The 576,716-nt window shown below is 40.1% G+C and overlaps 1 protein-coding gene across 2 annotated transcripts; it reads left to right on the top strand.

Annotated features, from left to right (window-relative positions):
- Positions 1 to 41,303: 41,303 nt before the first annotated feature.
- On the top strand, positions 41,304 to 480,138 carry LOC134344277 (thrombospondin type-1 domain-containing protein 7A-like). 2 transcript variants are annotated; one of them, XM_063043785.1, is made up of 27 exons: positions 41,304 to 41,936; positions 223,675 to 224,473; positions 256,546 to 256,794; positions 270,764 to 270,945; positions 293,816 to 293,971; positions 295,198 to 295,401; positions 342,651 to 342,842; positions 343,838 to 344,072; positions 364,127 to 364,242; positions 380,755 to 380,887; positions 394,059 to 394,162; positions 407,371 to 407,565; positions 410,063 to 410,326; positions 413,213 to 413,391; positions 422,833 to 422,966; positions 425,036 to 425,189; positions 425,583 to 425,724; positions 427,806 to 427,921; positions 436,787 to 436,904; positions 439,905 to 440,050; positions 442,145 to 442,319; positions 450,067 to 450,240; positions 458,651 to 458,746; positions 462,941 to 463,023; positions 463,206 to 463,419; positions 474,672 to 474,759; positions 476,555 to 480,138. In XM_063043785.1, the coding sequence occupies exons 1-27, from the start codon at positions 41,777 to 41,779 to the stop codon at positions 476,637 to 476,639; spliced, it is 4,893 nt and encodes a 1,630-aa protein (XP_062899855.1). In that variant the 5' UTR covers positions 41,304 to 41,776; the 3' UTR covers positions 476,640 to 480,138. The 2 variants fall into 2 exon arrangements, with proteins under 2 accessions (XP_062899855.1, XP_062899856.1); XM_063043786.1 differs by having other exon boundaries at positions 270,818 to 270,945.
- The last annotated feature ends 96,578 nt before the right edge of the window (positions 480,139 to 576,716 follow it).

Genomic DNA, 576,716 nt, shown 5'->3' on the forward strand with positions numbered 1-576,716 from the left:
AGAATATGCTTTGGATTATGACAGCTGTGTCTATGAACTAAAGAAAGCAGTGGCCTGATTTGCAGCTGGCAGTCTACAGAAGGATTTGCAATCAGCTAAGTTTGTCTTAGGAGCAGCCATAGAGGGCCATCTCTGGGAATATCAGTGCCGAGCTTTATTGATTAAAATTAAAGCCAATAATCTTGCCTAATCCCTGTGTTGCACCCTTAAAGAGGATACCTTATATGAAGGGCAGCTTTAGGTTTTATCTAATCTTACAGATAAATTTCACTTTAAGCACTGAGAGGATGGGTTGGGTTTTCAGTTGAGTTCTCTAGAGACAATATATGTGCTAGATTACAAAAAAAAATTGGCAGCTTCACATTCCCATTCCCTCACTGTCCTGAATTTCACTTACAAACCCAAACCTTTATGGATTATCAATAACTCTGAAACTAAGCAACTTAGAATTTGTAAATCTCCCCATGGGTTACTGAAATGAGCATATGCATATTGTTCTGTGAAAGCTACTTGTTCTATCATCAAAGATGATAAATAAATTTGCAGCCAAAGTATCACTCTTGACTGTCTGAAATTCATATTTACAGAGAGGATAATCTAGCCCATCTGTCAAAGACCTTAATGAAGACAGGAGAAGTAGTACTTTGATGCATTATCAGGCAGCACACAAACAGGAGGAAGAGTACTATTAAACTCCTTGGGACAGCATATTTGTTCAACAGCAAACCTTTGAACTTGAATATGGCACAGGTTTAAGTAAAATATTTTCCACAGTTTATGGTCGGATGATAACAAATACAAATTTTATGAGGAAATTATTTGTTTTTGAAGATTCTATTGAAATAAAGTAACATCATGAGGAAGGACTGTATAAATATTTTTCAAATAAGTTCTTTCAAAGTGACAAATGATCTACAAGTATTTGTGTATGTTCTTAAATGATAGACAATCAAAGATAAAGTGAAATATTACTTTTAGGTTTAGGGGGCAAATTTATTTTTTGAAGATATATATTACCACTCATGTGCTCTGTTTGCTATAACCACTCATTAGAGCAATGATATTCCTCACTAAAGTTTGGACTGACTTATAAAATGCTGTTTATCATTTTGATAGAGCATCATGAACAACTGCAAATATATTTATGTTATACTTCAAGATTTTGCACAACATTCATTTATAGGATCAGATTGTTAATGTACAGAAAGGGGCTATTTGTTCTCATTTGTTCTTGTCTGTTTTTTTCTTAACCTTAAAATATCTAATCTAATTCTTTAATTCAATCTTTTCCTCCTTCAAAATTACTTATATTCACCAAGTCATATAATTCCATTCTGAATTACTAATTGACTGTATATCAGCAAAACATATTTCAGATGATGTAAAACTAGCTCTTAATAACAAATAATAGACAAAAAGCAAAATAGAAGTTAGCTTGCACCAACACATTAGAACTTTTTAAAAAAAGTTCATTTTTCAGACCAGATGCATTTCAACTTCGAACGTCCTCTGGTCCCTAAATGAACCCAGTATGCAATTGCCGTAGCCTTCAAGATAAACTTAGTTTTCTTTGGAGGAGGGCAACTGGTCCTCGGTTCAACCCAATCTAATGATCAGGCCTACCTTTTTGCTTGCCTCCTGTGTTGATTCCCCCAGCACTCTATTTAACTTCCTCCTCTACCTTAAGGTAATTGGATATCAAAGGAATCTCCGATAGCAAGAAAGAATGCGACATACTGAGGTATGAATCTAGCATTGGCAGTCACGTCTTTTCCAGCATCACCTCAAGTAACAAGGCCGTTTATTCCCAGGATGTTCAAAGACTTCTGATCACTGGAGTCTGTGGTCTCCAGGGAGAAAATGTCTGCTGCTACTGAATCATCTCTGATCATTTTATAACCTTCTTTAGCAAGACCATGTGGGGCAGGTGAGTAGACAGTTGGTTCAAACATGATTGAGCAGAGGAGGTGTGTAAAGCTGTCTATCAGCAGTAATGAGGTTTCACTGCATTGTAGAATCTAACTCATACACTTCAGCTTTTTTAAGCATATTGTGGTAGAAGCATATCAAATTATTACACTTGTCATTATTCCAAAGGTCCTGAGATTATTATGTATTTGCATTATATAATGTTGCTATCATCCCTTCACTCTCTAATTTCATATCAGATTTTTAATTCTATGACTTTCTGTGTCTCTCTATACATCAGTTCCTGTAAATCTTTTGTATGGGTGGCTCTAAGCTGCATAACTGGAGAGAAAGAATTAATTAGATGTTGTGTAAATGGTCATCAGTATTACTAGAGGTAGGTGGATCTATGGCCTATGTGTCATAACCTGGAATGCAATCTTTTGAGTAAATAAGTCAGAGAGATGAAAGGATCAAAATCATAAAAGAAAGATATGTATATATTATTTGAATGAGAACTTGGAATCTTCTGTATTTCTGTATTCCTATCATGAGTTGAGAAACTACATATCAAGTCAGTCAAGGAGAATTGAACAGAGCTCAACATGTGGTGTATTTTCAGGAATTCATCAGTCAGATATTAGTAGTTCAGGGAAGTTCATAGCAGGTCTAGGAAGTCTAGGATCAGGACCACCATTGGGAGAAGTCGAAACTATGAAGTGTGACTGTCTTAAATCAATGAAGTGGAAAACAGTTCATGTTATTTTTAAATTGCACTATGACAATATCTGCAGAATAATTTAGTCCAATTTCCCTGGAAGGTTCCAAAAGGAGGATCTGTAGGGTATGTGACCTTGAATGCAGAAATACTAGATTGGTGGTTAGATGTGCTGGGGTGGATTTCCCAGTTACTGCAAATTGACCTGGAAATAATCACTGAAAGTACCAGTCCCATGTGAAGACATAGATGATTAAGTCAGCTACTCTCTTATTCACAAAGAACACAGCTTAAACATTGATACATCACAAAGTCCAAGAAGTTATTTGGATAGTTCAAGTGTTGTGAGACTTTCATCACCTCTTTCCACAAAACCCAGGTGGCTGCTGTGTAATATCCTTTTCCCCACTATTTCTGATTTCCTTCCAGTGTCATACTTAACTCACTCTGCTACAGCTACAGAGGTTTCCAGGCCTCTTTTAGGCCTTTTCATTCTGACAATCTCCTTACTCAAAATCCCTATATTATAACTTTGGGTTCACACAGATAGACAAAAGTTTTGGAACTAACTGTCCTGTATTTAAAAGCAATCATTTTACTTTTTCAGCTTATCAGTGGAATAAATCTTTGCAAAAAATAAGTACTCAGGCTGTCATTAAGCATGATCAGAAATAACAATGGAATATGTTGGGTTATAAATTTATTCCAAGATGCTAGTATTGAACAAGTCATATCTGTACAATCTCAGGTGTTCATTTCAGGGACATTACTGCCTCACAGGTCTGAACATATCAATAGGCAGGGAAATAAGGGCAATATCTTAAAAAAACAGACTAAGGAAACTAACATTTTTACCAAGTTCACAACTTCAAAATAGATCATCCAAAGTCTGCCAAAAATGGTCGGATGATCTGAATGAAGCTGTTGCAAATTTGTTGCATGATTGACTATTTGTTGCTTAAAAAAAGAGATAAAAGATCATTTATAAAGAATTATTCCAGTGTCAAAATAAAATTGATTCAGAAGTCAATAACAATGTCAAGGACAAGTTGATTATTTGAAGAACATCTTTAAATGAACTGATGAGTATTTGTGAATCGGACAACATTTTTAAAATTTAGTTAGTAGGCATTCTTGGCAAGACCAGCATTCGATACTACCCCTAACTATCCAACAACGGTTAAGCTTTTTGCTGAAGGCATTGTCAGAATACAGTTGGGTGGGAAGTTCCAGGATTCAAATCCAGTGTTGATGAAGGAAATATAGTTCCAAGTCAGGATGACGTGGGTGGTGACATTCTTGTGAACCTGCTGCTTTTCCCCTTCCTGATGGTGCATATTGTGAACTTTGGCAATTGTTGTTAGAGCAGCCATGGAGAATAAATGTACTGTATTCTGTACATGCTACACACTGCAGCCACAGTGGAAGAAAAGAGTTTTTGTGGGGTGGAAGGGATGTAAGTTAAGACTGAAAGGTACCAAGGTCTTGCTGCATTCTGCTGAGATCACTTCATTTGCAAATGTTCACTGCAATCATCAGTGAACGTTCCCATTTCTGACTTTATATTGGAAATGATTGTACCTGGAACCCCTCACTGAAAAGCTGCTGCTACTTGGATGATTGTCTTCAAATAGTCGCAACAATCTTCCTTTGTTTGAAATAAAACTTCATACCAGTAGAGTGTTTACTCCTTAATAGACTCTGACTTCATTTTTATCAGGGTCCCTTGATGCCATAATCAGTCAATTATTACCTTAATGTTAAGGATAATGAACTCAACCATCAACTATGCTCCATCCGACAGAAAGGAATGGGATCTCCCAGTGGCCACCCATTGTAATTCCATTTCCCACTCTGACACATCAATCCATGGTCTCCTCTACTGTCGTGATGAGGCTACACTTAGGTTGGTGAAGCAACACCTTATATTCCATCTGAGTAGCCTCCAAACTGATGGCATGAACATCGATTTCTCAATCTTCTGGTAATGCCCCCCTTCACCAATCCCCCTCCTCTTTTCCCTCTCTCACCTCATCTCCCTGCCTGCCCGTCACCTCCCCTCTGGTGCTCCTCCCACTTTTCATTCTTCTACGGCCTTCTGTCCTCTCCTGTTAGATTCCCCTTCTCCAGCCCTGTAGCTCATTCACCAATCAATTTCTCAACTCTTTACTTCACCCCTCCCTCCCCTCCCAGTTTCCCCTATCACCTTGTGTTTCTCCCTTCTCTCCCCTCACCTTCTAACTTCTGCTCCTCAATCTTTTTTCTCCAGTCCTGCTGAAGGGTCTCAGTCTGAAACGTCAACTGCACTCTTTTCCATAGATGCTGCCTGGCCTGCTGAGTTCCTCCAGCATTTTGTGTGTGTTGTATATTTTTTCCCTCAATATAATGAGAAGAACTAAATACCTTGCGCTGGAATTGTGTAAATAAAATGAAGTCTACACTTAATTTGGAATATTTTGGATAAGTACTTGGATGGGAGGGGAATGGAAGGATATGGTCCAGGTGCAGGTTGATGGGATTAGGCAGAATAATTGTTTGGCACAGAATAGATGGGCCAAAGGGCCTGTTTCTGTGTTGTAATGCTCTATAACTCTAAATCAGAGAGCAAACATGAAAAATGGTCAATGGTTAAGCACAAAAAATCAGAAGTTGTGGTGGGAGTTTTCTTGACGTGCCATAATTTTGCCTTGCCAATAATTGAAAGACTCCGATAATGACCCTTCATCATTTCCAGCACATGCAGTATTTTACTTCTGAAAATATTGATTTATTTATTGACAGATTCTTCTTCATTGCAACTGTACACATTCTATGCTTTCTCTGGTGGGTTCCAAGAACCTTGGAAAAACCTACCGACAGCCTTATTATTTCCATTCTAATTGAATACGTAGTATACTGAAATTGGCAAACTTCCTCTGCTGAGATATTTGTTTGCCTGTAGTCCGTCACACTCGGTTTAACTGCCAAACTTGACATGTTGGAGCTGGCTTTCTGATTCATTTCAATTAGGGGTGCTTTTCACCACATCCTTTCCAAACCATCCGCAGACACCTTGTGAATTCTGAGCTATTTATTAATGCCAGGGTTCCCTGGAGTGCATTTCATGCTGTATTAGAATTGTGCTATAATAATGTTAAAGATCACTATACTAGGGATACCACCTCTCTGGAAAAAGTATGTACCATTCACTCTGAAGACTGCTACAGAACTATGTTCAGCACCAGAAGCAGGATTTGAAACTTTGTTATAAAAGACACAAATAACTATGTTAAGTGGTTTATCTCTTTACAACTATTGATTAACCTGATGTATGTTTTTAACAACTGCAATATTTTCTCATATATATTTGACCTCAGAACAGTCTTACACGTGGCATTATTTATGTGCAGATGTACTGTAAGCTTCTCAGATACAAATAAGATACAGAAGTCTAAAATAATTGCTTCACATACCTTTTATAGTCAATCTTAATATTAACATCTTTAATTCATATACTTTCTTTAAGAAACCTACATTCAAATTGTATGCAGAATTGACAGATATTTAAATTCTTGAGCATAATAAAATTAGGCATTTTAAAGAATTGCTGAGACTTAGGTATTCATCCCTCAGACTAATTTAGATGCGTAGTTTTGCTTGGAAGCTACATAAACTAGCCAGCAGCATTCATTGCTGGTTAGCAATCGTCAATTCATTCTTGCAATTTAAAAAGGGCAACCATTGGCAGTTTCCATAAAAGTATATTAGGAACATACAAAACCAGCTGTGCAGTTAATGGGTTTCATCTCCGCAGAGAAACACTTATTCCCTGTATGCAACTCTATTTCAGAGTCACATTGTGCAATTGTTTCTTTGGCACCTTGAAGAGAATGAATGCCTGAAATATGAGATAACCTACATTTTCACTTCCTAGTGTTTTGGAACCTGATTTTATTTATTCTCTTTAAATGATGTAATTATTTTTCCTCTAAATTCTATCTAAATTAATGCTAATTGAACCGGAGAAAGGAAACTAACAATTAGAGCATGGTCTCTTCAGATTAAGTTTATTAGCTTCCAGAACCTCAATTGCAAATTACTCAACTCTAAAATACTCTTTTCAAGCATTCTGAATAATATTTGCATATCTTAATTGGATCAGCTTGAACAGGATTCCCCTATTGACCTGTTGACTAGAATGGACTGCAGGAAGATGAAATAAAAAAAATTTCCCGGATCACCAGGACTGTTTCAGATATGTCCGTTTTTAGTAATGCACTTGTGTCAGAGAATCTGTTGCAATTCTCGGTATCTTCATGTATTTAATTAAATAAAATGTGCAATCCATTAAAATAAACTGTGATGTTTTTTCTTTTGTTTCAGATGAAAATAATTGGGTGGATGGTTTGCAAAACAACACTTAGTTAACAGCCTGAAAAATAGTTCTCCAATTTTTGCTCCACATGACTTGTTTAAACATAAAAGAGGACCATTTTCAATTTAAAATAGTTATTTGCAGCACTTCCAACAAGCCTTGCTGATAGGGTCAAGTTTCACTGGTTGGTGCTCGAGGTTGTGAATGGAAATCTAGATTTTTTGTGAGCTTGCTGTCAAACACATAATGACAAATCCAACATGCTGTTTTATTGATAAGAAGTTCTGTTTTGCAAAGATTCTGCTGCATTTAGAATGGCAATAGTCTCTGATCCTGTGTTAGATCTGACAATCCCAATTTTCATTGAGCGTCTGTGGATTAAGAAGCAAAGTGGAACAATTAACTTACATTTTTTAATTAGTTTATACTAATATTTTAAATTGCTTTTAAGTGTTTTAGAAGTTTTAGATAACTTCATGTTTTGCTATTATGAAGTGTTTTAATTATTTATTTCTAATGTTAAAAGTTTCAGTTTTTTTCTGAATGTAAAAAAACTCTTTAAAACTGCTAACTATCTCATGCAGGTTTTATAAAGTAGCTGGCAAAGCGGGAGGGTATGGCTCCATTAGCTTTCAGAGCTTTCAGGGGTGTGTAGGGGACAAGACTTCCCTACTGCACATGAAAGGACCTGTGGCTATTTAGGCTGTCACTGAACTTTGAAATGCTTTGTGCCAGCAGATAGGTCCACAAGATCCAGTGGGGGCAGGTTGGGGAGACTGCAGACTCAAAGGATACAAGGTTAGAATTGAGTCAGTGATTTGAAACAAATGTCTTCAACAGGATCATGCCTTTAAGAAAGAGCCACAGGCCAAAATACAGACTGCTTGATAAAATGATGGGAATGAGATATTACTATACTCTCACAGACCTGGACAGTAATACAGTAACATTTACTTCAATGGGAGAGGGAGATAAATATGGCTGCCCACAATATGTTTCACAGAACAAGGAGGCATCATAAAAGACATACTTTGTGAGTGGTGGGTCAAATGTCTTCTATCCAGTTGTATTTCTGAGGATTTTTCTGCAATTTGCAGCAAAATCTGAGTCATTACTCTTCAGTAGAGAGTAATTATTGAGCTTGGACAGGAGTACATTACTGATATTTGCAGCAATGCCCAGGGGAGGCATTGAACTCTTCCAGTCATGAACTATATCAACTGGGACAAGAGCTGTATATTTTTGGGAGAGGGGGAATGAGGAATGATGAGAAGAATGTCTGTCAGAACCATTATGGGATACTGGAGGCATTGCAGAAAAAGTAGATTGGTCATTGCAGTTGTAGAGTAATGGAACTGGAGGAAACGTACATAATTCAAAACCACCGACAGTGAGTTGGGGTTCACTTTAAGAGGCTGGTCTGACGTGATGCCATAATTACAAATGAGCACTTTTACTGCACTTTGTGTTCAGTGTTTGGAGTACAATAAATGTGCTGTTACGGTTTTTTGTAAACATAAAACACCTTATTAGTGAAAACCTATATTGGTGACTGCGATGCTCTAGGACAATTCCAGAGATATTGAACATATTGGCCAACACAGTCGTTTTGAAACTGCCAAGCTTTTGGAAAAAAATAATGTTACTTGCTTTGTACAGGCTGAGGCCCAATTTATTTGTGGTGCAAGAAATCCCACTGATGATATTAAATTCTAATATGTGGTAGCATCGCTCAGCAGCTCCACGGCTGTGACAATGGTGAGTCTGCTTGAACAGCAGCCTGAACATGATAAATACTGATCACTGATTTCCAGATTTTTGGACTATCGGAGTCCAAGCACACCAAAAGGTTGCACTCTTTGCTCAGCCTTGGCGATGCTAAGCTGGCAGAGCTGATGGTCCACATACTGTCTCTGCTAGAAATCACCATCCTTGCTTCATTTTTAAAGAACACCATGCAGTAAATGCCTTATCAAGTTCGTATACCCCTGGCTAATGCACCCATGAAGGACGATAGGGAGCTTGCTAAAATGGCTGATAGTTTACAGTCAGGGCAACAATTTGTGTGTGGCACAGGTGCTCAAATGAGTTTGCTCCCAGCATCACCTATTCATCATCAGAAGGCAAAGAGCTACAAAACCTCGTTAAAGGCCGCCAATGGAAGCAGGATCCAGAATTACGGGACATGATAAGTCACACTCTGCTTCAGTGGGCGATGTCACACATGGGACCTTGTCTTGGCCAACGTGGCTAGACTTCTGCTTGGTGCAGACTTCCTGAGTGCCCAAGGATGATTAGTTGATCTTAAGAATTGCTGGCTTGTGGATGCCAAGGAGTTTGGGTCATTACCCTGCTCCTCCAGTAAGTTCCTCACGACGACTCTGTGAGTTTACTCGACTGCCTGGCGAATTCCCAAAAATCACCAAGTCCACATTCTCCACTGCAGTCACAAAACATGGGGTCGAGCACCACATTTCTACAACTGGCCTGCCAGTCCATGCCCGCACGCACTGGACCAAGAAAAGCTTGCAACTGTGAAGACTGAGTTTGCCAACATGGAAAGACTGACACTGTACGCCAGTTGAATCGCCACTAGGCTTCGCCCCGCTATATGGCCCCTATGTCCGATGGTGGTTGCCACGCATATGCTGATTACCGATGCCTTAACGAGGTCACCACCCCCTATCGTTACCTAGTCCCACACATCCAAGGGTTTTCAGCACATTTAGACAGAAAGTTAATTTTTTCGGAAGTTTACCATCATGTGCTTACATGCTCGGAGGACACTCTAAAACAGCTGTGATAATCTCCAATTGACCTCTATCTGCATGCTGTTTGGACTGAAAAATGCAGCACAGACTGTCCAATAACTGATGGATTCTGTACTAACAGACTTAGATTTTGTTTTTGCTTACCTGGATGACACACTTATTATCCGTGCATCCAAATCCGAACATATATCTCATCCCCGCACACTCTTCAAGTGCTTAGGCTAACACAGGTTGATTATTATCCCTGCTAAGTGCCAGTTTGGATTGTCAACCATTGACTTTCTTGGCCATTGCATCTCCACAGAAGGTGCAAAACCCCTCCCATTAAAAGTAGCTGCGATTATGGATTTCCCACTGCCTTGCATGACTAAAAATCTACAGGAGTTTTCAGGCATGGTGAATTTCTATCACTGCTTCATTCTGTGAACTGTTGAAATTATACTTCCTCTGTATAGTGCACTTGAAGGCAATACCCCAAACACGTGCTTGACTGGTCAGCGGACATGACCAGGGTATTTGATTATATCAAATAAGCTCTTTTCACATGACTCTATTAGCGCACCCACTCCCCAACGCACCCATAGCCATTACTACTGATGCTTCAGACTATGCTGTGAGTGCTGTGCACGAACAGTTGGTCGGAGGCATGTGGCAGCCACTAGCATTCTTTAGCCGGCAGCTCCATTCCCCCAAAAGGGAGTACAGTATGTTTGACCGTGAGCTTTTTGGTCTCTTTCTGTCTATCTGCCATTTTTGTCTTCTTCTTGAGGATCGCTATTTCACAGCGTTTTTTGACCACAAACTCCTTGTGCATGCAATGGCCAAAATATTGGACCCTTGGTCTGCATGGCAGCAACGCCAACTGGTTCACATATCAGAGTTCACAACAGATATACAACATATCAAGGGGAAAAATAATGCCTTGGCTGATTGCCAGTCACAGCCAGCTGCTGAGGCCACGCACATAGGGGCTGACTATGCTGGCATGGCAGCCGACCGAGCTACTGACCCAGAGGTCCATGCTTATGAACAACAGTCATGGGTCTGCTCCTCACATAGCTCCTTACCATGGTGGATCGTACCACCAGGTCACCAGATGTCATCACTCTAGCATCAACGATGGCCACAGACATGGTTCGAGCGTTCACCAGCACCTGGGTTGTTCGGTTTGGCACCCCAGCTGATATTTCCCCTGACTGCGGTCACCAATTCAAATCAGACCTCTGGGCTGCGATGCCCCAGAACCTAAGTGTTAGGCTACATCACACCACAGTGTATCACCCGCAGTCCAATGGCTTACGTGAGCTGTTTCACTGCTCCTTAAAGGCTACTGTGAGGGCTCCCCTGACTGATGAGTGTCGACAAGATCATCTCCCATGGGTTCTGCTACGGCTCGGAACAGCTCCAAAAGAGGACTTGCAGTCATCCATGGCTGAGTTGGTGTACAGTCAGCTGTTACGATTGCCAGGTGATTTTATGCCACGATCACCTGGTTGTCCTCTCAACAATGTTCCACCCTCCCCAGTAAGTTCAATTCCTTTGCACATATTCCTACCTCCCATAATGGCATACAGTACTCTTGGGTTCCTGTTGACCTGCGTTTTGCCTTGTTTAGTTTTGTCCGCCGTGATGCACACAACATCCCCTTAGGCCCCCTTACGATGGCCCGTTCTGTATTTTGGAATGGAGAGAAAAAACTCTTATCATCGATAAGTGGGGTAAACCTGAACGTATTTTGGTAGCTTGCCTTAAACAAGCCCACCAACATTTGGTGGATTCCGCTACTGACATGACATGACATGACATGACCATGAGTATGTCAACACACCTGCTGTTCCTCCACCCATGGAACACAGGACCTGAGCCGGGTGGCTCATCTGATCTCTGGACAGGCTCACAATGCCAGTTGTAGTGAATTATTGGACCGGGGGGGTGCTGTGTAGGGTAGTGTAGTTGGTGAAAATGTACATAATTCACAATTACTGACATTGAGTTGGAATTCACATTAAGAGGCTGGTCTGATAGGATGATGTTATTACATAAAGTACTTTTACCACACTTTGTGTTCAAAGTTTAGAATACAGCAAATAAGTTTTTGTTTTTTGTTATTGAGAAACAGCATGGAGTAGTCCTTTCTGGTTCTTGAGCCATGCCACCCACCCAACAATTTAATCCTAGCCAAATCATGGGACAATTCACAATGACCAATTAACCTACCAACCATTATGTCTTTGGAATGTGGGAGGAAACCAGAGTACCCGGAGGAAACCCACACAGTAATGGGGAGAACATACAAACTCCTTGCAGGCAGCAGCAGGAATTGAACCCAGGGCACCTGTACTGTAAAGCATTGTGCTAACCACTATGCTACAGTGTCACCCTGTTATGGTTTTTCTTAAACTTAAAATGCTCCATGTAATTTTATTTGCAAAACCTGCATAGTAAGGATAGAAATGAGGCTTTGAAGAAAGGGGGCTCCTGGGGTTAGGCCTGTATCAGTGACTCCAGCTAATTGCTCTACAGTGTAAACACATTTGTCCTGAGAGTATCCTGTGCTCCCAAGTCAAATTGGATTAATCTGCACATTAAGTTGTTTGGTGAAATGAGATCATTTGGTGCTGGAATTGAGCCAGAACTCTTGTTGGGAACTGCCCCATTGAATTTCCTGAGTGATATGAAACTACATAGATATTAACATAGTTTATTCAGAGTTATTTTCAATCACATAGAGATGGAAACTCTGCAATCTGATTCTTTGGCACAGAACTGTTTGGTAACAGTGTACTCTCTTCACCAAGGTGGCCTCTTAGGAGGCAGAAAGTACAGCTCATTCTAAAATCTCTTACATTGGTTAATGTCAGAAAATTCTTCCATTGAAAGGGAAAAATAGTTTTGGGAATTTTACAGTAACTTTAATCAAACTGACAATAATAAGAGATTATCAAAATTATTGACAAATAAAAATTATCTCTGCCATCATGAAATCATTATAAAATCTGTATGTGAAGAAGGAACTAAGCAAAAATCCAATGACTTACAGCAAGTTTGACTTAAAATGAATTCAATTTTAATGCACCTTTTTGGAGGAGAAGCTATGCAGACAGAAACTCTGAGTAGCAACAGAAAAACATCTGTGATCGGTGGAATTACAGATGATGATTTCAAATAAATTGTGATAGAAATGCATAAAAGACAAATTAGACAATGTCCAAGAATACAACTGCACAATAAAAATAGAGGGAAAGAAACTTCCAAGCAATTTATCATGCAACCTGTACTGGAATCTTTCTGGTTCCTATCAGCAATAACGTATCTCTGGCCTTGAAACCATCAACCATTTCTGCTCTGATAAAATGTCTCTGGCTATCCACTCTACATTTGCCTCTTATCATCTTGTACATCTCCTTCAAGTCAATTCTCATGCTCGTTTGGAATTCAAAGATATAAAACCCTGCTATGTTGAGGAGCACAAGCTCAAAATCAGATTTACACCCATCTTCCAGCACTGGGACCAGATTAAGTTATGCCTGAGCAAACACATGAGGATATAATCTTGAAGTTCTAATCTGTGTGTCCATCAACTCAACTTTGGTAAAGCTATTGGACCCAACCCATTACTTCAGACTTCACAACGTGCTCAAAATTCAGAATCAGAATCAGGTTTAATATCACTGGCATATGTCATGAAAATTGTTGATTTCCAGCAGCAGTACAATGTAAAACATGATAATATAAAAACAATAAATATATATATAATAAATTAAATAAGTTGTGCAAAGAGAGAGCAAAAAAGGTGAGGTAGTATTCATGTGTTCATGTGTTTATTATCCGTTCAGAAATCTGTTGGCAGAAAGAAAGAAGCTGTTCTTGAAATATTGTGCGTGTGCCTTCAGGCTCCTGTACCTCCTCCCTGATGGTAGCAATGAGAAGAAGGCATGTCCTGGGTGATGGATGCAGTCTTTATGAGGCATCTCCTTTTGAAGGTGTCCTGGATGCTTTGAAGATTAGTGCTCATGAAATAGCTGGTTGAGTTTGCAACTTTCTGCAGCTCTTTCTGATCCTGTGCAGTGGCCCCCTCCATACCAGATGGTGATGCAACCAGTCCAAATGTTCTCCATGGTACATCTGTAGAAATTTGCCAGTGTCTTTGGTGACACAACAAGTCATCTCAAGCTTCAAATGAAATATAGCCGCTGTCGTGCTATCTTTGTATTTGCACCAATATGTTGGGTGCAGGATAGATCTTCAGAGATGTGGACACCCAGGAATCTGAAACTACTCACCCTTTGCACTTGTGATTCATTGATGAGGACTGATGTGCATTCCCTTCACTTCTCTGTACTGAAGTCCACAATCAATTCCTTGGACTTACTAGCGATGAGTGAAAGGTTGTTGTTGGAACACCACTCAACTAGCTAATCGATCTTGCTGCTATACGCCTAATCCATCTGAAATTCTGCCAACAATAGTTTTATCATTGACTAATTTATAGATGGCATTTGAGCTGTACCTAGCTACACAGTCACGTGTGTCGAGGGAGTAGAACAGTGGGCTAAGCATGCATCCTTGAAGTGTACTGGTGTTGGTTGTCAGCAAGGACGAAATTTTTATTTCTGATTCACACAGACTATTGTCTCCTAATGAGGAAGTCAAGGATCCAGTTGCAGAGGAAGGCACAGAGGCCAAGGTTTTGGAGCTTGTTGATTAGAACTGAGGGTATGATTGCATTGAATGTTGAGCTATAGTCAATAAACAACAGCTTGATATAGGTATTACTATTGTCCAGATGATCGAAGACTGAATGGAGAGCCAGTAAGATAAGGCAAATTGCAGCAGATCCCCATCCTTGCTTAGGCAGGAGTTGATTCTGGCCATGCCCAGCCTTGCAAAGCACTTTATCACAGATGTGAGTATAACTGGGCAATAGTCTTTGAGGCAGTTCACCCTGCTCTTCTTTGGCACTGGTATGTATGTCACACTTTTGAAGCAGATAGGAAAATCTGACTGCAGCAGTGAGAGACTGAAGATATCTTTGAACACTCCCACCAGTTGTTTGTCACAGGTTTTCAGCGCCCTTCCAGATACATCATCAAGGCCTGATGACTTGTGTTGGTTCATCTTCTTGAAAAATGATCTGATGTCGACCTCTAAGATACGGATCACAAGATCACCAGATACTGTGGGGATATGCACACGAGTGGTTTTATTCTCCCTTTCAACGCATACGTAAAAGGTATTGAGCTTACCTGGGAGTAAAATATCCCAGCCAATGGTGATATTAGGCTTGGCCTTGTGGGAAGTAATGGTCTGGAAACCCTACCAGAGCTGATGTGAATCTGATTCTGTCTCCAAGTTCAATCGGAATTTTTTTTTTCTCCTAACATAGTGTAGCCACCCCCCCCCCCCCCCCGGCCACCCTCAGGGTTGCTCAGCTCGCTGTCGTCTAGGGAAACAGCCTCGGCCCCGCCAAACTGGATAATTCCTTTGTGTGGATGCTGTGTGATGTACCCCACCCCACCCAACTAACAGGCAATACACCAGATGCAATTAAATGATTTAAAGTTTATAGATATTACTGGAACTATATAATTAAGAGAGAATAAAGTATAAAAGGAAAATAAAAGGCGCCACACTCATCAAAGTTCAATCTCTTCGTGCACAAAACAGTTGGAGCTCAAGGACCTTCTTCTTCACCCTGCGACCCCTCAGACCACCTCGACCGGCCGCCTGGGACCAACAACGGTGGTCAACCAGACGCTCCACACGAGTCCGTCTCCGTCTCCTCGCCGAACGCCCTCCTTGGGGTCCGACCCCATTAGCAGACATCACAGCACCTCGTCCACCCTCTGTCTCGTTCTCCCGCCTCTGCCACAAAACCCCGCGCATACAGTATCTTCAAATAAACTAAAAACGTAACAACTATCCCAATTGGTTAATAACGTATTTCTTATCACACTCTAAACCAAAACAAGCTGCTAGCGCAAACTTTCTCAGCGTTCAACACAACAAAGCCGCATTCCCCAGATTAACATAACAAAGACGCCATTTTAATTAGCCTCCACAGTAACATAAAAGTCGAAACCCCCTTACATAGCCTTCAGGACTATAGACTTCAGGAGAGGGAAACCAGAGGTTCATGAGCCAAGTCTTCATTGGAGGATCAGAGGTAGAGAGTATATTATCTGGCTGCATCACCGCCTGGTATGGAAAGACCAATGCCCTTGAGCAGAAGATCCTGCAAGAAATAGTGGAGTTAGCCCAGTACATCACAGGTTAAGCCCTTTCAATCATTGAGCACATCTACATGAAAGGCTGGCATAGGATAGTGGTGTTCATCATTAGAGATCTCTACCACTCAGATCATGCTCTCTTCTCACTGCTGCCGTCAGGTAGAATGTACAACAGCCTCAGAACTTGCACCACTAAGTTCAGGAGCAATTACTACCCCCAACCATCAGGCTGTTGAATAACTTACCCCATCAGTGAGATGTTCTCACAACCAAAGATCTCAGATTAAAGAATTTTTATCTCAATAACTCATGTTCTCGTTATTTATTGCTATTTATTTATATTTGCATTTGCACAGTTTGTTATCTTCTGCACCCTGGTTGATCTTTTATTGATCTTGTTATAGTTACTATTCTATAGATTTGCTGAATATGCCCATGAGAAAATTGATCTTAAGGTTGTGTATGGTGATATATTTGTACTTTGATAATAAAATTTACTTTGAACTTCTGTAGGTTGTACATGGACTCACACTCATCCACACAGGTCTTAGTGAAGTTAGTGCCAACCGTGTCAAGTCAAGTCAAGTCACTTTTTATTGTCATTTCGACCATAACTGCTGGTACAGTACACAGTAAAAACGAGACAACGTTTTTCAGGACCATGGTGCTACATGAACAATACAAAAACTACACTGAACTACGGCCGGGGCAAGGTCGAAGGTGCTCGGCAGAGGATGGCGCTTGGGAGGCTGTATCGGAGGGCTGGTCGGAGGCTCGAAGTTTTCGGATGGATGGACTCGGTGTCGGCTGTGGTCGGCTGCTTCCAAGGCATCGGCAAGTTGACGATGCCTGGAGGTTTATGGCAGGGAGTTTCTCCCTTTTGCCGCCTGCTATCGGGGACTCGAGTCTCGATCGACTTGGGACCTTTTGAGACTTTTTTTACCGTGCCCATGGTTTGTTCTTCATCAAATTATGGTATTGCTTTGCACTGCTGTAACTATATGTTATAATTATGTGGTTCTGTCAGTGTTAGTCTTTGGTTTGTCCTGTTTTCTGTGATATCACTCCGGAGAAACATTGTATCATTTCTTAATGCATGTATGTATTTCTAAATAACAATAAAAGAGGACTGAGTGTTCTCATAATCTAAAAAAAAATCTAAAACAACACAAGACTAGACTACAGACCTACCCAGGACTGCATAATGTGCACAAAACAAGACAACATGCACAGTAGCGAGCAGTAGGTTGCTGTCAGTCCAGGCTCTGGGTATTGATGAGTCTGATGGCTTGGAGTAAGAAACTGTTACATAGTCTGGTCATGAGAGCCCGAATACTTCGGTGCCTTTTGCCAGATGGCAGGAGGGAGAAGAGTTTGTATGAGGGGTGCGTGGGGTCCTTCATAATGCTGTTTGCTATACGGATGCAGTGTGTGGTTTAAATGTCTGCAATGACGGGAAGTGAGACCCCGATGATCTTCTCAGCTGACCTCACTATCCACTGCAGGGTCTTGCGATCTGAGATGGTGCAATTCCCAAACCAGGCAGTGATGCAGCTGCTCAGGATGCTGTCAATACAACCTCTGTAGAATGTGGTGAGGATGGGGGGGTTGGAGATGGACTTTTCTCAGCCTTCGCAGGAAGTAGAGATGCTGCTGGGCTTTCTTTGCCAAGGAGCTGGTGTTGAGGGACCAGGTGAGATTCTCCGCCAGGTAAACACCAAGAAATTTGGTGCTCTTAGCGATCTCTATGGAGGAGTTGTCGATGTTCAGTGGAGAGCGGTCATTCCATGTCCTCCTGAAGTCAACAACCATCTCTTTTGTTTTGTTCATATTCAGAGACAGGTTGTTGGCTCTGCACCAGTCCGTTAGCCGCTGCACCTCCTCTCTGTATGCTGACTCATCATTCTTGCTGATGAGACCCACCACGGTCGTGTCATCGGTGAACTTGATGATGTGATTTGAGCTGTGTGTTGCAGCACAGTCGTGGGTCAGCAGAGTGAACAGCAGTGGACTGAGTACACAGCCCTGGGGGCACCCGTGCTCAGTGTGATGGTGTTGGAGATGCTGCTTCCGATCCGGACTGACTGAGGTCTCCCAGTCAGGAAGTCTAGGATCCAGTTGCAGAGGGAGGTGATCCGGTCCAGTAGGTTCAGCTTTCCAATCAGTTTCTGAGGAATGATTGTGTTGAATGCTGAACTGAAGTCTATGAACACCATTCGAACAAATGTGTCTTTTTTGTCCAGGTGGGTTAGGGCTAGGTGGAGTGTGATGGCAATGGCGTCGTCTGTTGAACGGTTGGGATGGTACGCGAACTGCAGGGGTCCAGTGAGGGGGACAGCAGGGTCTTGATGTGCCTCATGCCGAGCCTCTCGAAACACTTCATGATGATGGATGTGAGTGCAACGGGACGGTAGTTGTTGAGGCAGGACACTGAAGACTTCTTCGGCATGGGGACGATGGTGGCGGCCTTGAAGCATGTAGGAACGATGGCGCTACTCAGGGAGATGTTGAAGATGTCAGTGAGAATCTCTGCTAGCTGGTCTGCACATCCCCCAAGCACTCTGCCAGGAATGTTGTCTGGTCCAGCAGCCTTCCTGTGGCATACTCATTCAGATTTGGAGATGAACCTTTCAATATTTTCCAGTGCACTGATTCAAACCATTCCTGTAGGCAGTCCTCCATCTCCATTGATCATATCTTCCTGGCTCTCAGAACTGGTGTTGCAGTCTTTAGTCCCTGCCCATATGCCAGAAGTAGAAGTACAGCCTGGTGATTGAATGTTTGCAGGTGTGGGATGGCATGGTAATCATTCTTGATGGTGGTATAATAGTAGTCAAATGTGCTGGCTCCTCTGGTTCCACAAGTGATATGTTGGTGGTAGTTGTTCAGCGACTTCATGGAGCTGGCCTAGTTGAACTCATCCGCAATGATAGAGAAGGCATCAGAGTGTGCTCTTTTCTGACTGCTGATCACAGTGCTCAGCTCAGCCTGCCTGATATTGGCCCTCGGTGGAATATACACTGCTACCAGGATGATAGTGGAAAACTCCCTTGGCAGATAAAATGGACTGTTTGTTTACTAGATGTTCCAGATTGGGTGAGTAGGGTTTAAGACAGTACAGTACCATGACATCTGTGTATGATAATGAGTCAACCATAAAGAATACTCCACCTGCTCTACTTGTAAAAGACTCAGATGTCCTGTCTTTGAGGAGAATGCTGAAGTCTTTGGGCTGCAGTGCTGTGTCCATCATGGCAGAGGTGAGTCATGTTTCCATGATGCGAAGTACACAGCAGTCTCTGATGTCCCTCTGGTACTGCAATCTTGCTCTGATGCATTCAGTTTTATTTTCCAGTGACTCTAATTTCACCAGCATGATAGTCATGAGTGGGGGCCTAAAACCTCTGTGCTTCACTCATAGTTACAGACCAGTTCATCTTCTATGATATCCGTTTTCTTTTTTTCTGTAATTTATTTTTATTGAAGTTCATCATCAAACAAACATTTCCATAAGATGTATTTCAGATACTGTACATATATATCATATAGTCATTTTCTTAATGGAGAACTGCACTCACGATTGCAGTTTGGAATACACCACTTTTTCCAATTGTCTTAAGACAATGTTGCTTACTGAGGTACACATGGCTTTGACTGTGGATTTCAGCTGTAGTTGTCCTACTACATCATCATCAAATATTTGATGATCCCCATTAGAGCTGCACGAAGTCATGACTTATCAGCGCCATCATGTAGACATCATGTGGTGACACCTACACCATGTCACCTAGTCTCCCCAGTCTCTTCCTCTTCAGCATCTCTTCACTATGTAATCAGTGGAAGGTGGCTTTGGAATTTTCATCCTCACTTTTTGATCCCTCTCTTGCCAGAGCTTGCCAAATTAGCGATTTCATCCTTCTAGTTGCCTGAGCCTTTACTTTAACCTGATCTAGATTCTCTTTTCACTCTATGTTTTGATTTCTAAAACTTTAAGTTTCTGTTTTGTCTCTGCTCTCTGTCACACTTGAACTTCAGTCCTCCTGTTCCTATCTTGGAGAATGTGTTTCATGTTTAATTTCAATGCCACTAAATACAACTGTAACCTCTAAGGCCATATGACAGAGTTGGATCAAATATTTGAACATGCTCTTTATTTACTTATTGAGATACAGCACAGAATAGGTCCTTCTGACCCTTTAGGGCACATCACCCAGCAATTCCAATTTAATCCTTGCCAAGTCATTGGAACAATTTACAATGACCAATTAACCTACCAATCGGTACATCTTTGGACTGTGGGAGGAAACCAAAGTACCCTGAGGAAATCCACAAGGTCATGGGGAGAACATACAAATTCTTTACAGGAGGCAGTGAGACTGAACCTGGGTTGCAGGTAGTGTAAAGCATTGTGCTAGCCATTACGCTACGCTCCTACATGGAGACCATTTTCAGAGATGAGCTCCTGTTTTTCTGTGGTGATTGGCTTTTGGTTGTCTCTAATCAGAGACCCAACTACCGATTTTCAAATGTGTAATAGCAGTCTAGAAATTGGCTACAATGAATGGCAGCATACCATTATTCTGATTCGGAATGGATGAAGCTCTGAAGAAATGCATACAGTATATGTTGAATAGACCTTTTAATTTTGGAGTAGATGGATTCCTATTTAGTTTGCATTGTCCGCATTCAAGCTTGTAGATCCTCAGCTTATTGTGCCTGGATAACATACATATTCAGTGAAGCTGTAATTGCTGGCTCACTGAAAATTATATTGTAGAAAATGTCAAAAATTTATTGAGGCCTGAAACAAAAGACTTAAAATTTTTAAGACTTGTCTTCAGAGTAGCAGTTACAGATGGGTGTTCACGAATGTTTCCTAAATGTCCTCCAGTTATTAACCACGTAAGTTATCAACATTATTACCAGGTTTCCAGATCACTATCCATTCAAATGGTGAAGGTGTCAGATGGGAAAGCCTGTAGCAGAAGAGCAAAGCAGTGAAGCCATTAAGGAGGTAGAACGAAATTGCAGTTGAAGATGAGTTGGGGAAGAAGATTGTAGAAGGTGGTAGTTTAGGAGAACTAAAATGACTGCAGGAGGGGCACAGATTATATATTATTTACTGGTATACATGCAAGAAAACACCTCCACTCCTCTAAAAACATTATTTTGGCCTTTCTGACCTTTTTTGATCTATACTGTTAGGTAAGAATAAAATAAATGCTAATAGATGTGTGCCACATACTTACATCAGTTTCCTGCTAACATGTTTCTTGAAAATGAATTAGCTGATTACCTGTTCTTTGACAAGTTCAAGATGGATTTGTGAAGTGTTTGAAGTTTTTGTATTCTACCATCTCCAAAATTACCCATTTCTCAGAGTTAAATTTATCCCCAAGGTAATAAAATTGTTGTGACATTATTTGTTCATTTGATATCCCAGTTACTGCAAAATATAAATCAATATCCAAAAGCAATTAACTTGTATTTCACTGTACTGTTAATAAATGACAATAATCACTCATAATAATGAGGACAAAACAATCTAAATGTATGTTTCTTGCAAGTTGAAAAGATTAGAAGGGATTTCCAAATATACAGTAACATAGGAGACAGGATGTCTCTAATAAATATCTAGTATAATCGGTGTAGGTATTTATGAGTGTGACATACACTATGGATTAACAGCTTATAGATCTAATTGCTTTCATGGTAATATAAAATTAACACCTTAGTAAGGAATAAAATGCTCCTAACATTTTTCGAGATGAGGAAAACTACTAACATCACAGTAAGAGTGTATTCAATCAACTCTTTAACACTCTTCACAAGTGGTTCACAACCCTTAACTGATCTCTTCCAACCATGTGATCTGCTCATGTTTGTCCACGTCAAAACACTCATCCTTTGTCTTTACTACCTCCAAAGTGAAGTATTTCAAGATACTTCCATCTTCATCTGCCTTCATGGCGGTTAGAAAGCACCCACAACACAACTCAAAAGCAAGTGCACTGAAAAAGCCAATATTTATCTTTCAACCAACATATGATTTGGTCATTGTCATGTTAACTTTTTTTGTGGGAGCTTGTAGTACCCAAATTTCCTAAATTATCTATTTGCATTTCATATTTCATGTTATATTTCCATATGACAAAGAGCAACATTCTGTCTATCATCTATGCTGGTTGACTGGACAATCTATCAATCCCATTCCCCATTTATTTACCGCAGCCTCTTTTTCACACATATCCATTCATGCTTCACCGAGCCTCCTGTTCACTACCTGCACTAGGATTAAAATCTCATACTCAACTAACCTGAAAATCATCAGATATTTAAGATGTGAGAGTAAACCAGAGAGTAGGGGAAATTTACATAACACAGGTACACATTTGCCATTTTGACTTCCAATGGCGTTGGAAGTCAAAAATTGATTCTTGACCTATAAGACAGCTGTGCTGTAGCACCAAAGGAACTAAACCACAAAAGATTCCTAAGTGCTTATAGTAAACTTTACCAATAATGTGTAAAGAATAATGTCCATGTGAATCTTACTTGTTGCACTTTTCATTACTTGAGCTCATTCATCATACTGTGCTCATAGTCCAACAACTTTCATTCATCCAGACCTTCCTGCTCACCAATTAGCATTAGCTGCCAACCTGGCAATGCCATAGTTTTAAAATTTTTATTTGGTTTCAAACACCTCCATGATATTGTCCTTTTTCTATCTCTGTAATCCTTTCCAATATGATAAATCTCGAGATCGCTGTCTCCTCCAATTCTTGTCTTTATTTCAGACCTGCTTTTAAGTAGATTATCTATGGAAAATGCAATATGTCATTTATGTTAAGTTTATACATTTCTACTTTAAATATAGAATACATATTTCTTCTTCAAGACTGTGTATATTTTGGAGAATGCCTGTATCTTGAATATGATAATAAAATAAACAGCTACTGGTTTGTATCATGCTATCATGACATATCACAGGTTTTTTGGTTATAGTTTACAGCAGCTGAGCCTTTTATCTACCTAGACCTGATCTCTGGAATTTCCTAGCTGCCTACCTAACTCTCCATTCTTCTTTGCACCGCATTACCTACCTCACTGACTGACTTTTCATTTCCCAAAACCTCTTTGTGGCTGGGAGTCAGTTTAAGTTTCACAATGCTCCAGTAGAGTTCTTGGAAAGGTCTTTGCTAATAGACGTAATTTTTAGGTGTTGGAAATTACGGAGGATCATGCATTGAACGTGAAGGCTAATGGGATGAGTTACAGGGAAACTTACGATTGAGTTCTGGCTAGGAAATGAGAGGGTGAGAGCAAAAGTGCAGGAGATACAACAGATAGGCTTCTCAAGCATATCAATTATTTGCCGGAATAAAAACCATAGTTAAGGAAAAAGGGTGACATTTTGGAATCACAAATAGAGAGCTTGGATCATTAGAAAGAGAAAACCTGGGAGAATGGAGTGGAGTCCTTATGGGAAGCAGATGAGTAGTCAAACTATCTATGGGAGTCAACAGATATGCTGGTAGCCAGCACTGTTCACTAAAATTAAGTTGTCAAGAAAAGGAAGGGAAAAGTTGAAGATAAACCTTAACAGCAGAAGAAATTTAAAAAATTCAAGTTCTGTATGAGAGCAGGAACTATGGAGCCCTTGTAAGACTGAAACAAGGAGTCTTCCACATATCCTACAATGAGACAATGAAAATCTTGAACCCAAAGGCTTCCAATAGTCACACATTTATGTGGAAGAAATGAAGAGAGTTAAAGAAGAAAAGCATCTATCTGTACTTGTTGCTTGACCTACTGAGTATCTCCAGCATTTTCCACTTTAACTTTAGAGTTAAGCCAAGTTGTTCAATGTGGGAAGAAGATCAGCTTGGCAAAAGACAGGAGTTATGAAGTCTGGTAGGGTCTTTGTTGACAGAAGAAGGAAAGGGCCATCAGGATGTGCTGACATAAGATGAAAGTGTAGGGATATCAGATATAATGGTAAAAATGAAGTGGTTGGGGCAAGGCAATAGGAAACTGCTTAACTGGCAAGGTTATCTGAATTGAATTTGGAGGATTTGTCCAATTCAATGGTAAAAAAAATGCAGAGTTGCACTGTCCCCTGCTGGCAGGAGGAAGAAGACAACCAGTAAAGAAGGCAAGGCTAAAGGTTCCACTGAGATGAAGAGCAGGAAATTGCTGCCACAGTCCTGGATTTGGTGCAGTTAGTTGCCTAATGACCAAAGAAATGTTGGAATGGTGAAAAGAGTATCATGGCCTTCTGCAGTGCTGCTTCATCCCCATCCATCTGCTCTTAATCCCACTTCAGCCACACTTAATTCAACTATATTACTTTCTCCATGTCCTGTAACTAATGATACTCAAAGTAGTATCATATATGTGTCATAGTCACTCTCAAAGAAAATAATGTATCAGAACGACCAAAGGTAGAATGTTTTAAGTCATCATTATGCACATGATCACTTTCTCATTGTTGCTGGAGTGAGCAGTGTAAGCAATGTGGCTGGATGAAAAGGAATTACCTTGAGAACTCTGAGATTCCTGTCTTCTCAGCATGACCCGATTCACGAAGGCCAAGGTTACATTGAGTCTGCCTTTCAGAAGCACTTACTTTTCCACAGGTGTCAACTGGAGTATGTGTAGTGCCTCTCTAGTCTTGTTTCTCTCCCTCCAACCACTCAATGCTTGCAATTAATCACACACAAAAGTTTCTCTGTTCCCTTCTTGGAAAACTTAAAACACCAGGGAGCAGTCACGTAAGTTCACCCGCTTGATACTTAGTTGCCCAGTCTACCATCCTAATTTCATAGTCCGAAAATGCTCTGACAAACAACTGACCATTTTATCCATAAACGCTCAATAGTTTGCATTAATTCATGTGTGGACAGTACATTGTGATCACACAGGTAATCCCCTTCATGCAGCTAATTATCAGCAATAAACAAATAAAAAGGAAAGTATTTAGAATATGGAAAAAAAAAGCTATCTGTAATACTATTCTTAAATCACAAACAAGAATTATTTGAGAACTTGTTGAATTTCAGCAGTAGGACTCCACTCTCTCTCTGGGTCAGAAGGCTTTGGGTTCAGTTCCCTCAGAGATGAGCATGCAAATGATTTCACTGCAGAAAAGAGGGAGTTCTGCAGCTTTGCATTCTGTCTTCTGGACAAAAAAAAATTAAAGTTCAAGTGTATATAGAGATTCCATGCACAATGTTGAGAGATGAAGGAATGTATTAGAACCATCAAAGTTAAAATATTTTATATCATTTTTTTTGCATTTAATTACGTTCTCCTATTAATAACAGATTATTCGATACTATTGTAGTTTGTAGGAACTTTTATCTCAAAAGTACTTCCTTTGATATAAAATGTTTTGAACGCATGCCCACTTACACCACTGAAGCAGGAAGCTTCATGTTCAAGGGGCTTCAGCACATATAGACTTACACTTAGTCATTTAAATAAAGCCTTAAACTGAAGCCCTTTTGCTCACTCAGGTAGACATGAAAAATCTCATGGGCATTGTGAAGAGTAACAGAGTTATCCCCAAGATCTGGGCAAATGTTGATCTTTGAAATAAAGTAGATTACCATATTTCTATTTGTAGACACTTGGTATACACAATTTGCTTTTTCTTTTACAATGCAATGGTGACTGCAAAGAAGTATTTAATTGGCTGTGTAAGTGCCTGACAACATCCTGAAAGGGATGTGATAGACACTACAGTATATAATTACATTTCCTTCTTTCACTGATTGATTCTTGACTTCAATTTCCAGTGTAAGATGGTTTTGCAGAGAGAATGTTATCCTTATCCCATTATGAATGATGGAATCATCTCTTAAGAAGACTGTTGTCTGATGCTACAGCTAACTTTCTACAGCTTACAGGAAAGTTGTTTTAATTTTATTGACCTGGAAAACCAATAAGTATCTTATCAAGTTGCAGTAATTTGTCACTCTCTCCAACAAGACTATCAAGTATATACATTAGAGCCACATTACCATGTCTGTATTTTTCAGAATGAAACCTAGGGACTAAGCATAATATTGTCTGCTAAGTGAAGTTTTCCAATTTTGGGGGGATTTCATTCAAAATATTGATTGCAAGTGGGGAAATAACTTGTAGATTAATTCCCCTGGCTAAGATTTTGAACAGGAGTCAATTTTTCAGAACTCATGTATGAATAGGCTGAAAATAATTGTCATGTAAAAGGTTTAATTTGTAAATGTGATTGCAATACACACAAGAAGTTTCACTTGTAAGTTTACCTGCACAGAATAATGATAATGGTAACATTACAGAAATGACTTACACACTATATCGTTTTCTAATTCAATAGCTTCACTAGCAATAAATCAACTTAATTTTTTAACATAATGCTTCTGTTTTTGGTCTGCTTGGAACAGACTAATTTCCTTTTTTTTCTCTTCGGATGTTTTTCTCTGAATTTTTATGTGTCGCATGTTGAGTTAGATTATCACAAACAAAAGGAAATTCTTGTCACTGACACACGGAGTGGGGAAGCATTATTACAATGCTCATTAGAACCCTTTGGGACCATCACATAATCTGTCTTAGAATATAATAAGCATGCACTGAGAGTGACACATTTCTAGCTTCATGGTATATTGTCAATCAAGAGCCTTTTGTTTAGTGTCAATTACAAAGCTAAACAGAATATAATCGTATATGGCATATTGCAGTATGGTTTTGTATATCAGTTAAATTACCTTCATGATATCTTATTTACTTTAGAACACATCTTTTCATCAGGATACAAAGAAAAGGTACATTTGAAAGCCATGAGGTATAAGTTGCCAGTTTTATATATTAACTGCCATTTGTCTTTTTCCCTTTTTAAGTTAATTATTCTCAGCATGAAATACATTTGCCTAATTGCAAAAAACTCACCCAACCAGAGCTTTTAGAAATTAAAATCCAATAACCCGAGAGAATGAACCTGTTTAAAGGAGTGTTCAAATTCACAATTGTGTTCAAATATGTGAATACTGTATAATACAAGAAAAAAACACCATTATTATGATGTTTAATGGCCATAACAATAAGGTTTGCTTAGAAAATACATTTTGGAACTTGGCTGTTGTTCCCTTTAAATAATTAAATTAAATTTTAATGACTGATGGTATGTTATACAGTAATGAACAATAAAGATAATTTTTCCATGTTTTATCATGCAGCTTTCTTTTCATTAGCAATAAATAATATACCTTGCAGGCTCCGACTGGTGTTAATATGTGGTTTGAAGTTATTACAACAACACAGGAGATCATTAATACTAAGTCCCAAATAGAGCAGTCCAGTCAGTCCCATTAACTGCAAGTAATTGGAAAGGCAAATGGAATGTTGACTCCTATTGCGAGAAAATATTCCTGCAAAAACTGTACAGGATGTTGGGAGATCATACCTGAAATATTGCACACAGGTTTGCTCTACATATTTAAGGAGGTTATGCCTTGGAGGCTCTGCAGAAGAGATTCATTATGTTAATTCCTGGGCTGAATCTGATGTCTTATGAGAAACAATTGTGGAGACCATATCATCCAGAGTTGAGAAAAATGAGAGGTAACCTCACTGAAGCATGTAGTATACGGAGTAGGCTTGACAGTATAGATGCTGCTTGAATGTTTCTCCCAGTAGAGAATCTCGAATCAGTGTGCACAGGCACAGAAAAACGGGATACCCATTTAACAGAGACATGAGGATGATTTCCTTCTTTCAGGGGATTTAGTTTATGAGTCCTTAAAGTTCTTTACCCATTTCTTTTAAGAATTTTAAAGTGAATCTGCTATCAATGCAGAAGAACCTAAATAAACTGGAACAGGAATAGTCCATATTAAAGCCTTCTCTGCATTCACTAAAATCATGGTTGATTTAATTCTAAGCAACACACATAAAAGTTGCTGGTGAACGCAGCAGGCCAGGCAGCATCTCTAGGAAAAGGTACAGTCAACATTTCGGGCTGATACCCTTCGTCAGGACTAACTGAAAGATGCTGCCTGGCCTGCTGCGTTCACCAGCAACATTTATGTGTGTTGCTTGAAATTCCAGCATCTGCAGATTTCCTCGTGTTTGTGATTTAATTCTAATCCTGGTCTCAATTGTACAAACTCTTTATTTTCATAATATTAAAATATATTTTCATCTCAGCCTTGAACTTACTTATTGATTTAGCTCCACACATCTTTGGGATAGAGAATTCCAAAGATTTGCGTTATTCTTTGAATTTTATTAGTGCCCTTGTTGAAAGTAAATTTTATTATTAAAGTACATATATGTCACTATATACGTCATTATATACAACCCTGAGACTTATTTTCTTGTGGACATACTCAGCAAATCTATAGAATAGTAACTATAACAGGATCAATGAAAGATCAACCAGAGTGCAGAAGATAACAAACTGTACAAATGCAAATGTAAATAAATAGTAAAAAAAAATGAGAACATGAGATATTAAGGTAAAGACTCCTTTAAGTGAGATCATTGGTTGTGGAAATACTTTTTTGTGATTGCTGCTGTTTACATCACCCCCATCCCCAAAGCTGTGTGCTAGAGCTGGGGAAGTACTACAGGGACTCTATGACACCACCTGTGACCTCAGAACCACTCACTGATGGTTTCTTCATTGTTGCTGATGACTTTTATCATGCCAACTTAAAAACAGTGCTGCCAACGTTCTACAAGCATTTCAATTCACAACCAGAGGAGAGAATAAATTAGACCTGGTTTACACCAATATTTGTATAACCTAAAAGGCTGACCCCCACCCTCCCCTTGGATGCTCAGACCACATATCCATTTTGCTAATCCCTGCATACAGACCGCTGGTTAAATGAGTCGGGGAGTTTACAGGGAGATCAGGACCTGGCCAGAAGGTACCACCTCAGAGCTGCAGGACTGTTTAGAAAGCACGGACTGGAGCATGTTCAGGGAGGTGGATGCTTGTGATCATTATGTCAGCATTGATGAATATGTGGGATTGGTGACTGGCTACATAGGAAAATGCATTGAGATTAAACACTACATTGCCAGGGCAAATCACAAACCATGGTTGGTTGCAGAGGTTCATGCACTGATTAGGGATCAGGGTGCTGCCTTCAGATCCAGGCATAGGATGACTCTAAGGTCAGCAAGAGCTGTGATCTCAAGTGCCATCAGGAAGGCAAAGTGAGACTACTCACAAAAGATCTACAGACACCCTTTGTGACACCAGGGACATATGGTGCATGTAGCAAGGTATACAAACCATAATAGATGACAAGTCCACCCTGCCTGTCAACGACAGCAATGCCTCCCTTCCTCCTGATAGGCTGAAGGCCTTCTATGCATGATTTGGCATAATGACTGATGTGACTTTGAGGAAAAGCCCCTTTTCTCCTGAGAAACAGGCACCCCTATCCAACCACAGCTGAGCTGAGGATCCCAGCTAGGATAAACATACCCAAAGCTGCGGGGTTGGACACCATACCTGGAGCTAAGTGATTGTGCAGTCCAGAAAACAGAGATCTTAACAGACATCTTCAATATCTCTTTGCAACTGTCTACTGTCCCTGCAGGCTTCAAGGCAGCAACAATCATTCTGGCTCCCAAGAGAGCGATGGAAACTGGCCTAAATGATTAGCGCCCAGTGGCACTGACCTCAATAATCATGAAGTGCTTTGAGCAGCTGGTAATGGATCATATAAACTCCCACCTTCCAGTTCACCTACTGCTCAAACTGGTGCACTGATGCCATAGCCCTGGCCTTCCATTCCGTCCGTTCCCACTTAGAAAATGATGCCTCGTACACCAGGCTGTTGTTCATTGACTTCAGCTCAGTGTTTAATATAGTCATCCCTCAGAGGCTGGTGGGTAAGGTGTCCTTGTTGGGACTCCTCTCTGTGATTGGATTTAGGACATCTTGAGGGAAAAGAACCAGTCAGTCCCAGCTGGCAGCAACATCTCAATTTCCATCCCGCTCAGCACTGGTGCCCTCTAGGGCTTGCCCACTGCTGAGTCACAACTGCACTGCCAGATCATCAAGTTTGCTGCTTATCCCGCAGTGGTTAGCCTTGCCAGCAATAACGATGAGTTGGCATACAGAGAAGAGTTTGTGATGTTTTTTTCAAATGGTGTGAGAACAACAGCCTGAGTTTCAACGTTGGCAAGGCTGAAAGGAAGATCGACGACATCAGGAAGGCACAGTTCGCTCACTCTCCATTGTACATCAATGGTTCTGCCGTGGAGAGAGTGAAGAGCACAAAGCTCCTTGGTGTGCACATAACGGACAGTCTAACCAGGGCCCACATCACCTTCTCGTTACTCAAGTTGGCACAGCAGTGAGATTGAGGCATGAAAGGCTCTCCACTCCCGTTCGAACATCCGTCTACAGGAGCACCATTGAGAATGTCCTGTCAGGCTGCATCATTGTGTGGTACAGAAGCTGCAAAGCATCGGACTATGAGACTCTACACAGGATAGTATAGACTGCCAAGAGGGTCACTGGAGTCTCCCTCCCGCCTATTTGTGATATTTGCTGGGATTGTTGTAAACGAAAGGCCTGAAGCATTGCTGACGATCCCTACCACCCATCCCACAATCTCTTTGACCCTCTAGCATCAGGAAGGAGCTACAGGAGCATCAGGACTAGGACTATCAGACTGGGTAGCAGCTTCTTCCCTCAGGCTGTGACACTAATGAATACCCTGCCACCACTGAGATCTCTTCACTGGGACAGCGAGTTGTTTACTGTTTACCTGTGCTGCAATTTGCATGCACTTTGGATTATATTTTATTAACTTACTTGTGGTAATATTTTGTTATATGTGCTGTGTGTGCTATATGCTTTGTGGGTGCAGCATGATCTGGAGAAATGTTGTTTCTTTTGGTTGTATATAATGTACAGTCAGATGACAATAAACTTGAACTTGACTCTAAAGAAGACGTCTGTTATTTTGAAAGAGAACTTCAAGTAACTGTTTAAAGTATGGTGTCACAGCAATGTTTGACTGTCCATTTAGCTGTGATACCTTGGTGACTCTTGTCAATTTTGGGCAAAAGCAGTAAGATAGAACTCAATTAAGTTTCCAAAGCAAAAGTCTGCTGCTATAGAAGCTAACAGAGCTGTCACCATTGTTTCCGTTATTTTAGATGCCACCTGTACATTAACAGAGCTGAGCAAAAATCAATGGAAATGATGGCTATTTTTAAGTGCCACCTACTCCCACCATCAGTCCTCCTCTCCATTATCCTAGTACAGGGATCCAACCGATATATGACAATGGCTTGTGATCTGAGTGATCAGGTAGCACTCCCTGAGACAATACACACCATATCCTCTGCCTCTTCAACTCTGATACAACTGGACTTCCATTGCTGGTACAATTTGTATTTCTAATGGAAACACACCTGATTTTATCATTGCTGTTTCCATGAACAGACATTGTTTGTCATGATCCTAGACGCAAATTTTTCTATTATTTTACTCTTACCAGAGGTTCACAAAGCAAGGATTAATAAAACCCTGCTCACTGTAATCTACTTAAAGGATTAAACGTAGCTTCACATGCTCAAATGAACATTATTCAGATTGGTAGATATAAAAGCAGCACAGATTTTTCAAACTGAAATAATAATATATTTATTTATAGCTAAACAGGAACATGAAAGGGAAATTTGAGTTTCAGCCTTTTAAGTACAAGAACTGAACAAGTGTAAAGATATCTAAGAACTTAGGAAATAAGATCAGGAACGAATGTCATTCCATCTGGTGACTTCATGAATAGGGCTTTTGTTTCTAAGTCAGCAGATGAAAGTTCCTTTTTGGAGAAAGTGGCACAAAAATGTAGCCTGCTATTCTAGAGCATCTGTACTGGTAGAGGTACTGTCTAATGACTAAATCTGTAAATCATGCCACTATTTTGAAAAGAGCTCTCCCCATTAACTCGGTCAAATATCTCTACCTTCATAAACTTTACTGACAACAGATTATCCAGTCATTATCTTCTTGCAGTTAGCGGGAGTTTGTTGTGGATAAATCAGTTATTCTTCAAAAGTACTTCATTCCTGTAAAGTTCTTGTAAAGCAATTTGTGATATTATGAGGCTGTGAGAAATGTCATTTTCATTTTCCACACAAACTCCACATTCCTACCTTCTCCCCTTTATTCTCTTTTCCTTTTCCAAAATTCTAGTCTTCTTTCCTAAAGGTTTTCAGTCTTCTGAATAATAATAAAAAGCATGACTCTTCATTCCTAAGTGGATACTCTCATCTTTTGATTATACAAATTGTTTTTATATTCTACTGCAAGTGCCAGGCAACTCCAAAAGCAAAATACTGCAGATGTGGAAATCAGAAACAAAACAGAAAATTGTTGAAATATTCAATAGATTAGGCAGTACCTGTGAAGAAATAAAACAATCAACAGTTAAGTCCGGTGATCTTCCATCTGAACAATGTACAACAGCAGAACAGCTCCTCAAAATCCAATAGCAATGCCAAAGCCTCCAACATCAGCATCCCAGGGATCACTATTGACGCACTGTATGACGCACTTACTGACATTTGAAAACCTTTCCACTTTTCACAACATAGAAGTACTCTCCAATTGTCAGAGGGGTATAATGCAAGCAACACTCAACCCAAGATCACTTACTAAAATGGGTTATTTGTGAAACAAGGTTAGAGGCCACATTTTTATCATGAGTTATGGATTGGGGAAAGACAAATAAAAGGAAAACAAATTTAGTCTGAAACACAATTTAATCCTATTGATTTCTGTCATTTTGGAAAGATAATTTCATTTTATTTTAATTGAGTTTCTTTAAAGTTTAGCATTAGATCATAAAATGACAATATAATAAAATACGGCTAGCATCTTTCGAAGTCCATGCAATGCAAATTAGAATGCCAACATTAGGGGGAGCTAGTAAAACCCTTTAGAAATAAGCCACTTTATAATGAGTTTATAAATATTTAGGAACACATTTGGATCAGTTACTATTTTACTAGTAAATTGTGATATATTTGATCCTGAGTGAGGGCACTCTTGCTGATCTGCTAAAATGAATTTCAGACTCTTAAACTATATTTTAGCAAATGTTGCTTTTTATGTTATAATAAGAGTAAGTGGTTGAAATAGGTATATAGGCATCCGTTAGTGTCGTGAGGCAATTGCTTTAGGCCTGGGCAAGGTTGTATGGAAGACCGACAGTTACCCAAGCTGCAAGTCTCCCCTCTCCACTCCACTGATGTTGTCCAAGGGAAGAGCACTAGGGCCGATACAGCTTGGCACCAGTGTCCTTGCAGAGCAATGTGTGGTTAAGTGCCTTGCTCAACGACACAACACGTTGCTTCTGCTGAGACTCGAACTAGCGACCTTCAGATCACTAGACCGACGCCTTAACCACTTGGCCATGCGCCAACACGAATAGTTTGAAATAGGTAATCACATATATTATTAGTCATATTCTTTTTATAATTCTTATTTTATTATTTTTCTTCTTGTCATTTATATATATATATATATATTCCTATTGTAATTTATAGGTATTGTACTGTACAGCTGCTGCAAACAACACATTTCACAACGGACATCAGTGATAATATATCTGATTTGGATTCTTTGACTGTCTCTGAGTTTGATTAAATTGGCTGCAATTATATTACTGTTACAAACAACTGCCGTTGCAGCTATTAACATAAAATCATAGAGTCAATGAGAAACACAGCACAGAAACAGCCCCATCAGTCTACTGGGTCTGCATTGACCAACAACCACAAATGTACTCTAATTTACAGCACCAGATGGCACTGGTGGAGTTAAGAGACTACTTACTGGTGGCAAACAAACCAAAGAATACAATGAAATTCTTTATTAATTCCACCTTTCCTTGTAAAATTTATGGTAAACGATCACTGCAAACAATGGCGAGGCGAGCGAAGGTGAGACTGAGTCGAGGGTTGAAGCATGCGGTGCGAGGCAAAGCCAAGGTGAAGTCAAAGTTGAGGCATATTTGAGGCGAAGGTGGAGTGGAGGAAAGGCAGATTCAAGGCCCGCCCACCTAAACTGAGAGCAAGGTTTGATCGATCTACATGCCAGGCCGATTTGGAAAGGTTGGATATGGGCCAAAATGGTGGTGGCAGGTTCCAGGCAAAGAGCGTATCAATGCATCATAGCCTGGGTCTTATTGTGAGGAATGACTTGATTTTTGGACATTTTAAATATTCCGCACTGAACTGAGGCTGAGCCTGTGGCTTGCTCCAGGATCCATGTGTGAGAACTCCTCGACGTATACTCAGCTCTGTGTGGAACTGCGCTGAACCTGTGGTCTGTTCCAGATCCATGTGTGAGGACTCCTTGACGTTTACTCAGCTCTGTGCTGAACTGAGCTGAATCTGTGGTCTGTTCCGGATCCATGTGTGAGAACTCCACAACGCTTACTCAGCTCTGCGTTGAACTAAGGCTGAGGCTGTGGTCTGTTCCGGGATCCATGTGCGAGGACTCCCCGACGTTTACTCAGCTCTGCGCTAAACTGAGGCTGAGGCTGTGGTCTCTTCCGGCTGCTACGGGCTTTGCATCTATGAACTCACTTCTGTTCTGAATGCTACTTGCTTAATTTTGTTGTCTGCATGATTTGTTGTTTTTTCTCTCTGTACGATGGGTGTTTGACAGTCTCTTTTTTTTGAAGGGTTCTGTTGGGATTCTTTGTTTCGTGGCTGCCTGTAAGGAGATGAATCTCAAGGTTGTAAAATGTATACCTAGTTTGATAATAAATTTACTTTGAACTTTGAACCTACATTAATTCCATTTTCTTACTCTCCTCAACTACCTCCGGAAATGTTATTATCAACTCCTCCTGGATTCTACCTCTGACCTGCAACAATGGCCAATTATCGTATCAACATGCGTGTCCTTGTGATGTGGGAGCACCTGAAAGAAACTCATTGTCTTAGGAAGAATGTGCACTAGACAGAAAAACTAGAGGTCAGGATTGAACCCTGTTAATAATAATATAATCTCAGAATACAGACAGAGATCATGTTATATTTTACAACAGTTGAATACTAATCAAACTTATTTTTGTAACTTTAAGTATTGTTGAAATTATGAAATATTGCATGCATGGAGCAGCGATATATTCGCAAGTGTTGTATTTCACAAATAATGATCGATGGCTCCTTCTTTATTAGAATGTATAAATTCCATCACCTTCTTGGTAAATTGAATTGGATTATATATAGTTTCAAGAATTGCACTTGGTCAGAGATTCTGATATGACCGTCATCAATCATCTTCTTTAAATAATCTGATCTAATTGTGTTTTCATTGTAATGCACAAAAATAACCAAGTTGAATAGTGATTGAACTCAAAACCAAAGAGAGAAAATATGGCATTGTTTGTATAATACATTGTCACTGGACAACTTCCACTTTCAAAGAAAGTGATAAAATAAATAAGCATTCTTAAATATGTTTTACTCTATAATTTTTCTCTTCCATCCCGTGAAGAAGTGTTGTAGTTTATCATGTTTCAGAGTTATTAAGCAACCTCCTGCAACTTGGATAATCAATCATATGCAAATTAAGACAGTAAGGGAAAAATTGTTTACTTCTGCACTTGCAGTTTAACTAATTTCATGGATTTAGCTCATTAAGAGACATTGTTGGAGGACATATAACAGACTGTAATGCAGCCTGATATTCAAACCAATAATTTAAATGGATAGATAATCAGCATGGCTTCATTACTAGCTTGGGATTCTCTTTGCCTAATGTGCCTCTATGTCTTCCACTCCACTTGCTTTTTAATGACCAAATGCATCAGTTTCTGCATGATAGCAGTCAATACATCTATTCAGGCAAACAAGTGCAGTAAGTTCCTCATGATGGACATACATGCACACCTTTCCATGTCACTGATAACAATCAGAAGTGGGAACCCATGCTGATTTTTTGTTGGATATCTTGAACCAGGTGTGATAAGGTTAATTGTAGTATCACTTCTGTCATTCAAGCTTAAATCAACTGACACTGACAAGGAATTAAACATCCCCTTTCTCACCACCTCATTGAAATGCAGCTTTTATATAATGCCATGAGGCAACAATGCCACAATATTTTTCAAAAGTAGTAATAAGCTTTTGTATCTTATTAAACTTTGTAAACTTGAAATCTTTTTAAGCATTTATTCAGATCGGATATGCATTCTTAGTTGCAATCTCTCATCACTATGATTATTAAGGCTTGTATTGTAGTTACTATGTTATGCAGATAGGTTTAATTACATAAAGTATCTATTACACTCATCCATTTTTCCACCTCTTAAATAGCAACAGCCAAAGAAGAACCTGATGAAAAATAGTAATCAATTCTGTCTGAAATGAAAGATATGGATGCTAGATATGAACACATGATATCTAAACAGACCCCTGCAACATAATTACCAATGTTCAAATGAAGAAATGAAATGTTTATACAAAAGCAGCAAATACATTTCTATAAATGTATTTGGAAAAAATATATATACACCATAAACTGAAATAGAAATTTAAAAAAAACTAGTTATCGGAGCTTTTTTTATTGCAGTTCAGCATTTGAAGGTTTTATTTTGCTTTCTCATTATAAGCAATATGATAATGAGATAGTAATGTTTTGGTTCTTATATGCTAAATAATGGAACAAAAATCAAAAATAAATCAAAAACATGAGCGTCTCTCCACAGATGCTGTACAATCCATAGAGTAAACTCAGAATTTTCTGCTTTATTTCTAATTTCCAACACCTACAGTACTTCACTTTTCATCTACAATTAGCAACTTCACCAATTTGTACCCCAATTGGTAAAATATATCATCTGTTTAAGCCAAACAGTAATGGTCTAAGTGTACAGATAAAATGTGAAATCCTGCTGAAGGATTCATATAGAATTTTTTTTGATCTGCATATAATCCCTGTACATGTGGATTTCTGAAATATTTATTTGGAAAAGAAATTTTAGATTTTCAAAGTCATATGGCTTTCTGTCAGAAGGTAAACAGTCTGTAGACATTTGCAATGTATTAATGGAGCATAGCTCTGATTACATTATATGAGAATTAGCATGTTCTCATCCTGAATGCCAATTCGAAGACATTAATGGAATTAAAAAGCTCAGTGTCAGCCCCCAGTACTGAACAGAAAAATGTACTCACTCCTCATAGTGCTTAAACCATTCTTGAGATGGTAACCAGGCTCATGTGATTTTCTTTTTAAATTTGACAGAAAGCATCAGCAAGCTATTCAGTATTATGATGGTACTTTAAAAGTTATTACTTTATATTCTTACTCAATAACTTCAAAATGAATAGCAAACAGAAGAGGAAAACTTGTACAATTATTTGTTTTCTTAGTCAAGGTTATTTAACTCAATTGTCACACCATTCTTCATCCCAGTTGAGAACAACATTTGTGTTAAGTAGAATGAAAATCAAAAACAAATAATCTTTCTGATCAGAGCACCTCTGTGACTCTGAGTCTTCAAACATAAATTATGACCTTTACCACTGATATTCATTTTGATTCTATTACATTTTAAAAATGTACTGTCTCCATTATATTTCCCTAAAAGTAATAAAAGTAATTATCTGTGAAAAATTTAGACATACCGAACATTTAAGCACTAGATTAACAGCCTGATATCCACCTTTGCAAATACTGAGCTTTTAACTCTTCTTCTATAAGGTTGTATTAATACAACATTTTTCATATTAACTACTTGAAACTTGTCAGTAAAAATGTTATAAGTCAACCCTGTAAGGTATCATTGTCAAGTAAACAGAAGGTAACTTACCTCAGATTCCCTTGTGTGACAAGCTCATAATTCACAAGTGTTCCAGATGGTAGTGAAGGATGTCGATCCCTCATGCATGTGAAACAAGGACACTCAATGAATTTGACTGAGTTGTTCCATTTATTGAATAAAGCTTCATTTAGTTCCATTTAGTGGTGTTGGTTTGAACATATACACAAGTGAAAGTAATTTCATTCTTGTAATTTTCCACCCAGGTTGATCCTTGCAAAAGAATTCTAGATCACATAGTGATGCTGGAACTATAGAAATTATTATTTTAATACCATAAAAAATTAATATGATTTTTTAATTGTACCATGCATCACAATGTGACAGTTTGCACAAAGTGCAATTCATATGGTACGATTCAATTACTTTGTCTGTTGGTTGGGTCCAGGTTGATTGTATTCCCCTATGGGATTGTTATGAATTTCAAAGGATAACTAAATGTGTTTCTACAGAATTTTGGATAATATAAAATGCTATATGATCCACTTGTATTTCTTTAGCTGAATATTCTAAAGATCAATGCTATTACATGTGTTGCTGGTCACAAACGTATTGTCCTTCAAAGTGATTCACTTCAAGAGTCCACAAATTCATGCCTAACTTTTAGCTGAGCTTCAAGCATGACATACTTTTCATCACCAAGTTATTTATTTTTGCTTCCTTAATCTTGGTAACATTAGATATATTGTTTTTACTCTTATACTCATTTGCTCTACTCTAGACCACCTTGGTTGGTTAATATCTACCCGATATTCATTTGTCAATATATTAATTTTAAGCTCTCCACACCCATCTCCAAACCTGACCATGGTTATTATTGTATAAAGGAGTTATTTAAATTTAATTAGCATTTGATTGTTTCGATAAAATATATTTCATCTGAAATGTAAAGTGTGAAGATAACAGGAATATTAACATTTTCTCTCTTTTCTGATTTATTCCACTAAAGTTATCTACTCATGCTACACCGTTGTTTTACAGTTGTCAGCACCTCTGGATTAGTTATTCAAGCTGTCACTTTTTATGGGCCAACCAAAATTGTGTATCAAGAAAAATCAACAGATACTGGAAATCCAAAGCAACACCCAAAAAATGCTCGAAGAACTGATGAAGGGTTTCAGCCCAAAGCGTTGACTGTTTACTCTTTTCCATTGATGCTGTCTGGCCTGCTGAGTTCCTCCATCATTTTGTATAAATTGTGTATATCCACTTTTCCACATTCTATTCATTATGACTAAATTCAATCCACACTTCTCTAGCAATTGGTTATGGAGTGGATTTGTGATATATGTGCACTGTTCTAGCTAAGATCATCTATCTTGGAGTTAACTAGGGACTTCCTACATCCACGTGAGTTGTTTGAACACGTGGTGATGTGTTTATCCATTGGGTTATTGTTAGCAATGTAACAAGTATCTCCTTCTTCTTGGGCCCTTAGTTCCCAGTGGAGCATTGTCCATTGGTAACCTCCCGTCCCCAAAGTTGATGGTACTGTTGGAGTTCATCAATGTTTCTGTAATCCATAGTACAGTTTCACCAGAGCCCTATTGGCTGGCCTTACCCATTTCCACCCCCCATGATGGAGATGTAGGGTTGGACTTCGAGAGGCAGAGGTCCAGGGGCTCTTTAAATGTTGTTTTATTTCCTTCTATGTTAATTTTAAAAATCTGTTAATGTTCTGAATTTTTATTTATTGCTGGTTACTTATTTTCAGATCACTTTGTTATTTATTCCCAGATTTTTATAGAGCTCCACTTCGTGATCATTTATCATCTTCATTTCATTATTTAATTCAATTGTGTTGCAGATTCAGAAGGTGATTAAAACAGTAATCTCTTTCTGGTTTATTCAACCCCTCGACTAATATTTTCTAATCCCAGCGACCCTCTGCTGCTTGTAGTGTGGAAAGAGCATATGGCACCAAATTTCTATGTCACCAAATAATACCAATTATATAATCTTTGACTGCATCATTTAGCAAGATGGCAATAAAAGGAAACACCTAGACATTAAATATGTACTGTTTTAAGTGTATAATTACAGGAAACCTTTTAGAATCAGCTTGAATTATCAATAATGTATTTCATAATGATTTGAATTTGATGTAATTTTTCATTTCTATATGTGTTTTTAGGATTAAATTTCAGAATATTATTGAAAAAACTCTTAGAATTGAGCCAAATAATCTGCTTTAAACATTTCTTAATCAATCAAGGATTGATCTGCAGGATTAAACTACTACAAATTTAATTTTAAATCAAAAAGGAGTATTTGCTTACTACACAGAAAGTGTGAGTAATTGACAAATTGTCATCAGTGCGTTGCCCAACCTCTATTCCTGAGATACAACCTCCCCATATTGATGGTGGTCATCATGTATTTCTGAGTTACCATGAGCTGATTTCTCCACCCTCAGCTCGACCTCTGACCCTCCCCATTATTTACATGCATCACCTAGATATTGGACTGATATAAGGATTAACCGTCACGTTTGCCCGCAAGATTCTCAACAAATCAAGTTGAGTAGGTACACAAATTATGTTGTCATGCAGGATAATTATGAAACATTTTCAATAGTTACTGTGGAAAATGCTCTTCACAAGTTCTGGCTTGGTTAACACATCCTTGCCTATTTATAGTCCATTTACTTTTGTCACAAGTTCCTTTTCACAACTGTACAAGAACACACAGCCACTGTTGAAGGCATCTTAACCAGTCCAATATACCTTAAGTGATATCTTTACGGGCTAAAATATTTGTTTGGTCAATTATAGTCACACAATGAACTAAACACTGCTTGACGCATCTTGTAGTTTAAGTACTGACGTAATTATGAACGTAATTCACGTCATCCTAAAAATGGTTTTTTTGCAACCGATTTTGATGAAAATACACTGGAGTTCATACTCCAGCTCAGGTTCCGGCATTGAACAGCTGCCAAACTACTGGGAGTTTCGCTTTGTTATTATTTTCTACCCAGAGTCCATAAAATCAGCGACAATATAAATCCTTACTTAGCTGCTCTATCGGACGATAATCTTTTGATCGTTGCTTGCTTTCTGACAGTCGGGGAAAAGTAATCCACGCTCTCTGCTCAGGGGCAATCGTAGGAACACGCTGCCGAGTTTTTTAGACCTTAAATCTCTTTGAGGTAAAAAGTGGTGGATAAACAAAAGGGAATTTGTCGGTCTCTCGTTGCCAATTTCCACTGGTGTAGGAATATTTAAATCGGCGATGTGTGGGAATTACTTAATCGATGTTTTTTTTAAAATCTAATACATTTGCAACGGATGGGTGTGGAGAGCTTTAAAGAAAGAGACAAACTGACAGGCCTCCCAGGGGAGGGGTCAGAAATCTTCCCCACCCCCTCCCTCTCACAAGCGCTCAACTATCCACCTCCGTACATCTCATTGCTTTGACTTTCTTGTTGCTGTGAGATGCAGGTGCAGACACGCATATGCTCGTGTGCCTTTGCACATGGTTATATATGAGTGTAGACAGCAGTATTCTGCAGCAAAGCTAGGCAGTGACATTACTGCGTTTGTTTCTTTCTTTCCGTGCAGCTGGTGCGAATGACTTGCAGCCGTCTACAAGACCCGAGTGACCCGCTGTATCAGCCGAAGCCCCTCATGGACAGCTGCTTCCCTTAGCTGATTGAAACCTGCCGTTAGTCACTGACTTGGAAGGAAAGGAAACGGTGGCAGCTCAGGTTGTTATTGTTTTCTGACGAAAGCACCTTTTTGTTTTCCAAATTCGGGGAGCGAGCATTCTGGAGAAAGACTTTCTTTATCAACAGCTGCTGGTGAACACTCAGCGAGAGAATTAAGATAAGAGGGGGAAAGAGAGACATCAATAACGGGGCAAGTGTTATAGTATCCTTTGTCTCTCGAACTGGAGTCACACTGAAGCAGCCTGGTGATTCTGGAGCTATGGGACCGAGAAAGAAAAGCAGCCCTTCAATCAGATGTCTCAAGAACTGTGCTGCTTCAGCATGGGGTATTGGTGTGGCATTAACCCTGGTCTTTGGGATCTGGACTGTTACAGCAGAAGCAGAAGAGGAGTTTCAGTCTGTGTATGTTTGGAAACCAGGTAGGACAGACATAACAAAGGTTCTCAATGGTTTCTAAGCACATTGCATAGAACAAATACAACTATATTTCAAATGCTGGGTTTACAGCAAAGTTCTCCCTTTTGAATACTTTTCGGAGTAATTCAGAATTTTATCGTGGGACGAAATGAGTTTCATATGATTGTCGTCCGTTTTTCTACTAATTGAATGCTTTGCTTGACAATCCAATGGGGGGGGGGTGGAATGTTTTGGGACCCACCGATTTTCTCCGTGGGAAGTAGCAATTCCATTTTGTCATTACCCTGCAGGAAGTCTCTTTCTACAGCTGGGACGGAGCGTCCCACCTCGTTGCCTAACTAAGTACCAGCATACACATGCATCGAGCAGTTATGATGATTTGTTCTCTAGGCGTCAGTGATGGGAGTCCCCACTTGACCGCTGATGCCAGGCGTGCTTGTATTGTCAAATATTTAGAAAAATGTTTAAATCAGTATTTGCATAACTGGAGGTGTTAAGTATACGTTAGCAGCTAGTTACATTCGGGGCATAAAATAACTTAAAATCCACATTGTCATTAAACAACTTTCACCTTACCATTAAGTTGCGTATTTCTGCAATGGTGTTAGTATATGCGAGGTACTTGGTTCCCAATCTAATACTTGACGGTTTGAAGACAAAGAGATTTACAGGGATTCTCCTGATCTTCTGCTGAAACTTCGGCAGAAATACTCGCAAAATGCTGTAAATCGCGGGAGAATTCGCACGGAGATATTACCTCGTACGAACTAACTGGTACTGTACCCGATTTTACAGATCCAAAATATTTTGACGCCAGGAGACTTAATTCTCAATAACTAATACCCGAGGCAGACTTAATACTCGGGTATGCCAATGACACTTGCACCATAAAACACCAGTTTACGTCCAGTATTTGTTCGCCATTGGCGCCTTAAGGGTAAATCCATCAATCCCATACTGATGGTTGGTGGGGAGAGTAGTTTGAAAGTTGATTTCCATTTACAGTATTACCTCTGACCCAGGCTCCCTCTACAACCTTGCACTAGGGGAGAAAGATCCATTAATTCTGCTTTGTTAGTAACCTTAAGTGCTTTTTGCTTGCCACTTTGCAAATTCTTGCTTATTTGATACAAAATGATGTGCCTTAATCATTCAAATAAAAAGTATAAACCTGATATCAAAAAAAACCTGCTGTAACTAGCACCAAGTGCACACTGGTTAATTTACAACTATTCTGATAACTTGGATTTTCAAACAGATTGCATCTTACCAGGAGTTCAATTAGATTTTGATTCTATCTTTTATATGCTGCCATCGCCAGTCTAGAACAAAATTGCACACAGCATGTGCTAAAGAAAGACGTTCTCAAAAATGGCATAATTATTCACATTTGATCTAAATGATTGTGTTTCAACTAGGATGGTGGTCTCATCATTGCAATATAAGTGTGCAATAACTTTCAAAGTCATTGGAGAATAGTTTATACTATAAACAGGAATGAATACTGTCAACAAATGTGCAATATATTTGAATGCATGAAGTATATGAAACAAGGTAGATGAGCTTATAGTACAGACAGAAATCTGTAGACTTGATGTTTTGTGAACGGAGGTCCCAGCTGGGAGCTAACTATCTAAAGATGCACACTCTATTGAAAAGACAGGCAGGTGGGCCAAGGGGGTGGGGTGCCTCTGTTGTTAACAAATGTAATCAAATCTTTAGCAAGAAGTGACACAGGTTCAGATGATGTAGAATCCTTATAGGTAGAGTTAAGGATAAAAAGTGTAAGGATAGAAGGAGTAAGGGTAAAATGATTCTGATGGGGGTTATATATGGGCCTACTAATAGTAAACAGGATGTGGGGTACAAACTACATTTAGAGGTAAAGAAGGAAAAGTAATAAAGACAATGTTACTGTGATGATGGGGGATTTCAACATACAGGTACACTAGGAAACATCAGTTTGGTTTTGGATACCAAGAGAGCGAATCTGTAGAATACATACAATTTTTTTTAAGAACAGCTTTTTGTTGAGCTCATGAGTTAAAAGGTAACTGTAGCTTTGGTGTGCATGAACCAGGTTTGATCAGGGAGTTGAAGGCAAAGGAACACTTGGGGGATGGTGATCAAAATATGACAAAATTCACCCTGTAGTTTGAGAGGGAGAACCTATCATTGGATGTAATAGTATAACAATTGAGTAAAAATATCTGCAAAGTGTTACCCGAGCATGGCAGTGGACAAACCCAAGTGCAGTACACAAACACAGGGGCAGAGTCAGGAGGTGTTATTGCCATAGCAAGCGCAGAATCAGTTTCCAGGACAGTCCTTACCCAAAGTCCTGGGTTTGGAGAGAATCCAGGAGCAATGCTAGACTTAGAAATAACAGTCATAAGAACCATGAAACAAGGTTACTCACACTAGAGTCAACCAACAAACCAGCAGCTCCTTGTTGTGATCACAGGGTCTCTATCCTGCATTTTCTGACAGAAAGTAGGTGTGTGTAGTTAGTGGTACCTGGGAATGATTGGAAATTAAACAAGGGGATTGAGGCCCAATTCCTGAGGTAAATAGTAAGGTGGGAGATTGCCAGAAGGGACCATGACACAAAGGCATGGGAGATGAGCTGGCCAAAACTGATTGGAAGGGAACCCTAGTAAGGATGATGATAGAGCAGCAATGGAGGAAGTTTCTGTGAGTAATTTAGATGATGCAGGATAATTACTTCCCAAAAACAAGTAATCTAAAATGAGCACAAGGCAACTGCAGTTGACAAAGGAAGTCAAAGAGGGTATAAAAGCAAAAGAGAGCACCTACAATATTGTAAAAACAAGCAGCAAGTTCAAAGATTGGGAAACTTAAAAAAACAGAAGGCAACTAATAAAATCAATAAGGGGAGAAAAGATGAAATGTACCTAGCTAATAATATAGTACCTAGCATATAATAATATGTTTTAAAGATAAATAAAGAGCAAAAAAGAAGCAAAGAGTTGACATTTGACTACTGGAAAATTAGGCTGGAGAAGTAGTAATGAGGAAGAAATGGAAAAGTATTTCACATCATTCTTCATCATGGAAGACACTGGCGTCATGTCAGAAATTCAAGAATCAGGGGAAGAAGTGAGTGTAGTTGCTATGACTAAGGAGAAGATGCTTGGGAAGCTGAATGGTCTGAAGGTATATAAACCATGTGGATTGGATGGATTGCACCCCAGGATTCTGAAGCAGCTGAAGCGATTGTGGAGATATCAGTAGTGGTCTTTCAAGAATCAATAGAATTGGGATGGTTCCAGAGAATTGGAAAATGTTGCAAATGGCACTCCATTCTTTTAGACGTGAGGAAGGCAAAACACAAAAAGTTATAGGCTGGTTAGACTCACTTCAATGGTTATTAAATTTCAGTCAATTATTAAGGATGAGGATTTAGGGTACTTGGAAACACATGATAAAATAGGCCAAAGTCAGCATAGTTTACTAAATGAGAGATCTTGCCTAACAAATGTTAGAGTTCTTCGAGGAACTAACAGCATTGACAAAGGAGAGTAAATAAATATTGTGTAGTTGCATTTTCAGAGGGCCTTTGAGGTTCTGCACATGAGACTGCTAGTAAGATTAGAGTCCAGAGCATTTCAGGCATTGGTGACTGGCAGAAGGGTAACCGTGGGAATAAAGATTAGATTAGATGAGATTAGATTCAACTTTATTGTCATTGTGCCGAGTACAGATACAAAGCCAATGAAATGCATTTAGCACCTGACCAGATATGCAAAGAATAGTGTTATTTACAAAATAACTGTGAATAAAAAAAGTGCTACAGCACACAAATATAAAAGTACTGAGACAATACAATACGGATGCAATACTGCTTAGCGCTGTGATGAGAGGTTCAGCAGTGTCACAGCCTCAGGGAAGAAGCTCCTCCTCTGCTTGCTGGTGCTGGAGTGGAGGCTCCTGTATTGCCTACCAGATGGGAGGAGAGTAAAAAGTCAATGGTTAGGGCCAGATGCATCCCTGATAATGCTTTTCGCCCTGCCCAGGCAGCGTTTATGGTAGATGTTGGCAATAGTGGGCAATTGGGTGCCGATAATCCGCTGGGCAGTTTTCACCACACGCTGGAGTGCTTTGCAGTCCGATATGGGACAATTGCCATACCACACTGAAATGCAGTTGGTGAGTATGCTCTCAATGGTACAGCGGTAAAAGTCCGTCAGTATCCTGGGACAGAGGTGAGCTTTCTTCATGCTCCGCAGGAAATAAAGGCGCTATTGCACCTTTTTGATCAGGATGGAGGAGTTCAGGGACCAGGTGAGATCCTCGGAAGTGTGACACCAAGGAATTTGAAGCTTGATACACGCTCTACTACAGTTCCGTCAATGTAGGTGGGAATATGAGTGCGACTCCTGGCATGCCTGAAGTCCACAAGGATCTCCTTGGTCTTCTGGGTGTTAAGGGCCAGGTTGTTAAAGGGGGCCTTTTCTGACCGACTGCCAGTGACTAGTGGTGTTCCACAGGTTTTGGTCTTGGGTTAGCTACTTTTAACATTATGTATTTAAATTATCTGGATGGCAGACTTGACGGCTTTGTGGCTAAGTTTGCAGCTGGGTCAGGTGGAGTGGCAAGTACTATTGAGGAAGAACTTGGACAGGTTAGGAGAATAGACAAAGAAAGTGATAGATGGAATTCAACATGGGGAATTGTATAGTGAGTACTTTTCTAGAAGTAAATGCAAAAACAATTGTCTAAATGGGGAGAACATTCAAAAATCAGAGGTGCAACGGGACTTTGTAGTCCTAGCGCACAATCCTTAACCTGCAGGTTGAGTTAGTAGGAAAGCAAATGCAATGTTGGCGTTGATTTCTAGAGGACTGGAATATTAAAGTAATGATGTAATGCTGAGGCTTCATAAGGTGTTGTTTAGACCATAGTTGAGCAGTTGTGGGCCCCATATCTGAAGGAAGATTTTCTGGCATTGGATAGGGTCCAGAGGAGCTTTATAAGAATGAAAGGGTTAACAAAAGAGGAATGGTTGATGACTTTGTGTCTGTACTTGCTGGTGTTTAGGAGAATGAGAGGGGATCTCATTGAAACTTACTAAATATTGAAAAGCTTGTATAGAGAGGATGTTTCCTGTAGTGGGGTAGTCTGGGATCAGAGGGCACAGCCTCAGAATACAAGGATACCCCTTCAGGATAGAGTTGAGGATAGATTTCTTTAGCCGTAGGATGGTGAATCTGTGGAATTCTTTGCAACATACTGCTTTTGAGGACAAGTCAGTGGGTATGTTTAACACAGAAGTTGTTGATAGGTTCTTGATTAGTAAGGATGTCAAAGGCTATGGGGAGAAGGCAGGAAAATGGGGGTGAGAGAGATAATAAATCAGCATGCCGGACTGGTGGAACAGACTCGATGGACCAAATAACCTAATTGTACTCCTGTGTTTTATGGAAATGTTTTGTTATTTTATTATTATTATTATTATTAAGAGATACAGCACAGTATAACAGGCCCTTCTGACTCAATGTGCAGGCTGCCGAATTACACCAGTGTTACCAATTAATCTACTAAATAGTAGGTCTTTGGAATGTGTGACAGGAATATCTGGAGGAAATCCAGTGTTCAGGAGAAAACTGAGAAAATGTACAAACTCCTTACAGACAGCGACAGGAATTTCGCCCGTGTTTCTGGTGCCGTAAAATTTTATGCTAACTGCTTCACTACTCTTCTGTATAGCTAGAATATAAGAGCATGTCTTTAGAACACAGATGAGGAGGACTTTTTTTTTAGCTAGAGTTTGGTGAATTTGTGGATGGCTATGGTGTCCAGTCACTGGATAAGTTTAAAGCAGAGGTTGAAAGGTTTTGATCAGTTAGGGTGTCAAAAGTAATGCAGAGAGGGCAGTGGAATGGGTTTGATGGGAAATAATAAATCAGCAATGATTGAATGGTGGAGCAGACTCAATGGACTAAAAGGCCTAATTCTGCTCTTATGCCTTAAGGTCTATAAGGTTCAATTCATTGTGTTTTATCATAGATTAAAAATAAATTCAAAAATTACAAATTCCGAAAGGCCCAATCTGAACACATTTCTGTGTCGTAAGTGGATTCAAATTTCCTTATTCACAGAATTTGTGTGTGAATGCTTTGATGATACTTTGATAATAAATGAACCTTTGAATGCCTGTAAGTGAAAACTGGGGAAAGCAAAGATATGAAATTCTGTTAGACTGGTGCATTCGGGGTTTAGGTGGGCAGGACATTATTTAGTGTCACCAAATGCTGAACATTGTAAATTTTGGAATTGCAAGTGGGTATAAAACACACCAAACTCCCCACCCTACCTCTGAAAACTAACATCCCACTAAACAGAAGGAAAATGTGTATCAGTCATGCCAGGCTTTACATCAAACTTTGGGTGGTGTGGATAAGTTTTTTTAAAAAAAATGCAGTATCAAGTTTGAAACAATGTGTAGTGAACGATTAGAAAAACAATTCCATAAATCAGTTCTCTTAACGGAACAAACATCACACAGCAAAATTTTATAATTGAAAATTAAAACTCTGGAGAATAAAAATAAAAAAAAATCTGAAAATGCCAGCAGCTCTAAAAGCATTTAAAAACCCCCCACAAAGGTTGACTTCTGAGCATTAGAAGAAGTACCTAAACAAAGTCTGACTTTTTCTTTGAAAATGTATTGCCTGCACTCCCAAGTATGAAGATGGATTTGCTGCTTGACCTGTGTGTATTTTGGTATATTATTACCAAATATTGTAATTATTATCATTATAATGAATGTCTTTAATAAATAAACATCAATAGGAACCACATTAACATGGAGCCATGTTGTTTAATGTTATATCCGTAAATGAATAAGTCAACCCTGGAGTCTGATCCACCATTTCATAAATCCTAGACTGATACAATGTTCGAGTCAACACCATGTCCTTCTCTCCATATCCACAGACTACTTTGTACTTTAACTGTTTCAGTATCTGGCTTGAATGCATTCAATGATCCTGTCTTCGTGTCTTTTTGGGGAAAAGAATTCCAGGGATTCATTATTTTCTCCATTAAATAGATTGTCCTGTACAATGAAAATAAGTCCATTGGTTCTCAATGCCACCATCAGGGGAAAAGAAAATCATCTCAGTAACTTGGTCAATTTTTCTCAAGTTTGCATCTTTTTGTATGATCACCTAATATTCTTTATTCCTTGTATACAACCTGCTCAGCATTTCTTTCAAGGACATTAATTCTTTCATCACTAGAATCAATCCAATGAACCTTCTTTGCACTTCCACTAATGCAAGTATATATTTTTCTCTCAAATATAGAAACTAAAACAATTTGCATTATTTCACTTGTGGATTCATGAATACTCTGGTTTTCCATAATTTTATATTCCGTACTGTTTGCAATAAGGACCGACATTCCATTAGCCTTCCCAATTACTTGCTGTACCTACAAGCTCAGTATCTATATAATACTTTTGCTTTTCATTCTTCTTTCCAAAATGGATAAACTCCTATTTTCTTGTATTATACATCATCTGTTGGCTTCTTGCCCATTTACTTAAACTATCTATAGTCTTTTATAAGCTTTGTGTCCTTCATACAGCTTATTAATGTTCTAATCTTTGTAACTTCAGCAGATCTGACTCATTCTCTCCATCCAAGTATTAATCTTGATAGAAGTATTTGAAGCCGTATCGCTGATACAATGGACACCAATCGGAGATAACCTGAAAATATAAGTTTATCCTAACACCATCTTTTGATAGTTAACCAGTAACTTCTGCATAGTATTATAATACTCACAATTCTCTGCACTGTTATGTGGTACAGTGTCCTTTTATGAAACATTTTATTGAATGCATTCTGGAAATCCAAATATACTACATACACAGCTTCCCCTTTATTTGCTCTGGTGTTATGTGCCCCCAGAATTATGGTAACTTTGTCAAACACTATTTTACTCTCAAGAAACTATGTTGACTGTACTTGATAGTGTTGATTTTCTAAATATAGTAACATTACTTCCTTTATAACTGATCCTAACATTTTCCCAATGACAGAAATGTGGCCCATTGACCAATAATTTCCGTATCACTCCCTTGTTGACTTATATTTGTGGTATTCTAATCTTCTTAGACCTTCCCAGAATTCAGGGAACTTTGGGTTCCAACCAATTCCTTTAAGACTCTTAAAGATGCAGACTATTTGATCCTGGAGATTTGCCAGTTTTTAGCCTCAGTAATTAGCCTTGTCTTTTTTCCCTAGCAATAGGGATTTTTCAAGTACCCACACCTTCACTTTAGCCCCTTAGTTATCTATTATTATTCATATGTTTTTAGTTATTTCATCCATGAAGTCTGATCCAGATAATTATTTAGAATCTCTGCCACATCACTATTTCCAATTATCAATTCCCAAACGTTATCTTCCAAAAGAACAATAATTACTTATTCCTTTTTTGAGAAGGTAACTATGAAAGCTTTTTATATTACTTGCTAGTTTATTTCATATATTATCTTCACTTCTTTATTAAATTTTGGCATCCCATGCTGGTTTGCAACAGAAAAAAACAATTCTTAGGCCTATCACTATCTTCCAGACATTGCATGCTTTTTAATATAATCTGATACATCATTTACTATTTAGTTAGTCACAAATGGTCCTTTTTGCAGTCTTCCTTTCTCACCACGTTACCTCTAACTGAAATTTTATGGAATTACTTTTGTGGCTTATTTGCTAAGATGGCAATTTCTCAGTGTAAGTCAAGGGAATGGCTGGAAGATTCTTTCTCCTATTGGCCAGGGTTCAGTGTGAGTATCAGTTGTGCATTTGCATCTGTTCAGCTGTCTTTGATAATTTTGAACTGGGGACTTTTAATTTTATTCTTGGCTTTCTCTTATCTACATGGTATCTCCCAAAGATTAAATCTGGAGATACTCAGGCTCCAAAAGTGAGAGAGATTTAATTCCGGCAATTGCAATTAAGAAGTTCTCCATGATTTCTTTTATCCCATTGTCAGATTGCTTGCTTGACTTCCAGTTTTGATGTTCCACTGATTAAATACTGCCAAACAAAATTAACAGCCATTTCTTTTGCATCTCATTACAACCCCCACACCCATGCCATTGATTACATTAAATGGACATTTCTTCAACTGTTCTCTGCACTTTGGGTAACCTGTGTTCTAGTGTCTAAACCGTATACACTGGAAATATTGTTCTAAGCCCTTTCCTTTCCACAAATGTAACCAAGCTTGAAACCACCTCTAAGGTTTTGGTTATTTCTCTAAATATATTATTTAACTCTTTTTTGTTAATTATGTCTATTAACATGTTATTTTGGGATATTATTCTGCATAAACATCAATATTAAGAATATTTTATCATAGTGGAGAATACCCTGACTGGTTACACCATGGTCTGGTATGGAAAATCTGATACCCAAGAACAGAAAAGCCTACAAAAAGTAGTGGATACAACCGAGTCCATCACAGGTAAAGCCCAACCCACCATTGAGCACATCTAGAAGAACGGCTGCCACAAGAAAGCAACATCCATCATCAAGGACCCCCATTATCCAGGCTATGCTATCTACTCGTTAACACCACCAGGCAGGAGCTTCAGGAGCCTTAGATCCCACACTACTAGGTCCAGGAACTGTTAATACCCTTCAACCATCAGGTTGTATTTGCACAGATTGTCTTCTTTTGCAATTGGTTGTTTGACAGTCTTTGTGCGTAGTTTTATCATTGATTCCATTGTATTTCTTTGTTCTATTATGAAGATCTGCAAGAAAATTAATCTTGGGCTGATATATGGTGATGTATAAATATTTTGATAATAAATTTACTTTGAACTTTGATATGCTGTACATTAAATGTAGTGAAATATCTCAAGGCTTTCTGCAGGAGTTTCTCCAAGTTTAAAAAGAAATCTACACCAAGCCGTACAATATTAGGATGAGTAGCAAAAGAAATGGCTGTTAAGAAGCACCTTTAAAAAGTATAGTGGAATAGAGAAAAATAATTTTATGATGGGAATTCCAGAATTTAGTGTTCAATACCCTCCAGCAGTAGAGTATTTAAAAACGGGGATGCATATGAAACTGCAATTGTAATTGAGTAAAGATCCCAAGAGTATTGTTGAGCTAAGTTAGAGACAAGGCCAGGGAGGAATCTGTTTTAAACAAGAATAAGAATACTGATATTAAGATTTTACCAAATGGAAGTTGTACAGATAATACAGAGAAGTGATCTCCCCTCAACTAAAGATGGAAGCTGGAGATGAAGCTAATATCTTTTAGAAAATTAGCTCAAATTTTCACACAAAACATACACAAAATGGTGGAGGAACTCTGCAGGCCATGCAGCATCTACGGAAAAGAGTTTCAGAGACCGAGACCCTTCAGTAGGACTGGAGAAAAAAAGATGAAGAGTAGAGTTAAAAGGTGTGGGGGACATATTTTCAGCAATATTTCTTTGTACTCATTACCAAAAATAAAGGGGTAATAATTCAATTTGCAGTCACTTTATAATTGGTAAACATAGTCAGATCCTAGATATGAGTACTTGTCATGTGGCTTTTCAATTCTACTATAAATGCACCCAATTAGAATTTCAAATTCTATGTATTTTGATTTCCATGTAACATTTAAATTTGAGCAGCTTTGGTTCATTAGTTTTAGGTAAGCATTCATTTCAATTAAATTTGTAATTACATTTTAAGTAAAGCTCCATCACTTTGAACTATTAAATCATTACCGAAGGGGGGAAAAAACTCAGCCTATCAAGTCTATACTAGAAGTATCCATATCAACTTGAAATCCAAGACATGCACCATGGAGCTGAATTAATCCTAATTAAACAAACCTCAGCTTTTATTTCAGTTTAGTGAGACAAGTAGGGACAGGCCTGATGCTGCAAAGATTTCCTTTTGCTTTTGTTTGAAGAGGGAAATGGGCACACCTGAATTTCTAAAATGTACTTCCAGCAGGCAGGGCTTATTGCCAGAAATGTCTTTGTGTAAAATTATATTTCATAAGTGAGCTCTTTGACAAATGGGGTAACTGAACCCAAAGTTCAAAGTAATTTTATCATCAAAGTACATATATGTTACAAAACACAACCTTGACAGTTATTTTCTTGCAGGCATTTACAGGAAAAAATATAATAGAATTTTACAGGAAAAAACAACTAACATAAATTGACAAACACTAATGTGCAAAAGAAGACAAACTGTCCCCAAATAGATGTAGTACTGAGAACATGAGTTGTGGCAAATCCTTGAAAGTGAGTCTGCAGGTCATGGAATCAGTTCAGAATCATGGTGAATAAAGTTTTCCATCCCTGTTCAGTAGCCTGATTGTTGTAAGGTAATAGCTGTTCCTGAACCTGTTGGTGTGAGATCTAAAGCTTCTGTACCTCCTACATGATGGTAGTTGTTATTGTTGTTCGTCCATCGTTGTCGTTGATGAAGACCTCGACACCATTGATGGTGTCGAGACTAGCACTTGATTTGGATTTAAGTGAGGGGGAGTTGTGCAGCGTCAGCCTCACTCTCTCTTCCCAGTTCCCATCTGGATCCAGTGGCAAGACAAGAGTTGGGACAACTGGAGATGGGCCTAGGCGCAGTGGATGACTAGGATGTCTTCTGTATCTTGTCCTGCTCTACACATTCCACGACGCTTCCAGAGACTGCCTTCTTGACCATTAGACCTTCCATTGGTCTCGTCCGCTCAATCCGCCGAGTCTGTCTTCACGTGCTGGGATAGACATCTCCCTATCTCACCGAGGGTTTGAGACCCGTCGGCTACCGTTACCTGGTTTAGCCGGCTTGTCGAAGCCATTGACTGGGGTGTGGCCGCTGTCATATGCAAACAGTTACGAGGAGCCACAGGTGAGAGCTGAGTGCCAGGTGGGGACCAAAGGTGAACTAACAGCCTTGAAAATGATGCAATGTTCCCCCACCAGAGGTGCTACCCCTCCCTGACACCACATACACCCCATGATGGTAGTAGTGATAAACAAAGTGGCCTGAAATGGTGGGCTCTTTGATGATGGACGCTGCCTACTTCTGGGAGTGCTGTATGTAAAAGTATCAATGATGGGATGGGCTTTGTTTGCAATGGGCTGAACTGTATCCATTATGTTCTGTCGCCTTTTGTGTTCCTGGGCATTGAAGATTCCATATCAGGCCATAATACAACTAGTTAGGATACTGCATCATGCATGCATCAATGGAGGTTTTTGGTGACATGCTGATTCTATGCAAGCTTCTAAGAAGGTAGAGGTACTACTGTGCCTTCTTCGTGAAGACATTTATGTGCTGGTCCCAGGACAAGTGTTCTGATATGTTGACACCAAGGAATTTAAAGCTACTGACCCTTTCCACCTCCGATCCCCTATTAAGTATACATAACCTCTGTCTTAAGTGTACGTAAAGACTTGGCCTCTGCAGCTGCCTGTGGTAATAAATTCCGCAGATTCACTGCTCTCTGGCTAAACAAATTCTTCCTCATCTCTGTCCTGAAAGGATGCCTCTCTGTTCTGAGGCTGTGTCCTCTGGTCATAGACTCCCCCACCATAGGAAACATCCTGCCACATCCACACTATCAAGGCCTTTCACCATTCAGTAGGTTTCAATGAGGTCACCCCTCATTCTTCTGAATTATAGTGAATATAGGTGCAGAGCCATCAAACACTCTTCGTATAACTAGCTATTCAATCCTGGAATAATTTTTGTGAACCTCCTTTGAACCCTCTCCAGTTTCAGCAAATCCTTTCTAAGGGGCCCCAAACTGCTCAGTTCTCCAAGTGAGGCCTCACCAGTGCTTTATAAGGTCTCAACATTACATCCTTGCTTTTATATACTTGTCCTCTTGATATGAATGCTAACATCACACTTGCTTACCTCTCAATGGATTCAACCTGAAAATTAGCCCTTGGGGAATACTGCACAAGGACTCCCAAGTCCCCTTGCACCTCCATTTTTGAAATATTTTTCTCCATTTAGAAAATAGTCAACCCTTTCATTTCTTCTACTAAAGTAGATGACCATACACCTTCTGACACTATATTCCATCTGCCATCTCCTTGCCCATTCTCCTAATCTGTTTATGTCATTCTGTAGCCTCTCTACTTCCTCAGAATTATCAGCCCCTCCACCTATCTTCATATTGTCTGCAAACTTTGCAATAAAACCATAAATTCCATCATCCAAATCACTGACGTATAATGTAAAAAGAATTGGAACTCAACACAGACCCCTGTGGAACACCACTAGTCAACGACAGCTAACCAGAAAAGGCTCCGCTTATTCCCACTCTTTGCAATCAGCCACTGCCACTGCAGAATCTTTCCTGTAATACCATGGGCTTGTAGCTTGTTCAGCAGCCTTGTGGGTGGCACCTTATCAAAGGCCTTCTGAAAATCCAGTACACAACATCAACTGATTCTCTTTTGTCTATCCTGCTTGTTTTTTCTTCAAAGATTCAAACAGATTTGTTAGGCAAGATTATTTCTTTGAGGAAATCATGCTGATTTTGGCCTTTCTTATCATGTGCCTCCAAGTACACTGAGACCTCATCCTTAAAGATCAACTCTAACATCTTAATAACCTCTGAGGCTAGACTAACTGCCAATAGTTTCCTTTCTTCTGCCTCTCTCCCTTGTTGAAAAATGGAGCGACATTTGCAATTTTCCAGTCTTTAGGAACTATTCCAGAACCTAGTGATTCTTGAAAGATCATTATTGATGCCTCCACAATCTCTTCAGCCACCTCTTTCTGAACCCTTGTTGCATAGCAACTGGTCCAGGTGACTTGTCTACCTTCAGACCTTTCAGTTTCCAAAAAACCTTCTCTCTAGTAATGGTACCTTCATACACTTAATGACCCTTGACACATGGAAATTCTACCATACTGCTAGTGTATTCCACAGTGAAGACCGATACAAAATACTCATTCAGTTCATCTGCCATTTCCTTGCCCCCCCCCCCCCCATTACTACCTCTTCAGCATTGTTTTCCAGTGGTTCAAAAGCCTCTGTCGCCTCTCTTTTACATTTTACATATTGTATCTGGAGAAACTTTTGGTATTCTTTGGCTTCTTCCTGCAGCTGATAATCAGCTCCTTGGTTTTGGTTGAGTGAGAGGTTGTTGAGGCAACATTCAACCAGATTTTCAATCTCTCTCCTATATATCATTTCACCAGTTAAAGGTTCTTGTGTATGGGATACGCTGCCATATATTTGATGTTTCTCTCCAAAAATAAACAGATGTAAATGTCTCTACTTGTCCCTATTTAGATGTGCTATTTGAACTTCAGGACTGATGGTCTTGGATTGAAATGGTGACTGTTTATTCTTTGCTGCCTGATCTGTTGAGTTCCTCCGGCATTTTGTGTGTGTTACTCTACATTAAATATTTGGAGTTCTGAGTTTAAAAGCCAACAAGAGATGTGTTACATCTAATGAGTTTCTCCAATGTAATCAGACACAACCCAGTCTCTCTCCCAGTGACCACCTCCAACATTCCACCCAAAACTTCCAATGCATAGAATTACAGTGTGATGATCACTTGTGTCAGTAAACATAAACATTAAGGTTGTGTGATATTTACTTGATTGCTGCTATTTTCCGATTAATTAACCCCTTGTATATTAATCTATTTAGGTATGCTATCAGTAGATTCAGTGAAAATGCTATATGCCTATGGCTTAAATCAGCCTCAAGTGCTTTTTACATTGAAGTTTAAAACAGAACAAGACATTCCTGACATGGATGCGTCATGTTTCTATATGCAATGTCAGATATATTTAACAGCAACTAAAAGCATCTATGAAAATCCATATAAAAGAGGCCAGAAAGAGCAGTAAATGATTTTTAAGAAGTCATAAATTATGCATTTGCTTTCTAAATGGATTGTATTGCCCCAGCAGTTCTTATTCTTTTCTGCTCTGAACAGCTTGAAAAGTTAATTTCTTTTCATTCAGTCAGTTATTTAATCCTTTCCATCCACTGGTGAGTATTAACTTTAGGGATGGACACTGCCTTCTTTGTCCGATTCTTTGCTCCATCTTCCCAGTTGGTTAATTTATTCAATACCAATTGCAATGCCAAAAAAAATGAAGATTCTTTGCACACTGAAAATTTTCTACTACAAAATACCAAACTATAAAGTTCAGTGAAGTCATTTTGTTGGATTATATCAATAATGTAATGGCTTTGATAACAATTAGAAAAACTGCACAGATAGTGAAGTGAATTGTTTGGGCTGGAATATGTTTGTGTTAAAAGAAAAGCATTGACGAAGCTAAGAAGTTATATTATCAGTACTGAGAAATGAGACCAAATTGAATTAATAATTAATATTTTGTGTGGAAATTAATGTGGAATCAATGGATTTGCAGCTTATAGTTTACAAAAACAACCTTGTATTCCATTTGGGTGAAAGGTCAGCTGCACAATTGTACCATTATACTGATGGTCATATATGTGGCTGCTTTTCATTATGCATATAAAAATATTTTCAGTCTATTTTATTAATGATGAATGCATTTTTCAATACCAACAAAATGAATGTAATCTCATGTTGGTATCTAGACAATGAGCCTGTCAGATGAATACTAATCCATATTTGCATAGTGACTTGTGCCTTTAGATAAAACTTTCATTATTTTTAAAGAATTGTCAACATACAGTAGCTATTTTTGATAAACTGCCCCTTCTCAATCAGTTCATCATTGCTGTATGTCAGAGCCCATGTCAGAGGTATGTATTGAAGTAATAGAGTTCCCTATTAGAAGTCATTCTATAGTAAAGGCAGAAGGATGCAAAAAAATTGAATGTTTTGCAGAAAAAAAACATGGCTGCTTTCAATGTATTACAGTACATAATCTTAAGGAATTTAAAGGAAAAAGTCACTTAAAAATCATTAGAAACAGCTTAGCACAGTAATGTCTTAATTGCCCATGTCCCTGCAATGAAAAGGAAAATCTGCTTTTGCACAGTTTTTAAGTGCTTTTCAATACATGTCTAACCCTTTTATGGTCAATAAATTCTTCTGAAGCACTGTCACTGTTATAATGTTGAACACGTGGTTGCTAATTTCTGTACAGCGAGCTCCCACAGACAATAATATGATCATGAAATCGTAAAGAAGTATGGCATAGAAACAGGTCATTCAGCCAATCACACCTATGACAGCCCATCATGCCAATCCATGATAATCCCACTTGCCTGTATTAATTCTAAAACTTTTAATATCCTGCTCAGTCAAGTACTTGTCCAAATGCCTCATATTGCCTGCCAGAGGTGGTGAATATTTGTGCCTGCCTTGTTCACCATTTCTGACAGCTCATTCCAGGTACCAACTCCACTTCAGATGAATGAAAACTACCCCTCAGATCCCTTTTAAACCTCTTCCTTCTCACTTTAAATCTATGCCATTCGGTTTTAGCCATCACTATCATGGGAAATGAACTCTGGCTACCTGCTCTAATCTGTACCTCAAATAATTAATTATCTCACTTCTGTGCTTCCTTTGCTCTAGGGGAAGCAGTCCTAGCCTATCCAGTCTCACCATTAAAAAAACATAAGCCCTCCAAGCCAGGCAATAACCTCATGATTTTTTTATCTGCATCATTGTTGTTTAATCACATCTTTCCTGTAATACAGCAATCAGAATTGCAGACAATAATCCAAGTGTAGCCGAAGCATATATTTTGTACAAAACGATGGCATCCCAATTCTTGTACTCAGTGCCTTGGCCAATGTAGGCAAGTGTACCATAAGCATGCCTCACCACCATGTCTCTCTGTTGATTCACTCAGAGTACAATATACTTATACCTGCAGTTCTCAGTGTTTAACAAAACAGCCCAGGACCCTATCATTCACTGGCTTGCCTGACCTTGTTTAATTTTCCCAAAATGAATCACTTAACATTTGTTTGAGTTAAATTCCATGGAAACAGTAAATGTAACACTTGTGCACTATGTCTTCCATCACCTTCACCACTTTCCCATTCAATCTACACTCAGTGGCAGCTTTATTAGGGTCATTTCTTCAATGCAAATATCTAATCATGTGGCAGCAACTCAATACGTAAAAGCATGTAGATATGGTCCAGAAGTTCAGTTGTTGTTCAGACCAAACACCAGAATGGGGGAAGAAATGGAATGGTTGTTGGTCCCTGTCGGGTTAATACCTAACATATCTCATAAACTGCTGATCTCCAGGGATTTTTACACAACAGTCTCTAGAGTTTACAGAAAATGGTGTGAAAAACAGAAAAAAAAAACATTCAGTGAGTGACAATTCTGTGAGCCTTGTTAGTGATAGAGGTCTGAGGAGAATGCCCAGACTGGTTGAAGCTGTCTGGAAGGCAACAGAAACTCAAATAACCATGTGTTACAACAGGTGCTGTGCCCAAGAGCATCTCTGAAAACTCAACACGTTAAACCTTGAAGTGGACAGGCTCCATCAGCAGAAGACCAAGAACATGTACTCAGTGGCCACTTCATTAGGTACAGGAGCCACTGAGTGTATATTCTGTTGTAACCTTACTATATCATCAATTTTGATGCCATCTGCAAACTTACTAATTATGTCACTGATGTTTAATATAAAGAAAACAACTGGACTCAGCACCAATCCCTGCAGCACATCCTTGTTCATAAGCATGAGGTTTGAAAGCAAACCTCTACTGCCACTCTGCCTCCTGAACTTTATAAATAGATGTGTGGGCATAAGAGATTTATTAAATTGATTTCAGGGATGAGTGCTTTTGATATACAAATTGGAGATATTGAGGCTGTTTCCTTTAGAACAGAAAATGTCCAAAGGGAATTTGATTGAGGTTTTAACATTATGAAGATTATAGACAGAGTAGATCTCCTTGTTAACTATTGGTACCTAACATATGTCAACAAAAAGAATGGCATGGAGAAAGCTTTGGGGATAGAGAGGCAATCAATTGGGAAGAACTCTTCAAAGAAGTCCTCAATGGAGACTGTCTCACTGAGATGTCTGTGCTTGACTGTACCCTACAACAAACTGTAGACTGGCACAAGAGATTCTAATAATGCTGCAAATCTTGAGCAACACAGGCAAAGTGCTGGAGGAACTCAGCAAGTCAGGCACCATCTGTAGAAGCGAATAAACAGTTGATGTTTCGGGCTGAGACCCTTCAGCAGGATTGGAAAGGACTGGGCCAGAAGCCAGAATATGGTGTGGGGAGGGGAAGAAGTGCAAGCAGGTAATAGGCAAGACCAGGTGAGGAGGGGATGGTGAGTGGGTGGACGAAGGTGGATTTCAAAATCAAACTCTTATTATGATTCTACTTCTGCTATAGAATGATATGCCCACTGTGAACCTCAGCGGTAGATCCACTGCAAACCCAGTCCCAGTGTAAATAGGGCTATATGTCATTGAACCAGACTCCTCCATCTTCCTGCCTGCATTATTGCACCTTGACTCCAACAAGATCCATCCTGGAGTGAATTTAATCTGCAGGAATTTATTCTAGAACCAAGATCAACCTAACATCAATCCTGATGATTCTCGTATATACACTATTAACACAGAGATATGTCATTGTGCAATGATGGGCCTGATGCTAAACATCCAGAAGGTAAAGTTCCTCTACTGTCCTCTGTTTACTTCAGCGTCACCCTCTACTATCCCACCTCACCACTTCAAAAATCAAGATCTATGCCCAAGACCTTGAATGACACAATCAGTCTCCATATCTCAGGAGTCATATCTCAGCTTTGGCAAACATCAATGACAGAGTTTACAACTCTACCTGTAGTTGACTGAGGAAAAGGTCAACTTAAAATCCAAGATCTCAAAACTGTCTTTTTAGCTCATGGTCTCCTAAGCAGCAATAATCCTAGTCAACACTTCAAAATACTTGAAAAATGCCATGAATGCTGTATCTGGAAAATCATCCTAAGTGGTTTGCAGGATAATCAATCATTTCTGCCAGACCAGCCATCCTCACTTCAAGAGGCACATAGGTTTTTGAAATCCTGAAAGTTCTGAAACAAGTAGATAACTAGAAAACTAGATTAAAAAAAGAGATAACTAGAAAAAGGTGGAATGGGGGAGGGGGTGAATGTTTCAAGAGGGTTCTCAAAGTCTTCTTGAAAAGTTGAAAAATCCATTGACTCATTAATATCTTTGCCCTATACTGCTTAAAATGGAGAAGCAGCACCTGGGAAGGCATTAAGCCTTTATTAATAGAAGAGGTGCACATGGAAGTCACGCACAAGCAACAGAAGAAGTGTTAAACTGGTAAAGTCTGCAGATCTTATGTTGGCCTCATCAGGTACATTAGAACTGTGAAAACAAATTATCCTCAAATCCCATGACTGCCTCCCAATAGAATTGGAGGGAAAAAAAATCAAGAGGCATCACCCAAGGCTTTTCTAAAAGACCCCTTTGCAGACAGCTCAGACACAGTCAGCTTAGGTCTGCAAACAGATGGCTTGTTTGTCCTCTTTGCCAGGGACTGCTGCATGACATGTGGGAGCAAAAAAGGATGGAAGGAAAATGCATTTAGAAAGAGGTCAAACAAATCAATTCTTATGCTTTCTGCCACTTGACATTACTAGTTCACTTAGTAAAATTACGCAGCAGGGATTCCTAACATGTGCCAAGGACATCTTGAGGCACTCATAAGTTACAGTACTAATTTATTAACTTATTAAATAATGCAAAGAGTGTTGATAATTAGACATCAGTATTCTTCTGCTTCAAGAAGCATGTGCTCTTGTATAGGAAGCAGTTAATTAAACAACAGAACATAGACCTTTAATTTTGGTTTTTGTTTCATTACAATGTTGCAAAAATTGACTCCTGTTTCACTTTGGCTCTTCGTGGACAACAGCAGAGTAGTAAATTGTTTATAATCTGACAGCCATGGGTTCTGAACTAGTAGTTTTACACACAGAAGATAATAAAAGTAAAAGTTGTTCTGGGGCAAGCACAACATTATACTCAAAAATCGGGGCATTAAAGGAATTTGTCAGATAGAACTGCTGATGAATGCTTATAAAAGGTGAAACTTCACAATAGAATAGAATGAGGTGGAGGATAAATGTGTGGCTGAGGGATTGGGGCAGAGGGTAGGGATTCAGATTTCTGGATCATTGGGACCTCTTTTGGGGCAGGTGTGACCTGTATAAAAAGGACTGGTTGAACTTGAATCCCAAGGGGACCAGTATACTGGCGAGAAAGTTTGCAAAGGCAATTGGGGAGAGTTTAAACTAGAATTGCAGGGGGTGGGAACTGAATTGAAGTGATGGAAGAAGAGGTGGTTGGCTCACAAATAGAGAAAGCTTTTAGACAGTGCGAGAGGGAGGATAGGCAGGTGATAGAGAAGAGACACACTTAGACCAATGGTTTTGAGATGTGTCTATTTTAATTATGAACAGAGCGGATGAACTTAGAGCGTGGATCAGTACTTGGAGCTATGGTGTTGTGGCAATTACAGAGACTTGGATAGCTCAGGGTCAGGGATGGTTACTTCGTGTGCCAGGCTTCAAATGTTTCAGAAAGGACAGGGAGGGAGGCCAAAGAGGAGGGGACGTAGCACTGTTGATCAGAGATAGTGTTATGGCTGCAGAAAAGGAGGAAATTATGGAGGAATTGTGTACAGAGTCTGTGTGGGACGAAGTTAGGAACAGAAAGGCATCAATAACTTTACTGGGTGTTTTTTATAGACCACACAATAGTAACAGGGACATCGAGGAGCAGATAGGGAAACAGATTCTGGAAAGGCGTAATAATAACAGGGTTATTGTGGTGGGAGATTTTAAGCTCCCAAATATCGATTGGCATCTCCCAAGAGCAAGGGGTTTAGACGGGGTGGAGTTTAAGTGTGTTCAGGAAGGTTTCCTGACACAATATGTAGATAAGCCTACAAGAGGAGAGGCTGTACCTGATCTGGTATTGGGAAATGAACCTGGTTAGGTGTCAGATCTCTCAGTGGGAGAGCATTTTGGAGATAGTGATCACAATTCTATCTCCTTTACCATAGCATTGGAGAGGGATAAGAACAGACAAGTGCGGAAATTATGAAACAAGTTTGGGGAAATATGAAACTATCAGGCAGGAACTTGGAATTCAGAAGGATGAGGGAAGATCTAATTGAAACCTTTCGAATGTTGAAAGGTCTAGACAGAGTAGATGTGGAAAGGATGTTTCCCATGGTGGGGGAGTCTAGGACAAGAGGGCACAGCCTCAGGATAGAGGAGCATCCATTTAAAACAGAGCTGCGGAAAATGTCTTTAGCCAGAGGGTGATGAATTTGTAGAATTTGTTACCACAGGCAGCTGTGGAGGCCAGGTCGTTGGGTCTATTTAAGGCAGAGACTGAGGTTCTTAATTGGACACGGCATCAAAGGTTATGAGGAGAAGGCTGGGGAGAGGGGCTGAGGAAAGGAATAAAGGATTAGTCAGGATTGAATGGCAGAGCAGACTTGTTGGGCCAAATGGCCAATTCTACCCCTATGCTTTATGGAATATGGAATAAATTGGAAACAAATGTTCTCAGGGAAACGTATGGACGAAATGTAGCAAATGTTCAGGAGATATTTGCGTGGGGTTCTGAATAGGTACGTTCCAATGAAACAGGTAAGGTATGGTAGGGTACAGGAACTATGGTGTACAAAGGTTGTTGTAAATCTAGTCAAGAAGAAAAGAAGAGCTTATGAAAGGTTCAAAAAACTAAGTAATGATAGAGATCTTGAAGATTATAAGGCTAGCAGGAAGGAGCTTAAGAATGAAACTAGGAGAGCCAGAAGGGGCCATGAGAAGGCCTTGGTGGACAGGATTAAGGAAAACCCCAAGGCATTCTACAAGTATGTGAAGAGCAAGAGGATAAGACATGAGAGAGTAGGACAATGGAAATGTGTGTATGGAAGTGGAGGAGATGGCAGAGGTACTTAATGAATACTTTGCTTCAGTATTCACTATGGAAAAGGATCTTGGTGATGGTAGGGATGACTTACAGTGGACTGAAAAGCTTGAGCATGTAGATATTAAGGAAGAGGATGTGCTGGAGCTTTTTGGAAAGCATCAAGTTGGATAAGTCACCGGGACTGGACGAGATGTGCCCCAGGTTACTGGGGGAGGTGAGGGAAGAGATTGCTGAGCCTCTGGCAATAATCTTTGCATCTTCAATGGGGATGGGAGAGGTTTCAGAGGATTGGAGGGTTGCAGATGTTGTTCAAGAAAGCGTGTAAAGGTAGCCGAGGAAATTATAGACCAGTGAATCTTACTTCAGTGGTTGGTAAGTTGATGGAGAAGAACCTGAGAGGCAGGATTTATGAACATTTGGAGAGGCATAATATGATGAAGAATAGTCAACATGGCTTTGTCAAAGGCAGGTCGTGCCTTACGAGTCTGATTGAATTTTTTGAGGATGTGACTAAACACATTGATGAAGGTAGAGCAAGAAATATAGTGTATATGGATTTCAACAAGGCATTTGTGGTACCCCATGCAAGGCTTATTGAAAACGTAAGGAGGCATGGGATCCAAGGGGACGTTGCTTTGTGGATCCAGAACTGGCTTGCCCACAGAATGCAAAGTGTGGTTGTCGTCAGGACATATTCCGCATGGAGGTCGGTGACCAGTCATGTGCCTTAGGGATCTGTTCTGGGACCCCTACTCTTCCTGATTTTTATAAATGTCTTGTATGAGGAAGTAGAAGGATGGGTTAGTAAATTTGTTGATGACACAAAGGTTCGGGGTGTTGTGGATAGTGTGGAGAGCTGTCAGAGGTTACAGCGGGACATTGATAGGATGCAAAACTGGGCTGAAAAGTGGCAGATGGAGTTCCACCTGGATATGTGTGAATTGGTTAATTTTGGTAGGTCAAATATGATTGAGTTTAAGAGTCAAGAGGTAATATTGCAGCTATATAGGACCCTGGTCAGACCCCACTTGGAGTACTGTGCTCAGTTCTGGTCACCTCACTACAGGGAAGGATATGGAAACCATAGAAAAGGTTCAGACGAGATTTACAAGGATGTTGCCTGGTTTGGGAAGCATGCCTTACGAGAATAGGTTGAGTGAACTCGGCCTTCTCCCCTTAGAGCAACGGAGGATGAGAGATGACCTGATAGAGGTGTATAAGATGATGAAAGACATTGATTGTGTGGATAGTCAGAGGCTTTTTCCCAGGGCTTAAATAGCTAACATGAGAGGGCACAGTTTTAAGGTGCGTGTAAGTAGGTACAGAGGAGATGTCAGGAGTAAGTTTTTTTATGCAGAGAGTGGTGAGAACATGGAATGGTCTGTTGGCGACAGTGGTGGAAGCAGATACGATAAGGTTTTTTAAGAGACTCCTGGACAGGGTATTAGAAAAATAGAGGGCTATGGGTAACCCTAGGTAATCTCTAAGGTAAAGACATGTTCGGCACAGCTTTGTGGGCTGAAAGGCCTGTATTGTGCTGCAGGTTTTCTGTGTTTCTAGAATCATAAAAAGCCATGCATGGGACTAAGGAAGGTATTTGTGGTTTTGGAGAGCAACTGTTTCAACACGCCTTCTACCACTGTAAGCTCAGGAGGACTTGAATAAAAGAGCAGTGAATATAAGGCACCGGTGAGGCCTCTCCTTGAGTATTGTGAACAGTTTTGGGCTCCTCATCAAAGAAAAGATGTGCTGGCATTGGAGAAGGTACAGAGGAGGTTCACAAGGATAATTCTGGGAATGAAAGGGTTATTGTATGAGGATCGTTTGATAGCTCTGGGTCTGTATTTGCTGAAATTTAGAAGGATGGTGGGGGGGATCTCATTGAAACCTTTCAAATGTTGAAAGGCCCAGACAGAGTAGATGTGGAAAGGATGTTTCCCACGGTGGGGGAGTCTAGTACAAGAGGGACCAGCCTCAGGATAGAGGGGTATCCATTTAAAACAGATGTGAAGACATTTCTTTAGCCAAAGGGTGGTGAATTTGTTACCACCTGCAGCTGTGGAGGCCAGTTCATTGGGTGCATTTAAGGCAGAGTTTGATAGGTTCCTGTTTGGACATGGCATTAAAGGTTACAGGGAGAAGGCCAATAAATGGGGTTGAGGAGGGGAGAAAAGGATCAGCCATGATTGAATGGTGAAGCAGATTCGATGGGCCAAATGGCCTAATTCTGCTCCTGCATCTTATGGTCTTATGGTCTAAATACATAACAGTTATCTGGAAAGAGTGAGGAAAAAACATACTTTAAGGCAACTTGGTTAGGGAATCTGTTTTAGCATTTTATTTAAATCTATGTCAGCTTTATCTTTTTCGTTCCTGTTTCCTGCCTTCCTTCTCCATCCCTTAATCTCCTTAAGATGTCTAGCTTCCTATTAAGCAACTTAATTGAATCTGCTTTTGTAATCTTTCCCGGAGATGCTTTTAACAGGCCTGGTTTTAAATTGTAGATAGTTTCTAACGTATTTCACTTTCAGCTACGATTATAATCCAAAAGAAGGAGAACATAATGGAAATGCAAGTACTTCCTTTAGTGGAACTTTATAACTGGATCATAAAGTTTGAAATCTTTGTTAAATACAGCAGTATTTCCCAACCACCTTCAGCCCAATGCTCCCTTAAAGAATTTTTATACTTGCCAACGCCTCCCCAAAGCACCTTCAATCTTGCCAAAGTTGCTGTTAGGCACAATGTATTTTCCGGCACCCCCATAGTGTAAAAACATTATGACCATATGCTAACATGAGAAAAATTGATTCTGCTTTAAATTTTTATTTGTCTTTAAACCTACCTTGCACAGTACCTGTGTGCTGTAGAGCAGCTGCGAAATCAATGTGATCCTTGAGCTTGATAGTTTTTAGCAAGAGTTGAAATATCTGGTTCAAATTATGTTAGCAAAAGCCTCAAGTCCCTACAAGTAACAATGTCCAAGCGGTTTCTGTTTTTTGTGAGTATGTGGTTTAATGCACTGAAGCTTCTCTCGACAAGGTAGGAGGATGGAAATGCAATGAAGTGCATATTGGCTCTTCTCCAAAGACCAGGAAACTTCATATGACAGTGTAGCCACATACTGCAGAAGCTGACATTTTTGAAAAGCATTTTTGATTCTTTATCATTTGGAATTTCAATAATTTCTTCTTGCAAGCTCTCTTCCTGTTCTTCCACCTTACAAAGAAATGGATTAATTACCCAGTGCAGAATTTCCAGATCATTCAAGTCATTGAATCAATTCTGAAAATCCATCCTCAGTGACTGCAGGTGTAAACAGTACTTTTGCAAATCACTGTCTGTGAAAGAAAGTGCCATACTTTCCATGCAGGGAAACTGTGAGAACATTCTTCTCCCAATGCTTTGCTTATATATGTCCAATTTTCCAATTTTAAAAATAGACACTGCACTTTTTGCCTGGAGTAAATTGAAGTTCTCACCCTGTAGTTTCATATTTATAATGTCCATATTGTCATACATATCGGCTGGGTATGCCACATGGCTACATACAAGTTCAATCTTGATTCCCAAGCTCTTGTCAACTTTGAGCAAAAATTCAACCATAGTGTGAAAAAAAAACCTGAGAAACATTTTAAGCAGCAGCCTTTTGACAGCCAATGCACGAGTGTGAAGAAGCAAACGTTCAAACTCTTCATCATTATCTTGGCATAACTGGTGAAATATTCTACTATTTAATGGATGAGGTTTAATTTTGTTGATCGCAGATATTACAAGAGTCACTGTTGTAGCTCTCTGCATAGTTGATATTCAATGTCTTCACTCATTTCGTTAATATGACGAGTTATGGTGTTATTACTCAAAGGAATTGTTTTTACAATAATGATATCCATTTTGAGAACAGTGGTGAGCACTTCTGATGTAGCAGGCATTATTCACCAATGGTATGACATTTTCCACACTTTGCTATCATTTTGGTAATGCCATTGGAAGCAATGAGACCACTATCAACGTCATTTTTAGCTTTCTTGGCAAATGACTCGAGTGTGCAACACAATTCAAATGCTTTTTTACTTACAGTATAAAATTTTTTATTGCAGATCAGCTTGGTTTGGGGTTTATTATTATTGTTACATATACAGAGTTACAAGGAAAAGATCTGTCAGCTATCCAGTCAGATTGTGCCATGCATTATAGTAAAAAAAACATATTGCAGAACTTTGTTGCAGTTGCAGAGAAATACAGTGCAGGTACAGTGGATAAGTGCAAGAGCCATAATGAGATAGATGAAGAGATTGAGATAAATTAATCAATAAATGAATAAGAGGTAACTGCGCTGCATGTGACTGCAAGAAACTGCAGAGAGTTGTGGACACAGCTCAGCACATCACAGGATCCAGTCTCTCTGACTCTGTCCTTTGTTCTCCCTGCTTCAGTAAAGCAACTAGCATAATTAAAGTCCCTACTGACCTTGGCATTCTCACTTCTCCTCTCTTCTGTTGGGAAGAAGATAGTAAATCACATAACACCAGGCTTAAGGTCTGCTTCTACCTCACTATTACAATGGTTCCCTAGGACAACAAGTGGATTTTTGACCTCAAAACTACCTCATTATGATTTTGTACCTTATTGTTTACCTGCACTGGACTTTCTCTGTAGCTGTTACACTTAATTCTGCATCATTTTTTAATTTTGATTTACATTGTGCTATGTCAATGCACTGTGTAATAAGTAGATCTGTCTGAACAGCATGGAAGATAAGCTTTTCACCGTACCTTGATAACAATAATAAACCAATTCAATCCTCAGAAGGCAGAAATCATAATATGATAGAATTCACCTGGCAGCTTGACTGGGAGAAGCTTAAAAAAAAGATCTATCAGTATTGCAGTTGAGAAAGATCAAAGTTGATTGGAACAAGACCTTAACAGGACAGCAGTAGAGCAGCAATTGCACATGTTTCCAAGAATAACTTTGAAGATGCAGGATCATTTTATGCCAAACAAGCTGCATTTTAAGGGGAGCGTGAGGCAACCATGGCTGACAAAGGAAGACGAAGACAATATGAAAGCAAGAGAGAGGGCATACTATATTGCAAAAATTAGTGGAAAACTAAAGGATTGGGAAGCTTTTTAAAACAGAGGCAACCAGAATGCAAGAAGGAGAGAAAAGATGAAATATGAAGGTAAACTAACCAATAATATGAGTAAAAGAGAAGCGAGGGTGGATGTTAGGCCATTGGTAAATCATACTGGAGAAGAAGTAAGGGGAACAAAGAATCGGTGAACACAGACTGTGTAATGTATGAGCGGGGCAGCAACAATGAAGCACTATGATTAAAAGTTTTCATTGAGTTACATTAGTGACAGTACATGCTGTGGAGGAGCTAGAAAGCGAGCCCACCTAGAGAAGAACATGCACACCTGAAAGCCTGTGCCAAAAGAGGTGGCCTCCCTCCTGTAGGAGACTCTACCAATTCACTGTGTAATCAATCAACTGCACGTACACTTCCCACATTCTCACAATCAATCTCAAGGACAGGTTCTATCCCACTGTTATCAGACTCTCGAACAGACCACTATTATGATAAAGTATGCCCTTGGCCTCACAATCTTATTTTCTTTTTGATCTAGAATTTTGTCATTCACCTGCACTTCCTGTTTATGGTAGCTTTTACACTTTATTCTGCATTGTTATTGTTTCACCTTATTCTAGGTCAATGCATTGTGTATTGATTTGATCTGTATAAACAGTATGCAAGATAAGCTTTTGATTATATCTTGGTACATGTGACAATAACAAACCAATTATCAATTTGTACTGAAAAACATTCTTGATTATGAAAAGAATGGAAGCCATGAGATTGTAGTGAGGAGCTAATGGGATCCACTTCTATAAACTCTTGTGGTGATCGCTGATTTACATCAGCATGGAAAGAACAATTTGCTGTCAAGGACCAGGAATGTCAACTGAACCCTTGACCCCATTGTCAGCCCAGTACCCAATGCCCATTTGCCTGATCCTCTGGACTTCTGACCAATCCCCCATCCACTTGCCTTATCCTTTAATCAAAGCATAATCAAAGACCCCACCCACATGCATCTTACTCCTGTTCTTCTCATCACTAAACTGAACCTTAACTGTGATCTTCTCTCATATCTGTTGGTCACCATATTTTAGGAATGATGTGAAGGACTTAAGGAGGTTACAAAAAAAAACAATATAATTCTAAGGAAGAGATGTTGCAACTGCAAGATTAGATTAGGGCTGTTCTCATTAAAGCAAAAAGCTTTAGGAGATTTACAAAGGTCTAGAATATAACCTGAAAGCAAAACACTGCAGATGCGGGAAATAGGAAATAAAAGCATGACATCTGACAGAATCGGCAAATCAGACAGGACTTGTGGGGAGAGATGCAGGTATTAATGATTAAGTGAAGAACTTGGAATTAGGAGATGTTTGCAGCAAAATATACTTTGATATGCAGTGGAAAAGTTCAAGGAGGAGAAGTCTGTTAGAGGATAGAATACATGAGGGATTAAATGACGAAAGGGGAAATACTGCATCTCCAACAATCATTAGGTCATGAAATGAATACCACCCCAATAGCTTTGATTAAATGGAATATATTTAATAGCTATTTTGGTAGCTTAGCTAGTTTTTAAAATCTGCCAGGATCATGAGACTTGTATCTGTCTAATGATGAAGAGTGCTTCATTTGAGTTATTATTTGAGTCATTATTTTGATGTGTATGTTTTGGACCACGTTCCTCCATTTCTCCATCTCTGCCTATATTTCAGATAATCTTTATGTATGACCCATTTCATATTAATTCCCACAACAGACTGATCATGTTTAATTCTTTACCTCACCACATCATTTAAAGACTTTCATGCAATGAGTGTTGTGTTTTCCTGTTCTGAAATAAAACAGCAAGATGGGGGAATAAATCATGTTACTTTGATCATCTTTTAAAAGGAATATGTGGCTTCTCTGCCAAAGCTAAAGCAGATGGGCAAGAGACTAATCTGGAAATTCACCACATTGTTCCTTAAAACTGATTTAACTTTTAACACCCTTAAAAACAATGTTGAAAAATACCAGATTATAAACTGAACACATTCCTATTTCAAAACACTAATGTTTACTTGCCAGAAATCATAACACTTTGATCCCTTGTTGCTTCTTACAAAACATATGTTAAGATTCAGAGCTACAGGGTTCTAGCATCTTTGGCCTAAGCTCTCTTCAATCATTTTTCCCCTTGAGAGTGTTAGGTCAGGGTATCCATAGAAACCTGCCTTAATTGAAGATATAATATGCCTTTGTTGTTCCTGTATTGAGGAGATTTAATAGAGGCACTCAGGATCAAGGTTGGTTTAGACAAGATACTGGAGGTGGAAGGAAGCTATCCCTATTATGATATCATTCAAGGAACAAGGACACATAGTCGTTCAGTAATGCAAGGAGAATTCTTCCTTGCGCAGAATTTATTCTTGAATGCACTGCTTCTCAGGATGGTGAAAACAAAATGGCTATGGAGAAAGACCAGGAGAATGGGATTAACCCACTAGATGCCAGTACAGACTCAATGGACCAAATGGCCTCTTTAGTTGATCTGATCATGCTTTGACTCTGTGGTCACACATAAATTTCTTTGGTTAAGCAGCAGTACTTATTTTGTTCCTAAATATTATCAAAGTCAAAGGTCAAAGTTGAGTTTATTGTCATATGTACATGTATGCACATATGCAATAGAAAGTTACTTGCAGCATGTCCCAGGTACATTTCAGACATCCAAGTGTATTAAATGTTCATATGTTGGTAAAGAAAATAGCAACATGCTAAACTACCAAAATAGCTATTCATTATATTCCATTTGATCAAAGCTATTGGGATGGTATTCATTTCATGACCTAATGATTGTTGGGGATGCACCATTTCCTCTTTCGTCATTTAATCCCTCATGTGTTCTATCCTTTATCAGGCAGCATCTATGAAAAAGAATATAGTTAATGTTTCAGACTGAGAACCTTCATCAGGGAGCCCAAAACGTTGACTATACTTTTTTCCTTAGATGCTGCCTGGTCTGCTGAGTTCCTCCAGCATTTTGTATGTGTTGCTCAGATTGCCAGCATCTGCAGATTTTCTCTTGTCTGTACATGCTGTATATGCTGAGGTTTCCAGAATTAGCTCCCAGATTTAATTCTAGTCACAGTAACAGCAGTGCTCTTTAAATCCAGCTATTAGCATGCATGTTCATAGTTCACATTGCTAGCAAGAGTGGTGCTTCCAAGAACTTTTACAAGTGAAGCTAGATATGTTTTTCATTTTTTGTGCTGTTTAGTTCAAAGAATTTGGAGGCATCATATTTTTGTATTTCAATATTTCTCTTCACTTTAATTGTGATAATTAACAGTGGAATTTGGGACATGTATCTCATCCTTACCCTGAAGTCTTGGACCCATGAAGTAGGCTTTCAGAAAAAAATCTGTATCTTTTGCCGAGTGAAATGGCTGGCTCATTCCCCAGTCTTAATTTTATTCAATTTCAGACTTTTGTTCATTAATTCTGATGTTGCCTTTCAAGTTGAAATTTCTCTCTCAATAGCAGTTATCTGACAGGATAATTTTTATTTTAGTAGTAACTAACCAAGAATCATTCAGACAAAAGATGAGAATTAAAATCAATATTGATTGTAGCAGATAGTAAATTGAATGGGTAGTATATGGAGTTTTATGTTAAAGGATGATAACAACACCATAAGAATTAGGCCATTCAGACCATCAAGTCTGTTCCGTGATTACTTCATGGCTGATTTATTATTCCCTTTCAATCCCATTCTTGTCTTCTCCCCGTAGCAGCCTTACTAACCAAGAGCCTATCAAGCTCTGCTTTAAATATACCCAGTGACTTCACCTCCACAACTGTCTGTGGCAATGAATTCTACAGATTCACCACACACTGGCTAAAGAAATTCCTTTTTACCTCTGTTCGAAATGGACGTTTCTCTCTTCTGAGGCTCTTCCCTCTGGCCCTGGTCATACGCACTACTGGAAACATCCTCTCAGGTCCACTCTACCCAGGCCTTTCAATATTTCATCTCCTGGATCATTCTTCTAAATATCCTCTGGATGTTCTCCATTGCCAGCACACCCTTCGTCAGATCTGGGGCCCAGAACTACTCACAATATTATATGTGGTCTGACCAACAAGTGATAAAGCCTTGGCTTTATACATCCTTGCTTTTAGATTATAGTCCTCTAGAAATTAATGCCAACATTACTTTTGCATTCCTTATACTGATTCGACCTGCAAGTTAACCTTTAGCCGTACTGGATCAGGACTCCTAAATCCCTTTGCACCTCTGATTTTGAATTATTTCTCCACTTAGAAACTTTTTATCAATTTTACTAAATTGCATGATTATGAGCTTCCTTCTGCTGTATTCCATCCACAACTATGTCCATTTTCACAACCTGCCCAAGTTCTTCTGCAGACTCCCCCCTCCCTCAGCCTATCTTTGTATCATTTACAAGTTTGGCCACAAGCCATCAATTCTGACATCCAGATCACTAAAATATAATATGAAAAGTAGCAATGCTGACTGCTGCAGAACACTACTCGACCCTGGCAGCCAACTAGAGAAGGCCCCCTTTATTCCCACTCTGCCTCCTGCCAGTCAGCCAATCTTCTATCCTTTCTATCTTCTCTGTAATACCATAGGCTGTTATCTTGCTTAGCAGCATCATGTATGTCACCTCGTCAAAGGCTTTCTGAAAATCCAAGTGAACAATATCCACTGGCTCTTCTTTCTCTATCCTGTCTGTTACTTCCTTAAGGAATTCCAAAAGATTTGACAGGCAAGTTACAGAGAAGGTGCAGTGCAGGTAACCAATAAGATTTAAAATCATAATGAGATAGCTTGTGAGGTCAAGAAACCACTTACTGTCCTAAGGAACCTTTCAGTAGTTTTTTTAGCAGTGGGGTGGAAGCTGAGCCTACTGTGATGTGCTTTTAGGCTTCTGTATCTACGACCCAACAGAAGAGGAGCAAGAATTCTGAGGTGAATGGTACTTTTGCTGCACCAAGGCATAGATAGAGTTAATGAAAGGGAGTCTGATTTCCGTGATATGCTGAGCTGTCTAAAACTCAGTGCGGCTTTTTGCAGGCACGTGCAGAGCAGTTGCCATACCAAGCTGCTGAGAGTCCAGATAGGATGCTTTCTGTGGGGCATGGATAAAAATCTGTCAGGGTCAAGGGGATGCACCAAATTTCTTTAGCCTCATGAGGAGGTAGAGGCATTAGTGAGCTTTCTAGACCATGCCTCTACTTGTTTGGACAGGACAGCCTAGGACCAAACTTGAAGCTCACAATTCCATCAACTCCAGTACCATTGATGTAGACAGGACCATGTCCATTGTCCCTCTTCCTGAAGTTAGTAACCAGTTATCTTGTTTTGCTGATGTTGAGGGAAAGGTTGTTGTTATGGCACTATGTTACCAAGCTCCATTTCTTTCTTGCACTCTGATTCATCGTTATTTAAAACACAATCCACTATAGTGGTATTATCTGCAAACTTTCAGATGGACTTGGAGCTGAATCGGGCCATGTAGTGATAAGGGAGCAGAAAGCACAACCTTCTCAAGCACGGGTGTTAAGAATAACCATTCTGGAGGTGTTACTAACTATTCTTACTGTTTGTTGTCCATTAGTCAGAATGAAAGTCAAGGATGCAAATACAGAGAGAGATGCTGACTCTGTTCTCAGAGTTTGGAGAAGTTTGCTTGGAATTATAGAACTGAAGGTGGCTCCTTTAATACTAAAGCTTCCTAATCAAATCTCGTTAATTGCACAACACCAAATCCAGAATTGCCCTTAACCTGGTGAGCTCAAACAAGTTACTCTAAAAGGCCATCTAATAGCCATTTTGCAGATTCTTTGTCTTAGGACCTAGTGCCTAAATGATTTTAGCAGTCTAGCTGCATATTGGAGTTTCTGTGATCACCATAACATTGCCTTTCTTGCGTGCCTTTTCTATTTCTTGTTGTAATATGTACCTCACAATCTGACTGCTATTTGGAGGCTGTATACAAGTCTCAAAGAGGTCTTTTTACCCTTGCAGTTTCATAACTCAACACACTAAGATTCTACATCTTCTAATCTTCTGTCACTTCTTGTTAGGGATTTGATTTCTTTTTTTAAAATCAACAGACCTAACCCACCCCCTCTGCCCACTTGCCTGTCTTTTCAACGTGTATCCTTGATGTTTAGCTCCCAGCTGTGATCTTCTTTCAGCCATGACTCCGATGCCCACAATGTCGTACCTGCATATTTCTATCTGCATTATAAGCTCTTCTACCTGGTTTCAAATACAACACCTTCAGTCCTATATTCAACACTTCTCAAATTTGTCTCCGTATTGTCCAAGGTTAAACTCTATTTCCTTTCTGAACATTTTAAAGTTTAGAGACTTTATTAACCTCTCTGGAGGTACCCTTTCTTTTACTTTATCCATACTTTTCCAATCTTAGATCCCACCCCCTACTATTTAGTTTAAAGCCCTATCCACAGTCCTAGTTATTAGGATCCTATTCCCAGCATGGAACAGGTGGAGCTCATACCATCAGAACTATTCCCTCTTTCACCAGTACCAATGTCCCATAAGTTCAAATCCTCTTCTCCCATGCCAGTCTTTTGAGCCATGCATTTAATTCTCTGATATTATTGACTGTATGCCAATTTGCAAATGGCTCCATTATAGAGATTGTCTGTTTGGCTTTTTTTAAATTAATGTAGTCCTTAGCTGCTCAAATTCCCTCAGCAGAACTTCTTCCATTGCACTACCTACATATATCATTGCTACACACATAGATTACAACAAATGGATCTTTCCCCTCCCACATCAAATTCTTCTGCAGGTCAGATGAAAGGTCCTGAATTCAGGCACCAGGCAGGCAACCCAGCATTTGGGACTCTTTACCCTTGTGATAGAAAATAGTGTCCATTCCCCTGACAATATTATCTCCAATTTCAACTGCATTTGTCTCGTATTGCCCCCTCCCTCTTCAATCATTTTCTAAGCCACAGAGGCATGGTTCAGTTGCTCACCTGCCCGCCCCCCCCCCCCACTCTCATCCTCACAGGAAGCAATGATCTCAGATCTGTTGGGCAAGTTCAAGGTCTGAGCCTCCTCCGGCACCACCTCTTGGATACCCTTATTTGCCTCGTTCATAGACACACCATTTTCTCCCTGACTGCAGATCAACTCGAAGTAGTTAGTATTGTGGGGGTGACTACTTGCCAAAATATAGCACTTGGGTTCCTTTCCTCTGCTGGAGAGTGGTTGGTGCGTGGAATGCACTGCCTGAGTCAGTGGTGGAGGCAGATTCACTAGTGAAGTTTAAGAGAATACTAGGCAGGTATATGGAAGAATTTAAGGTGGGGGGTTATATGGGAGGCAGGGTTTGAGGGTTGGCTCAACGTTGTGGGCCGAAGGGCCTGTAATGTGCTGTATTGTTTTATGTTCTATGTTCCTCTTCACTGATGTGTTTAAAGCTCAGCTTCCAGATAATCAAATTTGTGCCCCTTCAAGCTGCCAACAAATGCTGCAGATGTGGTCACCAGGAACCACAATAGGGTCTACAAGCTCCCACACCGTGTAGCTACAACACATCTTGTGATTCCACATCCTTTCTCTATTTAATTAGCTGTAATTTGGTGTATTTTTATTTAATTACTACATTGACAGTAACCTCATTCAAGTTTCAACTACAAGCCTATTAAGCAATTAGTCCATCCACATAGTTTTAAAGATGAAAATTTAACAGTAAGACCTGGTGCTCTGCAAAGCCTCAGGCTCAGGGCCACTCCACTGTCATGTTATATTAACAGCTGCAATTCAATTAGCCAATAAGTCAATCAATGAAGCTTGTTGCTTTAATGACTATACCCCATGTAGCACCCACATCAACAGTGATGAAATGCTTTGAGAGGCTGGTCATGACTACAGCCTCAGCAAGGACCTGGACCCATGGAAGTTTGGCTATCACCACAATAGGTCAACGGCAGACGCAATCTCAATGGCTCTCCACACAGCTTTAGACCACTTGGACAACACAAACACCTATGTCGGAGTGCTGTTCATTGACTATAGCTCAGCATCATTCCGACCATCCTGACTGAGAAGTTGCAGAACCTGAGCCTCTGTACCGCCTTCTGCAATTGGATCCTCAACTTCCTAATTGGAAGACCACAGTCTGTGTGGTTTGGTGATGATGTATCCTCCTCACTGACGATCAACACTGGCACATCTCAGGGGTGTGTGCTTAGCCCCTTGCTCTACTGCTTCTATACCCATGACTCTGTGGCTAGGCATAGCTCAAATACCATCTATAAATTTGCTGATGATACAAGCATTGTTGGTAGAATCTCAGATGGTGATGAGAGGGCGTACAGGAGTGAGATAGGCCAACAGGTGGAGTGGTGTCGCAACAACAACCTGACACTCAATGTCAGTAAGACATAAGACCTTATTGTGGACTTCAGGAAGAGTAAGACTAAGGAACACATACCAATCCTCATAGAGGGATTAGAAGTGGAGAGAAGGTGAGCAGTTTCAAGTTCCTGGGTGTCAAGATCTCTGAGGATCTAACCTGGTCCCAACATATCGATGTAGTTGTAAAGAAGACAAGACAGTGGCTATACTTTATTAGGAGTTTGAAGAGATTTGGCATGTCAACAAATACACTCAAAAACTTCTATAGTTGTACCGTGGAGAGCGTTCTGACAAGCTGCATCACTGTCTGGTATGGAGGGGCTACTGCACAGGATCGAAATAAGCTGCAGAGGGTTGTAAATCTAGTCAGCTCCATCCTGGCCTACAAAGTACCCAGGACGTCTTCAGGGACCAGTGTCTCAGAAAAGCAGCGTCCATTATTAAGGACGTCCAGCACCCAGGGCATGCCCTTTTCTCACTGTTACCATCAGGTAGGACGTACAGAAGCCTGAAGGCACACACTCAGTGATTCAGGAACAGCTTCTTCCCCTCTGCCATCCGATCTTAAATGGACATTGAATCCTTGGACACTACCTCACTTTTTAAAATATACAGTATTTCTGTTTTTTTAAAAAAAATTCAATATACATATAATTGATTTACTTATTTTTATTATTTTTTTCTCTCTCGTGTATATGTATTACATTGAACTGCTGCTGCTAAGTTAACAAATTTCATGTCACGTGCCGGTGATGATAAACCTGATTCTGATTCTTTAACTGCTTTCCACTCTCACTCTCATAATGGAAATCCAAGGCCTCTAATATTCCTGGTCCTCAATGATATGTTTAGCTTTGAGAATTCATACATGTCTCAGATTTGGCTTTCATGTATATCAATTAATAACATGTGATGGTATTGTAAATCTTTGAGTACCATTGGAAATTGATAATAATTGATTTCTTCAAGTTATTGGAGTGTTTTTTCAAGAAAGGAAGCATAGGACAGTCTGCACACTGGGAACAACTGTTATAAGAGCCAGCCCAGAAAAGATACCCTGAGGCAGTATAGGATACAAAAATAAGGATGACAATCTTCGTGAAACTAAAGAGGAAACTAGTGGATGAGTCATTGTCCAATTTGCTTCCCAGTGTTGTAGAAACTGGCTTCCTTGATTGAAAGAGTACAAAATCAAGCTGCTCAGGCAGAGCTTACTGTAGACTTGGAATTTGTTTTCAGTAATTGAAATGAAAGTTATGATCTTCGGCTGAAGAAAAGGGAGTGTTTGCAATTCAAAAAGTGATTAGTTTTTGATGTGAATAATTGGATTGAATGAAAACAATGTTCTAAGACAGGGGTTCCCATCCTGGGGTCAGCAAACCCCTCGGTTGATGGTAAGGCTCCATGGTATAAACAAGGTTGGGAACCCCTGATCTAAGATTAAAACTTTTCTCTCAATTGAATTTTGTTGAACTTAAACATGTAAAAATGTTCAATTATTTCAATTCTCATTCGATTGGTACTGTTTAGTCTTATTGCATGAAGCATCTTGTTTGGTAAGTATTTAATTAATGTTACTGAATTGCATAGAATAACTTTTATACTGTAATGTTAAGTATAAATACAGGACTTGCACTTGCCTCACTAGCACCCATTCTATTGCATTACTGGTACTGTACACAGACTGAAATATTGACTGATGTGCAAAACATTGATGCTGCAGTAGGAAGACATTAACAAGCTTTCTAACATTAACTGAAAAAATCCGGACTGAGCAGATTATTATCTCAATCAATGAGCGTTGCTAAATAGGTTCCTGCTCTACACTATCAGAGCTCAGTACTCTAGCCTTTGCTGCCATAAACAGTTGAACAGACTTTAAGTGGAAGAAATGAATGTGTTTCAGTTTGAACCTAGGACATAGAACAGTATAGCTCAGGAATAGTCTCTTCGGTCCATCATGTCTGTGCTAGCCATGAACTAAGAAATCCCATCTGTCTGCACTTAGTCTGTATCCCTCAACTCCATGCTTGTTCATGTATCTGTTAAATGCTTCAAAGATGTGGCTATCTGCTTCTACCACCTCCCCTTGCAGTCCATTCTAGGTACTATCTCTCTGTGTAAAAGAAAAAAATTGCCATGCATATCTCCTTTAAACTGGCCCCCTCTCAGTTTAAACCTATGCACTCTAATATTTGACATATCTATCCTGGGAAAAAGATTCTGACCATCTCCCCTGTCGATGATCCTCATAAGTTTACGGACTTCTATGAGCTCACCTTTCAACCTTTGCACTAAATTCTATCACCTCTGTTACCGCAATTAGAACCTGAGAGCAGCACAAGGGCCGCATTATTGGCGCTGTCAATATTACCCTGGAAATGAACTTCTGTCCTTCTGACTCTTTTCACGCAAAAGTTGCAGATTTTTACTTCCTTTTCTCAGTCTTTCATTCACCATTGGAACTAATTACAGTACATTTCATTCCTCTGTTGCCAAAGACCAACAGGAGGAGAGAGCCCAGAGCTTTCTTAGGAAGGCAGCCTTCCCCATGGTACATTATACCATAGATAGTATGCAGATTGCATTGTAGGTGCCAAATGCCAACTCTCCTCTACACTGAAACAAAAAGGTATTCCACTCCTTCGGCATTCAGCTGTTGTAGGAACAAATCATGCAGATCGATGCCCAGTATCCTGGCAATGATGATGATGATGATGTCTTTATCCTACAACTGTCTGCTGTGCTAGCTGAATTTAAACAAGCAAGGCAAGCCAAAGGGCGATTTCTCTGTGATGTAGGATTTCTTCCATTGACAGGGCTAATTAAACTGTTATGCAGCCTGTGGACACATGAATGACTGAAAGATAATTAAAGCCATATTACCACATGAAATGTGGAAGAGCAGACCAACGTCTTACTGAAACAGTATTTCTGCTGCCTGGACAGCTCTTAGGGAGTCCAGTAGTGCTTGACACTAAATGGGTTATGAACCCTTCTTGCTTAATGCATGCTGCAGCCACCAGCTTAGCACAGATCCACCATGGTCATTTGTGGAGCAAGAGCATTAGAGGTAAGAGGAAAAGGACAAAAAAGGAAAGAGATGGTCTAGATAGCCTTTTTTTCCTGTTCATAATCACAATGAAGAACTGATTTGACTGGAAAAGTGTAATTCAAACTCAGTTCACCTTACATCAACATTCTGATGTCAATGGACTTGTTAGCCAACAATTAATAAAAACCAATACAAAATAAACACCTTTAAGTATTTATTAATTCAATGATACCAGTTACATTAAAATAAAAATTAATTCAGGATGGAAAGATTCAAGTTCAACAACCATTGGGATTCTTTTGGAGCAGGATTGACCTGTACAAAACAGACCGCTTGCATCTAACTTTGAGAAGGGTGAGGAGATTTGCTACAGCTACTCTAGAGGGTTTAAACTTATCTGGCAGAGGGATGGGATCCACAGTGTTTATTCAATGAGAAAAGTGAGGCAGATATAGAAGTTAAAGAATCATATACAAAATGCTGGAGGAACTCAGCAGGTCAGGCAGCACCTACGGAAAAAAAATAAGCAGTTGACATTTCGGGCTGAGACCCTTCTTCAGGGCTGTTTTTTTAAAAAAAACAATTTGTGTGGACAGGACATCAAGAAGGACAGAAAGAAGGAAGGTCTGATTTTAATGCAAGAAGCCTGACAAGGGAGGCAGACGAACTAAGGTAAATGGGACTGGGTGTAGATAATGCAGAAAAATAGTTGTGAGATGGGCTGGACTGGAAGCTCAGTATTCCATGGTTCAAGTGCTACAGGCTTGACAAAAGAGAAGAGGGAGGGCTGTATTTCTGATTGAGAGCATAATGGCAGTACCTAAAGAGGGTATTCCTGGGATTATCCAGTGAGGCTGTATGAATGGAACTCCAAAAGAAGAAGCAGGTGATCACATTGGTGGACTGGTTTCATAGGCACTCCCAGCAGTCAGTAGGAATTAGTGGAGCAAGTATATTTACGATAACTCTAAGAGTAATAGTGCTTTCATAGTAGGTGATATTACCTACCCCAATATTGATCGAGACTATTATGAGAGCTAAGGGGTGGGGTGAAATTTGAAAAGGTTTCAGATAGTGACCACCAGGAGAAGTAAGGAGAGTAAGCAGTTAGTACCGGGTACCTTGAGGGGACGTTTGCTACATGGGGGCAAAATCGAACAGGGTGACAAATACAGAACCGATATCCTTGAGGGGAGGTTTGCTAGAACTGTTGCAGAGGGTTTAATCTAATTTGGCAGGGGGATGGGAACCATGGTGATGGTCCTGAGAATGAGGCAGTGGGTATACAAGTCGATGCATTGTAGTGAGACTGTGAGGAAGGACAGGCAGATGAAAGGGCAAAATTGCAGTCAATGGGATGAGTTGAAGTGTAACTTGGGGGCAAAATTGAACAGGATGACAAACATAGGACTCAAGGTCAAAGGACTGTGAGCACGTCTGAGAGGCTCATAGGGGTCTCCCCACCGTCCATCGGGAACACTTACCAGGTGCGCTGCAAACCCAGGGCCCTTGGTATTATTAAGGTTCCCATCCATCAACCATCTTCTTTGACTTTCTACCATTAGATGGGAGACTCTGATATATAAAAAGTAGAACAGTCAGGATTGGAAACAATTTCTTCTCAGGCCATTAGCCTTCTGAGTTCCCCGCCACACTGCATTCAGAGTGTCTCTGGTTAGTCTGTTCTGTACCCTACAATATTTAATTTATGTGCATTAGTTTGTTAATCTGTAAATTTTATCCTTACTTTCATAAGTTATTGTGCGTTATGTGTATTATGCATACTACCGTGCTCTACACCCTGGTTCAGAGAAACATCTTGTTTGATGGTATACATGGATATAGTTAAATGACAGTAAACTTGACTATTTGAATACTGCAGTATACAAAATAAGGTAGGAGATCTTGTAGCACAGTTAGAGATTGACAGGCATGATGTTGTGGGCATCACTGAGTGATCATAGTTGGGAGCTTAACATCCAAGGATACCTATTGTATCAAAAGGACAGGCAGGTAGGCAATGGGCATGGGGTGGCTCTGTTAGTTTAAAAAAAAGAAATCAAATTCTTCAAAGGAGGTGACCAAAGGATTTGAAGTTATGGAATCCTTGTGGGTAGAATTAAGAAACTGCAAGGATAAAAAGACCCTGAAGGCAGGCCTCCGACAGTACACAGGATGTGGGATATAAAGTACAATGGGGTATAGTAAAAGCATGCAAAAAGGGCAATGTTATGATAGTCATGGGGGATTTCAAAATCTAAGTACATTGGGAAAATTAGGTTGGTGCTGGATCCCAAGAGAGGGAATTTGTAGAATGCCTATGAGATGGCTTTTTAGAGCAGCTTGTCTTTGAACCCTGTAGGAGAAAGGCAGTTCTGTATTGGGTGTTATGTAATGAACTAAATTTGAATGGGGAGTTTAAGGTAAAGGAACCCTTAGGAGCCAATGATTATAATATAGTAGAATTCACTCAGCAGATTGAGAGTGAGAAAATACAGTCAGAGGTATCAGTATTACCATGGAGTAAAGTGGAAGAAGTAAACGGGCAGACTATTATTCAGGTGGCGAAAGAATTCAAAATGCAGAGATGCAAAGGGACTTATGAGTCCTTGTGCAGGATACCCTAAAGGTTAATGGTGCAAAAGGCGAATGCCATGTTGATATTCATTTCTAGAGGTATAAAATATAAGAGCAGGGATGTGATGTTGAGGCTCTATATGGCATTTGTGAAACCACACTTGGAGTATTGTGTACAGTATTGGGCTCCTTATTTTAGAAAGGATATACTGACATTGGAGAGTTCAGAGAACATTCACAAGAATGATTCCAGGAATGAAAGGGTTACTGTATGAGGAACGTCTAGCAGCTCTTGGGCTATATTCCCTGGAGTTCAGGAGAATGAGGGGGGATCTCATTGAAACATTCTGAATATTAAAAACTCTGAACAGATTAGATATGGCAAAGTTATTTCCCATGGTAGGGGAGTCTAGCACAAGAGGGCATGACTTCAGGAATGTAGGTTGTCCACTTAGTACAGAGATGTGGATAAATTACTTTAGCCAGAGGGTGGTAACTTGTGGAATTTGTTGCCATGAGCGGCTGTAGAGGCCAAGTCATTGGGTGCATTTAAGGCAGAGATAGACAGGTTCTTGATTAGCCAGGGCATCAAAGGGAATGTGGGGGGGGGGGGAAGCAGGGGAGTGGGGATGACTGGAAGAATTGGATCAGCCCATGAGTGAATGGCAGAGCAGACTTGATTGGTCAAATGGCCTACTTCTGCTCCTATATCTTATAGTCGTATGGAATTAAAAAGGATTGAGAAAGAAGTTGTCCAAAGTTGATTGGATGACGGCAGAACAGCAATAGTTGGAGTTTCTGAGTGCAATTCAGAAGGTGCAGGATAGATACATTCCGAAGAAGAAGTATGCTAAAGGTAGGATGAGGCAAACGTGGCTGACAAGGGAAGTCAAGGACAGCAGAAAGGCAAAAAAGAGGGCATATAATATAGCAAAAATTAGTGGCAACTTAAAGGATTGGGAGGCTTTTATAAACTAGCAAGAGGCATCTAAAAAGCAATATGGAGAGAAAAGATGAGGTATGAAAGCAAACGATTCAATAATATCAAAGAGGACACCAAAAGTATTTTGCAGGTATATAAGATGTTCTAACTCAACCTGGAAGATTGGACAATGTGATAAATGAAGTGGAAAGACTAAAGATTAACTTCATGGGAATTAGCGAAGTTCGTTGGACAAGTGCTGGAACATGTCAGAATAGAAATAAAACACTAATTTATTTTTGTGGAACATCCCATACTAATGGAGTAGGAATTATTATAGATGAAAACATGGCCAAATGTGTTTTAGGACATTGGGCAATATCAGAAAGAGTGCTCCTTGTTAGATTCAGAGGACAACCATTTGATTTAGTAATTATACAGGTATATGCACCAACAACAGATGGAACAAATGAAGATATATGTAACCGGGTGACTGTTGGATCTTATTCAGTATCGTTAAAAGTGTACTTAGGCATCCATCTGGGTAATGCTAGAATAGTTGTCTGTGCCTTTAAGGGAGATGGCGATGTCATTAGGCATGCGCGGGATAGTGAGGAGACCATTTTGCTTTCTGCTGAAGATGTGATAAGGTGTTGGAATTGGGTTCTTCCCAGAGTGTGCTGGGCATGGTGAGGAAAGGTGAGCATTAATTGATAATATCCATGTGAATTCGTTTATGCTTGTTGGCGGATCGTGATTATAAAGAACCCAATTCCAACACCTTATCACGTCTTCAGCAGAAAGCAAAATGGTCTCCCCACTATCCCGCGTGTGCCTAATGACATCACCGTCTACCTTAAAGGCACAGACAACTATTCTAGCATTACCCAGATGGATGCCTGAGTACACTTTTAATGATACTGAATAAGATCCAACGGTCACCTGATTACATATAGATAAATTCTATGAAGAGCTTGAACAAGCAAAGAATGGATGCAAATCTCAAGATATTGTTATTGTCATGGGAGATCTAAATGCTAAAGTAGGACAAGGTGCTGATGGAAATACCATTGGAAGATTTGGACTAGGGGAAAGAAATGAAAGGGGTGAGAAATGGGTAGAATGGTGCAAGATGACTAATCAGGTCATTATGAATACCCACTTTAAAAACCATTCGAGACACTTATGGACCTGGAAAAGTCCAGGTGATAACACCAGAAATCAAGCAACACACATCAAAGTTGCTGGTGAATGCAGCAGGCCAGGCAGCATCTATAGGAAGAGGTACAGTCAACGTTTTGGGCAGAGAACCCTTCGTCAGGACTAACTGAAAGAAGAGCTAGTAAGAGATTTGAAAGTGGGAGCGAAAATTGACTTTATTACTATAAACGGAATATTTAGAAACTCAGTGACTCAATGCAAAACATATCCAGGTGCAGACTGTAATAGTGACTATAACCCAGTAGTATGTCATGTAAAAGTAAAACTTAAAAAAAAACTAAAGAAGCAAAAACCTGAACAATCCCTTGACTACTCGCAATTAATTAAAGAAGAAAACTTAAGACAAAAATTTACAATTGAAGTAAGGAATAGATTTCAAAGTCTAGAAATAGAATCTGTTGAAGATGATAGCAATCATGTAGAAATGAAGTTTAACTCTCTAAAAGATGCCTTGGTCGAATCAGCAAAGTCAGTGATTCCTAAAAAAGAATAAATGGATGACAGATGAAATCAAAAATCTAATGGAAGAAAGGAGATGGAAGAAAGCAAATCCTATAGAATATAAATCCTTAGATTAAAAAAAGTTAAAAGCTTACGTCAAAAAGCCAAAGGAGAATGGATAAACCAGGAAGGTGAGCAATTAGAAAGAATCCCTGTTACTGTTCCAAAAAGCTTACATCAACAAATCAAGAATATCACTGGTAAAAAGCTCCTCTGTTCTTCAGGTGGATGTTTGAAAGCAAAGGACGGTACCAATATCATGGAAAAAGATGAGATTATGAACAGATGGACTGAATATATTCAGGGATTGTTTGAAGATGATCGACGCGAAAAACCAGAAATTAAGAACATTGAAGGTCCATGTATTTTAAAATCTGAAGTTCTTAATGCAATAAGTAAGATGAAGAAAGGAAAGACAGCAGGTCCTGTTGAATTAGTAATAGAACAAATTATCGCCCTTGAAGTTTATGGAACTGAAAAACTTACTGATTTAATCAATGAAATTTATGAGACTGGAAAACAGTAATACCAGAAGAGATGAAAAAATCAGTATTTATCACTCTAACTAAGAAACCTGGAGCAATAGAATGTGAACTGCATAAGACCATAAGTTTAGTGAGTCATATCACTAAGATACTTATAAGAATTTTGATGACAAAAGCTAAAAGTCACATACAGGCTGAAATAGGTAAAGAACAATGTGAACAACAGGAATTCTGCAGATGCTGGAAATTCAAGCAACACACATCAAAGTTGCTGGTGAACGCAGCAGGCCAGGCAGCATCTCTAGGAAGAGGTACAGTCGACGTTTCAGGCCGAGACCCTTCGTCAATCTCAGTCTGAAACGTCGACTGTACCTCTTCCTAGAGATGCTGCATTCACCAGCAACTTTGATGTGTGTTGCAAAGAATAATGTGGTTTTGTGACAGACAAAGGTACAAGAAACACAATATTGATGTTAAGGATACCATCAGAATAAGCTATTCAAGTGCAAAAAGATTTGCTTGTTTGTTTTATTGACTACACAAAAGCATTTGATAAAGTGAAGCACAATAGTTATTCAAAATATTACAGAAAACTCTAGATATAGATTCGAAAGACCTCCGCCTAATCAGAAATCTGTACTGGGAACAAACTGCCACTGTAAGAATAGATGGAGAAGTGAGTCAGTTTACAAAAATCAAGAGAGGCGTTAGACAAGGGTGTGTTTTTTCCCCCGATTTGTTTAGTGTGTACAGTGAAACAATATTACAAAAAATAAGAGACATTTTGGGAATCAAAATTGGCAGTGAAAACATCAATAATTTTAGATATGCGGATGACACTGTTAATTGCAAGTACGAAGGAAGATCTACAAAACTTAATTGATATAGTTGTTGAAGAAAGTGCAAAAATGGGTCTATCTGTCAATTACAAAAAGACAATGTATGGTCATATCCAAAAAGAAGGAGAAACCTATCTGCAGGCTGAGAATAAACAGGGAAGACATAAAACAAGTACTGAACTTTTGATACTTAGGAAGCTGGGTGAGATCAGATGGCAGGTGCGACATGGATATCGAAAGAAGAATAGGGATGGCAAAAGACACCTTTACGAGAATGAAGAGTATACTGATCAACACTAAACTAGGCATGACAACCTGCCTCAGAGCACTGAAATGTTACGTTTATCCAGTTGTGTTATATGGATCAGAATGTTGGACAATACCTTGTAACATGAGGAAATGAATTGAAGCAGCAGAGATGTGGTTTTTGAGGAGGATGCAAAGAATATCATGGATGATACAAATATCTAATGAGGATGTCATGAACAGAGCAAGCACAAAAAGAGAAATAATAAGAGCAACGTGACTTCATTGGACTTGTGATTAGGAAAGAGGAGTTAGAATGCATGGTAATTATGGGAAAGCTTGAAGGGAAGAAAGCAAGAGGAAGGCAAAGACAAAGGATGATGGAGACAGCAGCCAGAGAACTGGAAATGAATACCAATGAATTGATCCACTTGACCCGAAACAGGAGTGTGTGGGCCATGGCAGTCAAAGCTCAAACTGGGCACGGCACCTAATGATGACGATATAAAATGTAACAGAGACGTGAGAGTGAATATCGGACCACTGGAAAATTATGCTGGAAAGGTGGTCATGAGGAAAGCTGCAGATGCTGGAATGTCCTGATGAAGGGTCTCGGCCTGAAACGTCGACTGTACCTCTTCCTATATGCTGCCTGGCCTGCTGCGTTCACCAGCAACTTTTATGTGTGTTGCTGGAAAGGTAGTAATGGGATTTAAAAAAAAAATGGCTGATTAACTTAATAGGTATTTTGCGTCAGTCTTCACTGTGCAAAACACCAGCAAAATGCCAAAAATTCGAGAGAGTGTCAGGGAGCATTTGCTATTACTAAGAAGAAGGTGCTTGGAAAACTGAAAGGTATGCAGGTAGATAAGTCACCTGGACCAGATGGACTACACCTCAGTGTTCTGAAGGAGCTAGCTAAAAAGATTGTGGAGGCATTAGTAAGGATCTTTCAAGAATCACTAGATTCTAGAATGTTTCCAGAGCTCAGGAAAATTGCAAATGTCACTCTGCTTATGAAGAAGGTGAGAAGGCCAATTAGACCAACTTCAGTGGTTCAGAAGATGTTGCTGTCAATTGTTAAGGATGAAATTTCAGCATGCGTGAGGCACATGATAAGCCAGGCCAAAATCAGTATGGTTTCCTTAAGGGGAAATCTTTCCTGACAAATCTGTTGGAATTCGTTGATGAAATAACAGGCAGGATAGACAGGGAAGAGTCAGTAGATGCTGTTTATTTAGATTTTCAGAAGGCCTTTGATAAGGCTGCTTAGTTATAAAAGATCCCATTGTCTTATAGGAAAGATACTAGCATGGATTGAAGATTGCTGACGGGCAGGAGGCAAAGGGTGGGAATAAAGGGGGTCTCTTTTGGTTGGCTGCCAATGACGTGGTGTCAGTAGTGTTTGATATTGGGTCCGCTTCTTTTCACATTATATGTCAATAATTTGCATGAAGGAATTGATGGCTTTATGGCCAAGTTTGCAGATGATACGAAGATAAGTGGGGGATAGCTACCATTGAGAAAGCAGGGCATGTGCAGAAGGATTTAGACGGATTAGGAGAATGAACAAAGAAGTGGTAGGTGGAATATAGTTTAGGGAAGTGTACGCTAATGCACTTTGGTAGAAAGAATAAAGGCATAGACTATTTTCTTAATGAGGAGAAAATTCAAAAATTAGAGTTGCAAAGGGACTTGGGAGTCCCTGTGCATTATTCCGTAAAGTTGATCTTGCAGGTTGAGTTAGTGGACTAGAATATATGAGCAAGGATGTAATGTTGAGGCTTTATAAGGCATTAGACAGTGCTTGGGGTATTGTGAGCAGTTTTGGGCCGCTCATCTAAGAAAAGATGCGCTGGCATTGGAGAGGGTCCACAGGAGGTTCTCAAGAATAATTCTAGTAATTAAAGGGTTAATATGAGTGTTTGATGACGCTGGGTCACTACTTGCTGGAGTTTAATAGAATGGGGGTGGGGTGTCTTACTGAAACCTATCAAATATTGAAAGGCAAACAACAGGAATTCTGCAGATGCTGGAAATTCAAGCAACACACATAAAAGTTGCTGGTGAACGCAGCAGGCCAGGCAGCAGTCGACGTTTCAGGCCGAGACCCTTCGTCAGGACTAACTGAAATATTGAAAGGCCTTCATAGAGTGAATTTTGAGAGGATTTTAAATATATTTAAAGATCATTCTAGAATGGTCAGGCCATCAAAGGTTGTAGGGAGAGTGCAGGAGAATGGGGTTGAGAGAGAGAAAAAGATCAGCCATAATGAAATGTTGGAGCAGACTTGTTGGGCCAGATAGCTTAATTTTGCTCTTGTGTCTTAAGCCCTATTGGGGGGGGGGGAGCGGGAAGAAGGTGGGGAATCAGAGAAAGGTGACAGGAAGGTCACAACAGTGTGTGAAGGGATTAGGGGCAGGGAAAGAGCAAAAGAATAAGTAGGGAGAGAATGTGTCCCCTTCATGACCAATGTGGTCATTTACATGTGGAGCCACAAGAGATGGGCAAGGTTATATATAAATATTTTTCATCTGTATTTACTGTAGAGAAAGTCGTGGAAGAAGCTAATAACTTCAGAGAAGGGAATGTTGATATTTTGACAAATATCCATACTGCAAAAAAGGTGTGTGTGGTCCCTGGGATCTGACCAAGTGTATTGTAGGGTATTGAGCAAACCTAGGGAAGAATTTCTGGAACACGTACAGTGATGATTGCATCACCTTTCATCACAGATGAGTTACTGAAAGACTGAAGTGAAGTGTGATTAATGTGCCTTTATTTAAGGAGGGCTGCAAGGCAAGTGAGGGAACAATAGTTTGGTGAGCCTAATGTCAATTAAGTGAAAGTTTACTGGAAGGGATTCTAAGAGTCGAGGCCTACCTGCATTTGGAAAGGCAAGACCCGCTTAGAACCATCAATATAGCTTTGTGCGTGTGAAATCATGTGTCAATTTTTTGAAAAGGTGACCAAGAGGATTGATGAGGGCAGGGAAGTAGACATTGTCTACATAGACTATCCAGAAGTGGTGGATTGGGTTCAATTTCAGCATATAAGAGAATTTGTGTAGCTACATGGATGTGAGAGGTATAGAGGGCTATGGTCTGGATGCAGGTTGATGGGACGAGGCAGATTGATAGTTCAGCATGGACTAGATGGGCTAAAGAGCCTGTTTCTATGCTGTAGTATTTTAATATGCTATAACTTTAGCAAGGCCTGGGACAAAGTCCTGAATGTAAGGTTGGTCCATAAGGTTAGAGCACATGGGATCCAGGGTGAACAAGTCAAATTAATACAAAGTTAGTGTGGCGATACTGGAGGGGTGTTTTAAAGATTTGAAGCACGTGACTAACGGTGTGCAAGAAGGAATTGTGCTGGGGGTACACTCTCATGTATTTTAGTGATTTGGGTGAGAATAGAGATGGGCTGCTTAATAAGTTTGTGGATGAAACTAAAACTAGTGGTATAGTGGATAGTGACAAAGGTTATCTAAGGTTATAACAAAATTTAGATCAACTGGGAATGTGGACAAAGGGATGGCAGATAGAATTTAATTTGAGTTCTAAGTGTGGCATCTTGGGAATTTAAGCTAGGGCAGGGTCTACATAGTCAATGGCATAGCCTTGGAGAGTGTTGTAGAACAATGAGACCTTGGGGTATCTGTACATAGTTCCCTGAAAATAGCAACACAGGTTGACAGGGTAGTGAAGAAGGCATTTGGCATTGAGTATAAGAGTAGGAAGTTCATGCAACACTATACATGATATTGGTGGAACCACAACTTGAGTATTTAATGAAGTTCTTGTCACCTAGCTAAATGAAGGATGTAATTCAGCTACAGAATGTAAAGAAAGGAGTAGATCAGGGAGGTCATATGTCCCCGATGACTATGTCTGCAGGACATGTACCCAACTACAGCTCCTTTGGAATAGATTGGTTGGAGCTACAGCTAGACTCGCTGAAGAGCTTAGATCTTGCGGAGGGTACCGTTGATGGGAGCTTCAGGAAGATGGACACTCTGTGACTACAGTCAGATAGTAGATGGGTGACTGCTGCTTCAGGCTTGCAAGCTATTCCTGAAAGCTACACTGCCGTGGATGTGGTTGGGTAGGTGGTCTTTCAGAGTAAAGCAGTGTCCTAATGGATAGCTCTGTTGTATAGTCCAGAGCCACATGCCACTTCTGGCTGCCTCTCATGCTTCCAACACCTATGTTCCAACTTTACATTATCCAGCATTAAGTGTGTTAGGTACAGATAGATTTCCAATGGTACAAAGATGAGGAATCAGAAGTGAGGCCTCAGATTTTTTTTCAGAAGGAATGCAGCTTGAGTATGATTGGCACGTAAAATCACATGTTTTTAATGATTCTCCATGAAAAGTCGCTTAGTCTGTTGAAAAAAGCGACTGTTATGTTCTGGACTAGAAATGTTCAAATCAAGCTAGAGGAAAGTAATGGGTATTACAATATGTTTGATTTTATTGAGATGAATTTTATGTTACAACTGTGTTTCAAGCAGTACAAAAAATAAATCCAAGTAAAGAGTTAAGTTTCTTGATGGATATCAGTAGAATTTGCTCTGCTCTTGATGAAACCATTTCTAATTCTTAAACTCTTTGGGGGGGGAACATATTTATTTGGGTGCTCCTATTGATGTGTTTGGAATAAATAGTTGCAAAGGTGCTGTCAGAGAAGATTCGTATCTGTATATAATGCCTTCTAAATTTGTACAATCTTTGCATAGCTGTGGAAAAAGTATACTGAAAATAAATACAAACACAATTTCTTTTGATAAAGTCATAACTTCAAATTTTGGCTAACTGTTTAAATATCATTTAATCTATTGTTAAAACTAACCAATGCTAACATTAGCATGATCTATTCATGTTGCTAATCCAACTAATTAATGCTCAACAAATCCTAAGAATTAAGAAATGGTTTTTGTTGTAGCAGAGTACATCATTGCTGCTTCTGAAAGCCATATCAAATTCTTATTTACCTACCTTAGAACTAGTTTACTATCTAAATAGCCCAGGTTGAGGTTTGTTACATCCTGCAAAGATTTACGTAATACATAACAAATGGTGACTAAATTGCCGATATATTGTAAAATGAATATTTTGTCTATTTATTTCTTGCCAATTGTATATTTCTTCTGGTCCGTCCTCCAGTGTCCAGTGGCATCATTTTGTGCTTTGAAATGAATCTGTTTCATCCTGTAAATGCATCAGTGAATCAGTAATAACTTAAGGCATTAGGCTTTGTTGAATAATCAGAGTTCATTACCAATTAAAATTATTAGTAAACAGAGTTAAGAGTACAATCATCAAATCAGCTAGTTAGCTTATTATACAGAGCTTAAAGTATTTTTTGGATGAACATTTTGAGAATGTTTTATAACAACACAGGATTTGATTGCTGATCTCTTTTATTCTGTAGGTAATGTTCTGAATCTTTTAATCTTTGCACTCATTCAGCATTATATTGCTCTTGTACTTTAAAATACACACTGAAGTGTATTAAACAAAGAAGCTAGTATAAAGGCCTTGAATCAGCCTTTGTTGATTGCATTTTATCCTACAATAAAATCAGATTTAATGTGTAACTTGAAAATAAACAGATCAATAACTGCTTAGTAATTGGTACACAGGAAAAATAAGGAAGTCATAGATGCCTGAATAACCAAATTACTTACTTTATCAAAACTATTCTATCAAAATGGCAGGTAACAAAAATGAAAACCTGACGATGTTTTGCAAACTTCCTTTGAGTTGCAATAATGACTTCCCAGCTGTCTGAAAATATACCTGAGTAAGTAATAAAGATACATATGAAAACTCTTCCCCTACCCAAAAACACTGCAGACTAAAATTCTTTTTTTGCTAAAGATCTGCCTGCACTGTGCTGTAAATCCCCAATAACATGCTTTTATTTCAGAGGACAAATCCCTTGTCTGAGTCTTAATTTGAAGAGCTTGCCTGAAGCTCCAATTACTAATTTGTGGTTTGTTTTTTTGCTGATGCCTTGGTTCATTTCACATGAATAAAACATGCAATAAATCGCATTAGAATAAGAAAGGATTCTAGGAAATTACAGAGGTTATAAAACAGATTTTTCCAGTTATTTTAACAGTAGGGAGATAATTAAAGAGACATTGTTCTTTTGCACAATGTGTCAAGGTAGGATATGTTTAAGAAAAAGATATAGCTGATGAACTCAACAAAGTTTGCATCGCTTTTCATTTTGATACTACAGTCCTGATATCATAGAATAAATGTGTAACTAAAGCTGATCCATTAAAAGTAACTGCAGAAATGGTGTTAGGTAGTATTAATGAGTTTAAGATTGATTAGTTGCTTCTATTTACCCTGGAGTAATCATGAAAATGAAGAGGTTGTATGTGAGGCACAAGGTCATATGTTCAATCATATGTTTATTGAAATGTAGCCTGATTCCTATAGTTGGAGGGGTGCTCAATTGGTTCATTTCCGTAAGATAGAGGAAAAAAATTAATCCATGAAAATCAAGGGATGTTTATAAGTTACTTTTCACTGTTGTAAATGCCTCCAAATCTATCACAACCAATTAATTAATTTTGTAATGCAGATAAATTAAACAGTCAATTTGCACACAAAATCGCACATGGATTGATGAGGTGAATAATCGTTATAGTTGTATTGGTTAATAAGTAAGTATAAGACACCAAGGAAACTCCCCTGCTATTTTTTTATGATTTCTTTATATCTTCCTGACAGGCAGACTTGGTCTTGATTTAGTTCCTCTTGAGAAAAAAGTAGTTTCATCCATTTGACATTAGATGCAGAGAAGCAATTGTAAAAAATCATTTGTGATGTGACATATGATCATCTGATAGTTAACTAGGAAGGTACCACCTGCTTGCTAATTGAATCATCTGACAAAAAACATGTAATGATGGTTGCCTGATATATTTGACTGCATTTAGTGACTATACGACAGGCATCCAGAGTGAAGTTGATTGAGTAGGTCAATGCTCAATTCTTAGTGATCTCAGTGCTGTAAGTAACTGAAAAGAATAAATTGAATGTATCTAGTCTCCATGCATCCACTTTCTGGGTAATTTGCCCTGCTTTAATTTGCAGAGACCACCACAGTTTGTGTTTACTCCTTCAGTCTGTATAAACACATTTTCTTTGCCGCACTACAGACAGTTCGCTGTGCGTCACGTGCCTCACTCTTCCTCCAACTAATCTGAGTATCTGCAAATACTTTATTTAGGTTGTTTTTCATATTGTGACTGATAAAGCAATGCACAGGCATGTTTCACTGGATTATAAAATGTGCTTGTGGGCCACTCCCGTGAAAAATAGGATCCGACAGAGCTTGACATTGAGATTGTAATGATTTGTCGCCTTTGAAAATAATCCTTAAACTAATCCTGACAAGATCTTATTCAAATTCATTACTAAGTTCATGGCTGATAAAAAAATATGTATCGGATTTAGTAATTGAGACTTAATCTTGAGGTACACGAGAATTCAAGAATTGTTAAGAGGTTGCGTCTCAATCATGCAGAGCATTGATTATTAATATATGCAGTTTTTCTTGTTGAATGCAGACTGTATTTAAATTGCTGCAGTTTTCAAATGTGCATTAATTTGTCAAGATTCTTTCAAAAATTATTGTTTTGAGATTTGAAGATCGCTGTCAAGGTTTCTCGAAGTGCCCTTGAGAAGGTTGTAGGGTGCCACCTTCTTGAATTACTGCAGTCCTTTTGGTAAATAAATCCTGCAGTGCTGTGGATAAAGAGTTCAGAAGTTGGAGACAGCAGATACTGAAGAACTAAGAGCTTATTTCCATAACAGAAGATAATGTGACTTGGAGGAGTAATGGTGTTCTCTTGCACCTGCTTTACTAGTCTTTCTTTATGATAATGGTGCAGGTTTGGAAGATGCTGTTGGAATACCTGGGGGATTTAAAAAAAATTACTGAGTGCATTTTGTAAATGGTGCACATGACAGCCACTGTGCGTTGCGAGCAGAAGGAATGAACTTCTGGCTAGTTGATGAGGTATCAGTCAAATGGACTGCTCCCTTCAGGGTGGTCAAGCCTCTTGGGAGGTGCTGGGGCTTTAGTTATCCAGGTAAATGGAAAGATATCCATCACATTACTGACTTTTAACTTGTGGATGAAGTAAAGGCTTTGAAGGGGATGGTGGGAGTTGGTATCAGGAGGTCAGTCATTTGTGCCAAGATACTTAACCTCTGACCTGTTTTTGTAGTCACAATAACTATATTGCTTGTTCTTACAATGCCAAACCTCTAATAAGGATGACCACTGGATATTGATGGTGGAGAACTTGGCTATAGTAATGGATTTTTGGAACCAGCATTAATCTGTGTATTGTAAATTTTTTTTTAACTTAACATTTCTTGCTTTATAGGTGAAAAGATTAACTTGAGACGTACTGGTTCTGATACTATTAATACAGATGAAGTGTTTTTTTTTAATCTTGATATTTGTTCTACTTCAAGTTCAAGTTTAATTGTTATTCAACCATACATGAATACCCATGAATATGGCCAAATTAAACAGCATTTGTCTGGGGCCAGGCTGCAATGCACTATACCAACAGTCATACACTACATAAGGCACATATAACATAATTGCAATAGTAGTAAACATAGAGTCACAAAACAATTAACATAGCCCAAGTTTCTGAGTGCCATGTTCTGCAGTTTGATGGTGCATGGAACATTTTCAGCAAGAACAAGCCTGCAGCAGTCCAATCATCACGAGCTAATATAGCTGCAAAAGAATGCAATACAGCTCACCTTCCACCGAGGAAACTCTTGGAGGCCAGCCCCCAATCCAGCATGGACGCCCGCCACATCACATCATCTGGGTGTCTGCAACAAGTGACCCTGCAGCTTGAGGTCTTGGTCGGTGGTACAACCAAGGCCACGCAGCTTCCCCGTTGTCAGTCTTGTCAATGAAGCAGTGAAAGTATTCTTCATTACTAATGTCCAACGGTGTCTTGTGATTTCTAGAAAAACATCCAAGATAATCCCCTGCACTATATGTTAGTGTGTGCCCCTCCTCCACGTACTGCCTCTGATGCAGGCTGCCGCATGGTCCTCAGCAAGTCCAGCTCCATCACTATCGAGCAACTCGCCAGTGGGTTAGAGCTTCAGTAGCTGATGTTCTTAATATCCAACAGTGCCTTGCGATTGTAAAAAGCGGTAAAGGATGAACAATAGCATCTTTGTTTGAACCCAGAGAGGCTGCTGCGACTGAGCACGCTGCCAAGAATGAGGCATTTTTAATGTATGTCTTCTTCATCACTTTTTGTAATCCTATTTTGAAACTGAAATACTTCAGAAAATATTCAGAAATATTGCCAGTTTCATTGGTACATAAAAGTCAATTGTGAGGTCAAGATTCCAATGTATCATACACTGGGCCATTCAATAATCTTATTACAGTTGGTAAAAGCTGTCCTTGAGCTTTCTGGTACACATTCTCGGTTTTTATTTGTATCATCTCTCCAACGGGAAGAAGGACAAGACAAAATGCCCAGGGTGGGTGGGTCTTCGATAATGTTGACTACTTTACGAAGGCAGCAAGAAGAATAGACAGAGTCCATGGAGGGGAGGCTGGTTTCCATGATCTGATCTGTGTCCACCAGTCTCTCCAATTTCTATTAGTCCTGGGCTGAGCAGTTGCCATAGCAGGCCATGATGATTCGGCTTTCTGTGGTTCATTGATTTAAAAACTGGTCAGGGTCAAAGAAAACTTGCAGAATTTCTTTAGCTCCCTGAGATTCATCTTCCTGCTGTGGCTAGACCAAGACAGGCTGTCGGTGATGTTTGCTGCCAGGAATCTGAAGCTCTTAATCTTCTTTATCACATTCCCATAAATACATAAAAAAATAGGAGCAGGAGTAGGCCATCTGGTCCATCAAGCCTGCTCCACTCTTCAATAAGATCATGTCTAATCTAACTGTGTACTCAGTACCATTTACCTGCCTTTTCTCCATAACTCTTCATTCCTTGGCTATGCAAAAATCTATCTGTTTCTTAATAATGCACCCTCTCCTGCATCCCTGGACATAGAATTCCACAGAATTACTATTCTTTGGGAAAAAGCAGTTTCTCTCATCTCTGTCCTAAACCTATTCTCCGAATATTGAGCTTGTGTCCCATTATTCTAGTCTCACTTACCATTGGCAACAACTTTCTTACCTCTATCTTATCTATCCCTTTCATAATTTTATATGTTTCCATAAGATTCCTGCACATTCTTCTTCTGAATTCCAGTGAGCAAAGTCTCCAGGCAACTCAATCATTCCTCATAAGCTCAATCATTCCTCTTAAGTGAAGGTTAAGAGACTACTGGACAGGTATATGGAGGAATTTAAGTTGGGGGCTTATATGGGAGGCAGGGTTTGAGGGTTGGCACAATATTGTGGGCCGAAGGGCCTGTACAGTGCTGTACTATTCTACATCCTATGTTCTATGTTCTAAGCTAACGTCTTCATTTCTGGAATCGACCTGGTGAACCTAGTGTGCACTACCTCCAATACCAGTATATCTTTTCTCAAGTAAGGAGACTAGAACTGCACATGGTACTCCAATGCAGCCTCACCAGTACCCTGTACCGTTGCAGCATTACCTCCCCACTCTTAAATTCAATCCACCAGCAAGTAAGGCCAACATTCCATTTGCCTCCTCGATAATCTATTGCACTTGCAAACCAACTTTTTGATATGTCATTGAGAGGATTAAGATGATTGAAATTGATAGAAAGTGATAGATGTTAATAGATGGATATCATCAAAGTGGAAGGAAAACACTCACCATGCATAAATAATCTAATGGTTGGAAATTGACTTATTTTATAGTTATCGTCTTTAGTTAATTTTTGTATTTGTTCTCCATTTCAAGGTTTTCCTTTCCCATTGTGCTATATAATCGTTACAAAATGTTTGGAATAACAACTAGTTTTTCCTCTGTCATATCAAATGACAAGTTTCAAGAAAGATAAATATTAAATATTTCTATCTACTTACAAAGTAGTTAATTATGTTTGTGCCCTACCTTCCTCGCTGAAATTTTACAATCAAAATTTTATTTATTTTTTGGAAAATACACTTTTTTCTAGATTTAGGCAGTAGTTTCACATTAAAGTGGACCAAAGGTGTTGCTGATATTCTGAGTTTTGAGTAGGCATGTTTGTATGAACGAAATTAATCATTCTCAAATAATCAGTGAATATTCATTCCTGAAGATAAATCATTGAAAACATGACCATTTAATACACAGACAACATGCTGGAGGAACTCAGCAGGTCAGGCAGCATCAATGGAGAGAAACAAAGTTCAAAATTATTGTCATTTGACTGTACATATACACAAACAAATGAAACAAAGTTCCTCCGGTCCACGGTGCATCTACAATAGACATGTCACACACAGCTCATAAAATAAAATATTACCACAATTAAGTTAATAAAATATCATTCAAAGTGCACAACACAGGTAAATAGACAACAGTACAGCACACAGTAAACAGTTCACTATCCTAAAGAGAAAACATCAGTGGTTGCAATTCATTTGCTCCACAGCCCAGGAGAAGAAGCTGCTACCCAATCTGGCAGTTCTAATCCTGATGCTTTGGCACCTCCTTCCTGATGGTAGTGGGTCAAAGAGATTTTGGGTTGGGTGGGGATCCTCAACAGTGTTTTGGTCTTTCATATACAATGCTCCCAGTAAATGTCATAAATATAGGGAAAAGGTAGACCCTGGTGATTCTCTAGGCCATTTTTTTTTCTCCTATCCTCCTTAGAGTCTTGCAGTCCAATGTCTTGCAAATTCCATATCACAGTCATACAACTAGAGAGGACACTCTCGATGGAGCTCCTGTAGAAAGTTATTGGAATGGGGGTGGGAATCCTTGCACGCCTTGGTCTCATCAAAATGTGTAGATGCTGCAGTGCCTTCTCGACTAGTGAGGAGGTGATGTGGATCCAAGTCAGATCGTCCAATATGTGCACACCAAGGAACTTTCTGTTCTGTTCATCATCATCATCAATAGGATTTTATACAACTTATTACAATCCACCTTCCAGCTACATTGGTCCATATAGCTGAAAGGTGGGATTTTATACAATCCATTACCAGCTGCTCCAAACTCTTCATGATTATTGAGGTCAGTGTCATTGGCCGAGAACTATTTAGGCCAGTTACTGCAGCTCTCTTGGGCACTGGAATGACGGCGGCTGCCCTGATGCCTGTAGGGACAGTGGATTGTTGCAAAGAGATGTTAAAGATGCCCATTAATAACTCTTTTTAGCTTGGCTTCCTATCGCTCAGCCCCTGACCTGGTATGTTGTCTGCCCCCACAACTTTGCATGGGTTTGACATGGCAAGAATACTTGTCACCTCGGCTGTGGCTAAAAAGGGTGCTTGTTCCTCAGGAGGAGAGGGGGCTTTCCTTGACGTCACATCATTCATTGTATCAAATTGAGCATAAAAGGAAAGGGGCGTCGCTGTCATTGAAGTGCAGGGTGGACTTGTAATCTGTTATGGTTTGTATTCCTTGCTGCATGCGTGGCTCCGTATCACAAAGGTGCTTGTGAGTTTTCTGTGCATACTTTTGCTTTGGCTTCTTGATGGCATGTGAGAGCACAGCTTTTGATGACCTTTGAGTTGTCTTGTTCTGCTGATCTAAAGGCAGATGATCTGATCTCTAAGCAGTGCACGTAACTCTGCAGTCAGCCATGGTTTCTGATTTGCCCCGGCAATTTAGTGTTTAATCACATTGACATCCTCAGTGCATTTTCCGATGTAGCCAGTCACCAATCCCGCGTATTCATCAATGCTGACATGATGGTCGTAGATAGCCACCTCCCTGAATGTGCTTCAGTCCATGCTTTCAAAACAGTCCTGCAGCTCTGTGGTGGTACCTTCTGGCCAGGTCCTGATCTCCTAGTAAACCTGGTCTGACTTGTTTAACTAGTGGTGTTTATGCAGGGATTAGCAAAATGGGTCTCACTGTAAACTGGTTTGACTCATTTAACCAGAGGTCTCTATGAATATATGTGGTCTGAGTATCCAAGGTGAGGACAGGGAACAGTCTTGTAGGCTCTGTGAACAATAGTAAAGACCAGGTCTAATATGTTCACTCCTCTGATTGTGAAGGTGAAATGCTGGTGGAATCTTGGCAGGACTGTTCTAAGTTAGCATAGTTGAAGTCAGTAGTTACAATAAAGAAACCATTGGGATGAGTAGCTTGGAGATGGCACCATAGAGCCTCTGCAGTGCTTCCCCAGCACTAGTACAGGGAGTGATATAAACAGCAACAATCACAATGGCAGTGAGCTCCCTCATAAGTTGTAGGGCCTGCACTTCACAATCAAACACGCTATCTGTAGGCTGTTGCTATCGAGGCATTCACACACCAGTTCTTATTGACCTAGACATACAAACCTGCTCCATGGGTCTGATTGAAGATCGCAGCAAACCTGTCTGCTGGAAAGGAGATAAAGCCTTCTAGCTGGATGGCCAAGGCTGGAGAGGTGTAGTGGAGCCAAGTTTCTGTCTGAACGAGTGTGCAGAAGTTTCTCATCCCACACGAGTTCAGTTGCAGACGCAGGTAATCCTTATTATTTTCTTGTGTGCAGATGTTAGCAAGTAGAATCATCGGGACTGCAAGTCTCTACGGATCCATTTTAAATCTCACTTGAACACCAGCACACTTACTACGCTTCTGTGTCCTCACACACCACTTCTGATGTCTGCTTTGCTGAGTAGCTATAGTAGGCCATGGCATGGTGGGTAGCTTCCTACCTACAAGCATGAACATCAATTTCTCTAACTTCTGGTAATTTCTGCCCCTTCTTCTGCTCAGTTTTACCATTCCCCATTCTGGCTCTCCTCTTTTCCCTCCTTTTCTCCTCACCTGCTCATCATCTTCCCTGGTGCCCAACCTTCTTTTCTTTCTCACATGATTCACTCTCCTCTCCTATCAGATTCCTTCTTCTTCAGCCCTTTAGCTTTTCAACCTATCACCTCCCAGCTTCTCACTTCATCCCACTTCCCCCACTCCCCTATCTTCTCCTTGCCCTGGCTTCACCTATCACCTGCCTGTTGTACTCCTTCCCTTCCCCTCACTTTCTTATTCTGGCTTCTTTCCCTTTCCCTTGCAATCCTGATGAAAGGTCTTGGCCTGAAACAATGTTTTTTCCTCTCCATAGGTAATGACTGACCTGGTGAGTTCCTCCAGTATTTTGTGTGTGTTTCTCTGGATTTCCAACATCTGTAGAATCTCTTTTGTTTATGGACTGCATGTCTTTAAAAATAACATTTGAGAATCTTAGTTCAGGAAGAATAATCAAAGCCCATTAATAGTGACATACAGCACCGTTTATCTACTGTTCACTCCACATTTTGAAACAAGTTATTTCTGGAGTGGAAATTGATTAAAATGACTTCTAAGTTGTATAATACAACTCTCAAAATTTAACTGGATATTCACAACCATGAATTGTCATTGCATCCGTGTTGCAATTTTCATGCAGTAATTCTGCATATCAGGAACTACAGCAGTTATATGCGCCTTTCTGAAGTAAGAACACAAAATGAATAGTAACTTAACCATGGCTTACAAAATAAGTTAAGAATCGTATTAGATCCAAAGACAAGGCACATAAATGTGCCACGAAAAGAGGAACAGTCTTGAGGATTGGGAACAGTTTAGAATACAGCAGGCAAGCACCAAAAAATTGATTAAGCGAAGAAAAAAAGTATATGACAGCAAAGTTTTCCAGAAACATAAAACTGGACAGAAGCTTCTATAAATACAAAACTATGATCAGTGAAAGAAAGTGTACGTAGGTACCGAGATGAACAAAATTGGAGAACTAATGGCAGCGCAAAGAAATGGTAGAACAGTTAAACAAAGCCTCCTTTTGGCTCTCACAAAAGAGGAACCAAGAGTTTTAATTAGAAGGTGAGCTTCACAAGAATGATGTGGAAGCTATTGAAGAGGGTTCTTATGGATTGGTTTATTTGGAAAAACAGTTTAATTAGGGGGAGTCAGCATGACTTTGTGTGGGACAGGTCATGTCTTACAAACTAGACTGAGTTCTTTGAATAGGTGATGAAGTTGATTGATGAAGGTAACACAACAGATGTTGCTTACATGGACCATAATAAAACATTTGATAAGTTCCCTTATGGTAGGCTGATTAAAATGCCGAGAATCCACAGAGACCTGGTAGTTTGGATTTAGAATTGGCTTGCCTATGGAAGAAAGAAGTTAATGGTAGAAGGGTGTTATTTGGGCTGGAGGTCTGTGACCTTTGGTGAACAGGAACATCTTGCAAAAATTATACAAGGTCTTATCAATACCACACCTGGAATATTGCATCTATTCTTGATACCATTATCTCAGAAAAAAAAACATGTACTTGTTATGGAGGTTGTAGCATGAAGGTTCACCAGAATGACTCTTGGGATGGAAAGAGAGTGTTATGAGGAGAAACTACCGTGACTGGCTTGTACTTGCACAGAGTTTAGAAGAATGAAGGAAACAGAGAATATTAAATTATTTGACTGGAAGCAGGGAGGGTATTTCCCTAGACTTTGGATTGTGGTCTCAGGTTGCAAAGTTAGACATTTAGGATTGAGATGAGGAGAAATTTCTTCTTGCAGTGAGTGGTGAACCTTTGGAATTCCACACCACAGAAGATAGTGGAGGCTAAGCTGTTGAATATATTTATGATGGAGAAAGTTTAATTTCAAGGAAAAATAAAGAAATATGGGGAGGGAGTGGAAATTTGGTATTGAGATGGAAGACCAACTGTGGTATATTGAATGGTAGAGCAGGCTTATGTTTGCTGCTGCTCTGATTTTCTCTTTCATGGAGTGTTGTGATTCTGCCTACAATGCTTCTTTATTGCCCAGGACATTAGACCAAGTTATTCTACAGCTGAGCTCTCTCAGAATAGACATATTTCAATAATACTGCTTATGAAATGGACCTAGATTTGAACTCCACTCAGAAAGGTGTTATTGTTTATCCATGCTCCTTTCCTTCCAACCCTGAACAAAATCCCTTCAATCTAACTCACCACCTAACTTCCCAACTGTCTATTGTGATAGATGCTCACTGTCCAGGGTCCAAGGAGCCTTATTGCAGCTGACACTTCCAGGGATCAAAGAGTTGTTTTTGAGTAAGTTAAAGTCTCAACCAATATTCTTTACTCAGCTTCTTGTCATAAGTCAGAACCAGTCTTCAGTTCTTAATGTAATCGCAAGCAGTAATCACTCTGAAGTTAAAAGGACAGCTTTGTAAACAAACAGCAAGCAGCTGGCTAATCAAAAGACGTACTGTAGGACAATGGGTTTATGTTAATTGGACCAGTATCAAACCAGACAGCACTAGCTAATTTATTTAGTTCAAGGAAACTCGCAGACCAGATTGATACTATCATCTAGCACATCAAATACCTGATCTGCCAGTAGTTGGAAGATTTGTGTGCTCAGAGATTTAGCCCTCACAGCATTAATTCTGGGTGTTTTGGATTCTGTTCCAGAAGCTTTTAGACAATCTGTGTCAATTTATCAACAAAGGATTCTGGGGGAAAAAAACCCATCACATACATGTGAAGCCACAATATAGCATAAATACAGTATAAATTTAAGAGAACAGTCAGGCTTGTTGGGAATGATCGAGAACTGTTGAGAAAAATGACAGATAGATGGGGACTAGTATCTAAATCTCTGCCTTCAATTTCTGTAATGGTCAATTCCTTCACCTGCAATTCATTTGTATTTCTTTTTTTGGCTTATAGGAATTGTACTTGAGTTTTGGAAGTCATTTGTGTTTTGGAAATCATTTGTAGTTTAGAATTATTTTATAAGATAGAAATCCTTTGAGTTTTAAATGTGTTTTAAGATTTTTTTTGAATTTAAACATGTCTCACTAAAAATAAATGAACTGTGTTTAAACTACTTCACTAGCTGAAGTATCTCCTCCTTGATTGGGGTTGATGACCCATCAATCAAATAGTGGGTATTAGCAATTAAAGCCATACGGAGGATAAACAGGGAAGTGAGCTAGCCTTTGAAGAGTAGGTGGCTATAGTATAACCTCCCTTTAGTAAGGGTACCTGTAGCTATCTCTTTGGGATAAGGGTTAAGATTTTCATTTAGTCCAAAGCTGCACGGACAGCAAACCCAATACCATCACACTCTAAACCCTGAGTCTCCAGTTACTCACATAGTGATCTCAACCGGCCGAACCTTGCCCTTGACTTCATTCCATTCAATTGATTTATCAATCACTTTATACATTTCAATAGCCCATTTCTCTTGCACAGGCTTTCCAATTCTCCCTTCACAATTTGCCAATTTGGCGTCTCATCTATTTATAAGATCTCGGCCAAACCCCAGTCCAAGGCTGCAGTGCAGTTCCAAAAACTAGCTAAAGCCATTGCTCAATTCTGACTAAGGTGCAGGTCAAACCACTTCCCCAATAATCCCAAAGCCTTGTCTCGATCTCTGATAACTGCTCTGTACATCTAACCCTGTCCACCACTTCATGCACTAGACTTGCTCTGGATTTAACTGATATATTCCTTTGTGCCCTTTTCAAAGTCATGGCATATGAAGAAAAGTAAATAACAAAAATTCAATAGTGCACAATGCTTTAAAATTTTGGGTCCTGCAGAAAGCAGGCCCCTTCTCAGAACAGTTTTTCAACAACTCTTCAATATGCATCTCTTAGTGCCAAAGAATTTCTAATCTATTTTATTAAGCAAAATCATTAACATAATCATGAGCCTGTAGCAAGAGTATAACTGAATGTAAACAAAATGAATTTACCCCTGATATTGGTAAAAGAACTGCAGTTAATAGCTGATATTTCAAGAGGAGATGTAAGACAATTTTAAGTGATGCCTGTCCATTTCTCCCATTCAAAATACTTCATCGTGTGCAAAAATTAATTTTCAAAGGTGTCTCTGAGTTACATATAATTTGGCCTTGGTTACAACCTAACTATTGAACTATTTAACAATAATCTTCATTTCATAGGAGAAACGTCATGAAAGAACAGTCAACTTTAACACTTGCAAAACTGAAGCTATGGGAGGGTCAAGATTAGATATTGGCAGTATGCTTTAGGATGAGATTGAATTGGAAAAGCATTAATTTGCCTGATTTCTATTGTGTGAGGTGCCATGTGATTGGATTGTTGCTGATACATTGCTCAGAAGTGTGCAGGATATCTTCAGTAGAGACCATAGAGTCCACTAACTGACTGATCTTCAGTCAGAACGTCTCATTGGACCACTCTGCTCCTTGTTAACCTCTGTATCAGATCAGATTACAAATTATAAAGCAAGACAGTATGAAAACAGCCTAATATTGGATTTTACCTGAGTCCTTGAGTATTCTAGTCTGAACTCATGGCAGAGGCAGCGATTATTTGCTAATGTTGGCCTCTGTCTTGTGTTTCTTCATCCCACGTTGCTGGCAGGGGTGACAGCAGAGCAGCAATGGTGTGAGTTTCTGGGAAAAATGAGGAAGGTCAGATGTATTCCAAAAACAAAGAAATAATCAAATTGCAAAATAGTGCAATTGTGACTGACAAGTGAAGTCAAAACTAATGTAACAGCAAAAGAGAGGGTATACAACAAAGCAAAAATTATTGGGAAGACGGAGGATTGGGAAGTTCTTAAAACCTTACAGACAGCAATTAAAAGAATCATGAGGAGGGAAAAGATGAAATATGAAAGCAGGCTAGCAAGCAATATCAAAGTGGATATTAAAAGCTTTTTCAAGCATGTAAAAATATGAGAGAGAGAGAGAGAGTGGCAATATAGGACTGCTAGAAAATGAGGCTGGAGAAATAATAATAGGGGGCAGGGAGATGGCAGGTGAACTAAATGGGTACTTTGCATCAGTCTTAACTATAGAAGACACTAGCAGTGTGCCAGATGTTGAAGGGTGTGAGGGAAGAGAAATGAGTGTAGTTACTATTACAAGGGAGAAGGTGCTCAAAAAGCTGAAAGACCTAAGGGTACATAGGTCACTTGGACCAGATGAACTGCACCTTAGGGTTCTAAAAGAGGTAGTGGTAGAGATTGTGGAGGCATTAGTAATGATCATTCAAAAAAAAAATCATTGAACTCTGGCATGGTGCTTGAGGACTGGAAAATTGCAATTGTCACTCCACTCTTTAAGAAAGGAGGAAGGCAGCAGACAGAAAATCTGTGGTTGGGAAGATGCTGGAGTCATTGTTAAGGATGGGGTTATGGAGTACTTGGTGAGACAGGACAAGATAGGACAAAGTCTGCATGATTTCCTTGAGGGAAAATCTTGCCTGACAAACCTGTTGGAATTCTTTGAGATTACAAGTAGGATAGATAAAGGGGATGAAGTGGATGTTGTATATTTGGACTATCAGGCTGACATTGTTCGAGCATTAGCTGATTGGTAGAAGGTGGTGAGTGGGAATAAAAGTACCCTTTTCTATTTGGCTGCCAGTGTCTAATGGTGTTCCGCAGGGCTTGGTATTGGGGCCACTTCTATTTGTGCTGTATATCAATGATTTAGATGATGGAATAGAAGTCTTTGTTGCCAGGTTTGCAGCAGATGCAAAGATTGGTGGAGGGGCAGGTAGTGTTTTAGAAACAAGTAGGCTGGAGAAGGACTTAGATTAGGAGAATGGGCAGGACAGCGGCAAATGTTGGAAAATGCATGGTCATGCACTTTGGTAGAAGAGATAAATGTGCAGACTATTTTCTAAACAGGGAAAATCCAAACATCTGAAATGCAAAAAGATTTGGGAATCCATCTGTAGAATACCCTAAAGGTTACCTTGCAGGTCGAGTCAGTAGTGAGGAAGGCAAATACAATGTTAGCATTCGTTTCAAGAGATCTAGAAGACAGGAGCAGGGATGTGATGCTGAGGCTTTATTAGGCTCTGGTGAGGCCTCACCTTGAGTATTGTGAACAATTTTGGGCTCCTCATCTAGGAAAAGATGTGCTGGCATTGGAGAAGTTTTAGAGGGGATTCACAAGGATGATTCCAGGAATGAAAGGATTGTCATATGAAGAATGTTTGATAGCTCTGGGTCTATACTCGCTGGAATTTAGAAGGATGAGGGGGTGATCTTATTGACACCTTTCAATGTTGAAAGGCCTAGACAGAATAGAGTGAAAAGGATGTTTCCCATGGTTGGGGAGCCTAGGACAAGAGGGCACAGCCTCAGGATAGAGGGGCATCCATTTAATACACAGATGCGGAAAAAATTTCTTTAGCCAAAGGGTGGTGAATTTGTGGAATATATTACCACAGGTAGTTGTGGAGGCCAGGTTGTTGCATATATTTAAGGACGAGCTTGATAGGTTCTTGTTTGGACATGGCATCAAAGGTTGCGGGGAGAAGTCTGGGGAGTGGGGCTGAGGAGGGGTAAAAAAGGCTCAGCCAGGATTGAATGATGGAGCAAGCTCAATGGGCCAAATGGCCTAATTCTGCTCCTATGTCTTATGGTCTTATGGTGATACCAGTCTTTGAGATATTGCTTTGGGGTGTTTTGTGCAATCAGTGGCCCAGAACCTATATGACACAGAATTTGAGCTAATCCTCTCATAAATTTATACACCTCAATTAATTCTCATCTATCACCATTAGCTCCACCTTCCATTGATGATAATACCAGACCTATCCAATCTTTCCCCTGGCTTGTCCTTGTGGTCCTTCTTAAATGAAGGCATAACATTAGCCAACCTGCACTCTTCCAGTACCTCACCCGTGGCTAACAGTGATACAAATATATCCGTAGCAATCTCGTCCCTTATTTTCCACCATGTCCTAGGATACACTTGATCAGATCCTGAGGAATTATCTACCTTTATGCGCTTTAAGACCACCTTAGAGGAATCTTGATATAAGGTAGTAATAGCATACACTTTCGCTAAACTGAATTTAAGAATCTTAGAACAAGTACATTAAAAATATAAAGTATTTTTTTTCCAATTTAGGCTTTAGTCTTGAGTGATGTGGGGACAGGTATTTATTATAATGTTGGAGTATTTTGGTGAAGAATAACCAGGCGCTGTACCACTGTATAACAAACAAAAGCACATGTCAGCCAATGAATTACAACACAGTAATTTAACCTTGTAGATCTACTGACATTCATAAAATGCTCAGGCCTTGCTCTCTTACCCTGAGAACTGCTAAAATGAATTACTGCCTTGTCGCTCACTTCCAGCTATTATTCAAGACCTATATGTATATTTAATGCTATTATCTGAGAGAAAAATGCTCTTGAAAATTGTGCATTAGCTCTCAGATTACAAGCAGCACTTTAACGCTGTAGTACCCCATGATTTTTCCTTAAACACATTTAGTTGACTGGAGTCAGGATTTTTCTCATTTATTTGTTGTCAGTTACATGTAAAATAACAAGGTAGCGGAGGGTGTCATGAAATCATCATATTGTGCCTTCATTTATATTGCTTAAACTCTGTGTTGGCACATAATTACCAGGAAATTGTCTTACAAATCTTTCCTTAAAGAAGATTCTCTTGTAAAATGTGTTTTTTGTTCTCATTTAGTAATTAGTTTGAAAAAGTAAAAGACTGTTCTTGCAGCAGCAGATGGCCTTTAATTGTAATCACAAAAAGCTTTGTTTCCTGGTCACCACCACTAGAAATTCTAATGAGGATTCGGGGCTCTGGGTGAATCCTAAGAAACAAAAGGTCATGATTATAAGGAGACAATTTATAAATCTGGTTACCAGCAAAGACTTCACGTCAGAAGCACAAATGTAAAATTCAGTTGTATCAATGAATGAACTTGCATGTTTTCATGAGAAATGCTTTGGAACCTGTTGGCCATTGCATATGAATATTCTTGTTTGGCTTCCATTTGGAAAAATTCCAAACTAACAAAGCAAATTCACAACGTCCAACCCTGAGTATTTATGCCAAACTGAAACAAATTCTCACTATTTGTTTTACATGCACACCTGGCAACTGAATCACATTAGGAGTATGAAGCCTTAAAATTACACCTTTTATGGGCAGAGAGCCCAACTTACCAGCTTGGAGTCAGCTTGAATTATAATTACTTTGTGGACCTGTTTGGATGAAAAGCATTTGTGTTCAAATTATTGGCAATCATCTTGTAAAATTATTTTTCGTTGGAGGTGAAATACAGTCATAACTTTTATTACGTACATACATAATTATCATTGTATGCACTACTCGGGAGAGTTTGGCAGGTGGTTAGGAAGCATAGAAGGAGTACAGCAAGTGGGGAGAATAGAGGAGAAATCAATTAAATCCAGGAGGCCTAGCAGGTTAGGAAATATGAGAGGGCCCACAGGCACAAATGCATTTTTAAAAAATGTAAGGAGCCTCATGGTTAAATCAGATGAGCTTAGATCATGGGTTAGCACTTGCATGTATGGATGTTATTGCAATCACAGAAACATGCATAAGTGGAAGAGCAGGACTGGCAGTTTAATATTTTGCAATAGATTTCATGACACATACCGGTGATAATAAACCTGATTCTAATAGTTTTAGATGTGACAGAATGCAAAAGATGAGGAGGAGTTGCACTACTGATTAGTGAAAACATGCCAGCAGTACTTGAAGACTGTATCTTGGAGGAGTTGTTCAAAAAGACGGTATAGGTAGAATTTACAAATAAGGGAGGGCAGTCCCTTTACTTGGACTTCCAGTAATCAGCAAAAATTGGAGGAACCGTAAGATCAAAGTTCAATGTAAATTTATTATCAAAGTACATACGTGTAATCATTTACTACCCCGAGTTTTATTTTCTTGAGAGCATTCACACTAAATAGAGAGCAAGAAGAAATGCAGTAATTATAGGGGATTCCATCATAAGGGGGACAGACAAGAGATTCTGCAAGCCGGACAAGGATACCCGGATGGTGTGTTGCCTCCCTGGTGCCAAGGTAAGGGATGTCTCAGATCGAGTCCAGAGTATTCTGAGGAGAGAGGGCGAGCAGCCGGAAGTCTTGGTACATGTTGGTACCAATGACATAGACAGAAAAAGAGAGGATATCCTGAAGAAAGATTACTGGGAGCTGGGAAGAAAATTGAAAAGCCGGACCTCCAGAGTAATAATATCAGGATTGCTGCCTGAGCTTCACGCTAATGATGGTAAGAATAGCAAAATTAAGCGGATGAATGTGTGGCTAGGTAACTGGTGCAGGGGGCAGGCCTTCAAATTCTTGAATCATTGGGATCTATTTTGGGGAAGGTATGACTTATACAAAAAAGATGGATTACACCTGAGCTCAAAAGGTACTAATATCCTGGCGGGATTGTTTAATATACCTGTTAGGGAGGGTTTAAACTAAGTTGGCAAGGGGAAGGAAACCAAGGTGTTAGGGTTGAGGAAGAGGAAAATAGAAATAAGTCAAAAATACTGTGCAGCAAAGATGGCAAGAAGGACAGGCCGGTGAATATACAGGATAATTTGCTGAAAAATAGAAATATAGCAAAATCGGCAACAGATACTGATCTAAATGTACTGTACTTAAATGCACACAGCATTAGAAATAAAGTGGGTGACCTTGCTGCACAGCTGCAGGTTAAAAGATATGACATTGTGGCCATCACCGAGTCATGGCTAAAGGATGTATGTGATTGGGAGCTGAATATCCCAGGATACACAGTGTATAGGAAAGATGGGAAGGTAGGTAAAGGGGGTGGCGTGGCTCTGATGGTAAGTAACGATATCAAATCAGTAGAAAGAAGGGACATAGGATCAGAAGAGGCAGAATCCTTATGGGTAGAATTAAGAAATGGCAAGGGTAAAAAGACACTAATAGCAGTTATATACAGGTCTCCAAACAGCAGCCGGGATGTGGACTACAAGTTGCAGCTGGAAATAGAAAAAGCGTATCAGATGGAAAATGTCCAGATAATTATGGGGGATTTTAATATGAAAGTGGATTGGGAAAGTCAGGAAGGTAATGGATCTCAGGAGAGGGAGTTTGTAGAATGCCTACAGGTTGGCTTTTTGGAGCAACTTGTCCAGAAGCCCACCAGGGGACCGGCTGTTTTGGATTGGGTGCTGTGTAACGAACCTGAGGCAATTAGGGAGCTGGAGGTAAAGGAACCTCTTGGAAGTAGTGATCATAATATGATTGAGTTCAGTTTCAAATTTGAAAAGGAGAAGCTGGTATCAGGTGTATGGATATTTCAGTGGAACAGGGGAAATTACAGTGGTATGAGAGAGGAACTGGCCCAAGTCTATTGGAAAAGTAAACTAAATGGAGGGACGGCAGAGCAGAATTGGATGAAATTCCTACAAGAAATAAGGAAATGCAGGAAAAATATATTCCAAGAAAAAAGAAAACCATGAATGGAAAAATGGCACAAATGTGGCTAACGAGAGAGGTTAAGGCAAAAATAAAAGCAGAAGAAACGGCGTACAAGGAAGCAAAAATTAGTGGGAAAAATGAGGACTGGAAGACTTTTAAAAACTTACAGAAGGAAACTAAGAAAGTCATTAGGAAAGAAAAGATGAATTATGAAAGGAAGTTGGTGATTAACATAAAAAGAATACTAAGAGTTTTTTTAAATATATGAAGAGTAAAAGAGTGACAAGGGTAGATATGGGACCGATTGAAAATGATGCTGGAGTAATTATAATGGATAACAAAGAGATGGTGGAGGAACTGAATGAGTATTTTGCATCAGTCTTCACAGTGGAAGACATGAGCAATATACCTGATAGCCAGAGGTATCAGGGAATAGAATTAGGTACAGTCAAGATTACCAGAGAGAAAGTACTTGGGAAGCTAAGTGGACTAAGTATAGATAAGTCTTCCGGTCCAGATGAGATGCACCCAAGGGTTCTGAAGGAGGTGGCTTTGGAGATTGTGGAAGTATTGGAAATGATTTTCCAGGAATCAATAGACTCTGGCATGGTTCCGGAGGACTAGAAGGTCGCAAATGTAGTTCTGCTATTTAAGAAAGGAAGGAGGCAACAAAAAGAAAATTACAGACCTATTAGTCTGACATCGGTAGTTGGAAAGATATTGGAGCCAATCCTCAAAGATGAGGTTATGAAATACCTCAAGGTGCATGACAAGATAGGCCGAAGCCAGCATGGTTTCATGAAGGGAAGATCCTGCCTTACCAACCTATTGGAATTTTTTGAGGTAATCTCGAATAAGATTGACAAGGGAGAGGCTGTGGATGTTGTGTATTTGGATTTTCAAAAGGCCTTCGATAAGGTGCCGCATATGAGGCTGCTTAATAAGATGAGAGCCCATGGAATTATAGGAAAGATATTGAAATGGGTGGAACATTGGCTAATAGGCAGAAAGCAAAAGGTGGGAATAAAGGGATCCTATTCTGATTGGTTGCCGGTTACTAGTGGTGTTCCGCAGGGATCAGTGTTGGGGCCGCTTCTTTTTACGATGTATATCGATGATTTGGATTATGGATTAAATGGTTTTGTGGCTAAATTTGAGGATGAAACCAAGATAGGTGGAGGAGTAGGAAATGTTGAAGAAACGGAAAGGTTGCAGAGAGACTTGGTCAGTTTAGGAGAGTGGGCAAAGAAATGGCAGATGAGATACAATGTTGACAAATGTACGGTTGTACATTTCGGAAGAAGAAATAATCGGGCAGATTATTATTTAGATGGGGAGAAAATTCAAAAATCGGAAGTGAAAAGGGACTCGGAGATCCTCGTGCAGGATACCCTAAAGGTTAACCACCAAGTTGGATCAGCGGTAAGGAAAACGAATGCTATGTTGGCATTCATTTCAAGAGGAATAGTGTATAAGAGTAAGGAGGTGTTGAGGAGGCTCTATGGGGCATTGGTGAGACCACATTTGGAATACTGTGTGCAGTTTTGGGCCCCCTATCTTGGAAAGGATATACTGATGTTGGAGAGAGTTCAGAGAAGATTTACGAGGATGATTCCTGGAATGCAGGGGCTAACATATGAGGAGTGTTTGTCGGCTCTTGGATTGTATTCATTGGAGTATAGAAGAATGAGAGGGATCTCATAGAAACGTTTCGAATGTTGAAAGGGTTGGACAGAGTAGATGTGGAAAGGTTGTTTCCCTTGGTGGGTGAGTCCAGGACAAGAGTCCATAGTCTTAGAATTAGAGGGTACCCAGTTAAAACAGAGATGAGGAGAAATTTTTTTAGCCAGACGGTCGTGGATTTGTGGAATTTATTGCTACATACAGCGGTGGAGGCCCGATCATTGAGGCTGTTTAAGGAGGAGATTGACAGGTATCTAATTAGTCAGGGTATCAAAGGATATGAGGAAAAAGCCAGAAATTGGAACTAGATGGGTGAATAGTTTAGCTCATGGGGGAGCTGCGGAGCAGACTCGATGGGCCGAATGGCCTACTTCTGCTCCTTTGTCTTGTGATCTTGTAAATACATAGAACGCATAGAATCAATGAAAAACCACTCACAACAAAAATGGGCCAACAACCGAGTTGCAAAAAACAACAAACAGTGCAAATATAAAAAGAGAAATGTAAAAGCAAGCTAATGATGGTAAAGGAATAAGTAATAAATATTGAGAACATGGTGATTGTCGAGGAAACGTTGCAAATCCAAGCCGACTGTGATCTGCAATTGAGGAAATCAAGGATCAAGTTGCACAAGGTGGTCTTGAGGCCTAGATCTTGAAGCTTATTGATTAGTTTTGAGGGGATGATAGTGTTGAATGCAGAGCTGTAGTCAATGAAAAGCATTCTAATATTTGCATTTTCACTGTCCAGATGTTCCAAGGTTGAGTGAAAAGAAAACAGAATGGCATCTGCTGTTGACTTGTTGTGACAGCAGGCAAATTTGATAACAAGTCACTCCTCGGGCTGGAGGTCCTGGGCACCAGTATAACTGAAGCCTGCTTGAAGCTACTGAGCACCACAGACTGCCGAAGTGGAAGGTTAAAGATATCAGTGAACACTGCAGCCAGTTGATTAGCACAAGTCATCAGAACTTGACTAGGGACCCTGTCTGGGCCAGATGCTTTCCATGGGTTCACCTTATTTCAGGATGCACTCACATTGGCCTCAGAGACTGAAATCACAGGGTCATCAGGGGCTGTGGGAATTTGTGAATGTGCCTCCATGTTTCGTTGGTCAAAGTGAGCAAAGCAGGCATTGAAATCTGCGGGGAGGGAAACCTTGATGTCATATACGTCACTTGGTTTTACTATGTAGGAGGTGATAGCATTCAAGAATTTGGTCTGGAATGGCAACTTCACATGTGAGATGACTTTCTGGAACTTGTTTCTGGACCTGTTGTTTTTTACTTGCTCACCATACTTGAACACCGCTGATCTAAAGGATCACTATCTAAAGGAAAGATGTGAATAAGAATGTGAAGAAAGTTTACAAGAATGTTGCTGTAACTTGAGGAGCTGAATTATAGGGGAAGATTGAATAGATTAGGACTTTATTGAATGGTGGAGCATGCTAGATGGGCCAGATGACCTACTCCAGCTCCTTTTACTTATGTTTGCTACAACATAACAAATAGAAACAGGGATAGCCCATTTTGTCCCGCATGCCTGTTCAACATTCTACATTGTGATCCCTGGTTCTAGACAACACAGACAAGACAAGGGAAGTCAGGAACTGATCTTTACAAGGGGTATAGAATTGTAGAGTTGGCAAGGCCAGACTAGCGAATGAGGGGGTGAGGATGGAAGGGAGATATATTGCTGGGGGTGGGGATTGTAGTGGTGTCAATCATTCATCTACCTTGTTAAACCCCTTCAGAATTTTCTGCTTCTTTGAGGTTACTTCTTCCTTTCTATATGTCTAGTTTGTTTCTTTCTCATCAAGTCGTAAACCCACTAACACAGGAATCCATCTGCAAAACCTTCACAGAATACCTCCTTTTAGAAGTGTATTCTCTTGTTAGGGAGAGAAGAACTGTGCATGATGTTTCAGAGGCAGACTCAATACAGTAATAAGTAATTTGAGTAGTGTGGCATTACCCCCCCGCGCCCATCTGCAATAAAGACTTAACGTAAGGTTTGCCTTTCTAATTGTTTACTGAGAATGGTCTGAGAGGGATCAAGAATTGGGGGAGGGGAGGGCATACTTTCAGAAAAGTTGGGGCTCACCACGTAAGATTGAGATCAGGAAAAATATCTATTTCCAGATCAATTTTGAACCATCTAAACAAATCTTATGAAATACTTGGCACACTTGACTCTCAGGAATGCAGATACAGCAGCTTAAGGCAGATGAATTTCAGCCATCATCACCAGAAGAGATCATGCCAATTAAAGTACCAAGCCAGATTAAAGCATCGAGGCCAAAGATGAAAAATGAACTGGTGTTCAGCCCTACTACCCCGTTCCATTCAAGATCACCCACCCGAGCCTGCCCCAGTCTACCTGTGTTTGACCCAAATCCCTCTCTTCTCACTAGTACCATTGGGTGGGAGGTACAGGAATCTTGGGTCCCATGCCACCAGGTTCAGAAACAATTGTTGCCCTACATCATCAGGCACCTGGACTGGCGTGGATGTCTTCACTTGCCTCTTTGCTGAACTGTTTCAGCAGCTTGTGGGTTCACTTTGCAGCTCATAATTTCAGTCTTATTTGGTTACTTTTTCATCATTTGCACTAGTTGAAATCTTTAGCACATTCAAAGATTGTCTGTCTTTGTTATGTGTGGGTTTTTATTGGATTTTATTATATTCATCAGTTTTCCCCTGGGTGCCTTCAAGAAAATGAATCTCAAAGTTGTATATACTACACATACTTTGATAATAAATTTACTGTGAACTTTGAATCTTTGTAATTGTCTGCCTCAGAGAGCAGTGACAGAGTGGCACACGGTAGTGCTGCTGCCTTGTAGCTCCAGTAGCCCAGACTCGAACCTTGCCTGTGGTGCTGTCTGTATGGAGGAGTCGGTCAGCTCAGGACATGCTACCCATGTGAGCTTTCTTTCATGACTCAATCACGTCCGATATACTGTCTAAGTTGCCTTCCGAACAAGAACTTCGTGAGAACGCTTACGATTGTGCTGATTGTGATGTTTAAGTGGTGGGGGAGGGAGGGGTTAGACAGACAGGGAATGGAGGGACAAAGACCATGTGCAGACAGATGTGTTGTTTGAATCGGCATTATGGTCGACGCAGGCATTATGGCCCGATAATTTGTTCCTGTGCTGTGCTGTGCTGAGGGAGGAGAAGATTCCGGCGCGACGCAGCGTGCGCGGCCGCTCCGAATGATATCGTATGTGTAACTAGGAGCCGTGCACCGTCCTGATTTGATGGAGACAGCTGTGAGAAGCACGGAGGAACACCTGGAGAAACTTCTGAAATGCCCACTTCGCTGCTGTTGCTACTGTGCAATCGAGAATCTCCAGAGGGGAAGGCCCCAGATCCTCAGCTTTGCCTGTTGCCAGGGCCAGGGTCGAAGCGCTCGGCAGGGATGGTGCTCAGTGTTGGAGGGCTGGTTGGAGGCTCGGAGTTTTTGGACGGACTCAGAGTCGGACTGTAGTTGGATGCTTCCAGGATGCTGCATCGGCAAGTTTACAGTGCTGGAGGTTCACCATCTGTGTGAGATGATGGGACTTTTGAGAGACTTTGAGACTTTTTACCGTGCCCATAGTCTGTTTATCAAATTACGGTATTGCTAATTATATGTTATAATTATGTGGTTTTTGTCAGTTTTTCAGTCTTGTTTGTCTTGTGTTTCTGTGATATCATTCTGGAGAAACATTGTATCATTTCTTAATGCATGCATTTTTAAATGACAATAAAAGAGGACTGTGTGTCCTCATAATCTAATCTAATCTAAGTTCTAACATTTTATTTCTCAAAGTCTTATTACTCTTATGGCAACAGTAGATACAGAAATGGAATCATGACTTAATGATTTATAATGCATGAGTATGGTTATATTAAAAAATCAAATATATTTTAAGGAATTCATGTCACAAAATATTTTAAAATACTGATTATTTGTGTGTTTAAGCATTTTAATGGATTTAACCTTTTTAGTATCACTTCCTACACCTCTTGTAGAATTATTCTATGAGTTAATTTAGAAGTGTGCAGTAATATTACATTCAGTAGGCAATCCCTTGAATTGACTAGCAAAAATGTGCAAAAGGCTGAAAATGTAAGTGATAATATTATTGGGTGTTAATTTAAATGGGAATATTGGAATAGGAACATGTCATTTAGAATTCAGAATTGTTCTCCATTCAGTGAAAACATGGCTGGTTTGAAATATATGTAGGAGAATGTTTCTATCCTGAATTGGGGTAAATGTAAATGAGGCTTGATGGTCAGCGCAGACTGCGTCCATTGTACAACCTGCTTACATTCTGAATGACCATGATTCTATGACTAGGTAAGAATACTTTTAAGTATAGTGCAGATGCATTTCATTTTTTTAACCAGATAATTATTTTTAAATTCATTTCATTAACAGCTGAAATAATTACTACTATACAGATAATTTTCACAAATAAAAGTAAATGAATTGCACCATTAACCATAGTTGCTGTGAGACTTAGTGTATGGCCAAATATAAATGTTTTTAATTGTTACTATAGCACATTACAGTCCTGCTGCACAATCGTCAGGAATTTATTCAGATGGATAAATGTTGGTGTTTGAAAATGCACTGGCAATTTCAATGTAGGTCAGCTGTAAAAAGATGTTCTGAAGTGTTTGCCTGAAGGGTATAACGCTACAGCTTGGTAAGCAGATTTGATTTGGTAAACACTTTCTCTAAGTCCCTTGTGCCAATACTGATTGTACTTAGAAAGGCACTAATGTTCGTATTGACCAAGCAACTGAACATAACTATACACGCCCATATATTGATCCACTATATATTTGCAAACTGCTGTGAGATTCTGATTTGGCCAATTGATGGCCCATGTTTTCCTTTACTTCCTCAGGGATGTATTTATTGAAAGTATTTCTTTTAAATGCAGTTTTATAGAACTTGATGTTTTGATGAAAAGTATCTAAGCAACATCATTTAAAATACATCATCACTTAACAAAATAAATGAAGACTTAGATTTTTGACTGCACATGTTATTTCAACCTGATCATTGTGATCTTAGTTATTGAGTGATATGGATTGATCACTACATGATGCATTAAATTCTAAGTATAGAAGTACAGCCCGTGGAAGAACAATGGTAATGTTTGGCATTGAAGAAAGGAAGAATATTAGGTAATGTTAAGCCTACATTCTCTGAGGCAAAGCAATCTTTTTGCTCCATATGAGATATGTTGAAAACAATTTCTGGATGGTGTTTACAAGTGCAGAGCAATAATGTTCCCAGCGGGAAGTAGCCATTCAATCTGTAATCACGGTAGATTACTGCTGTTGTGTTTTTCATTAGTGCTTTCTCTTTATTTTCACTGCATTGGGTGCAGGCTTCCAATTTTCTTTTACTTCACAAAATATCTCTTGTTCTTAAACTATGGCAGATTTTTCATTGTATCCTTACTTTCTAAATACTCACAAGCTCTTATTGATCAGACCTAAATCCATTATTTTTCTTAGTCCCTTGTTGGAATTTCCCTCCCCTTCTGATTACTTGGTCTTGCTGTCTTTCATTTGTGCTCAGTATTAATCTTATTCTTCTCACATACGCACCCACTATACCTCAAGATCCAACTTAAAAAAAAAAATTATTTTAGTAGCTTTCTTGATTCTGCCATCATCCAAGGTTTAATTAATTTTTATATTTAGTCTTGGATGTGGGTTGGGCTGGCCAAATCTTCTTCCTGATCTGTTTAATCTCAATTATTTGTTGGTTCCACTTCACTGTTCTAATTGTAATGGAAGTATCTCCAGTAATTGCTTTCATTTTCTGTACAAAATCTCTTCAGTGTCAGCATGATCCATTTTTGTCCATTTATCTTTCTCAGTTATATAGTATCCTGTGATGATAGAATCAACTTCTACTTGAGTGCTGGTGATACCCAGATTCATGTCTGTGATCTCACTTGAGCCAGTTACTCTCCCTGTCCTGTCTGATTACTTGCCTAGTTTTTGTCTCAAATAAATCAAAGCTTGCTCATGCTAATTATCAGGAAGTCATGTTGTTCTCTGTTATATTCACACAACTATATACACAAGCCTTATGTCCAATCATTTCTCTCATTACTTTGAATCAACTTAATTGCCTTGCTCAAACTGCAATTCATCAACTGACCCTATATTTTCTTCATATAAAGTCCACTTACATGCACCTCTATAAAATGTCCTCCTTCCATTCTCATCCTGATCTACTGCTTAAACCCTTACCCATGCCTGTATTTCCTTGCAGATTAATACAAGACTTATAGCTTGGTTTGCCAATGTATGTGTTAGAATATTATAATGAAGTAAATATTAGAAGTTGTCTGGTTTGAAATATGTGCTTCTTGAAGGAATCCACCAACATTTCCTCTATTATTGTTTAGCTGTGTAGCTAGATTCATCTCTAAGAAGTTCCCCACTTGCCAGAATATACAAATGAATGATAATACTGGTAGATTGGATTATATAACATCACTCATATTTTATAACATTAGCAGTACTTTACTAACTATATCCATTTCACCCTATTACAGACCTTCCCTTTGTTCGACTCATACCCTCCCCACCTTCTATGCTACTCAAACTAATTCGCTTTCTCTCTTTCTCTCAGTTTTGATGGTCTATGACCTGATAATCTATTTCTCTCACAAAATGCTGGAGGAACTCAGCAGGTCAGGCAGCATTAATGGAAATAGTTGACATTTTGGGGCGAGACCTTCTTCAGGACTGAAAAAGAAGGGAGAAGACTGCTGAGTTTCTCCAGCATCTGTGTGTGTTGCTTTGGATTTCCAGCATCTACAGACTTTCTCGTATTTACTCTTTCTTTTTCAATGGGTGCTGCCAAACCTGTTGCATGTTTCTGGCATTTCTGATTTGTTTGGAATTGAAGTTGGAAGTGGAATTGGCATATTATTATCACATCTACCAAGGTACAGTGGAAAAAATTGTCTTGCATGCTGTTCATACGGATCAATTAATTACACAGTGCTTTGAGGTAGCGAAAGATAACACAATGCAGTAACAGAATGCAGAACAAACCACCGAGAAAGTGCAGTGCAGACGGTCAATAAATTGTAAGGTCATAACGAGGTAGATTGTGAGGTCAAGAGTCCATCATATTGAACTCGGGTTCCATTCAATAAGTAGACTTATAACAGTGGGGCAAAAACTGTCTGTGTGCTTGGTGGTATGTGCTTTCAGGCTTTTGTATCTTCTGCATGATGGGAAGGAGGTGAGAGGAAAGAATGTTCAGGGCAATGGAGTTTTTGATTATGCTGGCTGCTTTACTGATGCACCGAGAAATATAGAATCCTGTAAGGGGATTCTACCACCTCTATTCCATTTCATGCTACATTCTGTTTATCCATCAATTTTATTCAGAATGGTATGTTAGCTCCTGGTTCTCTTAACTCATGCAAAGCCTTTGTTCAAATCATTCATAACTTCCACTACAAATCTGGAAAAACTGATATCGATTAAACTGAATTTTAGAAGTACAATGCAAGACAAACATTGGATGCTATAGTTAAACTGACCCAAGGATCAAATATTCCCCTTTTGTTGAAAGGCAAGCTATTGCTATTTCTGGAACATTGAAGAAATTATTTCCTGTCTGTTGCCAAGAATTACTCACTCATAATGGCATTGGTATTATCATTTAGAAATTTGGTATGCAATTGTTTCATTGTAACAATTGATCATCAGTTACAGCTTAATATATTCATGTTATACTGCACTCTGGGAATTCAATTTCAGATTGGAATAGGTAGATGTGGTCAGATCATTTCCTGCCAGGATATTATTTTTATCTGTAAAAATGAATTATCTATTATGGATTGATGCCAAATGGACTGATATAACTGTAAAAATAGATGCATAATAATTTGTTTATCTGAAAGCAACAATCTAAGTACACTTAAATTGAATTAATATATTTATTTCACAAGACCACAAGATCCACAGCCTTCTGAGGCCAGATCAATAGCTCTCAGGCCTGGCAACCAAGTTACATTATGTAATAGAGATCCAGGTATGTTCTCTGGAAGCCATCTCCCATGCAAAGTGACAATTCTGGACCAAATCAGAATCACTGAAGGATGCTCAACAGTTGTGGCATGGCTTGAACGCTATCACCTTCTACAAAGTGAACCCAAGCTACATAAGCGACGATAAGGATTTGCTCCCAGATGAGCTCAATGTCTTTTATGCTCGCTTTGACTATAAAAATATTGGAAGCACCTTCATGATCTCCCACAGCTCCCAATGACCCTGTGGTTTCAGTCTCTGTGGCCAACGTGAGAACATCCTTCAGGAGGGTGAACCCATAGAAAGCATCCAGTCCAGATGGGATACCTGGCTGAGTACTGAATATCTGTGCTGACCAACTGGCTTGAATATTCACCAATATCGTTAACCTCTGGCTTCGGCAGTCTGAGATACCCACCTGCTTCAAGCAGACTTCAATTATACCAGTGCCCAAGAAGAAGGTGGCACCCTGCCCCTCAATGACTATCATCCAGCAGCACTTACCACCTCTGTGATGAAGTGCATTGAGAGGTTGGTGATGAAACATATCAACTCCATTAGAAATTATAATTCTAGAAACTAATTGAAAGAAAAACACAGGAACCTTGTTTACTTAGTTTTCTTTCTTTTTCTTTAATGAGGGGGTCACATATGTTGTGGTGGCATAATGATGTATGCCATTCACATACTTCATCCATATAAACCATAATGAATTATGTAAACAAGCAAAAAATGCCGAATCAACCAATATATATTCAATATTACTGAATATTAAATACACTACACTCCTCCCTGGTTAGCTATAATCTCTAACTCTCATAGAATGCATCTCAACTCAAATTTGTAACATATTGCTCTCTAGTAATTATATATACAGTATAATATAAATTCAACTACTATATAGACATCCAAGGCATAGTAAATTTTAATTTGTTCCATTCAGGCCTAAAGATTCATTGCTGTGAGGCATTTCTTACTCTTGTGTGGTAATGTCTATCCTGACACGGTGGGGGAGGGGGTCACTCTGTTCAGCAAGTGAAACTTGTGGCTGTGAAACAATCTTCCGTTCTGGGGTGACTAGGAGTGGACTCTGGGACTGCAGGAAGTTGTTCTGACCGATTTGGACACCCTTATTCTCTAACAGCTGACTCTGCTGTCCTCAACTGATCCATGTGTCTGATATCATCTGGAGATGCCACAATCTCCACTGTGTAGGAGAATGGTCCAGGTCTGTCCTTAATCTTTCCAAGTACCTAGTTTTGATCAGCTCTGTAGTCCCTCACCAGGACAGCTTGACCAGGAGTGAAATATTAAACCTCCTTGTTTGCAGAGGCCACAATTTGTCTCAGCTGTTTGTCCTGCATACTCTTTCTGAGATTGGGTTTGAGGAGATCAAGGCATGAGCACAAGGAACAACCCAGGAACTGCAGAGCTGGTGAGTTGTTGGTTGTGGAGGGTGCTGCATTGTGATATGCAAGGGGGAAATTGGTGAGCTTCTGATTCAGTGTGTGTTCTGCTGACATTGTTCAGTGTGTTCTTTAGACTCTGAACAAACCTTTTAGACAAGCCATTTGTCTAAGCTGGGTGGTATGGTGCAGATGTAATATTCATTTTCATGAATGACTGAAACAGTTCCACAACAAACTGTGGTCCATTATTACTGACTAAGTGTTCCGGAACACCAGTCCTTGAGAAAATGTTTCTCAACACGTCAACAGTGTGCAAGGCTGTAGTGGAAGCTACTGGGAACACTTCTGGCCACTCTGTAGCTGCATCCACTATGACCAAGAAATTTGTGCCCATGAACTGTCTGGCAAAATTCACATGAATTCTTTGCCAGGGCAATGCCGGCCATTCCCAAAAGTGGAGAGGCGCTGCTCTTGGCATCTTCTGGATGTGTTTCTTGGCATTCCAAACAGTACATGGCAAGCCGCTGGATCTGACTTGAGAATAATTTCTGATATTTGATTTATCTTACATTTTAAGTTTAACTTTGCTGTCAATAAAGGTCTAAAAGTCCTTTTAATTTACATTTATACTACTTTCCACATATTTTAAATAATAAACTGAAGACTTCCTTTATTCAGAAAGGAAGTAATTTGTAGTTCTGTTATATTTGTTCCCATGTATCTCCCAATTCTAGCTCCCTTATATTTACACCAGAGTTCTTGCAGTATTTTCTTCTTTTGAGATCAGATGCATTTAAAATTGCACATGAGAATAATTTAATTTAAATTTGCATAACTGTTCAGTCACCATTGATAATAATATGAATAGTATCTCAACTTGCTCCCACAACATTCTCAAAGCTCCTTTGCTTGATCAAATGGTTTCGTTCTCAGTTATAACTGAGGCAAAACCTTATTTATTAGCTCCTCAACACAATTAGCACATTATCATTTTTACTTGAATTTACTTCTATGGTGCTACTTCACCTTGAGTTAAGTCACCAACAATGTAACTAAAAATATTTTATCATGAACAAGAGAAAATCTGCTCTGCTGGAAATCCAAGCATCACACACAAAATGCGGAAGGAACTCAGCAGGCCAGGCAGCATCTATGGAAAAGAGTACATTCAACATTTTGGGCCAAGACCCTTCAGCCTCACTGGAGGAAAAAAAGAGGAGGAGTAGAGTTAAAAGGTGGGGAGAGGGGAGGAAACAGTCTCCCAATCTATATCCCTTGTCTATTTGTCCCTCCCAACTGATCTTCCTCCTGGCACTTATCCTTGCAAGTGGAACAAGAGCTACACCTGCCCCTACATCTCCTCCCTCACTCCCATAGGGCGCCAAATAGTCCTTCTAAGTGAGGCTGCCGTTCACCAGTGAGTCTGTTGGGGTCATAAACTGTGTCTGGTGCTCCCGGTGTGACCTCCTGTATATTGGTGAGACCTGATGTAGATTGGGAGACCGCTTTGCCAAACAGCTACGCTCTATCTGCCAGAAGAAGCAGGATCTCCGAGTAGCCACCCATTTAATTCCACTTCCCATTCCCATTCTGGTATGTCAAGAATGCTCTGGAGGGTTCTTGTACTGTGGAAGATGTCCTGCCTCGTCCCTGTGCCGAAAACACCGCGCCCCAGCGGCCTCAATGACTACAGACCAGTGGCATTGACCTCCCACATCATGAAGACCCTGGAGAGACTTGTTCTGGAGCTGCTCCGGCCTATGGTCAGGCCACACTTAGGTCCCCTCCAGTTCGCCTACCAGCCCCGACTAGGAGTTGAGGATACCATCGTCTTCCTGCTGAACCATGTCTACGCCCACCTGGACAAGCCAGCGAGCACTGTGAGGGTCATGTTTTTTGACTTCTCCAGTGCGTTCAACACCATCTGCCCTGCTCTGCCGGGGGAGAAGCTGACAGCAATGCAGGTGGATGCTTCCCTGGTATCATGGATTCTTGATTACCTGACTGGTAGACCACAGTACATGTGCTCGCAACACTGTGTCCGACAGAGCGATCAGCAGCACTGGGGCTCCACAGGGGACTGTCTTGTCTTCATTTCTCTTCACCACTTACACCTCGGACTTCAACTACTGCACAGAGTCTTGTCATCTTCAGAAGTTTTCGGATGACTCTGCCATAGTTGGATGCATCAGCAAGGGAGATGAGGCTGAGTACAGGGTTACGGTAGGAAACTTTGTCACATGGTGTGAGCAGAATTATCCACAGCTTAATGTGAAAAAGACTAAGGAGCTGGTGGTAGACCTGAGGAGAGCTAAGGTACCGGTGACCTGTTTCCATCCAGGGGGTCTGTGGACATGGTGGAGGATTACAGATACCTGGGGATACGAATTGACAATAAACTGGACTGGTCAAAGAACACTGAAGCTGTCTACAAGAACGGTCAGAGCCGTCTCTATTTCATGAGGAGACTGAGGTCCTTTAACATCTGCCGGACGATGCTGAGGATGTTCTACAAGTCTGTGGTGGCCAGTGCTATCATGTTGCTGTTGTGTGCTGTGGCAGCAGGCTGAGGGTGGCAGACACCAACAGAATCAACAAACTCATTCGTAAGGCCAGTGATGTTGTGGGGATGGAACTGGACTCTCTCATGGTGGTGTCTAAATTGCATGCCATCTTGGTCAATGTCTCCCATCCACTACATAATGTACTGGGTGGGCACAGGAGTACATTCAGCCAGAGACTCATTCCACCGAGATGCAGCACAGAGCATCATAGGAAGTCATTCCTGCCTGTGGCCATCAAACTTTACAACTCCTCCCTTGGAGGGTCAGACACCCTGAGCCAACAGGCTGGTCCTGGACTTATTTCATAATTTACTGGCATAATTACATATTACTATTTAACTATTTATGGTTCTATTACTATTTATGGAGCAACTGTAACGAAAACCAATTTCCCCCCGGATTAGTAAAGTATGACTATGACTATGACAATCCATGGCCTCCTCTACTGTCACGATGAGGCTACGTTCAGGTTGGAGGAGCAACACCTTTTATTCCATCTGAGTAGCCTCCAACCTGATGGCATGAATGTTGATTCCTCGATCCTCTGGTAATGCCCCCCCAACCTTCACCATTCCCCATCCCCTTTTCCCTCTCTCACCTTATCTCCTTGCCTGCCCATCACGACCCATTGGTGATCCTCCCCCCTTTATTTTCTTCCATGGTCTCTGTAATCTCCTATTAGATTTCCCCTTCTCCAGTCCACATCTCTTTTACCAATCAACTTCCCAGCTCTTTTCTTCACCCCTACCCCTCACAGTTTTACCTATCACCTTGTGTTTCTTCCCCCACCACCTTTTAAATCTACTCCTCATCTTTGTTCCCTAGTTCAGCTGAAGGGTCTTGGCCCGAAATGTCAACTGTACTCTTTTCCATAGATGCTGCCTGTCCTGCTGAGTTCCCCCAGCAGTTTGTGTATGTTGCCAATATGTTATCATTATCCTCTCCTTCACTTGCCATTTTCACTCCTTCTGTTTTCCCTATTTGGAGTTGCTAAGTTCATATATCCAAACAGAAAAGGTTATTTTTAAGCAGGATAGTTTTTGCTCTGCATGCAAAAGCTAGACTCATTGATCATTGCTTCTTGAAGGAATGTTCTATTTCTTTCACTCCCTTATCCTATTTAATCTGCTAAAATTGCTCTGATAGACTTCTCAACAACATCAATTACTGTTAATAAGAGGAGCAATTTTCAATGTTGACATTGATACAAAAGTAATATTGTTGGCAAGATTGAGGGTTTTACCTGGAAGTGTTCTCTCAGTCCCCAAGTGTAATTTTGGCAGAGGATAGGCAGAAAGTTATTTGTTTAGATGAATTCCAATTGCATATTTTGGAATGATGCCAACCAAATATCAGTGCAGCTGAACAAGAATATATATTTTATATTTTTTTAATATAAAATGTTTCACAGATCGATCATCAAACAAGATTGGGTGTAGGGAGATATTATGACAGATGATTAAGACTCTGCATAGAAGCACTTAAAGGAGTAAAGGGAAGAATAGATGTTGGGGATGATATCCCAGTTTAGGGTCCTAATAATTCAACTCATGATTACCCTTGAGGACCAATTAAAACTGGAGATGATTAAGAAATCAAAATTGAAGGGGCATAAATATCATCCAGATTTCCAGGTTGGATTGGATTGCAGAGATAAAGTGAGGTTGAGTCATGGCAGAAGTTCAACATAAAGCAAAGGTTTTAAAACCAAGGTATTGCATAAATGGGAGCTGATGTTTGTGAGCAAGAACAGGGATGATGATTGGAAAAGTGATGACATGAATCAAATAAAAAGATGTAAATGTTGAATTTGGAAATTAAAAACAGAATTGCTGGAAATAATTAATAGATCGGGTCATAGAGCATAATGGCACTGAAACAGGCCTTTCAACCTATCTAGTCCATTGCAACTTGGTTTTCTGCCTAGTCCCATACAATTGCACCTGGACCATAGTCCTCCATGCTCTTCTCATCCATGTACCTATCTAACTTCTCTTTGATGTTCCAATTGAAACTTCTCTATTTCTGCTGGCAGCTCATTTCACACTTGCATCACCATCTAACTGAAAAATAATTTCACCTTTCACTCTAAATCTATGACCTCTGGTTCTAGTCTCACCCAACCTCGGGAAAAAGCCTGATGTATTTACCCTACTGTATCTATACCCTTCATAATTTTGTATACCTCCTAAAGATATCCCCTCATTCTCCTACACTCCAGAGAATACTGTCTTAACGTATTCAACTCTTTCTGATAACTTGGGTCCTCAAGTCCCAGCAACGTCCTTGTAAAATTTCTCTGCATTCTTTCAACTTATTGATATCTTTCCTGTAGGTAGGTGACCAGAACTGCTCTCAGTTCTTCAAATTAGGCCTCACCAATGTCTGATACAACTTCAATGTAATGTCCCAACTCCTGTATTCAATCCCCTAATTTATGAAGGTCAGTGGCCAAAAGTTCTCTTTACAACCCTATCTACCTGTGATGCATTTTCAAGGAATTATTAAGCTTTATTTTCAGACCCTTGTGTTCTAATGCAGGTGACATCTAATTTTCATGGCACAGATATTCCCCAGCCTACTGAATATTTCCACCATTTTCTTTTCTTTTAAATTTGAAGACTAGATATGAAGTAGGACAGGAGCAGTGGACTTTTGAATTACTTCTAACTTATGGAGGCTAGTCCATTACAGTCATCAAGTACTGTATGGGAATCATTTAATCTATTGCTACCAAAGGCATAAATGAATATTTCAACAACTGATGTCCTGAGGCAGGGGCGGAGTTGGGTGAAGTAAAATTGGGCAATTTTAGTGGATATGTTTTCGAAGATTATCTCTGAGTGACTGTGATGGCGTGTTTACGAATAGTCCTGTTCAGTATCAAATGGGTGCCAGAGAATATTACAGTATGAAGCTACTAGCGAAAAAATGCACTTTGTAGTAGACAGTTGCCACTGTATTTTTTTTAATGGTATTGCTGAAAATCGTATTTGAATGATTTTTTATTCGTACGTAGAGAAGAAATAGGATAGGGCCAAAAAGACAACTCGGGTGAATATTACCCACATAAAAGTGAGAAGTGAAGCCAGTGCAGGTGATTATCTATCATCAGACAGACAAGAATAGAAATGAACTCTCGAGGACAATCATGTGCTCATTCTTGTTCAAAGGTCAGGAATGATATGAAGAATTGGTTTATCTTTTGACACGTCTGCATTGGATATCACTCGTAATTTTAACAAAAGAGAGTAACTGATGTGGAAACCTGATGAAAATGATTTAACATATATACTCTGACAAAAGTGGGCATGGATTTGGTTCAAGGACCTTGAAAAAGAGATTAGTATGGTTCAGCTATGAATATGGCAGGTCAGAGAAACTTAGCAAACAGATATAGCAAACAATTAGGAAAACTAATTGTAGGTTGGCCCTTATTGCAAAGGGAAAGATCTTCAAAAGTAACAATTTTTTGCTACAGCTGAACATGATGAGGGATCACATCTGGAGTATTGGAAATAGTTCTTGGTCAAGATTCAAATTTCAATGTACATTTATTATCGAACTATGTACATAAACCATATACAACTTTGAGATTCATCTTCTTGCAGGCAGCCACAAAACAAGCATAATAGAATTTATGAAAAACCAAACATCCAATGTGAGTAAAAGGAAGACCAAATCATGCAAACAACAGAAAAACAAACAATCCACAGAGCATGAACTGCAGAGTTCCTGAAAGTGAGTTCACAGCTGCATAGCCTAATAGGCGCTGCAGCCGGTCCAGGAGCCTGATGGCTGCTGGATGCAGCTGCAGAGTCTGTTCAGCACTGAGGGGAGTAAATCATCCTGAAGCATTGAGCTGAACATGGGTTTGTCCTGCGCCCCTGGCCTCAACACCTTAATCTCTTAAATCAGGCTTGGCGCTTAAATTGGTCAAACATAGGATCATTATCTGCTCTCAGGCCTGGGCTCTACTGCTTCAGTCTGGCCCACAGATTCAACTCGGCCCCAAGTCTGCTCCAGCAATGGTTGGGGCAACAGTATCTGCATTCTCGAGATTACATTTTGCCTAATATTTCAGGATACCACAAAAATACCAGGTCGTACAAACGGTTCAAAAGTATACCTCCCAGTGTGAAACCACAGGCTGTGGATTCCAGTGATTGTAGTCCTGAAAAAGAATATTTAGTAGAATTAAATGTTATTCTTGGCAGGAGATGCTTGTCTGAGAGGCAGGGCAGGTAAGGATTACTTGACTGATTCTAGATAATGTCAGGCTCTATTGTGAGGAAATATTGAGATCAATGCAATAGTCTCTGGAGCTTAGAAAAGAAATAGACAATCCTGTTGTACATCTTGAAGTGTTTCAATAGGTAGACAGGCTGAGATTGTGTTTCACCTGGTAGGAACAAATAAAATTAGAGGGCATTGTCTTAAAATGAAAAGATTGCCCAATTAGGACTGAGATGAGGAGGAATCTCTTCTCCAAATGACTGAGGCAGAGCCATTAAATATATTCAGGGCTGAGACGGACAGATTTTTAGACTCCTGGGGAATCAAGGGCCCAAGAAGGAAAGCAGAGGTGAGGTCAAGATCAGATCATTCATAATATTATTGAATTGCAGAGCAGGCACAGGGGAGCAGATGACTTACTGCAGCTCAATTTTTTTGATATTCTTGTGTTCATGTGATTGATAAATCAAATTTCTTTTGTACCAAGTCAGCATTAATGTTGAAATTGATCACACACAGTATTTTCCAATGCATGGGTACACAGCATACAACCCACAGGCCACATCCTGCCTGTAAATTCTTTACGTGGAAATTTTTTTATTATATATAAGATTTTTTAAACTACACGTATATAAAATATAGAGTTCAACACATGGAGAAGCTAATATAGAATTTCAAGCACTCTGGGTAGAATGTTGTTTCATATCTGAAAAGTTTTCAAACTGAATATGTCATCTTACTCTCCAAGTCCAAACAGTTACTCATGTTCTTCTGGGGCAAGATGTTTAGCGTTAGTGAAGTTCCACCAGCAGCCCTGTACATATTTGTTGCTCTCTAATGCTTCTGTTAATTTATTTGTAAAGGCACAGGATTAAGTTTAAAAACATAATCTGTAAGAAGATTCCAACAATGGCATCAATAATTGATGGCAGTGGGGGAACAGGTTGAAGAAAATGTGAATAGCATTTCAGCATGGAGAGATACCAAGAAATCATTGGGAATATTTGATAGGCCATCATCAAGTAGGGAGGATATTGACTAAAAAATTTGTGGGGAAATTAGAGAGATGTTTAAATGTCTTGGGAGAATGATAATTGGTGATATTTAGCTATCCACATATGGACTGAGATAGAAGGGGAAAAGAGAATGGGACATGGTTTCTGTTCAGGAGAACTTATCTGATCAGTACATTTCTGGCCCAAAACAGAAGATGTGAACTTGCTGGATTGGCTTTGGGAAATAAGCCAAGCCCAGTGGAGCAAATCATTGTGGGTAAACATCAAGAAAAAATATGCTCATCATATCATGAGGTATAGAATAGCCATCATAAGCATTTAAAGGAAGGCCCATTTCTAAGGGATGAGACAGATATGATTGGGAAAATGTGGAATCAATTCTTATAAGGCAAAAGTGTAAATGAACAATGAAAGGCCTTAAAAGATTTTCAGCTATAATTTAAGTATACTTCCATGAGGGAGAAGAGCAGTGAGATTAAGTGCTGAATTTCATAGGCAACTAACGATATTGAGAAGTCCAAAAGTGGATATGACAATTGCTAGGCTGTCAACACAAGTGAAAACCATGCAGATTACTGAAAGTTCAGTGGGGAAATAAAAGAGAAACAGGAGAATATAAAGAACTATGAGAAAAAAAAACTGGCAGCAAAAGTAAAATGGAATCCAAAAAAACCTTCATGGCCATGTCAAATGGAAAAAGATTGTAAGAGGAGAGGACGCTGATCAGAATCATAGAGGCAGAGCAGAGGGAATAATAAGCATACTAAATAACTACTTTACAGTACCTTTTATAAGGAGAGAAGATGCTGCTGGGATCTCAACAAAGGAGAATATGCTTAAATTTTTGAATAAACTAAGAGTTGTTAAACTTTAAAATAGATAGATCACCTAATTTAGATGAGCTAATTCCTAGGTCATTGAGGGAAATAGAGGAGGAATTTACTGAGGTTCTGTCCTTAGCGTTCTAAACATTTACAAATTTTGGGGTCATCTCTGCCAATTGAAAATTTTCCAACATTACATTCTTGCTGAAGAATTCATTAAATGTAGACTAGTTCAACTTTGGTAGTGGTGACAGATCTAGGAACAGTGAGAATAGACACAAAAGTTCTTCAAGAAGGTTAGATTGATTCAAAAACACAGGGATTTGTTTGAAAAAATTCCATCTACCTAACTTGACAGTTTTCTGATGAAGTAATCTCAAAGACAAAACTGTGATTGATGTGTTTTATATCGAATTTCAGCAGACACTTAATGAGATGCACAGAAAAGGCTTTTCATCAAGATTGAAGGCCCCAGCATAAAAAGGGTATGGTTGTATAGATGGCAAAGTTACGGGTTACAGAGAGTTGTAGTGGAAGTTTTTTTTGTGCACTGGAGGGAAGTGTACAGTGGAGTTCTGAGGATTACTGTCTTTCAAAATAAACTCAGTTGCTACTTTAATAGGTACACCTGTGCACCTGCTTGTTAATACAAATATCTAATCAGCCAATCATGTTGCAGCAACACAATGCATAAAAGCATGCAGATTTGGTCAAGATGTTCAGACCAAACATCGGAATAGGGAAGATATGACTTTGACCATGGACTGATTGACAGTGCCAGACAGGGTGGTTTGAGCTGCTGATCTCCTGGGATTTTCATGTACAATAGTCTCTAGAGTTTACAGAGAATGGCGTGAAAAACAATAAAAACATCTGATGACCGGCAGTTCTGTGAATGAAAACACCTGTTAAAGAGAGAGGTCAGAGGAGAATGGCCAGACCGGTTCAAACTGACAGGAAGGCAACAATAACTCAAGTAAGCACACATTACAATAATGGTGTGCAGCAGAGCATCTTTGAACACTCAACCTTAAAGTGGATGGATGACAGCAGCAGAAGACCACACCGAGTTCCAGTCTTGTACCTAATAAAGTGGCCAATGGGTGTATATTCAGAGATATAAATTTTGGTGTGCAAGGCACAAAATACCATCTCAACACTTTGACACCTTGGACAGAGATATGGCTCCTGCCACAACGAGTGGGGAGATCAACAGCTCCCTGTTTCAATGTTACAATATGCCGTGTTGCTTGTCTGAGCCTTCCTGACATGAAGGCCAACAGACTCTTACTCACCATCGAAGAGCGAGAGAAATTGCTCGAATGCAGGGTCCTTCCTTCCCACTGCTGTGCACACCACCCTCGTCTCAATGTTTCAATCTCCAGCAACTCTTCAGTCGGCGACATTGGGAAAGAAGCGGGGTTTCTATAGGGTCGCATTTTTCCACTGAGATTTGGTAAGACTAGAATCATAGGTTAAGGGTGAAAGGTGAAATATTTAAGGGGGACCTAAGTGTCAACACTTACACTTAGAGAGTGGTGAGAGTATGGAATAAGCTACCAGTAGGTGTGGTGGATGTGGATTTGACTTGAACATTTATGAGAAATTGGGGTAAGTTCATGGATGGAAGTGGTATGCAGGACCATGGCCCAGGTGTGAGTTGATGGGTCTAGGCAGAGTCACGCTTCTGCATGGACTAGATTTGCCAAATGGTCTATTTCTGTATTGTAGTGCTCTATGACTGAATGAGAAGAAGCAATTTAAACCAAAGGGCATAACTCTAAAAAGAGACAATAACAAAAAGATCCAGGGGTATAATTAGGGTTAAGGTCTCTTAATTATTTTGATTGATTAGAGAAGCTGAATTCTTGGGACAGAGGAGTTTGCAAGAGGATCTGATTGTGAAGTGCATGGAAAGAATTGTTCCACTGGTAGAATGGTGTCACAAATGAAGTTGATTGGCAAAAGAACCAAAGGTGGCATGAGGAAATGTTCCTTCAGCAGTAAGTGGTTGGTGGATCTGGGATATACTGCATGAGGTAGTACAGACAATGGATTCAATTCTTGTCTTCACAAAGGAGCTGGATAAGCATCTGAAAGGAAATAATTTTCAGCTATGGAGAGAGTGGGAGAATAAGTCCAGGTGAATTGCTTTTTCATTGCACTAAATCTAACTCTTGGTGCTAAATGACTTCCTTCCCTGCTGTAACCTTTTCTTAGTTCTGTAATTCCATGAAATATGTTTCGCACCATTGGCACTCAAAAGTGATTTTAGGTTGTCAATCCGCACCTCACCCCAAACAGTAGTGCAATACTTTCAAGCGTGACTTAATTTGCAATCTTTTCTTTAAAAAAAAATCTTCTGGGAGTAAGATCTAGATTTCTATCTAATTCATGAATAAACCTGAGGAAATAACAAATTGTATGTCACACCACAAAATATAAGTTGGGCCTTAACCTTGTACTCCATGTTTCGTCCTTGTTTGTTTTATAACCTCTCTTAGAATCTGACATATTTGTGAATTACTGAAAGTCGGGACCTCTTTATTGATTTCTCAAATAACTCCAGTTTGGTCTCATAAATTGTCAGCTGACTTGTCCAGTGCTATTTGGTGCTTGTTATCAAACCATGGATTAAGTCTTTAATTGAAGGGCGGCTTGTGAATTTTCCATTTGAATTATGATGTAAGACAGCATCAGCTTTCTAAATTTGACTGAAATAGATGGGTTTCCTGACATCGACAGTGCTGATAATTCTGAAATGCTGTGACTCTGAATAGAGTTTACTGTTCTGCTTATAATGGATTGCAATCAAAATAGCAGAATACAAAGAGAACTGTATGAAGCCCAGTCCACACTCATTTTCTGTACTTAAGATATTGTTTAAAAGGATGATGTTGTTCTGTACAATAATTGGTGAAACAATCATACATTGATTGCACCCTTAAGTAGAACTCAGAACAAAGATGCTAGTATTGATTGTGGAGCTTCCATGAGGCCTGAATGCAAAAACACTTGTAGTGCAAACTGACAATTTACATTTTGGTCACTATTAGGGTAAAACACCTGAACTTTTTCTGTAGATAATAATTTTGAATAATTCTAAAATGAATGAGTTTGACAATTTAAAGAGGGACAATATAGTGTTCTAATTTTCAAAATACTTGAGGTGTGGATCAGATCTATGGTCAAGTAACAAATTTTTATGACTTTCAGTACTGCCTTCCTTATCATTGGATCTCGCTGTAGATCTCATCCGCCCAGTCCACAGGAGCTCACTTCACATGCTAGGACAGGCATGTCCCTATCTCACTGGGGTATGAGGCTGCTGGCTACCCCACTTGGTTTAGCCCACCTGTCGAAGCGGTGTACAGGGGTATGGCCACTGTCGCGTGGAAACAGCTACTTGGAGCCGCAGGTGAGAGCTGAGTGTCCAGTGGGGGACCACAAATGAGCGAGCTGTCCCGGAAGGGACATGACAAAGATCTCCACCAGAGGTCCTACCCCTCCTTGGACACCCCATACACACCATCACACCATACTGCCATATTCCAGATAGGTAGTAAGTAAATACATAATAAATACGCATTTATCAAGAAGATTAAGCATATGCAATTAGTGAGAAACAGACAGCATCCAGGGATCCTACCTCTTTGCTGCAGTGAAGCCCAAGAATAATCTATGGTATACACACTAAAAGCTGCCTTATTTACTGTTCATAGGTGGTTAATTCTGCCAAATATGTAACAGAATAGCAACACACACAAAATGCTGGTGGAATGCAGCAGGCCAGGCAGCATCTGTAGGAAGAGGTACAGTCCATGTTTCGGGCCGAGACTCTTCATCGGGACTAGTCCTATGTCCTGACAAAGGGTCTCGGCTCAAAATGTCGACTGTACCTTCTTCCTATAGATGCTGCCTGGCCTGCTGCATTCCACCAGCATTTTGTGTGTGTTGCTTGAATTTCCAGCATCTGCAGATTTCCTTGTGTTTGCATTTTTAAACGTAACAGAATAGTTTTTATTATGCAGCTCATGGATTTCTTTAAACAGCCATAACAGACAACCACTAATTAGTTATGAATTACTACTTTCTAACCAGTCAAGCTCTTAAAAAGGGAAATACCACCTTAGATAAATTGCTTCCCCCTGCTGGATGCTATAGAGATAAGTCACTAACACGAGAGATTCTGCAAAAGTTGGAAATCCAAAGCAACACACACACACAAAATGCTGGAGGGATTCAGCAGGTTAGGCAGCATCTATGGAAATGAATACACAGTCGACTTTTCAGGCTGAGAATCTTCTTCAGGCCTGGAAAGGAGAAGACACCAGAATAAAAAGGTAGGGGGAGAGAAGGAGGACTACCTACAAGATGATAGGTGAAACCAGGTGGGCGGGAAAGGTCAAGGGCTGGAGCATGGACCATGAGAGAAAGGGAAGAAAGAGGTGCACTAGAGGGAGGTGATAGGTGGGCCATGGACCAACACTTTCCAGGTGAGACTCTTCAGCAGTGAATCTGTTGGGATCATCTACTGTACCTGGTGCTCCTAATTCAGCCCCCTTTACATTCGTGAAGCCCAACGTAAATTGGGGACCACATTGTCAAGCACCTCCGCTTCATCCGCCAAGAGTGGAATTTCCTTGTGGCCAGCCTTTTCAATTCTTATCCCCATTCCCACTCTGACATGTTGGTCCATGTCCCCTTCTTTTGCCATGATGAACCCACTCTCAGGGTGGAGGAATAGCACCTCATATTCTGTCTGAGTAGCACTTCGTATTCTGCCTGAGATGCACGTCAATTTCTCCTTGTAGTAAAAAATTTCCTGCATCCTTCCATCTTCTTATATTCCCCACTCTGACCTCTTGCCTCTTCTCCTCACCTGCCTATCAACCCCCCTCCCCCACCTCCCCCCGGTGCCCCTGCTTCCTGCCCTTCTCCCATCATCCACTCTCCTCTTCTAGCAGATGACTTTTTCTCCAGGTCTTTACTTTTCCCACCCACTTGGCTTCACCTGTCATCTTCTAGCTAGTCCTCCTTCCCCTCCCCCCATCTTTTTATTCTCGTGTTTTTATTCCAGTGCTGATGAAGGGTCTTGGCCTGAAATATTGACTGTTTATTCACTTCCATAGATGCTGCCCGACCTGCTGAGTTCCTCCAGCATTTTGAGTGTGTTGCTCTATATGTAAGCTTTATTTGTCACTTCATGACTTGTTAAGTGACTCGTAGTCAATGATGTACTTTGGATCTGTAATAACTTGATAACAAATTAGCACACAGCAAAGATCCACAGACACCTATGAAAAGGGTCATTTAAATGTGTTTTGAATGTTTAATAAACATTGTGCTGCACATTGAGGCATATTGCATTATATAACCAACATTCACATGGAAAACAAATTAAACATGTTTTATTTTTTACAAGGAAGAACAAAGACAATCAGAGCAAAAAAAAAGTCCTAGTTAGTGATCAAAGTGGCCATTGTGTTGTTATTAAGGTTTTGATTGTTGGTTGAAGAATCAAATGATTGAAGGAAAGTAGCTGCTCTTGAACTTAGTGGCATGTCAACTGAGGCACATTCCTGTCCGATCCCTTGATGCCTGTTGCCCTCTTTAGGCAGCACCACCACCCTACTGATGGTGGGGAAGAATGTGTTTGTGATTTGAAGCCAAACTAAGTTTGTATTTTGACACAAAGGACTAATATTTAAAATTAAAAGAAGCAAATAGGTTATTGCCATTACGGTGGAAATCTACATTTGAGCAGACCATTCCAATAAAATTGAGAAGCTGCCAATCTTCTTTGTCACCAGCTTCAGGTGTGACTTCCCCCTGCCCCACCCCCTGAACCTTTTTTTAAAGTGAAAGAGCTATTAAGTTGTACACATTATTGATTCTGGTGCTAATATGGAAGAGAAGGAATTTAATCTCTAAATCATTAACTTGCTACAACTGTGTACCTAGATGCGGAAATAAATCTCAGTAGATGGCTTCATCCCCAATAGAAATTATAGAATTATCTTCATATTGAAGGTGACTGACAACACAGAAGGAACATAGATAGCTCATTCAGTTGGCAGATAGACCTGTTTCTCTTTATCAGCTGCTTATCTTTACAATCCCTGTGAAGCATAATCTCTTATCCTATGCTTCCGTTTATCAGGATTTTGATTTGAAGTGTGGATATTATTGGCAACAGATTGCAAGCAAGAGGATTCTTAGAAGAGTTTGCTCATCTTTTATTCATTGAATGCTGTGAACCAATCTCAGGATATATAACAAATATCATTATCTTTGGTTAAATACTTGTAAATGCAAAAATAGGCAGGGGAAGCAAAAGTAATCATTATGGACTTCTCATGAAGTACAAGAACTGATCTGTATCATGATGTTCATTATCTCAGTCAAAGCATATTTATTTCAAAATCCAAAGTTAAATAAATAAGCAATAAATATCGAGAACATGTGATGAAGGGTCCTTGGAAGTCAAGCCATAGGATGTGGGATCAGTTCAGTGATGGGGCGAGTGAAGTTATCCCCACTGGTTCAAGCCTGGTGGCTGAGGGGCAATAACTCTTCCTGAACCTGGTGGTGTGAATCCTAAGGCTTCTGTACTTTCTTCCTGATGGCAACGGTGAGAAGAGAACATGACTTTTGTGGTGGGGCTGCTGTCTTGCAACAGCGTGCTGTATAGATGTGCACAATGGTGGGGACGGTTTTACCTGTGATAGACTGGGTCATATCCACAACTTTTTGTACGATTTTCCATTCAAGGGCATTGGCGTTTCAATACCGGATTGTGATGCAGCCAGTCAATATACTCTCCACCACACATCTATAGAAGTTTGTCAGAGTTTTAGATGACGTGCCGAATTTTCATAAACTCCTGAGGAAGTAGAGGCGCTGCCGTGGTTTCTTTGTGTAACCCTCTCACCGTAGGCTCATAATGAGTTAGCTATCACTGTGAATACTAGTTAACAGCAACATAACTCGACAATGCATGGGGAATAACGATGGAAAGATCACCTCTATTCAATAAACATATCAAGGGTAAATGTGATTCGGGCAACACAAACAAAAGTTTGAATGAATCTTCTGAGGGAAAACACAGGCAATTACTTGTATGAACCCATTACACCCATGCAAATTTACTGTTCACCAGGAAGCAATAATTCAATTTAAATCGAAATTGTTTTGACAAAATATTTTAAGCTGTAACAAACACAATAGGTGTCCCCCGCTTTTCGAATGTTCGCTTTACGAAACTTCATGCTACGAAAGACCTACATTAGTACCCTGTTTTTGCTTTCAGAAGGTGTTTTCACTGTTACGAAAAAAAAATTAGCACGTGATAAAAAATCAGCGCGCGATAAAAGGCAGAGCGCCTTGAGCAGCTGCTCTCCCCCGGATTCGGAATGGCATTGTTTTAGCACGTGCCTGTGAGCAGCCGTTTGCAAGATGAGTTCTATGGCATCGGAAAAGCCTGAAAGAGCTCGTAAGGGTGTTACACTTACGGTAAAACTAGACATAATTAAGCGTTTTGATCGTGCTGAACGAGGTAAGGACAACGTGAGTTTGGCTTGTGGAAGCTGACGAACATGATGTTGAAGAGGTTTTGGCATCCCATCACCAAGAACTGACAGATAAAGAGCTGATGCAATTGGAAGAAAAAAGGATAACAATCGAAACCGAATGAGTAATGATAAAGTACGACTTTAATTTTGAAAGGGTATGTCGGTTTAGGAGATATTTGCAGGATGGTGTGAGCCCTTATTAAAGGACTGTGTGATAGAAAAATGCGTGAGGCTCAGCAGTCAAGCAAGCCTTCCACCTCAGCCACAGCAGACGACGAACTTCGACCTTCGACATCAAGGCGAGCAGTCATAGGAAAAGATGAGCTGCCTGGTCTAATGGAAACAGACGACGAGATGACACCCCAGTGTCCCACCACCCCAACCCCCAGGCCACGGACGGATGCCGATTCGCGGAGAATGCAGCAGTAGCCGGGAGGCACACAGCACATCTTTAAGAAAAAAGCCGAAATAAACATGCTAATTAATTAGGTGCCACTGACACGTAATTGTCGGCCCAGATCAGAGATGACGAAATCGTAAATCGGCACTGATCAGGGCCGACAATTACAGGTGGCACCTAATTAATTAGCATGTTCGTTTCGGCTTTTTTCTTAAAGATGTGCTGTGTACCTCCCGGCTACCGCTGGACCCCTGCATGCTTCGCGGATCGGTATCGGTTGGTGGCCCGGAGGGTGGGGGCCACCGCACCACCCCAACCTCCGACAACTCAGTCTAACACACCATCATCAGTCTGCTTGGCACTGTCCCGATTCCAGTAAGTGATACTACACTGTACATACATTATTTCTACTTTATATAGGCTGTGTATTTTTAGGTGTTATTTGGTATGATTTGGCAGCTTCATAGCTTAAAGGTTACTGGAGAGAGTGTTCTTACCAACAGCGCTTGCGTGAGATTTTCTGCCAACGGCGCTTGCGTGAGATTTGCGCTACGGAGAACAGTTCAGTAATGATTGTGGAAAAGTATTTCTACTTTATATAGGCTGTGTATTTATCATATCATTCCTGCTTTTACTATATGTTACTGTTATTTTAGGTTTTATGTATTATTTGGCATGATTTGGTAGGTTATTTTTGGGTCTGCGAACACTCACAAAATTTTCCCATATAAATAAATGGTAATTGCTTCTTCACTTTACGACATTTCGGCTTATGAACCGTATCATAGGAACGCTCTACCTTCGGATGGTGGGGGAAACCTTTATAACACAAAATGAAGAAAAGGCCTATCATCACCTGAAAACCCAGTCCAAATGAAACATAAAGAAATATCCTCGTCACGTCCAAAAGAAAAGGTGTCGAACTTTCTCCAGTGTCTTGTGCTAACTAGCTAACTAAAGGTTATCTGCACATTCTCCGTGAGACCATTGTCTGCATGAGGATTTTCCATCAGTGGTATCTGTTCTTCCAAATGGGTTCTGTGAGCATTTCACCATGTTCTTAGCCTATTGTTGTACTCAGTTACTATCTCCTCCTTTGATCCCATGCGATCTTTAGAAAATGGTTCACCGTTCTTATACCCACAGTCTCCTGGAATGTTCCCAAGACAAATCCTGTTGGCTAATTCAACAAGCCTAAATCCTATTGGCTAATTCAATTGAATTTTTATTTTATTTTGAACAGCAAATATGAAATACTTGATTGTGTAATGTAACTAAAGGAACACTTATTGCATTTTGAGAAAATCTGCAGAAAATGAATACCCAACAGCATAACTGTATTAATAAAATACTGCATGGTCTTAAACCAAGGTAATACATTTGTAACTGCACTTACATTCTAGGTCCAGGACAAGTCCTCTGAAATTATAACACCGCAGCACTTAAGTTGCTGATCCTTTCCACCTCTGATCCTACGATGAGGACTGGCTCATGGACCTCTGGTTACCTCCTCCTGAAGTTAATGATCAACCTCTTTGTCTTGCTGACATTGAGTAAGAAGTTATTGTTGTGGTACCACGCAGCCAGATTTTCAATCTCCCTCCTATATGATGATTCATCTCCACCTTTGATTCAGCCTACGACAGTGGTGTTGTTAGCAAACTTGAATGTGGCATTGGAGCTGTGCTTAGTCACACAGTAATAAGTGTAAAGCAAGTAGAGCAGGGGCCCAGGCACACAGCCTTGTGGTGCACTTGTGCTGATGGAGATTGTGGAGAAAATGTTGTTGCCAATTTGAACTAACTGGAGTTTGTAAGTGAGTAAATTGAGGAACCAATGTCTCAAGGAGATATTGAGGCCAAAATCTTCAACCTTGTTGATTCGTTTTGACAGGATGATGGTTTTGAATGAAGAGCTGTAGCTGAATAAGAGCATCCTAAGGTATGCATCTTCACTGGCCACATGTTCCCAGGTTTGGTGAGGAGCCAATGAGATGGCACCTATTGTGGACATGTTGAACCCGGAGGCAAATTGGAGCAGATCTATGTTGCTCCTCAGGCAGGAGTTGATATGTTTCATCATCAAACTCTCAAGACACTTCATCACAATGGATGTAAGTGCTATTGGATGTTAGTCTTTGAAGTTGGTTACCACAGTCATTTTAGGCATTGGTATAAGTGATACTTGCTTGAAGCACATGGGTACCTCAGACTGCTTAAACAAGAGGCAAAAGATCTCGGTGAACATTCCATCCAGTTGATCAGCACAGGTTTTTAGTACTTGGCCAAGTACCCTGTCTGAGTTAGATATTTTTTGTGCATTTCCCTCCAGATGATTGGTCACAGTTTGGCTTCAAAGATTGAAATTAGAGGGTCATCGCGGGCTGTTCATGATGGTTCCTTAATGTTTTGACAGTCAAAGTGAGCATAGAAGGCATTGGGCTCATCTGGAAGCAAAGCCCTGTTGTCACCTATGTCACTTGATCTTACTTTATAAGAAGTGACAGAAGTGATAAGAGATTCATGAAAATGATTCCAGGATTACATGGCTTGTTATATGAAGAGTGTTCGATGGTTCAGTACCTGTATTCACTGGAATTCAGAAGAATGAGGGGTGAACTCATTAAAACCTATTGAATGGTGAAAGGTTTTGATAGAGTGGATGGGGAGAGGCTGTTGCCTGCGATGGGCAAGTCTTAAGACCTCAGAATAAAGCGGGGGGCGGGGGGCGGGGGGGGCGGGGTGTCCTTTTAGAATGGGGATGAGGAGGAATTTCTTTAGCCAAAGTGATGAATCTGTGGAATTCTTTGCCACAGGCAGCTGTGGAGGGCAAGTCTTTATGTATATTTAAGGCAGAAGTTAATAGATTCTTGATTAGTCAGGGCATGAAAGGATACAGGGAGAAGGCAGGAGTTTGGGGCTGAGAGGAAAATTGGATCAGCCCTGATGAAATGGAAGAGCAGACTTGATGGGCCAAATGGACTAATTCTGCTCCTGTATCTGAAAGCATTCAAGCCCTGCCACAATTGTCGAGTATCCTTTTTTGATTCAAATTTAGTCTTGAATGAATTGCCACTTCATCTGTGAGGTGGCTCTCCAGGGCTCGTACCTGGGCCTCTTGTGACTTTCTTGCTCACCAGACTTGAAAGCCTCTGATCTGGTTCTCAGCATATTGAGGAACCCCTGGTTAATCTAGGGCTTCTGGTTGGGGAAGACTGAATTATTTTGTGAGAACACGCTTGTCTACACCTGTCTTTCTGAAGTCCCTGACATTCCTGGTGTATTATTCAGATCCACAGATTCGTCCTTGAACACAGCCCAGTCCACTGACACGAAGCAATCATGTAGCCGCTCCTCTGCCTCCCATGACCACCTCTTAGTTGTCTTAAACTCTAAAGTTTTGCTCTTTAGCCTCTGTATCAATGCAGGTAGGAGTAGGACAGCCAGATGATCAGATTTAAAGAAATACAGTCCAGGGATGGAAAGCTGGCATTCCTTACAGTAGTACAGCAGTGAACAAGTGTGTTGGAACCCCTGGTGCTGCAGGTGATACATGGTGAAAATTGGGCAAAGAGATCATTAAGCAAGTTTGATTGAAGTCAATGAGTTGAAAGGAGTCGGGGTGGACTGTTCCTTTTTTGCCAATCACAACACTCAATAATTCAAGTGCTTGCTGAACATCCGACTTTGCCAGTATGTAAAATAGCCTCTGTGTGCATGCATGTAGGAGAAGGACGGCCAAGTGATCAAATTTCCTGAAATGTTGTCTGGGCGAGGAACAGTAGGTATTCCTTATCTTAGTGTAACAGTGATCTCGTGTGCAGGGGTGGGGGGGGGATCTCTTGTGCTACAGGTGATATGTTGATGATAATTGGGCAAAGAATTCTTCAAGCAAGCTTCATTGAAGTACCTACCTGCCAATGATTTGAAATGTTTCTGGATGGCTGTCCTTGTTTGCTAATCACAGCACTCAATTGTTCAAATGCTTGCTTAACATCTGAACTTGGGGCGGGGCGGAGGGCGGTGTGTTTGTAAACTAGCCTCTATGTGTATGCAGGGAGGAGAGAGACAGCTAAGTGATCCGGTTTCCTGAAAAGCGATCTCAGCATGGAACAGTAGGCATTCCTTATTCCTTAACAGTGATCCAGGGTGTTGGGTCCTCTATTATAGGTATTCTTTATCCTAATATAGTAGTAGTATCTATTTAGATCTTATTGTAGGTCACCTAATGCCTCCTCTTATTGTTCTCATTTCTGAGCGGAAATCAGTTGATATCATCTGGCTTGACTGTAAATTCCCTTAGGTCCATGATGTTATAGTGACTAACATAAATGTATTCAATTATCAGTCTAATCCTTCCCTCCTGCACAGTACGTAACCTTATATTTTTCTTACATCCATGTGACTATTTAAGACTCTCTTAAATGTCGCTTTTGTATCAGCAAGTACCACAACCTTCTGTAATGCATTCTAAAAACTGACCACTCTAAAAACCTACATGGCATCTCCCTTAAAGCATCTCCATTCAACTTAAATGCATATCCCCTGGGTAATGGCCATTGCTACTTAGGGAAATAGATGACGGCTGTTCACTTTATCTATACCTCTCAATCTTAAACACCTCTATCAAGTCACTGCTTAAGTCTTGACGAAGGGTTCCGGCCCGAAACGTCGACCGATCTTTTCTGCGGATGCTGCCGGACCTGCTGAGTTCCTCCAGCGTGTTGTGAGTGTTGCTTCGACACCAGCATCTGCAGATTATATTGTGCTTGCCACTACTTATGCTAATTCATTGGAGAGAGTTGAGCCCAGCTTGCTCAACATTTCTCTAATCCAAAGTCAAAGTTCAAAGTTCAGAGTAAATGTATTAACAAATGACATATTTGCCACCATATACTGCCCTGAGATTAATTTTCTTGCAGACGTTCGCGGTAGAACAAAGAAATATAACATAGTCAATGAACAACTACACAAAAATCAATGTGAAAAAGAAGGTAAACTGCAAATACTGAAATAATTAAAAAATAATTAATAATCCTAAGATCATAAGTTCTAGAGTTCTTGAAAGTGAATCCGTAGGTTGTAGAATCAGTTCAGTGTTGAGGTGAGTGAGGGGCTTCATGATCTGCTGGTTCAGGATCCTGATGGTAGAAGGGTAATAGCTGTTCCTAAGGCTCCTGAACCTCCTGCCCTGTGGTATTAGTGAGAAGAGAGCATGGCCTGGATAGTAGGGGGTCCTTGATGATGGATGCTGCTCTTTGTGGCAGTGCTCTTTGTAGGTGTGCTCAGTAGTGGGAAAGGTTTTTCATGTGATGGACTGGGCTATATCCACTACTTTTTGCAGTCTTTTATTTTCTTGGGCATTAATGTTTCTCTACCAGTCTGTGATGTGACCAGTCAGGATAATCTCCACCATGCATCTCAAAAAGTTTCTCAAAGTTTTAGATGCCATGTCAAATTTATGCAAACGTCTAAAAAAAAGTAGAGGCATGCCACGACGACTTCATGATAGAGCTTGCATGCTGATCTCAGGACAAATCCTCCGATATGACATTGCTAAGGAATTTAAAGTTACTGACCCTCTTCACCTTTGATCCCCTAATGAGGTCTGCCTCATGACCTCTGGTTTCTTCCTCCTGTAGGCAAAAATCAGCTCCTTGGTTTTGCTGACTTTGAGTTGAGTGAGAGTTTGTTGTGTGGTAACATTCGATCAGATTTTCAATCTCCCTCCTTTATGCTGATTTGTCATCACCTTAGATTCAGCCCACAATAGTGATGTAGTCAGAATACTTAAATATGGCATTGGAGCTGTATTTAGCCTCAAAGTCACAAGTATAAAGCAGGCAGAGCAGGAAGCTAAGCACACAGCCTTGTAGTGCACCAGTGCAGATGGTGATTATGGAGGAGATGTTTTTACCAATCCAACCTGAATGGGGTCGGCAAGTGAAGAAATCAAGGATCCACGTGCACAAGGAGGTATCAAGCCCTAGATCTTGGAGCTTATTGATTGGTTTTGAGGGGATGATAGTATTGAATGCTGAGTTGTGGTCAGTGAGGAGTATTCTAATGTATGTATCTTCACTGTCCACATGTTCCGGTGTTGAGTGAAGAGCCAATGAAATGGCATCTGGTGTAGACCAGTGTGACGGTAGACAAATTGGAGTGGATACAAGTCACTCCTCAGGCAGGAGTTGATATGTTTCATGACCAACCTCTGAAAGCACTTCATCACCGTGGAAGTAAGTGCTACTGGATCATAGTCATTGAGGCTGGTTACCATGTTCCTCTTGGACACCAGGATGATTGAGGCCTGCTTGAAGCAGGTGGGTACCTCAGACTGCCAAAGCGAGAAGTTGAAGATATCAGTGAACACTCCAGCAAGTTGATGAGTGTGGGGTCTTCTGTACTCAGCCAGGTACACCATTTGGGCTAGATGCTTTCCCGTGGGTTCACTCTCCTGAAGGATGCTTTCAGTCAGCCTCAGAGACTGAAGTCACAGGGTCATCAGTGGCTGTGGTGGTTCGTGAAGGTGCTTCCATGTTCTGTTGGTCAAAGTGGCTGTAAACAGTATTGAGCTCAGCTGGCAGTGAAACTTTTTTGTCAGATACCTTGCTTGGTTTTACTTAGTAGGAGGTGATAGCATTCAAGCCCTGCCACAGCTGTCGAGCATCCTTCCATGAATCAAGTTTGGCCCACCTCACATATGAGATGGCTTTCCAGAGGTCATACCTGGATATCTTGTATGTTCCTTGATTGCCAGGCCTGAATGGCACCAGTCTAGCCCTCAGCAGATTGTGGATCTCTTGCTTCCAGAAGACTCTGATTTTGTGGGGACACACTTGTCCACATGTATCTTTATAATTTCAGTGAAAACTATGTCATATTCTTTCAGATCCTCTGACTCCTTGAACATGCCCCAGTCCGCTGACTCGAAGCAATCCTACAGCCACTCCTCTATGTCCCACAACCACCTCTTTGTTGTCCCTACCTCTGTTGCATGGCTCTTTAGCTTCTACCTGTATGCAGGTAGAAGGAGGATAGTCACATGATCAGATCTCCTGCCATGCAGTTAAAGGATGGAACGATAGACATTCCTGATGGTAGTGTCTCATTAGTCGAGTGTGTTGGGACCATGGAGCTGTAGGTGATCTGCTGATGGTGATTGGGTAGCAATTTCTTCAAGCTAGCCTGGATGAAATCCCCAGCAAGAATATGAAATGTGTCAGGAGACATTGTTTCTTGTTTGCTAATCAGGGCACTCAGTATATCATGTGTTTGCTTTGATCTGCCTTTGATGGGACAGGATCACGGCAGAGAACTCTCTTGGTAAGTAGGATGGGTGGCACTTAAATCAAGTTCATGTTTAATTGTCATTCAACCACACATGAATATCCATGAATACAGCCAAACAAAACAGCATTCCTCCGAGACCAAGGTACAAAATAGAGTACCAACAGTCATACACAGCACAAGGCACACATAACAGATATAGGATAGCAGTAAACATACAGCAACACAAAAAAAATATAATATAACCCAAGTCTCTGAGTTCATAGTTGCTGTTGACAAGCCTCACAGCAGTCAACAGACGAATGCAATCCAGATGCCTTCCACCAAGCAAACACTGGAGAGCTGCACCAATGGGAGGGGCCAGCCCTCAACGCAGCATGGATGCCACTCCATGCTTCCTCCTCTGTCACCTCTTGGGCGGCTGCAACAAGCAGCACCGCGGCACGAGGCCTAGTCCGCGCTACAGCCGAGGCCACGCAGCTCCCCTGCTGTAGGTCCCCCCAATAAATCAATGAACTGGACTTGCATCATTCCACATTACCAGAGCCTGAGAGGGCCTTGAGTTCACAAGAAAAAAGACAATCACTCACTGTTAGGCAATAAACCCCCTTCACGCACTGACTCTGACACCACTCAGTATCAGGCTGCAACAAGGTCTGCATTAAGTCCAGCTCCTCCAGTTCCTCCACCAATGAGCAACTTGCTGATGGGGTAGACTTGCGTTTCTTGATTTTCTTAATGTCTACCAGTGTCTTGCAATCATTAAAAAGACATTTAAAAAAAAAAGACAGTAGCATCTTTGGTTGGTCCCATAAAGACTGATGTGGCTGAGTGTGTCGTTACCTTACCAGGATGCTACCTGGAACACCTCAATCTCCCAACAAATGAGTGCCAATACACAATATGCCATCTTAATATTCCTATCAACTTATGTAGCAACTTTGAAGTTTCTATGGACTTGAACCCCATGATCCCTTTGTTCCTCCACGTAGCTCAGAATCCTGCCATTGACCTTGTGCTCAGCTTCCTAGTGTAATCTTGCAACAAAGTACATCACCTCCATCTACTACTACTCCATCCAACTCTGCATCCTGTCTATATCCCATCATAATCTAAACAACTTTCTACACTATCCACAACACCTCCAACCATTGTCTCATCTGTAAGTTTACTAACTCACCCCTAAGCTTCCTTCTCAGAGTCATTTATATAAAGCAAAAATAAATCATAAAAGGCAGGGATCCCAGAGCAGATCTCTGCAGATACCACCAGTCACTGATCTTCATGCAGAATACATTCCATCTACAACCACCAGCTGCTGTCTGCAGGCAACCTATTTCCAAATACACACAACCAAATCCCATGGATCCCAAGCACAGGGAACATTGTCAAATGACTTGCTAAATACCATATACACCACATTTATCACCGTCTTCAAATTGTTTTGTCACCTCCTCAAAGACCCAATTTGGATCATGAAGCCCCTCACAAAGCCATGCTGACTATATCTAATAAGGCTATGCTTGTCCAAGTGCTCAGAAATCCTGTCTCTCAAAAGCATCTCCAATAGTTTGCTCACCACTGATGTAGGACTCACTGGTCTACAATTTCCAAGATTATCCTTATTACTTTTCATGAACAATAATACAACATTTGCTATCCTGCAATCCTATGGTACCACCCCTGTCACCAGAGATGACACAATGATCATCAGAGTCCCAGCAATCTCTTCTCTCACTTTCTGAAGTAACCTGGGAGATAACTCATCTGGCCCTTGAGATTTATCTATCCTAATGCTTTTCAAAAGTTTCAACACTATCTCTTAACTTCCACAAGTTGCAGCATGTTAGTCTGTTCTACACTGAACATTCATTTATCAAGGTCTCTCTCCCTGGTGAGAGGGCATGTTTCGCCTTGTTGCTTGGTTGTTCGGTATATTCTGTTTTGTTGTGTTCTGTGTTGTTCTGCTCAGCACTGTGAGCATGCTGTGTTGGCACCAGAATATGTGGGGATACTTGTAAGCTGCCTCAGAACATCCTTGGGTATGTTGGTTGTTAACACAAATTACACATTTTGCTGTATGTTTCAATGTACATGTAGTAAACAAATTCTAAATCAGTACATGAGCATTGAAGGTAGTTATACATTAAGGACATTCTCAAGCATTTCCTATTTTATATCTGAGTGGTCCTACCCTCACTCGAGTCATCCCCCGTTCTTCATGTACATTTAGAAGACCTTGGAGTTTTCCTTAATCCTTGTCACCAAGTTCATGCTCCCTTCTAGCTCTCCTAAGTCCTTTCTTAAGCTCCTTTTTATCTACCTTTATCTCTTGAGTCGTGTCATAATTTTGTTTCCTAAACCCAAAGTATGCTTCCTTCTCCCTCTTGTTTAATTATTCCATCTTCCCTCACCCTACCATCTTTTCCCTGCTTCAATGGCACAATCCTATCCAGAAGTGCTATGTAAGTGCTCCCTAAACAACCTGCACATTTCCATTGTACACTTCTCTGAGAACAACTATTCCCAATTTGCACTCCTAAGTTTCTGCCAGCTACCATCATAATTATGAAATAATAATTAAATAAGCAGTAAATATTGTGAACATGACATAGAGAGTTCTTGAAAATGACACCATAGGTTGTGGGAATAGTTCTGTGTTAGGGTGGGTGAAGTTGGGTTAAGTTATCCCCTCTGGGGAAAAAAGCACATTCCTTATTTGGAAAAGCACAGTCCCAGAGGCAATCAGCATGAACCTGTATGGAGGAGATTCTGTTTCACTAATTTGTTGAGGTCTGTGAGGAAGTCAATTGATGAGGGTAGGGCAGAGTATGTTGTCAACATGGACCTTCATGAAGCATTTGACAATGTCCCTCTTGGTGGACTGGTCCAAAAGATTAAATCAGGAGAGATCCATGGTGTATTGGCAAAATAGGATTGGAAATTTGCTGGGTTATGGAAGACAGAAGATAGTGCTGAAGAGTGTTTTTATGACTGGAGGTCTGATACAGATAAAAAGGCATCCGTTAGTCTTGCAAGACCATGGATCTGCGCCTGGAAAATCTTCACTCTCCAGGGCGCAGGCCTGGGCAAGGTTGTATGGAAGACCAGCAGTTGCCCATGCTGCAAGTCTCCCCTCTCCACGACACCAATGTTGTCCAGGGGAAGGGCATTAGGACCCATACAGCTTGGCACCAGTGTCGTCGCGGAGCAATGTGTGATTAAGTGCCTTGCTCAAGGACACAACTCGTTCCCTCGGCTGGGGCTAGAACTCACGAGCTTCAGGTCGCTAGTCCAATGCCTTAACCACTTGGCCAGATAACAATGTAGGTAATCTGATAGTATGTTTGCAGATCACATGAAAATCGGTGGTGTTGTGGTGGATAGTGAAGAAGGTTCTCAAAGGATGCACCAGGATATAAGTAGATCAGTTGGAAATTCGGATGGAAGAATGGACAGGTGGAGTTTAATCTATTTTGGAAGACCAAATACATGAAGAAAGAAAACAGTAAATGGCTGGACCCTTGTAAGCATTAGTGTGCAGTATAGTGGGACTTGGGGTTCAAGTCCTCTGGGAATTTTATCTGTTTTACTATCAACCTGTTTTCTCCAGATATATAGTATTTATAACTGGAATTAGTTCAATGAACTGTTTCGGAAGGACCACAATTGCCACATAAAAAAAAATCCATGCATCACAATTTGGGGCATACAAGAATAATTATAAATAAATATAATTAAAGTATGTTAATAGAATGCCATAAGCCATATAGCTGTCAAGTAAACAAGACATTTTGCATTAGTAAAATATTGCATGCAGAAAGATTTGCTTGATTGTGAAAAATTACACTGCATAATTCAATGTCTTCACCCAGAGATTATTTTGTTTCCATTATGAGGGTACTCCAGTAATTCTAAACTAATACATGGGTTACCTTTTCCTGGAATAATCTGTGCAATTAAAATCAAGATACAAGAAGTTTGTAGACAAGAAGAGCTGTTTGACCTACTTCAGTACACCAGCCAGTAGACTAGCATTTCATAAAAAAAATCATAAAAGATTCTACAAATCTTTTTAGAAGTTAATTCTATATTTTGATTGAGGCATAAGGGTTTTTTTTTACTTCTGCCCTAAGGTTACCTTTAACTTAAAGTATGTTTCTCTGTCCTTCCTGTTTACATGTTGGGTTTAACATTTTCACTGGAAACACAAGAATCTGCAGATATCAAACATAGAACATAGATCATTACAGCAAAGTACAGGCCCTTCAGTTGTGATGTTGTGCCAACTTCTTACCTACTGTAAGGTCAAGCTCACCATTCCCTTCAACATAGCCCTCCATTTTTCTATCATCCAAGTGCTAATCTAAAATAGTCTTAAATACCCCTAATGTTTCTGACTGTGCCACCATCCCTAGTAGGGAATTCCATACACTTGCATATTTTCCTCCAATCACCTGGTATGTCCCCTGGTATTAGCCATTTCAGCCTTGGGAAAACGTCTTTGGCTATTCACTTGATCTATGACTCTATCATCTTATACACCTCTATCAACTCACCTCTCAACCACCTTTGCTCCAAAGAGAAAACCCCTACCTCACTCAAACTACCTTAATAAGACGTGCTCTTTAATCCAGGTAGCATCCTAATAAATTTCCTCTGCACTCTCCAAAGCTTCTACATCCTTCCGATGATGAGGTAACCAGAATTGAACACAATATTCCATCCAGGGTCTAACTAGGGTTTTATGGAGCTGAAACATTACCTTGCACTCTTGAACTCAATCCCCCTGACTAATAAAAAACAACACACCATTTGTCAGTCTCAATTTGCACAGCAACTTTAAGGGATCATTGGACATGTAACCCCTCATTTACCTGTTCCTCCACACTACTGAGAATCATGCCATTAACCCTGTATTCTGCCTTCAAATTCAACCTTCCAAAATGAATCACTTCACAGTTTTGTGTTTTGAACTTCTATTAGCTACTTCTCAGGCCAGCTCTGCATCCTGTCAATGTCCTGTTGTAATCTATGACAACCTGCAACACTGTCCACAACTCCACTAATGTTAATGCCATCTGTAAACTTACTAACCCACCATTCCACTTCCTGATCCAAGTCACTTATAAGCAAGGGTCCCAGGACAGATCCCTGTGGAACACCCACCTCCAGACAGAATACACTCCATCTCTACTACCTTTTATCTTTTATGGGCATGCCAATTCTGAATCCACACAGCCATATTTCCCTGAATGCCTTTTCCGAATGTGCACTACCTAACGCCTTACTAAAATCCATATACACCACGTCCACTGCTCTGCCTCCATTAAAGTGCTTTGTCACATCCTCAAAGAATTTAATCAGCCTCAAGAAAACCCTAACAAAGCCATGCTGACTACCCCTACTGAAACTATGCTTCTCCATATGCTCCTAAATCCTGTCTGTAAGAATCTTCACCAATAATTAGCCAGCCACGAAAGTAAAGCTCAACTGGTCTGTAATTCCCAGTGTTCTCCCTACTTCCTTCCTTGAACAAAAGAATCACATTTGCCATTCTTAAATCACTGGTATGTCTCATGTGGCCAGTGAGAAGGCAAGGGTCATCATTGCCAATGACAAAACAATATCTTCCCTCACTTCTCATAGTAACCTGGGGTATATCCTGCTCAGCCTGGGAATTTATCTATCCCAATATTTTGCAAAAGTTCTAGCATAGGGTTGGATTGAATTGTTCCCCGATCTTGGCAATTTACATGCAAGCATTTCGCCAGCATGCAAGGAGATATCGTTAGGTCAGTGTGCTGTTGATTGTGTGTCCTCCAAATGTTTGAGTGGCCTTTATATACTTTTCAATCAGCTGATTGTCCATTATTTCAGAAACACAATTGCGATGTGGGGAGGAAATCTTGTCGCTAATTGGCTGTGTGGTGAACCTTGTGCATTGTGGTCTGAAATTTTCCTTGTGTCGGCTCATAAGTCGGATGAAGGTCTTTGTGTTTGTTATAGAATTTTTCATGGAAAACCACAATTCTAGGAATTCTCTTGTGTGCTGCGTTTATGCTTGACCCATGACTTTCACTGAAGCCCAGTCGAATTTGTGCCCTTCTCAATCTTCATAGGTGGAACTACATCTCTTATCAACCATGGTTCCTTCACCCTATCATCAATAGGACAAATCTATCTGGAACACATACAAGAGTTCCCTCAGCAATGTCCTCATTTCAATTGTGCATTTCCTTCAGTATATCCATTCCCAATTTATGCTCTCAAATTCCTGCATAATAGGATCTAAATTAGCCTTCCCCCAATTAAATACTACCCCATACCTGCTTCAGGAGCCCGTCCATGGTTATACTAAACATCAAGGAGTTGTGGTCACTGTCTCCAAAATGCTCACCCAATGAGAGATCTGACATCTGACCAGGTTCAGTGCCTAGTACCAGATCCAATATGGACCCCCTCTAGTCAGTCTGTTTACATATTGTGCCAGGAATCTTTCCTGGACACACCAAACAAATTCCACCCCATATACTCCTAATAGAGTGATAGTTCCCTTCCTGTTTCTGACTTCCACCCACACTGACTCAGTAGTCAATCTCTCCATGAGGTCCTCTCTTTCTGCAACTGCAATACTCTCCCTGATCAGCAATGTGACTCCCTAAGCTCTTTTACCTCCCCACCCCATCATTGGCCCTTTTGGAACTTCTAAACACCAGAACATTTAGCAGCCATTCCTGCCCTTTTGACAGCCAAGTGTCTGTAATGGCCACAGTGGGGTAGTTCCATGTACTGACCCATGCTCTAAGTTTGTCACTCTTGTTCCTGATGATACTTGCATTAAAACAGACACACTTAAAACCATCGCCAAATTTTGCCCTATCAACCACCTAACCTTCCTCACAGTCTCACTACACACTTCATCTAACCGTGTACCAACTGCTCCATCCTCTAACCTATCTCCCTGCTTCCCATCCTTCTGCCAAACTAGTTTAAACCCTCCCCAACAGCTCTAGCAAACCTGTCTCCAAGGATATTGGTCTCCCTCAAGTTTAGGTACGTAGAACATAGAAACCTACGGCACATTACAGGCCCTTTGGCCCACAATGTTGTGCCGACCATGTAACCTACTCTAGAAACTGCCTAGAATTTCCCTAGTACATAGCCCTCTATCTTTCTAAGCACCATGTACCTATCTAAGAGACTCTCAAAATACTCTATTGTATCAACTTCCACCACCGCAGCTGGCAGTGCATTCCATGCACCCACCACTCTCTGTGTGAAAAACTTACCCCTGACATCCTCTTGGTAACTATTTCCAAGCACCTTAAAACTATGCCCCCTCGTGTTAGCCATTTCAGCCCTGGGAAAAAGCCTCTGGCTATCCACACGAGCAATGCCCCTCATCATCTTATATACCTAATAAGGTATCACCCATCTTTTCTATACAGGTGATACCTTCCCAGTAGAGATCCCAATGATCCACAAATCTGAAACACTTCCCCTGCACAAATTCCTCAGCTACACATTCATCTGCTAAATCATCCTATTTTTACCATCACTGGTACATGACACAGGCATCAATAGAGAGATTACTACCCTTGAGGTGCCGCTTTTCAGTTTTCTATCTGACTCTCTATATTCACTTTGTAGGACCTCATCCATTTTCCTACCTATTTCACTGGTACCACAACTTCTGGCTGCTCTCCCTCCCTGTTTAAAAAGCTGTGGACCCAGTCTGAGGTGTCCCTAACCCTGGTAACCGGGAGGCAACATGTGATCTGGGAGCCTCTTTCACATCCATAGAATCTCCTGCCTGCTTCTCTAAATATTGACTCCCCTATCACCATTGCACATTTTTTTTCCCACCTTCCCCTCTGAGCCACAGAGCCAGGCTCAGTGCCAGAGATCTGGCTGCTATGGCTTTCCACAGTTGGCCGTTTCTTCCCCACAAAGAGGTACTCTGCGCTGTCTGTTTATTCCCTTAACCACTCCTGACAGTCACCAAGCTACCTGCCTCTTGCAACTTAAAGGTGACTACCTCTTCATAGCTCCTGTCTACATGTATCAGCACCTCGTTCTCCCATAGGAGCCAAAGATCATCCAGCTGAATCTGGAGCAGAAAATTAAATTGCTAGAAAAATTCAGTTGGTTGAGCAGAATTTGTGGGCAGAAAGGGACTGAGGATCTTTTGGGTCAAAGGCTTGCATCAGAATTGGCACAGAAGCACATCAAGGTTTCCTTCAGCAGTTTGTTTGTTACTTAATATTTTCATTCCTTGATAAGCAGTAAACAATATTTGATACTCCAAAGTCTCAGCAACCAGGAAAAGATGCAATCAAGTACGGCTAAGCACTTTTTGCAGTTTTGTCATAATTTTCTTTGAATTCCTCTGCCTGGTTTTCCATTCCTTTAGCCGTGTATCTACATATTCTACTGATTCTGATTGGTTCTCGGTTTTGTAAGGACAGGACGAACACTTTTTCCTGTTAAGAATCCCAGTGTTCTGAAGAATTCTACATTTTATTTTGAAGGAGTTTCCGGGTGAGGAAATGGTTCACCTCTGTCCCTTCCAATCCAGTTTACTGCACGCGGTGCCCATACGGTGACCTCCTCTACATTGGGGAACTGAGTGTAGACGAGGCAATAGTTTTGCACAGTACCTGTGCTACGTCTGCAACGACCATCTTGAGCATCAGTTGCATGTCATGTTAACTCTCCTTTCCCATCCAGCACTGACTTGTTTGTTCTTCGCTTTCTCTGCTGCTTCTGAGAAGCCAGACACATATTTGAAGAACAACAACTCATATTCTACTTGGTTAACTTCAGTGTGTAAACAGCAAACTATCTAATTACACATCCACGTACTCTCTGTCCTCACACACTCACCCATCCACAGAGTTTTCTCTCTGTTTTTTTAACTCTGCCGCCCCTACTGCCCACCTTGATCTATCTGCTCATTATTCTCTTCCAATCTGGTTTCACTCCATCTCAGTCTCACTCATACCGCTATATATTTGGCATCTTTCCTTTCCCCTCTCAGTCCTGATGCAAGGTCTTGATCCGTAACGTTGACTTATTCTTCTTGTCTCCATTGGCACAACCTGACCCTTAGAGCTCTTGTCTTTGGCACTCTGATTATCATCACTTGTACTATAACTTTGTTCTTTCCCCTTAACTTTTTAAATTTCATTTTGCCATTATCCCATCTCTCACCATTAACTTTATGTAACCCTTGGGTTTGGCCAGCGGCATTAGTCTAGGGGAAGACAGTCTCCCACCCCGCCAAACTTATGAAACCTTGTTTGTGTGGATGCTGCATGATGTGCTCCCCTGTTACAAATCAGTACCACAAAATATCAGACAGTACACCATCTGCAATTAAACAATTCAGCTTTGTAGTTCTTAAGTTGACTATAGGGTTAGTAAAGAAAAAAAGAAGAAAAAGAGCCTATTTTAATAAAACAGTCTAATGTGCACATTGGAGCTCACAGTTTTCCCATCCGTTAGTCTTCCATTGATTTCCCCCGGGCGTTGTCGACTCCCAGCCCCATTCCAAGTCCACTCCATCCTGCAATCTATGACCTCTCTGTTCCAGCATCATCTCTCTCCATCTTCTGCCAAACAAAAGACCGTGAATACCTCACTCTCGGGCACACAAGAAACACTCCCCTCATTGGACAGCACACATTCGAAAGCCCCCGTTATCTCTAGTCATAACCTAAACACTGCTGCTACAGAGAAACCATCACACTAGCAGTGAAACCCAGTGCGTTATACTGAAAACTTATCTACAGCTCTAATTTAGTTTTCTGGAATATTGGTCCCAGTTCAATTCGTCATTTTAGGTTTTATGTTAAACTGCCCACTTTTGTTACATATTGTCAGCAACTCCCATCAATTTCCTTACTGTTTTATGTACTGTGTTGTAAGATCATACACAATGAATTGAAGTAGCTAAAGCTTAGCTTTGCAATTGAGCTGTGAGGTAATGGAGCACACATTACCCTAAAGTATTTCTAAGGAATAGTGTTTTCTAATGAATAGTTTGAAAGGATTATTTCTCATGATAACTTAGATTAAAGTGTTAAACCGTCAAGTGCTTTTATCTCACTATTTTATGTTCTTTTCTATAGAGGTCACAAAGTGATGGTTTCCAGGAAACTATCCCAGTTGTCCTAGTCCCAAGACAATGATTCCAAGCCATGTATATTACCCTATAATTAGAGTGGTTGAGATAACCAGAGATTTAAGACCAAACCAAAATAAATTTGACTATATTCCAGAATTGCATAATCAAATAGGATGATTTTAGCAGCTGAACTGTCAAAGAAGTTCCAGAGTCTTAAAATACAATACAAGCAGTAATAAAAAAAAGTCCAAACTCTGTCTGGAATGTAATACAGATAGTAATCACATTGCTTTAAAGAATATTATCCTCTTCATCTCTGATCTGTGTGTGGCCCATACTGGTAAACTATTGCAGTGAGTATAGATGAAATCACAAATCTCATTTGGATGTGAGGCTCCCTTTAGAAATAGGAGAAAAGGAGAATGAGGGGGAGAGATCTTAGTAGAGAACAAGAAACGAACAAACATACAAATTAAATTCACTATATCCCTTTGAACCGTTTCTAAAAAGTATGCTATTACAGCTGCATTGTACGGGGGTGGGGGGGGAGGTGGAGAGAGAGAGAATCTGTAACTCAACTGAGCAAGCAACATTTTTGCAAATTGTCTTTGGTTTTTGCCCTTCACACTAGCGTGTTTGGGATGTAGCCTATCAAACTGTTCTCCAATAATACTGGACAAGTTTGAATAATGATCCTTTCCTTTAAATTAGACAGAATGTGTGGTGTGCAATATGTCTTTTGAGCTTTAGTGCAATCAATGTCAGACTGGAACAGTTTTAAAGAAAGGCGGAGTAAGAAATCAATAGGGCAAAGCCAATCAATAGTCGGCATCTGCTCGTCTAGCTAGCCTGAAGCAAAAATAGATTGAGAATAAAAGAAAAATCGAGGCATAATCCTTGTTTCACTACAAAATAATTTGGACATGTCTATAAAAGTGACTAATGAACTTCAACCAGTGAACTGAAGTATTGCACGGCTGGAGCCTATGTTCAGTTTTGAGGCAAATAGATAACTTAGACAAGATACTTTGCTAAGAATTGTTGGCAAAAGCGTGGATATAATTAATATACATTATTCTAAAGTTTGATCATGTTTTATTCTTTGAAAGACTGGTTTGACAGTATTTCTTGATGTATGGAACAGAATCTTGATCACTGGTGGCTGTGCACACTCAACTGATGTCATGCTGGTACTATTGGATTGTTTCTTACTGTCAGGGCAGTGACTAATAGTACAGCATTCACCTGCAATGGACGAAAATAACGTTTGATGTAAGATGTGCTGTTAAAGTAAGCTGTTGGATCAACTGAGTTTATTTCAGCTGTTAAGATTAGAAGTCAAAATACCTTCATTGTGCGTTAAGCAAAAATATTGAGAAAAGAACCAGATTTAATTTAGCACAGAACATCAGATACGTGACTGCCTTCTTTTTCTGTCAAAGAACATAAAGCACAGAACCTAGAACAAGACAGCACAGTACAGGCCCTTCAGCCCCGCAATGTTGTGCTGACTATTTAACCAACTCCATGATCAATCTAACCTTTCCCTCCCATTTTTCTTTCATTCAGTTGCCTATCCAAGAGTCTCTTAAATGCCCCTAGTGTATATGCCTCAAACATCACCCATGGCAGGGCGATCCATACGTCTAACCCTTTATGTGTAAAAAGCCTACCTCAGAAATCCCACCATTCTTCCTTCCAATGCCCCCTCATATAAGACTTTTCCACCTTGGGAAAAAGTGCTGGCTCTCCGTTGAATCTGTGCCTCAGTATAAATGAAGTGTGTAGGCTTCATACATAAGAACCTAAAAGTGAAGGAAAATATAGGTCCAGATGTTCTTCACTGTGTGAAACCCTGCTTTGAAGATTTCATCTCTAAACACACTAATATCTTTCCTTTGCCAAGAATGACGATTACTAAGGATATATGTTGGTGAATAGATTGAGGTATAGACTGCGTGTGGTTTGGAGATGTGGAGATAAGCAGAGGCAAAAAATCAAAGTGAGTTGGTAGGAGGAAGAGGAATGCTGGTAAGATAAATCAATGGGAAAAAAAGAATTGTTAGTGGAATATAAAGAAGGCTGTGATGGTTTAAGGATATTAAAGATGAGTTTTTGGATTGAAAGAGTGATTAGCAAGGTTGGATTGACAGATTTGACTAAAGTAAATGATTCATTAATGTTGGTTGCTGAGGAGGTGATCAAAATGGGGTTATGAGGCCACAAATAAAGATTGAGAGAATGAAAAATAATAATCCATCTCAAAAAGGACTGACACCTTGAACTCCTCAGTGGCAACTTCACAATTAGTATCCAGGCAGGCTAATCCAGAGTTCAAGGCTGGCAGCATCTACATTCCTTACATGCTTGATATAATTTTATACAATTAGTACCAGTCAGATTTTCCATCTTTTGACCTCACTGCATGTGCCATTATTCTCTATTTACATGAATTTATGGAAATAAACCTTGTGGGCATAAAGTACCTGAATGAGTGTATATGAGAAAAACTTTAGACTCAACATTTGTGTAAATATGAAGTACTACTGAAGTAATTGCCTTAGTACATATCTTCAAATGACATGAATTAACTGTAAGAATTGACATTATGCCAATTAGTTTTTATCATATTGCTGTAAGCATTTTACCTAGCTGTGTACTGAGAATTTTTAAAAAAATGGTTTCAATTATTATTGCTCATTTATGTCAGGATCTAATTTGCCATTGTGGCAATTAGTTATATTTTGTTTAGATATCAATATGTAATTGTCAGTATACAATATAAAGAAGCAATAAAAACGAGTAAAATGTCACACTTGGCTATTAACACCCAGTTAAGTCATTGCTCTGCCACATTAATTTACAATAGGGCTGTGTTGATATATGATGGCAATTTTGAAAATTATCATATGTCACCAGGAAATTAATTTCGAAGCTTATATCATTTTGCTTAAGTGCACACCTTAGAAATACATAATTGCACAAACCTTATAGAATTCAAAGTGGAGATAGTAGGATGAGATTTCAACATCATTAAAAAAATTCTCAAAATCTAGGGAAATGGCATTATTTTCCATGTCTCAAATGATCATTTTCATCCTGGTAAATCATAGAAAATATTCTTTCAGCCTGACAACATGACCTTACAGAGAGAATGAACCACTCAAGGTAAGGAAACAGGTTGAAATGCCCTCAAGCCCTTCCTAAGTCTCTGAGACAGGTAGTGAGGTAGCATTCATGGGTCCAGAGAAAAAATATTGTAAAATTATTTCTTTTCTATTTCTGCTGTCATAACAATAAAGACAATTGATTGGTGCCCACAATTGAAAGTGAGTAAAGTTCAAGGCAGACTGAACATTGTAACAAACATTACTAGGGCATATCCTGTGGTAAATGAAGGCAACATATAAAAATATAAAAACATACTAAAAATTTCAACCACATGGACATTTGCCATCATTGTGAGAAATAGAGAAAAAGAAATGATGATAAATTCCTGAGGGAAAAAGAAGAAAAAATGCTAAATACAGAGTAGCGGGGTGTGGAAAATTATTGTTACAAAATTTTCCATAGATGGCTATCTGTTCTTCCTGTAGGTACTGGATCTTCCCAAGAATGATCTATAATTCAACTCTCCTGCTTCTACAGAATTTTGCAGAACAGAATTTTACATTTTCATATATATATATATATATATATATATATATATATATATATATATATATCCCATTCCAGTTATAAATCATTACAGAATCTGCACTGCCACCTTTCAGGCAATGCGTTATCATCATAGCTACTCAAAATGTGGGGGGAAATCTAATTTATTTACTGTTCTTTACCAATTGTGTTAATTCCCTACTATTCTACTATTGGTCACTGACCCTCCTTTCTATGGTGACAATTTCATAAAGAGAAATTTATTGGTTAACTCAGTAAGAAGGTAACACAGAGTAATCAAAGGTTGAAATGCATCTTTTCCCTGAGACTAAGTAACTGTAGAAGTAACAAATGTTTTAACTTTTTGTTCACGTCACTTGTTTCTGTAATTTTTCTGAAAAGTTTTCTAATGAAGTTACAGTTTAACTCTTTTCAGATCTCTTAACCAAATAGTGTTCTCATATATCTGAATATACATGGTGTTACCTGTGACATTGCTATTCCAAACTAAAGGATGATAAAAATGGATGTAAATATAGATTTTTTTTAGGTGTGGGTGGGGTTGGTGGAGGAGATGGTCGTGAGTGGAACACTCCAAGCTGCCTTTTAATCCTTTCTTCATTTCTTTGTAAACCTTTACAGATAATGATGGGTAGCTTGTAAAACTCATTATTATTATTATTATTATTATTATTATTATTATTATTATTATGATGTTTGTTTTAAGAAAGTATCACTCCAATACCTTAAAGAAAACATTCTATCACAGATGCATCATGCCTTGGTGTGGCAGCTAATCTGTATGTGACAGCAAGGAACTGCAATGAGTTGTAGACACAGCTCAGCACATCATAAACTCTTCATAGACTCTGTGTAAATTTTTCCTACCATAGTAAATCAGCTAGCATAATCAAAGATCCCACCCACACTGAACATTCTCTCTTCTGCCCCCTCCCACTGGCAGAAGATAGAAAAGCCCAAAAACACATACCACCAGACTCATTGACAGCTTCTATCCCACTGTTATAAGACTATTGGATGGTTGCCCAGTGTAATAAGAAGGACTTTCGATGTCACAGTCTACATTATTATGACCTTGAGCTATATTGTCTAGCTGCACTGTACTTTTCCTGTTACTGCAGCACTTTATTCTGCATGTCTTTATTATTTTATCTTGTTCTACCTTATTACTGTTGTAGTGAATTGATCTGTATAAATGGTGTGCAACACAGGTTTTTTCACTGTAGCTCAGTATATGTAACAATAATACACCAATTTACTAATTTACCACACTTTGTTCTCAGAAATAACTTTCTATTGAAAGTAAAGAGTAAAGTCCAAGATCTTGGACTGCATTGTGTATTCAGAGTAATTCATGTTGGGAAGAAACTTGGGGAGCTGGGGAGAATGAGGATACCAATCACTGGGAATGGCTGAGAACACAACCTTGAGGATCAAGTTAGGTGATTGAGAATGTCATAATTTATCTGCTGAGGAACTGATCAGTATGTATGAAGGTTGTGCTTGCAGTTGAGGTGACAATAAGGCAGACAACTGTTTGGGAACCGAGATACTGTAAGACCAAGAAGATGACTAAAATATTTTGTACCTGTCCTCTTTATAGAATAGGATGCTGCAAATGAGACAGTGGAAGTGACTGGATGGAAATTACTATTGTCTGTTCTTAAACGACAGAAATTTTACCTTCTCTGGATAGGATACATGCTTGGAGACTGGGGGAAATAAAGTTTGAAATCAGCGTAAATCCATCCAAGTTTTGAGATGGAAATGGTACCACACTACTAGAGGACTGCAAGCATTGATTTAGGGAAGTGTAAACTGGTACTTTTTAGGAGGTAGAATCAAGAGAGGCAATATTAACCAAAGTGTACAGTTTTATAAATTCTGCAAGAACTAAGAGCCTTGGGGTGCTCTAGACACCAATTTGAAGATGGCAAAGCAAGCTAGGAAAGTTGTTTGAAAAGTTTCTGGTGTTCAAGAAAGATGTTAATTTCATGCAGAAGGGATTTACCAAAGTGATGCTGGAGATGAGGAATTTCCATTATTTTTCCGTTAGGCCAAATTACAAGAGGGCTCAAAGGTGGGGTCTCTACTCATTAACTATGCTCATCTAAAGTAGACTTTCCCTCAAACAAATAATTATATATTTTATTTTTCAATTTATTTTGATTCATACAATGGCATCACAGATAGTGCTGCTGCCTCATCATTGGTGACCCAGGTTTGATCCCAGCATCTGGTGTTATCTGGGTGGATTTTGAATCGTCCAATCTGACTGTGTTTCTCATAGGCCTCTAGTTTGCTTGCATATCCCATAGATGTGCCATTGTAGGTTAATTGTTAACTGTAAATTACCCCCATTGTGTCTGAGCCATAGAAAAATTGTTTTGGAAGAGGTTGGAGGACATGTGAGAGAAAATAATTTGCAGGGAAATTAATGATACTGCTGTGAAGATTGTTCAACCCATTGAATTTATAACAATCTCCTTCTGCATAGGATGCTAATATGTTTGTTTTTCTTTCCAGAGTTGTTCTGTTTTATTTTGATTAACTGCAGACTTCTGCAAACAGCCTGGGCAGCATATCTTTTCTTAATTTCTAATGGTTAGGCCTCCACACTTCAAGCAGAGCGTTTCATATGGCAGCAGGAAAACAGAACAATTTGCCAGCTGACATATGACAGGAGTGTAAAAAGATGCTGTTCACAACAGCGTAGATATTGCCATCAAAGAGAGGTAATGACAGGCAAGTCCAAAAATTGTTTCATGTAGCACAATTATTTTGTGTGCTAATCATTGTATTTTATAAAAAAAAAGTTACATTTGATCAATATAGCAGATGTCTAGAAAATAGATGTGGGTCGAACATCTTGCATTTGACAGGCAAGGGACTGTGAGGCATGCTCAGGGACATAAAGTAGCATGCAAAGGTCATCTTGCTGTTACTGACATGAAGTTGAATGGCATGGACTTTCTATACTGAAGCAGATCTTATCTGGATGGTTGTTATACTCCAGGGAGTTATATAATAGGTAGATCTGTGGTCTTACTTCATGCTCATTGTCGTTGAATGTCCTTAGAAACCACTGTCCCGAGGGTCATCTCCTCAGTGAAATGCGCCCCTGCCCATTGTTCTTCACAGCAGAATCTGCCCACCATCCACTTCTAATGCATTCATGAATTCCTCTCCTCCCACCCCCCAACCTTCTTACTCTGACTTCTCCCCTTCTTTTCCATCCTGATGAAGGGTCTTGGCCCAAGACGTCGACTATTCACTCTTTTCCATTGATGCTACCTGGCCTGCTGTGTTCCTCCAGCATTTTGCGTGGGTTGCTTCTATGTGGGTTTCTTTGATGTAATCATAATAATCATCACTGCACAAAGATAAATGAAAAGAGTGATATCAGTGGACATACTTTGTAATAACAGAACATTATTTCACGAAATACACATTGCATTACATTGTGAGCAAGGCTGGGTAATAAAAATGCTCACCTTATAAAATTGAGTTGAGAATAGAATGATTATTGTTATTTCTAGAGTGGAATGAGGACTTACAGAAGTATGAATAATTTTTTTTTTATCTTTACTGTTTAAATATAATGTGACAGCATCTCCAAAGAAGGAAAAGAAAACAATTTACAATCCAACTTTATCAGGTTTATAGTAAATGACTGAATCTATTCAGATGCCCAATTGTTGTGTAATGTTTGATAAGCCAGGATGTTGTTTCTATTGCATGGATGTTATTGTTCATGAATGGTTCTTTGTCTTATAATCCATTTGCAGGTAAATTAAAAGCATTTCTATTCTGTGTCTGCTGAAGCAAAACATAAATAATTTTCAAATAGAAGGTATTGAACAATTCTCTGCCTGGGAATTAGATTGAATTCTCTTAATAGTTAGGTGATCCTAACACATTGTTACCAAAGTATTATGAGAAAAAATATTCTGCATTTACAACTTCGGGACACATAATGCACTAAGAAAAACATCTTTATAAGTGTAACTTAATGACGATTGGTTTCAGGCATAATGGAAATATCATGGTGGTGTATGTACACAACCCTTAATATTGCAGTATTTTCATTTGCTTTTTCAAAACTTTTCCCAATTGCCGAATGTTTTGCAACTGAGTAAAACATGAAACATGCAAATTGCTGAAAAATTGCTTCTGTATTTATATACATAAGTGTGCATGTATATATATATATATTTACTGTAATTCACATTTTTCTATTAGTATGTATTGTACTGCTGCCGCAAAGACAACAAATTTCACAACATGTGTCGATGATATTAAACGTGGTGCTGATTCGGCGTACTAAGTATGGCCTTGCAGTATGAACTAATCCACAGAGAGTCACAGAGACGCACAGCATAGAAATAGGTCCTTTGGCCCATTCTCTCTATGCCTTCCATTATGTGCCCTTCTCTACTCCCACATCAGCTCTTGGTCTTGTTTAGATATTTAGACATAGACGAGTACAGCAAAGAAACAGACCTATTTGGTCCACAATGTCTGTGCCAAGTATGATGCCAATTTAAACTGCACATCTGCTTGCATGTGGTATATATCCCTCATTCCTTGACTGTTCATGTGTCTGTTTTACATGCCTCTTAAATGCTGCTCTCTTATCTGCCCCCAGCACTTTCCCTGGCAGCATGTTGCAGGCAACTATCACTATTTGTGTAAAAAAAAAACACACCTTCCCTTGTGTATTTCCTTTAATTTTTACCCCCTCAACTTAAAGCTCTGCCATTCCAAATTTGACCAGTTTCTCCTTATAGCTCATTCTCTCATCAAGGTAAGACCATGGTAAATCTTTCTATACCCTCTCCAAAGTTGCCACGTTATTCTGTGGTGCAATGAGCAGATTTGCATATAATACTTCTATTTGCATATAATACTTCTGATGTGACCTAACCAAAATTTTATACAGCTGCATCATGATTTGCTGACTTTATACCCAACATCCCGATCAATGAACGCAAGTGTGCTATATGCCTTTTAATCACCTTATCTACTTTTGTTGTTACTCTCAGGGAGCTACGGATTTGCACTCCAAGATGCGTCCACACATCAATGTTCCTATCATTTACTGTATGTATGCAATATGCAAATTGCGATATCTCTTATTTGTCTTGATTAAATTCCATCTGATCAAACTCCATCTTCTTAAATGTTATGAGACTCTCTGCCTCCACCACCCTCTTAGTTTGTGCAGTCAAAATTGTAAAATTGTAATTTTAGAGGCACGGTAGTGTAGTGGTTAGCACAACGCTTTACAGTACCAGCGACCTGAGTTCAGTTCCCACCGCTATCTGTAAGGAATTTGTACATTCTCCCTGTGACTGTGTGGGTTTCCTCCGGGTGCTCTGGTTTCCTCCTACCTGTTGGTAGGCTAGTTGGTCATACTTGTTGGTAGGCCAATTGGTCATTGTAAATTGTCCTGTGATTAGTCTAGGATTAAATCAGGGGATTGCTGGGCAGTGTATCTCAATAAATAAATAAAAAGATTTGTTTCCTTTGTAGCTCCTCTACACCTCTTACTCATTACTTTAATCCTATGGGTTTTGGTTCGAGATGTATTTATAAATATTTTTATTTTATCTATACCTTTAAACAATAGTAACGTATTTTTAAAATGCAAGACAAAAACACACTAGGAAAAATGAATCCTCTTTGATTTGGATTATTTGATCAAACATATATGGAAATTTGACTTGAATTGCTTTACAAAACATAAAATAATAGTTGCTGATTAATCAGGCCCCCAGCAACTAAATTGGATAGTATTGAAAATAATTGCAGCGACTTGCAGCAGGCTTAAACTGACGATTCTCCTCTTTGGTTGTCGATCGAAATCCGATGACGACGTCCACTCCTTTAACGGTGAGATCTCTGATGACTATACAGTCCTATCCTGGACCCACAAGTTCTATTGCAGGTAGGACATGCATATATAGTAGTGGTGGTGGTAGTGGTGGCAACCATGGGTGCATTTCTCCTGGCTCTCTTCTGCTGGTTGTTCTTTCCATATCCAGAATACGAACCTCATCCCTACACAGCTGTTGCCAAGTGGTATGGTCAGCAGCAACCTCCTCCAGGTCCTCGGGTCTGATCTTGCACTTCCTTAAAGCATTCTTCATCTGATCCTTATAGCGCTTCTTTGGCCTTCCAACTGAGCGTCGACCATGATGTAGCTGGCCTTATAACACTCTACTGGGTAGCCGACATGAGGGTATCCTTATCACGTGCCCCAGCCACTGCAGCTGACGCTGGGTGATCATGGCCTCAATACTTCTGCAGTTGGTCTTGACAAGTATTTCAGTGTGAGGCACCCACTCACGCCAGGTAATTCTCAGGATGCGCTGGAGGCAGCTTATGTGGAAGCACTCCAAGGACTCGATGTGATGACTGTAGGTTACCCAAGCTTCACAGCTATAACGGAGGGTGGTGACACGAACCACTTGGTGTATGCAACCTTTGTGGAAGGACGAGGCTCCTGTTCTGAAAGACTCTACACCAGAGTCTCCCAAAGGCAGCTGATGCCTGTTGAATGTGGCTCTGGATGTCGTTGTCAATGCCGCTATCCTCAAAGAGAATGCTCCCCATATATTTGAAAGATGGCACTACTGACAGCTTTTCATTACCAACAGTGTAGGCAGGTAGAGTGTGTGGGACACTGGTACTCCATTGGCAAACCACTTCTGTCTTGGTGGTATTTCTGCTGTTTTCAGAGGAGATTTATTGGGCCGTAGATGGTTTAGAGTGCATTGTAAAAATTATGCATGTCATTATTATCAGCAAAGGAATGGATTTCATGTGCCTTTTCAGTCCACCACTCATTTTGTATGGCCTGTATTACCTTTTGCACTTTCCTCCAAGCTGCCTGCCAATGCTGTCTGATGCTGGTGGATGACGGGTTGTCTAAAGTTGCCCAGTGTGCTTTGTGTATGTCCTTAAGCAAGTTGTGGATGGTGTCTGAGTTATCGTCAAACCAGTCTTGGTGGTTCCTGGTCTTATGGCCGATGGATTGGGCTGCTGCCTCAGAGAGCGTAGAGCTGATATACAAACCCCATTTCCAGAAAAGTTGGGATATTTTCCAAAATGCAATAAAAACAAAAACCTGTGATATGTTAATTCATGTGAACCTTTATTTAACTGACAAAAGTACAAAGAAAAGATTTTCAATAGTCTTACTGACCAACTTAATTGTACTTTGTAAATATACACAAATTTAGAATTTGATGGCTGCAACACACTCAACAAAAGTTGGGACAGAGTTAAAATAAGATTGAAAAGTGCACAGAATATTCAAGTAACACCGGTTTGGAAGACTCCACATTAAGCAGGCTAATTGGTAGCAGGTGAGGTATCATGACTGGGTATAAAAGTAGTGTCCAGCAAAGGCTCAGTCTTTGCAAGCAAGGATGGGTTGTGGCTCACCCCTTTGTGTCAAAATTCATGAAAGAATTGTTAGTCAGTTCAAAAGGAACATTTCTCAATGCAAGATTGCAGAGAATTTAGGTCTTCCAACATCTACAGTAATAGTATTGTGAAAAGATTCAGAGAATTCAGAGATATCTCAGTGCGTAAAGGGCAAGGTTGGAAACCACTGTTGAATGCACGTGATCTTCGAGCCCTCAGGCGGCACTGCCTAAGAAACCGTCATGCTACTGTGACAATTATAGCCACCTGGGCTCGGGAGTACTTCGGAAAACCATTGTCACTCAACACAGTCCGTCGCTGCATCCAGAAATGCAACTTGAAACTGTATTACGCAAGGAGGAAGCCATACATCAACTCTATGCAGAAACACCGGCGAGTTCTCTGGGCCCGAACTCATCTCAGATGGACCGAAAGACTGTGGATCCGTGTGCTGTGGTCAGATGAGTCCACATTTCAGCTAGTTTTCTGAAAAAACAGGTGTCGAGTTCTCCGTGCCAAAGATGAAAATGACCATCCAGATTGTTATCAGCGAAAGGTGCAAAAGCCAGCATCTGTGATGGTATGGGGGTGCATCAGTGCCCACGGCATGGGCGAGTTGTATGTATGTGAAGGTACCATTGACTCTGAGGCGTATATTAGGATTTTAGAGAGACATATGTTGCCATCAAGGCGACGTCTCTTCCCAGGATGTCCATGCTTATTTCAGCAGGACAATGCCAGACCACATTCTGCACGGGCTACAACAGCGTGGCTTTGTAGACACAGAGTGCGTGTGCTTGACTGGCCTGCTGCCAGTCCAGATCTATCTCCTATTGAAAATGTATGGCGCATCATGAAGAGGAGAATCAGACAACAGAGACCAGGGACTGTTGAGCAGCTGAAGTCTTATATCAAGCAAAATGACAAAATTTCCAATTGCAAATCTACTACAATTAGTATCCTCAGTTCCAAAACGATTAAAAAGTGTTATTAAAAGGAAAGGTGATGTAACACAATGGTAAACATGCCTCTGTCCCAACTTTTGCTGAGTGTGTTGTAGCCATCAAATTCTAAATTTGTGTATGTTTACAAAATACAATTAAGTTGGTCAATAAAACTACTGAAAATCTTTTCTTTGTACTTTTGTCAGTTAAATAAAGGTTCACGTGAATTAACATCACAGATTATCGTTTTTATTGCATTTTGGAAAATATCCCAACTTTTCTGGAAATGGGGATTGTGTGTCCACTGTTGTTCCAATGTATTTTCTGAGCTCAGACAAGGTTCCAACTCCCTTAGTTTCTCAGCTAGGATACGTTGAAACTCACTTCTTGTTTCTGTGTTTCTCAGGCGGTTGCAATTTAGCCACTTTTTATTGGGTTTTTGCAGCCGCAAGGGGGAACGCACTTTCATTTGGAGTTTGGCCACAATCATACGGTGGTCAGTCCAGCACTCTGAACCTCTCATGGCATGGGTGATAAGAACATCCTTGATGTCACTATGTCTCACAATGATGAAGTTGATCATGTGTCAATGTTTAGTGCATCCACAAGGTCTTATATTTTGCCTTCTGCTGGAAGATGGTGTTGGTTATGGTAAGGTTATGCTCAGAGCAAAGAGTAAGTAGCCTCATGCCATTTGCATTCACTTTGCCAATACCATGCCTACCTAGCACTCCACTCCATATCCTGTTGTTCTGTCCCGCCCTAGCGTTGAAGTCCACAAGCAAAAGGATCTTATCATTCTTGGGGATCTGGCAAAGAGCTTCATCCACTGTCTGATAAAAGCATTCCTTGGTCTCATTCTCAGATGGCAAAGTTGGTGCATAGGCACTGAGAAGCGTGGCATAACGTTTCTTTGCCGGGGGATACGGAGGGTCCTTAGTCTTTCACTAATGCCAACGGGTGTAGCTGTAAGACTTGGTAGAAAGGTGTTCTTGATGGCCAAGCCTACTCTGTGGAGATGTTGTCCACCTTGGGGGAAACCTTTTCAGAAGAAGGTGTAACCCATCCCTTCCTCTATTAACTCTGGTCTCACTCAAGGCAGTAATGTCGATGTTGTAGCGCCTCAGCTCAGCAGCGATCAAGGCTATTCTCCGTTGAAGTCTATCAGAGATGCCATACAATTCCAGGAGAGTCCTTACATTCCATGTTGCCAGTTTTAGGTTGTATTGTTTCTTATTTCGACGGCAGTAGTGGAATAACCCGTTAGGCGTGGTAACCTATCCAGGTGAGTGATTGGGCAATTTTTAGGTAACATTTTCTAGGCTCTTGCCCAATTGGGGTGAGCAGTGCAGTCCCTAAATAGGGCTGCTCAGTTGCACAGGGGTCTGCCGAAAACAGCTGCCACTCAGTCCCAGCTGCTAGCGACCAAATACCCTGTGCCGCTGCCATGGGGGGTTCTGACTAGATGTTCCCAGCCCATTCGTACCTGCTCCTGTTGCCAGATGCCCCATCGCCTTCAGACTTCAACCATAAGTAAGGTCCAGGTATCGTTCACCGTGGTCAGAGGTGGAGACCTGCGCAAGGAAGATTTTAAAGTGCCACAGGGGGTGTGCCATTCTCAGTAACACTATCTTCAAAAATGAGGTAAATCCTGGTGGCAAGGGTGATCCCAGGACAACCGGTCCCACATCTTGGCTGCAGGAGGCTGCCAGGTCCTTGGTCTGTTAAGGCCTGCCTATTGCGTGCCGCCAGTGCGTTGCTTTTCTGTCAGGGTTTGCTCCCTTAGCCTTGTCTCAGCAGTCTTACCACAAGGCAGTGGGGCTATTTGCCCATAGCTGGGACAGTGGTTGATGGGCCCCAGGGTGTGTCCACACTGAGGTGGGCCTGCACGCCACGTCTCTGGGGCCCACTGCTGCTCCGAGATCCCCTGTAGTTTAGTCTGAAACCGTAAGATACCCAGTTTCTGTGTGTGGACCTGAGGAGGCACTGCAAGAGTCTTGGTGGTGGAGAGGCTCTGTACTGGCAGGAGGAGGCTTACATGCTCGGCTCTTTTCACCCTCTATTAAGAAGGCTAGCTAGTGGTAATAGCTGTAAGCCGAGAGCACTATGCGGCATGCAGCATGCACTAACTACAAGCACTACTACACTACTGCACTAGATGCTTCACACACACCCTGTGAGCAAATACTCTCACCCACACACAAACTGATGATTGCAAGACAAGCAACATGATAACTATTTATTGCAACTTCTTTATTTGGCAGCTAAAATATAAAGTGGAAAAAATGTGAGGTCTTTCACTTCCACGGATACAACAGAATACAGTATAGTATTTGTTAAGTGATGAGAGACTGGGAAATGTTGACTCCCAAAGTAGCTTGGGTGTGCTAGTAACATGACTGAAGGCCAACGTGCAGGTGCAGCAAACAATTAAAAAGGCAAATGGTAGGTTAGTATTTATTGTGAGTGGGTTTGAATTTAGGAGTAATTAATTTATATTGTAATTGCACAGGGCCTTGGAAAGACTGCACCCAGTATTGCATCCAGCTGTAGTCTCCTTACCCATGAAAAAGTTTACTTGCGAGAGATTAATGGATTAATGCTGGGCCTGATCTTGCTCAAGTAACTTGGTTAATCTTCCAAACTCACACTTTATTGCATCAATGCAAACATTCCATGTGGATTTGTTAGAAATGACTCTAGGTCAAGCACTGATTGTGGTTGTACACTTGCAAAATAGAACTATTAGAGCATTTAAATGGAAAATACACTTCACTCACTTCACTTAAATATATTCAGGCAAAATTGAATGCATAGCCAAATGAGTTAAAGAAAAAAGGAAATATATGCAAATCAAAAGTAGTCAAAGATGTTAGTTTTAAGGAGATTATTGAAAACAGAGGTGAAGAGGGTTGGGAGGATATAGAGTCCAGAAACTTATGGTACAGCATTAAGAAGGAACGGGGAAGTATAAATATCAGAGGAACAGAGATGCTTGGAGTGGAGATGGGATAAGAGGTGGAAATTTGTAGGACTGTAAGATGTTGCAAGAATTAGGAGGATTATAGTGAAGGAAAATAAATGCAAGTTAAACATTTTCAATTGGAGTGATCAAAAGAACAATGCCGATTTGTGACAACCTTGGAAACAAATAAAATTGAAATGACAGCCAGGTTTATTGTAGGCCACCAGATTACATTCCAAAACAGAAGATGAAAATTACATTTTATATGCTTGCAGTGATATCTTACTCCATAATCACCTTAATTCATTCCCAAAAACTAATTAACTTTTTCACTTTCTTTTCTATTTTCAGAAATACTTTTGCAAGTTGGTTTCACTAATTACATTTGACATCATCATTTATTTTATCCTTAGACATGAGAAAATCTGCAGATGCAGAGGGAATTAGATGGCAGAGGGGAAGAAGCTGTTCCTGAATTGTAGAGTATGTGTCTTCAGGCTTCTGTACCTCCTTCCTGATGGTAGCAACGAGAACAATGCATGACCTGGGTGATGATGGTCCTTAATGATGCATGCCACCTTTTTGAGGCATCGCTCCTTGAAAATGCCCTAGGTAAGACAGAGATTAGTGCCCATGCTGGAGGAGACTAAGTTTACAACTCTGCAGCTTTTTTTCCCAATCCTCTGCAGTAGATCCTGCCCCCCCCCCACCATACCAAAGGGGGTGCAGCCAGTCAGAAGATTCTCCATGGTACATCTATACTCCTAATAAAAAGCAGGTCTTCTGAAAATTACCTTTCAATAGGGTAAGATAGAGTACACAGTCAAATTCTCTCTTTTTCCCCATGGAAGGTGCATCAAAAACAGGAGGGCCTAGATTAAAGTGAGAGGAAAGAATCTTAAAGAGCATCTGAGGGGCAAGATTTTTTTACACAGAGAATTGTTGATACCTGGAGTGTGCTGCCAAAGAAGGCAGGGAAATCAAGTATGATTGCTTAATTCAAAGAACATTCCAACAGGCACCTAACCAGGCAAGGCAAGGAAATATACTGTCCGGATTCATGCAAATGGGATTGGTGGAAATGGACAAAACTGTAAGGAGATGAATCTCAAGGTTCTATATGTATACACATTTTGATAATTTTATTTTGAACTTTGAATGAGCCAAAGAACCGAATTCTCTGCTGCATGGATCTATGACTGCATAATTGTATGACAATGATCTGATATAAAACTTAGCTAGAGTGCTGCATTAAAACTGAATGTTTTGTGGTTCATTAACCACAAAAGAAAGCTATTCAGCTTATTGTCACTCTTCCAGCCCTTTGAAAATGCGAGTCCCATAATCTATGTTGTTTCCCCATTTGCCCTGTGATGTTTCCCTTTCAAATATTTATCTGATTTACTTCTAAATGTTATTACTGAATTTGTCTTCAGTAATCTTTCAGCTTTGCATCATAATATCTTGTTCTTTAAAAGTAGTTCAGCTTCCATCTGATTTTTCTCTCTACGGTTTCAGCCTTCCATTCTTCCTCTGCTCAATTAGTTCATACTCTACTTCTGGGAGGACCTTCAACCCATCCCTGTTGAGATACAACTTTTTCCAGCTTCCTCCTACCCCTGATTTAGTCCCAATACCCAAAGAATCTGAAACATTTCCACATGCACCATTCCTCCAGGCAAAGTTCAAAGTGCATTATTATTGAAGTGTGTGTATATGGTATACAACCACCTTCTTGCAGACAGCCACAAAACAAACAAATGCCATAGAACCAGTTTAATGGAAAACCCAAAAGAACCAGACCATCAAACTTTCAAAAAAAGGAACAAATTGCGCAAACAATAAAAAGCGAACAAATATCACACAGAATATTGGACATCATACCGCAGAATCCTCAAAAGTGAGTCCAAAGCCATGAGCCACCAAGGCAAGTGAAGCCGGCCAGGAACCAATAGCCGTGGCCACAGCCACCAAGTCAGTCAGTTCAGCACTGTGTTTGTCAATGGCTGCGTGCCCCAGCCACAGATCCAGTTCTATGCTGAAGCGCACCGATCAAATCGCGCAAGTAGTTAAAGTGCTTTGGACATTAAACATCAAACTGCAGCTGAAAGTGAGTCCACAGCCTCGAGCCGCCGAGGTGATCAAACTTTGCAGTAGGACCCACGACTGCTGCACCTTCCGCCGGCAGCAGTGAGAGGGAGACCAGTCAAGCACAGGCAGACGGCATTGAACACCCGTTCATTTTCCATTCTCCTCCTCGCAGATTTTAAACTCTTTCAATGTTTTAATCAGCATCGAGTAATGGAGCCTTCGACGGCTTCATGTTCCGCCATCAGGAATCAACACAGCGTACACTCCCAGCGATAGCTGCAGCCACACTCCATGCTGAATCCCCCGGGAGATAGCAGAGTTGCCAGAACATTCAATCAGCCCAAAAATACATTCTTATAGGGGAAATTACAGGCTGCAATCGACCGCATTCAGGGCTTTTGTAAGTTGTCTGCAAGATATTTGGCAAACTTTTAAAATTAATTCTAAACTGAGTGAACTAGATATCTTTTGCCTTGACCCAAATTGTGATTCTACAATCTTTGAAGTTTCAAAATAGAAACAGGATGGTTCATTATGTTAAATAGGAATTGAATTCAAGCAGCAACAGAACTATTAGCTGAACTGAAATAAGGTAAAAAGAACACATTGACAAGTTACCAATCCGATTAATCTGAGAACAAGGAATTTAATTCTCAGCAGATTAATAAGTATAAAAGCAATGAAGTAATAACTATTCAGTAATATCTGCTCATTAACAGCATGTCAAATTTAATTAAAGTGAAGTTCAGATTCAATCCACATTAAAGTATAAATTAATAAAAATTACTTGTCAATAAATGCATAGAAACTTCATTTTGCTTGAATTAATACAATGAAGAATGTGTAGGTAAGTGGACACAAAAGATTTACAGTATAGACATTGAAGCAAGTATCTCTTCAGCCTATTGGCTTTCTGATAATAGAGGAAAAAGAATGAAAAAATATTCACTCTCTCTATTCCACCACAACCTCTGTCACATGATAAGTCAAATTGCAAATGAATCAGCTGAAATTGAAATGGATCATAATCAATTACTGAATAAACAGCATTTCATTGAATAAAAGCAAATCAATGATCAAAATGATGGAAAATATTGAATTAGATTAATTTATCTATAATCAAGCATCTCTAAGTCAAGTTGAAACATAAATGGCGAGAATTTCAGCAGCATTCTATGGTGCTAAATGTGCTGTATAGCTGCTGGAGTGAAATGCATTTTACTTTTTAAATGCAGTTTCACTGACGTCAATGGAACAACATTTTAGAGGTAGAACACAACATGCTGCTACTCATCTAATGCAACAATCTGGGATGAATTTCCAGGCATATAGTTATAAAAAGATTTGATGGAAGTGAATGAATTGTAGCGAAAAACTAAGCTTCAGAGGAACTCTCATAGTAAAATTATAATTTCAGTAGATAGAAGTTGGTGGCTGTTTCAGCTGCGTGTGCTCAGCTTAAAACTATTGTCAGAAACTAACAAGGCTACAATTGCATGAGACATGTCACCATACAGTGGAAATATATTTTTAAAAATCTGATTTGTTCAAAATGTTTGGATCTATTTGTGCCAATAGTTTACCTCTAGATTTTTGCCCTAGCTCCATGTTACACAATTAATGCAAACTTGCTGTCAGAAGAAGGCCTCTGGACTTGAGCACTATCGCCTTCTCGCTCTCTCATGAGAGTCTGTAAATTCTTGAGTCAGGGGACTTGAAGAAGCGGCGCGGAAGATTAGAACATCTGAACAGCAAGCTGCTGGTCTCTGCTCTTGTTGTTGCAGGAGCGATTTCTCTCTCCCTCACTGGTGAGGGAGAGCTTGTCTGAGATACTGAAATGCTGGGTTATGGACTGTAGTTTTCGATGAGCTCTAGATCAAGGTCTCTTTGACGGGGGCTTTTGCTATTGCTTGTGTGGTGGGGGGAGTAAGGGATGGGGTCAATGCTTCTGCTGCCACAAGTTGAGTGGGAAGCGGGAGGCTCGTTGCTGCTGCTTGTGAGGGGGAGGGGTGCTTTGGAGTTCTGATGTTGCTATTGTAGCCCCCCGGCCAACCTCAGGGTTGCTCGACTTGCTGTCGTCTAGGGAAACAGCCCTCGGCCGCGCCAAACTGGGTAATTAGTTTGTGTGGATGCTGTGTGATGTACCCCACCCCGCCAAACTAACAGACAATACACCAGATACGATTAAAGGATTTACAGTTTATAGATATTACTGGCACTATATAATTAATAGAGAATAAAATATAAAAGGAAAATAAAAGGCGCCAAAGTTCTTGTCAAAGTTCTTCGTGCACAAACAGTTGGAGCTCAGGACCCGTCTTCTTCACCCTGCGGCCCCTCGGACCACCTCGACCGGCTGCCTGGGACCAACAACGGTGGTTGACCAGACACTCCACACGAGTCTGTCTCCGTCTCCTCTCCTCGCCGAACGCTCCACTCGGGGTCCGACCCTGTTAGTGGACTCACAGCACCTGGTACATCCTCTGTCTCTCTCTCCCGCCTTCTGCCCCAAAACCCTGTGCATACAAATCTTCAGACACACCAAAAGCGTAACAACTATCACAATTGGTTCATTCATCCTCATATCAGTAGATAATCCAAAACAAACTGCTAGTGGGAAGGACTTTCTCAGCCGTTAACATAACAAAGAAGCCCTTTCAATTATAACATAACAAAGAAGCTATTTTAATTAGACTACGCAGTGACATTTAAAAAAAGAAACCCCTTACACTATCATTCATTCTTTGGGGTTTCTTGTTTCATGGATGCCCGTGAAGGGTAAGAATTTCAGTTTGTATACTGTATATGTTTTCTAGTATTGTACCATTTGAAACATTTGCTGGGCATCAAATGCTCATTTTGGCATTGCTTGTGCAAAACTGTACCATCTCTCCTGACCCTGCAATCATATCCCTCATGAATCTGTGCTGATTGTTCTCCCAACCAACCTCTCACCTGCTTAACTAAAGTTAACTTAAGATCATAAGATACAGGAGCAGAAGTAGGCCATTCAGCCCATCAAGTCTGCTCTGCCATTCAATCATGGGCTGATCCACTTTATCCAGTCATCCCCACTCTCCTACTTTCACCCCGTACCCTTTGATGCCCTGGCTAATCAAGAACCTATCTATCTCTGCCTTAAATAAACCCAATGATTTGACCTCCACAGCTGCTCGTGACAACAAATTCCACAGATTTACCACCCTCTGACTAAAGTAATTTCTTCGCATCTCAGTTCTAAAAGGACATCTTTCAACCCTGAAGTCGTACTCTCTTGCCCTAGAATCCCCTACCACAGGAAATAACTTTGCCATATCTAATCTGTTCAGGCCTTTTAACATTTGGAATGTTTCTATGACGTGCCCCCCTCATTCTCCTGAACTCCATGGAATACAGCTCAAGAGCTGCCGGGCGTTCCTCATATGGTAACCGTTTCATTCCTGGAATCATTCTCATGAATCTTCTCTGAACCCTCTCCAATGTCAGTATATCCTTTCTAAAATAAAGAGCCTAAAACTGCATACAATACTCCAAGTGTGGTCTCACAAGTGCCTTATAGAGCCTCAACATCACATCCCTGCTATTATATTCTATACCTCTAGAAATGAATGCCAACTACAAATTTCAAGGTGTTAGGAAAGGGGACATGGAAGACCGTGTATCCCTATATGCTGATGACCTCTTACTTTATGTTAGCGACCCTGTAGGTAGTAGTCCTGCTATTGTGTCATTATTAGGTCAATTTGGAGCCTTCTCTGGCTATAAACTGAACTTTCAAAAAAGCAAATGCTTTCCCATTAATAACTTGGCCCTACAGATCTGACAGGAATCTTTGCCTTTTCCTTTATCTCAAGATGGTTTTTGTATACCTAGGAATACATATTACTCGCTCTTTTACATCTCTGTTTGAAGCTAACTACAGGCCTCAGGTTAGCCAAATGAAGGCTGATTTCGAGACACGGTGCAGTTTACCCCTTACTATAGCTGGCAGAATTCAATCAGTGAAAATGCCTATACTTCCTAGATTTCTCTATGTGTTTCAGTGTTTGCCAGTTTTCTTATCTAAGTTATTTTTTAAATCAGTCGACCAAGCTATAACCTCCTTTATTTGGGAAAATAAGGTCCCAAGGGTTAATAAGCACACTCTCCAAAGAGGTCGTGACGTAGGTAGAATGGGTCTTCCCAGCTTTATTCATTATTACCGGGCATCGAACATTCAAAAAATATTATTTTGGCTCCACCGGCCAGATATAATCTGGTGCCTGCTTGAGTCACGATCTTGCCACTCCTTGTCTCTCCCAGCTTTGGTGTATTCTTCCTTACCATTGAAATCCTCTCAATTTACATCTAACCCAGTCATGCTCTCCACCCTCAACATTTTTAATCAATTTCGCTGCCACTATAAGTTCATATCAGCTTCAGTTTTGGGCCCCATTCATAAAAACCAGTTATTTCCTCCCTCCACATTCGATTCAGCTTCAGACAATGGGGTTTGAACGGTCTTACGCGCATTAAGGATTTGTGTACTGATAACATATTTGATAGTTTTGATAACCTGCGCGGTAAGTATGGCCTTCTGCATAATCACTTTTTAAAATACCTGCAGATTTGCCACCTTGTCAAGGAAAAATTTCCCTCTTTTCCTGATCTACCACCTGCTATGTTATGGGAAAAACTCACTCTTAGCTTTAACAATAAAGGGCTGATCTCTGAACTATACTCTCAGCTGATGTCTTTGGGAGTTCAAGATCTAAACAAAACTAAGAGTAGGTGGGAGGATGACCTCGGTATGGATCTGGCTGAGGAATATTGGGCAAAAGTATTGAATAAGGTTCATTTCTCATCATCATGTGCTAGACTGGAGCTCATACAATTTAAAGTTTTACACAGGGTACATTTAAGTAAAGCCAGACTTGCAGACATATACCCTAGGACAAACGCTGGCTGTGACAGGTGTTCCTTCTCTTCGGCTGGTTTAGTACATGCATTTTGGTCATGCCCTCAGTTTGATGACTATTGGGCACTGGTTTTTAAAATTATCAGAGGTTTTGGGGGTGACACTGAGACCTTGCCTGCTTATAGCTGTATTTGGTGTGGCAGATGATGATTTGGGTTTAAATGCAAGCCAGTCGGATATCATTGCATTTACATTGCTATTGACCCGGAGGAGAATTTTGCTTGTTTGGAAATTGCCACTCCCCCAACTGCTGCTGCTTGGTTAGAAGATGTAATGTTTTTTCTGAAATTAGAAAAGATTAAATTCACTTTGAGGGGGTCTGTGAAAAAGTTCTATTCAAAATGGGGACCTTTCTTATCATATTTTGGGAGTCTTAAGGAATTACCTACTAGTTGAGGGCATTTGATTGTACTTGGGAAGTTGCCTCCCATTTAACACGCTTATAATTTACCTCACAGGGTGGTCGATGAATTGTAAATATGAGTGTATTTTGGATCATCTGACATGTTGCAGATGTGTGTGAGCCGTCGTCTTGAAGTAGTGTGGGGGTACGGTTGTGAAATGTCCGTACTTGTATTTGTGGATTGTTGTGTTGTAAATATATTAGCTGCCATGATATGTTCGGGGAGGGCGGGTGGGGGGAGGTTTGTTTGGGGTACGATATAAAAGTAAAATGGAGGAAAATGTAACCCATTATATATTCTGTATTGTGTCATTCCTTCAATTAAAATAAAAATTAAAAAAAAGAAATGAATGCCAACATTGCATTTGCCTTCTTTACAACCGACTCAACCTGTAGGTTAAACTTTAGGGTATCTTGTACAAGGACTCTCAAGTCTCTTTGCATCTTTGCATTTTGAATTCTCTCTCCATCTAAATAATAGTCTGCCCGTTTATTTCTTCCACCAAAGTGCATGACCATACACTTTCCAACATTGTATATCATTTGCCACTTCTTTGCCCATTCCCCTAAACTATCTAATTCTCTCTGCAGGCTCTCTGTTTCCTCAACACTACCCACTCCTCCACCTATCTTTGTATCATTGGCAGATTTAGCCACAAATCTCTTAATACCGTAGTCCAAATCATTGGCATATATTGTAAAAAGTAAACGGTTCCAACACCGGCCCCTGTGGAACTCCACTGGTAACCGGCAGCCAGCCAGAATAGGATCCCTTTAATCCCACTCTCTGTTTTCTGCCAACCAGCCAATGCTCCACCCATGCTGGTAACTTCCCTGTAATTCCATGGGCTCCTATCTTGCTAAACAGCCTTTTGTGCGGCACCTTGTCAAAGGCCTTCTGAAAATCCAAGTACACCAGGTCTACTTCATCTCCTTTGTCTACCCTCCTTTTAATTTCTTAGTGATCAATTAACTTAGTAATCAATTACTGAGATTACGTTACTCCCAAATACAGTAGTCACCTTTCTGCAACCATCATCTTTTCCCACCTTCCCAACAACACCCACTCCTCCCCTGCCCTTACAAATGCCTCGAATCCGTTCCCTAACATAATTCATCCCGGACTTTCACAATGATTTGAGTCACAGAGGAAAGGTATTTGTGTAAATTCTGCTATGCATTAGTTACCATGTACAACTCTTTGAGCCTTTGTATGGAGCTTAGGGTGCTCACGCAGAACTAGTATTCTTCCCATTAACCTCATGCAGCAGCTAGTTGAACAATTTATTATTATTACTGTGACAGTCTCTGACCCAGTAACCTGTCTCACTAATCTCTACTTCATTCTCTAATAGTTGCTAACTTCAGTAATGACAGAAAAGATACCAGTTTCTTTGCCCCCAGGACATCCGAATGAGTAAGATTATGAATCTAGTTAATAGATAGGTGACACAGTCAGTGTAAATGTTTTCTGCAAAAAAAAATAGATTTAGAAAAACAGGAATCAGTAGCTGATTTATGCACTAGCTGCACATCGTTTTTGAATATTCAAATAAAAATTTCATGTGTTCAGGATGATGGAAGGGTTCTCAATATTGATTTAATCTGAGTTTGACATTAAAATGGCAGATCTTGTTTTTGACTAACTCGTGGGGTTTCCTCCATCTCCACAGCTCTCCGATGATATCTGTGGTCTTCAGTTCTGGCCTTTTGTTCATCTTTGAATTTAATCATTCCACTATTGATGGCTGTGACACAGTCAAAAGCATTGGAATTTTCTTCTTGGATACTTCTGCCTCTCTGAATTTTTGCTCACTTTAAAAACCTCTTTAAAAATTGTCTCACTGGTATATCTAGGGTACAGTGCCTGTATTTCTTTATGTAGCTTCTTATCAAATTTTATTTGATAAAGCTACCACAAAGCTTTGCCATTAAGGCTGTAATAAATATTTTCCTGTTCTGCAAAATGCTGCATGCTGCAGGTGATTTTTATTCCTGAATTTGACATTTGCTTTTAGATTTGCTTTTGACTGAATATGAGAGACACATTTTTGTTTTTGTACATCCACACAAAGGTCCAGGGTGCGTACATTCAATTGAAACATGTTGCAAGTACTTGAAAGGGTCATACCGATTTCAATATTGACCGAAACCCCAGAAGAGTTCACTTGTAAAATATCTAGATTGCTTTGCTGACTCATTTTATCAACTCCTTGAACATCAAAGGAATATGACAGTGTTGAAATTTTCAGACATTGACATTATAAGTAACAAAACCCCTTGGGAATATGATCAAGCTCTATATGACCCTGTAATCTATATTATGTGTGAAGGATCGACATTATGAAATAGCATTTATGGTTTCCAACAATATTGGAGAATGTAATATTAATACAAAACTTTAACTGTTTTAAAACCAAGATTAATCTGAACAAAGTACTCTAATGTATAAATATTTGATATTGATGAATACAACACTGGGGAGAAATTTGTCTCTGCTTTCTAGTACTGAAAGCCTAAGAAAGTATTGGTTGTCAGATGTACACACCCCCCACATGTTCAATTCTATAGCCTTAACTGGGTCAGGAAATGACTACAACAAACAAATAACCTCTCAAAACATATGAGGTTTACTTGTGTATACATTGGAGCAAAACTTGCTTCTTTAGTAAAAGAGAAAATAAATGAGTATTTCAGAAGGCAGCAACCTATCTGCTGTAATTCCTGTTGCAAGTAAATATTCAAAAATGAAAATGAGGGGTCACAACATCAAATAAACAAGATTATTTGAATTGCAATGTGGCTATCTGGGTCATGGCACATCCCCTGCTGAAATTAACTAGTAGAAAGATGTTGCCTGCCATAAAATAATTATTTGTGTGGGTGAATTGAATTAAGAGATTGCTAGTACATAAATCGTTGGTTCTCTTGAATTTTGATAAATGAATGTTAGTTTTTATCTCAGGATTAATCGGGTAATAGTATTTAAAAGTGATTATGTCTTGCTGGGCAGATAGATTTAATTTTGTTTTGACTGTTACCAAGTGTAGAGAGCTTGGCATGTATAAATAATAGCGAAGTACAGTATATTTTTCTAGGCTTTGTAATTTTGTATGCTTCTTTAATGAGAACAGAAGGTTAAGATAAAATTGGGGCTTTTTTTGTGCAGATTCATTAGTGTTCTGGGTGCTCTAATATTCCTTGACATTTGGAAAGTGAAGGGAACTGGCGTCAGCTTGCTGATGGCTATCGTATAAAGCACAAGCTGTTTATTAGGAAGACAGATGGGAAGGTTCCAGCGTGTTTTGTGACAGATGCACAACTCAGGTGTAATTAAAGTGCCTCACTGCATGTCACATACTTAAGGGTTATTCCATGGGTGACATTTCTTATTCATATCAACCATTACATCAGCCAAGGTGAAGAGCATCACAAGAGCAGAAGGTGAAAGAATGTCGGCATTGTTTTTTACAAGTGGAGCACCCTTTCTATGCTCACTGAAACTCTTATTACTGTTTTTAATTGACATCTTTCAGATTATAGGATCTCTTTTTTTAGTTGTACTGCAATAATTGAAAGAATTTAAAAATTTTGTATTTATATATAAATTGAAAAATAAGTGACCCTTAACTGTTAACATTGGTAGTATGTCCTACCATTGAAAATAGAATTCCCATAACCTCAATAATCTATCTGACTCTTTCCTGACAAAAAAACTCCTTTGTTATTCACAAGTTTTAACATTTGGAATACTTGAAGACAGTCCAAAACAATTAACTCATTGAACGCCCGTTTAGCACCTTTAGAGCACTTGTAGATAGTGTTCAGCAAACCTTATTTCTGAGTTAATTTCTTTTTGATTCAAATTTCCATCTCACAACTTTTAAAATCAAAAACACAAGGAAGTCTACAGATGCTGGAAATACAAAGCAACACTCACAAAATGCTCAAGGAACTCAGCAGGCCAGGCAGCATTCATGGAACTGAATAAACAGTCAACATTTCAGTTTCAGACTCGGTCCAAAACATCGACTGTTTATTTATTTCCATTGCTGCTGCCTGTCCTGCTGATTTCCTCCAGCATTTTGTGTGGTTTGCTTTCCATTAAAATAATTTTTGTTTCTTTGTATTTTTCAGTGGTGCACACTAATTTTTACAAGCTTTAAGTGCACTATGTTGTTCTTTGTCTTTCTGTGCGCTCAACAGCCCAATCAATACTTAAAACGTTATCCTTCTTTATCAGTGGATGGATGCAAAACTGAAACTGTGTAGTTTTATTTTTAAAGAGTGCATTACTACCTATAGCTGGAGTGGCAACCTAATATCCCAGTTATTGTTTTGTTGGAGAAATTTTATTTATCAGCATTTCAGGTCATTGATTTTTTTTCAAGATTTAGAGTGCTGCAATTCATTTATAAGGGTTCAAAATGCATTGAATTTGTTAATTCTATCACTAAAAGATTCTAAATATCATTCATTAGCTTGAAGTGCTTTGAATTTAGATTCATTCGTTATAGGCTTTGCAGTGTTGCAAATTTAAGTCTTACAAGGAATATTAAAATGAAATTAAAGCTCTGGGAGTCTAAAGTCAGCCACACTCTCAGCATCATCACTTTCTCATCAAGTTAATACAAAGCTCCTCACAATGAGGAGGCACCCACTGCCTCAAATTTATTTAAAATCAGCAAAATACATTGGAAATAGATATGCTTTCATTTATCTTTGCAATATTTTCTAAAGCTGAACAAATGTTTGATGAGAGATTGTGAAATATAAATCATTATTATTTTCAATAGCAGCTGTGATTAGAGACACTCATCAGTATGTGTCTTTGCATTATGAATTTTGCATAATGAGTGCCAAGTTATCTTGCTTGAATTAAACAAATTAGCAGTACTGTCTATGTATCCCATTATTTCCCAAAAAGATTTAAGATTGAATACCAAGTGTTTGGAGAAATCCTGTGTTTCTTGTTAAAACTGAAGCAGAAACAACTCAAACTTTTCAAAACTTTGGACCAAATTCATGCTGGAATTGGAACAGGTTTATTATTCTCACGTGTATTGTGACAGAGTGAAATGCTCATCTTGCATAATGCTCATAAATATCAAACCATTACACAAAGCATTGAGGTAGTACAAGGTAAAACAATAATGATGTAGAATTAAATGTAACAGCTGCAGAGAAAGTGCAGGGCAGATTAAAAAAAAATAGAGTGCAAGATCACAACGGAGTAGATTGTAAGGGTAAGAATCCATTCTATCAAACTAAGGAACCATTGAATTGTCTTACAACAGCAGGGTTGAAGCTGTCCTCAAGCTGGTAGTATGTGCTTCCAGAATTTTGTATTTTTGGCATGATAGAAGAGGGGAGAAGAATATCTGGGGGGAGTGGAAACTTTGGTTATGCTGGCTGCTTTACTAAGGGAGTGAGAAGTGTAGACAAAAGTCCGTGGAGGGGAGGCTGTGATGTGCTGAGGTGTGAGCACAAGTCTCTGCAGTATTTTGGTTTCACATACAGAGCAGTTGCCTTGCCAAGCCACTCTGCAACCAGACAGGATGATTTTTGTGGTGCATTGATAAAAATTGGTTAGGGCCAATGAGGACGTATCATATTTCTTTACCTAGGGATATAGAGCATTGATGAACTTTCTTGGCTGTTGAGCCTATGTGATTGAATCAGAATAGGCTATTGGTGATGTTCAATCCCTGAGCTTGAAGCTGTCAACCTCAATACTATGAATATTGACGGGAACATGTGCATGTTCTATCTTCCTGAAGTCAATAACTTTTGATTTGCTGACATTGAGGGAAAGGTTATTGTCATGACACCATGTTACTAAGTTCTCAATTCCCTTCCTGCACTCTGACTTCTCATTATTTGAGATATGGCCCATTACGGCGGTATCATCAACAAGCATGTAGATGGAGTTTTACAGAAGAATCTGGTCACACAATCGTGAGTGTCAGGGGAGTAGTGTAAGGAGTTGAGATCACAACCTTGTAGGGAACCAGTGTTTAGAATAATCATGGTAGAGGTATTGCTCCCTTTTCTTTTGGGGTCTTTTGCTCAGGAAGTTGAGGATTCTGATGCAGAAGGAGGTTTTGGCTCCCACAGTTCATAGTTTAGGGATGTGTTTGCTTGGGATTATGTTATTGAATGTGGAGTTGCAGTCAATAAATAGTGACTAAATTAGGTGTCTTTACTGTCCAGATTTTCCAGAGATAAATTTAGGGGCAGGGAGAGAGCATCCACTGTAGACCTGTTTTGATATTAGGAAAATTGCAGTGGGTCTGGTAGGCTGGAGTTAATACATGCTATGACTAACTTCTTGAAGAACTTCATGGTGGTAGATGTCAGAACCACCAGGTGGTACTCATTAAATCATGCTTTCTTGATTTTCCTAAGTACCAGGATGATAGTTAAAGCAGGTGGGTGTCAGGCCTGTGCTGGCAGGCACCACCCAGTCTCCACCCAGCTAATAGGAGTCACTTACAGCTCATTTCCAAATCGTCACCTGCAGCCCAGCTCTCAGCCAGGATATTTTGTTTACCCATTGAACCAGACAGCTTTAGCCAGTGGCTCCTAGCCTTCAGTTACACTATTGCCTTGTTATGCTAAGTATCTATTCCCTCTTGTTTTGTGTATCCTTGTGGCTTATTATTTAGGAATTTATTAGTAAAATATTGTTTACTGCTAAATCATCTCTCCTGCTCTGCTGTTACGTTAAGACTCCTCTACATTTCCTGACAGGCTAAGTGAACTAAAGATTCACCCAGCCATCTCTGTATGTTATGGACTGAGCTAAAGTTGCCTTTGTCATTTCTCTCTTGACTAGTTGAGCTCTGGTCTGGAGACGAAAATAAACATTTACAATAAATATGAAGATATTACCGATGAGGTGCACCTGGTTTTCAACCACCCGGGAAGTGGATGTGTGGCAGCATATGGGTTACATTGCCTGGTAAACAGCCAGTTTCACAGTTGTTGCTGGATTAGAGCTCAGGACCCTCATGGTAGAGTGCTGCAGGAATGTGGAAGTACTGCTGGCCCACTACCATCACAGCCTCTCAGAGCATTTGAAAGACTGGCTGTTTACCAGGGAGATACCCACAGACCTCAGAAACCTCTTAACTCTGGCACACCCAATTGACAAGCATCCTATGGAATATCCCTCCAGATCATCAGCTCGAATCTCAGTTCCTTCCCAAAGCCATTTCATAGTGCAGGACCCTCAACATCAAAGCCTCCAGAATGTAGGCAGTTACGGCGAGCTCCCTTAACACCCCCACCCCCATCGTCCCAAGAGTGCAAGTGTCGACAGAGAAACAACTTGTATGCTTATTGTGCAGCCAGTGATGATCCATGCAACAAATGCCCACTGCATCTGGGAAAATGGCACCATTAGGTATAGCTGAGGGGCCTTTCATGTGGAAAACTCTCCCCAGCCTCTTATTCCAGCACCATAGCCTGACTCACTCTCTCTATCCTCTCCCACAGCCTGAGACCTTTACACACACGGGAGGCTCTAGTGGATTCTGGCAGCTTTATGGACCAGACCTTGTGTGTGCAATTTGGACTCCCCACCGAACCTATCTCTCACTCCTTCAGCATCAGAGAAATTTACGGATATCCCTTGTGGTCTAGGATGGTAAAGGGTGTAAAGGTAGTAAGGTAGAAGGGCTGAAGTGTGTGTACTTCAATACAAGAAGCATCAGGAACAAAGGTGATGAACTGAGAGCTTGGATACACACATGGAATTATGATGTAGTGGCCATTACAGAGACTTGGCTGGCACCAGGGCAGGAATGGATTCTCAGTATTCCTGGATTTCAGTGCTTTAAAAGGGATGGGGGAGGAGGGGTGGTATTACTGGTCAGGGATAATATTACAGCTACAGAAAGGGTGGGTAATGTCGCAGAATCCTCTTTTGAGTCAGTATGGGTGGAAGTCAGGAACAGGAAGGGAGCAGTTACTCTACTGGGGGTATTCTATAGGTCCCCTGGTAGCAGCATAGATACCGAGGAGCAGATTGGGAGGCAGATTTTGGAAAGGTGCAAAAATACAGGGTTGTTATCATGGATGACTTTAACTTCCCTAATATTGATTGGCACCTGATTAGTTCCAAGGGTTTGGATGGAGTAGAGTTTGTTAAGTGTGTCCAGGACGGATTCCTCTCACAGTAGGTTGACAGGCCAACTAGGGGGAATGCCATACTAGATTTAGTATTAGGTAATGAACCGGGTCAGGTTACAGATCTCTCAGTGGGTGAGCATCTGGGGGACAGTGACCACTGCTCCCTGGTCTTCAGCATTATCATGGAAAAGGATAAGATCAGAGAGGACAGGAAACTTTTTAATTGGGGAAGGGTAAATTCTGAGGCTATAAGGCTAGAACTTGCGGGTGTGAATTGGGATGATGTTTTTACAGGGAAATGTACTATGGACACGTGGTCGATGTTTAGAGATCTCTTGCAGGATGTTAGGGATAAATTTGTCCCGGTGAGGAAGATAAAGAATGGTAGGGTGAAGGAACCATAGGTGACAAGTGAAGTGGAGAATCTAGTCATTTGGAAGAAGGCAGCATACATGAGGTTTAGGAAGCAAGGATCAGATGGGTCTATTGAGGAATATAGGGAAGCAAGAAAGAAGCTTAAGAAGGGGCTGAGAAGAGCAAGAAGAGGGCATGAGAAGGCCTTGGCGAGTAGGGTAAAGGAAAACCCCAAGGCATTCTTCAATTATGTGAAGAAAAAAAAGGATGACAGGAGTGAAGGTAGGACCGATTAGAGATAAAGGTGGGAAAATGTGCCTGGAGGCTGTGAAAGTGAGCGAGGTCCTCAATGAATACTTCTCTTCGGTATTCACCAATGAGAGGGAACTTGATGACGGTGAGGACAATATGAGTGAGGTTGATATTCTGGAGCATGTTGATATTAAGGCAGAGGAGGTGCTGGAGTTATTAAAATACATTAGAACAGATAAGACCCCGGGGCCTGACGGAATATTCCCCAGGCTGCTCCACGAGGCGAGGGAAAAGATTGCTGAGCCTCTGGCTAGGATCTTTATGTCCTCGTTGTCTACGGGAATGGTACCGGAGGATTGGAGGGAGGCGAATGTTGTCCCCTTGTTCAAAGAAGGTAGTAGGGGCAGTCTGGGTAATTATAGACCAGTGAGCCTTACGTCTGTGGTGGGAAAGCTGTTGGAAAAGATTCTTAGAGATAGGATCTCTGGGCACTTAGAGAATCATGGTCGGATCAGGAACAGTCAGCATGGCTTTGTGAAGGGAAGATCATGTCTAACAAGTCTGATAAGAGTGTTTTGAGGAGGTGACCAGGCATGTAGATGAGGGTAGTGCAGTGGATGTGATCTATATCGATTTTAATAAGGCATTTAACAAGGTTCCACATGGTAGGCTTATTCAGAAAGTCAGAAGGCATGGGATCCAGGGAAGTTTGGCCAGGTGGATTCAGAATTGGCTTGCCTGCAGAAGGCAGAGGGTCATGGTGGAAGGAGTACATTCAGATTGGAGGGTTGTGATAAGTGGTGTCCCACAATGATCGGTTCTGGGACCTCTACTTTTTGTGATTTTTATTAATGACCTGGATGTCGGCGTAGAAGGGTGGGTTGGCAAGTTTGCAGACGACACAAAGGTTGGTGGTGTTGTAGATAGTGTAGAGGATTGTCAAAGATTGCAGAGAGACATTGATAGGATGCAGGAGTGGCAGATGGAGTTCAACCTGGAGAAGTGTGAGGTAGTACACTTTGGAAGGACAAACTCCAAGGCAGTGTACAAAGTAAATGGCGGGATATTTGGTAGTGTGGAGGAGCAGAGGGTTCTGGGGGTACATGTCCACAGATCCCTGAAAGTTGTCTTACAGTTAGATAGGATAGTTAAGAAAGCTTATGGAGTGTTAGCTTTCATAAGTCGAGGGATAGAGTTTAAGAGTTGCGAGGTAATGATGCAGCTCTATAAAACTCTGGTTAGGCTGTACTTGGAGAAATGTGTCCAGTTCTGGTCGCCTCACTATAGGAAGGATGTGGAAGCATTGGAAAGGGTACAGAGGAGATATACCATAATGCTGCCTGGTTTAGAGAGTATGGATTATGATCAGAGATTAGGGGAGCTAGGGCTTTACTCTTTGGAGAGAAGGAGGATGAGAGGAGACATGATAGAGGTGTACAGGATAATAAGAGGAATAGATAGAGTGGATAGCCAGCACCTCTTCCCCAGGGTACCACTGCTCAATACAAGGGGATATGGCTTTAAGGTAAGGGGTGAGAAGCTCAAGAGGGATATTAGAAGAAGGTTTTATACTCAAAGAGTGGTTGGTCCGTGGAATGCACTGCCTGAGTCAGTGATGGAGGCAGATACACTAGTGAAATTTAAGAGACTACCAAGCAGGTATATGGAGGAATTTAAGGTGGGGGGGGTTATATGGGAGGCAGCGTTTGAGGGTTGGCACAACAATGTGGGCCGAATGGCCTGTACTGTGCTGTACTATTCTATGTTCTATGTTCTATGTGACATGCACATAGCATATGTACGTAAGCATTACAGAGCACCGCGAATCTATCCAATTCTTCCTTATTGACTCGCACTAAACCCCTTTCATCTTGGGTTAACCCTGGTTCTCCACTCATGACCCTCACTTCATCTGGTTTTCCAGTTCACTGCTGGGTTGCGGACCCGCTGGCTGCACCCCCTGCCAAACAGCAGCCCTCTGGACTCCTGCTGGTCCCTCGATGACTGAGGTCACACTTTGCCATGGATTTCATCATAGATATGCTCCCTTCCAATGTGGACATGGTGATCATGACAGTAATGGACTGGTTCTCCAAGGGGTCCCACTTCATTGCTCTCCCAAGCCTCTGTCAACAGCTGAGATGACGGACCTGGTTCTACAACATGTAGTTCGCCTACAAGGCTTCCTCCAGGATATTGTGTTGGTCTGGGGCCCACTATTTGTCACCTGCTTCTCGCAAGCCTTTTCTATTCTCTCCTTCGCCCTTCACAACTCAGTGAGTTTATCCTCTGGCTGTCAGCCACAGACCAATAGACAGTCAGAAAGAGCTTCTAACCCTTGCACATGGAAGCTGTAGCTGCTCTGGGCTAAATTGTCCTACAATCTACACACTTCTTCTGATACAAGTATGTCATCAATGGCTACCAACCCTCATTTTTCCCCATACAGGAGGTACCGTCTGCCAGTGCCCTGGTTTGCCAATGCTGCAGTGCTTGAAGAAGGGCACGGAGAGCCATCCAAAATGTCCACCATCTCTACTGCAGTCAGGCTGACTACCATTGGCACCCAGCAGACAACTCTGGCCCGGGGATCATGTCTGGATGTCCAGCCGAGATCTGCCCCTGGGTGCCGACTCTCACAAGCTCTCGCCCTGGTTTATTAGTCTCTTCAAGATTATCCGTCACATCAACCTAGTCACTTACCATCTCCAGCTGCCACTGTCCCACAGGATTATATCTACCTTCCATGAGTCATGCCTCTCAACCCACCTGAGCCTGCATCTACATAACCAAGGATGGTGGAAGTTGCTCCAGTGAACACAGTTCGCTGGCTGATGGAATCACATTTTCGTGGATAGGGTGTGTTGTATCTGATCGACTGGGAAGGATGCAGGTTTTGGTTGGCATCCAGTTTCATTTTGGATTCATCGCTCATCGAAGAACTCCACTGGACCCAACTAGATCACCCTGGGCCATTGGGTGCCAGTAGTTGGAGAGGGGTGGGTCCTGTTAGGCCTTCACAGGCAGACATCTCCCAGTCTCCACTAAGCTAACCTGCAACTCATTTCCAAATCATCACTTGCTGCCTATTTAATCTCCGTTCTCACCCACAATATTTGTTTCCCAGCCAGTCTCAACCAGTTGTACCTAGTCTTCAGTTACCTTGTTGCCTTGTCATGTTAAGTGGTAAACAGAAGTCAGTTTTCAGTTCTCAAAATAAGGCATAGACCATTTAAGATTGAACTGAGGAGAAACGTCTTCACCCCAAAAGTGGTGAATCTTTGGAATGTTCTACCCTTCTCGCCCTTTCCAGATATCTTTCAGTCTCTGTCTTGAAGGTAATCTGTCGTTGAGGTTTGCAGCTTTCTCGGGTAGAGGAAAGGGGGAAAAAAAAAGTAGGAAAATCTTACAAAGGAGAATTGCGAGGTTATTCAAAACAGTTTGATCTTCCCATGAGGATAGAAATTACATAATAACAGGAATGTTATCTTTTCTGTGACACAGGATACAGTGTTATATAATTGTTATGAAGTTAATTAATATTCACCAACCAAAATGCATCCGTTTACATCTATATGGATATTCCTTTATAATATTTCCTCTATCAACTGAATAAATGTTATCTTGCTGCATGACCATGGGTTAGAAATTACCCTTTGTGATTTTAGTTTATGAATATTTAATACATTAATGTATGTGCTATTTTATAATGTGTTATAATGTATTATTAAAAGAAAACAAAGTCTTTAACATACTATAACATTTTCAATTTGAAAAATAAATGCTAACCCATCAAAAAAGAATAACAGTCCATCGAGCTAAAAGAAACTAGTTCTATTTGCTTGGATATACAGTTATTATTAGTTACTCACACTAAGATTTTTTAACTGAAATTATTCACCTAAATGTGATGTGATGCTATATGAAAAATATCCCAAACCTCCCTTTCTTCTGAAGCTTACCTTCCTGAGGGGCTGAAGAGACGGATTAGCTGCAGGTATTAGACCCAAAATTTTGTACAGGTTGTACATTGAAGCAGCTTTAATGTAGCTGCTGTTTCTTTTCTGTGTATCCCAACCAATTGGGATGAATGATTGTGATAAGGCTCCGCATTACTTGATTTGAGCTTCAAAATATGAAGGTGTAGTCAATAACACACAACACCCATGAGAATCCAGTCAGGCCTACAAATTTGAGAACCTGTTAGGGGCCAAATTGGAATAATTGGCTGTCTTAGAAAACAAGCATCAACACCTGCCCTATATATTTGTATGTGGCCAAATGGGAGATCCCACATATGTCTCCAACAAAGTGTTGAAGATGATGACAATTTGAGAGGCCATAGCAAAGTTTGGCCTCAAGATCTAGCATGCAGCTTATTTTCTTCCAATATTCTGTAAATGTCTGTCAACATTTGTCTCAGTACCTTGAGCTGTCTAGGCTGCCACTGCTGAGATGAACCATGGGAAATTGAATTTGTGGTTCTGTCACCAGAGAACAGTTCCACCTTTCCCCCATCCTACCACCCCACCCCCGCCCTCCGATCCCCTGCAGCCTGCTCCAGTGCATTCTTGTGCTGACTGAGGAATCTGTAATAAACCTGGCCTTCTCTTAAGGCTGCTGTTGCTTAAGTTTCTTTGTGGTCTAAAGGCAGTTGTTTTAAAACTCTTGTCGATTTGAGGAAAATCACAGTTAATATAATTATCTGTGATGGCAGAGCTTAAGATGAAATAACTGGCATTCTCTTTTTTCAATATCTGTAACAACATGTGATACTTTGAAGTGTGACAGTTCACTTGGAATGTGAAGAACATGTTATCAGTAATTGTTTAGAAATCCAAATATGAGATATTTTCAATGTTAACCAGATTCCAGAAAATCGATTTCTTTTCTGGAAAATTGTTTTCTAACTATTGCTGGATTGTTGAGCAATTCTCCAGAAATTCAACTGAGTTTTTTTCAGGACTTAAGTCAGTCAAGTATTAAAAGGCCTAGATAGAGTGGATATGGAGAGGATATTCCCTATAGTAGGGCAGTCTCAGACCAGAGGGCACAGCCTTTGAATAGAAGGATGTTGTGTTGTATTAAATTTTGTAAAGCATTGAATGAACAATTCAAAATGACAATTTCACTCTTTCTGTGCTTGCAGCATGTAGAGTGTCTGTACAAGTAAACACTGCAGGTTTGTTAATGTCTCATGTTTGTTGAGAGCAGCTGGATTCTTTCTCAGTCTCAGGCACCATTGACATGAGGATGTATGTTAATAACTAAATATCTTTTGGTCACTTTGAGAGCTAGATTAATGGATTCTTTCTTAGTGCCTGTCAAATTAGCTTGATGGATTCTTTTTTAGATTCACGGCTTGTTATATGTAAAATTAATACCCTTCAGTAAGTCTAATGAATGTTGTTGTGTTCAAACATTGGTGATTAAATGAATGAGGAGTGACCATTAAAGTGTCTAATTGATTTAAAAGAGTATACTGGACACAGTGTTAATGAAAATGTCTGATGTTTTGAATGGAGGAAATCAGGCTGAGTAAATGGCATGAGAACAAAGAATTTTTTGGGGTACTGGGGTTTGTTTGACTTTGCCCAGATCAGAAATCGCACTTGTGCCTGGAACCCATGGGTACTTTCACGAGTGAGTCAGAATTCGAAGTTACCCCGACAATAGCAACAACCGAGTGGTGACTAAGAATCGTGAGCCCTGAAATCTTTGTAGATATCTTTGCGACTTACAATGTAGTATTTTGTGTGGGTTATTTGTGTGTTTTTTTTAAATTTTATGATAAATTAGGCTCAAGTTACTTTGTTGTGCTTGTGCACGTATTACCACGTCTCCTCTCGAATCGTTGGGTCTGAGCAACTCAGCTCATTACAGACATCTCTTTAGAACAGCGATTAGAAGGAATTTCTTTAGCCAGAGGGTGGTGAATCTGTGGAATTCATTGCAATAGATGGTTGTGGAGGCCAAGCCATTGGGTATATTAAAAACAGAGATTGATAAGTTTAAATTCACTACTGCGAAGCCTCTTCCGGTGATGCCTACACCGAAGAAGTTTAGATCCTCTCTTCGACGGGAGTTCAGTGAAACCATCTCTCACTGCTCCCCATCTGTAATTTCTTTGGCTCTTCAACTTTTCGACCACACTTTGACTCAAACTCGCTATCACAGCCATATATCCTTTCTTGGAACGTGCCTCCGTCGCCAACTTACTCCAGTTGGCTTTAGGATTCGTTTCCAAGCCTCTCAATTTGGACCTTCTGAGGATCCCAGGTACTCACATTTTATTGACTCTGCCTCTCGCCGCTTCTCCCGTCAAGCTCTGAAGGCGACGCTCTCCGCCATGAGGAGGTACTTGGTGTCCCAATCCCAGACCCTTCCACACCTTCGGGACACTTTCTTTGCCGTCTGTAATGGTCCTACCCGTTATTTCATCCTCCGTCGGATTCACGCCTGCAATCGCCGTTTTTTTGACTTTGTCATGTTAGGCAAAGATCGCAAGATCCTACATCTACGGACTCCAGAGCCTGCCGGCCCCGACGCTAGCAGGCATGAACTTTCAATTGCGGCCCCTGCCATTGATCTCGGCGGCTCCAACACCTCAGGACATATTCAGAACCCAGACTCCAGCAACGACCATGGACACATTCGAAGTGATTGCGCAACCACCAACTGCGACTCCAGCCTTGAACTCCAGGCCGGGTCTTTATGTGCTGCTGTTGTGACTCCCGTCTCCCCTTCCCCCACTGCCACTCCGCAGCCCCGTCTTCCTCAGATCCCACCGTCAGTTCCTGGGCCCTCAGAGGCTCCATTTTCCTCTCACCCCAACCCTTCCCTCTCCACTGACACCCCCAGCCTCCCCCTCCCCCCTCTGATCCCAGCTCTCATCCGTGCCGGGTCTTTACCATCCCCTCCGACCTTCAACTGTCGGAGGCAGAACGCTCTGTTCTCAGTAAGGGCCTCACGTTTGTCCCCCTTCGCCCACACCTCAGCGAGTTCCGTGTTCGCCACGATGCGGAACTTTTCTTCCGCCGTCTCCGTCTCCGAGCCTACTTCTTCGGCAAGGACTCTTCCACCCCCACCGATGACCCCTTCTCCCGTCTTCAACCCTTCTCTTCTTCATGGACACCCCGCTCTGGTCTTCTGCCTGCTCTGGATCTCTTTATTGCCAACTGCCGACGGGACATCAACCGTCTCGACTTCACCGCACCTTGTCCCCATTCCAACCTCACTCCTTCGGAACGCTCTGCTCTCCACTCCCTCCGCACTAATCCTAACCTTATTATTAAACCCGCTGATAAGGGGGGTGCTGTTGTCGTCTGGCGTACTGACCTCTACCTTGCCGAGGCACAGCGACAACTTGTGGATACCTCCTCTTATTTACCCCTCGATCGTGACCTCACTAAGGAGCACCAGGCCATTGTCTCCCACACCATCACCGACTTTATCCGCTCAGGGGATCTCCCATCCACTGCTACCAACCTTATAGTTCCCACACCCCGCACTTCCCGTTTCTACCTCCAACCCAAGATCCACAAACCTGCCTGTCCTGGCCGACCTATTGTCTCAGCTTGCTCCTGCCCCACCGAACTCATTTCTGCATACCTCGACATGGTTTTATCACCCCTTGTTCAATCCCTTCCGACCTATGTTCATGACACTTCTCACGCTCTTAAACTTTTCGATGATTTTAAGTTCCCTGGCCCCCACCGCTTTATTTTCACCATGGATGTGCAGTCCTTATATACTTCCATCCCCCATCAGGAAGGTCTCAAAGCTCTACGCTTCTTTTTGGATTCCAGACCTAATCAGTTCCCCTCTACCACCACTCTGCTCCGTCTAGCGGAATTAGTCCTTACGCTTAATAATTTCTCCTTTTGCTCCTCCCATTTCCTCCAAACTAAAGGTGTAGCTATGGGCACCCGTATGGGTCCTAGCTATGCCTGCCTTTTTGTTGGGTTTGTGGAACAATCTATGTTCCGTGCCTATTCTGGTATCTGTCCCCCACTTTTCCTTCGCTACATCGATGACTGCATTGGCGCTGCTTCCTGCACGCATGCAGAACTCGTTGACTTTATTAACTTTGCCTCCAACTTTCACCCTGCCCTCAAGTTTACCTGGCCCATTTCCGACACCTCCCTCCCCTTTCTAGATCTTTCTGTCTCTGTCTCTGGAGACAGCTTATCCACTGATGTCTACTATAAACCTACTGACTCTCACAGCTATCTGGACTATTCCTCTTCTCACCCTGTCTCTTGCAAAAACGCCATCCCCTTCTCGCAATTCCTCCGTCTCCGCCGCATCTGCTCTCAGGATGAGGCTTTTCATTCTAGGACGAGGGAGATGTCTTCATTTTTTAAAGAAAGGGGCTTCCCTTCCTCCACTATCAACTCTGCTCTTAAACGCATCTCCCCCATTTCACGTACATCTGCTCTCACTCCATCCTCCCACCACCCCACTAGGAATAGGGTTCCCCTGGTCCTCACCTACCACCCCACCAGCCTCCGGGTCCAACATATTATTCTCCATAACTTCTGCCACCTTCAACGGGATCCCACCACTAAGCACATCTTTCCCTCCCCCCATCTCTCTCCATTCCGCAGGGATCGCTCCCTACACAACTCCCTTGTCCATTCGTCCTCCCCATCCCTCCCCACTGATCTCCCTCCTGGCACTTATCCATGTAAGCGGAACAAGTGCTACACATGCCCTTACACTTCCTCCCTTACCACCATTCAGGGCCCCAAACAGTCCTTCCAGGTGAGGCATCACTTCACCTGTGAGTCGACTGGGGTGATATACTGCGTCCGGTGCTCCCGATGTGGCCTTTTATATATTGGGTGAGACCCGACGCAGACTGGGAGACCGCTTTGCTGAACATCTACGCTCTGTCCGCCAGAGAAAGCAGGATCTCCCAGTGGCCACACATTTTAATTCCACATCCCATTCCCATTCTGACATGTCTATCCACAGCCTCCTCTACTGTAAAGATGAAGCCACACTCAGGTTGGAGGAACAACACCTTATATTCCGTCTGGGTAGCCTCCAACCTGATGGCATGAACATCGACTTCTCTAACTTCCGCTAAGGCCCCACCTCCCCCTCGTACCCCATCTGTTACTCATTTTTATGCACACATTCTTTCTCTCACTCTCCTTTTTCTCCCTCTGTCCCTCTGAATATACCTCTTGCCCATCCTCTGGGTCACCCCCCCCCTTGTCTTTCTTCCCGGACCTCCTGTCCCATGATCCTCTCGTATCCCCTTTTGCCTATCACCTGTCCAGCTCTCGGCTCTATCCCTCCCCCTCCTGTCTTCTCCTATCATTTTGCATCTCCCCCTCCCCCTCCAGTTTTCAAATCCCTTACTCACTCTTCCTTCAGTTAGTCCTGACGAAGGGTCTCGGCCTGAAACGTCGACTGCACCTCTCCCTATAGATGCTGCTTGGCCTGCTGCGTTCACCAGCAACTTTGATGTATGTTGCTTGATCAGTTCTTGATTTGTTAGTTCGTCAAAGGGTACGGGAAGAAGGCAGGAGAATGTGGTTGAGAGGGATAATAATCTGCAATGATGCAATGGTGGAGCAGACTCAATGGGCCAAATGTCCTAATTCTACTCCTATGTCTTAAGGTCTCAGTTCAAGTCAAAAACTGTAGTGAAAAATGGAACAGCTCAAGGCACAGTACAGAGAAACTTACCAAGATAAAATAAAACTGCAACAATTGATGTGCTCACCTTGATAAGATGAATTATGATGGATCAAGCTCACTCGACCTGCAAGTTCATGTGTATTCTGAATGCACAATTCTATTTCTCATTAAAAGTCTTCCTTAGAACATAAAAATAGTTATAGGTGCATTCAGAAGTATGAATAAACTTGCAGGTAGACGCAATTAAAAACAAATTGCTGTAATTACTCTACAGGTGAGGCCGTTTCATTGGAGCGAAAAATAGTTAACAATTTAGGTCCTGCCGAAGGGTTTCGGCCCGAAATGTCAACTTGTACCTGTTTCCATAAATGCTACCTGGCCTGCTGAGTTCCTCCAGCATTCTGTGTATGTTGCGCAATAATTTAGGCCAATTATCTTTCATCAGAACTTGGAGAAGTTAGAATTCAAAAACGTTTCAAGCACAAAGATGGTGGTGTGGTAAAAACAAAGGATTGTCTGATGGAGTGGAGAACAAGGGATACTGGAGGTCACGCGGTAGTTGAGGCAGCTGAGAGGCCTAGTGAAGGTGGGTTGATTACAGCTGATCCATGTGAAAGAGGTGTAAATATCAATGAAAACACAGGTGAAAAAAATGCTGAAACTGTGATATAGGTGTATATAAATATTTCAATTGCTGAAAATCTGAATTCAAAAGATTCAAGATTCAAGTACATTTATTAACAAAATATGTATGCGGTATACAACCCTAACATTCATATTCTGGGTATTTTCTAGCAGAATCTGTGGAGAGTGAAAATGCATGTTATTTTTTAATGTACCAAATTTAACTAGTTTATTTTCTATTATTCATTATATAATTATATCCACCTGCACTTAGCTTGTTAGTCTGGCTGACAAGATGTCCTCTGTGTATTTAATGTTATTCCTATATTCCACTGTGTTTCTAATTTATGAAATATTACAGAACATTGCATAATATATTTCTCTTAATGGATAGTCATAATATAGTAAAAATATGTTAATTTATATGTGAGCTTTTTGAGATCAAATTCTCAAAATATACAGAGTTACACACAGAAATGGGGCATACAATGATTTAAATTAGATCTTGCCTCAAATTCTAGTCACATCAGCTTGGATTTTGAAGTTTTCTTGTCTCCATGGTGAAATTTCAAAGGAATTATTCTTTCTTTTCATATCATAAGTTCAGTAGTATTAAATTGTGTAGCAATTATAATTCCACAAAATATTGTAGCATAAATGATCAAGTTTTTCATATGCAAAGGTCTATTTTCTGTACTCTGTTGATATATAATTCATGTATAATCTTGTCTACATTACATAGTCATACTGTTAAAGCTCATTTATTGCTTCATGAGCTGTTGAATCTTATTCAATTGTTTGTTAAAATTCATGGTGTGGACGAGAGTCAAGTACAGCCAGTTTGGTAGGGGCTTCTTTCCCTGAGGACATTTTTTGAGCTTTTACAACCTTTTTGCTTCAGGCAGTCCATGAATTATAAGATTTATTGTTTTCAATTTCATAACCCTCATACTCTTAGCCCTGAGGTACTATTGTGGTACCAGTCAAAATGTTATTATATCCATCCATTTATTGGAAAAATTGTAAGAATTAATATCGGGAGTTATATCTCCATTACAAATGGCACATGAGAATGTACAAAATAGAGTTTGGCATTTAGTTTAACCAAGGTGCTCTGTACAGTGAATATAACCCTAAAATTTCCAACTTTGGCATGTAGCAAAGAGCTCAATGTTTTCTTTTTATTGGCTTTGCAACCTGTTGCTACATTTTATGATTTGTATATCTGTACCCCTGATTCACTTGGGTCCTGTATCTTACTTGCAGACTTCCTTCCAGTGAGAAAATATCCCTCCATTTTCCTACCAAACCTCACGTTTATGTCAGAGCATATCTACTAATTAAATACCTGTTCAATATTTATTTACACCTTGCATGTTGATGTCTTCCTTTGTATTAACAAGTTTTGAAATTTACCCCCAAGCCATCGTTAATGTTAATGGTAGACTCAATATCAATCTTTATGGAACCACATAATAGACATCCTGTTTGTCCAAGTAATTCCTTTTACCACTACTCCCTGTTTTCTTCTATACATACAACTTGTTTGTTCTTTTGTGCCTGTCTTTTATTTCCTACCCAGTCAAAGGAACAGAGGATAACAAAGTTTGTGGATTCAAAAGAGACTGTTGAAGTGTCGTAACGTACCAGCAGCAAGAGATGCCAAATTGAGTCGGGTTTTAATATTAAAACCACTATATTTATTTACATCTACTCAAAAATATAGAAAATTAAATAAACTACTTTCTTAAACAGAAGTTAACAATGTTATGCATCTATAGCTTCCTTATAGTCAAACATAGAACCCGTTCTTAACAAATATTACTCAAGCACAGTTGTAAAGTGGGTGTTCAGAGAGTCCCAGTAATTCACGGAATAGGTGAGAGGAGAGACTTGTGGATTCACAGTGCAATGATGAGGTGATCACGACGAATTCCAAAAATTCCACGGCTAGCGAATGAAGAAACAGTTACCGAAGATCCCAGCCACGGCTCTTCCGAAGTCCACAAAGAGCGATTTCACAAAGTGACTGTCATGAAAACCACACCCATGGATCACCGGAAGGACAGACACGTCTCTGCAATGCACAGTGTGCCACTGATTAACCCAGTCCTTTGGGTATGGGTAAGCATTAGACTTCACCCTTCTCGATGCGTGAGCTGTTCCTGGATAGCTTGAAGTCTGCAATCTTCACTCTCTGTCTTTTACTTCGACTCCTCCTTTTATACCGTTGGCATACATCGTAAGGTAACACTCACAGAAACGAAACTGTGGACTCCCAGTAAAACGAAACTGGGGACACATGACGCCCACAGTAAATGAAACTATGGACTCCCAGGAAAACGAAACTGTTGGCACGTAACATATGTAAGATACATTCAGGGCCCCAAACAGTCCTTCCAAGTGAGGCAACACTTTACTTGTGAGTCTGTTGGGGTCATCTATTGCATCCGGTGCTCCCGGTGCAGCCTCCTCTACATCAGTGAAACCCGACGCAGATTGGGGGACCGCTTCGTCGAGCACCTCCGCTCCGTCCGCCAAAACAGACAGGATCTCCCAGTAGCCACCCACTTCAACTCTGCTTCCCACTCCCATTCAGATATGTCCATACATGGCCTCCTCTACTGCCATGATGAGGCTAAACTCAGGGTGGAGGAGCAACACCTCATATGCCGTCTAGGTAGTCTCCAGCCCCTTGGTATGAACATAGAATTCTCCAACTTCTGGTAATTCCCTCCCCCTCCCTTCCCCTATCCTTATGTCACTCTACCCCCTCCCCCAGCTGCCTACCACCTCCCTCATGGCCCCGCCTCCTTCTACTACCCATTGTGTTTTCCCTTATTCCTTCTTCACCTTTCCTGCCTATCACCTCCCCCACCCCTTTATCTTTCCCCTTACTGGTTCTTCACCTGGAACCTACCCGCCTTCTCCTTCCCACCCTCCCCCCACCTTCTTTATAGGGCCTCTGCCCCTTCCCTCTTCAGTCCTGGCGAAGGGTTCCGGCCCAAAATGTCCACCGATCTTTTCCACGGATGCTGCCCGACCTGCTGAGTTCCTCCAGCGTGTTGTGAGTGATACAATATGTTCTACAGTGGGGAGGAGTTGCCTGAATGGGACAGGTTTTTGGTTTAGTTGGTGCTTTGCGCAGTGCTTCTGTGCATCCCCGATGTATGGATTGCTGCTCCTCTTTAAATGAAAATGAATCAGTGAGTCCCAAAAGTCAATGGGATGTTGCACATTTTCAGTGGCTTTGAGCTCATCCTTGAATATTTTCTGCTTTCCATCAAGTAATCTCTTCCTGTGATAGAGCTCAGAATATTGTGAGTTTTAGGAGTCTAATGTCTGGCATATGAATGACATGGCCTGGACAACAGAGTTGACAAGGTGTAGTTAGGTACTCATTGCTGAGGATGTTGACTCATTGATTCTTCCAGTGGATTTGAAGGATTTTGCTGAGGCAGTATTTGTGGCATCTACCCATTGCCTTGTGATGCCTTCTGCATATAATCAGGTCCTAGAATTAGACAGGAGGGCAGGGAACACTGCTGTACAGTGGACCATGAGTAGTATGCCCGACTTAAGGCCTTTATCTTCTTTAAATAATCACTTCCTCGATAAACCGAAAGCTTCACTGATGCATTGAAGGTTATTGGTAGAGAAGTTCTGTTCCAGGGGTAAATTGAATTCAACTTCATAGATCTCCATAAGTTGTGCACACTTTGCAGTTCCTATTGGTTGTGAACTGACTGGCAAGGATGTAATGCTATGGCTTTACAAGGCACTGGTAAGGCATCACTTGGAGTACTGTGAGCAGCTTTGGGCCCCTTTTCTTAGAAAGGATGTGCTGACGTTGGAGGGGGTTCAGAGGAGGGTCACGAGAATGATTCTAAGAATGAAAGGCTTATCTTATGAGGAGCATTTGGTTCAGGGCTGAAATTTAGAAGAATGGGGGAGGAACCCCTTTTGAAAGACCTAGATAGAGTGGATGTAGAGAGGATATTTCCTATAGTGGGCGAAATCTAGGACCAGAGGGCACAGATTCAGAATAGAAGGACATCCATTTAGAACAGAAATGAGGAGGAATTCCTTTCGCCTGAAGGTGGCGACTCAGTGAAATTCATTGCCATAGGCAGCTATGAAGGCCAGGTGTATTTAAGGCACAGGCTGATAGGTTCTTGATTAGTTGGGGTATGAATGATTATGGGGAGAAGGCAGGAGAATGGGGTTGAGAGGGAAATGGATCAGCCACGATGAAATGGTGGTGCAGACTGGATGGTCTGAAGGGCCTAATCTGCTCCTTTATTTTTGACAATTTGCCCATAATGTGCCTTGAAATGGAATCTCTTGTCGCACTGCTGTGTTACACTGACTTTTGGGGCCTAACCTGTGGAGATAATAGAGCAGACCAGGTGGTAACCAATACCTTCCAGTGCATGAAGGATACAGATATTATTGTAGCCCCTTTGATGATGAAATAAAGAGTGTCAGTGTCTGGATTGAAGGTGTTACTGTGGGCCATGAGGAGGACCCTTTTGAAATTGGCATTCTTTACCTCCTTGCGAATTACATGGTCATTATATTCACCCAGGTGAATCAGTTTGTTTTTCTCTGGGATGTGGATGTAGGCCACCTTGGTCTCATCTGTACCTTGTAGGGCTGGGCCAAACGTACAGATGGCCAGGGCACTTTGTTCTTAGAGTGAGCCAAAAGGTCGTGAGGCATTCACTACTTTTGCAGCGGCAGAAGTGGGTTAGAATTACGGAGTTTACAGACTAACTCAATCTTGCTAACAAAGTCTGTGCTGTGAAGGTGAGTTTCTCTTCTGGATTGCAACTCCAGGAAAAGATGTACCCACCACCTTGTTCTTTAAACTGATCATCTGCCCACCATGTCATAGTGTTTTTAGTTCCTGAGTTATGCTAGCAGATATGCTAGCACTGTTGACGCAGTATGTGCTTCTCAGCATTCCAGAACCTGAATTTCATAAGTAGAATTGAGAATAGCCATGCATGATTTCTTTTAAAGGACAATGGTCATTTTACACTAACCACCATTTGGCCTAGATCCATTGGCAAGGGGATCTCAGAAGATGTGTCTGTCTCATACAGGGGAGTTGGCTTTGGGCAAATGAACCCATACTCTTTCTTCACAATACCCTCACATACTCCTGTCCCATTCTCTTGACTTGATGAAGTAATACTTAACTGAAGACCTTTGTAAATTCAAACATACAGTATGGGACATTTAAAATTGCAATACTTACACTTGATATTAAAACAATATTATTGGTCAATTCTAATGTTGTTTGAAAGTTGCACAAAAAATCAAGAATCACTTTCAAAGTTCATTTGTATTCCTGCCACACTGACATTGATATTTTCAGTTTCAATGCAGTGTTTCTTATTGAAAGTTCTCACTGCTGCCAGTCCTTAGCCTAACTTGCATAATCTCTAAAGACAGCCCTTTTAGACACATCACACAGTCCAAAGGGCACTCTTCCATCTATTGGGAAGTGTTGCTGTTGAACAATTGGATGGTTCAGTAATGGTAGGGGTAGGCAGAGTGCTCACAGATGGTGATCAGAGGGACCTGGTCAGGCTGGAGAACAATGGTGAATACAGGATGTATTTTATTAGTGCAAGACGATCATTGTTAAGCATTCTGGGATGGTTTTAATGAGAATGCATAAACCCGAATCATTAACATTCCACAGATAAGACCTGATCAATTAAGTCTTTCCAGCATATTCTGCTTTTATTTTTGGCAAGCAATTGCAATTTGAATTGGGTTATTATTGTTATATATACACCAAGAGACAGTGAAAAGCTTGCCTTGCATATTTGCTGAGTATGCCTACAGGAAAATGAATCTCAGAGTTGTATATAGTGAGATATATTGTATGCACTTTGATACTAAATTTTACTTTGAACTTTGAATGTTCTTCCCATGACTGCACGGGTTTCCCTTGGGTAATCTGGCTTCCTCTCACATTCCAAAGACATATGGTTAGGGTTTGTAAGTTGTTGCCTGTGCTCTGCTGGTGCCTGAAGGGTGGTGACACGTGTGGGCTGCCCCCAGCATAATCCTCACTGACCTGATTTGATACAAATCAGGCATTTCACTGTATGTTTTGATGTACATGTGACAAATAAAACAAATCTTCTAATATGCAGTGGGGTTGTTGCAAAGAGTAGCAGAAGTAGTCTGGAAAGACCCAAGGCTCTGTAGCTGAGAGCCACTGTGACCTGAGATCCAGAGGCAAACAGGTCAGGATATAGATGTGCGTTTGTACTTATGATCGTGGAATATGACAAGCACAGCCTGAATGTTGGTTAATATAACATGGTTTCAGGAAAGTAGGGGTAGATGAGCATGATTGTTCTGTGGATAAATGTGAATCATTATCTTTCCAGTTAGTATATTTGAAAATTGTGCCAATTACACATCTTTCATGTCATTTGGCAGAGTTTAATGCTGAAAATTATTTCCAATGAAAATTCCTTTGAAATATGATGTATTCAATTTCCCATCAACTGCAAAGACATTGAGAAGTGTGTACAAAATTGCTGCTCTCCAGTTTAAGCCAATCTTCATCCGTGAACAGTGCAAGTTTTTATGGAGATTATGAGCAAATATCTAGACATCTGCTTATTATCTGTAAATTCTTTCTGCTTTTCCTACAACAAATTAAATATCAGTTCTGTATTAATTTGAAATCTATTGTGTATCTATTTCCCTTCTTTATGACTGTATTGTCTAGTTCATTTATTAAGTATTAGCTTTATTTGTCACGTACTGTATACATTAATACACAGTGAAATATGTTGTTGGGGGCAGCTCACAAGTATTACCATGCTCCTGGCACCAACATATCGTACTGTGCAAAAGTCTTAGATAGAGGTAGCTAGGGTGCCTAAGAATTTTGCACAGTACTGTAGTAATTTTATGTATTGCAATGTACTGCTGCTGTAAGCAAAGGACAAATTTCATGACATGCGAATGTTAAACCTGATTCTGATATGGGTCTCTATTGTGGACTGAGAATAGGAAGGGGGCAGGGACAGGGGAATCATAGCCGAGGAAAAGGTGACGGGAGAGGAGAGGGAGCAGGAAGCACCGGAGAGACATTCTGTAATGATTAATAAACCAATTCTTTGGAATCAAATGACTTTGCCTGGTGTCTCCGGTCTGGGTGTGTTTGCACCTGCACCACCCCTTGACCCAGTACTCCTTCTCTGCCATGTGTCCCACACCCCTCCCGCAGCGCTCTACACTCATCATTCCCAACATCTTTCGCTCCGGCCAGATTTATGAACTTGCTCTCTGCTCCACGTAGTACATGCACCCTAGCTATATATACATGCACCTAAGACTTTTGCACAGTACTGTGGCATGCCCACAACTTACTAACCTGAAGCTGTAAGTCTTTAGATTGTGAAAAGGAACTGGAGCTGCTGGAGGAAACTGACTCGGTTATGGGGTAAACCTTCCAGACAGTGGTGGCAACTAAACCTTGATCACTGGTGCTGTAAAGAGTTGCAATAATTGTTACATTATCGTGCTGTCTTAATTTTATTTTATCTTTGAGTGAAGTTGCAGTTACTTTCCTACAATACCCATTCAGCTGCTTGGTCCATAGTTTGCCATAGTCCTTTGATCTTTCTGTTCCAACTCAAGAATCACCATTATTGTTTCTGCCCTTGAGCACTGTTCTGTTTTCTAATTATTTTTTATGTGTATGCAATTGTGTCACTCCTATCTCTGTGCAATAAAGACCAAGAGTCTTATCATCTTTAAATCTGATTAGTTTATCTATTTCCTATCCCCTTTTCTTAATGTTACATCTTTTTAATTTCTTCTTCTAAAGTTGTGTCAGCTTATTAGACATCCTGAGGCAAAGAAACTATTTAACATTTCACCATCATTGTCTTTCAGTTTGTTTGTCTTGGTGCCTTAATGTGCCTAGCCATACTGAGGATTTTCTTTGATTTGGGTATGTGTAGAATATTTTTATATTTCTTGATAATTTAACTCTGTAATTTTACTTGTTTTTTTTTCCTATTTTGTTTTTCATTTCTCCCCACAGGTTTGTATTTTCTTTTATCATATTTTCCTTAATATCCATTGGATATTATGTTTTTATTTAATTTTCTCTCCCCCCCCCCCTTTTGGTTTACTCATTCTTGTTAACATTCAAACAAATTTTAAACTGACAAGTTACATTAGAATATTTTAATACATAGTGTACTCAGATACTATTCTATTAAAATATTAGCAGAGTTAAAGACCCTCTCGTTTATCTAGCTTGAATTACATTATATGGGGCTATCTGAAAATGTCCCATTCCACTCATTACTCCCAGGGGGAAGTCATCAAATCTCAGACTAACCTAGGAAAGTATTTCTGGAAATTTATGTCTTGGACCCTTCCCCAACTAGGTAATCAAAACCAGACCTGGAGACTCTGTCCCTAAATATTCCTACTTGGTGCTTCTTGTCCATTCTCATGCTTACCTTTTGCAGTCGATGGGTTCATTCATTCTCAAAACCCTCCTCCCATGTCAATCTGCAAAGCAGAATAATTTAGGAGCAATGGCTAGCCGTAACATGGACCCTTCTTGGCAGTCCTGTACTTGACTGCCATGATTGTCCTTTCATAACACTGGACACATTTTTTCAAAAGTATTGCTTCCTCAGAATTCTTTTGTTTATGATAGACTGCTTGAAGATGAACACAAATATAATTTCAGACTACTTGTATCACATAGGAATTCAGAGAAACAACAAATTAAGTTTTATTGAATATAATGTGTTTAATTGCATACTGGTGCTGATGCTTTGCAATAGTTCAACTAAGTTAAAAATATTTTGGTCATGGTTTCCATTTGTACTCAGTATCTGAGGCTTCTTGCTTAAGTATCCAACAATAATTCGCCAGTTTTGATGGATTCCAGCTGCCCTGGTATCCTTTCTCAATGACCACAGTGTCCTGGTGAAACCTTTCACCATGCTCGTCACTAACAGCAGGGAGATTTGCAGGGAAGAAGTCTAAGTGGAAATGCAGAAAATGAATCTTTAGTGACAGGTAGCATTTCATGTTTTTTTATGCTTGAAGCATGCTTTCAACCAGCTGCATGTAGTTTGGTGCTCTGTAAAAAAAAAAATTCAAGAACTTCCTTGAATGCCTTCCATGTGATTTTCTCTGGTCCCACTAGAAATTCTTCAAATTGCCTGTCATTGATGACCTGTTTTACTTGTGGACCAACAAAAATGCTTTCCTTGATCTTGGCATCAGTTATTCTGGGAAGCATCTGTCTCAAATATCAAAATCCTTCATAAAAATTTTTGTGCCTGGTGATAGCAAATTCCATCCTTACAGTCCTGAACCCAATAATTATTACTAAAACCTGTCCTGCCCTGCAGCAGCCGCATCACCTAAGCATGTCCAAGCATGCCTGGACAAGATAGGGAACTTTCCGGCTTACATTGTAGGCAACATTTTAATTGACTTGAATTATGAATTGAAATAATAAATGTAAGTGATTTCAAAAAATGGTGCATGATAGGGAAATTTCATGGTGACTTTCATGATCAGTAGCCCAAAATTTGTAAGATACACCTAAAGGTATTCAGGAAGCAAAATCTGTGTTATCCAGTGTAATCATGTGTTTTCAAAGGCCACTGGACTGATTTTAATGGTTTCTGGTTATCAAGAGGCACTTTAGAAAGATCAAGGGTATTTTAGTAATTTGAAAATAATTAAAGCAGTAAAATAAATAAAGATTAACTTTCAAAAAAGGAAATGTTTCAAATTCATTTAACTTTTCAAGGTCAGTGACTCCAGTCAGAAGTTCAGCTGTACTTGCTAATTATTAACCCTGTTAACAGGGAACCACTGGGCTGAGCGGAGCTATGAAGACAAAGGAATAGAAGGGAAGCAGCATTTCCATGGTAACCAATAGAATGGGGTGAGAGAGACCAGAGGGTCTGGGCCATATGTCAGTAAATGGAGCAACAAATGTAATCTCCAGTGATGCCTTAATTTCACCATGATGGCCCAGGAGTGGCCTTGAGATGCATATTTTAGCACTGAAGAGCTGTATTACTTGATGTAGCTTTCCCAGCATAGGCCCCCATGGGTAGTCTTTACTCATTTTCTTTAGTAGCTCATTTCGTAGTAAATTATGAGGCAATAAAATCACCATTCCATTGCTGTAGGCATGTTAGGTTTGGACAGGTGAACCAGATGTCTTTGTTAAAGTACTGGGAATACATATCTTTGTCTGTTCAGACTCCAGGACTGAGGGAATCTGAATCACAGACCGATGTCATAAAATTTGTTGTTTTCTGTCAGCAGTACAGTGCAGTGCATAAAATATACAATGTATTACATTAAGATTTATATATGCAAATTAAATAAATAATGCAAAAAGAGAGGAAAATAGTCAGGAAGTGTTTATGTGTTCATTGGCTGTTGAGAAATCTAATGGCAGAGGGGAAGAAGCTATTCATAAAATGTTAATTGTGTTTCTTTGGGCTAATGTATCTCCTTCCTGATGGTAGCAATGAAAATAGGGCATGTGGTGGGGGTCTTTAATGATCAATGCCAGCTTTTTGAGGCATTGCCTTTGGAAGATGTCCTCGATGGTGGGGAAGCTAATGATGATGGAGCTGGCTGAGTTTACAACACTTTGCTGATTTTACCAATTCTATGCTGTGGCTCCTCCAGACCAGACAGTGATCCAACCAGTTAGAATAGCCTCCACAGTATATCTGTAGAAATTTCCTTGCGTCTTTGGTAAGATAGCAAATCCCCTCAAACTCTTAATGAAATATAACTACTGGCATGTTTTCTTTGTAATTAAATCAATATGTTGGATCAGGATAGATCTTCTATGATGTTGACACCTGCTGAACCTTCAATGAGGACTGGTATGTTTTCCCTCGACTTTTCCTTCCTGAACTTCATAATCAGGTCCTTGATGATGCTGATGTTGAGGCCAAGGTTGTTGTAGTGATGTCATTCAACCAGTTGACCCACCTCACTCCTGTATACCAAGACTACTGTAATGAACCAGTAAGGCAGTACTAAATTGGGTACCAGTTTATACAGATAAAACAGATTTAAGAAATTAGTTACTGTTTATTGCAAGTGGAGTTAAATGCAATCAATGGATGTTATTGTTCTGTTATATTGAGCACTGGTGAGATTACATATGGAATACTGAACATTATATTGGCTACCTTACTTAAGGAGGGTTACTAGTGTGTCATAAGGTGTACCAGAGTAGTGGCAGTAATGGGCTTAAAATAAAAACTTGGACAAGCAAAACCTGTATTCACCAGAGAACGGGAGACATGCCTTGATTGAAACATATAAGATTCTGAGGGACCTTTAGCAGACTCATACGTTAAGGATGTCTCCTTTTCCTGAAGAATTTTGTGGTCATCCATTAAAACACAGAGATTAAATATTCTTTTCTTTTTGGGAGTCTGGCATGTCTTTGAAACTTTCCTCAAAGGGCAGTGGAAACAAAGACATTGAATATTTTAAGGCAGAAGCAGACAATTACTTTATAAACAGGGGTGGAGGGAGGTGAAAGATTACCCCAGATATTTGAGAACTTAGGGTTGATGTTGTAATTTCCAGAAATATCATTAAATGGCAGAAAAGGCTAAAGGAGCCAAGTAGACTATATTTGGTCCTGATTTCTATGTCTCTTTGATTTGAGCTATTGTGTGAGTAAGTGTTTGTCTCATCTAGAAACAATTCCTGCTCTTGCAGATCAGTGAATCAGCACTGACCTCACAATAAGCAGCCTACTCTGTAGCCTTGCTGTTCTCTGGAGAAATTTAATCAAACTACAAAAGTGTACAGAAATTAAAACAATACAGTTTGGATTCTGAATCAAGTGGCATAAATTATTGAAATACATAAATCAAATGCTCTCAGCCCCATTTTAACTGAAATGTGGGAGCATGGAATGCCCAAGAATTTGATCTTCTATTTCAGTCTATATACAGGAAGAACAATGTTTTCCCAGGCTGAAATATAACATTGACAAGTTGCAAATTGAATTGTGGCACTTTAGAAAACTTACATTTGCATGGTTGGGTCACTTTCAATGCTGCCAGTGGACACAATGGAATAATTCCTAGTGCCAATCCAGAGAAAATCTGCAGATGCAGGAGATCCAAGGATCACACACAAAATGCTGGAGACTCAGCAGGCCAGGCAGCATCTATGGAAAAGAGTACATTCAATGTTTCGGGCCGAGACTTTTCAGCAGGACTGGAGGAAAATAAAAGATGAGGAGTCAGAGTTAGAAGGTGGGTGGATGGGAGAAAGCTCCCGCCCCCCCCCCCAGTGTCACCTATCACCTTGTGTTTTTCCCTCCCCTCTCCCACCTTCCAAATCTGATGCTTCATCTTTTTTCTCCAGTCCTGATCAAGGGTTTCGGTCCATAATGTAGACTGTACTCTTTTCCATAGATGCTGCCTGGCCTGCTGAGTTCTTCCAGCATTTTGTGTGTAATTCTTAGTGTGGTGCTTTTATCAAGTATCACTGCTGGAAATCAGGTCACATCTTTGCAAACTGCAAATGTCATTTGTCACTCACAGCTTATCAGCCACACAATTTCCATGAGATGGTACCAGCTCTTCACCAGGAACCTAACTCAATTCTACCATTTTGTGGGAATTTGCTTTATGAAGAATGTTATAGTGGTTCTAGACTTCTATATGGGTGTTAAAAGAAATATTTATGTGTTGCTGATGTGCGTATATTTTATTTTCTGTAACAAAGCTGTGATCAATCAAAATCTTGAACTGCTGTAATCTGTGTAAAATAGGACCATAAAGAATGAAAACACAAGTGACCTGTAGATTTTGGAATCTATACACAAAGGGGCTTTAGGAACTCAACAGTCAGGCAGCATTAATGGGGGGAAATGGACTGTCAATATTTTGGATCACGATTAGAGGAACAGCGTATCATATTCTGCCTGGAATTCTTCAGCCTGATGTATAACCAGTGAATTCTTTGCTTTCTGGTAGGATCTCCTCTCTCTTTTTCTCTTCACTTCCCCCCCTCCTGATTCAACTGGCCCCAATCACTATATCACTTCTACTCCTCCAACATCTGCTATCAGATTCTATCTTCTTCAGCCTTTGGGATTTCCATCTATCACCTCCCAGCTTCTTACATCCTTTCCACTCTGCTCCCTTCCCCATTAGCCCCTTCATCTCGATCCACCTTTCACTTGCCAGCTCTTCCACCTTTTTTATACTGGCTGCGCCCCCTTACCTTTTCATACTGGTCATCTCTCCTTATTCTTTCTAGTCTCAATCCAAAGTATTAGTTTCCCTTTACCTCTATAGTGTGGCCTGACCTCCATCTCCTTGGTGTATTGCTCCATAAAGTAACAAACAAAGTGTTGAAAATATGGAAGAGAGTAATCTGTAAATGGTTCTTTTGCTCTTTGGCTAATCAATAATAAAATGGCATGAATTGAGGATTAGAGTTTAAAAACAAGAAGGCAAAAGTTAAATAAATATTACATGAGACAGAATACATTATCACTGAAGTTGATTGAACTCGAACATTTCCCACAGTAAAAGCCTTGACATGATTTTTTTTTTAAATTTGGGAGATGGGACAGCATTGAGACAGCACTCAGTTGTAACAGTGGCATGACAAGTCCAAAACAACTGTGGGTCTCTAGCTTATTGCAATTCTGAATACATGTCATCATCCTGAAACATTATTTCAATTTCTTTCTGAATGCTGCCTGGTCTGCTGAATATTTCCAGCATTTTTTGCTTTTGTTTAAAATTTCCAGGCTCTAGAGTTTTTTTTTGTTTTTCAGTTATAGTAGCATTTGTCTACTTTCACTGTTGTCCAGTTCCACAGTTTCTGCCCTCTGATCTACTACTGAAGACACGCTATGGAAGATCCATAAGCTCTTTCTTCAATATGATATGAAAAAAATCCGAAGGACTTGAGAAATACCAATATATCATTGTAATCTTTGCTGAAAAAGTGAAGTTAAGTTGTGAGAATTAATAATACATTGCTTTATTCAGCAGGAATAATGCTCATCTTTTTAAATTGATTATTACACTTCAAGAAATTTAGGATGCTCTGTCAGCCTCGCTAAAGGACCCGTAACAAATCTGTAGAGGAAAGGTCTTTGAAAAAAGTTGAGCACTTCACTCAAAGTGATCAATTGTAAGATTCAGCACAGGATCCCAGTGGCTACCGGGAAACCGTTCTTACATAAGGGCACAATGATCCAGGTTTATAACAGAGTCATCATCCCTACATTTCCCTGTGAATTCAAAACCTGGGTGTCCTGGATGAGAGGAGAGATTGTAATGATGCCTTTGAAGATCGCTGCATTAATGCCAGCATCCTCACTGAGGTCACACGTAGTGAAAAATGATTAACATGCACCAACTCCATGGGGCTGGGACTGGGTGTTATATTCATGCCTCCCATAATTAATCTTCTGTTCCCACTCACCTGTGGCCAGCGATACATGCTAGTCAGAAGAACCACTACAACACACTACAAACCTCATTCAGGATAAGCAAACCACTGACCAGCCTCGATGTCATTACATCTGGCAGTTGCTCTTTTTGAAAGGAAACATGCGGTGCTCACTACTGCAAGAACAAGAGATTGAAGGAAAGTGAGAGTATCTCCTCACAGCAGGCAGTTGACCAGTGAGGAAATGTTCGTATTTCTGCAGGAAGATTTGTGATTTCAGAACAGGACTCCTGAGTCAACTCAGAATCCAAATGGTGGAGAGACTTACAGTGGCATTGACAATAGTTGAAATATTTAGAAATTTAGATGAACACATGGATAGCAATAAAGAGTAAGTACAGGAAATTTGTTCCACCCTTACTAGCCCAGCGTAAATCAAGTAAATGATGTAACACGAGGAAATCTGCAGATGCTCGAATTTCAAGCAACACATAGAAAAATTGCTGGTGAACGCAGCAGATCAGGCTGCATCTATAGGAAGAAGTTCAGTCGATGTTTCGGGCCAAGACCTTTCATCAGGACTAACTGAAAGAAGAGATAGTAAGAAATTTGGAAGTGGGAGGTGGAGGGGGAGATCTGAAATGATAGGAGAAGACAGGAGGGGGAGGGATGGAGCTAAGAGCTGGAAAGTAGATTGGCAAAAAGGGGTATGAGAGGATCATGGGACGGGAGGCCTAGGGAGAAAGAAAGGGGGAGGGGGAAAGCCCAGAGAATGGGCAAGGAGTATAGTGAGAGGGACAGAGGGAGAAAAAGGAGAGAGAGAAAAAACATATATAATAACAAACAAACAAACAAACAAATAAATAACGGATGGGGTGCGAAGGGGAGGTGGGGCATTAATGGAAGTTAGAGAAGTCAATGTTCATGCCATCAGGTTGGAGGCTACCCAGTCAGAATATAAGGTGTTGTTCCTCCAACCTGAGCGTGGCTTCATCTTGACAGTAGAGGAGGCCGTGGATAGACATACAGTATCAGAATGGGAATGGGACGTGGAATTAAAATATGTGGCCACTGGGAGATCCTGCTTTCTCTGGTGGACAGAATGTAGGTGTTTCAGCAAAACGATCTCCCAGCCTGCATCGGGTCTCGCCAATATATAAAAGGCCACATCGAGAGCACCGGATGCAGTATATCACCCCAGCCGACTCACAGGTGAAGTGTCGCCTCACCTGGAAGGACTGTCTGGGGCCCTGAAAGGTGGTGAGGGAGGAAGTGTAAGGGCACATGTAGCACTTGTTCTGTTTACAATGAGGATTTGTGTTGTTTTGTAGTGTGCTTGTTTGAGGTACATTAGTTGGCCATGCATTGTCTTGTCCTTACTGTGCATTATACCGCTGGCCTTTATGGCAGCAGCAAATATCCTCCAACTCTGGTGGTGTTCAGGGTTTCCTTCATCATGTCTCTGTTTTCGCTACTAACATTCATGCAAATTCTGGGTGGAGACTCAGGAATACTGTCACACTCAGATGTAGAAGGATTCTTTATTGTTGTTTCTGTAACAATTTTGTTTTACCAGTCAGGGTTATTCACCTTGGAGGTCTGCTGGATCACACTCAGTCTGGACTCTACCCTTTGACCTGCTTGGCCTGGATGACCCCACCAAGAGCCAAAGCATAAATCCCTGACTCCAGCCAACATAGCTCTCCGGGTCACTGAGGCACTCAAACCTACAAGCCACAACAAGGTTGTGGTTCTGTTTGGAGGTTTGTCTTGTACAGATGGGTGGAATATGTGCTCTTTACGCTCTGCTATTTGGGCTTAGAAATTACAATAGCATTAACTCCTTCCTCTTGAATCCACTGTGTTAATCCCATTTTCAGTGCTGTTTATGGGAGTGTTTAGAATTCCCGAAGTATTTTCAGTCAAAATTGACACTGCTCAATTCCTTTATTTTCCTGTCAGGTAGAAAACAAATGGGCGGTATTTGAAAGACTTTCCCATTGTGATTTAACTGACAACCTTCATTACTTTATAGCCACATGGATTGCTATCTTAAGTGGCTGTCAGTGTTCTACTTCGCCCCATATATTGTTCCAAATGTCGGAAGAAATAATTACAGTATATTTTTAATTCATGTCTATGCTTTTTTTAAAAAAAATCTGCTGTAAAACACGAGGATTTGTTTCACATTCGGACATTGTTTATAGGATGCACCTTGAATGTGGAAAATATTCAGCCTGTCAGTGTATTGTGTGGTTAGTCAGCATGTCTGTTAAATCCAATTTCATAGCTTTACTCTCAGTGGCCACTTTATTAGGTATAGGAGGTACCTAATAAGCTGGCCACCCAGGGTACATCCGTGGTCTTCTGCAGCTGTAGGTCATCTACTTCAAGGTTCAATGTGTTGTGCTTCAGAGATGGTCTTCTGCATATCACTTTGTAACTCGTGGGTATTTGAGTTACTGTCACCTTCCCATCAGCTTAAACCCATCTGGCCCTTCTCCTCTGACCCCTCTCATAACAAGGCATTTAAGTTCACAGAACTACTGCTCACCGGATTTTTTTTTTTTTTCGCATCATTCTCTGTAAACTCTGGAAAAATGTTGTGCATGAAAATCCCAGGAGATCAGCAGTTTCTGAGATACTCAAACCAACCTGTCCTGGACTGAAAATCATTCTATGGTCAAGGTCACTTAGATCATATTTCTTCACCATTCTAATGTTTAGTCTGAATAATAACTCTATCTCTTGACCATGTCTGCATGCTTTTATGCATTGAGTTACTGCCACATGATTGGCTGATTAGATATTCGGACTAATAGGCAGGTGTACAAGTCTGGCTAATAAAGTGGCTACTGAGTATAAGTGTTGACCACAAGTTAAAGCACCGTTTCATGAAAAATATGTTGTTTGATACTTTCAAATACTTGCTTGCAAAATACATGATATAGGTGCAAATTGAGTGAATTTAAATAACAGTACATACAAGACCTATGTTACGTGGTTATGTATTAAATGTTTTACAGCACATTAGTTGATTGATGAAAGGTTTATCATTATCCACTTTGTACGTTGTCAGGGTACTCATTCCTCCAAGAAGACCCCACCATCACTGAACATCCCAACCCTCCCCTCTCCTCAGACACTACCAATCCCCTTCTGCCCTCTGATCCCAGCTCTCATGCATGCTGGGTTTTCACCATCCCCTCTAACCTTCCCCTCTCTGAGGTAGAATGTTCTGTCCTCAGTAAGAACTTCACCTTTTTCCCCCCTGCGCCCACACCTCAGTGAGTTCTGCACTCGCCATGAGACTGAGTTCTTCTTCCATCGCCTCCATCTCCAAGCCTATTTCTTTGGCAAAGATTCTCCACCCCACTCCGAATACCCCTTCTCATGTCTTCAATCCTCCACCTCTCCCTGGACACCCCGCCTTGATCTTCTGCCTACTCTGGACCTTCTCATTGCCAATTGCTGACATGACATTAACCATCTGGACTTCAGTACTCCTTTCTCCTATTACGACCTCACTTCTTCTGAACGCTTGGCTCTCCACTCCCTCTGCACTAATCCTAACCTCACCATCAAACCCGCAGATAAGAGAGGTACTGCAGTAGTCTGGCGGACTGCTCTATCTTGCCAAGGTCCAGTGCCAACTCTCAGGCACCTCCTCTTACTTACCTCTCGAACAGGACCCCACTAAGGAATACCAGGCCATTATCTTCCAGACCATCACCAACTTTATTGACTCTGGAGATCTCCCATCCACCGCCACCAATCTTATAGTTCCCACACCCCGCACCTCCCGTTTCTAACTCCTAACCACAATCCAAAAACCCGCTTGTCCAGGTAGACCCATTGTTTCAGCTTGTTCCTGCCCCACTGAACTCATCTGCATACCTTGACTCAGCTTTATCCCACCTAGTTCAGACACTTCCTGCCTACATCTGTGAGACCTCACACACTTGGGATCTTTTCAATGATTTCAGGTTCCCTTGGCCCCCATCATCATCTTTTCACTATGGATGTGCAGTCCCTATACACCTCCTCCATCCCCCACCATGAAGGCCTCAAAGCTCTCAGTTTCTTTCTGGACACCAGACCCAACCAGTTCCCCTCCACCACCACTCTACTCCACCTAGTAGAACTTGTCCTCACTCTAAATAATTTCTCCTTTGGCTCCTCCCACTTCCTTCAGTCAAAAGGGGTAGCCGTGGGTACTCGCGTGGGACCCAGCTATTCCTGCCTGTTTGTCGGCTACATGGAACAGTCTACATTCCAAGCCTACGCTGGTGACAGTCCCGCACTGTTCCTATGCTACATTGATGACTGCATTGGTGCTGCTTCCTGCACCCATGTTGAACTTGTTAACTTCATCCACTCTGCCTCCAACTTTACCTGGTTCATTTCTGATACCTCCCTCCCCTTTCTCAATCTCACTGTCACTATCTCCAGAGACAGCTTATCCACTGATGTCTATTATAAATCCATGGATTCTCACAGCTACCTGGACCACACCTCGTCCCACCCTGTTGTAAAAATGCCATCCCCTTATTTCAATTCCTCTCTCTCCACCACATGTGCTCTGAGGATGAGGCTTTTCATTCTAGAATGAAGGAGATGTCCTCTGTTTTCAAAGAAAGGGGTTTTTCCTCCACCATCAATGCTGCCCTCAACTGCATTTGTTCCATTTAATGCACATCTGCTCTTACCCCATCCTCCACCACCCTACCAGGGATAGGGTTCCTCTTCTCCTCACCTAACACCCCACAAAACTCCGCACCAGCACATAATTCTCTGAAACTTCTGCCACTTTCAACAGGATCCCACCACCAAGTACATCTTCCCTGCCCCCCCCACTCTCTACAGGGATCATTCCCTACACAACTCCCTTGTCCATGTCCCTCCCCACTGATTTCCCTCCTAGTACTTATCCATGCGAGCAGAATGAGTGCTACACCTGCCACTACACCTCCTCCCTCACTACCATTCAGGGCCCTAAACAGTCCTTTCAGGTGAGGCGACACTTCACCTGTGAGTCTGTTGGGGTCATATACTGTTTTCAGTGCTCCCAGTGTGGTCTCCGGTATATCAGTGAGACCCGGCATAGATTGGGAGACTGTTTCGCCGAGCATCTACCACTAACCACTGTCCACCTGAAAAAGCGGGATCTCCCGATGGCCACCCATCTTAATTCCACTTCCCATTCCCATTCCGATTTGTCCATCCATGGCATCCTCCACTATTGTGATGAGGTCACACTTAGTTTAGAGGAACAACACCTTATATTCTGTTTGGGTAGCTTCCAATCTGATGGCATGAACATCGATTTCTCAAACTTCCAGAAATGTCCCCCACCCCTCCTCTTCACCACTTCCCCATCCCCCTTTTCCTCTCTCACAACTCCTTGCCCACCTATTACCTCCTTCTGATGCTCTTTCCTCCTTTTCTTTCTTCCAAGGCCTTCTATCTGTTTCACCAATCAACTTCGCAGCTCTCTACTTCATCCCTCCCCCTCCAGTTTTCACCTATCACCTCGTGTTTCTCTCTCCCCTCCCCCTACCTTTTAAATCTACTCCCTAGCTTTTTTCACCAGTTGCACCAAAGGGTTTCGGCCTGAAACGTTGACTGTACTTATTTCCTAGATGCTGCCTGGCCTGTTGAGTTCCTCCAGCATGTTGTGTGTTGTTGCTAGGACTACAACCTTGTCGTGGCGTGAAGGCTTGAGTGCTTCAATGACCTGGAGAGCTATGTTGGCTGGAGTCAGTGTTTTATGCTTTGGCTCTTGGTAGGGTCACCCATGCTAAACAGGTCAAAGGGTAGAGGCCAGACTGAGTGTGGGCCAATGGTCCTCCAGGTTTGGTGGTTCAGCTCTGGGCTAACAAAATTGTTACGGACACAGAGATAAAGAATCCCTCTACATCTGAGTACAGCAGTATTCCTGAGTCTCCAACCAGAACATACATGATTGACAGTAGTGAAAACCAAGTTACTGACATGATGAAGGAAGCCACTGTCAGAGATGGAGGATCTTTATTGCTACCCAAAACGCTAGCGACAAAATAGGCAGTACACATTGAATGGAGCATCTTGTAAAGTGTCAAGACTCATTTAAGAGATGAATAGGAATTGAAAATCCTCCTTAAATATATAAAAGATCAGTTGTCCTTTCTGTTTCACTGTCCACTCTAATGTACAGTAGCATGCAAAAGTTTGGGCACCCCGGTCAAAATTTCTGTTACTGTGAATAGTTACATGAGTAGAAGATGAACTGAACTCCAAAAGTCATAAAGTTAAAGATGAAACATTCTTTTCAACATTTTAAGCATGACTATTGCTTTATTTTTGTTTTGTACAATTTTAGAGTGACAAAAAGGAAAAGAGCATCATGCAAAAGTTCGGGCACCCCAGGAGATTTGAGCTCTCAGATAACTTTTACCAAGTTCTCAGACCTTAATTAGCTTTTTAGGGCTATGGCTTCTTTACAATCATCGTTAGGAAAGGTCAGTTGATGCAAATTTCAAAGCTTTATAAATACCTTGACTCCTCAAACCTTGTCCCAACAATCAGTAGCCATGGACTCCTCTAAGCAGCTGCCCAGCACTCTGAAAATTAAAATAAATGATGCCCACAAAGTAGGAGAAGGCTATAAGAAGATAGCAAAGTATTTTCAGGTAGCCGCTTCCTCAGTTTGTAATGTAATTAAGGAATAGCAGTTAACAGGAACGGTGGAGGTCAAATTGAGGTCTGGAAGACCAAGAAAACTTTTTGAGAAAACTGCATGTAGGATTGCTAGAAAGGCAAATTAAAACCCCCGTTTGACTGCAAAAGACCTTCAGGAAGATTTAGCAGACTCTGGAGTGGTGGTGCATTGGTCTACTGTGTAGCGACACCTGCACAAATATGACCTTCATGGAAGAGTCATCAGAAGAAAACCTTTCCTGCATCCTCACCACAAAATTCAGCATCAGAAGTTTGCAAAGGAGCTTCTAAACAAGCCTGATGCATTTTGGAAATAAGTCCTGTGGACCGATAAAGGTAACATAGAACTTTTTGGCCGCAATGAGCAAAGGTATGTTTGGAGAAAAAAGGGTGCAGAATTTCATGAAAAGAACACCTCTCCAACTGTTAAGTACAAGGATGGATCGATCATGCTTTGGGCTTGTGTTGTGGCTGGTGGCACAAGGAACATTTCACTGGTTAGAGGAAAGAATGAATTCAATTAAATACCAGCAAATTCTGGAAGCAAACATCACACTGTCTGTAAAAAAGCTGAAGATGAAAAGAGGATGGCTTCTACAACAGGATAATGATCCTAAACACACCTCAAAATCCACAATGGACTACCTCAAGAGGCACAAGCTGAAGGTTTTGCCATGGCCCTCACAGTCCCCCAACCTAAATATCATCGAAAATCTGTGGATAGACCTCAAAAGAGCAGTGCATGCAAGATGGCCCAAGAATCTCACAGAACTAGAAGCCTTTTGCAAGGAAGAATGGTGAAAATCTCCCAAACAAGAATTGAAAGACTCTTAGCTGGCTACAGAAAGCGTTTACAAGCTGTGATAGTTGCCAAAGGGGGGTGTTACTAAGTCCTGACTATGCAGGGTGCCGAAACTTTTGCTTCAGGCCCTTTTCCTTTTTTTAGTTATTTGGGAACTGTAAAAGATGGGAAAAAAAAGTAATCTTGCTTAAAATATGAAAGAAATGTGACATCTTTAATTTTATTCCTTTTGGAAATTGGGTCATCTTTTACTCGCTTAGCTATTCACAGTAACAGAAATTTTGACTAGGGGTGCCCAAACTTTTGCGTACCACTGTATCTTAGAGGTCCCAGTGGACAGTTGAGTTGATAATTTTTTTCCTCTGTTTATGAAGGAGAGTAGCAACAAACCAGGTAAATATAGAGGGAGGGGGTTGAGACTAACATCGTTCAAAAGATGAGAAAAGTGTGCTAGAATAATATGACGGGAGTACATCAAACTGTGGGAAAATATAAACCATGTTAATGTGAATAGAGTACAAAGGTTTCTAACCCAATTTCTTGATCGGTACAATTTCAGCCAAGAAGAATCTACCCCAGTTTAACCTGCTTTTATGTGTAGTCATTTCATAATAAAACTACAGTAAACAATCAAATTTCACTGCTCAACTTAGTAGCTTGGCTATTGCTACTAGTTTATATGTGAAGTTTTGCAGATGATCTTAAAATCTTTTTATTACCATCACCGTCAAATTCCAATAGTTTATTCTCAACATAAAGTCTGTAGCCTTTAACATATTGCAGAGTATGCTCTTTAGTTATAGATCTTTATTAATTGTTGCCATGCATTACTAGGCCAATAATTTCATTATCTAATCTGATATTTTGACATCCTCATGCAATGGATTCAACATTAACTTGGCAACATTGACTGCAAAATGAAAATGAAAGCTTCAAAATAGCACAGAAATGGTCAGAACTTCATTGATACCATTTTTACGAGGATCTTGAACGAGGCTGGTGAAACACTGTTTGAATAGAGTTTTCTAATGTACTTACTATATTTTGCTGAAGAGATAATGTGTGCATTGGTCTTGATCTTTCAAGAATCACTTGACACTGACTTGGTCATGGAGGACAGAAAGATTGCAAATTTCACTCCAACCTTTAAGAAAGGAGGATGACAAAAGAAATGAAATTATAGGCCATTTAGCCTAACCTCAGTGGTTGGAAAATTGGTGTCATTTATTAAGGCTGAGGTTTTGGGGTACTTGGAGACTAATGATGAAATAAGTTAAATTCAACATGATTTCTGTATTGGGGAACCTTGCCTGACAAAGCTGTTAGAGGTCCTCAAGGAAGTAACAAGCAGAGTGGACAAAGGAGAGGCAGTAGATGTTATAAACTTGGGTTTTCAGAAGACATTTTATAAAGGTGCCACGTATGAGGCTGCTTAACAAGATAAAATCCTATGACATTACAAGAAAGATACAGGCGTAGATAGAGGAATGGCTGACAGGCAAGTGGCGACAAGTGAAATAAAGGGTGCCTTTTCTGGTTGGCTGCCAGTGACCAGTGGTATCCCTCAGGGGTCAGTATTGGGATTGCTAATTTTTCACATTGTTTGTAAATGATTTGGATAATGGAATTGATGGCTTTGTGGCAAAGTTTGCAGATGATAGGAAGACAAGTGGAGGGGTAGGTAGTGCTGAGGAAGCACCGCAATTGCAGCAGGACTTAGACGAAGTGAAAGAATGGGAAAAAATGTAGCAGATGGAATACAGTGTTGGAAAGTGTATGATAATGCATTCTGGTAAAAGGAACAATGGTGCGGACTATTATCTAAATGGGAAGAAGGTTCAAACATCAGAGGTGCAGAGGGACTTAGGAGTCCTTGTGCAAGACTCCCAGATGGTTAATTTACAGATTGAGTCTGTGGTAAAGAAGGCAAATGCAATGATGGTATTTATTTCAAGGGGAAAAGAATATAAAAGCAAGGAGATAATGCTGAGGCTTTGTAAGATACTAGTCAGGCCACACTTAAAGAATTGTCAACAGCTTTGGGCCCCATATCTCAGGAAGGCTGTGTTGTCATTGGAGAGAGTCCAGAGGAGGTTCACAAGAATGATTCTGGGAATCAAGAGGTTAACATATGAAGTGTGTTTGGCACCTTTGAGCCTTTACTCACTGGGATTTAGAAGAATGCGGCAGGATCTCACTGAAACCTACCGAAGATTGAAAGGACTAGATAGGGAGAGGATGTTTCCTATGGTGCGGGTATCCAGAATGAGAGGGCACAGTCTCATAATTGAGGGGGCGACCTTTTATAACAGAGGCAAATAGGAATTATTTTAGCCAGAGAGTAGTGAATCTATGGAATGCTCTGCCACAAACTGCGGTGGAGGCCAAGTCTGTGTGTATATTTAAGGTGGAATTTGATAGTTTCCTGATACAGCAAGAAGGCAGGTGTATAGAGTTGAGTGAGATCTGCAATCAGCCATGATGGAATGGCAGAGCAGATGATGGGCTGAATGGCCTAATTCTACTCCTAGGTCTTATGGTCCTGTATACAGAAGAGATTCTGCAGATACTGGAAATCCAGAGTAACACACATACAGAATGCTGGAGGAACACAGCAAGTCAGGAAGTATCCGTGGAGGGGAATAAGCAGTCGATGTTCTGAAATGTCAACTGTGTATTACACTTTGTAGATGCTGCCTGATATGCTGAGTTCCTCTATGATGTGCATGATTATTCATCCATGTTTAGAATCACCGTATCGCAACTAATCTCAAAACTTAAGCTGACACTGGTTGGGTCAGTATGTGGAAAAGAGAGCACCTCAGAATATCAGGTGCAGTGGCCTCCAGTTATAGAGGAACCATGTGTTGCTTGGTCATTCTGCCGGAGAAATTGCTGTGTTACTGATCATATTGCAGCAGCTCATATGTCAAAACAGCCTTGGGAACAGCTCTTTTTCTTGATATGTAGCCTTGAGAGATCATTGATCCAAGCTGTTGACCCTGTTTATATCTCTACTGATGCACCCAGACCTGCTGAGTATTTCAAGCACTTTCTTGTTTAATTTCAGATTCTCAATTCCTAAATGGACATTGAACCCATGAACACTACCTGTCTTTTATTATTTATTATTTTTGTTTTTTTCACTATTTTTAATTTAACTATTGAATACACACATGTATTATATATACTTCCTGCAATTTATTTATTTATTTATTTATTTATTTATTATTTTCCCTATATTATCACAGATTGCATTGTACTGCTGCCACTAAATTAACAAATTTCTGGACTTATGCTGGTGATATTAAACCTGATTCTGATTCTGATCTGAACTTTTATTTTTGTTTTCATTCTTTTGGTTATTGTAAATTTTTTTTCACTGCCTTTGTAATAATATCTCCAATTGTCTGTCTTATAGGTGCCTGGGGGAGATGTATGGGACAGAAATGTGGCCCAGGTGGTATCCAGACAAGGTCGGTATGGTGTGCCCATGTGGAGGGATGGACAACTTTACCTACTAACTGTAAACCAGCAGAAAGACCCGAGAATCAGCAGAATTGCTTCAAAGTCTGTGACTGGCACAAAGACCTATATGAGTGGCGGGTGGGCGAATGGAATGATTGTTTGCCTGTTACGTCCAGGAGTGCTTCTCCAAAACAAACCTCAGAGTGCTTGAAAGGTGAGGATGGTATTCAGAGGAGGAATGTAACTTGCACCGAGAAAAGAAACGGAGCAATGGCAGAAGATGTTATTTGTGAATATTTTGAGACGAAGCCCCACGTTGAGCAAGCCTGCCTCATCCCTTGCCCACAGAATTGTGTGGTTACAGAGTTCACTCCCTGGTCTGAATGCACCAAATCCTGTGGGGTTGGATTACAGCACCGACTTCGGCAAATCCTGGTACCTCCGCTCTATGGTGGAGAGCCGTGCCCCAAACTTACTGAGTTTCAGACCTGCACGTACAACTCCTGTCGGATTGAAGAAAGCATGTACAGTCTGAAAGTTGGTCCGTGGAGCGAATGCTCTCTTCCACATTCTCGGCAAACTCGGCAAGTGGGAAGCAGGATGAGAGACCCAGAAGCCTGGGAGCTTGTGAAGAAAAAACGGAACAGAAACCGTCAAATCCGCCAAGAAAACAAATATTTTGACATACAGATTGGTTACCAAACACGACAAGTTACGTGTACTCACAGAAGTGGGAAGACTGCTGCTCTCAGGTAAGAAGCTCAGAATTAATGAGACAGACTGTGTGCCTAATTTCAACAATGACTCAGACAAATAGTCAAAATAAGAGATTCAAAACATGAAAGAACGTAGTTCAAACCATCACAAATTTGAGAATATCTGGTTGTTGACATCATTGTCAATATTCGCCTCTTAGCAAGGAAAACTGAAGCAACTGCACCGTGTTTTTCAGTAACCTTGATAAATGGAGGATTAGATGTCCATCACAAAACAAGCACTTACCTGTGATGGATGTGAATCAATGTGAGGACCACAAATATTCAAAATATATTAAAATAAAGAAGAAATCAACTGTACTGTAAGTCAAAGTAGGGGTAATGGAAGCCAGCAAGGAGGGTGACATTTACTGAGAGATACTGATTCATTAAATGAGTATGTACAACTTTAGCAAAAGGAATAAAATATGAGTAGTTGTGAAGTTGATTACTTTGAAAGGAAGAATAATAATGCGCTATTTAAAGGGAGAAAAACAACAAATTTCAAAGCAAATTTATTATAAAAGTGCCTATATGCCACAATATACGGCCCTGAGATTCACTTCTTGTAGGCATACTCAATAATTCCATAATAGATTGATAACCATAATAGAATCAGTGAAAGACTGTACCAACTTGGGCATTCAAACAGCATGCAAAAGACAGCAAACTGTGCAAATTCAAAAAGAAAGAAGTGATAATAAATGCATATGCAATAAATATCAAGAACATGTGATGAAACATCCTTGAAAGTGAGTGCATAGATTATGGGAACATTACAATGATGGGACAAGTGAAGTTGAGTGAAGTAATCCCCTTTGGTTGAAGAGCCTGACAGTTGAGGGGTAATAACTAATTTTGAACCAGGTGATATGAATCTGAAGGCTTCTGTACCTTCTTCATGATGGCAGCAGCAAGAAGAGAGCATGTCTTGGGTGGTAGGGGTCCCTGACGATGGATGCTGCTTTCCTGTGACAATGCTTCATGTAGATCTGGTCAATGGTGGGGAGTGCTTTACCTGTGATTGACTGGGTTGTATCCAATACTTTTTGTAGGATTTTCTGTTCAAGGGTGTTGGCGTTTCCATGCCAGGCGGTGATGCAATCAGTCAATATACTCTTCATTGTACATCTTCTGAAGTTCGTCAAAGTTTTAGATATCATGCTAAATCGAAGCAAGCTCCAAAGGAAGTAAACGTACTGCTGTGCTTTCATCATAATTGCACTTACGTGCTGGGCCTAGGATAGGTCTTCTGAAATAATAACACCAAAGAGTACAAAGTTGCTGACCTCCTCCGCCTCTGGTCCTCCACTGAGAACTGGTTCATGGACCTCTGGTTTCCTCCATTTGAGGTCAATAATCAGCTCCTTATTCTTGCTGACATTATGTAAGAGGTTGTTGTTATGGCACCAATCAGCCAGATTTTCAATCTCCCTCCTATATGCTGATTTGTCATCACCCTTGATCTGGCTTACAACAGTGATGTTGTCAGTAAACTTGAATATGGCACTGGAACTGTGCTTAGCCATACAGTCACAAATGTAAAGTGAGTAGAGCAGGGGGCGAAGCACACAGCCTTATTGTGCACCTATGCTGATTGAGAAGGAGGTGTTGTTGCCAATCCAAACTGACTGGGGTCTGCAAGTGAGGAGATCAATGTTCCAATTGCACAGGGAGCTATTGAGACCAAGATCTTGTTGATGGCATTGAATGCTGAGTTGTAGTCAATAAAGAGCATCCTGATGATTAGATCTTCCATGGTTGAGTGAAGAGCCAATGAGGTGGTATCTGCTCTGGACCTGTTGCTCTGGTTGATATATTTGAGCAGATCCAAGTCACTTCTTGTGCAGGAGTTCATACGTTTTATTACCAATCTCTCAAAACACTTCATCGCTGTAGATGCAAGTGCTCCTGGACAATAGTCATTGAGGCAAATTACCACGTTCTCCTTGAGCACCAGTATACCTGAAGCAGTTTGGTAATTCAGACTGCCGAAACAAGAGGTTGAAGTTCCCAGTGAACACTAGCTAGTTGACCAGCACAGTACTTGGCCAGGTACTCTGTTTAGGCTTGATTCTTTTCGTAGCTTCACCTTCCTGAAGCTGTTCGCGTGTCGGCCTCAGAGACTGAAATCACAGGATCTTTGGGGGCTATGGGAGTTCGTGATGGTTCCTCCATGTTTTGATTATCAGAGTGAGGATGCACTGAGCTCATGTAGAAGCAAAGCCCGGTTGTCTCCTATGTCGCTTAATTGAAGCCCTGTTGTTACCTTCATTGATTCAATTTGGACATCTTGTAACTTGGTCACCAGACCTGAATGCCTCTGATATGGCCCTCAGCAGGTTTAGATCTCATGGTTCATTGAGGGCTTTTGGTCTGATTTTTTGGGGGCACACTTGTCTACAACTGCTTTAGTAAAATCTATAACAACCATGGTATATTAATTCAGATCCACAGATGAGTCCTTGAACACAGCCCAGTACATCGACTCAAAGCCATCTTGTAGCTACTTCTCTGCATCTCACAAACACATCTTTGTTGTCCTAATCCCTGGAACTATGCTGTTTAGCCTCTGCCTGTGTGCAGGTAGGGGAGGACAGCCAGGTGGTCAGATTTACTGAAATGTGGCCTAGGCATTGAATACTAGGCATACCTTATCTAAGTGTTAACAGTGGTCCACCAGTGTGTTGGGAACATTTGGTGCCACAGGTTATATGCAGATGGTAGGTGGGCAGGACTTTCTTCAAATAAACCTGGTTGAAGTCCCTGACTATGATTTGAAATGCACCGGGATGGACTGTTTCTTGTTTGGAAACGGCATCATGCAGTATCTCAAACACTTCATTATAGTTAGCCACTGGACGTATGTGAACTGCAGTCAGGATTATGGAGGAGAATTCCCTCAGTAAATAGAATAGATGGCATTTTCCATTAGATGTTCAAGTCATGGGAACATGAGTTTGACAAAACTGCCACATCAGAGCACCATGGAGAGATTATCATGAAACACAACCTCCACCTTTTGCCTTTTCTGAATCAACAGTTTGGTCCATTCTGTGAATCAAGAAGCCTTCAGGTCTGGTCACTCTATTTGGTGTGCTGGGAGAAAGCCACATTTCATTGAAACAAAGAACATAACAATCTCTCATTTTCCTCTGATACAACAGTCTTGCTTCAGGTCCTCAGTTTTGTTCTCCAGCAACTTCACATTTGTTCAAGGAGTATCCTTGGACAGAAAACACGGAAAGCTATCATATTGTTCACAAATTAATTGGGATGCTAATGGATTTTTTTTTATTTAGAAGGGACTAGAATAAGAGGGTATTTATTCTCTCAAAGGTTTATTAGTCTTTGGAATTCCTTGTCCCAGGAATCTGTGGAGAATGAATCCACAAATATGTTCAAAATTGATGTAAATTTTTAATCATCAAATAAATTAGGGTTATGGGAAAGGAGTGGGAAACTGAATTATGATCTTATTAAATGATAAAGTAGGCTCAGGGGATTTAATAGCCCACATATATTTTTGTTTCTTAGGATCTTAACCCCACGTAGTCATAAACTTACAATCCAGAGAATTCCCAATAAAGACTAAATTGTTCACTGTTATCTATTATCTATTTCATACTGTCAGTAATATTATGAAAAGAGCATTGCTCATAATGAGATGTTTTTGACTCAGTAAGAGCTGTATTGACTATGAGACTGGGCTGGAGATAATAAAAACTGGCAAGGTTTTGACAAACTTTCCTGAAATACTGTCTCTTTTATACTGATCAAGACACATCATTGTTGTTAGGATTTATCTGTATGTTTGTTCTTAATAAAATAATTAGCTTTATTTCAAAGTATATTATTTATTAAAAATATCCAAAGCAATTTTAAAGGTCTATGAGGTACAATATTTTAAGATTGTAGGTTTTAATGTGGTACTTTAGTGACATGTTGTCACTTAATATTAAGCCGTATTTTAAAATGGTATACAAATGTACCATATGGTAATTTGAAGAATGGTATTTAACCGTCTAATTTAAATCTAATGGTGCTTTATTTAATAATTCAGACTTTTGCACCAAATAAAATTATTGTAGTGCAAAAGTCAAAATCCTTAAGAACATGCTGTGTACTGCCCTTCATTAGTTGGGCATTGAATACAAGAGCAGGGAGAATATTCTTCGAGTTTATAAAACAATGGTCAGACCTCATTTGGAAAACCGCATGTGGTCTGGTTACAACACCATAGGAAGCATCCAATAGTGCTGGAGAGGGTGCGGAGAAGATGTGTGTGGTTGTTTTCTGAAATTGAATGTTTTCATTATCAGAATTGCTATGAGTTTTTTAAAGTTCAAAGTAAATTTCATTTTCAAAGTACATATATGTAACCATTTACAACCATGAGATTCACTTCTTGTGGCCATACTCAGCAAATCAATGGAATAGTAGCTACTACAGAATCAGCGAAATTCAGTCCGAAGAAGGTGTTCAAACAGTGCAGAAGACAACGAACTGTACAAATGCAAAAAGAAGAAATAATAATGTAAATAAGGTATAAATATCAAGAACTTGAAAAGAAGAGTCATTGAAAGTGAGTCCATTGGTTGTGGGAACATTTCAATGATGGGGCAGGGGAAGTTGAGTGAAATTATCCTCTTTTGTTCAAGAGCCTGATGGTTGAGGGGTAGTAACTGTGCCTGAATCTAGGGGTGTGAGCCCTGAGGCTCTTGTTCTTTCTTCTTCATGGCAGCAGTGAGAAGAGAGCATGTTCTGGGTGGGGGGTTCCGAGTGATGAGTGGTGCTCTCCTGTGTCAGTGTTTCACGTGGAAGAGTTAAACACGTTCACAAAGTTGGACTTCACCTGTGCCCATGCCATCAACACATCAGGAGGGCTTTCACTAACACAAGAATAGAGGTTAAGCCCTCACCCCAGATTTTCCATGTTGTGATGGATAAAATCATTGCTGTGTAACCAAGGTAATCTGTTTATTGCTATAATCATGAAAGAAAACTAGCTTCTGGTATTGAATCAAATGCTCAGGAGATTCCATGTGCACAATGTGAAGTCAAATAAATGCATGTTTTCCAATAAGAAGTACTGCTTTTGTTTTGAAGTTTGGTGTTAATGACTTAGTACTAGTGGGGGGCGGGAAGCAAACATCTTCATTAATGTGCTAGCACTGAAAATATAGCAGAGCTTCGAAGCGTTGCTACAGTTTTCCACAGAATTCCTTCCAATCTTGAAAAGTGCATTCACGATTGTATTACTTACTGAGAAATAAGTGAGATGGATAGAGAACAAAGAGCAGCAAAGTACATATGAGTCCATTTGAAATGCATATGCTACGAGCATGGGACTTTATGCTTCTTACACAATGGTAGTTGTGAAAACATGGCATGGCCCAGATGGTGAGGATCTGTCATTCTAGGTGTTACCTTCATGAGGCAACACCTCCTGTAGATCTTGCTGGTGGTCTGCAAGGACGTACCTGTGATGTATTGAGCAGAATCCACAACTGCCCACAGCTTCTTTTATTCCTGTGTATTCAAATTACTATACCAGACCATGATGCAAGCAGTCAGAATACGTTCAACAGTATATTTGTAGAAGTTAATATTACAGATCAGGATTACATCTCTAAATGCAGGTTTCAGATTGATTGGTGGTCTTTTGTCATATCCAGACCATATCGCAGATGTAAATAATGAGTAAACAAAATAAGGTTTGTAATTGAGTGTAGGACAGAAGACAGGAGTTGTATCAGTAGATGGGAAAATGAAATAGCTGTAAGTGACCCGCAAGACTTAGAGTAAGTATGAGATTTTATGCTAGGACAACAGAGGTGAAGAAAGACATGGAAATTCTGTCAAAGCAGGGAAGGTTGCATTGGCTGCAGGGATGACAGAAAAAGGTTGGTTGTCAAGGAAGCTACCACAAACATCAGATTATCTGGCTGTCTGTATTCCAGTAGGAAATCTGTAACCCTAGAAACAGCCAGCCCCTTCCACGAGTGCAAGTCCATTATCAGAGTTTACTCTCTGAGAAAATGTGTGTCATTAAGTCTTGAAGTTATCACAATCAATATTAAACCAAGGGCTTGTAAAATACCTGACAGAAAGAATAAGTTACCACCTTTTGAGTTTGCATTGAACTAAATTAGAAAGCATAGAGGCCAAAGACGAAGAGGTTCAAGGATTCTGTCTTCCAGTTTGTAAATTCAAATACAATATTTTACCTACAAGTCTTATTTGCTTGTACCAAGGACCTCCTATCTGAGTAATAAGAAACATGATTTTGAACAAATATATGTATTGCTATTGATGAAAGGATTGATACAGTTGGCATCTGAACTTATTAGACCTACATCTACATGATCAAAATATACACCAATCAGCAAACCAAACAAATATAAACAGAAAGACTTTTCATGAAAGTGAACGCTGTTAACTTTCCAGCAGAAACCAGCTGAGCTCATGAATTTAATCATAAAATTATAGTCATCATAAAAGCCAGATTCTGCAGCATCTAATTATTTAATGCAAGTTTTCAGCTTTTTGAATCATGAATTTACTAAAGCAATTGATGATCATGTATAAAGTAGTAATTGCTTTTAAGGATCATAGATCACAACTGAACATGGAAAAATATATAATCAGGCCCTGTGGATTAATCTGACCCATAATGTTTGAAATTAATGACGTTCAGTTGGAGCAAAAGACAAAAATGAATACTCTACATTGACTTATTAAAATAATACATAGTCACAGGATGTGAGCAAATATCTTGAAACATAAGTTGTACTCACACATTTCCATATCTAATCCTTTAAACATTGCTTCATAGTAGCATTGATACGATTTTTCTCTGTAAGCATGGATTTTTCTTCAATTAAGATATTGAAATTAAAATAATGAAGGGGGAGGGGTGGCAGTGGGGTGAGTATCCAGAAGAGATTGGAGCTAATGCGATGTAGCAACAGTGAATCAGAGCAAGATTGAGGTTTGAGGAACAAAAGTTAATGAGACATGAAAGGAGGTATCCATGTTAGAAATATAGAAAATCTACAGCACATTACAGGCCCTTTGGCCCACAATGTTGTGCTGACCATGTAACCTACTTCAGAAGCTGCCTAGAATTTCCATACTGCATAGCCCTCTATTTTTCTAAGCGCTATGTACCTATCTAAGAGTCTCTTAAAAGACCGTATTAGACCGAGAAATTGATTACCAAGGCAAACACAGATGGAGAGTGCAGAGACGTGGAGCAGAATAAACATCAAATAACAGTTGGGGAGAGGTTGGGGGCCCAGAGAGATATTGGTGGGGGAATATGGAAAGTATTTGAGGGGGTTATTGGTGAAAGAGCAGAAAAGAGAAGGATATTGGTGGGTGGGGGTAGAAAGCTGCATGGGAAGAGCAGATAGACTTGGAGGGAACCTCCCTATGGAGCTGGGAGAAAGCAAGAATGGAACGAAAGCAGAGGTTTAAAAATCCTGTAATACCGTAATCAGATACTCCTGTTTTTACAACACCTTTTAAATGAAGAACTTTTCCATCCCTTCAGCTGTCAGTTTTTCCAAAGCCTAGAAAACTATTCTGGGTAGCTGTAGAACTTGAATACAGAGTCTTTCAGAATTGTTTGTCCTCTTTCTCTATCCCTCCCCACAACCAAATTACATAAAGGCTACTAGATTCCAGGTCTGCCTGCATTTGGGTTGCAGGATTTTCACTTTCATTTTTGAGTTTATCTAATACCATTTTTGGGGGTTTTGTGGGGATAAAATTTTTACAATTACTTTCAAGAATTCAAACAAAGAAAATAATAAGAACTGTCCCGTACACTAAACACAGCTTGTTGCTAGCCTATTGACAGTTTTCTTGTTATGTTTTAGAATTTCCTGATTAACATTTATGACAACAAACCCAATGTTTTTCCACTAACAGTATAATGGGTATGGAGGAAGATTTTGCAATTCAATTCAGTGATCTAAAGCAACTACTTTACAAAGGAAAGGACAAGTTTAAAAATAATCAGAGATTTTGGAGGTCATGAAGAGGTAGAAGTAAATACCCTTCTGCTACGTTCCTACTGCAAACCCTGGCTGTTCTACCCTTTTGCATTTTATGGCATCATTCAATTTCTGACAGGTAACCTGTATCAGCCCATAGTGGCTCACTTTCACCTTTGAGGTTTTGTCTGTGTTTGTGCATCTATGGGCTACAAAGATGGAATGTGCATCATTTCTAATTCAGTTGCTAAATGTGTTGAATTGATTATACTTTCCATGTTGTTTTGCTCTCTCCCATTTCTTCCATTTCACAAGCCCTTGGACCCGTTACTCTCCCCAAAGTAAAAGTTCTGCAATGATTTTGAAGTGTTCTGTTATTGAAGTATATGGTCCAGGAAGCATTCAGATTTGATTATGGGGTTGTGTGGAATAATCTGATCTCTGTCATCATTTTGCAGAAATTTCCTTTGGGATACTCTCAAATAACTAAAATCCACTTATCTGCTGTTTCAGTGAACTGAAAAACATCAAGCAGGAGAATGGATGAACTTCCCTAATGTTGATGTCCTCTTGCCAGGGAAGAGAAAATCAGCTATGACTCCCTCTTTTCTTTTTACCCAGTGACTATCACTGGCCATTTAATTGTGCTAACCATCATTCAAAAAGATTATCAGGTCACGATTAAGCTGCTTTTTGTGAGCAGTTGAAGGTTACAAATTGAATGCTATGTTGCATACATTACAACAGTGATAACGTTAAAACCAGCACTTCATTGGCTGTAAAATGCTTTATGGTCCAGATGTCATCAAAGGCGCAATAACGTTTGGTGATATTGACAGTTAGTGATGCTAAGGAATGCTTATAGTCTGTGTCCTGTATACAGAAACAAATTGAGACATTGATCTGAATGTAGCTCTGGCTAAGTGTTCGTACGATACACTGCACAAAAATCAGAATATGATTGTTAGTGGTATGTTGTGTTTCTGTTTATGTGAAATACATAAATGTCAGTCTTGCTTCATTGGTTGTGGACTTGCCTCTGAGGAAGAGTCTATTGGCTCAATTGCCAATCAGATGAGTAATTTATCTATACTGATGACAGACAATTTTAAATGAGTTCTGACTTTTTTGTTGAGCTGCTAAACTTAGATCATTTCAAGCCTCTCAAACAAATAGTAAAGACCCTTTCAAAGAAAGCTTATGCCAGAATTTAATCATTGTTTAGGCTTTATCTGGAGAAATACTAACATTCTAGATATAGGATTCCAGGAAAAATATAAAACCTTGACACAGGTGCGTGGATGTTATCAGTAATGTGGGAAGTTGGAAAAATTGGATTTTTTTTCCCTGAAGTGGAGAATAAGAAATTCTCTTAAAGTGGTGTAAAGTAAATACTGCAAACTAGAGTCCAGCTGAGGAAACACACACCAGTCTTCATCAAGGGATCAGCAGTGAAAAGGGTGAGTCGTTTCAAGTCTGGTGGGATATACTCCAGGTTATTGGGAGAGGCAGGAGGAGCAATTGCTGAGAAATTAACCAAAATCTTCACGTTATGTCTAGCCACGCAAGGTCCAGGAGGACTGGCGAGTAGCTAATGTTATTCCATCATTCAAGAAGAGAACCAGGGATAAACCTGGAAACTATAGACCTGTGAGTCTCACATCAGTGGTGGGGAAGTTACTGGAAAGAATTCAAAGGGATAGGATTTATGAGGATTTGGAAAACCATGGCCTAATTAGGAAGAGCCAGCATGGCTTTATGCGGGGCAAATTGTGTCTCACTAACTTGAATTATGTTTATGATGAAGTGACAAGGGTGATTGATGAAGGTGGACATTAGTAAGACGTTTGACAAGATCCTTCTTCCAGAAGGTTAAGATGCATGGGATCCATGGTGAATTGGCCATTTGGATACAGAATTGGCTTGCCCATAGAAGACAGAGGGTAGTGGTCAAAAGGACTTATTCTAGCTGGAGGTCTGTGATTTGCGGTGTTCTGCAGTATTCTGCACTGGGACCTCTGCTGTTTGAGATGTACCGTATATAAATAACCTTGTTGAAAATATAGATGGGTGGGTTGGTGGGATAGTAAGTTTGCAGATGAAATTAAGAGTGGTGGTGAGGTGGATAGTATAGAAGAATGACAAAGAATGCAACCGGATATAGATCCGTTGCAGATATGGGCAGAGAAATGGAAGATGGAGCTTAAGCCGGTCAAGTGTGGAGTGTTGCACTTTGGCAGGTCAAATGTAAAGAGAAAGTCACCGTTAAGGACAAGACTCTTAACAGTGTTGATCAGTGTTGAATCCAAATCCATAAATCCCTGAAAGTGGCTGCACAAGTTGATAGGATGCTTGACTTTGGTCGAGGCATTGATTTCAAAAGACAGGAAATTATGTTGCATCTTTATAAAACTCTTGGCTTTGGAGAGGGTGCAGAAGATGTCAATCAAGATATTGCCTTGAAAAGAGGGCATGTGATTTTATGGGAGAGTGGAGAGACTTGGGTTGTTTTCTCTGGAGTGGCAGAGGGTGAGTGGAGTTCTGATAGAGGTTTATAAGATTATGAGAGGGACAGATAGAGTAGACGGAAGTATCTTTTTCCCAGAATTGAGATGTCTTATACCGGAAGACATGCACTCAAAGTGAGAGGGGATAATTTCAAAGAAGATGAGAGGAGCAAGTTTTTTTAAAATAACAGAGTGTGTTGGGTGCCTGGAATGCGCTGCCAGGGGTGGTGGTAGAGGCAGGCACATTAAGGAGTTTTAAGAGGCATTTCGATAGGCATATGAATGAGGGGAAAATGGAAGGACATGGACATTGTGTAGGCAGAAGAGCCTGGTTGAATGAACCAATTGATTACTAATTTAATTGATTTGTCACAACATTGTGGTCTGAAGGGCCTGTTCCAATGCTGTTCTAGATACACTGAGTCTTCGAACATGACCTATTCCACTAATTTGAAACCCTCTGATAGCTGCTTCTTTGCCTCCTATGACCACGTCTTCATTGTCCTTACTTCTGGAGCCTCGCTCTTTAGCCTCTGCCTGTATGCAGATAAGAGAAGGACCGCCAGATGATCGGATTTTCTGCAGTGCAGTCTAAGGATGGAACAGGAGGCACTCCTTGTGGTAATGTAGCAGTGGTCGAGTGTACTGAAACCCTCGTTATCTGCAGGTGATATGTTGATGATAATTGGGCGAAGATTTCTTCAAGCAAGCTTGACTGAATTCTCCATGAATGATTTGAAAGGTATTGAGTTAGGCTGTTTCTTGTTTGCTAATCACAGCACTCTGTAAATCAAGGGCTAGCTTAACATCTGCCTTTGGTGGTATGTCAGGATGATGGAGGAGAACTCCCTTGGTAAGTGGAACAGAAAGCATTTAATCATTAGCTGTTCCAGAAAGAACAAGACTGCCATGTCCCGGCACCGTGAAGAATTTATCAAGAAATACAGACCCCCCACCTTTTGCCCTCTTCAAATCAACAGTCCAGTCCATTCTGCGGATCGTGAAACCTTAGTGTCTGACTAATGTAGTCAGCTTGTTTGGGGTGAGCCATATCTCCATGAAACTGAGAATACAGCAATCCCTCATTTCCCCTCAATACAGCAATCTTGCCCTTAAGTCATCTATCTTGTTCTCCAGTGATTGTGCATTTGCTCATGAGATGCTGGGTAGAGGTAGTTTTGCATTCTGATGTTTTAGTCTGGCTTGGAGTTCTCTCTTTTGGCCATGGTGATAGAACTTTGATCACTTAACAGTGCCATACCTACATCCCTGAGAGTTAAATTTGCTCAGGATTTCGTAAAATTGCTATATTGCTTAGACGGTTCAAAAGTGCGTTACTAAAAGGAAAATTGCAATCTACAGATTGCAGTGATAGTAGTTTACAAGAAATACATCTAAAAGTTTTGTAAACTGCCCACAAAACCATTGCTGTGTACCACCAGCCATCTTGATGGCAAAAAAGGAATGAATTACTTTTGAAATAAAAGGCACTGCTGAATGAATGAATTAATTTTAATAAGTGACAAGAGAAATTAATGTATGCTGAATCATGGCTCTTAAACTATTCTGTTTATTATTTGGTTCATTTGCACAAACTCAGTTCATTGGTTTTCGGTTAATTGGTATACATTGGGACCAGTACATTTTGGCCTAATTAAGTAGCTGCCATAATTAGCCAGTTTCGTGGAAATTGTTAAAAAAAGGTATAAAGAGATAATCTGCCATTTAACTGAGTAAAAAGTTATGTATTTAAACAAAATGCAGAGCAACTTATAACATTACCAATGCAACTATTGTACTATAAAACTATGCATTTGTTCCTAAAAACCATTGAAGGGGGAATTCATTCAGTGTTTGCTGCTGTGTATGGGTGTCTAGGGAGGGGTGGCACCTCTGGTGAAGCAGCTTGTCATGTCCATTCTGGTGCAGTGTACCATTGTGGTGCAGCAGCCATATCTCGGTACACTGCTTTAACAGGTGTGCTAAACCAGGTGAGAGTGTTATAACAGTGTTGTTTTTTCTGGCCTACGGACCAATCAGGTCAACAGTGAAATCCAGCAGCCAAGAAGACGGTTCTGCAATGCTTCATGGAGAGCAAATGACATGATATGACGCGGAAGTCATGGTCATCCCCTGCAACCAAGGAAGACTCCAGACTGTGACGACTAACTGTAGCACTGGATCTGAACCTCCATGGTCAAGACAGTAGAGCTGTCTCAGTGCAACAGCTTTTCCACTTTAAAGACTCTCCCACACCGGTTTCACTGTTGTCATTGGATACAATGGACAACCAACATGCTGCTGTGTTCTTTTGATTGATTGTAAATGAACAAAATTAACGCAGACACTCAGTTCAGATAATGGACTGCCTTCGACGATCGCATCCTCCAAATCTTCATTTTCATGGTAGCATTCATGATGATTGTTGATACTTTCACATTCTTTGAAGTTCCTAACTTGTTGAAGTAGTGAAATTGTTTAATTTTCACTCTGGCCATTTCTGGCATCTCTAAGTCTGAATGCTTGAAACTGCAGAGAGCAAAACAGATCTAAATTGTCGCTGCTTATTTCCTGGCAACTGTAAGTGACAAAAATTACTGATTTTTGAACACAAACACAGACAAATGTAGCTATTTAAAAATTGTTTGCTCTAAGCATGGTGCAGTGTCTAATGGCCACATAAGTTCATGTGACTGATCAGCAACAGTCTCGTGTCCAAAGGAAATCCCATCTACTTGATTAGTTTTTGATCTTTAAGAGTTGCCCCAAATAAACTGATGGACCAATTAACTAGATTTGACTGTATCAGCTACAGTCAAATAAACTCATAATTAACCAATGAAGAAATTCTGGCATGCCAGCATGTTTTTTTGCATATATCTGAGAGTATTGTAAAAGGATACCTGAATAGATCAGGTTACAACTTTCAGTTCAGGTTTTTGACTGAGGAGATAAGGTTTTTATTATAAATCGAAACCTCCTTGAGTCATATAGTCCCTTATCCTGAGGGATATTGCCAAGATTGGAGTTCAGAATCAGAATCAGGTTGGATATCACTGGTATATGTCATGTAGTTTGTGGTTTGTGGTTATGTGGCCATAGTACAATTACAATACATAATTTTAAAAATCTAAATATCAGTAAGTGTGTGTGTGTGTGTGTGTGCACCCGCGCAAGTATTAGTATTGTCCAGGTGATCCAAGCCCACGTGACGAGCCAGTGAGATTGCACCCATTCTAGACCTATTGTGGCAATAGGCAAACTGCACTGGGCCCTGGTCCTTGCTTAGGCAAGAGTTGCTTGTAGCCTTCTTGATCTTTTACAAGGTTGCACAACAAGAAATGGCCTATCAGCCCAATATTTGAGGCCTACATGGCCTCCTCTGAAAATGAATTCCCAAATAAAACGTCCTGCTGTGGAAGGAATGAACAGCATACTGTGACACATTATTCACATTCCTGTACTATTCTGAAATTAAAAAGAAAACATTTTTTGTCAGCATGAGCTTCAAATTCATATCCATGTTGTCAAAGTGCCCCCTAACAGGAGACACCAACAGTAAATAAGAGGTTTTCGATTTGGGGGAAAAAACCTGGTTTCTTATATGGACCTTTGTTGTTTGTTATCTGGTTGCAGAGGGATTTGCACTTGTCTGCATGTGGATGGAATGAATGAAACCGGTGTTCTTATTCTTCAATAACTGTGCCAATAGCTGCAATGTTGTTGTTCAAGAATCAAAAGGACCAGGTGTTGTCTTTGTGGCTTTCTGGAGTTTATCCAATAAAAAGAAGCAAAGTAACTGCAGAAAAGGAAATCCTTCTGACAGTTAATCCTCTTGCTGAAAGAAAAGGATGGAGCTTGTTTGGTGTATAGGATCTCTTGTGTAAGACCAGTGATCAACTCTTAATTAAATCCACGGTGATATGTTCTACAAAAATGTAATTGACTGAATTTAGACTAATTTAAACTGATGTTAAACTAATTATAACATCAGTAGGAGGCTCCACACAGGATCTAACCTAACCTCTACAGATGAAGGTGATTAATATGGAAATAACGTGACTGAGATATTGAATGCCACCTGACCAAGAGTCCAGAACAGACTCTCATCTGTCTGTTCATGATAAGAAACTCATCTGTCCATGTGGTCAGGGGCAACTTTGATCAAATAAAAATTTGTGCCAGTGCTCATTCAATTCCACTGCGGAATTGGAGTGACAACTCAATGATCAAGACAATGTCACTTTCACTGCATTTAAAGCAGCATGTTGCAAACCGCATGCTCCCTCATAGTGTGCAACTTTTTGCAATACAATACAGGAAGAAGTAATGTCTTTGAAAAACTTAAAGATACAGCTTGCCAAGGTTCTGTTTTAAAATGCATCCAATTTATGCCAATCATTTCTGCTTTGTAAGGATTTTAATCCCAGTTATAGAAGGAAGATTTTGCCTCAGCTTCCTGACAGCTTGTTTTGCTTGCATTTGAGTGGCCTCAAGTGTTTCTTTAGTGGTTGATTTAAATGAGTTGAATAACCTTCTGAGCCTGGATCCAATACCTGAATAAGCATCTAGGCAAGTGATGGAATAATCTAAACTATTAATAACTTGTGTACAGAATAGTGCGTGAACACATTTGATAACAGGTAAATGTAAGTGGGAAAAATGAAGCCACGTGAAAATGTAAAATGCAGAAAACTGGATCAAGCTAAACGATCAAAACAAGGGAAAGATGGGCATATTCTTCTACTGTAGGTGCCTTGGATTCACCATTTCAGCACATTCTATCTACTTCCCTGTCTTTCATTTATTTTAAAGCAAAAATAAAACCTTTAACTCTAGTCAGGAAATATTAATTAAAAAGTCCACATTAATGGTACAAAACGCTGTGAAAGATGAAGATAAAAGAAAGAGTCTGTATAATCACTCAATACAATATATTGCCTACCTGCTTGAGAGTGAAGAGACATCAAGGTAAATCTAAAAGCAGCATCAGAATTCCCACCACTTGACATGCTTGTTGTCATGTTTGAATAGAGACAATAGGCATAGAGGATAACAGGATGTTCAGAAGGGAAAATAAAAGACGGGGAAATGTGACATGCAGAAAATATTTAATCTTGACATTGGGATACTATAATAAAAACAAAACTTTGTGAAAGACATTGAAAATCAGATGCTTGACATATTTGTTTGACATTTCTCTTCCTAGCAGTGTAATGAAGGTGCTAGCTCAAATACTGAGTGAATCCTGTATTCTAATACAATAAAAGTGATTTTTGGTCTATGTCTTCATTTGTGTTAAGATGCTGAGTGATACCATTGCCATATTTTTTTTGCTAAGTCAGCTAATGTACTAATTATTAGTACATGGTTGATGTTTAGCTGCATCGTCCAGATGTTCCTCATTTTGCTGCGTTGAGTCGTGTTATTGCTGGACAAAATTAGAAATCACATCACGTACACTGTCATCAAATAGCTTGAAGATACAAGATCCAGCAGCTGCTTAGCAGCTTGACCTTGTTGTTATTTGTATTGATGTTTCAGCTGATGCTTTGCTTCTAAGCAACAAATGCATTAACAATTGTTTGTAAATGACTATAAGCAGCAACACATCAACATTATCATGATAATTTCGATTGCTCAATTACCAAACTGGCTACCTTTCATTTTAAGATTGAATCAGTATTAGATTGTGGCATATCCAGATTTTCAGAGGTAGTTCAAACCATTGTAATTAGGTATTATATCGGTACATTAGGCTTTCATTATGTTATCAGGAGAAATAGAAACAGTACAGAATAAATTGAATGATAACCAACTTTCTGAAACCAGAACTAGTTGGAGCATTTACCAAACTCTGTGAGATGTGCAGGTCTGACATAAATTGGAAATCTTTAATACCATAATTATAGCAAGATGTATGTTCTCTTTAGAATAACTTCATGTACTGTGCTCAGCCAGGAGCAATAATTGATAGCTTTTAGTATCTTTTTCCAATATCATTCAAAGCATTTGGAATGATATTTCAAGATGCCACACAATTAAAATGCAATTAAAAAAGGTGTGCACTGCTGCCAAAGGAGTCATGTATTTTAAAATGAAGTAGCAGATTTCTGTGAACCAAATTAATCCCTTATCATTAGAGAGATAAAGCAGGTGACCATTCATAAGAATGAGAGGTGATCTCATTCAAATGAACAAAATTCTTAATGGATTTGAAAAGTAGATCTTTTGTGTGGCTGGAATTTTTAGAGCCAGGGGTCACAGTCTTAGAGTTTAGGACCAGACATTCAAGACATTGATGATAAATACCCTTTTCAGCTGGAGGATAACGTATCAAATTCACTAATTGTGAAGGATCAAATGCTGAATACATTCAAGAAAGAGAATGATATATTTTAAAATATTAATGGAATTAAGGAATATGGGTTTGTTGCAGGAAAGTGAGACAAAGATCAGTCATGACCTCATGGGGAGTGAAAGCAGGTACAAACTGCAGAATGGTGGACTCAAAGTTCAAAGTAAATTTGTTGTCAAAGTACATTTACATCATCATACCCAACCCTGAGATTTGTTTTCTTACAGGTATACTCAATAAATCCAATAACTATAGTAGAATCAATGGAAGTCCACACCCAACAGGGCGAACAACTAGTGTGCAAAAGACAATAAACTGTAAACAGGAAAGAAGAACAAAATGAGTCTATAGGTTGTGGGAACAATGCAGTTATGGAACAAGTGAAGTTGAATAAGGTTATCCACTTTGGTTCAAGGGCCCAATGGTTGAAGACTAATAAATGTTTCCTGAACCTAGTGCTGTGAGTCCTGAAGCTCCTGTACCTTCTTTCTGATGGCAGCAGCAAGAAAGAAAGTATGGCCTGGGTGGTGGGGGTCCCTGATGATGGATGCTGCTTTCCTGTGACAACACTCTGTACAGATGTACTCAATAGTGGGACGGGTTCTACCCGTAATGAACTGGGGCATATCTATTACTTTTTATTGGCTTTTTCATTCAAGGGCATTAGTGTTTCCATACCAGGCTAAGATACAAGCAATCAATATATTAGCCACCACACACCTATAGAAGTTTTGCAAAGTTTTGCAAAGTTTTAGATGTCATGCCGGGTCTTTGCAAACTCCTAATTGTACTTAAGTGCTGGGCCCAGGACAGGTCCTCTGAAATGATAACACTGAGGAATTTAAAATTGCTGTCCCTCTGTTCCTCCAATGAGCACTGGCTCATGGACCTCCAGTTGCCTCCTCCTGAAGTCAATATTCAGCTCCTTGGTCTTGTTGACATTGAGTGAGAGGTGGTTGTTGTGGCACCATTCGGCCATCTTTTCACTGTCCCTCCTATATGCCGAGTCATCGCCACCTTTGATTCAGCAACAACATTATCAAACTTTAATATGGCATTGGAGCACTTAGCCACACAGTCATCAGTGTAAAGCAAGTTAAGCTGGGGGCTAAGCCAATCTAAACTGACTGGCATTTGCAAGTGATGAAATCAAAGATACAGTTGCTCAAGGAGGTAATGAGATTATGGTCCTGCAGCTTATTGATTTGCTTTGAGAGAATGATAGTACTGAATGCCAAGCTGTAGTCAATAAAGAGCATCCTGATGTATGATCCTTGCTGTCCAGATGGTCCAGGGTTGAGTGAATTGCCAAAGAAAAGGCATCTGTTGTGCTGGTAGGCAAATTGGAGTGGATCCAAGTCACTACTCGGGCAGGAGTTGATGTGCTTCATCACCAGCCTCTCAAAACGCTTCATCATTGTGGATGTAAGTGCTACTGGATGATAATCATTGAAGCAGGTTACCATGTTCTTCTTAGGCACCAGTATAATTAAAGCCTGCTTGAAGCAGATGGGTACTCCTGACTGCTGAAGCAAGAGGTTAAAGATCTCAGTGAACACTGTAACCAGTTGACCAGCACAGGTCTTTAGTACCTGGCCAGGAACTCAGCAGGCAAGGCAGCTTCTATGGGGGGAAAAAAAGTAAACAGTTGACGTTTTGGACCAAGACCCTTAATCAGGACTCTTCATCGAGACCCTTCATTAGTTTCACACACATTATGTCATTTTAACCAGATTGAAATGATGGACTTGAATTAAAGTTGAAGGTGAGCAAAGGAAATCAAGAAAACAGCTGGAGTCAAATTACTTTTAAAATATCCCTCATTTTTCCCCCAAGGTAAATGTCAATTTAATACTGCAACAAGAATGACTTTGCAATCTGCAGTCCTTGTGGCATACTTCTCCCAGTATGTCAGAAAATCAGATTCGAGTCTTGTAGCTATTTTGATCTCCTGATTAGCGCACTTGGTCCTAGAGGGAAAAAAAAACTAGTGGCTTGGTCTGGAAAGCCCAAAGAGACTTAAATGACTTCTCCCTTTTCCATTTAAAGAGAATGATATGCATATGGAACATCATCACTCAGCTGCCCTGTACCATCTGCATGGGGTTCAAAATCTTTCCATTTGTTATTACCCATGACCTCCTACTGCTGTGTTTAGCAGCATTAAGGTGCTTACACATTTGCCTCTGTACACACCATCATTGCAGAGTAAAGGAAACTGTGGGGTGAATTGAGGATTAGAGAACTGATCAGGAACCATTGGGAGCATAGAGGTGATTAAATGGTCAGAGGTGAAAGAGAGTAGTGATGCACTATCAATTACTCAAAAAGACTGGAAGTAGAGTAAATACTGAAAGGCTTTTATTAGCAGTAAAATGTGACCTCAACCATGCTGAGTATCTGCCCTGGACTGAGGGAGGAGCAGTGGCGCAATCGCCTTTATTCAGGGATCTGTGGGAGGAGCCACAGGAGCAGTCAGCAGAGGGGCATGTCCGGACAGGTAACCCAGTTATATGGTTTACCACAAGTAGGGATGAAAATCTGATTGCAAAGTAGGACTTAGTGAAAAGGAAGGTTACTTGAAAAATGATGGAGGAACTTAGCACATCACACAGCTTCTTTAGAGAAGAATAAACAGTCGATGCTTCAGGCTGTGACACTTCATCAGTACTGGAAAGTAAGGAGGCAGAAGCCAGCATAAGAAGGTGGGTAGGGGAATGAATACAAGCTGGGAGGGGATATGTGGAAGAGATAAAAGGCTGAAAAAGAAGTTTCCGATAGAAGAGGCTCGTGATCCATAGAGGAGGGGACCACAAGGAGGTGATGGGCAGGTGAGGTAATGAAAAGGGTCGAGAGAGTAACTAGAATGGGTAATGGAAAAATTGAGAAAGAGAGGGTGAAAAATTACCAAAGTTGGAGAAATCAATCCTCGTGCTATCAGATTAGAGGCTACCCTGACAGAACATAAGTTGTTGCTCCCCCAACCTGAGTGTGTCCTCATCACAGAAAAAGAGGAGGCCATGGACTGACATGTCGGACTGGGAGTGGGAAGGGGAATTAAAATGGGTGGCCACTGGGAGTCCTGCTTTTTCTGGCAGACGGAACGTAGGTTCTTGGCAAAGCGGTCTCCTCCAACCTGAGTTTGATCTCATCATGGCATTAGGGGGAGGGCAGGGGACATGTCAGAATAGGAATGGAAAATGAATTGAAATAGGTAGCCACTGGGAAATCCTGCCTTTTGCAACAGACAGGGCAAAGATGCTTGACAAAGCAGTTCCCCAGTCTGCGCAAGACCTCATCGATGTAGAGGAGGCCACCCTAGGAACACTAGATAGGACAGGCTCACAAATGAAACATTACCTTACCTAGAAGGGCTGTTGGGGGCTCGAATGGAGTAGGAGTAGGTGCAGTTTAACACTTGTCATGCTTGCAGGGGATAAACACCAGGAGGGAGATTGGTAAGGAGGGATGAGTGGGCAAAGGAGTCAGGTAGAGTGCGAGCCCTACAGAAAGTGGAGATAGATGAAGGTAAGGGTGTGCTCAGTGGTAGATGGTGGAAGCTGGTGGAAGCTATGGAGAATGATGTGCTAGAAACAGTTCATGCACTTTATAAAATTTGTTCCATGTTCTCCATGCATAGTCTTTTATGGACAGACGATAAAAAACTTCGCAAAGTTAATTTGTGTGTGCAACACATGGGTCATTCTCACTGAAGTAGGACATACCCTACCAGCTGTGGCATTGGCTGAAGGGTTTTAACCCTTCCTGGTCCACTGCCAGTACCTCTGCAGCATCAAGCTGCCCCTTTGGTTCTGGTCTTCAAGCTTCTTGGACATCATTTTCCATCATCCCCTCTGCTATTAGTAGGAATATGTTTCTGAGCTTACGTCTGGCATATTTTTCTATCTTTGGTTCATTTACCTGTCGTGGGGTGATAGGTAAGAACAAGGTGAACCCTATCCCTGTTATATCGGTGAGAGATAGGCTGAGGGCAGATGTATGGGAAGTGGAAGAGATGTGGCTGAGGGCTCTATAGATGGTGGTGGAAGGGAAGACTTTGGGGGGGAAAAAAGAGGATGTCTTTGAGAGATGGAGGGGATGAGAGAAGCCAATAGCATTTTTACAATTGACAGAGTGTGAAAAGATAACTGAGAGAGTCAGAAGGTTTGTAAAAGATATCAGTAGATAGTCCCTCTCCAGCAATGAAAACAAAGAAGTCAAAAGGGGGGGGGGTCTTAAGGGTGGGGTGCAAGCTGAATACAAAGTTAATGAAATTGATGAGCTCAGCATGGGTGCAGGAAGCAGCACCTCTGCAGTCACTGATGTAGTGGAGAAAAATTTGTGGAATTTTTCTAATGTAGGTTTGGAACATTGAATTTTCGACGTGGCAAACAAAAAGGCAGGCATAGCTAGCGCCCAAGTGAATGCTCATGGGTACAGATTTAGTTTGGAGAAAGAGGAGGGAAGCAGAAAGGGAAACTGTTCAGATTAAAAACCAGTTCAGCCAGACAGAGGAGGCAGGTGGTGGAGGGGAGCAGGTTAGATCTGGTATTAAGAAAGAAGCAGTATAAGTATTAAGGCCTTCCTGATGAAGGAAGGAAGTGTATAGGTACTGGACATTCATAGTAAAAATAAAGTGATCCAGAACAGGAAACTGGAAGTTATTGAAGCAATGGAGATCATGTGAAGTGTCACAGATGGAGGTGGGAAGTGGCTAAACCAAAAGAGGCAAAATTGAGTGGACATGTGGATGGAAGTTCAGTGAGGCAGAAGTAGGCAGCCCTTTGTGAGGTTTGCCTATTTACACCCCTCCACAAATGTTTCCTGACCTGCTGAGTTCCTCTAGCTTTTTTGTGTGTGTGGCTCAAGATTTACAGCATCTGTAAAATCTCTTTATGTTTATAAGTTACTTGAGTGGGCATTTTTTGTGAGTATCGCTGCTGACCAGCTCTGCAATACTGGACTACTTGATCTGAAGTGAAATATTTTATCTCTCCAATTTGAACCTGACTTGACCACATCTAAATTTACAACGCCAACCCTAGCTGATTCCTGCTGTAATGGTAGGGCATAATTAAAGCAGTCCGAATAATCGCCTCAGAAAAGAAAAATGTATTCTAATTTCCGGAGCATCACTCTGAAGGAGTGCTGCAAAATTGTCACTGCATTCCTCCCTGAAAATAATCAATTTGCATGTGCACATTGCTGAAAAAAAAGAATTCACAGAATACCAATGAATTTCTGAGTCATTTTGTGTGAATCATTGCTAAGAAGTTCTGCATTGCCAATCTCCATAAACCAAAGGGTGCAACTTTATCTCTCTAATTTGAACCTGACTTGACAATCTCCAAATTCAATTGCAGGCTTCATTGAGCTAAAATAAGAAGTTCTAGGCTGAAGATTTTAAAGATGACCATTTCCTCCCTTCAAACAGCAGCTACTAAACTAAAATAATACTTCTAAATGTTCTCTGGCTACTAGAGTTAAAATTTACAGCATTGCAAAGTAATAAGTCTTACACAGTGCCTGCGTTTCTGACAGCAGAAAAATCATTCCAACTCTTGCACATGCACCACAACCAACATACCACTGTTATGTAAATGTTGCTAGACAAAGATACACCAAAATTTATTTCCGTACTCCAAATCTTAACACCATCAGCTTCCCTCCGCTTTCAGCTTCTCTCCTCTTTCTCCAAACTGAATGTGTAGCCATGAGCATTCACAAGGGCACTAGCTATGCCTGGCTTTTCAACGTAGGCATCTGCTTAGCCTGATTCCAGGGAAATGTTACAGAGATATTGTGATATCATTTCAATATTACATTAACAGTTGGTTAGTTTTTCATTTGGCCTGTTCCCTTGCCAAATGAAATGGATACCATACATATAAATACCACACTTATTTACAACATTCTATACTTCAATTCGCTGGTCTTTAAGATTTTTGGTTCTGCATGAAACACAAAAAAAATAGCATGCAGGAGCAGCAAATAACTGGGAAGACTAACTGAATTTGAAGTTTATTACAAAGAATATGGAGTATTCAATTAAAATGTTTTGGTACAATGTCTTAGGGAACTGGTAACCTTTACCTGGAATACTGTAATATGCTTGGCCTCCATACTTTACTAACATGCTGATAAGGCGGCATGCAGCACATGGTCATTATTGCAAAAGGTTCGGAGTTTAAGAATGAGGTATTAGAGTAGCACAGGGTGTTGGAGACCACATCTGGAGGACTCTGCACCATTTTATCCCCTTAGCTAAAGATGAACAGAAAAGCATTTGAGGCAGCCCAAAGGAGATTCGCCAGGCTGATTACTGGGATGAGAATGTTGTCTTGTCAAAAGAGGTCAGAGAGTTTAAGTCTGTATTCCTTGGAGTTTCAATGAATGATCTAACAAAGCTTGACAAGATACAGTAGATGTTAAAATGTTTTCATGTGGATCTTGAAAAGATTTTTCCCCTGGAGGAGATATCTAGAAATAGTGGCTGCTCATTTCACTTGAGGTAAGGAGGAATTTCTTGTTATGTAGTAACACATATTTTTAAAATTCTCTACCCCAGACAGAATCATTGAAAACCAAGCTACTGCTTCCCAGCTCTGGTGGCCTGAATTCAATCCGGACTGCTAAAGAAGCTGTTTGTGTGGCAATGCCCCTGTGACTATGTGGGTTTCTCCCATATCTTAAAAGCCTATGGTTGCTATGTTAATTAACCAGTTTACATTGCTTCAAGTGCATCGAGATGAGCAGTAGAATCCAGGGAATAGTTGATGAAGCTGTGGCAAAAATAAAATGGACTAATGTGGCATTAGTGTAAAAAATAGATATTTGCAGATTGAAATGGGCTTGATGGGCTGAAGGTCCCTTCTCTGTGCTGTATACTATGCTCAGAGAAGATGGCGCCAGCAATCGTGACCAAGGGTGACATCCTTCAGACAGTTCACAAAAATAATTCTTTCCCATTGTTTACTTCATCTTTTTCATTCAAATGTGGTTCTGCTACTGTTAGAGACTGTGATCTACATTTTGTTGGTGTGTTTTCGGGCTGATTGAGTGATCTGGCACTTTGCTGTCTCCAAGAGAGTTCAGCAAGGTTTTGAGCAAAGCTTGTGGTCTTGAGGCCAAGGAGCCTGGAGGTGGAGCGCGAGCCCATAATTACCTCTATTTCTCACCAGTCCCACTGATTAAAGCATCAAGGAAGACTGAAATCAACGAGGATGAGAGCGGAAAGTGGGTGGGTGTGTAAATGGTCGCTCTCTCCCTCTCACTTGCTGTTCGCAGAGGAAAGTGCCTATGTACAAATAATCTCTTTCTCTCTTTCATTACTGCTGGAGGAGGTTGCGTACATATGAACAGTTTCTCCCTCTCTCTCCCTCTCTCTCCCTCTCTCTCCCTCTTTCTCCCTCTCCCTCCGTCCCTCTCCCTCCCTCTCCCCTTCCTTCCCTCTCGCTTGACGGTGCCACAGTCCATGGGTCTTGGGCAAGTTTTAATTGATGTGGTTTGTGGGTTGGACTCTGTAGTTGGTGTCCATGTTTCTGGTCGCTCCTTTTTTTGTTGCTGTTTTGTACAATTGTGATTGGACTCTCTGACGGTGGTATCTGAAAAGAGGATGCTGTCCAAGTTGCATGCCATCTTGGACAATGTCTCCCATCCACTACATAATGTACTGGTTGGGCACAGGAGTACATTCAGCCAGAGACTTATTCCACCGAGATGCAGCACAGAGCATCACAGGAAGTTATTCCTGCCTGTGGCCATCAAACTTTACAACTCCTCCCTTGGAGGGTCAGACACCCTGAGCCAATAGGCTGGTCCTGGACTTATTTCCTGGCATTTACATATTAATATTTAATTATTTATGGTTTTATGTTGTTTTATTTATATTCTATTCTTGGTTGGTGCAACTGTAACAAAAAACAATTTCCCTCGGGATCAATAAAGTATCACTATGACTATGACTACTATGACTAGACTAGCTCTGAGGCCTGCAGAGAGCGAGATACTGGATTGAACTGAATTGAGCTGAACTGAATATGCCTGGGCTCTTTTGATGTCTTTGTGATATGATGTTTTGTGTTTTTTGCTCTTTTTTCCCTTGCCGTTTGCCTGATTCGTTTTTTATTTGCGCATTATTTCTTGTAAGGAATAACTTGGGAGCTGGTGCATGTTCATTGCTACAAACTGGAAAATTGGCCTGAAGTTATTCATTGTATATCAAGAGAAGAAACCTTGGCAAATGATTGTCAAGAAGCATGACTGAAGATTTAATTAGGATTAAATAGCAGACAACCAATGACAGAGCCTCAAGCATGATTGGGAAGAAATAGATGCGTTGGAGTAGTGAGCCTAATAATGATCTAACCTTCTGAAGTAACATGTATTGGTAATTTAAACAGAAGTCATTACATCTCATGTCAGGTACATGCAAAAGTCAGAGAACTGATAGTCCTTGAAAGACAGACAGACTTCTCCAAAATGACTGAATCTGTATCCTTATTCACATAAATCTGAAGTTTGCAAGCAGTGGAAACAGCCTCTCAGAATCATATAGGTTTCGAGAAATGGTGGCATCAGTAAAAGAAAATGTAGAAAGTGAATATTTATTGATAATAAATAATGGTGAAATTATTCACATCTTTACTGGCTTGAGAAATTGAAAGGTATTTTCTCTGATGGAGACTTGCTTCATCTGTGCAATACAATGACTTTGGACTTATAATCTAAACATTAAGCACACTTCGAATGTGATTGGCAAAATCCTCATGAGATGGTTACCCCTGTCATATACTGAAAATATTAACAATGAGCATTTTTTCTGCTACGACTGTTATGTTTGTTCTTAATGAAGACAAACAACATGGGTAAAAATGCTAGCATATGTTTTTTTTTCTGTTAGTGGCTTCCAGTTCAACATGAGCACCTGTGACCAATTCCCCAAACACAACTTCTGGTTCTGGGTGAATCATCCACATTGCCCACTGGGAACTGCAGTTCTTTATTATGTACACACATAATAACACATCTTCCCCCTTTAAATAAAAATCAAACACAATACTATGTCCTTATCAACCTACAGGAAACAATAATGCTTTTCAGCAAAGATAAATACATTAACTTTAGTTGTAATGAGCAAATACAGTCCCTTATTCACTCATCATCTCTCAATCAGCCCCTGCAGTGGATTGATGATCCTTTATAGTCTGCTATTTGTCTCCACACATGTATTGCTTTAATTTGATGTACTAATATTAGTGTCTTTCTGAGAACTCTGAACAACATGTTCCTTTCTTTCAACTCCTTCTGTCAAGATCCTATCCATTCGTTTCTATTCTTGTTCTTTCTGTTTGACCATAATTCGCTCCATATGCTTCACAATGGGGCCCTGGACTACATCCATGTGATCAGTAAGTCTTCGCACAAGTTCCAACTGAGTCTGCCTCAATTCACAAAGTTTCTTCTGTTGGCTGCGTATCATAGATAGCTACTTCTTCTGTTGGTCTGTATTGAACTGGTACTTTTGTTCTGATCTTGGGATTGTGTGGTCTCCCCATCTTCCTTTATATTTTTTCTCTTCAACTTCAGCAAGGATTGGGGGAATACTTTTGATCTCCAGTCTTTAAATGGGTTCAGCCATTGGAGAAATCAAAGGCGAGGTGTGGACTCTAGTCACCTTGTATTTTTGTCATTCTCCTTGTCATTTCTTGACCATTCCTAACAATCCAGACTGTTCTCTAACATTAAGATGAACCAGACCCTATTGTTTTCTATTGATTAAATAATGGACCAGTGAGGACCCTGTTGTTCATTTATTTATGACAAGAGGCTGAGCATGAATATTGGAAGTAATTCCTCAGTGCTAAAATTTCAAAGAGCCAGTCCTGGGCCCAGCATGTAAGTGCAGTTACCAAGAAAGCATGGTAGCCCCTCTACTTCCATGGGAATTTATAGAGATTCAGCATGACATCTAAAACTTTGACAATCTTCTGTAGATGTGTAGTAGAGGGTATATTGACTGGCTGCATCATAGTCTGGTATGGAAACACCAATGCCCTTGTGCAGAAAATCCTACACAAAAGTAGTATGTACATTGTGTGTACACCCCAGTACATTGCTGGTAAATCCCTCCCAACCATTCAGCATGAAACACTGCTGCAGGAAAGCAGCATCCATTATTACTGATCTCCACTATTCAGCTGTCATCTGGAAGAGGGTACAAGAGCCTTGGAACTCACACCAGCAGGTTCAGAAACAGTTACTACACCTCAACCATCAGGTTCTTGAACCAAAAGGGATAACTTCATTCAACCTCACTTGCCCCATCATTGAAATGTTCCCACAACCAAAGTATTCACTCTTCATCTCATGTTCTCAATATTTATTGCTTATTTATTTATTATTATTACTGTTTCTTCTTTTGCATTTGTCGAGTATGTTGTCTTCTGCATTCTGATTGAATGTCCTAATTGTGTCTTTCATTGTCTCTGTTATAGTTATTATTCTATAGATTTATTAAGTATGCCCTCTAGAAAATGAATCTCAGGATTGTATATGGTGCTGATCTTTGTACTTTGAACTTTTTACTCAAAAACAGCTCTTCAACCACTGTAGGTGTCAGCTGTGGTATTAGAAGACAAAAAGGCCTCCATGGGCCCTGGACATTGAATAGCCATCACATCAGAATCATGTATCTTTCAAGAGATAATGATGCTTTCTGCTGAGCAGAGAATATTGGCTTGTCTTACTCATTATCTTTGCACAGGGCAAAGTACATATCCCAGGAAGCAATCTGCTTTATTTACTTTGCATTGTTCCTTTGGTATGAAAACAAAGCTCTATGTAATATTTGAAGGTGTTGTCTCACCAAAGCCTCCTACAGTTACTCCCGTTACATCCTTGAAATAAAAGTGCAAATTGCCACTCGGCAAATTTCTGTGTTTCTTGTGAAAATATATTCAGATCCATATGTTTTCTTCTTATACAAAATGCTGGAGGAACTCAACAGGCCAAGCAGCATCTATAAAAAAAGAGTAGTCTTAGCCTGAAATGTCAATGGTACTTTTTTCCATAGATGCTGCCTGGCCTGCTGAGTTCCTCCAGCATTTTGTGTGTGTTGGTTGGACCTACAAAATCTGCAGATTTTTCCTTGTTTGTCTTCTTCGTACTTATTTCTCATCATTAAAAAACAGGCCTTTTAGCCCACAATGTTGTGCCAATAAATTAGCTATGAAAAGTCCTGCAAAGCCTAAAAAAAAGTATTTGGCGTACTCTTCATGCCCTAGAGTGACTGAAGAGAACTTACTAAAACTATACCAAATGCTAACTATTTCAGCAAACATATGAACTGAGAAACCCATAAGCCTTTACTCCTTGCAAACGAAGGCAGAAATATAAATAATGCAAGGCAAAGCTCTCGTCCTTGGCTTTATTGAACTGAGTAACCAGCAGCCAGATTTTCTTGCTTTCTTTTATCCTTTGTCAACAGGAGGAATTTGAGCCTTACCTAGCTTTAAGCCTGAAGTTTCATCACCACTGCCAGCTAAACTAGCACAGCCCACCCACTCATGAAATTATGCAAGAAGATTCCTGTCAAGCTTGTGGGGAGAATGCCATTTAGGTGTGCATGCCAAAATCATCAAAATTTCTAAATAGATTATTGACTTGTTTCAGCCTGGTAAATATAGAAACTGCTCATTATTTTCAAATGAACTGTGTAACATATTGCCCTACTATTGTTCCCATTTTCTAGAGTTCTAACTTTTAAATTAGTTGCTGGCTAGAGACTAGAAATTTAAAATCCTGCATTTGACTTTTGATCAAAACTATATTGTTGCTAACTAAGACTCTCTATCACGATAGATAAGTTGTATATCTTTCAATTCTAGTTAATAAATAATTGCTTCACTTTTATCAGTGCAGCTGTAAAAGAATGTTGTACTGTTTTCATAGAACAATCCAGCATTTAACTCTAAAATCAATCCAACTCTTGCCTTCTACATAGCTCTCCATTTTTTTGTCATCAATTTGCCTATCTAAAAGCTTCTTAAATACAACTAATGTATCTGCTTCTATTGCCAGGGCGTTCCATGCATTCACCACACTGTGCAAAAAATCTACCCTCTCATATTAGCCATTTCCACACTTCAAAAAGTCCCTAGCTATGCATTTGATCTATACCTCTTATCTTGTACAAGTCTATCATGTCACTTCTCATCCTCCTTCACTCCAAAGGAAAAAGGGCTAGCTTTCTCAGCCTGCCCTCATTAGGTATTGTCCCTGATCCATTAGTATCCCAGTAAATCTCCTCTGTACCCTCTCTAAAGTTTCGACATCCTTCCTATAATGAGGCAACCAGAACTGAACACAATATTCCAAGTGTGTTCTAAGCAGGGTTTTATAGAGCTGCACCATAACCTGGCCGCTCTTAAACTTAGAGGGTTCATCTTCAGTTGGGTGAATGGTTCTTTTTCACACAAATGGAAAGCGAACAGCACTGTTCCCAGGAATCATTTTTGGGCTACTGCATTTCTTAATCTTTATTAATGACCAAGATTTTGGGGCCCAAGCCACAATTTTTTAAATTTTACAACATTCAGATCTCTAGAGAAAATACACATGAACTAAATACAAGATAGAAGCAGGCTGCTAGAATAGGCAGATGTATGGAAGGTAGCGTATGAGGTGATGCATTTTGGCAGAAAGCATGTGCAAAGACAACACAGAATAAAAGATCCATTATTAAAGGGGTGCAAGAGCAGAGAGACCAGGTGTATTGGTGTCAAGTGTATGGAAAGTGCCAGGCAAGCTGAGAATTCAGTTAAAAAGGCATGGCGTGTAAAAGGTGGGGTGTTATGTTGAACCTTTATATTAAAAAAAAATTGCTCCCCATCATCTGGACTATTGAGCTCAATTCATATGAAGGATGAGAAGGCATTTGAAAGGCTCCAGGAGAGATTTGCGAAAATGCCTATCTGAATGAGGGATTAGAATTACGAGGACAGATTAAAGAAGTTGAGACATTTTCTTTCAAGAGAAAGCTGAGGGGAGATAGGATAAAATAATATAAAATAATGAAGAGTTTATACAGATTGGATGGTAGGAAGTTGTTCCCATGAGTGAAAGGTTTGAGGAATGGAGGGCTAAAATAAAAGGAAAGAGAATTAACCGAGGATGCCGAAGAACTTTATTATATAGCTTGAGATTGGAATCCAGAATGCTTTGCCAGCACATGAGGTGGAGGCAGGTTTTATTGTGGACATTAGGAGGGAATTCATAAATTAGATTAGATTAGATTCAAATTTATTGTCATTGTGCTGAGTACAGATACAAAGCCAATGAAATGCATTTAGCATCTGACCAGAAATGCAAAGAATAGTGTTATTTACAAAATAACTGTGAATTTAAAAAAGTGCTACAGCACACAAATATAAAAGTACTGAGACAATACAATATGGATGCAGTACTGCTTATCGCTGTGATGAGAGGTTCAGCAGTGTCACAGCCTCAGGGAAGAAGCTCTTCCTGTGCCTGCTGGTGCGGGAGCAGAGGCTCCTGTAGTGCCTATCAGATGGGAGGAGATATCTGGTGAAGAAAGGTTTTCAAGAATGTGCAGAATGAACTCTGGAAGGGAATTAATGAATTGAATCAGAATAGAAACAGCACAGACATGATGGGACAACTAGCTCCTTTCTGTACCATATCTGTCCTGCAATTCTGTAGTTCTTCAAATGTATAGTTCCTTCAGTACTTAACAGAGCATTCTGAAATCTGAGTAAAGACTATCATGTGCTTGTAACTGGCTCCCATCTGATCAAAATAGGAGTGGAGGAAAACAACATTCTTCAATGTTAATTACAATCAAAAGGCTTCACAATAGTTGTTCAGCCTAGTCTGGGCTATATTTTCCTTTGAAACAATTGTCCATTAATGCCATCACAATTGAGAATCAACAATTTAAACTTCTGTTACAAGTTTATAAACATAATTTTACTCTGCTAGGGCTTGACGAGTTGTTTCACTTATGCCACTGATTTTGTTTTTGTCTTCAAAGGTGATGAAACCTTTCCAGGGAGTGGGAGGTGTAGCTTCAATGTGTGTGGTTGGTGTGTGAGTTTCTTCATTAATGTGGGTGTGTTGATACTTTGTAATCAGTAGTGTTTAGCTTCATTTCAAAACTGTTGCAAATTATTTTATAAAGTATTTGAGCAGGAAACAATTCAGCTCATATACTGTTTTCTAAAATTTGGAGTTTTGTGAGCAGTTTTCGGTCACATCTAAGGAAGGGTGAGCTGGCATGTGAGAGGGTCCAGAGGAGGTTCACAGAGATGAACCCGGAAATGAAAGGGTTAACATATGAGGAGTGTTTGATGACTGGGTATTTACTCAATGTGGTTTAGAAAAAGAGGGTCCAGAGGAGATTCATGAGAGTTATCCCAGGAATGAAAGGGTTAATGCATGAGGAGTGTTTGATAACTCTGGGCCTCTGTTCGCTGGAGTTTAGAAAAATGGCGGGGGAGAGGGGGTTGTTATTGAAACTTCTCGAGTATTGAAAAGCCTAGATAGAGTGAATGCGAAAATGTGTCCTTTTTTGGGGGTAGTTTAGGATCAGAGGGCAGAAACTCAGAATTGAAGGACGTGCCAATAAAACAGAGATGGGGAGGAATTTCTTTAAGCAGAGGGTGTTAAATATGTGGAATTCATTAACACAGATGCTGTGGAGGCTGTATAGTTAGATATATTTAAGGTGAAGGTCAATAGGTTCTCGATTAAACAGGGTGCCCTGGTTTACAGGGAGAAGGCAGGAATATTGGTTTAAAAGGGATAATAAAACAGCCGTGGTGGAAAGGCAGAGCAGACTCAATGGGCTGAATATCCTAATTCTACTCCCATGTTTTATGGTCTTATGGTCTATGATGGCTTTAAACTGTATAAGCAACACACACAAAATACTGGAGGACCCAAGCAGGCCGGGCAGCATCTATGGAAAAGAGTAAACAGTTGACGTTTCGGTCTGAGACCTTTTTTTTTAGTCCTGATGAATTGTCTTGGCCTGAAAAGTCAACTGTTAATCTTAATGATAGATGCTGCCTGGCCTGCTGAGTTCCTCCAGTATTTCGTGTGCATTGCATTGGATTTTCAGCATCTGCAGGTTTTCTCATGTTTGTGTTTTAAACTGATTAAATATTTGTCTTTTTTCAGCCACTGCACACAACATAAGTTGCCAATCACTTTCCAGTCTTGCGTGGTCCCAAAGGACTGTCAAACATCAGAATGGTCTGAGTGGAGCCCTTGTTCAAAGACATGCTACAGTGCAACATCTCCTAAAGGATTTCGTACCAGAACATCAGGTATTAACCAGTTTCCAGTTGGTGGTGGAAAAGAATGTCTGCCGGTGGAGGATCGAGAACCATGCTCTCCTCAAGGAGAAGTTGTGCCACCTTGTGTTACGTAAGTCCATTCTTTCTGATATCTTATAAAAGGGAAATGATTTTTTGATTTGTTCAAGTTAAATGTAAAATCAGGAGCATGGATAACGTACAATTTCAACACATCTCTTGTATAGTTTGATTTGTTTTCATCATTTTCTTCCCTTCCCATTAACCGTGGAGACCCCTTTTAAACTTCTGCTCATCTTTCCCCAGAGTAACCATAAGAAGTAGCAGCTGTACATGGATCAATCCCCTTTTCTTCCTCTTGCTTCCTATGTGAAATATCTGATCTATTGAAGGCCCAGTGCTTTATTTAATTAATTTTAACATTATAGATTATCCTTGATTTGGTATTGGGAAATGAACCTGGTGAGGTGTCAGATCTCAGTGGGAGAGCATTTTGGATATAGTGATCATAATTCTATCTCCTTTACAATAGCATTGGAGAGGGATAGGAACAGACAAGTTAGAAAAGCGTTTAATTGGAGTAAGGGGAATTATGAGGCTATCAGGCAGGAAATTGGAAGCTTAAATTGAAAACAGATGTTCTCAGGGAAAAGTACGGCAGAAATGTGGCAAATGTTCAGAGGGTATTTGTGTGGAGTTCTGCATAGGTACATTCCAATGAGACAGGAAAGTTATGGTAGGGTACAGGAACCGTGATGTACGAAGGCTGTAATAAGTCTAGTCGAGAAGAAAAAAAAAGTTTACAAAGGGTTCAGAGAGCTAGGTAATGTTAGAGATCTAGAAGATTATAAGGCTAATAGGAAGGAGCTTAAGAAGGAAATTAGGCGAGCCAGAAGGGGCCATGAGAAGGCCTTGGCAGGCAGGATTAAGGAAAACCCCAAGGCATTCTACAAATATGTGAAGAGCAAGAGGATAAGACATGAAAGAATAGGACCTATCAAGTGTGACAGTGGGGAAAGTATGTATGGAACCGGAGGAAATAGCAGAGGTACTTAATGAATACTTTACTTCAGTATTCACTATGGAAAAGGATCTTGGTCATTATAGGGATGACTTGCAGTGGACTGAAAAGCCTGAGCATGTATATATTAAGAAAGAGGATGTTCTGGAGCTTTTGGAAAGCATCAAGTTCGATAAGTCGCCGGGACGGGATGAGATGTACCCAAGGCTACTGTGGGAGGCGAGGGAGGAGATTGCTGAGACTCTGGAGATGATCTTTGCATCATCAATGGGGACGAGAGACGTTCTGGAGGGTTGGAGGGTTGTGGATATTGTTCGTTTATTCAAGAAAGGGAGTAGAGATAGCCCAGGAAATTATAGACCAGTAAATTGATGGAGAAGATCCTGAGAGGCAGGATTTATGAACATTTGGAGAGGTATAATATGATTAGGAACAGTCAGCATGGCTTTGTCAAGGGTGAGTTGTGCCTCACGAGCCAGATAAGATTTTTTGAGGATGTGACTAAGCACATTGATGAAGGAAGACCAGTAGAAGTAGTGTGTATGGATTTCAGCATTGCATTTGATGAGGTACCCCATGCAAGGCTTATTGAGAAAGTAAGGAGGCATGGGATCCAAGGGGACATTGCTTTGTGGAACCAGAACTTGGCTTTCCCACAGAAGGCAAAGTGTGGCTGTAGATGGGTCATATTCTGCATGGAGGTGGGTCACCAGTGGAGTGCCTCAGGGATCTGTTCTGGGACCTTTACTCTTCGTGATTTTTATAAATGACCTGGATGAGGAAGTGGAGGGATGGGTTAGTAAGTTTGCTGATGACACAAAGGTTGGAGGTGTTGTGGATAGTGTGGAGGGCTGTCATAGGTTACAGCAAGACATTGGTAGGATGCAAAACTGAGCTGAGAAGTGACAGATGGCGCTCAACCCAGATAAGTGTGATGGTTCATTTTGGTAGGTCAAATATGATGGCATAATATAGTAAGTATTAATGGTAAGACGCTTGGCAGTGTGGAGGATCAGAGGGATTTTGGGGTCCGAGTCCATAGGACGCTCAAAGCAGCTGCGCAGGTTGAGTCTGTGGTTAAGAAGGCATATGGTGTATTGGCCTTCATCAATTGTGGAATTGAATTTTGGAGCCGAGAGGTAATGTTGCAGCTATATAGGACCCTGGTCAGACCCCACTTGGAGGAATGTGCTCAGTTCTGGTTGCCTTACTACAGGAAGGATGTGGAAGCCACAAGAGGACACAAGTTTTAGGTGCTGGGGAGCAGGTACAGAGGAGATGTCAGGGGTAATTTTTTTACTCAGAGTTGTGAGTGCGTGGAATGGGCTACCAGCAACGGTGGTGGAGGTGGATATGATAGGGTCTTTTAAGAGACTTTTGGATAGGTACATGGAGCTTAGGAAAATAGAGGACTGTAGGTAAGCCTGGTAATTTCTAAGGTAGGGACATGTTTGGCACAACTTTGTGGGCCAAAGGGCCTGTATTGTGCTGTAGGTTTTCTATGTTTCTTTGTTTCTATAAATCATTTCCTTCATTTTAATGCACTTTGGTACTCTTTTGCTTTCAAAATGTAATTCATATTGATTTAAATCTGCTTGAATATATTTGAAGCTCTATGACTATCATCTGTTAAAGCCCATTAAGCCATTGACAATAGAACTCCAGCATATGTAACCCAAGGTTCAGCTGGCATTTACCACTTCAGATATCTTTTTATCTTTTGGGCATGTGGGTTCAGCTGATTTGGCTCACCATGTGACAATTACACAAGCTTACAATATGAAAACATTGGGTATTATTCAATAGAAAATATATAGACATTATATAATAATAATAATAACAACCATATGCCCACATTCAGAAAACTAACTATTGGCAGAAAGAATCTGGATAGTTGGCTCATTCTAAGATGATCTAATCCATTATTGTATTTGTACCTTGTGGTAATGTCCCCACATTTGGATAGTTTGTGCTCTAGCAGCTCACCCCAAAATTAATTATTCAATTCATACTCACATATGCACTTCATAAGAGAAGATGAGAATGATGGAATGTCTGTATAATAGATTTAGTGTGTCACAAATATCAGAAGAGAAAGAGGTTGGGTGATTAAACAGGAAATACACTTGTAGGCCTACAGAAAGGACAACAGGGGAAGAACTGGAGGAGATAACGCAGTTTTGGCTTTTATATATGATAACCTCATTAAAACAAAAATAAAAATATAAGACCAATGCCCAATGTGCAAGAGAGAAAAAACACAAAACATGCCAACAATTGAAGCAAACAACATTCCAAACCAAAATGGAGTCCACAGATTGTGTGGAATCGGCACTTGCCCTGGATCCCAACACCATGTACTTTCAGTCTATCTGGGTTGGAGCATAGATTATCCAAACACCATATAGTACCTCACAGTAGAACTTGGGCACCACTGCAGCGAAAGGTTCTGGGCCTAGACTACGCCATTCAGCGGCCCGTCCCATGCCCAGAATTCACTGCCCAGACTGAAGCCGCTCTCAAGCTCCTCAAATCAGCTCACACCTGACCCAGTTGTATGGGCATCTGACCTCCATTTGTAATAATTCTTCAACACATCATCTCGGCTCATCCCCCAAAATTACCTCACCATCACTTATGTCTTCACTATTTGTTATGATAATTGAACATAAATTGCATCAAAAAAGGAATTTTTAGTAACATTTTAAGTTGGAGTTAATTAGAATTTTAACTACCAAAGAGCTGTTGCATGCATTCAGTGGTGTCATCTTAACCAGAAGTTATAAATGTGATCTGAATGTTACTTTCCACCTGTTTATCCATGCATGAATGTTGTTTAGGTCTTGCTGCATAAAATATTGCTTCATTTTCTTTTTATAAATGAATTAAATATTATGCAGTCATTGGTGAATATCTCCACTTCTGACTATATGCTGCAGAGCAACTGAAGATGGCTGGACAAAAGATATTTCCACAAGTAACTCCTGTAGCAAAGTTTTGAGGTTTCATTTATCACTAATGTCTACAATCATATATTGCTGTGCAAGATATCACTCCTTCCATTGAAAAGTTTTCCTTTTGATGGCTATTGACTTCAGTATTTCTTGCTATCCTTGATGCCACACTCAGCCAAATGCCTCCTTGTTATTTATGGTGACTTTCAATTCATCTTTGAAATTTAGCTCATTGCCCTTTGATTAGATCAAAACCATTTTTTTTAGAAGTTTGCATAGATTCAGCATGTGTAATGGGCAAAGATGATCAGACCCAAACTATTGTAGAGTCCAAGATTAATAGCAGGCAGCCATCAATCCCAGTGGATCATGGGTTTGTGCCTCTGGTGGACTGTGTCCTCTCCAGGGCACAAGCCTGGGCGGGAAGATTTGAAGAACCGGCTGTTGCCCATGCAGCGGGTTCCCCTTCTCCACGTCACTGATGTAGTCCAAGTGAAGGACAAGTGCCCATACAGCTTGGCACAGGTGTCATCGCAGAGGTTGCCAGAGTGAAGTTGTAAACAACATCACACTGTCTTTGGGACCCCGGCTTCGGATTTCTTCCTTGGGATTTACTCCCAAAGCCTTTCCCATGGGTGGGTATGGCCACAAGGCAGCGGAAGTTTAAATTCAGAGTTTTCCTTCTCCCAGGTGAGCTACTGTCCAAGGTTGACGAGATCCATCTGCCCGAAGCAACTAGTTTTGAGGCGCCAGTGGTCCGTCTTTGCCCTTCCTCTTGTCAGCAGAAACAGTTCCGCCAGGCTCATTAGCCTAGCTACATGTGAAGGCCAAGAGTTGGACCCGGTTGTCAGAGGCTGTTGGAGACACATGCCATTTGGAGTACTTTATAGGTAGTGGAAGCTTATCCCCACAAGCACCCCGGCTATGACAACCTTAGGAAACAGGAGATGTGGTAATAAGTGTACAAGCACAACAAAATAACTTAACCCCAATTTAATATCATAAAATAGATAACACAAATAAACCACACAAAGTACTACGTAGCAAGTCACAAAATTTCCACAAAGATTTCAGGGCTCACAATTCTTAGTCACCACTTGATTGTTGCTGTTGTCAGTGGAATTCTGAACTCCAACTTAGTCGTGAAATCACCTCAGGTACCAATCGCGATTTTCAGTCTGGGCAAAGTCCAACAAAACCAGGAAGGGCACCCCAATAAATATGTGTTTCACAAGCGTAGAGTAACCACAAGACATACAAACTCTTTGATCTTTTGTTTCAACACAGCCTGTCTTTTTTTTCAAACACATCCTGTGTGTTGATGCAGTCCTTATAAATCAATTAGACACTACAATGGTCACTTATCATCCATTAGTCCACCAATGTTTTGGACATAACATTCCTTCAGACTTAGAAATGAACATTAATATTACATAAAAGGGATAAGCCTGAATCCAAAACAAAATCTATCAAGTGAACTTGACAGATATTTGCATTTAATGGTGCCTGAGACTAAGAAAGAATCCAGCTTCTATCAGCAAACATACTACAGACATTAACAGTGTTTACTCTGTATTAACACTCTGCAAACATTACTCGCTAACAGACATACAGACCTCACATGCTCAGATGTTAAATTGTCATCTTACCCTCCAGGCATTCATCCAATAATTAACAACATTCAATACAGCACAATATGTCATCTAAAACTTTCACAAACTTCTTTATCTGCACAGTGGTGAGTATCCCAATTGGTTCTATCACAGCCTGGTATGGAAACACCAATACCCACAGAAAGTACAGCCCAGTCCATCATGGGTAAAGCCCGCCCCCCACCACCACCACTGAGCACATTTAACTAGAACATTGCCACAAAAAAAAAATGTAGCATCCATCATCCGGCTCCCCACCATCCAGGCCACACTCTCTTTTTGGTACTATCATCAGGCAGGAGGTACCCAGAGGCTAAAGTCCTACACCAATAGGTTCAGGAACAGTTATTACCCTACAACCATCAGTCTCCTAAACCAGTGTGGATAACTTCACTCACCACAACTCTGAACTGTTTCTACAACCCACATTCAAGGACACAAAAACTTATGTTCTCAGTATCATTTATTTATTTACTTACTTTATTTGCTCAGTTTACCTTCTATCCACATTGGTTGTCAATTATTGTTTATGTATAGTTTTCATAAATTCCATTGTACTGTATTTCTTCTATTCTGTAAGTCTGCAAGAAAGTGGATCTCAGAGGGATATGTATACATACTTAGATACTAAAAAAATTACTTTGACTTTGCAGTAAGGACCAGAAGTAAGTAGCCTTCTCCAAAACTTAACTGAGACAATAGTGTGTAGATTAACACCTAACAGCACTATTGATAACTCCTTCCAATACTTTGCAGATGAATGTAAACAGATTGGATGGCAATAAACTAAATAGTTTTTTTCTCAAACTTTTGTCCTATTTTATATTAGTAAAGGTATATATCAGTTGAATCAATAATATTTCAAATTTTGCAGACATATAATAGGAATATTTACTGGAAACAAATAGCAAAAGCCAACAATATTTTGGCACTATACTTCAGTACAGACAGTATCAATATTGATTAAATGTCTATAATGTGAGCCTATTTTGTGAAATGGATGTAATTTTATCAGCACAGAAGCAAAGTACTTGAGTCTTTCAGGGAGATCTGAAATCGAAGCAGACGATGCTAAAAATGGTCAGCAGGTCACACACCTTATGTGATGAAAGAAATATTCCATTTCATTTCAATAATCTTTTGTCAAATCTGTGTTTTTTTAAGTTTTTCTCTCCACAAGTGTCACTTGATTCTCTGAGTAATTTTATTAAGTTGGAGAACATTCTTAAAGTACTATAATTACTAGGCCAGTAATTAAAATATTCACAGGAATGGTGGAAAAAGCAGATATGACACAGTCCAGAGTGTAGTAAGGTTGCTAGCCAATAAAAGTGGAGTGAAATATGGGTTTGTTTTCCATAGTTAGAGAACAATATGAATCAAAAATTAAACAGTTCATAATGTATTTACATAAATATGAAGAACTCTTTGAAGTAGATAATTTTCTGTTTTAGAAATTGACATTTATGATTCCTCATGAAAGTACTGCTTTATTCATGACTTCAACATGTCCTGGTATATTCACATTCTGATTGCATGCTCAATAAGACATATAATCTTCAGCATTATGCAATTACTTCAGTTTTAAGTTAATGCAGAAACTATTTTAGCTCTGGACATCCCAAATGAAAATCCGAATTGAAATTTCTTATTACTGTCTAGCTTATGAATTGCATAAAGTATTTACATTTTAGTTGTTGAAAGTTTAGTTGAAAGGATAATCCACAGATGTATTCCAATGGATTAAATTAAATTAAAGTTTGGAGATTTAGAAGAGTCAAATTTTCACAGATAGCTCATGTGTGAAGTGAAGTTTAATTGCCTATACTGATCAATATTGACAACAAAAGGTCGTAGGATCAAAAGTACTCTCACACTCGATGCTGTATTAATAATAATGATAGATAATACTGGAAAATGTAGCTAAGGTATATTTTTGAAAAAATAATTGAGATGTGTAGATCATTGGTATTATTATGAACATTTTTTAATAATAACCTTCAAATTGATGACTTGTTTAAAGTCATTTACTTCACTGATATTTCTCTTGATGCTGGCATGTCATTGACCTATCAAGTGTTGCAAGGCTTCATCTATTGTCTCATTTAACATTTTATCAATTTATATATTGACCATATACACAGGTTCTCAAAGATTTCTTTTAAATGTGTGTAGCCACACGCAATGAAATATGGCACTCATAGATCAGTAACACCTGGTTACAGCAAGATCACAAATTTGAACACTGCTGAGTAATTGCAGTAATCTGAGTCAGTGAGCCTGTCAAAGTTCCAGTGTTGCAGCATTTTCTCATTTAACCACTGTGTATAACAGAGACTGAATTATGCTGGTAATTGTCTCTCATTGACAGAGCTGGTAGCCTCCAGAGAGATGCAGAATTTGGAAAAAATTCTTTAAAAATGCAAAAGTATGCTGAACAAATTGACAAGTGGTTCCTTATATAGGGACATGAGTCACTTTGGAGTTCTGTCACTACTGTGGAGCTGAAGGTAGCAGTTGACACTTTTATTTCTTGAAGCAAGGATTTATTAAAATGAGTTTTTTGTAATCATAAGAGGATTTTGTTTAGAACCACAAGGGTTTGCACATGAAAGACCAAGAAATGATTCAACTGCAGCAAAAATTAGTTGATGATAGATTTTATTTCTAAAGAGATGATATTCATATTTGATGCTGCTTAACAGGTTTGAGTGCATGCCTTGAGGTGCAATTTTCATGGTTTGATCTGTTTAACAGGCACTAAACAAGCTGCGCAAAATTTCAAGAAGTATAGATTTAGGTACATTTGGGCCATTTGCATCTTTCTTCTGATAAAATAGCTAAGAAATTGAGGAGGCTTTTGACCCTCAGATGAATACCAAAAAAAAAATCCATGGTACAATTGGAAGAGAAGCAGAAACCTGTTCTGGAATTTGGCCCAATGGTAAAACTGAAGTAAAGCATATCATTAATTCATTACCTACATCTTTCTGAGCTTAAAACGGCCATGCTGTCTGCTAGCATAACAAAAATATTTGCAAAATTTATTCAGTAGATACTGTAGCAAGAAGTAATTATGTCTTGCAAAACACTGAGTAATTCAAACATTAAGTAATTTTATCTTATCACAGAAATAAAAACATATAAGTGATTGTTTTAATTGCACTGAATATACCGTGCCAATAAAAAGTATTCACCCCCCCCCCGGCTTGGAATATTTTATGTTTTATTGTTTTACATCATTGAATCACACTGGATTTAGTTTAGCTTTTATGACACTGATCAATGGAAAAAGACTCTTTCATGTCAAAGTGAAAACAAATTTCTACAAAGTGATCTAAATTAATTACAAATATAAAACACAAAATAAATGATTATTCAAAATAAGTATTCACCCCCTTAAATATGACACAACAAATCATCACTGGTGCAGCCAATTGGTTTTAGAAGTCACATAATTAGTTAAATGGAGAAAAGCACAGTCTACACCTCATCTTTTTTTCTCCAGTCTTGCCGAAGTATTTCGGCCCAAAACATCATCTACACTTTTTTCCATAGATGCTGCCTGGCCTGCTGAGTTGCTCCAGCATTTTGTGGGCGTTGCTTGGATTTCCAGCATCTGCATATTTTCTCTTGCTGTAGTTAAATGGAGATCTGTTTTTGGAGACCTGTGTACAGTCAAGGTGTTTCAATTGGTTTTAGTAAAAATACACCTGTATATGGAAGGTCCAACTGCTGGTGAGTCAGTATCCTGGCAAAAGCTACACCTTGAAGACAAAAGAGCACTCAAGCAACTTTGCGAAAAGGTTATTGGAAAGCACAAGTCAGAAGATGGATACAAGAAAATTTCCAAGTCACTGAATATCCCTTGAATACAGTTCAATCAGTCATCTCCAAATGGAAAGAATATGGCACAGCAATAAATCTGCCTAGAGCAGGCCGTCCTCAAAAATTTAGTGACCATGCAAGAAGGGGACTCGTGAGGGAGGCCAGCAACTCTGAAGGAGTTACAATCATCAGTGGATGAGATGGGAGAGACTGCACATACAACTGTTGCCTGGGTGATTCACCAGTCACAGTTTTATGGGAGAGTGACAAAGAGAAAGAAAACTGTTGAAAAAAACTCACATGAAATCTCAGCTAGAGTTTGCCAGAGGGCACGTGGGGGAATCTGAAGTCAGCTGGAAGAAGGTGCTATGGTCTGATGAAACCAACCTAGAGCTTTTTGACCATCAGACTAAATGCTATGTTTGGCATAAGCCAAACGCTGCACATCATCAAAAACACACTATAGCTACCGTGAAGCATGGTGGTGGCTGCATCATGCTGTGAGGATACTTCACTGCAGCAAGCCCTGGAAGGCTTGTGAAGGTAGAGAATAAAATGAATGCAGCAAAATACAGGGAAATCCTGGAGGAAAACCTGACGCAGCCCGAAAGAGAATTGCAGCTTGGGAGATTTGTTTTCCAGCAAGACAATGACCCCAAGCATAAAGCCAAAGCTACGCAGAAGTTGCTTAAAAACAACAAAGTTAACGTCCGGGAGTGACCAAGTCAGGGTCCAGACCTCAATCCAATAGAAAAATTGTGGGTGAACTTGAAAAGAGCTCTTCACCCACAATCCCCATGCAATCTGATAGAGCTTGACCAGTCTTGTAAAGAAGAATGGGGAAAAATTGCAGAGGTCAGATGTGCAAAACTGATAGAGATCTATCCACACAGACTCAAAGCTGTAATTGCTGCCAGAGGTGTATCTACTAAGTACTGACGAAGAGGGTGAGTAATTATGCAAACAATTATTTTGTGGTTTTAATAATTGTAATAAATTTAGGCCAATTTGTAGAAATTTGTTTTCACTTTGACACAAAAGAGTCTTTTCTGTTGATCAGTGTCAAAAAAGCCAAATTAAATCCACTGTGATTCAATGCTATAAAGCAATAAAATATGAAAACTTCCAAGGGGGGGGGTAATACTTTTTATAGGCACTGTAGGTCAGAGAAGATAATATAAAGAAAAAAGCAGAAAATATAGTGCTTCGTAATATTAAAAAGTGTCACAGAACTTATGTACTGATTGTCCAATTTTGTGTGGCTTGAAAATGATCAGAATTCAGTGCTCAAAAGTTACCATAATCAAAGCAATGACAAATAAATAGCTTCAGAGTACAGATTGCCCATGAACTGTTTATATCCTTTAAACTAAATTGGATTTACATTCACTGTATGCTCCCTTCTTCTGGAAATTTCAAGCTTGACTAAGCAGAAAAAGAAAGGTTAAGACTATTATAGTGCATTTTCTGCAGTGCTGGGCTGTCTCCCCAGAGCTGCAGGGATACTGAGTGAGTGTAACTAATGGCAGAGTAGAGCTCAATATTTGCATCCACTTTTTCTCCACAACTATCATTTGGTTTTTGTTATTGTGACAAATGTCCTCTGAAGACAAGTCAATTCACAGAGAATGTATACAAAAACTAGTTATTTACACAAGTTAAAATGCAAAAATTAACACTTGAAGTCTGTGGATTGGCTGTATGGCAGTCCTTTGTGGCATGATTTCATTATCAATAATGTGCTCCCAGTTAGTTGCAGAGTCTGTGATTGCAGCTGTGGGAGGGATGGAAGTTGGGTGATGGTAGCTTTGAGTGCTCTAGTAGTAGGCAACAGTTTTATTAAGAACCCAGAGCAACTGAAGATGCCATCAGTAAAATTCAACAAATTTCTGAGTCATTTCCAATACAGTTATTGATATTTGTTAAGTTGCTCAAATCTGGTGCAAGTAAGTAGACCTTATATGATATACATCAACTATATATACATACTCAACTATACATCAGGATTCCAGTTCAATTCTGGTTTGAATATTAATGCACACATACACCAGTTTCAGTAGTTAGTCTTTTCCCCAAATCAAAGGCTCATTTGAAAATTGCTATGAGGGACTCTGGTTATAGTTGACTTTGTCAAGCACCATTTCTTCGCCCGGTTTTCCATTACTGGTCACCTATTTTTCATGTAAGAAGTGGACATCCAGCAAGTTGAAAATCATCCCATTTGAACCAACATAACATATGGTAATTAAGCCTTGAAATAGTGACTTTAAAAAAATGGAAATATTAGCCCTATTTGTCTCATGTACGTGGAAATATCAAAATATACAGTGAAATGCATCATTTACCTCAACGACCCATGTAGTCCAAGCCTGTGCCAACATAGTATAGCTGTCACTTACTAACGCTAACGCTTATCTCTTTGGAATGTGGAAAGAAACCAGAGTACCTGGTTTCACATGGAGAATGTACAAACTCCTTACAGACGGTGGTGAGAATTGAGAATTGAACCCTAATTACTGGCACTGTAAAATGTTGTACTCTGCTCCACTACTGTGCTGCATTGCTTTATTGCTGTATTTTCTGTTTGAATAGATCTATTTCTTAGAACATTTCTGTTAATGATTGTATCAACACACATTTGCAGAAGTGTTAGTAATACTTGTTTCCCCTCTTAATTTTCTCCTTAGTTCCCTTTGCAAAATTTAACAATTCTGTAGGTACAAACGTAATTACTAGGTCAAGTATGTTTATTTCCTGGCTCATCAAGTTGCAAACAATTGTTTGGTACTGAAATCATAAATACTGAATGTCTGTCCACTTAAGTAGTTAACACACACCCTATCACTATCAAATAGTAGAATTAAGAATCTTAACTAATTTCCCTTTCATAGTTTAGATGAGTAAAGTCAAACTACTATGTTTGTCCAATTTCCTTGTTAAGATTAATTAACTTCTACATCTATATTTCAAACATCTGTATTTCTAAAGCTGATGACGTACAAAGAAGTAATGTTCTCTGGCCTCCCCAGTCTAATTCAAAAGAAGAAGCCTTGAGCATACTGAACAATGTTTTCACAGTCCATTGTTAGGTGGAAACTAGCTTACATCTAAATTACCAGTGAGCATATTTATGTCAGTTAAATAGACAGAGAGGCAAGTGGAAGTCATTGCTTATCATTCTGAAATGCACTACTCATTGTTGTCTCATAAAATACTTTCCTGAGACGGATATGGAAATTCTGACAGCAATGTCTTCGGAAACATAGATCTGAAATATGGCCCAGCTGCCTCATTAAATTTTTAAGCAAAGAACATCTAAAATCCTACTTTCAAAGCTCTCCTTCCTTTTATATGTATTAACTCTATGAGTGTAGAATTTCCTTTGAAGTGTTTGGATGCACAGATGCTTTAAAAATGAATCGGAAAATTCTTTTATGTTTTTGTTGTGAAATTTTTTTTTAAACTGCAGCTCCTACCAAAGATCCTAATATTCTCTGCCAAAATGAAATGCTCAGAATGCTGCTAATTGTTATTCCAAATTTTGATGCTGAGTACACAGTCCTCAAAGAGATTTAGGGCTGACTGTTCCACTAATGTGTATGTTTATCTGCTAATTTATCGAAGAGTTATACACTGTTTACCAGCTAGGATATTTACTTCCAGCTGATATAAATGCCAGCAGGTAGCTGTTGGAGTGATGAAAAAGAAGAAATTGGAAGTAGACAAAGAAATAGCTCGCAGTGTAGTTTTATTTATTGAAAATAGTTGTAACATGCCTTGACTACCGTGCTGTGCAAATCCATGGCTCACTTGTCTTTTTTTCCACTCTGATCTCTCATTTCTTTAATTTGGTGTTCTTGTTGGAAAAGGGTACTACTAAGCATTTGCCCAATGAATGACTGAAGAAGAAATTTAATTTATTTTCATCCCTCAATAATGTGAAGTCCTAATGATGATATTCTTCATTTAGTGTGCTGCAGTGGCAAATTGTTCTCAGTACAATAGTTAAATACGCAACTGGGGACAAGATATTGGGAATTATCCATAGTGATAAAACACTGTATGTCTGCTGCTTCAGTGGATCAATGCCAGAATTAAAGCTCATGAACATCATGCACAGATTGCTGTTGTATTCCCTACATTACAAGTGGCTACACTTCATTAGGCTTCACTGCCTGTAAATATTGTGGGACATCCTAGGCTATAATTGCAGTCTTTCTTTTTACTCTTCTCACAGAGAAAATCAATCTAGAAGCCTCTTTAACTAACAGTTACAATGATATTTATGTACCCTGAAGTCTCCTAGCAAATCCTTCCATTATATAACAGCAAAATGAACGGCAAGAATTAGATTGCACTACTTAAAATGATAACTCTATTATCACTTAAGAGCAACTGATGTCTATTAAAATAAAGGCAACCTTATTACTATCAGTCTTCAATATGCATTTCTTTAAAAATTGTTGCCTTCTTTACAATTTCTGTTTCGGATTTGATTGCCTTCAATTTATTAAGCTACGCTTGAGTTGTTGTTAGCAAACTTTCTTGAATTGCTGCAATCCATTTGGAATTTTAAAATGATGTATTATGAAATGAAATCATTTTCTATTGATCTGCTTGCTGCAGGTATGTGTGGAAGACAACAGAATGGAATGAATGTCGTGTTGATTCACTACTCAGCCAGCAAGACAGAAGACGTGGAAATCAAACTGCACTCTGTGGTGGGGGGATTCAAACCCGTGAAGTCTACTGTGTACAAGCTAATGAAAACCTCTTTTCCTATCAAAACACACTGAAGGAAAAGGAAGGTAATGGTCCATGTTTCATCAGTAATGTGATCCGTCATATTTACCCCTTGCAAACTAGATTTAAATGTCAGTTTAGTTCACTGCAGCAGCCCATTTCAAAGACTTCAGATTCAAAGTACATTTGTTATCGCCTATGTTGTAATGTAATACAATATACAACCCTGAAATTCATCTTCCTCCCAGACGGACAGGAAACACACATTCATGGAACCAACCTGTTCAAAGAAAAATATTAACCATCATATTCAGCTCAGCCATTCACTTAGCTGACTTAATTTTTCCAAAGAATGTTAATTATAGCAATTACTTTAACAACGAGATATTTTCCCCTGAATTTTGTGAATGAATTAAGAATGAATTTCAAATTTAATGTAATTATACAATCAAGTAAGCTTTATTCTATTAATCAATGTAGCACAGAGTTGAACTTTATTCTTTACTTCACCCCACTCATCTGTTCTAAATACCACTAAGTCACAATGCAGTAGAACACAGAAACAGACCCTTTGGCTTGCAATGTACTATCTATATTAATTCTATTTAACTACAGGTTTTTCTGCCACACCCTGATGTGTCTGCACCCCACTATCCTTGCTTCAAGATGTAGCGGATTACTGTTGTGCATTCCTTGGTCTGTTGCCTGTTGCTGATACTTATACTTTATACTTTATTGTCGCCAAACAATTGGTACTAGAACGTACAATCATCACAGCGATATTTGATTCTGCGCTTCCCACTCCATGGATTACAAATATTAAATATTAAAAATATTAAAAATAGTAAAAATTAGTAAATATTTAAAATTTAAATTATAAATCATAAATAGAAAATAGAAGAATGGAAAGTTAGGTAGTGCAAAAAAACTGAAAGGCAGGTCCAGATATTTGGAGGGTACGGTCCAGATCCGGGTCAGGATCCGTTCAGCAGTCATATCACAGTTGGAAAGAAGCTGCTCCCAAATCTGGCCGTACAAGTCTTCAAGCTCCTGAGCCTTCTCCCAGAGGGAAGAGGGACAAAAAGTGTATTGGCCGGGTGTGTCGTGTCCTTGATTATCCTGGCAGCACTGCTCCAACAGCGTGCGGTGTAAAGTGATGTCCATCTGTTCACCCTCCATGGTCCACTTGGCCATCTCTCTTTCAGGTCCATTTGCCACATGCACTCAGGATTTTCCTGTGACTTTTCTCTCCTCCCTGTCACCTGCTACCTCCATGCCCTCATTGTTCACTCTTGCTTTGCTCTGTCTTCCCAGACTTTCACGCTTCATCCAACTTGTCTGGTTGACCTGTGGATTTTCACTTTGCCCAGCCCACTCCCAATCAAGAGTAACTGATAAAAAATGCTGGAGGAATGCAGAAGGTCAGGCAGCGCCTACAGAACTGAACAAACAGTCAACATCTCAGGCTGAAACCTTTCATCAGAACTCAAATCCCCACCCTCCCTGCTTCGATCTGCAGCAAACTGCTGCTGAGATTTTACTTCACCCTGTTCATTTCTGCCTCTGGTTCATATTCTGTGGTCCACATCATTCCTGATGGTTTTCTTTCAGGTTCACTCTTGTTCCACCCTCCCCTCTTCATTTCAGGTCTGCCAGAGCTGCCCTCTGCCTTCTCCCTTTCAGGTGCTGTTGAATTCCACCCTGTCGGGTCTGAAACCAGTATGCCACATCCCCTTAGGACCTTGCTTCTGCCTCTGCCCTTCAATCTGCTGCTTGTGATCTCAGTGCCCATCGTAGTTTACTCCCAATTTGCTTTGCCGTTCAGCATGCTAGCTCATCGACCAGGATATCTTCACATTTCACTGTCCTCTCCCATCTCCCAATTTTCTCTGCTTCAGCCTACAGCCGATTACCATGGTACATTCCCATGTTAGTCACCCCCTCACCTTGTACACCGCTGCTGCTAGTTCACCATCAAGGACAGAAAGAATGTGGTTATTTATTATATAGTGTAGAGTAGGGCCTTCCATCCCTTCAAGCCACGCTGCCCAGCAATCCCTCATTCTAATCCTTGGACAATTTTCAATGACCAATTAGCTCACCAACCGGTACATCTTTAGACTGTGGGAGGAAAGCGGGCAGAAAACCCACAAGGTCACAGGGAAGACATACAAACTCCTTGCAGGCAGCGGTGGAAATTGAACCTGGCTCTCCTGTACTGTAAAGCGTTGTGCTAACCACTATGCTACCGTGCTGCCCAGAAGAATAAAGTCTTCTGACCTCCAACTCGGACAAAATAATTGATAGGCCTGAAAAACAAAAGGCTTAACCTTATTAATCAGTATAAGAATAAGCCAACGAGAACTTTAATTTGTAACATCATATAAGAAGATTCTACACGTGCTAGATATCTTGAACAACACACACAAAATGCTGAAGGAACTTAGCAAATCAGGCAATGTCTATGGAGGGGAATATATTGTTGATGATTCCGGCTGACACCTTTCATCTGTGACCAGGTGATGGGGAAGGTGGGTGGGTGGAGGAGAGGTGGATGCAGTAAGAAGCTGGGAGAGGATAAGTGGAATAGGTAAAAGGCTGAAAAGGAATTCATATAGGAGAAGACAGTTGATCTAGGAAGAAAGGGAAAGAGAAAGGGAAGGAAAGGGAGTTGATAAGTAGGTAAGGAGAAGAGAAGGGGTGAAAAGGGATAGCCACCAGGAGATCCTGCATTGTTATTGATTGTACATGCTGTTTGGAAGTCTAATGGCTGGATATCAGCTCTCACAGAACCAGTTCAACACTGGATATGCTAGTTGGCCCATGATGTTGTGCCGGGCTTGATGTCAATTTCACCCTGATTAAACCTGTTGAACAGCATTTAGTGTTATATTCAAATGGAGATCACAGTACCATTGAAGATTCCTGTCTAAATGGAACTCCATTTCTCCAGAGTTCTCACTTAAAATATAGGAAGCAAGTCACACCCTTAAAGAACTCTCCAGCGGCATTAAAAAAAGAGCTGATAGAAGTTGAGGGAAATACAGGGGTGGCAAGACATATTTTCAATGTGTGTGGGGCCACATTCTCAATGTAATCAATCCCATGGATTGTGTCCTGTGCCGCACAGGAGTTACATCACCAATACACACTACCTTGGACACAGAGTGGGCATGTGCAGACAGCAACACCATTTTCATTGTTGAGATTTTTTACCTCATGTCTCTGATCAATCTGCTGTTGGGTTTAGGGTTTGCTCCTTTCCTTTTCTGTGGGTTGGAAGTTTGGACGTTTTCTTCCGATTTCTATCAGGGAAACTGAAGGATATTGTATATGTTGTACAGGTTATTGATGAGTTCCTATGCACAAATGATGCCAGAAAATCATCCCAGTCTAACTTGCCACCAGAAACAAGTGACATTACAATACAGCTCGAGGAAAAAAAAGAGTGGCACTGCTAGTAGAGCCGCTGCCTCACGATGCCAGAGACCCAGGTTCAATGCTGACCTTAGGTCCTGTCTGTGTGCTCTTTGCATATTCTCCCTGGGACCACATGAGTTTTTTTCCAGGTGGCTCTTGTTTCCATCCACATCCAGAGTCATGCAGGACGCTAGGTTATTTAGCCATTTGAAATTGCTTCCTGTGGAGGTGAGTGGGAGAATCTCAGGGAAGATGATGAGAAGATGAGGGAAATTAGAAGACAATAGAATTACTGTAAATGGGTGGTTAATAGGCAGTGTGAATTTGGTGGGCTCAAGGGTCTATTTTAATGCTGTTTGAATCTATAATAGATGCAGTATGTCTATGATATCTCTATAACAACTTTAAAGATTTTCTTTTAAATGGCTGCAAATCTTTAATTACTCAGCTTAAAGTGTCCTTAACCGTCACAATTGCAACTTGTGCAGAGGTAAAATTTTCTGCTTGGACAGTTCGGACTTCTGAACAGTATACATAGTAAACCCTCCTGGGTCTTTATTGAAGGATGCTCTATTTATGTTTGCCACCGATTTATAAATTGCTGGGTTGCCTCATCATATTCCACTGCTGGCAGGCATTGTCAGTTTCATGAACAATACACTGACAGTTAAATTATCCTGAATAAAGAAAGTCATATAAACATTGATATTAATGTAATATTTCAGTTTTATCAGCACTGCTAACCAATTTATAAAATAGGTTAATATGTTTGATAAAATCTTGATCATTGAAGCAATACAAATGTATGGGATTTATTTTATTCGAACAATATAATTTCAGGGTCATTATTTCTTGGCTTGAGTAGGGAAAAAAACAAATAGATTGCAATATATTGTTTGCACAGTGAATAATTTCACTTGCTGTCAGATTTCAGATTGTTCAAAAACAAATGCTGCCTGTATAAGGTTTTATATTATAACTCCATCAAGGAATTTGGATACTATTGATTGCATTGTTTCAGAAAGTGCATCACTGAAGTAGGGGAAGCCTAACATTGCATTACTTCTGCCAATCACTGTTGAAATGATAGTTATCTATCGTATCCAACAAATACAGGAAACCTGTGTGAGAGAGTTTTTAAAGTGGAAAAGCAATTGCACTGTGGCAGCTCCACTCTCTTGACCTCAGAAGTCTGGGTACGAACAAGTGTCACAAACTGGGGCATCTTTGTTTGCTGTGGATGACCACGATCATCGAAGTTTCAAGGATGTAATGTTAAAACTTTAAAAAGCACTCACTTGGAGTATTGTAAGCAGCTTTGTGCCCCTTATCTTAGAAAGGATGTGCTGAAACTGGAACGGGTTCAAAGTAGGTTCACAAAAATGATTCAAGGATTGAATAGCTTGTCATATGAAGAGCATTTGATAGCTCTGGGCCTGGATTCACTTGAATTCAGAAGAATGACGGGTGATTTCATTGAAACCTATTGAACGGTGAAAAGCCTTGATAGAGTAGATGTGTTGAGAAGATGTTTCCTATGGTGGGAGAGTCTAAGACCAGAGGACACAGCCTCAGAATAGAGAGGCATCCTTTTAGAATGGAGACGAAGAGAAATTTCCTATGCCAGAGAGTGGTGAATCTGTGGAATTCTTTGCCACAGTCAACTGTGGAAGCCAAGTCTTTATGTATTTTTAAGGTAGAGGTTGATAGATTCTTGATTGGTCAAGGCATGAAGGAATTCATTGAGAAGGCTGGAGATTGGGGCTGAGAGGAATATTGGATTAGCCATGATGAAATGGGAGACCAGATCCGATGGACCACATGGCCTAATTCTGCTCCTATATCTTATGAGGTCTTTTATGCCTTGTCATGGCCTTCGCTCTCCATGGAACTTTGCAGTACCGCCTTCCTGGTCGTTAATTTGACTGTAGATCTCATCTGCCCAGTCTGCCGGAGCTGACTGCATGCTAGGACATGCATATCCCTTTCTCACCGGATTATGAGACTGCCGGCTGCCCTCACCTACTTTAGACCACCTGTCTAAGCAGTGTAACAAGATGTGGCCGCTGACATATGCAAACAGCTGCTTGGAGCCACAGATGAGAGCTGAGTGGCCAGGTGGGGACCAAAGGTGAATGAGCTGCCCAGAGTGGACATGACAAGCCCCTTCACCAGTGGTGCTGCCACTACCTGGACACCCCATACTCCCCACCTTTGAAATAACAGATATGTAATTAAGGTATTCTAAAGCATATTTTGCTTGAATTATTTAAAGTAATTGAAATTTTAAAATAGGTGTTCCCCTAGCGTTATTTTGGAACAGTTGAGTTACTTGAACTCAAACAGAATACTGCTGAAGCTGAAAATCTGCATGATTTCTTAATTGATAGAAGGTAAAGATGCAAGAAAAATTCTCACAGATCAGGCAGCATCAGTAGAAAGAGGGAATATTTCAGACAGATGACCCTGCACCTTTCTATGTAACAAATGGAACTACTCTGCTACTCTACTCTTTGTAGATATTTGAGCTGTGTATGTGTGTGTGCTGACCATCTCAGCGGCAGTCCACGGTTAGTTTTACTTCCATGAAACTTCTCAGACCTTTAACTCTAAGAATCTTAAGCAGTGCGAATTAATAGTGTAGAAATCATGGCTGGGTCACCGGTGCAGGCAAAGGCATAAGTTTGAGAATTTCAGTGCAATCCTATGCTTTGCTTATGTGCAGTTTAGGATTAATCATGAGAATAGACCTTGACTTTGAACATTATGTAACAGATGTGACAAAGAATCAGTTGACTATTTACTGATTTTGTTTTCAATGAAGAATATTTACTTTTTCACTCTATTACACCTATTTAAATGTTGCCCAACTGTAACTTAATTACATTCATTAAAATTTTAGACAATTTGAAATGATGCAAACAAACAATTTCCCCAGGTCATACTTGAATTGCTCTGTCCTCTTCACTTAAGTGTTTTTTTCCCTTCCATCAACAACCTCCACCCACACTGTTGTTTCTGTGTAACTACATATCAATTAAAATAAAAGCACACACGCGGGAGAGAACAATGTGCATGCGTAGACGACAGATCATACGTAGTGCTAAGGGTAGTCAATCCTCTTAAAAAAAAAGATCCATACATTACACTTCCTGCCCCTTTAGATTAATGTCATATAAGACAGGATTGGTCTCCTTTCAGATTAACCAGGTCACGATATGAATGTTCCTGACTCAACCCTTTTTTTTTACGAGGCCAAATGGCTAGCTCGACGCTCAACCGGCACGGATGGAAAGCGTGCTCGGGGGTGGCCCGACTTGGACTCAGGAGCCTTCGCTCTGGAGTCCGGCGCTGATGCCAATGTGCCACTAGCCGGCAATCAATCAATCAATAAATAAGTAAATAAAAGACTATAGGTACAAGACATTCAATTTCCCTTTCACAAACTATATTCAAATAAACATGCTTTCACAATAACAATCCATAACTAACTTCACAATTCTAAAGGTTCAGTCTTTTGGGTGGAGCTCTGTTTCTTTCTAGATAGAACCTCTGGAGTTGTGGAGCGGCATTAGGTTTGGCAGTTGTCTTATCTAAGACAATGCTCTCGGTTTCTGGTGTCACTTTGCTGTCAGTGACATGATCATCACTGAGAAGAAAGTCTGGTGGCTGTAATCTGTCCACCTTGTTGGACGCAATCCACTCTGGTGTGTTCTTCAGTGAGCATCCAGTTTCCGGTCCATATGACATCTCCATGTATGATCTCCAACATTCACTGTGTACGTTGGTGGTCCAGTTCTTGTAGCTATCCTACAGGGTGTCCACTTGGCTTCTCAATAATCACACGCTTCGACTTCCTGTCCAAGCTTGAAGCTTCTTGCTGATTCATTTTTGACTACCTGAACTGTTTATTCTACACTTTCCTCCATAAATCTGGTTTTAGGAGGTTTAAGCAAGATCTCAGATTCCTACACATGAGCAGCATTGCAGATGTTTGACTTGTTGTCGCATTACCATGGTTCCGATACACAAAAAAAAAGATTGGCCACCTTGTGCTGTAGGGAAATCTCCTCCTTGTCCGTAGCTTTAATGGACTTCCTGGAGGTTTGGATAAACTTTTCTGCTAATTCATCCATTGCTGGGTGGTGAGGAAGTGACTTGAAATGTCCAATGCCATTTTTCTTCATGAACCGTTGGAATTCTTCTGACATGCATTGGGGTCCGCTGTCATTCACAAATTGTTTAGGTAAGTTGATTCTGGCAAAAGTTAGTCCTCAGAGTGAAGACAAACTTTGCTGAGGTGGTTGACTCCATTGCATTAACTTCCAGCAATAAGAAACATGGAGTCCATGACTGGCCCAGCAAAGTCGATATGTTCTCTTTGCCATGGTGACCACAGGTGTAACAAAACACATGGAGGTGCTGTGTGTAGTTTTTGGTCAAGTCTTCAATCTGTTTATCTATTCCCTCCTCAAACATCTTCTCATTGTAGTATGCAGCTGGGCCATTCTCTGGTTGGTGCTAACGTTTGGACTGCAGTTGTCTGTTAATGTCACATCAAGAGCTTTGATTGAGTGCCAGTCTGGTTGAATTTTCTCAACTATTCATGTCTGAAAAGTGCTGGCCCTCTACTTTTCAATACATAAGGTTTTAACTGTTGAGTTTGGCATTCATATGCGCATTTAGTTTCAGTTTGACTTTGGGAGATACTTTTTCGTCTGTGTATCAGAGTCTTGTCATCTTCAGAAGTTTTTGGATGACTCTGCCATAGTTAGATGCATCAGCAAGGGAGATGAGGCTGAGTACAGGGCTACGGTAGGAAACTTTGTCACATGGTGTGAGCAGAATTATCTGCAGCTTAATGTGAAAAATACTAAGGAGCTGGTGGTAGACCTGAGGAGAGCTAAGGTACCGGTGACCACTGTTTCCATCCAGCGGGTCAGTGTGGACGTGCTGGAGGATTACAAATACCTGGGGATACGAATTGACAATAAACTGGACTGGTCAAAAAACACTGAGGCTGTCTACAAGAAGGGTCAGAGCCATCTCTGTTTCCTGAGGAGACTGAGGTCCTTTAACATCTGCCGAACGATGCTGAGGATGTTTTACGAGTCTGTGGTGGCCAGTGCTATCTTGTTTGCTGTTGTGTGCTGGGGCAGCAGGCTGAGGGTAGCAGACACCAATAGAATCAACAAACTCATTCGTAAGGCCAGTGATGTTGTGGGGATGGAACTGGACTCTCTCACTGTGGCGTCTGAAAAGAGGATGCTGTCTAAGTTGCATGCCATCTTGGTCAATGTCTCCCATCCACTACATAATGTACTGGATGGGCACAGGAGTACATTCAGCCAGAGATTCATTCCACCGAGATGCAGCACAGAGCGTCATAGGAAGTCATTCCTGCCTGTGGCCATCAAACTTTACAACTCCTCCCTTGGAGGGTCAGACACCCTGAGCCAATAGGCTGTTCCTGGACTTATTTCATAATTTACTGGCATAATTTACATACTACTATTTAACTATTTATGGTGCTGTTACTATTTATTATTTATGGTGCAAATGTAACAAAAACCAATTTCCCCCGGGATCAATAAAGTATGACTATGACTAAGTCTTTAGCATCACTGTGGTCTTCTCTAATGGTATCTTAGAAAACAGTTTGTTGTAGTCAGCCCCTGGAATTATAGACAAAGCTGACCCTGTATCCAACTCCATTTTCAGTTTTACACCAGACACATCTATTGTGATCCAGATGATTTTGTGATCAACTTCAGTAATACTAAGCATTTCTAAGCATGACAGCTCACCTTTGTCAGACTCTATGTTGTGTGATTTTGTTTTACAATCGGTAACTTCATGCATTTGTATTTGAGACTTTTCACTTGGTTGTGCTCTTTGTCTCCCTTGCATACATGACTTTATCTGTGACACTTTATGCAAACTTCTTTGAACCAACAGTTATTTGCATCATCGAGGATTTGCCACATTGATAACATTTTTGGCTTTTTGCACCATTCAGGGACATTTTGTGCATTTCACATTCTAACCTCCTTTTCTGTAGTTCTGCTGCATCCTTTGCTGCTATTTCTAATGATATTGCAATGGTCAATGCCCATTCTATGGTTAGGCCTCTTTCTGACAGTAGCCTCTTTTATGTACTTTGTGCATGCCACATACACGCCTGTCCCTTAAAGCATCAGAAAGTCTATCTCTAAATTCACAGTACTGGGAAAGTTTGTGCAGTTCTGCAATGTATTCGGAAATGCTTTCATCCTTTGACAAGTTCCTTTTGTAAAATCTAAATCTCCCAGCTATTACAGTGGTTAGGGCTCAAGTGATTTTGTAAAATTTAAAAAATTTTGTCAAACATCTTACTTGCTGGCTTTTCTGGGGTTACTAAGTTGTGTAAGAGACAATACATTCTAGGACCCATTAAGAAAAGAAGCATGAGGGATTTCTTTTGTTCCTTCATATTTTTCGCGTTGCAATACAGTTTCACTGTCCTGATATGACTCCCAGCCTTCATTAGCGCTATCAACTTTATCATCCTTCCCAACTGAAGCCATCGGCATGTTATTTTCACTTTAACTTTGCTAGTTGGGTCTTTCACTGTGTACTATGCAGGCAGTTACTCATGCGTCTCTTTGTTAGCGTCCATGATGGCTCTCATACAGTTAACTCTCACTGTTTTGTCCTGTAACTGTCGGTGCAGTTGGTGATATTCTCTGACATTCAGAGTTGTCCTCGTTGCCAATTTGTTGTGTCTGTGCAACTATGTATCAATTAAAATAAAAGCATGCACATGGGAGATGGCTTTAACTGGTGTATTCACATTGCAGCTAGAAAGAGAGAGAGAGAAAAGGGGAAAAGAATATATATGCATGGACAACAGATCATACATCGTGTTAAGGAGTCATTACTCCAAACTCTAAAAGAAGTAATTCCATACATTACACGCACCATCTCCTCCAGGTGCTCCAGTTTCCTTACCCCATTGGGGTGGCACAGTGATGTAGTGGTTAGCATAATGCTTTATAGTATCAGCGACCCAGGCTACATTCAAGCTGCTGTCTGGAAGGAGTTTGTACTTTCTCCCCATGATTTCCTGTGGATGCTCCGGTTTCTTCCCACGGTATAAAGATGTACCGGTTAGCAGTCTAGTTGGTTTTTGTAAGCCTGGGAGGAAGGTATGGAGATCCTGAGATGCCCCGTCATCAAGATCCTCCTCTCAGCCTCACCAGTGTAGTCCAAAGGAAAGCTTATGAAGCAATACATTTGGCACCAGCTTGGCTATAGGAACTGCTGGAAGGATGTTCAATGACATCCAGCCAACTTAGGAGCTCCACTCCAGGTTAGCTGTCTGGGTTTACTCCCATAGCCTTTGTCTCTCCGGAGGCTGCCCACAAAGCAGTGGAACTATTCACCCATAGCTGGGGATCTGGTTCACGAGCACCAGAGCCTGTCCACACACCGGTGGACCTGCATGCTAAATGTGTAGGGGCCAGACCTCCTCCTGTCCTCTGTCGTTCAGTCTGAGTCCAACAGGAGTTCACTTTCCATGCGTCGCCAACGAGGAGGTATTGCATGAGGCTTGCTGTTGGAGAGGCTATGTATTGGCAGGGAAAGACTTACGCATTCAGCTCTCCTTTTTGCAAGACTGCCAGCGAGCAGAGGAAGCTAAAAGTGACAGCGACAAGCAGTACCCGCTGCAGTACCAGACTAGACACATCACAACAACCATTTTGACACCTGTGATTACACTAAGATTAAATAGGTAGGTTGCAGAGCAGGGCAGTTCATTACGATAGAAGACCAGTTCTATGTTTTAACTCTAAACAAACAAATCTCTTTTCCACCCTGTCTAGCAAACTCTGCATTTATACGTCTAGATTCCATGTTCCTGTACACTCTATAGTGTCCTACAATTCATAGTACAAGCCCTATGTGGGTACGATATTTAAAACTGTATCACTTCACATATCCATGTTAAAGTCCATTTGCTACTCCTCAGCTCACTTCCCTAAGTCATGTACAATAACCTTCACTATTAACATCTCCTAATCCTGCGCCTTCTGCAAACTTACTGATCAAGCCAGGTATTTCTTGATCAAATTCACTTATAGAAATAGCAAATAACAAGGATACCAACAATGGCCTACTCATAGTCACTGGCTTCCATTGCAAGAAGCAAACTTTAATCACCTTCCTACCTCCAAACCAATTTTGAAACCTAATTAGCCCTCCTTGGATTATGTGGCATCTAACCTTACAGAGCAGCCTACCACACAGTACCCTCATTGCCTTGATAAAATCTAGATAGACAACATCCACTGGCCTACCCTCATTTGCCTTTATTACTTTAATAAATTAAGATTCTTCAAGAAGACTTTCCTTGTGCAAATCCATGCTGAGTCCTCCTAATCGGACAGCCTACCCCAATGCTGATAAACCTTGTCCTTCAAAACCACCCCCCTGCCCCCAGTAACTTCCCCACTATTGTCGTCAGGCTGACCATCCTGTAGTTGCCTACTTGACCTTGCTATTTTTTATAAACAAAGGAACATTAGACACTTTCCAGTCTTCAATAACATCCCTAGTGGCTAATGAAGCCAATATCTCCAAGGTCTCTGTAATTTCTCCTTTAGCCTCCCATGAAGTCTGAAGATGCACTCAGTCAAGCTTTGTGGATTTATCTACCTTAATGTGCTAAAGGGCTGCAAATACCACCTCCATGTTAATATGAATGTTATCAAAAGTATTTCCTATAGACTTCCATCAAAGGCAACCATGATTTTCTCCTTAGTAAACACTGAGGACAAATATTCATTAAAAATTCCACTCATCTCCTGCTGCTCAGGACTTGGGTGGCCCTGCTGATTTAAGTGGACCTACTCTCTCCCAAACCACTCTTTTATTCTTAATATAGGTACAGTGCCTCTTTATATTTTCCTTAACCTTACCTACCAAATCCATCTCATACCCTCTTTGTCCTCCTGATTTTCTTTCTCAGAGTATACTTAATCGTTTTATAACTATCAAGAGATTTGCTTGAACCAACATGCTAAACCCAACATATGATTCCTTTTTTCTTGACAAGGGCTTCGATATCCCTCATCAGCCATAATTCCCTAAACATGCCAGCTTCATCCTTCATCTTAACAGGAGTGTGCTGGTCCTAGGCACTTGGTATCTCAGTCTTAAAAGACTCAGCTTTCATCTCAAGTAAGCTCACCCAATTGACCTCTGCTAGATCCTGTCCAATTCCCCCAAAATTAGCTCTGGTCTACTTTCGCACCCTAACCTGTTGACCTATCTTGCCCTTTCCTATCACTATCTTAAAAATAAAAGAATTATGGTCACTAGAGCCAGTGTTCCTTGACTGCTACTTTTGTTAATTGTCCTCCTCACTCCCTATGAAGAGATCCAGTATTGCTCCCTCAAAAGAAGGGTCCTCTGTATATTGATTCAGGAAACGTTCCTAGATGCATTTCATAAATTCCACCCCATCCAGGCCCATATAACTCCAAGAGACGCAGACAATATCAGGGAAGATTAAAGTTACCTACTAATATAAACCTATTATTTTTACAAATCAAGTCTAGTCATTTATTGTCAATTAACTATATACATGTATATAATGTATATAACCACATAATGTATATAGAAACGAGAAAACATTTCTTCGTACCAGGGTGTCAAGCACAGTTTTGCACATAACACACACAGCACATGAAGGTAAGGATAAAATCTACTGATGAATCACAAATAAGTAACAAACTAAAATGCATTAATATTAAGTATTGTAAGGTGCAGAACAGTTTAACCAGTGACACTTCGAATACAGTGCAGTCATGAGTTCAGAAGGCTAATGGCCTTGGACTCTGTTTCTCATTCTAACCCTTTCCTGTTTCTCATTCTAACCATTCTTGTTTTTGTGCCTCGTAGTCTCCTGCCTGATGGTAGAAAGTCAACGAGGATGCTGGATGGACGGGGGAGATGCTCAATAATACTAAAGGCCCTGTGTTTACAGCGCTCCTGATAAATGTCCCTGAAGGATAGCAGTGAAACACCTATGATCCTCTTAGGTGTTGTCACAGTCGTTTGTGGAACTTTAGGTCCAAAGCTCGACTGCTCCCATACCAGATGGGGATGCAACTTGTCAGGATTCCCTCAATGGTGCTCCTGTAAAACACATTTAAGATGTTGGGGGGTGGGGTGGGGGGTGGGAGGAGGAAGCCTTGCTTGTCTCAATCTTCTTCGGAGGTGGAGATCCTGCTGTTCAGGGAGGTGATATTAAGGGACTGGGTGACATCATCCATGATGTGAACGCTCAAGAACTTGGTGCACGTAACTCACTCCATTGAGAAGCCTTGTATTCACAGAGGGGGATGGTTCGTCTGCACCTTCCTGAAGTCCACAATGGTTTCCTTGGTCTTCTCCACACTCAGGCTTAGGTTGTTCTTCTCACACCAATCCACCAGCCACTCTGCTTCCTCTCTATACTCTGACTCATCATTATTCTTGATGTGACCAACCACCATTGCACCATCCGCAAACTTGATGACTCAGTTTGAGCTGAATCCTGTGATACAGTAATGCCTCAGCTGTGTGAAAAGCAGTGGGATGAGTTCACAGCCTTGTGGAGCACCTATGCTGACCGTAATTTGACTAGAGACGTTGCTGCCCACATGGACCGACTGTGGTCTTACTGTTAAGAAGTCTATATCCAACTACAGAGGGAGGTGTTGAGATCCAGTGAGGCCAGTTTCCCCACCAGTTTCTGGGGTATGATGATGTCGAATGCCGAACTGAAGCCTATAAACAGCAGTCTGGCATATTGAGACCCCATTTTCCAGCTTTCCATTTTACAACTGACCAATTTTTCTACACACCTGCTCCTCAAGTTCCTACTGACAATTTGGGTGGGGTGGGGTAGGGGTGTCTATAGCACTACCCCACTGGAGTGACCATCCCCTTGTTTCTAAGCTCTGTCCATGACACAACTTTTGTTGGCAGAATCTCAGATGGTGATGAGGAGGCATACAGGAGTGAGATAGATCAGCTGGTTGAATGATGCTGCAACAACAACCAATGTCAGCAAGACCAAGGAACTGATTGTGAACTTCAGGAAGGGGAAGTCGAGGGAACATACACCAATCCTCATTGTGGGGTCAGCAGTGGAAAGAGTGAGCATTTTCAAGATCCTGGGTTCTGAAGATTTATCCTGGGCCCAAGATACTGATGTAATTACAAAGAAGGGACAGCAGTGACTATATTTCATTAGGAGTTTGAGGAAATTTGGTATGTCAACAAAGACTCTTGCTAATATCTGCAGATGTACTGTGGAGAGCATTCAAACTGTCTGCTATCAAGGGGCCACTGCACAGGATTGGAAGAAGCTATAGAGGGTTTCAAACTCAGCCAACTCCATCACGGATGGTAGCCTCTGAATCATCGAGGTCATCTTCAAAGCACGATGCCTCAAAAAGACAGCATCTATTATTAAGGTCCCACACCACCAGAAGGATATGATCCCTTCTCATTGCTACATCAGAGAGGAGGTATAAGAGCCTAAAGACACCTCATGCAGGAGGAGCATTCCACTCTCTGAACTGCAATCCCACTTATACCAAATCAGGTACTCAGTGTGAACAGTAAAAATAAACCTTGCCTCTGCCCCTTCACCAAAGCCTCTAAGCAAGGCCACAACTTTCCAGCCTATGCTCCCGAAAGATCACACCACTTAACCTTACAGTACCTTCTTCTTTACTGGATAAAGTAGCCTCCCAGTAACCACTCAATGAGTCTTTACAATGGCCCCAGTAAGTGGCGAATCTTTGCATGTAGCTCCAATGGACATCATCAAATATTCCCATTTAGGACTACTACAGCAGAAAACCACATTCATAGCCATGGGTACTTTAGTCAGCAGCATTTTTTAAAGATGTTTAATAAGTCTATTGATACTCAAAATCGATGGATTCTGGATGGCAGATTCTGGTTGCGAATGCAGTTCCCCTTTAATAAGGGAACGAAAGCGGGACAGCACGCTGCTGTACAGCTACTTTTGAAACACCAAGGCCTTAAAATCCCACTACCAATTATCCTGCAGGTGAATGTACCAGAGGGACATCAAGGACTGCTATGTATTTGCTTCATGGAGTCTTGGCTCATTTACCTGAGACAAGTTCATCCCATAAAATGTAACAGTAAAAATCCACTGTTCTTGCAAGCTTGGAACATTAGTGTTGCTGGACTGGCAGAATCTTTATACTTTTGGATATTACGCTTAATACAGACCCATGCTTTTATTTAGATTGGTAAATTGGTTTATTATTGTCCAAGGTATTCATTGCAACAGTGCACTGATTGTATATAGTAAAACAATAAACAGAGTGCAGAATAAAGTCTTTTGGTTACCAAGGTGAAAGGTCAAATAGAACCATAGAACCATAGAAACTACAGCACAGAAACAGGCCCTTTGGCCCTTCTTGGCTGTGCCGAACCATTTTCTGCCTAGTCCCACTGACCTGCACACGGACCATATCCCTCCATACACCTCCCATCCATGTATATTCTTAAATGTTAAAAAAGAACCCGCATTTACCACCTCGTCTGGCAGCTCATTCCATACTCCCACCACTCTCTGTGTGAAGAAGCCCCCCCTAATGTTACCTTTAAACTTTTTCCCCCTCACCCTTAACCCATGTCCTCTGGTTTTTTTCTCCCCTTGCCTCAGTGGAAAAAGCCTGCTTGCATTCACTCTATCTATACCCATCATAATTTTATATACCTCTATCAAATCTCCCCTCATTCTTCTACGCTCCAGGGAATAAAGTCCTAACCTATTCAACCTATCTCTGTAACTGAGTTTCTCAAGTCCGGCAACATCCTTGTAAACCTTCTCTGCACTCTTTCAAACTTATTTATATCCTTCCTGTAATTTGGTGACCAAAACTGAACACAATACTCCAGATTCGGCCTCACCAATGCCTTATACAACCTCATCATAACATTCCAGCTCTTACACTCAATACTTCGATTAATAAAGGCCAATGTACCAAAAGCTCTCTTTACGACCCTATCTACCTGTGATGACACTTTTAGGGAATTTTGTATCTGTATTCCCAGATCCCTCTGTTCCACTGCACTCCTCAGTGCCTTACCATTAACCCTGTATGTTCTACGTTGGTTTGTCTTTCCAACGTGCAATACCTCACACTTGTCAGTATTAAACTCCATCTGCCATTTTTCAGCCCATTTTTCCAGCTGGTCCAAGTCCCTCTGCAGGCTCTGAAAACCTTCCTCAGTGTCTACTACACCTCCAATCTTTGTATCATCAGCAAACTTGCTGATCCAATTTACCACATTATCATCCAGATCATTGATATAGATGACAAATAACAATGGACCAGCACTGATCCCTGTGGCGCACCACTAGTCACAGGATAGATGAGGTAGATTGTGCGGTCAAGAGTCCTTTTTATCATTCTGCGTTATTTTTAAATGTAACAAGGATCAAAAATAAAAATTTCAGTGAACTTCATAAATCTAATAGAATGACAGGAAACAATGCTCTGGTGACTTCAAAGGCATGCAGGAAACAGAACACAGTGAGCTTAAAGGGAAAGAGGAAAAAGGTAACATCACCAAGTGGGCCAGATGCCTAAGCATCAGGATTTCTGAATAATTAGCCCATAATTTATTTAAGTTTTATTGCATTTTGTTATGTTTTGCAGCAGCAGTACAATACAATGCATAAAAATTACTATAAATTACACAGAATATATACAAATAAATAAGTAGCACAGTAAACGAGGGAAAAAATGTGATTAACTGGCATATCTGTTCTCAATTCTGATTGTTGGAGTCAATATAACAATCGTTCTAAAAATAATTATTCTTCAAAAACATTTGCCAATGCAGGTTACAAATCTAAATATACACTTAGAGGCCACTTTATTAGGTACATCCTGTACCTAATAAAGGACCACTGAGTCTATGCTTTAGTATTATGTGTCCTGCAACAAGATGCATGACACAAGGATTTTTAATTCCAATTACTTACCTTTCTCTCTAGGGATAGGGCAGCTCTCTACTGTTCTAATGTGATTACATAGCATCAGTCTTGCATTATCAGTTTTTTTTTATGGCTTCAAAAATCATTGTCAGAGTAGCACAACTGGTCAAGGGAATGTTTCAATGGCATAGGACTTGTGTATGTATCTTAGAACATAAAGGAATTTTTGTGTAACATTATTCAATAATTTGGGACTTTTGGTCATACAGCATAAGCATTATTTTCAATTACCGCTCTAGTTTGGAAATTGCAAATGGGCAATAGTCCATGAAATTTTGTAATTACAGTGCACAATTGAATATTATACCATGCCTTTGGTGACACACCAATGTTTTGCCTTTTTGAAGCATCCAGAGTCATCAAAAGCACTCTAGGAAGTCTTGCATTTATATAATAAGTTTCATCTCCTATCATAAAATGTTTCACAGCTTTAGCAGTATGGTCAATTTTATAATGTTTCTTCGAACATACAGTACAAGTTTAATTTGCCTATGTTTTGTTGAGGCCTTTTGAGGCCAAAAGCAAGGTCTTCCCTATGAACTCAAAAGAACAGCGAAGAGAGAAGGTGGTAGAAGACTTCTCAAACCTCATTCTTCCTCTTCCTAACTGATTTGGTTGCATATTTTGAGCATTCCGAGGGGGCACAGAGAAGATTCCTACTCCACCTTCAGAAAATCTTGAGACATTTACATATATGCAAATAAAACAAAGTTTGCATTTCCTGATTATATTAAATAATAACTAAAAGTACATGATGGTGGAAAACGGTCAGATAGATGAATTATTGCGCTGTTAAGATAAATTGAGGTAATGGTGTTTTCTCCATTATTCTTCCAGTAAGGAGATACACTGGTCATGAACAATTTCTTTAAAGGGAATTTTAGCAATCCAATTTCTCTAAAAACATCAAACATACCCACAAATAAAATCAAGAGGTTATTACTCATCATTCAGAGTACACTGCAAAGAATGATATGAGCTAAGAAATTACAGGGATAAAAGGACCCTGATGGCAGTTATATACAAGCCTCCTAACAGCTTCAGTAATGTGGACTACAAATTACAACAGGAAATAGAAAAGGCTTGTCAGAAGGGTAGTGTTATGATAATTGTGGGGGATTTTAACATGTGAGTAGATTGGGAAAATCAGGTCGGACTGGATTTCAAGAGAGAGAATTTGTAGAATGTCTGTAAGATGGCTTTTTAGAACAGCTTGTTGTTGAGCCCACTAGGGGATTGGCTGTACTAGATTGGGTGTTGTGTAATGAACCGGAGGTGATTAGAGAGATTGAGGTGAAGGAACCCTTGGGGGGCAGTGATCATAACATGATTGAGTTCACTGTGAATTTTCAGAAAGAGAAGCCGAAATCTGATGTTTCGGTATGTCTGTGGAGTTAAGGAAATTACAGTGGCATGAGAGAGGAACTAGCCAGAGTTGACTGGAAAGGGACACTGGCAGGAAGGATGGCAGAGCAGCAGTGGCTGGAGTTTATGTGAGAAGTAAGGAAGGTGCAAGACAGATATATTCCAAAAAAGAAGAAATTTTTGAATGGAAAAAGGATGCAACCGTGGCTGACAAGAGAAGTCAAAGCCAAAATTAAAGCAAAGGAGAGGGCATACAAGGAAGCAAAAATTAGTGGGAAGAGAGAGGATTGGGAAGTTTTTAAAAGCTTACAAAAGGAAATTAAGAAGGTCATTAAGAGGGAAAAGATGAACTATGAAAGGAAGCTAGAAAATAATATCAAAGAGGATACTAAAAGCTTTTTCAAGTATATAAAGAGTAAAAGACAGGTGAGAGTAGATATAGGACCAATAGAAAATGATGCTGGAGAAGTTGTAATGGGAGATAAGGAGATGGCAGAGGAACTGAAAGAGTATTTTGCATCAGTCTTCACTGGGGAAGACATCAGCAGTATACCGGACACTCAAGGGTGTCAGGGAAGAGAAGTGTGCACAGTCACAATTACGACAGAGAAAGTACTCAGGAAGCTGAATAGTCTAAGGGTAGATAAATCTCCCAGACCAAATGGAATGCACCCTCGTGTTCTGAAGGAAGTAGCTGTGGAGATTGCGGAGGCATTAGCAATGATCTTTCAAAAGTCAATAGATTCTGGCATGGTTCCGGAGGACTGGAAGATTGCAAATGTCACTCAGCTATTTAAGAAGGGGGCAAGGAAGCAAAAATGAAATTATAGCCCTGTTAGCTTGACATTGGTGGTTGGGAAGTTGTTGGAGTCGATTGTCAAGGATGGGGTTATGAGTACCTGGAAGCATATGACAAGATAGGCAGAACTCAGCATGGTTTCCTTAAAGGAAAATCCTGCCTGACAAACCTATTGCAATTTTTTGAGGAAATTACAAGTAGGCTAGACAAGGGAGATGCAGTGGATGTTGTACATTTGGATTTTCAGAAGGACTTTGACAAGGTGCCACACATGAGGCCACTTAACAAGATAAGAGCCCATGGAATTTCGGGAAAGTTACATACGTGAATAGGGCATTGGCTGATTGGCAGGAAACAGAGAGTGGGAATAAAGGGATCCTATTCTGGTTGGCTGCCGGTTACCAGTGGTGTTCCACAGGGGTCCGTGTTGAGGCCGCTTCTTTTCACATTGTACATCAACGATTTGGATTATGGAATAGATGGCTTTGTGGTGAAGTTTGCTGATGATACAAAGATAGGTGGAGGGGCCGGTAGTGCTGAGGAAACAGAGTCTGCAGAGAGACTTGGATAGATTGGGAGAATGGGCAAAGAAGTGGCAAATGAAATACAATGTTGGAAAGTGTATGGTTATGCACTTTGGCAGAAGAAATAAATGGGCAGACTATTATTTAAATGGGGAGAGGATTCAAAGTTCTGAGATGCAACGGGACTTGGGAGTCCTCGTGCAGGATACCCTTAAGGTTAACCTCCAGGTTGCATCGGTAGTGAAGAAGGCGAATGCAATGTTGGCATTCATTTCTAGAGGAATAGAGTATAGAAGCAGGGATGTGATGTTGAGGCTCTATAAGGTTTCCCTTCTATCGTCATCAATGATGCCCTCATCCGCATCTCCTCCATTTCCTGCACTTTGGCCCTCACCCCATCCTCCCACCATCACAACAGGGCCAGAGTTCCCCTGGTCCTCACCTACCACCCCATCAGCCTCCGGATCCAGCACATTATCCTCCGCTACTTCTGCCACCTTCAACAGGACCCCACTACTAAGCACATCTTTTCCTCTCCACCCCTCTCCGCTTTCCGCAGGGATCGATCCCTCCTCGACTCTCTGATCCACACGTTCCTCCCCATGGATCTCCCACCCGGCACTTATCCCTGTAAGCGTAAGTGCTACACCTGTCCCTACACCTCCTCTCTTGCCACCATTCAGGGCCCCAAACAGTCCTTCCAGGTGAGGCAACACTTCACTTGTGAGTCTGTTGGGGTCATCTATTGCATCCGGTGCTCCCGGTACGGCCTCCTCTACATTGGTGAAACCCGACGCAGATTGGGGGACAGGTTCGTCGAGCACCTCTGCTCTGTCTGCCACAACAGACAGAATCTCCCGGTTGCCACCCACTTCAACTCTGCTTCCCACTCCCATTCAGATATGTCCATACATGACCTCCTCTACTGCCATGATGAGGCTAAACTCAGGTTGGAGGAGCAACTCCTCATATACCATCTGGGTAGTCTCCAGCCCCTTGGTATGAACATAGAATTCTCCAGCTTCTGGTAATTCCCTCCCTCTCCCTTCTCCTATCTCTATTTCACTTTTCCCCCTCCCCCAGCTGTCTATCACCTCCCTCATGGTTCCGCCTCCTTTTACTACCCATTGTGTTTTTCCCTATTCCTTCTTCACCTTTCCTGCCCATCACCTCCCTGCCTCCCCTCCCCCACCCCTTTATCTTTCCCCTTACTGGTATTTCACCTGGAACCTACCAGCCTTCTCCTTCCCACCCTCCCCCCACCTTCTTTATAGGGCCTCTGCCCCTTCCCTCTTCAGTCCTGTCAAAGGGTTCCAGCCCGAAACGTTGACTGATCGTTTCCACGGATGCTGCCCAACCTGCTGAGTTCTTCCAGTGTGTTGTGAGTGAGGCTCTATAAGGCACTGGTATGACCTCACTTGGAGTACTGTGGGCAGTTTTGGCTCCTTATTAAGAAAGGATGTGCTGATGTTGGAGAGGATTCAGAGAAGATTCACTAGAATGATTCCGGGAATGAGAGGGTTAACATATTAGATTAGATTAGGTCAAGAGGACACGCAGTCCTCTTTTATTGTCATTTAGTAATGCATGCACTAAGAAATGATACAATGTTCCTCCAGAATGATATCACAGAAACACAAGACAAACAGGACTGAAAAACTAACAAAGACCACATAATTATAACATATAGTTACAACAGTGCAAAGCAATACCATAATTTGATAAGAATAGACTATGGGCATGGTAAAAAAAAAGTATCAAAGTCTCTCGAAAGTTCCATCATCTCACGCAGAAGGAGAAGGAAGAAAAACTCTCCCTGCCATGAGCTTCCAGCGCCGCAAACTTGCCAATGCAGCACCCTGGAAGCACCCAACCACTGTCGACTCTTGAGTCCGTCCAAAAACTTCGAGCCTCCAACCAACCCTCTGACACTAAGCAGCGAGCACCATCTCTACCAAGCGCTTCAACCCCGGCCCCGGCAACAGGCAATAGGCAAAGCCGAGGATTTGGGGCCTTCCCCTCTGGAGATTCTCAATCGCACAGTAGCAGCAGCAGCAAAGCAGGCATTTCAGAAGTTACTCCAGATGTTACTCCGTGCTTCTCACGTCTGCCTCCATCAAATCAGGATTGTGCATGGCATCCTACTTACAAATACAATATCATTTCGGAGTGGCCACGCGCACTGCGTCGTGTCGCCATCTTCTCCTCCCCTCCTGAGGAAGGTTTGTCCACTCTTGCACTGTATTCCATGAAGTTTAGAAGAATGAGGGGGCACCTCATTTCAAATATTGAAAGGCGGGGACTGAGTGGATGTAGCAAAATTGTTTCCCATGGTGGAGGAGTCTAGTACGAGAGGGCATAACTTAAGGATTGAAGGGTGCCATTCAGAACAGAGATGCGAAGAATTTTTTTCAGCCAGACGGTGGTGAACCTGTGGAATTTGCTGCCATAGGCAGCAGTGGAGGCCAAGTCATTGGGTGTATTTAAGGCAGAGATTGATAGGTATCTGAGTAGTCAGGGCATTAAAGGTTATGGTGAGAAAGCGGGGGAGTGGGACTAAATGGGAGAATGGATCAGCTCATGATAAAATGACGGAGCAGACTCGATGGGCCGAATGGCCAACTTCTGCTCTTTTTTGTCGTATAGTCTTATGGACATACTTTAGTATGCTCCAGTTATTAAATGAGACATTTTACATGTTGCATCTAATGTATAAATTAACGCAATTTTTTTGTTTATATTTTCAGCTTCAAAACCTGTTAACAGCAAGTTGTGCACTGGAGCCACACCAAACACTACACAAATGTGTCAGATTGCATGTCCAATTGAATGTGAAGTATCATCTTGGTCTGCTTGGGGACCATGTACCTATGAAAACTGTCATGATCCACAGGGAAAGAAAGGTGAGTTGAATCTCAATTTGAGTTGTGTATTGGTGGACAAAGGTTGTGAACTATTTCTTATGATTGAAAGAATTCAGGTCAATGAAGGAAGTGAATATTATTAAACAATAGTTTTTGAATTTATATTTAGGACTTCTTTAGTGTTCTTTTTCTCTGTACTTTTTTTTCAATTTTATGGTGGATCTCTGTGCAATAAATCTAACAAAATTATTCAGGTGTTTTTAATGAAAATTAGTTAAGTGGTCCCAACCTCCGAGTCGTGTACTGATACTGGGCTGCGAAGCATGCAGGGGTGCAGCAGTAGCCGGGATGCACCCAGCACATCTTTAAGGAAAAAGCTGAAATAAACAAGCTAATTAATAATTAATCCCTGGAGGTTGGGGACCACTGAGCCACAGCAAAGAGGAAATCACCTAATTTAGGATCTGCATAGCAATTTTTTTTTGAGAGAGGAATAATGGAAGAGTTAGACTCCATTTAAAGTAAGTATTTTGTTCAGTCTGTTTTCAAAGATTACTGATGGTTTTGTTAATTTTAATACAATGTAATCAAATGCATTGATAAAATTTTAAAAGATGCAAATGTTAGACACAAGAGATTCTGCAGATGCTGATAATCTTCAGCAACAAGCACAAAGTGCTGCAGAAACTCAGATCAGGCAGTGTCCATGGAGGGAAATAACCAGTTGATATTTTGGGCTGAGACTCTTCATCAAGACTGGAAAGGAAGGTGTTAGAATCCAGTCTACGAAGGTGGGTGAAAGGGGGGGAATTCAAGCAGGTGATAGTTGAAGGGGAAGGTGAGTGGGGGAGGGTAATGATTAAAAAGCTGGGAGGTTGTAGGCAGAAGAGGTAAAAAAGGGTTGAAGAGAAAGGAATCTATTCAGAGAGGACAGTGGACCATGGACGAAAGGGAAAGAAGTAAGAGGCCAAAGGAGGTGATAGGGAAGTAATGAGGGCAGGGGAGGAGAAGAGAAGGGGTGAGATGCATACCAGACAATATTTAATTTCATCAGTGATGTTTTGAGTTTATATTATATTACCTACCAAAACTAAGTAAAGCTGGTTCTACAATTCTTCATTTGAAAGTATCCTCCCTTATGAGTGGTTTTTCCTTGTATACTGATTTTTGAAAAATATTTATACAACCTATTATAGATTCATTATTATTACTTCTATACATTTTGTGAATAGAAAAGTGAAATGTCAAATTATTCCTTCTGTCAGGATTTAAACTGCGGAAACGACAGATTACCAATGAGCCTACTGGTGGGATTGGAAACTGTCCACACTTAAATGAAGCAATACTTTGTGACAACCCGTCATGCTATAGCTGGCAGGTTGTGAAATTGAGCGAATGCTTCCCCAGCAATGACAGTGACTGTGGACTGGGTGTTCAAGTACCTGAAGTTCAATGCATCAACAGCAACGGTAAGACACTTACAACCTATTTCATGAATGTATGCCTGAGGTTTTGCTTTCGCTTGAATGCTGAAGCAAACATATTTCATCTACCAGGAAGATTAGGTGGTGGACTGAGTTTCTGATTTATTGCTAAATCTGGTGTTACTTGGCATTATCTAAATTCCCTGATTGAAGGTTCCCTTAGCTTCGGTCTCTGTCTTAGTAAATGATTTATTTAGATTGATGTTTAAGATCTGTAAGCGTTGGCACCTGTATGACAAGACATTTTTTTTTCTATGGTGCCTACATTCAATATCTGATTTCACCTTCTGTGTTTGCATCTTGCTTACCCTAGATTGGTTACTGGAGGTTCTGTCATCTGTGGCTGTGGCTGGTACATCAAAATGAATCCCATACTGACAGGATCACTGCTTCTTGTCTGGGAGTTTTAAGTGTATTGTGTGATTGAAGTTGGATTTGCCCTTCATCATTTCCGAAGAATAGCTGGAAAAAAACTGGCAACTTTAAGCAAAGCAAAAATAGAACTGTTGGTGTAAGAAAATGAAAGATGTTACACAATGTACTGGAGGTTGAGTGAACTTGGCCTTTTCTCCTTAAAGTGACGGAGGATAAGAGGTGACCTGATAGAGATTTATAAGATGATGAGAGGCATTGATCATGTGGATGGCCAGAGGCTTTTTCCCAGTGCTGAAATAGCTCACACAAGGGGGCATGATGTTAAGGTGTTTGGAAGCAGGTACAGAGAGGATATCAGGGGTAAATTTTTCACACAGAGAGTGGTGGGTGTGTGAAATGCATTGCCGGCGGCGGTGGTGGAAGCTGACCAATAGGGTCTTTTAAGTTACTCTTAGATAGGTGCATGAAGCTTAGAAAAATAGAGGGCTATGCAGTAGGGTAATTCTAGGCAGTTTCTAGAGTAGGTTACATGGCTGGCACAACATTTTGGGCTGAAGATCCTGTAATGTACTGTAGATTTCTATGTTCTAAGTTCATGTCAGTAGTGCCAATGTGGACCACAATCTCTGGTTGCTCACCTTCCCCTTTCAGAATGTCGTGTACTTGTTCAGAAACCTCCCTGACTCTGGAACCAGAGAAGGAACACGTCATCCTGGAGTCTCACTCGTGTCTACAGAAATGCCTTTCTGTGCCCCTGATTATAGTGTCCCCTATCGCTATCATTTGCCCACACTTTGACCTTCTCTGTTATACAACAGAGTCTGTGATCTGGCTGCTTCTTTTGCTTTTCCTTCAACAGGATTCAAACATTATACCCTTTGGAAAGGGGAATGGATGACACCTTCTGTAGTACCTGTCTGGCTCTCTTGGTAGTCATCCATCTATCTGGCTGGACCCGCATTGTAAACACCCCCCGAAACTTCTATCTAATATACTCTCTGCCTCCTGTTTGCTCCTCAGTCCAATTGCTGCTTCAATCTTCATCTTTCAATGCTTGAAAAAAAAACAATAATCTTAAATTTGTTTAGGAATGTACAGGCAAATTCAGATTTTATGGGAAAATGTGCAACTATTTCCAATGCAGCTGAAGTCAGAAATATGAAAAATATATTTAAAGAAAACCCAATAGTAAAAGTGAAAGGAGAATGCCACTCCTGCATCACAAGACTTTGTCCCTTGCCTTTAATGGAAGGTGGCAGTTTTAAGGGAAGTGAATGGGGGAAAGAAGTGCAAGGAACCAGAACTTGGCCTGACAAGGAGGGATTGAATAATTGCTACTGGTCCTGGTAGAGACAGAAAACAAGATAATACACAGATTCATGAAATGATTGTTTGAGTTCATATCGAACATTGATTGGAATGTTTTAATGTATTTGCAGGTTAAAAAATAAACAAAATCATCTTCCAGAGTATTGGTGCCAAAATCTTATGTTAGCTCTTTAAAAAATCAATTGGAACTATGAAATATTGATAACGTATGCTCATCTGAAAATGGCTGATCTTGACTTAATGCTAAGCTAATTGACTGCGAACAAACAAATTTCAAGAAAACAAAAAAAAAACAACAGAAATAGTCCAGCAGCTTTTGTAGAGAGGCACACAGTGCAAACCTTTACAGGTCAGTGACCCAGCATTAAAACTTAGCTGGATCCAAAACATGAAGGATGGAGTTTAAATTTTAAATCATGTGGAATAAGTTGGGTATGATTGTTTCAGTCAGAGCAATGATCCAAATAATTTAAATGCAATTCTATTTATGCTAGTAGCAGGTAGGTAATGTATTTAAAGTTTAGAAAAAAATAACCTTGCAACTGTTTTTCTGAAGCTGAAAAGCATTCATAAGTTTACAAAGTTTTACTAATTAACAGGGCTACCTGAAAATATTTTACAAGATTAAGATTTTCTTTGTGAAATTAGATGGTGCAGAAAGATTGCTACTGATAAGTTGTAACTATAGTAAACAAAAGCAAAGCAAAAATAAAGTTTTAGTGAAATTGAGTAAGAAACAAAAGACCAAGTCCTTCAAAATGTTGCTGTTTTCCAAATTCATATAAGCAATAACAGTCAAGCAAAATAATTTTAATGTAACCATGCAGAAATTTCAAATGAATTGAAAACAGTAAGCTCACAGCTGTGTCATTAAAATGAACAATTGTGAAGAGACAACTGCAATTTTTGTGGGCTACATGAAGCTGCTTCACATTGAAATTATTTATAAGAAATGTCATGTTGATTACTTGCACAGATTTAATATCTAAATAAGCAAATCATACCAAACAGCAGCTTGCTGACCAGCTGCTAAAACTAATGAATATCCTACTGGAAAAAAAACTGTAGGAAGAAATTGACAAGGAACATCACACAGAGTAGGTAGATAAAATTTTTATTGTTCTTAATGGCTTTCCCATGGTAAATGCATATAAGTTAATACAGTTAATTTTTTTTTCCATGGAAGACATTTTTCATATCCAACAACAAATCACTCAACTGGAGTTACAGGAAATTTAAAAACTGTCAGACGAATGGGGAAAATTTAATACTATTAAGAATCCCTCATTCTTCATGTCAGAATATCTTCCATTTCTGTGTTATTTCCTTCAGCCCTGCATCCTTCTGTAAACTTTAGTTACTTGCTTCATGTACACTCTTATTTCTTTGGCTTCTATCATTGGTGTTGTTGAGTGCAGCGAAAACCATCAACAGCACTTGGCAACAAAATAGCCAAAGATTCTAAATTAACCACATAACCCCACCGGTGAACTGAACAACTGGATTTAAGTGCACAGAATATTCAAGGGCAAAGATAGAAAATGGAAAGCAGTACTCATTTTACACCACTACATAGGTCACGATCTGTTCCAAATTGTGCAATCACTGTATACCTGAAAGTAGAGAAACATTGCAAACTGGTGTTCACGGGAAATTAGTTAAATTGTGCTATTCCTTGGGATTAAAAGATAGTGACTGTCAATCATGAACACAGTTCATTTATTATTCAGCTGTTAATTGAACAAGGGTGTTCTATTTGCATTCTATTGGCTTTTTTTTATGTACCTGTTTGCTTTTGGAAGTGGAATTACCCACCATGACAATGGGATTCTGCATTCCTTGGAATGACAATTAAAAGGCTTTAAAGCAATTTATGTCATATTTGGTTACAAATTTATAGGTCTGTCATGAGAAGAAATCAAATTACATATCAAAATTTCACTGCATTGTGTACAACATTGTAGAATATTGATGTGTGGCTGGATTAGGCTGTGTTGAAACTAGTGTGTAGTATTTCATTCTTTCAGTAATTAAGATGCAACATTGTGCTTGAGATGTTAACCGCCCAGAGTTGCAAGTTGTTGATTTTAAACTTGCTACAAGGGAACGACAAAAGTGAAAACTCTTTAAATTATTAATTTAAAATCCTCTGCAGTGCCATCTACATATTTTCTTAGTTGTTGCCTGCAGTCTGATTTCTCCAAGTCATTGGAAAATAAAAATTAATTTGCACTAAAGATTCCACGATAATCCTGCAACTAAGATTTTAGAAAGAGGCCAACAAACTGAATGCATTGTTGGTATATTGCAAGATGATTTGTGGTACAAATTATTAAAAATGATTTCAATAAAATCATTGTCACTGGAGAAATTTAAAAACAGATTGGCATTAATTTGTCTCCACGTGTATATCAAAATATATGCTGAAATATGTCATTTGCATTAACAATCAACACAGCCCAACGATGTGCTGGGACAGCCTGCAAGTGTCCCCACACATTCCAGTGCCAACATAACATGCCTACAATGCTGGGCAGGACAACATAGAATGTAACAAAAAGAACTCAACAAGCAACAAGACCTCTACTTCCTTCCAACTCCACACACCTTTGGTGTGATCACTGAGTAAGAAATTAGGACTGTAAGTATTTAAACCAATGCAATTTATTCAGGCAAGTTGATGGCTGTCAAGGTCATAGCTCTAAATGAGTGCTGTACAACTTGTGTGCACTGAAATATTGTGTTCGAGCACCATTTACATGTAATTCAAAAGATAATTATAAAAGAAGATATGGATTTTTTTTTAAATCTAATAAGCCACTAATATTTTAATAGGAATTTTACTGATTTCAAAATAATTATTCCAATATAAACTTGTCCTGAAAAAGCCCAACTGGTAAATATACAGTATTTTACATTAATCTAAATGAACACACCAAAGCCTATGAGATGAGTCAATGACCCACCTGTGGTATTGAAAATTTGTGCTCCAGAGCTACGTATAGCTCCAAGCTGTTGCAGAACAGCTATAACATTGACATGTACTTAATAATGTGGAAAAACTGCCAAGATTTGTCCTGTTTTTTCAGAAGAAAATCACAAGACAACCTGCCCAGTCAGTAACTGTCAATGATCAGCAGGTTCACAGAAGCTATTATTACGAGAGTTATTACTCCCAACTCACTCCACTCCAGACTACATGGACCAAGCAGCAGTATTCCAGGGATGAAGTGAGATTGATTGCCCTTGACCTCAAGGCAATATTTGACTGAGTGTGGCATCAAGGTGCCTGTGATAAAACTGAAGTCAGTTAGAACAAAGGGGAAAATATTCCAATGGCTGCAATCATACCTCACACAAAGAAATGTGGTGATTGTTGAAGATGAACCATTCTTGTTGAAGGACATCACTGCAGGAGTTCCTCAGGACCATGTCCTAGCACATTATCTTTTTCTGCTTCATCAATGATCTTCTTGCCATAAAATTGTTAAAAAAAAGGTGGCATCTTGCTGATTTTTGCATATTGTTCAATTCTATTCAACACATTTCAAAAATGAAGTATCAAGACTAACACAACATTCAGGTATGGACTCATATGAAACTTATAATATTTGCACCATGCACTGACAATTTCCGAAGGTGGAAGCATTTTAATATATGGGACTAGCAGAGCTTTAAGAATTGAATGTTTCTTCTGGTTTGAGTACAATTCATTATTGTGCCTTCCATGCTGTTGATAATTGGCTGTTTTCAATAAAGGCTGTTGCCAGGTGTTGTAGTGTATGAAGGAAGAGAAGTTGGTGCAGTTACTATTACAAGGGAGAAGGTGCTCAAAAAGCTGAAAGGCTTAAAAGTACATAAGTCACCTGAACCAGATGAACTGCACCCCAGGGTTCTGAAAGAGGTAGAGTTAGAGATTGTGGTGGCGTTAGAAATGATCTTTCAAAAATTATCAGACTCTGGCATGGTGTCAAAGGACTGGAAAATTGCAAATGCCACTCCACTCTTTAAGAAAGGAGGAAGGCAGCAGAAAGGAAATTATAGATCAGTTAACCTGACCTCAGTGTTTGAGGAGATGTTAGAGTCAATTGTTCAAGACGAGAGGTGATGGAGTACTTGGTGACACAGGAGAAGATAGTACAAAGAGAGTCTGGTTTCCTTAAGGGAAAACCTTGCCTGACAAACCTGTCGGAATTCCTTGAGGAGATTACAAGTAGCATAGATAAAGGGGATGCAGTGAATGTCGTGCAATGTTTTTGAGTTATTTATTTCATTAGATTCTCTTTATATAGTTTTAAGACTTACATGAAGATGTGATCACATTTTAAGTCATACTTCTGTAGGAATAGAGAAAATTCTATAGGGTTTACAAACTTTCTAGCACCACTGTATATGCAGTGATATAAAATGGGCAATTGAATTGAAATCACACAATTATGTGCTTAGGGTGAGTTTTCCTGATGTGTGACAGTTGATGATCCAGTATTACAGGTATTTGTTGGAAAAAGTATGTGAACCTTTGCTTTCAGTAACTGGTGTGACTCCCTTGTACAGCAATATCTTCCACCAAACATTTCCGGTAACAGTTGATCAGTCCTGTACATCAGCTTGGAGGAATTTTATGCCATTCCTCCTTATAGAACTGCTTCAACTCAGGGATATTGGTGGACTTCCTTGCATGAACTGCTTGCTTCAGGTCCTTCCACAACATTTCTATAGGACTAAGGTCAGGACTTTGACTCAGCCATTCCATAACACAAATTTTCTTTTTTAAACAATTCTGTTGTTGATTTACTCCTGTCTTTCGGATCATTGTCTTGTTGCACTATTCAACTTCTATTAAGCTTTAGGTAATGGACTGCTACCCTGACATTCTCCTGTAAAATGTTTTGGTACAATGTTGAATTAATTGTTTCCTCAATGATTGCAAACTGTCCAGGCCCTAAGGCAGCAAAACAACCCCAAACCATGATGCTCCTTCCACCTTGCTTCACAGTTGGAATGAGTTTTTGCTGTTGGTGTGCAGAGCCCTTTTTCCTCCAAACATAGCAGTGTGCACTTCTACCAAAAAGCTCAACTTTCATCTCATCTGTCCACAGAACATAGTCCCGGAAGCATTGTAGAACATCCTGGTGTTTTTTTTTATGAAACTTGAGATGTGCAGCAATGTTTTTGTTTAAGAGCAGTGGTTTCCTCCATGGTGTCCTTCCATGAATACCATCTTTGTTCTGTATTTTTCTTATAGTGCACACAGGAACAGAGACTTTAGCAAGTTCTAGAGATTTTTTGCCGATCTTTTTCTGTCGCCTTTGGGTTCATTTTCACCTCCTTCAGCATTGCACATTGTGTTCTTGCTGTGATCTTCGCAGAACGCTCACTCCTAGGGTTAGTAGCAACAATACTGAGTTTCCTGCATTTGTAGACAATTTCTCTTACTGTGGACAGATGAACACTCAGGTCTTTAGAAATGCTTTTTCTAGCTTCATGCATCTCTACAATTCTTCTTGTAAGGTCCTCTGAAAGTTGTTTGATCCAGGCATGTTTCACATAAAGAGTTCTTTCTTGAGAAGAGCGGGCTCTGTCAGTAACCTGATTTTGTGTGTCTTTTTTATAGGGCAGGGTACCTCTGCAACCCACACCTCCAATCTTATCTCATTGATTGGATCACCTGACTTCAAACAGCTTTTGTAGAAAGGCATTACCCCAGAGGTTCACATACTTTTTTCAACAAGTTCATGTAATTTTGGATCATTTTTCTCAATGAATAAATGAGAAAATATAATGTTTTGAGTGCTAAATATTTAATTGGGCTCTCAATCTAGTTTTAGGACTTGCATGAAGATCTGATCACATTTTATGTCATATTTATGTAAAAATAAACAAAATTCTACAGGGCTCACAAACTTTCTAGCACCACTGTATTTCAAACCCTTGACTTCAATGGCAAGACATTTTCGGAGATTTTTAAACATGTTACTTACCTACCATCGCCCATTTTACTCTCACACAATGTCAATACCATTGTTTTTGTTCCTAAATTAAACGATTTATCGAATTTTCCACAGATGGAAGGCGAATCGATTCAATGTTATCACACAGATAGCAATGACTGATATCACACTATCCAGTTTTTTTTTTAAATTTCAGGCACAGAAACATATTGAGCATCAGAACATATTGGAAATTTGAGCATGGTACCACACACCTTTTTCAAACCAGTTATTTTAAAGTATGGAAAGTTGTAGGAAATCCAAATTCCTAACGTGCATATTTGGAGACTGAGTCATCAGGCTAGGATTGTAAACTCTTCAGGTTATCTTCAGTTTAGATCAGTCAGTGGGAGAGTTAATTTTTAAAAAGTAATCTTTTGCCATATCGGAGTCCTTGCAGTCCATGGCAATTTTGAGAAGTCACACTTGTGGGCCTCAAACATTATTCTATCAAACTGTCTGAAATTCCAAGCTGATCAGTTAAAATCAAACTTGATTGAAGATGCTTTTATGAGACATATTATGATACGTCAGCCAATCGATGCTTTGTTGGCATCAGATGAATTTCCTCACCAGCTGAGAGTTTTGCTTCAGCTAAGTTAGCACCTCATCAACGTATAAAAATGCGTCAAGAAGGGACATTTATTTGAGATAATTGCACTGAGCCAACATTCTTGTATCATGTTATTCCATTTCTTCCACAGAATAAACAAATGTGGGGAAAGGCGTTGTTAAGCCAACGTACAAAGTTGAGCATGACGAGACTGATGTCCTGAGTTGTGTGTATTTCAATGTAAGGAATGTTGCAGGGAAGGTGGGTGAGCTTAGAGCATGGATAAGCATGAAGAATTGTGACATTGCAGCCATTAACAAAACTTGGTTGGAGGAAGGGCAGGACTGGCAGCTCAATGTTCCAGGGTTCCAATACTTTAGATTTGATAGATTTAGAGGAATTAAAGGGGGAATGGTGATATTTCTAGTCAGGGAAAATATCATGGCAGTGCTCAGACAGGACAGACTAGAGAGCTCATCAACTGAAGCTATATGGGTGGAACTGAGGAATAAGAAAGGGATGACCACGTTAATGGGATTATATTACAGATCTCCTAACAGTCTGTGGGATTCAGAGTAGCAAATTTGGAGAGAGGTCACAAACTGTGGCAAGAAACAGAAGGTCGTGACAATAGTTGATTTTAACTTTCCACATATTGTTTGGGTCTCCCATTCTGCAAAAGTTTTGGATGGGATAGTGTCAGAATAAAAGACAAGGATAACAGGCAACTAGGAGCAAATGAGGTATTTGAGGGGTATAGAAATGCAAGATATCATTTAAGAAGGAAATCGGGAGGGCTAAAAGATTGCATGAAGTTGCTCTTGCAGACAAAGTGAGGGAGAATCCCAAGGACTTCTGCAGATATATTAAGAGCAAAAGGATAGCAAGGGGCAAAACTGGATCTCTGGAAGATCAAAGTCATCACCTTTCCATGGAGCCAAAAGAGATGGGGGAGACCTTAAATGGATTTTTTTTTTGCATCCTTATTTACTCTGGAGATAGACATGTCTATAGAGGTGAGGCAAAGCAGCAATGAAGTCATGGGCTGTATACAAATTATGGAGGAGGAGGTGTTTGCTGTCTTGAGTAAATTTAGGGTCAATAACAAATAAACTCTTCTTGGGCTTCTAGTCAAGCACACTACCTATTTTAACCGATGTTTTGATGACGAACACGGCCACCTTCATCAGGGATAATGCCTGGCCATGTCTAGTCCAGTGGTACGTATATCCCTGTTGTCTGTCCCTCTTGATTGGTTAGCCTTCATCCAATCAGGTTTCCATTGTCCCACCTTGTGCACAATTGGACCCTTAAATGGGCCAATGGAAAAGTCTGAAAACCTAACATCGAGGAGGAACCCATTACTACTGCCTGTCTTCCCTATACTTCCATAGTTTCTGGAAGAATTGCCAGGATCCTGAAGAAATACCAGTTTAATACCATTCACAGACCCTGTAAGGAAGCTGACATCACAGCTTATGTGGGTCAAAGACGAGCTGGGATGCAGGATGGCTGGCGTTTACAGGATTCCCTGTGAATGTGGAGCAGCATATAACAGGCAGATGGGATGTACAGTGGAAACTCACATCAAGGAACACAGGAGGTGTATCCATCTGGGATACCCAGAGAAATCACTGGTAGTAGAACACTGCATTCACAATGGCTATAGGATTGACTTCACTGGCATAAAACTACTGTACCGTGCCAATGGCTTTTGGTTCCGCCTCGTGAAGGAAGCCATAAAAATAAAATTAGAGAAGAATTTTAACAAAGATGGAAGTCTCGCTCTAAGTAAGAACTGGAATTTGATTGTAAACAAAGTGGGACAGCAGAAACCTGATTGGATGAGGACCAACCAATCAAGAGGGACAGACGATAGGGTTATATATACCACCGGACTGGATGTCCCCAGGCATTATCCCTGATGAAGATTGCAGTGTTTGTCATTAAAATGTTTGTTAAAATCAATACCTGTACTTGGCTGGAACGCCGAGAGGAGTTTATCTGTCATGTACTCTGGAAAAGCACTAGATCCTAGGGTGGATAAATCTCAAGGGTCTGATGTTATTCCCTTGGACCCTGTGGAAGGTGAGAGCAGAAATTGCAGAGATCCTAGCAGAGATATTTGAAACATTCTTAGCCACGGTTGAGGTGTCAGGGAATTGGACAGTAGCTCATAGTGTTCTGTTGTTTAAGTAAGGCACATAAAATATACCAGGAAATTTCAGCCAGTGAGCCTGACATCAGTAGTGGGTAAATTATTGGAAAGTGTTCTAAGGGAATGGATATATAAGTATTTGGATACACTGGGACTGATTAGAAATAGTCAGCATGGCTTTGTGTGTGGTAGGTTGTGTCTAACCAATCTTATGAAGTTTTTTCGAGGAAGTTAACAGGAAAGCTGATGAAGCCAAGACAATGAATGTTGTGAACATGGTCCTTAGCAAGGCTTTTGACAAGTTCCCATATGTGAGGTTAGTTAAGAAGATTCAGTTGCTTGGCATTCAAGATATTGTAGTAGATTGGATTAAACATTGGCTTCTTGGGAGAACCCAGAGTGGTAGTAGATGATTGCCTCTTTGACTAGAGGCCTGTAACTTGTGGTATGCCTCAAAGTATTGGTGCTGAGTCTGTTGTTGTTTGTCATCTATAGCAACAATCTGGAAAATAATGTGGAGAACTAGATCATTAAATTTGTGGATGACACCATGATTGGGATTGTAGTGGACTGTGAGTAAGACTATTAAAGCTTGCAGTGGGATCTGGACCAGCTGGAAAAGTGGACTCAAAAATGGCAGGTAGCAGAGAAGTGAGGGGTGTTGCACTTTGGGAGGACAAAGCAGGGTAGGACTAATATGGTGAGTAGTAGGACACTGAAGAGTGTGGTAGAACAGAGGGATCTGGGAACACTGATCCATAATTCGTTGGAAGTGGCATCACAGTTAGATAGGGACATAAGGAAAGCTTTTGGCACACTGGCCTTCATAAATCAAAGTATTGAATACAAGAGTGCAGAGAAAATTTAGACTTGAGGACCACCCCACACACACACATACATACACACACACACACACACACACACACACACACACACACACACACGGTCAAAGCAACACTCACAACACGCTGGAGGAACTCAGCAGGGGAAGCCTTCCCACCCTCCCCCCACCATCTTTATAGGGCCTCTGCCCCTTCCCTCTACAGTCTTGATGAAGAGTTCCAGCCTGAAACATCGACTGATCTTTTCCACGGATGCTGCTCGATCTGCTGAGTTCCTCCAGTGTGTTGTGAGTGTCTGTCTTTGTGTGTGTCTCTCTCTCTCTCTCTCTCTCTCTCACACACACACACACACACCTCTCCTTGTGTCCATTTTATGAACGTACAGTCAGTCCATTTCTGTAACAGTTACTTGTACATAGTGCTTTATAGAATTGCTTTTATATTCATTTATTGTGGTTTTTAAATTTTTTTCTTTATTGTGTTCATGATGCTTATTGTGTTTGTTTATACTGCATCAGATTCACAGTAACAATCATCTTGTTCTCCTTTACACTCGTATACTGAAGAATGACAATAAGCAATCTTGAATTGTGAATTTACAAACACATCCTGCCAAAATAACATGCTGGGCTTATTTAAGTGGTTTTGTTACCTAATTTTTTTAAACTTCTGGTTAATGAAATCTATTTGAGCATAATTAAAGGAACAATGTCTCATATTGTTTAAAGTTATCCTATTCTGACTAAGATTTTATTACCAAAATATTCTTAAATTATTTCTAGCAAATTCCTTTTTGTCAATTATCATTGTAGCTCCTTTGACTCAATCACCTTTTGTGATGCACTGTTTCAACAGCCACAAATTTTGCCCAAATTTTTATTTTCATGTAGACAAAGGCTAAATTGGTCCTTGTGCAATATCTACATATGTACGTTTCAGTGTATGTTCAGGCTATCATAATATTCACAAGGCAGAAGGTATTTATGCCTGCATTTGATCTTCTGATATTTTCATCCGCTCCATTATCATTTTCCTACCTGTCTCTCTTTTCAATTATATCAAATTCACTTACAAATTGTTATAAAAATCAGAGCAAACATTTTGTGCACTAACCTTTGACTAACATTTTAATAGGAAAGTAGGTGCCACAGCAAAAAAAAAGCAACGATTTTGAAGAATTACCAAAAAGTATATTTTAGCAGAGGCTTCAAAATCAAATTAGTTAAAGGAGGAATTCAGAAAATTGGAACTATTTGGCTGATGGTAAAAACTGGAGTTGAGGCCAGCATAGGTCAGCCATGATTATTTGAATGATGGGTCATGCGTGGCATACTCCTGTTCTTGTTTCCTTGTGTTCTTGTACATAAAGTCATGGTTTAATGAACTGTAGCTAAGGCAGAATGCATATCAGAAATATACAAGCATCAGCGAGAATAATTGAAGGAAGGGAAAAAGTATATTCAGGAAAATATCCAAAATTCTTACAAGGTAATGCTAGTAACATATACAGCAACTACTAGTATGGACCGAGAAACCATCCTTAAAAGAGAAGGGAAACAGAAGAAGTTAATATGTCTAAGCATCTTGGGAAAAAAAAACATTTGCGTTATGTGAGATTTAATAGGAATGGGGTAAAAGAAACAAATGATTACTACTTTGGAGAAAGGAGACCCAGAAAGGGAATTGAAGAGGAGAAAATGCAGAGCTTTGGATGAAAGGAAAAGAAAAGGAGGCTTGGTACTGAGCAGAAAAACTACTGAGGTAGCTCAATTCATTTAATGCGAACTTTTGCCCATCAGTAATATATATCTGAACAATAGGTGCAAAGGCAAGTCAGCCTGATAGTTTTATCCATCAATAATGGATAGAAAAGCTTGTGTTCCCTTGTGACATCTGTGTTAGAATTTCTAATATGTACTAGAGTTATGATTATACATATATGGCATTGAGTTTTAAGGGTCACTTGATGTAGCCATTTGTGGCAAAACATAGGAAATCTTAAAACAAGTTTCCAAATTCCTGATGTCTGCCCTGGTCAGGTTATGGTGTACACTAGATAAACTGTTTTGCAAAAAGACATTTTTTTTACTGTAAGGTAAAACATCAATAAGGTTAGATGCCTGTCCACTTATCTACTATAGTCTAGTGGGCCTATTTGTTTTACAATGTTCATCTCCACTGAGGTCATAAATTGTGTTGAGGGGGTTTTAAAGCTAGAAAGTCATATGGTACCTCATCAATCTATTGGATATCTTTGAAGAGTTAATTGGGTCAATAGCTGTAGTCATAAAGTGAATTGATTTTGCTTAGACTTTATGAGTTTCACATGCAGAACTTTACAGAAACTACTTAAAATAACTGATTAGACTGGACATCAGTTTGGAAAAAATAGGTAGAGAAAAATAATGAAAAGATATTGTTTTGCCTTTTGGTATATACAAGTGATTTATCAGGGATTTTGGCTTTTTTTTCATTGTTTGCTCAGTGACAAGAATAACATGAGTATAGAAGAGACAATGGCAGGTCCAAATTAATAGACTTCAAATTGCATTCAGATTCTAATGTGGATTAATACTATGAACAGATTCATTTAGAAAAAGTATTGAAATAGTGCTTGATCCAGGTCTTTTGAAGTAATATAATAATAATAAATTAATTAAATGCTGTTCAAGATAAACACAAGTGTTTCTCTCCACTGACATGGAAAGGGTCATTTACAACCTGTGATTCCATAGAGAACTGTTGGAATACAAGTGCATAGGTCAACTCAGTCCTGCTTTCCTCACCTATTTGTGCAAGTCAGAAGTCAGCACGTCAGGTCTCCAGTTGAGCCACCGAACTCGTCTCTTTCCAAGCTAAGAGGTGGATGTGCTTTGGTGAAAATATTTTTTTTAATTGTGTTTATTCTTATGTATTTAATTAATGTCTGCTAATTAAGTTAAAAATGATTTTAAATATTTTATTTATATATATTTCAGCAATTTTTAAATGACTAGATCATTAGCTATATTCAAAAATGATCCAAATGCCTTTGACAGCACAGAGCTAACAAAAGGACAAGAGGATCATCTGAGGGGGAGGGTTTGGATTGTGACATGTGGTAGTGCATGCAGATCTATCGTCGCCACTATCTTGTGACAACCTCAAGAGCAGTCATCTCTCCAGGGCCACAAAAAGTGAGTGCAGCTGTGGGAGTAGTAACAGCAGTGAGTGCAGGTAGCAAGGCAAAATGAACATAAATTAGCCCATAGGATAATGGATATGTGGACAAGATTCCCACCAGTAAAATTACGGTAGTTGATTTTTTTTTAAAGATTAAAAACAGAAATTTTGTGGATCAATTTTCCTGCCTCATACTGATCTGAGACCTAGAAGTCCCCTGGTACTGTTTGATTTCTTTCTTCTATATTCTGCAATTCACCTCAATGTTATATAAAGCAAACCGTCTGCTAGTTTTGAAAATTGATCTACTAAAATTCACCTAAATAGATCTTTAGAAATACACTAACTGAAATATATGAATATTAATCTACATACATTGAGAGGGCCAGTTTGTCTAAATTATAGTATTGCACACCAATAACTGATCAGCTAAAGATATTCAATCTGACTTCAAATGAGCTGCATCAACTTTTGATCCCTTTCAGTTTCGATCAGAGAAATGTCCAAATATTTAATAACTACATGCTTATTCATAGTCATGTCAACATTAATTTTATTTAATTCATTGTCTAGGGACAAAATAATGCTAAGATATTTTAAAATAAAAAGAGAATCAAAGTTGATAATATACATAAAACTGAGATTGAAGTGCACATTTGAGATTAAGATTCACTCTGGTAACTCACAGCATGCATTTTTTATCCATTTGCAGAGAATGATGTTCATTGATGACAAAGTTCTGAGATTTAAAAATGCTCTCCGTTATGTACTGGCTACATTCTGCAATAATATTTCAACTATGTTTGTGGTGTAGCATCCAGATTTATTCAGAAGATTTTATTGCTTTATCGTCAAGCAGAAATGCCATGAACTGTCTCCATTTCACAACATAATAAGTACCTCCATAAAAAAAAATCAACAAGCCATTATAAATATCAAGATTGCTTTCAGTGCTAAACTCATTTCCTGGCAGACAGTAAAGTAGGTATACTTCCAATCTCCATGAGCTCTATGTTGAAATAAAGCACCAGCAAGGACAACAAAATCCTCATCTGTCTAAAACTAGCAGCATTACGTTAGCACTTATCACACCATCCAACATAACCACATACTAATTTGGGCTTTCTCTTAAATAATTTTTTGACGAAATCTTGATTCTCTTCCATGAACAACATACATTTTCTACCCATTACTGTATGTGTTTTCTATCTCTTCTTTCACTATTCTTATGCTATTGATAAGTACATCCCAGAAACAAGCAAATTGTTTAACTGGCCAATACAAATCTTCTGAAACCCACAGGCTGTTAGACAATATAGAGGAGGTAGGCCCAAACGTAGACCATGAGACAATTTAGCGGTGAACAATAACTTTAATAATAAACTACGAAATAGCAGTCCACGAGGGGCCACAAAACAAGAGAGAACTGATACTAATCACAACAAGGCAACTGAAGGCTAAGAACAACTGGTTGAGGCTAGCTGATTCAAATGGGTGAACAAGCACTACGGATGAGAACTGGGTTCAAATGGGCTGCAGGTGATGAGTTAGAACCGAGTGGCAGGTGACTCCTATTAACTAGATGGAGATTGGGAGGAGCCTGCATCTGCAAGCCAGACAGGACCCCACCTTCTCCCCTCTTACAGCCGACCCCGACGCCCCAGGATGATTTGAATGGGTCCAGTGGAACTCCTTAACGAGCGATGGATCCAAGATATAACCGGAATAGATCTCTCCTCTAGGCTGTACCCTTCCCAGTTGACCAGGAACTGAACACCTCGTCCACGATTACACAAATCCATCAAATGGCGAATGGTGTACACTGGACCACCTTCCACCATCCTAGGTTCTGGAGGTGCAGGCTCAGGTGGGTTTAGTGGTCCTTGAATGATAGGCTTGAGGCAGGACACATGGAAGATAGGTATGATCCTGAGGTATGGTGGAAGGTGGAGATGATAAATGACTGGATTGATGCGAAGGGTAATCTTAAAAGTAGTGGTCCCCAACCTCTGGGCCACGGACTGATATGTTGTCATGAAGAATGCAGTGGCGCGGCAGTAGTCGGAACGCACCCAGCACATCTTTAAGAAAAAAGCCGAAATAAACAAGCTAATTAATTAGGTGCCGCCCGTAATTCGCTTGTTTATTTCGGCTTTTTTCTTAAAGATGTGCTGGGTGTGTTCCGACTACCACTGCATTCTTTACGGCAACGTATTGGTCCGCTGCCCGGAGGTTGGGGACCACTGCTTAAAAGGACCAATGAGTCAGGGCGAGAACTTGCAGGAGTCTGTGCACTGGGACAGGTCTGAGGTGGACAGCCAGACACAGTCCTCTGGCTGGGTGCTAACAGTGGTTGGCCTGGCACCAGTAGGCACAGCTTGCAGCTAGGATGGCCCTCTGTGCCTTCTTCCAAGCATTATGGCAGTGGCGATCCAGAGCCCTGGCATACAGGACCTCAGCCTCTGGTTCCTCTGTGATGAAATCCTGTAATGAAATCCATGGCGATGTGGGACCTCGAGTGTTGAGAGACTAGTAGAGGGTGCAAGAGTCCAGAGAGACAGTGCTTGGAGGAATTGGGCTGGGTTCCTTGAGGGCTAGCTGATATACATCTGGTATCATGGTGGGCTACTAGAACCTGCATAGCAGAAAACCAGGGTCTGTCACATGCCTAGATGGCCAGAGAGGGGTGAGGGTTTGCTCCTCTGAGTTCATGGTTGCCATCAAGTTCCTGGGGTTGTTAGATGTGTCAGCCGGAGCAAGATCATGCTGTAGGGTCTAGCCAATCTGGTTCTCAGGGACGAGGATCTGGGAGGATGGAATGAGGCTGAGGGTCAATCTGTATTTCAGCTGGGTCAAACTATCATGACAGGGCAATGCCTTAGAGTTTGGAGCTAGGTCAGGAGGAAATGAGGAAGTTGAATTGCTCTAAGACACAGCAGTTAACCAGATGACCAGGCGAAGTGCGAGTCGTGAGTGCAGAACCAAGAGCAGTCCAAGATAAGAGGACTGTTGGGTGAGTCGATTCAGAGGAAATGGATGAGCTCGAAATAGTTCCAATGCTCATGTGCACATCATGGCCGTTTATGAACGTCTCAGTTCTGGGATGGTCTGACCATCCCGGAACCAAGACGTCCATCAATGACCATGATGCAATGATCATGAGCGAAAGACTTGGTAGGGAGTCCAAGCTGCGCACACCACGTCCAGTTCGGAAAGCTGCCTGCTGCGCTAGAATGCACCAGCGGCTCTTGGACACGTCGAGCCCTAGGATTGGGAAGGAGGATACTTTACTTTATACTTTATTGTCGCCAAACAATTGGTACTAGAACGTACAATCATCACAGCGATATTTGATTCTGTGCTTCCCACTCCCTGGATTACAAATATTAAATATTAAAAATATTAAAAATAGTAAAAATTAGTAAATATTAAAAATTTAAATTATAAATCATAAATAGAAAATAGAAAAATGGAAATTAACGTAGTGCAAAAAAAAACGAGAGGCAGGTCCGGATATTTGGAGGGTACGGCCCAGATCTGGGTCAGGATCTGTTCAGCAGTCTTATCACAGTTGGAAGGAAGCTGTTCCCAAATCTGGCTGTATGAGTCTTCAAGCTCCTGAGCCTTCTCCCGGAGGGAAGAGGGACGAAAAGTGTGTTGGCTAGAAGGGTCGTGTCCTTGATTATCCTGTCAGCACTGCTCCGACGGCATGCGGTGTAAAGTGAGTTCACGGACAGAAGATTGGTTTGTGTGATGTGCTGCACCGTGTTCACGATCTTCTGCAGCTTCTTTCGGTCTTGGACAGGACAACTTCCATACCAGGTTGTGATGCACCCTAGAAGAATGCTTTCTACGGTGCATCTATAAAAATTAGTGGGGGTTTTAGGGGACAGGCCAAATTTCTTTAGTTTTCTCAGGAAATAAAGGTGCTGGTGGGCCTTCTTGGCAGTGAACTTTGCTTGGTTGGACCAAGTCAGGTCATTTGTGATATTGACCCCGAGGAACTTAAAGCTTTTGACCTGTTCCACTTGCACACCACTGATGTAAATTGGGTCATGCAGTCCGCTACTCCTTCTGTAGTCAACAACCAATTCCCTTGTCTTGCTGACGTTGAAGGATAGGTTATTGTCTTCGCACCATGCCACCAGGTTCTTAATTTCCTCTCTGTACTCAAACTCATCATTACCCAAGATACGGCCTACAATTGTTGTGTCGTAGATTGTTGTGTGATAGAGAGAGTGAGTCAAGCTATGGCGCTGGAATGAGAGGCCAGGGGAGTTTACCAGATAGAAGGCTCCTCATCTCTACCTGACAATACCATTTTCCAGGACACAGGGGAGTTGATACATTGGTGATCAGTTGCTCCGCAGTAAGTGCACAAGTTGTTTCTCAGCTCTTGCGGGCTGGCTTAAAGGAGTTCTCTCCAACTGCATGGGTGCCTGAGGCGTTTATGATGATGTCTCTGCAGTCAGAAATGGTTCTGGGAACAGAACTAGGGTTCTGGTAATGGCCTGGAGGACCATTCTTAAGATTTTTTTCAATACTGAGGGCCAGAGGGCTAGAGTGATGAGGCTTTTGATGTCAGTGGCCATCTCCCAGGTAGACAGCTTGTCTTCCAAGTGCTTCAAGAGGCTATGAGAATAATGGGCCAGAGTACTTCCACATTCCAGTTACACTCTGCTGTAAGGGTCCTGAATTCCACAGTGTAATCTAGCAGCAAGTGTGGGCCTTGATGCAGCTGAAATATATGTTTGGCTGCCTCCCTTCCACTGCCCAGTTCAAAAACCCAGCATCTCAGCAATGGACTCCTCATATCTGTTGCAAATGGTGGTCTTCTTGTCCCAGTTATCGGCCACCAAGGTTAGAGCTCTCCCAGTCCAAAGAGAGTTGAGGAAGGCAATCTTGGCTCAGTCTATAGAATACAGAGATAGCTGGGAGGAGCCTGCCTGTGTAGGCCTGACACATGCAGTATTCTCAAGAAACTTTATCTGCTTGATGCTTTAGCTAACATCGTTTAATCACCGAAAAAAGTGGGTCTTTACAGTCGCAATTCCATGTTTACTAAAACTGGAATTTTGAAGTTCAGCTTACAATTACCGATTATCATCAAAGTTAGGAGTATATTTTAGCTCAAAAGAGCCTTAAATGGAGACATTCTAAAATTCAAAATGAATTATTAACAGTTTCTTAAGTGCATGGCCTGGAATTTGCATTTCACACAAAATTCTCTAGATTGCATCTAATTTTGCTACATTTTATCATTGGAAATATAGAGATCTGATGCATCTCCAGTGGGAGATGTTAAGCCTACACTCAGCGAACTATATACTCCATAATCATAGACCTTGATGGAAGACCCTGAGCCTCTCTTCGTCGTAGTTTGGACTTTAACTAGGCCAACTTCAAGGGTATGTGAACAAGACATTACTGGTAGATCTGCTGCCCCACAAGGGTTCCAAACAGCTTTTACCATTGCTACCAAACCATCAAAGATGCCTACTGAGATAACTCCTGCCAAATCTTTGGTAAATCCTATCACCAGGCTCTCCTTGCATATCAACAAAAGCTGAAACATGAGCATCCAGTACGAAGAGTCACACAGTGCTGATCTGCGGAAGCAGATGAACTTACATGTAAATGCTTTGAGTCTGTAGATTGGTCATTGTTCACTGCCAGTCTAGAAGAGTGTGTTAGCATGATCAGTGATTATATCAGCAAATGTGTAGACAAAGAGGTCATGCTCTAAGTTACCAAGCCAGAAACAATAGATGAAGCAAGAGGTCCTCTCTCTACTAAAGTCCAGGTCTGCGGTGACCCTGACCTGTATAAAAAAATTGATATGCAACCTTTGTAAAGCAATGAGCAATACGAAGATACAACAGCAGTGCAAAATCAAATCCAAGAGCAGCTGTCAGTCGAGGTAGGGCTTACATGCTATAACAGTCTATGAAACAAAGTCAGGCTGGATCACTGACAACAGCACATTCCTTAACCCATTTTATGCATATTTTGAATAGAAAGAAATTCCACCACCCACCCCAATAGCTTCCATTGCAGCTGAATGTAAAGTCACTGCTGCTGACATAAATCGTCCAAAGGAGTGTACCTCTGGAAACCATATGGTCCAGATGGTAGCTCTAGTTGTGTCTGTTGCTCCTGTGCAGATCAGTTGGCTGGGCATTTGCAGATATTCTTAACATCTCCCAGCTTCAACCTAAGGTTCCCACCTGCTTTAAGACCACTATCATTCTAATAATTAGAAAAAAAGGTAACATTCAGTAAAGACTACCACCTGCTGAATCTGACATCCACCATCATGAGATGCTTTGAGAGGCTAGTGCTGGCACACATTAATTCCAAGCTCCCAACCCATTGCAAAAACAGGTCTAGGGAGGACACCATCTTCCTAGACCTATACTCATCTCTGGAGCATCTGAACAATAAAGACACCTATTGTATGTTAGGTATCTAGGTTAGGTCACTACCATTCAGGGTGCTAAACAGGTGAGATAACTGTCCAGGTGAGGCAACACTTCACCTGTGAGTCTGTTGGGATCATCTACTGTATCCAGTGCATTCTATCTGGGTAGTTTCCAAACAGATGGCATGAACATTGATTTCTCAAACTTCCAGTAGTTCCCCCCCACCACCCTTCTTCACCATTCCCCATTCTCACCTTATCTCCTTAACTGCCCATCACCTCCCTCTGGTTCTCCTCTCCTCCTCTTACTTCTATGGTCTTCTGTCCACTCCTATCAGATTCCCCCCCCTTCTCCAGCCCTTTATCTTTGTCACCAATCAACTTCCCAGCACTTTACTTCACCTATCACCTGCCACCTTGTTCTTCTTCCTCCCCACTCCCCCACCTTCTTACTCCGACCTCATCCTTTTATTGCAGTCACGATGAAGGGTCTTGGCCCAAAACATCGACTGTTCCTCCAGCATTTGTGTGTTTTGTACCTATGTTAGACTATTGTTTACTGAGTGCACTTCTGCCTTCAATACAATAATTCCAAGCAAACTTAGCTCCAAACTCCTAGACCTGGGATTTAACACCTCACTTTGCAGCTGTATCCTTTACTTCCTGCCCAACAGATTACCATCAGTAAGGATAGGTAGCAACAATTTAGCCATAATCATGCTCAACACAGGTGCCTCTCGAGGTTGCATCCTCAGCTCCCTGATCTACGCTCATGAATGAATGACCAGATTCTGCTCTAATTCCACCTGCAGTTTGTGGAGGACACCACCCTAGTGGGCCATATCTCCAAAAATAATGAAAGCTCATCAGCACCCCTTTTCCCTCAGGAGGCTAAAGAAATTTGACTTTTACCAGTTATTGTATAGACTAACACAGCCTGGTGTGGCAACTTCTCTGCCATGACTCTAAGAAACTGTGGAGATTGAGGGACCTAGCTCAGCATATCTCAGAAACCAGCAACCCCTCCATGGACTCTTGTCTACTCTTCCTACTGCCTCTGTAAAGCAGCTAACATAATCAGAGACCCTAGCTGCCTGGGACATTCTATACCCTCTTCTGTCAAGCAGAAGACGCAAAACCCTGAAGGAGCATATCATTAAGCCCAAGGACAGTTTTTATCCCCATGGTACAATAAGATGGATTCATCAACTCTCAATATTCCTCATTATATCTTTGCACCTTAATGTTTGCCTGCACTGCTTTTCCTCGAACTACCACCTGTTATTGTTTTCCCTTCCACTGCCTCAACGCACTGTTGTAATGAAATGGTTTGTTTGCAAAACTTTTCTTCACAGTACCTTGGTACATGTGACAATAATAAACCAATTTTTTTAATCAACCGTCAAGCCACTGACTTGTAATTAACTATTATCATTGTTTTTATATATCAACCCATTTGAAAAGAAATTTTATTTACAATATAGAAAAAAATTTTCACAGAATATGCAAATAAGTAATATTAGATTAGATTATGAGGACACGCAGTCCTCTTTTATTGTCATTTAGTAATGCATGCATTAAGAAATGATACAATATTCCTCCGGAGTGATATCACAGAAACACAGGACAGACCAAGACTGAAAAACTAACAAAAAACACATAATTATTACATATAGTTACAACAGTGCAACAATACCATAACTTGATGAAGAACAGGCCATGGTCACAGTAAAAAAATTCAAAGTCTCTCGAAAGTCCCACATCTCACTCAGACGGGAGAAATAAGAAAACTCTCCCTGCCGTGCCCAACCACAGTCCGACTCTGAGAAGTCTAAAAACTTTGAGCCTCCGATCACCCCTCCGACACCAAGTACCGAGCACCATCTCTGCTGAATGCTTTGACCCCAGCCTCGGTTGCCAGCAGCAGGCAAAGCCGGGGATTTTGGGGCTTTCCCTCCGGAGATTCTCGATCGCACAGTAGCTGCGGCAGTGAACCGGGCATTTCAGAAGTTTTCTCCAGATGTTCCTCTGTGCTTCTCACATCTGTCTCCATCAAATCAGAATTGTGCACGACATCCTACTTACAAATATGTTATCATTTCACCAGAGAGCTGCACGCGCTGCGTCGCGCCGTCATCTTCTCCTCCTGCCTCCCGCCATACATAATATGTATGTGAATTGAAATGCAAATTAATCTAATGCAGTTTCTCAGCATATTATCATTTTAGTACTAAAAGATATTTGCTAAATGGAACACCAGATTACTATTAATATGATTTACTTTGCTAGAGTTATGTTTTGATTCTAATACCTCAGATTAATAACATACCAGCTGTCAACATTACAAAACAAATTTGCTATAACTAGATTCAGATAATGTTCTTTTGTGTAATAGCAGCATTTTTTCTTGAGAGAAACCCATTTTAATGAAACACATAGTTTAAATGCTATTTTTGAGCAGAGGGATCTTTATTTCTTGGCCATGTGCTGAAGATTTAATCTGTCATTGTTTTAAAATTAAGTTGTCTTTTAATAAGGTGACTTTCTTGATGGGTCAAAAGCTCACATGATGTCCTTCTTAACCGTATAATGTCCCAAAACAAATTACAGCCTATTAAGAACTTTTGAAATGTGGTCAGTGTTGTAATGTATGAACACAGCAGTTTTCATGCATTATCCCATTTGCTGTGACAAGATAATTGGTCTATCTTATTGATTTGGTTATGAGATAAATATTGGCTTGGGCCCATAGAAAACTAATAGAAGTATCTCATCTGAAATTCAGTAGCAACTATCATTCTCACAATACTATGATGAAACATCAGTCCAGATTATGTACTCAATTCTCTGGAGTGGGATTTGAACCCTTAGCCTTCCATCTCAGAGTCAAGAAGGCTATCAACTGAATCCTCAACATCTAATTAAGTTGAATTAAAATAATTAATCTGTTTTATCATGAAGTTCCTGAAGCACCTGAAATAGTATTTGTTCACAGATATCTGTTGAATATCATTACCTTTGTGTTGCCAATTATGCACTTGTGTTCATTGAAATTGTTATTTCCATGTTTTTTTAAATTGTACATGTTAACTCTAATTGGTATCCCTGGAACACATTGATTGCATTGTCTGAGGCTGAGCTATGGGTGAGGTAGACGTTTGGAAGACAATGTTAATGGTTTCTATAAATATTTGGAAAACTAGGGAAATGCATTTATCATTGATGTATTATGGAACATAACTCAGAACATTTTCGTCTCTTTAGAACTCTGTTGGTCTTTCAACTGTCAAAATGCAGTTATATTTTCTTTACCAGCATCACTATCCTTGTGGAATTTGTTGAAAGCAAGAGGTTAGATTATTATAAAGTAGTGCATTATTTGAGAAGGGGTCCTTTTACTTATGCATGAAAAGTCCTTGCAGAAAATAACTAACTCTAGGTTTCAATGAGATCCCCACACATTCTTTTAAATTCCAGTGAGTATAAGCCCAACGCTTCCAGATGATCCTCATATGTTAACCCCTTCATTCCCCGAATATTCCTCTTGACCCTCCTCTGGACTCTCTCCAATGACAACATATCTTTTCTGAGATACGGGGCTCAAAACTGTTAAAAATACTTCAAGTGCAGCCCGACTAGTGTATTATAAAGCTTCAGCATTATCTCCCTGTTTTTATATTCTATTCCCCTTGAAATAAATGCTAACATTGACTTTGTCTTCTTTACTACAGACTCAAGCTATGAATTAACCTTCTGGGAGTCTAGCACAAGGACTCCTAAGTCCCTTTGCACCACTGATGTTTGAATTTTCTCCCCATTTAGATAATTGTCTGTACTATTGTTCCTTTTGCCAAAATGCATTATCATACATTTCCCAGCACTGTATTCCACCTGCCATTTTTGTTGCCCACTCTTCCAATTTGTCTAAGTCCTGCTGCAATTGTATTGCTTCCTCAGCACTACCTATTCCTCCACCTATCTTCATATCATCTGCAGACTTTGTCACAAAGCCATCAATTCCACTATCTAAATCATTGACAAACAATGTGAAAAGTAGCTGTCCCAATACTGACTACTGGAACACCACTAGTCACTGGCAGCCAATCAGAAAAGGCCCCCTTTATTCTCACTTGCTGCTTTCTGCCTGTCACCCATTCCTCTACCCGTGCCAGTGTATTTCCTGTAACTCCATAGGATTTTATCTTGTTAAACAGCCTCATGTGAGGCACCTTATTAAATGCCTTCTGAACATCAAAGTAAATGACATCCACTGCCTCTCCTTTGTTCACCCTGCTTGTTACTTCCTTGAAGAACACTAACAGATTTGTCAAGCAAGATTTCCCTTCACAGAAACAAAGCTGACTTTGACTTATTTTATTATTAGTCTTCAAGTACCCTGAAACCTTATCCTTAACAATGGACTTCAACACTTCCCAACCACTAAGGTTGGGCTAACTGGTCTATAATTTCCTCTCTTTTGTCTTATTTCATTCTTAAAGAATGGTGACATTTGCAATTTTCCAGTCAATAGACAATAGATGCAGGAGTCGACCATTCGGCCCTTCGAGCCAGGTGCACCATTCACTGTGATCATGGCTGATCATCCACAATCAGTTCCCCGTACCCGCCTTCTCCCCATATCCCTTGACTCCACTGTCTTGAAGAGCTCTATCTAACTCTTTCTTGAAAGCATCCAGAGAATTGGCCTCCACTGCCTTCTGAGGCAGAGCATTCCACAGATCCACAACTCTCTGGGTGAAAAAGTTTTTCCTCAACTCCACTCTAAACGGCCTACCCTTTATTCTTAAACTGTGGCCTCTGCTTCTGGACTCCCCCAACATCGGGAACATGTTTCCTGCCTCTAGCGTGTCCAATCCCATAATAATCTTATATTTTAAAATCAGATCCCCTCTCATCCTTCTAAGTTCCAGTATATCCAAGCACAGTTGCTCCAATCCTTCAACATATGACAGTCCCTCCATCCTGGGAATTAACCTTGTGAACCTACGCTGCACTCCTTCAATAGCAAGAATGTCCTTCCTCAAATTTGCGACCAAAACTGCCCACAATACTCCAGATGTGGTCTCACCAGGGTCCAGTCTTCCGGGACTATCAAGTGATCTTTGTAAGATCTTGACCAATACATCTGTTATCTCTTCAGTAACCTCTTACCCATCTCTGGGATGTAGTCTACCTGGTCCAGGTGACATCCACCTTAAGATGTTTCAGTTTTCCTAGCACTTTTTCCTTTGTAATTGCAATGGAATTCACTCTTGCTCCCTGACACTCACAGACCTCTGGCACACTGCTTGTGTCTTCCACAGTACTTATTAACTTCATCTGCCATTTCTTTGTCCCCCATTACTACCTCACCAGCATCATTTTCCAGTGGTCCAATATTAACTCTCACCTCCCTTTTATTCTTTATATAACAGAAAAAGAATCTTTCAGTATCTACTTTATGTTATTGGCTAGTTTGCCCTCATATTTCATCTTTTCCATTCTTTTAAATTTTTTTAGTTGTCTTTTGTTGGATTTTTAAATCCTTCCAATCATCCAACTTCCCACTCACTTTTGCTACCTTATATGCCCTTTCCTTGGCTTTTAGGCAGTTCTTAACTTACCCTGTTAATCACAGTTAGCTAGCCTTGCCATTAGATAACTACTTCTTCTGTAGGACATACCTATCCTGTGCTTTGTGAACTATTCCAGAAACTTCAGCCTCCTCTGTTCTGCCACGATCCCCACCAGTATCCCTCTCCAATCCACCTGGGCAGGTTCCTCTCTCATGCCTCTGTAGTTCCCTTTATTCCATTGCGATACTGATATATGTGACTTACGCTTCTCCCCCTCAAACTGCAGTGTGAATTCAATCATATTATGATCACTGCCTCCTAAGGGTTCATTTACGCTAACCTGACTAATAAAAGCTGGGTTATTACACAACACCAAACCTAGGATAGTCTTTCCCTGAGTAGGGTCAAGCACAAGCTGTTCTAAAAAGCCATCTTGTAGGCATTCAACAGGTTCCCCCACTTGTGATCTGACACCAACCTGATTTTCCCAATCCCCTTGCATATTGAAGCCCCCATTACAGTTGTCTTATAATGTTTTTTTGACGCTTGTAGTTTCTTAACTCTGCCCACAAAGATTCGACATTTAGTTGTAAACACCAATATATTTCAATCGATCTAGGAAGCTAACAATCTTCTTTTCTCTGATCCAATATATTATTTTCATGAATTAAGTACTTCCTCATAAGTGGATGCCTTATGCAAAATCTGTTATTCTACCTTTGCTTAATCTAATTACACCTACATTATGAAGTTGACGCTGTTTCTTTATTTATTGAGGTACTGCAAAGATAGCCCCTTATGGCCCTTAGAGTCACGCCACCCAGCAATCCCCTGATTTCATCCCAACCTAATCACGGGACAATTTACAATGACCAAATTAACCTACCAATCAGTATGGCTTTGGACTGTGGGAGGAAACTGGAGGACCCTGGGGAAACCCAGGCAATCATGGGGAGAACGTACAATCTCCTTACAGGCAGCAGTGGGAATTGAACCCTGGTCACCTGTACTGTAATGCATAATGAATGTTGGCCTCAGAATTCATTATGAAGTGTGTCTCCTCTGGAACTATCCTCCACAGGACATTTGTGATTCTTCTTGAAAAACCGTAGGAATACTGCAGATCTAAAGAATAATTTTTCTTAATGTATTGTATTTAACAACAATTCCTTCTGAAAAGTTGTGTTCAGAAACACAGAGGGTATCCAGCTGTTGCACCAGTGTAGCAAAAATTTGTTGCACTCCTGCTTAACTTACTCTCCCAGATATGGAAGTTTTAAAAACATTCATGTGGAAAGAATTTGCTGTTCCCATCTATAGGATATCTCAAAGAAATTAAGTCAAAAAACTACCAGTGTAAGCTCTTAATTATATAGGTAAACACATTGTACTATACCAAAATCAATAAACATATATCATAATTTAAGTACATATTTATACTTAACGCTTTTCAGTTATCAATAAAAAATAGGTAGTGAAGGGTCAATATGTATATAGATATAGTTCCCTGAATGTTGTTTACTACTATTTCAATGCCATTTTGTGGCTGATGTTTTATTGATAGTGCTTTATTCAAGCAGCAATTCGTATTGTGAGATAGTTACTTTATCAAATCCAAACTGTACAGTAATACGTCAATATTTCCAGCACTGTAACTAGTTCCATGACCCTTCTGCCTGTCTACATTCAGTTTTAGTTCCCATTGGTCGATCTTCTATGATCAAGGAATGAAAATTGATTTTTCTCCTTGTGGGAGTTCTTGCTTGTCATCAAATGCACTTTGTTTGCACTAAGATGATACTTGATTAAACTGACTTTTATAAGGCCGACATTTCTTCACGGCTAATCGATAATCTTCTGTCCCTTGGCAGAGCTTTATTTTTGTCATATGAAATAGAAGGAATCGTTGGGTTACCATTTTCCCCTCACCAAGTTTGCCCCTTTATAATGTAAAGATTATTTGTTCTCTGAAAACATTTAGCTTTTAGAAAATTATTCAAAAATTTGAAAATCACCAATAATATGGAATGTACATAACTTTTTGAATTACATTTTAAAACAGTTGTATAGCAGAAATCAAAGTGAGTGTGAAAGTTTCCACAGGTACTTTTCGTACTGTGAAGCACTGACTCCAGCTCAGATAATATTTTCTTATCAATGCTGACTATAAATTAGCATTTCTCAGTAGACAGGAGTAACCAGAGAAAATGTGGAGCCTAGCACATTAGCTACAGGGAATACACTGTACACCAAAATTTAGAAGCAAGTCATTGGTTTCATGAGAGATATAAAAGGAAGGTAGTCAAAGATGTTAAGAAATAAAAGCACAGAGAACTTGATTAAAGGTAATTTCTAAAGTGTAGAAAAAGAAAAGATAGTTTCTTCACAATAATAAGAACAAAGATGCCTTTCCAGAGATGTGAGTTTTTGCTCAGTGAAGTTGCTAGGCATGTGAGAATGTGGGGCATAGGAGAAATGGGGCTGATGTGACCAGATGGGTCAAATGGCTCCTTCTGTGTCATGGAATGTAAAAGTTAATAAAATAAACTTTCTTTCTTGTCAAATATGCATTGCTTTATTCCCTCATGTTCAGTTTAACGCATGTACATCTATGCTTAGTATGAGAAACCTGAAAACAAAATTACCTGGTGAAATGTAGAAAAAGCATTCACTTTCAGAAAGTTGAAAATAACTTGTTTTTCCTTCCTCATAAAAAAGTATATTGTCAATATGTTATGTAGTGTCAATTTATCTACAGGTGTACTTCATATTGCACCATCTTGAAATTGAATCTGGGTGTAAGACTCCATCTTGTCTATGAGCTAGGACCCCAGATTTACCCCACCGGGGGGAATAATTCTTACAGGGATTTTGGTAAGGTATACACCCCTAGTGCTAGAAAATATGGGATAGCATTGCAGTGGTGGTAGCTTTCAGAAAAATGTAGCAGTAGAAGAGCAACTCACAGGAAACTCTGCTACAGTAGTTGATGGAATGAACGGTGTGAAAAGTGAAAGGTGATCAAGTTACGTTCAGAGATGTTGCCACAACAATTCTGGGTATGGCTCTGAGGGAAGGCAGTCGGAGTAGCAGAATAAATGTGTTCGACACATACAAGGAGAACTCTATCAAGAATAGTGAAAGATTTCTACAGGGTAAAGAGACTGGTCATGAGTTGCAAGGTATAACAGGCACGAAGATGGTGAGGCAGTGGACGAGCTTCCTGACCAAAGTCAGTAACGAAAGTAGTCTCATTAACTTCATAGTCCATGAATGGAGGAAGGCGGAGTACAGAGCAAAGCTACAGGAGAAGATTCTGTATGCAACTGTGATTGACAAATTTTACAGAATCACATCTCAAAGCAGTGAGGAGGTGTCAGCTCTTCAGTGTCAACAAGAAGAAGCAGATGGCCGCCTAATTCTCCATGCTGCCCATGCTACAAGAGAGGGATACCAATCTGTAGTGATCTGCTCAGAAGTTACAGATGTCTTTATCACGTCTTTAGCATTTTGTGACAAGATTGAGGCCCCATTGTTCCAGAAGTGTGGCACTAGAACCCGTACAAGGCTTGTAGAATTCAGAAAGGTTGCTGCCACTGTTGGCATAGAGGTTTGTAGGGCTGTCTTCGAGTTGCATGCATATACAGGATGTGACGCTGTAAGCGCTCTTGCAGGCAAAGGGAAGACAAGTGTCCTAAGACTTCTGACCAGCAACAGGGAAACACAGGACACGTTCTTAGAATTGGGTCAGGAATGGGATCTCTCCCCAGAACTGATCTACAAACTGGAGGCATTTACATGTCTCCTGTATGCCCCAAAATCATTGACCACCAAGGCCAATAAGCTCAGGTATCATCTTTTCTGTGCCAAACAAGGTGAAATCAAAAGTCATCAACTCCCACCATGCAAGGACTGCTTAACAAAACATGCACAGCAAGCCAACTACCAGGCTGGTATGTGATGTCTGGAGAAGGATCCACAAGTGCCGAGCCCTGTTGGCAGAGGATGGAAGATGGAGAGAGAAGAGGAAGCTGAACAGTCGGTGGTGCACTGGATGGAAGGCCAGCCAGCACCCCATACCATCCTGGATCTACTGGCCTGTAGCTGTCCTAAAAAATCTTCACTCCCAAGATATATGTGTGTTGCAAATGGCCTCAGGTGTACTGACATGTGTAGACTGGCAGACTGTGAGAACCAGGCATCCACCTCAGAGAGTGTGGAAAGTTCAGATGAAGATGTGGAAGACGTGGAAGACTTGAAAAATTATTATGATTATTAACAGGTTATGAAAGTATGGAAAATAAGGTATGGAAAGCAGTCTTTGATTAAATATATTCATTTTACAACCAAATGGGGCCTAGTTTATGGCCATGTGGAACCCCACATTTGAGTTATTGTACTGTAATTCTATATGCTATGACAAAAGCTTAAGATTGTTTTGATTTGATACAACAATATGGAAAATATCATGACATTGATAAAACTCCAGAAATCTCTCCAAATGAGATTTTCTACCTTTTGTGGGGAAGGGTAACATTTTCTGCTGTACTGATGTTAATATGGAATATATACAAAAAGTGGTTACTTATTTGAATTCCTGAATAAACTCTTTGCAGATCCATGTGATTACCTGTGTCCTAGGGATTTTATTGATTTTTCCAAAATAAACAACAGACAAATATTTTTCTAAAAATGAAATGATTCACTCTACTGAAATTGGACACTGTACTGCAAGTGCCACCAATGACACAGTTTTAATGTAGGATTTTATAACAACATTTGATGAAAAGTGCTTGAACTCAGCTATCATTGCGACAAATTTCAATGTTGAGGGACCACTGACAACAAAATACCACTAGGTTGAATATATATGTTGTTCTTTATATTGGCCACTTTTCAGAAATGCTTATTTTAGGGTAGTGTTATAAAAAGCATGATAGCGCACATAAAGCTACCACTGGTGCAATGCTATCACATATTTTCTAACTCTAGAGATGTATAGCTTGCCAAAAATCACCATGAGCATTATTCCCCTCTGATGGTACTGACCAACCCTACTGGCTCACCACCATTCTATTTACATTCTATTTTTACGTTCTTCAGACAGAGGTGATTAATAGTATTTGAAGAGGGTAGAAGTCATGACCGATACTGAAATCTTTCATATATGACTACTCTAGCATAGTTTCTAAGTATTTTGAATAATGTATCTGTCCTACCATTCCCAATCCCTAGGTTTTCTCAATGCATGTAGCAGCAAATGCAGATCAAAAACTATGCACCTCTTCCTACGGATGCTGCCTGGCCTGCTGCGTTCACCAGCAACTTTGATGTGTGTTGCTATGATTTCAATCAGTTCTTTATGTGCAAATTATACAAGAAAACAATTTAACTTGGAGACGATCATGGTAGAGGTGATTTGTGGATGAAATCACTATAGTGCAAAAGTTGATAGGGCATTTCCAGGTACTGGTCAAAAAATTAGAAAACCATTATATTTGAGTTTGAGCTTAAACACCCAATTGCTTCTCACATTTTGCAACCAGATTGGTATGATTTTTCAATGAACATAGAACACAGAAATTTGCAACATATTACAGGCCTTATGGCCCACAATGTTGTGCCAACCATGTAACCTACTCTAGAAACTGCCTAGAATTTCCCTACTGCATACCCCTTTATTTTTCTACGTTCCATGTATCTATCTAAGAGTTTCTGAAAAGACCCTATTGTATCCGCTTCCACCATGGCTGCCGGCAGTGCATTCCATGCACCCACCACTCTCTGTGTGAAAAAGATAACCCTGACATCCCCTCTGTACCTACTTCCAAACACCTGAAAACTATGCCCCCTTGTGTTAGCCATTTCAGCCCTGATGGAAAAGCTTCTGGCCATCCACATGATCGGTGACGGTGTTCAGGGAATCAAAGGTACAGGATATGTATACAAAAAACACTCAGAGGTAAAAGATAATCTGTGATTTTAGTGAATGGTGGGCCTGCAGGAGAGTTCAAATGTTCCTTAATCTGATAAATGGATTTGAGCATTTGAGAGGCAGATCACTATGTTCTCAGTCACTGTGCCCTGGTCACTTTGTGTCTGCACAGATGAGCTTGACATCCCTTGATCTACATAGACCACTGCCCAAGAGCAGACAAGGATGACTGACACGTTGTTTGGGGTCCCAGCTGGAAGTAAATTGGTGATTTATTGAGGGAGGGCATCAATGTTCAGAATAAGAATTTCAGAATAGATGTATTATCACTGGCATTTAGTATGACATTTGTTGTTTGTTGTCAATACTACAGTGCAAAGACAAAAAAATCTATATACAGGCTTCCCCCGCCAACTGAAGGTAGAGCATTCCTATGAAATGGTTCGTAAGCCGAAATGTCGTAAAGCGAAGAAGCAATTACCATTTATTTATATGGGAAAATTTTGTGAGCGTTCGCAGACCTAAAAATAACCTACTAAATCATGCCAAATAACACATAAAACCTAAAATAACAGTAACATATAGTAAAAGCAGGAATGATATGATAAATACACAGCCTATATAAAGTAGAAATAGTTTTCCATAATCATTGCTGAACTGTTCTCCGTAGCAAAAATCTCACGCAAGCGCTGTTGGCAAAAACATGGCACAAGCGCTCTCCAGTAACCTTTAAGCTATGAAGCTGCCAAATCATACCAAATAACACGTAAAAACACACAGCCGATATAAAGTAGAAATAATGTATGTACAGTGTAGTATCACTTACCTGAATCGGGAAGATAGCTTGCTGAGCACACTGATGATGGTGTGTTAGACTGAGTCGTCGCAGGTTGGGGTGGTGCAGTAGCCCCCATCCTCCAGGCTGCCGACCCGATACATTGCCGTGAAGCACGCAGGGGTCCAGCGGTAGCCGGGAGGCACACAGCTCATCTTTAAGAAAAAAGCCGAAACAAACATGCTAATTAATTAGGTGCTGCCCGGCACGTGATTGTCAGCCCAGACCAGTGCCAATTGCCGATTGCATCGCCTTTGATCTGGGCCGACAATTACGTGTCGGCGGCAGCTAATTAATTAGCATGTTTATTTTGGCTTTTTTCTTAAAGATGTGCTGTGTGCCTCCCGGCTACTGTTGCATTCTCCACAAATCAGTATCTGTCTGTGGCCTGGGGTCATCGTCTGTTTCCATTAGAGCAGGCAGCTCATCTCCTATGAATGCCCGCCTCGATGTCAAAGGTCAGGGTTCGTCGTCTGCTGTGGCTGATATGGAAGGCTTGCTTGACTGCTGAGCCTCACGCATTTTTCTATCACACAGTTCTTTAATAAGGACTCAAACCACCCTGCAAATATCCCCTAAACCAACGTACCCTTTCAAAATTAAAGTCGTACTTTATCATTACTCTTTCGGCTTCAATTGTTATCCTTTTTTCTTCCAGTTGCATCAGCTCTTTATCTGTCAGTTCTTGGTCATGGGATGCCAAAACCTCTTCAACATCATGCTCGTCAGCTTCCACAAGCCAAACTCACTTAGTCCTTACTTGGTTCACCACGACCGAAACGCTTAATTATGTCTAGTTTTATGCTAAGTGTAACACCCTTACAAGCTCTTTTAGGCTTTTCCGATACCATAGCACTCATCTTGCAAACGGCTGCTCACAGGCTCGTGTTAAAGCAATGCTGTCGAATCCGGGGGGAGAGCGGCTGCTCGGGGCACGCGCTGCCTTTTATCACGCACTGATTTTTTTCGCGCTGATTTTTTATCGCGCGCTGCTTTTTTTTCGTAACAGTGAAAACACCCTCTGAAAGTGAAAACAGGGTACTAATGTAGGTCTTTCATAACAGTGAGGTTGCGTAAAGCCAACATTTGAAAAGCGGGGGACACCTGTATTACAAAATCTTCTGGTTTAAGATGGCACTGCTGAAGGCGAGCAACTACTTACTGGTGGTTAACAAAACAAGGAGTGCAGCTAAATTCCTGACTAATAACATTACACCTTTTCTGAAAAAAAAATATGGTAAATGATCACTACAAGTAATGAAGAGGCGAACGAGAATGAGTCAAGGATCAAAGCATGTGGGTGTGAGGCTAAGTCGGGGCAAGATCGAGGCATATTCGAAGAGAAGTCATGGTGAGCAGAAAGAGCAAAGTTAGAGTGGAGGGGAGGCAGATTCGAGGCCTGGCCACCTGAACTGAGAGCGAGGTTTGATCAATCTAAGCGCCAGGCTGATTTAGAGAGGTTGGATATGGGTCAAATCGTGGCGGTGCGGTCGAGGCCCAGAGAGTATCAATGTGACAGGTCCAAGGTCTTAGAGCAGGGGTGACTCAATGATTGGACGATTTAAATGCTAGGCCAGATGGATTGAAAAGGCAGGGTGTCAGAACCAAAGGTGAGGGTCGGGTTGGTTCTGCTTGCTGCTCCACAACGTTTACTCCAGTCTGTGCTGAACAATGCCTGAGTCTGTGGTCTGTTCCGGCTCCTCCAGGTTCTGTATCTGCAGGCTCCACAACATTTACTCTCCTATGCGCTAAACTGAGGCTGAGGCTGCGGCCTGCTGTAGGCTTTGTTTCCAGCTCACTTCCATTTTAAATGCTATTTACTTACTTTTATTGTTTGCACAATTTCTTTCTTTTTTCCACTCTACACATTAGGTGTTTGACAGGCTTTTTTTTATGGGTTCTTTTGGGTTTCTGTGTTTCGTGGCTGCCTGTAAGGAGACAAATATCAAGGTTGTATACTGTGCACACACTTTGATAATAAATGTATGTTGAACTTTGGAGTAGAGTGGCATGGTAGTGAACTACTACTGCCTGTGAGGATTTGGTACATAGGTTTCCTCCTACATTCCTCAGACATATGATTTGGAATAGCAAATTGTGAGCACGCCATGTTGACCTGAGAAGTGTGGCAAAATTTGTGGACTGCCTAGCACAATCCTTGCTGATTTGGTTTGATGAAAACAGCTCATTTCGCTGTACATTTTGATGTTTTAACTGTACGCATGGCAGATAAAGCTAATTTCTTAAATAAATTAATAGCACAAAAAGGAATAATAAGGTAGTGTTCATGCACTTGTGAACAATTCAGAAATCTGATGCCAGAAAAGAAGAATCTGTTCCTGGAGCATGAAAGTGGGCCTTCAAGTTTCTGTACCTCCTCCCTCTATGTCTTTGGAATGTGGGAGGAAGCCCGCACTGTCACATGGAGAACTCCTTGCAAATTGTAACAGGAATTGAACCCCAATCGCTGATCACTAGCATTGTAAAGGATTGTCATAACTGCTATACTACCATGCCACTGACATGACTTCTTCACGATTCCATCAATGTGCTGGGCCCAGGATAGATCCTCTGAACCGTTGATGCCCTGGAACATGAAGCTACCCAATGATCCACACCCAAAGTAGTTAGGAGTCACACTAGATCACACTCTCTCATACAGGATCCACCTTCAAAATGTTGCATAGAAACTAAAATCCAGAATAGCCATGATCAGGAAGATAGCAGGAACCAAATGAGGTGCTGAGCAGTCAGTCTTATAAACATCTAGCATAGCACCAAGTTTCTCCGTCGCCAAATATTGCACACCCACCTGGCAGAGAAGTTCTCACAGCAACGTCATCAGTACATATTTCCATACTTCTATGAGAATAATCTCAGGAGCTCGAAGATCCACACCTGTCCAATGGCTCTCAACAATGAGCGGAGTAGCACCCCCAGAGATATGTAGAAGAGCAGCTTCAGCAAAATTCTACAAGCATATCCAAAATATGCCCAACAACATTCCAGTTTGTAAACTCATCAAAAAAAAACACTCCTTCAACTTCCGTTCCCAGATCCCAAGGACCTTTCTGCATCTTGAAAAACCTTGACTCCTGTGATGAACACGCAATGGCACCAATACTGGCAACCCCCCCCCCCCACCCCGGCAGAGATCTGATCGATGACCCCACCTCGCTCCTCCCGGGATTTACTACAGCTGCCAGGAAAAACTGGACATGTGCAAATAGACACAGAAGTCAATGTGCCAAAACAGTGCAAACACTACACCGATGGGGCACCCGACAAGCCCCAGCTTGCCTCTGTGGTGCCCCAACCCAGGACGTCCTCCACCAGGTCTAAAGATGCCCTCTCACCAAGATACAAGACGGCTTTGCCACAGTCCATCGATGCGGTCACGAGCTGGAGGAGCAGCTTGACAAAAACTAATCACAAGTATGAAGCGAAAAACAGCTGCCATACGAAACAACAGTAACAATAGATGTCAGTTCCACTAGGTAATAGTCATTGAGGCAGCTCATTCTGCCCTTCTTATGCATCATAACAATTGCTGCCCTTTTGAAGCAGATGGGAACCTCGGACCGCAGTAGTGTTCTAAATCTTTAAAGGATGTGTTTAGCTGATGGTGCAATCCCATGGCACTCAGATACCACAATTGTTTCAACCTGTATACCCCAAGCTAAGTTGGATGATAGATTCCTACCCACAAGTGTCTGGTATTCTTCATTCTTCATAGAGGTTTGTAATTCTCTGTACAATCTCATCTGATCTCTGTTTCCATTGAAGAGAGGCATAAATGCAGGGGTGGGTGGAACACACTTGCTCTTGTAGAAGAAGAGCTCCCATCTTCCATAATGGTGTTACTAATCTTTTCAATATGTATCTTTTTGAATCATTTTTTTTGTCTGAGCAGTGGAGGGGATAAAATGTCAATGGTGGGACGTATTGTAGGAGAGGTGAAGGCCATGAATTGTATTTTAAAAAATTGAGTATATTTTCTTTTTTTCTGCATGCACATTCTAAGTAAGTGTTAGTATAAAGGGTAGCACTGGTATTGGCCCCAACCTTGCTTTGATATTTCTGGTAGGATTATAAAATGTCAACCTAGCCTGCTTTATACTTCTGAGATTTTCACTCCTGGCTGACGGTATCCTAGTCTCCTCCAGCCAGGATCTTCTAATTCTGCTGGTGCTCACAGTCTCCCATCAACCTTGCTCCACCCCCACTCTGATTGATAGAACGACACCCCAGGCATCTATTTCTTGAACCAAGAGCTATTTAGCTATGTGAACATGGAAGCTTTCCATCCTCCATAACAGCTATAATGTGTTTTGCCACTGATTGGCTGTCTTGGCGAGAAGGTTTGTAAGTGGATAAGTTTTTCTTTCATTGTACAAAACTGATTTTCAGCAGTTACAATATGCTAAATTGAGTGTGGTCCCATTAGATCCCATTATAATGTTTCATTATGGATGTTAATTGCCTTAATGGAACTTTACTTGTTGTTTCAGCAAATTTCATGTTTTTTTTGTAGGACGAAATTGCATTAAACTTAAAGGAAATTCAGAAGGGCAAAGATAGATGAAATCCAATTTCTTGGCTTTTACCATAAAACCGTAAGAATCAGTAGCAGAATGAGACCATTTGGCCCATTGAGTCTAGCCCTAAGTACACCCAATAACATCGCCTCCACAGCCACATCCTTACCTCCTTTCTAAATGAACATTCTGAGGTGTGCTCTCTGGTCCAAGACTCCCTCACTATAGGAAACATCCTCTCCAAATCCACTCTTTCGAGGCTGTTCAACATTAAATAGGTTTCAATGAGATCCCCACTCATTCTTCTAAATTCCAGCAAGTACAGGACTAGAGCCATCAAACACTGCTCATATGATAAACCTTTCATTCCTGGAGTCATTTTCATGAACCTCCTTTGAATCCTCTCCAAAGTCAGCACATCCTTTCTTAAATAAGGGGCTCAAAACTGCTCACAATACTCCAAGTTGAAGGCCTCACCAGTGCCTTATAAATCATCATGCTTGTTTGTATATTCTGAAACTCTCAAAATGAAAGCTGACATTGTCCTTGCCTTTTTCAGCACTGACTCTGCTGCAAATTACCCTTTATAAATCCTGTACAAGGACTCCTAAGTCTGTTTGCACCTTGGATTTTTAAAATTTTTCCCAGTTTAGATCTATGCCTTTATTCCTCCTATTAAAAGTGCATGACCATACATTTCCTGTCACTGTATTCCATCTGCAGCCTCCCTGCTTCCTGAACACAACCTGCCTCTCCACCTCTCTTTGTATTGTCCACAAACCTGGCCGCAAAGCCATCAGTTCCATCATCCAGATAATTGACATACAATATATAAAGAAGACATCCAAACACCAATCCCTGCGAAGCAGTACTAGTCACTGGCAGCCAATCAGAAAAGGCTCCCTTTATTCCCGCTCTTTGCCTCCTGCCAATCAGCCAATGTTCTATCCATACTCGAATCTTTCCTGTAATACTTTGGGCTCGTAGCTTGTTAGGCAACCTCGTGTGGCACCTTATCAAAGGCTTTCTGAAACTCCAAGTACACAATATCCACTGATTCTCCTTTGTCTATCCTGCTTGTTATTTCTTCAAAGATTCTGACAGATTTTTCAGGCAAGATTTTCCCTCATGGAAACCATGTTTGCTTTGGCCTTTTTTTATCATGTGCTTTCAAATATCCTGAAACCTCATCCTTAACAATCAACTCCAACCACTAAGGTCAGAATAACTGGCCTTAAGTTCCTTTCTTCTGCCTCCCTCCCTTCTTGAAGAGTGGAATGACATTTGCAATTTTTCAGTCCTCCGAAACATTGGCAGAACCTACTAATTCCTGGAAGAGAATCTCCTACCACACACTTAAAATACTTCATTGCTTCCAAATCTTGATATATTTCTTGTACACAATAAGGACAAACCCTGAGGCTTCCCAGGATTTCCTCAAAATCTCTGGACTTCTCAGTGTCCTTACCAGGATGAGGAACATGTGAAATATTGCAACGCTGTAGAAAATCTTATCGTTATGAATAACCTGATCAACTTGATGACATCAACTAACTCAACGCATGTTAGCACAGCTGTAAGGGAGTTCCTATTGTTTTCAAGCAAAGATATAACTGTAAACATTTATCGCTGCTCTCTGGCTCCATTTGTCTTGAATTCAAAAGAAAGCTTCCAATGAGAGTAACGTTAAATTCAGCTTTAGCCCATTGTTTATTTTCGTTAATTTACCTGTAGTTCAAGGACTTCAACTGAGTTTCTGTACATGACAGTCGAGTTAAAGGAAGTTCAATTATATTCTCTTTTGTTGAATATTTTATGAGAATATAATAGACTTTTGACATCTGACTTTACATTTCAGGATTGTAAAATACTTTAAGCATTATTTAACAAGCCCATTCAGAGGCACTATTTCAATGAAGCACACTTTTGAATATCTTTTATTTAAATACCTTGGGAAAGAGGAAATACCATTGTTTTATTAGAATAAACATTAAGCAGCCCTCCAATTGTTAAAATATTGAAATCAAAATATGTTTCCTTCTATTTAATTTTCAAATAAAGGCCATGTGTCTGACAGGGATTGATATAATAATTTATAATCATAAATCTGAAACATTACAAGGCACTGATGGTGAATTTTTTTTTTCACTCAATACTGTATTTTTTCTATCTCTCACTGTACTTCAGAAAACTCTGATCTCAAACCTCCACTGCCTTGCAGCTATACCCACTCACGGGTAAGGCTTTGGGAGTAAACCCCGAGCTGGAATTTCCGGGGGAATAACCAATTTCCCCCGGGATCAATAAAGTATAGACTATGACTATGAGTCCCTAAGGCAGTCCTACGTTGAGTTCACTGATGACTAGTGACTCCTGTGACGTGTCTAGTGCCAAACTGTATCGGTCTCTGCCATTCCTATGGATTCTTCATCTGTGTGGAGAGAGGGCGCCTGCTGCGTGGGCAACAGCTTGCTCTCCACATTATACTGCTCATGTACTGGCTCGTGTATCACGTAAATAGATGGCACACAGCATCCATGGTTGACCCCTACCAATGGAGGGCTTCAAGCTGTACTTAACTTCCTTTACTATTTAAAAACTGTTTTAAATTCTATCTAAGTTGAATGCAAAAGGTGTTTTAAATTGTAGGTTGAATACAAGATTGGATTTATTCTTTCTAAGTTTCATTGGGGTGATGAAAATCGGTCTGTTATTGTCTAGTCATCACCCAAGCTTTTTAAAGAGAATGACCCACCGATCTGTTGCCTGGGCTCTTGATTTCAACTCCACTTTACAAGTAAAGATTTAATTGTTCAGCATCTTTTCTACATTATATTAATGTAGAACTTACCGGGGCTCAGGAAATCACAATACACTTTACAGTCAGTGAAGAACTTTGATGCATAATCATCATTTTAATTCAAATATGGAAGCCGAGGCAAGTAAAACAAAGGTGTGCGGAAGAAAACATGACTGAGACTGCAAAGTTATTGTCCTGTGGAACCATTGTGAAATGGAGCTGTAATAAAATTGGAAACACAAGAAATTCTACAGATTCTGGAAATCCAAAGCAGCACACACAAAATGCTGGAGGAACTCAGCAGGTCAGGCAGCATCGATGGAACTGAGTGAACAGTCGACGTTTTGGACCAAGACTCTTCTTTAAGTCTGGAAAGGAAGGGGAAGACGCCAGAATAAAAGGTGAGGGAGTGGAAGAAGGATAGCTGGAAAATGATAGGTGAAGCCAGAAGGGTGGGAAAGGTAAAGGGCTGGAGATTAAAAGATTGGAAAGGAAAGGAAAATAGACCATAGGAGAAAGGGAAAGAAGAGGGGCATTGTGGGGAGGTGATAGGCAGGTGAGAAGAGCTAACAGGCCAGAGTGTGGAATAGAGGAAGAGGGAGAGGAAGGGAAAAAGTTTTTACCAGAAGGAGAAATTGATATTCATGTAATCAAGTTGGAGGCTGCCCAGATTGGATATAAGGTGTTGCTTCATTGTGGCACAAGAGGAGGCCGTGGACCGACATGCCAGAATGGGAATAGGAATCAGAATGTTGGACTACTGGGACATTCCACTTTTAGCAGATGGAGCGGAGATGCTCATTGAAACTGTCCCCCAATTTATGATGTGCCTTGTCAATGTCAAGGAGGCCACATCAGGAGCACTGGATACAATAGATGACCCCAGCAGATTCAAAGGTGAAATATGGCCTCACCTGGAAGGACTGTTTGGGGCTCTGATTTGAGGTGAGGGAGGAGGTAAATGGGCAGGTGTAGCACTTTGGCTGCTTGCAAGTGATAAGTGTTGGGAGGGAAATTAGTAAGGAGAGATGAAAGGACAAGTGAATCACAGGGAGTGGTCCCTTCAGAAACTGGAAATTATTTTGAGATAAAGATGTGTTTGGTGTTAGGATCCCTTTGGAGATGGCTGAAGTTGCGGCGAACAATGTGTTGGATGCAGAAGCTGATGGGGTGGTAGCTGAGAACAAGAGGACCTTGTAATGTATGGATCTATTTCTGTTAGAGCAATGTCTCTCCCACCTTATGACTACATATTGATCTGTTGTCTGCCCATGTGCATTGAGTTCTCTCCCTCCCCCTCTCTCTCTCTCTCCCTCTCACTCTCCCTCTCCCTCTCCCTCCCCCCTCCCTACCCCCCTTCTCTCTTTTCTCTCCAATGTGAATATACCAGTTAAAGCCATCTCCCACATCCTTGCTTTTATTTAATTGAACACAGTTGAGCACAGTAGTTGAGCACAGACGCAACAGAACACTGTCACTGTTAAGGTGGCGGGTAGATGGGATAAGTGTGGATATCTGGGAAATGGAGGAGATGTGGGTGAGGGCAGCATCAATGGTGGAAGGGAAACTCCATTCTTCGAAGAAAAAGGACATCTCTGATGTCGTGGAAAGGAAAACCTCAACTTGGGAACAGATGCAGCGGAGACGAAGGAACGGAGAAAAGGGAATAGCATTTTTAAGGGAGATAAGATGGGAAGATAGCTGTAGGAATTAGCAGATTTATAAATGATGTTCGTTGAGTTTTTGCCAGAGATGGTTAGAGAGCTCAAGAAAGGAGGTGTGGGTGAGGTGCCATCAATTTTACAAATGGATTTAAGGGCAAGATGGAAGTTGGAGGCAAAGTTGATAAAATCGTTGAGCTCAGCATGGTGCATGAAGCAGCCCCAAAGCAGTTATCAATGTAGCAGAGGAGCATTACCAGGGAAGACATGGAACATGAACTAATGAAAAGGCAGGAATAGCTGGAGCCCACATGGGTGCCCCCTCCCCTGATAAAATTGGTTCTATCAATGAGAAGAGTCATCTTTCCCTCTGTGTCACAAGGATATAAATTAATTTGAGACAGGCCATAATAGCAATGTGCTTATTGAATAATTTATGGATGAGACATTCAATCCTGTAAAATTCTACCTGCCATGCCAATTTTCTAAAATCTCAAATAGTTTGCACATTCTTTTTCTTTATGTTATTTATGTATTTTTAAGGATCAGGGCATCGGTGGCAAGATCAGCAATTATTGCCCTTCCTTAATTACCTTTAATAAGATAATGACTGCGTTTTTGAACTGCTGCAGTACTTCAGCTGTAGGCAGGTTCACAGTGCTGTTGAACAGGGAGTCCGTTATTTAGACTCGGCATCAATGAAAATCTGGTGATAAGTTTGGGAATCGGGGCATCATTGAAAGTCTGGTGATATGTTTCAGAATCAGGGCATCAGTGAAAGTCTAGTGATGTATTTCTGAATCAGTGCGATGGTGATTTGGAGTGGAACAGGTGGGATATGGTGCTGCACTTATCATAGCAGTGATAGAGGTTGCAGGTTTTGGCCGTGTCATCAGATTTGTCTGTTTGATTAAATAGAATGCACTTATAGATGGTGCCAGCAATAACTATTTAGATGGACCATTAAAGATAAGAAAAATAAAAGTCACTTGACTTCAGAGAACTTAGCACAAATTCCAATCTAACACTTTCGTTCTGTATTGAGGACATATTGCACAGTTGATCGTTCTGATTTGTGGATGAGACTTCATACTGCTGTCTCCATCTGCCCTCTCAATGGAGCCAGAAAATTGAAGATTGTGGACGTTATTCCATAGAACCATAGAACCATAGAAACTACAGCACAGAAACAGGCCCTTTGGCTCTTCTTGGCTGTGCCGAACCATTTTCTGCCTAGTCCCACTGACCTGCACACGGACCATATCCCTCCATACACCTCCCATCCATGTATCTGTCCAATTTATTCTTAAATGTTAAAAAAGAACCCGCATTTACCACCTCGTCTGGCAGCTCATTCCATACTGCCACCACTCTCTGTGTGAAGAAGCTCCCTCTAATGTTCCCTTTAAACTTTTCCCCCCTCACCCTTAACCCATGTCCTCTGGTTTTTTTCTCCCCTTGCCTCAGTGGAAAAAGCCTGCTTGCATTCACTCTATCTATACCCATCATAATTTTATATACCTCTATCAAATCTCCCCTCATTCTTCTACGCTCCAGGGAATAAAGTCCTAACCTATTCAACCTTTCTCTGTAACTGAGTTTCTCAAGTCCCGGCAACATCCTTGTAAACCTTCTCTGCACTCTTTCAACCTTATTTATATCCTTCCTGTAATTTGGTGACCAAAACTGAACACAATACTCCAGATTCGGCCTCACCAATGCCTTATACAACCTCATCATAACATTCCAGCTCTTATACTCAATACTTCGATTAATAAAGGCCAGTGTACCAAAAGCTCTCTTTACGACCCTATCTACCTGTGACGACACTTTTAGGGAATTTTGTATCTGTATTCCCAGATCCCTCTGTTCCACTGCACTCCTCAGTGCCTTACCATTAACCCTGTATGTTCTATATTGGTTTGTCCTTCCAACGTGCAATACCTCACACTTGTCAGTATTAAACTCCATCTGCCATTTTTCAGCTCATTTTTTCCAGATGGTCCAAGTCCCTCTGCAGGCTCTGAAAACCTTCCTCACTGTCTAATACACCTCCAATCTTTGTATCATTAGCAAACTTGCTGATCCAATTTACCACATTATCATCCAGATCATTGATATAGATGACAAATAACAATGGACCCAGCACTGATCCCTGTGGCACACCACTAGTCACAGGCCTCCACTCAGAGAAGCAATTTTCTACCACCACTCTCTGGCTTCTTCCATCGAGCCAATGTCCAATCCAATTTACCACCTCTCCATGTATACCTAGCGACTGAATTTTCCTAACTAACCTCCCATGCGGGACCTTGTCAAAGGCCTTACTGAAGTCCATGTAGACAATATCCACTGCCTTCCCTTCATCCACTTTCCTGGTAACCTCAACGAAAAACTCCAACAGATTGGTCAAACATGACCTACCACGCACAAAGCCATGTTGACTCTCCCTAATAAGCCCCTGTCTATCCAAATGCTTGTAGATTCTGTTTCTTAGTACTCCCTCCAATAACTTACCTACTACTGACGTTAAACTCACCGGCCTATAATTTCCCGGATTACTTTTCAATCCTTTTTTAAACAACGGAACAACATGAGCCACTCTCCAATCCTCCGGCACTTCACCCGTAGACAGCGACATTTTAAATATTTCTGCCACGGCCCCCGCAATTTCAACACTAGTCTCCTTCAAGGTCCGAGGGAACACTCTGTCAGGTCCCGGGGATTTATCCACTTTAATTTTCCTCAAGACAGCAAGCACCTCCTCCTTTTCAATCTGTACAGATGCCATGGTCTCACTACTTGATTCCCTCAATTCCATAGATTTCATGCCAGTTTACTTAGTAAATACAGACGCAAAAAACCTATTTAAGATCTCCCCCATTTCCTCTGGATCCGCACAAAGCCGACCACTCTGATCTTCAAGAGGACCAATTTTATCCCTTACAATCCTTTTGCTCTTAATATACTTGTAAAAGCTCTTTGGATTATCCTTCACTTTGACGGCCAAGGCAACCTCATGTCTTCTTTTTGCCCTCCTGATTTCTTTCTTAAGTATTTTCTTGCACTTCTTATACTCCTCAAGCACCTGATTTACCCCCTGTTTCCTATACATTTCATACAACTCCCTCTTCTTCTTTATCAGAGTTGCAATATCCCTTGAGAACCAAGGTTCCTTATTCCTGTTCAATTTGCCTTTAATCCTGACAGGAACATACAAACTTTGCACTCTCAAAATTTCCCCTTTGAAGGCTTCCCACCTACCAATCACATCTTTGCCAGAGAACAACCTGTCCCAATCCACGCTTTTTAGATCCTTTCTCGTTTCTTCAAATTTGGCCTTCTTCCAGTTCAGAACCTCAACCCTAGGACCAGATCTATCCTTGTCCATGATCAAATTGAAACTAATAGCGTTATGATCACTGGAACCAAAGTGCTCCCCTACACAAACTTCCGTCACTTGCCCTAATTCGTTTCCTAACAGGAGATCCAATATTGCATCCCCTCTAGTTGGTCCCTCTATATACTGATTTAGAAAACTTTCCTGAACACATTTTACAAACTCTAAACCATCTAGACCCCTAACAGTGTGGGAGACCCAATCAATGTATGGAAAATTAAAATCCCCTACCACCACAACTTTATGTTTCCTGCAGTTGCCTGCTATCTCTCTGCAGATTTGCTCTTCCAAGTCTCGTTGACTATTGGGTGGTCTGTAATACAATCCCACTAATGTGGCCATACCTTTCCTGTTTCTCAGCTCCACCCATAAGGACTCAGTAGACAAGCCCTCTAATCTGTCCTGCCTGAGCACTGCTGTAATATTTTCCCTAACAAGCAATGCTACTCCCCCACCTTTCATTCCTCTGCCTCGATCACATCTGAAACATCAGAACCCTGGAATATTAAGCTGCCAGTCCTGCCCCTCCTGTAGCCAAGTTTCACTAATTGCTACAACATCATAATTCCACGTGTCAATCTACGCCCTCAACTCATCCGCCTTCCCCGCAATACTCCTAGCATTGAAATATATACACAGAAGATTTTTACCACCACTCACAACCTTTCTATCAGCGGATTTGCTTAAACTTTCAATATCATTTATTTTCACTCCAGCCACACTGTCAGCTCTGGCACTCTGGTTCCATTCCCCCTGCAAATCTAGTTTAAAGCCTCCCCAATAGCACTAACAAACCTCCCTGACAGGATATTGGTCCCCCTGTGGTTCAAGTGTAACCCGTCTCTCTTGTACAGGTCCCTCCTGCCCCAGAAGAGGTCCCAATGATCCTGAAATCTGAAACCCTGCCCCCTACACCAGTTCCTCATCCACTTGTTCCTCCTCCAGAGCATCCTATTCCTACCCTCACTGGCACCTAGCACAGGTAGCAATCCTGAGATTACCACCCTTGAGGTCCTGCTTTTCAACTTCCTACCAAGCTTTCTATACTCACTGTCCAGGACCTCTTCACTCTTCCTTGCTATGTCATTGGTGCCTATGTGCACCACGACATCTGGCTGGTCACCTGTTATTCTGGCCAAAATATATCCCAACTAATATTACTAATAAAAATATTATCTTGATTACATTGTTATTTATGCCCCTTCTATGAAACGTCTCTGTAATGTTGCCCATATTATAACAGTAATATGATTTCAGAGATCTTCGTTGATTGTGAAGGGTTTTGACATTCTTAAATGTGCTATTTAATCACAATTTCTTAATTTTATTTCTTAAGCAGGTGACATTTTTACCATAAATAAAGATGCTGCCAACATTAGCTAAGATTTTAATTTTAGAAATCCCCATCATCTTAATAGCACTATTTAGATGTCTATACATGGAAATTGTGATTTTAGTTGACTTTGGAGATTGCAACTGTGTATGAAATTTACAATCTACCTATTGATTTTAAAATAACACTAGAATATCCTATAACTATGGTAAATAGTACATTTACTTTTAACCTTCCATAATGTTTACATCTTGAATCAAGTGAATTCTGATTTACTTTCAATGGAGATTGTTGATTTTATTTTGTGTGATTTCTTCTTTCCCTAGGAGAAGTTGTAGACAGGAATTTCTGTGGAAAAGCTACATACCCGGTGCCAGCATCATGTGAGGTATCTTGCCCAAGAGATTGTGTCCTTAGTAAATGGTCAGAGTGGTCATCATGTTCATATACTTGCTCTGGGAAAACAACAGATGGTAAACAGATGCGAGCACGTTCAATTCTGGCATATGCGGATGAAGGTAGGATTTATAATCAATGAGGCCTGTCAAGATCTCATTACTCTAATCGTAAAAAAGAATAAAGTCTAAAATAATAACCAGTTTTATATGTGTATATTCAAACAATTTTGTTATCTTTTTAAAGTTTAATTATGGGGTTTCAGTCTGTTGACTGGGGTGCACTGCTGTTAGTAATAAGGAATAGATCTTCAGGGATTTGTGCAATTAGCAGATGTTCCAGCTTCACCAACTGTACTTTTTGTTCAGCTTAATCCTAAAAATCCTTCAATTAATATACATTAGATTATTAATGTAATTACACATGTAAAAGGAATGCCTTGTTAATTAGCATTCATTATCCAAGTCATCTTATCATTCAAGAGGCTTGATGAGGCTGACCCAAGGTATGTTTCATGCTACAAATGCCAATGAATGTGCTTTGGTGCCCACATCATGCTTAACAGAAGGAGCTTACTGATATTTTGTCCCAGGCCTATTGTAGTCTATTACGTGTGAATGATTTGTATTATTTCCTTCATGCAGGGATTTGAAATTGATTGGGTAGATATGTGTTCTTCAGATGGTATAAACTAGAATTCACAACTTTCAGTAATAAAACCATGAAATACCTGGTCAACAATAGACTATTAAACATGAAAGTGTTCTGAGAAATTCACTGCCTAATCACGTTTTAATACTGTTTTCTCCTTGTTTAAAAAATAGTAATTCAATCACTGAAAAATCATACGTAGCTTTTCACAAAAATATTTGAAATTAAAGCCATGCACAAACACTCTGCGTTATTTACAAAATAGACATAATAAGGACTACCATGTCTTATACAAAGAAGAGGTATTGTATAAATATATGTTACTAGATCGCATGTAGCTTCAAACTGCGCTGATGATCACTTTTTATATAAATCAAAATCAGGGACGCATTATATCACTGTGAAGACTGCTACCAATGTTTTCAAAACCAAGCGTGCTATTTTGGTATCTTTTGCTTTTCAACAGGAGGAGCACAGTGCCCAAACAGCAGTGCCTTGCAGGAAGTGCGCAGCTGTAATGAGCATCCTTGTGTTATACATCACTGGCAGACGGGCCCTTGGGGCCCCTGTATTGAAGATTTGTCCGTAGCTGGCCTTAATTCAAGCACCAGCTGGAGTGGTGATGCCACCTGTGCCGTGGGAATGCAAACCAGAAAAGTTATTTGTATGAGAGTCAACGTGGGACAAGTCGGACCAAAAAAGTAATTGCTTGTTAAAACTGTTATAACATTTGCTTTACGTGAAAGCAAGCTATTTAACATAATATATGCTTCCACTGTCTAAAGTACAATGTAAAGTGAATCTACAGCATCTACGCTGGATTTAGATATCAAGATGGCCTATATGCTCTGACTGGGAGATCTTTTCTTCCCCATGGGATCTTGACATGGGGAATCTAGTTTATACTATTTATTTATTTATTTAGTTAGTTAGTTATTGCAATACAGCACGGAATAGGCCTTTCAGGCCGCACTGCCCAGCAACTCACCTAGTCAACCCAAACCTAATCGTGAGACAATTTACAATGACCAATTAACCTACCAAGTAGTACATCATTGGACTGTAGGAGGATACCAGAGCATCTGGAGGAAACCCACGCAGTCACGGGAAGAAAGTACAAACACCTTACAGACGGCAGCAGGATGGCAACTGTTGTGTGGTAGAACTCAATCACTACAAAAATTTGTGAAATCCTAGTCTTTTCCTCTTTAGAATTAAGTTGGCCTAATGCTAGCCAATTACTGTAGTGCTTTGAGCAGGCATATCAACAATCAGCATTAATGTCCTTAGAAACTTTTATTTTGACTTGTTTACCCTTGGATATGCTGATAGAAAAGGTTGGTTGTGATAACTTGCAGCTTGAGTAGAAGAAACAAAAATGACAACAACATCCACGTATCTTCCCTTTCCCCTATGGTCTGCTCTCCTCTCCTATCAGATTCCTTCCTCTCCAGCCCTTTGTCTTTCCTACCCACCTTCTAGCTATCCTCCTTCCTCTCCCCCACCTTCTTATTGTGGCTCTTACCGCTTTCGTTTCAGTCCTGAAGAAGGCTCTTGGCCTGATATGTCAGCTGTATATTCATTTCCATGGATGCTGCCTGACGTACTGAGTTCCTCCAGCATTTTGTATGTGTTGCTTTGGATTTCCAGCACCTGCAGAATTTCTCGTATTCATGCATATATTGTGTTGAATGTAGAGAAACAGCTAAGTGCTGTTCACCAAAGAATAATCTGATTTACGGGCCCGCTGTAAGTTTGTAGTATTCTGGCATCTTATTCCAGAGAGTTCATTGCAAAATTCTAAACTTACATCTCAGTGGAGCACAAAGTATTGTTGGATAACTAGTTACACTGAGGCTGTCTCAGGTAAATTAAAAGGTTCCATAGTCCTGTTTTCAAAATGATTAGTGGGGTTTTCCTCAATTTCCTGGTCAATATCTGTCCCTCAACCAGCATCATGAAAAGAGATGATTTGGTTGTTGCTAATTGTGGAATTGTGCAGTTTACTTGCTGGGGTATCTACATTATAATTGTGAATGAAGTTCTAAAGCAACTTATTAGCTGTAAAATACTTCAGAACATACCGAAAGGGATGAGGAGCAATATGCAAATAAATATGCACAGTATATGCAAATCCTTCCTGGTATTTCATGAATGAATGCCAGACCACAGGCTGCTTTTGAGGACTGTCTAAAACTTGAGATAAGGAGAGAGAGCGCTACGGTAGTATAGCAGTTAGCACGACACTATTATAGCTTGGGTTGTGGGAGTTCAAAGTTCAATTCCAGCATTGTCAGTAAAGAGTTTGTACGTTTTCCCCATGACAACCTGGGTTCCCCCCAGGTGCTCTGGTTTTCCGTTCGTCGGTCAATTGGTCATTGTAAATTGTCCTGTGTTTAGGCTAGGGTTAATTAATCAGTTGCTGGGTGGCGTGGCTTGTTGGGCCAGAAGGGCCTGTTACCAGCAGCTTGTTGGGCCAGAAGGGCCTGTTACCAGCAGCTTGTTGGGCCAGAAGGGCCTGTTACCAGCAGCTTGTTGGGTCAGAAGGGCCTGTTACCAGCAGCTTGTTGGGCCAGAAGGGCCTGTTACCAGCAGCTTGTTGGGCCAGAAGGGCCTGTTCTGCGTTGTTTCTCAAAATAAATCACAGACTGTTGTCATGGAGTTTCATTATTACAAGGCGTTGTGCTTGGGGTGTAACCAATTTGGAACAGGTTACACAAAGAAAGATGACGAGGATGAAATTGTTCACTGAAAGAGCAAAACATAGGCCTTGTGATTCAGCAGCTTGTTTTCCAGAGCATTATTTGTTTTCACTGTTAACATATGCATAATTAAAATGTGCTAGTTGTCTATCAGCAATTTTCACCCTTTTGGCCCATTTCCTATTCTTGAGTGCTGGGCAGTTAGGTGACATTGTCTGCCCATTGGAGCTGTCTGAATGTAATTAGCAACTTAATCTGGAGGTGTTACTCTGGTAACATCACAATGCTTATCCTACCAGAGGATTTGAAGAACATTGAATTTAAGACAAAATTTGAATTTATTTAAAAGTCTTTAAAGTTAAAATTGAAATAGCATTGGTGTTATATTTCCAGTATTTTGGTGTAGGTAGTGCAAGTCTAAGGAGCATGCAACAAAGCTGTGATCATTGCCCCGTAGATGAACACCCCGGGGTCTTGATCTTCAGGTGCTCTTTTCCTCATTCAAATACTGTTTTAGTGCACTAAAGTCTACCTGATATGAATTTCTTCAACAACGTTGAAGGGGTGGCTCCTAAGACAGGTAACATTCTCACTGTTTAATAGAAATCCATGGCCCATAATGGCTCAGAAAGGCACTTTCAATATGGCATTGAGACCCCAAAGTGGAACAGGCACACGTGAGCCCTGTGTAAATGATGGATGGAGCACACCATCCCAAACTACCCCTCCACACCTTTACATCAAATGCCACCTGGCCAGTCTATGCCTGAGTTTGCAGATCCCACATTGTCTTTCCTCATTAGGCATTTTAGAACTGACAGAACTGAGCTAAGGGATTACTCAAAAACAAGATGTTGCAGAGCTGTGCACTTTCAACAGAGAGACATCAAAACCACACCGGCTATCTTCTAATGCTCATGGATACACAGGACATTCTGCAGATGCTGAAAATGCTGAATAACTCACATGAAGTGCTGGAAGAACTCAGCAGGTCAGGTAGCATCTATGGAGCAAACATTTCTGTTACATTTTGTAACTTCAAAACATTAAACTACTTCAAAGGAAAACATGGAAGTCCAGGAATGCAGGTGTAACTTTGTCATTACTTTAAGCGAGGTACGCACATATCACATGATAGCGTGATGACATATGCAATTAATATATAAACCATAATTAATTATTAAACGAACAACAATCCTTATCCAATATATATAAACAAGCTTACTCAAATACTACTGAATTATTAAATATACAACACTCCTCCCTGCTTAGCTATAAACTCCAACTCAATAGAGAATGTGTCGCAACTAGATACACAAAAAACCATATAATACAACTACTATATACAGACATCCACAGCATAGTAAATTTCAAATTGTACCATTCAGGCCTATAGATTTCATCACTGTGGAGGCTTTCTAACTCTTGTGGGTTAATGTATTTCTTGACAAGGGGGATGTCTCTGCTTTGTAGGTGAGACTTGTGGCTATGAAGCAAGCTCAAGTTCTGGGGCCTCCTCTGTGGTGATTGTAGGAGTTGACTCTGAGACTGTAGAAAGTAGTTCTGACGGCTCCAGATACCTTTCTTCTTCTTTTCTCTCTTTCGATCTACTTCAATCCCCTTCTTTTTCTTTCTCATGTTCCTTCTCTCTTTCACATCCACGTTCTTCTCTCCATCTCTTCCTTCCTTTTTCTTGTAGTTTGTCTGCCTTGGTCCATTTAGTTCACTGGAGTATTCTCTTAATAATCCTTCTATTGCTCCCTTTACAATCTGATCTCTCTTCTTTGTTTGGTTTCCTCATCCACAACATCATCTGATGATCCTGTGTTTTCATATCTCCATTGACTCCTTTCTTTTGACCTTTCATTCATCTAGCTGTGCTTTGGTCTTTACATCTACTTTCACAAGCAGACTTTGTTTCCCACTTGAAGTTCATGCAATAACCTTAATGCATGCATTGTAGAGTCTGGGGCTTTATATTCACAAAAGCCAAATGCTTGTAACCTTCCTGAAACTTCCTGAATTCTCTTCCAGCTTAAAACCAAGCCACAAGTAACTGCCTGATTAATATTATCAGAAGCTTTCTCAATATGTTACCTACAAAAACTGTTGTAGTCAGACCACTGCTTTTGTCACTTCCATGATTCCTCTGAGCAGCAAGGTCCTTCCTTAGTCCAATATGCTTTCCAACCAGAGGCACAGAGTTTGGCACCAATGCCTGTTTGTCCACTGTTGGGCAATATTTCATGGTGTACGGCATGGAGACAGTCGTGGCATCATTCAGTAACTTTCTTGATTCACTTTCAATTGGCTTCATTGCAGGGTATTGTTTCTTTTTATGCCTTGTGGTGCATTAGGCGGCATTTTGACATTTCCTTAGCATTTATCAGTTTTTTACGAGAATGAGTTGCTAGCTTGGTGCTCAACCCAGCACAAATGGAAAACGTGCAAGGAGCCGGCCAGAGTTGAACCTGGGACCATTTGTCTTGAAGGTGGGTGCTGAATTACGGGGGATGTGGCATGCAAATGGTGAATGGATCTCCAATCAGGTTATAGTTGTTTCAGCCAATCATGCCCCACAGTGCTAGTCCTTCTGTTTTTACCACATACAAACCCAATGTTATTTGTTGTAGTTCACAGTTGCAGATGTCATTCCCACAGGACTTCTTTTTTCTCCAGTACGTTCTTAGTTGGATATCTGCAGGCTTCAGTTTGGTATCTTTGAAATGTCACTCAAACTCATTTTGTGGAATGACTGAAATAGTCAAGCCAGTGCCATTTTAGTTAATTTGCCATTCACTTCTGGTATAAGACATCTTGCTTGTCTCAAGTTCGTTTTCATAATGTAAATCTCATGGTTGCTCAGTTTGTGTCACTCTCATCATTATCAAATTTTTCATCAACAGCATGCAGATTGGTGCTGTATTTGAAACTGCAATTGCCCTTTTATCTTTTTTCTCTTCTCTATGCAGTCCATTTATTTATGCCTGCCCAGCATGCTCTTTGTGTGTGTCCTACCTTGTTGCATTTTCTGTAAGTTTTGCCTTTAATCCTGCAATTGTTAGGTGTATGTGAGCCCCTGCCACAACAATAACTCAATTTGTCCAGCCAGGCAGGTTTCTGTTTAGATGTTGCAATTTTGTTCGCGCTCAGTTTCATTTCTGACTGCAACTCAGTTGTGTCTCTGGCTGTGGTTTCAATTGAAGCAGTGCTTTCTACTGTTCTCTCAAATGTAAGCTATGCTTCAGATAGGAACCATCTTTGAGTGCTTTCTTGTAAGATTCTACAAATTAAGCAATCTCTCATTGTATCATTAAAATTGTTACCGAACTGACAATGCTCAGACAACTTCTTCAATTCAGCCGTGTACGCTGAAATAGACACCCCCTTCTTTTTGATTCCACTTATGAAACCTAAAACGTTCTGTGATTAACAATGGTTTTCTTGGTTCTAAATGTTCCTGAGTCACTTTGAGAATGTCTGGAAAGCTCATTTTAATGGTTTGGTTGGAGCAGTCAAACTTCGAAGCAAATTGTATGCCTTTAAAACCAATGCACTTAGCAGAATTGACATTCACTGCTCATTGGCTGTTTCATTTGCTTCAAAATACTGTTCCAATAGTTCAGTATATCGGAGCCAATTCCCATTGTGTAATCAAACTCATCAATCTTTCCGATGTAGCCAGCCATTTCTGCTTTTTTTAATGATTATTAACACCCAGTACTCACTTTTTATAAACCCATGAATTATTCCGCTTTCTTACTTTTTAAAAAAAGATTTGATTATGTCTTCCCTTCCGAAGAACACATACTTTTTGGAACTCGACAGCTCCTTGTTGCATTTTATTTTATTTCGAAATCTTGCTGCAATTTCACAGGTCGGTCACTCTACTGGGTTTGTTTTAAAATATGCGTCGGCAATGATAACTTTTGTAATTTCAAAACTTTAAACTAATTCAAAGGAAAACACAGGAGTCTGGGAATGCAGGTCGTTGTGTGATGTTGTATACAGGTTCCCCCGCCATCCGAAGGTAGAGCGTTCCTATGAAACAGTTCGTAAGCCAAAATGTCGTAAAGCGAAGAAGCAATTACCATTTATTTATATGGGAAAATATTGTGAGCGTTCGCAGACCTAAAAATAATCTAGCAAATCATGCCAAATAACACATAAAACCTAAAATAACAGTAACATATAGTAAAAGCAGGAATGATATGATAAATACACAGCCTATATAAAGTAGAAATACTTCTCCACAATCATTACTGCACTGTTCTCCATAGCGCAAATCTCACGCAAGCACCGTTGGCAGAAAATCTCACGCAAGCGCTGTTGGCAAAAGCACAGCGTAAGCACTCTTCAGTAACCTTTAAGCTATGAAGCTGCCAAATCATACCAAATAACACGTAAAAATACACAGCCTATATAAAGTAGAAATAATGTATGTACAGTGTAGTATCACTTACTGGAATCGGGACAACGCCGAGCACACTGATGATAGTGTGTTAGACTGAGTCATTGCAGGTTGGGGTGGTGCAGTGGCCCTCACCCTCCAGGCCGCCGACCGATACCGATCCGCGAAACATGCAGGGATGCAGCGGTAGCCGGGAGGCACACAGCACACCTTTAACAAAAAAGCCAAAATAAACACGCTGATTAATTAGGTGCCGCCCAGCACGTAATTGTCGGCCCAGATCAGTGCCGATTTCCGATTCCATCGTCTCTGATCTGGGCCGACAATTACGTGTCGGGCGGCACCTAATTAATCAGCATGTTTATTTCGGCTTTTTTCTTAAAGATGTGCTGTGTGTCTCCCGGCTACCACTGCATTCTCCGCGAATCGGTATCTGTCCGTGGCCTGGGGGTTGGGGTGGTTGGACTGGTGTCATCTCGTAATCGTCTGTTTCCATTAGGGCAGGCAGGTCATCTATCTCTGCCCACCTCGATGTCGAAGGTCGAGATTCATCGCCTGCTGTGGCTGATGTGGAAGGCTTGCTTGTCTGCTGAGCCTTGCGCATTTTGCTATCACACAGTCCTTTGTAAGGACTCACACCATCCTGCAAATATCCCCTAAACCAACGTACCCTTTCAAAATTAAAGTCATACTTCATCATTGCAGCTAAAATTTCATGCAGTTGCTTCATGTTCATTTCACTACTGCATTTAGTTTCGATTGTTATCCTTTTTTCTACCAATTACATCAGCTCTTCATCTGTCAGCTCTTGGTCATGGGATGCCAAAACCTCTTCAACATCATGTTCATTAGCTTCCACAAGCCAAACTCACTTTGTCCTTACTTCGTTCACCACAATCGAAAAGCTTAATTATGTCTAGTTTTACGCTAAGTGTTACACCCTTAACGAGCTCTTTTAGGCTTTTCCGATACCTTAGAACTCATCTTGCAAATGACTACTCACAGGCATGTGTTTAAGCAATGCCAGCGAGAATGCTGTTCCGAATCCGGAGGAGAGCGGCTGCTCGGGGCGCGCGCTGCCTTTTATCTCACGCTGATTTTTTCACACGCTGATATTTTATCGCGCGCTGTTTTTTTTCGTAACAGTGAAAACACCTTCTGAAAGCAAAAGCAGGGTACTAATGTAGGTCTTTCGTAACAGTGAGGTTTCGTAAAGCGAATGTTCGAAAAGCGGGGGACACCTGTACAATTGATGTATATTTACATATAACCTGTAATAAATTATTTAAAAATAAAAATGCTTAACTAACATATATACACACAAGATTACTCAAATATTAATGAAATATCAAATACACAAGAATTTTCTCTCCAGATGATACCTGCCTTGCTGAGTTCCTCCAGCACATTGTGTGTGTTGCTCCTAACGTTCATGTATAGCTAGCAGAACTCAATACTGATAATTAGCTCCTGAATATAGATCTGAGACAGGATTTAGGAGAATAGATGCAAATCAAGAACATGGAGAAATGAAAAATATATCTGTTGGTGTTGAGATTCATTGCTGTCAGTGAAAGATACTACTTGAGCACAACAAAAAGTGTACAGAATCAAGGAAAGTAGGTATGTAGTCAGCAATCTTGTGGATATGGGAATCACATGATTAAAGGAATCTCACAGGTGAAATTAGTTTGATGAGAATATGATGAAAGTGTCTGGTAAGAACGAGATGTACAGTATATCCAAGTTACAGAAAGCAGAAACTAATGGGAAGTTTGGGTTTGGCCACAGGAAGTGGGAAGTAGTAGTAACAACTTGCTTCAGTTTCTGGAAGCCGTTGGACATAACTTAGGAAGAGGAAAATTTTAAGAAGAATTTCAGAAATACAGAAAAGAAGCAACTGGTTATATTTCCTCTGTCAAAATTATCCACTATCCCCTGACCATCCTGAAGAGTGGAGGAAGTTCAAATTAGTTCTGATCTCGCCCAGCAAAAGTTGGTGAAGAGCAACTCTCAAACATCTGTAATCTTAAATATCAAGACTTCCTCTGTTAACTGTAATCAGTAGTTTCCCTGCATAGAACTGATCCATTTTTCCAAATCCTGTAATAGCTTCTTATTCTTGTTTCAGTGAAATAATGATGCTTAAGCTTTAAACAATTTCTGAGTATTAATTAAAGCAATAAGGAAACAAATTGTAAGCAAATTGCAATTAGCAATTTGGAAGCTGATGGTGTGTGTTTTTGAACTAGGAACTGCAGTAAACTTTAATAACATCTCAGAGAACAGGTTAGCTCAAACAGAACACAAAGCTGTGTACAGTTTATGCTAATTCCTTCTATGCAGATTTACTTCAATGATGTGGTACTGTTAGCTTTCTAATAGATTTATGCCTTAAATAGATTATTAAATATCATGAAGGAAAAAAGTTCCAGTGATACATTCTCAATTATTAAATCTGCTTCAGTAAAGAAAACATTTGAGATGCTGCCTGGCCTACTGAGTTCCTCCAGCATTTTGTGTGTGTTGTTTGGATTTCCAGCATCTGCAGATTTTCTTCTGTTTGTGATTTGAACATCTGAGTTTCTAGCTGCCATCCCCTGGAGCACACTGTTATTAATCTTAAAATTTAGGCAATCTTGAGGAATATATAAAAAAACGTTTTGTCCTTTCCATCATCCCGAATGCATGAAGGTGTCTATGGAATTATATAATATCTACAGCCATTTCTCAGCGGGGTCATATTAAATGACATCTGATTTTCAGAATGGTGTATTTTATTGAAAATTAATATCCAAGGTTGTAGATTTTGGCCTTTGACTCCAGTTTATGACTGAAACAAAATAATGGGTGCCCATCATTCTGTGTGAACAACATGATTAGAAACTGATACCCAATTTGAGTGAATCACAAAAGGAAGTGTGCAAGCCAATTTAATTTCCTTGTGGGCTGATTTCAGCAGGAAGCAGAACACAAGAGAATTGGAGCAGGAGAAGGCCTTGAGACTCCTCCAACTTGCCCCGCTGCTCAAGATGATCACAGCTGATCTCTGTTGGCCTCAACTTCACTCTGTACCAGTAGCCCTTAACCCTCAAGTTCTCTTTTAAATTATTTTCTATTTCCATCTTTAATATGTGTAATAATTCAACCTCCACCATCCTCTGGGGCAGAGAATTTCAGAGATTTACTATCCTGTGGGAGAAGGGCATTCTACACAACTCAGTTTTAAATGACCAAACCCTTACCTTTCAGCTATGTCCCCTTGTTTATTACTCTCCTTCCAATGAAAACATCTCAACATCTACCATGCCAAGCCCCCTTAGGACCTTGCAAAAAGATTAAATAAATTTTCTATCCAGTCTTGACAATGCAACCCTAACCCTTTCATCCCAGGAATGGGACTGGTGAATTTGCTTTATACTGCCTCTAATGCTAGTATAACATTTATTAGGTAAGGACACTAAGTCTGTGCACAGTATTCCAAGTGTGGAAATACCAACATTCTGTGCAACTTTTACAAAGTCTCCCCTCTCGCCTCTCCCAATAATGACCAAAATGTTACTTGCCTTCTTAACGACTTGTTAGACAATAGACAATAGGTGCAGGAGTAGGCCATTCAACCCTTCGAGCCAGCACCGCCATTCACTGTGATCATGGCTGATCATCCACTATCAGTATCCAGTTCCTGCCCTATCCCCATAACCTTTGATTCTGCTATCTTTAAGAACACTATCCATCTCTTTCTTGAAAGCATCCAGAGACTTGGCCTCCACAGCATTCTGGGGCAGAGCATTCCATATATCCACCACTCTCTGGGTGAAAAAGTTTTTCCTCAACTCCGTTCTAAATGGCCTACCCCTAATTCTTAAACTGTGGCCCCTGGTTCTGGACTCACCCATCAGTGGGAACATGCTTCCTGCCTGCAGCGTGTCCAATCCCTTAATAATCTTATATGTTTCAATAAGATCCCCTCTCAGCCTTCTAAATTCCAGAGCATACAAGCCCAGTCGCTCCAATCTTTCGACATATGACAGTCTCACCATCCCGGGAATTAACCTTGTGAACCTACGCTGCACTCTCTCAATAGTAAGAATGTCCTTCCTTAAATTTGGAGACCAAAACTGCACACAGTACTCCAAGTGTGGTCTCACCAGGGCCCTGTACAGCTGCAGAAGGACCTCTTTGCTCTTATACTCAAGTCCCCTTTTTATGAAGGCCAGCATGCCATTAGCTTTCTTCACTGCCTGCTGTACTTGCATGCTTGTTTTCAGTGACTGATGTATAAGAACACCTAGATCTCGTTGTGCTTCCCCTTTTCCTAACTTGACTCCATTTAGATAATAATCTGCCTTCCCGTTCTTACCACCAAAATGGATAACCTCACATTTATCCACATTAAACTGCATCTGCCATGCATCTGCCCAATCACCCAGCCTGTCCAAGTCACCCTGCATTCTCATAACATCCTCCTCACATTTCACACTGCCACCCAGCTTTGTGTCATTGGCAAATTTGCTAATGTTACTTTTAATTCCCTCATCTAAATCATTAATATATATTGTAAACAGCTGCGATCCCAGCACTGAACCCTGCGGTACCCCACTGCTCACCGCCTACCATTCCGAAAGGGATCCATTAATCGCTACTCTTTGTTTTCTGTCAGCCAGCCAATTTTCAATCCATGTCAGTACTCTGCCCCCAATACCTTGTGCCCTAATTTTGCCCACTAATCTCCTATGTGGGACTTTATCAAAGGCTTTCTGAAAGTCCGGGTACACCACATGCACTGGCTCTCCCTTGTCCATTTTCATAGTTACATCCTCAAAAAATTCCAGAAGATTAGTCAAGCACAATTTCCCCTTCGTAAATCCATTCTGACTCGGACCAATCCTGTTACTACTGTCCAGATGTGTCATAATTTTATCTTTTATAATTGACTCCAGCATCTTTCCCACCACCAACATCAGGCTAACCGGTATATAATTCCCTGTTTTCTCTCTTCCACCCTTCTTGAAAAGAGGGACAACATTAGCCACCCTCCAATCCACAGGAACTGATCCTGAATCTATAGAACATTGGAAAATGATTACAAATGCATCCACGATTTCTAAAGCCACCTCCTTAAGTACCCTGGGATGCAGACCATCAGGTCCCGGGAACTTATCAGCCTTCAGACCCAACAGCCTATCCAACACCATTTCCTGCCTAATGTAAATTTCCTTCAATTCATCCAATACTCTAGGTCCTTTGGCCACTATTACATCTGGGAGATTGTTTGTGTCTTCCCTAGTGAAGACAGATCCAAAGTACCTGTTCAACTCGTCTGCCATTTCCTTGTTCCCCATAATAAATTCACCCGCTTCTGTCTTCAAGGGCCCAATTTTAGACCTGCCGCTAATTTCCTGTGCTTCATGTACTGGAACACTGCGATGACTTTTGAGTTTTACTCATTTGCATATTCACTCCATTGGATAATATTCCAGTTTTGATTCCTCTTATTCAAGTGCATGACCTCATAATTCCCTTTGCCGGGTTTTTATCCAATTACTCAATCGCATTGCAGAATTACAATGTCCTCAGCATAATTATGGGCAGTGTAAATATAGCAAATCCTGCTTTTCAGGTCCAGTTTCATTAACAGTATTGGAACTGTATTTAAGAAGCAGATATTTTGTGTACGCCATTAGTCTTGCGAGACCATGGATCTGCGCCTGGAAAGTCTTCACTCTCCAGGGCGCAGGCCTGGGCAAGGTTGTATGGAAGACCAGCAGTTGCCCATGCTGCAAGTCTCCCCTCTCCACGACACCAATGTTGTCCAAGGGAAGGGCATGAAGACCCATACAGCTTGGCACCAGTATCGTCGCAGAGCAATGTGTGATTAAGTGCCTTGCTCAAGGACACAACACGTTCCCTCGGCTGGGGCTCAAACTCACGACCTTCAGGTAGCTAGTCCAATGCCTTAACCACTTGGCCACGTGCCCACACTTGTGTACTATTAGTGCATATAACAGAAGATTAATTCATCCCATTTTTCTTACTGAATCCCTTTTTGTTCAGTCTTGTTGATTATCCCCAATGTCTATATTGAGGCTGGAAATATAGTGCAAAGAAACTCTATACGCACTTTAAGAGCAGACTCAATATTCCAGGTGTGTAGCCTGGATGGTGAATGAAGAACAGTGCAGTAGCACATATTATTATCAAAACTTTCAGTCAGTATGTGAGTTCTCAGAATCAGATGAATGATAAGAATGAGATTGACACAGTTCTTGGCTTTAACAAAGATTGATGCATTAAATTTATGAAAAAAAAATGGAATAGGCTGAATTCAGTAGTGACTCTTTAAGCAGCATTTAAGAGGCTTTTAGATAGGCACATGAATATCCAGAAAATGGAGGGATATGGAGTTTTGTAAGCTGGCTGGGCCAGTTTAGCAGGCATTTAATTACTACTTTAATTAGTTCAGCTCAGAGGGGCTGTTCGTGTGCTGCATTATTAAAAAAGAACAATTTTTTAATATATGCATATTCTGAAGCTGTATTTAGGAAACAATAATTGATTTGATATGAGTATTTTCAATGTATTTGTATTTGCTTATGTTGTGCCTCATGCTGATATTTATTTATAAATTAAGATATTATTTATGTAAATTATGTTTTCCTGTGGCAAAAAAAGAGAAATATACCTGCAAAAGATCAAAGTAAATTTATTAACAAGTGCATATATGTCACCATATACAACCCCTAAGAATTGTTTTCTTTCGGGCATACTCAGTAAATCCAAAAACCAAAATAGAATCAATGAAAGACTGTACCCAACAACCCAACAGGATGGACAAACAACCACTGTGCAAAAGACAGCAAACTGTGAAAATGCAATAAAAGAAAGAAAAATAATAATAAATAAAGAAATTAGCAATATACATTGAGAACATGAGATGAAGTGACCTTGAAAGTGAGTCCATAGGCTGTGGAAACAGTTCAGTGATGGGGCAAGTGAAGCTGAGTGAAGTTATCCCCACTTGTTCAGGAGCCTGAGGTTGAGGGTTAGTAACTGCAATAAATGTTGAATCAGTTCCATAAGTAACCCAACTGTAGTATTTTATAGAAGCATTCTAAAGTTTCATCTTAATTCACAAGAAGGATGACATACAAATACTATCCTGAAGGGGTGAGTTAATTCCGCAAGGAAATCATATTTTGTATCAGTGACTAAAAATGAATAAAAACTCCCTTATAATGTTATGTGCCTATAGCATAAGATAGTACAGGTTCTTTGCTGATTATCAATTTACTTGCCTCCTGAATTTATAATCTGTAAGACAAAAATATCTGCACTTTTTAAAACTGCATACTCATATTTATTCTTCTTAAAGCTCTCTAGTACAGTTGCAGTAGTTAAAAGGTTTATCATATCAAAATAGGAAAACAATCTATACGTCTGTCTTTGGAGACATTTTATCTACTTATGCAAGATTAGGTTTAAATGACAGGAGAAATTACATGCACATTCTATCCCAGTTCTCATAATGATGCAATGCCTGTTGTGTATTTAATATTTTAATAATATTTGAATAGTATTGTAAATATATTGTTTGATTAAGTAATCTTCCCTATTTACATAATTCATTATGAGTCATACATAAAAGTATGTGAATAGCATATGTCATTACACTCTCATATCATACATTGCATAAAGTAAAAACAAAACTAGTCACATTACCTCTAGGGTGCTATCATTTCCTTTCAATTAGTTTCATGCCTTGGAGTTACAAAGACATAACAGTGGTGATGAGGAAGTTTTAACTGTATCTGAGATGATTACCTACCTGTTGAAGTGCAACAAGATGAACGAGTTTTTAAAACATCACAGTGAGAAACAATCAAGTTAAAAAACAGCACAGCGTGTGCTTTGTTGGAGGGGAAAATGATGATCAAGTTTTAAAAAAGGCAGAAAATGGACAAATTCACAGGTTCATAAACAGTGCATACAGGGTGATAATAATCATAAAAAGAAAGCAGGAATACCTTGCTACTTTGGAAAGATAGATGTGTTCAATTGCACAAGAGATAACTGGAGATTGTATACTGAGTGAATTGAGCAGAATTTTGAAGCAAATCAAATAGCCTATGTAAAGTGAGTGCCAGTTTCGCTGAGTACATTGGGTGAAAAGGCATACAGTTTGCTTAGAGGTTTGAATTCTCCAACCTAATCAGCTGAAATGAGTTTTGTGATATCATGAAAGGTAATGCAGGAACATTTATAACCAAAGCTACTGTTGATTTCAGAATGCTTTAGGTTTCAGAAGTGGAATAATAAAGGAAAGGGAGTCCATTTCAGCATATGTGGCTGGATTGAAGAAATTATCTGAGCATTGTGAGTTAAATGATAGGCTTAATAAGGCACTGAGAAGTTGTTTAGTTTGTGGAATCTTAGAAGAAAACGTTCAAAAACGGCTCCCTAACTGAAGCACAACTTACATTTAAAAGAGCAGTTGAAATTGCTATTTCAATGGAAACTTCAGATAGAGACGCAACTGAGTTGCAGTCAGGAATTAAACTGAGCATGATCAAAATTGCAATTACTGTGGTCATACCATTGATGCACAAGGATTGCACATGTGTGCTGTGAAAATTCAAGCAGTGGTGGATGTCCCAAGACCAAAGGTGCTAGAGATACAGTTCTCTTTTAGGATTTGTAAATTACTATAATAGGTTCCTGATAAACCTGGTTACTGTGCTCCAACTCTTGAACTCCTCACTGCAGATCAAAAAAAAAACGGCATGGACAAAGCAACATGAGGTGGCTTTCTAAAAGTTAAAGGAGATAATGACATTAGACACTGGATTCATATGTTATGATCCACGTCATCCAGTAAAGCTGCTTGTGGATACCTCACCTTATGATATAGGTGCAGTCATGTCACATGTTTTGAGTGATGGATGGTTACACTCCATAGCCGTTTCATCACGTTGCATTACCGCTGCAGAGATAAATTATGCACAGTTGGGCAGAGAGGCCTTAAATCTGGTTTGGGATCCAAAACATTTCAACCGGTACTTGTATGGGAGACAGTTTACTACCCTTATTACAGATCATCAGCCACTAGTGTCCATTTTTAATGCACAGAAGGGTGTTTCACTAACCGCAGCAGAGTGAATGCAGAGATTGGCTTTGTTTCTTGGAGGACACAATTACAAGATTGAATTCAGGAGTTCAACTATTTATTGAAATGCTGATGGATTGTCCCAATTATCCTTGGAAAAGGAAGTTCTTGAAAATTTTACTAAAGTGGAAACTCCTCTGGATATTTTCTCCCTAATGCAAATTGAACAGATAGAGATGATTCTTTTGACCTGGCCACCAAAAATGGCTGGAATGTGTAGCAGAAATCCCAGTATCCCCATCTTTAATATTGCCCTTGCCCTAGCCTTTGAACTTGCACTTGACAGAGGTTTCCTTATGGGGGGACTGAGAGTTAAAGTGTTGGAGAAGCTAAATGGCTGTCTTCTAGTCATGGTGAAGATGAAGACATTGGCAATAAGCTTTGTTTGATGGCCTGGGATAAATCAACAGATTGAGCAGCTTGCCATGCACTGTTTGGGATGCGAACATGCCAAAAACAGTATCTTTCCATCTCTGGAAATGACTTGCCTTGCCCCAGCAGAGGATTCATGTCAATTCTGCTGGACCATTCATGAGCACAAATTTGTTGACAATAGTGGATGCAACCACAACGTGGTCAGAACTTTTCCCAATACCCTCACTATAGTTTTGTACACTGTTGATTTGCAGAGAAGCCTCTTCTCAAGCTCTGGTGTTCCAGAACACTTAGTCAGTGACAATGAGCCACTGTTTCAGTCATTCCTGAAAATGAGTGCAATAAGACATATTGCATCTGCACTGTAGCACCTAGCTACAAAGGTATGTACGGAGTCTAAAGAATGCACTGCAAGCAATATCAGCAGAAGACACTGCACTAACACTGAATCAGAAGCTCACCAATTTCCTCCTCCCATATCGCAGTGCAGCACGTTCCACAACACACAACTCACCAGCTATGCTGTTCCTGGGTTATCCCTTGTGTTCACTGTTGGATCTCTTCAAACGCAATCTCGGGAGTATGCAGGACAAACAGCTGAGGGCTCCTCAAACAATGAGGCTTGATGCTTCACTCCTGGACAAGCAATCCTGGCAAGTGACTACAGAGGTGATCAAAAATGAGTACCTGGATAGATTTAGAACAGAACTGGACCACTCTCCCCCGCAGTGGAGGTTTCATCTGGAGATGACATGTCAATCAGTTGAGAAGAGCAGATTCAGTTCATTGAGAAAAAACGGTATGCAGAGCTGTCCGAACCACATCCTGCAGTCCCAGAAACAACTCCTAAAACCATCAAGGAGGAGGCTCCAGAACCTGAAATTCTTTCCCAGCCACTGGGCTCACCTGCTAAGCAGAGTGATCTCCCTTGTCAGGAAAGATGTTATCCTACATGAGTAAGAAAATGACTAAATCATTAGGCCTGAGTATGACAATTTAAAATTTGGAATGATATGGGTGTCTATATAGTATTTATTTTATATTGTGCGTGTGTGTGTGTGTAAGTATATAAATATATATAGACACACACACACACACACACACAAATTCTATATTGAGTAAGGGTTTATAGCTTAGGGAGGAGTGTTGTGTATTTAATACTTCAGTAATATTTGAGTAACATTGTAAATGTATTGTTTGATTAAGTATTCTTTGTTTACATCATTTTTTATATATATGTATATGTGTTGTGTGTGTGTGTGTGTGTGTGTGTGTGTGTGAATGGCATGCGTCATTACGCCAGCACATTATGCATGCATACCTTGCTTAGAGTATAAAGAAACTTGACACATTATCTTCAGGCTCCCATTTTTTCTTCCTTTCTATTAGTTTCATGTTTTGGATTTAGATAAACATAACAGTGCCATTTAATCTTTCGTAAGGATCATATAGATTATGTCATTAAAAGATGAGCTAAAGGATCAGATTTTTCTGAAACTAGCACTAATACTTTATCTTGATTTTTGAATGTAACCAACAAGGCATTTTCCTTTCTAAACACTATAGATTAAACAGAGATACTTCACATGAAGGATGAGGCTTTTTGTACCCTTCTGATGAATAGAGATTATCATTGGGTAATCAGATCAATAAAAGAACACCATAGGGTTTACCCAACTTCACCTTTCTCTGTTGAAAAACACTTTGCTTCACATCATTTGATTTTAAGCTGACATTCAGCACATCATAGAAAAATCAATATTCCACTTCAAAACTATGAGCACTAGCTTAGATTTCTGCATCACTGCAATAAAAATGAGTGGTTTCCATGACGTGACTAGCACTATTGATAAAAACCTACTTCATGTTTTAAGGCAAAGCAGAAAGTTATTGAAGATTCCCCCCCCCCCCCCCAAAGTAACAACTTAAGTAGATGAAAACAGACATTAACCGTGCTTCTCTGGCATGATCATTTGATTTCAAACTGAATTATATCGTCAGAGGTTGAGGGAACCTCACAAAAAAATTGAAAGCTAAAATGTCTTTTGCTATCAAGCATATTATAATTCTTCACAATTCCAAGATACTACGCATGGAAGGACAGTAATATATATTACTCTGGAAGAATAATGATTGCATGCTTACTAACAACCTTGAAAATATTTGAGTGGTCATTGGCAATGTTTGTCTTGTAGATTGTCACAGTCATTTAATTTTGCTTTTTCTCATTAAGTGCTTAGAGAATTTATTTTAGCTAAGACCTTGCACACTGTTGCTCTGTCAAGTACATTGCTAAGGTAAATAAAAATTAAAATTTATACAAATTCACTCATTAAACAGCAACAATTTCTGCACACTCTTCGTGGAGAAAATATATGGGAGTATTTTGAGACATCGCCCAATTTGATTAGAACATTACCTTATCTATCAAAACAGGAAATATGGTAATTGCATGAGTACAGTCCCTACAAATGCTCAGTTACTTTAATCATCAATACATATTTCTTAGAAAATATACACTCAGTGGTGACTTCATTAGGTACAGGAGTGGAACCCAGTGTGGTTTTCTGCTGCTGCAGCCTGACCACTTCAACATTTAATGTGTTGGGCCTCGGAGATGCTCTTCTGCTCACCACTGTTGTAACGAGTGGTTATTTGAGTTACTGTCGCCTTCCTGCCAGCTTGATGCAACTTGACCAATCTCCTCTGACCTGTCTCATTAACAAGGCAATTTTGCCCACAGAACTGCTGTTTAATGGATTTTTTTTGATTGTTTTTCATACCATTCTCTGTAAACTTTTCGAGACTGTTGTGCGTGTGTGTGAAAATCCCAGGATATCAGTGTTTTCTGAGACACTCAAACCACCCCTGTCTGGGAGCAACAAACATTCCATAGTCAAAGTCACTCAGATCACATTTCTTCCCTATTCTGATGTTTGGTCTGAACACCAACTGAATCTCTTGACCATGTCTGCATGCTTTTATGCATTGAGTTGCTGCCACATGATTGACTGATTAAATGCTAGCATTAATGAGCAGGTGTAAAAGAGTACCTAATAAATTAGCCACTGAGTGGACATTTCTAATTATAAAATAGAGATGTCAATAACTCATGAATTACAGAAGCAAGACCTTTTATGTTTAAAATTAACCGGTCTAAGTTTATTGGCTGAACGCAGCACAAGGTTTCCAAAAAATATTTTCAAAATATATCTGATTTTGTACTGAAAATAATGTCTACTGATGATTTCAACTGAGTAATGCGCAATTGTTTTAGTTTGAATGCTTTTTTGCATTTTTGTAAAAGTATCAAAATACTTTAGATAACAAAAGTCCAGTAAAATGATAAATAAGAAGGAACCTTTAAAATTAAACTTGAATGCAAATAACTTTTAGGGAACAGCTAAAAGAATGTCTGACCTTATAGAACAACAATTTTTTAGAAATTCAGTGCCTCTTCTTTGCAACTGACAAGATGACAACAGACATATCACATGAACAAAGAACTGTGTTTGAAATATTTGTTTCATTTTTCCTTATCTGTCCTTTTATACAGTAAAATCCAAAGAATATATGTGATTATTTTCTTTTGATGGAAGGAGCTATGAGCCATGCCATTTTTAACTGTCAAGAACCTTTATTTGGAAACACAGATGTACTGATCTCCAAATATATTGATTTGCAGGCTGATTACAGTAAAATTACACAAGAATATTTGTAATAATGAAGAGTATTCTAAATCTAAAACAAACAATGGGCCTATTTTAATGGACTGTTGCCAACCGTCTCATGATATATCTAATTCTATATTCTATGCTAGGAGAAATCTTTCTGTTTTTTTGTGGGTAGAAACTTTCACTATTAGTAGTAAGAAATTCTATGAAGATAAGACCATGACTTTACATAAGTAACTAAATGGATCTATTGAATATAATTTGTGAATTCCCTTTGTAAAAATCCCCTTAGGAACCACCATACTGGTCTATTTTCAGCTCTAGTCTTCAAAGTATATGAAAAATATGGTGATGCTAAACTGTATAAAATGACTTAGGTACTTTGCTTTCAATGAACAATTAATAAAACTTTTGCTGTTTGTCTTAGGTGCCCTGAGAGTCTACGACCAGATACAGTGAGACCGTGTCTTCTACCTTGTAGAAAGGACTGCATTGTCACATCTTTTAGTGATTGGTCACCTTGTCCATTAATGTGCAAAGATGGTGAGTAATGACGTGCTTGGTAAACTACAAGTTTAAATGGATACAAAGAAGCTAAACTCTTTAGCCCCAATTTCGCAATCCAGAATCAGGTTTAATATCACTAACATATGTTGTGAAATTTGCGGAGTTTGCCACAGGATCTAAATCAGTGGTTCTCAAAGTGGGTGATTGCCACCCTAGGGTCGCAGCGAGTTTCTAAGGGAGCAATAAAGGGGGTGAGGAGGGCACTGGGTTGTAAGGGAAGCAGCTGAGGCATTACAGTCTTAATTTTAAGAAGTAAATTACTTATATGCATTTGATCCTCAGTGCCATGTAATTGATTACAATGATTACGTAATCACCTTATCTCTTGTTGACCCACTGTTCTCTTAGACTTTGCTTGAAGCACATACAGTTGTTGAAAAGCAATGTGCTACTTCTGTATTTGACAAATCATGAGAAATCTGGACTGAAGAAAATATGTTATTTCCAGGCTTGGCCTGCACATTATTGCCATTCACTACTGTAGTACAGTGTTAGCTATTATGATTCCCATAATCACACAGTGATGCAATTCCTGTGAATTAGAGTATGCTGTTCAGTGGACTGAAGTTCAGAATTTGCCCTTTCGAATGATCTTGACCACATTTCTTTAGCCCACTGCCCAACTGAAATAACACTACCTCACTCTATGTACCTTCAGATAGAGAGTCAGGTTTTCCCTGAGCTATTATGACATTATAACTTTCCGCTTTATTGATCACAGCACTTGAGGTTAGACTTAAACGATAGGTGATTGACTACAGTCATTAATCCATAATGCAAATGACAGAAGCAGAACAAATGAAAAAGAAATGTAGACAGTATTAGTGTGGAGAAAATGAAATATGGATTTATACCAGCACCAAGCAACCAACAACAGCCAATGCATCTTTGTGTGAAAAAGTTTTTTTTCAATAGAGGCCATGAAAACCATCCTGGCTCTTTGAACATTTGAAAAGAATACACTCTGATAAAGCAAACAAGTACCTGGCTTATTTTCAGTCACTTTGTAAAAACTTTCAGAAACAGAAACAGAAAACACTTCAGAGCATGTTTGCCAGCACTTCACAACAGAACAGTGATGGCTTGCATGCTTCACACAGCATTTCATCACTCATTGCAAATAAATCTGGAAACCCCATACAATCGGAGAAGAACTGATTCTGCCAGCAGTAAGGGAGGTTCTGAGTACTGTTTTGTGTAAGTCACCAGATCAAATAGTTAAAGCAGTTCCGCTCAGTGACAACTCTGTTCAAAGACTAAAAGATAAAATGTCTGAGAATTGGGAAGACACATAGTTCAACATACTTAGGAGAATAGAATTTACTCTACTGTTGAATGAGTCAATTATGCCTGGCAATCAATCTTTGCTTCTAGGTTATGTTCATTTCATAAAAGATGGTTCAAGTTTGTAATTTGCACGGGGACTAGAAACAGATATGAAGGAAGCATCAATATTTCAGGTGGTTGAGCAAGTTTTCAAAGAGTGGGACATTCAGCTTATCAACATTCTTGCTGTGAAACAGATTGGGCACCATCAATGACAAGACACCACCGTGGGGTTATTACTTTCTTGAAAAAGCTGTACCTAACATATTTACTGTATAATTAACAGACAACATCTTGTTGCAAATAAACTAAGGGATTAACTGCACAAACCATTAAATACTGTTATCGCAGCGGTAAAAAATCAAGTCCCATGCTCAGAATTCTCAACTATTTCAAGTGCTTTGTATTGAGAATGATGAACAGTTTTAAAGCTTGCTGTTACACACACAAGTCAGCTAGCTCTCAAATGCAAACTCCTGAGATGCTTTCATGCGCATTTTGAAACTGTGATAAAATTCATTGAATGTTTCTTTCAGTAATCAACACAGTAATCAAGAATACTAGGCATGATATTGCTTATTTGGGGAATTATTTGCAAGGTTTAACAAGGTCAATTTTCATTTGCAAGGAAATGATGTGAATCTTATCAAAGTCAAATCAGTCATCTCCACATTTCTGTCCAAGTTACAAGTGTACTGTTGTAACTATATGTTATAATTATGTGGTTTTGTTAGTTTTTTCAGTCTTGGTCTGTCCTGTGTTTTGTGATATCACACTGGAGGAATAATGTATCATTTCTTAATGCATGCATTACTAAATGACAATAAAAAGAGGACTGAGTGTCCTCATAATCTAATAATCTAAAGTTAACTCTATTTAAATGCCACATTGACCAGTGTGACCTTTTCCACTTTCCAAGCCTCTCTGAATTGAAAGAGAAGGAAAGAATAACACGTTATGATCTTCAAGTATCCTGTACTCACCTGGGTGAACTGCATAAAAACATGTCAAAGAGATTTCAGGATCTTTTTAAAATGTGTTTTTTTTAATGATCATAAGACTATATTGGACTCCAAGAACAATGGGTACAGCAAGTCTACTGCATCAGTGAGCTGCTCGTTGTTTGGTACAGCCAGCTGGGGCATCAAAGGAGCCGACCAACAAGTCTGAAATGGAGAAGCCAGGCTCGGGTCAGAGAAGGTGAAGCTGGCGCCCGGGGTGGAGAAAGAGAAACCAGAGGATGGGCTGGAGAAAGTTCAGAGGAGCTCACCTGGGTGCAGACCATATTGCTGCCTGCTACTTGAAGGCGTTGGTGTTGATGTACGAAAGCAAGAACGAGGCCTCAAGCCACGGGCTTGCCTGCTGCTACAGTCTAGGTGTGAAGACGCTGGAGACAATGTAGCATAGAGTCCATGCTCAGTTGGGAGCTGGCGTCTCCCATCAGTGCTGCCCTCCAGTGTTCAATCAGTGGAATGACAGGCTGGATTGCCAGGAGCTGTACCATCAATTTGCATGTCGCTCAGGCATTTGGACAATGCATGCATTTTCTTGTAACAATTTGTGTTTATTGTTCGCTCTCTCGCTATCTTGTCTTTGATTTATGGTGAGAGGGAGAAGGTTAAAAAGGGATTTGAAGGAAAAATCTTCCAAACAAAGAGTAGGTGGTATCTGGAATGATCTGTCAGAGAAGATGGTGAAGACGAGTAGTAACAACATTTGAAATGTATCTCTACAGTCACATGAATGAACAGGACCTTGTATGCCTTGGACAGGGCCCACCGTACCATGTGGGACCTTGTTAAAGGCTTTGTTAAAGTCCCTTGTAGAACAAAGAGACCTGGGAGCATGGGTACACAGTTCCCTGACCATGGTGTCACATATAGACAGGATGGTGAACAAGGCTTTTGCCACACTAGCTTTCATCAATTTAGGGGCCTGAGTATAAAAATTGGGATGTTATGTCACTGAAATGAGAAAAGTGCAAAATGTATGGATTTTCGGAATTACCTGCCCAAGATTTGTATGGAAGTTAATTACTGTGTTTGTTCAGAAGATCAATAGATATTTCAATACTAATGGAATCAGCTGATACGAGGTTAATATAGGAAAGTAATGCTGCGGTAAAAGAAGTGGAAAATGCAGAAACCTCTCTGCAGGTCAGGACACATTCATAGAAAGAGAAACAGTTAACCTTTCAAACCCAGGCTCTTCACCTGAACTGAGAAAGAGAGACAACAGCGTGGTTTACAGGAGCATAAAATGTAGGAAGGGATAGGTTAATTAATAGGAATTTCTCGGAAAGGGTCAGATCAAGTGACTTCATGAGGCAGTTGAATAATAGATTCTGCTTCTTTGCACAATGTTTTACTAATTATAAGGCTGCAGAACATTCCCAGCCATCCACACTACAACAATTGTTCATCCCAGTTTGGCAAAAGAATAAACCAGGGAAGGTAGTGCACCTGTGGCTGACAAGAGAAATTAGGGATAGTATCAATTCCAAAGAAGAAACATACAAATTAGCCAGAAAAAGTGGCACACCTGAGGACTGGGAGAAATTCAGAGTCCATCAGAGGAGGACAAAGGGCTTAATTAGGAAAGAGAAAAAAGATTATGAGAGAAAGCTGGCAGGGAACATAAAAACTGACTGTAAAAGCTTTTATAGATATGTGAAAAGAAAAAGATTGGTTAAGACAAAGGTCCCTTACAGTCAGAAACAGGTGAATTGATCATGGGGGACAAGGACATGGCAGACCAATTGAATAACTACTTTGGTTCTGTCTTCACTAAGGAGGGCATAAATAATCTTCCGGAAATAGTAGGGGATCGAGGATCTAGTGAGATGGAGGAACTGAGGGAAATGCATGTTAGTAGGGAAGTGGTGTTAGGTAAATTGAAAGGATTGAAGGCAGATAAATCCCCAGGGCCAAATGGTCTGCATCCCAGAGTGCTTAAGGAAGTGGCCTAAGAAATAGTGGATGCATTAGTGATAATTTTTCAAAACTCTTCAGATTCTGGATTAGTTCCTGAGGATTGGAGGGTGGCTAACGTAATCCCACTTTTTAAAAAGGGAGGGAGAGAGAAACCGGGGAATTATAGACTGGTAAGCCTAACATCGGCGGTGGGGAAAATGCGAGAGTCAGTTATCAAAGATGTGATAACAGCACATTTGGAAAGCGGTGAAATCATCGGACAAAGTCATCATGGATTTGTGAAAGGAAAGTCATGTCTGATGAATCTCATAGAATTTTTTGAGGATGTAACTAGTAGAGTGGATAGGGGAGAACCAGTGGATGTGGTATATTTGGATTTTCAAAAGGCTTTTGACATGGTCCCACACAGGAGATTAGTGTGCAAGCTTAAAGCACACAGTATTGGGGGTATGGTATTGATGTGGATAGGGAATTGGTTGGCAGACAGGAAGCAAAGAGTGGAAATAAACAGGACCTTTTCAGAATGGCAGGCAGTGACTAATGGGGTACCACAAGGCTCAGTGCTGGGACCCCAGTTGTTTACAATATATATTAATGACTTAGACGAGGGAATTAAATGCAACATCTCCAAGTTTGTGGATGACACGAAGCTGGGCGGCAGTGTTAGCTGTGAGGAGGATGCTAAGAGGATGCAGGGTGACTTGGATAGGTTAGGTGAGTGGGCAAATTCATGGAAGATGCAATTTAATGTGGATAAATGTGAGGTTATCCACTTTGGTGGCAAGAACAGGAAAACAGATTATTATCTGAATGGTGGCCGATTAGGAAAAGGGGAGGTGCAATGAGACCTGGGTGTCATTGTACACCAGTCATTGAAAGTGGACATGCAGGTACAGCAGGCGGTGAAAAAGGTGAATGGTATGCTGGCATTCATAGCAAGAGGATTCGAGTACAGGAGCAGGGAGGTACTACTGCAGTTGTACAAGGCCTTGGTGAGACCACACCTAGAGTATTGTGTGCAGTTTTGGTCCCCTAATCTGAGGAAAGACATTCTTGCCATAGAGGGGGTACAAAGAAGGTTCACCAGATTGATTCCTGAGATGGCAGGACTTTCATATGATGAAAGACTGGATCGACTAGGCTTATACTCTCTGGAGTTTAGAAGATTGAGGAGGGATCTGATTGAAATGTATAAAATTCTAAAGGGATTGGACAGGTTAGATGCAGGAAAATTGTTCCCAATGTTGGGGAAGTCCAGAACGAGGGGTCACAGTTTGAGGATAAAGGGGAAGCCTTTTAGGACCAAGATTAGGAAAAACTTCTTCACACAGAGAGTGGTGAATCTGTGGAATTCTCTGCCACAGGAAACAGTTGAGGCCAGTTCATTGGCTATATTAAAGAGGGAGTTAGATATGGCCCTTGTGGCTAAAGGGATCAGGGCGTATGGTGGGAAGGCAGGTACAGGGTTCTGAGTTGGATGATCAGCCATGATCATACTGAATGGCGGTGCAGGCTCGAAGGGCCGAATGGCCTACTCCTCCACCTATTTTCTATGTTTCTATACATACTTACAAAAAGAAAATCTGAGCCAAGATGATGGCAGGTAGAAATGGTCAAAAAAAAAAGAAAGAGAAAGTATCCTAAAGTTGGAGAAGTTGATGTAGAGAGCAGAAATCTGCATCTCCTTCTGTTTCACAGGGAAGTGTCATGGCACCAGCAGTGATGGTGGTGACAGATGAGAGGACTAGGGAGTTACAAAGATATAAATCTGTTTGAAATACTGAAATAGGTTGAGAATATGTATCTGGCGTAGAAGCTTGTTGAAACTGTTGGAATGGAAAGTAATGCCTAGGGAAACAACCTGTTCTTGCTCCGTCTGAGAGGAGAGGGGGTTGGGACTATCTTCACAGTTATTCAGGAGGAAGGAAGATCTTTCTGCAAGATCTGTGAAGAATATCTCATGTTTGGACCCAGAATGAAGTGCTGGGAGTAAAATGGTGTCTTTACAAAGGGTGAGGTAGGAGGAATTGTATTCAAGTTAGCTTTGTAAGTCTGGGGCTTGTAATGGATATTGGCTGAAGTGAAAGTTCAAACATGGTGATATTAAATGATGGAGTCTTTTCCTGCTGTGTCTTATGCTCATATTTTTATGTTTCACATAGAACAGACAGCACAGTCTGGGTTCTTTGGCCAGTAGTATTGTGCCAAACTATATAAACCTACTCCACAAACAATCTAACTCCTCTCTCCTACAGAGCCCATAGCCACCTTTTTTTTCTTATATCCAACTATTTATTTAAGAGTCTTTTAAATGCCCATATTACATCAGCCTCTAACATCACCCCCAGCAGTATGTTCTCAGCACCCACCACTCTGTGTAAGAAAAACTATCCCTGACATCTTCCCTATTCTTTCCTCCACTCAACTTAAGCAGATGTCATCTGGCATTGGCCATTTCCACCCAGGGAAAAAGGTGCTGGCTTTTCACTCTTTCCATGCTTCTCGTAATCTTATCTACCTCTACCAAGTTGCCTCATACTCCATTGCTCCAAAGAGAAAACGCCCAGCTTGCTCAACCTTTCCTCATAAAGACACGTTCTACAATCCAAGCAGGATCCTAGAAATCTCCTCTGCACCCTTTCTAAGCTTTCACATCCTTCCTATAATGAGGCAACCAGAACTGAACGCAAAACTTCAAGCATGGCATAGCCAGAGTTTTATAGAACTCCAACGTTACCTCGCAGGTTTTAAATTCAGCCCGCCAACTAATAAAGCTCAGTACACGCCCGCACCCAGAAATCTGTTCCTCCACACTGCTAAGAGTTTATGGACAAATTAACTGCAGCCAAGCTTCCCTACAGTATATCCCATGCCTTCTGACGTTCTGAATGAGCCTCATCAAAGCAAAATCCATATACACCACATCCACTGCTCTACCTTCATCAGTGTGCTTTTTCACAACCTCAAAGAATTCAATCAGGCTTGTGAGGCATAACCTGCCACTCACAATGCCATGCTGACTACCCAAAGGATTGAAAGGGTTCAAAGTACATTGATTATCAAAGTATGGTATGTCTGCAGTAAACAACCCTGAGATCCATCTTCTGCACAGACAGCCATGAAATGAAGAAAGCCATGGAAAACTGCTCAAAGAAAAACATCAACCCCGCTCCCCCCATGTGCAAAAAACAAATTGAGCAAGCGGCATCAAAAAAAGAGCGAGCGAAAACACAGAATACAAAACACAAAAAAATGAAAGAGTCCATATTCAGTTCGGCTCAATGTTCATCATCTCCAGGCCACCCAGACTGAAAGTCGCCCAAAATAGCAACAGAAAAAGAAACCAGAAAACACATCATATTGTGAATTACAGTCCAGTCCACAAACCATGTTACTAAAGCTCTGGCACCAATCCTCTGACCACATTGAGGGAGAGAGAGGTCATTCAAATGCAGGGGCTTTCCATCGGGGCAGTGCGCAAGAGACCATCACACACAGACGTCTTCTCCGGCAGCAGCGAGAGGGAGGCTGGTAGATGACACTGAACATTCGCTCGCTTCCACACCCGCCTCCAGGGTTTCAATCTTTCTCAACGCTTTAATTGGCGAGATCACTGAGAAGTGGATTTGATCATGGAATGTTTACCAGACAATGATGCTCTCCACAGTACATCTTTTGAAAATTTGAAAGTGTCTTTGATGACATACCAAACCCCCTCAAACTACTAATGAAATATAACCAGGGTCATGCCTTCTTTGTAGTTGCATCAATATGTTGGGTCCAGGGTAGATCTTCAGAGATATTGACACCCAACAATGTGAAATTGCTCACGCTTTCCACTTCTGATCCCTCTATGAGGACTGGTGTGTGTTCCCTCAATCTATCCTTTCTTTTTTTTTGTAATTTATTTTTTTATTGAATTTCATCATCAAACAAACATTTCCATAACATGTATTTCAAATACTGTACATATATATCATATAATCATATAATCATATTTGTCGCAAATCTCCACATAATATTTATCTGAGGTATACACTTATAGGAAGGAGAGGAAAGAAAGAACAATCGAAAGAAGAAAACTATGTACAGAGTAGGGAGTGATCTTTTTTTACAACATATTCATTGACTTGTGAGAATAAAATCAAGCCTATGAGGTGTTACGTAGTTAAACCATTTTTTCCAGTATGAATAAATTGTTCCAACTTATGATTAACAGATGCTGTTATCTTCTCCATTTTGTAAATGTCCATTTACTAAAATGGTTAGAGCATTTACAAAATGGTTAGAGTATTGTAAATGTCCATTGTAATTTCCATCCATACATTTAAAGTTGGGGTCTCTTGTGATAACCATTTCCTGGTATGGGTCTTTTTACCAACCACCAGCACTACATTCATTAAATATTTATCTCTTTTCAACCATTCTTGAGGTATATACCCAAAATATATGGTCTTACTCTCTTAGGGTATTTTGCATTTAAAGATGTCTTGTAGGGCATTATGTATCCCACTCCAATAGACTTTGATAATGGGGCAATCCCAGAAAATATGATAATTGTTTCTAAAGTCCATAATCAGTTCTTCAGTCTTACTGATGTTAAGTGCAAGGTTGCTGCTGCAACACCACTAAGCTAGCTGGTATATCTCATAAACAGCAACAACATTTAATGTTCCCATTTTATGAAACTGGATTTTTTTATTCTTTCTCAATCAGCTGAAAATTTAAACCTGCAGTCAGTCCTATAACTATTTTCTCCTCCCTGCTCATTTTAAGCAGGTGTGACCTAGATAGCATTTAAGTAATTTTAACTATTTCATGCAGTTGTTTTACCTTTCTCCTTTACATTTTCAGTTCCTTTTCAATTATGTCTGCCTGAAAATATTTCAAACATTTGGGATTCTTGAGGAATTCATTAGAAATTGGTCTTTTTTGTTCCTGTCCAATGGGTGTAAAAAAAGGTACAACATGGGCCAGTTTTTCTATCCATTGACTTGCCACAGGTAAATACACCATACTGAGAGTGACCATTTTTCTTGTATTCTTAGTGGCATCCGAATCAAAGATCAGACCCCTCAGGTCAATTGGCAGTCTGCAATGCTGTTGTCAGGTCTATTTAGGTCAATGTTGTTACCAGGCCAACTCAGGACCTATTTACAGGTTATGTGTAAGTTCATGCTGTACTGAAGTCGTGAGAAATTACTGCTGTGAATTCGGGAGAACTAGGAATACTTTGACACCGTACTACATGCAATTACTTACACAACTTATTCATAACATTTGCCAATCATACCTTTGTATTTGAATAAGGCTGACAAACCTAAGCAGATTACAATGTTGGCAGCTCAAATTAAACAAGTTTGGTCTGAACACAAATTCTGGTCCCTGTGGAGGTGAATGCCCCTTTGGACTCAATTTCCACTTACCAGAAGAGAGATGCTTGCTTACCTGGCTGCCAGCCTGGCAGACTGCATCAAGTTGTTAAATTGTTCTGACTTTTATTCCATTAATTTCAGTATAGTCAGTGAATCAAATTTCATGGAGAGAAAATAATAACTCCATCTGATTGGCATCTATGTCACACCCATACACCGCATAGGACAATTAGCAATAGATATAATTTAAACACACTGATCTCCAAATCTAGATTTTCAAACCACCAAGGATTCAAGGATGAATCTCTAACTGATAATAAAACTTAGTCCCAGAAAATCCAAGGGTAGGTTAAGTTTACAAATTATTTGGACTGTTATAAAAAGAATGACATTGCATTAGTGGGAAGATGGCCCTGATTTTTTATCAGCAAATCTGCTGATGATACAAAGATTGGAGGTGTAGTGGACAGTGCGGAAGGTTTTCAAAGCTTGCAGAGGGATTTGAACCAGCTGGACAAATTGGCTGAAAAATAGCAGATGGAGTTTAATACAGACAAGTGTAAGGTATTGCACTTTGGAAGGACAAACCAAGGAAGAACATACAAGGTAAATGGTAAGGCACTGAGGAGTGCAGTAGAACGGGGGGATCTGGGAATACAGATACAAAATTCCCTAAAAGTGGCATTACAGGTAGATTGGGTCGTAAAGAGAGCTTTTGGTACATTGGCCTTTATAAATCAAAGTATTGAGTATAAGAGTTGGAATGTTATGGTGAGGTTGTATAAGGCATTGGTGAGGCTGAATTTGGAGTGTTGTGTGCAGTTTTGGTCACCAAATTACAGGAAGGATATTAATAAGATTGAAAGAGTGCGAAAAGGTTTACAAGGATGTTGCCAGGACTTGAGAAACTGAGTTACAGAGAAAGGTTGAATAGGTTAGGACTTTATTCCCTGGAGCGTAGAAGAATGAGGGGAGATTTGATAAAGCCTACCTGTTTCCTCAACACTACCTGCCCCTCCACCAAACTTCGTATCATCTGCAAACTTGGAAACAAAGCCAGCTATTCCATCATTTAAATCATTGATATGCCGCATAAAAAGAAGTGGTCCCAGCACCGACCCCTGTGGAACACCACTGGGGATTTGATAAATTATGATGGGTATAGATAGAGTGAATGCAAGCACGCTTTTTCCACTGAGGCTAGGGGAGAAGAAAACCAGAGGACATGGGTTAAGGGTGAAGGGGGAAAAGTTTAAAGGGAACATTAGTGGGGGCTTCTTCACACAGAGAGTGGTGGAAGTGTGGAATGAGCTGCCAGATGAAGTGGAAAATGCAGGCTCACTTTTAAATTTAAGGAACATCTTGGACAGGTACATGGATGAGAGGTGAATGGAAGGATATGGTCCAGGTGCAAATCAGTGGGCACAGCCAAGAAGGGCCAAAAGGCCCGTTTCTGTGCTGTAATGTTCTGTGGTTCTATGGTTCATTAATATTATTAAAGCATATTCTGATATAATGAGATGCATCCTCAAAGTATTTAAATATGCTCTTCCATGAAAGCTACTTCTCACTGGGACCTCTGGTTTTTGAGGTTACCTGTATTTCCTTATTACACATATAAAGTATTATTTATTAAAGATTCAAGGATCAAGAATTTCTTCTGAGTAGAGAACGGCACACGTAGATGTCAATATGTGTGGAGGCAAACATATAGGTTCTTTGTAGATCTGCACATGGGACTCTGGGCAATACCTGTCTAAATGTGTGAAACCCCCAAACCCCACCAGGCCCTGCTAACAGCCATGGGACCCAGTGGTGAGAAGGCCACCTTTCAAATACAACATATGTCTAAGGTCGATGTTATATATTTGGACCTCCAGAAGGCTTTTGACAAGGTGTCACACCTGAGGCTGCTTACAAAGTTAAGAGCCCGTGGTATTACAGGGGAGTTACTAAAATGGTTAGAGCATTGGCTGATTGGTGGAAGGCAGCGAGTGGGAATAAAAGGATCCTTTTCTGGTTGGCTGCCAGTGACTCATGGTGTTCCACAGGGGTCAGTGTTGGGACCACTTCTTTTTATGCTGCATATCAATGATCTAGATGATGGAATAGCTGGCTTTGTTGCCAAGTTTGCAGATGATACGAAGATTGGTGGAGGGGCAGGTAGTGTTGAGGAAACAGGTAGGCTGCAGAAAGACTTAGACATATTAGGAGAATGGATAAGTAAGTGGGAAATGAAATACAATGTTGGAAAATGTATGGCCATGCACTTTGACAGAAGAAATAAATGTGCAGACTACTTTCTAAACGAGGAGAAAATCCTAAAATCTGAGATGTAAAGGGACTTCGAAGTCCTTTGCAGAACGCCCTAAGTGTTAACTTGCAGGTTGAGTTGGTGGCGAGGAAGGCAAATGCAATGTTATTATTCCTTTAAAGAGGTCTAGATTACAAGAGCAGGGATGTGATACTGAGGCTTTATAAGGCACTGGTGAGGCCTCACCTTGAGTATTGTGAACAGTTTTTGGACCCTCAGTGCTGGCATTGGAGAGGGTCCAGAAGTGGTTCACAAGGATGATCCCAAGAATGAAAGGGTTGTCATATGAGGAACGTTTGATTGTTTTGGGTGTGTACTCATTGGAATTTAGAAGGATGATGGGGGATCGCACTGAAACCTTTCAAAATTGGAAAGGCCTAGACAGAGTAGATGTAGAAAGGATGTTTCCGATGGTTGGGGAGTTTAGGACAAGTCGGCACACCCTCAGGGTAGAGGGGCATCCATTTAAAACAGAGATGCGGAGAAATTTCTTTAGCCAGAGTGTGGTGAATTTGTGGAATTTTTGTTACCACAGGCAGCTGTGGAGGCCAGGTCTTTGGGTGTATTTAAGGCAGAGCTTGATAGGTTCTTGATTGCACATGGCATCAAAGGTTATGGCAAGAAGGCTGGGGAATGGCGTTGAGGAGGGGAAAAAGGGATCAGCCATGATTGAATGGCAGAACAGACTCGATGGACAAGTGGCCTAATTCTGCTCCTATGTCTTATGGTCTGTATGATTTGGGGTTCAGCCAAACAGGAACGCTGTGACTTTCCAATGAAAGAAACCTCGACTTGAGCTCATGCTGTGTAATGCTCATACACAATTGCCGGTAGGCATGAAATAACAGATCATACACCCATAAAATTATCAGGTACATTTACAAGTTTCAGCTTTATTGAACGGGTTAGTAGCCTCTACCAGGAAGCTTAAACTAGGAGGATGTTAATCTTTCATCAGGACAACAATGCAAAGCACTCTGCCAGAACAACCATCGAGTGGCTTCAAATGAAGAAAATTGCTGTGCTGGAGTGGCCCAGTCAGAGTCCTGACTTTAACACAATCAAACATCTCTGGCAAGACCTCAAGATTGCTGAACACTGCCAATCCCCAACTAGCCTGGCAGAGCTTGAGCAATTTTGCAAGGAGGAATGGGAAAATCTTGCTGCATCATGTTGTGGGAAGCTAATAGGAACTCACCCAAGACTACTGGCTGTAATAGCTGTGAGAGGTGGTTGAAGTAAGAACCGTGCAATGTGTGTTGGGGGTTGCGGAGGGTGCATACTCTGAACTGCTGACATTTCACTTCTTGAATTTTTATTTTTCATAATTTACAGATTTCCTTGTTTTTATGGGATCTACTGTGAAAAAAGGAGCATGTGATTCACAAATGAAATTCTCAGTTAAACTGATAAAAATCCCTGGTTGGAGGCCAATTACTTTTTCAAGGCACTGTACTGTGAATGAGATTTGAACTCATAACTTTCTGACTCAGAACTTAGAATGAAATAAATTGAATCATGTTTCATGAAGGTAAAATGACATAAGGAATGATGAGAAGTCAGAAGAAGTGAGAAGCAGTTAACAAAACAATTAAGTGATTCTTAATAGAAATTAAGTGTAATTATAATTTAGGCCCTAAGCATGAATCCAGATTTGTTTCATTTTAATGAGTGAATGTGAATTATCCATTCACCACTGGGTTTATATTACTATGATTACTTTAAAAAGTTATTTTATCATGCACTATGTTTTAGAGTTGCTTTTCCCTATTGATACTTGGACTCCAGTCTATTCTGGGGTTGGCTAGCAGGGGCAGACAAAGTTCCCTAAGGGTTTTTTCAGAACTAATTGGACTCTTTTGTTATTGATCTTTGACTGCATATGTTCCCAATTATCATCTGTGTATTTAAAAACTGCTTCCTGTACCTTAAAGTGTGACCTTGTAAATAGCAAAAGCCTCTGACTATATATTTTTTTGAGTCTTCTCTGTGTGTTTTTATATCTGTCTGCCATTTCTAGATCTTGTTTGTACATCAAGATCTTGGTTACCGAACTTATGTTTGGATTACTGCATTTTTGAGTTGGACTGGTTTCCTGTTTTTGCCCATCTTGGCTAAAAGAAACTAGAAGTCGCTTTCAAGTCTGCACATCAACTCCTGTCTGCATTGTGCTTTCTGCAGTTGGGCTCAGTCACAGTCCTCAGTGATGCAGTGGTCAAGTGCTGGAATTTCAACCCGGCAACCTGAGTTTGATTCCCATTCGGGCCATTTCCTTTACGATTGAAGTGCAATGTTTGCACCTTAAGCATCTTAATTCAATTCACTTCTGAATATTACTGGGTGCTAGGATATTTCACCTCACCTTCCCAGAATTTTCACCATTGTTAATATTACTACCACTGTCTATCTCCCAATTATTTTCAACTAAATCAATTTCCTTATTATCTCCCTTACTATCAACTACATCCATGCTATTTAAATTGAAACTATGTGACACAGGCAGTGTTATTTCCTTGCGTCTTACCATCTAAAGCATTTTTCAAAATCTCAACAGCCTTGAAAATCAAAGCAGGCACAAATTCTAGAACCCTGAAATAGAAATAGGAAGTGCTGGCAGTCCTAGGCATTTAAGGTATCCTTTTATACAAAGTAAAATTGAGTTAATATTTCTGGTCAGTAACCTGTCTACTGAATTGGAGAAATGAAAAGTAAAGTAACATGCTTTCAATTTCACAGAGGGGAAAAGGAGGAGCAAACAGAAGGAATGTCTTGATGAGAAGCCAAGCATATCTTCTTCTTCTATTTCTGGCTGTTTAGACACATCTAGGCGTATTACAGCCCTCCACAGGATGTATAATTAATTATAGAACTTCAAGGAACTCAAATTCTCCAATACAGCCTAGTCTCACATATAAACTGAATAAGAAACTCTTCAATCAGATGTTGATTCTCTTGATGGCCAAACAAAGATTTAATAGAAAACCAAAATAAATTTAAGCCAGATAGCCTCTTGAACAACATGCTTCTTTCAGTTTTGTATCGATTACAGCTCAGCAAAACATGCTGGACTGTCTCTGGCCTACCACAGTTACATAATCCAGTAGGATGTTTTCCTATTATCTTTAAATAATATTTTAGCCCACAATGCCCCAGCCTAAGTCTTGTAAATTTCACCATATCTCTACGACTTAAAAGGTAACAGTCTGAGACCTTTTCAACTAGTGGGTGACTAGAAAAATAATGCTGCCCCTTAATTCATTTTTCCAATCCTCCTGCCACTTCTTCTCTATACCTTTTTAAGTTCTACTTCTCAATTCTGCTCTGCCTAGGGGAACTCTAATTTCTACTTGCCTACTCAGTAAGGAAGATTTTGCAATGCCATCCACAATTTCATTTCCCTCCACCCCAGCATGCCCAGGTATCCATGAAAATCTAACTGCACAACCCATCTTCCCTACTCTAAGCAACACTAAGAGAATCTCAATAACTATGTCAGGACAAGCTTTTGATTTACTCCCTTTTATAGACTCTAAGGCAGCAGCAGAATCCAAACAGATGATAACCCTACGTGGTTGAGAGTCTTCTATCAGCCAAGCATATCCAAGTGATGCAATGCTTTTGAAGGGATCTTGTTAATGGATGAAAAGGGGAAAATTGGCAATTAATTTAAAAAAAAGGAAAAGAACATATTGGAATTGAGAGAGGCAGAGCACAGAAGTTGTTGGAAAATTGAAACAAAAAATAAACAAGAAATATGCCGCTGGTCAGGCAGCTTATGTAGAGAGGAAAACAGTTAAGTCAGAACTCAGAAAAAGTAAATGTTGGAAACACTCATCAAGGCAGGCAGCATTTGTGGAAAAAGAAGCACTGTTAATATTTTACATCAAAAATCCATGATCAGAAATGGAAACGGAAACAATATGAAAATTTAAGGTGCCTACAACTGTTGCACAGTACTGTACATCAGAAAATCAAACACAGATTCAGTGACCACTTTACAGAACATTTACCTTCAGATCACAAAAACATCCCAGAGCTTCCAGTCACCTGACACTTTAATTTACATTCCGCTGTCCCGTTAGTCTCCTACAAGGTTGTAATGAAGGTCAATGTAAGCTCAAGGAACAGCATCTCATCTGCTTCTAGGTACTTTGCAGCCCCTGGGATTTGTTGTTGAATTCACCAATTTCAGATTGTCGTCTATTCTGGTTTGTGTCCAAACTGGACAGTTCTGATGGAAGGTCAGCCATCGCAACCCAATTTTTTCTTTCTCCACAGTATATTGCCTGACCAGCTTAATTCTGTTTTGTTTGATTATTGATCAGCCTGCCACTGGCAGCAGTGTTTCCTCGCCTGTACAATGAAAATCCTCCACAATGACTCTTTTGAACATCGCCCTGGATTTAAAATATTAATTCCTCATCCAGTGTGTGTACCAAAAGGCAATCTGCAAGTAGAAGTTTTTTTTTATATTAAATTTGTACACAGTGCAGAATCTAAGCCTTATTCATGAACTGTTGTGATATTTCATTACTTGCAGGAGAAGATAACACAGCAAAACAATCCCGATATCGTATGATTATTCAATTACCATCAAATGGAGGGCGTGATTGTCCTGATACACTCTTTGAGGAGAAGGATTGCGAGTCCCCTCCTGTCTGCAATAATTACAGGTAAAAAATGACCATCAGATGGACTATAGTCAGATTATAGTTAAATTACATTAAACTACATTAAACTCAACTCCTGCTTAATTTCTATTAATTATTGTGCTTTTCTTTACAAACATTTTATGAGTGAGGCAATATCTTCATTCTCCATGTTAAAAGGTTCTGATTTTAGGAAGCGTTTAATTTCAGTTTGTAATTGATGTCAAGCCAGATGATATCAGGTGGAACAGGCAGCCATTAGTGAACTCATAAACACAATAGTGGAAGAGGCAGCAAGAATATTGACTTCTCATACAAATTGGGTTCTCTCTTCAAAATGTAGCATTTACAGATAAACTGTTCAGTATGATGATATAGTTGGTTAGCACTCTTTGGCTTCCTGTATTATCTGGTGAATATATATTGCTTGATTAGTCCAAAATGTTTAAATTCTCATTTGCATACTTGAGGTGCATTCACTGTAAAGTTGGTAGCAATGTGAGTGTATTATCTGCCTAACTAGTGTTTATTCATGGAGTTGTGACTCAGAGGTCAAGAGTGCTAGCTTAATTTTCAAAATAGATCCTTACAATCAAATTGGCCCTTTAAACAAAGCTAATCCTTATAATAGCTTCTGTATGAAAATGTCATGATTGCTGTCAGGAGACAAACATGTGGTTGGTTTTGTGAAGTTAATGGCCAGTTTTGCAATGAATCTGCAATGGTGCCGCATTTAGGCTAGAAACATGAATGTCCAGGTGAAGAAGGACATTAAGAGCCAGAATCACATTATGAGAGCATTTAGAGTGCTGATTATGGGTCAAGAAGAATGGGTACAGGTATGTTTCTGTCTGTTAAAACGAACCTACCTGCTTCAAGCTGACCATTCCCTCACCAAGCTCTTCTCCATCACAACAATCCCTTCCTTGCTGCTCCTCCTCATGTTCCCTCCTCCCAAGTGACAATCATCTGCATGCACCCTTTGTAGAGTATTGATAGTCTCATTCCTTTCCATCAACCATGATTTCTTTCTCCTACCCTTGCTGCTGCCTGTTACTTGTCTGCATTTATATGGCAAAGGGCTTCCCAAAAGATATCTAAACATATTGTGGGCATTTGATGAGAAACCACTCATAGCTCTAACCCTTAATCTCTTAACACATTCTGTTGGACTTCTCTGTCAGAATCCTTATGAGAAAGTGCAAGGTAATATTATGAACCAGATGAATGAGCATATCAATTGTTGGAAGAAAGACTGGCCACTATTAAGTCCATCTGCTTGAGATAGATGGGGCACTGCTGTCAGAGTAGTTTTATGGCTAAAGCATTTATCTGTCTTCTCATGATGGATGAACCCATGTATATTCACTAGTTCTAAACTCAGAGCCTTATTTGACTTTCAATTCTGCTTTATTTCTCTCTCTGTAAAACTCAGGCTTGCTATCCATCTTGTTTAAATAATATGTGGTACCAAACAACAAATCTCCTCTTTCATTTCCTGCACAGCCATTTGCTTTGTTTATGGAAAGAAAAGTGTCACGTATGCCTAACAATCCAGAGGTATTTTGAATTGTATTACTTAATCAGATGTAAATTTAATTCCCGACTAAGGAGCAATCAACTATCGTATAAAAAGGCGCTAACAAGAGAAAATCGGCAGATGCTGGAAATGACTGTACTTTTTTCCATTGATGCTGCCTGGCCTGCTGAGTTTCTCCAGCATTTTATGTGTGTTGTTTACAAAGTCATGCATCTGACTTCATTAAACTAGAACCAGGTTACATTTCAAGAATGTATTCATCAATCTCAGGATATTCTTCAGACGATCATTACGGTTAGAAATTCCGCTCTGTACAGTGCCGGTAAAATGTATTCACCCCCCTTGAAAGGTTTCATGTTTTGTTGTTTTACAACATTGAATCACAGTGGATTTAATTTGGTTTTTTTGACACTGATCAACAGAAAAAGGCACTTTTGTTTTAAAGTGAAAATGGATATCCACAATGTGATCTAAACTAATTAAAAATATAAAACACAAAATAATTGATTGCATAATTATTCACCCCTTTCAAATCAGTATTTAGTAGATGCAGCAATTACAGCAGTGAGTCTATGTGGATAGGTCTCTATCAGCTTTGCAAACTGGACCCTGCAATTTTTCTCCATTCTTCTTTACAAACCTGTTCAAGCTTTGTCAGATTGCATAGGGATTGTGAGTGAACAGCCCTTTTCAAGTCCAGCCACAAGGTCTCAATTGGATTAAGGTATGGACTCTGACTTGGCCACTCCAGGACATTAATTTTCTTGTTTTTAAGCCACCCCTGTGTAGCTTTGACTTTATGCTTGGGGTCATTGTCTTGTGGAATAAAAATCTTCTCCCAAGTTGCAGTTCTCTTGCAGACTGCATCAGGATTTCCTTATATTTTACTGCATTCATTTTATTTTCTACCTTCACAAGCCTTCCTGGGACTGCTGCAGTGAAGCATCCCCACAGCATGATTCCGCCACTAATATGCTTCACGAAAGAGGTGGTATATTTTTGATGATGTGCAGTATTTGGCTTATTACAAACATAGTGTTTAGTCCGATGGCTAAAAAGCTCAATTTTGGTTTAATCAGACCATAAAGCCTTCTTCCAACTGACTTCAGAGTCTCCCACATGCCTTATGGCAAACTCTAGCTGAGATTTCATGTGAAATTTTTGAACAGTGGCTTTCTCTTTGCCACTCTCCCATAAAGTGCGACTGGTGAAACACTTAGGCTATGGGTTGTTGTATGCAGTCTCTCCCATCTCAGCCACTGAAGCTTGTAACTCCTCTAGAGATGTCATAGGCCTCTTGGTGGCCTCCCTCACTAGCCCCTTTTTGCACGGTCACTCAGCGTTTGAGGATGGCCTGCTCCAGGCAGATTTACAGCCATGCCATATCCTTTCCATTTCTTAAAGATTGACTTAATTGTACTCCAAGGGATATTCAGTGACTTGGAAATTTGCTTGTATCCATCTCCTGATTTGTGCTTTTCAATAATCTTTTCATGGAGTTGCTTGGAGTGTTCTTTTGTCTTCATGGTGTAGCTTTTGCAAGGATACTGACTCACCAGCAGGTGGACTTTTTAGATACAGGTGTATTCTTACTACAATCAATTGAAACACCTTGACTACACACAGGACTCCAAAAATAGATTTCTATTTAATTAATTATGTGACTTCCAAAATTAATGATGATTAGTTGCACCAGTGATGATTTGGTGTGTCATATTAAGGGGGGGGGGTGAATACTTATACAGTCAATTATTTTGTGTTTTATATTCATAATTAATTTAGATCACTGTAGAGATCTGTTTTTATTTTGATACGAAAGAGTCCTTTACTTTCGATTAGTGTCAAAAAATCCAAATTAAATCCACTGTGATTCAATGTTGTAAAACAATAAAATATTAAAACTTCCGGAAAGGGGTTGAATACTTTTACAGGCACTATGAGTTCTGTACAAATTTATAGTATATTCTAAAATTGCTTTACTACATAAATGATTATAAATCAAGGGTCCCCAACCTTTTTTGCACCGCAGACCGGTTTAATATTGACAATATTCTTGTGGACTGGTCGACGGGTGGGGGGGGGGGCGGGGTTGGTATTCAAGTAGGGTTAAACTCACCTCAACATGTCTTTTACAGTTAGGGTTGCCAACTTTCTCAATCCCAAATAAGGGACAAAAATAGCAGTCAAATCCCAGGACACTTGCGTTTACCCCAGGAAAGACTACCATGACTATGAAGCCTTGCGCGGGCACCTTTGTGCGCATGCATGACGTGCACATATGAGGCATGCACATATGTGACGTACGCATGCGTGTGCATGCGTATTTTTTTCCACAAATCGGTTTTGGCTTAATCTTCCCAACTACACTGTACATACATTATTTCTACTTTATGTAGGCTGTGTGTTTATCATATCATTCCTGCTTTAATATATATTAGTATTATTTTCAGTTTTATGTGTTATTTGTTATGATTTGGTAGGTTATCTTTTGGGTCTGGAACGCTCAAAAATTTTTCCCATATAAATTAATGGTAATTGCCTCTTCGCTTTACGTCATTTCGGCACGAAAGGTTTCATAGGAACGCTTCACCTTAGTGGGGGAAATATGGGACAAGGGCGGTCCCATATGGGACAAACCAATTTAGCCCAATATACAGGATGTTCCGGCTAATTCAGCACAGTTGGCAAACCTATGTTCAAATTCAACAGTGCGTGACAGGGAATGAGGAAAGGCGCAGGTGACTCATATCATTTCCTCATGGCCCGGTGGCACATGCTTTGCAGCCCGGTGCCAGTCTGCAGCCGGTGGTTGGGGGCTGCTGTTATCAATGATACCATTTTAAGGAAAACACATAAAATAGAGCTGGCGGAATGTGAACACAAATCTTGAAAGTAACTTGGCAGATTGAGTAGTGCAAAGCTTTGGTTTTCAAAATAGATAAACGGAATATCGCAGCCATGCTATATACTACATGTCTGTGTGTCACTAGTTAGGTCTAAACTGGAATAATGGATTCAGTTCTAGGCATCAGACTTTAGGTGGGGTAACCAGACCTTAGAGGATATAAAGTGGAGCTTTTCTAGAATGGTAGCAGAATAAAAAACTTTAGATAGAAATATGGAGAAGATGGGGTTACACTTCGCATGGAAATGGTTTTGGATAAAGCTATTGAAAATTATGAGTGGTTTTACTAGAGCAGATATAAAGAAACAATTATGCTGACAGGTTTGGTAATTAGAAGTCTCAGGTTTAGTGACTGGCAGATCAAAGATCATTTCTTTTACACAGCAAATTATTTCATTAAGAATTCACTACATTACATGTTCAAAACAGGATTAAATAAGTTCTCAAAAAGTAATTGTGGTAGAAGAATAGGGCAGTGGAATCAAATAGAAAGGTCTTTCAAAGAGCAACACAGTTGTAATGGGCAAAACGGCCATTTTCTGTGATGAATAAATCTGCAGCTTAAAAAAAATAAGGCTGTAATAGGTGAAGAGTTTGATTGAAAAAGTGAAGACTTACGTATATTATGCAAATTATTAGTAACTGTAATTCTTTGGATTTATACCTCTGAAAATAAATAATCAAATTACATTCTCAGGAAATCTGGACCATTGAGAGGGAAGAGAATTTTGCTTTACTGACAGTATTAAATTGATTAATGAAAGTTTTATTATTTTTGGTTACATACAATAATCTTACTAGGCATGGTGATAGCAATACATTTTCAATGAAATTTCACTGGGCTAGATTATGACAGTGTACAGTATACAGAGGACTTAAAAGTTTAAGGGCTTCTAAATCAAAAATTAGCAAATTACCAAACTGATATATTTTTCTCTTGTGAAACTTAAACTGTGATAATTCTAGACTACAGGTCTACTCTCATTTTGTTTTATCATTGCAGAGATAAAACTTACCTCACTGCAAAATTAATGCATGAGATGTTGAAAGGCTCTTTGCATGTTATTTTAGTGAAGGTACTAAAACCATAGTTACTGTTGCTTTAAAAACGCAAACAACAGGAATTCTGCAGATGCTGGAAATTCAAGCAACACACATAAAAGTTGCTGGTGAACGCAGCAGGCCAGGCAGCATCTCTAGGAAGAGGTGCAGTCGACGTTTCAGGCCGAGACCCTTCGTCAGGACTAACTGAAGGAAGAGTGAGTAAGGGATTTGAAAGTTGCAGGGGGAGGGGGAGATCCAAAATGATAGGAGAAGACAGGAGGGGGAGGGATGGAGCCAAGAGCTGGACAGGTGATAGGCAAAAGGGGATACGAGAGGATCATGGGACAGGAGGTCCGGGAAGAAAGACAAGGAGGCGGGGGGGGGGAGCCCAGAGGATGGGCAAGGGGTATATTCAGAGGGAGAAAAAGGAGAGTGAGAGAAAGAATGTGTGTATAAAAATAAGTAACAGATGGGGTACGAGGGGGAGGTGGGGCATTAGTGGAAGTTAGAGAAGTCGATGTTCATGCCATCAGGTTGGAGGCTACCCAGACGGAATATAAGCTGTTGTTCCTCCAACCTGAGTGTGGCTTCATCTTTACAGTAGAGGAGGCCGTGGATAGACATGTCAGAATGGGAATGGGATGTGGAATTAAAATGTGTGGCCACTGGGAGATCCTGCTTTCTCTGGCGGACAGAGCGTAGCTGTTCAGCAAAGCGGTCTCCCAGTTCGCGTCAGGTCTTGCCAATACATAAAAGGCCACATCGGGAGCACCGGACGCAGTATATCACCCCAGCCGACTCACAGGTGAAGTGTCGCCTCACCTGGAAGGACTGTTTGGGACCCTGAATGGTGGTAAGGGAGGAAGTGTAAGGGCATGTGTAGCACTTGTTCCGCTTACACGGATAAGTGCCAGGAGGGAGATCAGTGGGGAGGGTTGGGGGGGGACGAATGGACAAGGGAGTCGTGTAGGGAGCGATCCCTGCGGAATGCAGAGAGAGGTGGGGAGGGAAAGATGTGCTTAGTGGTGGGATCCTGTTGGAGGTGGCGGAAGTTACGGAGAATAATATGTTGGACCCGGAGGCTGGTGGGGTGGTAGGTGAGGACCAGGGGAACCCTATTCCTAGTGGGGTGGCAGGAGGATGGAGTGAGAGCAGATGTACATGAAATGGGGGAAATGCGTTTAAGAGCAGAGTTGATAGTGGAGGAAGGAATGCCCCTTTCTTTAAAAAAGGAAGACATCTCCCTCGTCCTAGAATGAAAAGCCTCATCCTGAGAGCAGATGCGGCGGAGACGGAGGAATTGTGAGTAGGGGATGGTGTTTTTGCAAGAGACAGGGTGAGAAGAGGAATAGTCCAGATAGCTGTGAGAGTCAGTAGGTTTGTAGTAGACATCAGTGGATAAGCTGTCTCCAGAGACACAGACAGAAAGATCTAGAAAGGGGAGGGAGGTGTCGGAAATGGACCAGGTAAACTTGAGGGCAGGGTGAAAGTTGGAGGCAAAGTTAATAAAGTCAACGAGCTCTGCATGCGTGCAGGAAGCAGCGCCAATGCAGTCGTCGATGTAGCGAAGGAAAAGTGGGCACAGATACCAGAATAGGCACGGAACATAGATTGTTCCACAAAGCCAACAAAAAGGCAGGCATAGCTAGGACCCATACGGGTGCCCATAGCTACACCTTTAGTTTGGAGGAAGTGGGAGGAGCCAAAGGAGAAATTATTAAGAGTAAGGACTAATTCCGCTAGATGGAGCAGAGTGGTGGTAGAGGGGAACTGATTAGGTCTGGAATCCAAAAAGAAGCGTAGAGCTTTGAGACCTTCCTGATGAGGGATGGAAGTATATAGGGACTGGACATCCATGGTGAAAATAAAGCGGTGGGGGCCAGGGAACTTAAAATCATCGAAAAGTTCAAGAATGTGAGAAGTGTCACGAACATAGGTCGGAAGGGATTGAACAAGGGGTGATAAAACAGTGTCGAGTTATGCAGAAACGAGTCCAGTGGGGCAGGAGCAAGCTGAGGCAATAGGTTGGCCACCTCTTCCTAGAGATGCTGCCTGGCCTGCTGCGTTCACCAGCAACTTTTATGTGTGTTACTGTTGCTTTGTACTTTATACTTTATTGTCGCCAAACAATTGGTACTAGAATGTACAATAATCACAGCGATATTTGATTCTGCGCTTCCCACTCCCTGGATTACAAATATTAAATATTAAAAATAGTAAAAATTAGTAAATATTAAAAATTTAAATTATAAATCATAAATAGCAAATAGAAAAATGGAAAGTAAGGTGGTGCAAAAAAACCGAGAGGGAGGTCCGGATATTTGGAGGATATGGCCCAGATCCGGGTCAGGATCAGTTCAGCAGTCTTATCACAGTTGGAACGAAGCTGTTCCCAAATCTGGCCGTACAAGTCTTCAAGCTCCTGAGCCTTCTCCCGGAGAGAAGAGGGACGAAAAGTGTGTTGGCTGGGTGGGTCGTGTCCTTGATTATCCTAGCAGCACTGCTTCGACAGTCTGCAGTGTAAAGTGAGTCCACAGACAGAAGATTGGTTTGTGTGACGTGCTGCGCTGTGTTCACGATCTTCTGCAGCTTCTTCCGGTCTTGGACAGGACAACTTCCATACCAGGTTGTGATGCACCCTAGAAGAATGCTTTCTACAGTGCATCTTTAAAAATTAGTGAGGGTTTTGGGGGACAGGCCAAATTTCTTTAGTTTTCTCAGGAAGTAAAGGCACTGGTAGGCCTTCTTGGCAGTGAACTCTGCTTGGTTGGACCAAGTCAGGTCATTTGTGATATTGACCCCGAGGAACTTTAAGCTTTTGACCTGTTCCACTTGCGCACCACCGATGGAAATTGGGTCGTGCGGTCCGCTACTCCTTCTGAAGTCAACAACCAATTCCTTCGTCTTGCTGACGTTGAGGGATAGGTTATTGTCTTCGCACCATGCCACCAGGTTCTTAATTTCCTCTCTGTACTCAAACTCATCATTACTGGAGATACGGCCTACAATTGTTGTGTCATCAGCAAACTTATATCTTGAGTTTGATGGAAACTTGGCTACACAATCATGGGTGTACAGTGAGTACAGCAGGGGCCGAGTACACAGCCTTGTGGGGCACCGGTGCTCAGAGTGATTGTAGAGGAGAGCTTGTCCCCTATTTTTATAGCCTGGGTCCTGTCTGTGAGGAAGTTGAAGATCCAGCTGCAGATCTGAGTGCTAAGGCCCAGGTTCCGGAGCTTAGGAATCAGTTTATTACTCATTAATAAAGACTCCGTACTTTGGATTCAATATACTAGGGGTAGATTTCATTCCATTTGTAAATTTGACAGGTCTATTAGGATAAAGTCAGCAGCTGAATTGGTTTAATTCTTATCAGTTTGCCACAGGAATATTTCTTGTTTAACAGTGACTCAGGAGGATGAGTTAAAATCAAGCTTACAGGGAAGGAGACCAAACTTCTTTAGAAACTCATATTTTATTCACTCAGCAAACAAATCAAAGTCATGAGTTGATCTTGATCCTGTTGTAACCTTGACAACCTTCACTGTCCATTATATCACCAAACTTACTAATTATCCAAGCTACATTCTCATCCATACCATTAATAAACACCCAGTGGCCACTTTATTAGGTACACCTATACACTTGCTCGTTAATGCAAATAGCCAAACAACCAATCGTAGCAGCAACTCAATGTATATAAGCAAGCAAACATGGTCAAGAGGCTCCATTGTTGTTCAGACCAAACATCAGAATGGGGAAGAATTGTGATCAAAGTGACTTTCACTGTAGAATGATTGTTGGTGTCAGATGGGGTTGTTTAAGTATCTGAAAAAACTGCTGGTCTGTTTTGATTTTCATGCATAAAATACACGCCTTGTGCCCATGTGCGCATGCACCGGTCGTGCATACACCGGTCGTGCATACAGCCTGGTACAACCGTTCCGATCTATTCTTACTTTCTTCTTCTTACTTTTTAACTTACATTATTTTTTGTTTTTTTTTCTCATGGTAACACGTCAAAGCTGCACCCTCTCTAACATACTGGTAGAGAGAATTTTATTTGGGTTTTTTTTAGCACTGGAATAATAGTTACATCCCGGCACGAGGGACAGAAGCATGGTCGCATTGTTTATTCCAGGGACCAGCTGTTTGTGCTAATGCCGGCTGGTTTAGCGAGCAGAGCGGCAGACACCCCTGCTGAAATCCGAGGAAAACACACAGAGGATGCAGAGGGGGATCACAAAGTCGAGGAAAGAGGACCATGTCGAGACAACAGAGACTTATGGAGAAGAGGAGTTTGGTGGGTAATAAAATGGACGAGTTCACGGCACTAGCCAGGCGTCAGAGAACATTTCGGGAGTGCAGTGTTACGTGTTTCACTGGAACGGGACTGCACGAGGTCATACACAATCAAAACTTCTCCATGGACGGATTCCAGACCGTTCTGGCTCACCGGAAGTGCACTGACAGCGGTAAGCGTAAAGGAGTTGGGTGCTTACTGATCTGGTTAACAACAGATGGTGCAATCTGGGTCATATTACGATCGGGGAACGTGTTTGTAGACCAGATATTGAACTTTTTACTGTTGGACTTCGGCCACATTCCACCGTGATACAACACTTGGCGGCACGGGAGGTCGTTCCTGCCTGTGGCCAATGAACCCTCCTGTGGAGGGTCAGACACCCTGAACCAATAGACTGGTCCTGGACTTATTTTCCATCTGTCATAGTTTGTATTTTGTTGTTTGATTGTTTGTGGTTTTTGTATTGCTATATTTACGCTCTATTCTTGGTTGGTGCAGCTGTAACGAAGCCAAATTTCCCTCGGGATTAATAAAGTATATCTATCCATCTATCTATCTATCTATAACAGTCTCAAGAGTTTACAAAGAACTATGCAAAAAACAAAAAAAAAAAAAAAATCCAGTAGGCGGCCGTTCTTTGGGTGAAAATGCCTTGTTAATGAGAGGGGTCAGAGGAGAATGCCCAGACTGGTTCAAGCTGACAGGAAGGCGAGAGTAACTCAAATAACCACATGTTACAGCAATGATGTGCTAAAGACCATCTCTAAATGCACAACATGATGAACGGTGAAGTGGATGGGCTATAACAACCGAACACCATGAACACGCACTCAGTGCCTACTTTAATAGGTATTCAGTACATTGAATCTGCTCCCCCATTCAATCATGGCTGATTTATTATCCATCTCAACCTCATTCTCCTGCCTTCTCCCAATAACCCTTTTAACCCTTACTAATCAAGAACCTATCAACCTTCACTTTAAATATACCCAATGACTTGGCCTCCAATGGATTCCACAGATTCAACCCCTCCTCATCTCTGTTCTAAGATTCATCCTTCTATTCTGAAGCTCTGTCTTCTGGTCCCTGACAAACAATGGGAGAGGATGTGGCACACCACTGGTCACAGGCCTCCAATATGAAAAACAATGCTCAGCTATCACCCTGTGATTTTTACCACAAAGCCAATATGATATCCATTTGACTTACTCATCCTGGGTTCTATCTGGTCTAAGCTTGAGGATCAACCAACGAAAGTTCTTGCTGAAGACCATGTGGGGGTCAACTGTAAGCGCATGTACCAATAGAAAGAAGGGTCTTGGACCAAACTGTTGACTGTTTATTACCCTCCATAGATGCTGCCTGCTTTGCTGAGTTCCTCCAGCATTATGTGTATGCTGTTCAAGGTTGAAATTTTGCTGGCATGGAGAAGGCTGGGGGTCAGTCAGAGATGAGAGTCAGGCAGCTCATTCATTCCTTGGGCAAATTCAGTTTCTTCCCCACAAACTCTTGGTGGAGTTTCTGATGCATGTGTTTTGTAGGAGGAGAAGGACAGTCAAAAGCTCTTCTTTGCCTTGGAAGACCAGACTCGTACTCATTATAGCATTATTCAGTGAAACACCTACAAATAAATCACGAGCCAAAACTTCTGCCTGAGTCACTCCTTTGGGTTTGAGGTTGACTTGCTTCTGCTGCATTTCTGTAGGTTCTGAGGTGGCTGATGAGGTGTATGTGAGACCCACAGACTTGGGACAGGAAGTGCTTGCTGCAACTAGTGTGTAAATTGCTTGTGAGGTGAAATGCTTTTTCTGTCATTTACTATGGCCTCTTATGTGGCCTTGATGCTTCAATTCCTAGTTCCTTGTCATTCAAAATACTTTTTCTCCCACTTGAGGTCATGTTAATGAAGACCTGAAGTCATGAAGGTTGTTTATAAAGAGATTCTGAAGACACCATTGAATCATTTCCTGTCTACCTGATAACTTCATGTCCATATTGAGGATCTGATCCCGCTTTGACACTGTTCTTCATTTACAGAAAGTCAAAAAAGGCATTGGTGGCAGATAGTATGTTCACTGAAGTTCTAAAACTCTGCAGTGAAGAACTCAGTTATAAATCCACGACCTCTTGGAAGAGGAGAATATTCCAGCAGATTTCAAAGAATCCAGGGGACAAATCTGACTGTGGTAGCCAGAGACATGTTTCCTGGCGGTCTGTTACAGAGAATGTTATCTCAAGATTGAGTTACCTCAATCACTTGATCCCAAACGTTGAAGAGCTACTTCTTGAGCCACACTAATTCCATGGAGATGCACAATGAACATCATTTCCACCACATGGAAAGACAAAGCAAAGTACAGGGGGCAAAACAACTATTCTACATAGCCTTGCAATTTTTTCAACCTCATTAAAACCATTGCCACAAATTTTAGCTATATTCTGATCACACTGTGAGCAGAGAGGAACACTGGAAGAAATACTGTAACATCCCCACAATAGCTACACTGGGTCCTTGAGCAAAGTATTTAATATTCACACAATCGTGATATTATCAGGACATTGGGTCTCTCCAGGTATGGGAGGGGGAAGACAGTGGATTCTTAATTCCAACTTCTTCAAACAATGCAGCTAGTACAATCATTTAAGCCTTCTGCAGTCTTGCTAATGGTTACTAGTAGAGAATGTTAGCTCCAAATTACCTTAGGTGTTGCAGTAATTGTTAGGTTATAGAATCATTACGAATAAAGAAAACCCATCTTAATTTAGCTATTTGCATAGTCTTAACATGTCTCTATGCATCACTCTGCTTCCTCTATTATAATACCCAACTGTTTCCTAAACAGACTCACATATTTTGTTTTATTATCAAGAAATCCTTCTTCATACAAAGAATGGTCAGCAAATGGAAAATCTTCCAAATACTGAAGTTTTTGTCGTTGCTTCCATATCTGAAAGTTATTCCATGTGATTGTACATTACTGAATGTAAGTCTGCCAATAACTAATGGATAACATTTTGGAATAACTTTTTAAAAACATATAAATTAAAAAATCAATTTTAAGAATGACAACATGATATAGCTTATTAATCATGTTTTGTATGAGGAAGAATTTCCTGATATCATTTAATCTTTTTGGTAAATTTTCAACTGTATTTTAATTTAAGTTAATTTTTTATGTTAAAGTTTTTCTTCACATCAGCTTGAGGCCAAGAAGCCCAAGTCGATCTTTCCTTGCAAATCCCATTTCCAAGTAGTTCCGCCTTTATAAGGAAGAAGGTAAAAGATTGGAAGGCATTTTATGGGAAAATTAAAATTTAAAAATTGGCATAAAATAAATGCAACTTCTTCCTTTCTTAGTTAAATACTATATAATTACTAATTATGTATTATTTTCAATAGGTGGAAAACACACAAATGGCGGCGCTGTCAGTTGGTACCTTGGTACGTCCGTCAAGACAGCCCAGGAGCACATGAATCCTGTGGTCCAGGCCTTCAAACCAGAGGTTAGTTTCCTTGTTTACAGCTATCATATCATACAAAACATATTCAGCAGGGATCTCTATCGATTCTGATGTCATCCCAATTTGTCTAAAATTGACCTACCCAGCTCAAAAGTTGTGCCAGGAGTCAGCACTGATAAATGCCCCTAATACGATGTAATCACTCGTTTGAGTTACTCTAATTGCCACTGGTTTCCAGGTCTTGAATGTAGTTCTCAAATTTATTTCTTTGTTTGACACCAGGGCACTAATAGACATACTTTTTAATCTTTATATTTACAAAGAAATTGATCATTGGTCTACAAGAGCCATCACAAATCAATTGTTCTGTATGATAGTTTTGAAGTCATTTTCTGTCACTTAAAACAAATTGATTCTTAGATGGAGAACTAGACGCTGACAAAAGGTGTATTGTGATTTTTTAAAAATCTTCAGAAATAATGCAGCTTCATCGTGTTATCATTCGTAAAAATGATTTTTAATGTATAATAGCAGGTGAAATTTTATTCCACAATGGTATCCATTCATGTTAGTTCGTTCTATGTTTGCAGTCAGTAATGTACAAATGTGTGTGCATGGAGAAACAAGATGGAAAGAACGCTCCTCAATGCATTTGTGCTCAGATGATCATACCAATTCTCACCAATTATACATTCAATGAGACTGTTAAGTAAACTGTGAATTTTGTGTCCAATAACACAACTGTACATCTGCATAAAAAAGATATTAAAAATGCCAGTTTAATATTGTTATATTCCATTATTTAAGTTTTAAATATGATTTAAATAATGCATATGTCAATAAATTTAATACATAAAAATTTTAATTTTCTGACATTAAGGAAGTCACACTAGATTTATTTTGTAACTTATTTATTAGTTAACACATTCTTTTTAACAAGGTTATTAAATAAATGTTCACAGGTACCTTTCTTGCATATTTAATTGGATTTCATACGGTATTTTTGTGAAATGATATCAAGGCATTACTTCTAGCAGAACCATTATCACGTGTATTAAAGGCAACTCAAATTTATTCCAAATAGTTTGCTTTTCAAGCATAGCTGAGAGAATGGTAAGCCATTCTGAAACATCAAACCATATTCTGTCAACTTCTCGAATCCACCTGAGAAACATATTTGAATGTTGAATTCTAATCATATGATATATGCAAATTCAAGAGCATAACAACACAGTCAAAATAAAACCTGTTTGTCTCAGGTTATTTCCATTTGCTTCAGTTATGATCCCTCTAGCTCTGTTTCAGACTCAATCATGTGTGAGGACAATGATGCTAGGGTGAACCCCCAGAAGAATATGGCATCATGTGATACTTAAATAAGTTGGTTAAATGATATGTGTTACTTTAACCATAACCCTATTCATTTCAAATTTCTTGGGGTCTCCTTCCATTTGATCCTTCAAATATAGGGGAAGTAACATTGATTTGCAGTAAAGAGGCATGGCACTAGTTTCAATACATCATGTGTGTACCTGGGATCCCTGTGCAGGCATCATGCTTCCTCAGAGACAGCAACAAAACATGACATTGACATATTTGGGTGAGCACTGATTTCTTCCTTCCTATTAAGTCTCAATATTGCAAGCTAATCTTTGCCCAATGGAGTTAGATATTTGATATGGATTTCAACCTGTCTTTGATTCTGGGTCTATCACTTTTATTCTGATGTAACAGCAATTAGTGCCAGTCTCAAGTTCAATGCCCATCATTGTAAACTGTAAACTAAGTTCTATCAGAGAATAGAGTCTGCTACCCTGGCACAGTGACTCCCATCTACATGACGTAGTTGATTCTTAATGGCTCTGAAGTCCCTCAGAACAGATAAAAGCATTGGTTATGGGAAGGAAGCAACATGGGGAAAAGCAATAGGGACTTATGCTTCACCGAGACCTTCTACTTATTACAACGCAGAAGGAGGCAATGCTCTGCATGCTCAAGAGCTTTAGAGGAGTGAGAAACTGAGTAAACTGTTCAGGTCTAACTTGGTTTCAGTTTCCTTAGATGCTGCCTGACTGCTGAGTATTTCTAGTATTTTTCTATTTTTATTTCAAATTTCAGGCATCTGCAATTATTTTCTTAACTGCCATTGGTCACATTTCCACTTTACCTATTTCGCTGTGCCCCAGCAACTTATTTCCTGTCACATGTCAATTAATGGCCTTTTGATTCTTTTACTATTAACCTACCTTTACTATGGGTGCTTTACAGAAGCCAATAAGCCCACCTACCTGTCTTTGGGACGTGGGAGGAAACTGAAGCAGCCAGAAGAAAGGTGCACAGTCATAAAGAGAAAGTGCATAAAACACCAGATTACTGGAGGTCAGAGTTCAAAAGTTCAAAGTGCATTTATTATCCAAGTACTTATGCATTATACAACCCTGAGATTTGTCTCCTATGGCTGCCATAAAACAAAGAAATGCAGAAGAACCCATTAAACAGCCAATGTGTGGAGAAAATCAAATGAAACATGCAAACATTAAGCACAAGAAAATAGCATTCTGATCTGAAGTCCACAGAGTCCAGCCCCAAACCTTTAGTTTAGCACAGAGCCAAACAACGAGCAGAACCAGCCCAACCCTCATCTCGCGTCTCAACACCCTAACCCTTTCAATCAGACCCAGCACCTAAATCGTCATCCAAATATCGGGCACAGTCGCTTTAATACACTCTGGGTTATGGACCCCACTGCCTCAGTTTGGGCTGTACCTGACTTTTCAAATTTTGGCCCAGTGCTTAAATTTTCATCCAAACATTAGGTTCAGTTGCTTTGAATCACTCTGGGGCCTGTACCCTGCCGCCTTGGTTCGGCCTGTACCCGACCTTTCCAATTCAGCTCAGTACTTAATTCGATCAAACTTTGGGTCTTCCTCACTCTTGGCAACGGGCCTACTGCCTTGCCTCACCTGTGTTCTGCCACATCGAATTGCTTCCAAGTCCAATGGGAAGTTATAGGCTATTGCTTGCGATGATGGTTTACCGGGAAAAAAAAGTGATTAACAAAGTATTTAGTTCCGTCGATCACCAGCCAGAAGTCGCTGAGATTCACTAATGCCATCTTAAACCAGAAGCTAAACCCATCAACACCAACTGCTGCATTACCATGCAGCCAAAGGCTAATTAATCTCAGCTACTCCTTCCCTGTTTGCCTGACTTCCTTTGATTATCATAAACCTATTAATTTCGGATATGAAATTAACATTACACCAAGTAATAATTATTGTTTGTAAAGGAGAATTCCCAAAGCATGCCTTCTTCTGTATAACTATTTTCGTTGCTCCATTTTTGAAAGGACAGGGTTGAATTTTTAGATCATGTCACTGCTCCCAGGTTCTCGAGTAAGCAGAAATGGTTTCTTTCTATCTACTAATAAGTTTTATTTATTCAGAGGATTGTATTTGGTTAGCCCATGCCTCCTACTCATCCTAGTACAATTCTTCCAAAGACAGTAACCTTTCATAGACCTACCTATAGGTCCAGTTGAGCTGGAACCCTTGATGCTTCAGAGGGTCCAAGAGTTGTGACTAGACCAACAGCAACCACAAATCATGCTGTCAAATACCTTTCTAACTGCTCGTAAATGATAAATGACTTATAGAGGATTGAAAAGCTTGAGCATGTAGATATTAAGGAAGAGGATGTGCTGGAGCTTTTGGAAAGCATCAAGCTGCATAAGTCACCGGGACCGGGTGAGATGTACCCCAGGCTGCTGTGGGAGGCGAAGGAGGAAATTGCTGAAACTCTGGCAATGATCTTTCCATCATCAATGGGGAAGGGAGAGGTTCCGGAGGATTGAAGAGTTGAGGATGTTGTTCCCTTGTTCAAGAAAGGGAATAGGGATAGTCCAGGAAATTATAGACCAGTGAGTTTTACTTCAGTGGTTGGTAAGTTGATGGAGAAGATCCTGAGAGGCAGTATTTATGCACATTTGGAGAGGCATAGTATGAATAGGAATAATCAGCATGGCTTTGTCAAAGGCAGGCTGTGCCTTACGAGCCTGATTGAATGTTTTGAGGATGTAACTAAACAAATTGATGAAGGTAGAGTAGTAGATGTAGTGTATATGGATTTCAGCAAGGCATTTGATAAGGTACCTCATGCAAGGCTAATTGAGAAAGTAAGGAGGCATGGGATCCAGGAGGACATTGCTTTGTGGATCCAGAACTGGCTTGTCCACAGAAGGCAAAGAGTGGTTGTAGATGGGTCATATTCTGCATGGAGGTCAGTGACCAGTGCTGTGCCTCAGGGATTTGTTCTGGGACCCCTACTCTTCATGATTTTTATAAATGTCCTGGATGAGGAAGTGGAGGGATGGGTTAGTAAATTTGCTGATGACACAAAGGTTGAAGGTGTTGGGATAGTGTGGAGGGCAGTCAGTGATTACAGCGGGACATTGATAGGATGCAAAACTGGGCTGAGAAGTGGCAGATGGAGTTCAACCCAGATAGTGTGAGGTGGTTCATTTTGGTAGGTCAAATATGATGGCAGAATATAGTAAGTATTAATGATAAGACTCTTGGCGGTGTGGAGGAGCAGAGGTATCTTGGGGTCCAAGTCCATAGGAAACTCAAAGCTGCTACGCAGGTTGACTCTGTGGTTAAGAAGGCATACTATGCATTGGCCTTCATCAATCGTGGAATTGAATTTAGGAGCCGAGAGGTAATGTTGCAGCTATATAAGTCAGACCCCACTTGGAGTACTGTGCTCAGTTCTGGTCACCTCACTATAGAAAGGATGTGGAAACCATAGAAAGAGTGCAGAGGAGATTTACAAGGATGTTGCCTGGTTTGGGGAGCACGCCTGACGAGAATAGGTTGAGTGAACTCGGCCTTTTCTCCTTGGAGTGACGGAAGGTGAGAGGTGACCTGATAGAGGTGTAGAAGATGCTGGCAGGCATTGATCGTGTGGATTGTCAGAGGCTTTTTCGCAGGGCTGAAATGGCTAGCATGAGAGGGCACAGTTTTAAGGTGCTTGGAAGTAGGTACAGAGAAGATGTCAGAGGTAAGTGTTTCTTTTATGCAGAAATGGTGAGTGCGTGGAATGGGCTGCCGGCAATGGTGGTGGAGGCAGAAACGATAAGGTCTTTTAAGAGACTCCTGGATGGGTACATGGAACTTAGAAATTACCTAGGGTTACCCATAGCCCTCTAATTTTCTAAGGTAAGGACATATTCGACACAGCTTTGTAGGCCAAAAGGCCTGTATTGTGCCATAGGTTTTCTATGTTTCTATGTAAATCTTACCAATAATCAGAAAAAATTAAATATAATTGGTTTAGATTTAAATGCATTTTAAAGTATATTGTTGAATAAATGCAAAAGTAATGCATTTAACCAATGTAAATTGTTTAAAACAATGAATCAATTAAAATTTTAAAAAAGAAACTCTTTACTTGTACAGTACCTATTTTGTCCATTCAGCTCAGTACACAGCTAACATGATAGGACGGCGCAAGATTCAAGAACAAAGGCTGGGCTGAAACTGTGGGGGAAGTGTGATATATGTCCAGCTCCTCAGCTAAGCTTTGCTGAGCTCTGTCAATAGGCTCATGGCTGACCCTAATAGCGTAATGAGAGGTTTAGACATGCAAGTCATGTCCAGTATATTATGTAATTGGGTGCTGCAAATTACAGAGGATTTCGGTTCATTGGGTGATCGGTTAATTGCGCCAACTGCTTATTTGGGACAACTCTTAAAGAACAAAAGCTAATCCAGAAAATAGCTGAGGTTTCCTTCATTTGTTTGGGACACTATATCACATAATTTGGACAGGATGTTGTTGCCAAACAGTTTCTAACTGGCATCAAATGTGTGCACTTTGGTGGCCTTTAGACACCACACTGTACTTAGAGCAAGCTGCTTTTAACCAGCGCCAGTTGCATGGGTTTGTGTTCAAAAAGCAGTGATTTTTGTCACTGATAGTTGGCAAGAAATAATACGAGGCCTCCGTTGGTCAGAGTTGACCATGGATATTGCATTCTAGCTGTCTAGATGTGTAAGCGTGGGCATTACGTTATCATGAGCAAGCTGTTGTCCATATAGCAAGCTGATGAACCCAAAGGAACAGCAGAGACTGATGCAGTTCGGTACCAGCACCGTCACAAGAGTTGCCAGTCAGCATAGTCAGCATTGAACTCATTGGAGGACTGCCTTAGGGGTTCCAGCTTCAGATTTTTCCCTCAGAGTTTACTCCTGAGCCTTCCCCATGAGAGGGTATAGCCACAAGGCAGTGGAAGTTTGAGATCAGAGTTTTCTTTCTCCTAGATGAGCTGCTAACCATGGCTGATCTGCCCGAAGAGACTGCTTTTAGGGTGCCAGTAACCCGCCTTAGCCCCTTTTCTTGTTAGTAGAAACAGTTCTGCTGGGCTTAGTAACTCAGCCACATGTGAAGGCCAGGAACTCAGAGGCTGTCAAAGGCTATTTGAGGTGCACGCCATTGGGAGCAATTAATAGGTAGTGGGAGCTTGTCCCCATTACCACTCCCATCACCATACCTCCCAGCTATAACAAATTTAAGGAACCAAGAAATAAGCAGTAAGACAATTCAAAACTGTTTTATTCTCCATGGTTTCAAACATTTAGGAATGGAGTTGCCAGAAACAGCCAGGATTGAAAATGAAACTATTTCACTACTTCAACAAATTAGGAGCTATGAAGTATATGAAGGTATTAGCAGTCATCTTGAATATTGTAATGAATATAAAGATTTGGAACATACAATTCTCAAAAACATTATATGAAGGCATTTGATTATTTGCACTAGGTACCTGTGCTGATTTTGTTCACTTACAGTCGATCAAAAGAACACAACAGCATACACTGGATGAATTCTTCCGTTGATAACTATTAGAAACCAATCCACACTTTCATAATACTGTGGTAGTGTTGGTAGAGTTCTAATATGTTCTGTAATTCATTTAAATACATGATTTGTGACTCTGTTAAACATTAGTTTGTCTTTATTATACCTTTGTAACTATTTCCATGAAATTTCAGCTAATTTAGGCAGCTACTTAATTGGGCCAAAGTGTACTGGTCCTGATGTGTCCCAATTAACCAAAATTCACTGTACATGGCCATGTTCACTTCTGACCATGTACAGTGAATTTTGGTTAATTGGGACACATCAGGACCAGTACACTTTGGCCCAATTAAGTAGCTGCCTAAATTAGCTAACCATGCTATTGTCATGGACTTAACTAGAGTTGCCAAGGGTTCAGTTTGTTTGAGTATAAGCCATTAATGCAACTCCCTACAATGTGTGCTTCCTGTTTAACTATAAGCAGGATGGAATTAACAACAAATTTCCTGTACTGTACAGCTTTTAACTTCACACAAACTTACATGGCAAGTGCTTTACGCCATGCACCTTTCTCAGCCAAAGGAAAGTAAAACATCACTTAAGTATTCTTCACTAATATTAAGTTAAGGTGCATTGTTGGCATAGAGCTTTACTCAGAGGGTGAGAAAATATATTAAATCATATTGCAAAAGTTAGAATACGACAGTGCTATGATGCTATAAACCTAACAATGTAACTACATAGCACTGTTAGCAGAATTTCAGATGGCAGGAAAAGGGTGTACAGGAGCAAGATATACCAGTTAGTTGAGTGGTGTCACACTAACATCAGTGTTGTGTCTGTGCATAACTACATGTTTTTTTTTAAAGCATGCACGCAGGAGAGGTGCTGAGTTTCTATGTACTGATTTCCAGCATCTGCAGATTTCTCTGTCTGTGCTGAGTTTCTATGCCTTTTTTCCTTCGGAAATTACTAATCTCCATTTCCTGAGATTCAAATCACACCTCCCACACTTCCTCTGCCCAAGCCCGCAATGCTTATTCATCTCAAATCCTAAATCCTTCAAGCAGTCCCCAAAACTATAACTCCACCCCAGTACTGAGTCTCCCACCATTATCATCCTGTGGATCCATCACTGGTCTGAAACTCATATGAAGCAGCCACATAAATACTGTGATTGCAAGAGCTGATCAGAGGTTGTGTACCCTGCTGTTGGGGAAACAGTGCCTGGTCCCCAAGAGCCCTCCCATAATGTACAAGTCAGAAAGATGATGGAATACTTGCCTGCTTAAATGTTCGAAAAGCTATAAAGAAGCTCTTGGACAAGGTATACATGATGCCTCTTCTACGACCCTTAGCATTTGTTTCCTCTATCATTGGTGCATAATGGGTGCTGTGTTTACAAATTGGAAAATGCATTGCAGTATGAGAGACTGTGATAGCACCTCTCAAACCCAAGACCTCTCCCACATAGATAAAACAGGGCAGAAGGCATATTAACAGCTATGTAACAGAATGTAACAGGTTACATTCTATGCTGGATTGGAAAGTATTGCTGGTCCTTAATTGCCACAAGGCAATTATATCTACGTATATCCCAAACCAATGGCACAGTCGGAGTATCTTCTTTGGAAGAACTGGAACAATTTGAGAAGCTAGCTTACCACCACCATCTCAAGGGTAATTAAGGAGCGGCAACAGAAATGCTGCTCTTGCCAGACCCAGATCATGAAAAGTAAAAAATAATCGATCTGAAGGGCCTGTATTGTGCTGTATGTTTTTTATGTTTCTAAGTCCAACCACTGCTTCTTCTCCACTGATTCCCTACATTCCAGCTACTGGTTCTGCCCCAGCGCTTCTTCAGATTCCAATTGTTTGTCACTATGACCCTCTTCCCAGATACCCAACTCCAAAAGCCTGTCCCTTCCAGCCCCTTCCAGATATCAAATGCAAAAATTCCACTCATTGAGCTGACCACAAGATAAGCATTATGGTATCTGTAAGCCTCAGAAAATATGTAAAGCCTCATTATTGCAGCTGAAGCTTCTTGCCTATGCGCCTAACTGCTGTGCACTATAATGGCTGTACTAGAGTTATTATACAGTGGATTTTTTTCAACAAAAGCTAATTAATATGTTGAACAGATGAACTTTACACAGTTTTATTTCTTCTGCAATTTCAGTTTTGAGCCAAAATATTCTGAGCTCAAGTCTCATTCCACAGATTTGAACAACAAACAAAAGTTTGTGTTTCTATAGCACCTTCAAATTAGTAAAATATCTCAGCATGTAGCTAGAGGAATAGAGTCATAGAAAAGTACAACACAGAAACAGGTCCTTTGTCTCATCTAGTCTGTGCCAAACTGTTTAAAATACTACGCCCATCAATCTGCCCCAGGACCATAGCCTTCCTTACCCCTGCCATCTATGTACTTATCCAAACTTTTCTTAGGGAAGTATCTGGTTGGAAAAGTTTACAGAAATAGGCAGACTCAGTAGGTCCAGGGAACTGTTAAAATAAGGATATGTATGTTAAAACTGAGACAGCCAAACCAAGAATCTATGTAGATCTGCTCTTGCAATCTTGATGGATGAATGACACTTAGTGAGACCATGTACCGGGTTATGAATGAAGATAAGTTTCTACAGGGCCAAAAATTTTGAAGCCAGCCAGATGAGTATTGGAATAGTCAAGCCTAACAAAGGTATAAATGAGGATTTGTCAGCAACGGAGTCGGGATGCCCAAGCTGGCAAATAATGCCATGGAGGAGGAAATAAATAGTTTTATCAATACAACAGATATGTTGATTAAAAATTAGTATTGGCCTGACTCGAATTCCAGATAATGTAGTAGTACAGGCATTATGTATAATGATTTAAAATTCTATACCAACAGTGCAATATTATGAGAGTCATTCCCTGTGGGATATGTGATTTGTCATAATCTTTCTTTTGTTCTGAGTTAAGTTTTACTTATCATTGAGTAAAATCCAAGGCTGACATGTGCATAAGACATAAGCTTACAAATTAAGACATAGCATTATCAATTTCTACAAAATACTTTTTTTTTGGCCTTCCTTTACTTAGTCTCTTTATAAACATGCCTGTGTTTCCGTTTGGTTTCTATGGTCATGACACATTAGGGATTGTGCAAAAGGAGTTTATAGCATGAAAGCGATATCTAGCTACCTTTATGATACTTTTATCAGGGAGTATAGAGAGAATATATTTAATAACATGAACCTCTACATTTAGAAGAGATAAGAGATGACAGAACAGATGGCTTCGTCTCTCAACTTCATCAGCAGCCTACACTCACAACATTTTTGTGCAAAGTAGATATCTGCCACTTTCCACTACTTGGTTTCTCTGCATCAATGCTGAACAGTAATCACAAAGAACCGCACAAACTTATTTTCATACAACTCCAACCTTATGGATGTTTCCAAATTTGGCTCAGAGTTACTTTTAGCAGTATGCTGGATGTTCACTATTTTTAAAGTAGATCTACCAAGTCCTCCAAACATTTGCCTCAAGTAATGGTTGGATGTGGACAGAGTCATGGTACATTGTACTTCGTTCAAAAGCTACATTTCACATTTTAGTAAAGAAATTGCAGGTTTTAAAAGATTGTCCACCTCTCCAGTAACTCAGATCCGTCTTGAAGATAATTTTTATTAAGTAACATTTCTTCACAGCTTCTCAGTGACTCATTTTCAAGTGCCTTGTCCTCGTCCACTTTAGCATGAAATTTCAATGAACATCATTAAAGCTAGCATGCTTAACTCTATCTTGGCATTGCAATTAATGACATAGTTTTCACATTCACCTGAGCTTTATTAACCATTTAATGATGTTACACTATTTTAAGGTAACTGATACATCTGAGAATCTTTTCTCAGTGCAAATTCTTAATAAATTTCTACATGCAAAGTGCTTGATATTTGCACACGACTGTGCCAATGCCAGTGTCTGTCAATGTGACTCATTTGATACATACTACTTCTCTCAGCACTTAAGCACTGATCTGTGATGAGTCAACTGTCACATAAATTTTAACCTTGGAGTAAGAGTGGGATACTTAACTCTCCAAGCCCAATCGGTCCTCAAAACAATCATAAAAAATAAAGAAAATTCAGTATTTTGTTCTTGCTCTCACCCCTTATCCCACAGATTGCTTTGTTATTCAGAACTACATTTTATACTTCCTTGAAATGAATTGGCCTCAATTCTCATCCAAGATAGAGAATTCTACAGGTTCACCATGCTTTGGTAGAGGAAGTTTATCCTCGCATCAGTCCCAAACATTTCAACCAATATCCTCATCCTATGATCTTCAGTTTTGAATATCACCATTGAGAACAATATTTCTGCTTCTAATCTGCCCAGTCTAGTCAGGATTTTATAAATTTCATTGAGGTTCCCCTCATTTGTCTAAACCCTGGAAACTACAAGCCTAATTGTCCAAATTGCTACTCATACTTCAGTCCTGCCATCTCAGGAATCAGTTGGGTAAACTTTTGTTACACTCCTTCCAAAGCACAACTGAACTTCTTGAAATAGGGAGACTAATGCTGCACACAATAACTCAAGGAGTGATCTCACTGAAGCCCTGTACAATTGGAGTATGTCATGTTCCTTCTGTATTCATGTCCCTCGTGTTATAGAGCAACATGTGATTCATCTCAAGAGAATCCAGTTATCATTGTACCCCTCAACCCTTCCTACACTGTCACCACTTTCATATGATCTGTTATATAATTAGTCTTCCTATTTTACCATCTCTCCTTTATTGACATACTGCATCTACCATGGATTTTCCACTCATTCAACCTCTTCAAATCACACTGGAACCCTTCAGATTCTTCCTCACATCACTTGCTTATTTTGTATTGTCCGCAAATTTGGAAATACTACATTTAATTTTCTCAACTATATCATTAATCATTTAATTCTGGTGTGACCAACCCCAGTTCCACCATTAGTTGCAGAAATAACCATGGGATATTTGCCAATTGTTATAATTATTTTATTTTAGTCAATTAATGTTCACATCCTTTATAATTTTCTAGGTAGATGTGTGAAAGTGGTCAATTACTTAGTCCTGGTTCAAGCATGAATGCCAGTCATCAGAAAGGTTGCTGTAGTGTGAAGAAGCACCAAATAAAGTGCGTTACCGCAAGTCATGCCGTCATTCTCGTTACATATTAGTTTTGGAGCAAAAATTTCCAATTTTATGAGGGATGATTGATAAGTTTGTGGCCTCAGGTAGAAGGAGTCAATTTTAGAAAACCTAGCACATTTATTTTTCCTACATTTACACACATAGTCCAGCGGTCATGGAGCATACGGATCCCTTCTTTGTAGAAGGTGACGCCTTGGACCTCCAGAAAGTGGTCCATAGCAGGGGTGATTGATAAGTTTGTGGCCTAAAATAGAAGGAGATGAAGAGAAACTTCAAACTTTCTGCATTTTCACTCAAAGAGTTGAACTGCTTGTGCATATAACAAGAGCTTAGTTAATAACTTATCTCCTTCCACCTTAAGCCACAAACTTATCAATTACCCCTGCTGTGGACCACTTCTACAAAGAAGAGATCCGTATGCTCCACGACTGCTGGACTAAGTGTGTACATGTAACAGAGAAGTATGTTGAAAAATAAATGTGCTAGGTTTTCTAAAATTGACTCCTTCTACCTTAGGCCACAAACTTATCAATCACCCCTTGTATTAACATAATCATTTAATGAAAATCAGATTACATTATTTCATGTCAGAAGAATGAGATATAACATCCCTGATGATTAATAACCCTTGGCAAGCACCCACCTTCTTCCTGTTCAGAGCCCTTTAGCAATTTACAATCTGCTAAACTAGGGTGGATCAAGTCATCTTCACCCAAAAGGACTGCATAAGAAAGATAGATGCTCTTACTTCCTGTCCAGTTTTATAATATTCCAACCACATGAGGATAGACTTTAAATTACAGTGTGTTTTGTGATTAGGTGTCTGAAGCCTACACCTGCCTTTTGCTAACTTTCCATGACTCTTTACAGCTTCACAAAACACATGAGAATGACTATTTCATCTAAAGCAACCTAGCTTACATCTTATCTTTACAATCTATTGGAAGAGACATAGTTCCACCTGCTCATCAAAACTCTACTCTGAAATAGAGAAGTGTTCCACTGCCCAAAAATATCCTTCAACCAATTTGACAAAAAAATCACCTTTTTGCTGTTCGCAGGTTTTTATTGTGTACAATTTAGCTGCTGCATTTTCTGCATCTCCACAATCAATACTAAAGGAATACTCCGGCGCTGTATATCTAAAATGGAATATCCTGAGGTTGTGAAAATTCCGACATCAATCTATGTCTTTTTTATCTTTTAGCGTTATCATGCCGAAAGCAAGATGGCAGTCAAATGGACATAAACAATTGCTTGAAGTGGGCTGGCACCATGCCAACTTTAACTCAACATTGTCAATTGCCCTGCCAGGATGACTGCCAGTTCACCAACTGGTCTAAATTTTCTTCCTGCACTGGTGACTGTGGTACAGTACAGACCAGACGAAGAACAATTGTTGGTAAGTAAGTCAATTAACAACCCTACGATGTAACCATTCCTTCCCTCCCTTAAAATGATACCTCAAGGTAAACATGCACGTTCACAACTTTTCCCTCCTGTTTATATGTTGAAATATTCTTGCAGAAAAGTAAAGTCAGAAATAAACAATTAATGTACTGTAATTGATTATGACAGAATTTTATGATGCAATAAGTTATTTTTGCATCCATTTCCTATGTGACTATTTCAACAATAAATTTTTGCATTAACATGTTATTAACAAACATTTTCTGTGCTTTAAGCATACATTTTTGCATCATTACATTACTGGCAAAACAACCCAGGAAATCAATATAACTAATAAAACTGCAGTGTGAAATGTGAGTTATTAATAACGTTCCAGCCATCAATGTTATCAGATTCCTTTTGATTATTGAAATAAAATACCAAATAGAACCTCATGAATAAAAGGTACGTATATTCAATATTTATTGCAAAGAAATATAAATAAAGGTCTTTACAGTAGGTGTAGTAATTTAATTCTTTGAATAGCTAGATAAATATTACTTTACTTATATATCGATACACAGAGGATTAAGGGCCGGATCTTCTCAAGAATATGTCATCCCAAGCTGCTTCTTTTAATTGCAATGCCTGAGAGACATGTAAAACTTTTGGTAAAGATCGTCGGGGTCTCCCTTCCACCTATTAGAGATATTTATCAGGAGTGCTGCATACGCAGGGCCCTTATCATTATCAATGATCCCTTCTATCCATCCAACAATCCCTTTCATCCCCTACTATCAGGTAGGAGGTCCAGTAGCATTAGACTATTAGACTAATAGAATGGGAAACAGCTTCTTTCCCCAAGCCGTGAGACTATTGAACTTCCTGCCACCACCCAGGTTTCGTCACGTATGAAACACAAGTAGCATTATACTGCTTACTTTTTAACTTGTGTCATAAATACGTTTTATTATTTGTTAATTTATTTGTGGTAATATTACTTTATGTGTTATGTGTGTGAGTTTTATGCACTGTGCTTTGCAGAATCCCAGAGGAATGCTGTCTTGTTTGGCAGCATACAAGTATACAGTTGAATAACAATAAACTTGAACTTTAACTCGAGTTCTACCATTTCAGAGCCACCTGTTCCTTGCAAACATCAATTTTAACGAGCCAAGTTTCAAGTAGCTTTTGAAACAAAATGTAAAGCAGGGCCATGCTGTTCACCTTACAGCTTTGAAACTCACTGCTGTTTTCAGGGCCTCTACCTTTATGTTTGGGCAGCTGGTGAAACTCTTTCCCATGCCGGCAACTAACATTCCAAGGGCAGCTACCTTCAAGCAGAAGATTCTTTTAAAGGGCCCTAATTCTCTCCACCCCATTCTGGGATTAGCCTTACTGCCTGAAGATTTCATCAAATACAAATATTCTCTGATTATTTGTCTACTGATAATTTAGTATCTCTTATTGTCTTTGAGTGTCTGATTATTCATTTTAACTGCATATACTAGCTTATTTTTTGAATTATGTTAAATTGGAGACTTCAAACAAAATGTTACTGACTAGGACCATTGAGAAGAATTAATCAAGCCAGATATCTTCATTAATTCACCAAAACATGGTTGAAGTCCCTATACCCAGGCAGGTGCAGAAATACATAGCTTCAGCAAAAATATCTCTTACAAAACATTTTAATTTTCAAAACTAAAAAAAAAAGTTATGTTTTTTCCAGAGTATTTTTTAATTTTTCATGTACATTTTCACAAAATCTATGATTCCTTCCCAGCATTGGATTCATTTGGATTATCTTTTAGTTTGTTTTTGCATACTCTTCATTTTATGGGCTGTAGCAGATTGGAAATCAAAAGAGAAGGTCTTGGGATAATTAGGATGAAAGTTGAGAAAAAGATGGATGAATATTCATTATGAATTAAGGATGAGTGCCATGACAATGAAGAGGCAGAAATGGTCCTTCACTTATCGAACAAGTAATAGGCAGCTGGTTACAGACTTCCACAATATTGTTCCCAAACAAGCTACCACGCTAAAATTTGGGAGAACTGTTTGATGGTATTTTTCACATAGCCCTTCCCTGAATGTAAGTGTTTGGTGTTCTAAAGCACTTCATCTCATGCTAAGATTAGGAGCTTTGAAGGGTTGGGAAATCATCTGGATCTTTTAATAACATGGCCCAATATAATACTAAATAATTCACTGCTGATTGTAACCCAACTGAACTACTTTATGTATAATACATTGAATTGAATTGAATTTACTTTATTTCTTACATCCTTCACATACATGAGGAGTAAAAATCTTTATGTTACGTCTCCTTCTCATTGGGCAATGTGCAATCGTAGTAATTTATAATAATTTATAATAAATAATAAATGGGTCAACATATGAAACTGGAGATGAAAAGTTTACTTTCAGAGTATATTTTTCTCGCATTTAAAAGTTGGTGTTATTCTAATATTTTCCTTGATTGATATTTTTTTTCATTATATCAGGTAAGAGCAAGAAGAGAGAAAAGTGTAGGAACACTCAAATTTTCCCTCTGATTGAAACCCAGTTCTGTCCCTGCAACAAATACACTGCACAGCCTATAGGCAACTGGTCAGACTGCATTCTGCCTGAGGGAAAGACGGAGACCCTGCTTGGCATGAAGGTCCAAGGAGATAACAAGGAATGTGGACGGGGCTATCGCTATCAGGCGTTGGCATGTCGAGATCAAAATAATAGACTTGTGGAATCAGGACGATGCAACAGACATGGTGAGCAAAGCAGTAATGGTTTATTTATTAGTGCATATGCATGTCAAAAATTTCACCAGTATGCTTTTTCTTCAAAATGTCATTGGAAAAGAAATTCCAGTTTGAAGGAACACAACTTGATCACACATTAGTTCAAACTAACTCCACAATTTGACTAAATAGCAGTTGATCCTTAACCTCCTGATCCTGAACACTTTTTTCCTGTTATATCCCCAGAAGCCTTTGTTCTCTTAGTGATAAAAATTACATATCTCACCTTCTTATATACTTTCAACAACATTATATCAGCAACGATCAATGGCACAAAATTCTTCAGATTTGACATTCTCTAATTGAAGAAATATCTTCTGAATCTTGTGGTTGATCGTATATTCTTAACTCTGATAGTTTCTAGACATTTCTCACGGGAATATATAATTCTACTGAGAACTCATTAAGTTGTTTGTGCCTGGTGCAGCAAAACCTGGATAACATTCACAATGGTAACTGACAGGTACAATTTGTTCTACAAAAGTGATAGACAGTGGCCACCTGCATCAAGAGTTTAGTCTAACCACCTGCCTTTGACACTTAATATCATTACCATTGCCAAGTTTTCTACCATCCTGAGAATCACTATTGTCTCAACTAGATTAACTAGGTAAGGAATTTGACACGAGTGCAGCCTAGACACTGAGTGCCCTGTAGTGATTAACTCATTGCTTCATACCCCAAATTCTTTCTACCATCTACACGACAACAGCCAGGAACATGTTGAGATGCTCTCTGCTTGTCCAGATGAATGCAGCTCTGGAAACACTCAAGCAACCCAACTAGAACAATAAGAAAGTTGGGCTGCACCCCACATGTATTCTCGTTATTCATTTCTGCAACCACCGTTCCTAGAAATATCAGATTGTAGTCCAGAAAGTGATCTCTTTTCCCATATTTGTATTAATATGATAGGCTTGAGCAGAGTATTGTCAAAGACCCTTCTCAAATTTTTATTTCTGTCTCTTGCTATATTTGATAACTTCAGGAATACTATCAAAATGGCTTACCACCCAACAAAATAAGACCTAATACCTATTTCTGTACAAAATCCTACTCCATATGAAGACAAGCTTTACATCATTTTCAATAAATTCTGTTTTCAAAAAGCAAATATTAATCATTTTGGATGATCACAAAATTGAATCTTACAAATAAGGGCAAATTTTCTAAAATTTGATTAGGGTAAAGGTCAGTTAAGAATAAAATCCAATGCTTTGAAATCACAGCTTGATTCATGGCCAAGTTATTTATAATGTCTCTATCTATTTTAATTTGTTTCATATCCCATATTATTAGTAAAATGGCTGTGCTTATTGTTTCAATCCCACATTGCTTGCATTTAATGTCTGGTTTAAAGAAAAGGATTATTGGATTATATAGTAGGTAAATAAATCTGACTTAAAATGCCTTAAAAGTTCGATGAAACTATTTTTCTGCAAGAACTGATTTCAGTTAAGAGTTAACAATACAAGGAATTTAAACATCACATATCAAATTACATAGACTCCAGTGAGATCGTCAAATAAAAAGAATATTTATTATAATTGTTTGAAATTGAGAGGGAGTTGAAGAGGCAATAGTTTTTCTCAGTCTGTTGCCTTGATGAGGATTATGTTATAAAAAGAGTATTTAAGAAGATTAAATTAGTTCCACAGAACCCAAGGATGAAGGTACCAATGTATCTGATCTCAAGTCCAAAAATAACATGGTACTCATTTTATGGTATGATATCCCATGAAACTGCTCATACCCCATGATGCACCATCGATAACTCCAAAAGACTGGAAATAGAGTAAATACTGAGAGGCCTTTATTCGCTGTAAAATGTGACCTCCATCATGCTGAGTGTCTGCCCCTGGACTGAGGAGGAGGAGCAATGGCGCAATCGCCTTTATTCAGGGTCTGTGGGAGGATCCACAGGAGCAGAGGGGCCTGTCCAGACAGGTAACCCAGTTACAGCATATATATCGTTTACCACACCCCACTCTGAAGAGATGCTAGCCAAACTCAGTGGAAATTAGCCTTATGCTCTAATTTTTCAATTTCACTTTTGGCCAATGAAAGTGAACATGGGAGAACGGGGAATAGAACATTCAGACAGTCACAGCTGCTCCTACTTAATAGATTATGTCTGATGTTTTACTTCAGCACTACCCTGCTGCCTAAATTCACATAGCTCTCCAAGTACGCAGGACTGGTCAGCAACTGTCAGCAGGCTGGATGGAGAGCGAGGTGTCTCCCAGTGGAGGTTGGTTGTAGGGGATTCGTAGCCCATTCTTTATTTAGAGCCTTCAGCAATTTGGGCATTGAGGGAGAGAAGAAGAGAGCCATCCGCAGTACCACCGATGCGGCAGAGAGGGCCTCAAGATGGCTGTGGCTCAAAAGAGGGAGCCATGGAGTCATAAGTAGCTAACCATCTGGACACAAGCTGGGGTCTGATCGGCCCCGGCTGGGTCACCTGGAGGAGGTTGTATGATGTTGAAAGACCCGAAACACCCGATGATTCCAGGAACATCACTGAAGATGTGTCCAGAAGCATCAATAAATGTATGTACACAGCAATTGCTTCAATATCCAGAAATATAATCCATACTTTCTATCAGTATGGAGCCTCAGAAAATGCATGAGTAGGTCACGCAGCCTTATATTTAACCTTGACTCCTGTCTTTTGTGTCTGAGAGTGGAACATGCCACTATTGCCCTTTTTTTTGTTTTTTTTTGAGATCTGCTGTCATTCACATTAAGCATTCGATAACTGAACTGGTTTCATCAGAATGTCATTCTGATTTCTTATAATATGAGCGGTCACTATCATACATTTATGACTGTTTCAATTGTTTTCTCTGATGCCAGCATACATAGAGGAAGCCTGTGTCATTCCCTGCCCATCCGACTGTAAGCTTAGTGAGTGGTCTAATTGGTCTCGCTGTAGCAAATCCTGCGGCAGTGGAGTAAAGGTCAGATCCAAGTGGCTACGTGAGAAACCATATAATGGTGGACGACCTTGTCCAAAGCTTGATCATGCCAACCAGGTAATTATAAACAATGTAGATTTTACCGTTATGTTTGGAAGTTTTGATGATGTAACTGCTAAGTTGACAGTGAACTTGACAGCTAATTAAACGTCTATTAGCCACAACAGCTGTTACATCAATAACTAGATATTTCCCAATACCATAGATGTGATCATGTAAGATTTATATTGGGTTTGGAATTTGACTCTAAGCCTATCTGAAAGCTATAAGTTCAGTATAACTTTAACCCTGCAGTTTAAATTCAGGCAAATATAATGTTTTTGTTATAAATATTAAGAATTATGAAATATTGTGAACATTTTAAATTTACTTCTGAATCTCTTGATGTTGGTAGAGTCTGAGACTCCAATAGAAATGCAGTGATGCAAGAGAATAATATAACTTTATTTTTGATTAAATGGCATTTTTCATTTCAATGATATCTCAGCTGAAGCTGGCCAATAGTGATTGCAGAACAGGCACATAGTAACATGAACAGAGAGGAGGGACATATTCAAATTCGATAATACAACTTCATCCTTACAGACAACCATTCCTTGGTGCCTCATGGCATTTTCATGAAGGAGACTTTGATGATAAGTTGAGAGCAGGCCATGTATCCCTACTTGATTCTCAGTACTTAATTCACCCACTCCCATACTGCTGAAAGTATATGATCAAGTAGACAGAGGCAAAGAAGTGTATCCAAATATCCCAGAAAATTTAAAAAAAATATATAGCTTTTTTTGTTCTGTTATTCAGGCCTTGCTTCTGATTCTATTTAGAGCAATGTGCAGAATGCTATGCTGGCAGTAGAAAGGTCAAGGCCACAACATTTGTGTGGCTATCAACAAATCGATAAAACAAGTCAGTTAAAGCATGCTTCACAAGGGGTTTCATGTCCAAATCTTTTATTTAAAAGATCATCTCTAGGTAGAGCAAAAAGAGAATAAATGACTGCATAGTGTGTGCTTTAAAAAATCATATCAACTTCTTTCATAAGTCCAATCTAGTTTTGTACCTTGGAGACTCATTAGACAGATGTGTTCGGTGAAGTCTCATTAAAATGGGCAGCTGGGAGGCAAATGTTAGCTGGAGTGAAAAAGGAGAAGTTGATTTCCTGTCTGTGTAAACACTATGGAAGAAAACGTATTTAAATCTGAAACTGTCAACCTGTGCTAAATCTTCCAATTATAAACACCACATAGTAACTTTATACACAAGGACACAAAATACCAAATATACACCTTTCTCCCCAGTTAAATTATTTTTCATTTTCTAGAAAAAGGTAGGCAACTTATGAATTTATAGATTTTTTTTAAAGAGCGGGTACAGATATTGTCATGATTAAAAGAGATTTAAAAAATTCATTTAAATATCATTACAATTGGCATGTTATATAAAAAGTAGGTTATAGCATTTTTTATATGTTTCGACTCCGTAGTTAGCTGGATCTCAGTAAATCGAGGTAACAAAGAGACTGAAAGCTGATAACTTGCATGAGAACTGAAAATCAATTTGAAATGAAAACCTTTGAAACAATACAACAGAATTCATTTCTATTAAAGCAGTTGGCAAAACAAGAAAGGAAAAGAGACTTGCAAACGTAATATTTTCAATGGGATTCTAATAGAAAAGCTCCAATGAAAATCTAGACTATGATATGTTATGTCTTTATGTTGGATGGGGGAAAAAAAAGCACTAGTTGATCTAATAAGAATGACAAAGCATAGGACAAGGAGTGAATAATACAGTTTCTCATGACCAATGGTCTTAACAGATCCAGTGTACCTCCTCCGTCTACTCCCGAAAGAGGAAGACCTGCAGGTACGCACAATGGCACCCATTTGTCTGAACATATGCAAAAGGAGCTTTACTTAATGGGAGTAAAACATAGTTTGTCAAATAAAGAAAAAAAGTGACCTAGAAAATATTGGCAGGCATGACTCTTAGCAATTAAGCCAGGTCGATGCCAGCCAAATGGTGTCCCTTCCACAATCCTGCACCTCTGATCTTGTAATGGGTGGTGACAGGCATTTCACAATGTCGCCTACAGTGACAGAGAATATTGAAACTTTGGCCCATTGTGGTTTATGTCCCACATGTCTCATTGCAGCCAAAGTATTGAGCGCACAACAAAGGTTCTAAAATTTTGACCTTGATATTAAATGGAGTTGGCAAAAATCAACAAATTTAAAATTGATGATATTTGAATTACAAGGCTAAAACGCCCATTATGTAAGAACACAAATATATATTGATCTATTTTTAAAATTACTAGAAATTATAACTTATATTATTTCATTTAGAACAGTATTGAATTTTCGAAACAATGAATGACTAAATTGAATAATAATAATTCTTTGTATCTTTTTTGTGCCACTGCTTTGATGACTCGTGTATTCAAAACAGGCTCAGGTAAGCCAGTACAATCCACTGTTAAATCTTTATATAGTAATTCGGCCTTACTGTTTGTCCACATTCATGTGTAATTAAGCATTGGCATTATTGACTTATCTTGGTTTGAATTAAACTATTTGCACATGTCACTCTGTGGGTCTATGCCTGTGTGTGTGTCTGTGTCTACTTGTGTTTGATGGGCTAATTTCCCTTACTCATTTTCTGTTGGTCACAGTGTAAGCTACATTGTTTCTCTATAAGAATGCATTGCTATGCATTTCTACAAGATCACCCCTCATTAACTACAGTGGATATGCCTGTAGATCTTTTTTTTTTGCTGCTCATGATAAGGCAACCTTTTCATCATAGTAATGTGCTCAATGAATCTCTTTTGGACTGCCTCTGATACCAGCATTTTATTTCTTAAATATGAGGACCAAAGTATTAAGTAATACTCCAGGAGCACTGAAGATGGTTACAGCAGTGCACCATACTGTAGCAACTTCACAATTTCCATACTTGACAGTACATGAGCTATCATTCTGTTGCAGAATTCTGTGGTACAATGAATACAACTGCTAGCATTGTCACCACCAATCCAACTTCAAATCCAGACCAATAAGTTAAATAATAATCAGCAAGTTAAGTAACAAATATGGAAAGAGTAACAGAACTAACATTTCAGGTCAATGATCCTTCACCTCTACTGTTGCCATTGCCACAAAACATAATTATTTTTCTATCTACACATTATTGTCGTGTCTGTTGATTATCAACATCATTTTCTGTTTTTGTTTGAGATTTCCAGATCAGTAAATCTGTCATTTTCAATTATCGGCTGTTACTGATTCACTCCTCCTATTAAAAGAAAAACAAACGGTGCTACTACCAAACATGAACTACTAGTTACACGGGACTTTCGAGTACAGATACATTATCAGGTTAGAATATGTAAGGGATCTCCAGGTCCCTGCAAACTATCCATCAGCCGATTTCTCTGCATGTCAGAAACATCTATTTTCTATTGATACCCATGACACTACATCACTTGTTATAATTCTTCCATTTCATTGAATTCTAATATTGTACTACCCATAATTAAACTAATGGGGTATGTACTCTATCCAGTCATTAATGAATACCACAAAATATTATTCTTATTCTAATATATTTACTTTATCTCAGTTCAAGCTGGTAAACCTGAGTTACTGGCATAGCCAAACACACTCATTTCTCAATTGCTAGGAACTTTTGAACTATTATAGTGGTGTCTAGTATTGTGACATTCCAAAGATTTACATAAATATTGCTGTATAAGCCTAATTGTTTAATGCTATTGTGTAATAACTTGGGGGATGATACCAGTTGTAGATATTACTACTGGGACAATGCATACACTGTTCACGTTCCATTGGGACCTCTTTTGGCGCAGGCGTGACCTGTACAAAAAGGACGGGTTACACTTGAATCCTAGGGGGACCAATATCCTGGCAGGGAGATTAGCGGGGGCTACTGAGGTGACTTTAAACTAGAATGGTTGGGGAGTGGGAATCAAATTAAAGAGGCTAGGCGTGAGGAGGTTAGTTCACAACAGGGGGATGGGAACCAGTGCAGAGAGACAGAGGGGTGTAAAGTGAGGGTAGAAGCAAAAAGTACTAAGGAGAAAAGTGAAAGTGGCAGGCCGACAAATCCAGGGCAAGCATTAAAAAGGGCCACTTTTCAACATAATTGTATAAGGGCTAAGAGTGTTGTAAAAGAGAGCCTGAAGGCTTTGTGTGTCAATGCAAGGAGCATTCGTTATAAGGTGGATGAATTGAAAGTGCAGATTGTTATTAATGATTATGATATAGTTGGGATCACAGAGACATGGCTCCAGGGTGACCAGGGATGGGAGCTCAACGTTCAGGGATATTCAATATTCAGGAGGGATAGACATGAAGGAAGGGGAGGTGGGGTGGCGTTGCTGGTTAAAGAAGAGATTAATGCAATAGAAAGGAAGGACATAAACCGGGAAGATGTGGAATCGATATGGGTAGAGCTGCGTAACACTAAGGGGCAGAAGACGCTGGTGGGAGTTGTGTACAGGCCACCTAACAGTAGTAGTGAGGTCGGAGATGGTATTAAACAGGAAATTAGAAATGTGTGCAATAAAGGAACAGCAGTTATAATGGGTGACTTCAATCTACATGTAGATTGGGTGAACCAAATTGGTAAAGGTGCTGAGGAAGAGGATTTCTTGGAATGTATGCGGGATGGTTTTTTGAACCAACATGTCGAGGAACCAACTAGAGAGCAGGCTATTCTGGACTGGGTTTTGAGCAATGAGGAAGGGTTAATTAGCGATCTTGTCGTGAGAGGCCCCTTGGGTAAGAGTGACCATAATATGGTGGAATTCTTCATTAAGATGGAGAGTGACATAGTTAATTCAGAAACAAAGGTTCTGAACTTAAAGAGGGGTAACTTTGAAGGTATGAGACGTGAATTAGCTAAGATAGACTGGCAAATGACACTTAAAGGATTGACGGTGGATATGCAATGGCAAGCATTTAAAGGTTGCATGGATGAACTACAACAATTGTTCATCCCAGTTTGGCAAAAGAATAAATCAAGGAAGGTAGTGCACCCGTGGCTGACAAGAGAAATTAGGGATAGTATCAATTCCAAAGAAGAAGCATACAAATTAGCCAGAGAAAGTGGCTCACCTGAGGACTGGGAGAAATCCAGAGTTCAGCAGAGGAGGACAAAGGGCTTAATTAGGAAGGGGAAAAAAGATTATGAGAGAAAACTGGAAGGGAACATAAAAACGGACTGTAAAAGCTTTTATAGATATGTAAAAAGGAAAAGACCGGTAAAGACAAATGTAGGTCCCCTGCAGACAGAAACAGGTGAATTGATTATGGGGAGCAAGGACATGGCAGACCAATTGAATAATTACTTTGGTTCTGTCTTCACTAAGGAGGACATAAATAATCTTCCAGAAATAGTAGGGGATAGAGGGTCCAGTGAGATGGAGGAACTGAGCGAAATACATGTTAGTAGGGAAGTGGTGTTAGGTAAATTGAAGGGATTGAAGGCAGATAAATCCCCAGGGACAGATGGTCTGCATCCTAGAGTGCTTAAGGAAGTATCCCAAGAAATAGTGGATGCATTAGTGATAATTTTTCAAAACTCGTTAGATTCTGGACCAGTTCCTGAGGATTGGAGGGTGGCCAATGTAACCCCACTTTTTAAAAAAGGAGGGAGAGAGAAACCGGGGAATTATAGACCGGTTAGCCTAACGTCGGTGGTGGGGAAACTGCTGGAGTCAGTTATCAAGGATGTGATAACAGCACATTTGGAAAGCGGTGAAATCATCGGACAAAGTCAGCATGGATTTGTGAAAGGAAAATCATGTCTGACGAATCTCATAGAATTTTTTGAGGATGTAACTAGTAGACTGGATAGGGGAGAACCAGTGGATGTGGTATATTTGGATTTTCAAAAGGCTTTTGACAAGGTCCCACACAGGAGATTAGTGTGCAAACTTAAAGCACACAGTATTGGGGGTAAGGTATTGGTGTGGGTGGAGAATTGGTTAGCAGACAGGAAACAAAGAGTAGGAATAAACGGGACCTTTTCAGAATGGCAGGCGGTGACTAGTGGGGTACCGCAAGGCTCAGTGCTGGGACCCCAGTTGTTTACAATATATATTTTTGACTAGGATGAGGGAATTAAATGCAGCATCTCCAAGTTTGCGGATGACACGAAGCTGGGTGGCAGTGTTAGCTGTGAGGAGGATGCTAAGAGGATGCAGGGTGACTTGGATAGGTTGGGTGAGTGGGCAAATTCATGGCAGATGCAATTTAATGTGGATAAATGTGAAGTTATTCACTTTGGTGGCAAAAATAAGAAAACAGATTATTATCTGAATGGTGGCCAATTAGGAAAAGGGGAGGTGCAACGAGACCTGGGTGTCATTATACACCAGTCATTGAAAGTGGGCATGCAGGTACAGCAGGCGGTGAAAAAGGCGAATGGTATGCTGGCATTTATAGCGAGAGGATTCGAGTACAAGAGCAGGGAGGTACTACTGCAGTTGTACAAGGCCTTGGTGAGACCACACCTGGAGTATTGTGTGCAGTTTTGGTCCCCTAATCTGAGGAAAGACATCCTTGCCATAGAGGGAGTACAAAGATGGTTCACCAGATTGATTCCTGGGATGGCAGGACTTTCATATGAAGAAAGACTGGATGAACTGGGCTTGTACTCGTTGGAACTTAGAAGATTGAGGGGGGATCTGATTGAAACGTATAAAATCCTAAAGGGATTGGACAGGCTAGATGCAGGAAGATTGTTCCCGAAGTTGGGGAAGTCCAGAACGAGGGGCCACAGTTTGAGGATAGAGGGGAAGCCTTTTAGGACCGAGATTAGGAAAAACTTCTTCACACAGAGAGTGGTGAATCTGTGGAATTCTCTGCCACAGGAAACAGTTGAGGCCAGTTCATTGGCTGTGTTTAAGAGGGAGTTAGATATGGCCCTTGTGGCTACGGGGGTCAGGGGGTATGGAGGGAAGGCTGGGGCAGGGTTCTGAGTTGGATGATCAGCCGTGATCATAATAAATGGCGGTGCAGGCTCGAAGGGCCGAATGGCCTACTCCTGCACCTATTTTCTATGTTTCTATGTTTCTATATTCTTTCAAATCCCTCTTTTAATTCAGCATATTTCTGGTGTTCTTCCCTTTTTGATATCTGTATGTTATGTGTGTTTGGGGTGCCTATTATCTATTAAGTAAGTTGTTCTGGCTTTTTTATCCCATAATATTATATCCAGATGGTTATTATGGATTGCCCCATCTGTAATAAAGGATCAGTTGTGATATAATTTGTAGGACTCTGAGTCTAAAACTGGATCAGGCTTGTAGTTATAATAAGGCATGATGTCTTTTATGAGTTTGTATTTTAAAGTGAGATTCTGGTAAATGATCTTACCAATTGATTGTGCCTGTGTAAGTAATCAGATTGAGTTAAACTGCTGCAGGATCCTGTAATGTGCTGAATTGTTTCTTATCTTGACATTTTCTTCATTTATCATGCTGGATTTGTTGGACATTTATTATGTATTTTTAACAATTTTTTGTGTTGACCACCTGGTCTTGTATTGCCACAAGGAACCACTCTGTTTCTTGGAAGAGGTCTCTAACTCTGAGCCAAGCATTCGATGCTTACTTGTCAATATCTCGTCTGCTCAGATCATGGGGATGTCCTCCATGGAGGGTCATGCTCTTCCATTGGTTAACTTTTTCTTCTATAGTGATAATTTCTTCATTCTTCTAGGTTGTACTTTCATTTCAGTGATGTGTACTTTTTAACAGAATTACATATGTTTGTGACATAATAATATGCTACATATTATTACTATGATTATTATTACTACAACAACTAGCTTCAAAAAAATGCTTTATAAATGTATGGGAGAATTTTGTAAAGTTTGATTTCTGTACATTAAGTGATCCATAATCTATGGATCCCCTGTACTAATATCTGCAGTTAAAAACAAATCATCAATTCATTAAACATTTAAAAGATTAAAAGAAATGCTGAATAATTTACCACTAGTCTCATATGTTGCATCCTTCTAGCAGTTTGGCTGACTTAAATATTTTATATTTCTCTCCAAAACCGTATTTGTAGACTAAATCCAGAGTCATGGTCCAGTCAGAGGAGAGAATGCAGTTACATTATCTTTACATTTGTCACCAGACAGAACATGGAACAATACAACACAGGAACAGGCCCTTTGGCTCATCATATGTGTGTTGAGAATGTTGCTAATTTAAACCACGCATCTGTCTGCATGAGGCTTATATCCCTCAATTCCCCGTCGATGTCTGCATCTGTCAAAATGCCTCTTAACATCCTGTTGAGTCGATATATAGTCAGGAACCACCTTAACTTATATAACATTAAACATTTCAAAGATAAGAATTCTCTTTAAAGACTTTTAAGAATCCAGTTGAGAATGCTATTTGCTTACTTTTATTGTTTTCGCTCTCTGCATGTTGGGTGTTTGACAATCTTTTTTTTTAATGAGTTCTTTTGGGATCTCTTTTGTTTTGTGGCTGCCTGTAAGGAGGCAAATCTCAAGGTTGTATAATGTATATATACTTTTATAATAAATGTACTTTGAACTTTGAAATTTTAACTTTTGGATGGCAATCTCAAAACACGTGTTGAAACACAGTTGCATGAAGCTTTAATCCTGAGCAGACTCTGGTGTTCTAATTAAACAGGTAAAGAGTATAGGAATTAACTGGGCATAGCAGGCAGCAACTAAGGAGAATTAATGGTGCAAAATAACAGATAGAGTGCATATCTGCAACAAAAATTGAATAATATTAGTTTCTGGTATTTGCAATTTGTTTCACCTTTTCACAGAGCAAATATTTATTAGGTGTTTTTCAAATTAAATGACAGATTACTAGACTTTTTTAAAATCTTTTTATTAAAATTTTAAAATCTTTTTTTTGAGATTAGAGGAGGATAGTTGAGTTTAATTTAGGATCTTTAGTTGCTAAATGCCTACATTGGTATCGGCTGGCTGTTACATCCATCTCACAGCAAACCCCCCCAATATCCTCTCACATATTCGTTCCATTTTCAATAGACCAAAGATGACTTCTGTGTTACACAATTTTTTTTCGCTCAAGATTTTCATTAATTCTGAACCTGATGTCAAGCATTGTAGCTAACTGTCTCACTCTATCTATCAAGGTCATCTTATATTTTATCTCACCTTTGATCTTTGATATTCCTCCTGGGCTTTATCTAAAGGCTTCTCGAATCAAACCCAATATAGTGGCAATAATGATCCTATCCATCATGTTGCCAAAAGAAATAAAGGGGCTTTGAGTGGCATCCCTTCGCTGTGAACCTATTGTGTAATTACAAAAAAAAACATGAAGACAGCAAAAATTGGAAGTTCGGAACATTTCTAGTGGGTTTGAATAATGAAGACTCTTGTGGTTCGAATGTGAAGTATCAGATATTGAAGTCAATATGATATGTGTTATTATCATTGTAGGTATATGAAGTTGTTCCCTGCCACAGTGACTGCAGTCAGTACGTGTGGATAGCAGAGCCATGGAGTGTGTGCAAAGTGAGCACTGTGGACCTGAAGGAAAACTGTGGTAAAGGAGTGCAGACTCGAAAAGTGAGGTAAAGCCAAATGTAATCACTTGTTTCATTCAAGGACTTAGAGATTGTGTGGTATCATGAGGGCATATAATAGAGCAAAAGTTGGTGGGAGTTTAGGGGATTGGGAAGCTTTCAAATACCAAGAGAAGGCAACTAAAAAAGTCATTAAGAATTTAAAGATAGAATACAAAATTAAGCAAGCCAATAATATTAAAGGGGATGATAAAAGTTTCTGCAGATACATAAAGTGAAAAAGAGGGGCAAAAGTGGATATCAGACAGCTAGAAAATGATGCTGGAGAGGTAGTAATGGAGGACAAGGAAATAGCCAATGAACTAAATCGGTATTTTGCAACAGTCTTCACTGTGGAAGTTTCCAGTGTCAGGGGTCATAAAGTGTGTGAAGTTACCATAAGTAGGGAAAAGGTTCTTGAGAAACTAAAAGGCCTGAAGGTAGAGGAGTCACCTAGACCAGATAGTGTACAGCCCAGGGTTTTGAAAGATGTGGTTGAAGAGATTGTGGAGGCATTAGCAATGATCTTTCAAGAATCACTAGATTCTGGAATGGTTTCAGAAGACTGGAAAATTGCAAATGTCACTCCACTCTTCAAGAAGGGAGAGAAGCAGAAGAAAGGAAATTATAGGCCAGTTAGTCTGATCTCAGTGGTTCTGAATTTGTTGGAGTCAATTGTTAAAGATATGGTTTCAGCATACTTGGAAGCGCATGATAAAATAGGCCACAGTCAGCATGGTTTGCTCAAGGGAATATCTTGCCTGACAGTCTGTTGGAATTCTTTGAAGAAATGACAAGCAGGATTGACAAAAGAGAAACAGTTGATGTTGTGTATTGCATATTCAAAAGGCCTTTGACAAGGTGCCACACATGAGACTGCTTAACAAGCTACAAACTCATGGTATTACAGAAAAGATCCTAGCATAGATAAAGCTGACTGTTAGGAAGCAAAGAATGGAAATAAAGGGAGCCTTTTCTGGTTGGCTGCCAGTGACTAGTGGAGTTCCACAGGGGTCTGTGCTAGGCCTGGTTCTTTTTACATTATATACCAATGATTTGGATGATGGAATTGATGGCTTTTTTGCAAAGTTTGCAGACCAAACAAAGGGCATTAAAGAGAACAACATACATCAAAGTTGCTGGTGAACGCAGCAGGCCAGGCAGCATCTCCAGGAAGTGGTGCAGTCGACGTTTCAAGCCGAGACCCTTATCAGGACGAAGGGTCTCAGCCCGAAACATCGACCGTACCTCTTCCTAGAGATGCTGCCTGGCCTGCTGCGTTCACCAGCAACTTTGATGTGTGTTGCTTGAATTACCAGCATCTGCAGAATTCCTCGTGTTTGTGTTAAAGTGAATGATGGATTTCAGTATTCCAAGAATTGGGAAGGGAAAGGTCAGCTAAGGTTTCTGCCCTTGACCATCATGCAGAATTTGCCACATGGGAAATCTATCTCTTTTCTCTCCTCTTGCTAAATGGCTAAATCATTTGAGTTCTTTCGTGAGCTTCCAGGTATCTGATACTATATATGGCTCCCTCTCCTCAGGCTTTTTGTCATCATTAGGACCTCCCAATATTTTATTCAACATTCTGAAGTAGATCACAACCCCAAATCCTTCTGACTTCAGCAAGGCTGCTACCAACTGAACCATAACTTACACCGAGATCTCAATTAGCATCTTGGTTTCAGACCTTTATGTGTTACTTGAGTGACAGCAAGTGGAGGAATTAATTTGCAAGCTTCCTAATGACATATTTGGGAAGGGAATTAGTATTTTAAGAGAAGATGTGGATCTTCTGTTGATCTTGTTACAATTAAAGCATTGATGTCTCAGAGGATTAAATGTGGATGTCATGTTATGAAGATGAGAGGCCCCAAAGAAAGTTCTCAAGTATAAATAACCATTATATTTTTGAATATGCTGATAAAATATACACAAGCAGTAAAATTACTAGGTCACTGAATAATAACCTGGTTGATGAAATAAGATTATCACATAACCCTACTTACTATTTTGGATTACAACAAGCAAAGGCTGACTTCAGCATAGGTAAATGTGATTTTTTTTCTGTTATTTAGATGTATGCAGAACACAGTGGATGGTCCCATCGAATTTGTTGAAGACTACCTCTGTGACCCGGAAGAAATGCCATTGGGTTCCAGGCAGTGCAAGTTGCCATGCCCTGATGATTGTGTTATGTCTGAGTGGTCATCTTGGAGCAGGTGTCTCCTGGTAAAAAGACAGTGATTGGTTACACTCAACATTGGACCTGTAATCAAAGCACTAACCTGCTTATTATAATTATTATCTAAAGCAAATGATATATTGTAATTAATTTCAGTAATAAAGCAAGGCAGTACCATTGTGTTGACAAGATCCTTGAGAAACCATCATTAATTAAGAAAGTAATTGTCGTCTATTCTGTACTTTATCTTGAAAGGACAGTCCTTGTAGCAAAGTATAGCTTTGTACACGACAGTAAGTTAACTGATATTAAGCAAAAATTACACCTCTCTTCTTTCTCTTATGTAATATATAAGCTCTATTTAGAGGACACTTAAATCCCACATGAGGTGACCTCAACATGAATTGTTCAAAAACGCGTGTGTACTTTGTTTGTTTCAGCCGTGTAACACTAGTGCCACCCGAGAGCGGTCAGCTGTTCCAATAAGACAGTCTGCAAAAGGGAAGCCCTGTCCAGCTGAAACAGACACGGAGCCGTGTCATCTGAACAGAAACTGCTTTCACTACACATACAATGTTACAGGTAACTGAGGCTCTCTCTACACTGCCAACTAAGCAGACTTGTCTACTTTTGTCCCTTAAATGCTTTTACATGAACTATGCTAATCAATTGTGTTGTGTGATTTTTTTCCATAAACCATTAAATTAACTCATGTTAAAACAAACACCCCTCAACCATCAAGCTCTTGAACAAAGGCACCCAATGAAGGGTCTCAGACCAAAAAGTCGACTGCTTACTCTTTTTCATTGGTGCTGACTGGCCTGCTGATTTCTTCCAGCGTTTTGTGTGTATTGCTTTGCATTTCCAGCGCCCGAAGATTTTCTTGTGTTCTTGAACAAAGAGGATAACTTCACTCAGCTTCTGTCGCCCCATCATTGAAATGTTTCCACAACTAGTGGACTCACTTTAAAGGATTCTTCAACTCATATTCTCAATTTATCGCTTATGTGTTTATATTATTCTCTCTTCTTTTTGAATTTGCACTTTTGTTGTGATCTGCACTCTGGTTGGAAGCCCTAGTTTGGTAGTCATGCATTGATTCTGTTATAATTACTATTCCAAAGATTAGTTCAGTGTGCCCACAAGAAAATGAATCTCAAGGTTGTATATGCTGACATATATGTACTTCGAAGATAAAATTTACTTTGAACTTTGACCTTTAAAACTGAATCTCTAACTCTTTTCTGTAATAACCTTTGTTGTTTTTTAAGTATTCAGTGGAACTGATTCAGTAAGAACGATCCTTCTGTTACTGAAGATTCTTTGTTTTGGATAGATCTTGATCTTTTGCTACCTATTTGAGGTCTCTACAAGGAGGCACCTAGCTTAACTTTGTCCTTGTGGAACTAATTGGTACCGCAATATGATGATCTGTTTGAGATCTGATTATGGGCAAGCTTTAGATCGATTGCATCCACTGCAATGGACCAAAAGGAATTGCGGTAACACTGATCAGTGTGCCTGTACTAATGGCTAAGGCTGCTTATGGTTATAAAGCTGGTTGCTCACAGATATCGTTGTAGCTTTCCCGAGCAAATATGCATAGATATGAGTTCCATTCCCACTATGACAGTTTCCAATTCAAATTACTAAACTAATCTAAAACTTCAAAAAAGTAATCATGAAACTACTGGATCATAAAATCCCATCTGAAATTTGCCATGCTACCATGATCCAGCCAAAAGATGACTCCTGGCCCACTAACGTGGTTGACACTTGTCAGGCAACTAGGGATGGTGAATAAGTGGCAATCTTGCCAGCAATGTCCAAAGCCCATGAATGGCCACATGTGGGAAGCAGTAGGAACTATTTACCACATGTGGGAAGCAGTAGGAACTATTTACCACATGAGAATATGAGAAGCCAAAGCAGGAATAGGTCTTCAGTCCCTTCAATAAGGTTGTGGCTGATCTTTCACCTGAGCAGCTAATCTCATATCCCACAAAACACCCAATATCTGTTGATCTGTGTATGGAATACACAGGTTCTAGGCTTCCCACAGCTCAATGGAGTGGAGAATTCTGAAGATTCACTGCCATCTAAATAAGAATTTTTTCTTACTCTCCGAGTGGCCAGACCTTTCTTTTAAGAGAGCCATCTCCAGTTCTAGACACCTCAACCAGGTGAACATCATCCTTGCAAAGGGAGACAGGACTGTAGATGCTGTAATCTTCAACAACAAATAAGCTTGCATCAGTACTCTTCCCCCAGAATATCAACCATGCCTTTGCCTTCACAAATGCTGCTTGACGGCTGAATTTTTTTAGCAGTTTTTTTTTCATTCTTGCAACTACCCTGTAAAGGCCCATATAAATACTACATTTTTCAATGAGATAATTTTAAATTTGATTGTTTAGCCCCTGCCTGCTGAATCTATCCTCATATTACAATTCCCCAATGCCAGGAATCACTATGATGAATCCTCAAGAGAGCAATGTCCCATCATTTGCATTTCACGATACAGTATTTTTTCCAAAGATAGACCTACCTGTGTGGGAAGTGTTAAAGCTGCTAATGGGTTTCCTTGGCAGGAGAAAGTCCTTTTGTCTTGTACTGTATGTTAAATCTATTTTGGAGACTGCCAATTATCTTCCGTTTTCTAGATTGGAGCACTTGTCAGTTGAGTGAAAAAGCAGTATGCGGGAATGGAATTAAAACACGAATGTTGGACTGTGTTCGCAGTGATGGCAAATCAGTTGATCTCAAGTACTGTGAAGAGGTATGTCTATGGTCTAAGAGATGCTACTGGAAGAAGCTGCAAAATAATAGCTTTGCACAAGCTAATACTTCATTTGCTCACCTTTCACCTTTCGTTTCTTTCCCTCAGGTTATTTCCGGGCTATTAAAATTACTATGGACAAGCTTCAGTCAATCTCTTATGACTATATATAATTTGTTTTGCCTATTATCACACATGCAGAGATGGAAATGAGTGTTACCGGTTACATGCAGGGGAAAAGGTTTCAGTAATGTTCTGTTTGCATGGTAGTTATAACAAACTAATGTCACGCTTGAGGGAGATTTTAATCCTTAAAAAAGGGTTAGGAATAAATGCAGATATGGTCAATGTCTGAACTTCAATCCACTTTGTGTCAGGTCACTGGTTTAATCAGAGCCAAGTGCTTTACACATGTTAAGAGGTTAAATATTTTAGATTTTAGCAAATTTTAGATTTAGCAGCAACAGGCTGGCTTTTTCAGGATCTGCAACTAAAGGAAAGCAGGAAAAGCCAGTTGTATTGGATAAATTGTTTTAAGTTCTGCCTACAAATGCCGCCTTTGATCCGCCACATTCTATGCCTCCATTCAGCCCCAACTTCACTACTGAAATTACATCCAGTCCAATCTACAATCTCCTAACTCACCGCCCCCTACATGTTTTCCCTCATTCTACTCAAATCACCTTCTGTGAGTTTTGTGTACAATGCCCTCTCAAACAAGCTGGCTTCCAGTCAGGCAACAGGGAAAACTATTCAAATAATTTCTCGTTGTTTAAGTGGTTTGTTCTTAACATTTCCTGTATTTTTCAGCTGTTGCACATTGATTTCTAGGTCTGAACAATATCTTATAAAACATGAAAGAGTCAAGAAATTAGAGGAGATGGGGAGATAAGGAGCAACATTAAAAAATGAGAACTAAACTGCCACAAGGAAAAGTTTTTAAGTACCGGATTAAGTACAGCATAGACAAAAGCCTATGTGTAATCCTTTCCATAATAGTAAGCGTTTAGGAATCTCTTTTTGCATGGAGGGTTGGGAATTCCTTTGGTGTTGGGCCAAATTTTGAACTGAAATGATTTGTATTCAAAATCCCACACAGGTCTTCATCTGTAAAGTGAATGAGATGAGAATTGCTTTCTAATGTGTTCAGACAAAACAGTAGATCAGTGCTCTCAGGTTTTTATTTGACTATAAAATTGGGGATTGACCCATTTCTTGTTAAAATATAAGCACTCTCTTCTATAGAGAGCCCTATAAAAATACTGAGAAAATGAACAGCAGAAGTAAATGTATTTCTTATTTTGACTATCTGGAGATTGTGTCTCTCTATGCTATTCATTGTAGTACTTTCACCAACCACTTGCCACTTATCAACTGCGTGCCTATGAGAACACAAATGAATCCATTGATTACCATAGAAGAAGATTCATTTTTTTCAATTCTGATGAAAAAAATCTCATTTTTATAAGATTGCAGTAATGTAAAAAAATAAAGTGGAAAATGAGGGTGGATTTCTGTATCCTGGTTGTTCTGAAATGATTGAATAGAAATTGTTTGATATTTCAATAGGGAAGAAAAAGCTGTAATGTACTGTACATGGTAAAAAAAAAGAGTAATGGACTCTGATCATATTCAGTTGTTAAATATGATGCAGATTAATCTTACTCATTCATTCTTCAAGGACACATTCACCTGTCAGTAAAAGAAAGACAAATTGAGATTTTTTTTGCTTAATCTGGAGATATAGTGGAAGGATAAGAGCTGCGTGATTGGTTTTTGAATATCTTAATGGTGATTTTTTTAATGTTCATATTACTGAATTTTATATATTACTAGCATTTTGGAAATGTGGGAGACTGGCTAGAAAATATTTCATTTTGAATTATGGAATGGGACTAACCCGTTTAACAACAAATGCCATCAGCATTACTTATCTATGTTTATTGAATAAGCATAAGCACCTTCATCCTTTGTTCATACATTGCTAAACAGGTGTGAAAAGAAACCAATTGATAAACACACAAAGTCAAGCCTTCAATGCCATTTCCAGGTGCTGTTTAGAATAACGTGTGGATGGACAAATTTGCTTTATTACAATTCACTACATTTAACTGCTGTTGAGGGATTTGATTCAATTTTCAGAGTCTTGTGCACTGTTGAAATAATTGAGGAGGAATAATTGCTTTTATTTGTTATTATTTTCCATGCATTGAAATGAATAAACAGCTGACATTTTGGGCCAAGACCCTTCTCCAGGACTTGATCCTAAAGAAGGATCTCGGCCCAAAACATCGACTGTTTGTTCATTTCCACCGATGCTGCCCGACATGCTGAGTTCATCCAGCATTTTGTGTGCGCTCCTGTGGATTTTCAGCATCTGCAGACTTTCTTAGGTTTAAAATATATACAGAAGTTAGGAATTTTACAGAATGTTTTGTCTTAACTGAAGTATAGTGTAATGCAGCAATGAAACAAGCCCTTTGACCCAACTCATGACCAAGTTGACCAAGATGCCCATGTAAGCTAATCCCATTTGCTCATGTTTGGTCCATGTCTGTGTAAACCTCTCCTCTACATGAGAGACATGTAATAATACTCATCCTATTCATGAGAGGTATGTAGTACTCCTCATGATACATGAGAGAGGTGTAGTATTTTGTATAAAACTTTCACTTCATTGACTTACACTGTTTTACACAAAACCACCATTATTTGATATTAACTTGATGTATACCTGCACAGATATTACTTTGCTCATTAATATAGATTTACACGCATTGAAAAATGCAGCAAAACTAAGTTTCTTGGATTGTTGAGCAGGTGATGGGGTGTGCTGCTATGAGCATAGGCAAGTGATGTGCTGGTTAGTGAGCAGTAGCATTTAAAGTTATGTGCATTGACTCTGTCCAGATGTGTGAAGCCATTGAACTATTTGCAACACTGTGTCTGTATTCTTATAGCTTGACTTTTTTTTTGGTGTGCGTGTGTGTCTGTGCATGTGCGTCTGCATGCGTGTGTCCGTGTGTGTGCGATGTCGCTGGGACAATGTCTTTGTCATGCCTTTACAAGGCCTGGAGCAAGAGAGAGAGAGACTGTGTGGTGTGCCACTCCTCACACAGACAGTTTGCAGTATTTTTTCCTTTGTTTTATGAAGTCGAGTTGCAATCTTGACACTCAACCCGGCATGGATGGAAAGCGTACTCGGGAGCAGACCTGGCTGGGTTCGAACCCAGGAACCTCTGTTCCAGAGTCCAGCACTGATGTCATTGCGCCACCAGCCGGCCCTTATAGCTTGACTTCTAGTCTTAAAAACCTTCACTTTTTCAATAATAATACCAATAGTCCAGGACTGTGTCCAATATTCACAGAGTCCCCACTAAAAAGTTTAATGCTGTTCTTTGCAGTGAAGGAATGTTAGTTGTGAGTATAGAGAGGTGGGGTGATATTTATTATTTGAATGGGTTCCATATTTTTGTTTTGTGGCTGTCTGGTGGGAAGAAGAGTCTGAGAGTTGTATATTGATACGTACTTTGATAATAATCGTACTTTGAATCTATTGAATCTTTGAATGTTGAGCTCACTACTGAAATATGCAGACAGTGAGCTCTGATAGGACCATTAGACAAGGAGCAGAATTAGATCGTTTGGCCCATCATGACTATTGCATCACAGATTATCCCTCTCAACCCCATTCTCCCGCCTTCTGTATGTAACCTTTGATGCTGTGTCTAATTAAAAACCGATCAAACTCCACTTTATATATAGTCAATGATTTGGACTCCATAGCTTCCCGTGGCAACTAATTCCACAGACTCACCATCCTCTGGCTGAAGAAATTCCTCCTCATCGCCGTTCTAAATGGACGTCCCTCTATTCTGCGTCTGTGCCCTCTGGTCCTAGACTCCCCCACTTTAGGAAACATCCCCTCCACATCCACTAAACCTTGGCCAGGCCCAGAGACATCAAACGCTCTTCTTACATTAACTTTTTAATTCCCAGAATCATTCTCAAGGATCTTCTCTAGACCTTCTGCAATGCCAGCACATCTTTTTTAGTTAAGGGGTCCAAAACTGCTCATAACACTCTAAGTGCAGTCTGACTAATGCCTTATAAAGCCTCAGTGTTACATCCTTGCTTTTGTACGCTAGACCTTGCATTTGCCTTCATTACTACTGATTCAACCTGCAAGTTAACCTTTAAAGAATCCTGCATGAGGATTCCCAAGTCCCTTTGCACATCAGAGTTTTGAATTTTCTCCCCATTTAGATAGTAATCTACAGCTTTATTATTTCTACCAAAATGCATGACCCCAATCTTCCCCACACTATATTCCATCTGCTACCTCTTTGTCCACTCTCCTAATCTGTCTAAGTTCTTCTGATGACTCCCCTCTTCCTCAATACTACCTAACCCTCCACCTAGCTTTGCATTGTCTGGAAAACTGGCCGCAAAGCCATCAATTCTGACATCCAAATCATTGACATATAATGTGAAAACATCAACCCTGTAGAGCACCCCTAGTCACCAACTGCCAACAAGAAAAGGCCCCCTTTATTTCCACTCTTTGCCTCATGCCAATCTTCTATCTATGTTAGCAGCTTTCCTGTAATACCATGGGATCTTATCTTGTTAAGCAGCCTCATATGCAGCACTTTGTCAAAGTCATTTTCAAAATCCACTCTCTTTTGTTTACTCTGCCTGTTATTTCTCCAAATAATTCCAAAACATTTGTCAGGCATATTTTCCACTTAAGGAAAATAATTAAAATATTACCATGAAACTAAATCCTTCATAATAGACTCCAACATCTTCCTAACTACTGAAGTAAAGCTAACTGGCCTATAATTTACATTTTTTTACCTTCCTCCCTTTTTAAAGAGTGGAGTGGATTTAGCAAGTTTCCAGTCCATAAGACCACAAGATGTAGGAGCAGAATTAAGCCATTTGCCCCATCGAGTCTGCTCTGCCATTTCTTAGTCCTCATAAAACATTGCAGAATCTAGCAATTCTTAAAAGATCACTACCAATGCCTCCACAATCTCTTCTGCTACCTCTTTCAGAACTCTGGAGTGTAGTCCATCTGGTCCAGGTGACTTATGTACCTTCAAACCTGACAGCTTCGCAAGCACCTCCTCCTTAGTAATAGCAACTACTCGCACTTCTGCCCCGTGACCCTCCCAGATTTCTGGCATACTGCTTGTGTCTTCTACAGTGAAGACTGATGCAAAATACTTATTAGACAGATGATAGATAGATAGATACTTTATTGATCCCAAAGGGAATGACAGTGTCACAGTAGCATTACAAGTGCACAGATATACAAATGTACAAAGAGAAATAAGAAAGATTTAAAAATAAGTTACCTCAAACAGTATAACAGGAGGGGGTCATCACTTCAGTGGTTCTAGCTTGACTCATTGTAAAGCCTATTGGTTGAGGGTAAGAATGACCTCATATAGTGCTCTTTGGAGCAGCACAGCTGTCTTAGTCTATTACTAAAACTGCTCCTCTGTTCAGCTAAGGTAGCATGCAGAGGGTGAGAAACATTGTCTAGAATTGGCAGTATTTTCCATAGGATCCTTTGTTTTACCACTGCCTCTAGCGTACCCAATTTGACTCCTACAACAGAGTCAGCCTTTCTAATTAGTTTATTAAACCTGTTGGCATCACCCATGTTGATGCCATTGTCCCAGCACACATACGGCATAGAAGATTGTACTGGCAACAACAGACTGGTACAACATGTGAAGGAAAGGCCTACATACTCCAAAGGACCACAGTCTCCTCAGGAAGTAAAGGTGACTCTGGCCCTTCTTGTACACAGACTCTGTGTTGGTGTTCCACTCAAGTCTGCCATCTAGGTGCACCCAGGTACTTGTAAGTCCTCACCACATCCATGTCCTCACCATCAATAGAACAAGGAGCAGTACAGGTTTAGTCTTCCTCAATCCATGTTGAGCTGCAGATGGTTCAACACACCATTTGATAAAGTCCTCCACAAGGGCTCTGTATTCATCCTCCCCTCCTCCATTTATACACCCAACAATTGCTGAGTCATCAGAGAATTTCTGCAGATGACATGGCTCAGGCTACGTCCCCGCTACGTCGGATAATTTTGAAAACGCCGGTTTCGAGTAAAAACAACAGGCGCCCAGGCTAAGCGTTTTTCAAAATATCTCTGTCCACATTAGACGGATATTTGGGCGAATCTCCTCCTACTGGGCATGCGCAGGACACACAGAAAACAAGCGAAGAGGAAACGGTGCGTGTTTGTCCAGTTACAGAGTAGAAAAATTTAGAAGGAATTGCTCTTGGCTCTCGCGCGGGAGGACTTAAAACAAAAAAAAACAAATACTGGAGTGTATGGAGACAACCAACAGGGAGTTCATGGACAGTGTGACCCGGCTGACGACGAACATTGAAAAACAGACGAACTCTGTTGCATTAATAAAGCACTTGTTAAATGTGTAAAACATGTCTGCATCAGTGTTATCTTGTATTTCTGTACAATGTTACATTAGGCTGTTACACATCTATTGTCAGAGAAGTGCTTGCATAAATAGGGAAATCACCTTGGTTCTTGATCCTCCAAAATATTCCGCATGGAATTTAAACTGGAGGTGGCGGAGGGTGTTTTCTGTCCTTACCTTCATACAAGCAAGGACAGAAAACAGGGCAAAGAGAGTATACTTATTTATTCAGTAAGCTATGGGTCAAAGTATTTGGTGAGTACATTTCTAACTCTTCTGGCTTCAGTCTCGTTGCCGTCTGTTCTGAAATTGTTAGGTTCTGCAAAGCACAGAATCAAATATCGCTGTGATGATTGTACGGTCTAGTATCAATTGTTTGGCAACAATGAAGTAATAAGAAGAAGAAGAAGAGGAAAACAATGAAATGCCATGCTGCTGCCATCTGTTGCGGCACGTCATGACAGCGGTTTTAAAAAGCTCCGGTTACCATGTCCACACTGCAACAGATATTAGACGTTTTCAGATTTATTTACTCTGGAGACCGTTCCTGAAAATCTCCATTTTCAGGGGATGAAAAGGCCATTTTAGTGTGGACAGAGGGTCAAAACGAAGAGAAAAAGCTTTGTTTTCAAAATTATCCGGCGTAGTGTTGTATCTAAAATCTGAAGTAAACAGAAAGGGAGCCAGTGCATTCCCTTGTGGGGCCCCAATGCTGCTTATAACCATGTCCTACACACTGCTCTGAAGCTGCACAAACTGTGGTATGCCAGTCAGTTTGTCCATTATCCAAGATACAATGGAAATCCCAACCTGCATTGAATGGAGCCTCCCCCCAGCAATGATCTATTAAGTTCTTCCACCATTTTGTTAGGCCCCCCCCCCCTTACTATCTCTCCAGCATCAATTTCAAAGATATAACTTCATTTTTTTTGTGTCATGGAATGGTAAATAGAAGTTTGCAGATATGACTGTAGAATTATTTCTGAGTGCTTATTGTTCTTTCTTTGTACAGTAGCAGGAAGGATTCTAATAGCTGAAAATCTGATTTAAAAGCTGCATTTAACAAATGTGTCAGTGACTTGCATATCCCATCATTGCTGGTAGGCATGTAGCACATTTTCTAACAGATAATGTGGGAACAATTTTTAAGAAGTGTAAAATCGGGTAGGTGGGTAAACCAGCCTGTACAAGGAACCCAAAACAAACAAGAGAAAATCTGTAGATGCTGGAAATCTAAGGAACAAGGAACTCAGCAGGCCAGGCAGCATCTATGGAAAAGAGTAAACGGTCGATGTTTCGGGCCAAGACCCTTCATCAGAACAGGAGGAGAAAGATAGGAAGTCAGAATAAGAAGATGGGAGGAGGGCAGGAGGGCAGGTAGTAAGTGATAGGTGAAACCAGCAGGAGGAGAGGGGTGAGATAAAGAGCTGGACCATCAATTTATGAAAATAAAGAGCTCGAGAAGGGGGAATCTGATAGGAGAGGACGGAAGGCCATGGAAGAAAGGGAAGGGGGAGGGGACCTGACTGAGGTGATGGGCAGGTAAGGAGACAAGGTCAGAGAAGGAAATGGGAATGAGGAATGGTGAGGGAGGGGGAGAGGAGATAAACCATTACCAGTGGGGGGGGGGTTGAGGAATCGATGTTCATGCCATCAGTTTGGAGGCTACCCAGACAGAATATAAGGTATTGCTCCTCCAACATGAGTGTGGCCTCATTGTGGCAGTAGAGTAGGCCATGGACTAATGTGTCCATGGAATAGGAAGTGCAATTAAAATGGGAGATCTCACTTTTTCTGGCAGACAGAACACAGGTACTCAGCGAAGCAGGCTCCTAATCTACTTTTGGTCTCACCAATATACAGGAGGCCACCACCAGGAGCACTGGATACAGTAGATGACCCCAACAAACTCACAAGTGAAGTGTTGCCTCACCTGGAAGGATTGTTTGGAGCCCTGAATTGTTGTGAATGAGGAGGTGTAGGGGTGGGTATAGCACTTGTTTAGCTTGCAAGGTAAAGTATTAGCGGGGAGATCAGGGGGAGGGACAAATGGACAAGTGAGTCACATAAGGAGCGATCCCTGCAGAAAGCAGAAATGGGGGTGGGGGCAGGAAAAGATGTGCTTGGTGGTGGAATCCTGTTGGAGGTGAAAAGGAATCTACCTAATTTTATCAAATAGAATGAAAGTGAGTGGATTCATTTCATAACCAGATCAAATTTCTGAGGGTAGTTGTGCCTAGGTGATAATTTTGCAAATACATAACAACTGTTATGAGTTGAGAGCTTCAAAGGAAATGGAAAGGCTTATTCTCCCATACAGCTAACTTTTTGTGAGTCCTAAAATTAACAACTGGCCTAGCAACAAATTGAAAGTGTTCTTTGCTTCTGTTAACAGCTGGGTTTACAAAAGACATGGCAGATGAATGCATCATGTACTGTGGAATGCCCGGTGAATTGTCTGTTTTCTGACTGGTCACCCTGGTCTGATTGTTCACAGTCATGTGGTCTTGGAGGTATGTATTGATATTAATGCAATTCATTTCAGCTCAGCATGTAAAACTTTAAGAAATGAAAATCAAAAATAACGATGTCAAGATTCTAAAATTAAAGCAAAATAAAGCATTTATATGCTTTATTATATGATTAATATCATATAATTAAAGCATTTGTGGAAGAAGAATCAGAAGTAACATTTTACAACGAAGTCCCATTTCTGTCTTCAGTTTCTGGCATTTTGTGATTTATCTAACAGTTTTAGTTCACATTCAGGTACATTTTAACAGTCATACCTCTAATCTATTCCAACACTCAATATGCATTATCAGCAAAGCAGTAGTACCACTTTGGAAAGTGAATTGAATTTATAAATAGGAACAAAGAATGCCTATGAGATGGCTTTTTAGAGCAGCTTGTGATTGAACCGACTAGGCGAAAGGCAGTTCTGGACTGGCTCCCCAAATTTGATTAGGGAGCTTAAGGTATAGGAAACCTTAGGAAGCAGTGATCATATAATAAAATTCACCCTGCCATTTGAGAGGGAGAAGCTAAAATCCGCTGTATCAGTAATACAGTGGAGTAATTGGAATAAAAGGCTTGAGAGAAGAGCTGGCCAAATTTAATTGGAAGGGGCCACTGGCAGGAATGATGGCAGAATAGCAGTGGCTGGGGTTTCTGGGGGCATTTCGAAAGGTACAGGATAGATACTTCACAAAAATGAAAAGGTATTCTAAAAGGAGGTTGATGCAAATATGCTGACAAGGGAAGTCAAAGTCAGCATAAAAGGAAAAGACTATAATATAGCTAAAATTAGTGGGAAGTTAGAGAATTGGGAAGCCTTCAAAAGCCAACAGAAGGCAACTAAAAAAGCTATAAAAAGAGAAAAGATGAAATGAAGATATGAGTTTTTTTTCAGATATATAAAGAATAAAAGAGAGGTGAAAGTGGATTTCAGACCATTGGAAAATGATCCTGAAGAGGTAGTAATGACTGAGAAAGAAATGGCAACTGAACTTAATAACTATGTATCGTGTGTCAGTCTTCACTGTGGAAAACACTAGCAGTATACCAGAAATATGAGTGTCTCGGTGACAGAAGTGAGTGTAGTTGTTATTACTAAGGAAAAGATGCTTGAGAAGCTGAAAGGTCTGAAGGTAGATGAGTCTCCTGGACCAGTTAGACTACACCTTAGGGTTCTGAAAGTTGTAGCTGAAGAGATTGTGGATTCATTAGTAATGATCATTCAGGAATCATTGGATCCTGAAATGATCCGAAGGACTGGAAATTTGCAAATATCACTCTACTCTTTAAGAAGGGAGGAAGGCAGAAGAAAGGAAATTATAAGCCAGTTAGCCTGACTTCACTGGTTGGGAAGATGTTAGAGTCCATTATTAAGGATGAGATTTCAGAGTACTTGGAGGCATATGATAAAATAGGCAAAACTCAGCATGGTTTCCTTAAGGGGATATCTTGCTTGACAAAATTGTTGGAATTTGTTGAGAAAATAACAGGCAGCATAGACAAAGAAGAGTCAGTGGAGGTTGTATAGTTGGGTTTTCAGAAGGACTTTGACAAGATGCTGCACATGAAGCTGTTTTACAAGATATGAGTCTATTGGATTATAGGAAAGATACCAATGTGGATAGAAGATTGGCAGACTGGCAGGAGGCAAAGAGTGGGTCTAATTGGACCCTTTTCTGGTTGGCTGCTGGTGACTAGTGGTGTTCCACAGAGGTTGCAGTGAGGACCGCTTCTTTTAATATCATATAAAATTATTTGGACGACAGAATCAAGTATGCAGATGCTTCAAAGACAGGTGGAGAGGCAGCTACTATTCAGGAAGCTGGTAGTCTTCAGAAGAACTTAAACAGAGTGGGAGAATGGGCAAAGTAGTGGCAGGTGGAATATAGTGTAGGGAAGTGTACAGTCATGCACTTTGTTGGAAGGAATAAAGATGTTAGACTATTTTCTAAATGGGGAGAGAATTCAAAAATCGAGGTGCAAAATGACTTGGAGGTCTTCATGCAGGATTCCCTAATGGGTAACTTGCAGGTTGACTCACTGGTGAGGAAGGCAAATACAATATTGGCATTCATTTTGAAAGGACTAGAATACAAAAGCAAGTGTTGGGCAGGAAGAATTCATCTGCAAATCGGTGAATTTGAATGAAACAAGGACAGTAGAAGCAGGCAGATGAATTGACGTTGTTCTTGCCATGACATAGGAGATGGTGGCTGCCATTTTATCAATACTTCTCCATTTTATGAGCTAATCGCTTGGCTTGATCAGTGTTTTAAAGTTGACACAATGATGCCTCTGGTAATCTGCTGAACTAGGAATCATTTCTAAATAAGAAGTTATTTGTGAGGTGTTCTTTGGTTGGATTTAACATGCAGTTTTTTTGACTGTTGGGGTCTGAATCTGTTCTGCGTGATTCAAGCCAGTTGCTGATGGAGAACAAAGAGCCATAAATTTCGGATTGTCACTTGCTGGGTAGAGGGCAATAAATAGATGCTGGCCTGGAACAGAGCCAATAAAAAAGGTGGTAAAGGTCCGTCACATGACCTACAGCCAATGACACTGGAATGTAAGGTTTGAATTAGTAAGGAATGAATATAAAAGCAGAAGCCTCAAGTGTGCTGGCGGCGGTAACTCTATAGTGGACCAACTATTGCGGATGTGAGGTGCCCCACGGACACATGGAGATTCGAAACGGGACTGTGAGGAACATGTGGTCAGCAGCAGAAACTTCTTGTTTAATTGGTGTTGTATTTTCTGTTCTTTGACTGTTCATGGAAGGTCAAGAAAACTTAGTAGGTGTGCCTAATTCTGCTGTATGTCTTATGGTTTTATGTTATATCTTAGTATCTACATGTATGTACTCAAATTCATGGAAATATACTTTAAGAATTGAACTTCATTATGTTCTTTTAATTGCAGATTTTATAGAAGTATGAAGGAGGAGAAAATTAGGTTCTTATAATGAAGAAAATGTGACGTGTATCTTCTCTATATAGGAGTAATGAAACGAAAGAGGACCTTGATTCAGCCATTCCAGGGAGATGGGAGACCATGTGTAATGCAGCTGGAACAGTCCAAATCATGCCTAATCCGACCTTGTTATCGCTGGCAGTACAGTGAATGGGGCCAATGTAAAGTGGAGGTATATTAACAACACTCTGTTCTGTATGCTAACAGTAGAAGCAATCTGATTCATTGATTTCCAGGATAAATAAACCAAATAATTTTTCCTGTTCTCAGATTAGAGCAGCCATCATTTTTGTGATGATTGTACAAAACTGGAATAATCTGTCTTTTCTTTGTAGTTGTTATAGATGGTTTTATTGTCAGTCTTTGATTTGATTTTTCTGCTTTCTAAGGCTGACTATTATTTTTCATCCTGCAATTTCTTGCTTTTCTTATTCTTGCTTCTCACTTCTTTAAAGTTTGGGTGTTAAATTATATGGGACTGGAGAGCTGCAGAGTGGATCTGCAACCACAGATAAGGAGGGGAAGGATGAAAAAATAGACTGAGGGTATGTCTTTGAGAATTAGCTGTTGCAGTCAAAAGAAGAAAGTTACCCTGCTGAGATGTGTGAGCCATATCATCCCTTTATACTGTGGCTTGCTTCTGTAGCTCAAGCAGTGCATCCAGCTTTTCAAAAGTTTGCTTTATTGTAATCTGATCACCACTGTAGAAAGCCTTGAAATCCCATTCATTTCACAGTGATACTCTAGAAATACAGTATTCACAAAAACCATAAATCTAAACAAGGTTAATTGAGTAAACTTTGATAAATGCTATTCTTTCTAACACTTCATATTTGACTTAGGTTAGTTGAAATGGTTTTTTTTTGCTCATTTAACTTATCTGAAAGGTGTACACTTTTTCAAGACGTGATTGATGCAGCTTATATGCTGCAATAATGACAGCTGTGAGTAATAAATTATACTACTAATAAATGGTATGTGTAGTTAAACAGTTCTGTGCATTAAGATGGGCGAGTGCACAATGATGGAGTTGCTGTGCAATGAATGGTGCTCGATGTACCAGTCAGGGAGACACAGAATAATTGAAATAGCAGCTAGTCATTTCCGGAAATAAGGAACCTATGTTCACAAAACACACTTCAAAGATCCATTCCTAACGAAACAGTGTAGCAACAGAAAGTATTTGCCTCCCTCGTAAGGTTCATTCTGTGCTTCCGTCAATTCAAGGGCAGAAGGTCCAGGTTCAAAGTCTACCATAGAAAATTAAGTACATAAATCTCGGCTGCAATTCTAAAACAATCTTTGTAAGCTGACAGAAAAGACTCAAGGGTATCTATAATTGCCCAGTAGTTCTCCTGACCCTGACAATCTGGGTAATCTGGAGGCAGATCTGCCTCATACTGAGGAACCAGTTAACTACATCCCCACTATAATGCAACAAAAAATTCCCATTGGATCATTCCACCTGTAATTTCAGGACATGGCAGGGAGAAGGAACAGACTGGTGCATGTGCTGTTCCATGAAATACTCCAGTAGCTATGGATAAATTTCATAAATATCATCAAGAATTTTAGACCAGATCGAAGAATTTTTCATTTAATTTCCGCTCCTGTCCAAGGACCTCTTTCTTTTTCAAACATCTGGCAGCTTCTTTCTTAAGAAACATAAAGGATTAAAATAGCACCATCATCTCGGACAGTTTGTTTCTTGACAGTACACTACATGAAATTCAAACCTTAAATTAATGTACCCAAATCATGATGCTGTATTTTTATTTTTCTGGTTTCTAACTTAAATGAACCGCACATAATTTTGAACACCAAAGTACTCTTAACCTTTGTTCTCCACAGAGGTAAGGTCTATTTTAAAAATCACCTTATTATTTAACTATTGTACACCTTCCAGTGCCTTCCCATCTTTCCAAAGGTAAAATATCCAAAGAAAGTTACACTGTGGCCTCTTTAGCATTGTGCATTGTAAACATTTTTTTTTGTTTTTGTAGAATTTGTTTACTTATTAAACCAAAGATGTGCTTCTCTTAATTTTATTATCAGCTTGCACTGTAATAGATTAGTGTGCCTGTGCTCTTAAGATTCTCAGCTCCTCTAAATTTTTAAGAGTTTTGTCCGGCAATATTTATGTCGCCAGCATGCTTACCCAGTAGAAATGCTTTACCTTAACTTAAAAGCAACTTCCATAATGAACATCCAAGGCTGTAACACTGACTTCCAGCGTAATCGCAATTACTTCTTTATCTTGCTAAAGGACGCCCAGTGTGGAAATGGGATGAAATATCGAAACATGTCATGCGTTGTGTTTGATGGAACCAGTGACGATTCTGGCAAGTTGGTTGATGACGAATTATGTGCTGACCTGGAGCCTGCAGTGAAGGGAGACAAACAGATTGTTCTGCAGGCATCCTGTGCTGTCCCATGTCCAGGTACTGGAGCCTCTCGGAGTATTTTTTAACCCCTGACAGAAATGATGCTCTGAAAAGTAAAGGAGAGTGCATTTCTGCATAGAAGTAAATTTCAGAACTTGAATCCCTGGTTCAAAGATTACTTCGCAGCAAGTGTATTTCAGGAGTTTGAGCTCACTGTTTTGTACTGAATGTGCAAAATTCTCAAATCTATTGGGAGGGCAGCTTCTTAATTCTGCTGTAGCAACTAAATGTAGAACAGCTATTTGGTCTTGTTAGAGAGGACCTGATGGACCATAATGCATTTTGGGATATACTGCATTTCATATATCCATATTTGAATATACTCAGTCGCCACTTTTTTAGGTGGATCATTCCCTTACTTGTTCATGCAAATATCCAATGAGCCAATCATGTGACAGCAACTCAATTCATAAAAGCATGCAGACATGGTCAAGGGTTCAGTTCTGTTCAGACCAAATGTCAGAATGGGGAAGAAATGTGACCTAAGTGATTTTGACCATGAGATGATTGTCGTTGCCAGACAGGGTGGTTTGAGAATCTCAGAAGCTGCTGATCTCCTAGGATTTACATGCACAACATTGTCTAGTGTTTACAGAAAATGGTGCAAAAAACAAAAATAAACATCCAGTAAGCAGCAGCAGTTCTGTGGGCAGAAGCACCTTGTTAACAAGAGAGGTCAGAGGAGAACGGCCAGACTGATGGTTCAACCTGACAGGAAGGTGTGTTGCAACAATAGTGTGCAGAAAAGCCTCTCTAAATTTTCAACATGTGGAACCTTGAAGTGGATGGGCTACAGCAGCAGAAAATCACAACAGGTTCACCAGGTACCTAATAAAGAGGACAGTGTGTGTATATTTTATTTATTCCTGATTATAAAAGGTTAAGTATTCCAATTAGAAAGTTTGTACGATATCACAAAATGTCAATGATACTGCAATATGTTTGGGACGTTTGTTTTTTTCTGTGCTATTTTTAATTCACTGACTAATTCATTTACACTAAACAAAAATTAAACTGCTGGAAGAAATCAGTGGCTCAGCCCTGACCCAGAATGTCAACCATCCTGAAGCCTCCAGTGATGCTGTTTGACCACTAAGATCTTCCAGTATTTGAATTTTTGCTCCAGGTTCCAGTATCTGCAGTCTCTTGTGACTCATTTGCAATAGTACAGGGTCCAGATGAAGGGTCTCAACCCAAAACAGCTCCCATCCCTCTGCCTCCACAGACCTGCTGAGTTGCTCCGGCAGTTTATTTATATAAAAATTTGGTCAACTGTATTTTATTAAATTAATCATAAACTTGTTTATTTCTATAATAGTTTGACACATAGATAATGAACTTAACACGTATCAATTTACTTGTGTATTCAGACATTAATGGGGAAATATTAAACACTTAGTAATGAAGTTAAATAATTCTCAAGTTGTATATAGGGCATCCTTTATTTGAATAGAGAACCATATTAAATAAACAATGCAGTGCCGAACTTTTCAAATCTTGCTGAAGAGAAGGTAGGCACATATGAGGTAAATTACTGGCAGCCTAATTTCAATTTTCAGTATTGATACTGTGAATAGAAACTACTCTAAAGTCAATCGGAGATGTGCTTCCAGTTTCAATGATTTAGCCAGAGAGTGGTGAATATGTAGAATTCGTTGCCACAAGTGGCTGTGGAGTCCAAGTGATTGAGTATATTTAAGGAAGAAGTTGATAGATTCTTGATTAGTCAGGGCATGAAGGGATATGGGAAGAAGGGAGGAGATTGGGTCTGAGAGGGAAATGGATCAGCCAGGATGAAATGGCAGAATAGACTCGAAGGGCCAAATGGCCCAATTCGGCTCCTATGTCTTATGGTCTCACTTGGTTCTGAACTAATGTGCAATGCATTATTTTTTAATGTCTCTTCAGAGTACATCACACTACTTGTCAGCAGGATCAAAGTGTAATATTTATTATTTATATATAACCCTACACTTGAAATGCATAATTGTGCTATTTGCTGTGTGGGTGCTGCATTGTTTGTAAACTGTAAAATTAATTGATATAAATAGAATTAGTAAACATAGGCCATTATTTTCTGTTGGGATATAAGATGGAGCTCAGACAACATTGGACTGTGAAAGTTAAGTATCCACAATTATGAAGAAAAACATCATTTCTTGATGTTGGGTGTCAGTCTTCATGAGAGTTATTATAGTGGCCCAAATGGCATTGACTGATAGTCATCAGTTGCAAAGGGAATCGCAGCCTACCATCTATTCACACCTCAGTACTTCCACTCAGGTGAGGTGAAAAGAGACAAGTGTCCCAAGTGGCAGAGGTCAGATTTCTGGACCTATCTTAGAGCCCAAGACAAGGACAGTGACATCCTGAAGAGAGGGTCTGGATGAACTTCATATCCAGCCCTCTTCTTTCTACCAGGGTCTGATATACAGCTGAAGACCATATTCATTTAAATTGAGTTGACAGTCCTGGAGAGAAAATTAAGTTCTTAGTTTATTTTAATATTTAATTATCTGTTAGTGATTTAATATCCAATTAAATAAATTTATTTGTGTTTTTTTTAACAATAGTTTACAAACGTACTATTTTAAGTCAAATCAGCCTATTTTGAATAATTTGTCAATGTATAAAATCTGGCAAGCTGTCAAAGCCTGGTGATGCATCTTAGGGGTGGTACCTCACGGTTTGATGCCCAAAACCTACTTGCCATTTAGATCTTGCTCTGTCTTGATGGACATTTGTATGATGCAGGAGATCGGCCCATCTAGGAAATGGATGTGCAAGTGGGCGGGGCAACAACCATATGGTTATTGCAAGTGGCAAGTATTGTAACTTTGTATTGGCCAAGTAGAGACTTGAGCTGGGTACACACAAGTGGGATGCTGTTGTATAGGATCTCTCTGAACTCCGTATATATTGACTTTTTTTATACATTTATGTACAAAGATTAACAGCAGGTGATTGAACGCAATTTGAAGACTCACAGTTGTATGACAGACATGGAGCAGTGCTTCCATAGAATCACATATTTACATTGGGGGTTTATCTTATCTGACTAGACCATCAAATGCATTGAAACATTGTAGTTCATATTGATATTCTAAAAACGTTTGAGGACATGTCCTGGATATTTAAAATATACTTCTTTTATCACAGTATTGCGAAGGCTGACTCTTTAGGTGCACAAATGCCTCAGATACAGATTGATAAAACAAATGTGCCTCTGGCCATGTTTGTTTGACATGCTAAGTAGCAAAATGGGCAGTCTGGAACTTTGCTTGTAGAGGTATAAAATCTATTAGCTGAAGATGTCTGATGCCTCGTTTGAAGAAGGCTAGTTCACTAACTGTTATCTGTAGATTTCGTGAATGCATACAGATTATCCAGTTACCAAATCATATCACATAAATAGGCTGCCAGTGGCTGTGGTGGAGGCAGAAACTATAGGGTCTTTTAAGAGACTCCTGGATAGGTACATCTTCTTAGGTATCCGTTAGTCTAATGAGACCATGGATTTGTGCCTTGGAAGGTTTCCAGGGCTCAGGCCTCAGCAAGGTTGTATGGAAGACCAGCAGTTGCCCATGCTGCAAGTCTCCCCTCTCCACGCCACCGATGTTGTCCAAGGGAAGGGCATTAGGACCCATACAGATTGGCACCGGTGTCGTTGCAGAGCAATGTGTGGTTAAGTGCCTTGCTCAAGGACACACACATTGCCTCAGCCAAGGCTCGAACTAGCGACCTTCAAATTACTAGACGAATGCCTTAATCACTTGGCCACGTGCCAACACAGGTACATGGAGCTTAGGAAAATAGAGGACTATGAGTAAGCCTAGATAGTTCTAAGGTAAGGACAAGTTCGGCACAGCTTTGTGGGCCAAAGGGCCTGATTTGTGCTGTAGGTTTTCTATGTTTCTAAATGCTATCCTATTATGAAATGGTTACCTGGTCTCTTCACAAACAATGCTATGCTTGTTTACATTGCTGTCTTTGTAAAAACAAGACCAAATACCCTTTGTTACATTTGAACAGTTTGAAAGCTGGTTCATGGTTTATGTTTGTCCTGGATTGGGCACATAAATGCCTGTACTTTCATAGAAGTTTGTGAAGATTCAGCATGTCATCTTAAACTTTGACAAACTTCTAAAGATAAATAGTAGATGCAGCCCAGTCCATCTCAGATAAAACCTTCCCCACCATTCAACACATCTACAATGAGCGCTGTTGCAGGAAAGCAGCATTCATCATCAAGGACCCCCACTATCCAGGCCATGCTCTCTTCTCAATGCTGCCATCAGGAAAAAGGTACCAGGAGCCCCAGGACTCTCACCACTGGGTTCAAGAACAGCTATTACCACTCAACCATCAGGCTTTTGAACCAGTGGGATAACTTCACTCACCTCAACATTCAACAGTTCCCACTACCTATGGACTCTCAAGGACTTTTCATCTCATGTTCTTGATATTTATTATTACTATTTTGTTTGTTTTTGTTTCTTTTTGTATTTGCACAGTTTATTGTCTTTTGCACACTAGTTATTTGTCCATCTTTGTGTGGAGTTTTTTGTTGATTATTGTGTTTCTTTGTATTTACTGTAAATGCCTGCAAGAAAATGAATCTCAGAGTACATGGTGACACAAATATACTTCGATAATGAATTTGCTTTGAACTCTGAACTAATGGCTGCTGTACATAATACTTATGAATGCTGCTTTTCCCTAATTGCAGGTACTACCCACAGGCCCAGTTCAGGATCTGAGGACAAAATGAAGGGCTGTCTGTAAATCACACCCAGCCAGCTAGTTTCAGTCATAGCCTGTAAGGTTGGCATAATATTATCACTCTTTAGGAAGGAAGACAGGAACAGTTTTGAATTCTAGTTTGTCATACTTTTGAGTTTAGGTGTTCATCTTCCTCTCCGCTACATTGGCCACAGCTTTGGTGCTGCTTCATGCACCTATGCTGAGCTTCTCAATTTTGTCAACTTTGCTTCTAACTTCCACCCTGCCCTTAAATTCATTTGGTTAATTTCTGGCACCTTTCTCAATCTCTCTGTCTCCATCTCTAGAGACAATCTGTCAACTAACACTTTTTATAATGCTACTGATTCCCTCAGTTATCTCTACTGTACCTCTTCCCACCGTGTCTCCTGTAAAAACAGTATTCCCTTTTCTCAGATTCTTCACTTCTGCCACATCTGCTCCCAGGATGCGGCTTCCCTTTCCAGGTCATCAGAGATGTCCTCCTTCATCAAGGAACGGGGTTTCCCTTCCTCCAGCATTGACGCTGCCCTTACCTGCATCTCCTCCACTTCCTGACCATCTGCTCTCACCCCATCTTCCTGCTGCCTTAACAGTGATAGAGATCCTCTTGTCCTAACCTACCACCCCACCAGCCTCTGCATCTAAAGCATCATCCTCTGCAAATTCTGTCACCTCCAAAGGGACCCTACCACCAAACACATCTTTACCTCCTTCCCTCTCTCTGCTTTCCTCAGGTATCACTCCCTCCGTGATTCCCCTGTCCATTTATTCCTCCCCACTAATCTCTCTCCTGACACTTATCCCTGCACGTGGCATAAGTGCTACAACTGCCCATTCACCTCCTCCTTCACCTCCGGTCCCAAACAGTCCTTCCAGGTAGGCAACACTTCACCTGCAGATCTGCTGGGGTCATCTATTGTGTCCAATGGTCCCTATGTGGCCTCCTCTACATTGATGAAACCGGTCATAAATTGAGGACTGCTTCATCGAGCCCCTCCGCTCCATCGCCAAAAGCAGAACTTCCTAGTAGCCAAACATTTTAATTCCCATTCCCATTCTGACATGTCAGTCCATAGCCTCCTCTGATGCCATGATGAGGCCACCTGCAGGGTGGAGGGGCAACACTTTATATTCCATTTAGATAGCCTCCAACCAGATAACATGAATATCAGTTTTTCCTTCTGGTTAACAAAAAAAGTTTTCTCAACCCCTTCCCTTCCCTGTTCTTCTATTCCCCACTCTGGTCTCTTACCACTGCTCACCGACCTATCACTCCCCCTGAATCCCCTCCTCCTTCTCTTTCTTCTATGGTCTACTCTCTTCTCCTATCAGTTTCTTTCTTCTCCAGCTCTTTACCTTTGCAACCCACATAACTTCACCTTCTAGCTACCCCCTACCCCCTTTCCCCTCCCCCCCATTTTTATTCTGCTGTCTGCCCCCTCCCCCTTCTTTTCAGTCCTGAAGAAGGGTTGCGGCCTGAAATGTCAACCTTTTATTCATTTCCATAGATGCAGCCTGACCCCGCGAAGCTCCTCCGGCATTTTGTGTGTCCTCAGATGTTCTGAATGTTTTATTGTTAAGGCAGTAGATGGACAATATAGCCTATTTATAGAAGAGCATGCACAGGATAACAACGATAGCATTCCTACTTAATAGAATTGGACTTCTGTGCCTTTTACAAATGTTATTTCCCCAAACTCAATAAAATTAATCTTTGATGCAAACTATTTTCAAGTCATTGACTTGATAAATTGCACTGCAAATGTATATCCACAATGTACTGATTATGATGAGATTTGTTTTGTTTCTTTGATGCAACTTACTTTCATACAAAATTTCCAGAATAAATTAAATACCTTGTATTCATATATTAATGAATGACCTCCTTGCTGTGGAATCTGGAATCTCATCCATCATTTCATTTCCATTTCAAGCCTAACCCACTTGCTACTTTTGAGTTATTGTGGTACAAGCCGGGATCCCAGCAGGGTTCCTGCAGCAATATGGATGTTGCCTGAGTCTGAGGGATTCAGATGGTTCTCACAGCAGGAACGTTACAACACGGCATGAAATATCGAATAGAACTTTTGACAGGACAGAAGTACTACACACGCCTTGGTATTGTAGTGTACTGGTAATCTGTACAGTTTATGTCACAGCATGCCAACAACCAATTGAATTGTGGCTAACCACTGCAAACTTCCATGTGTCAAGATTCAAAATCATTTCTTGTCATTCTTCAGTACAGAAATGTAAAAGAGAACAAAGTGATTCCTACTCAAGATCTGGTGCAGCATATAAAAAAACACAATAAGCATAAAGAACACACAAAAAAACGTAAAAAATATAAATACATAAGATTGGCTTTGGTGCACAGACTGCCAGCATGCCTGATTTAGGTTGTCATCACAGCAGAAGAGATGTCAGAAGATTTGCACCTGGGTTCGAGGCTGGATCTGGAGGAGTTGTGGGGAAAGCAGGCCAGCAGGCAAAGGTTGATTTCAAGATGGTGGGGGGGGGGAGGTGTTGGGCTGGGGAGAGGTGATGATTGCAACTGAGTTCAGGATGGAAGTTGGTAATGTGGGCCAGGTAAGCGGTTAAGGTGGACACCTGGGCAGGGGTGGGTGAACCGATGGTGAATAGAAATAGAGAGCACTGAGGCCATAGAATGTGATTGGTGTGTGAATGATACCGAAGAGCAGGATATAGGTCAGGAATTTAATGCAGTGGGGTCCAAGATAGACACAGTGTAGTGAGAAGACAGCAGTTATTGCTGGAGTCATGTCAACTAATTTTCTTAAAATACTCTTGATCCAGGAAGTGACCAGTTCCCAGATGACATCTAGATCATGCAAAATGACTCACAAATAGTTGCTGTCATATTTCACTTTGGGGAAAAAAAATCAGATGCATAGTACTGATGTAATTGTTACAATGTAATTGAATTTCTAAACTAATACACTTTACTTAATTTCGACAGGTGACTGTTACCTCACAGAATGGTCTGTGTGGAGTTCTTGTCAGCTAACCTGTGTGAATAACCAAGATCTTGGTCATGGTGGAGTACAAGTACGGACTAAGGCAGTGATCATCCAGGCAATCGAAAACGAACACCTGTGTCCTGAGCAGGCACTGGAAACCCGCTCATGTACTGGTGAGTACAGCTGACACATTGTGCAACCAACAAAAACACAAGCAAGTTCACAAATGAGTTACTCCGATCGTAATTGACACTGATTCAAAATCTGTCTATCTTAAGTAGCATTACCTTTGTACTACCACTTCTATGCCTTTCACTCTAAGGTGATCCCAGTTAATATTGAAGAAGATTAAATCCCCTACTACTTTGACATATTATTCTAAAATCCCTCTATGGTCTGTCTATATATCTGTTCATCTATCTTCTGCTGGCTGTCTTACAACCCCAGCAAAGAGACTGCATCCTTTAAGCTCCAAAGTTCTGTTCATCTTGTCTCATTTGAAGAACCTTCTCGGATATCTGTCCTCATTGCGACAATATTGATATTCCTTCATCAGTATTGAAATCACCCCCTCAGCTACATTCCCTCTATGTTATTCCTGGTGATTGTGGAATGTTTGAATTGTCAGTCCTGCCCCACTTTTAGCCAGGTCTACCTGCAGTGGCTGCTGTCAGTCTATGAAGGAATGCTCCCATCTTCTGGTTCTATGTGGAATTACACTTGCACATTTGAACTCCTCATGTCGTTACTAGCAATACTATTCATATTTTTCTATCCACAGTGTAATGGGGAAATAAGGTGAACATATTCAGCATTCTGTAAGACAAAACTTTAAAGCTAATGTGTCTATTAGGTTTTGTCCATGAGATGGTTGGGAATTTGCAATGATTTGATACTGCCAAAAATTGAGGTTGCCACAAAAGTGTATTTGTTTGTGAATCATTTCCAATAAAAAAAATTAAGTGGTAGATAATACAATATATATTTTTAAGTGTGCCAGTAAAGCCCAAACTTTGGTAAATTATTTGGTTATATTTTTGTATTGAACTAGAATGAAATTTTACATCATATTCTAAACCATTAAGTACGAGCAATTGCTTTAAAAGTTCTCCTAAGAAAGTTGCTCAAAGTTAAATTGAAATAACAGTGGATTCCGTTAATCAGCCATTGGTTAATCGGGGTAGCTACTTATTTGCAAAAACACTTAAAAAAGCAAAAGCAATTAGAGAAAATTGATGGGATTCCCTTTGGTTATTTGGGACAGGAGACTGTTACCAAAAATTTTCTGACTAGCATCAGTCACATGCACTTTCATGCCCATTAAACACTACTCATTTTTAGAGAGAACAATTGTTTAATAGTGTTCGTGGCATGTGTTTGTGGTCAAAATGTAGAGATTTTTGTCACTGATAGTTGGCGATAATAAGCAGTAAGACAATTTGGAGCTGTTTTCTCTCATTGTGGTTTCAAACATTCAGGATTGAAGATGCCAGAAATGGCTAGGAGTGAAAATTAATTTCCTTACTTCAACAAGTCAGGCATTATGAAGAATTTGAAAGTGTCAACAGCCACCTTGAATGTTAGAATGAAAACGAAGATTTGGAGGATGCATTCATCGAAAGTATTATATGAAGGCAGTCCATTACCTGCACTATATGTCTGCACTGATTTTGTTCATTTACATTTGATCAAAATAATACGGCAGCGTGCACTGGATAACTGTTAGGAACTAATACACAGTTTTATAGTGTTGTAGTGTTCTAATTTGTTCTGTATTTCATTTAAGTACATAATTTGTTACTCAGCTAAAGGGTAGTTTGTCTTTTCTATACCTCTTTAGCTGTTTCCATGAAATTTCAGCTAATTTGAGGAGTCACTTAATTAGGCCAAAATAACCAGAATCCACTGCCTATATATTTAGTTTGAGTGAAAACTTGCACTTGTTCCTTAATCACATTTTATTTGCTTGTGTATGAAGAAAACAGCCTTGCCCCCGTCACTAAACTGTTCTAAAATTTCAACAATGAAATTTCATTTTCATACAGAAATTGAATAGCTGGATACAAATATTGATCCAACAGAAACTTTGTGCATGTCTGAATCCCATCATGTGCATTTTTAAGTAACAATTATAATACACATTTTAGGTGTTAATACCCAATTAAATCTATATGTTAAAGGCCAATAATACTTTTGAATTAGTAAAATAACTGTCCAATAAATAAGTGTTGCCCTAGAAACTTGCATTTGTATCTTTATCTTGTGTTAGTATACTTGGTGACCTTGGTTCCTCTGCTTGAACATAAGGATGTGCAAAGGAGAGTTAGGCTTTCAAGGGCTATCTTCAGCCTGAATGTCTGCACTAAGTCTGCACTATGTCTCAGTAAGCTTATCATTTTAACCCTTGCCTTACTGAACATACTCAGCAAAGGCTGGACAAAGGGAAGTCCAGCTCTCAAAGTTAGTTCAGCTTGAGACTGTCAGTGTCGGCACTCTGTTCTGTCAGCATACCATTTTAACGTTTTGCCTTGCTGCAGTTTCCAGAGCTGTACAAGGCCATTCATCACATCATACCAACAGTTTGAAAGAGCTTTCCATTTGGTCCTTTCATTTTCTGCTATTCATGCAATTCCACTTTGAAAACTCACTGAGCTTGCTTCCAGCACCTTTCCAAATTGTACATTCCATATTCTAGCAAGTCACAGTGTAAAACAAGATTTCAATGTTTCCCTGGTGGAGTTTAGAATAGACATTTTGCTTGCTACTTTTATTTTTCCTTTTCAAAAATGTTCTGATTTCTTTGTTTGTTAGGATGCCACCAATTCACTACATCAGAATGCTATCACTCCAACTGGCAAACATGTCCATGTTGACTTAATATATGCAATTCATTCACAGAATCTGCCCGTATCGCCTTCATTTTAAGTGCTTACTTTCAAAGTTTAAAGTAAAATTATCATAATAAGTACATTAATGTTACCATATACAATGTATTTTGGTTAATTGGGCCATTAATTAATTGGAACAGCCACTTATTTGAAGCAACTCTTAAAGAACAAAAAACAAATTGAGAAAATAGCCAGGATTCCCTTTGTTTATTTGGGACACTATGTCGCTTAGTTGAGGCAGGAGACTGTTGTTAAACACTTTCTAACTAATGTCAGACACTTGCACATTGTGTGGCTTAGACAAATTGGAAGAATGAGCAAAAAAGTAACAGATGGAATAGTGTTGGTTAAATATGTGCTAATACATTTTGGTAAAAGGAACAATAGTGTGGACTATTATCTAAATGGGGAGAAGGTTCAAACATCAGAGATGCAGAGGGACTTAGGAGACCTCATGCAAGACTCCCAGAAGGTTAATTTACAGGTGAAGTCTGTGGTAAAGAAGACAAATGCAATGATGGCATTTATTTCAAGGGGAATAGAATATAAAAGCAAGGAGATATTGCTGAGGTTTTATAAGACACTAGTCAGGCTGCACTTAAAGTATTGTAAACAGTTTTGGGCCCCATATGTCAGAAAGGGTGTGTTGTCATTGGAGAGAGTCCAGAGGAGGTTTATGATACTGATTCTGGGATTGAAGGGGTTAACATATGAGAAGCGTTTGGCAGCTTTGGGCCTGAACTCACTAGAATTTAGAAGAACGTGGAGGGATCTCATTGAAACCTTCCAAATGTTGAAAGGACTAGATAAGGTGGATGTGGAGAGGATGTTTCATATGGTGAGGGATCCAGAACGAGAGGGCACAGCCTCAAAATTGAGGGGCAACCTTTTAGAATGGAGGTAAGGAGGAATCACTTTAGCCAGAGAGTAGTGATTCTGTGGAATGCTCTGCTACAGACTACTGTGGAGGCTAAGTCCATGGGTATACCTAAAGTGGAATTTGATCATTTCCTGATCGATCAGGGCATCAAAGGATAAGGTGAGAAGGCGGGTGAATGGGGTTGAGTGGAATGGCGGAGCAGACTCGATGGGCTGAATGGCCTAATTCTGCTCCTGTGTCTTATGGTCTTATGGTTGTTAGTCACTACACCATACCTAGGGAAAACAGTTTTAAAAATACCATCACTTACATGTTTGTGTTCAAAGAGCAGTAATTTTTGTCACTGACTTTTGGCAAGTAGTAAACAGACAATTCAGAACTGTTTTGCTCACTGAAGTTTCCAGAATTTAGATTGGTGCTACCAGAAATGTGCAGGAGTGAAAGTGAAGTGATTTCACGACTTCAACAAGTTAAAACTATGAAAAATTTGAAGGTATTGACAATCATCTTGAATGCTGCAATTAAGATGAAGATTTGGAGGATGCAGTTGTTGGCAGCACTATTTGAAGGCAGTCCACTATCTGCACCCAGTGCCTACACTAATTTTGTTCTTTTATAGTCAATCAAAAGAACATGTCAGTATATGCTGAATGAATTCTCCGGTCAATAACTATTAGGAACTAATACACAGTTTTATAGTACTGTAGTAGTTTTGGTAATGTTCTAATTTATACTGTATTTCATTTAAATACATAATTTGTTTCACAGTTAAATGGTAGTTTGTATTTTTATACCTTTTTATCTATTTCCTGGAAAGTTCAGCTAATTGGGAAAACTGCCTAATTGGGCCAAAATGTATTGGTGCAATTTAAGATGGCATTGGTGAAACGCAGCGACACCTTACTGATAGCAATCAAAACTATTAACTACTTTATTAATCAATTTATTTTGGAAAATGATTACTGCAATCTATAGCCTTTAACTTCTCTTTTGGATCTGAGTTGTTGAATCGGCTGTACGCCTGGCATTTTTGCATTCTGAACTGTGAACTTATTTTCATGGACTTCAGTTCCGAATGTTATTTGCTTACTTTTTATTGTTTGCACAATTTGTCCTTTTTTTTGCCTGAGTCAGTGGTGGAGGCAGATACACTAGTGAAGTTTAAGAGACTACTAGACAGGTATATGGAGGAATTGAAGGTGGGGGGTTATATGGGAGGCAGGGTTTGAGGGTCGGCACAATATTGTGGGCCGAAACCCCTGTAATGTGCTGTACTATTCTATGTTTTATGTTTTTGCACATTGGGTATTTGATAGTCTTCTTTTTTGTAATTAATTCTATTGCTTTGTGGCTACATAAGGAGACAAATCTCAAGGTTGTATATAGTATGCATACTTTCATAATAAATGTACTTTGAACTTTGAATTTTAGTCCTGATGTGTCCCAATTAACCGGAATCCATTGTGCTATCGTGAAATTTGTTTTCTTGCAGATTTTGACAGGGAAATAAATAAACAGAACAGAGTTGATAAAAAATATAAACAACAAAGACTGCCAAATGAGCAATGTACAAAAAAAGATAAATCCTGTAAATAATACAAAATAAATAAATAATACTGAGTTGTAGAGTTTTTGAAAGTGAGTCTGTAGGTTATGGAACCAGTTCAGCACTGAAGTGAGTTAAATTATCCATGCTGGTTCAGGAGCATGATGTTGTAGGGTATTAACTGTTCCTGAACCTGGTGGTGTAGGACCTAAGGCTCCTGTACCTCCTACCCAATGTAGTAGCGAGATGAGAGCATAGTCTAAATGAGGGGGGTCCTTGTTGATGGATGCTGCTTTCTTTTGGAAGGCTCCTCCTAAATGTGCTCAGTGATGGAGAGAGGGTTTTGCCTGTGATGTACAAGGCTGTATCCACCACTTCTTGTAGATTTTTCTGATCCTGGGCATTTGTCTTTCCATACCAGGCCATGATACAACCACTATGCATCTAAGGAAGTTTGTCAAAGTTTTATATGCCATGTCGAATCTACGCAAACTTCTAAGGAAGTAGAGGTGCTGTAATGGGTACCTGGACAGGTGCTGCTCCCAGAACAGATCCCCTGATATGGTAACACCCAGGAATTTAAAGTTACTGACCCTTTTCACCTCCAATTCCACAATGAAGACTGTCTCATGGACCTCTGGCTTCTTCCTCCTGTAGTCAATAATCATTTCTTTTGATGTTGAGTGAGAAGTTGTTGTTAAGGCACCATTCAACAAGATTTTCAATCTCCCTTCAATATACCAATTTGTCACCACCTTTGATTCAGCAAACTTAAAAATGGTATTGGAGTAGGTATAAACAGGGTAGCCTTGTAGTGCACCTGTGCTGATGGTGAGATGTCAACAATTTGTATTGACTGGGGTCTGTAAATGAGGAAATTGAGGATCCATTTGCACAATGAGGTATCACAGCCTCGGTCTTGGAGCTACTGATTAGTTCTGAGGGGTTGATAGTGTTGAATGCTGAGCTATAGATTGTGAAGAGCATCCTGATGTATGCATCATCATCACTGTACAGATGTTCCAGAGCTAAATGAAGAGCCAGTGAAATGGCATCTACTGTTGACCTGTTGTGAAAATAGAGAAATTGGGGTGGAACCAAGTAACTCCTTAGGCAAGAGCTGATATGCTTCATGACCAACTTCTCAAAGCACTTCATCACATCGAAATAAGTGCTACTGGATGATTGTCGTTGAGACAGGTTTTGCTTGGGAATGGGTATTTTTGGAACCTGCTTGATGCAGATGGGTACATCAGACTGCCAAAGTAAGAAGTCGAAGATGTTAGTAAACACTTTAGCCAGTTGATTAGTACAGGTCTTCAGTACTCACCAGATACAATGGCTGGGACAGATCATTTTCATGGGTTAACCATCCTAAAAGATGCTCTCAGGTCAGCTTCAGAGACTGAAATCACAGGTTGTCAGGGGCTGTGAGGTTCCGTGAGGTTCCCTCCATGTTTTGTTGGTATTCATTGCTGCTCATAGTATGTCCCTCAAGCCCACATTTTGCGAGTCATAGTGTGATAAAGTTAGTACAACAGTGAGTCCAGTGGCACACTAAATCTACGCATCTATGCTAATCCCACTTGCCTGGGTTAAGTGACTTCCTAAATGCCCCTTACACATAGTAAGTATATCTTATTTCAACACCCTCTCCAGCAGCATGCTATAGATATCAACCACTCTCTGTGTAAAATACTTTTCCCTTAGATCCCTCTGAAAACTCCTTCCTCTCACCTTAAACCTCTGTTCTCTTGCTTTGAAACTCCTTTTGTTCAGGAAAAAAAAATGGCCATCTGTCCCATCTATGCTTTTCATAATTTTATATACTTCTATCTGTTCACCACACTGCCAAACCACTTAACTGTTCTTGAACTTGGTGAGAGTCCTGAGGCACCTGTACCTTCAACCTGCTGGCAGCAGTGAGAAAAGAGCACAGTCTGGGTGGTGAGGATCTTTGATGATGGATGCTGCTTTTCTATGGCAACATTTCATGTAGATGTGCTCAACGGTTGGAAGGGTTTTACCCATGATGTACTGGGCTAAATTTAATTTAATTTAAAATTTAATACACAGCCTGGAAAATTAACTCAATACTCCAACTGAGACCAGTGCTTTATAAAGGTTCAACATAACTTCCCAGTGTTATATTTTATGACTCTGTTGGCAAATCTGAGAAGCCTTAATAACTATATAATCAACCTGCCCTGCAACCTTCTCTTTTAACCAATATCCTCTATTCTATGTAGGCCATCCAGATTCCTCTCACCAAAGTGCATTGCCTCATATCTATACACATAAAACTTCAGCCGCCCATTCGAGCAGCCGGTTTCTATCTTCTTGCATTTCACTGCTTTCCTTTCTGCAGCTCACAGTTTTTTGTCGACTACTAATTTAGAATTTGTGGCTTGCATTCTAAGTGTAGTTCATGAATACAGATCAAACTCAGCTCTGATCCTTAGCGACATTACCATTCACCTCCCTGGCCTGTAATGGCTGAACTTATCCTCCATTGTTTGAACAAGAGAATAGCATTCAGCTTTCCAGTGCTCTGGCACCACCTAACTATCCTATGAATATTAAAATGTTATAGTCAGTGCCCTCATGTTTCCTCCTGTACTTCCCTCATGCATCCTGAGCATGTATCCTACCCTGTCCTGTTAACTTAGCTAATTGGTGTTAGTTAATATTTTGGGTGTGCTATGTCCCTCCAATTTGTCAATCAAAAAAGTAGCAGAGTATCAGTTAAGTTGACCAATAAATTGCAAAACAAGAGCCCAATTTTAAAAATTATATTGGCAGTAACATTTGGAACATAGTTGTTGCCTCTTGAATTTTGAAACATTAAATTTATAAAACTCTGTGCAAAATGAAATAAACACATTGTTTCACCATACCTACTTTTGTCATAAGACCTTAGTTCTTCTGAAAGCTTAGAAGTGCAATTGAATTGAAGAAAATAAATCTGAGATATTGTAAAAAATCGTTAACACTCTATGACAGAAAACGGGAATACAACTAGGATCTGTGCCTGCATAGAACTTGTGACTAGTGTTCAATGGTGGAACACAGAGTCAACTGAATTCAAAGGGAATCTCACCTGTAATCTTGGTAATTGGTTTATTATTGTCATATGCTTTTGTCTGCATGCTCTGCAGAAAGATCACATAAATACATCAAGGTAGCATAAAAGGAAAAAAAACCTATGTCTCCCACTACACCCTGAGATATGATATACTCCATTCAATTTTTTCAATGGCTTTTTATAGGTGGCCACTGTTATGAATACGTTTGGTTGGCTGGTGCTTGGACCGGATCGTATCGAGAAGTTTGGTGTCAGAGGTCAGATGGAATAAATGTCACAGGTACTGAAAGCAACTTTTTTTGTTAGTGCAATGAATATACATGATTATTGATGCTTTTATGAAGGGTTTCTATGAAATGTTTCTGTTTTGACCTGCACTGTGCTATACTCAGTGGCATAAGCAATAAAGTTAAGTCACAAACAACTTCAGTAGGGCTTCCAGAGCCATGAAGAGGGTTCTGTTCAAAAAGGAAAAGCAGCAACAAGAAGAGACATGCATTTATTTTACTGCAGAACAGAGAAGATTACTAATGAGAGCTGATGAAAGTATTTAATATTGCCTCAGTTTTTTGTACAGTAAATTGTAGGATGAGAAATTATTTCTATTGATTAGTGAGTTAACTACTAGGTAACATAAGTATGAGGAATATATGAACAAACTTAAGTTAAAAAGCCATAAGAAAATAATGCAATAAATGATACATATCATTCCATATAATTATTATGTAAGGTGTGTAGACGATTTTACTACCTGGAAAACAGTCACCTCACGGCCCAATTAGGAGCCCTGGCTGGACACAGAGATACACTTCCTACTAAAAGCCTGTGATGCTGCCTTCAAGTCTGGAAACAGAACAGCTCTCAGAGCAGCCAGAGGAAACCTCATCAGCCGAGCTCATTGACGTCTTCACGGACATCTTCAACACTTCACCCATCCAGTCTGCGGCCCTCACATGCTTCAAATCAGCCACCATCATCCTGTACTAAAGAACTCTACATCTTCAGAACTGATGCCAATCATTCTGCCAGCTTTGAACAGCTGGTAATGGCACTTTTTGAAAACTCCATTCCTGCCACACTGGTCACTCACCAATATGCTTACCGACAGAACCGCCCTGCAATAGATGCCATAACATCTATCATGCACCTGGCCCTGACATGCCTAGAAAACAAGCACACTTATTTCTGATTGCTGTTTCCGGATTTCACTTTGGCTTTCAACACTATTGTCCCACTGACTTTGGTGAACAAACTCCTACTCCTCAGTGTGTATACACCACTGTGCAACTTGGTGTTGGACTTCCTAACCAGCAGACCTCAGATAGTCAGGATGCACAACCACTCCTCCTTCCCCATCATCCTCAACAGGGGTGCCCCCCCCCCACCACCAGACTGTGCGCTGAGCCCACTGCTGTACGCTCTGTTCACACATGACTGCAGGCCAAACACCCAAGTAATCACATTGTCAAGTTTGCCGATGGTATGACAGTGGTGGGGTTATCACCAACAATGATGAGATAGCCTACAGAGAGAAGGCGGAAGAGTTTGAGGCCAGATGCCAGGCAACAAGACAAAAGAAATGGTTATCGACTTCAGGTGAACTCACGCCATTCACAGCAATCTTTGCATCAGTGGTAAAGCAGTGGAAACTGAGTCGTTCCAAACAGCTGGGAGTGCACATCTTGTACAACCTCTCATTGTCCCAGAACACTTTCCACACAATCAGGAAAGCTCACCAATGCCTCTACTTTCTTAGGAGGCTGAAGAGAGCTGCACTAGACATATCAAAACTCACGTGACTCTACAGAATCAGAATGAGGTTAATATCATAAGGCTATAAATTCACAAGAGATAGGAGCAGAATTATTTGGCCCATTGAGTCTGCTCCTCCGTTTCATCATGGCTGATCCATTTTGCCTCTCAACCCCATTCTCCTGCCTTCTCCCCATAACCTTTAACGCCCTGACTAATAAGGAACTATCAACCTCCATCTTTGATGCATCAGTGATCTGGCCTCCATAGACAATTGTGGCAACAAATTTCACAGACTCACCTCCTCCTGGCTAAAGAAATTTCTTCTTAACTCTGTTCCAAAGGGACGTCTCTCTATTTTAAGGCTGTGCTCTCTGGTTCTAGACTATGCCACCAAAGGAAATATCCTTTCCACATCTACACTACCTAGGCCTTTCAACGTCCAATAGGTTTCAAAGAGATCCCCCCTCATCTAAATTCCAGTGAGTACAGGCTCAAAGCCATCAAATGCTGCTCATACAATAACCTTTTCATTTCCAGAATCATTATTGTGCATCTCTTCTGAACCCACTCAATGTCAGCTCATCCTTTCTTAAATAAGGAGCCCAAAACTGCTCACAACACACTGAATGAGCCTCACCAATGCCTTATAAAGCCTTAGTATTACATACACGTGAAAATCTGCAGATGCTGGAAATCCAAAGCAACACATACAAAATGGTGGAAGAACTCCACTAGGCTCCATCTGTGGAATAGAGGAAACAGTCGATGTTTCAGGCTGAGAACCTTCATTGGGACTTCATCAGTCTCGGCCTGAAATGTCGACTGTTTATGCTTTTCCATAGATGCTGCCTGGCCTGTTGAGTTCCTCCAGCATTTGCGTGTGTTGCTCAGCATTACATTCTTGGTTTTATATTCTAGTCCTCTTGAAATGAAGGCTAACATTCCATTTATCTTCCTCACCACTGACTCAACCTGCAGATGAACCTTTAGGGAATGCTGCATGAGAACTCCCATCCCTTTACGCCTCCAATTTTTGAAATTTATACCTGTTTCGAAAATTGTGTATGCTTTTGCTCCTTCTACCAAAGTGCATGGCCATACACCAGACACAGTATTTCATTTGTCACCTCCTTGGCCATTCTCCTAATCCTTCTGCCTCTCCACCCACCTTCATATTGTCCACAAATTTGGCCACAAAGCCATCAATTCCATCATTCAAATCATTGAAATATAACATAAAAAGAAGCAGTCCCAACACTGATCCTTGTGAAACACCACTAGACACTAACAGCCAACCAGAAAAGGCTCCCTTTATTCACACTTTTGCCTCCTGCCAAACAGCCAATCCTCAATCCATGCTAATATCTTTCCTGTAATACCATAGACTTGTACTTTGTTAAGCAGCCTCATATGTGACACCTTGTTAAGGGCTTTCTGAAAATCCAAATACACAACATCCACCGATACTCCATTGTCTTATCCTGCTTTTTTATATATATATATATATATATATATATGTATGTATGTGTGTGTGTGTATAATTTAATTTAATTAATAGTGCATAAAGAGAGCAAAAAAGGGGAAAATATTGTGAGATAATGTACATGCCAAATCAGAAATCTGATGGCAGTGCAGAAGAAGCTGTTCCTAAAATATTGAGTGTGTGTCTTTGGGATCCTGTCCCTCATCCTTGCTCATCCTTGATGGTAGCAATGAGAATAGGACATCACCCCATGGGTGCCGGAAGTCCTTAATGATAGATGCCACCTTCTGAGGATGGCCTTGTTGCAAGGGAGGTTAGGGCCCATGATGGAGCAGGCTGAATTTGCAACTTTCTGCAGCTCTATAACGGGTCTTCAAAACTGCCCAATGCATCACCGCTACCAGCGAGGAGGCTATATAGCATCCACACCAGGACCATCACATTCGAAAACAGTTACTTTCCCCAAGCAGTAAAGCTGATCAACACCTCCACCCACTTATAGACCCCTCCACAACCCCCACCACCAATACTTTATCATTTCCTGTCAATCACTTATGTACAGACACTCCTGTGCCTAGCATCACTATATGTATATACAATCAATCTACATATATAAGCTTTCTAATGTATTTATATTTATTGTTTGTTTTAATGTTGTGTTCTTTATCTTATATTTTTCTTTATTGTGCTGCATCAAATCTGGAATAACAATTATCTCGTTCTCCTTTATACTTGTGTAGTGAAAATGACATTAAGCAATATTGAATCTTTAAATGTACAAATCTTTGTGGATGGTATTAGTAAATAACTTCAACAGAAAGTAAACCATATTGATCTATCTTTGATTATTCATTTCTACACAGTTAGTGTGCATGCTGAGATTCTCTTTTACCTGCACTTTTGAATCTTAACTGTTCATTTAATGGTCATGAAAATTTGAAGCTAACAGGATAGTTTTATGATGACAAATCCCACAAATCAACATTTTGTCTCCAAGGGCTGTAATCTAAGTTGTGCGATCAGAAAACCCTCATTCCATATTTTCACTGATAACCTAGGCACACACATGAATAACCACACAGTGTTAGATCAATGGTATCCATGAAGTTCTTTGGCTACATGTTCAAGCATACAGGCTTTGAAATGGATCCATAATAATAAGAGAATAACGGTCGATGATGAAAATGACATGACCTTTTGTTGTTTATTATTACTGTTGTGATATTTGTGTCATAGGTGGCTGCTCTGCATTAAATCAACCTTATGCTGACAGATCTTGTAATCCACCATGCACTAAGCCTCACACATACTGCACTGAGGTAAGTACTGTGGACGGCAGGGTAGAATTCCTGAACTTACTGCTATTCCCTCATTGGTAACAAGAGAATATCTGTAATTCAAATATTATTGAATAGTAAATGCTATTGTATAATTAAAATAAGATTTTCACCTAATCAGAATGTTTAAAAGGCAAAACTTTAATATGTCCTGTCTACTGTAGTCTGCAGAGTGTGCCTGTGAAGAAGGTTACACAGAGGTGGTGATGTCAGACAATTTGTTGGATCAATGTACCATGATCCCAGTGCTAGAGATCCCTTCAGTGGAAGAGAAGAAAACAGATGTAAAGACAAGCCGAGCCATCAACCCAACCCAAACATCTGACAGCAAACAAGGACATTCAGGACATACATGGTTCCTGCAACCTTTTGGAGCAGGTCAGATAAAAAGTCTAATTCAATATCTTAGACAATTTAAATAAATCTTCCAAACTATGACTTAGAAGACATTTGTTAAACATTTAGAATTATTCAGAAATGCAAACACAAGAAAATCTGCAGATGCTGGAAGTTCAAGCAACACACACAAAATGCTGGTGGAACGCAGCAGACCAGGCAGCATCATAATTCGGAATGTGGCTTTGCTACTGTACTGGTTGAATTGAAGAATCAAACTGCTCTGAACTTTTAAAGCTCTTTAATTATTTCTGCTGAAATCTAATGCATTTTAAAGAGGAATTTTTTAATGCTTTCTTAACAAAAGTACTTACAACTACATATTCACATTTCTCAACTAACTCTATGATGAAAATTTTCTTTATAGTGCAGAATGCTAAATTCATTGGCTTTCAGAATATTAACTATACTTTTCTGCTTAAAAATAATTTACCTCAAGGATTTTTATGAAAAATTGAATTTTAAATGCTAGAAATCTAAACATTGAAACATTAAATGATTAAATTCATAAAGATTGGTAGAGAAAACATAGGTCAGTCCAAATCTGTAAATGGAAAAGGCAAGTTCAGCTATGCCTTTCACTTGTTCTGTCAAAAGTCTACATCAAAGTCATGCAGTTGTAAAACTGTGTGCAATGTACTACTCGATATTGAAGAAAACAATAAAAAAATGCAAATCTAATAACTAGCAACTAATATCATTATATAAAGTTAAAATACAGGAATGGAGGCAAAAACATAGTTGTTTTTTATATTCTCGATTGCTGGGAAAAATATCTGTTGAGAAAGCTCTGACAAAATTAGCAGCATTAGTTTTTTTTTGATTAGGGACTGCTGCACAATAAGACATATAATTGACTTATAAATTCATTATTGAATAGCATATCTTTCAATTTATATGCCCACAATCAATATGAATATGGATTCCTTGTCAGCAATGATATTAACCATTCAGATACACACTTATACAGACAATTCTTAGCTTTGGGGTGATTGATTTAAATTCCCCGTCACTCTCCCACTCTGAGCTCATTGTCTTTTGTTTCTCGCACTATTACAGAAAAACCAAATGTAAGCTTGCAGTACAGCACTTCACCTTCCATCTAGGTATGATGCAGTTCTCAGGACTAAGCAATGTATTCAATAACTCTGGATAACTAGCATTTTCCTAGTGTGCACCAGAGTTGGCAAGTTCTCGTAAAAGGTCATCAGCCTGTAACATTAACTTTGTTTTTTTTTCTCTCTCCACAGATGCTGCTTGACCAACTGACAATTACAGCATTCTCTTTTATTTCAGATTACCAGCAATATTCATGTTTTATACTTCACATCTTAGTCCTTGCTCCTCTCTCTCATGTTCTTATTGGTTTCCTATTTACATTTCCTCTGGACACTTAAGTTGTGAAAGCCAGGTTTTCACCATCTTCTCTCATGACCACTGCCACCAATTGTGTCAGATTGTTCTTTCTGGGCTTTATCCTCTCATAGACATTCCTATGTTCTCTCCAGTTCTTCATTTCTCTGCAAATTTATACATCTTTGATTTCTAACTGTTTCTAGTTCTGGAGAAAAATCTCCATAGAACCATAGAACCATAGAAACTACAGCACAGAAACAGGCACTTTGGCCCTTCTTGGCTGTGCCGAACCATTTTCTGCCTAGTCCCACTGACCTGCACACGGACCATATCCCTCCATACACCTCCCATCCATGTATCTGTCCAATTTATTCTTAAATGTTAAAAACGAACCCGCATTTACCACCTCGTCTGGCAGCTCATTCCATACTCCCACCACTCTCTGTGTGAAGAAGCCCCCCCAATGACACGAAGCTGGGCGGCAGTGTTAGCCGTGAGGAGGATGCTAAGAGGATGCAGGGTGACTTGGATAGGTTGGGTGAGTGGGCAAATTCATGGCAGATGCAATTTAATGTGGATAAATGTGAAGTTATTCACTTTGGTGGCAAAAATAGGAAAACAGATTATTATCTGAATGGTGGCCAATTAGGAAAAGGGGAGGTGCAACGAGACCTAGGTGTCATTATATACCAGTCATTGAAAGTGGGCATGCAGGTACAGCAGGCAGTGAAAAAGGCGAATGGTATGCTGGCATTTATAGCAAGAGGAATCGAGTACAGGAGCAGGGAGGTACTACTGCAGTTGTACAAGGCCTTGGTGAGACCACACCTGGAGTATTGTGTGCAGTTTTGGTCCCCTAATCTGAGGAAAGACATCCTTGCCATAGAGGGAGTACAAAGAAGGTTCACCAGATTGATTCCTGGGATGGCAGGACTTTCATATGAAGAAAGACTGGATGAACTGGGCTTGTACTCGTTGGAATTTAGAAGATTGAGGGGGGATCTGATTGAAATGTATAAAATCCTAAAGCGATTGGACAGGCTAGATGCAGGAAGATTGTTCCCGATGTTGGGGAAGTCCAGAACGAGTGGTCACAGTTTGAGGATAAAGGGGAAGCCTTTTAGGACTGAGATTAGGAAAAACTTCTTCACACAGCGAGTGGTGAATCTGTGGAATTCTTTGCCACAGGAAACAGTTGAGGCCAGTTCATTGGCTATATTTAAGAGGGAGTTAGATATGGCCCTTGTGGCTACGGGGATCAGGGGATATGGAGGGAAGGCTGGTGCAGGGTTCTGAATTGGATGATCAGCCGAATGGCCTACTCCTGCACCTATTTTCTATGTTTCTATGTTTCTATGTTCCCTTTAAACTTTTCCCCCCTCACCCTTAACCCATGTCCTCTGGTTTTTTTCTCCCCTTGCCTCAGTGGAAAAAGCCTGCTTGCATTCACTCTATCTATACCCATCATAATTTTATATACCTCTATCAAATCTCCCCTCATTCTTCTACGCTCCAGGGAATAAAGTCCTAACCTATTCAACCTTTCTCTGTAACTGAGTTTCTCAAGTCCTGGCAACATCCTTGTAAACCTTCTCTGCACTCTTTCAACCTTATTTATATCCTTCCTGTAATTTGGTGACCAAAACTGAACACAATACTCCAGATTCGGCCGCACCAATGCCTTATACAACCTCATCATAACATTGCAGCTCTTATACTCAATACTTCGATTAATAAAGGCCAATGTACCAAAAGCTCTCTTTACGACCCTATCTACCTGTGACGACACTTTTAGGGAATTTTGTATCTGTATTCCCAGATCCCTCTGTTCCACTGCACTCCTCAGTGCCTTACCATTAACCCTGTATGTTCTACATTGGTTTGTCCTTCCAACGTGCAATACCTCACACTTGTCAGTATTAAACTCCATCTGCCATTTTTCAGCCCATTTTTCCAGCTGGTCCAAGTCCCTCTGCAGGCTCTGAAAACCTTCCTCACTGTCTACTACACCTCCAATCTTTGTATCGTCAGCAAACTTGCTGATCCAATTTACCACATTATCATCCAGATCATTGAGATAGGTGACAAATAACAATGGACGCAGCACTGATCCCTGTGGCACACCACTAGTCACAGGCCTCCACTCAGAGAAGCAATTAGCTACCACCACTCTCTGGCTTCTTCCATCGAGCCAATGTCTAATCCAATTTACCACCTCTCCATGTATACCTAGCGACTGAATTTTCCTAACTAACCTCCCATGCGGGACCTTGTCAAAGACCTTACTGAAGTCCATGTAGACAATATCCACTGCCTTCCCTTCATCCACTTTCCTGGTAACGTCCTCGAAAAACTCCAACAGATTGGTCAAACATGACCTACCATGCACAAAGCCATGTTGACTCTCCCTAATAAGCCCCTGTCTATCCAAATGCTTGTAGATTCTGTCTCTTAGTACTCCCTCCAATAACTTACCTACTACTGACGTTAAACTCACCGGCCTATAATTTCCCGGATTACTTTTCGATCCGTTTTTAAACAACGGAACAACATGAGCCACTCTCCAATCCTCCGGCACTTCACCCGTAGACAGCGACATTTTAAATATTTCTGCCAGGGCCCCCGCAATTTCAACACTAGTCTCCTTCAAGGTCCGAGGGAACACTCTGTCAGGTCCCAGGGATTTATCCACTTTAATTTTCCTCAAGACAGCAAGCACCTCCTCCTTTTCAATCTGTACAGTTTCCATGGTCTCACTACTTGATTCCCTCAATTCCATAGATTTCATGCCAGCTTCCTTAGTAAATACAGACGCAAAAAACCTATTTAAGATCTCCCCCATTTCCTTTGGTTCCGCACAAAGCCGACCACTCTGATCTTCAAGAGGACCAATTTTATCCCTTACAATCCTTTTGCTCTTAATATACCTGTAAAAGCTCTTTGGATTATCCTTCACTTTGACTGCCAAGGCAACCTCATGTCTTCTTTTAGCTCTCCTGATTTCTTTCTTAAGTATTTTCTTGCACTTCTTATACTCCTCAAGCACCTGATTCACCCCCTGTTTCCTATACATTTCATACAACTCCCTCTTCTTTATTAGAGTTGCAATATCCCTTGAGAACCAAGGTTCCTTATTCCTATTCAATTTGCCTTTAATCCTGACAGGAACATACAAACTCTGCACTCTCAAAATTTCCCCTTTGAAGACTTCCCACCTACTAATCACATCTTTGCCAGAGAACAACCTGTCCCAATCCACGCTTTTTAGATCCTTTCTCATTTCTTCAAATTTGGCCTTCTTCCAGTTCAGAACCTCAACCCCAGGACCAGATCTATCCTTGTCCATGATCAAATTGAAACTAATGGTGTTATGATCACTAGAACCAAAGTGCTCCCCTACACAGACTTCTGTCACTTGCCCTAATTGGTTTCCTAACAGGAGATCCAATATTGCATCCCCTCTAGTTGGTCCCTCTATATACTGATTTAGAAAACTTCCCTGAACACATTTTCCAAACTCTAAACCATCTAGACCCCTAACAGTATGGGAGTCCCAATCAATGTATGGAAAATTAAAATCCCCTACCACCACAACTTTATGTTTCCTGCAGTTGCCTGCTATCTCTCTGCAGATTTGCTCTTCCAAGTCTCGTTGACTATTGGGTGGTCTGTAATACAATCCCACTAATGTGGCCATACCTTTCCTGTTTCTCAGCTCCACCCATAAGGACTCAGTAGACAAGCCCTCTAATCTGTCCTGCCTGAGCACTGCTGTAATATTTTCCCTAACAAGCAATGCTACTCCCCCCACCTTTCATTCCTCTGCCTCGATCACATCTGAAACATCAGAACCCTGGAATATTAAGCTGCCAGTCCTGCCCCTCCTGTAGCCAAGTTTCACTAATTGCTACAACATCATAATTCCACGTGTCAATCCACGCCCTCAACTCATCCACCTTCCCCGCAATACTCCTAGCATTGAAATATATACACCTCAGAAGATTTTTACCACCACTCACAACCTTTCTATCAGCGGATTTGCTTAAACTTTCAATATCATTTATTTTCACCCCAGCCACACTATCAGCTCTGGCACTCTGGTTCCCATCCCCCTGCAAATCTAGTTTAAAGCCTCCCCAATAGCACTAACAAACCTCCCAGAAAGGATATTGGTCCCCCTGTGGTTCAAGTGTAACCCGTCTCTCTTGTACAGGTCCCACCTGCCCCAGAAGAGGTCCCAATGATCCTGAAATCTGAAACCCTGCCCCCTACACCAGTTCTTCAGCCACTTGTTCCTCCTCCAGAGCATCCTATTCCTACCCTCACTGGCACCTAGCACAGGTAGCAATCCTGAGATTACCATCCTTGAGGTCCTGCTTTTCAACTTCCTACCAAGCTTTCTATACTCACTGTCCAGGACCTCTTCACTCTTCTTTGCTATGTCATTGGTACCGATGTGCACCACGACATCTGGCTGGTCACCCTCCCACTTCAGAATGTCATGCAATCGATCAGAGACATCCTTGACCCTGGCACCTGGGAGGCAACAAACCATCCTGGATTCTCTGACACGACCACAGAACCTTCTGTCTGCACCTCTAACTATCGAGTCCCCTATCACTACCGCTCTCCTCTTTTTCCCCCCTCCCTTCTGCACTGCAGAGCCAGACTCAGTGCCAGAGATCCGGCTACTGCAGCTCGTCCCAGTAGCCAGATCTCGATCTGAAATGTTAACTTTGTTTCTTTCCCCACGGATACTGTTTGACTGTTGAGTATTTCCAGAGTATTCGGTGTTTATAATTGTAATGTAAGATATGCAGCCAGTAGGTTTACTGACAATAATCCATGAATATCTTTGCATTTTAATGATTATTGCTGATACGTCTATACAGAGTAACCTCTTTAAACATGATCAGTAATTTAAGTTTTCAAATATTATGACTTTCGGACTGTCTAGGTTTGCAGTGATGATGGAATAAGTAGGTTCTATAAACTGTTACAGTGCCATCTGAATGCTTGCTAATGGGTAAACCTGGCTGCACATACAGCCATCTGTCTAAGCATGTTGGTGTATAATTTTCATTGTATGCATGCCATTAAGTCCATAAGACCATGAGACATACGGTAGGAGCATAATTAGGCCCATCAAGTTGCTCTGCCATTCCATCATGGCTGATTTATCATCCTTCTTAACCGCATTCTCCTGCCTTCTCCCCATAACATTTGACACCCTGATTAATCAAGAACCTTTCAACCTTTAGTTTAAGTATACCCAGTGATTTGGCCTGCACAGCCTTCTGTGGCAATGAATTCTACAGATTCACTGCCCTTTGGCGAAAGAAACTCCTCCTTATCTCTGTTCTAAATGGATGTTCCTCTATCCTAAGGCTGTTCACTCTGGTCCTAGACTCCCCCACTATTGGAAACATCCTCTCCACGTCCACGCTATCTAGGACTTTCAATATTCAATAGGTTTTAATAAGATCCTCCCTCAGTCTTCTAAGCTCTAGTGAGTACAGGCCCAGAGCCATCAAATGCTCCTCATATGATAACCCTTTCATTTCTGGAATCATTCTCACAATCTCATGAAACTCCTCTGGACCCTGTCCAATACCAGCATATTTTTTCTTAGATAGGGAGCCTAAAATTGCTTACAATACTCCAAATGCAGTCTGTCCAATGCTTTATAAAGCCTCAGTATTACGTCTGTACTTTTGTATTCTAGACCTCTTAAAATGAATGCTAACATTGCATTTGCCTTCCTTACCACCAACTCAACCAGCAAGTTAACCTTCAGGAAATCCTGCATGAGGACTCCCAAGTCCCTTTGCACTTCTGATTTCTGAATTTTCCTCCCATTTAGAAAACAGTCCACACCTGTATTCCTTCTACCTAAGTGCATAAACACGCACATCCCTACACTATATTCCATCTGCCACTTCTTTGCCCACTCTCCCAATCTGTCTAAGTACTTTTGCAGACACCCTAATTCCTCAACACTGCTGGTATCACCTGCAAGCTTGGCCACAAAGCCATCAAATACTGTATCCAAAGAGGTACCAACACCGACCCCAACAGCTCCACCCCTAGGCACCAGCAGACAACCAGAAATGACCCCCCGTTTGCCTCCTGTCAATCAGCCAATATTCTATCCATGCTAATATGTTTCCTATGTAATACCATGGACTTGTATCTCATTAAGCAGTCTCATGTGTGGCATCTTGTCAAAGGCCTCTGAAAACACAAGTAAATAATATCCACTGACTCTCCTTTTTCTATCCTGTCTGCTATTTCCATATAGAATTCCAACAACTTGTCAAACAAAATTCCCCTTTAAGGAAGCCTTGTTGACTTTGGCCTATTTTATCATGTGCCACGAAGTTGCCAGAACCCATAGCCCTAATATTCGACTCCAACATCTTTCCAACCACTGAAGTCAGGCTAATTTTCCTTTTGTCTGCCTCCCTCCCTTTCTAGTCTTGCAGAACCATTCCAGAATCTAGTGATTCTTGAAAGATCATTACTAATGCCTCCACAAGCTCTTCAGCAACATCTTTCAGAACCCTGTGATGTAGTCCATCTGGGTTAGGTGACTTACCTACCTTCAGACTTTTCAGCTTCCAAAGCACCTACTCCTTGGTAATAGCAATGACACTCACTTCTGCCCCCTGACACTCTCACACTTCTGGCATTCTGATAGTGTCCTCCACAGTGAAGACTAGTATAAAGTACTTAGTAAGTTGCTTCGCCATTTCTTTGTTTTTCATTACTACCGCTCCGACATCATTTTCCAGGTGACCGATATCCACCTTCACCTCTCTTTTACTCTTTATATATCTGAAACATCTTTCTTATTCCCTTCCATATCATTGTCTAGCTTACCTTCATATTTCATCTTTTCTCTCTTTATGGCTTTTTAGTTGCTTTCTGTTGGTTTTAAACAACTTCCCAATCCTCCATCTTCCCACTTATTTTTGCTATATTATATGCGCCCTGTTTTGCTTTTCTGCTGTCTTTGACTTCCCATGCCATCCTTCTTTTAGAATATTTCTTCATGTTTGGGATGTATCTTTTCTGCACCTTCCAAATTGCCCCCAGAAACTCTAGCCATTGCTGTTCTCCTATCATCTCTGATAGTATCCCCTCCCAATCAACTCCCCCCTCATGCCTCTGTAATTTCCTTTGCTCCACAGTAATACTGATACAGTATGTCTGACTTTATCTTCTCTCTCTCATATTATTTTATCATATTCTGATCACTGCCTCCTATGGGTTCTTTTACCTTAAGCTTTCTAACCTAATCTAATTTGGTACACAACACACAATCCAGAATTGCCTTTACGCTTGTGGGCTCAACCACAAGCTGCTCTAAAAAGCCATCTCATAGGCATTCTGCAAATTCCCTCCCCTGTTATCTAGCACCAAGCTGATTTTCCTAATCTACCTGCATATTGAAATCCCTCGTGACTATTGAAACATTGCCCATTTTACATGCCTTGTCTATCTCCTGTTGTAATTTGTAGTCCACATCTTGGCTACTGTTCAGAGGCCTGTATAAAAGTCTTTCCTATACCTGCCTGTTTGTGCATGTGTTGGTGTATATATCTCCAATGGTGTGATTGTACATGAAAGTTTGTTAACAAGTGTCTGCAGTTGGCAACTGTGTGTATAGTTTGTATATTGTTAGAGTATAAATTCATATCCCAATGCTAACTGTGAATACTTGGCTAGCAGTTAGAAAATTAAACGGAATGTATTCTCTTTCTACTGATACACTCTGTACCTGAGTTATGAATTGGGAATCATGGTTGCTTCAATGGGAATCAAATTGGAAAAGATTTCTGTAGACTGCCTAATCCAGTAATGCACTTGGTTCTATTTGATTTAGATACCTCAGATACAGATTATAACACCTCTACCATTATTATTACTATTATCACAGTCTCTACCATTTAAAAATCTGGCCTAATAAAAATAATTAAAGATTCTGTGACATATATATCTTAAAACTCAGATCTAATGTATCACTTTCATAAGGGTCAATTGATGTTATCAAAAAATATGTTAGAACAAATTCAACCAACTGCCATTTTGTATCTTAGAACATTAACAGTTCCTTTATAGCCTTCTGATTTATAACTAAAACTTTCTCAGAGCTGGAGATAAAAATTTGTAGAATGACACCTTTGAGCAGAAGTATTTCAGCATGGAATATGTTACTTGGGGACTGTATTGGCAATGAAGGACGTTTACTTTTTTCTTTTTATTTAGAGATGCAGCACGGTTACAGGCCCTTCTGTCCCATTGAGCACGTACCACCCAATTACACCCATGTGACCAACTAAGCTACTAACCTGTACATCTTTAGGAATGTAGAAGGAAAATGTTTAACATTCTAGTACAGAACAACAACAAATGTCCTTTCCATTCCAGTTCAAGTTTCTAAAATGATTCATACAGTTGACCAGATCCTTCCTCCAATTGTTCTCCCAAAGCCATGGAACTGTGATGATCTTGCTAAAATACTTTGTAATTTATTCAATGTCTGTAACCCTGCTCCTTTTTATCCCCAATGCATTTGAACCATGACAATTCAAACAAATATTAGCAGTCAGGTACTCCAATAGGCCTTTGGTAGCCATAGACATTGACTCAGTACAAGTAACTGCATTCAATATCGTCAACAAATTTAGCACAATTTCACCCTAGATGTCAACATATTCATTGATAACTGAACACTGTATACTTATTTCAAAAACTTAAATCATACTAAAACTTCATCTTTACTTTTTATTGATTACAAGCACAATACTATACACTGCCATTTCAATTTTACATAATTAATAACAGATGATTGTATTAAAACCAAAATCAAACAAGTTTCATTCAACAAATATTGCTTATAATCTCCTATGTCATGACTTCTGTCATGCAGGGGATCCTCGATTCATCATATTTTATTAATAAAACATTTAAGAAGTAAATTATTGTGAAACTATTTGCTATATGAAAAGACACATAATAGCCGTTAACTTAAAAGCAAATTTTTAAGGTTGCCTCCCTATTGATTAATTACAATTTGATGTTTTACCATCTTAAAGGAAATGTTCCATTATAATCAGCAAATGTGTATTTGATTTGCACTGTACAAAGAGTTCAAATCTATGAATTAGGTTCTAACATATTTTGATCATATTTTTTGAAGAAAAATGCCAATTTAAAAGCACTGTAAGAAAAGTATCCATGTAAGATTTTGATAAATATCATAAAAGATGGTTTGATAAAACCAACATGGTTGAAGGGTAAATTAAATGCTAGTAAGTTCATAACCAACATTTACGAAATGCCATAAGTTGTTTCTTCCCTACACCAACTAATTATTTATTGTAGATTTTGCAATTTAAAAGATACAATGGGATGAAGTGCTACCTTTCACAAATATAATGGTTCTGGATATAAAAGTAACATCTAGAAATTTGTAATTAATGTTCATAAATGCCACTGATAATATTATTCAAGTATTCCTACATATACTAATGTGAAGATTTAAGGTTGATTATTCCAGAATCACAGTATCGCAGAATGGATCCAGTAGGAAATGAGAAAATGAAATATAGATGAGGCAATGATGCCCAAACATACTCGTTAAAACAACAGTGATAGTAATTCAATGTGCAGACCCAATTGTGTCACCAAGTATTTAGATAACCCAGTTCCTTCTTCAAAGTAGTGTGTGAAAACAATGTAGGAATTATGGCAAGATGAAAAGTATAATAAAATAGAAGTTTTCAATATGAATTTACTGTCCACACTCAGTTATACAATATGACATCTCTGTCCTCATTGTTAAGAGTTAACAAGGTATCTTTGCTTTATAGATGGGAACCTGAAAACATGGGTTTATGGTGTGGCAGCAGGAGGTTTTGTCTTAATAATCTTCATTGTGTCTATGATCTATCTAGCCTGGTAAGTTTGTGGTGATGTCCTATGTGGTAGAAATGATACAGATATAGGAATTATACTGCAGGAGTAAACAGAGTTAGGTACTGTATACGTACTATGTTTGTGTGCAACTTACTATATTACCACATTCTATTCAAGATAGCTTTCCATAGGTCGCATACAACATTCTTAAGGCGAAAGAATAGTCTGAAGAGCAAACATTTTGAGTTAGTAATAAAATTGCAAATATCTTGCATGCTTATTGTTGTCTTTGTAACTACCTGTTCATTCAATGTATATATTAAGTGTGTCTGCACTCATGTACATGTGGGCCTGCGTGTGTGTGTGCGTGTGCACACACACAAACACGTTTCCGTAATCCAAATGAAGATTAAGTAACTTTTGTACTCAGTAAACAAATAATTACTGTGCTGCAGGGAATGCGGTCTAATTGTATTTAAATTAAAATAGCTTCAGAAATTACTTCCAGGCAAATTTATAGATATGATTTGAGTTTTATCAACTGCAGACATTCTTTAAACTTTTCCACTTGCATGTGCTAATAATTAATCAACTTCTGACTTTTACTGATTTCTGACTGAAATCTAAAATTATGTTGGTAAATTGAACTAATCATTGCATGGGCAAATATCAGTATTACAGTTCCATACAGCTTACAGCCAGCATGAACAGATGAAGTGAATTGCTATTCCAAATTTTGCCTTATAATGTAGAAATTTAACTTGGTAAGCATGGAATGATTAAAATACATTCTTAATTGCTGGATTCAATAACACGTCAAGTCAGAAATGGTTCTGATGAAATGAATATACTGAATTTTGCACAGTAAGTGTTTTTTTTTCTTCTCACTGAACGGGTACCAGTATTTCTTAGACCATAATTACATTTATTGTCATAAACACTTCTGATTTTTTCATGTCACTGCTTAATATAATGAAAAATGAGACTGATATAGAAATGTGCATATTTATTCATTTTCCCAGTGAATACCAGGCACTTTCTGGTCAGGAGCTGCAGAGGATAAGATGCAGTCTGAACATAGAGCAGCCTTCACATGAGCTAAATAACTTGCCTGAATGCTGAGACTCAAAGTTCACCAATTCAGTTGCATTTTGATAACTTTTGCAATCCAACACCATAATCATTCTTTGTGCAAAAATATCACATTAATGATCATTTTTTAAATGTTAGAATTGTTAATCAAGCTACTTCCAACAAACCAGTTAAATCTTTTAGTTTATTAAATCATTAACAATTTAGTGCCTAAACTGTAGTTGTGATATCACTACAACCATAGGTGCTTTCTCATATCAGGTCTTTCTTTAAATTGTTTTGAAGTCTATAATAAATTCCTGCAGTTTTCAAAATATAATGTACCATCCCAGCTTGAACTACTGGATTTTGCCCAGCTGAACTTTGCAAGTGAAGATTCTGTGTTCTGTGCATCTTTCTGATTGCATCTTTTAAATTTTGATTCTCATCCCAAGAGACTGAGTCATCCCCAACAGAGGGTTGTATCCTGATTTCTCATATAGTTGGCAACTTTTGTCAGTTTAAACTGTGAATTTTGGCAGGGCCCTCACCCAAATTCCAGGTACATAGTTGCTTATAAATCTGAACTTGTAAGCATATGCTGTTTCCCAACTATCTCTAACACAGGACAATAAAAACCTGTAAAAGTATCACCAACATTGTGTCAGTTGCATTCAGCTAAGTCAAAGACAATACATACTGATTAAGACCATTGAACAGATATATTTACCTAACAATATTAACTCATCTCTGTCCTTCTTTGTAGCAAGAAGCCGAGGAAAACACAGAGAAAGCAAAATAACAAGCTGAAACCTTTGACCTTGGCCTATGATGGAGATGCTGACATGTAATCTTCTTTATTGCTTGCTGAACATCTTCCTATCTATCTCATCACTGTAAGATGTACTGTGCAGTTCTATATGTCCAGACTATCATCCTTTATAGGATTCTGTGTCAGTGTGCCAGATTCTATAGTACTGTGACACGTTGACAGGAAGGAGATGGAATATGCTACAAGATGTCATTCTCTGTATAATGCAGGACTTCAAACGATGCAGCTGCCAGTTTATTGCAAGCTATATCTTTGATATGATGCTAAAGAACTGTTCTACAAAAAAAACCTTAATTTTATCTGAATGACATTAAAATGGAAATTATATTAGAATTGAAAAGTAAACATGAATTTTCAAATAATTACATTTCGCTTAATAACTATGTACTGATAGAAGAGCACTGCTCATGGGAATAAGCTCATTGACAATGACAGGAATCAACTGAAAAACTAGCAAATGTTCATAGTTGAGATGCTCACTAACTGGAAAGAGCAGGCTTGATGGATTGAGAAGTTAAACTGCAAACTGCAGCTGAGAGCAATTTCAAAATCTCTCCTCTTCAGTGTTAATACAGAAGGAATGGAAATTTATACTTCTATCAACTGCTTTTTGCAATTCCCTGGAGATGCAGCAGCATTGGAATAATATTTATATCTTGATGACAGGTCATCATTTAAAGCAAAAAGGATGGATGAATTGCTTGAAGATTTTGCATATTATTATCAAAATTTGCAAAATATAGTAGCAAAAGTACAAATTAAGATATTCATCTGGGAACCTGCTAATAAGTTAACAGCTTAAGCGTTTTCCTTCTTAATTATGAACCATACGGATTAGCAACAAGTTAACCAGTTACACTACCACTTATTGCTGCTGAAAATGCTTTACCTATTAATGTTGCAAACTATAGACTTGATTTTTCCAACTAATGAAATGCTCTCTCAAAATAACCTGTGGACTATGGCCCATAAAATTTATTTAAATGAGGCACTTTTTTTGCACTATATTAGTGCTGCATGATATGCACTTAACCATTTATCACCTTAGCATTAGCCTCTGTCTTTTATTTTTGAAAAAAAAGTGTCTCACCTTGGTGATGTTATATAGATAGATAGAAAGGGAACAAACTAATGTTGTTTACTCATGAATTGCAAAAATGTCGAACTCAAGCAGAATGGAATCAATGCATTTCATTCAGTGAGTGTACATACATAAATGTGTGTCAAAAGTCACTGCAGCTAGTTTGTAAGTTGTATCAGTGGTCAGTATAGTTGCAGTATCAATAGGGAACTAGCTGAATTTTCCGAAATATGTAATTGTTCTGATATTATGTGCTAATGTTGTGCAAACAGTCCACCTGGCTCTTTTGCTAGATACATCTTTTTATACAGTTTCCCTTTTAAAGGAGCAACACCTTTTGGTTATTTTACCACCTTGACCAAAAGTGAGTAGGAGGACAGACTGCAGTTAGCAAACTCAAAATTCAGAATTCTCAATTATCTAAGCAAGATAGTCAACTTGTGGGGAAATTTTAAAAAAACTGTAAAATGTAATTCCTTTCACCAAAATTATTTGAGAAAACAAACATTTTAGATAAATGAACAAATATTTATTACTATTACATTGCCATTATTTTCTAAGCACCCTTCTTTGTATGAGACTCATTTATTTTGTTGGCTTGGGACAAATGAATCGGGAATTATCTTTCAGAAGGAAATACTGTAAAACTAAGTATTTGAAAAAGTTAGAAGTTATGTTCATTGTTGATCTGAGCAGTACAACACCTTAATATCCTCTAGATTGTACATGTTATTCGTAGCATCTCCCAGAGACAATTATCAACATATGACCTTGTCAAAATACACAGTAATATTCTCAGAAATACTCTGGTTCACAGTGATCAAAAGGTGTACATTTCTGAGGAGACATTTAAATTAAATCAGTAAGGTAATAAAACATAACAACAACTTGCATTTACTTTAAATTCCTGCTAAATGTTAAATCATTTAGTTTGCTGAGGGAACAGGCTAAATGTATACAATTTTTAAATCAATGGAAGCTCTTTACAATGGCAAAAGTAAAAATGAATTGTACAAAACGATATCTGACATGTCAGATTGCTCAAATGTGAAAGTCAGGGAAGAAATGTCACCACATATGAAGCAGAACCCATTACAATTTTTCTTGGTAGTTTGTTTTCCTGTTTGTGAATGAAGGCAGGAGCAACCAAAAGAAAGGGGTTGGTTTCATTCCATTGTGTTATGTTAATTTGTAGATATGCCATTTTTTTATTTTCTAAAATTATGTATATTTAATTTTTTTCCAAAAATAAGGGCAATGTTTATGTATGAGCTCCAAAATTTTGTGGAGGAAAATAAAGCCCAAATTTTATTGAGTTACAATTATATTTAAACAAAAATGTGGCACGTGCTTTATTAGAGGTTATTGTTTGATAGCATTTATTCTACTGGAAATGTTAAATAAAAAAATGAAAATGTTACATTATTCTTGTGTTAGCCTTACCATAGCTGTCACATACAACAATCAGCAGTGATAGAGCTGAAGTCAGTAAGGTTAGGTCTTAGCAATCAAAACTCTTCTGCAAATTAACATCTCATAGAAAAACTTTTTATCAGAAGCTTCAGAGAAAAGGACTGAGTAACTTTAAAGCTATTTTTCTGGTTGAGATAGAGCCATAATTGAGAGGATTCCTACATATATTCTGTTTATACTCAAACCAATATTATATTATGCTGACAAAATGCTTTGTGTTTAAAGAGATAACAAATTATCCAATATCCTGAATTTATCAATATTTCCAGAGAACCAAGAGATGGAATATACTGCAGAGAAGTGTACGGTCATGCACTTTAGGAGAAGGAATAAAGACAGAGTATTTTCTAAATGGGAAGAAAATTCAGAAATTGGAGGTGCACAGAGATCAGGGAGTCCTTGTGCAGGATTCTCTGAAGGTTAACTTGTAGGTTGAGTTGAAGGTAAGGAAGAATCCAATGTTAGCATTCACTTCAAGAGTACTAGAATGTAAGAGCAAGGATACAGTGCCAGGGCTTTATGAGGCATTGGTCAGACTGCATTTGGAGTATTGTGAGCAGTCTTGGCCCCCTCATTGAAGAAAAGCTGTGCTGGCATTGGAGAGATCCAGAGAAGGTTCATGAGAATGATTCCAGGAATGAAAAGTTTAATGTATGAGAAGAGTTTGATGTTTCTGGGCCTGTACTCACTGGAGTTTAGAAGAATGAGGAGGGGATCTTATTGAAATCTATTGAATATTGCAAGACCTAGATGCAGTGGATGCAGCGAGGGGGGAGTCTAGGACCAAAGGCACAGCCTGGCAATAGAAAAAAACAACCATATGGAAGAGAGATCAGCAGGAATTTCCTTAACAAGAGGATAGTGATTCTGTGAAATTCATTGCAACAGACGGCTGTGGAGGCCAAGTTGTAGTGTATTTAAGGTTTCAGTAATATTTGAATAATATTGTAAATATACTGTTTAATTAAACATTCTTTGTTTATTGACATAATTCTTGATGGGTTATATGTAAGAAGTATGTGAATGGCAAGCATTATAATCCAACTGCATCCTATGTGAGCACCTCACTAAAAAAAAACTGGAAAAATACTAAGGAGATAGTATCCCGGCTCCTATTTTTTGATCAGTTTCTAGAGTTATGAAACATAACAGTGGTGACAAGGAAGTTTTAAATTGAATCCCAGAGAACTGCTTACCTGTTGAAGACTACAAAGGAAAGATAGACACATTCGATTGCACAACAGGTAACTGGATGCTGTATACTGAATGAATTGAGCGGTATTTTGAAGCAAATGAAATGGCCAATGGAAAGTAGGTGCCAGTGTTGCTGAGTACAATGGGTGGAATAGCATACAGTTTGCTGAGAAGTTTAACTGCTCCAAAAAAAAAGCCAAAATGAGCTTTGCTGATATTATTAAAGTGATGCAGGAACATTTAGAACCGAAATGATAGTTGATTGCAGAACACTTTAGGCCTCATAAGCGGAACCAAAAGGAAGGGGAGTCCATTTCAGCATATGGACTGAATTGATAGATTACCTGAGTGTTGTAAGTTCACTGATGGGCTTAATGATGCACTTGAGAGATCGTTTAATTTGTGGAACCTTTCAAGAAAACTTTCAAAAATGGCTCCTAACTGAAGCAAAACTCTCATTTAAAAGAGCAGTTGAAATTGCTGTAACAATGGAAACAGCGACCAGAGACACAACTGAGTTGCAGTCAAGAATGAAAGTGAGTGTGAACAAAATTGCAATGTCTAAACAGAAACCAGCCTGCCCAAACAGATTGTGTTACTGTGGTGCAGGAGCTCACCCACAGCAGAGCAATGCAGATTTAAAGATGAAATAGGGGACATACAAAGAGCATGCCAGGTGTACCAAATAAGTGGACTGCACATGGTAAAAAAAAGCTGAAAAGTCAAGTTGCGGACACAAAAAGAGCATGCAGTTAATGAAAAACCTGATATTGATGAGAGTGACAAGGACCAGGTTAGCCTTAATATTCACAATGTGAAAACTAACAAGACAGAAACAATATGGCTTACACCATAAGTGAACAGCAAATTAATTAAAATGGAATTGGGCACCGGATCAGCTGTTTCTGTCTTTCCACAAGATGAGTTTGAATGGCATTTCCACGATACTAAACTGTAGCTGGCAGATTTCTAGCTGAGGACTTAGACTGGCGAAAAGATAACTTCCGTGGGAATGACATTTGAAACAGTGAAACACAACAACCAACAAGCCACATTGGGCATGTATGTGATGAAAACAGGAGGGCCAGCATTGTGGGATATGAGTGGCTGAGACAACTACAACTTGATTGGAGATCCATCCACCATTTACTTGCCACATTGCCTGCAATAGACACAACTGATAGTGAATTAAGAAAGGTTCTGGATGATGCCACCACAGTAGATTATTATCCTCTGCCCAGGTTTTGCAAACCTTTCTGGAGAAAAACACTTCAGCAAAGTGGACTTAGCTGAGGCCTAGCTACAGATGGAGCTGGAAGAGGAGTCTGAAGTATTTCACACCATTAACATTCACAAAGGGCTTGATTATTATAAAAGGCTTATCTTTTGTGTAGCATCTGCATCTGCACTCTGGAAGATAGATATGGTCCAGGTGCTGCAGGTCTGCCCAGACACTCATTGTTACAGGTGAAGTTGACAAGGAACATCTGCAAACTCTCAGGACGGTATTAAAAAGATTAGAAAATTAAGGGCTCAGAACAGAATGAGACAGATATGAATTTGATAAACCCAGCATCATTTACCGTGGTCACACCACTGATGCACAAGAATTACTCAACTGTGTCAAGAAAATTCAAGCAGTGTTGGATGCCCCAAGGCCAAAAAATGTGTCACAGTTGTGATCCTATTTAGGATTTTTCAATGGCTATAACAGGTTTCTGCCAAACCTGGCTACTGTGCTCCACCCCTGAACTCATTACTACAGATCAGGAAGAATTTGCAAAGGGAAAAAGCAGCATGAGGTGACCTTTCAAAAATCAAAGGAAATGGTGAGGCCAGACACTGTACTCACAAATTATGATCCACATCATTTAGTGAAGTTTAACTGAGAATCCTCACCTTATGGTATAGGTGCAATCGTGTCACATTTTGTCAATGATCGAAGTGAATACCCAATAGACATTTCATCATGTTCCTTTACAAAAGTTACACACAGATTGTCAGAGAGGCCTGGAGCCTGTTTTGGGGTGTAAGATGTTTCAACCAGTACCAATATGGGAGAAAGTTCACCTGCATTACCAATCATCAACCACGGATGTCCATTTTCTGTCCACAGAAGGGTGTTCCATTAACAGCAGCAGCACAAATGCAGAGATGGGCTCTATTTCTTGGAAGGCACAATTCAAGAGGACAACTAATCATGGAAATACTGATGTAGACCCAAGACATCCTGAAGTCCTGTTAATGCCAGGAAAAAGAAATGCTTGAAAATTTACAAGGGAGGGCATTCCTCTTAACATATTCTCCCTAATGCAAATCAAAAGTCAGAATCAGAATCAGTTTTAATATCACTGTCATATATCATGATATTTGTTGTTATGAAGCAGCAGTACATTGCAATACATAATAAAAACTAAGTTACAGTAAGAAATAAATATATACGTATTTAAAAGATTATAATAGTAGTGCAAAAAGTGAAAAAGTAGTGAGTTAGCCACTATCATTTTCTCTTTGTGACTGCATCAATATGTTGGGCACAGGATAAGATCCTCAGAGATGCTGCCACCAAGGAAAATGAAATTGTTCACCCTTTCCAATTCTGATCTATCAGACTTCCAATATGCCAGAGATGATTCAACAGGAGACCAGAAAAGACCCCACACTGTCTTAGGTCTACATGGCAAATGAAAATTGATGGAACGTGCATTAGAAATACCAGTTCCCCCATTTTTACCAGTGCCAGGATGAACTTGCCCTTGACAGGGTTGCCTAATATGAGTGTTGAGATTTGTTGTACCACCCAAGCTGAGAGCTGAATTTTTGGAGGAACTACATGCTGGTCATCTGGGAGTGTTCAAAATGAAAGCATTGGCCTGATACTTTATCTGGTGGCAGAGGATGGATCAACAGGTCAAGCAGCTTGCCATGCACTGTCCAGGATATCAATATGTCCACATGATACAATGATAAGTGTCTTTCCATCCCTATGAATGGCCTGCATTGCCCTGGAAGATGATTCATGTGGAATTTGCTGGAACATTCATGGGGACAGATTTCTTGGTTGTCGAAGATGCAACTAACATGGGCCATTCCTCATCAGAGAATCAGAGATGGAGAGGGTTACCAACTTTAAATTCCTAGGTCTTATTATTTCGGAGGACCTGTCCTGGGCCCAGCATATAAGTGCAACTATGGAGAAAGCACAGCAATGCTTCTACTTCATAGGTGTTTGTGGAAGTTGTACATGACGTCTAAAACTTAGACAAACTTTGATAGATGTATAGTAGAGAATATATTGACTGGGTGCATCACAGCCCGGTATGAAATCACCAATGTCCTTGAATGGAAAATCCAACAAAAAGTAGTGGATACAGCCCAGGCCATCATGGATAAGGTCTGCCCAATCATTGAACACATCTACATGAGATGTTGTCGCATCAATCATCAGAAACCCCACCACCAGGACATCCTCTCTTCTTGCTGCTGCCATCAGGAAGAAGGTAAAGAGCCTCAAGACTCACACCACCAGATTCAGGAACATTTATCATCAAGCTCTTGAATCTGTGGGGATAACTTCACTTGACCCATTATTGAAATATTCCCACATGCTGTGGACTCACATTCAAGAACTCATCATCTCATGGTCTTGCTATTTATTTATAAGTTTTATTTTTGCTCTTTGTACTTGCACAGTTGGTTGTCTTCTGCACTCTGGTTGAACACCCTAGTTGGGTGGTCTTTCATTTATTCCCCTATGGTTATTATTATAAAGATTTATTGAGTATGCCCATAAGAAAATGAATCTCAGGGCTGTATATGATGCATATATGTATTTGATAATAAAATTTATATTTAACTTTGAACTTTGAAGTTTTCCAGATAGCTTCCACTACACCCTCACACACTATTGATTTGTTGAGAAGTCTCTTCTCAAGGACTGGTGTTCCAGAACACTTAATCAGTGATAATAGACCACAGTTTGTTGCAGAATAAGACATATTACATTTTCACCATACCATCCAGCTGCAAATGACTTGGCAGAAAGGTTTCTCCAGAATCTAAGGAGCACACTGCAAGAACATATTACACTGACACTGAATCAGAAGCTCGTTTATTTCCCCTTTGCAGTTAGCAATGCAGCACACTCCACAAGCAACATGCTGTTCCTCAGTCATCACTTGTGCTCACACTTGGATCTCCTCAAGCCCAATCTCAGAAGGAGTATGCAGGACAAACAGCTGAGACAAATTGACAGCTCCTCAAACAAGGAGCTTGTACTCCTGTACAAGCAGTCCTGGGGAGGGACTACAGAGAAAATCAAAATTGGGTACTTGGAATATTAAGAACAGATTTGGATCACTCACCTACATGGTGGAGGTTGCATCTGATGTCATAGAAACATAGAAACATAGAAAATAGGTGCAGGAGTAGGCCATTCGGCCCTTCGAGCCTGCACCGCCATTTATTATGATCATGGCTGATCATCCAACTCAGAACCCAGCCTTCCCTCCATACCCCCTGACCCCTGTAGCCACAAGGGCCATATCTAACTTCCTTTTAAACATAGCTAATGAACTGGCCTCAACAGTTTGCTGTGGCAGAGAATTCCACAGATTCACCACTCTCTGTGTGAAGAAGTTTTTCCTAACCTCGGTCCTAAAAGGCTTCCCCTCTATCCTCAAACTGTGACCCCTCGTTCTAGACCTCCCCAACATCGGGAACAATCTTCCCGCATCTAGCCTGTCCAATCCCTTTAGGATCTTATACGTTTCAATCAGATCCCCCCTCAATCTTCTAAATTCCAACGAGTACAAGCCCAGTTCATCCAGTCTTTCTTCATATGAAAGACCTGCCATCCCAGGAATCAACCTGGTGAACCTTCTTTGTACTCCCTCTATGGCAAAGATGTCTTTCCTCAGATTAGGGGACCAAAACTGCACACAATACTCCAGGTGTGGTCTCACCAAGGCCTTGTACAACTGCAGTAGTACCTCCCTGCTCCTGTACTCGAATCCTCTCGCTATAAATGCCAGCATACCATTCGCCTTTTTCACTGCCTGCTGTACCTGCATGCCCACTTTCAATGACTGGTGTATAATGACACCCAGGTCTCGTTGCACCTCCCCTTTTCCTAATCGGCCACCATTCAGATAATAATCTGTTTTCCTATTTTTGCCACCAAAGTGGATAACTTCACATTTATCCACATTAAATTGCATCTGCCATGAGTTTGCCCACTCACCCAACCTATCCAAGTCACCCTGCATCCTCTTAGCATCCTCCTCACTGCTAACACTGCCACCCAGCTTTGTGTCATCCGCAAACTTGGAGATGCTGCATTTAATTCCCTCATCCAAGTCATTAATATATATTGTAAACAACTGGGGTCCCAGCACTGAGCCTTGCGGTACCCCACTAGTCACCGCCTGCCATTCTGAAAAGGTCCCGTTTATTCCCACTCTTGTGGAGATAACCTTCAATCAGTTGATAAGTCAATTGTTAGAGAAGAAAGATATCAAGAGCTGTCAGAACCAGTCCCTGCTGACCCAGAGTCAACTCCTACAATGACAATTGAGGGGGCCCAGAACATGAGATTGTTTTACAGCCACAAATCTCAACTGTCAGGCAGAGTGACTCCCTCCTTGTCACAAAGATGTTGTCCCAAAGAGTAAGAAATCCTCCACAGGAATTATATCTTTAGGCTTGAATGAGATTATTTAAAATTTACTATGCTGTTGATGTCTCTATAGTAGATGCATTCTATAGTATATTGTGTATATATTGTTTCCTTAAGCATTCTTTGTTTGTATACATTAATCATTATGGGTAATATATAAGAAGTGCTTGCACGGCATACGCCTTTACCCCACCACATTATTTAATGATTATCTCACTAAAGAAGAGGGGAAAAAAAACTAAGTAGTCAAGAATCCCAGCTCCTATGTTTTCCTTTTGATTAGTTTCTGGAGTTACAAAACATAACAGTGGTGATGAAGAAGTTTTAAATCAAACCCAAGACAACTACCTACCTGTTGAAGCACAACAAGTTTTTCTTTGGAAGCGGAGAGAGACATTTAAATTTTAAGAATCAGAAAATGGAGCAAAATTAACAGGCAACAAGTATGGCCCTGGTTTCACAAACAGTAAGTAACAGGTGAAAATAATCTATGTTTTTTTTAAAGGGAGAAATTGCTACCTACAGCGGAAAGATAGATACATTTGGTTGCACAACAGATAACTGGGTGATGTAGACTGAATGAATTGAGCAGTATTTTGAAGTAAATGAAATAGCCAAAAAAAAGTGAATGCCAGTGTTGCTGAGTGCACTTGGTGAAAAAGCATACAGTTTGCTGAGAAGTTTAACTGTTCCAACTAAACCAGCCAAAATGAACTTTGCTGATGTTATTGAAGTAATGCAAGAACATTTAGAACCTAAACCATTGTTGATTGCAGAATGCTTTAGGGTTTCATAAGTAGAAGTAAAGGGAAGAGGAATCCATTTCAGTGTATGTGGCTGAATTGAAGAGATTGCCGGAGCATTGTCAGTTCAGTGATGGACTGAAAGATGCACTGAGAGATCATTTAATTTGTGGAATCTTACAAGAAAGATCTCAAAAATGGCTCCAAACTGAAGCAAAACTCACATTTAAAAGAGCAGTTGAAGTTGTTGTATCAATAGAAACAGCAACCAGAGATGCATCTGAGTTGCAGTCAGGAATGAAAGTGAGCATGTACAAAATTGAAACATCTAAACTGAAAGTCGCCTGGCCAAACAAATTGTTTTACTGCTGTGGCAGGGACACACCTACACAACACCAATGCAAGATTAAAGGTGAAACTTGCAGAAAATGCAACAAAATATGACAAATACAAAGAAGATATTGGGCAGTCAAAAATAAATAGACTGCACTGGGTCGAAAAAAAGATTTAAAAAAATCAAAATACAGATACTAAAAGAGCACTAATGTGCATGCAGCTGAATGTGAAGGCTCATGGAGTCTTGGGTAAGGAGAAGATGAAATCTATCACTGTTAAGGTGCAAGAAGATAGGATGAGCATGGAACTTTGGGAAATGGAAGAGATGCAGGTGAAGGCAGCATCCTTTGAAGAAGGGGAACATCTCTAATGCCCTGGAAAGGAAAGCCATATCATAGGAACAGATGCAGCAGATTAAGGAACTGAGAAAATAGAATAGCATTTTTACGGGAGACATGATGGGAAGAGGTATAGTCGAAATAAATAAGGGAATTGGTAGTTTTATGTAAGATGTCAGTTGACAGTTTATCTCCAGAGATGGAGACAGAGAGATCAAGAAGGGGGAGGGAGGTGTCAGAAATGGACCAAGTGAGTTTAAGGGCAGGGTGGAAGTTGGAGACAAAGTTAATGAAATTGATGTGCTCAGCATGGGTGCATGAAGCAGCACCAATGCAGTTATCAATATAGCAGAGGAAGAGCTGGGGAGCTTTTCCAGGGGAGGCTTGGGACATGAACTGTTCTACGTAGCCAACTAACAGGCAGGCATAGTTGGTGTCCGAACTCGGTGCCTATGGCTACCCTTGGAGTCTGGAGAAAGTGGATAGAGCCAAAGGAAAAATTATTGAGGGTGAGAACCAGCAATTCCACATGAAAGAGGGTGGTGCTGTAGGGGAACTGGTTGGTTCTTTTATTGAGAAAGAAGCGGAGATCTTTAAGGCCTTTTTGATGGGGGTTAGAAGTGTTTGGGGACTGGACATCCATGGTGAAAATGAGGTGGTCAGGGCCAGGGGATTCAGTGAGGAGATCAAGAGCATGGGGGATAGAATGGAGTCGAGGTATGAGGACACTAGTTCAGTAGAGCAAGAGCAAGCAGAGACAATTAGCCTACACAGACAGTCCAGTTTGTGGATCTTGGGTAGGAGGAAGAAGCTAGCAGTGCGGTGTAAGGAAACTATGAGTTTGGTGGCGGTGAAAGGGAGTTCTCCAGAGCTGATGAGGTCAGTAATGGTGTTGGAGACAGATTTCTGAAGGTCCAGAATGGGGTCCACTTCAAGGGATAGGTATGAGGAGGTATCTAAGAGCTGCTGCCTGACCTCAGCAGGGTAGAGGTCAGACTGCCACACTACAACAGCAACCCCTTTGTCAGTGGGTTTGATGGTAAGGTTGGGATTAGTGTGGAGAGAGTGGAGTGGAGTGCAGTGTATTAAGGGTAACGTTTGAGAAGTCCAGACAGTTGATGTCTCGCCAGCAATTTGGTATAAAAATTCCAGATCAGGCAGAGAACGAGAGTGAAGAAGAGGATGTGAGTTAGAGATGGGAGAAGGGGTCATCAGCGCAGGGTGTGGAATTCTTGCCAAGGAAGTGGAATCGGAGACAGAGGTGATGGAAGAATCCCAGCTCGTGTGTTTTTCTTTCGATTAATTTCTGAAGTTTTTAAACATAACACAAGTTATTGAATATTCTTAAATCGAAGGTTGATAGGTTCCTGATTAATCAGGACATCAAAGTTTACAGCGAGTAGACAGATAAATGGGGTTGAGAGGGATAATAAATCAGCCATGATGAAATGATGAAGCAGACTCAACAGATCAAATAGTCTAATTCTGCCTTTATCCCCAATATAGCTCCCTTCCCAGAAGCCATTTTCTCTGCCATCCCTAATTAATCCTCAGCTCTCTCCCCTCCTATCAACTACCCTGCCCCCATACCTGACATGCCCAGATTCCTTTCCATCCTCCTGCTCAGCTCCACTCCCCCCACCCCCAATAGATCACTGCTCTCCCCTGATCACTGACACATGTAGCTCTCCTCATCCCCTCTCCCCACCCCATCAGCCACACCAAAGCTCTCAGCTCTTCCTGTTTCATTTCAAACCACACTCACCACAGCTGAATGCAGCTCCAGGAATGAGCAGCATTGCTCAGTTTCACTTGACACCATTAGGACAATCACAAGACATAAGAAAAATGGTATACTGAAGAGGCTAATGGCAAATCTTAGAATGGACAGGGAATATTTGGTGGAGGGGAAATAAGTGGATCAGATTACATGCAGGAACAAACCTACTTTTCACTTAAGCACCTGGTCTGGAACAAGATTGAGTGTTGGCTGAGTCTCTCAGTTACGCTCAATACCCAATAAAAGCAGCAAAGGAACAAAAACTTCAAACAGCCAGCTGCCACCAACTCTCAAATGATAAATTATTTTAAAAATAACTCCACCAAAAGAAGTGTCCATCTTCTATCCAAAACTGATTAGTGTCTTATAATGACTCCTGTGTTCCAAGGATACTTGCTACATCAGAGGCTCCCTGGAAACCACAGTTTCCCAGAATCCATAGTGCCCAAGGCCCCTTTTGTTTCTTCAGTTGCAGGTTACTTGGTTCTTTAATTAGAATCTAGTTTTGGGGGAATATGAATAAGTTTCACCATCTCCATAGGTACTGCAATACAATAAGGAGGAGAAGATGGCAGCAAGATGCAGCACGCGCGGCCGCTCTGAAATGAATTGTATGTGTTAACTAGGGGCTGTGCACAATCCTGATTTGATTGAGACAGATGTGAGGAGCACGGAGGATCACCTGGAGAAATGTCTGAAATGCCTGCTTCGCAGCCGCTGCTACTGTGCGATCGAGAATCTCCAGAGGGGAAGGCCCCAAATCCTCGGCTTTGCCTATTGCCTGTTGCCGGGGCCGGGGTCGAAGCGTTCGAAAGAGATGGTGCTCGGTGCTCAGTGTCGGAGGGCTGGTCGGAGGCTCGAAGTTTTCGGACGGACTCAAGAGTCGGCTGTGGTCGGGTGCTTCCAGGATGCTGCATCGGCAAGTTTGCGGCGCTGGAAGCTCATGGCAGGAAGAGTTTTTTTTTCTTCCTTCTACCGTTTGCGTGAGATGATGGGACTTTCGAGAGACTTTGAGTCTTTTTTTTTTACCGTGCCCATGGTCTGTTCTTCGTATGGTATTGCTTTGCACTGTTGTAACTATATGTTATAATTATGTGGTTTTTGTCAGTTTTTCAGTCAGTTTGTCTTGTGTTTCTGTGATATCATTCTGGAGAAACATTATATCATTTCTTAATGCATGCATTACTAAATGACAATAAAAAAGGACTGTGTGTCCTCATAATCTAATCTAATCTAATCTAATCTGAAATAATTTGAAAGACTTAAAAACAGCTTTGATAAACGTCATGGATTTTACCATCTGTCTAATGTGAGTAAAGTCTTAGATGCTTCAGAGGATCTACAAAGATGATAGGGCAAAATTGCAGTCCGTGGGATGGGATGAAATGTGTTTTTAAACTAAATAGTAGGTTCAACAGTTCAACACTTTGGAAAAGTGAGGATAAAGTAATAGGGAAGGAGAATGTAGGAGAGGTTATGAAAGTCTCCAGAATAAAGAAATAGACAACAAATTTAGAAAGAGGTTAAGAATTTAACTTCCAGTGATGGGGGGGAAAAATGTAAAAGGGTGAAGAATACAGCACTGAAGGTGTTATATCTGGATGCATGCAGTACACAGAATAAGATTGATGATCTTGTTGCACAGAGTTTGGCAGTTATGATGTTGTGGGGATGACTGAGTAGAGGCTGAAAGAAGATCCTACTTGGGAGCTTAACATCCTTTAGATACACATTGCATCGGAAGGACAGGCAAGTTGGCAGAAGGGGTGGGATGGCTCTGTTGGTAAAAGAATAATAAATAATAAATATCAGGACCCTTAGTTGCTTTGATTTATTAACTACCAAGTATCAATTAATTATCTATAACTTCCAGAGTTATTGACACTGTTTCCAAAATATTCTTCCACTGAAGCTCCATCAGCTGACCCAGCTCTCTTTTTATACAATGTCCAGGATGGCCCCTTCCCTGGTTAGATTATATACATACTGTGTAAAGAAACTCCTAGAAGATGTTACCTGGATTAGAAAGGATTAGCTATAAAGAGAGATAAAACAGACTTGATGTCTTTTCTCTTGGAGTGTAGGAGGTTGAGGGATGACTTTGGCCTCCACAGCCACTCGTGGCAACAAATTCCACAGATTTACCACTCTCTGACTAAAGTAATTTCTCTGCACCTCTGTTTTAAAAGGACGTCCTTCAATCCTGAAGTCATGCCCTCTGGTCCTAGACTCCCCTATCATGGGAAGCAACTTTGCCATATCTAATCTGTTCAGGCTTTTTAAAATTCAGAACATTTCTATGAGATCCCCCTCATTCTCCTGAACTCCAGGGAATACAGCCCAAGAGCTGCCAGACGTTCCTCATACAGAAACCCTTTCATTCCTGGAATCATTCTCGTGAATCTTCTCTGAACCCTCAACAATGTCAGTATATCCTTTCTAAAATAAGCCCAAAACTGCACACAATACACCAAGTGTGGTCTCACGAGTGCCTTATAGAGCCTCAACATCACATCCCTGCTCTTACATTCTATACCTCTAGAAATGAATGCCAACATTGTATTCGCCGTCTTTACCATTGCCTCAACCTGGAGGTTAACCTTTTGGGTATCTTGCACGAGGACCCCCAGGTCCCTTTGCATCTCTGCATTTTGAATTCTCTCCCCATCTAAATAATAGTCTGCTCATTTATCTCTTCCATCAATGTGCATGACCATACACTTTCCAACATTGTATTTCATTTGCCACTTCTTTTCCCATTCCCCTAAGCTATCTAAATCTCTCTGCAGACTCTCTGTTTCCTCAATACTACCCGCTCCTCTACCTATCGTTGTATCAGTGGCAAATTTAGCCACAAATCCGTTAATAGAAACATAGAAACATAGAAAATAGGTGCAGGAGTAGGCTATTCAGCCCTTCAAGCCTGCACCGCCATTTATTATGATCATGGCTGATCATCCAACTCAGAACCCTGCACCAGCCTTCCCTCCATACCCCCTGATCCCCGTAGCCACAAGGGCCATATCTAACTCCCTCTTAAATATAGCCAATGAACTGACCTCAACTGTTTCCTGTGGCAGAGAATTCCACAGATTCACCACTCTCTGTGTTAATCCCATAGTACAAATCATTGACATATATAGTAAAAAGCAGTGGTCCTAACACCGACCCCTGTGGAACTCCACTGGTAACTGGCAGCCAGCCGTCTCTGTTTTCTGCCAACCAGCCAATGTTTCACCCATGCTACTAACTTCCCTATAATTTCATGGGCACTTATCTTGCTAAGCAGCCTCATGTGCGGCAGCTTGTCAAAGGCCTTCTGAAAATCCAAGTACACCAGGTCTACTGCATCTCCTCTGTCTACCCTGCTTGTAATTTCCTCAAAAAATTGCAGTAGGTTAATCAGACAGGATCTTCCTTTCAGGAAATTATGCTAGTTTTGGCCTATCTTGTGTGCCTCCAGTTACTCCGTAATCTCATCCCTAACAATCGATTCCAACAACTTCCTGACCACTGATGTCAGACTAACAGGTCTATGGTTTCCTTTCTGCTGCCTCACATCCTTCTTAAATAGTGGAGTAACATTTGCAATTTCCAGTTATCCTGTACAATGCCAGAATCTATCGATGCTTCAAGAATCATTGTTAATGTCACCGCAGTCTCTCCAGCTACTTCCTTCAGAACCCAAGGGTGCATTCCACCAAGTCCAGGAGATTTATCCACCCTCAGACCATTAAGCTTCCTGAGCACCTTCTCTGTCATAACTTACACAGCACATACTTCACTTCCCTGACACTCTTGAATGTCTGGTATACTGCAGATATACAGAATCTGTGAAGCCTGATGCAAAATACACATTCAGTTCCTCTGCCATCTCTGCGTCTCTCATTACGTAATCTCCAGCATCATTTTCTATTCGTCCTATATCTACCCTTGACTCTGTTTTACCCTTTATATACTTAAAAAAGCTTTTAGTATCTTCTTTGATATTAGTCGCCAGCTTCCCTTCATAATCAAGGAACGACTGCGCAAACGCGTGGACGTCAGCGAGTTAGACCGACATGAAGAGTTTAAAAGGAGACAGATTTACAGAGTGAGTGTCAGAGGAGCAGGTGACAGAGTAGGAGGGCTTTGGTTCAACGCAGCTTCAGTGATAACGGGTCAAGTCAAGGTAGGTCATCTGAGAAGAACAGAAACAGGAAGTATGTCTGTGAGACCGGTGTTCTGTACTTGGTGTCAGATGTGGGAAATCCGGGAGACTCCCAGCCTAAAGGAAGGCCACATCTGCGCCAGATGCATCGGGATGCAGCTCCTTAGGGACCGGGTTAGGGAACTGGAGCTGCAGCTCGATGACCTTCATCTGGTCGGGGAAATTGAACAGGTGATAGAGAGGAGCTATAGGTAAGTAGTCACACCGGGGCCTCGAGGGATAGATAAGTGGGTAACAGTCAGGAGAGGGAAGGGCAAGAAAAAGATACAAGAGAGTACACCTACGGCTGTCCCCTTAACGATAAGTACTCCTGTTTGAGTACTGCTGGGGGGAACGGCCTACCTGGGGGAAGCAACAGTGGCCGTGCCTCCAGCACAGAGTCTGGCCCTGTGGCTCAGAAGGGTAGGGAAAGGAAGAAGGCAGCAGTAATAGGGGACTCCATAGTTAGGGGATCAGACAGGTGATTCTGTGGACGCAGGAAAGAAACGCAGATGGTAGTTTGCCTCCCAGGTGCCAGGGTCCGGGATGTTTCTGATCGCGTCCACGATATCCTGAAGTGGGAAGGTGAACAACTAGAGGTCGTGGTACATATTGGTACCCACGACACTGGTAAAGAAAGGGAGGAGGTTCTGAAAACAGACTCCAGGGAGTTAGGAAGGAAGTTGAGAAGCAGGACCGCAAAGGTAGTAACCTTGGGATTACTGCCTGTGCCACGTGACAGTGAGTATTGGAATAGAATGAGGTGGAGGATAAATGCATGGCTGAGGGACTGGAGCAGGGGGCAGGGATTCAGATTTCTGGATCATTGGGACCTCTTCAGGGGCAGGTGTAACCTGTACAAAAATGATGGGTGGCACTTGAATCCAAGGGGGACCAATATCTTGGCAGGGAGGTTTGCTAATGCTACTGGGGAGAGCTTAAACTAGAATTGCTGGGGGGTGGGAACTGAACTGAAGAGATGGAGGAAAGGGCAGTTGGCTCACAAACAGAGAAAGCTTGTAGACAGTGTGAGAGGGAGGATAGGCAGGTGATAGAGAAGGGATGTGCTCAGTCTGATGGTTTGAGATGCGTCTATTTTAATGCGGGAAACATCATGAACAAAGTGCATGAACTTAAGAGTGTGGATCAGTACTTGGAACTATGATTTTGTGGCTATTACAGAGACTTGGATGGTTCAGGGGCAGGCTATAGATGTTTCAGAAAGGACAGAGAGGGAGGCAAAAGAGGTGGGGGCATGGCACTACTGATCAGAGATAGTGTCATGGCTGCAGAAAAGGAGGAAGTCATGGAGGGATTGTCTACTGAGTCTCTGTGGGTGGAAGTTAGAAACAGGAGGGGGTCAATAACTCTACTGGGTGTTTTTTATAGACCACTCAATAGTAACAGGGACATAGAGGAGAGGATCGAGGGACAGATTCTGGAAAGGTGTAATAATAACAGGGTTGTGGTGGTGGGAGATTTTAATTTCCCAAATATTGATTGGCATCTGACTAGAGCTAGGAGTTTAGATAGGGTGGAGTTTGTTCAGGAAAGTTTCCTGACACACTATGTAGATAAGCCTACAAGAGGAGAGGCTGTACTTGATCTGGTATTGGGAATTGAACCTGGTCAGGTGTCAGGTCTCTCAGTGGGAGAGCATTTTGGAGATAGTGATCACAATTCTATCTCCTTTACTATAACATTGGACAGGGATAGGAACAGACAAGTTAGGAAAGCATTTAATTGGAGTAAGGGGAAATATGAAGCTATCAGGCAGGAACTTGGAAGCATAAATTGGAAAGAGATGTTCTCAAGGAACTGTATGGCAGAATGTGGCAAATGTTCAGGGGATATTTGCGTGGAGTTCTGCATAGGTACGTTCCAATCATCTAAACTCCAGTAAGAGTATGCCAAGAGCTATCAAATGCTCCTCATATGTTAACCCATTCATTCCTGAGATCATTCTTGTAAACCTCCTCTGGACCTCTCCAATGCCAGCATAACCTTTCTTAGATACAGTGCCGATAAAAAGCGTCCCCCCCCACCCCCCCACTGGAAGTTTCCATGTTTTATTGTTTTACAACATTGAATCACAGGGATTTAATTTGGCTTTATTGACAATGATCAACAGAAAAAGACCCTTTTGTGTCAAAGTGAAAACAGATCTCTACAAAGTGATTTAAGTGAATTGCAAACATAAAACACAAAATAATTGATTGAATAAGTATTCACCCTCCTTTAATATGGCACTCCAAATCATCACTGGTGCAACTAATGCGTTTTAGAAGTCACATAATTAGTTAAATGGAAATCATCATGTGCAGTCAAGGTGTTTCAATTGATTGTAGTAAAATACACCTGAATCTGGAAGGTCCAACTGCTGGTGAGTCAGTATCCTGGCAAAAACTACACATGAAGACAGAAGAACACTCCAAGCAACTCTGCGAAAAGGTTATTGAAAAGCACAAGTCAGGAGATGGATACAAGAAAATTTCCAAATCACTGAATATCCTTTGGAGTATAGTTAAGACAATCATCAAAAAAGAGAAAGTCTATGGCACAGCTGTAAATCTGCGTAGAACAGATGTCCCCAGAAACTGAGTGACCGTGTAAGAACGGGACGAGTAAGGGAGGCCACCAAGAGACGAATGACAACTCTGGAGGAGCTACAAGCTTCAGTAGCTGAGATAGGAGCAACTACGCATATAACAACTATTGCCCAGGTACCTCACCAGTCGCAGCTTTATGGAAGAGTAGCAAAGAGAAAGCCACTGTTGAAAAAAAGTTACAAGAACTCTTAGCTAGAGTTTGCCAACAGGCATGTGAGAGACTCTGAAGTCAGCTGGAAGAAGGTTCTATGGTCTGATGAAACCAAAATTGAGATTCTTGGCCATCAAAATAAGCGCTATGTTTGGCATAAGCCAAACACTGTACAACATCAAACATATCCAATCCCTACCATGAAGCATGGTGTTGGCTGCATCATGCTATGGAGTTGCTTCACTGCAGCAGGCCCTGGATGGCTTGTGAATGTAGAGGGTAAAATGAATGCAGCAAAGTACAGGGAAATCTCAGAGGAAAACCTGAGGTTGTCTGCAAGAGAACTGCAACTTGGGAGAAAATTTGTTTTCTAGCAAGAAAATGACCCAAGCATAAAGCTAAAGCTACACAGGAATGGTTTAAAAACAACAAAGTTAATGCCCGGAAGTGGCAAAGTCAGAGTCCAGACCTTAATCCAATTGAGAACTTGTGGCTGAACTTGAAAAGGGCTGTTCACTCATGATCCCTTTACAATCTGACAGAGCTTGAACAGTTTTGTAAAGAAGAATGAGGAGAAATTGTAGTGTCCAGATGTGCAAAGCTGATAGTGTCCAAACTCAAGGCTGTAATTGCTGCCAAGGTGCACCTACTAAACATCAAAGTTGCTGGTGAGCGCAGCAGGCCAGGCAGCATCTGTAGGAAGAGGTGCAGTCGACGTTTCAGGCTGAGACCCTTCGTCAGGACTAACTGAAGGAAGAGTGAGTAAGGGATTTGAAAATTGGAGGGGGAGGGGGAGATGCAAAATGATAGGAGAAGACAGGAGGGGGAGGGATAGAGCCGAGAGCTGGACAGGTGATAGGCAAAAGGGGATACGAGAGGATCATGGGACAGGAGGCCCGGGAAGAAAGACAAGGGGCGGGGGGACCCAGAGGATGGGCAAGAGGTATATTCAGAGGGACAGAGGGAGAAAAAAGAGAGTGAGAGAAAGAATGTGTGCATAAAAATAAGTAACAGATGGGGTATGAGGGGGAGGTGGGGCCTTAGCGGAAGTTAGAGAAGTCGATGTTCATGCCATCAGGTTGGAGGCTACCCAGACGGAATATAAGGTGTTGTTCCTCCAACCTGAGTGTGGCTTCATCTTTACAGTAGAGGAGGCCGTGGATAGACATGTCAGAATGAGAATGGGATGTGGAATTAAAATGTGTGGCCACTGGGAGATCCTGCTTTCTCTGGCGGACAGAGCGTAGATGTTCAGCAAAGCGATCTCCCAGTCTGCGTCGGGTCTCGTCAATATATAAAAGGCCACATCGGGAGCACCGGACGCAGTATATCACCCCAGTCGACTCACAGGTAAAGTGTTGCCTCACCTGGAAGGACTGTTTGGGGCCCTGAATGGTGGTAAGGGAGGAAGTGTAAGGGCATGTGTAGCACTTGTTCTGCTTACATGGATAAGTGCCAGGAGGGAGATCAGTGGGGAGGGATGGGGGTGACGAATGGACAAGGGAGTTGCGTAGGGAGCGATCCCTGCGGAATGCAGAGAGGGGGGGAGGGCCCCAAACAGTCCTTCCAGGTGAGGCAACACTTCACCTGTGAGTCGACTGGGGTGATATACTGCGTCCGGTGCTCCCGATGTGGCCTTTTATATATTGACGAGACCCGACGCAGACTGGGAGATCGCTTTGCTGAACATCTACGCTCTGTCCGCCAGAGAAAGCAGGATCTCCCAGTGGCCACACATTTTAATTCCACATCCCATTCCCATTCTGACATGTCTATCCACGGCCTCCTCTACTGTAAAGATGAAGCCACACTCAGGTTGGAGGAACAACACCTTATATTCCGTCTGGGTAGCCTCCAACCTGATGGCATGAACATCGACTTCTCTAACTTCCGCTAAGGCCCCACCTCCCCCTCGTACCCCATCTGTTACTTATTTTTATGCACATATTCTTTCTCTCACTCTCCTTTTTCTCCCTCTGTCCCTCTGAATATACCTCTTGCCCATCCTCTGGGACACCCCCCCCCCCCTTGTCTTTCTTCCCGGACCTCCTGTCCCATGATCCTCTCGTATCCCATTTGGCCAATCGCCTGTCCAGCTCTCGGCTCTATCCCTCCCCCTCCTGTCTTCTCCTATCATTTTGGATCTCCCCCTCCCCCTCCAACTTTCAAATCCCTCACTCTTCCTTCAGTTAGTCCTGACGAAGGGTCTCGGCCTGAAACGTCGACTGCGCCTCTTCCTATAGGTGCTGCCTGGCCTGCTGCGTTCACCAGCAACTTTGATGTATGTTTTTTCAAATCCCTTACTCACTCTTCCTTCAGTTAGTCCTGACGAAGGGTCTCGGCCTGAAACGTCGACTGCACCTCTTCCTACAGATGCTGCCTGGCCTGCTGCATTCACCAGCAACTTTGATGTGTGTTGCTTGAATTTCCAGCATCTGCAGAATTCCTGTTGTTTGCACCTACTAAATACTGACTTGAAGGGCGTGAATACTTGTGCAATCAATTATTTTGTGTTTTATATGTGTAATCAATTTAGATCACTTTGTAGAGATCTGTTTTCACTTTGACACGAAAAAGAATTTTTCTGTTGATCAGTGTCAAAAAAACCCGAATTAAATCCACTATGATTCAATGTTGTAAAATAATAAAATAGGAAAACTTCCTGGGTGGGGGAGGGGGGTGAATGCTTTTTATAGGCACTGCATATGGCCCCAAACTGCTCACAATACTTCAAATGCAGTCTGACCAATACCTTATAGAGCCTTAGCATTATATGCTTGCTTTTGTATTCTAGCCATCTTGAAATGAACGTAAACATTACATTTGCCTTCCTTCCCACCGACTCAACCTGCAAGTTAACTTTTAGTGAATCCTGCATGAGGACTCCCAACACTATTTACACCTCTAATTTTTGAATTTGCTTCCTGTTTAGAAAATGATCTACATCTTCATTCCTCTTACCAAAGTGCATGACCATACATTTGACTACATTGTATTCTATATCCCATTTCTTTGCTGTCCTAGCCTGTCCAAGTCCTTTGCAGACTCCTTACTTCCTCAACATTATCTGCTCTTCCACCTATCTTTGTATCATCTGCAAGGTTGACCACAAAGCCCTGAATTTCATTATCCATATCATTAATATATAATATGAAAAGTAGTGGACTCAACACAGACCCCTGTGCAACACTACCACTAAATGGAAGCCAACCAGAAAGGGCCCCCTTTAATCCCACTCTTCACCTTTTGCCAGTCAGCCAATCTTCTATCCACGCTAGTATCTTTCCTGTAATACCATGGGCTCTTACCTCGTTTGGCTCCCTGGTGTCTGGCACCTTGTCAAAGGCCTTCTGAAAATCCAAATGAATAACATCTACTGAATCTCCCTTGACCATTCTGCCCATTATTTCCTCAAAGAATTGCAACAAATTTGTCAGGCAAGAATTCCCCTTAAGGAAACCATGTTGACTTCGGTCTATTTTATCACGTGCCTCCAAGTACCCTGAAACCTCAGTCTTAGTTATGGACTCCAAAATCTTCCCAACCATTGAAGACTGGCTAACTGGCCTATTTCTTCTGCCTCCCTCCCTTCTTAAAGAGTGGAGTGACATTTGCAATTTTCCATTTCTCTGGAACCACTCCAGAATCTAGTGATTCTTGAAAGATTATCGCTAATGCTTTTAAAATCTCTTCAACTATCTCTTTCAAAATTCTGGGGTGTAGTCCACTTGGTCCAGGTGATTGATCTACCTTCAGACCTTTCAGCTTTCCAAGCACTTTCTCCTTAGTAGTAATAACTACACTCACTTCTGCAGCCTGACATTTTTCAAATTTCTGACATGCTGCTGGTGTCTTCCACTGTGAAGACTGACACAAAATACTTATTGAGTTTGTGCATCAGTTTCTTTGTCTCCCATTACCTCCTCTCCAGCATGATTTTCCACTGTCCAATGTCCACTCTTGTCTCTCTTTTATTCTTTATATATCTGAAAAATAACTTTTGGCATCCCCTATTTAATTGGCTAATAATATTTCTTACCAACAAAGCCACTTCACCCCCTCAGCCCACCTGCCTGTCTGTTCAATATGATGTCTATCCTCGGATGTTAAGCTCCCAGCTGTAAACCTACTTTCATCCATAACCCTGTGATACCCTGTCAGCTTGCAAACTAGCCTGCTAATTTCCAGACTGCAGAAGACCAAACTTCCTGACAGGGCTGCCAAGCCAGCAAGATCTAGTCTGATATGCTTTATGTTCCTGCATGGTGCAATAGTTCACAACGGAACTACAGCCATTCAGTTTAATACCTGTAACGGTCACTGGTGCAAAAGTACTATGTGGAAAGTATTTGAAATCTGACATGGAAAAAAAAATGTGTATTGGAGACAACCAGCCGGTCTATAGAGAGAGAAACAATACATTATCATCTGAGAATTTTCACTTTTAATTGACATATGTAGGCAAATGAATCAATACCGTCATTTGCTACTTAAATCATTGCAGCCCTGTCACTCACCTGTGAGCAATCTTAGTCAGATAAAAACACCTGCTTTGTCAGCTGTAACGAATGATTGACAGAAATCATTAAATCTGGGACTTAATGAGAATAATTTATTTTTTGTCAGGAATTGTATGACACATGCTGAGGGATTTTTCTTGATCTCAAGAATTTTGCACAAAGCTGTTGCTCCCAGATGTGAGTATATTTGTAGCCATTCTTCCAGGAATATGTCATGACTGGATGAACGATGGATGACAGAAGAGCAGGCCAAGCTGACAGAAGACGCGGGGCAGGGATTGAGGTAATTATTAGTGGTCAGTGGTGGAGATAGGGAGAATGAAGATTCTATACAAGGGCCATGCTCAAGGGGTAATTCCTCCATCCGGGATTCACAAATGTTTATAATGACTGTGCTTCACAACAATGATCTCGCCAAAATCTTCCCCCAGCCACAACATTCACTTGAGCATGTGAGACTTTTATTGCCATTGACTGTTGTTTAAACAGCATCTCTCATTTTACCTCCTACACTTGCACAAAAGAAGTCACAGACTTTTCCTTTTACAAAAGAGAACCAAGTATATTTAATTTCTTCTTGTTCATGGCATTAATGTGAGGCCATCAGGCTTTGCCATACTCAAAGTGCCACTGACTGCACTTTGGCCATTTGCAGGCACGACAATCAACTCAAATATGTCTCACAGCTGGAAAGGATTCCAGACCAAATTTGCTGCAGCTGTGATCTTTCCAATCAATATTTTGTTTCCTTGGAGCAGTTCTGTAGCTGTTGACTGTCATTAGTATCTAAAGTATGATGACATACCACAGGGCAACTTCTGGCTGACAAAGACTACTTACTGATGACATGGCTCCTGACTGTACAAGGCACAACACATCTATGGTGTGCATCCAGCAGTGCCGTGAAGCCATAATTCACAAGTATTTAAGTTGCTCAGGCAATGATTCCACTGCTTCAACCATCCCATGGAGAAGCTTTACAGGCTTTGTCAAATGGATCTCAAGCTTTTGTAGTGTTTTTATATAATGCTAAACCACCTCACCACCTTGAAAGCACAGCACACGTGAGCAAACATGCGATGAACCGCTGGGAAGTAGAAGAAGTCTGGATCCTGGTGCTTTGGCAGTCCAAAGGTTCCTTGAAAGTCAAGAATGAGGCAGAAAACTTGTTTATAGAGATTTTATGAAGGACAAAGAATGAACTAAGAAAGAACCAAGAGAACAAAGAAAAAGAAGTTTTGGTTGTCTCATACTCACACTAGAAATAAACAAAATTACAGCAAGAACAATTAACATATAAAATAGCTACACTCAATTGGCATGACACTTGCTGCAGAAGAACTGTGAAGCTTCTACAAAAATACAAAAGCAACTTACCATAATTATTTGAAAAACCACTGAACAATTACATAGACGATGATACAAAAATACAAGCAAGCATAGGAAAGTTAAACTACAAGGAAGATGCAAGAAAATTCCTCACCCTAATCCAATATTGCCCCTCCCTTGATTCTAAATCACTCATTTATGCTCACTACATCTGAAAATTCAAAGGCAGAAAAACTTCAGTACCTGCGTTAAAGTATAAAATACCAAAAATTCACCCCAAGTTATGAAAATATCAAAGGGTATTTATAAAACTATTTCATAGTCTGGTGGATTGTCTTTATGAGCATATAAGTTTGAGCAGCTCTATTAATTATGTCCCTTATACAAGTAATTAAGATGTAAATTATGATAAGGCACATCAGGGCAAATATCATATTTCTTAAAATCGAGTAGTCCCAGCTTCCTAAATTTAATTTGATACAGTTAAAGAAATCCTATCCATCAGACTGAAATACCTTAGTTGCCAAGAAAATTTTCAACATCATTCTTAAATGCCTTCCATGTGATTTTTCCCAGTCCCAAAAGAAGTTCTTCAAATTGCCTCACTGATGACTTGCTTAATCTGTGGACCAACAAAAATGCATTTATTAATCTTGGCTTCAGTTATTCTGATTTGAATTATGAATTGAAATAACAATGTATGTGATTTCAAAATAATACACGATAAGGAAATTTCATGGTAAATTTCATAATCAGCAGCCCAAAATCCATAAAATACACCCAAAGTATTCAGGAAGCAAAATCTTTGCTGTCCAGTGTCATCTTCTGGCACCATCTTAGCTCCCCCCCCCCCCCGCTAATGGACCCTATTTAGATTCCTTCATTTACATCTGGAGCTCCTGAGTAACTAACCATGTTGTTCTGTAGTGTTCCTCATTTTCAGAAAGGTCCTTGAAAATATTTTCCTTGCACTCAAACACTTTTCTCCAATCAGTCTGTATTGTAGACTGTTCTTCCAACCACCTGCTTATAGCATTCCAAGAACCTTGTAGATTTGGTTTATCATCTCCTATATTAGAGTCAATTTTTTAAATTAACTGTCTAATTTGCTGAACAGACAACATAGTTGCCAGAATTTGGATGTCATCACATGGATGTAGGCTGTATACAGGTATGTTCTTAATATGTTGAAGTTCAGCACAAGTCTTTAAACCTCATTTTTTCAGACGTGAATCCACTTTGACCATTCATCAATGTTCTTCTGGTTCAAGTGGCTGGTAAGAAATCACCTCCTATCTCCTTTCATAGGTTCCATCTGCATTCCTGCGTATCTTCACTTGTTTGGTCTTTGCTGTGATCTTGAGTCACTAGAGGTTGCTGTACTGTCTATGTCATGTTCCTTCTAGAATTCCTCCATGTTGCGCTGCCTCCAAGTGTTGCCCAATGTAGGTAGTGTGTCCCAAGGAGAAGGGTCACTGGAAGGACCACCCACTTGAAGTCTCTGCTGCACTCTCTGATACACCTTCAGTTTAATTTGAAGGTTTGTACAATGTACTTGGAATTGATTATATTTATCCTGTTGTTCTCTCACTCACTCAGTTAAAGCACAACATTTGGTCTTCAGACTTTCCCCTGCCATACTGATTTTATAATTTATCAGTATTCCTTTTCCCTTATCACTTGCTAGATAAATGTTTCACTTGATCAGTTAACTCACGTATCTGATCTTCTAACTGAGCACAGTCTCGTTTTTCTTAACTGTGACAAGACTGGCAACACTCACCTAGTTTTTTTTTCCCCACTTTACCCTCAGGCATTCTCTGGATCTTACTTAACGTCTTTTAATATCATCTGGCAACCATGTTTCATTACACTCATCATTCTTGGTATACTTCATTCTGATTTCTTCATTAATTTAATCAAATTGAAATACTTTGTTCAAATAAGAACACAACCCCTCAGTTGTCTGTTCACAATTGGAGGTTCAGTTCCCCCTTGTATTGTAGAAGGTTTCTCTAATTTGGCCATGGTCTTAATTTCCCTACATAGAGCCCTTAATTTACGCTTGTTTGTATCACTGGATTGCAACCGAAATTCCTGTATCACAGATGGTACTCAGTCAACTTGTATGATCGAACAATAATAATTCAGATGGTACTCAAGTGACTTGAATAATCAAACAATAATAATCCTAGTGCATGTTTAACTTCACCAAAACAGCAATGTGAAATAAAGTAGAACAGAGTTTTCCTTCACTTTTAGACTTCCATAAGATGGTGTTCTGAAGCAAGAAGTAGGTGTTCCTCTGCAATTTAGGAAAGTAAGGAGGAAGATCCTACAAACTATTAAATGTTCACACTAAAACCTTCCCTTTCATTTGGGATTCTTCCACACCCCTAAGTATTCACAACCATCCTGCCAACTTGACCAAACTGTTGGACCTGGTGAGGTGGCAATCCAAAGGTTCTTTGGAAGTCAAGAGAGGCATAAAATTTGTTGCTTATGGCCATTTTATTAAATATTACAAGAACAAATAAAGAGAAAAAAGAAAAAAGTTGTAGTTGTCTCATACTCAGTCTAGAGATAAACAAATCTAGCCAGATTCAAGTAGCATGATACCTGCTGCAGAAAAGCTTCTAGAAAAATACAGAAACAACTGCAGCATAATAACTGGAAAATTCACTGAACAATTATATGTATATAGATGATTATACAAAAATGTATAGAAGCATAGAAAAGTTAAACTACAAGGAAAATACAAGAAAAATAACAATTCTACACCCTAATCCAACAGAAGAGTTGAAAAGTGCATCATGTAATGACTTCATAAATACATTGAGAGATACTGTATAATGCATGCACCTGATGGCTTACTTGCACTGTTAAAATCTTTATTGTTGATTCTTTAATACTGTTTGTGCAGACTGGATTTCTGTGACATAGTTATATACTAGAAGCTGTTAATGTTCTTCTTCTCATCATTTTAGCTGCTGAAATGTAAAAGGAAGAGGTGTGCATAAGTATTATTGGTGTTGAAAGGCATAATGGGCTGATGTGTCCACTATTGTTGCATTGCAGAGTTGGTAGGTGATGGAGCAATGCTGTGCATGAGAGATGGCATGGAGCAGACACATGCTAAGTATGAGTCCTGATTGATATACACTGTTGGCAGGTAAGTGATAATGATGTGGTCCATTGGGCAGTAATTCCTCCATTTGATGTGATATGGCATTTGAAGATGAATTCCCTGACATTGACAATGCATGTAAAGACATTAAACATTTATTTTTACTGTATCCAGCACCTCAACCTTGATTTCCGGTATTGACTGCCACCCAGGATGTTATGGGAAACAAGCCACAAGATTGCTGGGGTCCTAGAAGAGATTTTTGAATCTTTATTAACAATAGTAAAGTACTGAAAGAATGAAGGTTAGCTCATGTTGTGCCTTTATTTAAAATAAGCCATGGAACTACAAGCCAGTGAGCTTTATATCCATGGCGGGAAAGTTATTCTGTGAGATAGAATTTATTTGCACATGGCAAGGCAAAGTCAGATTAGGGACAGCCAGCGTGGCTTTGTACATGAGAAATTATATCTTAGAAGCTTGATTAAGGTGACCAAGAGAATTTACAAAGGCAGGGCATTAGATGTTACCTATATGGACTTTAGCAAGGACTTTGATGAGTTTCCACATGGTAGCCTATTCCAGAAGGTAGAAAGCATGGCCCGAAGGTGAGCAATCAACTGGATACAAAACTAGTTTGGTGGTAGGAAGCAGAGAATGGTAGTGGAGTGTTGGTAGGGCCATTCATTTGTTATTGCCTTGTCGTATGACATAGGTGATCATGGTCTTTCCATGACCACGACTGTTCTTGGCAAATTTTTCTACAGAGGTGGTGTGCCGTTGCCTCCTACTGGGCAGTGCCTTTACGAGACAGGTGACCCCAGCCATTATCAATACTCTTCAGAGATTGGCTGCCTGTGTCAGTGATCGCAAAACCAAGACTTGTGATATCCACCAGCTGCTCATACAAACTTCCACTACCTGCTCCCATAGTTTCACATGACCACTACTGGCGGGGGTGGGGGGGGAGTGGGGGCTAAGCAGGTCCTACACCTTGCCCCAGGGTAACCTGCAGGCTACTGGACGGAAGAAGCACCTTACACCTCCTTTGGTAGAGATGTATCTCCACCCCGCCACCCACATATAGGGTGCCAACCTTATTCATTTGAAATAGGTTACTGACCCAGTGGAAAAGACGAACACAAAATCAATGTTTCAGGTAACTCAAAGTTTTAAATTACTTGTGAGTATTTTAAGGCATTTTAAATGTATTTTTAAAGCTTTTATAAACATCCATTTTATTAGTATTTTTAATGCCCATGATAATCAGATATTATTATATAAGTTATTTTATAGCACTGAACTACCTGAGGCTGCAGGGACTTACAGGGCAAAGCCTTACCTGAAGCTTGCTTATCATTCAGAGATAGTTCTACGTCTTTCATTCTACTTATGTATCCAGCATAAGTCCAGGTGGGTGAGCACTGCCAATGACATGTCTGAGCAACTGCCCAGATCTGGTACTGCAGGGCCAAAATCTCCTGATGTTGCCCAGCGAAGCCCCTTGGATGCTTTACTTGGTTAAAGGCACTATATACATGCAAACTGCTGAAGCTGTGCTGCTTCTTGATGCATTAGCATGCTCTGCACTGTGCCACAGATGAGTCCCTTCGTTGTCACACACCAGTTTGTCACTCAAAACTCTAAGCCGTTGGCAATATTTCCAATCTCTCACTCAGCAGCAGCAGCAGTTTCCAGTCCAATCAGTTTCTAGCTGCTCTGTCAGGCTGATCATTTACTCAATCAAGTCACATCTGCGATGATAATCATCACTCGGTTGCTTCTCTATCAGCTGGTCATTTACTCGCTTCCAGTGTTTATGACAATCTATCTTGCCGCAATTATTATGGGCAAAACCATACACATTATAATGTTCCAATTTGCAAGGATAAACGTTAATACTTTTAAAATTAAAAAAGCCAATGTAACTCTTTCTCCGAGAGAGAGGGGCCAGAATAAATTTTGGATGATTAAAAGACTGACATAAAATAAAAAATGTTGGACAGGGTTTGTTAGCATTTGAAAAAGAGATTAATTTTAGGAACTTAATTTTAAAATATATTGGGCCTTCTCCAAGCAAGACTTCTTTTCTAAATGTCACTGTGAAAAGTGCTGATCTTGGTGATGAGTGATTTCACTTCTGCTATCCGTTATATTTTCTGATTTGCCAAAAACAAAATATTGATGAAGCTAATAATGAGGAGTCAATTTCACATTCAAAGTATACTTACTATCAAAGTATACTTACATTACACAACCTTGAGATTCATCTCCTTACAAGGCAGCCACGAAATAAAGAAACCCAAAAGAACCCATAAAAAAGAAGACTGTCTAACACCCAATTTGCAGGGAGAGAAAAAAATACATTAATTATAATAATAGCATAGAGTCTGAAATACTTGGCAGATTAGGCAGTCTCCACAGGGAGAGAAAAAGATGTAAAGTTTGAAAGGTTGCTGAACTGAAACTTGAACTATGTTTCCCTGAGCTGCTGATTTTAATTTCCATTCATGTTAAACTGGGAATTATTCACAGCTTAACATAGAAATGAAATGAATTTTGAGCAGAGAATGAGGTACAATGTTTAGTGAGTAATACTTAAAGGGTAACTATCTCCACTAAAGAGAAGCAGCATAATTAAACTTCTGATAATTTTGCAACTTTCCTTCTCTTTTCGAATTTCTTGACCAAGATATCTGCTTAAAATTGTCAAAGTTACGCTGTTTGAAGAATCATGTTGAAGTACGAACACAGAAACATAAAGTGTTCATCTATAATCGTAAAACAGCAGCAGTATGTACCTACTCATTTCAGTTAAATTTACAGAATTTACAGAATTTGAATTAATAGGACCCACTGGTACAAGTTAAGGAAAATATGCTCCACAACAAGGAATTGCATAAATATGCCTGGCCTGCAGGCCTGAAACAATGGAGCTCCATACCAGAAGGTATCTAGGGATAAAGGGGATAGCTCCGGAATGGTTCCCATAGAAACAGAGACAGCTCGAGTGTCATCCAAGGATGTTTCCATAGTAATCTGGGACCTGATTAGAGCAGCCACATGCCTATTTTAGGACCATTAGAGTAAAGAGGTCTTCACATGATCTGATAATGCAGGGCAAATGATAGGCAAATTATATCAGAAGTTACCTAAAAAGCACTTATTAGTACCTGATTTGCTCAATGTCTGTAACTGAATGTCTGTACTTTGGGTGGTGATGAGCCACTGCAGATGAATGTACCGGTTAACATAACCCGAGAGCACTATTGATCATGTGTTGCTATTTTGATTTTTCTAGGGACGTCTTTTTTGGAGGGAGTACATTGTCTGTTTATCTGTTTAGTGTATTCAGTCCTGCCTGTAAAATATGATAATTCCTTTAAAATTTCTATGTCATTAAGTACAGAATCTTGTGATTTACTCCTCTCTGGATTGTAGTAATTGCTTGTTGAGACTAGCTGGGCCAATTTAGAGAAGCCTTTGGTAAAAGTAACCACTCTATGCTGAGTTTCTAGATTGTGAATCAATTCAGCTTCTCGCCAACATGATTAAATGAAGAATCCAGTAACCACTTGGGTATTCCCTAGGTTTGGTATGCAGAGATATTTTTGCTACCGGAGTTCTGCAAGGCAATAACATCCAACTATCAACAACTAACTGTATCAGAATTAGTGCATCAACATTTATTTCCTAACTAAAATTCACTTTCTTAATTTACTGAAGTCATTCTGGTGCAGATACTTCCATGATGTGATTGAGTAGAGAGACTGAGGAAGTATATCTTGCGCTGTTGAAAGAACTGCAATATATTTCCATGTTAGAATGGTAACCTGCTGACTGTGTCCAGGTGCCCGTTACTTCACTCCTTCTTAGAGGTAGTGGTCACAGATTTGAAAGGTACAGCCAGAGTAACCTAGGCAATTAACTGCAATTAACTTGTAGATGACACCCATTGCATTTAGAGTGGAATGGAGAGAACAGACGTTTCATTTGATGGAGGGATAATGAGCTAACATCAGTACGTCTGAACCTGTGGTCTAATCAGGCTCCATTGTCCTGAATAGGTCTGAGCCAGGTAAATGGAAGGTATTCCACCATGTTGATATGGTTTGGAAGGGCTTGGACCAAACTCCGGCAAGTTGGACGAGCTTGGATGGGGTATCTTGGTTAGCGTGGGCCAGTTGGGTTGTAGTGTCGTTTCAGTGTTACATGATTCTATGGTTCAATGGTCCTGAGTTGTACCTTGTAAGTGACGTGAACACTTAAAGAATATCAGAAACTGAGTCTCTTTCCACAGGATACCCAATCTTCAATAAGACTCTGGAGCTGCAGTATTATAGTTCTTACTTATGTGATGGGTCCAGTTGAGATTCTGGTCAATGGTGAGTCCCCAACTTCCCTGTCCCTCCCCTTGCCCCACCTTGGGATGTTGATGCCACAGGATCTAGCAGTGGGCATTGCCATTGAATATCATTGCCAATTGGATTAGCAGTTCAACTCCTTCCTTTTGGAGACTGTTATTGCTAGCTCTTTTGTGGTTCCAATATTACTTGTCACTTATCATCCCATGATTGAATGTGCTCTTCTGGTCTTGCTGTCTGCAGGTATGGACCTTTCATTTGCTGATACAACTGAGCATCCAAAATCATGCCACATGGTACACAGGCTTCCTAAATGTTTACAGAGCCAATATATACCATTTTTTCCTAAAAAATGCAACAGATACATAGTTGTGATCCAATATCTAAATAGCTAAACACAGTACAAAAGTTTTCCTTTAAATATAGATTAGTTACAGATATGGGCAGGGAAATGGCAGATGGAGTTTAACTTAGATAAATGTGATGTGTTGCATCTTGGTAGGACAAATACAAGGAGGCAATGCACTGTTAAGGGCAAGATCCTTAACAGTGTTGCTGAACAGGGAGATCTTGTGATTCAACTTCATTGCTCCATGCAAGTAGATACACAGGTCGATGGAAGGCTTATGGAATGCTTGCTTTCATTCATCGAGGCACTGAGTTCAAAAGTCAAGAGGTCGTAAAACTCTGGTTAGGCCACATCTGAACTATTGCATACAGTTCTAGTTGCCCCATTACAGGAAAGATGTTGGGGCTTTGGAGAGGGTGCAGAAGAGGTTTATCAGGAAGCTGCCTGGGTTAGAGGGCACATGCTATCATGAGAGGCTGGACAAACTTGTTTTTTTCCTTCTTCAGAGCGGCAGAGGCTGAGGGGTTTATAAGATTATGAGAGGCAAAGATAGAGTAGACAAGGAGTGTCTTTTTCCCAGAGTAGAAATATCTAATACCAGGTAGCATGCATTGAAGGTGAGAGGGAGTAGGTTCAAAGGGGAGGTGAGGGTTAATTTTTTACTCAGAGAGTGGTGGATGCCTGGAATGGTGGTAGAGACATATACATTAGAGATTTTTAAGAGACGTTTGGATAGGTACATGGATGTAAAGAAGATGGAGGTATATGCACATTGTGTAGGTAGGAGGGATTCATTTCTTGGGGGGGGTTGATTTACTTTTCTTTTCAGTTGGTTCGACACAACATGGGGGGCTGAAGGACCTGTTCCTATGCTGTATTCTTCTATGTTCTATGTATTTCTTTCTGTTTCTTATGCGCACTGTCTTACATTACTATTCCCATTTCTGCTTCTGGAGGATAGACCTTCTCCTTTCCCTGACAACCCTTTTGAAGCTGGAAACCAATCCCTCAGAGCTTCACTCTGTGTGTCACTTCTATGACTTACAGCAAAACTGTCAAATTCAGAAACAGAGAGAGAGATTTGTCTAAAATTGGAGAATTCGCTATTGCGTTCTGAAGGCTCCAATGTGCTCAGATGGAAAATGACATGTTCTTCCTCAAACTTGCATTGGGCCTTGTTATGACAAGGTCACACACAAATAGATCAGAGTGGGAGTGCGATATGCAATTAAAGTGGCAAAGAACTAAAAGTTCAGGACCACTTCTGTGGACTGAATGCAAGTACTGCACAGAGGTCACTCAGTTTATGTTTGGTTTTGCCAGTGTAGGGGAGACTACATTTTGAAAACCACATACAGTACATCTGATTGGCTGAAATGCAAGTGAATCAGTGTTTCAGCTGGGAAGGCCTCCCAGTAATTATTTCCATTTTCTCTGCATTGAATCCCCACTACATGTGATCATGAAATACAATGCTAAAGGAGACTTTTTGCTTTAAGATATGCAACAACTGGATAAAGAAATGCATATGTCAGATTGCTGCTCTTCAACCACAGTGTTTGCTCAACACAGTCTTCCCTTCCAAATCTACCACCAAGCTCCAAGACCCATGCTTCTGTACCTCCTTTTGCAACTGGATCTTTGTTGGCAGACCTCAATCAGTACAGATCAGAAACAACATCTCATCACTGAGACTATCAGCACAGGTGCACCTAGGAGCTCCATGCTTAGTCCCTGCTCTACTCTCTTCATACTCATAACTGTGAGGATAAGCACAGCTCAAATACTATGGACAAATTCACAAATGGCACTACTGTTGCTGGCCGAATCACAGGTGGTGTTGAATCAAAGCACAGGAGAGTGTTGAAACTGGTTGAGTGGTTCTGCAGTAACAGTCTCAACACTCAGCATCAACAAAACCAGGAGGTTAATCAGTGACTTCAGAAAGAGGAAGTTGGGACAATGCCAGTTCTGATCAGCGTGTTCAAAGCAGATAGAGTAAGAAGCTTCAAATTCCTGGTAAGTATCTCAGATAACCCATCCTACGCAGAGCACATAGGTGCAATCACGAAGAAAAAGCACCAGTGTCTCTACTCCCTTAAGCTTAAGGAAATTTGGCTTTCCAACTACTCTAAAAAAAACTTCACTGTTGATAGTATCCAGACTGGTTGCAACATGGTCTGCTGTGGCAATATCAACTTACAGGAATACAAGAGGCTACCAGGAGTAGTAGAGCCTGGTCCATCACAGGCACAGCCCTCTTCACCATAAGCAGCATCTGCAGGAGGCACTGCCTCACAAAAAGTGGTATCTACCATCAAGAATCTGCCTCATCCTGCAGATTGTTCTTCTCACTGCTGCGTAAATTTTATTATCAAAGTACATATATGTCACCATATACAACCCTGACATTAGTTTTCTTATGGACATACTTAATAAATCCATAACAGAAAAATAAACATAATGGAATTAATGAAAACCACACCATCTAGGGCTTTCAACCAGAGTGCAGAAGACAACAAACTGTGCAAGTGCAAAAAGAAAAACAACTATAATATAAATAAATAAGCTATAAATATGGAGAACTTGAGATGAAGAGTCCTTAAAAGTGAGTACATTGGTTGTGGGAGTATTTCAATGATGGGGCAAGTGAAGTTGAATGAAGTCATTCCCTCTTGTTCAAGAGCTTGTTGGTTGAGGAGTAGTAACTGGTCCTGATGGAGTGAGTGTGATGTCACACACCACCAGGTTCAGCAACAAGAAACAGTTACTGTCCTACAGCCAAAAAGTTCTTGAATCGAACTGCACAATCCTAATCGTACCTCAATAATGGAACAGTACAGACCATCTCTTGTACTACTATGGACTTGTTTAACACAGTCTTCTCTTTACACTCTTATATCATCTATGTATAATTTATACATAATTCTGTCCGTTGTCTGAACCTACATGCTTATAATTCAAGTTTTTCATTCTTCCTGTACTTCACTATGCTTATGCATATGACAATAAACTCTACTTGACTTAAAAATCCTTACTTTTTTTCAAATAAATGAATTATCTTTGATGCTTGTTTTCTTCAAAAGTAATTACTTCTGCATTTATCTAAATTTTAATCAAATTTTCACTTTACTGAAATGTAATAATGTATTCTTTATGAGGGAGTTTGAGGAGAATTGATACATAATCAAATACTCTAGAAAATTTCTACAAATGTACTGTGAAGCACATTCTAACTGGTTGAATCTCTGTCTGGTATGGAGAGGAGCCACTGCACAGGGTCAGAAGAAGCTGAAGGGGGTTGCAAACTCAGTCAGCTCCACCATGGGTACTAACCTCCCCAGAATGAGGATATCTTCAAAAGGTGATGCATCAAAGTGGTGGTGTCCATCATTAAGGACCCCATCACACAAGCCATAATCTCTTCTTATTACGGCCATCGAAGAGGAGGTACAGGAGCCTGATGAACAGCTTCTTTCACTCCACTATATATATATTTACTTCCATTCAATTGTGCCATCAGTTAACTGGGGCAGCCATTTATTTGGGACAAATCTTAAAGAACAAAAACTAATCAACAGAAGAGCTGAGATTCCCTTCGTTCATTTGGGACACTATCCCGCTTAATTGGGACAGGAGACTGTTGCTGAACAGTTTCTAACTAGCACCAGTCGCATGCACTTGTGTGGCCATTAGACACTACATCGTGTTTTGAGCGAACAGTTTTTAAATAGCATCAGCTGCATGTATTTGTGCATAATACACAGTGATTTTTGTCACTGTTAGTTGGTGAGAAATAAGCAGTAACAATTCAGTACTGTTTTGCTCACTGCAGTTTCAAGCATTCAGGCCTAGAGATGCTAGAAGTGGTTGGAAGTGAAATTAAACAGTTTCACCACTTCAACAAGGTAGGAACTTAGAAGAATTTAAAGGTATTGACAATCATTTTGAATTACAATGCCAATGCAGAGGATAGAATTGTCAAAATCATTGTATGAACACAGTGGCTGCACTGATTTTGTTCACTTACAGTCAATCAAAAGAACACAACAGGGTACACTGAGTGAATTCCTCCATCGATAATTATTAGGAACTGAGGCATAGTATTGTAGTGTTCAGATTTGTTCTGTATTTCATTTAAATACATAATTTGTTGCTCAGTTAAAATTAGTTTGTCTCTTTTATATGTTTTTACCTATTTCCATAAAACTTTGGCTAATGGGGGGGGGGGGGGTGCTACTGAATTGAGCCAAAATGTATTGATCCCTTTGTGCTCCAATAAACTGGAATCCACTGCATTTCTTATTGTAAATTTAAATATGTTTTATATATTGCACTGTTGCTGCCAAACAGCACATTTTGTAATATATGTCGGTGATCTTAAACATGATTCTGATTCTAATTTTGTCTTTCCAAGCGAATATTTAAAATTGTTTTTGTGCCTTTTTAGTGCTCCATTGCTAAAATTGGATTAGGATTGTGCAGGTTGATTCAATGTAAAACCACTAGATGGCAGACTTTGCTTGTGTAATTCATTCTACAGAATGGCTACAAAAGCACCACAAGATGGCACAATGTACCAAGCTGCATGGAAAATCATCCAAAAATATTACAGATCTGATTTTGAGTAGAAACTCTATCAAAAGTGAATTGCATTGGATAGAATACTCTTAATTGTTCTAATCTCTGGGATGCATTCCTCCAATTCTACTGGCTCAAATTCTCCTAGTCTTTAAGGGGTTGCTGAAGCAACTTATGTTGTTAATTGGCTTTCAAATGCTCAAATTAATCATCTGAACACAAATTAATAACAAACAATACTTTGATGTTTCAGATCAGCTTCAACCATACAATCTGTTTCTAAAGTTTTGCAGCTTTGCCTTCTCTGAATTACATGTAACTCTGTCATATGATACTGTATAACTATCACAGAGCTTTATAGAGCATTGCTTTACACAAACATACTTTTAACTATGTTCCATTATTTTGAAAATAATAGACTCTGCAACATAACTTTAAATAACTTGGTTTATTTAATTTTGGCCTCATAACCATCAACTTTGTGGATTTGATTTATAGTTTTATTTTAGTTGTTGATATGTCATTTTGATAATTAGGCATATAGGTCATTTTACTTTTTAATCATGCAATGGATATTGCTTCCTGAGCTAGGGGGCCTCTTCATTATTTCCAAGCTCAGCTTTCCAAACACAGCAGTCAACAATTCTGGAGATCAAAGGTTTGTTTTTGAATAAGATAAACCTCCAACTAATATTGTCTGTTTAACTGTTAGTCATAAATAAAAGGCACTTTTCAGATCTTAATGTAGATGGAAAGTAATAATCATTTTGAAGTTGGAAGGACAGCTTTGCAAACAGATGTGCTGTTTATAAAAAGCAGGATGTTGGACACAGCACCTGGACTGACGTCTCAAGAGATGCCGTATGAGACAATATGTTTGTTAACGATATGTATGAGACAATATGCAGTATGCTAATTTGGCTTGTTTCAAAACCAGACAAGCTGGCTAAGTTATACAGTTCAAGGAAGCTTGCAGACCAGACGGATACTATCACTTAGTGTATCAAATGATTAATGTGTTAAAAAGTTGGAAGGTTTGTGTGCTCAGGGAGTCAGCTTCAATGCATTAATTGTGAGTACAAGGGATGTCTATCTCCAGAAGCTTTTAGACCACTTGTGTTAAAAGGTATCTGAAAAGAATCATATATGTATGAAGTCACCCAAGTGGCAAAAAAACAATACAAATGTAGATAGTAGTCCAGGGTTTTTAGAATTGGTTAAAGAACTTTAAGAAGAATGATAGAAACACGGTGTGAACTAGAATCCATTCCTCTGCTTTTAATTTATACAACAGATGATTCTTTCATCTCCATCATTGGCATGTCTTTTTAGTTTATAGGAATTGTAGCTGTATTAGAAATCCTTTGTGTTTTAGAAATGGCTTGTCATTTGGAAATATTTCATAAGATAGAAATCCTCTGTTAGTTTTAAATGTGTTTTAAGAATGTAGTTTGGATTTAAATGTGTGTCACTGTGTTTAAAGTACTTTGTTAGCTGGAAGTATCTTCTCCTTATTGGAAGTGGAGGACACACCATTCAACTAGTGGCTATTGGCAGCTAAACTCATCCTGGAAAATTAACAGAGAAGTAAACTAGTCTTTGAAAGTTGGGTGGTTACAGTATAACCTCCCTTTAGTGAGGGTACCCATAGCTATCTATATCCGATAGGGCTTATTGTCTTCGTTTGAGTTAACAACTTGTGGTAAGCAAACTCAATAGCATCATAATCATAGCACTCAGGAACTTCCCCAAGGCTACTAATGTGCAAAGGATCAAAGTAGATCATGCAGGATGTGTGATGCTTGTGAAACCCCTTTTTACTGGGCGCCTTTGGAAATGTGGCTTATTAGACCCTTACTAACAGCCACAGGACTCTGTGGGGAGAAACCCACCTTCCCCAGGCTTCGTACGTCTAGGGTGCATACGACTTTGGTCCCACCAAAGCCATGAGGTTTGGATGTCGCGCCCACCCAAACACTGGTTTGTGTGAATGCTGTGTGATTTACTGCTCCCTGCAATCACCCGTCGGCAGGAAATGACAGATTGTACACTGCATATTTAAGAATGTTAGCTTAACCAAACAGTTGTTAAAGAGAAGAAAGAGGGAAAAAAAAAACAAGATGGCCCATCATAACTAAACAGTCAAATGTGCACATAAGCTCATATTGCAGTTTTCTTTAACTCATGCGCTGGACCCTTAGTCTGAATAAAAGTACACACCACCTTCCAAATGTTGCTAGAAATCCATCTTGAACAAATGGGCTCTCCCACGGGAGTAATGGTCCTTCCTTCTTGAAGCTATTCATCTGCACAAAACATCTTGTGCAGCAGGGACAGCATCCTCAGTTATCTTCCCTCCTGTCTTCTCTCAGCTCCCACCAAAAAGACCTGGACTCACACCAGTGTCCCTCAAAAAAACCTCTCCATCCAAGGGACTCTAGGACCTTCTCCCAATTCCACCATCCTGATCGGCTGACACCACATTCCTGAGTTGAACAACAAAGCCCTTTATCTCAGTTCAAAAGCAAACAGGCTGAAAGCAGAGCAGACTGCTCTTACAGAATTACTAAAATGAATTACCTACAGCATAGCAGTAAAAACCTTAACCAGGACATTACACTTGAATATATCTGCTTTTGAGAAAATATGGAATTTAGTTGTGCAGAATAAGTTAAAATTGTGAAAGAAAAGAATTCCAACACTTGATACATCTGATAGCGTCCTGAAAAAACTCTATTCCTAGGCAATGAGAATGACTATCTGCTCTAGATTTCTTTGCAATGCCTATCCAGCTTCTGACACCAAATCAACATTTTGAAACTATTGGGCAGCACATGCAATGAATATGATGTATACAGGAAAATACAAGAAATAGTAAACTACCAGTTACTATTCTCTGTCTATAAGATCCTCAATAATAATAATGAGTTGCCGCAACTTGGGCTCCACTCATCACCATTGCAATCCTGTACTCATCTCACATTATCCATAAGGCCTAGGGTACTCTCCTCTACAGTATCCAAGACACCTTCAAGGAGCAGTGCCTCAGAAAGGTGGCACCTATTATTAAGGACCCCCCCCCCCATCTCCCAAAACATTCCTTCTTCTCATTGTTACCATCAGAAAAGAGGTGCAGAAGCCTGAAGGCACACACTTGAGGATTCAGGGACAGCTTCTTCCCCTCTGCCATACAATTCTTAAATGGACATTAAACCCTACTTCACTCTTTTACTCTATATAAATATTATTTGTTTTACACTACTTTAATCTAATTATTTTATACAGTTTGTATATAGATAGATAGATGCTTGCTATAATCTGTAATTGTTTTACTTTTTCTTCGTTCTACATTGTAAGGTATTGCATTGTACTGCTGTTGCTAAGTTAATCAATTTCACGACACATGCCAGTGATAATAAACCTGATTCTGATTCCGATTTACTGCAACTCTAATTTGCTCAAATTATTTGCAACATTTTAAAAATATTGCACTAGTTGCAGGACCTTACCCCATGCCGACTGAACTGGCCATTTCTCTTGTCTAATAAAATTCCGTAAGAAGATTTCACGAGGCTGATTGACTGCAAACCTTCAATAAGTGTTGCTAAACATTAGATTTGATATCTTCTGAATTTAAAATTGGGTAATTCAGTTGGCAGTGTGACTTTACATGATTATTTTATATGGTGCACAGTCAATCAAATTTCACCCAATTTATTGCATTTAATTATATGATGGGGAATTTGGGGAATCAGCATTTTGTTTAAATATAATTTTATATTTTAAATAATGCAGAATTTTGCCAGTTTATTATAGATTTTGCCATTGGTATTACTAAGCATTCTGAGAATGAATGTTGAGCCATGATTTACATCACCATTACTGTGACCATTAAAACCATAAAACTGCAGCAACAAATATTATTGAGGATGAGAAGCAAAGAGATATGTCAGAGCTTTTTAGTATTCAGGCATAAGTTAGTCTAAGAACTCTACAACTGTAGATGATAAAGGAAATCTATTTTCAGATTATCTGCATTTATGCAATGTTATTAACATGCTAGTCTAAAAATCTTGATAAGCCTTAACAAGAGCCACTTCAATACTAATTCCCCAAATATGGAATTAAAATATTCATGTAATACTCGTCCATGGACAGAAAACTGATGGGAAAAATTGAGTCTGTGATCTGTGCAAAGTAAAACACCAAATGTAAGTATATATGATATAAATTTAGGACAGAAGTGTTTCCCAGATGGTCGGATCTTGGGGATTCAATTGAAACATCTAAAAACAGTACATTGATCTAAGGGAGGAAAATCAATTGCTTGATCTACCTCCTTAATCTTAGTATAAATCTTCACTTTCACAGCATCCAAGTTCCCTGCTCCTTCGACTTTAGCATCTAACCTATCTCTCATTCCCTGGAACCTCCAGTGTTACTTGTATCTCCGGAATTCTCTTTCTATGCTTTACTGTCACTTCAAATCTCTCTCATCCCTTGATTCTGAGCCAGTTTCAGATTGTCTTGGCCCTGAATGATCACCTTGAGATTTTTCTTGTATCATATATGCAATGGAACATCAGGGCATTGGCAGTGAAATTGCTGTTACGTTATAAAAGATTTAGAGTAGAGCAGTAAAATTAACTCCTGGACAGAGATCTTGAGTTGCAATGGTGTCTTTGAACTGAATTATGTTCTCATTGTGAATGGAATATTGATAAGGTGTATAATGCAAGCGTTCAAGATTTGGGCTCTAATGTGCAGTGAATTTAGTTAGAAATATTTCACTCAGTACAACAAAGAGAACCCAAATTTGTAATTAACAGCCCTTAAAAAGAAGAATGAGTTTGCAGATATTCTAATACACATTTTAGTCAGTCAATTAAAAGTTATGACAAAGTTGTATACATTTTGCCATCTTTTGCCATATTTTAGGGTTGAAATATGAAGATGGGCTTGATGGTAAATATGTAAGAACTTTGCATCTGTCTTTAATAGAGGAAATCATACTGTCAATATGTTTAAAAGGAGAAGTTACATCGATGAGTTTAGAATAAAGTGATGATGAGGGAATACTTAAAAAGAGGCAGTCCTCAAAATACAAACATCACTAGGTCACTGATCTAGAGTAACAAAAATAATATAAAAAACTGTAGTTGCTGGAAATCTAAAATAAAAATGGACGACGAACGTCTGGGTTGTATACTGCATACGTACGTAGGTAACAAATCTACTTTGAATCTTTAAATCTTAAATGACATTGTTCTTTCTGTCTTTCCCAGGGTCTTTGAGGTGAAGCATTAAAGCTGTTTTATTTTCTGCAAATGCAGCCTCAAGTGCTGAGCATCTCAGCATTTTCTGTTTTATTTTGCTTCAGCATCTCTTTATTGTATTGGAGGAATGGGAAAGGCACAATTTGAGAACTTGTAAGGATAATTATCCATTCATTCTTTACCAACCTGCTCTAGGATCACAAACAAAAAAACATTGCTGGAGGAATTCAGCAGGTCAAGCAGCAATCTGTGTGTGGAAAGGACTTGAATCAAAGAAAAACCATGGAACCCGTTCAAAGAAAAACATCAATGTCCCCAATCACATAAACGGCAACAGTAAAAATGAATGAAAACACAGAGTATAAAACACACACCGAAAGGGTCCCGGCATATTCAGTTCAGCTCAGTGTTCAATATCTGCAGGCTGCCCCGATTCAAAATAGCCCAAAATAGCAACAAAAAAAGAAATGACCGGAAACTAGAAACCTGTCATAACATGAATTACAAGTCCAATCCACAAATTACATCGATTAAACCTTGGTCCGGCACTATCCTCTGACAGCATCGAGGGAGGGAGAGATTATTTGAACATAAAGACCTTCCCTCGGGAGCAGCGAGTGAGAGGGAGAGAGAGAGACCCTCACACGTAGACACTATCCTCCGACAGCATCGCGGGAGAGAGAGAGATTATTTGAACACAAGGACCTTCCCTCGGGAGCAGCGAGTGAGAGGGAGAGAGAGAGACCCTCACACGCAGACACTATCCTCCGACAGCAGTGAGCAAGAGACGGCACTGAACACTCCCTCGCCTTCTGCACTTCCCTCAATGATTTTCATCTTCTTTGGTGAGATCAATGAGAAATGGAGTTGATCGTGGGCTTCAGGCTTCTTGGCCTCTAGGCCGAATGCTTCACCCACAGACTTGTGAAACCCTCTCAGAGGTGGCAATGTGCCATATTACTCAGCTGGCCTGAAACACAGCACCAAAATGTAGATCACAGGCTCCAACAGTAACAGAACAACATTTGAAAAGAAAAAAAGACATAAAAGAATTGAAAGAAGTAGCTTCATGAACCGCCTGGAGGATGTTGCCCTCAGTAGCATTGTTCGCTGGCACCATCTTCTTCTGACGATTCCTCACATATTCCAAAAATGTACAGTTACTTTTGTGGGTTGTGAACATGCTATGTTGGTGCCAGAAATGTGGTGACACTCGCAGGCTGACCCAGCACAGTCCTCGATGATTTCATTTTACATAAATGATGTATTTCACTCTGTTTCGATGGACATGTGACAAATACAGCTAATCTGACACTTTCAGCTGAGGATCTGCATCAGCTCCAAGAGTTTTGCATTACCTCTTAATTTTAAGAATATACTTTCATTTTTTTAATGAGCAGATGCAATATTTTTTTCTTCAGTTAATTTACTAATCTACTTAGAATGAAGTTATTTGAATTTTAACTCACATTTTTCTGAAGTTACTTTACTGCAACCCAGATGTCTTGAAGTTACTTCTAAAATGTTCATCAAAATAATTCAGGATGGCAAATGCCCTGGTACTCAACTTGGCTCTAGTCATTCAAATACAAAAATCGTCATTGATCAATAGATTTTGTTTTATTTAATTGATTTTTCAAAACATAGTTTGTTCATTTATTCCATGTCCCGAGGCCACTTGTCTCATGGCTGTCGAAGGACAATATAATAACATCTATCATAGAACCACAATCTCACAATCCTGACAAATCCATAAATAATTCTATTAATAAATTTGTTAGGCATGGCTTGTCTTTCACAAACTCCCACCACTTGGAATTATTGCCTTATTCTTGTATAATGCTTTGAATTGCTTCCTTTGCGATTGACTCCAGTATTTTGCCTATCATAGATGCCAAACTACCAACTTATAAATCCTAGATTAATGCCTCTGACCTTTTTAAACAGAGCAAGACCAGTTATTTAGCAGGTTTCTGACACCACTGCTATATTTAATGCACTCTGAAATAATTCACCCACATCTGCCTTTACTTTCTGCCTTATTTCTCAAAAAAACTGAGCCCTAACAGCAGAGGATTCCTCCAAAGATCAAGGCACTGTTGTCATTGAAACCTACCGAATGTTGAAAGGAGTAGATAGGGTAGATGTGGTGAGGATATTTCCAATGATGGGGCTATCTAAAACTAGGGGACACAGCCTCTCAAAGTTGAGAGGTGACCTTTTAGAACAGAAGTAATGAGGAATTATTTTAGCCAGAGAGTAGTGAATCTGTGGAATGCTTTGCCACAGATTCCAGTGGAGGCCAACTCAGTGGATATACTTAAAGTGGAAGTTGATTGTTTCCGGATTGGTCAGGGCATCAAAGGGTACAGCGAGAGGACAGGTGTGTGGGGTTGAGTGGGATCTGGGATCAGCCATGATGGAATGGTGGAGCAGACTCGATGGGATGAGTGGCGTAATTCTGCTGCTATGTTTTATGCCCTTATGGTCTTAAGGCATGTTATGACAAAGTCATAAATTTAATGAGTTTTTATTTTTAAGTACCGCCAAGCTCAATACTAACTGCGCATTAGGCCGCTAGTGCTTAGGGCAGCAATGAGGGTCCTCCATCCTTGGTGTTCAGTGCTTCCTTCATCATGCCAGTAGCATCATCACGGTCAGTCATGCGGGTCCTGGGTGGAGACCCAGGAGTACAGTAACACTCAGATGTAGAAACCTTCATTACTGTTTCTATAACAGCTTTGCTTGGCCAGTCAGGTTGTTAGCCCTGAGCTGAAAATGTCACCAAAAATCTAGTAAAAATTGAAGTGATTTTGATATAATCCTAATTATTTTTAATTGATTTGTCTTTAAAATGGTGCTGAAGATAAGAGTTTGTTTTCTAAATATTCCTGGAAGCATTCCATTTGCTCTGCTCATGAATATACAAACTCTCCCAGTTTTAGTAACCATGAAGCACTTAATTTTCACCCTGCAGGATACCTTTGAGTGCAGGGCAGTTGAAATAGTTTTAGAATAGGAAATAGCATGGCCACTTCCAAATGTAGCTATTGCCTCAAGGAAAAGAAACAACAATGGAAGGAAAATAAAATGTTGCCACACCCGGGAAAGGGTTATAGCACCTGCAGGGGAGGTAGAATTGGCTTTCAGGAGAGAGGTGATAATCTCAGGAACGGCAGTAGGATAGAGCAGTTTTAGGATTGCAGATAAGTATGACAACAGAAATAAGAAAAAGAAAGTATTTCTTTCTCTCGCTCTCTCTTCAGTTCAGCTTTTTTTAAAAATTCAGTTTCACAAAAACTGCCATCATTGGGTACGAACACAAGAGATTTCTGCAGATGTGGGGAATTTTGAGTAGAACAGAAAATGCTGGCGGAACTCAGCAGGTTAGGCAGCATCCATGGAAGAGAATAAATAGTCAACGTTTTGGACCGAGACCCTTCATCAGGACTGGAAAGGAAGAGGCAGAAACCAGAACAAGAACGTGTGGGTGAGTGGGAGCAACACCAGCTGACAGGTGATGGGTAAGAGCAGGTGAGAAGGAAGGTGGGTGGGCGGACAGGGTCAAGGTAAGAAGCTGGGAGGTGATAGCTGGAAGAGGTAAAGGGATGAAAATAAGGAATCTAATAGGAGAGGGCAGTGAAGCATGGAATAAAAGGCAGGCGGAGGGGAGTCAGAGGGAGGTGGTGGGCAGGTGAGGAGAAGAGAATGGGTGAGAGGGTAATCAAAATGGGGAATGACAAAAGACAAGGAGGAAAGAGGGGCTAATTACCAGAAATCAATGTTCACGTCATCAAAATTCAAGATTTAAGATTGATTAATGTTATTTCCAGTACACAAGTGTAAAGGAGAACAAAATAATATTTACTCTGGATTGGGGGGAGGTGTTGATTAGCATTACCACTTGGGGAACTGTTTTTAAGTCTAGTGGTCCTGGCATGAACACTACGTAGCTTGACAGGAGTGGGACAAACAGTCCACAAACAGACTAGGTATGATCCCTCATGATGTTACTAGAGCATAGAAATTTACAGCCCACAATGTTGTGCTGACCATGTAACCTACTCTAGAGACTGGTCACTGACCTCCATGCAGAATATGACCCATCTACAACCGTACTTTGCCTTCTGTGGGCAAGCCAGTTCTGGATCCACAAAGCAAGGTCACCTTGGATCCCATGCCTCCTTCCTTCTGAAAGAGCCTTGCATGGGGAACCTTATCAAATGGCTGACTGAAATCTATATACGCTACATCCACTGCTCAACCTTCATCAATGTGTTTTGTTACTTTCTCAAAGAATTCCGTCAGGTTCATAAGGCAGGACCTGCCCTTGACAATGTCATATTGACTATCCCTAATCAGATTATATCTCTCCAAATGCTCATAATTCCTCCCTCTCAGGATCTTCTCCAACAACTCTCCTACCACTGAAGTCAGACTCACTGTCTATAATTTCCTGGGTTATCTCTATTCCCTTTCTTGAACAAGGGAACAACTTTTGTAACCCTCCAATCCCCTGTTACTTCTCCTGTCTCTATTGATGATGCAAAGATCATAGCAAGAGGCTCAGCAATCTCCTCCCTCACTTCCCACAGTAGCCTAGGGTATATCTTATCCGGTCCCGGTGACTTATCTAACTTAATGCTTTTCAAAAGCTCCAGAACATACTCTTTCTTAATGGCTATATGCTCAAGCATTTTAATCCCCACAATTGCCAAGGTCTTTTTCCACAGTGAATACTGAAGCAAAATATTCATTAAGTACCTCCGCTACCTCTCCCGACTCCATGCACATGTTTCCACTATCGCACCTGATTGGTCCTATTCTCACAGAATTGATCCTCTTGCCCTTCACACACTTGTAGAATGCTTTGGTGTTTTCCTTAATCCTGCTCACCAAGGCCCTCTCATGGCCCCTTCTGGCTTTCCTAATTCCATTCTTAAGCTCCTTCCTAGCAACCTTGTAATTTTCTGGAGCCCTAACAGTACCTAGTTTCTTGAACCTTTCGTAAACTTTTCTTTTCTTCTTAACTAGGTTTTCTACATAGTTTGTACATCATGGTTCTTTAACTCTACCATTCTTTCCCTGCCTCAATGGAACATACCTATGCAGTACTCCATGCAAAATTTCCCTGAACATTTGCCACATTTCTGACATGCATTTCCCTGAGAATATCTGTTCCCAATTTATGTTCCCAAGTTCCTGCCTAAATGCATCATATTTCCCCCTACCCCAATTAAATGCTTTCCCAAATTGTCTGCTCTCGTCCCTCTCCAGCACTATAGTGAAGGGGATAGAGTTGAGGTCACTGCCTCCAGAATGCTCTCCCACTGACAGATCTGACCAAGAGGTTTATTTTCCAATACTAGATTAAGTACAGCATCCTCTCTTGTTGGCTTATCTACATATTGCGTCAGGAAAACTTCCTGAACACACTTAACAAACTCCACCCTATCTAAACCCCTTGTGCTAAAGAGATGCCAATCAGTATTAGGAAAGTCAAAGTCTCCCATCACAACAACCTTATTATTATTGCACTGTTCTGGAATCTGACTCTTTTCCGACACCGTTCTGTATATTGTCCTTAATGGCAGGTAGGTTGTTGCTGATGCTGTGTTGGTCAGTTATGATGACCCATTGTATAGCCTTCCTGTGTGCTGCAATGCAGTCTCCATACCCATGCAGTGATGCAGCTTGTTATGATGCTCTCTACTGCGTATCTGTAGAATGACATGTGCGTAGCCTAAATGGAATATCAGATGTCACTCCTCCAACCTGATTTGGTGAAGGTTGGTGGGGTGGTAGGTAAGGACTATCTCTGTTGGGATAGTCTGAGGATATGGGGAAGGCAGATGTGTGGGAAATAGAGGAGATGTTGGTGAGAGTAGCACTGATGGTGGTGGAAGGGAAATCCAGTTTTTTTTGAAAAAAGTGCAAATCTCTAGAATGGAAAACTTTACCCTGCGGACCAATGCAGTGGAGGTGGAGGAGTGGGCGAAGGGAACACCATTTTTGCAATAACAGGATAAGAAGAAGTACAGTTAAGATATCTGTGAGAGTCAGTAGGTTTGTAAAAATTCTGAATCGATTGTCTGAAGATGGAGACAGAAAGATTGAGAAGGTGGGTGGGGGGGGTTGGTTTTCAGGTTGTCATAGATGGGCCAAATACATGTGAGGGGAGGGTGGAAGCTGGAGGAAAAGTTGATGAAATTAACAAGCTCAGCAAGAGTGCAGAAATCAGCACCGAAGCAGTCATCAATGCTGCGGAGAAAGAATTGGGGAATGTTGCCACTGTAGGCTTAGAACATGAAGTGTTCTACATATCCGACAGAGAGGAAGGCATAGCTGGAGCCCTTGTGAGTGCCCGTGGCCATAACTTTTGCTTGGAGAAAGTTGGAGAAGTTGAAAGAGAAATTGTTAAGGTTAAGAATCGATTCCAGCAGATGGAGGAGGGTGGTGATGCAGGGAAAATGGTTAAGTCCATTTTCAAGAAAGAAGAAAAAAACTGTAAGGCCTTTCTGACATAGGATGGAAGTGTACAGGGACTGGGTGCCCATAGTGAAAATAAGGCGATTAGTGCCAGGCTGCTGAAAGTGATTGAAGTTATAGAAAGCAAGTGAAGTGTCACAGATGTGGCGAGAAAGGAAATGAAGCAAAAGGGACAAAATGGAATCGAGGTATCTGGCTCTGGGGCTGTATTCACTAGAATTTAGAAGAATGAGGGGTGACCTCGTTGAAACCTATCAAATGGTGAAAGGCCTTGATAGCATCAATGTGGAGAGAATGTTTATTATGGTGGGAGAGCCTAAGACCAGAGGACATAGCTCCAGAATAGAGGGACGTCCTTTTAGAACGGAGTTGAGGAGGAATTTCTTTAGCCAGAGAGGGGTGAATCTGTGGAATTCTTTGCCACAGGCAGCTGTGGAGGTCAAGTCTTTATGCATATTTAAGGCAGAAGTTGATAGATTCTTGATTGGTTAGGGCATGAAGAGATATGGGAAGAAGGCAGGTGATTGGGGCTGAGAGGAAAATTAAACCAGCTATGATGAAATGGCGGGGAACACTCGATGGGTCAAATGGCCTAATTCTGCTCCTATGTCTTATGGTCTTTTCGTCTAAGTCAGTGGGCAGAAGTTGACAGAAACAATGGAACTACCAGGACAGTTATATTTATGGATTTTGGGTAGGAGGTAGAAATGAGAATTGCAGGTTACAGGAACTCTGAGATTGGTACCAGTGGGCGAGAGATCTCCAGAGTCAATGATGTTGGTGATAGGGTGGGAAACAATGGCTTGGTATTCCTTAGTGGGGTCAGGTTCAAGGGTTAAGCAAGGGGAGATGACTGAGAGCTGCTACCTGGCCTCAGAAAAGTAGAGGTCAGTTAGCCAGTCTAAAGCAGCACCCCCTTTGTCAGTGAGTTTGATGGTGAGGATGGGATTGGTATGGAGAAAGTGGAGGGCTGTGTGTTCAGAAGGGGTGAAGTTAGAATAGGATAGAAGAGAGTTGAAGTTGAGATAGTTGATGTTTCATATGCAATTAGAAATGAAAAGAACCAGAGCAGGCAGAAGGCAAGATTGGGATATTCAAGAAGAGTAAGAGGGTTGAAGATGGGAGAAGATTGTTGGAGACTTCTTGCCAAAGAAGTAAGTTTGGAGACAGAGGGGATGGAAGAAGAGCTTGGTGTCTTGGTGATGGTGGTGGGGAACGGGGAGGCGGAGGGTGCTGAACTCACCTGGACACAGGGAGACAAAGTAAAGCCCTCGCTGAGGATGTTCTGCATTAGAAAGGGGAGCTAAGATATAGAATATTTTAAATATGGTTTCTAAATTGGCAATGTTGCATAGTTCGGTCAGACCTGCTTCATTTTGAGTTATAACAAAATGTAAGCGATTGTGAAAACTGGACAATTTAATACATTTCCCAGCTCAAGATGATGAGATTTCATAGATGAGGGTTTGAACTTAGACTTTACTCAGTTCTAGATCAGCTTCTTTTTAATGAAAGTTTACAATTTAGAAATAAAATGAAATGTATACAAAATGTGCTAAGTTCAATCTACAGTTTCTTATGATTAGGAGCATATGAAAGTAAAGTGGTTATTGCTTGACACAGTGCATCACATTCACAAATCAGATTCATCAGTGTATTATTGGCATCTGTAACCACCTGAATTTTTCAGGTAATGAATCTGATAATAGTTCAGAAGTGTAAGTTTGAATCTGTGTTAGCAACAGATCGCAAGCACAAGAAAATCTGCGATGCTGGCAATACAAAGTAACAGACACAGAATGCTGGAGGAAATCAGCAGGTGAGGCAGCACCAGTGGAAGTGAATAAATAGTCGACATTTTGGGCAGCAGCTTTGTTTGTGGTGATCCTGCCTCTGCATCTGAACTCAGTTGTTGCTCCTTTTGCAGCACGTACCAGCAATAAAACTCTGTCTAGTGCCTCAGCATCATACTGAGTATGTACTGTCCTAGGGCAGATGACATCCTATCTGGATGATAAATTAAACTGAGCCATGCTGAATTTATCCGACGGATGTCAAAGAGTCTGTGGTTGTAAAGCATGGATCCAGAAATCCTCAGCTCAGTTAAAGATACCTGGATAAGCATTTGAAAACCCATGACCTGCAAGACTACAAGAATTGGGAAGCGGAAGTAACCTAAATTGCTCTGTATTTGGCTATAATGAACACAACAGGCCAAATCACTGCCACCACCGTGTTGTAACTTCCAAAAATTCGATCATGTCTCTGGTGTCTTATACAACAACAAAGACCATACTTCAGTTTGTATTTTAGTGGCAATAAAGCCCTCTGGTAAAGACACCATATCAATGCAGATATTTTCTCTGGGAAACATTATTTTTGCTTTTATTTTTGGCAAGAATAGAATGGTCATTTCTTTCTGGACTTCAGGGTTTTTAAGAAGCAGGCAGGACTTCGTATTTGATGTCTAATATTCCTATTTTGCTTTATGAAAAATATGATGCATAGCTGCCATCATAATATTCAAGAAAGGCTGAAGCACAAATCCATTATCATAACTAACATAGATGAAGAAAATGCTTCAGTCATTTTGCCTATTATCAGAGTCATTTAAGACAAGGTTGGATAGATCTTTTGCATAGTAGGGGAATTAAGAGTTATGGGGAAAAGGCAGGTAGGGGAGATGAATCCATGGCCAGATCAGCCATGATGTTATTGAATGATGGAGCAGGCTTGACAAGCCAGATGGCCTACTCATGCTTCTATTTCACAGAAACATAGAAAGCCTACAGCACAATACAGGCCCTTTGGCCCACAATGCTGTGCCGAACATGTACTTACTTTAGAAATTACCCAGGGTTACCCATAGCCCTCTATTTTTCTAAGCTCCATGTACCTATCCAGGAGTCGCTTAAAAGACCCTATTGTATCCACCTCCACCACAGTCACCGGCAGCCCATTCCATGCACTCACCACTCTCTGTGTAGAAAACTTACCCCTGATATCCCCTGGTACCTACTTCCAAGCACCTTAGAACTGTGCCCTCACATGTTAGCCATTTCAGCCCTGAGAAGAAGCCTCTGATTATCTACACGATCAATGCCTCTCATCATCTTATACACCTCTATCAGGTCACCTCTCATCCTCCGTCACTCTGAGGAAAAAAGGCCAAGTTCACTCAACCTATTCTCGTAGGGCCTACTCCCCAATCCAGGCACTATCCTTGTAAATCTCCTCTGCACCCTTTCTATAGTTTCCACATCCTTCCTGTAGTGAGGTGACCAGAACTGAGCACAAGTGGGGTCTGACCAACGTCCTATACAGCTGTAACATTACCTCTCAGCTCTTGAACTCAATCCTTATGTTCTTAACTCAATTTCTTATATTCTTATGTTGCAGAATGCTGCAATGCTCATCAGAAGAGTACAGAACTAAAAGAATTGGTGGAAGTAGGTTCAGATGTAAGCTATAGTGACAGCATTTGCACCAATATATGAGGGGCCATAATAATTCAGCTGAGATTTCTGAAATCATTTGATAAATTTTGTATGTGAGCTTACTGTATAATAATGTGTTGGAACTTGTTCAGTGTGGTTAAGATATGGAACTGCCTGCATCTACCCTCTTCTGTACCCCTCAGAATTAACCTGCAATTTGCAAGTGGCTACATCTGTTTGCCTCTCACATCATTATCTGAGCATGGGAGCAGGCCAGAACAAACCCCACCCATAGAGACGGGGATGGATTAGGGATAGGCAGGTTAGTCAACATGGTTTTCTGTGTAGCTGGTCATGTATAACCAATCTTGTAGAGCTTTTGGAGGAATTTACCAGAAAAGTTGATGAAGGAAAGCAGGGGACATTGTCTACATGAACTTTTACAAGGTTTTTGATGAAGTCTTACATGGGAGCAGACATAATGGGCCAAATAACCTAATTCTGCTCCTATATCTTATGGTCGTATAGTCTTATGGAAGTTGGTTAAGAAGGTTTCATTGCTTAGCATTCAGAATATGGTAGTATAGTGGATTCAATATTAGTTTCACAGCAGAAGCCAAAGCATAGAAGTAGATGGTTGTCTCTCTGACTGGAGGTGCGTGACTAGTGCCACAGGAATTGGCACTGGGTCCATTGCTGTTTGTCATCTATATCAACACTCTAGATGTAAATGTGGTAAACTGGATCGGCAAATTTGTGGATGACACCAAAACTGGGGCCGTAGTGAACAGTGAGAAAGGGTACCAGAGCTTGTAGTCGGATCTGGACCAGGTGAATAAATGGGCTGTAAGTGTCAGGTGGATTTTAATGCAGACAGGTGTGAGGTATTGCACTTTGGGGGGACAAACAATGGCATAATTACACAGTGAGCAATAAGGCACTGAGGAGTGTGGTAAAACAGAGGGATCTGAAAAAAACAGATCCATAATTCCTTGTGAGTGGCATTACAGGTAGATAGGGTCATAAACAGAGTTTTTGAAACATTAGCTTTCATAAATCAGATTATTGAATATAAGAGTTGGGATGTTATATTGAAGTGGTATAAGACGTTATTGAGACCTATTTGGAATATTGCTTGGGGAAAATTTATCAGGGCTTGGGGAACATTATTGGGACTTGGGAACCTGAGTATTGGAAAAGCTTGAATAGATTAATAGGAAATTGTATATCCTCCTGTGATTAGGCTAGGGTTAAATAGGTGGGTTACTGAGCAGTGTGGCTCATTGGGCCGGAAGATTCTGTTCTGTGCATTATCTCTATAATAAAGTGTTTTTAAAAAGATAGGACTTTATTCCTGGAGCATATGAGAAAGAAGGGGGATTTGTAGAGGTATAAAAAAATTATGAGGGATATAGATAGAAAAAATGCAAGCAGTCTTTTTCCCACTGAGGTTGGACAAAACTAGAACTAGAAGACATAGGTTAATGGATGACAAACACAAATAATTTAAAAGTAAACATATCTTTTTCCTTCTTTGCAGCAGTAAGGAAATGAAAACACCAAGTCTAACCTGACACAGGATCTATAAGCAGAATTTGCAAAATAACTACGAATGAATTGTAGGAAATGTGTATTCTGTCATCAGGCTCCATGCAGAAGTAAATATCTGAGTGTAACCTGGAAGCTAACAGCGGGGCTTGGCCAGCAAGTTGGAGATTTTGCCTTCACAAATTTCTGGCCTAATTTGATCATGTTTGACCGCACATTGTTCTGCATTAACTAGTTAACCAAATATTGCTCAGGATGGTTAATTAACCACATAGACAAAGGGTCATTGAAGTATTTATTAAACAATATTTTATCATGAATATGTGTAATTGTATTAATGTATAATTGCATTTGACTTAATTTGCATTAGACATGTATAAAGCAGACTTGAGAGATAGAGTAGATAATTAGCAAGTTAATGAATTTGGAATATTTTTCATTCAGAAAAGCCAACCGGTCAGCTTCAAGGAGGAGAAAAATTGTAAATATTCTGTGGATGGAAAGGCCAATAGACTAAATGGCTGTATCTTGATCCCTGCTTTGTTACTGATTTCAATGTCTGTCTACGCTAAGATTTCCACCCTATTTTGTCAAGTTAGCAAGGTAGTAAATGTTTTAAATTTCAACATAAACTTATTAACAACGATGGCCTTGCAGTTAGAAAAGAAAATTAATGAAGATTGTCCAATAGTATCAGGGATTCTTTGGTCTTTTTCCTTCAGTAAGGAAATTATAAGACAACTAAAATTTTGGCAACTGAACAAAGATGATCCTGAACTTTGCCAAATTATACTGATGATAAATGTCATCAGTATATGCCAAATTATACTTATGTAGGATGCTATCATATTTTCATAGCTCTCACTATAGGAGACTATATTTGTAAAAAAAATTGATGGATGGTACCGTAGGGATGGGAAGTTTATATTGGTTCACAATATTGTGCTGTAATTTTTCTGGAAGAGTTATGTGATATGATCTGTATACAAACTTTTACACTGAAATCCTGATCACTTAATCAAAAAGATAGCAAAACTTGCTTCTTGAAAGGTGAGAAAATCTAAGGGCAAATTATCTTGACAATATAGGAGAGTTTTAGATGGATTACACCAGAACAATGGAACATTTCATAGCTCCTAAAGTCAAACAAAATTATCCAACAAATGTATGTCCACAAATTAGTCCTTTAACACTGATTGAGACTTCAAATATAAGTGCCAGCAAGGTGAATTGCATCCAATTAATGGTGATCAATAGTGTCAGATTAGCACACTGCTTGCCAGATGTGATGCAGTACTGTACCACAAAACAAAACTTTTAAATTCATATTTAACTACGCGTGCGTATCCCCACTGCAACAAAATTTGGATTTGGATACTGATTTTTTTTCAAAGATCTACATCTGGATTTAGTTTTCTTTAACAGTCAAGCATTTTCAGTTTTCTAGGCAGTTTTGGAATTTTTGTCTACAACACAGTCGTACGGATGAGAGAGGGTTTACTGAACTAATTTACATTGATCTGAATCAAATGACCTTGGCAGTTAACTCTGGCTACAGCTGACTTAAATAGATGGTAGAATTTATAATAAGCATCCCATGTCATTTGTTGCCTTGCTTCACAATCTGTACATTGCAGGATAATGGATTATACTCACAGCTGCATACAGTATTTTATATTTAATTTGATGATCTTTTCAGTCACCAAGAATGTCTTCCACATCAATGCAGGTAGAAAGAGAAAAAATATGTGAGTCAGTTCATATAAACTCTATTAATTTTAGATAATTCATCTCTCATCTAAATTGTTTCTTCTAGTTGGGTGTGATGAGAATGAAGCAGTTTTTTTATGACAGTGCTGTGCTCATCAGTGTGGCAGATGGTGGTTAGGAGTGAGTGGTGTGCAATTTTCAGTAAACAAATTCTTTATTGCTGACAGATCATGGGGAGCGAGAAAATGGTCTGTGATTTAATAAGGGAGTCTTTCAGCGAATGCTGACAGGGGATTGTACACCTAAGTACACCAAAATCTTTCGTTAATAGTTGGTGTCATTGAAAGGGCAGGTAATAGGAATTTGTTTTCAAATAAATGCTAGAAGACATATTTATAATATTGCTGTTGAATTGATACTCTGAGACCACAAAACAGTCACTAGCTCCAAAGCAGGTTATAAATGGTATTGGTTTAAATGATTGCTATTGTGTTGAAGCCGAAATCACTGTTTATTTGTCAGTAAAGGCTCCAAATTTCACAGTCAGAATTAATCTGAGAAGACAAAGGAGGTAGTTAAGCCAATTAAAGAGATAACGCTATAAAATTGCAGCATTTTAAGAATTGTGCTATAGCGTAATAAAGCTAAAATAAATGAGAAGTATTGTCTCTTTCTGAAGAGGTAGCCAAGCTCAGAACATTATTTGTCATGGTCGTCTCCATTATCAGGAAATCATGCAGCCAGGTGTTACATCCCAGTCTCAGCAAGCTATGCCAGGTCAAGAGTTAACAGTTTTCTTTCTCTTCAGAGAATGGAAAATTCTGATCAGTCTGAAGTGAGATTGTGACTTACATCAAAAAAGTTACAGCCTCTTCTGTCATCTTGCAATTTACCTGGCCTTCTGCCATAGCAAGTAAAGACTCCACAATTTCTGTCACTACAGTCAAGAAAATAATTTTCATAACAAACTAGTGGAATAAGTTAGCCATAAATATGACAGGTGATAAAAACAAATTGTTATCTCGAAGCTTCCAATTGTTGGAGTTTGTACTAGGACTGTTGCAAGATGACTTGCACAAAACAATCACAAGAAAATAGAGGGAATTAGCTTTCATAATCCTTGCACATTCTAAATATTGTAGATGCACAAAAGGCCCATTGAACTAGCCATGGCCACAAATGAATTAATCACCATTGCAATTTTAATTGGTTGCATTCATTTGCAAAGCTTTGAAGAGGTTCCAAAAGTTAAGCTGGAAGTTTCGGGTGCCAGAATCATGATCCGTTCTGATGAAAAGTCATTGTCCTGAATCATAGGCCCAAATTGAGTTGAGAGATAGCCAATTGTTCTGGCAGGAAGAATTGTCCATTAGTCATTAACTCCTCTGCACAACTTGAATCGCTGTATGAGTGCTGTGACAGGTAGATGGCTAAGAAAAGCTGGAAGTTTGAAGCCACACATCTGGTTTTTGGGACTGCCACTTGTTTCATTTTGAGGTCCAGAGGCAGATCAGCGACAAGCTAACCAAAGGATTTGGTTCCTTTTTGCTCTATTAATGAGAAGCAAGTGTGAGAACAAAAATCCCATTCTTTGAGTCAGGTCACAGTCCCTGTGAACATAGAGAAGTGTTTCACATTTTGCTTTGTTTCAATGGTTGATCAAACCCAGCAGCCAGGCTGAACCTTGGCAGCACTTACCTTTTGAAACTGTGTGACTTCCAGTTGCTTCTCCCAGCCTTCTACATGCTAAGTGGGTTGCAAGTGGTGACCATGCCTTTAGATGGATGAAACTAGAAGCCCTAGCCCCCAGAACCATCCTGATGATCTTTGCTACCCTGTGCAACATTTTCAAAAGGGGAAGATTGATTTCAGTAAGGAAATAATTTACTTGAATTAGTTATTTAGAAAATTATAAACATCCAGTAAAGAAAGATAAGAAAACTCACCTCGTAACTCCTCTGAAATGAGTGAAACCATGTGTGATGTGTCAACATCATCTGGTTCTGAAGCTAAAGAGTCAGAAAGGAAATGTATTCAGTTCCTCAGCTCAAGACACTGAGCTACAACCTGGGTTCAGCTTGGTGGTGAGTTCAGCGACAGAGCGAGGGGTTATCTGTGGCTGAATCTGACCTCAAGTACAGCTGGACTTTCCAGATGAAGTCAGCAACATGTTGCCAAGTGCAACGTTTTCCGTTCTTCATTAATATTTTCATGCGAATCAACTTTATCTTTTTTATTTAAAAATAAACAAGCAGCTCTTTTTTTAAAATAACTTACGATCACTTGAATACTTTAGATATCTCTTCAATGCCCGGGACGTCCAAGGACTGTCAACATGTAAAAACTTGCCTCTTGAAACTCAGTCTGCCTGTAGGGTATGGGAGTGGAAGGACCATCACACCTGGAAATCAGTGCTCCTTACATCACAGCCTGTATGCTGCTTCCAGGAAGGACCGGGCACTTATTTACTTCTCCTTCCACAAATGGTGGTGACTTGCAGAGTGAGTCCATCAATTTCTGCTGTATGCATGTCTAGAATATTTCACAAGTTTCTTCTTTTATTGACCACTGCATCCCACCCTAATTACAGAAATAGTCTTACATACCGTCAGAAATTTTATAACCAGATTGGTAAAATCTGCCTGATGTAATGATTTAAACTATTCATTTCAATTACATTTTTTTCAGTATAGTAATGAAAATTTCAAATTTAGCATTCTGAGATAGTCATGGAAAATTTTCAATGCAAAATGACGTTGGTCAGATTTAAATTTTGTGTTCAGAGATACCTAAGTTAGTCTGAGTGAAAGTTTACTCTAAATAGAAAGCCGGCAAAACAGGCATTATTTTAGCTGCATTTAAAATGAAACAAGCAACTTTCCAAACACGTGTATTTTATGTTGTTTTGAGAGCAGAGCTGCAGCAAATCTCTTACTGACTTAAAATCAATGCTGATCCTTGTCCATCCCCCCAAAAGAACTAAACTTTGATTATACGGATTATCAGATTCAAGCCAAATGCATCCTGAATATATTTATAAAGATTAGTCAAGGTATGTATTCCAATACAATATTTTTGGTTCAGGTCAATCACATTGAGCTTTGACAACCTGGCCAAGTTCTATATTTTTAACTTGCTGCTTATTATTATTGCAAACGTCTTCTATTCCTGATCGAAAACAATTGATATGCAGCATGACCTGTCCTTTATTCTGCATTAACTCCAGGCTGGGTCTGGGATGGAAAACAGAAGGGCTGGGGCTCAGGTTATTCGTGGATTGGTAGCTGGAGCAAGGTTTGGGACTGATTTTAATTTTGTGCCTGAAAATATAAGCTCTCAGAAATCATATTGTTTTCAAATTATCCCTTTTCATCCAAGATGTCATTAAATGGCAGAGCAGGCTTGATGGGCTATTCCTAGTTCCTAATTCATATATTTGGATGTCTGCTAATTATCGATTTTCTTTTCCAATTTTGAAGTTAGGGATCTATTTCAACCTCAGAATTTTTGTCTTAGACACAGATATTCTGAAGGAATGTGCTGTTATGTTATTGTGTATACAAAGTACGGATCCATGAAAGAAGTAAAAGAAATGGAAAATCATCAAGTGACTTATGTCATTAATAATAATTTCTTGCGACTTTTTGACAGCTCTGCCTCTGCTCTGGTTGAAATGTTGAAATCAATTGGAAGGCAATTATCACAGTTCTGCCCCCAACCCCACAATTAAAGTCAATAGTGATCACGCTTTAAGACAGATTTCATGCCACTGCCACTTAGAGTTTAAAATAATACCTATGGATTTCACAGAACATTAAACCCTTAAGGAAACTGAATGGCTTTCTCCAATATCATTCATTTCAGCAAAGAAAGTTTATCCAATACAGTAGTGATCAAAATCAATGAACATTTCTTCTCACAAAAGTCTACTTTTATTTTGGCTTTGCCATAAGTTTATTACATTATGGGCCTGGAAATGAGACGGAAACTAGGAAAATAAAGTTTCATCAACTGTTATGCATTTTGTGCATTTCCTGTGGATCTAGGAATTCAAACTTTAAAAACAATAATGTGTAAGGTATGGAATTATATTGACAATATTAATTTACAGGTACATAGGCAAGGTTTAGAAGTGGTATCTTGGGCAGCAGCTCAAAGCAAAAAAAAAAATCCATTTTGCAGGCTTTCCTGGTGACAACCGGAAACATTAACTCTCTTTCTACCTGACCTATTGTTTCCAATATCTCTCTTTAATACAGATTTTCAGCATCTGTTATATATTAACCTCTATCTTTCAGACAATGCCAATCACTACTGAAATTGTAATTGATAAGAAACACACGAGGAAAAATAAGGGAAAATAGGTTACTCTACAGGAAAGAGTTCCCAGCTAGCTACCCTTCAAAACCATATCCACAGTATAAAGAGGAAAGGCAGACTGGAAAGCAAAACAAAATACAGATATGAAAAATCTCGGATATTTTTTCCAAAATGCAATCACTATTGTGCTCTTCTTCTTCACAGTCTCTCGAGAACAAGGATGATTTGATTCACCCCAGTTCTTTGGGCTCTGTGTAGCTAAGGAAATCATTTGGAAACCTCAGATGTTTTGACAAATGGGACAAGAGATGTTTGGTAGGGCAGGTGGGTGGGTAGTTAGTAATATGCTCTTTCTGTCATTCACACTTGGATTCTGGGCAATCTTTTTGAGTCTTTACATTTGTTCACCTTTGACAATCCGTTGCAATCTCTTCCTGTGACAGAATTCAGAATAACCACCTTTTTTAGAAACAAGAGAAAATCTACAGATGCTGGAAATCCAAAATATCACCTTATGTTTCTTCCTCCCCTCCCCCCACCTTCTAGCTCTGAGTCCTCACCTTTTGATCTCCAGCCCTGCTGAAGGGCCTCGGCACAAAATGTCGACTATACTTTTTTCCACAGACGCTGCCTGGCCTGCTGAGTTCCTCCAGCATTTTGTGTGTGTTGCTTGTCTTCTTTTGGAGTCTGTTTCTGGGCATGTGGGCTGACCAATCTAGCCAAGTGAGTATTGTTAGGGCCTTAGTTCTGGGACTTTGGACCTAAGAGAAGATCCTGATGTTGATGGATTTACATTTCCAGTCTATTTGGAAGACTTTGCAAAAGTAATGTTGTTGATAACTTTCCAGAGCATTGAAGTACCTGCTACGGGTAATCCACCTCAGAAGTATACTGTAGGGAATGATCACTGCTCCCTGGTAGACTGATGTTTTTTTCCCCTTTAAAGTCTTGACCTTCAAGCACTTTTTTACACAGCTGGACCAAACTGTGCTGGCACAATGAGGGCAATGGTGAATTTTCTTCATCAAAGTCTACCTTTGCAGATGGATCCCAAGATATGGGAAGAAGCCCACATTTTTCTAGGCCTTGTCATGAACGTTTGTTGTTTGAAGTCAGTACTGTAAAACAGAGGAGGGTTAGAAATGGACATTTGCTTTATCATCACCTTGTATGCTTCAGAGAATAAGTCAATAAGATCGGCTTTTGAACATGCACAAACTCATGCAATGGCTGCAAACTGCAGCTAAACTACTGAGGTTGGAGTGGCTTCGGTTCTGAAGGATGGGCAGTTATTAGCTCTGTAGATTTGCTCTACTCCAAGAGCAGGGCTGTTGAAAGCAAGGTGAAGCTTTGCAGCGATAAAGATTGAAAAAGGTCCTATTAAGATATAAGAAGTTGTTTTCAGGGATTAAAAAAAACCCTCAAATGTGTTTACAATATAGAATCAAAGGATCTTTACCTCCGTCTGAGAGGACAGTTTTAGAATCAGAATCAGAATCAGGTTTAATATCTTTGGCATATGTTGCGAAATTTGTTGTTTTGTGCCAGCAGTGCATTGCAAAACATAATAGTCATTTAAAAACTATAATTTACAGAAGTATATAAAAAAAACAAATAAATACTGCAAAAAGAGAGCAAAAACAACTGAGGTGGAGTTCATGGGTTCAATGGCTGCTCAGAAATTCGATGGCAGAAGAGTAGAAGCTGTTCCTGAAATGATGGGTGTGTTTATTCAGGCTCCTGTAACAGCTCCTTGATGGTGGAAATGGGAAGTGGGCATGTCTGGATGCTGGGGACCATTAACGATGGGTGCTTCCTTTTCGAAGCATCCCCTTTCGAAGATGTCATTGGCGCTGGGGAGGCTAGTGCAGGTGATGGAACGGGCTGAGTTTACAACCTTCAGCAGGTTTTTATGATCCTGTGCAGTGACCCCTCCACACCAGTGATGCAACCAGTTAGAATGCTCTCCACGGTACATCTGTAGAAGTTTGTGAGAGACATACCAAGTCCCTTCAAACTCCAAATGAAATATAGCCGCTGTTGTGCCTTTTTTGTAATGCATCACTATGTTGGGCCCAGGACAGATCTTCAGAGATGTTTACACCCAGGAACTTGAAGCTGCTCACCTTTTCCAATGCTGATCCCTCGATGAGGACTGCTGTGTGTTTCCTCGACTTCCCGTTCATGAGATCCTCAATCAGTTCCCCGGTCTTACTGATGTTGGCTGTCGTCGCACCACCACTCAACCAGCTGATCTATCTTGCTCCTGTATGCTTCCTCATCACCATTTGAAATTGTGCCATTGGCAAATGCATAGATGGTGTCTGAGCTGTGCCTAGCCACCCAGTTGTTGGTGCAGGGAAACTAAATCAGCGGTCTAAGTACATAACTTGGAGGTGCATAGGTTTGATTGTCAAAGAGGAGACTTTTTTTTCTGCTCCACACTGACTGTGGCCTCCCGGTGAGCATGTCAAGAATCCGGAGGTAGAGAAGACCAGGATTTGGAACTGAAGGTATGATTGCGTTGAATGCTGAGCTGAAATCAATGAACAGCAGCCTGACATAATGTCCCATGTGAAAATTAGCCGGCCTGCTCCTTTAGGTTTGTCCAAGTAAGAATTCTTTCAGACACTCAGAATCTTCCGTTCATCATGGAGAGAGTGATGTGGTGGGGAGGGGGTCGTGGAATGGTGGTACTATACACTCCAAAATGATTCCACTCATTTCAGAGCAGGCCAAGCGTTCCCAGGAACAGTCAAGAACCTGAACATATTTTGCCTATATCTATTTCCTGGAAGTAACTGTGTACTTGAACGTCTGAGTTATAGGGAGAGGGTGGAAAAGTTGAGAATTTTTTCCCTTGGAGTTGGGGATACTGAAAGGCCACATTATCAAGATGTATAGAATCATGATGGGCATGAATAGGGTTGATGCCCATTAAGAACTGGAAGACACGGGCTTGAGGTGAAAGGGGTACGATTTAATAGGAGTTTGAGGGATACCCTTTTTACGCAGAAGAATGATGTGAAAAAGCTGCCAGAGGAAGAGATTGAGGAAGGAACAGTAACATGTTTTAAAAGACATTTTATGAATAGGGAAGATTTAGAACATTATGGGCAAAACACTGGCAAATATGATGAACATGGATGAGCATTTTGGTTGGTGAGGACCAGTTGGGCTAAATGATCTGTTCCTATGCTGTATGGGCCTCTCACTCTGTGACTCTCTCTGCATCAGTTTTATGTCAGTTCATCTGCAGGCACAAAGCTGATGCAATTTTTAGAACAGGCCAACTAGGCACATTCACTGTTAAAAAGAGCACAAGCAAACCATGTGGTTTTTGCAATTTGTTGAACTCTGCAGAGCCCTGAACATTATTAGCTGTAAAATAACATTGGACAACAAATTCTTTTCAAAAGTGTCACTTCCTCAGAATTTTTTTTTGTTGTGATAAACCGCTTGAAGCTGAACACAACTACAATTTCAGACTACTTGTATCACGTAGAAATTGGGAAAAACAAGAAATTAACTTTTATTGAATATAATGCATTTAATTGCAATGCAATAGTTTTGCAGTATTTCAACTAAGCTTAAAATGATTTTTAATGATTCTTTGTTTGTACTCAGTGCCTAAGGCTTCTCAAGCGTCCAATAATAATCAGCCAGCATTGATGGATTCCAGTTGCCCTGATACCATTTCTCCATGACTGCAATGTCCTGGTGAAACCTTTCACCAAGCTCGTCGCTGACAGTGCCAAGATTTGCAGGGAAGAAGTCTAAATGGGAATGCAGAAAATGAATCTTTAGTGACATGTTGTATTTCATGGTTTTGTATGCTTGAAGAATATTGTCAACCAGCTGGATGTAGATTGGTGCTTGGTAGTTGCCAAGAAATTTTCCAATAACATCCTTGAATGCCATCCATGGGATTTTCTTCGGTCCCATTAGAAGTTCTTCGAATCGCCTGTCAACAACCTATTTGATTTGTGGACCACCAAAAAATGCTTTCTTTAATCGTGGCTCAGTTATTCTGACTATAATTATGAATTGAAATAACAAATATACGTAATTTCTAAAAACGTTGCATGGTTTTCATGACCAGAAGTCCAAAATCCATAAGATACACCAAAAAGTATTCAGAACTCAGTATCTTTGTTGTCCAGCGTAATCAGCATCCTTGAATTCTTCAGTCATGATCTTATAATATCCTTCCAATAAACAAATGATGTCCTCCTTTGAGTCTTTACTCAGGATTGGTTTCCCTTCTCCCACTTCACCCAGGAAGTGTAGAGTAACTTCAGAGGTGTTTGCCCTTTGGTATCATATCTTAATCATCTTCTAGTGAGCCTGTGTGGCAAATATTGGAGTTTATTCAGTCATGAGGGCACTGTTGTCAGTTAGCCAGAAAATCATGCAGCAAATACTGATTTTTCTGGCCATTATCTTTTTTGCTTTGTTGTAAAATGTTGCTGCAATCCTTCAGGTTTCCCTCAACTTCTCTAACCACAGGAGAGAAGGCTGCCTCCAAGCCTGGCATTGCCTGCTAGCTTAGCTGCAGAATTCATCATTACAATATAACTATGACTGTCCCTCTGCTGTAGTATGTTTCAAAGCCCATGCCTCTCTCAATATATTCATCTCATTATACCTTGGTCATTGAACCTGTGTCATCTGTAAGTGGGTGCTAAGTGTCTGCCAATCATTTGTCTTGCCTCTCTCCCTTTTTTTTGAAAATCCCACTGTTTAAACATAATCAAACTTAAATTTTCTTAAAACACTATGAAGTGGTAAAACTTAATTAAATGCTGCTATTAATTTAAATAAAATAGAATGATGGCTATACAAATTTGTGAAATTAAAATATACAGAGATTGGGCCATAACTCTGTCTGCAGATGTGTTGGTAAATATGCAATGTGGTTTAAGGATATAAGCAATTTTGATGCGTACAGGATTTCCTGCAATTTCGGCATTTTTCTGCCAATATTACAGATGTCAGCAGAACATGGAGATTTAACTCTACAATAGCTTCAGATCCAGTTGATAGATATACTGCTAACTAATGGGTGACATACTGGTCATGTTTCCTTAGGGATGCTACAAAGTGATTACATTCTGTCTGGGTGCTTAGCAAACCATATCATTTTATTAAGTACATTACCAGAAATAGCAGGCCTTCCTTTCATCATGAATAAAAGAGTAAAAGATCTAGCATTCATAAATTACTAATCATTTTTATTTCCTTAATAAACTATACTATGCATACAACATGAGCATTAAGCTGTAGACTTACTTTTTCCTGTAAAGTAACCTTTAACATGCATTGTTTTCAAAATGGCATTAATGTCTATTATGAAAATACCTCATGAACAAGTAGAGGTTATAATTGTTAAAACATTGATTACAGCAGGATATGTACGATATATATATATGTTCGGTAGATATATAAAATCTACAATATCTTAGCCAGTGAGGGGGAGAAGTGATGCCATGACCCATGAGGGCAATGTCCAAGCCGTTTATCAATGTCGATACAAGCCTTGAATCTATTAATGCTGGGAACTTCTTTCTTCATTGGGTAGAAAAATGGCAATCTCACAATTTTAGAATTATGTTTTACTGATTCTCCATTAGACCACAATAGACCATGCTGCCTACAGCTAATAAAATAGTCTGGAGAGTTTTATGTTCTTATAGATTAATATACTAGAGTCATAGAGAAATCATAATGCAATTGCCACACTAAGCTGAATAAGTTGCATTTTGAGGTCACCTCCACCAATGAATCTCCTAATTCTGTCCAGCATTAAATCTGCTGATAGTCACCTTGAGATGTTCCGCTAAAGTAAAGGCAGGATATTAAACAGGAAGTTGGCTTTAAGTGGACAGCCTTTTCTAATCCTTACTTCTTTCCTTTAATTTTAAATGCTAAAGCCATAGTTCAGTTAGTAACAGCCTTGCTATAGAACTGAAATAATGTGAAACACAATCTCACTAAAGAGATTTATGCACTGGACCGACTGCAGTACTGGGAAAGTGCAATACAGTTGTGGGGGGCTCTTTCCAAATGAGACTATCTCAGTTGGACAAAATATTCCATGATACTTTTTTGAAGAAAAACATGAGAATATATTTTGGTGCCCGCGTAAATATCTACCCTTCAATTAATATTACTAAGGTGAATTAGTAGGTCAGTTTTACATGTGAATTTGTGCTCTGGGCTTCCTGCTACATTTTCTACGTCACAATTCTTCATAAAGACTGAACTGTTTTTAAAACATCACAGGATCATTGTGTGCAGAGGCTGTATCATTATGATGATATTGCATCCTGTTTTATCCTGAGCAGCTAGTTTCCCAGAAGCCCCTGGCCAGAGATCAACTAGCACCACGTTAATGATCAGCTGGACCTCAGGCTGCTCACTAGGCTAAATTAATGAACTAAAATTTCCACATCTATCTTTGTCTCAGAGGTGCAGAAAATAATCCAATTAGCTTGTCCAATTGGCAGCAAAAGGCAGCTAGCTAATCAGCTGGCTTCCATGTAACTCAAATTGTGTTTGTTTGAAAACTGAATTAACATGAAGCCTTTTCCCTCTTCCTTTCATTCCACACCCATCGCCCTTTTCTTTATTTCTCCCCACCTTCGTAGGCTTGCTGAAGTTTACAGCAAACTAAAGTTGTGAAATGCATAGTGTGCAGTCAGATCTCGGTCACCCAGTCATCTCATTGTTCTCATGCACGTGTGCAGCTTTAGTTTCTCAGCTTGCCCTTTTTAATCAGTGGGATCCATTCCTTCCTTGCCTTTTCCTGCCACCTCTTGCTCCAACTCTTCATGAAACCAAGAACAGTACAGCACAGGAGCAGACTTCAGCCCATAATGTCGTGCCAAACAAACTAAATTAGTCCCTGCTGCCTGCATTCTTCATCTTCAGAAAACCAAATATAGACACCCACCATCCCCCCCTCTCTCTCTCACACACACACCCCTTGTGCTGTAACATCACACACTCAAATCACTAGAGCATGGCACTGAGAAAAAGGGAGCCGTACACGTCAGTGACTTGCTCTCCTCCCCACCCTTGCAATGTTAAACTGCGTGGGGCTATGTTGCCTGATAAAAGCTGTCAAAAATGCATGTATTTTGGGAAATTGGCTGCAATGCTGTTCAACAAGAGTGAATTAGGTTAGTTACACTCTCCTCCAGAGAGCAAGGTTCCCTTCAAACATATGTTAATCCCTCAAATGGAGCAATACTTCAACACAGCTTTCAATTTAATATCACATACCAAGGATCCTCAGGCTTTCTGAAACTCACCAGTGAAAGTACAGCAAGGTAATTGAGGAGGCTAATTAAAATTCATGGAAATACGATAATAAGCTTCCAGTGCCCACAGCTGCATTTTTTTTTGTACCTACCACTAAGGAAATGATTTGTTTAAAGCACTTTCACGAAGAATTTACTTCAGACATCTGGAGGTTTTCTGAATCAAATTGGAATGGGTGGCACCTTGGCTGAATTAGAGTGCATCCCAGAGGAGGATGAATACAACCATTAGCAGTAGCAGCTGCAGCCTGTTATTAAGATATCAGCAATACTCCTCCGGGAGGGCAGCAGCTGCCGAGAAAGGAAGAGTGGAGGGAGGCTAGGAACAAGAGAGGCAGCAGAGAGGTGCAACACAACTTAAGTCAGGCAGTTCACTGCCGAATTTCGCCTTGTTTCTTGAAATCAGATCAGCAATGCTTCAGCAGTTTAAGAGTCCTATATCAGGCACTGGGAGATATCTGCAGCATCAAGAGGGAAGGGAATTGCTTGCCACATCATCAGCAGCCGTGTCAGAAGCCACCACACTCAACCACTTTCCCTCTGGACACAGAGTCACACAGCACAGGAGAAGGTCCTTTATCCAGTGAGCCCATGCCAATCGTCAAGCACATATGTATGTTAATCCTGCACTAATCCCATAATTTTACTCTCCACATATTCATATAAACCATCTCCTGATCCTATCTCCTTTCACTTACTTGGGGCAATTACAGACTTTTGTATTTAAGTAATATTTGAGTAGTCTTGTGTGTGTGTGTGTGTATATATATATATATGTTGATTAATTATTCTTGTCATTTAAATAATTCATTACGTTATACGTATAAATACATGATTTGCATACATCATCACATTACCATGTGATACATGTGCACCTCACTCAAAATAAACATGAAGTTATACCCACTTTCTTAGACTCCCATGTCTTCCTTTGAATTAGTTCAATGTTTTGAAGTTACAAAATCATAACCATGGTGATGAAGCATTTTCATGGTCATTGACCTGTTCAAGCGCAGTGAAATGTTCGAACTAAAAAAAAGCGCAGCGAGGAATGGCAAATAAAAACCACAGTCCAGCACGAGCAGAGACGGTCGTGTTTTAAAATAGCAGAGCAATGCATGTTCTTCAGAAGGAAAGGTACAATTGAGTATTAAAAAAAAGTCAGAAAATGGAAGAATTCACAGGTTCATAATTGTCATAAAGAAATAGTGCAGAAATGGCTGGCTATATCAGAAGAATTGACATGTTTCACTACATAAAAGGTAACAGGAATATATATACTGAATTAATTCAACAGTATTTTGAAGAAATAGTCAATGAAACACAAGTACCAATTTTGCAAAGTTCATTAGGTTTAAAAGCATACAGTTTCCTTTAAAATTTGACTGCTCCATCCAAAACAGCAGAAATGAGCTTTGCTGATATTGTAAAAGGAACATTTAGAACCAAAGCCACTGTTGATTGCAGAATGCTTTAACTTTCATAAGCGGAATCAAAAAGAAGGGGTGTCCATTTGCTGAGTTGAAGAGATTGTATGAGTATTGTCAGTTCATAGTAGGCTTAATGATGCACAGAGAAATTGTTTAGTTTCTGGAATCTTAAAAGAAAGCATTCAAAAATAGCTCCTAACTGAAACACAACTTACATTTAAAAGCAACACACATCAAAGTTGCTGGTGAACGCAGCAGGCCAAGCAGACCAAAGGGTCTCGGCCTGAAACGTCGACTGCACCTCTTCCTAGAGATGCTGCCTGGCCTGCTGCGTTCACCAGCAACTTTGATGTGTGTTGCTTGAATTTCCAGCATCTGCAGAATTCCCGTTACTTACATTTAAAAGAACAGTTGAAATTGCTATATCAATGAAAACAGCAGACAGAGATGCAATTGAGTTGCTGTCAGGAGTAAAATAAGTGTGAACAAAATTGGAGCATCTAAACAGAAGCCTGCCTGGCTGAGAAAACTGTGTTACCATTGTGTCATGGGCTTACATACACCAGACTAATGCAGATTTAAAGGTGAAACTTGTAGAAAATTCAACAAAGTAGGACATATACAAAGAGTATGTAGAGCAAACAAAAATAAATGAAGTGCTCAGGGAAGAGGAAGAGCTAAACTGTCATGTTGCAGTTTCAAAAAGAGCACTAACTGGCATGCTGTTGATGAAAAATCTGATCATGATAAAAGTGAAACAGGATTGCAGCCTCAAGATTTACAATATGAAAATTGACAATGGACAAGCAATATGACTTACACCTGAAGTGAATGGCAAATTAATTAAAATGGAATTGGAGATTGGTTTAGATGTTTCAGTTATTCCACAACATGAGTTTGAGAGGCATTTCAAAAATACTAAACTGAAGCCTGCAGATATCCAATGAAGGATTTATACTGGAGAAAAGTTAACCCCTGTGGGAATGACATTTGTAACAGTGAAATACAACAACTGAACAGGCCATATTGAGCTTGTATGTTGTAAAAACAGGAGGACCAGCATTGTGGGGACATGTTTGGGTGAAACAACTACAATTGGATTGGAGATCCATCCACCATTTCATGCCACAACTCCTGTGATAGAGTCAACTGAAAGCAAATTAAGTACTGAATGATGCCACATCTGTCTCTATGCTGTACACCATGAACCGTTGCCAAAAAGAGGGCAGACATGTATTAGTGCCAACCACACTGCATTAGAAAGTATATTGGACCAAGGAAGGACCATGCTATTCAGAGAAATCATAAAAGTGATGAAAGGAATAGTCTGACTACAACAGTTTTTGTAGGCAATATATCTAAGAAAGATTCTGATATATTAATCCAGCAGTTACTTGCGAAATGTGGCTTGGTTTTAAGCTAAAAGAGAGTTCAAAGAGCTTCAGGAAAGTTGTGAGCATTTGGTTTTTGTGAGCATAAAGAGCCAGAATCTACTCTGTGTGTATTAAGGTTATTGCGAGAACTTCAAGTGAGAGATAAAAAGTTGCTTGAAAAAGTAGATGCAAGGACCAAAGCCCAGCTGGATGAATGGAAGGCAAAAAGAAAGGAGTCAATGGAGATACAAAAACAGAGGATTCATCAGATGATGTTGTGGATGAGGAAATCAAAAGAAGAAATCAGATCATAAAGGGAGAAATAGAAGGATTACTAAGAGAATATTCCAGTGAACCAAATGCACCTTCCCAAGATCAAGATCCATAAAATATAAGAAGGAAAAGGAAGGAGAAGGAAGGTATCCAGAGCTGTCAGAACTACTTCTGGCAGTCTCAGAGTCAACCCTACAACCACGACAGAGGAGGCCCAGAACCAGAGATTGTTTTACAGCCACGAGTCTCACCTGCCAAACAGAGTGACCCCCTTTGTCAGGAAAGATGTTATCCCACAAGAGCAAGAAATCCTCTTTAAATCTTCAGGCCTGAATGGGACACATGAAAATTTATTATGCTGTGGATGCTTGCATATAGTAGTTGTATTATATAATATACTGTGTATATAGTTGAGATGCAGTCTCTGTTGAGTTGGAGTTTATAGTTAAGCAGAGAGGAACATTTGTGTATTTAATGTTGAAGTGATATTTGAGTAACCTTGTATATATATTGGTTGATTAAGCATTCTCATTCATTTAAATAATTAATCATGTGTTATTTATGTGAATATGTGAATTGCATACGTCATCAAACTATCATGTGATATGTGTACACCTCACTTAAGGTAAACACAAAGCTCTACCCATATTCCCAGACTCCTGTGTCTTCTTTTGCATTAGCTTAATGTTTTAAAGTTACAAAACATAACAGATTCCTGTATTGGACACTGGGCGATCCCTACAGCATCAGGAGGGAAGGGAATTGCTTGAAGCATCATCATCAGTTGATTCAGCAGCCACCACGCTCAACCACTTTCTGTCTGGATCACAGAGTCACACAGCACGGGAGAAGACCTTTATCCAGTGAGGCCAGGCCAATCATCAGCCACAGATGTATGTTAATCCTGTACTAATCCCATTGTTTTATTCTCCCTCTGTATATTCATATAAACTGTCCCCAGATTCTATCACACATCTCTCACTTGGGGACAATTTACAGTGGGAAATTAACCCTCCAGTGCCCAACTTTCCATGACTGTGAGCTGTCAGTGATGGCACATGTTTAACAATCTGTGCATCTGCAGAACTCTGCAATGTTAAGGGTTTTCATTCCATCTGCTTTGGTATGGAACTACTTAGTGATGTTTCTTATGTTTGGCAGGTTTCCCTTGGAGATCCCAGTCCAAACACCATAGTGACTACTGCTTGAGAGGAAAGAACAGTGGAGGTTAATAACCAGTAAAAAGTTATGTGGATTGTGCAAATGTGGTAACAGGGAACTGCAAAGAAAACCTCAAAGTAGAGACATGGAATGCAGCAGTTATGAAACCCAAGTTTTAAGTATTTCATTTAATTGTTGATTTAATTGAAAAGTGGATTTACTGTTAATAAGTTAGTCATGTGGATAATCATCTTACTCTGTAATCAAGACCTGGTCCATCATTTAATTAAGTCTTACTACACCCACCATTTTGTTTTCATAAACTGGTTTTACTGTTAATTAGTTTCTGCATAATCTTGCCAGTGGAGAGTGTAAAAGCTGTACCTAATTCACAGTGAGGTAGATCAGCTTTGACTGGTCTCCTACTTTCAGCTGATAACCCGTTACTTCAAATATCAACTCAAATGTGGCTTTTCATTTTTCTCCTACGCTGCAATTATGATGCAGGTCTAAATCTGTACAACGGCACTACACTAAATGCCACATGGTCAGCAGATGTGTGAATCAAACAATGACCTACAAACTGGATACATGCTTCAGGTGTCTGGATAAATCCAGAGATGCCCTTCAATATGCAGATCATAGACCATAGAACATAGAACATAGAACAGGCCCTGTAGCTCACGGTATTGTGCCAATCTAGCTAAGCTAATGATGCTTAATTATGCTAATTCTTTCTACCTGCACATGGCCAGATCTCTCTATTCTCTTCATTTTCACATGTCTAAGAGTCTCTCAAACGCCTCCATTGTATCAGCCTCCACCAACATCGGTAGCACATGCCATTCATTTCACACTCTGTGTTAAAAGAAACTTTCTCAGACTACCTCCTTTGAATTTTTCCCTTATCACCTTAAAGGCATGCCCTCTGGTGTTGAACATTTCTACCCTGAGGAAGAGATACCAGCTGTCTACTCTACCTATGCCTCATACAATTTTATAAATTTTATCTCCCCAATTTCCATCGCTTCAGGAAAAAAACAACCTTTGTTTGTCCAACCTCTCCTTATAGTACATGCCTTACTTATCCAGGCTGCACCCAAGTAAGCCTCTTCTTCACCTGTTCCAAAAGCCTCCACACCCTTCTTTCCATGGGGCAAGCAGAACTGAAAGCAATACACCAGATACAGCCTGATCCAGAGCTTTATAAAGCTATAACATAACTTTGTGGCTTTTGACTCAAAGCCTTGACTAATGAAGACAAGCATGCCATACACACATGCAGTATAACACTCGATCTTACGGATGAACACAGAGCACTGCCCTCTGTAGCAAACATTGTACTTTGATGAGATAGAGCAGGTTTGACAATGCAAAATGAAGTCAAACAGGATGAGGGTTGATAGATAACAGTGGTTGTCTTTTTTTATTGCAGCAAAACGTTTCCAGTCTGGCTTAGAGAGAGTTTCTTCCAGCCCCTCTTGGCTACCAGCAATGCATCAGAAGAAGCATTTAAAGGTGGAGCCTCTAAGCATCTTTAATTCCTCCAACTTAGATTATTCAATTGGTTCTTCAAATAATGGAATGGTGCTCTGTGTATCTCAATCAAAACCTAGAGGTAAAACCTGGAAGTGAAATGTAAAGGGGGACATGTTAAAATGTCGTAACCTTGCTGCAGGGTTCCCACTGCCATGTGAGAACTTATCACTACCAAAGAGTGCCTCAGAATTAATCTTAAAATTGTTTCACGAACAGTGATTTTGTCTCCTTTCAAGATTCTCTTCTTTCAAAACAAAAAGTTCAGTCAGTCCTGTGCATTACTTGGTATTTGATCCTCATTCATTGTCGCTACTTACCCTTACAAGCGGAACAAGCGCCACACCTCCTCCCTCACTCCCATTCAGGGCCCCAAACAGTCCTTCCAGGTGATGCAACACCTCACCTGAGAGTCCGTTGCGGTCATCCTTTGTATCCGGTGCTCCCGGTGTGGCCTCCTGTAAGACCCGATGTAGACTGGAAGACCATTTTGCCAAGCACCTACGCTCCATGCGCCAGGAAAAGCGAGAACTCCTTGTGGCCACCCATTTCATTTCCACTTCCCATTCCCATTCTGACATGTCAGTCCAAGTCCTCCTCTACTGCTGCAATGGGGCCACACTCAGGTTTAAGGAGCAACACCTTTTATTCAGTCTGGGTAGTCTCTAACCTGTTGGTACGAACATAGCTTTCTCAAACTTCTGGTAATTGCCCCCTACCCTTCGTTCAACATTCACTGTTCCTGTTTCCTTCTCTCACCCTATCTCCTTGCCTACCAATCACCTTCCCCTTGTGCTCCTCACCCTTCCCTTTCTTCCATGGTTTTCTATCCTCTCCTATCAAATTCCCCCTTCTCCCGTCCTTTATCTCTTTCACCAATCAACTTCCCAGCTCTTTATTTCATCTTCTCCCCCTTCCAGTTTCACCTATCACCTGCCACCTGGTACTTCCTTCTCTCCTCCCCTCCCCCCACCTTCTTACTCTGAATTCTCCCCTTCCTTTCCCATGCTGAAGAAGGTTCTTGGCCCAAAACATCGACCGTTTACTCTTTACCATCGATGCTGCTTGGCCTGCTGAGTTCCTCCAGCATTTTGTGTGTGGTAGTTTGGATTTCCAGCACCTGCAGATTTCCCCCTGCTTGTCATCGCCCCTATTTGTCATTTCCTCTCTCCTTCCTTGGCTTAGCAGTTAGAACTTTCAATCTCTGCCTCATACAGACACTGGTTTCAAAACTCAGGTCATATTTGAAATGAAACATTACACTTACCAAGAAATCAGCTGTCCTTTCCTTCTTATACTTTCTCTTTGATTTTAGTTTTCTTCCCTCATCCCCCTGCCCCACACATAACTCTTCTTGTCCTTATATTTTGATTCTCCAATTCAAGCTTTGTAGACTACTAAATAAAATCTAAAATATAAGGGCACTCTCCAACCAGAAATCAGGAAGCATTCTGAGAAACTGATACAAATCTCGTGAAGTGTTATACAATCACAGGGTGAAATATGTAATAGCAGCTATTCTGATTATTGAAAATAGCCATTCACTGGAATGTATAGCATAAGACAAAAGCATTTTGAATGGGTTTTCACATGCATACATATTAATTATAAGCCAATAGATCAAGTATTTTGCTTGTCAGATACAAAGACAATCCAGAAAACAGTATATTTTCTAAATGGCAAAAAATAAACATCCACATGTACTAGAATAGATTAGAGTAAAACAGCACAGAAAATGTTAACATTGCATTTAAATCAATTTATAGCACAAAAATAATGTGGTCTGAAGGGTGAGATAAAACATCCAATTCATAGCACTTGCTGCTAAAAGCACTGCTCCAGCGATTTCTGAGCCATTATTGCAAAACTTGTGCATGATTTCATTATGACAAAAATGATGAGTGTCTCCTTCTGGACCTTTTTCATCCCCTAAGGATTTCACAAATATTTCATGATTAAATCAGTGTCCTTTTAAGTTAAAGATTGATACTGATTGAAGTTCTCATGGGGATTTCCTGATCTTGAGCTGTACTTTGGTGTAAATGTCACTGTAAACCTAGGAAAACAGCATTTTTCCCATTTTTCAAGGATTCCTGTCACTCATCCTTTGAAGCTATGGAATACAAATAGTAGAATCTATGCAAGAATTTTCTCACTCCTTTTTTGGAAGACCCTCGAGATTAAGAAGGCATGCTTTCACTCTGGTTTTGTAGATTCTGGGGTGGTTAACAAGGTTAATGTGGGAACAATGGATTCTTCCATAAGTGGGTGCGGAGGTCCTGTCGAGTGGATAGCTTATGAAGTGTTACACTCCTTTTGCCAATTATGCAGGCAATATTCTCGAGGTTTTCAAAACCATGTCGAATGTTTCTCCATTTTGAGCAGTCATGTGTGGAAGAATCCAATGAGTCAATGGGAAAGCTGCATTCTTCAAGGAGGCGTTGATCACATTAGTGAATCTTTTCCTCTGCCCATCTGAGAGTCTTTTCTTATGACAACACTTGGAATAGAATACTTGCCTATAACATGGTCTACTGTAGCTGTATAATGAAGGTCTCAGCACTGGGGCTGTTGATCTTGGAGAGGACAGTGATATTGGATTACTTACCCTTCTAGTAAATTTGAATGATTTTACAGAGATGATGTTAATGCCCTGAGATGCCTCCAGAAGCATGTAGGAATGTAGGATTCTGTTGTCCAGTAGATTATACATCTTGTGGCATATCTAGATTCTTGTTCTTCAAAAGTCCTTTTCATCAATTGACCAAAGGGTATGATGGCTCACTAAAGGTAGTGGTAAATTTGTTGCTGAAACCTATAACATTGGTGGCTTTGAGATATGGGAAGTAGTCAGCATTTTCCAGGGCTTCAGCATTAACATGTATTGTTGGAGACCGATGTATACAGTGGAGGCAGGTTGGTGGAGGACTTTTGTCGACCAAAGGTGGTACATAAGGCTGCCCTCTAGTATGTTTTAATTATTAAGTTGACAATAGCTTGGAGCTCAATGTCTGAGCATGCACAATCATAACTGACTTTCATATATGTAATGGCATCAAGTCTTAAATGTTCTGCCGTAGCATTGCACATCCTGGTAGAAAAAGAAATTCAGGTATTACAGCTCTTAATTCCCAGGAGCCAGACATTATACCATTCTGCAGTTACTACTGTCAACTACATCATAGGCTACACTTCAAAAATATAATAAGATTAAAATTCTTCCCAGAACATCTCTTGTTCAAAAATATTGATAAACACAGCCACTTTGCTGAGGTCAGATTTGCATGATGTTTTCCTTTAGGTTCAGGTGACGAATACAATACAGTGGATTTATGTCACTACTTGCTTTCTCAGTCAAACATATATTATGATTCTTTTATCAACAGCTTGGGATGAATCTACTGTCTTACCCAAGGATACAAGTCAAATGATTGCTGTGCTCTCAAACAGGTCTCTTGTCGACATGTGGAGGAAAAAAACTCTAAACTGTTGTGCAGATAACCAAATCACTGGTGGTTTATTTACTACACTGTCATTAAATTATAATTACAGATTTTGTCATGTTAACACATTTTTAAGCATGCATAATTAACATACTAATAGTTTTGTGCACTATTCCATGAATATAATATTATGACTATTAACTGACAAGAGTATTGGGTTATTTTTATATTTCATCTACAATTTTGGAATTGCCTGTTAAAATGTGAGAAATTGTGGGGTATTGTTGATTCAAGGATGATTGTTCTTTCTGATCCCATTAAGTTGCATTCCCCACTGGCTGCTAATACTGCACTGTAAAGTGATCAACGAGGTTAATATAACGGTATTCTTTATGAAACAATGGCTTAGGTTTTGCATAAAAAATAATGAAGTAGCTCAAAGAGCAAACTCTAGCATCAGTACAAGTGTATTTAAACATTGAACTCTGGATATTGTCGTGGTCTTTGACAAACATCACAACATCAGTACTTTGCCAATAATCTTGGTATTCATGTAAGATCCAAAGTCACCCATTAAACACACATGAAAGCAGCACACTTGTTTACTTCGATGTGACTGAAATGTTAACAGCATGATAAATTTTAATAAATGCCAAGTAAGCTTTGAGGACATAAAATGTAAAATTTAGAGTTAGTGCTTCATTTCTTCAGAATTTTATTATTTTAATAGTTGGTATCAAAATTTAAAACAAAACGATGTCAGAGCAATGTATTCTTGTTCTAAATTCATCCCATTGAATTCAATGGAACTAGAGTAAATTGAGATCTTTTCGTGCCAATCAACCGCATGTTGCAAATAAAGAGAAAAATTGGTGGCAAGATGCTGTATTGCTTCATAAATCTGATCCAGTGGAAAATACAAATCAATGTGAAACAAGAGACAACAAATCTTCTCAGGATTGATAGTAAACAGTTATTTCATGTATCAAGTATAATTGGTTCATTGTTGTGGGGCTGCCTTCACCACTGGGACTGCAGCAGCTCAACATGGTGAAAATGATGTATGACATGCTTGCCTTCATCGGTCAAGGCATTGTGCACAAGATTTGGGACATCTGTTTCCAGTTACACAAAACATAGGCTAGGCAGCACTTGGGATATTATGTGCCGTTCTGGTCACAACATGATGGGAAGGATATTATAAAGCTGGAGAGGATGCATAAGACATTCGCAAGGGTGCTGGCTGAGTGGAAGGGCATGAATTATAAGGATAGATTGGATAGGCTGAGTCTGTTTGCCTTGGAGCAAAGGAGGCTGGGAGATAACAGGACAGTTTAAGAGTCATCAGAACAGGTTCACAGAGGGATAGGGAATTAATGCAGGCAAGTAAAACTAATTTAGATAATCATAATGGTCAGCATGCACTGAGTGGGCCAAATAGACTCTTTCTGTGCTATACTACTCTACGACTGACTCTTTTGTGATTTAGATTCCCATAATAGAAAATATATTTCATGTCTCTGCATTATTCAATGAACTCATTCTAGTAGCAATGTTCATATGTTTCAATTTGCAAATATAATTCACAGTTCTGACCTTCTTCACAGTCATAATTGTGCAAGTATTTCCCCTTATGGGAGACAGGTGGTGAAAAGTTCCTGCATGTCAAATCAAGTCAAGACATTTATTGTCATTTAACTATATACATGTATATAGACAACATTTCTCTGGACCAGAGTGTAAGGCACAGTAACACGCCTAACATAACACATAACACGCCTAACAGAGGAAAGTAAGAATTAAATCTACAAATGAATGGCACACAGATAAACAAAGTAAAGTGCATAAATTAAATATTGTAGGGTACAGTACAAATTATCCAGTGGCAATGCAACAGCAAGTTCAGAAGCATAATGGCCTGAGGGAAGAAGCTATTTCCCATCCTGGCCATTTCGTGTTGTTATGCATCAGAGTCTCCTGCCTCTTGGTAAAAGGTTATACTGATGTTGTACTGACGTACAATTTTCCTAATATGTAATGCACGTGCAGAATCATTCTGAAAGATTGCTCTAGTTCTGCTATTATGTGTTGGCTCAAGAGCTGTAGCAATGTGCTACATGGCGTAAAGAGAATAAAATCATGGATCAATTCATTCTCCTCTTAATGGTCCTGTGAAATCAACCACCAGGCTCTCAATTAAATTCAGCGCACACATATGGGAGGTAAAAGACTGAAAGAATCATGTTTTCCAAGGTGAATTCTGCTGACAGTGTGCTCATTCTGACATTTCATTAATAAAAATATGGAAGGTTATCGGCAACTGTTTTGATGGAGCTGTCAGGGATAGCCAATATCTTTCAGGCTAACTGTTCAAAGTGTTTACATGTGCATTGAAGCATTAACAATTATATTATGAAATGTGATCATATGCATTCAGGAATCATATTATTATTAGAGGGTCTTTCTGAAAAAGCAACTGGGCATTATCTGATTCCTGGACTAGTCAATGGAAACTATGTTACCCCTGTGAGGTTAGAGTAAAACAAGCACTGAATATACCAGTATCACACAAAATGCTGAAAGAACTCAGCAGGTCAGGCAGCATCTATGGAAATGAATAAACAGTCAATGTTTTGAACGGAGACCCTTCTTCAGGACTGAAAAGAAAGGTGGTTCTGACATGTCAGTCCATGGCCTCCTTTGTGTCAAGATGAGGCCACCCTCAGGGTGGAGGAGCAACACCTTGTATTCTGTCTGGGTAGCCTCCATCCCTATCGATTCCTCCTTTGGTAAAAAAATATTATTTTCCCTATCCCCTCTTCCTCTGTTCTCCGCTCTAGCCTTTTTTTCTTCTCACCTGCCTATCACTTCCCCTGGGTCTCCTCGTTCTTCCCATTCTTCTATGGTCCACTCTTCTCTCCAGTCAGATTCCCTCCTGTCCAGTCCTTTACCTTTCCTACCCACTTGACTTCACCTATCACTTTCTAGCTACACTACTTCTCCTCTCGCCCCAAACTTTTCATTCTGCTATCTTCCCCCTTCCCTTTCAGTCCTGAGGAAGGGTGTTCATTCAGTTCCATAGATGCTGCCTGATCTGCTGAGATGTTCCAACCTTGTAAACACAAAATGCTCTGCAGATGCAGGGGTCAAAGCAACACTCACAACACGTTGAAGGAACTCGGCAGGTCGGGCAGCATCCATGGAAATGATCAATCAACGTTTCGGGCCGGAATGTTTCATGTCCTGACGAAGGGTTCCGGCCTGAAACGTTGACTGATCGTTTCCACGGATGCTGCCCAACCTGCTGAGTTCCGCCAGCGTGTTGTGAATGTTCCAACATTGTGTGTCTATTGCTTTGGACTTCCAGCCTCTGCAGACTTTCTGGTGTTTATGTTAGTATACCAGCATGACTTTTGTAGAATAAACAAACATAGTCTTTTTTTCAACCACAAAATTGCATATGGTAACAGACTTTTGCCAAGAAAACTAGCCCTAATACATTGAAGAAATAAACTATTTCCTTGTTTTTCTTAAATAAATCTCAGGACTATATTATTTTGTTCTACTAACATTCTCCAGCAATGCATGAAAACTACTTCAATGAGCTCAGGTAATTTTTCTATTTACGTTTACTTGAATAGCTTTCAGTTAAAACAGGAACTGAAATAACATTTACTTACATAAGGAGAAAAAGATAAAATACTCCAAACACAGGAAATGGAGACAAATAAAAACTGAGTTGCAACTCTAACGGCAATAGTGATCAAAGATTCAAAGGGATCTTAAATGATATAATCACACACCTTTTTATAGAGTTCATATCAATTTCATTGGTCAACTGTTTCAGTAATTAGAATCATCTCTAGTTTTTTTTTTAACCCATCACAACTTAACTATTGACCATGCAACATCCTTCCTTCACTTTTTGGTGGTTATGATGAAGATTCTTTGACCTGAAGTATTAGTTTTATTTTTCTGGCTTTATTTTTATTTCAGGTTTCTGACATTTGCATTTTTTTTTAATTTTCAAAAAAAGTCCTTTCCTTGTCACAGCACCGCTCATAAAGCCCACCCTTGTATCTGTCTTTAGAATCTACCACTCGGTGTTTTCCCCTTTCTTTCTGGTGTTTCTCATCTTACTTGTATCTCATGTTTTAACTATTAGTATTCTGTTATAAAATGCATTGTCTATGGTTAAGACTATTACTGTTATACTTGTCTCCCCTTAGCTCCAGCACTCTCCAGAGCATGTAGCATGGTCATCCACATTGTCAGAGTTTACTGCCTCATCTTCATTGCCCCCTTGAGAGGAACAGCTTATATTTTTCCCTTGTCCTATATCTACAAGAAGTAGAAGGAGAAGATAATTTAGCTCTCATGCCTGGTTTGCCATTCAAAGTGAAGATGTCTGAATTTTTTTTTAACCTCTGTGTTACTTTGCTGCATTCCTCCAATATCACCGAATCCTTTAATATTGAAACATGTATCAGTGTCTGCTTGGGTGAATAACTTCCTTCTCATCTCTATCCCCACTACCCCAACCTTATTGTAATACAGTGAATGCTAGTTCAGGTCCAAAATGCAGTTTTTGGAGTTACAGAACTTTCCCCACACTGATAAACCATAAGACCATAAAACATAGGAGCAGAATTAGGCCATTCAGCCCATCGAGTCTGCTCTGCCATTGCATCATGGCTGAACCCGGATCCCACTCAATCCCATACACCTGCCTTCTTGCCATATCCTTTGATGCCCAAATTGATCAGGAAACAATCAAATTCTGTCTTAAATATACACACGGACTCGGCCTCCACTGCAGCCCGTGGCAGAGCATTCCACAGAGTTACTACTCTCTGGCTAGAAAAATTCCTCTTTACCTCTCTTCTAAAGGGTCACCCCTCAATTTTGAGGTTGTGCTCTCTAGTTCTGGATACCCTCACCATAGGAAACATCCTCTTCACATCCACACTATCTAGTCCTTTCAACATTTAGTAGGTTTCTATGAGATCCCCTCACCTTCTTCTGAATTCCAGAGAGTACAGGTCCAAAGCTACCAAACACCCCTCAATATGTTAACCCTTTCATCCTCATGAACCTCCTCTGGACTCTCTGATGTAACATGCCATCAGCATGAACCTGACAGGAACATACAAGCTGCTTTAATTTCTCTGACTACATCTGTATTTTATCAAAATGGAGTAACAATGAACAATTTGAAAATTATGTCCACACCAGGACCCTTGGTAAAACCTGAGACTACCCATAAGCACTCACCCCAACCCAAAGAAAGCAAGAAAGCAAAATAATAGCCTGGAGGTTCCGCTGCTTATCACCAGAGGTGTAGCTGCAAACAGTTCAGGCTGACAGTTTCATTGCAAGTCATTGCTGCTGCCTCACAAGACCTAGCAACAGCACCCAGCAGAGGGGAAACTTACTTCCACTTGTCACCAGGGCAATGCCTCTGATTTAAATCTCAACCTCAAGTTTGAATGTCAACAGTATGTTTATGTCTGGTATCAAATCCATCTCCAGTGTATTGTTAATGCAAGTATAAGCTTGGAACCAAATTATCACTGGACTTCAATTTAAGCTGGCGACTTCTCAACGTTCAATTCTTTCCAGAATCCAACCAATGATAGAGCAAGTCAGGCATAGAACCAAAGACTGATGGTCCTTGCCTTGTGGGGTCCAGCAGTATAGAAGGAATGACCCTTTGTACTCTTTAAATTTGAAAGAAATACTTAAAGACAAATATCCACTCAATTTAATCAAAAGTGCAGAGCAACATGCCACCTCCTGGAGGAACTCAGCAGTTTGATCAACATCTGTGGGAGGAAAGGAATGGTCAATATTGTGGGTTAAAACCGTGTGTAAGGTCTAACAATGGAGAGTGAAGATAGCCAGTATAGAGAGTCATAGAGCACGACACTCACCAACATCTTATTCAACTTCAATAAAACATCCCAACTCCTGCACTCAATGTTTTTGGAGGCCAATCTGCCATAAGCTTTCTTTATAACCTTATCTAACTGTGACTCCACTTTAAAGGTATTATGGATCTGTTCTGACAGATCCGTCTGTTCTACTGCACTTCTCAGTGTTCTACTGAATACAGTGCAAGTCCTCCCTAGTTTGTCATCCCAAAGTTTAACACCTCACACTTGACTTCATTAAATTCTATCTGTTATTTTTCAGACTATTTTTCCAGGTAATCTGGATCCTAGTGCTAGATAATCTTCCTTGCTGTCCACTACACTTCATATAATATGACCATAAGACCATAAGACATTGGAGCAGAATTAGGCCACTTGGCCCATCAAATCAGCTCTACCATTCAATCAAGGCTGATCCTTTTTTCCCCTCCTCAGCCCCAATCTCTGGCATTCCCTCTGTAATCTTTGATGCTGTGGCCAATCAGGAACCTGTTGATCTCCACTTTAAATACACCCAACACCCAGGCCTCCCCAGCTGCCAGTGGTAACAAATTCCACAAAGTCACCACCCTTTGTCTAAAGAATTTTCTCTGCATCTCTGTTTCAAATGGACGACCTCTATTCTGAGTCTGTGCCCTCTTGTCCTAGACTCCCCCAACATGGGAAACATACTTTCCACATCTACTCTGTCTAGGCCTTTCAACATTTGAATCGTTTCACTGAGATCCTCCCTCAACTTTCTAAATTCCAGTGAAAACAGGCCCAGAGTCATCAAACTTTCCATATATGAACCTATCATTTCTGGAATCATCCTTATGAACCACCTCTGGACCCTCTTGAATGCCAGCACATCTTTTCTTAGATAAGGAGCCCAAAACTGTCCCCAATACTCAAAATGAGGCCTCACCAGTGCCTTATAAAGCATCAGTATCATATCGCTACTCTTGTACTCTAGACCTCTTGAAATGAATGCTAACATTGCATTTGCCTTCCTCGTCACCGACTCAACCTGCAGGTTAACCTTTAGGGTGTCCTACATGAGGACTCCCAAGTCCTTTTGCATTTCAGATTTTTGGATTTTCTCCCCATTTAGAAAATAGTCTGTACATTTATTTCTTTGACCAAAGTGCATGACCATGTATTTTCCAACATTGTATTTCATTTGCCACTTTCTTGCCCATTCTCCATATCTACATTTGTATGTAATTCCTTCTGCAGCTTTCCTGTTCCCTCAACACTACCTGCCCCTCCACCAATCTTCATATCATCTGTAAACTTGGCAACAAAGCCATCTATTCCATCTTCTAAATCATTTATATACAGCATATAAAGAAGTGGTCCCAACATCGGGCCCTGCAGAACACCCTAGTCATCCTAGCCAATCAGAAAAGGATCATTTTATTCCCACTGCTGCCTCCTACCAATCAGCCAATGCTCTAACCATGTAAGTAACTTTCCAGTAATACCATAGGCCCTTAATTTGGTAAGCCGTCTCATGTGTGGCACCTTGCCAAAGGCCTTCTAAAATGCCAAAACTACAACATCCATTGCATCCCCTTTATTTATCCTACATGTAATATCCTCAAAGAATTCCAACAGGTTTGTCAGGCAAGATTTTCCCTTAAGGAAACCATGCTGACTTTGTCCTATCTTGTCCTGTGTCACCAAGTACACCATTGCCTCATCTTTAACAATGACTCCAACATCTTCCCGACCACTGAGGTCAGGTGAACTGGTCTGTAATTTTCTTTCTACTGCCTTCCTCCTTTCTTAAAGAGTGGAATAACGTTTGTAACCTTGGAGTCATTCATAAATTTGCTGATCCAGTTGACCACATTATCATCCAGATTGTTGACAATTGTTGATAAATGACAAACATTAACTGACCCAGTACCAATCCCTATGGCACTCCACTAGTCACAGAAAAAGTGGAGTGGTGAGACAGTGGCTAGCTGATAACTGGTGGACTGAGAAAGAGTGAAGAGCAATATGCAAATAAGGTCAGGTGGGGTCAGGAGAGAGACGAAATTGGGAGAAAGAGGGAAGTAGATGAGCGCGGAGGTAGAAATAAAAAGTGTCTATAATCCAATAGTAAAATCATTGAATTTTCCAGTTTCAGGTAACCTTGCTTTCAGTGTATCCCCCCTGCACATCCCTCTCTCTTTCTGATCCTCCTCTGTTCTCATTCCCACACTCACTCTGCAGCCACTTTCATTCCCCCTCCCACTCCCCCTCCTCCTTCCATCCACACACTTCACTCACTGGCTCCCTCTTTCCTCACCTGGGTCTCGTTTGGGTTCCATCTAATCGTTCACACTATCACCTTCCTCATTGATTAGGTTTCCGCACCAGTAGCCTCTGTGTTCCCACTTGTCTCAACCCTTCACTCGCCCTTACCCCTTCATGACTCCATCATTTTGCTTTTGTGTACCTCCATCTATCATCCACCCACCTCTGCGTCGCAACTGCACCTCTCCCCACCCCCAACTCTCTTGATCTACGTGTCATCTCCAGTCTACCCATCTCTCCTGGCCCTTCGCCCACTCTCACTTTGACACTGGCTTTCTTTCCTCTACAGTCTTAGGCCTAAAGCAGAGTTTTGATCCAAAATGTCAATGGTTCTTTTCCCCTTACAGCTGCTGCTCACCCTACTGAGCTCCTCCTGCAGGACTTCTCTTGCTCCAGATTACAGTATCTGCAGTCATTTAATTGTCCATTGAAACTGTGGGAACGGGGACAGAAAGCCTCAATGTAATCTTTAAAACCCTAGTGTTAATTATTTTTCATTGTTCCTCAGTGTGAGGTGCTTATTACCTAAGCATGGATAATGCTGACTTATGCAATGAAATTACTCAAGATTCAAGATTCAAGCTTATTTTTCACGTCCTTTGAAACATATGATGAAGAGTGTTATTTGCATTAACAACTCAAAAGTCATCAAATGAGTTGAAGCTTATAATTCCTTTGGATGGCATTTTAGAAAAAAACATCTCTGAATTCCCTTTTTCACTTTTTATGCTTTTCTTGTGCTGGAGTATGTTCTAAATTTGTTTAGTTTTCCCTCTAAGTACCATGACTGGCATCAGTAGGATGCACCCATGGAATGATACCAGGCAGAAAGGAACTGTATGAGAGAAGCAGGGTAACCACCCAACAGTGCCCACACGTCAACATTTGCAAACAGAAGTGGGCATAATTCAAGAGTAGCTTCACTTCCAGAAAATAAAACCTTGGACGACAGCTCTATGGTAGCAATAAAATATGCAAATACCTGACTGTGACATTGGATCATTTCTCAGAAGCAGCTCTGTCACACTATCCTGGCGTGGCATGAAAGAAGATGTCCCTGGGTAGCAAACAGATATTCAACGCAGTTAACCATCTCCTGCACGATGCCAAGAATTGTGTCAGCAAGATCTGACACACTCACACTCGATTGTGGAGAGCTTGTCTCACAGGAATTGAGACATCAGTGAGTCATGTCATTACCCCCTACACAAACATTTCAGTTGCAGTGCAGAAGCTAAACCTGTCTGCTCCTTATTCACTCCCCTCTTCATCTACAGCAGCAAACAAGAGAAAGGCAATGAGTTTCATTGCACTTCCCTGAAGACATATCTCTGCACCTAGTTTTCCTGTCCTTGCATTTTGTCAATCATGTCTTTGTCTCCTTATCTTTCAGCCTTTGGAAAAGCAGTTGAGAGATTGAGATGTGCTTTGAGCCTTTCTAAAGGGCAAGGAGTCTTTTTATATAGAAAATATATTGTAGCACTGTGCCACCACTATTTAATTATCTCCATCCATCTGTGCTTCTGCTACATATTGAAATCTGCACCTGGAACAATGCATAATTAATGGACTGGCTATGGCTCTCGTCCTGATAGGAGCCATTGGCATTCAGTTGTTGAACCCGAAGCAAGTCCTGGGTTTCCGCACTTCACAGAAAGTGTGCAGGGTGTCAGTCTCACTGGCTGGTTCTTGGGAGCAAAGCTGTCAGTTTAATCCTCTCAGTACTCCGCACGGAGTCCAGCAGTGGGACTCAATCTTGCTGCTGTTCTCTGGCACCGAGGCAGGGAAAATCACCATTCGAATCCTGGATCCAAAATCCCATTAATTGTGGATAAAGATCTTGGAGGTAAAGGTTAAGTTATTTGTTTAAAGGATTTTTTAAATGTTTTATAACTATTTGAGTCTTTTAAATAGTGTAGTTTTAGTCTAATTTATAATTTTTACCTCCTAAACTTAACTCAATACTAACCTTCAGACATCTGGGAATGTCAGAGACAAGCCCCACTCCCAGTCCTGGTGGTTCTGAGGAAAAATAAACACATGAGATTCTAGAGAAGATGGAAATTCTGAACAAAACACATACAAAGAGCTGAAGGAACATAGCAGATCAGCAGCATTTATGGATACATGGAGTGGAATAAACATTTTGTGCTGAGACACTTCATCAACACTACATTGCTTTCCCAGTACATTCTCACTACAGTGGACCCCTAGTGGTTTGCATATCACCTGAATAGGTTCACTGATGATACAATAACCTTTGTACTCTACTCATCCTATCCCACCTGGAGAATGGTGTCTCCTATGTCAGAATGCTTTTCATTGATTTCAGTTCAGTGTTCAATATGATCATTCTTCAGAAGCTGGTGGGTAAACTGTCCTTGTTGGGTCTCAACACATCCTTCTGTAATTGGACCTAGGACCTCCTGACAAAGAGAACTGTGACAGCTCGTGTTGGCAGCAGCATCTTGAGCTCCATCATGCAGAACACTGGTGCCCCCCAATGGCTGGCCTCTAATGAGTTTGGCATACAGAGAGGAGGTAGAGCAAACAAGAGAAAATCTGCAGATGCTGGAAATCCAAGTCACGCACAGAAAATGTTGGAGGAACTCAGCAGGCCAGGCAGCATCTATGGAAAAGAGTACGGTCAACGTTTCAGGCCAAGACCCTTTAACAGGACTATAGAAAAAAAGATGAGGAGTCAGAGGAAAAGGGTGAGGGGAGGGGAGGGATAAATACAAGGTGATTAGTGAAACCAGGAGGGGGGAAGGGTGAAGTAAAATGCTGGGAAGTTGATTGGTGAAAGAGATACAGGGCAGGAGAAGGGGGAGTTTGATAGGAGAGGACAGAAGGCTGTGGAAGAAAGAAAAATAGGGGAGGAGCACTAGAGGAATGTGATGGGCAGGCAAGGAGATAAAATGAGAGAAGGAAATGGAAATGGGGAATAGAGAAGAAGGTGGGGGAGCATTACAGGAAATTCAAGAAATCGATATTCTTGCCATCAGTTTGGAGGCTACCCAGACAGAATATAAGGTATTGCTCCTCCAATCTGAGTGTGGCCTCATCGCGACTGTAGAGGAGGCCATGGATGGACATGTCAGAATGGGAAGTGGAATTAAAATGGGTGGCCACTCTCATGCCATTGGTTTGGAGGTTACCCAGGAGGTACAGCGATTTGTGGACTGGTCTGAACACACCTTGAGACTCAGTGTTAACAAGACTAAAGAGATAATTGTGGATTTCAGGAAGGTGCGGGTTGACTGCTCCCAGCTACACAGCAACGACTCCTCCCTGTCGGGAGCACCGGGTTTTTTGGAGTAAACATCACAGATGATTGCACTTGCTCCCTCAACACCACCACTTTAGTAAGGATGGTGTTGCAGCTGCGCCCCACCTCCTGAGGAGATTAAGTTGAGTGAGGCTCCCCATTCTAACCACATTCTTCCCGAGCACCATCGAGAGTGTCCTAACCAGCTGTATCACCATCTGGTGTTGGAATTGCAAGGCATCCGACTGCAAGACCCTGCAACACATTGTGAGTACGTCTGAGAGAAGCATCAGGGTCCCTCTCCCACGCCTCACCCCCATCCAGGATATAGTGTATACCAGAAGTGTTTTGTTCACAGAGTCCTCAGCACTGTCAAGGATCCCACCAACCCACCCCACGATCTCGGTCACCTCCTACTGTCAAGCAGAAGAAAATGGACAGGATAACAGCTTCTTTCCTCAGGCTGTGATACTAGTGACAACCGAGCTACCACCCAGTACACATTATTTATGACAGCGTCAGTAGCATTATATTGTTGAATATTTAACTCTATATCTTCAATGCACTTTATGTCAACTTGTACATTGACAGAATTTTTTAAAGATCTGTTTATATTATTTTATGTGCTTTATGTGATATATATTCTGTGCTTTGCACATTGGTCCCAGCAAAAAGTTATTGCACTTAGTTATATACATGTATACGGTTGATGATAATAAATTTGAATTGAAACAGTCCCAACATTTCCTACTGAGACCCGTCATCAGGACAGGAAAGCAATGAGGAAGAAACCAGAATAAGATTGATGGGTGAGGGGAAGGTGACAGGTGAGAGGTGAGACCAGGTGATGAAGAGGGTTGTTTGGTGGGGGAGGAGGATGAAGAAGGAAGCTGGGAGACAATAAATGGAAGAGGTGAAGGGCTGAAGAAGAAGGAATTTGAATGGAGAGGATAGTTGACCATGGAAGAAAAGGAAGGATGAGGGATGCCAGAGGGAAGTGGTAGGCAAGTGAGAAGAAGAGAGGGGGTGAGAGGGGATTCAGAATGGGTAAATGAAAAGGAGAGAAGGATGCAGAAATTACTGGAAGTTAAAGATATTCATGTCATGCCATCAGGTTGGAGGCTAACCAAATGGAATTTGTTGCTTCTCTAACCAGAGTATGGCCTTATCATGGCAATAGAGGAGGCCATGGACTGACATATTGGAATGGGAATAGTAAGTCAAATTGAAATGGTTGACCACCGGGTAACCCCACCTTTTGTGGCTGATGGAGTAAAGTTGCTCATTGAAGTGATCCCTCAATCTACGTTGGGTCTCGCCAATGTAGAGGAGGCTGCATAGAGAACATCAGGTACAGTAAATGACACCAACAGACTCACAAGTGAAGTGTCGCCTCACCTGGAAGGATGGCTTAGGGCACTGAATCGTAGTGAAGGAGGAGGTGTAGAACTTGTCCTGTTTGCAGGGTAAGTGCCAGGAGGGAGATCAGTGGAAAGAGGTACGTGGACAGAGAATCAGATAAAGAGTGATCACTACGGAAAGTGGAGAGTGAAGGGGAGGGAGGCAAAGATGTGCTTAGAGTTAGGATTCCAATGTAGACGGTGGAAATTACAGAGAATCATGTGTTGGATGTGGAGATTACCGAGGAGGTGTTAAAGGCAGGGGAAATGCTCTCCCTAGGGAGCATTTAGTGAGGAAAATGTGGAGAAGACAGATATGTGAAAATGGAGAAGATGTGCTTTTCAAAGCTACCTTGACTATATCCCTACCCACCCTGTCACTTGTAAATATGCTATCCCATTTTCTTAGCTTCTCTGTCTCCACCAAATCTGTTCTCAGGATGAGGCTTTCAACTCTAGAATATCTGAGAATGTGTTTCATCTACCACCATTGAATCCACCCTCACCTGCATCTCCCCTATTTCCCATTCCAACATGTCTGTCCATGGTCTCTTCCATGCCATGATGAGGCCACACTCAGGTTGGAGAAGCAACACCTCATATTCCGCCTGAGCAGCCTCCAACCTGATGGCATGGATATTGATTCCTCTAACTTCTGATAATTTTTTCTCCCCTCCCTGCCCCCGCTTTCCTCTTTTTCCATTCCCGATTCTGGTCCCCTTCTCATGTTGTCTCTCCAACTGCCTATCACCTCCTTCTGGAGCCCCACCTCCTTCCCTTTCTCCCATGGTCCACTGTCTTCTCCTATCAGATTCCTTCTTCTTCAACCCCTCACCTTTTTCACTTATCTCCTCCCAGTTTCTTATTTCATCCCCCTCCCCTACAACCCACTTTCCCTCCCACCTGTCTCCTCCCATCTGGTATTCCTTCCCATCCCCCCACTTTCCTGATCTGCCTTCTTTCCCCTTCTTTTCCAGTCCTGATGAAGAGTCTTGGTCTGAAATGTTGAATATTTATTCTCCTCCATAGATGCTGCCTGACTTGCTAAGTCCCTCCAGCTCTGAGCGATGTTTTGAAGTAGGGCTGCCATATTATAGCCCATTTCTTGTCTAGACTGGATTCTGGGAATTGTGGAGCCAGCTCAGTTTCTGGCCTAGGTAAGTACGGAGGGCTGATTTGATGGGATGGCTGGGAACTGGGTCTGCAAGGAGCAATGTAATGACCTAGCCTTGAAATATTTGATGCAAAGTGGTAGTGGTATTATTCATTGTGTAGTCATACAACCCACAAACATGCTGAGAACGCTAAACTACATTTGCAAGTGTACATGTGGAGCAGCATGGTGGTGTAACAGTTACTGTATGCTTTACAGTGCCAGCAATCAGGGCTTAATGACCGCTGTTGTTCGTAAAGAGTTTGTATGTTCTCCCTGTGATCATGGGAGTTTCCTCTAGGTGCTCCATTTTCCTCCAACATTCAAAAGGTGTATGAGTTAGGGTTAGTACGTTGTGGGCATGCTAATTTGGCACTGGAGCACGGTGTTACTTGTGGGCTACACCCAGCAGAATCCTCTGACTATGTTGGTCATTGATGCAAAAAATGCATTTCACTGTACGTTTCAATGTACATCTGGCAAATAAAGTTAATCTTAATCGTGATCTTATATCTTCCCACAAAATTCAACTGATGCAACCGGATATAAACCAGTCCAAGTAAGGATAAATCCAATCACCTTTCAGTGGAGAAACTAAAGTATTCTAATCTTTATTATTTATTTATCTCTATTTTAAATGCTCTTCTACTTACAAAATATCTTGGGGCGGAGGGATTGAGGTTTTCCCTCTCACTGTGACATGCAAGAAGTTTGATTCAGACACAGTACGGCCAGTATTGAGATACCAGCCTGAGGGAACAAATGACCCTCCTGAAATTTCCTCCAGCGGATTCAGCAGTCCTGGCCCTCTCTCCTCAACACCCTTTTCCTACTCCCTAATCACAAGCAAAACTGACAGCACGTACTGTACCTACAGTCATTGTATGGGATTTCAACTTATTGGGTGGTACATTGATTTTGTGTGACCAAGTAAGTGGCCCAGTTTGCTTCTCCTCCAGTTCTGCTTTACTTATTCCCATTGTAGAAATGAAAATGTGTTGTTCAAGATATAGTCAGTCACTTTGCTGGCACTGGAGATGTCCCGTGGTCTCTTCCCCTCACACTGCTTCTAGAATAATGGAAATTCCATTAATATCAAATCTGTTTGACTCTGCAAATGACGCCTGAGCTGGTCGCTATTTCTAGCAGGTCTTTTCTTAATCAAGAATAAGCAATGTTTGTCCTCAGAAATTCTTTCTTTCATAGCTTCATAAATATGAATCAAAGTTGTACATCCCATATAATCCCCTTCTTTTATTTATTCATGGTGTAAATACGTTCTTCTGAAATAAAATCCTGTTAATGTAAAAACTGCAGAGAGCTGTAAGGGATTGAAGGACAGCTACAGCATGAAACTAAAATAGGGAGGTTATGGAAGTGCACCCTGAATTCTGAGATCCGAATTCTTGCAATGCCCTTTCCTAGATGCACCACTTAAAACAAATTAATTCCAAAAGATTAAGAAAAGAATTTTTGAATGAAACTGAAGTGTAAAATGAGCAGTTGATCTTTTGTGCGGACTTGATAGGCCTGTTCCTGTGTTGTATGTCTCCATAACTCGATGGTGTTTCTATTGACAAGGAAAGAGGTCCTGCTAGGGGATTTTGAGTAGCTAGGGACTGAACTAAAATGCAGAACCAAAACCATAATAATCTCTGGACTGGTACCTGAACCACATGCAAACTGGCACAGAGAGTTAAATATGTGACGCAAAGATTCGTGCGGAAGAAGTGAGTTTGAATTTGTGGGACTTTGACACCAGCATTGGGGAAGAAGGCAGCTGTTCCAATGGAATGAACTCCATCCGAGCCATGCTGGGACCAGGGTCCTGGCAAATTGCATAACTTGGGCTGTGGATAGGGTTTTAAGCTAAATGGTAGAAGGGTTGGTTCAACATCTGGAGAAGTGTTGAAAAAGTCAAAATGAAGGAGAGCGCAAGGAATGTTACTGAATTCTCCAGAATAAAAAATAACAGAAAATTAAGAAAGAGATAAGAATTTAACTTCTGGCAACATGGAGACAAAATTAAGAAGAAAGGTGTTGAATGCAGAGACTGAAGGTATTATATTTAAATACACACTATACAAAATACAAGGTAAGTGAGCATATAGTGCAGTTAGAAATTGGCAGGTATGCCACTATGAACATCAAGAGATGTTGATGAAAGATCACAGCTGGGAGATAAACCTCCAAGGATGCATATCATATCAACAAGACATGCAGGTGGGGAGAGGGGTCCAGGTGATTTTGTTCGGAGTACAACGAAATCATAATCCTTAGAATGAGGTGACATAGGATCAGAAGATGTAGAATGTTTGTGGGTAGATTAAAAAAACTGCAAAAGTATGAAGACTCTCGTGGGAGTTATATACATGTCTCTGAATAGCAGTCCAGGTGAGAGGTATAAATTACAATGGGAGATAGAATGGCATGTAAAAAGGGCAATATTATAATAACTATGGGGCTTCTGATATACAGGTAGATTGGGAATATTAGGTTAGTGCTGGATAACGAAAGAATTTGTAGAATGCCTACAAGATGGCTTTTTAGAGCAGCTTGTGGTTGAGCCCACTCCAGGAAAGGTAATTCTGCATTTTGTGCTGTGCAATGAATCAGATTTGATTAGGAACTTTCAGGTAAAGGTATCCTTGGGAGGAGGTGATCATAATATAATAGAAATCATCCTGCCATTTGAGAGTGAGTAGGTAAATCTGATTTTATCAGTATCACAGTTGAATAAAGGTAAATGCAGAGGCATGAGAGAAAAGCTGGCCAAAGCTGATTGGAAGGGACACTAGCAGGAATGACAATAACAATGGCTGGAATTTCTGCAAAAGATAAAGGAGAGTCAGTAGATGTATTTAACTTGGATTTTCATTGACAAAGTGTTGCACATGAGGCTACCAAGCAAGATAAGAGCACATATTGTTACAGGAAGATGCTAGTATTGACAGAGGGTTGGCTGACTGGCAGAAAGCAAAGAGTGGGAATAAAGAGTCCTTTTCTGATTGGCTGCTGGTGACAAGTGCTGCTCACAGGATTCAATGTTAGATCTGCTGTTTTTCACAATATATAGAAATGATGTGGATGATGGAGTGGATGGCTTTGTGGCCAAGTTGAGGACGATATGAAGATAGGGGAGGGACAGGCAGTGTTGAGAAAGCAGGGAGTCTGCAGAAAGACTTGAACAGATTTGGAGAATGGGCAAAGAAGTAGCAGGTGGAATATAGTGTAGCGAAGTGCATGGTCATGCACTGGGAGAAGAAATAAAGGTGTAGACTATTTTCTAAATATGGAGAAAATTCAAAAATCAGAGGTGCAATGGGACTTGGGAAACCATGTGCAGGATTTTCTTAAGGTTAACTTGTAGGTGGTGTTGATGGTAAGGAAGGCAAATGCAATGTGAGCATAAACTCTGAAAGAACAAGAATACAAAAGCAAGGATGTAATACTGAGGTTTTATAAGGCTCAAGAGCATTGTGAGCAGTTGTGGGCCCCTTATCAAAGTAAAGATGTGCTGGCATTGGAGACAGTCCAAAGTCATAGGTTCAAAGTAAATTTATTATCAAACTGCATATATGTCACTATATACAAGCCAGCAATTCATTTTCTTGTGGGCATTGTCAATAAACCTATAATAGAATAATAATCATAATGGAATCAATGAAAGATCGCTCCATCTTGGAGTTTTTCAAATGAACTGTGCAAACACACAAAAAAACATAATAAATAAATAGGCAATAAATATTGAGAACATAAGTTCTTAAAAGTGAGTCCTTAAGTTGCGGGAACTTTTTGATGATGGGACAAGTGAACCTGAGTGAAGTTTGGTTGAAGAGTCTGACGGTTGAGGGATGGTAACTGTTCCTGATCCTGGTGGTGTGAGTCCTAAAGCTCCGATGCCTTCTTCCTGATGGCAGCAGTGGGAAAAGTGCCTGTCCTGGGTGGTGGAGGTCCCTGATAATGGATGCTGGTTTCCTGAAATAGTGCTTCGTGTAGATGTGCTCAATAGTGGGGAGTGTTTTACCCATGATGGACTGGGCTGGATCCACTACTTATTGTAGGATTTTCCATTCAAGGGCATTGGTGTTTCCATACTAGGCTGTGATGCAGCCAGCCAATGCACTCTCCACCGCAGATCTATAACTTTGAAGTTTGTCAAAGTTTTAGATGTCATGCTGAATCTTCGCAAACTCCTAAGTAGAGGCACTGGCATGCGTTCTATGTAATTGCACATACGTGCTGGGCCCAGGACAAATCCTCTGAAATAATAATATCAAGGAATTTAATTTTGCTAGCCCTCTCCATTTCTGATCCTCCAATGAGGACTGGCTCACGGGCCTCTGGTTTCCTACTCCTGAAGTCAATAATTAGTTCCTTGTTCTTGCTGACGTTAGGTAAGTGGTTGTTGTTTTGGCAATATTTAACCAGGTTTTCCATCCCCTCCTAGAGGTTCATTCGTCACCACTTTTGATTTGGTCAACAACAGTAATGTCATCAGCAAACTTGAATATGGCATTGGAGCTGTACTTAGTCACATAGTCATAAGAAGAAAGTGAGTAGAGCAGGGGGCGAAGCACAAGGCCTTGTGGTGTGCCTGTGCTGATGGAGATCCTGGAGAAGAAGTTGTTATCAATCCAAACTGACAGGAGTCTTCAGGTGAGGAAATCAATAATCCAATTCCACAAGGAGGTATTGAGACCAAAGAAGTCCATAGGAGACTCACAGAAATGATCCCAGGAATAAGAAAGTTAACATTTGAGGAGCATTTGATGGCTCTGGGCCTGTACTCATTAGAGTTTAGCGGAAAGGAGGGTAGGGATCTCATTGAAACTTATCAAATATTGAAAGCCCTAGATAAAGTGGATGTGTAGAGGATGTTTCCAGTAGTGCAGGAATCCAGGACCAGTGGGCGCAGCCACAAAATTGAGGAGCATCCATTTAGAACAGAGATGAGGAAAGATTTCTTGGGCCAGAATGTGGTCAATCTATGGAATTCATTGCCACAGATGGCTGTGCAAGTCAAGTAATTGGGTATATTTAAGGTGTAAGTTGTTAAGTTCTTAATCAATCAGGGTGTCAAAGGTTACAGGGAGAAGGCAGGAAAATGGGATTGAGGGGGATAATAAATTAACCATGATGGAATGGCGGAGCAGACTCAATGGGCCAAATAGCTTAGGTCTGCTCCTATGTCCTATGGTTTTTATGATCTTGAGAAGCAGGAAGTCTGTGGAAGAACTTCGACAGTTTGTGGGAATGGGTAAAGAAGTGGCAAATGGAATACAGAGCAGCAAAGTGCATGGTCATGCGCTTCAGTAGAAGGAGTAAAAGCATAGACTATTTTCTAAATGGGTAGAAAGTCCAGAATTCAGAGATGCAAAAATAATTAGTAGTCCAAGTGCAGGAATTCCTAAATGTTAACTTGCAGGTTGAGTCAGTAGTAAGGAAGGCAAATAGCATTTGTGCAGAGGACTAAAATTTTCAAGCAAGGACGTAATGCTCAGACCGCATTTGGATTATTGTGAGCCGTTTTAGGGTCCTTATCTTAGACAGGATATGCTGGCATTGGAGAGAATCCAGAGGAGGTTTATGTGAATGATCCTGGGAGTTGAAAGGGTTAACATATGAGTAGTGTTTGATAGCTCGTGACTTACACTGCTGAAGTTTAGAAGAATGAAGGGAGATCTCTTTGAAACCCACCGAATATTGAAAGGTCTACATAGAGTGAACATGGAGAGGATGTTTCTATCAGTAGGGGAGTCTAGGACCAGAGGGCACAGCCTCAGAATAGAAGGACATACCTTTAGAACACAGATGCAGAGTAATTTATTTAGCCAGAGTGTGGTGAATCTGTGGAATTTATTATCACAGAAGGCTGTGGAAGCCAAGTTATTGGGCATACTTGAAGTGATAGATTCTTGATTATTAAGGGTGTCAAAGGTTACGGGGAGAAGGCAGGAGAATTGGGTTGAGAGGGAAAATAAATCAGCCATGATCAAACACTGAGGCAGACCTGATGGCCTAATTCTTCCCTTATGTCTAATGGTCTTATGGTCTTGACAGCAAAGTGGAACTAAACAACCTTTTGTTCGTCCATTCAATAGAAACCTGGAAAGAGGACGATTTGCCCATTGCTTTTTAAGCTAATAAATATAAGTGGGCCATCCAACTCACATTAGCAATGCAACAAAATTATCCAATAATTATTTTTAAGAAGCTATAACTATTTAAAAAACACTTTTGATCTTGCAAATAAATTGTTCAGCACAATCCTTATGCCTATAACTCCAGGAAAGATTGTTTGCAATCTGGTGTTATCAATGTAAAATGTTGAAATGTGGAAATATTTTAATTCTGCAGGAATTTCACCTACTCCCACCATGGGAAAAGAATTCAAAAACAAGATGCTGAGAACAGCAAATGGGATAGAAACACTATGCAATGTGAGTGAAGAGGGCTCAAATTAGATGAATATGGCATTTGAAAGGTAAGGCAATTGCCAGTCATGGTAACCACAAAATTATTTGGTTGTCATGACAAACCATTACATGCTCTAACATCCTCCAGGGAAGGGCATATGTTACCTTATATGTGATTTGAGACTAAGCAATTCAACGAACTCATTCTGCCTCCAGGGATATGCCATAAATGCTGGCATTACCGGCTACATCCAAATCACGTGGGTAAGTAAAAATCATGATACTGGACGAGGAGTAGAGTGAAAAATGAAATTATATCTAGGAAGGACCAAGGATTCCCTATGTGACAAGAATAGCACGCCAGCTTCTCCTAACTCCTGCAATGCTTCAAATTTACTTTGGTCTGTTGACTGCACGACCTATTCATAGCAGGTTTGACCGGTAACTTTGTCACTGTGAGGGTCTTTTATGAAGTTAGATTAAAAGTTTAACATCATAATGCAATAAGTGAATTTTAATAAACTCCTTGCCTGCTTGAGTTGGACAGGCTGTCCTGCTACAACCCTAGGAGCTGGAAAGCTTCAGAAATGCAGCATCTTCATCAATTCAGTTAACATTTTAAATTAATTGTTGAACATTCACATTAAAATGGCTGGTTTAAAATCAGAACATTTAAAGCCTTTACTTAATAATGATACTCAGCTTCCACCTAATTTGTTGTACTGAGATATCAGTGTCCTCTGAAAGCAATTGATTCAAATCCTCATAAAATGCACTCAATAGCTACTTTATTAGATACAGGAGGTAACTAACAAAGTGGCCACAGTGTACTTCTAGATGCTTGTGGTCTTCTGCTGCTATAGCTTATCCACTTCAAGGTTCAACTGTTATGCATACAGAGATGCTTTCCTGAATGCCACTGTTGTAATGCATGGTTATCAGAGTTAGTGTCACTTTCTTGTCAGCTTTTAACAGACTGGTCATTCTCCTCTGTTCTCTCTCATTAACATGGTGGTTTCACTCACAGAACTGCCTCTCACTGGATTTTTTTTGCTCCATTCTCTATAAACTGCTGTACATGAAAATCCCAGGAGATCAGCAGTTTCTGAGATACTCAGATCACCCAGTCTGGCACCAACAATCATTCCACAGTCAAAGTCACTTATATTAAATTTCTTCCCCTTTCTGATGATTGGTCTGAATGACAACTGAACCTCTTGACCATGTCTGCATGCTTTTATGTATTGAGATGCTGCCACATGATTAGCTGATTAGATATTTGCATTAATGAGCAGGTGTATGGGTATACCTAAAAAAGTGGCCACTGAGTGCATATTCAAAACATATTTGTTTTGAACCTATTAGTGTACAAACTAGAAAAAAAGGAAAATGTCAAAGCCAATACATGAAACAAATCATGTAACCAAAATAAAAGTTGTCAGATCTGAAAATGTTATTACCTGTCTACCTAACTTTTGATTCTAGTCCAGCTTTCCATGTCAAGTACCAAGCTCAAAGGAACAGATTTTTGATTCCAGTTTTTGATTCCGGTCCAGCTTTCCATGTCAAATACCAAGCTCAAAGAAACGGATTCCTCTAGGACTCTTTAGTTCTGCCTTTCATCACAGCAGTGGGCATTTCTGCCTATTACATGACCTCTAGGAGTCAACCTCTGTCATACCAGGACCAACACATACTGTATCTTTACAAGCTTGAATTGGTCATCTGGGAGTGTGTTGATTTTTGTATTTTAGACTCCTGTTGTTATGCAATAAAATAGTAGCCCCTGTTCTAGCTACAATGGTTTACTTATAGGATGCTAGAAAAAAATTGCAGCCTTTTTATCTTATAAAATTCTCTTTTAATGGCCATTTATCAAAAATCACTTCCTGGAGATGAAAATGCATCGTAAAGACAGCCATAACCTTTGGCGGCCAGAAGAGGGCACTGGTAAGCTTTATTCAAGATACAATCATTACCAAAGGGAGCATATTTGCACTGAAAATGAAGAGTAGGTGATGCCCACAGGTAACTTCTTAAATGTAGAATATTTTGCGCTTCATCCACTACATGGGCATATTACAGCAAGAATGTTGATCCATTGGCATGGAGATCGAAGAAGACTGGAGAACTGTGCCAGTTGCATGGTGTGGCACACATGTTTATCACACACTTTGATACACACTCACAATAATCAAATACAGAAATGCTCCATAGTTCCAAACAATAGTTCCATTTCATATCAGAGGATGTATACAATATATAACCTGAAATTCTTACTCTCTGCAGATGGCCTTGAAACAAAGGTAAAACCTCAAAGAATGAATGGCAGAAAAAAATGTAAGGACCCAAAGCTCCCTGCCCCCTCCCAAACACAGGCAGCCTTCAACCCTCCCCTTCTCCACACTTATTCTAGCATACAGCATTAGTATTTCCAACTTCCACCATGCCAACAACATCAAAGCCCCCAGA

This window comes from Mobula hypostoma, chromosome 3 (assembly GCF_963921235.1).
Source record: "Mobula hypostoma chromosome 3, sMobHyp1.1, whole genome shotgun sequence".
NCBI classification, from domain to species: Eukaryota; Metazoa; Chordata; class Chondrichthyes; order Myliobatiformes; family Myliobatidae; genus Mobula; species Mobula hypostoma.

What these genes read in the sequence shown, in the direction of transcription:
- LOC134344277 (XM_063043785.1), top strand. Translation starts at nt 41,777, where the DNA reads ATGGGACCGAGAAAGAAAAGCAGCCCTTCAATCAGATGTCTCAAGAAC. An exon ending in CAGACGAAGAACAATTGTTG is followed by an intron (nt 407,566 to 410,062) that starts GTAAGTAAGTCA and finishes TCATTATATCAG; the next exon opens with GTAAGAGCAAGAAGAGAGAA. An exon ending in GGAAACCCGCTCATGTACTG is followed by an intron (nt 450,241 to 458,650) that starts GTGAGTACAGCT and finishes GGCTTTTTATAG; the next exon opens with GTGGCCACTGTTATGAATAC.